Source organism: Topomyia yanbarensis, chromosome 2 (genome assembly GCF_030247195.1).
Source record: "Topomyia yanbarensis strain Yona2022 chromosome 2, ASM3024719v1, whole genome shotgun sequence".
Classification (NCBI taxonomy): domain Eukaryota; kingdom Metazoa; phylum Arthropoda; class Insecta; order Diptera; family Culicidae; genus Topomyia; species Topomyia yanbarensis.
Window position 1 is genome coordinate 124,971,689 of NC_080671.1, and position 517,018 is coordinate 125,488,706.

The 517,018-nt window shown below is 38.6% G+C and overlaps 6 protein-coding genes across 6 annotated transcripts; 2 read left to right on the forward strand and 4 right to left on the reverse strand.

Annotated features, from left to right (window-relative positions):
* Window positions 1–26,574: 26,574 nt before the first annotated feature.
* LOC131679714 (uncharacterized) lies at window positions 26,575–27,483 on the reverse strand. The gene has a single exon (XM_058960449.1). The coding sequence runs from the start codon at window positions 27,481–27,483 to the stop codon at window positions 26,575–26,577; it is 909 nt and encodes a 302-aa protein (XP_058816432.1).
* A 101,721-nt stretch (window positions 27,484–129,204) lies between these two features.
* Window positions 129,205–397,211, reverse strand: LOC131680863 (protein apterous). Its single transcript, XM_058961578.1, has 8 exons — window positions 395,916–397,211; window positions 327,198–327,403; window positions 326,915–327,128; window positions 326,237–326,376; window positions 184,569–184,742; window positions 184,189–184,442; window positions 150,103–150,299; window positions 129,205–137,828 (listed from the first exon to the last, which is right to left on the reverse strand). Exons 1-8 carry the CDS (start codon window positions 395,952–395,954, stop codon window positions 137,658–137,660), a joined length of 1,395 nt encoding a protein of 464 aa, XP_058817561.1. The 5' UTR covers window positions 395,955–397,211; the 3' UTR covers window positions 129,205–137,657.
* LOC131680864 (uncharacterized) lies at window positions 251,861–253,567 on the reverse strand. The gene is made up of 2 exons (XM_058961579.1): window positions 252,174–253,567; window positions 251,861–252,122 (listed from the first exon to the last, which is right to left on the reverse strand). The coding sequence occupies exon 1, from the start codon at window positions 253,214–253,216 to the stop codon at window positions 252,338–252,340; it is 879 nt and encodes a 292-aa protein (XP_058817562.1). The 5' UTR covers window positions 253,217–253,567; the 3' UTR covers window positions 251,861–252,122; window positions 252,174–252,337.
* A 16,505-nt stretch (window positions 397,212–413,716) lies between the features above and the next one.
* LOC131679734 (uncharacterized) lies at window positions 413,717–417,790 on the forward strand. The gene has a single exon (XM_058960479.1). It carries the CDS (start codon window positions 413,717–413,719, stop codon window positions 417,788–417,790), a length of 4,074 nt encoding a protein of 1,357 aa, XP_058816462.1.
* Window positions 417,791–464,974: 47,184 nt separating this feature from the next.
* LOC131680899 (proton-coupled zinc antiporter SLC30A2-like) lies at window positions 464,975–510,821 on the forward strand. The gene is made up of 6 exons (XM_058961615.1): window positions 464,975–465,497; window positions 494,479–494,589; window positions 494,817–494,979; window positions 509,502–510,343; window positions 510,402–510,642; window positions 510,709–510,821. The coding sequence occupies exons 1-6, from the start codon at window positions 465,381–465,383 to the stop codon at window positions 510,819–510,821; spliced, it is 1,587 nt and encodes a 528-aa protein (XP_058817598.1). The 5' UTR covers window positions 464,975–465,380.
* A 492-nt stretch (window positions 510,822–511,313) lies between these two features.
* On the reverse strand, window positions 511,314–511,757 carry LOC131679735 (histone H2A, sperm-like). The gene is made up of 2 exons (XM_058960480.1): window positions 511,518–511,757; window positions 511,314–511,463 (listed from the first exon to the last, which is right to left on the reverse strand). The coding sequence occupies exons 1-2, from the start codon at window positions 511,755–511,757 to the stop codon at window positions 511,314–511,316; spliced, it is 390 nt and encodes a 129-aa protein (XP_058816463.1).
* Window positions 511,758–517,018: the final 5,261 nt, after the last annotated feature.

Here is a 517,018-nt window from a genome sequence, read left to right on the forward strand (position 1 = left end):
ATCTGTCAAGGACAATCGTGTCATCAGAACTAGATGTACATTATTGAAGTATAGCAGAAACATCAAAGGTCCCACGTGGCTTACTTGAGGTATTCCTGACGAAGAAATGAAGGTGGGGGCCTGACAATCTCCTATGATAACCGCTATCTCTCGGTCTGTGAGGTAGGATCGAAACAATTTCAAAACACTAACATTTATTCCAAATCTCTCCATTTTTGCGATTGCGATATCGTGGTTTATCTTATCGAAAGCTGCAGATAACGTCGGTTTGAGCACGATGTTCCATACTCTATGTTATTTAGGATGTTAAACCTGCTAGACTATGTTGACCATCCGGACGTGAAGCCGTGTTGATTGTCACTTAGGTACTGCTTACAATGAGCCTGAAGAGGTTCCATAATCACCAGCTCAAACAACTTCGAAACACACTCAATGAAGTTATTCCACGTTAATTATTGACGTCTCGCTTATTACCGTTCTTGTGGACTGGGAGCATGCTCGCGTATTTCCAGCAAGATGGAAAAACTCCTCTAGTAGCTCGAAAGATATGAAGAAGCGGAGTAATCAAAGCTTCAATATGCCTTCTCAGGATAAGGGAGGGGAACCCGTTGGGTCCAGAATTGAAAGATGACTTAAGCCGAGAGGAAGCTGTGGTAATCATCGTTGCATCGACATCGATAGCACCCAAAGATTGGCCTACAAGTGGAGCTCTGGTAACAGCGAGTTCGATTTGCTCAATAGTCAGTTTCTCATCTGTGAATCCATTCGCGAATTTTTCCGTGCACATATGTCTCACATATTCACGTATTTCCAGAAAAGTTTAGGATGCGACTAAAGCGTGTTTGAGACTGGCGTAATAGTTTCTGAGTGGTATTGTGCGATACTTGGTAAATCTCTGCAGGGCAGCTCTTTTGATGGACTTGAGCCGTCGTAGCGCACTCGTTAGCCATGGAGAGCCGAATGTCAATAGTGAACTTTCAGCATTGTTTCTCGGAGTGCACCTCAAAAGAATGCTTTAATTTTTCCCCCTAATTTATATGTGAAATATGTCGACGGTTCATGCGGAGTCTCTCCACAGAAGGAAAACTTTTCACGATTCTCTACGCATTTTCCGCTCCGTGCCTTGTTTCTAAAATGGACAGCTATATAACCCTATTATTCACAACGTCGGTAGTTCAAGCACAAAAAGGCGAACAGCTAAACGAGCCCCGTTAAAAAGAACAAAGTTTGTAAGAACAGATCCGGCGAAACGTTTGAAATAAGGCCAATGGAAATTAAGTTGTTTTCTTATACTCCTCGATTGTTGCTTAACGCAATTGCTTGCATACCAGAATTTGCACTGCCTAATGTGAAGGGTTCTGGGAGGGGCCAATCCCATACTTCGCAATTACGGTCCCTCCCGGAGACTACACCATCAATCTCTACTTCCCAGGAAGGTACGTATACGAATACTTATTCGTATACGCCCGAGTATTGTTTAGTTAGATCACTCAATATATGGATTTGGTCCGGAAGAATACCATCCAAGGACCGGTTGTTTCAGATGGATATGGTTTGTATTGAAAAGGAGACTTATTTTTGAACCATAGAACACACAGAAAAAAAATATTGGTAAAAGTAAGAATATTCCGCTCTTAGTAAAAAGCAACCAACGCCAACTATTAGGTTGAAAGTAAAACTTTTAAATTAATCAAGAATAATAATCAAAGTAAAAGTTTTCCTTTTAATCAAATGAAGAATAGTACTCAAAACAAAAGTTTTATTTTTAAACTAAGAGTATGCGTTGGTTGTTTTTTGCTAAGAGTGAAAAACTCTTATTTTTACCAACATTTTTTTTCTGTGTGAAGGTTCTATCGCAGGGAATGCAACGAAATTGAAAAGAACGGAGTGATTGGTACTTAGCTGTACAAATGTCCTATGTAATATCAGTAATCAATAAACATATTTTCGCTAAGCCGTCGGTCATACAGCTCGTTAACAAAGGGTGTTTTCAAATGAATACAAGCTATTATCAGGGAGTTTTAATTTTCACTTACACAAAAAAGTCATAAAAAGTGTTTTTTTTTCACGCCGAAACCTTCACCCACCCCAAAACAAATATACTGATCGCGTCTTATAAGATGGTGTAGCATGAGTAAAGGCATAAATATCTGGAAATAAATTCTGCACTACGATTGCCACAAGTGGACTGAAGTTTAAGTTTAAAGAACTGAAGATAGAATATTGAACATAAGCATAAGCATAAGAGATGCAAAATGTTCATTGGAACAACATGCTTGGGAATAACATGATGAGCCATATTGTGCAATCTATATTAATCCCTGCTTATCAATACTGGCACCGGCCACGTCCGAATGCAGATCTTCTGGGAAAGGAAGGAATGTTAGTCCGGTACATGGCGCTGCTAGAGACCAAAGAAACCTCTGCATCATCACATGTCTCACGGAAAGGGAAGAGTTCATAGTAAGTGTGCCAATAGCTTAATCATGTAATAATTGCTCTGGGCAGCCGGCTGCCAAGAATTTGGAAAATTTATCATTTGTTGTATTCATACGATTACCAAATAAGCAACTTGCTTATATTTTAATAAATCGGTAACGCTCGCTTTTCTATCACGCGACGAATTTTATCGTTAAAAAACTGAAGATAGAATATTTTGCGAAAAAGCATCTCGTTTGGCAAGGCATCTATACTTGCGGTAAAACTATTTCTACAACGCCCATTGTCTCTCTTGAAGCTGCCATCTGAAAATGGAAAAATGGAAAAAAAATTATTGAATATTTTGAAAGTTGATACTTTTGAAAATATCTGGGCGAAATATCATACATATCGGAGCACTAGATTTTAAATTACAGCCGTTTGTTGCGCGCTGGTTCTTCCACGAATGAAGTTAATACAAAACTTTCAACGCAATTATCTCGGAATGAAGTTTTTTGAAAAGTACCGTTGCGGTGAACGTGATATCTCAAAAACTATTCATCTGATTTTCATATTTTTTTGAATTGTTGATATTTACATTCTCGTGTACTTAAACGGCCATTTAGCACCCAGCTTTATCGCGATCTGTTCGGATATTATCCGGTTGTGAACTACCCTACTCTTACTGAAAATTTCCCGTCAGTGGAATATCTCTCGGTTCCGGTTTGTTCCGTGCGCCAATTGACTCCCATTTTTGTCACGATATAATCGGATAGTCCACGGCGGCGAATCTACCCAACTGTGAATTACTCGGCGGTAGATTTCTCTCGATACTGATGACTGCTTCCGTGAGCCATTTAACTGCCCGCTTCATCCCGATCTACTTGATCTAGTCCCCAGCGGTGAACCTAACCTTCTCAACGGGCCAGCCAATAGGTGCTGAGGTCCACTCAGCGGTTCTGGGTGGAGCGTAGCTTACAATTCACTGGCACCCCAACGACCTACTGCTAGCTATTCGACTCGGAATACTAGGCCGATGTATTCCGGAAAGGCCTGACGTCCGGTTTGCTGACGCCTCGACGATCCGAACACGGTGCTATGTCGCGTACTACTCAACTGGTCCCCGTCGGTGGACCTACTCGCCACCATAGGAGAAAAACTGTGTCAAATGGAAATTCACCTCTCCATGCTTCCTATGTACCCAAGCAAACACATTTGGGATGAGTTGGTGGGTCTATCCTTTCTCCGCGTTACCCCACTCTTGCTGCCACCTAGCCAACGAATCCGCTCGGACCAGTCTTCTTGCATTACGTGCAATTCTCCGCTTTTAGCATTCCACGTCCTCTGCCAGAGTGATCATCCTGGCAATTACGCATACCGCCTCCGACGATATCGTTCTGTACGCACTCGTGACACGAACAGCAATTAGGCGAAACGTGCTTGTCAACTTCGGCCGGTTCCGCTTTGAGTTCAGTGCAGCAGCCCACACCGGTACGCCATACCTCAGTATTGAGGATATGACACCAGTCAGAAAACGTTTCGTGCTGCCTCTTGTTCCTCCGTTATTCGGCATGATCCTTGCCAATACGTTAGTTGTCCTCGCAGACTTCTCACTTACGTAGTCGGCATGGCTATCAACCGATCGTCGACCATCACACCCAGGTGCTTCAGCGCACGCATCGATTGGATGGATTGTCCCCAGACGCTGATTACGACCAGCACTACCTCGGTCTTGTGTTGAACCAGCTGCAGCTTGACGTTAGCCATCCAGGTTTCCACGATGCCTATTGTCTCAGCCGTCAACACCTCCACTCCCTCGGGGTCTCGCCTGTTATCGTCAGGACAACATCATACGAAAAACCGACGATCTCTACTCACCTGAGCAGTTTCAGTTTTAACACTCCGTTGTACATTATACTCCAGAGCGTTGGACTGAGTATGGAGCCCTGAGGTACTCCCATCCTAACCCTAATCGACATCTGCCCCATGATTATCTCGTAGACCAGTACTCGATCCTGACGGTAACTTTCCAGAACCTTGCACAGATAGTCCGGTACCCACATTCAGATTACAGAAACTTAGAGTTCTGGTCACATTTGTGTTCTTTGACACTTTCAATGATTTTTTAGAACATTTGGCGAATAGAAAAAATCACCAAAAAAGTTATGTTGGAAAAGCTCTACTTTGTCACAAAATACAAAACATGCATTGCTGGAGAGTAATTTTTACATACAGTCAGTTGATGCCCGTTGTGACTAGTATTTTTTTGTAGTACTTTTCACTGTCTTTCTAATAGAATCGAAATGACGTTGACGTTCAAAATGGCGGTATTTTAAACTATTTTATTCAATAACTCTTAAATTTTCAAATAAAAAATATTGGCGTGTTCGACAAATTTCTTCAATTTCCTAATTCCAACAGCTTCTTAGAACATTTAAAGAATTGAAAAAATCTCAGAAAAAAGTTATAATGAAAAAATGATTTTTTGGGTGACTACCACGAACAACGCGCTTTATCTCAACACTGGTACATTTTGGAGAATTTGCATGTTCAGGAAGTTTTCTCGTAGTAAAATTTTCTACAACTTTGTCATTGACATCATGACTCTATCTCGAAAGTTAGTAGAAAAAAAATTTCTATCTCACTTTTAGGTGGATTATTCCAAAGAAGTATTCCTAATACACCAAATCACTAAGATAAACTCCTAAAGCTCAATTAATTAAACGCACGTTTTGGTGCCATTGCGACCGGGAGTATCTCACGTTAATATCGGAACTGCACAGGGGAGTCGTATATTTCACGGATAGGGACAAGTTTGCTGTGATTACCATTTCAAACGGAAGAAGCCGTCGAAGTGCGCTTCGAAGTATCTGATTTGGCAGGTCATATGCAACTGTGGCAGACGTAGTGAGCCATTCGGGATTTACAAAACTGAGTGTTGCCGTTTTGATGACAACATGACCGTTGTTTTGGCCTGATTTGGTGTCATGCCACTATTTCAAGACTCGAAAAATTTACATTATAGCCTAGCTTTGCTTCCACAAATCTGTACTGCTTCGGAAGATTAGACACACGTAAATGAACGAGACATTCATCTCCTGATAGTCAGTCTCCTCCGGGATAACTTTTAGTACTTCCCGGTTTAGTTTTTTTTAATTGTTGGTAGCTACTGAACGAAGGGTAGTAGCAGTCTCGGAATGTACGTGATGTTAAGTGTAAACCAAGCTGAATATAATACCTACCAGTCTATACCTTTAATTTAATTTTTATTTTGCTCTATTATTTTTATTTCATTTATTTAATTCATAAGTTCTTCTAATTTCCAATATTCTTTGCTCTAGATTTACCCAGAGACAGTTCTTGGTTACGTAACCTTAGAGTAGCATAATTTCAAATGTTTTTACTTCGTCTATGATTGTGATTGCATGTAAATGCAAGAAACAGACAGTCATCGAACCATTGTAAACGATTTGTTCGGTTACACTTGGCATACTCATTTTATCATCAGCTCTTCTAAGTAAGTTATATTCTGTTTACGCATAATTTATTAACATTCCATAAGTATGTGAGTATCTTTACAAAGATTGATTCAGTTTTACTTATTTAATAGTTTACTTCACCTTGTACGCTAGATACGGAGAAAAATATATTAACATTTAACGCATTTATTGTTGTTCGGCTCGCTCCAATGACATACTATCTTTACAATTTAGATCAATTCTTCTCAATGACATTAGATACCATTGCAATAAGTCATTTCCTTTCTATGCGGCTGCTGTCTCAACGACTAGAGGAGTCTACAAAACCTGCATCGTTCGTACATATTTAGAATCCAGTTACATTTCAAATGCGTCCAGTCGATTGTCGATTCATGGACGGCAGCAGCACTTCCAATGGCCGGTCGGCATTCTACCCAATGCTTTTATGAATTATGAGTGGCCCTTCCTTTTGGAGTGGAAAAATAAAACAGAAAACCGGTAGCCCATCATGGCATCAGACCTGACCTGATCAGACATACAAACGTTACCGATTGGGACTGCAGAGATCTGTCGCTTGTAAGTATGTAGTGCACTTTTTTTTTGCGTGCCTACCCCATTGAGCAACATCGTGCATTGAAGTTGTTCAAAATTTCATAAAAAAACACTCACAGGCCGAATGAATTAAAAGGCATGAGCTTAATCAAGCATGCCGGGGCCTGTTTTTACTCCGATGCTGCCTTGTCCTCTAGAAGCCTTCAGATGCCTTGGTCTTCCGATACATATACATTGCTTGCTACTGTACTCGGTTCGCGAGTCATAGTTGTTACTTGTGACACTTTGGATTCTCGTTTGGTTAAACATGCATAGCCGGCCCATGTCGGTGCTACTAGGAAGGGAACGGGTGCGACGAATGTGTAATAATTATGAGTGCTAATGATTATTTATGACATCATTATTATTATCGGCGTGAGTACATTTTAAGTGGAAAAAGTAGCTCCTGCAGTGCCACCGAAGGAAAAGGGCCGACATACAGGAGAGGTGAATGATATATTGCGATTAACCATGCGCATCAATGAATCGTGAACGCATCCCGTCGATCATCTTTGAAATTTTCGCGCTCCTCTCCGGGGACCCATCGACGGTGCACGGATGGGTCGTTCGGTGCTTGCATCTCTGCTCTCTTTGGTCATGGCACATAGCTGCGTCTCAAATTAGGAAACCTGGTGAGAAAAAGTGTTCAGCAAGGGTAATTTATTAACATTCTGCGGTGTGAAGAAAGCGAACACTACAGGCGATGACAGTTTTATGCAAATTAGTATAGCGACCGCTTTCGGGTAGCTTCACCATTCTTATTCTAATGAGGTAATTTATTATAGTTTTTTATTAGCACCGTGATAATTGCGGGATGTTCTGCTATTGTTCCGGTAATTAGTTCAATGTTAATAATATGTGCACCGTTTGTTTGATTTATGCTAAACAACGAACTCGTTTCGGATTGTGGTGGGGTAAAGTCATAGCATTGATACAATGTTGGGACATTTGAGCTACAACAGATTTGCGATCAAGCTGATACGATGGTAACCGTCAATGCTATTCGTCTGTGCCAAATGAAGGTTAGTTTCATAAAATCCAAGTCAAAAGTGAGCGACTAACAGCCACTCGAGAATAAAGGAACCTCTAATTATTATTGTTATCATCATTACTGAAATTGACGCAGAAGTGCTTCTCCGGCCAAATAATTGAGAGCTTCAAATTTTATGCTATTCGACAAGGCACATTTACTGCAAGCGGTAATGGATATTGTCAGGCTTATGGACGTTGCCTTCAACCAGTTCCATCATCTAAGACTAAGTACTGAAAACGTTCAACATATTATGCTAAACAGAAAGTTTTATTTTCCAGAATAGCCTTGAAGATGTGATTGAGAATGATAGCACTGGAATTACGATTCCTGTTTATATATGAAATAAGATGAAGTAAAGGTGCGACTACACGATTTGATACCGCATACTCTCTGTGAGCTTATTGAGAAATTCATAACGAAATAGCTGGTAGATTCAGAAATTTTTTCTACTAGATTTAACAATAAAGACAATAACAGAACAGAAGCTAAAGCAATCTACTGTAACCAACAAGGCAAACGTTTTCCTACCCGAGTGTCGCTTTGTCTACTTTACAATACAAAAAAACGGTCGATATCTACTGCACAAACAATATATCGTGCCGAACCTACTGTGTGATAGTGATGAGTGTCGGTTCCCAGCAAAAACCAGCCCCATTGCGGCCAAACTTTGTTGCTGTTGATTTTTCGAAATGTCCCGTAAGACCAGCCATTCGGAAAGTGAGACAGTTACTAAAAGTGCAGATGGAACTCAATCTGGCAGAAGTTAAAACCCTACAAATATATCATATCAAATACTGCGTGCTGATTATGTTAAAATATATCAGCCAAACCGAGTTATTCGTTTCGCGGAATTTCGTTAAACATAGGATCTCCGTATACATCGAAAATGACACTATAGAAGTTCGCGTACATGATTTGGCTCCGCGTACACCTGACAGCGTGATAAAAAGATACAAGCAGGGGTTCGGAGAAGTAGACTCCGTTACAAATGATACATTGAGGAACTTTTCCCGAGCGTTCCTAACAGTGTTCGTGTGGTGAGAATGCGTGTGACCAAAACAATTCCTTCATACATAACCATCACAATGTTATCACACGATGATGTTCCCATTAATCAGACAACACTGCTCGCGCACCGAGGGCAAATTCCTACATTCCAGTTCTGCACGAAGACGCTACACATCGGAAAACCCTGCGTAGGAACCGTTAACCCTCCGGAAGTCGCGCCAATGACTCACTGAACAAGCACCCACTGGTGGCCTAAGACGATTTCGTTAGATTTTTAAAGCAGCGTGCACTCAGTGCAATAGCGCAACTGCCGCAAGGTTAAGGAAAATTTAACCAATCCTACTAACACTAGCACACAACCTTCTTACGCTAAACCACAAACAGCTGCAAAACGAACATCTGTGGATCAAGCAGTAAGAAATATCCATTCAATAAGGATCGCGTGTAATGTTTCCAAGCCAACAACCAGCAACCTCAGTATGGTTACGAATCTCAACTAGTTCGGGTGCTTTCTAAACTCCGATCGGTGTGTGATTATACGCATTGTCTCGGTTTCGCTTTGTGTTTCAATTTTCAAGGTCGCATTTTGTTCGTACAGTGAAGATATAACAATAGCCAGCTATATAAGCTGGACTGGCTTTTTTCGTCTGCGCCAGTGCTGACTCGGTGCGATGATGGTGTCAATGGCTCCCTCCACGGACTCTCGACCGGTCCCTTTGTGGTCTTCTTTCGGCCCAAAACAAAATCGCTGAATCTCTTACAGATTTCGAAAGACCTGACGGAACGGTTCTCGGCTGTGACCGAAATAAAAAAGGTCCGCTCAGACAGGCTCAGGGTCGTGTTGACTAACTTAAAGCAGGCAAACGATATTGCTTGCTGCGAGCACTTTACGAAAGACTGTTGTGTTTATATTCCAGCTGTAAAAGTACAGTCTGAAGGCATTGTTACCGATGAGAGTTTGACATGCGAGGATCTGCTGGAGTACGGGGTTGGCTGTTTTAGAGACCGCTTACTTCAACCAGTGAAAATACTTGAGTGCAAGCGTTTGCCCTCAGTAGTAGTTGCGGGGGATGGTTCAAAAACGTACCCCCAATCAAACCCTTATCGGGTGACCTTCGCTGGTACCGCTTTGCCGAACTACATCCTCTTGCACAAGGTTCGTTTGCCTGTGCATCTGTTTATACCGCGGGTCACGAATTGCACTAAGTGTAAACAATTGGGTCACACCGCCACCCATTGTAGCAATAAGGCCCGCTGTGGAAAATGCGGCGAGAATCATATGGATGATTCGTGCAGTAAGAATGCTGAGATGTGTCCTTACTGTGCAGAAATTCTGCATGATATCCCGGTATGTCCCGCGTACAAACTACGCGGGGAAAAACTTAAACGTTCCCTTGCGGGACAATCCGAACGTTCTTTAGCAGAAATGCTAAAAAATGCTACACCACCATCCTCAACAAACATCTATACTCACTTGCCTCCTGGCGAGGGCGAGGTTGATGACCCACAAAAGGGTACATCTACTAGGGTGCCTAGAAGTTATAGGACGAGGAGGAACATTTCCTCTCCTAAAGTTCCTTGTAAAGGCCAGAAGGTATCCCTTGATGGGGCTCCAAAAGTGACATCTATTAGAAGTGTTGCAACCAAACCGAAGCAATTAAACTCAGAGAAGGAGTTCCGAGCACTTCCCGGAACATCAAAAACCCCAAGTGTTCCTCTGTTTCAGTTCGAGAATAATGCTTCAGTTCGAGAATATTAGAAGTCTTATGTTAGCTTTTATCGTGACTAACGACTTACCTTTAAATATAGGGGCCCCTTTTCAAAATTTCAGAAGAAAAATGATGTAAGATTTTGAACGCTTATATCTTTTGTTGTAATGAATGGATTTAATCAATTTCTTCGGCATTTTGTCTGAAATACTTGTACCAATGTTGTATTAAATTTTGGAATATGTAGTACATACATTATCAACGGAAAAATAGTGTTTATAAAAATCTTTCGAAAACGACTCGGAAAAGTGAAACTTTTCAGCCCATCCCGCACAGAGCCGTCAATATGGTGCACCAACCGAACAATAAAACGATGCAAAGTTTTAAATATAGGTCCACTACCTGTTTGATCCTTTGATTATTCGTATTGGGTTGCTTGACGAGAGTAGTTGGTGGGAGAAAGCCGGCATATTCGTTTTGGTTATGCCATTAGCAGCCGGACGGAAAGGAAAGGCTCATGCACGGTACAAAAACGAGCGAGAAAGCGATAGTAGGGTGGGTGCTCCTATAGTTGAGGTGTACCATTAGTTGCAGTAGTGGGTTATACGCCTAACTAAGGTTCCAACCATCAACAAACATTTTTTTATCGATTCATCGCACTAAAATTATGCGACAACAAAACTATTATCCTTGAAATTTGCTCAGATAACTATTGGAAAAATGATGTTCTTTGAATTTTGAGCTCCCGTGCACCTATAATTGATATAGTTTACCTATAGTTGCAAGTCCCATAATAAATCAATGGGATTTGCAACAATAGGACCCGAAATTAGTGATTACACCACTATTGGTACATGTGTTCCTATAGTGGTACAAGTGGTTTTGAATACATGACTTGGTTATTAAACAATTTTTATATTTTTCCTATGAAGTAGGGATTGAAAGCTTTCGTTTAATGTAATAACATTGCCCATAGGTCTATTCATCGATTTTTTAGCAAAAGTTTTCCTTAAGTATGCGACTATTGATACATGCACCCTAGTGCATATTAGCGAAAGCGTTACGTGCATTTTGAACCTTTATAACTTTCCTTCTACTAAACGGATTGCTCGTCTTGTTTCATAAATCGGAAGGAAAACGTTCGACGCTTGCTACCGATACGTTGTTTGCTATATAAAATTTGTTTAAATAGTTCAAAAACTACTTTAAATGAAAATCAACATTAACCCGTTCATGCACATATTGTTTTTGGACAACAACGGTTTTAAACAGCTATAACTTTTGTTTGAGGCAAAAGTTCTTCACAAAAACAAGTAAGGCTAATAAATGTGACTATTCCCTTTCATTTGAGTATTAACAGTTGCAAAGATCAGCTCTAGAAGTGAAGTTATTTCAATTGGTCTGATTGGTTTCCGATATAGCAGTGCTGCCAGGGACAGTTTATGTTGATGACGGAAAATGATTTTTCATATATCTTCGTTATGCTGTAATATTTTTTAAAAATTATAAAATTTATCAATTTAGACTGTCTTACGTTTCCACACAATTGGGCTACGTTTTCCACACAATTGGGCTGTTGTAAATATTCTAGAAGAATTGCATTGAGCATTAGAAAAAAAATGAGCAGCTTCTAGCACTGCAAGGAAAGCACCTAACTTTATGAAAAAAGGCTTTTCGTGTTTCTTGATCCCACCGTTTTCAAGCAAAAATAGTTTTGAGACGCTACATGCACTAGAAAAAGGTTGGGCATGAAAGGGTTAATGATAAAACCTATAAATAGGGGTGTCGCAGCTTTTCTCAGAGCCAGACGTGTGTAAGACGCAGTGCATAACGGACGTGCGTGCTAGGTGTTAGGTCGTTCATTGAGAAGCTGCATCGGACGACCAATCAAATCGGCTACCACCGGAGAGAAGAAAAACGTTGGTTGAGGTGGTGGCTGTGAGAAGGCCAAAAAGCCAAAGGCTGCTGCTAAGATACGCAGTCACTGAAAAGGCGGTAGCAACTGCCACTAAAAATTCCACCAAAACATCGAAGGCTGCAGCGAACAAGCCGAGGACTCCAAAGCCAAAGAAGGCAGCCAAAACTGCCAAGAAAGTTGGCCGAAGAAGATAGGTAAATTCACGCATCTCTAATGTTGCCAACAGTCCTTTTCAGGACTAACAAAATACTTGTAAAGAATTAGTGGTGCTTATTTTCCGTTAGCGCTGTTAATAGTGGATGGATTTGTGTCATAGTTATATGCAAACCGTCCTTAGGATGAATATATAATGGAAAAAGAATTTTATTAGGAAGTTCCTTTTATTAATTTGTATGATTAAAAATAATTAAATATTAAGAAAATATCAAGAAAATATTTTTCAAATTATTCTACAAACTCGAAGGTTTTTGCAAATCCTTCCAAGAAAATCAGTGAATCTACCACTCTACCACTAAGCGAAAGGTACACCAAAACGAATGATGAAAATATTTTCATTTATCGCACAAAAGGATGGCCTTCCATCAGCACCGAAAAGTTAATTAAAGGGATTCGCTTGTTGCAAAGTGTGCTCATTCGGTATGAGCTGCGAAAGGGGAATGTTCGTATGTGTGTATGCAGTAGCAACAAATCGTCGGCAAGATTTGAATCGGTTCAAAAGATTCTCGTCTTGTATCACCATAGTTATCTACAAACCCTCCTTATTAGGACGAATGAAACATGGAAAAAGAATTTAATTAGAAAGTTTCTTTTATTAACTAGTATTAAGTTTGTGCTTGTTAATCCTGTACTTTTACCAGTGAATCATAAGAAAATGTTTTTCAAATTAATCTACAAACCCGAAGGTTTTTGCAAATCCTTCCAAGAAAATCAGTGAATGTGGCAACTCTGCCACTAAGCGAAAGCTACACCAAAACGAATGATGAAAATATTTTCATTTATCGCACAAAAGGATGGCCTTCCATCAGCACCGAAAGGTTAATAAATAGGAACGCCTTGATGCAAAGCAGCGATGCCATCCTTCCAGTTTAAACTGGATTCTTTCAGTTTTTGTTTTACAGCATCCAGTCAAACAGACAATAGGAAAAATCTTCCAGTTTTTTTTTAATTTGAGCCAGTTTTATCCAGTTTTTTTTTTAAATATTTATATATTTAGTTTTTTTTTTCTCACAAATTGTAACTTGACTCAAAAATTTTTCAAGCATGCCATGGGATGATGCCAAGTGTCCCACAATAAGATTTTAATCCACCGTAACCTGAACTCTTTTTATACCACTGGTGAGTAAAACGGTTCGGGAATGTACAAATAATTCGATTTCAAATGAATTTTACTCAAACAAAAACAATAAACTACATTGTGTCTAATATTTTGATGACCATTTGTTGAATTCTCAGCTAGTTGCTATAGTGGTATCTAAAGAAAGGTTTAAGCGCACCCTCAAGTGTGGCAAATGGTCTTAAATTTAAGATTTTGTGAATGTGTAGATTGAAACCTTCAAAACAGTAAAATTCGACTAACTATTACAATTACAATCAAATTCTAATGCTTTAATATTTTTTTCAATTTGGACAACAATATCAAAAAAACGATTGAAATTTTCGGAACATACGTGTTTACTAAAAATTACGTTCATTGAATCGTTGACTTAAACATTACAATGCTAAAGTAGGTTTTTTTCGAGCATCCAGTTTTTTCCATTTTTTTTTCAAGAAAGGTTCCAGTATTTTTTGAAAAAAATGTTGGCAACGCTGATGCAAAGCGTGCTCATTCGGTATGAGCTGCGAAAGGGGAATGTTCGTATGTGTGTACGCAGTAGAAACAAATCGTCGGCAAGGTTTGAATCGTTTCAAAAGATTCTTGTCTTGTATCACCTTAGTTATCTACAAACCGTCCTTATTAGAACGAATGCATAATGGAAAAAGATGGGTTGGTAATATATATGACATAACAGGGGTGTCGTGACCACACTTCGAAGTTATTTCAAATCTTGCAAAGCATAAATTGACATAATTTCAATGATTGTTCCTATATGAATGAAATGACAAATTTTCAGGTTAACACGGCAACAACTTTGCAATTTATAGAACAATTTTATATTTTTAGTTATCGTATAATAACTGTCATCTCTTCCAAACAACTTAACCCTCTGCTGCCAACCCCGTGGTTTGGCGGGGTAAAGGAGAATCATTGTAAAATGTCCAATACACGATTTTATGTTGTTACCTCCACTAAAACCACTTCAAAATACTCCCACCTGTCATACAAGTACATTGTCTGCTTGTTGAAATCATATGAAATTATTGACCTGTATTCAATGCGGAGAACTCGCTAATAAAATTGTTTTACTGAATAGACTAACGAACGGGATCCCCTGGAAAATTTCGCTGAGCCTGGTGAATCTAACTTAATTCGTAAAATTTAGCCATTTGAAAGAGAATTTTAAGAATATGATCATCGGAGTTATGTCCCAGACATTACCCGCCCCTAATTTTTCGCTAAGCGTGATTCATTTCTGTACGCTAGGATAAAGATTCCGATGATTGTTTCGAGAGATTTTAACATTGATACTTCAAAGCAAGAAAAAATGAAATTTGTTCATTTCATGAATGAATGTCTCAACGAGCTTAGAATCCAGCGTATCCCCTATTAACGCAGACGCCAACAACAAAGGTTCTTTTCAGAACCACCATAATTATTATAAAGAATAACTTGAAACATTCCCACATATTTGATTGAGTATCATGTTCACATATCTCATTCTGTTGATTCGGACTCGTGGGCGTTAGCACGCACATTGGTTTCCGCTGAATCGATCAAGTGGGCAGTTGACAACTTTGCTCCATACAAATCACCCGGAAAAGATGGAATACTTCCCGTGCTACTGCAAAAGGGATTTGATATTCTTAAACATGTCTTGAAAAAGATTTTGCTTTCCAGTCTTGCTACCGGGTATATCCCGAAAGCATGGCGAGAAATAACTGTTAGATTTATTCCCAAAGGTGGGCGCTCAAGCTATGAAGAAGCCAAGAGTTTTAGGCCCACCAGCTTAATTTCTATTCTTCCGAAAGCTTTTGAACGGATAATCGATCATCACATCAGGAACGTTAGTTTAGTTGAATATCCAATGCACAAAATGCAACATGTATATAAGTGTGGGAAATCCACGATCACTCTGCTTCACGATGTTGTTTACAACATTGAGAAAGCCTTCTCGCTCAAGCAACCTAGCTTGGGTGTATTCCTAGATATTGAGGGTGCTTTTGACAATGTGTCTTTCCAATCTATTCTGGAAGCGACGCGCGGTCATGGGATACCTGCATGTATCTCGGATTGGATAAACGCAATGCTTAGTAACCGCATACTTTGTTACATACGGAAGTTGAGTATTTGCGGTTGTCCTCAGGGCGGCGTTCTGTCACCTTTGTTATGGAACTTAGTAGCTGACGGATTGTTGAAGAAACTCTATGAGCTTGGATTTTCAACCTACGGGTTTGCTGACGATTACCAAATACTAATTACTGGATTTTGCACCGGAACAATCTTTGACTTAATGCAACAGGCTTAAGAAGTTGTCGAACAGTGGTGTCGACAAGTTAAATTATCAGTTAACGCAAGCAAAACTTCAGTGGTTCTTTTCACGAAGAAGCGAATAACAACCGGGATTCGTCCCTTGCAGTTCTTTGATTCTGAGCTACTGTGTGCAGATCAAATCAAATACGTTGGAGTCATATTGGATTCCAGCCTGAATTGGTCTGCTCACATTGAGTTCAGAGTCAAGAAAGCGTGCATGGCCGTCGGGCAGTGCAGACGACCTTTTGGAAAGATCTGGGGTCTCAAACCTAAATACATCTATTAGATTTACATGACAATTGTACGTCCAATACTGTCATACGGATGCCTTGTGTGGTGGCAGAGGGGAGAGGTGGTGACAGTCCAGTCAAAGCTAAACCATCTGCAAAGAATGACGCTCATGGTGTTGACTGGTGCTTTCACCACGACTCCGACTGCTGCTTTTGAGGCACTTCTAAATATCAAACCATTACACATACACCTCAAACAAGAAGCACTATCATGTGCATACAGACTGCACTCTCACTTGTAGTTTTCCTTACACTCACTTGTAGTTTTCCTTACAGGACATTCCATGTGAAGTTTCCCTCTCGAGAGGAGTGGTTGCCTGGCTATATGGAAAGACAACAACAAACGCAAGTGATCTGTTACACTGACGGTTCTCTGATGGAGTGACGTGCTGGTGCTGGTGTCTACTGTCGTGAAATGAGATTGGAACAATCTCACTCACTAGGTAGATACTGTACTGTATTCCAAGCAGAAATCTTTGCGATCATGTACGGGGTGCAATTGGCCCTTCAACTGAGTTTATCCGGCAGAGTTATAAACTTCTGCTCCGATAGTCAGGCTGCAATCAAGGCCCTTAGCTCGGACAAATCCCGGTCCAAGCTAGTGATCTCGTGCCGAACCCAAATTGAAGAACTAAGCATTGTCAACACTATCTACCTTGTCTGGGTGCCCGGACATTGCGGTATTACTGGAAATGAATGGGCTGACGAATTGGCCAGAACAGGTTCAGCGATTGACTTCGTTGGTCCTGAGCCCGCGCTGCCAATTTCGACAAGTTGGATAAACGAAAACATACGGTCCTTGGCTTCGTCCGAGCACCGCAATTATTGGAGAAATCTACAAACGTGTCGCCAAACAAATGCATTTCTAGAACAACCATGCCCAGTGGTTTCGAAAAATCTCTTACATTTTTCGAAGCTCCACTGCGGCATGCTGACCAGGGCTTTAACCGGCCACTGCAAACTCAATTATCACATGGCAACTATTCAGCGCGCTGAGTCTTTTTCATGTGATCTTTGTGAATCCGTCTACGTAACCTCATATCATCTGATATGCAACTGTCCAGCGGTAGCGCAATTGCGATTTCGAGTCTTCAGCCGTCCTTATATAGATGAAACCATGTTTGGACGACTGAAACTCAGAGACATACTAAAGTTTCTTAGCCAATGTGGTAAAGAGCTTTTGGCTTATTCGCAGGCAAGTTGAACTACTTGTGAGTTTATCTTACCTGTTGTTTATTTTTGTTTTGTGCTGTTATTTTTCCCACCCTGCCAATTCTACTTCCCCACACCTCCTTGTCCTTTCCTTCCGCTCAGGAAATGATGAAAACACACGGCAAAGCACAAATACCCGACTAAATACGGGAAACGTGCCATTTAAGCCAATATATTCTGATTCCTGGTTCCTGATCAACGCAGACGCCAACAACAAAGGTTCTTTTCAGAACCACCATAATTATTATAAAGAATAACTTGAAACATTCCCACATATTTCATTGAGCATCATTCGATTTGAATTACAAGTCAAACGAGTATTCACGACACTCCGGTTATGTCCTAGACATTACGTCGCTGTTGTGCTATCTTATGACAAACGCCATTTTGGGGTAAACTAAGTTAGATATGCCACATTACTTGTCTAAACAATCTCTACAAAGTGGCGTTTACAGAATTTCGACTTTCTGCATGGTTACTGAGATATAGCGAGAAATGTGCTGAGAAATTTTTAATTTTTTGCTTCATATGACTGTGTAGTGGGATTGGCTCAAATTATCTTGATGAATAAGATGTTTTTATATGTAAAACTATCTCAGAAACACAATGGCATAATCATTTTCAAAACAAAAATGCGCGAATTGTGAAAAAATGCAATTTAAGTTTTAAGCTGGAAATATAGCATATTTGGCAACACTGTAACCAAAAATAACTATTTTTGCTAGATTCCCCTACTCATTTCCTTCAAAATGCATCTCACTGATTGCTTATAGACCAAATGAAGCCAAAGATATGAATAAAAGTTAATAGTTGATGATTTTTTTCTATGGAAAATTTTCCATGCACGATTATGACACGCTATACAAATTTTGTCATCAATACACATCTATGACACGTGTGAGTGCGACTTTTGTTTACTTTTATACTAAAAGCTCGCAACATAGTCAACTGATCTTTGTAAAATTTGAGTGTTTAACACAGAATAGACAGAAGCATCAATTGCCTTCCTTGAATTTTTTATACCATTTATAAGTTTCGAGATATTCAATCTCAAACTTTAAAAATCGTTTTTCTCGAAATGTGCAAAATGGCGCTTGTCATAAGATAGCACAACAGCGACGATTACCCACCCATCTTTTTTTCCCTACAGTAAGAACATTTTTGAAGCAGTTGACTGCTAAATGGCCCTTCCTTTCAGCGATATCCTTTCAGCCTATACTTCGAACGAAGGGCACGGATTTGATCACTGTTCTACAATGGAATTGCAGAAGTATCATCCTAAAAATATATTCTTTCAAATTTTTAATAAATAGTTTGAGATGCAATGAATTCGCTTTATGTGAAACTTGGTTAACTTCCAATATAAACCTAAACTTCCACGTTTTTAATATTATTCACTTGGATCGAGATACCCTCTACGGAGGAGTACTTTTGGGGATCAAAAAGTGCTATTCCTTCTACAGAATTAACCTTCCCTCGATACCAGGCATTGTAATTGTCGCTAGTCAAGTAACAACCAAAGGCAAAGATCTTTGCATAGCTTCCATATATATTCCCTCCAACACCGCCAGCTACATGACATCATAGAATCGCGACTAGTTTTAGGAGACTTTAACTCTCAAGATACGGAATGGAGTTACCTTTATGATGATAACCGTTCTTCTTTAATTCACAATATTTGCGACAACTTCAATATGACAATTCTAAACACGGGTGAAATGACACGGATTCCTCCCCCACCAGCGCTCCCAAGCGCATTAGATTTATCCCTTTCTTCGACCTCGCTACATAGCGACTATCTGCCGATCGCAGTATCGATCACCAACAGCTTAACTGAACTAAATCGTCCATCTTCGTTGATTGATATATGACTATGAGTTGACCATCCGGATTTCAAAAAAAATCGTCAAAATTTGAGCAGTTTATACACCTTTTCCTTATAAGAAAGCTAAAACGAATTTTTGCTCAATTTACTTGATAATTACGCAATTCCAGACATAAGCCATTTAACAGCATTATGTGCTCATTCAGCTCACGAGCAGCTGTCTAAACGAATGATAAGAACCTGATGCTAGTGTTATCGAAGTACGTATATGCAGTGCAATAAAAAACAGGTTCAGGTAGCGCCTTCCCAGTGAGTGGCATATCTGAACCTACTGCTTCGGAGTCTCCAAGAACTCGCCGAAGTAGGAAAAAAACTCGTAATCTTTGAAGCATTTAAAACCTGCCTTCGATCTATTTCACAAGACTGTAAAACATCTCGGCGCAGAGCCTGTACCCGCGCGAATGCTTACACCCTTCTGCCATCATCAGGTATTCAGGATAAGCACCATCAACAATAAATAATAATCGCCGATGATCGATCTGTTACACGTTCCAAGGTGAAAATGATACCAACTGACGGCGGACGACTGACTGACCGACCGACCAACCGACCGATCGTCGTCATTGTCGCTGATGCTGGCGACAGACCGATGAAGTCTGGCCCTGAACAGCACACAACACGCCGTATGTTGGTTATCGATGACCAGAAGAGCACCGGAGGGCCGGAAAGTGGGTCTTGTCGTTGTTTGTTCCGCCCAGACAACCGCGTCGCAGGTATCATACCTGAGTAGAATACCGAAACAACAGCAACAGTAACAACAACAACAACAACAACCAGGTGGAAACGAGGGTGAGAAAGAGTGTTATAGATATGAAATTCGATATGGTGTTATTTATGATTTCCAGATTGATTTGAATCGATTCTCTGAGGCGAACGGATGGATGGATGGATGGATGGATGAACGGATCTCTGGGAGGCTGGAACCGATTTGGGACCCGGAATGAGTGATGATGACGGGAAATGTTGTTGTGAACAGTTTCGATTTTGTCGAGTGAGGGCGTGTGCACGGTCGGTTAAGTCGAAGGAGGTATCGGGCTGTCAACTGATTGTCATCTGTTGAGCTTAACATGTTAATATTATGATAGCTTTATTATGTTTCATCCGTGGCTGAATTTAACTGTCATTAATATAACCGATTAAAAGATTGATGTTGGGGGTAGAAACACGAGCTGGAATGCAACCAGAGCGACACATTTAGTTTAGCGTTTTGAGGTTGGGACTTGTGTTCGATTAACAGTTACTGAAATTGAGTTGCGTGGGAAAAGCCATACGCAGCCCGTGCTGGGTTCAGTTTGATTTGGTCAACTTAATAACAGTGCAACTCTTGATATTCAAATGATGGGCATGTCCGCAATCAACCTTCCAGGTTTTACTAGAAGTAGCAGGATGTTTAAGAATAGGCTTAATAATTTAAGTATCTATTTTTTTTATCTTCTGCTGGTTGGTGTCAAGCTCAGGCAGAGTTCCTGTCAATCGCGCTACTCTACCAACAGTCCTCACGACAAGGGGAGACTTGTCCCTCCTTACCATTTAAACCGACAAAATAGAAGTCACGTAATATCACCACTAGAAGCCGGTTAGCAGCAATAATAACAATGCTTTCATTCCGAGCCACTTCGATAATATTGTTTGAACCCAGTTGAACCCTGTGGTCCAACTTATGTGACGACACTTTTACGAGACTTTTTTTTGTTTTGTTTTGGAAGGTCGAGTGGCGCGCGTTTGCCGATGCATAACTAACCAAATCGCGAAGCATGTCAAAATTCATGCAAACATTTTTATTGTGTAATTTTGAACCCATGAAACTCGACAAACAGCGTAATTTTGAGCCTGTTTACGGCCGCATTGCATGTGCATGTGCAACGTCTACCAACATATGTATTTATACGGCGTCCACGGGGGTTTAGTTTAGTTCGAAGCAGTTGGTCCGCAACCGTCCAGAAGGAAAATTATATTTCCCATGAATATTAATGCGAGTTCTTTCAAAGCTACTCGACGCTGACCTTTTCAGAGCTATCTGATCTCCGTTGGTTGCAAGCAGACAGTGGAACAGGTCTGCCGCCAGAGTTGCGATAAAAATCGAAGATGGTAATCAGTTCGGCAAAAAAATAAAATTAAAGAAGTTTTAATGCCACATCGCCAAATCTGACAGCAGTCATATTTGAGCTAAGGATTAAGAAGTTTAGCAAATAAATTTAAATCCAGCCCGCTCGAAGGGGTTTCTGGTGGCAACCGAACCGACCCTCGCTGGGACAAGTTATTTTACCACCAATTTGTCGGAGGGACTATAAAAACCCATTGAAATTACCGTGGAAATTCGAGTGCTCACCCTCCTAATTTATTGTTCCAGTTTTTTCTTTCTTTTATTTGTCAAGGGTACACTTGAGCGCGTTGTAAATGCGGCAAATCTTCCACCAGAAACGCAAGGGAGGGCAACTGCTGAAAGGCGAATCGCTGAAAGATGAGATTCACAAAAGCATATGATACCAATCAGGGGGCGCGCGTGTGTTCTTAGACAAGTAATCTGCTTAGGGCGCAGGAGGATTTTATTCGATGTATATTTTTGATCAAGGGGTGTTTTTTTTTAAAAAAAGCGAACCTTTAATGTTAAACATTCATTGGTGAATGTTTAACATTATTTATATCCCCTTGTTTTACCTCTCATTTATAAAAGAAAAGTACAAAACTGTTCGTTCAGGAAGGTATCGCATAGTGAATGCTGAAAATCGCAGTAATTTTCGCGATCTTATTGATCCAGATGGAACGGTGTAATATTCTGCTCAGTACCTTATAAATTTTCACATTCAATCTTGCATACTTATACTCTACTATTAACTAATATATATCCAAGAAATGCTTGAAATGTTTTTCAAAAAGAAGCTGTCTACTCCATCGAACTTCGCGTATTTTCTTGTGTGACTCGTTCATATTTCCATTTACATAATATATCACACAACATGCCATAGTTGCAAGTTCAACTGTCAACCACAATACTGCTTTGTATTTAAAATTATTCTCTTTTTGCCTTTCTCATATAAAGAAAGGCTATGCAATCACTGTAAAAATCGACTTTTTAACCGAGGCCCGGAGGGCCGAGTGTCATACACCTTTCGATTCAGTTCCTCGAGATCGGCAAATGTCTGTGTGTATATATGTGTGTGTATGTGTGTGTGTCATTTAAACTCACACAATTTTCTCAAAGATGGCTGAACCGATTTTCGTAAACTTAGTTTCATCAGGTATAACGCTCCCATAAGCTGCTATTGAATTTTTAGTTGATATGATTTCCGGTTCCGGAGTTACGGGTTGAAGAGTGCGGTCACACAGCAAATTCCCATATAAACTGGTACCACCATGATGTTCAAATGATGTAAAACATATTAAAATAGATGTAACATTACTCTAGTTTGGTCTGGATCACTAATGATCAATCAAAGCAGCTTTGACCACATTGGCCACCTATGACGGTTCATGACGCCCCCGGGGAACCCGCCAAGTTCCTAAGCTAATATCACACCCATTACACAACGAATTCTCTACCGATTTTTACAAACTTGATTTCAAATGAAAGATACAGTAATACCATTGACTGCTGCTGAATTTCATTCGGTTCTGACTCTTGCTTCCGGAGTTACAGGGGTGTTAGGATACACTGGAATTTCCCATATAAATCGGTACAATCGTAATACCTCAGAGGCTAAAAACTATTGAAATGGTCACCAAATTACTTCTAATCGCAGATCTAGATCACTGATTGCCAATCAAACATTCTTTGAATATATTGTCCACTATCGACGATTCCGGAAGTCCGGAATTCCGGGCATATTCCACAATTAAAATCACATCGGTTCTTCGGTGATGACTGAACCGATTTTCTCAAACCAAGTCTCAAATGGAAGGCAAAATATGCAGTTGAGTATTGCGTCGCCGACCCTCCCTCTCCTTGCCTTGCCCTTACACCTCCCTCCTTCATCACTCCCCTCCCCTTGGACCACCCTCACGCCCGCATTTCCTTCATCCACCCCGTATACCGAAATAAGATGAAGGATTTCTGACGCATCCTCCACTCCCACTCTACTAACCCCCCATTCCCTCCGCTTTCAAACCCATTCCACCAACATTTCAAAATATAATCACTTGAAAATAACATCGAACTCATGCTGATTAAGCTAATTAAATATTATTCTTTTGCTTTTCTCATATAGAAAGGTTATGCAATTGCTCTAAAAACCGACTGTCTAACCGAGGCCCGGAGGGCCAAGTCTCATATAACATTCGACTCAGTTCGCCGAGATCGCAAAATATCTGTGTGTATGTATGTGTGTATGTATGTGTGTATGTATGTGTGTGTATGTATGTATGTATGTATGTATGTATGTATGTGCGGATTTGTTAACAAAATGTCCACATCGGTTTCTCGGAGATGGCTGAACCGATTTTTACAAACTAAGATTCAAATGAAAGGTATAATATTCCCATAGGTTGCTATCGAATTTCATTTTCAACTGACATCTTGTTCCGGATTACGAGTTGAAGAGTATGGTTACAAAACAAAATTTGTTGATTTGTCCTCATCGGTTTCTCGGAATTTTCTGGTTCCTGAATTACAGGGTGATACGTACGATCACGCAGCAAATCCAGATTCTAACGAATTCTGCGATGAATGTAAAAATGTGAATTTTTTTCCAAAATGTAAACACAACTGTTGAATTTGTAGATCTAGGTCACCAACAGTCATTCAAAGTCTCTTTGGCCACACTGGCCACCATCGACGGATCCGGAAGCATCCAAATTCAGAATAAAGGTTATATTGGTTTCTCGAAAATGGCTAGACCGATTTGATCAACTTAGTCTCAAATGAAAGGTGTTGCGTCCCCGGAAACTGATATTAAATTCCATTTCCATCCGACTTCCGGCTCCGGAGTTACGGGTTGTGGAGTGCGATCACATAGAAAACTCCGATTCAAACCGATACCGCGATGAATGCAAAAAGGTGCTCTTATACAGGGTGTTTGGTTCATGGTTAAGAATCTCTCGGGGGGTGATAGACTGGAGAAAAAAAATGTTCAAAACATATCATCAAATCTCAACCGTTACAGAGTTATTGAACTCTTTTTGTAAAAAACTTATTTGTCATAAAATACCTCTAACTTTAAAAGTATACTTTGTATTTTAAATGTTTCAGTTCCATTCGAAAGGTGAGAAAATTTTCTATTCAATGGTGTTCTCATATTTTTTAAGTAATTAGTTTTAATTACCTTTAAGCTGTAAAGTAGTTAAGAGTTAGTGTTTTTGAGGAGGTTTTTGCTAATTTTCTCGAAATAATGAAGCATGATTATAGCAATATCCATTATCCAAAAGTTCGGTTTTAGGACGATTCATGATTTGTTCTTGGACGTCATATTTCTATCTCTTCTCATTTCTTTGTAATTTCATTACTATACTTTTCCTGTAACCGATTTGCAAGTGCTTAAAAGACTCTAATCTAAAAAAATATGCTTTATATCGTTATTTACAAGATTTCATTGGAAATCTGAGAAAATGTCCTATCAGTGTATGTACAAATATCTTTTAGTTAAGTGTACTAAATGATTTTTTACTAAAGAAATAACTCAAAATTTGTGTTTTTTGGAGAGTTTTTTAATTATTCTAATTATTAATCAACAAAATTTATCGTAACTATTGTTCATTTGATGCCCCTTAATGTTCTCTATAATTTTTTATTAGACACTTTGTCTATATCTCTTTTCATTTTGCTGCTATTTAATAGTTAACACAGCATGAGCTCGCCACAAATGTAGTGGGTTCGAAATCGTTATTTTTGCATATGAAACGATGAGATAAAAACGATTTTGCGTCGAAACCAAAAGAGATAATTGAATGGAGTCAAAGAAAGAACTGTAGAACTTGCTGAGATGCATTATTTCCATGATAATAATGGTGATGTTTATTATTTACTATTTTAAGAAAATTAACGAAAATGCTAATAATAGCACTAACTTCAAACTAATTTACTTTCAAAAGAATACTAAATTCACTTAACTGAAAGGTATTAATACATTTTTCACTATAAAATTTTACTGGCTTTTGAATAAAAGGAAAAAAAAAGTACAATAAGTGCCGTAATTTTTCAATTAGAGCTGGTACTAGTGAAAATGAGATAAAAATATCCAAGTTGAATAACCCAAAAGCATGAAAATAAGAAAAGGTAAGTGTATCATGTCAAAGAACGAATTAAGCAGCTCATCAAGACTAACAATCTGAATTATTAAAATGATGAGGTTAACTATTAGGATTTTCAAGAAATGAACGAAAAATCGTTTGAAATTGTTTAATTTTCAATAAATTACTTTGAAAAGGCTACTTAAACTCATTAGCTGAAACATGTGAGGGCATCACTCAATGCGAAATTTTCTCACCTTTCGAATGGAACTAAAACATTTAAAATACAAAGTATACTTTTAAAGTTAGAGGTATTTTAAGACAAATAAGTTTTTTACACTAAAATTTCAATAACTCTGTAACGGTTGAGATTTGATGGCATGTGTAGAACTATTTTTTTCTCCAAATATGACAGTCTATCACCCCCCGAGAGATTCTTAACCATGAACCAAACACCCTGTATATACTTACCAAGTGTAATAAGAATTAAAAACATTTCCATAATGTTATATTGTACGAACCAGCGATTAAATCATAGTTTGGAGAAATGAGAAAGGCACAATTGCACCTCTAGGTGGATTAAAACAGGTTTTTACTTTTTACTTCATTTGTATTTACGTGACTTTAAAAAAAAATTTCATTTGTCACGCCTCTTAGTATATATTCACATTTCATTGAACAATTTTAATTGCTTTTCAGTAATTTTTCTTCTTTCAAAAATTTAATAAGTTTCACTTCATTTGCTATTCCTAATATTTCACCAAGTGTTTGATTTCTAAAATGCTTCTTTCTAGTGTGTTGGTTTTGCTGACAGTCCACGAGTAGATGTCTCACCGTGAGGTCCGCACCGTAGCACTGAGGTTTGTCTTCTCGGTCGAGAAGAAAGTTGTGCGGCAGCTTCGTATGGCCTATCCTCAATCTGGTAATTGCAGTTTGTCCAGAACAGTTTGTCATATCTTTCCATGGTAATGTCAATGAATTAATGTTTCTGGTGAAAGTATCGTAGTTTCTTCATTTTATTTCCCAAGCCTGCCGGAGTAGTGATTTGGTAGATTTCACAAAGTCTTTCGCTGGAACAGTTATATCAGTGCATTCCTTCGTTCGACCTTCGCCGGCTAGGAAGTCAGCCCTTTCGTTCCCTGTGATGCCAGAATGACTTGGCACCCAGCAGAACGTGATGTTCTTTCTAGTAGACGCTTCTTCTACCGCCTGTATCCATGGATGTCGAGACTTTCCATGGTCTATCGCCTGTATGCAGCTTGGGAGTCGCTGAAAACTACAGCGTGCTTGGAGATCGGAGCATTTTCAGTCGCTACCAAAAGTGCCAATGCTTCCGCAGAGAAAATAGTGCAACAGTTCGGAATGCGCATGGAAATTTCAATGTTTTCGCTGTGGATTCCCAGTCCAACACTGTCTCTGTCCAGAGAGCCGTCGGTGAAGAACTTCGCAGATTTCGAGTATTTATTCGTTCGTAGTTCGCTGAAGATGGCTTGAATTTTCGATGGTGCTTCATGAGCTCGAGTTTGGTTTTTGATGCTCCAATCAATAGCGGGGTTTTCCGCATCCCATGCTCGATTACTTATACTGTTGAGGGTGCTGATCGTTGGTATCTGACGAGTTGTCATTTGTTCTAGCCACTTCGATGCACTTCTGGTCATTGGACAAACTTGGTCTTCTTCTACTGGTCGTTTCTCAAGCCAACTGTACGCTTTGCCGACAAGGCGACCGGTCATAACGTAATCGAATGGTAGCTGACCACTTTCAGCTATCAATGATATGATTGGGCTGGTTATAAGGGCTCGAGAGATCGTTCTAATAGCAGAGTGGTAGATTGGCTGAATAGGTTTAATCACCTTTTCACCACCTCGGCTGTACAATCCAAAACCGGGAGAGATCTTCGATAGTAGAATGCTATCACAAACTTTGAGGAGCGTTTGCCTGTTGCCAGCGGCGTATCTGCGACTGATCTCTTTAATTATCAGCAGCCGGTTCTGACATTCCTTGACGAGGTTATCAGCGTGTTTCATGAACGTTAGTCTCGAATCTACCTGTACTCCGAGGATTTTTGCAGTTCTCACTTTTTGAATGGTAGCTTCAGGAGTTTTCAGATCTGGCACTTTACTATGTTTGCCTCCGTTGCATATATGCATAAGTTTTGATTTCGCCGTAGAGAACTGCAGACCGTATTGTTCAGCCCAGGCCAGTACATTGTTGAGCGCGGTTTGAGCTTTAGCTCGCGTTCGTAGTGGAAATTAGCTGGTAGCGATAATGATCAAATCATCAGCATATAGCAGGATTTCCATATCTTCTGGAATACATTGTAGATGAAATTGATAGCGATGTTAAATAAGGTGGGCGAGATTACGGAGCCTTGGGGTATTCCGTTTTCCTGTAATCGTGGATCGGAAAGAGCGCCGTCAACAAAAACTCGAAAACTTCTATCATCCAAGAAGTTGAACACGTATTTTTGCATTTTGCTCCCAATGTTCCATCCACTGAGGGTAGTGATGATCGGATGTCTCCATGTTCGATCGAATGCCTTTGATAGATCTAACATAATAACTTCCGCGTGCATATCGGTATCAAGTGAATCTTCCAGTATTGTTTTCAATTTTGCAAGATGGATGTCCACGCCTGTGCCTGGATGAAATGCAAATTGCCGGTTCTCAAGTCGCTTGTTGGATTTAATTTCCTGAACGAGTCTACGGTTGACGGTTTCTCTCGAAGATTTTGCCGACACAACTGGTCAACGAAATTGGGCTGTATTCATCGGCTCCCATTCCTTTTTTCCGGGTTTATGAATCGGTATGACTGTGGCTTCTTTCCACTCATTTGGAATGACGCCACTGCTCCAAACTTCAGCTTAGCGTGTAAAAATTATTCTCTGATATACTTGTCGATAATACTATTTTACAAGAAAAATTAAGCTTCGAAAAAAAGTATATTTTAGCATAATTTTGGGTCGCTGAACACTAGGGCATTGCAAAAAAAAAAAAATTTGAATTCTCAAAGGCCCCCCCTCTCATATTGTGACAAATGTCAAAGTAAGCTCAGATGCCAAATTTCACATCATTTGGACAATTTTAGACCCCCGCCCACTTCGCTTGAATTTTTTTGAAATTGGTACTATGGGAAAATATGGAGGAAAAATACATTAAATGCTATAACTTTTGAAGTAGCAATCAGAAAATTACAATTTATACCTCTTTTGAAAGGAAATAATCTAAGTATTTGAATGAAGTAAATTTGTTTCTTGAAAAATACGGGAAAGTGCGGTACTGGGTCATTTTGGCCCCAAAATCCCCTATTTTTAATGATTTTTCTGCTCCGTGAGGCAAATCATACATATTTTGTAGTTTTTCTAATGTGAAAAAATCTCAGAAATCGAACGGAACCCTTTTGACCTTAGTTCGAATACGAGAAGTTGGGGTTATAGGGCTTTTTGTCAGTCATATTAAATTTTATCATTTTCTCATGCATATATCTCCATTATTCTTCAATCAATTTTCATAAAATGTAACTTATTGAACGTGTAAAATTCTGAGGAATAAAACAAAAATAAAAACGTTAAAGGTAAAATTCAGAAACTTCAAAACTTTTTGATATTTACTCTACAAATCTCATTTTTTTCATTATTTGTCCTAATACCTAAAGTTCCCCTATTTTTACAAGAATGAAACTTTTCTCATGTGATCCCTAAGCATATTTTACACTAAAAGTAGTAAATTAAATAAGAATTTTGTTGTTAAATAGAGTTAATATGTGCGATTTTATGATAAAAATGTGAAATCGACACTATATGTCAGATAATTTGATGTTCCTGAATTTTACCGGTAACGAATCTATTTTTATTATAATCCTAAGGATTTTCCACGTTCAACAAGGTATAGTTTATGAAAATTGAGTGAAGAATAATAGAGATTCACGAGAAAATGATGAAGTCTAATATGAATATCAAAAGGCCATTTAACCCCAACTTCTCGTATTCGGACTAAGGTCAAAAGGGTTCCGTTCGATTTCTGAGATTTTTGCATTAGAAAAACTACAAAATATGTATGATTTGCATCACGGAGCAGAAAAATCATTAAAAATAGGGGATTTTGGGGCCAAAATGACCCAGTACCCCACATTCCCGTATTTTTCTAGAAACAAATATATCTCCATTCAAATACTTAGATTATTTCCTTCCAAAAGAGGTATAAATTTTAATTTCCTGATTGCTACTTCAAAAGTTATAGCATTTAATGTATTTTTCCTCCATATTTTCCCATAGTACCAATTTCAAAAAAATTCAAGCGAAGTGGGCGGGGGTCTAAAATTGTCCAAATGATGTGAAATTTGGCATCTGAGCTTACTTTGACATTTGTCACAATATGAGAGGGGGGGCCTTTGAGAATTCAAAAAAAAAAATTTTTTGCAATGCCCTACTGAACACGAAAGCAATATTAATTTTTTTGTTCAAAGAAGCGATTTTGAGATTTTCTCAAAAAACTTGTTTTTGTCCACTTTTTTAGTTTTTAGTCAATATTTCGTGTGGAAATTATCCAATTAATTTAATCAATATGCGGATTTCCAAAAACAAATAGCAAGACGTTGACGAAATGTGTATCTGCACAGTTCAATAAATGCCTACCACTTAATGGAATTAAAATATTATCTATTAATATACCTTAGTGCTGTTCACAAAATCACGAATTTAGCTTAGAATCCGAAATATTGTTTATAAACAGTAGAAGCATTTTCAGTCAACCGATTTCAGGAACGATTGCTAAATATGTAATCATCACAGATAAAACAAAACTATTTTAACAAATATTTTCACTTTTTAAAAAGAGCACTTAGTTGTACACTGAAAAAAATCCGAAACAATTCAAATGCCGTAGTTGAAAAACGCTATACAGGGTGGCAACGTGTAATGATACACTCATATGAGAGCCCCTTGTTGCAACACCACGAGAAATCTGTGTGTATTTTTTTTTTGTAAAAGTTAAATTCCATTGGGGTCCATCAGTTAATGAAAGGCGATATCAGGGTTTTTGGGACGGGGACATGGTAGGTGACTACTGCTGTATGCAGTTCGAAAAGACTGTACCCAAAACAAACAACAACTATCAAGTATAGAAGATAATTTCAGCCGAAAATATGATTGTGCGAAAAATACAAAGTTACAACTTTGACTCAGTGCTTCATATAATCTACATTTATCATCCGATTTTTGTGACTATTGGCTCAAAATTTATGTAGAAGGATTATCTATCACATTAGATTCTTCTGTCCTTGATTTGTTATAAAAAATTAACTAGAAATATGCATTTAAAAAAATTGAAAGTAAGACTTTTTTTTACTTTGGTCGCTTGTAATCAAAATAAATGTACATTTGATCTACGCACACCTTTCGAACTGTGAGTTGTTTGTTTCTATCTTTGAACGAGATATTGACAAATAACTAAAAAAGTGCCCAAAAATGTCATTTTCAAAGAAATCTCGAACAAGGTTCTAGTCTAGTCTAGTCTAGTCTACACATACACAGCCAATACATGTAGGGATCCTGGAAAATTGCAGACGTTCGCCCACAATTTTTCTTGTCATTATTAATGTTTGTGGCAAATATTGAATATGACACAAGCATTAAAGCGGCCAGGCCAACTATGCAGCGTACAAAATAAAGATGATTCAAAATTAGGGGCCATGCATAAATAACGTAGCATTTTGGGGGGTAGGGAGGGTATACCAAATTTGTGACGAAGTGTGACGAGGGGGAGGGTAGGGTCAGAAGTTGTGCGACGTAGCATTAAGTTTAAAACCCATTGTTTAGAGAAAACAATTTAATGATCATCCATTCCCAAGAGAAATAAATTTAAATTTAAACAAGTTACTTTTGATGCGGTTTTTTCATGAGGTAAATTTTACGATTCTCGGAATTGCAAGTTCGCGAAAATACAAAAAGATTTTGTATGCGGATTTAACTTGCTACATTAGTTAGCTAATGTTGCTAATTAGTAGACTTAGTTTGAAAGCTGAATTAAATTTTCACTTCGGATTCATCCAAACAAAATTTAGTAATTTAGATGAACGTATGCTTCTTACAATCATTGGCGGCTGCACGATTGTGAACTGAGAGAACTTCTCTTCATGCTCCCTTTGACTTATAAAATTCAATACAAAACTATCAACACTATATTTGTCATGAAATGGGCTTATTTTGCACGCAATTTGCTGTTATAATGAAAATGTTGATAAAAGTCGTCAAACATTTTGAAAGGACATGTATTTAAAATAATTGAAAAACATGCAATTTCTTTTCATCTCCCGGGCGCTTTGCATGGGACGAGGGGGAGGGGGTAGGTAAATGCTACGTTATTTACGAGGGGGAGGTTAGAATTTTGTGACCAAATGCTACGTGGGGGGAGGGAGGGGTCAAAAATCGCCGAAAAAAAGCTACGTCATTTGTGTACGGCCCCTTATACGGCAATCACATTATTCATTTAATGAATAATTTAATCAACGGATTATTTTGAACCTTGAATTAGGAAGAAACGTGGACAATCGTACACAACCGTTTCAATTTGATAGGAGTTTGATAAATCGGTGGGAGTGACTTTGCTAATATGGTTAATGCCACTCCTTTAGTCTTCTTTCCTGAGATGGGACAGAGGTATTTAGACCTGTCCTGGCTAATGCGCCTAGGTTATAGCGCCTTCACTCGCTCTCTGAAATGAAACATAAAACATAAAGAGTCTAACGCAATTAGATACATCATCAAGCGACAAGCAATACAGGACCGTGAAAACAGAAACCTCGATATCCTTTATAGATACTGCTTTACACTGAAGCAAAACTTCCAAGATACAAGTACAAAGCAGCTTTCATGTCAGCCAATGAACCCGAATAAGGACACCAAATCTTCCGCAAAAAGACTAGACACCGCAATCCCTTGTCCGTATCGCCCCACTCGAGCACAGGACTTGTTGACAGCATTGAAATCTAGAAAAATTTCTTCGAAACCTTCTCGAATGAGTCATTGATATTTCTCGCGCTGGACCGGAACGCCACAGACAGACAAATGACATACGGAGGACTCAGCTTCAATCTAGAACAGCTAATCTAATAATGCAAATCACGCTACATTAACCCTCAAAAAGGCAACCGGGTCTCAGAGGCCCGGCACGTTACAATTTTTTAGTTACAAAAAAATGTGTATGCAGTATAAGCTTGGGCATGGAAATTTTGATAAGTAGCTTTGTATTCTATTACAAAAATAAAGAATTGTGAAATTTTCATGTATGGAGTGATGCGCAGATATGTTTGAATTTTTTACAAACACAAAAAGGCAAGCCGGGCCTGGCAGGCCCGTTGTGCATGCAATATTTACTAAGAATACCACGGGTTTTATACATTAATATTTATCTGAAAAAAACATTTTGATGAGCTCATCTTCATGTTAGCAGGAATTTTTTTTTCATGTTTTGATTGATTTTATATTTTTACCTTTTTTTTAATCTTGAAAGTTTGAGCGAATTCTATACATTTCTTTTATAAGAAATGTAAAAATAGCATACGATAATGACGTGTGTCATATTTTTTTGGCTAAATACTTTTATTTCACCCACTGTGGTCTACTTGACAATTATTTGGATACAACATAACCTAACTCTGTCGTTATTGTCTATTTTTGTCTATTTTTTCTATTCTTTGTGTTATAGTTGTCGTAATTATTCAAATTGTAGGATCTAAAAGCAACAAAAAATTGAAATGGCTATAAGACGATATGCCCATGTTTTCAATCGTCTCAAAGAATCTGAAATAATGGAAGAAATTCGAGCAAATTCAACAGCAGACGATTCTGAAACTGTTTTGCAAAGCGAGGAAGAAGATGTGAATGATATTGCTTCCGACGATGAATCTGATGCAGAAAAATATGAATATGTACTCTGATTATGCATCAGAAGAAATTAATAGCAACCCAGAAACATTTATCGGTCGTGTTCAAACGAAATGGAGCTCAGAACTAATCGACAGTCGACGTGATCTTCCGAGTACTCACCTTTTGGAGAAAAAAATTGACCTTTTTACATCCATCGCCTTATACGCTGAAATCGGGATTTGCTGCGTGTTCGTACTCATCATACTGTAATTCCGGAACCGGAAGTCGGATCAATTAGAAATTCAACAGCAGCCAATGGGAATGCTATACCTTTCATTTGAAACCAAGTTTGTAAAAATCGGTAAAGAATTCGCTGAGAAATAGGTATGACATTATCTTAGGAACTTGGTAAGTTCCCCCGGGCCATCAAGAACCGCCATAGCTGGCCAATGTGGTCGAAGTGCCTTCGGTGGGTCATTAATGATCTAGACATACAAAGTGAAGTAATGTTGCACATATTTTAATATATATTGCATCATTTGGACATCATGGTGGTATCAATTTCTATGGAAATTTTCTGTGTGATAGTGCTCTTCAACACGTAACTCCAGAACCGAAAGTCGGATCAATAAAAAAATCAATAGCGACCGATGGGAAGGCTGCACCTTTCATTTGAGACTAAAATTGTACAAATCGGTCCAGCCACCTCAGAGAAAAATCGGTGAGATTGTTTGCCACATACATACATCCATACATACATACACACACATGCACATACAGACATTTTACGATCTCGACGAACTGAGTCGAATGGTATAAGAGATTTGGCCCTGCGGGTCTCGGTTAAAAAGTCGAAATTCCGACCGATTGCATAACCTTTCTATATGAGAACGGCAAAAAGGAGCTTGAATTTAGACGGGCCTGAGAGGCCCGGCTTGCCCTTTAGTGTTAGGATTTTAGCTTGCCTTCACAAGGGTTAATGACGATATCTACGCTAGAAATATAAATAACTAAAAAAACAGCTCAATGAATTAATATTATTGATATGCAAACTAGCAGATTAGGTCAAAATAATCAGAACGAGCTCACCGGATATAAATGCGACATCCAACTCTTCCGGGGTAACACTGGCATAAAATCTACTGGAGCAGAATGAAACTGACATTCACACATGGATAGATATTTAGTTCCTGGCAGCGATGATCAGGACGTACGAGGAGTGTCGCCTCTGCTGCCAATGGTCGTGGGGCGGGCTCATACTGCCGATAAACATCTTTGTTGATCGGATTTGTCACTCGACTCCACCATTGTAGGAATATAGAAACCGGAAACTACAAAAGCAGTTTGTTCCTCTGAATGGGAATTTACAACATCCAGGTCCTACATTTTGTCCGCCAACTTTAACAGCTTTTGCGGATTCGGTACTACAGCACTTTCTGCGCACCTGACCCAAATTTCAATTTATTCTCACATTAAAACCGCAGCAAAATTAATGAAATTCACTCATACTTTAGAAACATTAACATTTTGATTCACCATTTTTTAAATTTTTCTCAAAATGTAATCCCGATACAATTGACAGCGAAAAATTTGCACCTCTTGCGTCGACGATTGCTACGATCCACAGTGGCACGACGAGTGACAAAACCCCAAAAATCAATGTCTTGTAATTCTTTTGTAGATATTTATTTTGTTTTTCTCTCAGTTTGAATAAAAGTATTCCAAAATTTTACGATAATAGGATTAAAAATGAATTTTTAACATGTCATTGAAGCAAGTGATGTCGGGGATTTCTGTTCAATTCAATTCATTAGAATTGTTAGTACCTTAGAATTTTAAACGACGATATCTCAAGAACTACACAACCGATTGGAGCAATTTTAAGTTTATTGGAAAGAAGAATGAATATGCTGAACTATAGCTGTGAGATTTTTGTGCAAAACTGATTCATGTTTGTTCTGCATCAAAAAAACTCAATTGAAAAATTTTATGTCATATCAGTAAATTATCTTTATACGTCTTCCAATTTTTGAGATGGTCTCCCATGGGTTACTTATCATGAATCTGACTCATGTACTGTAGTTTCAAGATATATATGCCTCATCCTGCGCTTTTTTGCGCTGTAGTTGGTATATCCATGTTTTTGAAAATACCCATATGGAGACGCCCTCTAGCTAATAAATCTCCTTACAAAATGGTTGCCTAAACAGCTTCATATTCTTGAAATATTAGTGATTTTTACTAGTTTTGTCAATCATTTCTGCTATCCGATGTGATTGGCTACTATGATTAACGTGTATATTAACCCTTTAACGACCAACGCCTTTAAATGGGTTTACATAAAAGTAGTCGAAAAAATGAAAAAAGAAATTTCAAAAGTGATAGCAGAAATGGATTCAGCGACCCAAAATTAGTTAAAACCCCAAGTTTTAGCCAAATAGACCAATTTTAATATTTTTGTCACAACTTTGTATGAAGAGGTTCCACTGTGCGATCCTCAAAGAAATCTCGAAAAAGGTTCTTAGAAAAAAAGGCTTTGTTTTCGCATTCAGCGACCCAAAATTGACTTAGAAAGCACCTCTCTTCTTAGCTTATCGCAATTAGATTTTGAAAATATGAAAAATAGAGCGAAATATACACTCAAGTTTTTTTACGCGGTTTTTTGCGCGGTATTTTTTTACGCGGATTTTAAAATTTACGCGGTTTTCATTTACGCGGTTTTTGAAATTTACGCGGTTTTCATTTACGCGGATTTTGGAATTTACGCGGCATCCATCAACGAGGTTCCCTTTAAAGCGGATTCTTAAATTTAAGTGGTCTTCATTTACGCGGATTTTGAAATTTACGCGGTTTTCATTTACGCGGATTTTGAAATTTACACGGTTTTCATTTACGCGGTTTTTATTTACGCGGCCTGTATCCCCCGCGTAAAAAAACCTGAATGTAGTATGATTTTCGTGTTCAGCGACCCAAAATAATCTAGAAAATACTTTGTTTTCGCTACTTCATTTTTCTTGTAAACTTGTATAATCTTATTTAAGACCAAAAGAGATATGCGAAAAACAGAACTATTTTTACTCGGTGCCATTACTATCATCATTAGTTTTTATCGGATTTTCGTGATGCTAGGTTTAAAATTCACAAAAGAAGTTTGTCTGTCACATAAGATTGCAAAATATTTTTTTTTTGCTGAATTATTTTTTTTTATGAACAACTAACTAAAAACCATTTATAAAAAATTACTTTTTTTTACTTTGGTTGCTCTTAACCCCAAATTTTCGATATTTAATTCAAACAAGTTATACATTTTTGGAATGGGCACATCAACACCTTTCGAATGGCGAGTCGAGTGTTAATCGGAAGATTTGTTCCTAAGATATTGATCAATAACTTCAAAGAATGCTTAAAAACACGCTTTTCAAAAAATCTCAAAAACGATTCTTTGAAAAAGAAAATGGATATGATTTTCATGTTCAGCGTCCCAAAATTGATTTAGGAAACACATTTTTTTAAATTCATGCAATCACCCCAAAATTAGTAAACTAGTGTGATATGGGATCGGCATTATCAACAATAATTTTTAGATTTTTTCGTATTGTGTTATTCAACCTTTTTTATATCACCGACGACCATTTTTATATCTTTTAAACTAAGTTTAATAGTATCCAGAAGACCACAGAATTCGTAGTAGGGCGAATCTAAGTCTTTAATACTTATACATTTTAGATTTGTTTGGAGTAATATCTGTGAGTATCATGAAAAGAGTCGATTTTCCTTCCGACGACAGAAAATTGCTACTATTATTTTCCAATAATGTTTCCCGCTGCCAATTTGGATTAGCGATTTGGTTTTTGATGGCAATATTTTTTGTCAAGTATATACTGCCGTTCTACGCATAATTGTCCCATGTATATAGGAAATCCCATAGAAGATGGGACAAAATTTAATATGCTTTTAACGGCAGTATAATCGTATATTTGTTTGCTTGTTTCTAGTTTATCATTAATCCTACATTCTTCTACTATCTTTAACCATTCACGCGCATTCCTGGTTAGATTTGTATTTCTCTGTTGTGCCATATCTACTATATCTACTGCGAAATTCTTTTGCGAAAAAAATATATTTTCGAAAAAAGCGATTTTTACCTGGTTTCAATATCAACCAGGGGACAGGCATAATGTAGTTGGTAAATCGATTGCCTTGTACGAAGCTCACCTGGGTTCGAATCCCAACCCCGCATATAGGGTTAGAGATTTTTCTTAGAGATTTTTCTAACTTGAAGAGGCGAATGACCTTAAGGTTAAAACCTCTATAATCAAAATAAAAAATAACCTGATTGATATTTTAGGCCACCTGTTTGCGCTTGGAGGTATAATTCTTGTCAACTTTATAGAAACATCCCTTCCATAAAAAAATTTCCGCAATTTTTTCTTAGTGTTTATTTTCTGGTGGAATGATATGAACTATGTACCATAATTTTGAAAGGATAAATGTATTCAAGATGCATACTTTTTGAAATAGATTCAGTTTTCTGTATTGCTGGAAAATTAAACTTGTTTGGATAGTCTGAATAATGAATTGTTGAAGTAACACCTAGTATTTCAATTTCGTCACTTTCCTTAATCAATTGTGATTCAATTGCACAATTAATTAGTCTTAGAAAATTAGATTTTTTCAAGTTTTGGTTTAATTTTGAGTATAAACTGTAATAATTAATCAGCTCTAGCGTATCATCAAACTCATGATTATTTCTGATGAAAATCATTCGCGTATACTATGATTTTTATGATTTACTGATCTATTATTACATCCCTGATATTTTGATCAATAAGTCTTAAGAGTGGTTTAATTTACAGTGTAAATAGTGCCATGCTTAATGAAGCTGTAGAGGGGATGTAGGTGGAAGCAATCCAAAGGTCTTTGCCTTTAATATTCTGGTTTGGCAAGCGAGAACTTCAATGCCTGGTGTCGAGGGGAGGTCGATTCGATTGAAAGAATAGCACTTTTTGATCCCCAAAAGTACTCCTCCGTTAGAGTCTTCTCGATCCAAGCGAATAATGTTAAAATTGTGGAAGTGTAGGTCTATTTCTGAAGTAGGTCATGTTTCGAATAGTGCAAATGCATCGCATTTGAAGTTATTTACTGCCGCTAGAAGCATAACTGTCCCATGTGCTATGGGAATCTCTATACACATGGGACAATTATGCTTTTAGCGGCAGTTTAGTAAGATTTAAAAAAAAATCGATTTTCGGGATAATGCTTCTGTTATTCCACTGTAGAAAAGTGATAAAATCCGGGACCTCGTTCGATGAATTTGCCATCGAAGGATACAATCGCCGAAAGGAAGGGTCATTTCGCAGTGAACTGCATCAAGAATGTTACTGCGGGGAGAAAGCTTATCAAGATGCTTTTAAGAGGGTCAGAAATATTCAGTGCTGTAAAAATACGGTCCACAATGTCAGAGCTATTTATTAAGCCAGCGCTGGTTTCTTTCTCTGGCTAAGATATGGGAACACTTGGGGTTTTTGATGATCCTGAAAGTGCTGGGAACTCCTTCTCTAAGCACAGGTTACTGAGACCGGGAGCGACTTGCTTCGGTTTTGCACCAGTACTTCCTTGAGTAGTTATTTTATGGGAGCCATGAAGAGACACCTTCTGGCCTTTACGACGAAGCTTGGGATAGGAAATGTTCCTCATTTTTCTAGTGCTTCTAGGCACAGTAGAAGATGTTCCCTACTGAGGTTCATCACAGTCGCCTTCGTCGGTAGATAAGTTGGTTTAGATGTTCGTAGAGAGCGGTGAACGTAGCTATCTTAAACATTTCCGCAAAATTCATGACCCGCGGCACAAACAGGCGAACAGGTAGACGTACGTTGTCAAAGGGGAGGTAGTTAGGTAGAGCAGGATCGGCGAAGGTCACGTGATAAGAGTCTGAGTTGACGTATATTTTCTTCCCGTCAGCTACGACTGATGCTGAATGCAAACGTTTGCACTCCAGTATCTTCACTGGCGTAAGCATAGGGTCTTTAAAACAGCCAGTCTCATATTTCAGCAGGTCCTCGCAACTCAGGCTTGAATCGGAAACGACCGCACTGACTTCAACCCTGTAAGCTGGAATATACACCCTGTACTCCTTCGTAAAGTAGCCAGCAGAATCGTTTGCCTAATTTAAACTGTTAACAACCAACCGAAGCTTATCAGGGCAAATTTTCGATATTTCTGTCACGGCCGAATACCGATCCGTCAGAACTCGAGAAATCTGCAACACATTCAAACACTTTTTATCTTTGGTCCGAAAGAAGATCATGAAGGGCCCGGCGGCCGAGCTTGGATATACTTTGAGCCGATGAGCCGATTTTGTTTCGACGTCCATCTCACCTTTAGATGAACCGCCATCAGAGAAAGTCATTTTTGCACGGGACTATTGCCCAGAGCACGTTAGTAAAAGAACCAAGAAGGGAAAACGTAAACTAATACTTAACTTGTGTATGTAACGGTATCCAGACGGCTTACTAGAAGAACGTGGCTTCACTGGTCACTGACCGGCTAACGGTACTCAGAAACAGAAACACAAAAGAAGGGAAAAAATACTGAAACCTCGACTAGGCGTGGAGTGCATGAAATATCCTTGAACGCGGATTAGCACTATTTGTCGCTATAGAGTGTATGGACTGATAATAAAAGACTTCTAACTCGACTGAGCGCCCGATAACAAATGTGTCGCAGAGATGGAGATGCACAATGGTATAAGGTGTACGGTACGCTCCAAGCAAGCGATGCGACCTGTAAAGCATAGTTTATTAGGTAGTTATTTGGTGAGTCATCGAGCACACGATCACTCGAAAAAGAAAATATCTCGTTCAGTTTTTGGTTCTTTTTAAACACTGGGTAGCCGGCTACCGAGAGTATCCTATGTTTCATAAACAAAAGCAATTTGAACTCCACACAGCCGACCGTGGGAGTGTTGCCTAGAAAAGTTAATTTTATCTGCGTAATGCACCGGATCACTATTTATTGCAACAGTATTTAGACATATTTCGCTATTTCCTCTCTACGATATATTTATTGGGTTGAAAACTACCGAGTGATAACACGTTATTCAGACAAAGAGTTATGATAGCACGAGAGGTTATAAACCAAGGAAAGTATTTCCTATTTTCCATATCGGATTGTTTGTAAAATATACGCATTCGAGCGGTAATAACCACCATTGAAGGGAAATATAAAGGATTGTTAACTGTGTCTGGAGAAAATGATCTAATAGTAATGGGATTTCTTATCATATGCGAGGCTTAAAAAGAATCCAAATCGGCGGTCAGCGGTGGTTAATTATGAGATTATATCTTTTATATATATCTAGTTTTCAATCCCCTGAGATTGTTGATAGTTCTTCAACCCTTTCCTTTGCTGACTGAACACAATTAATGCATGCTTAACCATCTACCATTCCAAAATTACCAACCCACAAAATTAATCCATCAATACACCAGCCCTGTTTAGAGATAAATTAAGCTGGTAACTCTGTTCAACATCGCTTGTTACTGTAATCTCTCAATCGAACTTTCAATGAAGAAAAATCGTACCCCGCACCACGACCGGAACGATCGGGAACCCTTCCTGTCCATCAACAAAAGCAACCCACCACCATCGCCCATCATCAGCACCGTAAGTACCAAATCATGACAGCATTCAGTGATTTTATTATTCACCTTCATTAAAGCGTAAAGCATGGCGAAAATTCGTACCATGAAAAGCGGACCGGGTATGGGATGTCATGCTATCAGATGCCACTCGGCCTTCCGGACTACCCTTCCTAAACGGATACATGTGTCGACAATATTTTTCCGGTGCTGCCGTCAGAAAATCTTGATTGTTATTATTTGTCATTTTGGCTAGTTAGCGAGATAAGCATCGTTTCGTGCAGCAGCAACGGCGAAGGCGAAGGAGGGTGACTATCAACCAGCATACAGCAGTGTAGAATACAAAGAGGAAATTTATTTCACCCTTAGTCACCACCCGCCACCGTCGTCGTACCTAGTCTCATGTTTGGTTCGTTGATGACACGGCAGCTCTCCCGTTTGCGTGCCTCATTGAGGATTTGTGCCGTGATTTGCCTCCGAGAAGACTTCTGGGGGTCGTTTAGCCCTGCAACATGCAACTATTATGTTGCCACTTGATGATTGCAGTCAAGGAGAATATCAATGAAAGAGGCGCTACGGGATCGAGCCGGGTAGGTAGGGTTGATCGTGCTGATTATGTTCGTTTCAATTTAGAATAATCGGCTGGACTGCCGGCTGCAGTCACGAAGGCGATAGTGGGCCTTTTGCCGGTTAGAAGAAAAAGGCAGTTTTCGTTCGAGCTTTTAAAACATACAAGTACATTCAGTTGTACTTTTCACAAATGTGAAGTTGCTAAGAATCTGGATTTTTGAATTTCTTGTATATATTAAAAACAAGACAAAGATGCATGCTTACCTACTACTGAAAATGGTTGAGCGAAGGATAGTTCATCATCGAATGGTGAAGATGTACATTATTGATCACTCAAGACGTATAAATTCAGGCGCGCCTAAAACCCGTTCCAGAAGCCGTGTATGTTCATAAAACATCGCGAAACGAAAAACAAAGTTGAAATTTGATAAATAAAATTGCGTAAATAGCATTTTAAATGTACATGTACATTTGCTAAAATTTAAGAATTTCTTTTTATAGTGCGAATTAAATTGTTTCGGAACTAATATGTTTGCCTCGACAACTATCATCAGCATCCTCCAGAACAAAGAAAAAAAAACTATATAACTATAAATAACTTAAAAAAAACTAGCCGTTTCTAAACTTACCAGCGAATAGCTAACGATGATTAATACGATATTTCGATAAACATCACCAACAACATGTGGGTATTTGCCAACGTTTTTTCATTTATTTTATGTGAGATATTGTGAAAAAAAATCTATAAAGAATGTATGGATTATATTTGGTGAACCTTCGCCATTGCGCTGCACTGGCTCCTGTCAATTTAATTGAATTGTTGCCAAGCTGCAACCAGCTGAGCACCCTTCCATCTAGCGAATGAACGGCAATGTTTGTTCTGCTACGAAACTGCCATAATATTTTATTTGGTTTGTTGGTACTGTTGAATCGAATGAAAGGATCCTACATACAATATCAATAGAGTATACCTTTTCCCCGTGCGATTGATGGAGTATTTATTTTCATCGCCCAAATGAAGCCGACATATGTCATCAATTTGGCCGGTATGTTTGCTATATTTCTTTTTCCTCTGCCGATTGATTGTATCAGATAAATAATAAATGCTGTTGTTAGGTGGAAGCAGAAATCTACCAATCAAGTCGTGATTGGCAGCACTCCGCTGGATTCTGATGCTGATTATTGTTTGCTTGGTCGAGTCGATTCTGTCGCTATAAATTGACTAAAAACACTAGTTTCAGTATGTCCTTTGTATGATTCAACGAAGCCCGTGTAAATCGAAAGGTTGTCTGAGTATTCCGTTCTTCTAAAAAAAATGGCTTTTAAAAACAATTGAGGGGGGCGTCTGGTTTAAAGTGCTCAAACCGAAGGTTATTTTGGTTTACGATTTTGAATGCAAGGTAACAATGGATCTTTTTTGTAATGTTCAGATTTATAATGTTCAGATATATTTATACATTCATTGTGCACGATAAAAATATATTCAGTCATGCAGAGCCACACATACGTGTGTTCCAAGAGTAGACGTCTAACCATTTCCACGCCGAGGAGCATCGCGGCAAACACGATAAGTCTCGATAAATTGTTTGATACGGGTAATTCAATTTTTTTTTTTATTCAGTTCCTTTATTTGATAGGCACAAATGCGTTAGCATGGCGGTGCCAAATTCTTTTGTTTTTTTTTACATTTTAAATACTTAAAACTAGGAGGTTACAATGATCAGAATTTTTTTTATATTGAGAAGAAGAATTCTACAGCTATCTTAAGACTAGAAATACAGTTCTATATACAAGAGTGGAGGTAAAAAATTTTTTCATGAAAAATTTTAAAACAAGGAATCCAGTTTGATATTAAAAAGGGGAGAAAGTTTTTTACGAAATATTTTACAGTTATCTTAAAACTAGGAGAATAGTTTGGTATATAAAAGCGGGAACAAATATTTATGAGAAATTTCAGAGATATCTTAAAACTAGGGATACAATTCTATTTACAAGATGGGGGACAATAGTTTTAATGAAGAATACAATTAACAGCTATCTTAAAACTAGGAATATAGAATATAAATTTATTTTTTTTGTAGGAGACTTATGCTTGGTTAAGATATACAAAGGGCTTATTTCCATCGTTGGTGTAGCAGCAGTTGTATCAAGGTCAAGGGAGAGAAGGCGTATATGATGGCATGGAGAGAACAGCAGAACTTGTAACTTTCGGGCAAACGGGAGATCAGGGTCACAGTGCCTTATCAGTAGGTCGTCGAGTACCGGGTTGGCGGATGGTATTCTTCAGACTCGCGGTTACCAGACCATCGAGTCGCTCTCGCTTCAGCTTCCTTCTATGCAGGGCAATGGCGGTCGCATAGTGGCACTATGGCACTGGTCGGGTCTACAAGGAAGGACAGGGAGCTTCTGTAAACGAGAAATAAGAGAGAGGGGCTAAATTTGGATGTTTATCGTTTTTATAAAGATGTAAATAAGGGACATATAGGGGAGATCTCGATTTGCCAGCATATTCCGTACTGGGACATTGGGTGGTCTACCTCGGGCCCGAAGGGAATTCTTTAACTGAGACCTGGCGTCACAATACCCGGTGCATACCCAGACAACGTGATCGATATCGTGACCTTCATTACAAGCGCACCGACTACTCTCTGTGAGCCCAATACGCCGCAAATGCGCATCCAATGTGTAGTGGTTGGACAGAGACCGGGACATTACACGTATGAAATCCCGACACACACCCATCCCTCTGAACCAAGGCTTCGTTGATACCTTTGAGATAATCGAATGTAGCCATCGTCCAAGTTCCCCATTGCTCCACGAGGTTTGCCAACTGTTGAGTGTCCTCTGACGACAAATACTAAAAAAATTCGTTGAAGCAGATTGGTCTTGTTTATTTGTTTATTTGTTGTACCGTCACCAACAGACCCCTTGGCCCCAATGGTGGTTACTTAAACTAATTACATTTCAGAATACGAATTATTTTAGTTTTTATCGAATTCCTTGTCAGGTTGAAGTCAAACGCCGTCGCCACACTGTTAAACACACGCTGGAGTCCGGTAACAGCGCCCTGGCGCCCATAGTTAGTTCTCCTGAATGGGACTCGCAGAAGAGAGTTATTGCGCAGAGCTCGAACGCGAGCTTGAAGATCGAGGCGTCCGAGGATTGTAGGGCAATCCACCCTGGCAGACAGTAAGTCCGAGACGAACAGGGCTCGAGAGCAGTCCCTCCGGATGCTTAGAGTATCGAGCTGTATTAACTGACAACGGTTTTCGTAGCTCGGCAGCTGAAATCTGTTTTGCCAAGGAAGATGTCGGAGTGCAAAGCGTATGAACCGGCGTTGGACGGCCTCGATTCTGTCGACACCGTTCTGGTAGTAAGGGTTCCAAACAGCAGAACAATATTCCAGTGTTGAGCGAACCAGCGCACAATAGAGAGATTTTAAACAGTATACGTCCTTAAAGTTTTTCGCTATTCGGAAGATGAACCCAAGCTGTCTTGAAGCCTTATCCACAATGGATGATGTATGTGGTTTGAACGTTAGTGCCGAATCCATGATGACTCCGAGATCCTTGACGTTAGAGTGTCTTGGAATACTCGAGTCGAAGAGATGGTAGTTAAACTGAATCGGATGGCGTTTCCGCGTGAACGTAACGATTGAGCATTTGCTCGGGTTTAAAACCATTCTGTTTAGATCACACCACGTACTAAAGCTGTCCAATTCCCTCTGAAGAAGCTCGGCATCGGTTTTATCCCGTATTTGTTGAAAAATTTTCATGTCGTCGGCAAAAGAAAGGCGGGGTCCTTGTAATTTGATGTTGACGTCATTAAAGTAGAGGAGGAATATCACTGGACCGAGATGGCTTCCTTGTGGGATGCCGGATGTAGCGAAGAATGGTGTAGATAGACAGTCCTTAATGCTGATTTGAAGTTGCCTTCCATCGAGGTAGGAACGAAACCAGCGCAGAAGTTGTCCATGAATACCGAGTTTGTCCAGCTTCGCTATTGCGATATCATGATTGATTTTGTCGAAGGCCGCAGATAGATCCATGTAAATAGCATCGGTTTGCAATCCGTCAGCGAATCCATCCATTGCATATGTTGTGAACGAGAGCAGGTTAGTCGTTGTCGATCGTTTAGGCATAAATCCGTGTTGATCGTCTGCAATGTAGTGTTTGCAGTGAAAGAAAAGAGGGTCTAAGACAACCAGCTCGAATAGTTTTGATACTGCACTTAAACACGAGATTCCTCGATAATTGTCAATGTTCGATTTGTTTCCTTTTTTGTGAACTGGAAACATGTGCGCTGCTTTCCAGCAGGAAGGGAATGTTCCAGTATTGAGTGATAGCACAAAGACTCGCCGAAGTGGTTCAAGAAGCCCGCTGATGCACTTTTTGACAAAAATCGAAGGAACGCCATCTGGACCCGGGGAACTAGATGCTTTCAGCTTGGAATTTGCTGCAAGAATGGCAGCATTATCGACACAAATTCGGTTGATGGTTCGTCCTAGAGAAGGAGTTAGATTTGAAGCGGCAGCGACTTGTTGTGGGGAAAGGTTCTCGTCGGAAAAAACGCTTGAAAATTTGTCGGAAAACAATTGGCAAATTTCCTTAGTGTCGGTGCCTAAAACTCCATTTAATGACATACAAGATGGTAACCCGGATTCTTTTCGCTGCTCGTTCACATATTTCCAAAACGACTTGGGCTTGGATTTCAGTTGACGTTCGACGTTTCGCTGATATCTAAAAAAGGCACGTCTGCTTTGCTGTTTGTATTCGTGGTTGAGTTGAAAGTAGTGGTTTCGTAATGCAAGTGTCTTATGCTTCGAGAACTTTTTAAATGCGGCTCGTTTGGCAGTTTTTAATCGTCTAAGCACTGTTGATTGCCAGGGAGGGTGTTGATTTGTGCTGACTGTTCGTTTTGGCACATGACGGTCGATTAGGTAGTTAAGAATATTAGAAAACGTCATCGCTGCTTCGTTCGCGTCATCATTGTTAAGATTTTCGTCCCAGTTTATATCCAACAGCGTGCTAACGATGCTGTCGTAGTCAGCGTTTTTAAAATCGTAGACGATAGAGCTTGAGACGTCTTCAAAACTCACTCCTAGGTTACCAGCGAGTACAAGATGTAGTGGGGGATGATGGCGCACATGCTGAACTAAAGGTGTCGGAGCGGCGCAGCAGTACGGAGCTTAGTCCCGGGCACTTACAAAGCAGAGGTCCAATGTACGTCCGTTCTCGTTGATGATATTATTAATTTGCCGAAGAGTTGCGCTACTGTAGTTGTCCAAGATACAACTGGCATTGTTGATAAGCACAGATTTTTCGATATCCAATCGTAGAAATCCATTACTTGCTGGGCACCAGGTCAAGCCAGGTAAGTTAAAGTCGCCCAGTATAACAATATCATCAGATGGGGCAGCGATCGAGGTGATGAAAGAAACGGAGGAAAGATGTACATCGATCAGGCTGTAATCACGAATTCGGTCAGGTGGAAAATACACGACACACAGGAAGAGATTGCGATCGGCAAGTTTCACTGATATCCACACTTGCTCGGAGCTCTTTCGTATATGTCACCATTTAATGCGCCCACCTTTGCTAATGAGTCGGCCTTTTCATTGCCCGGGATAGAACAATGAGAGGGAACCCAAACAAAGGTAATCTGATAAGATTTTTCAGATAACGTACACAAGGACTCCTGTATCTTCCCCAGAAAATACGGGAATTGCTTTTTAGGCTTCACCGCACGAAGAGCCTCGATAGAGCCGAGGCTGTCCGAAATGATGAAGTAGTGATCTGTGGGCAAAGTGTCAATGATCCCAAGGGCATTGTGAATAGCGGCTAATTTGGCGACGTAAACTGAAGCAGGATCATTGAGCTTCAATGAAGTGGTGACATTATCATTGAAGATACCGAAGCCAGTAGACCCATCGAGGTTTGATCCGTCGGTGTAGAACATTTTGTCGCAGTCGACTTTTCGGAATTTATTATAAAATATATTAGGAATCACTTATGGGCGTATATTATCCGGGATTCCACGGGTCTCTTCCTGCATGGATGTGTCGAAGAATATAGTTGAATCAGAAGTATCAAAGAAAAGGACACGGTCGGGATTATGTGAAGAAGGATTGATGCTCTGTGCCATGTAGTCGAAGGATATAAAACGGGTTTGAGAATTAAGCTCGACGAGCCTCTCCAAGTTTTCAATCACCAGCGGGTTCAAGATATCGCATCGGATGAGCAATCGATATGAGAGTTCCCATAATCGATTTTTCAGCGGTAAAGCGCCCGCCAGCACTTCGAGACTCATCGTATGGGTCGAGTGCATGCAACCTAAGGCAATGCGCAAGCAACGATACTGGATTCTCTCCAGTTTGATGAAGTGTATGTTCGCAGCGGAGCGGAAACAGAAACACCCGTACTCCATCACCGACAATATCGTTGTTTGGTATAACCTGATCAGGTCTCCTGGATGAGCACCCCACCATGTTCCAGTTATTGTTCGGAGAAAATTGATCCTTTGTTGGCATTTCTGTTTCAGATACCTAATGTGACATCCCCAGGTACCTTTAGAGTCGAACCAGACCCCGAGATATTTAAATGTGAAAACCTGGTTGATCGTTGCACCCATTAATAGAAGCTGGAGTTGCGCCGGCTCACGCTTCCTAGAAAAAACAACCAAATCAGTTTTCTCCGTGGAGAACTCAATACCCAGCTGAAGAGTCCAAGCAGACAAATTGTCCAAAGTATCTTGCAATGGTTCTTGCAAATCGTCAGCATTGGACCCTATAACAGATACCACCCCGTCGTCTGTAAGTTGCCTTAGCGTGCATGAATGGGCAAGACAATCGTCAATGTCATTCACGTAAAAATTGTAGAGTAGGGGACTTAGACATGAGCCCTGGGGAAGACCCATGTAGCTAAATCGCGATGTTGTTAAATCGCCATGCGAAAAGTGCATGTGCTTTTCAGACAACATGATTAGCAAAAAGTGATTTAAAATAGGTGAAAGACCATCCTGGTGCAGCTTCTCTGACAGAATGTTGATAGAAACTGAGTCAAAAGCCCCCTTATTATCCAAGAAGACTGATGCCATCTATTCTTTGTTAGCATAGGCCATTTGGATTTCTGTAGAAAGCAACGCAAGGCAATCGTTCGTCCCTTTGCCTTTACGGAAGCAAAGTTGTGTATCTGACAGTAAACCATTTGCTTCAACCCAATTGTCGAGGCGAAACTAGATTATTTTCTCGAACAACTTCCGAATACAGAACAGCATTGCAATCGGTCGATACGAGTTGTGGTCGGAGGCTGGTTTTCCTGGTTTTTGGATATCGATGACCTTCACTTGCCTCCATTCATGAGGGACAATGTTACCCTCAAGAAACTTGTTAAATAAGTTCAACAAGCGCCTTTTTGCAGTGTCAGGCAGATTCTTCAGCAAGTTGAATTTGATTCTGTCTAACCCTGGGACGTTATTGTTGCACGATAAGAGAGCAAGTGAGAACTCCACCATCGAAAACGGTGTTTCGTTCACGGTATCGTGAGGAGACGCGGCGCGGCACGTTTTCTGTACCGGGACAGAGTCCGGACAGATCTTCTTGGCGAAAGCGAATATCCAACGGTTTGAATATTCCACGTTCTCGTTGGTACTATTACGGTTACGCATACGTCGAGCCGTACCCCGAAGAGTGCTCATCGCTGTTTCTCTCGTTAACCCGTCGACGAACCGGCGCCAATAACTGCGTTTTTTGGCTTTCATTAGACTCTTCATTCGCCTTTCTAACGAAGCATATTGTTGATAGCTAGCGGGTAACCCGTCTTCCCGGAAGCTCTTATATGCAGTGGACTACAGCTCTGAGCACTCTTTGTCCCACCACGGAGTGGGAGACCGTCCATGGGTATTCGCGCTGGGTACTGGTTTAGTTTGAGCTTGATTCGCACTATCGAGAATCAAGCCAGCCAAAAACCTGTCTCTTCCTCCGGAGGAAGCTCTTGAGTGGATTCGATTTTAATGGATATCGCGGTCGCGTAACTCTTCCGATCAATGTTCCGTGTGAGGTCATACGAGACATTGATTGTTTCCGATGGTCTTGAACCGTTAGCAATTGAAATCACGATAGGCAAATGATCGCTACCGTGGGGATCGGGGATCACCTTCCATCTGCAATCTAACTGTAGCGGTGTCGAGCGAAGCGATAAATCCAACGCGCTTGCGCGTGCTGGTGGTGTATGAATCCGCGTCATTTCTTCCGTGTTTAAGATGGTCATGTTGAAATTGTCGCAAAGATCTTGGATTAATGTTGATCTATTATCATCGTGAAGACAACCCCATACCGTACCGTGCGAGTCTCCTAGAACGCGGTGCCGTGATATTACAAAACGTTCGGTGCCCTACCGAAGCTCTAGGAAGAATGTAGATGGAAGCAATGCAAAGGTCTTTGTCTTTGATTAGAACTTGACAAGCGACAATTTCAATGCCTGGTGTCGAAGGGAAGTTAATTCGGTTGAAAGAATAGCACTTTTTGATCCCCAAAAGTACTACATAGGGGTTTTCTCGATCTAGACGAATTATATTAAAGTTGTGGAAGTTGAGATTTATATCGAAAGTTAACCAATTTTCACATCACATTTTAAGCTATTTAGTAAAAATTTAAAGGAATCGATTTTCGGGAGGATACTTTTGCTGTTCCACTGTAGAACAGTGATCGAATCGGTGACCTCGTTCGATGACTTAGCCATCGAAGGATACGATCGCTGCAAGGAGGGGCCATTTAGTAGTTTGCTGTTTCAAAAATATTTGCACTACAGGGAGAAATCGTATCAGAAGGCTTTTTAGAGGATCAGTAACATTGAAAGGGGCAGCACTTCCGTTGGATTTATTAGATGTTGTTGGTGCACTCTCAGAGGAGGACATCTTGGGACCCTTACAAGGTATTCTAGGGGAGGCAAGATTTTTCCTCTTCCTGGTCTCACCCGGGTTAACGAGAGTTGTTCCCTCTTGAAGATCATCAGATTTTTGCTCAACGTTAACCAAACCAACAAAGAGATTTTCGGACAGGGCGAAGTATTCTTTAGCATTTCTGCATAAGAGTGCCTCGAGCGCTCCTTAAGGGAGCGCTTAATTTTATCCCCGCGCTGTTTGTACGCAAGGCACGATTTAAGAGCATGCGAAGGGCTCCCGCAGCAAATACACTTTTCAGTTTCTTTGCCGCAAGAGTCATCCTCGTGCGCTCCCTCGCATTTTCCGCATCGTTTCTTATTTCCACAATATGTGGCTGTGTGGCCCAACTGCTTGCAATTGCTGCAGCTCATGACCCGCGGTACAAACAAGCGAACAGGTAGGCGAACCTTGTCAAGGAGGATGTAGTTGGGAAGAGAGGACCCGGCGAATGTCACCCGAAGCGAGCCTGATAGAGAGTAGGTAGTCTTACCTCCCTCGGTGTTTGCGGTATACAATTGTTTGCATTCCAACATCTTGATCTGTTGAAGTGAGGGGTCCTTAAAGCAGCCAAACCCGTGCTCCAACAGTTCTTCGCATTTCAGGCCCGGTTCGGACACTACCCCATCGATTTCTACGGCCATAGCTGGCACGTACGCCTTAAATTCCCGCGTAAAGCACTCACAGCAAGCAATCGCGTTTGCCTGGCCGAGATAATTCACTAGAACACGTATCTTGTTTGCCCGGACACGTGTTATCTGAGTTACGGCCGGGTAGTTAGCAGTCAGATCCCGAGGAAGTTTTAATATATCAACCGGTTTCTCTCCGGTCCGAATATATACCACCCATGGCCCAGAGGAATCTTGTGGGTACTGCTTTATACGGAGAGCAATACGAGTGTTAGGGGTATCAGGGACTTCCATGATAACATCAGATGGTATTTCGCCCTCGGCCATTTAAGCACGAGGGCAGAGCGTTATATAAACGGGGATGTGTCTTATTATTTGATTACAAGGTAGAGTAAAAGAAGGGAAAAGGAAAGAAAGCAAACGAGGGAAAAAACAAAACTTATCTGCAAATACGTCGATTGTTCAGCACCAGCGAAAACAATGTACTGGATTTACTACTGGCACCAGCAGAACGGCAGCTAACGAACGAACAAAGGATGACCTTCACTCACTGAAACTTACACAACGATCACCACTGTGAAGTATAACGAACTGTTCCGTTCAAAGGTTGGGAAACGTATGATTCAATATTTTTTGTTAAGCTTAGACTTGTAGTTAGTCGATGAACCACAAAAAATAGAAAAAAGTTCGAGTTTCGGAAAATCGATTGCAGAAAACCGAAATATCTAATATTATACTGTAAAGTTCGCTCACTTTTCTTCAAAATAACAGGGAGAAAGTTTTTTTATTCAGTTTTCTGTGGTGCATCAACAGGCTACACATATTAGAATTAAAAACAATTAAGTCATTTCGTTGATTAGTTTTTGAGTTATCGTGTTTGATATGAAAAAAGCTGTTTCGAGAAAAACGCTTTTAAAGGGTTGTTCCACATCAAATTGTATCACGGAAAAAACGCTCTCTTGAAAATTTGGATAGAAGTAGTTTACATTTGATGGTATGGCATTTACATTTGTATTTGTATTTAAACAATTTCAGTCCAAGTGACACTGAATCTTTATGAACTATAACTAAATTATGCATAATTAACATAAAGTGGCAACAAACGGCTCCGAAACTGTGCAGAACGATGACGAAGTTGAAGATGTCGGTAAAATCGTTGAATCGACGGATCATTTCTAATATCGGGCTGTTGGCAGCGTAGGTACCCGATCAGAATGAAATATGAAGATTGTAACAGAAAGCAATTTTCGCAACATATTGTGTTATAAATTAGGTCTTTTTAGTAGTTAAAATAACAGAAAATTATAACAAGTAACAATACGAGATATAGTTTTGAAATCTTTTTGTTATGTGTTTCTGATCGGGTAGTGTTGCGCATTTCAGTCTGTAGCAGTGTTCGAGGACGAAGGACACGGGTTGGTGCGTACAGGTTAATTTGTGATAGGAGATCGGGAACATCATATTCAGCCAGAAGAAGCTTAGATACGAAAGTGGCTTGCGAGGCATGTCTACGGTTTTTTAAGGTGTGTAGTCCTAATTACCGACAACGGTTTTCGTATGGCGACAAGTTCAGCGGATCATTCCAAAGCAATTGACGTAACGCATATCGTATGAATCTACGCTGAACGGCTTCGGCTGCCCACTACACCAGACGCCCCTTGAAGGAATTTTTGAAACTTTGATTGCTCTTGTAGTGTGCTACAAAACTTGAAAAGTTACTTGGGATAATTAACATCTCATTCAATATCTCCATTAAATTCATTTATTTAATACATTTAATATCGTTACATTTACAATTATACGTTTATATTATATACTAAATATAAATTAAATTAACTTCATAAAATGGTAAGGAAGGGATTGCATCAGCGTACCTTACGATTGGATGCCTTTATAATGGAATGGATTGCCAACCTAAATCACCAACCTGTCGTTTCCTCCTGAAGGTCTGAAATGAGTGCGACTAGTCTTTCTAGCAGAGCTGCAAATTTTCAACAGTTTGTTTTGAACTTGAAGGAGGAAAAAATCTCAAATCATGCCCTACTATGTTCAACTCGCAGTTGTTCGTTTCCATTATTCATTCAAACAGCCGACCTGCTCAATCATTTTCCATTCATTTTCAATTTCATTGACCCTGTGAATATCTCTTTACTGGGGTATTGACTAGGTTTTTCCAACAAAACTACTCTGAACATCGTTCTTACTGTCCATGTAAGCTTGAAAACGCAAAACATGTTGACATTTAACCTAAATTGACCTCTACAGAGCAGATGACAGCTTTGGTTCGTGAATGAAAAAGCATCAATTTGAAATGAAGACGTACGATCCAGTTATGAAAATCCCGCCAAATTGAAAGTGAATGATTGAGGGAGACTTTGAGTTTGAATCATGGTTGGGTTTGATTGAACTGAAAGTTGGCATTTGAAAATGATAATTTGCACCACTGCTTTCTAGCAAACAAACCATCAGGCGGGTCAGAACTGATACAGCGAAATTGTTCATTATGTGGCCAGATGCTATGGCTGGAAAGAGATTCTTAGTTCCTTGCGGAATTCGCGTAAACGCCTCTATTTACGGGTCCGCACAACCCTATTTTAGCCCTTTGTTAACAATAATAATATGAAAGTTCCCTAATAAATAAATTCAGTCTACTGTAAGTCTACCTGCATCCACTGGTAATGCCTTGAGCCTTGATTGCTTTTCACAACAAGAGTGTTATACAATTGCTATTCTCTGGCATCACGACGCTAATAGCACATATAATTTCTTGAAAATATGAAATAGTTAGAATTTGTAACCGTACAGTACTAAAATTTATGTTGCAAGCCTTGGGTTGAGACTCAGAAGAAATGATCGATTACTGTTTAAGCGAAGTTGTAATAATTCTACGGGGTGAAAAATCGACTATATCACGACAGAGTTCCGACGTTTACTCCACATGAAAAGGAATTTTCCGACCACACTACTTCAAAGAGAACACAGGTGGAAAATCACGCTCCACTACTTCAAAAAAGAAGCCTACAAGCCATGCTTCAATCCGAAATGCAACCATACAGTGACACAATCTCATTTTCGTGCACCGCTATGCGGAATGCATATATGCATTTTAAAAGTAAAAAAAATAGTTTACGAGGCATTCTATTTATGTAGAAATAGTTTACTAGACAGCACAGGGAAGATACAACAATTATCTTTTTACTACAAATGCTCATTTTTTCAAAAATAATCATAATTCTAAAGATAGTCAAATATACACCCAATCTCATATTCGTACAGTGCACATATTTTTTTTAAATCAATCGAAATTTCTATAATAAATTTTCAATACGGTAGCTTTTGTTTGTAATTACAGCTTTCAATCGTATTGGAATGCTGACCACTAGTTTTTGTGTGTATTCAACCTAAATTTTATACCATTCTTCTAAATAGTGGTTTCTAAGATCATTCTCATTATAATCCGAATAGTTTCGCACTATTTATACAAATACTCCCATTTATTTTTCTAATCTGTTAATAAACGGGTTTGCAGTGGAGAATCCATAACATTTGAGCAATTAAAAATATACTCTAAACGATTTTTGCACACCTTATGCTTTGGGATCTTCTCCTGATCGAATTTCCAATATCCACCATTTCTTAGTAAAAGTACCATTTTACGGAAGCTCCTGATCGAATTTCAAATGTCCACCATGTCTTAGTAAAGGTACCATTAAAAGCAAACTGAAATGAAGTAGCATCACTCCTAAGAAGCCAAAAGCCTCTATTTTTGTCGTTTTATCAGTGAGAGAATCTATAGCTCGAAAAAGCTCGATCATTTGTAATTAAGTTCATTTATCTAGATAACTGTAACTAGCCGGCCCTCTGAGACCCCTTGTCATTTTGAAGGTTAACCATTTATAAAACACTCATGACATCGGTTGTCCTCCGCCGCTCCTGGGCTATGTTGGTGGATGACCAGCGTGTCCTTAATGATGTCGAACGAAGATGTTGCGACCCTTCTATTGTGGGTGCTAGTTCGTAAACGAAGGCATTTGCTTTTGTATGACCACTTCTTTTTCTTCCGGTTTATAACCTAGAAACAATCATACAAAATTTGCGTATAAATTTTGTCGAACAACGATCTTATTCCTATATCATAATGATCGATTTTAAAAAGTTTTGAAGCATTATGCCATGCAATCAATACAGCATCGAAGTATTTCTGCGGCCTCTGGGAAGCTTTTTCCAGCAAAACCCCGCTGTAGCCATGCGGTTTCCTTTTAAGCAACCGCAGCTCACTGAACATCCCAAAGATGGACGTGAACGCCTTTTGCAAGTTTCGCGCGAGCACACACAATTGCTTGCATCAGAAGCCCCGGATAGGCAGGTAGGTATGTACGCATTTGCGCAATCCGCGTCATGTGTGTATTATTTATGACCAAAAAGATTCGCGCCCGCCAATGCAGCACGAACAGCGCTCTGTGGCCTGCGTACCGTAGCCATATTTGCGGAGCGGTTCTCCTTCTTTTATTGGTTACAAATTATCATTTCTCAAGCCGAACCTTTAAGGGGTGATGCACACAAACACAATACGGCTGGCTGCTGAATGGCCGCCGCCGAGCACTACAACCGACCGGCACATGCACGCAGTCGGCACCAACCAATTCTAGACACATTCCTCGAGAAAGCGCAAATCTCTCTCGAGCAGGGATGCAGAAAAGGAATGCCGCGAGTGCGAACTCGCGCGGTTGCAGACAAAAAAGAGGTTTTTTAGTAGGGCTTCAACTATGTATACGGCTACTTCCATCTTTTTTAGGAATCTGCAATTTAAGTTCTACTTTTTTACTGAATATTAAGTAGCGTTTAGCAAAATGCTTGTCTCGCCTTGGGAAGGTGAAGAAAGCCTCAGCAGCTGCAGAGCATATTATCGTTTCTCAATTGCCTGATGATTCCAAGAACGCAATTTACCCGTATTGGATGCTCATCAGGAACCAATCAATGATGACACAAAAAAGTGTTTGCGCAGTTTCACGCATGGAGAATTATCGCATTCATTTCAGTGCAGGTACAACTGTTATTTTGCTGCTGGCTGGTATGGTTTTTGCATACACGCATAGTTGAAATGTACGATAGATCTAGAGTAATTCCACGGAGATCCGTCCGAAAATATTTAAAATCGTGACCGACCATCTTAGATTCATATGAAACTTTACACGTTTCATCGGCATGGAAGACTAAACAATTTTTCTAATCAGTAAGATTATTTTGACTCAGGAGAATTTTTTTAAGAGGGCGTGAACATTTCTACGTACAATCATTTCAAACATTTTTTATTCGATTGCTTTATTTTATACAGCAAAACTTTCTGAGAATGAGTTTCAGGGAATAAATATTTATGTACTAAAAAAATATGCGCTGAAAAAAATGTTGTCATTTTTCACAAAAACAAAAATTTGTGTTGAAAATTTAAATTGCAAAAAAAACAATTTTTTCAATTTTTTTATATTTTGTCAACTAAAACTTAAAGAGAAAAGAAACATTTTGAATGTTATTGTATGATGGAGAACTTATCAGTAAAAAAGTTTTTCTAACAATAACTATTGCAGAATATAATTCTAAGTATCATTTTAAATCAAAATACATTTAACAAAAATCTTCCAAAATGCGATAGTTTTCGAGATATTTGGAATTTTGTTCCAACAAAAACAGTTCATTCGTGTGATTATGCCCATTTTAACCCTTGTGAAGGCAAGCTAAAATCCTAACACTAAAGGGCAAGCCGGGCCTCTCAGGCCCGTCTAAATTCAAGCTCCTTTTTGCCGTTCTCATATAGAAAGGTTATGCAATCGGTCGGAATTTCGACTTTTTAACCGAGACCCGCAGGGCCAAATCTCTTATACCATTCGACTCAGTTCGTCGAGATCGTAAAATGTCTGTATGTGCATGTGTGTGTATGTATGTATGGATGTATGTATGTGGCAAACAATCTCACCGATTTTTCTCTGAGGTGGCTGGACCGATTTGTACAATTTTAGTCTCAAATGAAAGGTGCAGCCTTCCCATCGGTCGCTATTGATTTTTTTATTGATCCGACTTTCGGTTCTGGAGTTACGTGTTGAAGAGCACTATCACACAGAAAATTTCCATAGAAATTGATACCACCATGATGTCCAAATGATGCAATATATATTAAAATATGTGCAACATTACTTCACTTTGTATGTCTAGATCATTAATGACCCACCGAAGGCACTTCGACCACATTGGCCAGCTATGGCGGTTCTTGATGGCCCGGGGGAACTTACCAAGTTCCTAAGATAATGTCATACCTATTTCTCAGCGAATTCTTTACCGATTTTTACAAACTTGGTTTCAAATGAAAGGTATAGCATTCCCATTGGCTGCTGTTGAATTTCTAATTGATCCGACTTCCGGTTCCGGAATTACAGTATGATGAGTACGAACACGCAGCAAATCCCGATTTCAGCGTATAAGGCGATGGATGTAAAAAGGTCAATTTTTTTCTCCAAAAGGTGAGTACTCGGAAGATCACGTCGACTGTCGATTAGTTCTGAGCTCCATTTCGTTTGAACACGACCGATAAATGTTTCTGGGTTGCTATTAATTTCTTCTGATGCATAATCAGAGTACATATTCATATTTTTCTGCATCAGATTCATCGTCGGAAGCAATATCATTCACATCTTCTTCCTCGCTTTGCAAAACAGTTTCAGAATCGTCTGCTGTTGAATTTGCTCGAATTTCTTCCATTATTTCAGATTCTTTGAGACGATTGAAAACATGGGCATATCGTCTTATAGCCATTTCAATTTTTTGTTGCTTTTAGATCCTACAATTTGAATAATTACGACAACTATAACACAAAGAATAGAAAAAATAGACAAAAATAGACAATAACGACAGAGTTAGGTTATGTTGTATCCAAATAATTGTCAAGTAGACCACAGTGGGTGAAATAAAAGTATTTAGCCAAAAAAATATGACACACGTCATTATCGTATGCTATTTTTACATTTCTTATAAAAGAAATGTATAGAATTCGCTCAAACTTTCAAGATTAAAAAAAAGGTAAAAATATAAAATCAATCAAAACATGAAAAAAAAATTCCTGCTAACATGAAGATGAGCTCATCAAAATGTTTTTTTCAGATAAATATTAATGTATAAAACCCGTGGTATTCTTAGTAAATATTGCATGCACAACGGGCCTGCCAGGCCCGGCTTGCCTTTTTGTGTTTGTAAAAAATTCAAACATATCTGCGCATCACTCCATACATGAAAATTTCACAATTCTTTATTTTTGTAATAGAATACAAAGCTACTTATCAAAATTTCCATGCCCAAGCTTATACTGCATACACATTTTTTTGTAACTAAAAAATTGTAACGTGCCGGGCCTCTGAGACCCGGTTGCCTTTTTGAGGGTTAAAAGTTATTCGCGTTACCCCATCATAAAATGTCAAAAATCAAATGTTCATCATTTTAAAGACGTAAAAGAAACTTTTTCAGTGTACAGGTCGGACTCGATTATCCGGGGATTTCAAAAAAATCTTACCCCGGATAATCGAATCATCCGGATAATCGAATCAAACTTTTTTGTGTTATTTTATGAATTTAAGCTTTATACGCGAAAAAATTAGAAATAAAATTTTCTTATCATGGTCAATGTTAATGTACCTATTTTGACCCTAGTCGATTTCTCAGAATTTCAATGCGTATGTACCAGTTGTTTATAGCTATTTGCGCAAGAATTCTAAGACTAACTTTTTAATAAGGTGTGTCTTCTGTAATACAGGACTAACTCGATTACCTGGGGCTTCGATTTTCCGGGGTAAATGATTCGATTACTCGTAGACTAGAAAAAAATAAAGTTAGTAAACGAGGGGTTGTCTGCTTCTTGTCTCTAGTATAATTTACGTGGTGGTGTCACATATAACAGATAACGTTTCTTTTAACACTCATTTTAGTTAGAAGAGGGCGCATTGTGCATCCAAAAAGAGATCCTTGTATTTGTAGCATCATTTAGTTGACCAATGTCGTACCGGATTGTCAGGTGATCACTACGCATGTAGTCTTCGCAAACTCTCCCGCTCATTTTTGTCACCAGCGTAGAACTACAGAAGGTTACGTAGATAATGGGTTCCCGGCGGCCTCAGCGAGAAGTACTGCTGGCACTCTCTTTACATAGGCTAACATCCATTTTTGCTTGACCTACCCAAGAATTGAAATTGCCTCCAGTGACTGCCGGACGTCTTATTAGAATCTTGTTAACCATTTCTCGACCAACTTTTTTCTACCGCATATAGGGTTCCAAAAATATTTTTTCTTAAAACTGTTGGCATCGTGAAACACGAAAAACCTGCTTTCGCAGTGCTAGAAGCTGCTCAATATTTACCTTCCGATCAAGTCCAATTTCATGAAATGGTAGTTGAAGGCAGTCTAAATTAGAAAGTTCTATCAGTTTCCAATAATATTTACATATTGGCTACGAAAATATTCCAAAATTTCACTTTCACCATTAACAGAAACTATCCCTGGCATCACTGTTTCAGCGGAACCCAATCAGATTAATTGTGATAACTTTTTTTCTACTCATCATATTCATAACTGTTACTGCTAGAATGAAAGATATTAGTCCCAGTTATTAGCCTCACTTGTCATTGTAAACATACGCTGTGTAAATCAAAAGTTATAGTCGTTTAAAAACGTGGTTATAAATAAACAACATTGGCACGAATGGGTTAAAGATGCCATTGAAATTCTGAGCTGGAATCAATTGTTAAGGGGGATAGTGGAAGAAGAGCAATATTGTATCAAAGTCCACTGGAATTCAAAGCAGGTTAATCATCAAAATTTTACACCGGATTTCATTGAAAATAGGATTCATCAAAATTCGGAGAAAAAACCTGTTTTAATCCACCTAGTCGTACAATTGTGCCTTTCTCATTTGTCCAAACTACGATTCCATGGCTGGTTATGTTCAATACAATGATGGAAATATATATTACATATTCAGTACGATTTGCACATACACACAATGGATCGACAGGCAAGATCTTAAGATACTATGTGTCGACACTGAAACATTAGGGCATTGCAAAAAAAATTTTTTTTTTGAATTCTCAAAGGCCCCCCCCTCTCATATTGTGACAAATGTCAAAGTAAGCTCAGATGCCAAATTTCACATCATTTGGACAATTTTAGACCCCCGCCCACTTCGCTTGAAATTTTTTGAAATTGGTATTATGGGAAAATATGGAGGAAAAATACATTAAATGCTATAACTTTTGAAGTAGCAATCAGAAAATTACAATTTATACCTCTTTTGAAAGGAAATAATTTTAGTATTTAAATGAAGATATTTTTGTTTCTAGGAAAATACGGGAAAGTGGGGTACTGAGTCATTTTGGACCCAAAATCCCACATTTTTAATAATTTTTCTGCTCCGTGATGCAAATCATACATATTTTGTAGTTTTTCTAATGTGAAAAAATCTCAGAAATCGAATGGAACCCTTTTGACCTTATTCCGAACACGAGAAGTTGGGGTTATAGGGCTTTTTGTCTTGCATATTAAATTTTATCATTTTCTCATGCATATATCTCTATTATTCTTCAATAAATTTTCATAAAATGTAACTTGTTGATCGTGAAAAATTGTGAGGAATAAAACAAAAATAAAAACGCTGAAGGTAAAATTCAGAAACATCAAACTTTTTGATATTTACTCTACAAATCTCATTTTTTTCGTTATTTGTCCTAATACCTCAACTTCCCCTATTTTTTCAGGAATGAAACTTTTCTTATGTGATTCCTAAGCATATTTTACACTAAAAGTAGTAAATTAAATAAGAATTTTGTTGTTAAATGGTGTTAATATGTGCGATTTTATGATAAAAATGTGAAATAGACACTATATGTCAGATAATTTCATGTACCTGAATTTTACCGGTAACGAATCTATTTTTTTTATAATCCTATGGATTTTCCACGTTCAACAAGGTATAGTTTATGAAAATTGAGTGAAGAATAATAGAGATATATTCACGAGAAAATGATGAAGTTTTATATGAATGACAAAAGGCCATATAACCACAACTTCTCGAATTCGGACAAAGGTCAAAAAGGCTCCGATCGATTTTTGGGATTTTTTCGCATTAAAAAAAGAAAGATTTGCATCACGGAGCAGAAAAAATTAAAAATATGGGATTTTGGGGCCAAAATGACCCAGTGCCCCACTTTCCCGTATTTTCTTAGAAACAAAAATATCTCCATTCAAATACTAAGATTATTTCCTTTCAAAAGAGGTATAAATTATACTTTTCTGATTTCTATTTCAAAAGTTATAGCATTTAATGTATTTTTCCTACATATTTTCCCATAGTACCAATTTCAAAAAATTTCAAGCAAAGTGGGCGGGGGTCCAAAATTGTCCAAATGATGTGAAATTTGACATCTGAACTTACTTTGACATTTGTCACAATATAAGAGGGGGGGCCTTTGAGAATTCAAAAAAAAAATTATTTTTTTGCAATGCCCTACTGAAACATCGCTTAAAACCAGCGGCGGATCAAGATCCGGTGGTCCGGACCATGCCGAAAATTTTCAACTTGTTGAGAAATTTTAAACTAGTTTTAAATTTAAAGTAGCAACCTCTCATTGCATACTCCTACCTAAGCCTTTATAGGTAAAAAATAGGGTATTAGGTTGACGATTTTTTGAGTGATTGCATAACCTTTCTATATGAGAAAGGCAAAAATAGGCCAGTCCAAAAAGTCAATCTTAGCCAAAAAATTTCTTTTCGAGATTTCAACAAATCTCAACGTTTTATGACATTTGGCATCAAAAATACAAATTAGGTTTTGAAAGTTTCCTTTACTGCCTTCTTTGAGAATTTTTCATTTCAGTTTCTATGGGAATTTGCTGTGTGGACGCACTCTTCAACCCGTAACTCTGGAACCGGAAGTCCAATCAATAAAAAATTCAATAGCTGCCGATGGGAAGGTTGTACCTTTCATTTCACTAAGTTTGTGCAAATCGGTCCAGCCATCTCTGAGAAACAGAAGTGACATTTTTTCCACATACACATATACACACACACATACATACACACAGACATTTTCCGATCTCGACGAACTGAGTCGAATGGCATATGACATTCGGCCCTCCGGCCCGGGATTGGGTTGACGATTTTTAAAATGATTGCATAACCTTTCTATATGAGAAAGACAGAAACATAAAAATACAGATGAGGATACAATTGGAATTTTGAAATAGATTTCATCGGAATGCTAAGAAAACTTCGATCAGAATCCTAGAACGTATCCAAACAGAATCTTGAACAGCATGTCATCATTATCCCAAGAGAGTGTCAGAAACCGACCGAGTAAGTATAATGACATTTTATGTGTAAAAAAGGCCTGCAGTAACCGATATGTGTATTATAAGAAAAATGTACTTTTAGTTTAAAACTTAAAAGTTGCATATTTGGCAACTAACATTTTTTCCAAATTCATTAAACAAATCCTTCAAAAATCATCTCTCTGATTGCTTCTAGTGTAAAGAGTACCACAGATATAATCCGATGAACAACTATTTTTTTGAAACAATTTGTTAAAATTAGGAGTGTTCCCATGGACCGAGGGGTGGTTAAAAATGACACAATAATTTAGTATATTATATATTGGCTCTAGATGAACAATTTATTCAAAACTGGTTCCAATTCGTGAAGGTTGATTTGCGCGGAATAGCCCATATATAAGCTTTTTTTGAGGTACGCCAAAATTTGTGAGGAAGTTAACCCTAGACCCCCGAAAATAAGTTTTGTTGACTGCAGTGATCGAATTAGCACTATAATCAGACATTCTAGTTGAAATTTGAATCTTTTTCGAAACACCCGGATAATCGAATAATTTTCCCCGGATAATCGAATCACGGATAATCGAATCCCCGGTTAATCGAATCCCCGGATAATCGAATCCGACCTGTAATTGGATCATGGAGAAGCTTTCAATAAAAACGTTTTCCTAACAACAACTTTTGACATATTTTTATAACTCATACTATTTGCAGTAAAAAATGCAATTTTTTTATGAATATAATTCTAAACCCTATTTTAAATCAAAATGCTAATAACAATTTTTTTCTGAAATTTAGTAGTTCTCCAGATATTTTAAATTTTGTGTTAGAAACACAATTCTTTTGTTTTATTACGACCTTTTCAGAAGTTATTCGCGTTTCTCCATCAACATCAACAAGTTTTTCAAAAGGCACATAACATTTCCTGTAACTTTCTCTTTAACATCAAGGTGATATTGTAAACCATTTCAAACCTATACGAAAACAACCAAAATACTATTTAACCATAGGATCTTATGTTTAAACTAAATAGTTACAAAGGTAAATCAAGTTACAAACTCTATTTATAAGTAGACAATTTTTCGGTATATTCTTCTCAATACTCCAAATTATTTTTGCATATGTTCGAGCCAAATTTTAATTTAATTTTTATTTATTAGTCACAAATACCCTGTCAAGTTCCACTTATCTACCCGTGTTACCACGCATCAGATGAAATTCGACACCCGCAATATCCCACCCGGGAAGGCACTGCTCGTGAAAGGCGCTCGCACCCGCAACAGTATCAACAACTTGAACACCCGGCCGCAGAGCTTCTTTTGAGACTCATATTTCACCTAAAACGGCAATATTTTACAATTTATGATGCTTTCGCACCGCAACCACACACTCCGCCAAAACTTCTAATGTTCATTATGCTGCTGTGTAACACCAACAGCTTCAGCTTGTCCCCTGAAACACCAGCCCGAAACTTCACATGCGACCGACGTCGACATTGTCGAGTGGCTGGCTTTCTACGAATGCATATGACCTAAGTAGGCGCCTTTGAAATACGACCGGCTAGGTTCGGGGCAACCCTGTACATGCATAAAAAAGAAAAAAAAACAGTGCCCATGATGAGTCGTTAGAAGGGAAATCTAGAGCGTACTTGAGGAGGAAAATTGAAAGAAAGTGTCGTAGCGTGAAAATCGCTTATATGCACTTCGAGGTCGGAGTGGTTGTGCGGGGATCGCTAACAAGAGATTCCATGCAATACGCCAGGATCGCTCTAGTGTGGAAAATTATAAGTACGCACACTGCGGATTTTTCAGCTTTTCATATGGAAATGCATTTCCTTAGTGTTCCGATTTGATGCGTTGAAGCAAGGTTTCAGACTCGCACCCAGACAGATGACAGATTTTCACACTTGTGCACTTTGATCTTTATCCCATTTCTCGTCATTTGTTTGTCTTGTTTGCTTCCTGAAATGCACCGTACGTACGGTGGTACGGCGGCGCCCGGTTCACGCCTGATGGCCGATCGAGACAAGCGAAAGGTGTCCGGGTGTAGGTTTCACAGAGTGAGCCGCCATCTAACAAAAATGTCGGCAGAGGAATCTCTGATTGTTACTTACGCGTCAAGCGGGCGTTGAATGGTGACGGCGGAGTAGTGATTGAATTGCCTCCTGCCATTGGCACTGCTGCCGCTCTACAGTGCGGCAAACGTAAGCCAGGCGGAAGATAAATAAATTCTTAATTGGAGTTTTGAGATGCCTTTCGTGCATGTGCACTGTAGCTAAACTGTGTTTCCTATGGGGGATTTAAATATCGTGACATGACGTTTCGAAATTTGTTCTAATTTATAACACTTAGTCCAGCGTGACAGCTTCAACGACTTTGGAACGGTGGATGGTAAGGTTCGTTGGCAATGAGCAATCGGATGTCAGATTTTTGAAATGCGGTGTAGTTCTCGAAACTGTTAGGACCATTAATTGCTATTGCGTGCTTTGATTAACACCGTTGGCAGAAATAATTAATATTTAATATCTGGAGCTTCCTTGATTCGGGACTATGTGTGACAGCAAAAAACAACATGGGGAGACTTTACCAGGTTTTCAGCTAAATTAGCATAAATTTCCCAAAAAGTTTTCAATCCTTCAAAAGTCATTGGAATATAATGTGCAAAGGTATTGTGCATGTTCATGATTTTTTGCAGAGTTTTTAGTTTACTTTTTCAAAAGTTATAATAGTTTTTCTGTGAACTTTTTTTTTTATCAAGTTTCCCCATTGTGGGGAGACTTAACCAAGAGAATTTTGAAAACTCAAAATTAAAATTTTTTGCAAAATGCATGTTGTCTTCATATTTTTACATACTGTCGAGATTCTTAAGTACCAATAAAAATATAAAAGGATAGCATTTTACAAATTTCGACTGAATTTAATGCATTTTCTTTTAAGGATTAACTGTACTGCTTATATTGCATGTTCACACGTCACGAAATAAGCCATATTACTGCTAACTTTGTTTACTAATACTAAAAATATAGTCTAATGTTTGATGTAGGATTTTTTGTGACGTGATTAACATTAACAAAAGGTACCACAGCCTAGTAAATATCGGAAATTTTTCATCTCTCTTCTGCTTATTGCCACTTGATCAAGTCTCCCATAAAATCTTGGTCAAGTCTCCCTAACATTGGTTCTTGCGGTCAATGTCGTGCAAATTTTAGTTATAACTATTTTGAGGCTCCGATTTATGTAAAATCATTTCACTAGTTCATAGAGAATAAAATGATGTATGGGTACTTTAAAAGTAATTATTAGTCGAGAAGATATGTCCATACAAAGTTTGTTAAGAAATTACATCGTTTAAAACAAATTTATTATTTACGGAATATTTTCTATAAGGAAAGGATTTTTCATTCCAAACTTTTAAAATTACCTTAAGGCACCGAAACAAGTATAAAAATAGTTTTGAAAATTTTTTAAGATCCTAATAGAACATGTTATAGCCATTAACAGAATTCTGCGCTTGGTCAAGTCTCCCCATGTTCCTCTAATATATATTTTAAAAGGGGACAAAAACGACCCCCTCTATTGTCATATCTTGCCTAAGGGTACAACTAAAGTTTTAGTTCTTTGATTTAATAGTTAATTTGTCAGGGTTCAATGCGCCATCTTGATGGAACTGAGAGTCCTTTCTATTTACATTGAACACATTTAAAATTTAGATTTTGGGCATTTCTCCAGTCCATGTGGAGATATTTCTAAACGATTTTTTTTCGTACAATTTTTAACGCTTCTTTCACATGATGTAGCTTTCTCAGTCATCTTCACTCATGTGTGTTATTTTGCGTCGTTGAAATTTCCAGTTCTGATAGTTGATGGAAGCAAAAGCCGTTTGAAAATTATGTCTGGCATAAGTACGTTAGACATAATGGACGATTGGCATAATTTACGTGAAGACCTATAGCTTTTTCTTCAAGAACATTTTAATTTTATGCTCGTTTTTCGGGTTAGAGAAATCTATGCTATACTACACCATCTTCTCGCTTAGTTTTAAGGGGTTACACCACTGTAGAGCACGAAAAAATAGGCATATTTCGAGAACCGACCTAGAACCAAAAACTAAAATTTTTCTGAATCCTTATATTAATAGCAAGCGACGTACGTAGGATTTATTTTTCGATATTTTGAGTTTACGCAAAATGGGGCACTCTTGATTGAAAAAACGCCGATAATGTCATAAAACAGTCGTTTGCAGGACCTCTGCTTTTCCAGTCAATATCATTCCGGTATGCTTAGAGTAGATGTTGCCCCAGTTACACTTGTAAAAACTTGTCGCCATCATCCTCCACTTCAAATAACTATTGACAATTGCTCACCTGTTGTTTTTTAAAAACACCGCTGAAACTGTATGCTACGACTTCAAAAATGGAAATTTTGCAACTATGAATACATTTTTTTCGAGCTTGGACTGGATTTCTCTGTTATTCTATAGTGAGTGCAACTCTGCTGCTTTGTCTTGGACGCACGTTGTATGATATGCTGTTGATCAATTCATACCAAAGAAACTACACCATGAACCAATCTACCCACCGTGATCCAAAGCCACTTTGAAACGCTACAAATGCGCTAAACGTTCCGATTTAAAAAAAACTCACGAAGCGACCCTCAATCCACCTTAGATCGCATTACTTTTACCTCAATAAACGATTGAATAAGGCTTTTTACCATTCCTACACTCAACGTACACAAAAAAAGCTTAGAACCAACCCTACAAGCTTCTGGGATCACGTCAACGAACATAGGAAGGAAGCTGGTTTACCATCTCATATGTCACTCGACGGGGTTCAAGCATCAACTCCACCCGAAATATGTAATTTATTCCGCCCACATTTCAGTAGCGTTTTTTCCGAAGAAATCTTAACTGATGATAGCTCCGAAGCTGCTAATGTCGTTCCTCTACGTTCTCCAATTGACCCTCACCCTATTATTACACCCGCTACAGTCAGCAGAACTTTTTCTAAGTTGAAGTCATCGTCCAGTCCAGGGCCCGATGGAATTTCATCTATCGTACTACAAAAATGCTCAGATAGTTTCCAGCTTCCGTTATCAATGGTGTTCAATAGCTCTCTGTCGTCAGGAAGATTCCCTGACTTATTTAAAAAATCATACATTTTCCCAGTGTTCAAAAAAGGGAACAAAAGCGTTATTTTGAACTATCGAGGAAGTATCTAAGCTGTTCTAATTGATTGTGCTTGATTTTATCACTTATAATTGCCCAAGCTACATATCCGAAACCCAACATGGCTTTATGCCTAAACGGTCAACTACTACAAACTTAGTATCTTACACATCCTTCATCAGTCAGTGTTTACAAGCAAGACTACAGGTAGACGCCATTTGCACCGGCTTCTCCGCGGCGTTAACAAAACTAATCACCAGATAACTGTTTCCAAATTAAGTAGACTTGGATTTAATCCTTTCTGGATTTTTTTGGTTTGGTACCTAACCAAACGTGAAATGGCAGTAAAAATTAGAGACTGTACGATATCAACATTTGCTGCCAGCTCGGGAGTTCCTCAGGGCAGTCAACTCGGACCTTTCATATTTTTGCTCTATTTAAACGACCTAAACCATTTGCTGACGTGTATGAAACTTTCGTTTGCTGACGTCTTCAAACTATTTCAGCTTATCAGGAATGTTAAAGACGCAGAATTTTTGCGTCCCAGTTGGATGTGTTCACCAATTGGTGCTATGCCAATAGGATGATGATAAACGCCTCCAAGCGTTCGGTTATATCTTTTACTCGCAAACACTCGAAAGTTAATTTCGACTACAATATCTCACAAATCGTTCTCAAACGGGAATCATCTGTTAAAGATTTAGAAGTCTACTTAGATCCCAAACTAAACTTCAAGCACCACATTGAGTACACTATTTCTAAGGCCTCTATGCTGCTGGGATTCGCTTTCAGAGTCATTAAGAACCAACATGCATTGTTTAAAAGCACTCTATTGTGCTTTGGTTCGCTCCACACTCGAATACGGCAATGTAGTCTGGGCACCTTACTACCAAAACGATATTCAACGAATTGAAGCAATTCAGCGTAAATTTGTACGTTTCGCACTTCGTCGACTCCCATGGAGGGACCCACTGAACCTACCGAGCTACATAGATCGCCGTAAGCTTATTGACCTCGATCTTCTGTCTGTACACCGGGAAGTTTCGAAGGTCGTTTTCATTGCGAATCTCGTATCGATTACTCAGAACTTCTACAGCTTTTGGACATCGACATTCGTCTCAGTCTTCGAACCCATCCTTTCTTTCGCATTCCGGTAGCCAGAACAAATTATGGTTATAACGCACCTTTCGTCAGTATGTGTCGTCTTTTCAATCGCTGTTCCAATGTCTTCGACTTCCATTTGTCCCGTAACGCTGTCAAGAAATCATTTCTAAGCTCATTATCTTGTTAGCTGTAGTCTAGTGCTAGTTCCTAGTTATTAAGATTATGCTGTTAGTATTAATTGTAGTTATAAGTGACGAATTGTATCATTTGGATGTCTGTTATTTGTTGATATAAAAGATAAGGAGGTTTTATGCCTGCTGGAGAAAGTGTTAAAACAAAATTCAGCTCCAGTGGGCTTAAAATACTACGTACGTATCTAAAAACCCGACTCACGAAACTTTACACGCATTTGCTAATCAAATCGTGTTCCGCCGTGATGGAGGACGAAACTAGAGATGGGCGGGTATGGGATTTTTCGTACCCGGACTCGACCTGATCTTATAAAAAATGCAAAACCCGACTCGTACCCGGGCATGAAAAAGAATCCGAACTCGAACCCCGTGCCCGACCCGAATTCGATTTGCAATAAATAAATTTAACTTATTTGATTCAAAGGAGTAGGGGATCCCGGGGCTAGTTGGCGGTAATTTCGTTTTTTATCTCTTTGATTTAAGTAGATTGTGGACTATTAAAAAATAAAATCATTCATGTAATAGATTAAAACTCACCGTAAAGCTTAGCTTAGTTGACAGCCTATGAGTTTCCCGTGATTGATCAAAGCCTGTTGAAATTGCATATTAAATCAATTGTATCGTACTTGGGAGTAGTACATCATACTCGACGTACAACCTAAAGAGACTAAGATAGTATAATCAATAACGTAGATGGCCACACCCATACAGGTCAATTTTGAGATGGGAAGGAATGTTAGTTCAACACTTGTGACTATTATGACCGAGGAATTCTCTGCATCATCCACAAGTGTCGCAGGATAGGATTGGTGTTAGTAGTTAGGGAAATGAATCAGGGTATATCTTGGTAGATATTATGATTTACCTACTCACGCGCTTTGCATTTTCAATTTAAGTTAAAGTTTTCAATAGTGCGACCTCCAGTAGAAATATGAATTTCGAATAGGCATTTTAAGAATTATTATTCCGCGGGGCGTTACAAATAGAGTACTGCACCGGATGATTTTGAAGAAAGGACCAGGAGTGCGATTTTACGAAGTTTTACCTTCCGATGACCCTACATTTTTTGACAGAGTGAAGTTCTGGAGTGTTCAAATGTTTACCACTGTTTAGGAAAGCAAAAGCAGTACAAAGCTAGTGTCGGACTTTCATGAGACCTCAAGAAGTCATTTGGAGGTATTTGTCAATGTAAATTTGTCGGTAGGCGGTTCCAAATTTAATAAAAAGAACTGGCTTATTTTGACACATCTACAGATCGCTTACTACATAAAAAACTTTTTGTGTAATTCGACAGTTTCATCTTAGGCCAATTCAAAAAAATTTCTAACTATTTTTGGTTCAGATGATAATATTATTAACTGTGTATCGTACTGAATAACCAAAAAATGAGTTTTTCTAGTAATGTGCGGTCTGACCACAATTCAGGCACATATAAATTTTCCATGGATATGTTCGTCGTTGACTTTGGTTTTTGGAAACAGATTGATTACTTTTTTATGTTAATCTGATGTTTCATCGCACACCACACCTGCATGTACACAATAAGTCATCTGAAGCGATTAAATTGTTGCTACTAGTTGTAACATTGGGTTCCTTGCGACATTATTGTTTGAGAACGAAAATGGAACCAAATAATGTTACATACTTACGTATTTTTTTACCTATATGACCGTCAATAAATTACGTAACGCGAAAATTGTCCAAAATTGGCTTCCCCTCCCCCATGTAACAAATTTCTCTACCCTCCCTCCCCTATTACGTAACAAATTCTTCGAAATATTTTTGTTTTGTTCAGTAAAAACATGTTACGTAGCGTCTAGCTTACTCCCCCTCCCCCATATGTCACAATATGTAACAACGTGTAGTACCACTCCCCCCTAAACGCGTTACGTAATTTATGAATGGTCCCTATGTGCTCGATATCCAACTGGAAGAGCGAACAAGATCACCTGGCTTACTCTGAAAATTCCGTTCTATACTGCATACGTACTAGCTATTCTTAGGATGAAAACATCACATGCCCCGGTTAATAGAATAGCATCCCGTTTAGCTTTCATTGAACAACTGAACTAGTATTTTAAATTATCTTTTGTTTATGATCGTGGCAACCAGTGCGCAATGTTTTCAGAGCGAATTGTTGCAATGTCTTGTACACAATATCTTCCACAACATTTTCACATCAAGTTGCTTCAACATTTTCTTGCATATGCACCAGACAAAAGTTTATCATTAATTTATTTAAGATAAGTCTAAAATTATCCGTCAAATTTCATAATAGTTTAGTAATTATATATATATATATATATATATATATATATATATATATATATATATATATATATATATATATATATATATATATATATATATATATATATATATATATATATATATATATATATATATATATATATATATATATATATATATATATATATATATATATATATATATATATATATATATATATATATATATATATATATATATATATATATATATATATATATATATATATATATTTATATATATAATTTGTTTTGTTAACGAGTTTCGGCTAAGCAGTCAATAAAAACAGCAAAAACAACGTATTGCTTCAATGTCCGACGGTTTCGGTGATATATTTCACCTTTTTCAAGGAATCTATAATTATAATATCAGTATATTCGTTACATATGTTTCCGTTTGTCTGTGAAATTTTTTTTTTACTTACAGAAGCTGTGCGTTTTGTTGTTGTGTGTGTCTGTGTATCTAACATTGGTTGTCTAGTGTGTATGATTTCTAATGGCGTCCAGTAGTAGCTATTTCCGAGAATTAATGTCAATAATTATAATTGTTAAAAAATCTGCGTGTTACTTACTGCATCTGTGTCACAAACTTTTTGCACGTCACTGTAATAAAGCTATCTCGCTAGTCTGATGTAAAGCTTTAGCACTTCTATCTTTTACCTACTAGTTCAGAGCTGTTCCGTTTTGGTTTTGTCTTTTCCCTTTTTTTGTGTACTACTTGGTTTGACAGGTTTGGCTAGGCGGGTGTGTGCGTGTGTGGTGTCATCATGCTATAATGCTAGCTGTCAAACTTACTGTGTATGTTTTGGTTCTTGAGTGTGTGTATTATGCCAGCATAAATTGCGTTTAAACCTTCTGTGTCTGTTCGTTTGTTGATGCTGTTATCGGTGGTCATGATGTGGCAAACTTCTATGAACGGCAGTGCATGTTTTTTGTGGTGACGGTCTATAATTTTCGTGTTTTTTAAATCAAACCTGTGGTCCTGTGTGATGCTGTGGTGTAGTAATGCAGTTTTTTCCTGTAGGGCTGCAATTTCTGGGTCGGTGGCGGTTAATCCTTGTTGTTTATATTTGTCAAGTGCGTTGTAGTGAGTCTGATGTCCGCTGATTCTGGTTTTTAATTTATTGGTCGTCATGCCCACATAACATGCTGGACAATTGGAACATGGTATGCTGTAGATAACATTGTTTTTATGTTGCATGGGTACGGGATCTTTCAGTTTCGTAAATATGTGTCCAACTGTGTTTGTATTATGATGTGCTAGTCGTATGTTCTTGTAGTCGTTTTTCAGGTGCTTGTCGATTTTATTCGACAGATATGGAATGTATGCTATCGATCGGTAGGTATATTGCAGCTTCTCGTCAGTTTGCGGTGGGGTGGGTGGGTTACGGTTGGTATGTTGATGCATCCGGTTGATTAGCCTTTTTCTGAGCGATTTTGGGTAGCTGTTCAAGCTCAGTTGTTTATCAATTATATGCGCTTTTTGATCGTCATTTAGATTAGTGGATAGGGTGTTCACTCTTTGGATGAAGTTTTGAACCATGTTCATCTTTTGGTGTAGCGGGTGTAGTGAGTGGTAGTTTAGGAACCTGCCGCTGGCAATTGGTTTCATGTACCACTCCGTTTTCACCGTTTGGTTTTCTTGTCGGATCAACAGCATATCCAGGAAGGGTAATTTGTTGTCTATTTCAGTTTCATGAGTGAATTGAATATGGTCATTGTAGCTGTTGAATGTTTGTAGAACGTGGTTGAGTTGGTGTGTAGGAATAGCCATCAGTAAGTCGTCAACATATTTTTTGATGAAAGCTGGTGTGAAGTTAAGTAGGCGGGTTGCTGTGTCTAGTAGTGTTTCCATGACAAGGTCTGCTAGAGCTGGTGATAGGGGGTTTCCCATTGCTGTACCAAATATTTGTTGATAGTATTGGCCATCGTATTTGCAGTAGCTGGAGTCTATGCAAAACTCTACTATTTCCAAAAACAGGTCTAGGTGTATATTTGTATTTGGTTGAATCTCATTCCATCTTGATATGATGTCGTGTATCACCAGCGACTTTGGGATTGATGTAAAGAGTGAGGTGACATCCAGCGAGACAAGTATATATCCTGGTGGTAGTGTTACCGTGTTTATGAAATTGCAAAACGAGAACGAGTCTTTTATGTTGTACGGACTGTTGAGTGAGTGTTGTATAATGTTTCCTATGAGTTTGGACAGCTGATATGAAGGAGCTGTCATGCTCGATACAACTGGTCTGAGTGGGAGTCCAGATTTGTGGGCCTTTGGTTGACCGTATATCCTTGGGCATAATGCGTTGTATGTCGTTAGTTGTGATGCTGCATATTTGTCAATCAGGTTTAAGTTCAGGAGACGTTTCGCGAAGTTGTTGTTGATTTGTTGATAGCGAGACGTGGGGTCTCTTGGTATGGGACGGTATATTTTTTGGTCGCCGAGTAGAGCTAGCATTTTGTGTTTATAGTCATCTGCTGAAATGAGAACTGTTTTGTTCCCTTTGTCTGACTGTGTAATGTAAACATCTGGATTGTCACGGATAAAGGTTTTGGTGACCTTGATCGCCTTTTCGCAGAATTTTGTCAGCTCATCTTTACAGGTGTGGTGTTGGTTGTAGTGGATATAGTTGAGGGTTGAATTGGTTATTGCACATCTTGTTCTATCTTGTACTGTCGTATCTGGGTTGGTTTTTAATATGTTTTCTACGTCGGCTAATAGATGGAAGAATGGGATTTCCTGAATTTTTGTGGTAGGAAGCGCATCTACAGCATACCATGTTCCAATTGTCCAGCATGTTATGTGGGCATGACGACCAATAAATTAAAAACCAGAATCAGCGGACATCAGACTCACTACAACGCACTTGACAAATATAAACAACAAGGATTAACCGCCACCGACCCAGAAATTGCAGCCCTACAGGAAAAAAACTGCATTACTACACCACAGCATCACACAGGACCACAGGTTTGATTTAAAAAACACGAAAATTATAGACCGTCACCACAAAAAACATGCACTGCCGTTCATAGAAGTTTGCCACATCATGACCACCGATAACAGCATCAACAAACGAACAGACACAGAAGGTTTAAACGCAATTTATGCTGGCATAATACACACACTCAAGAACCAAAACATACACAGTAAGTTTGACAGCTAGCATTATAGCATGATGACACCACACACGCACACACCCGCCTAGCCAAACCTGTCAAACCAAGTAGTACACAAAAAAAGGGAAAAGACAAAACCAAAACGGAACAGCTCTGAACTAGTAGGTAAAAGATAGAAGTGCTAAAGCTTTACATCAGACTAGCGAGATAGCTTTATTACAGTGACGTGCAAAAAGTTTGTGACTCAGATGCAGTAAGTAACACGCAGATTTTTTTACCATTATAATTATTGACATTAATTCTCGGAAATAGCTACTACTGGACGCCATTAGAAATCATACACACTAGACAACAAATGTTAGATACACAGACACACACAACAACAAAACGCACAGCTTCTGTAAGTAAAAAAAAAAATTTCACAGACAAACGGAAACATATGTAACGAATATACTGATATTATAATTATAGATTCCTTGAAAAAGGTGAAATATATCACCGAAACCGTCGCACATTGAAGCAATACGTTGTTTTTGCTGTTTTTATTGACTGCTTAGCCGAAACTCGTTAACAAAACAAATCTTCACAGTCGTTAAACATCCACATATATATGATTTGTAAAAAAATATATCACTTGTCTGAAAATTTAGCTTTAGCCCTTTATACCACTCTACACAACGTTCCTCAAGTGTGAAAATTCAGGAGGTGTTAGCCAAAACGCTTTGCTCTGCAAAAGTTTTGCATAAGTTGATGAATTCGGTTCCAAATAAAATTGAAACATCTCACCCTGATCATAAATTTATATTTTTAGATTATCTTGATGTCTCCCTAAATGTGGTTACATTTCGTTATGTTAAATCTACACAATGGAATGCCTTTATAGAAAACTAAATTTTATGACTATTTTCCAATAATTGGTTGACTAGACGACTTAAATGACATCGCACAGTGGAACAAATCTAAATGAGGGACAAAACCTCTTTGAGGCCCCAAATGCCGTTTTTTTATTGAGTTAGATTTCAATTAAATATTTACATTTCACAATACTTTCAGCAAGCAACTACATATCTATACCTAGCAAATATTTAGATACGCTCTAAAATTAACTTTTACTAATTCCTTCATATTCCACCTAAACTCTCTTATGCTTCTCTGGAAAACGTACAGACTCAGACAGGGAAATTTGCCCGTGCAGTAAGCGACGTAATGAACCGCTAACCACACCACTGTGTTTTGGAGAGGACAGTCATCCTCAATTCTCCAAGACAAAATGTCTTCAATTTCTATCACTTGAATGCCGTACCTATTCCATATAATTTCCAAAATCCACTCGCGAATTTCTTTTCCTGCACTACAAGTTCGAATCCTATGGCAATTAGTGTCAATTTCTCCACATATCTCGCAGAGGTCATTTTCTACCTTACCAATATTATACTGACGTAACTTTCGTCTATTAGGTATTAGATCATTTAGAAGAAGATACAGTTTCGATTTATCATCAGAAAGTAGAAATGATCGGCTCACTGTTTCCCACAAGGGTTTCCAAATAATCTGAGGAAACTCGATTTCTACGCGCGGTTGAAAAGTATTCCTATTAATAAATAGGCGGTATAATTGCTTTGTCGATTCAATAGCAAAATTTTGATTATAGAATTCAATGGCTTCTTGAATCCATTCATTCCCATTTCTGGACAGCCTGGCTAGATATCTATAGGGGAACTGTGGGTAAGACGGACAGGTTGGGTCAGTGGCGTAGTAGCGGGGGGGGGTTTTGGGGACGAAACCCCCCCCGAAATATTTTGGAGAGATTTGAAAAAATTGAATATGTTAAGCAAAAATATGCCTAATATTTTAAATGAAATTCTCAAAGTTTCATTTGCAAAAGTTATCTTGTAAAAAAATTCCCTTGTAGTGAAAATTAGCTGCAGACTCGACACCTACCTGTCGGCACGTTGTGGAGGCTAGCTCAACCGCCGAGGACTATAACGAGTATATTGCGGCGAAGCGAGGAGCTAGGAGCTTAATGGTTCACGAAACGGATATCGGTACCGAAAGAAATTTCGCCACATTCTGTAGTCCTTGACTGACGGCGAACATGGACTGGCGAGTGTGAGAGAAGTATCCCCATAGAGGCCATCAGGCGATTTGCTACCGCATCGGCCAATGGAACCCTGCTGCAGCACGAAGAAGGACGGGCGGCAAGCTAAAGTGGAAGACGAAAGCCTTTAACGAAAACCTCTTTGTTGAGTTACTTCGGCGAACAACGGAATCAAGTACATTGATACGGCTGACGGCTTACAAGAAGGATTGTGACGGCTTGTGACGTTACAATGTCACGAAAACTAAGGCCATGTAGTAGACGGCGTGCAGCTTACTGGTTAAATGAGTAACTCAGTATGCTATACGCTGCTTGTCTTAAATCCAGAAGGCGGGCTCAGAGCGCAAGATCGGAGAGTGAGAGAGGAGCGCAAGCGACGTATCTAGAAGGTAGGGACTCTTTAAAACAGGAGATCAAGCTTAGCAAGCCAATTGCCATAAGTAGCTGTGCTGAGAAATAAACGCCAGTCCCTGGGGGACGCGTACTGAGTCGTTATGACGAAGACGAGGGTCCGTCGACACCAGCTGAAATATGCCCGGGTAAGCTAAAGATAATCGTTGAGGGTCTCTTCCCGAATCACGATTCAACTACCTGGTCACTGACACCGTACGGCGAAAAAGAAGGAGGTAACACAGTCGAGTGGCAAGTGACCAACGACGAGCTCAAAGACGCGTCGATGTGACTAAAATCAAAGAAAACCCCCGGTCCGGATGGAATACCAACAGCGGCGCTGAAAGCTGCGATCCTGGCATATCCGGGCATGTTCAGGATGCTATGCTGAAGTCTTTAGACGATAGTAATCCCCGAAATGAGGAAGGTGCAGAAACTGATGTTGCTGCCAAAGTCAGGGAAGTCACCGGGCCATCCAGCCTCGAATAGACCAATGCCGCAGCGTGGCATAAAAGAATGAGCCAGATCCTGAAGAGCTACTTCCAGAGTAGAGCACTGCTGTACCAGACTAACAAAAGGGCAGAAGGCAATGCGAGTCGCAGCGGGCGTTGCTCAGGGCTCCATTCTCTGTCAAACACTTTGGAATGGGATGTAAGATGCACTGATAACATAAATTCGTGAATATAATAAATCATGCAATGCACGAATTCATTCGTCGTTTTCTGCAACTAAGTATTTTCGTGCATTGTAAATAGTAAGTTTCGATCATTTCATGAACAAGAATGGCCGTATGGTGAACGAAAGCTTTCGTAAATTTTACACATTTAATGTAAACTTCACGAATGATATCGTTGATAACGACATTATTTTTCGTGAATGAAATGAAATGTTTTGTTTATTTTAATAAACGTTTGTGTATATTTCGAACGACTTCGTTGGTCGCACGAAATCTTTTCGTTTATCTTAGAAAAGTTTTCGTATTTATTGGCCTCTTATTGTTTTCAGTCGATCTTTTAAGATCGATGTTTTTTTTAATTTAAAAAAATCGATCTGGCCAAATCGATTTTATTGTGATTCGAAGAAATGGCCGCTTGATGAACGAAAGTTTCGTTTATTTTGATAAACGTTTATGTATATTACAAACGAATTCGTTGGTCGCATTCGATCTTTTAGGATCGATGTTTGACAACACCGATGTCGCTCAGGCAGAGAAAAACTCAAAATTATTCATACAAAATCAACGAGCAGTTCGCGACGGCTCAACTGATTCTGTACTGCTCCAGATTCTGAATCAACTGGAAGCGAAAGAGGTCCAGGAAATCTTCCTGCAACCAGCGGACACGGATACGACTACTAAATAGTCAGACAACAACAATTATCTGACGAATACCAACAATTGCTCCATATTGCTCCTTTGACGTGGACGGTTTGACGAATGGTGCTCGTAAATATTATAAAGATATTCGTATATAACAGCGAACGACTCGTTTGCTGAATGAAGCTGTTTCGTAATAAGCTAGCGAAAGTCATTTCGTGGTTTTCACGAAAAACTCGTAATAATAAACAAAAGTGTTTCGATAGAACTACGAACGATTCATCATATGTACGAAAAATTCGTATATTTTATGAAAGTTGTTTGTACGAAATTAATTCCTAGAGATTTACGGATATATTCTATCAGTGTGGGGTCTTAACACTGCGGCTGCCCAGGAAAGTGAAAATCGTTGGTTTCGTGGACTATGTCAATAACGGTGAGAAACTTGAAGAAATGGAGGTGTCGGTGACGGAGACAATAGATGCGATCGAGAGCTGGATGAACGGGTCAAGCTGCAAATAGCTCACCACAAGACGTTGCTGTTGGACAGCAACTGCAAAGGGGTTCAGCGGATACAGATCACCATCGAAGGGCATGTGATTGCATCGAAGCGTGCACTGAAGCAATTGGGAGTGATAATCGACGACTGATTGAGCTTAAACAACCACGTTGATTAAGCATTGTTCTATCCCGGGCAATGAAAAGGCCGACTCATTAGCAAAGGTGGGCGCATTAAATAGTGACATATACGAAAGACCAATCTGCTTCAACGAATTTTTTAGTATTTGTCTTTAGAGGACACTCAACAGTTGGCAAACCTCGTGGAGCAATGGTGAACTTGGACGATGGCTACATTCGATTTTCCCAAAGGTATCAACGAAGCCTTGGTTCAGGGGGATGGATGTGGGTCGGGATTTTATTCGTGTAATGTCCCGACTTATGTCCAACCACTACACCTTAGATGCACATTTGCGGCGTATTGGGCTTGCGGAGAGTAGTCTGTGCGCTTGTGACGAGGGCTATCACGACATCGAGCACGTTGTCTGGGTATTCGCCGGGTATTTGGACGCCAGGTCTCAGTTAAAGGATTCTCTTCGGGCCCGAGGTAGGCCACCCAATGTCCCAGTCCGAGATATGCTGGCAAATCGTGATTTCCCCTATATGTCCTTTATTTATACTTTCATAAAACTCTCTTTTTATTTCTCGTTTTTAGAAGTTTCCTCTTGCCGTGTGGAACCGATAAGCTCCAGACTGCCACTATGTAACCGCCGTCGCCCTTATCACTACGGAATCTGAAGCGAGAGCGACTCGAGGTCCGAAGGATTCCCTTTGAAGGATTCCCCGCGGGTCCGACGAATACCATCCGCCAATCCGACCTACTAGACTGAGGCGCAAATTTGTTTCGCTGATCTCCCGTTTGCCCGAAAGTTGCAAGTTTTGCTCTTCTCTACCGGTCACCATCTACGCCTTCTCTCCCCTGTCCCTGATACAACTACTTCTACACCGATTTTGGAAATGACCAAGCATAAGTATCCGATAAAAAATCAAATTTGTATTCCGTATTCCTAGTTTTAAGATAGTCGTAATTTCTACTCTTTGTTAAAACTATTGTCCCCCATCTTGTAAATAGAATTGTATCCCTAGTTTTAAAACATCTGTGAAATTTTTCATTAATATTTGTTCCCCCTTTTGTGTACCAAACTATAGTTAGTTTTAAGATAACTGTAAATATTTCCTAAAAAACTATTACTATTGAATTCCTTGTTTTACAATTTTTCATAAAAAAAAATCTTTTGCCCCCTCTCTTACATATAGAATTTTTTTTCTAGTCTTAAGATAGCTGTAAATTTTTTCTTTTTTATAAAAAAAATATTTCAACATTGTAACCTCCTAGTTTTAAGATATTCAAAATGTAAAAGCAAAAGAATTCGGCACCGCCAAGCTAACGCATTTGTGCCTATCAAATAAACGAAATGAATAAAAAAAAACCACGTTGAGTACACATGCGAAATGTCGGGTCTTTATCTAGTGTTTAGTCATCGATTACCCTGATGGAGGATATCAAGTGCTACAATCAATGAAATGTTAGAAACGTGAGGAAGATGATGAGAATCGATTCGATGATGACGTAGCAGCAGGAATGGGATAATACGGAGAAAGGAAAGTGGACCTACTGGCTCATCCAAACCTGTCGACGTCGGAGAGATGACCTTCAACCTGAAACAGCTTCTACCGAGCCACGGCTGCTTAAGGAGTATCTTCATCGGTGTGGGTACGCAACGTCAACACTGTGCCTGGAGCGTCTTTGAATGTCCGGGGTTTCAATTATTTGAATGTCCGAGGAGAGTCTTTGAATGTCCGAGGTTTGAAGTGACGTGCAGGGAGCTACTTAAAATGGGAGAACCGGACATCAACCCGGATAATGTATCCCACAGAATGACAAGCGACGTAGAGACGTGGAACGCAGTAAACAGAGATATGATGTAGATCAGTGATTCTCAACCTGGGGTCCGCGGGCCCCAGGGGGCCGCGAAGTCATAGCTGGGAGTCCGCGAAGAAAAATATATTTTCCGAGTGCATATTGAAATTTCAAATCTTGTTTCCTAACAAATTGAAAATAACATATTGATAGCATACAAAATTGATGTTTATCTGTGGGGGTCCGCAGCAACCCAGTGTGATATCTAAGGGGTCCATGGTACGAAAAAGGTTGAGAACCGCTGATGGCATGACCGTCTTACAACGGAATAGACATCGAACAACGATTTCGGGAGAGCAATCACCGCCAGGGAACTCTCCGCAGGTATAAGCTAGATCCACCGCCGAGGACTAGTCGAGTAGACCGCAACAGAGCAGCGAGTATGAGTCGTCGAAACGCCAGCGAACCGGACGTCACGCTCCATGCGAATTCGCCGGACCGACCATGGCTCCCCAGAATCGATATTGGGAAAACTTTTTTCGCCAGGGAACTTTCCGTTAGCGTAAGCTAGATTCACCGCTGGGGACTAGACGGATTAGACATCAATGAGACACCACTAGTCGCGGGTCATCGGCGCACCAGTGCACCGGATACCCAGCTTCACCAGAATCGCCGAACTGACCTCGGCACCTAGCTGATTGGCTCGATCTCGGGAGAACTTCTCTCGCCGGGGAATTCTCTGTCGGAGTAGGCCAGGTCCATCGTCGGGGACTAGACCGAGTTGTTCGCGAACAAATTGAGGACTGAATGGACCATCGAGGAAGTAGTGCTAAATGGCCCAAGAAGAGAACTAAATGGCTTAAGGTGAAGATATGTGGAAGCCACGTTGCTAGGCACCGACTCGCTTGTTTACATTAGGAAAAACTGAAATCTGAAGTGAAAATTCAAACGCACAAATGAGAGTTTCCGAACATTTTCCTTTGGTCATCTGCACATTGGCAGAAAATTTGAAGTTTTGTTAGTAAACGATTAAAGTTTCGCGAGTGTTTTTGCAGTGATGTGTGAAAAAAGTGCATTTGAAAAAGTGCAATGAAAACGATAAGAAGAGGGGTGATATTTTCGCACAAAATAGGAGCTACAGATGGCATTCCGTCAAAAACTCGGATTGATTGTATAGGAAAATATTCTAGCTTCCTTAAGTAGCAGTTTCGTGGCACACCAGCAAGGTTAGTGTGTTGAAAAACGTATTTTTATATTTGCTCATGTCAGATACATGGTTAGGCAGGGGAGAGGGGTGTGTGTGGCGTAGGAGTTATGTTGTGGCTCGCATGTATAATGACCTTAAAGGAGTTGCGGTGCTAAATAGCACCGGTTACGGAGCCAAAGGGCTCAAGAAGTTGTAGTATTGAAACCAAATAAGAATCGGTATCGGGAGAACTTCTTTCGTCTGGGACCTCTCCTTTAGCTTACAGTCAGATTCACCGCCGGGAACGAGACCGCGTAGACCGCGACGATACACCACCAGCAAACCGGATGCCCCACTCTACCGGAATCGCCGAACTGACCGTAGCACCTGGCTGGTTGGCTCTAACTTCTCTCGCCGGGGAACTTTTCGTCGGAGTAGGCTAGATCTATCGTCGGGGACTAGACCGAGTAGTTCGCGAACCAGTCGGAAGCTCAACGAGGAAGTGGTACTAATTGGCACAAGGGAACTGAAGGGCTCAGTAAATTAGACAGTCTGAAGTTTGCCGCCCAGATTGTCCTCGTAGGGGAAGAGCATGTATTCTATACCAACAGCTAGCTTTCCTACCTTGACTACCCAAACCTGTTCCCTGAGTTGTTGATTTTTGAACATTTTTTCCTGCTCAGAATGTTTTTGAACATTTTTTCATATATACACAAAAAAAATTTCATATCCCCCCCCGAAAAATTTTCTTACTACGCCACTGGGTTGGGTAAGACGGACACATGGTTATTTTAGGCATATAACATATAAAGTTAAATTGAATTATATGAGTACTCTCTCTTCATGGATATCCTTGAATTATGTAGCACTCAGAAGGCCTTGAATATTGTTAAAAGCGAAAAATGTAAGTAAACATTGATAATCAGTAGTGCATCTTCGTATGGATGTAATTTTTACGTCTCTGATTTTAAGGTTTATCGAGGAAAAAATCAATTTTTTAGTGTATTTTTTCTTTTATTTCGATAATGTAACTCTTAAATGACATCTTCGTGGAAAATAACAGGTAAGTTCTTATACGAGTAAATAAGTGCAAGCGTTTAAAAAATATGTGTACTGGTGGGGCAAGACGGCCAGTCTTGATTAATTCTATTGATTCATCCTTATAGGGTGATGTGCCTATTATGGCAGTAGAGCCTATTGTGACCCTATTTCGTACCCCTTGGTTTCGAACCAAGCATATGAGATAATGACACTATCGATTTGGCTAAAGCAGGCGAGAAAAAATAAGCTCAAGTTATATTCTTTATTTGTTGTGCACATATGTATTTAGAACTATCCTCTAAATCCAACTTTTAATTAAAACAAAATCACCTTATTGAAATATCTATTAATCCGCCTCACTCACGTAGTGAACCGAAACTGGATGCAACGGCGCTTAGCAAAATAAACACTTACGAGCCAGCATTTACCGCCTCATATCTCGTTATTCCAGCACAAATATACTAAACATTGCACTGATACATACCTTTATTTTAGCTGGAGAATCTTTTTACGATAATTTCACTTTAAAATCACTCGTCAAACACTAGAATAGGCCTAGTGTTATAATAGGATAAAACTAAATACGGGGGTTCCTATTATTGGCATGTTTTGCTGATACACTACCACAATCAAAACCAACTTTTTGTATCCATCATACAGAAAAGAATCACCAGTGCGGCCAAACCAAAACATGAACTTGTGAATATAATGTAATGCAATTTCAGGTAGAAGTAATCAATTACTTCAAATTATTCAACTAATTGTTGATTGTAGATATTTTATTTTCATCTGCACATACAATTCGGATCGAGAGAAAGCAATGTGTGATGTGAAAATTATCATTCCAGTTGCTAACCTTCGAATGGTTATTTTCTGCGTGCGCAGTTCTGGGGGCTCTTCTACTAACAGCTGATGAGTTTCATTGATATGCGTGATGTTTACGTTTGTTTTGATCGGCTGAAAAAAGCAGAATGATTCGTTTTACAAATCACACGTTGGCGTCCATGATCTGGATATCTAGTTAGAATCGACGCAAATGGAATATGAGGCATTGCGTTTCAACTAGATTGTTTTTCGATGAGGTGGAAATTGGCACACCCATGAGGCGATAATTGGATCGTTGAGGTGGGAATAGATGCACAGAATGGAACATTTATTTTCATTTATGCTGAAAATTGAGGCAATTCTGCTAAATAAGCATTATATAGATGTTTAAGAAACAGTACACTGATACTTTATGCTGAGAAAGGTTATAGATAATACGTCTTCTTTTAAAGTTATTCAAAAAATAGTGCGATCCTCTCCCTAATGGTGCCAAAATAGGCTCATCACCCTATGAATGTCTCGCGTGTAGAAACGAAATTCTCAAACGTGGAGAACCATCCAGTTAGCTGAAGTCTCACATGTAGTAGACCGCAAGATGTACGTTAATGTGACCGTGGCTGAATACGGAATTCCTAGGACCTGCAAAAGGTAGAAGACTTTGTGCAGGTCCCATATTCTGGCTATGTGTACTCGAGGAACTGATGTTACCAATTGCGTATTTAATATGTAACTTTCCAGTTTTGTATAAATGATTTGTCTGATGATTGGAAGTGATTGTATAGCTCTCTTTATAACAACGGAAAAAAACGATATTAGAAAATACATCATTTGCATCAACTTTAAATTGAACCCCAAAACGTTATTTTTCACCTCGAATTGAACATATATATTAAGAAGAACCACAAACTATCCAAAACATCCGTTAGAAACAGTAAATTTTAATATTTTGTATTGTGATCATCCTTTCGGCGACATGTCCGTTTCACCCGCAGTCTGGAAAAAGTTCAGATATTTCTTTGTTTTCTATTTCTTTCAAAAAAGATACTTGTTGATTTTTGTAACATAATCCCTCTGGGCACTCGAAAGCCAACATATGGAGCTACAACATAGAGTATTTCATGTTGACAAAAACATGCTTTTACTATGTTTTATTTGAGTATAACCTTAACATGTCCGTCTTACACCCAGTTCCCCTAGTCTAGAAGATATTTTTCATCAATTTCCTTTACTTTCAAGATATTTCTTATAAACAAAGCCTTGCATTTTGCTTCAGGGTCGATTAATCCAAGGGCTCCTTGGTCGATGTCCAAATATAATTGTCTTCTGTCGACACGGAAAATGCACGATTTCCACAAAAAGGCAACAACTATTTTTCTTATTGAAGCAATGTGCTTATTTTTCGGGGGGGAAATTTGAGATAGATACCAAAGTTTGGATAAAAGGAAGGTGTTTGTATACCAAACCTTATCTAACAGCCTCATAGCGCGGAAGTTATTTTGGCCAATCCTATATTTAATACTATTAATTATACTTGTATAATTGTGCTCAATTGTATCATTCCAAGTGTTCTTGAATGTTACACCCAGTAACTTTAAATTTGTGGTTTCCATAATTTGAAATGGCCCTCCAGGAGAATTATTATTTCGCAGAAAACAAGATTTACTCACATTTAGCCGTATTTTCGAATATTTAGAAAAAGAGTTAATGATATTTAAAACCATATCGAACTCTTTTGCGCTTCGAAAAAATATATTTAAGTCGTCTGCAAAGGCTATTACTCTAAGAAACTTATTGAAGGTAAGCACCCCGAGCACAGACTGATCAATCCTACGTATTAAGGGTTCGATATACAGAACGAACAAAACCATGCTGAGAGAACAGCCTTGACGAACTGAAGAATGTATTTTAATCTCATTTGTCAGAAATCCGTTATACAAAACCTTCGAGGTAGCTCTTTCGTATAATTGCTGTATGCAGGAAATAAGCTGCTCAGGAAATCCAAATTTTGCTAAAACAGCCCACAGAAATTGATGATCAACTTTATCAAATGCTTTCTCGAGATCTAAGCTTAGTAATATCCCTTTAAAATTTTTATTTTCAATAGATTTAGTCAACAAACGACGAACATCATTTAGATTATCAGTACATGATCGTCCCGCAATGCATGCACTTTGTCCTGGGCCTATCAGATTCTCGATGCTCAACTGAATCCTGTTTGTCAAAAGCTTGGTGAAAAGCTTATAATCGGTATTTAGTAAACAGATTGGTCTTTGATTATTTAAAAGTGTAGTATCGCCTTGTTTTGGGATCAGCGTAATGATTCCGCTCGAGAATTCCTTCGGGGGGATGCATTCACCGTTTAGATATTTATTTAATAGATGACATAAATCAAACTTCAAGGTCTCAAAATTGGCAATATAAACTCGTAAGTTAGTCCGTCAGAGCCAGGCGATTTTTTACGGTTACATCCTTTCAAAACGTTCTAAATTTCATCAACAGTTATTGGTTTCAGTAAGCTTCTTCTATCTTCGTCATTAACAGTTTTGTTAACACAACTTAAAAAGTTATCAATTTCGTTCTGATCAGAATTCCTTGGATGACCGTTTCAGAATCAACATTTCTTTGAAGAAAATGTTCCTAATAATAATCTGCAACGCTGAAATTTAAAAAAGATGATTAGGTTAAAGTAGTGCACCCGAGAAAAAAATTCAAACAATGTTTCAGAATGTTATGTTTTGAATAGCTTTGTTGAAAATATCATGCACATCAGATTTAATTTTCTTGGCGAAATCGTTGTTTTTTGGTAATTCAGTGTTGCTTTAACTCGTCCATGTTAAAACTGTGATAAATTTGATATATTCTACCAACTAGGTGTTATCACAAAATACAATGCAATGGTTCACTTCAGGAACCTATACTGCAACACCAATGTTTGGATTTTTAAAACTACTGTCCCAGCACAAGAGAGAATTTAGCCTGAGAGCCACCATTGCAGATCATGACCATCTTCACCGTTACTTGAGATATTAGAAAGGAAGTGTTGTCCTGACTTAACGGAAGGCCCCGACTCAATGACACTACCGGAAATACCACGGATTGGATAGTGGGTAAGCCAGGATTCACTTCAAGCCGTGCGACTGAGAATATAATATTATTTTAAGTTTATGTGCACAAATAGTTATTAACAAAATGTTATATTTTACATATACCTGTAGGTTTGTAGAAGGTAATAAAGAAGCACATGATGTCAGCTATTCATAACACATTCGATCTTGTCGCAATATTCTCTAATTTGCTTGGAATATGACGAGGAGAATCCGAATCACTAAAAATAAAAAAAAACATACTTTGAGTAAAGTCTTGTGTTCTTATGCACAAAAAATTTGGTCTTATCCAAAATTTTTCCTACTTGGGAATTTTGCATAGGTCCAGGCGTTTGGTACTTATACCAAAAGACAGTTTCGGTTCATATTCCTCATCGGCAAACAGAACCTCTGTGCTTACTATCGAGGCATCACTCGGTATAAGCCAGTGGTTTAGTGTTCACGCAAGACGTGTGACTTTTTGGATTTTAGTGTCTAACTAGTGCTAATTTGGGTACTAGTTTAGATAGATAGTCTAACTAGACACCCAAATGGTGCTAGTTACTGACGAGGAGAATCCGAAACACTAAAAAAAACATACTTTATGTAAGGTCTTGTGTCCTTATGCACAAAAAATTTGGTCTTATCCAAAATTTTTCCCACTTGGGAATTTTGCATATGTAAGCAATGTTTTTGGAAAGTTTATCTCAAATATGTTCGATTCTCCACCTCCTGACTATGTTTCAACTGTCCTCGTGCTACATTATAAACATGTTAGCTCTATTGCCGGCATCATACGATCGAACATTCTCTACAGCGCTAATGAGAGCAAGTCACGTGCCAGTTTTTTGCAGCCTAGCTAGATGCGAATTACGGTGAATCTCCAATCTCCCGATCCAGTCTTAAATATTGAGTTCAGTCAGTCGCCTGTTGCCACTTGTACAACAAAACAAGTAGGTAAATCCCTTTTTCGCCGCAGGGTCAGATTGTACTCTTCTGCAGCTGTAAAAATAAAACACTGAGAGGGGCGGGAGAAAAAACAACCTCATCAGCATCCGATTCTCCAGTCCCTGCGGTATTCAAAGTCACTGACAGGGAGCCAAAATTCGCTTCGTAATGAAGCCATATTTGAATAGCTTATCCCATTACAGGCGGATGCGTCACCGGGCGGCGCAAGTCATGCTGCCTACCGTCAAAGGTAGTCGGGGATAATCGCGCCTGATGATAATGATACATCGCTATACGACTGGGGCGACCCTGTCTGGTCAATAAATTGTCCAATTGAATCTGTAGGTAGAGAGGAGAAGCTAGTTTTTGCGCCTCGTCACAAGCATGAATGAAATATTTCACTCGTTCGGTTCTTAACGTCGTGGAAGTTATGATTAACCATTCATAAAAGGATTGTTCACCGACTGCTGCCTCGACTGTCCGGTGCGGTGAGAAAGAGAAGCGAATACCTTTGAGGCTCGCTTTAAGAAATGAGGAATATAGTGGCTCTGGAGCTCGGCGAAGGAAGAAGGCTGATCCAGAAACCAGTTCGTAAGCCTGACCGTGTTCAATGATCTTACGACGCGTTGTGCTCGGAAGTTTTCATTTGAATTGTCTCTTTGATATCTTCATTGATTATGATGATTATTAATGATGTGACGATGAGTTTCGAGCAGGTTGAACAGGAATGGGGCACTAGAATGGTGCCCACAGTTGGATATGAGGTGTCAGGTTACCTACCTGTGAGTTGGCATGGTGTTTTGTAGTTGAGCATGACCATGTAAGGCTGTCAATATCAGATATTTTGATATCTACAGTCCAGTGGGTTGATGGGGTGGCAGACGGGGTAGTACAATATTTTACACAACCAACTTAGCATCTCGCGATGGACCTCAAAGTAGATTTTGCAGATCGTGAACACTGCAGTACGGGTGACCTGTTTGACCGATTTGAATGAGCTAACCAGTTATGAAATTGTTGTAAGACGTGCGTGTTTATTGTTCGGATTGTTATATTTGATAAAATGGTACGAAATAACCTGAGAGTACAATTATAGAAACATAGATTTACAACTATAAGAACACTATCACAGCTATTGGGTCTTACGGAGCGCTTCTTTTTTGAACATTTCGCTCAAAATAGAGATTTAACTCACATATACGAATTTTTCTTAGTTGTAGAATTAATCAGACTTTCATAAAAATACAACTACAGGTAATATATAAGTATTTTTGAGTTAGTTTACTTTTAAAATTGCTTAAGTGTCGGCATAGTTCATTCACTATTGAATCATCTCCCCTATATATCTTTTAATCAAACAGGTTCACATTTGTTGGCAGTGTTTCCGATCGGTTGTGTAACATTTGTTTTCCGAAACGTTCATTTCTCTGATATTGCAAGCCAGAGATAATCTACCGAACTCCACAAATAACCATAATTATCAGAGAAGACACTGCCCGGTAGCAGCAATGACTGTCGAGTGGAGACATGAAAATTACTATTATTTCCCACAGCTAATGACACACAACTAGCTTAAATAGTGCTACCGGATTCGTAGGTTGGGGTATTTTTTTGTATGCCCCAAGCAAGGCGATTTCGCCCAGATCACGAACCCTCGGGCCTATAGCCGAGAAGGACGCTATGGACATAATTTGCTTCCATCTCGTGACTGACTGCAGCGAGGTGCTGAGTCGGTTTCGATGCAGTCAGTCACGAGAGGCTTTAGTGTGTTCGCCGCCCGGATAGTGTGCTCAACGTATATGTCTTCGGTTTCGATCTTCATCACGCGCCGTCGACTGTCTCGAGTCAATTCATTCACTAATTTATAGCTTCATTCATTGAATGACACACAAATCGAAATCGAAAATCAAAGATGAGATGACTTTGGAATGATAACATGATAGGTACGAGCGGTGGTTACTAGTCCATGTGTGTTTCGGTGCATTCCGCAACCGACTGACACACAACTGCTGCTGATGATGCTGCTACAGGACTCAAAAGGGATTATTACAGAAATGACTGATATTAACGATTCCTCATTCGGTCGGGTCGGTTGCACGACGCAACATGGACAGAGTATAGTTCAGCAAACGTGTCATTTCATTCTACAAATCGGAGAGAGGATGACACGAATGTAGATGCCCAGCCAGACATCAAATGACACGTTTTTGGCTCCCGGCGAGTTCTTAAATCCCTTCGTATCATAATCATATGGTGTAAAATTTTCAAGGATTTTAGATGACTTACTGATTCAAAATTCAGTCGAATGGTCGGTATGGTGACTGTGTATCTATTAAAACACGAACGAATATGAAATTGGGATTCGGCTAAGCATTAGAATTGGATGATGATAATAATAGCATTGATTGTTATTCTGTATATATGACTGTATGACCAACACGCAAAAAATCCATTTGTATTTTCAAGATTTTATAACCACGATACTATAACAAAAGGTGCTTATAGAAAATAAATTCAATCGTCGTCAATCACGAACAATGATTTATTCCACACAAATCAGTAGGGGAGACTGAGGAGACTTGATCCCCGGGGAGACTTGATCCCATCATTGTAACTCAAAGGCGGATCAGAATACATTAATCGAATATACTATAAAGTTGCGTAGTTTTATCTAAACATAAATTTCATTAACACAGAAAAAAGAAATTGGACTTTTGTGTAACCGAATTTTTACCGATTTAAAAAAAGGCTCAGAAGAACTGAAGAAGATTTATTTTTCAATTTTTCAAACTTTTATAAAATTGATAAAATCACACACTACATACTCTACTTTTGCATACAGAATTACAGGAGAATGTCAATTATATGAATACGTTATGATTGAGCTGATTCTTTTGTTCAACTATATTTTTTACTAAACTTTGCTGAAATAGATGCTATGGGTTCACTTGATCCCTTCAAATTCGTGGAGATTTGATCCCCTTCGCCATACTTCATACACATCACTGAAAATAACCAAATTCACACCAGAACAATTGAAGTCATTGTTGTTATAAAAAAAATGTCAAAAATGAACGCTTCATCGTAAAGAAACAACTGTAATTGTTTACTACAGTATACGTAGCAACCATTCATCCCACATTTGACGTTCCTCAACCATAATAAAGACAGCCTTCAAATAATTGCACGGAGATTTGGGGAATTCGTAAAAAAATCAGGTGAGAGATGCGTAATATGTAGTAACAAAAATAACAATATCTAATCATAACAATTTAATCAATACTACAATCCATTTATAAAATTGGATGGGGTAATGTACCCGTTTTTGCCCTATTAAGAAAGGTACCACATTATTACTACAATAATTTTATTATTTCAGCTTCTTTGATTTGTTATTAAGGTCCATTTTTTATTTCGATTATAGAGGTTTTAACGTTAAGGTCATTCGCCTTTTATTAAGAGCCAATATAATAACAAAATTCCCGGACAAACTGACGCGATTAGTGAAGGCGACGATGGATCGGGTGATGTGCGTAGTACGTGTCTCAGGGACGCTCTCGAGTCCCTTCGAATCACGCAGAGGGTTACGGCAAGGTGATGGTCTCTCGTGTCTGTTATTCAACATCGCGCTGGAAGGTGTAATAAGAAGAGCAGGGATCGACACGAGTGGTACGATTTTCACAAAGTCCGTTCAGCTACTTGGCTTCGCCGATGACATTGATATTATTGCACGAAACTTTGAGAAGATGGAGGAAGCCTACATCAGACTGAAAAGAGAAGCCAAGCGCGTCGGACTTGCCATCAACACGTCGAAGACAAAGTACATGATAGGAAGAGGTTCACGAGAAGAGAATGAGAACCGCCCGCTTCGAGTTTGCATCGGTGGCGACGAAATCGGGGTGGTTAAAGAGTTCGTGTACTTGGGCTCACTGGTGACCGCCGACAATGATACCAGCAGAGAGATTCGTAGACGCATCGTGGCAGGAAATCGTGCTTACTTTGGCCTCCGCAAGACACTTCGGTCGAACAGAGTTCGCCGTCGTACAAAGTTGACCATCTACAAGACGCTGATTAGACCGATAGTTCTCTACGGGCATGAGACCTGGACCATGCTCGTGGAGGACCAACGCGCACTTGGTGTCTTCGAACGGAAAGTGCTGCGTACCATCTACGGTGGAGTGCAGATGGAAGACGGCACATGGAGACGGCGAATGAACCATGAGTTGCATCAGCTGTTGGGGGAGCCGCCCATCTGTCATACCGCGAAAATCGGACGACTACGGTGGGCCGGGCACATAGCCAGAATGTCGGACAATAGCCCGGTGAAAACGGTTCTCAATTGCAATCCGACCGGTACAAGAAGACGTGGCGCGCAGCGAGCACGATGGATCGACCAGGTGGAAGACGATTTGCGGACCCTTCGCAGACTGCGTGGCTGGCGACGCGCGGCCATGGACCGAGTGGAATGGAGGAATCTTTTGTATACGGCACAGGCCACTTCGGCCTTAATCTGTTAATAAATAAAAAATAATAACAAAATTGTCTTGAGAATGGTGAAAATCTTCTGTTTGAGCGCAGCAAAATCTCTAATCGAGTACCCCCATTATCGCAATACCATTTGAGTCAATGCGTTGAGCAAAGATGGCAGACGCTGATCTAACCAAAGGCTGCAGATGGGTAGGATGATAGTAGAAAAAGGGCAAAAATAGGCTTATTACCCTACATGCTCTTTTAAACACGTTTTCATAAAGGAATCAAGTGTCCCCAAATTAGGGATCGAGTCTCCACTAATCTAAGAATTTTCCATTTTTTGGTTGTTTTCCAGAAATGCTCATAGCTCATGTCCAATATAATATTTCCATGTAATTTTTTTATGATTATTAGTCATCCCCACGGAGTTGGACTGAAAAATAAAAAAGGGGATCACGTCTCCTTAGTCTCCGCTATAATTGCTCACAGTAACATACACTGACTGCAGTTAAGTTAAATTGTTTGATCAATGATCCAAATTACAATGAAATAAACAATTATACTTTTTATTATTGGAACAGATCCTGATTAGTGGACCATTATGTAACATATAATTCATGGATTTTCTACTAAATTCCAAAAAAAAATATCGTGTGTATTTTTCCTTCTTTAAAACATGAGCTATTCGATTTTTAACAAACCGGCCACAGGTTTGTCCGGCTTATTTGAGCGAAAGTCTAATCCTTAACCAGGGCCGCCGAGAGGGGGGTGGGGACGGGGTGTTTCCCCCCGGGCCCGGAGTTTTGAAGGGTGCCCGAATTTTTTACGGAAACTAAAATTTTTGTCAACACTTTCAAAAAAAATTCAATATCTTGTGTATGATTTTAAAAACTACTGCATATTGGATATCAAATATATGTATTTGTACCCAATTAGAAGATCAGACCATGGCTGGCATAGTGTAATTGGTACATCGACTGCCATGTACGCAGCTCATCTGGGTTCGATTCCTAACCTCGCACATGGAATGGCAAAATTCTCCATGGCACGCATGGAGAATTTTTTAAACAAAATTTTCTAACTTGAATGAAGAAGTGAATAACCCTAAGATCTGAAATCTGAAACGAGTAAAAAATAACCCCAATGATGAAAACCTCAAAGCTCTTCTGCAACACATAACTAAAAAAGTTAATGTAATGAAAAAGCGGTGCAAAAAGGCCTACTTTGAAAACCTTCTATCCAACACAACTCATTCAAAACTTTGGAAAAATATTAATACCATTTTTGGTCGTTCAAAGTCGGATGTTCCAATCAGCCTAATTTGCAATGATATCAGAGTCACTGAGACTAAAGAAGTATGTAATGTTTTCAACGAATATTTCTCTAGTATTGGCAAAAATTTGTCTGACAATATTCCCACGAGCCCCAACTCAAATCCTATTACAAATATACAACACGTCCAAGAAACAATCTTCTTGCGTCCTGCAACCATAAACGAAGTGATCCTTTTGATTAAAGACCTCGAAAAAAATAACAGTTGTGGTCCTGATAAGATCCCCGCTAGTGTTCTTAAGAGTAACTGTACCACTTTTGCAAATATCCTAACCAAAGCTTTTAATTTAATAATTCAAACCGGCAGGTACCCAGACTGTTTAAAAATAGCCCGAGTAATTCCAATTTTCAAAGCTGGTGATCCAAACCAACCTTCCAACTATAGACCAATTTCAACATTGTGCGTTTTCAATAAAATTCTTGAGAAATTGCTCATCACTCGACTACTCGAGTTTTTGAACAAACACAACATAATTTACAACTACCAGTATGGGTTCAGACAGGGCTGCAGCACTTTAATTGCAATGACCGAACTAATTGACTCCATCATTAGTCAAATTGATAGCAAAAGAATTGTTGGTGCACTTTTTCTGGACCTAAAAAAAGCATTCGATACTCTGGATCACTCAATCCTGCTTAAGAAGTTAGAATGCTATGGTATCAGAGGATTATCAAATCATATTATTCGTAGCTATCTGTCGCATAGGAACCAATTCGTATCTATTGGAGACTCGTGTAGCTCTCATAGACCAATAGAAATAGGAGTGCCCCAAGGCAGTAATATTAGGCCACTGTTATTTTTATTGTATATCAATGACCTAGGTAGACTCGGGTTAAAAGGGACTCCTCGTCTTTTCGCGGATGATACCGCGTTGTTCTACCCGAACAACAACTGCCTGGATATTGTACGCGACATTGAATCGGATTTAAAAACACTAACGACCTATTTCAACGAAAACCTTCTTTCCTTGAACCTATCAAAAACTAAATATATGCTGTTTCGTTCATCTAGAAGAGCTATAGGCGTGCATCCAGACCCAAGAATGGGACAGTCTGTAATTCAGGAAACTAACTGCTTCAAATATTTAGGACTTCACTTAGACCCCACACTCTCCTGGATTGAGCATATAACATCTATAGAGAGAAAAGTTGCATCGTTATGTGGGGCTATGCGTAAAGTATGCTCTTTTGTTCCCCAGCATGTACTTCTAAAATTTTATTATGCGCACATCCACTCATTGCTGAACTACCTTGTATCTGTGTGGGGTCGTGCCAGTATTTCGAATCTGAAAAAGCTACAAACGCTTCAAAACAGATGTCTTAAAATTATTTATAAAAAACCAATTATGTACCCTACTATTTTGTTATACAATAATAATGCCCATAACATTTTACCTTTGCTTGGGTTGACTAATTACCAAACAATAATGTACATCCACAATGCTTTGCATAATACTATTGCTCATAATAATCTAGAATTTACGACAGGAATTCGAGCTCATAGCACCAGACAAGCCAATCATTTTTTATACTCCAGAGTATCCACGAACCTTGGTCAAAGACGCATTTCTTTCATCGGACCTAAGTTATTCAACCAGCTTCCTACTGATTTAAAGCAAATAACATGTCGCACTCGTTTCCAAGCAAAATTGAAACTAATTTTAAAAAATAAAATAGGAGAATTTTTAATATAAACTTCGTTCACCACCATTCGAGCTTATTCCTTTAGCTATAATTGGTTAACATTTTTTTAAATAAAACAATTGATAAATGCATTTTTTATAGCAATAAGTAATAAATAAATTTAAATTATTATGAGCTTCCTGCAAAGCTACGATGGGACCCTTAAAAGGATTCTTTTCCGCTGGGTACTCGCCGTAGCTTCTTGTCAAATTTTGTGTTTTGTCGGTCTCGTATTGTTTTTTTTTTGTTCTCAGCGTTTCCGCGATTCGTAACTTTGTTTTGTTGTGCTGACCTTTTTTTGTACGCTGAGAACTGATGTGTCCACTACCAGGGGGCTCCGTTTGTGAGCTTTTTGGTGTGGGGGTAAGAGGCGGGCTATTAAAAAAAAAGAAGATTAAAATTTCTATAATCGAAAAAAATAGATTAGTATTGCCAGGGGTAAAAAATTAATGATTTGATTAGGTTGTCTTCAAATTTCGTCAACATGAAATCGATTTTTTTGATTTATTGTCATGTCTTCGCAACTGCTGGGTAATTATCAAATTTATTTAGAAAGAAAAAGAAAACTTTTCAACCTTCTATTTAAGGTTGCCACACCGGTTTTTGAGGCAAATTCCTGGTCTTTGTTCATGTAATTCGGATTTCGCCCGGATTAATCCAGTGGATTATTTTGCAATTTTGCAATATTTTCTGCACCAGGAACTCTCAGCATCATTTTATAAATTGTCTAGTACACAGTCATCATAAACATCATTCTCGGGTTGCAGACCCTAATCGATAGGTAGAGCCGCTCTCGATGTTGGCCAATATATTTAAAAAGTGGTCACCACCATTTGGGTTCACTTTACCCCACAGGACCTTCACTTCAATGGATCAACGGATTATATGCTCCTCACAAAGATTCTTGAAAGACACTGAAGTGTGATTTTACGCCTCGCGTTTTTTTAATGTAGAGTAGAGCACAGTTCGCTTGGGTTATCCTTCACAGCGGGAGTGGCGGGTGCTTTTTGATTTTTTGCAGATATTCAAGGATGTGAAGTACTGCCCCCACTAAATCAACAAAACTCTTCACAACTGCGAAAAAACACACCTAAATGCTCTACCACAACATTACACTCTGCGGTGAATGGGAAGGCTATATGATATATTTTGTACTACGAACTACATAAGAAATAAAGCAGAGCCTATTTAGCATTTAAGAATGTTTTCGAAACCAGCATAGCGTAAAATCCAACCACAATCCTTATTTGTAATTTGATCCATGTTTCGCTATTTTCCCCATTTTAACATGGATTTTTTAAAATTTTGTGAAAATTTCGTTGATCATTTTTTTCATCACTTTAAAAAGCACTGTTTTGGGCAACGTAGTGGAATGTTATATTAAACACTTTTCTTTTTTGATGTCTTTCGCATATTGATACAAACACTGATGACGGCTGCAAGTCGTGGTATATCTGCAATTTCTACATTCTGCTTTTTTATCTATTTCCATTGTCACCATATTTTTATATCCTGCTTTTCTCGCTAATTATTTTTGCATTTTTATCCATAACACTTATCTTAATGTATAGTCATTGCTGAGTTTTTCCATTTTATTTGCAATTTTTCCATTCTATTTTATTTTTTCTGTTGTTTCATATTTTAATACCCTGCTTTTTCATTTGTTTCTTTTCTCATTCCATCAAACTTTTAAAATTAGTCTATTAGTTTCATTCATTCTTATCATTGCCTTTTTCTTTTTTCTTATTTCTCTATATATTTTTGCATTTTTCCTTTTTTAAACTCATTCCAAAATGTCTCATTGTCCCTTTATCTACATTTCTCGTATTTTGGTACATGTTTTCTAGTTTTTAGCTTTCTGTTTTCCGCAGTTTTATTTTTTCTCATTGCTAATTTATTATAATTTTTTTTACACGTGTTCCTTAATCTTTCATTTTGTTCACTTTTGTTATTCTTAATTTTTCCATATAACCTATTTTGAAAGTGATTTTTTCTGTTGGCCATTTTCCAGGTTTGTTTTTTTCATTTTTTTATTTTTCTAGAAAACATCAGATTTCTTTTTTTGCCATTATGCGCATTTTTTCTTCGTTTTACATTTAGGCTGTTGTTTGAATTTCTGTCAAGTTTCTTTTCTAATGTTGTTTTCCATTCTTTAAATAATCTAATCTATTTTTTTTTCAATTTATTCTTGTTATTTTTTCAATTTTGTGTGTTTCTATGGTATACCATTTTAGTTTTATACTATTTTTTGTTTTCCATTTTGTCCGTTTTTGTTCAATTCATTTTTTTTTAATTTCTTCATGTTTATTTTATTTTTGTCTTTTATGTCTATTCCTCTACGTGTATGCATTCTTTACGCTTTATTCACTTTTTCTATTGCTTTAAATATTTCTTGTTTTTAATGTTGAATATATTTTATTATTTTCGAGCTTTTCAGTTTTATGCATTTTTATTTTATATCAATGCTCGTATTTTTTTAGTTGTTTTTTTTTTTCATTTTCATTGATTCTCAAAATTTTTCAACATCTGCTGATTTTTTTTATAATTTTCACCATTTGTTCAACAATGTTCGACTTCTTTATTCTTTGAAACTTGGTTGTCTAGTTTCCTGTTTTCATTTATCGATTCTTACAGGTTTTGTTTTGGTTATATAATATCAATAAGTACAATGGGTTTCAAACTTTAACTGTGTGATGCACGGGCAATATACAGTGGTGTGGGCCCGAACGTTGGATCCTCCGAGCTCGTATTTTCTATCTACGGCCCTGCCTTAACTAATTTCAATGCAGCGTTAGCGACATTAGATATTATTCGTCTTTGTAAGTTTCTTATCTTCTTCGATAAATAAATAAATACGTCTTGCCTTTCTCATATAGAAAGGTTATTTTTCATAATCAATACATCAAAAATGTCGGAATGTTTTTAAGATATTTACCGTTAACTGTTCACTTTTTTTTAAACTTCTTATGGTTTTTTAAATGACTCGTCGACAATGAAATCAAGTCGAGAAAATAAAAAAAAATCTGGTACGGGGTATTGTTGGACTATTAAACGAATATATTTTAAAATTGTATGTTGTAATATAAGGAATTCTCAACAAAAGATACATGGAAAAGGTACTTCGAGATATTTCTTATGCTTTTGTTGTGATAAGAATGCGATTAATGCAACCTATACTAGGTCACTTAAAAAATTCAAAATAGCTGTCGCACTATGATAATGCTGTGCAGTGCTCTATAAATTTATAATAATCATATTTCAATAATAATATCAGCGGAAGGAGAATTACAGTCAGTATTCCTATACTGTGTTTCCCACCTAAAAATATTTGACGCGAGCAAAATTTCTTTTTTGTAGATTCAAAATGCATACGTTCGAATGTATTTGTTCAACGATCTGAGAATTTGCTACTGGATACAACAAATCACTATCTTTTTTCAATGCTGATTGAAATAATCGCTTTGGCGAGTGTGGATAATAATATGGTTGTATGCCGTGTTCCATGTCTGCACCCCAAAATTTGAAAACAAAAAATCAGATCGTTGGGGGCTGCCCTCTGGGAAGAAATTGTTTTTTCGTAAAAAAAAAAGAATTTTTCTTTTAACGAGTAAACCAGTAAAAAACAGTCTAGACAGCAAGTTTGCGCGAAAATGTGCCAAATAAAGAGGTTTTCTTTTTTGCCTTATGTGGAAACTATCGACTGTAAGAAAAAATTGTATCTAGTGCACCCAAAACTACGGTTTATGACATAATTGATTTTATATAGTAGTTTTTCATAGACGACTGTTACACTAGCATGCTTGTTCAAGCGGAAATACTCGGTGAACATAAGCTGTTTCCTTGTCATGTTTTACATTTCTTAGAAAAACTTTCAAGATTTTTTCCGAGGCCCGGAGGACCGAGTCTTATATACCAATCAATTCAGCTCTAAGATTTGGGACAATGTCTGTGTGTGTGTATTTAACGGACAAACTCTCATTCGTGTAATTGTAACTATATCTATCATGGATTTTCAACGAAATTTCAAAAAAATAACGTATGTATTTTTCCTTCTGAAAAACATGAGCTATTCATTTCGATTTTTGACAAACCGATTTGGGATAATGTCTGTGTGTGTGTCTGTGTGTGTATGTAACGGACAAACTCTCATTCGTGTTTCTCAGCAATGGCTGAACCGATCCTATCCAAACCAGACAGAACGCTATTAAATGGTTTTTGATTCTGATGTTTAGTTTACAAGTTATGAATGTTTGAAGGTGCAAAAATCGCATTTTTTGCAGTTTTTTTAAAATTTGCTGCCGAAATTGACGACGCAACTGAACAGGTTAATTTTAGAAAGCATATACGAATACCTTTCGAACTAACTATAAATTGTTGAAATCGGACTATTATCAAAAGAGATATTTAACATTAAATGCGGACGAAAGATTTTTATCATTTCCCATAGCCAGAAATAAGACCAAAAACATTCAATGTATTATTAACGCAAAAACGGCTACTTTTAGGTCAATAGCATTTTTGCCGTTTCTTTTGGAATTGCGATTTTACTGATTAATCCCCTTAAGATTGAGATTTTTTCATAAATTTTCTTGGAAGTGATTGTATTGAAATAATGTCTTCAGCAAATTTGTAGCTCTTACTTTTGCGAATAACTTTACTGAAGACATCAAATATCTATTTTGAAAACTTTAAAAGTTTTGGCTTGTTGTTTTTATTTATTTTTCAGTATAGTAATAATCAATTTAAATGAGCCAAATATTATTTCGATAAAACGAATTTCGTATTTCATTTTACTATCTATAACCGTCTAGAGGTAATAATCACCGAACAATTCCAAGTTGTCTAGACGGAACTTAATCACTTATCGGTGCAAAATTTTTCATTTGCACGAACCTTCTGACTTATAACCATCGGATCGATCTGAAACATATCTCGAAAAATGAAAAGCGAAATGAATAACTCCAAGCAGTGGTGTAGCCAAGAGGATGCTTTGGGGTTTAACCACACCCCCCCCCCCCCTCTCACCCAGAACAAATAATTGGATTCAAGTTAAAAATTTATTGATGCTGACTGATTTAATTTAATATTAAAATGATAACTATCTGATCAGTACATTGATAACCTATTGTTTGAAACATCATGAGGACCTTTGAAAAATTGTGGGAATGCGATCCTGATCTGTAACTGATCTATTGGTCTTGATCTCACAGTTGTCTAATAACATCAATATCAAATACTTGCCTAAAAACATTCTAATTGAAACTCATTCTAGAGTTCTGAAATCAATTATAATCATAATCCTAATTTCCTATCATATTGAGTTCAGTTTTGAAGGGGTGTACTGTAACATGGATCAGAGTCTTTTTTTAATAGGAATCGAAACTGGAATTGCATTAATGTCTATGAAACTTTGAACTGCTCACCGAAAAATTGCATAACTTCCAACATTTGCTGAAAATGTTTTTATTTTAAGGAATGCGTCGAGTTGAGACGAAAACGTTATATAATTAATAACGAGAAAACTATCTTTCAAAAGTAGGGGAATTCATGCAAAATGGCGTTTTCCGTTCCGCCAATTTCGCAGGTTTAGTATTTTCGATGAATTTTACAAACGTTAAACAGCACATAATTGATAAAATAATTTTGGCATTATATCCTCCAAGAAGTATTTATGGCGAATTTACTCTTCAAACAAATTTAGTTCCAGACTTAATGTCTTCAGAAAAATTTTGAGGAGTGCTATTACAAACCACTTTGTTGAAGACATGAAGGCTCCATGTGTTCAAGGTATTAACATATTTTAGGTTAGTTATATTTAATTTTAAATTAAATTATTATAATTTTACTGTTTATGATAAATCTCTTCTATTGTTTATAAACGATAAAATTTACATTTTATCCAAAGCTTGAGATTGTGAAGCTCACAATAGAAAGTTATTTTGAAAAAACTAGATTAAGGAACACTTCGTTAATATCATTTTATAACTCGATATACTCCATATACGTAGTATTCATGCTTACAATAAAGCTGTTTTAAATGAAAGTCTCAACAAATTCGCTAAAGACAGGAACTCTGTTACAATTTTTTGAAAAGCTGATTCTCCATAATTTTAAAACTTCAAAGATGGCGGTATCGTAATTATACCATTTGGACAGTACGTTAGATTTTCAAAAAATCCCCACCAAACCGATTTTCTGACTATGCCGCTGACTCCAAGTAAGTAGAAACAAAGTCGTTCTACATTCGTCCACAAGAAACTTCTTCTAATACTGCCTATCTATTATAATTCATTGAAGACCCGATTTGATCAGCCCCCAATTTTATTAGCCTCTTATGAAAATATGTTTGATGGGCTCTAGTAGACAAAAAAGGCTGCATTTGAATAAATCCTTTCTTGACCATGTTTTCCTTATCTTAAAGATGCAAATATGCAAAAATAAAAAAATCTATTGTTTTAAATTTTTGCGCTAGAAGACTATATTAAATAATCAGAAATAGTTATTAGACTACATCAAGGGAAGAAAAGAATATTTTAACAGATTCAGTTTATTATGAAGAAGAAAAAAATGCCGCGATTTAGTCAATGTCCCCATTCAGTCAACCTAAAACACACCATGGAGATGATAAAAACGGGTCTTTACTGTATTTATTATTCACAGTAACAGGTACATCCCGTTTTCTGAGGATATTTTTTTTTTTCAATTGCATCGAACTACATAATTTTTTAGGTAGTTTTTAAGGGGTTATTTTATCGACTTCGACTTCCAAAGTTCGGCGAACCTATTCCCAACCGAGCGATGGTTTATGTTAAAAAGGGTATCCAAAAATAATTGGTATAGTTAAAGGTTTATATGTTGCAGATAGAGAAGATTCATAAATTTTAAGCTTCTCCTACACAATATTACAAAAGCTTTTTAAACAACTGTTCCTAATAAGATTATGTAAATTATAAAGTATTTGAAATTTTTTAAATATTTTAAACATTTAAACATAAGTGACGGAAGGTTATCGAAAAGTTTCGTGAAAAAGATTCCGCTGCAGGCGAATTCTCCGCTGGAGTAGCCTAGATCTACCGCCGGAGACCAGTTTAGAAGTACGCGACTGAAATAACCTGGTAGACCTACCGGGAAGCTTGTGAGTGGACTAGATTCACCACCAGGGATTAGTTCGAGTAGATTGCGTCGAACAGCCAGCAGCGGGTCGTTGGGGCGCCAGTGAACCGGAAACTACGCTCTACCCTGAAACACTGGACAGACCTCGGCACCTACTGGCTGGCCCGTTGAGTAGGCTAGGTCCGCCGCCAGCGACTAGTGACTCGAAGTAGGTCGGGACGAAGCGGGCAGCTAAATGGCTCACGAAAACAAGCAACGGTATATGGATAAATCTACCGCCGAGGAATTCATAGTAGGGTAAATTTCAACTGGCTGGGAGATAGCCAGCTCACGAAACAGATATTGGTAACGAGAGAGGTAGTGAGGTAGTTCACCGCCGGAGCTAAATGATTCAAGAAAACGGGTATCGGTGTCAGGAGAATTTCCTCCGTCGGGAAACTCTCAATCGGAGTAGGGTGAGTCCACCGCTGGGGACTATTCGAGTAGTGTGATAAGGCTGGGAGCTGAATGACTCACGGAAACAGGAGATAAATAGCACTGAAAATGGCGACGAAATAGATAAAGACGATAAGCAAGAGAACAGTCGAGAGCTGAATGGCTCGAAGGTCGAGCCATAGTGACCACCAGGCAATTCGCTACCATATCGGCCAATTGAACTATGCTGCAGCCAAGAGAAGGATGACCGTCGAGCGCAAGTGGAAGACAAAAATCTTCAACAACGGCTCCTTCGTTGAGGTACTTCGGCGGGATCGAGAAAGTGGATCGGCTAACCTAACAAGTAGGATTGTGACGGCTTGTGACGCCACAATGATGCGAAAACTGGAGCCGCGCAAAAGTCGGAGTCCAGCTTACTGGTGGAACGAGATGCTCAGTACGCTGCTCATCTCAGAACCAGAAGTCCGGCTCAGAGCAGTATCGGAGCCAGATAGAAAGGAGCGCAAGGTAGCGTTTCGGGAAGCTGGGGCCGCTTTGATACGGGTAACCAAGCTTAGCAAGTCACAAGGAGCTGTGCCGAGAAGTAGACACCAAACCCTGGGGTGACACGTACCGAGACGTGATGGCGAAAATGAAGGGGCCGTTGACGCCAGCCTCAATGTGTCCTGGTAAGCTGATGATAATCGTTGAGGGTCTCATTGTGGTGAAAAGGAAGAAGCAAACACTATCGGACTATCGGAAAGTGACTAATGATGAGCTTACAAAAGCATCAAAGCGACTGACATCAAAGAAAGTCGCCGGCCCGAATGTAATACCAAATATGGTGCTGAAAGCTGCGATCCTGGCGTATACGGACATGTTCAGGATGGTGCTACAGAAGTGTCTAGATGAAGATAACTTTCTCGAAATGTGGAAGGTACAGAAGCTAGTGTTGCCATCAAAACCTGGAAAGCCACCGGGCGATCCGGCCTCGTTAGGTCTACATGTGTGCCGGATATACTCGAAAATCTCCTGGAAATAATCATTCTTGCCAGGCTGATGAAATGCATGGAGGACCAACGTGGACTGTCCAAGATGCAGTTCGGATTCCGCAAAAAAGCATCGACATCATGTTACTAACTGTGAAGGCTGAGATACTTGAAGAAGTGGAGGTGTTGGTTACGGAGACAATCGATGTGATCGAGAACTGGATGAACTGGGCTAAGCTGCTGATAGCTCGCCACAAGACAGAGTTTTTAGTTAGATCGACGTCGGAGGGCGAGTGGTTGCATCGAAGCGTGAACTGAATTAACTGGGGTGATAATCGACGATCATTTGAGCTTCAACATCCACGTCGACTACGCCTGCAAAAAGTCGGCGAAGAAAACGAACGGAGTAACGAGAATCATGCCAAACGTCGGTGGTCCGAGAGGCAGCACGAGACATCTACTATCTAGTGCGTCGTCATCGATACTGCGATATGGGGTACCTGCTTGGGGTGTGGCGCTGAAAACCAAGCGGAACCGCTGAAAGCTGAACAGAACGTTTCGGCTGATGGCCATACGAGTCGCGAGCGCATACAGATCAATATCGTCGCAAGCAGTATGTGTTATCGTCGAGATGATCCTCATCTGTATCGCATTTTGATTTTGAGTGCTACAATCGGAGAAACGCCCGAAATGTGTAGAAAATGGTGAGAATCGATTCGTTTATGCGATAATAGCAGATATAGGATAATACGGAGCAAGGAAGCTGGACGTACCGGCTCATCCCAAGTCTGTCGACGTCGTTCAAGAGAAAGCACGGAAAGGTGAACTTCCACCTGACACAGTTCCTGTTGCCCTAAAGTTGCTTCAGGAAGAATTTTCATCGGTTCGGGCACGCAACATTACCGGTGTGCCCCGTTATGAGAGCTTCGAGGAGACGCCTGTGGCCTTCGAATGTCCGAGGATCACCGAGTAACTCTCTATCGGCGTAAGCTAGATTCACCACCGGGAACTAGACTGAGTAAACCACGACGAAACACAATCAGTCGCGTGTCGTTGGGGTTCCAGCGCCCTGCTGCACCGGAGAACTGACCTCAGCACCGGGCTGGTTGGCTCGGTTTCGGGAGATTTTCTCTCATCGGGGATTACTCCGTCGGAGTAGGCTGGGTCTATCTTCGGGGACTAGACCGAGTAGTTCGCGAACAAAACGGGAGGAAGTGGTGCTAAATGGCACGAGAAGAGAACCAAAGGGCCTAAAGGAGTTGCGGCGTTGAATGGTACAAGCAAGACGAGTCGCAGTGTTGGATGACATATGGGAACTGAAGGGATCAGTAAATTAGACAATCTGGAATTCGCAGCCCAGATTGTCCTCGTAGGGGAAGAACTCTAATGGCGTCGCCACCGTCTTTCATGCAGCGTACAGAAATAACGCGAGTGTGTCGAGAAGTTGTGCTCTAACCCTACTACAGGAATTATCTACGGAGTAATTTGATTAGAGCATTTAAAAAAAAAACCCTGGAAGTAATTCCGTAAGGTGAGGAGTCAGGGTCTTTTGGCATTAGAAATGCGAATCACCTGAGTCTACGGCATGTCCGGACAAGCGTAAAGTAACTTGTTACTTCATGCTGTCGGAACCGACAAAAAGTTAAGTCCCTTCTCCCTTGAGTACTATGGCTCTAAATATTGCAAAAAATATATTTCACCTTCCAGTCCCTTGCAAATTAAATGCCGTAACAACTGTTGACAAATTGACTCAATAGGTCGTTAACAAAAATGGTTAACAAAAAAAATGGTAAAAATATAATTCCGTAAGGTAGTGCCAGGGAGAAATCAGGTTCGGAGGCAAGAGTAGTTGTTTTAGAGGGTCGGGGTGGCTACCCAAAACCGTTCCCTAAGTGGGTTTTTGTACATGATTTCTGCTCTCTACCCGACCAGGAGAAAATAACTGGGCAATAACCCGAGCATACTATTTTTTGGTATTCATACCAAAACTTAGTATTAATTGATTATTATACCTCATTGAGGTATTAAGCAGGTATTGAAGAGACATTTTTCAATACCTGCTTAATTCCTCAATGAGGTATAATACTTTATTTTAGTATTATTTATGTATTCCAGTTATTTTTACAAATACCAAACCAATACCTTGTTCAATACCTCCATAGAGTGAATTTTAGTATTGGAAGTTTGAAAAATGTTTTATTATTATTCAGGTATTATAATAACTCGTTTCATTATCAAATAGTTATTTGTACAACATGTCTGTGTTATTTTTTTTTTGGTATTTTACCTCTTATGTAGAGCTCATTAATACCATAATGTGGTAAACAGTTGTTGGTATTGATACCTAAATTTAGTATTCCGCTGTTATTTTCTTCTGCTCGGGTAAAAACACACACTTACATACAGACATTTTCCGTTCACGACGAACTGAGTCGAATTATATGAGACCGGGCTATGGAACACTACAAACTTTTCAGACAGTATAAATTCGTGAATACTTGGCAATAAGGAAGATGAATCCCAGATTTCGCGATGCTTGACTAATAACATATGAGATGTGTTGCTTAAAAGTAAGATTAGAATCTAAAATAACACCAAAATCTCTAACGGAAGACTCTCGAGTAGTAAGTCCTGAGAGATTATGGTCCAAATTAATAGATTTTCTTTACTTAGAGAAAATAATTGTAGAACACTTTGCAGGATTTAGAATCACACGGTTATCGATATATCATTCGCTGAAGACATCAAGTTGTTTCTGCAAGCCTTGTGTTGCCTGCCAAAGTCTTGAAACTTTTGAGGTCAGCCACGCTCAACAAGCATAATCCTCTGGGTCTATAATTCACATCGTTAAAGTAAAGTAGGAAGATGAGTGGTCTCAAATTGCTTCCCTGTGGGATGCCGGACGTAGTTGCTAGCATTTCAGAGTTGTCGCTGCATAGATTTACACTAAGTGGTCAATGAGAAACGGCTGAAACCTGCGAAGGAGTGCTCTATTGAATCCCAGTTTAACCAACTAAGCGATGGCAATGTCGTGATTGATTTTGTCAAAAGCGGCCGACAGCATCAGTTTTGAGGCCATCCTCGAATCTTTCAGAATGAGGTGAACGACAATAGATTGATCATAGTTGGTCAGCTAAGGATGAATCCAAGTTGGTCTTCTGAGATAAATTGCTTGCAGTGAAAGAACGCCGGCTCCATTACAACTAGTATTATCAAAGTAGGGACCGTTTAAATATTACTTAAAAGTTATAATTTAGCTGGTAAAAAACATCGTCGCTGTTAACATTAGAGAGAAGAGTTAAGATTTTTGTACTGGTTCAAGAAGATTTATCAAAGTCTACCTTTTTTTAATACAATCCTTTAGAAGATGGTAAAAATTAATACATTCTAATTAACGACCTAAAATGTGTTCTACTTCACTCCGGTGATGTCTCTGATATTACCTACCCATCCTTTTTGCAAATTAAAGTTTTAACAGTAGGTTTTTTTCAGAAGGTTTTTAAGAAATACAATTTACTCCAGATCGGGTAGCAATTTTAGTCGATTTTGCTCACTCGCTCGCTGTACACCTGCAGCTGGGCTGCAAGTGTACCATGGCGCTATACTATTTAAAAAGTACATATATCTAAACAAAGAGAGTTATGATTGAAAACCCTCAGCCATGACAGCAAACAAGAGCACAACAATATCAGGAAGGGAAGAGGAAAACTAAAAGACATGTTCCTATCCACGTCTGTTTTCTCTGATTTTCTCCGCTGACTTAGGGTCCCATCTGCCGAGTCCGCAATTTGAGCCAGGCGGTGCGGTGGGACCCTCCCGTTACAATTCAACCGAAAAAGAAACAATAATTTATTATCATGAAATGTAGTCGACTCGGGATGTCACACAACAGATATACATATAATCGTAGAATAATAAATTTGAAACATAAGATCTTGTCGGAACCAATGGGCAGGGATCTGGTATGATGGCAAGAGGGAAACGAGAAGGCTTAAAAGAGAGCGAGAGGGAGAGGGCAAAAGATTATCTACGGTGGCGTTGAGCCGTAAGGGTAAAACGCCGTCCTCCCATAAACCTGAATGTTTCTGCGTCAAGTGAATGATGTGAACTCTTTAGGGATTATCTTCGCGATAATAAGAAAGGTTTTTCTTTCATTTTTGGGAAATTTTCATCTCGGTAAACTGATATCCGATCACTGAAACTGAACAATTGGAGATGTTTGAAAAATGATGCTATAACTCGTGCAAGAGTATGGTTATATAATATGTGGCATTCTGAGACGGTTCATTAAAAAGATCAATTTTTCTTCGGTAAGGGAAAACTCCATTGCTTCGAATGGTTTTATTGAATTCAATCGTTTTTGAACTGCGAAGAAACTAAATATACCAGGTTTAGTGTTAATGGGAGACATTCAATCTATATTCAAGTTATATCAAACGATCAAAAGCCACTATTTCTTGATCTCAATAGGAACCATGCTCCACAAATCAATTGTCCACTACTAGCACAATTCTTCTGAGATCTTACACTAACCGAATTACATCACAACATTTATTGCACAGCTCTTCCTTAGCGATCCTACCCAATTCGATCCGCCATCATGCTGACCGTGTTGTTTATGGCTGCTACATAGGGGAGTGTGAAGGCGTAGCAATCGGTATCGCGGCGTCTGCAACGAGATACCCAGGCGCCAAAACTTCCTGTGGGAATAGAGATCGGTGGTCGTTTATGCTGGTATATTATACAGCCACATATTATTGCATAAGTCGGCGCGCATTGGAATCATATTTCAGTGCCGACCGGAGAGGTTCCCTTTCGCAGTGATTTCTTCGCCTTGGTTGTCCAGTGTTTGTTTCCTCTGGCTTCGACCACGATGTTTTGTGTGGATCACACCGATCGTGACGGATAGAGGTGTAATAAAATGTATACGATTGAGCGGCTCGCTTGAAGCTGTAGTATTATAACTTTTATTGCCACGATATTCCAGCGGACCCTGAAAGTTCCTGGTTTGGGGAGTAGGAAAAAAGTGCCGAAATCGATAACGACTATTTGGGGGCCGAGTAGCTTGATCGTTGGTTTCGTTCGTTTTTATTAGGCACTATAAAAACGTACATATTTCGGAATCGCAGACTTCATTGATTTCCAATAAAACTTAGATAAGAGGAATGATCAGCCGCAGAAAGAAACAGAAAATCCATCTCTGTTCATTGAAATCCACATTAACAGTTACTTTTAGGGAGCCACACTACGTTTCCCGGGCTACAACACAAAATCCTCTCGAAGCATCATCATCATCGAGTTCATAAAGAGCATCGTTATATCCTTACATAATCCTTGTAACGCAAGAGGCGTACGCCCGACTGCGTGTGAATGGTGAATAGCATTCCGAGGTTAGGTTATGTTAAGCGCACGTGTTTCCCATCAGGATGGTTGGGTGGCGCATTGAAATATACACACACAGACTCTCTTTCTCTCTAAGCGCTGCTTGATCCTTGCTGCATAAGGAAAAACTGCTACCGCGCTCGGTTCGAAGCTCATTATTTCTGCGTTGCACGTGCAGTCTCAACGGGAGTCAAAGGCTCTTCAAACAGTCAGTCAGTCAGTCGTACGTACGTTTTCGGTTTCATTATATTTTTTACTTTCCGAGTTTTCTTTCAATTCATCCTCCCGCGCCCTTCCCTAGACAAACAAATGTAGAGCGGCGAGGAAGTACATATCTTTTTTTTTTGAGAGCTCCTTTTTCAATAGTCACCCTGTTCGGTTTCCAGGTTAACTCCCTCATTAAAAATGTCCGCTTGCACGAATAGACCGAGTCCGGACCGCGCCGTTGTTGGTGGGAAAAATACGTCAAGTCCCGACTCAGCGGCATCAATTTGTACAAAGCATACGTTCATTAATACGTTTTTAATCAGGTATAATTGAGTGAGCTGCTCTCGGGAACCTACTGTGCGTGGACTTACATATTCGGAAGCATAGCGAGAGATTGTCAGCTGGGAAGATCGTTTTGGTTTGTTATCCTTGGCACGCTGGTGGCACCTGTGAATTATTGGACTATAGAACGCATCAGTTAGTACAGGGGTGTTATCAGACTTTGGCTTAGCGATGCGTAATCGAAATCGTTTGGCATTCCCTGGAAACACTTTAATGTCTAAGCAATTCATAGTCGTCAATGCCATACCCCGGATCATGATCACCATGCTGCGATCAGAATACACAAACAGCTTTCTTTGTGGACAAAACACTTGAACAATATTAATACGACATTCCTTGTATGATGGAACTGTATAGGTATCCAAAGACCGTAGAAAATATCAATGAAAATGTCTCTTGACTGTCGAGTTAAAAACAATAATTCTGTTTTTACTTCCAATCTTTCGTCGGGTTTATTCCAACTTTTTCAAGAATTAATTTTTGTTTTTGGCTTTTCCTTGCAATTTTCTGAGAAAAAGCAAGTCGTTCCAATGTTTTGTCAGCGCAAGAACGCAGTCAGGAAAAAGTTTCGGGAGGGGCCCAAAAGTTTGGAAAAAAATACTACCAGTTTTCAAAACATATCCCAGAAATGATATTTCGATATACACTGTAATTTTACGACTTTTTTACGCTAATTTTTTAAGTAATGCTTTTTGATGTGAAACAATGTTACAATATATGATATTATCATCATTTGTAACTAGCTGTTTGGAAGTAACAAAGTTTTTACTCCGGGGCTATACAACAAGACCACTATACTGGGAAGACAGTATTCTGAGCTGTGTCCTGGTTGTATTGCTAGTAGCAGACTGCATTGGTAGCTGCGTGTTCCAACAGAGTAAAATAAAACATATGCCAAATTAATTCCAGGAGATAAAAATTATTATGCCAAATATTCGTTATGCCCAGTGTTGCTAAAGGAATATTTTTGTTTACAGCATGAATTTTAAATAACGATTATCGGATATCCTACAGTTTGAGGTTGTGCGATCTCCCAGAGTTCCAACTCCGTCCAATATCAGGATTAGCTGAATTTGCACAGAAACTCAATAGATGACAATATCTGGGAGAAACAACTCCTTGTAATCAAAATTTGTTTATTGAATAATCCTAGCGCCGACAAGGCCCGTACGTAAATCGTAGCAGGAAGGAGAAGGAATGTTAATCCGACACTTCATAGCACCACTGCGCACTCCACGAGTGTCACAGACGGAGGTAAATTGAAAGTAGGGATAGGTATTTTAATAAAAATAGGTCTGGAACGCGCGCGATCCAGGATTTAGAGATTCGCTGTGCGTCCGAAAAAAATAGTAAGCAAACTAAGGCTACAACTAAAAAAGGAACGAATCCGACAAGATTATGAAAAAAATTGAGCGGCGTTAAATAAACATTAACTGTAAGTTAAAACCTTACTTTGCATGATGGACATACCAGGACAATGCTCGTGTTGTTTATTATTATTATAACTACTAGAAAGAGAAGGACGCAGTGTTTTACGCATATGCAGTGTTGAGAAAATATCAAAATATCAATGTTCACAACAGAATCTTTTTGACCCAAAGCTGTCGATCTACAAGGACCATTACAGAATACCTTGGACAATTTGTCTGCTTGGGCTATTAAGCTGGGTATCGAATTCTCCACGGAGAAAACTGAGCTAGTTGTATTTTCAAGGAAGCGTGAACCAGCACAACTACAGCTTCTATTAATGGGTCAAACTATCGCTCAGGTCTTCACAGTAAAATATCTAGGGGTCTGGTTCGACTCGAAAGGTACTTGGGGATGCCATATTCGGTATCTGAAACAGAAATGCCAACAAAGGATCAACTTTCTTCGTACAATAACCGGAACATGGTGGGGTGCACACCCAGGAGACCTAATTAGGTTGTATCAAACAACGATACTGTCGGTAATGGAATACGGATGCTTCTGCTTTCGCTCCGCCGCGAACATACATTTCATCAAACTCGAAAGAATTCAGTATCGTTGTTTGCGTATCGCCTTAGGGTGCATGCAGTCGACCCATACGATGAGTCTCGAAGTGCTGTCGGGCGTTCTCCCGTTGAAAAATCGATTTTGGGAACTCTCATATCGATTGCTCATTCGATGCGATATCTTGAACCCGATCGTGATTGAAAATTTCGAAAGGCTTGTTGAGCTCAATTCTCAGACCCGTTTCATGTCCCTGTACTTTGACTACATGGCGCAGAATATTAACCCTTCTTCTTACAATCCCAACCGTGTGCATTTCATAAATACTTCTGAATCTACTGTTTTCTTCGACACATCCATGAAAGACGAGATTAGTGGAATTCCGGACCACATACGCCCACAAGTGGTTCCAAACATTTTTTATAATAAATTCCGAGAAGTCGACTGTTCTAAGATGTTTTATACTGACGGATCAAACCTCGAAGGATCCACTGGCTTCGGTATTTTCAATCAAAAGTTCACCGCCTCCTACAAACTCAGTGACCCTGCTTCAGTTTACGCCGCAGAACTAGCTGCCATTCAGTATACCCTTGGAGTCATTGAAACATTACCCGCAGACCATTACTTCATCGTTTCGGATAGCCTCAGTTCCATTGACGCTATTCGCTCGATGAAACAAGGCAAGCACTCCTCGTATTTTTTGGGGAAAATACGGGAGCTACTGAGTGCTTTATCTGACAACTCTTTCCAGATTACCTTGGTATGGGTCCCTTCTCATTGCTCCATTCCGGGCAATGAGAAGGCAGACTCCTTAGCTAAGGTGGGTGCCTTAGAAGGAGACGTTTACGAAAGACCAATTTGCTTCAGCGAATTTTTCAGTATTACTCATCAGAGAACCCTCGAAAGTTGGCAAACTTCGTGGAGCAGTGGAGAGCTGGGAAGGTGGCTACATTCGATAATCCCTAAGGTATCGACGAAACCTTGGTTCAAGGGGATGGATGTGGGTCGTGACTTCATTCGTGTGATGTCCCGACTCATGGCAAACCATTACACGCTGGATGCACATCTCCGGCGTATTGGGCTCGTGGATAGTGGTATCTGCGCTTGTGGCGACGGCTATCACGACATCGAGCACATTGTCTGGGCGTGCACCGAGTACAGTTCCGCTAGGTCTCGGCTAATGGATACCCTGCGGGCCCGAGGAAGACCAACCAACGTCCCGGTTCGAGATGTGCTGGCAAGCCGCGATGTTCTCTATATGTCCCTTATATACACCTTTGTGAAAACCATCAATATACAAGTCTAACTGCCCCTTGTTATCTCCTTATCATTCTCAGAACGCTCTTCCACCTGTATCAAACCATCTGTATCGAATGAGCCAACAAACACGGGACCTACGGCACGAACATAACACGCTTAACTCGAAATGTAGCCGATCCACATCTGAGCCGTACTACGAAATCGTCTGGAAAAACCCCTGCCATCTTGAGGAGGACCACCCGGCGTCCCAGTACATGATTGGTGAAGGCCACCCGAGTTTGTAATCCATCCGTTGATCTCACGATGCCTGAAACTGAAATAATTTTCTCTGCCTGCCATCTTTGTCTACCCTCCCTCCCCTGATTCTTATACCCAGAAGTAACACCACTACCCCCCCAATATCATCACGAAGCATTTAGCTCTTCTTGTCTCTTCTAGTTTTAACTATTATATTATATAATCTCGTTGAAAATGCCCAACTCTACTACCCACAAAAATAACTATAATTACGAATCTTTACAAAATTCAATCATGCCCTCTAGTTATTCCTAGTTTTAAGTTAGTCGTAAAAAATTGTCCCCCTTAATTAAACATTATTTGCTCCAATAATCTCACTGATAAAAATGTCAAACCATATTGCCACAAAAACTAAATGACCCCCCTAATCTTACGAAAACAATATTATCCCCTTGTGTAGATATATAAGATAGCTATAAAATCGCATTAGTTTCATTTTTTAAAAATCAATATGTAATCCCCTAGTTTTAAGCAATTTAAAATGTAAAACAAAACAAAATTGGCACCTTTAAGCTAACGCAACGTGCCTTATCAAATAAACGATTTGAATAAAAAAAAACAGAATCTTTTCATCGCAGATTTTCTAATAAAAAGTTCACTGATATAAAATATCGCTACGGAAAAAAAAACGTCAGTGAACTTCAAGAGTGCCGATGTTTGGGAACATTATTCGGTTCAAGCAAATATCGGAAGAAGAAAAGATCGCTTGCGAACTTTTATATCAACGAAAATATAAAAAAAATTTCGCCTTATGAAAACATCTTGCACGATCTTCGAACAAGTGATTTCCGAGGGATTTCGAAAGATTCCAAAAACCTGTAGATTAACATGATATAAAAAACTACGTTCTACAATATTACGGCGATAGCTCAATGGGATAAAGCATCAGGCTACTTTAGTGTCAACGAAGCTTTCTTCAGAAGGCATCGTGTGAAAAAAAACTTTTCATCAATCGACAGAATTAAAATGGTGCTTGAATGGTATGTTGTCAAAATATATATATGGAAAAATCAAATTCTGATATGGTGGCTGGTTCTTAACAACCCGTTGTTTGTATGACCGAGTATGAAAGTTTCATATACAAACATATTTTCAATGTGATGTGCAAAGCATCACTAAAAGCGTTTTTCGCTTCCGAATGTCTCTTTCTCGATGTTGCTTTGGGCGAACATTCTTGCAAGAGTTTCACTGAGGCAGAAGTTCGTGTGCGAACTTCGATGCTAAGAATCATTGAATATTTGTCTCAAGAATGATGCATTCGGATGCGATGTTTAGTTTCACAGAGTTTTGTTTGGAAATGTTCTGGGAAAGGTTGATTCGCGAATGAACCTGGAATGAACTTTTATTGATAATGATTTTCCCAACACTGCGCATATGTAAGAAGAATGTTAAACAAAATATACTAATTTGCTCCACAAAATTTAAAAAGTCTAAAAGAAGCAAGACATTAACACGGTGTTTTTGTCAAACAACTTTATTCCTTTTTCAGATGTTGATTAATGTAGTAACGGATTTTATAGTGCCTTTTTCCTTTCTTTTCTCGCTCTATGAGATAATTTAAACTAGAATGACCCTTCTTCCTGATCCTATCCTGCCTGGTAAAATACAATTGGCTTAAATTCAAAGTTTTATATTTGAATGAACTAAAGTAGACAGTTCGAGTCATTGCAATAAACGACGGATTTTATTGCAACTTTGGGTTGAGAAGCCTGTCAACATTATCAACAAAGAAAGATGATTCTAAGACTAAAAAGCTCTTCGAGTTTTGGATCAATGTTTGTTATCTTTTGGGGTAGATTCATTTCATCAGAATTTGTAATGTAGGTTTTTGCTTGTCCTCAAATTTTATATCCAAATCGTACACATTTCACATAATTTTAGAAAAAAAACAAAACCAAGTTTCACAATTTCCTTTAAGAAGAAATTCCGGAGTCGTTACTCGTTGAACGGATCACAACAGAAAACGAACAAGAAAATATCAGGCTAGACCATACATTCAGTAAATTCTCAAAGTAATATAAGTCTGTTTATTGAAGATTTCCCTCATAATATGGGATAAGAGCAAAGACAACATATCAAGAAGATAGAGTTGCCAGTTAAGTCAGAATCTGGAGACATTAACAGCTACACGTCTTTCGGGTAAAGGTAATACTTTCTATATCTACTTTTATATTGAGATCGCTATCTTCGCACAATAGACAAAATCTTTATTTCTCATTTACTATTGCGATTTCTGTTCAATGTACAGCGATTTCCAAAAGTTAACAAACTGAAACCTAAATTTCATCGAATTATTTTTCTATCCTTCATGAGACTGTCAATCAGGATTATCAATCGAAATAAAATCAAATTACTGAATATCTAATCGAGTTTGATCAAATATAAAGTTAAAATTTAAGCCAAATATATCTCAAAAGTTGCTAACGAGCAAAAAGGTTGATTCAAGATTACATCAAGCATACTCCAGAATGAGTGAAGAAATAAAAAAGAAGAAACAAATATATCTGTGACAGAAAAAAACTGTTTCATTTTGCTGCATTGCCCAGCATCTTTCAAAAGAGTGTCAATTTCGTTCCAAATTTATCTACTCTTCTCCATATCTCCTTGCTCCTAATATATCATTGGTGCGCATAAAACGATGGAATCTGGAATTATGTTTTTTTCGCTTAAATGTGGGACTTTGCTAGCATTCAGGTTCTTCTGAGCACATTGTTAAAATAAGGCAATCATTTTTTTACAAATGAAAATGTTTTTGAAATAAAGCTTCCTAACCAATAGGCCCCGTACGAATCTAAAAACTTTGATATAATTTTAATAGCTTTCTCTGGCGATTTTAGATCGCGATGTAGGTTTCTACAAAGTTGTACACTATGAAATTGTCCATCAGATTCTCACTTTTGGTAATATTTGAATGTCAAAAGTACTACCTAGGGGTAAAAATGTGAAGCAGTTTCATTGAAAAACCTAAGTTTTCAAACAAAAAAACTTTAAAATAAATAGTTGTTCAGGAGCCCCCGACAGAATATTTTAATTTTGCTTTCAAATGAAAGGGAAAGCCCATTCTATCACATGCTGAAGTTTTAGCATTGCCGATTTTTTTCGAATAAAATTGTTCTACCAAACACACCGTGATTAAAGAAGAGGGTCTTGTTTTGTCGCATCTTACGACATAGGAGCAGAATCAAACAATATAATAATGAAATCAACCTCCTATTGGACACCAGTTCATAGTGGTCGGAAACGCCAAAAACGTCAACTCAATTCACTAGAGGCTAAACGTTCGAATATAATCACAGCATGTTTTTACAGGAATTGTTCGTATGAATATTTCCCACAATCTGATAAAAATTAAAATAGGCGTGGCTTACTACGATCGAACTTAAAAAAAAACTTTTTCTACTGACGAGGTAGACAATGTGAGTTTTCGACAAAGTTTTAGAAAAGCTCGCAATGAAGAATTGTGTTGAAGAGCTTGAATTTGTAGGACTAAGGGTTATCGATTTTTATAGCGTTAAATTTAAATTTAATTTTTTTTAAATATAACTTTCCATTGTGACTGTTTGTAAAAACTTGGACCACCTCCCTTTAACGCACCCGAGCTAAGGCCCACCGAAGCATCCTAAGGAGGTCAAATCTGAGGAAGATAAGGAGGAAAAGTGGATTTCTGTACAGAAGAAGTTGCATTCAGATGTTGTACAGAACCTAATGAGGGGATTTAAGTGTAAGGTTCGGGTTTACAGTTATGGTATTGAAGCCGATTGAAATAAAAATTCCAAAAACTTACTAATGGGTTGAATTTTATTGTCTGGGTATTGGGTGGGTATTGGGGTGGTTATTTTCTAAAACGTTATTTTCCGTGATGCAATTTGATGTGAGTTACCCTTTAGAAAAAATCTCGGTAGATTATGTTTCCTTTGGAGTGGCTTCCCGATCAGAAACACATAACAGAAATATTTGAAAACTATATCTCGCACTGTTACTGGTTATACTTTTCTGTTATTTTAACTACTAACGAGATCTTATTTATAACACAATATGATAAAAAAATTGTGTTCTGTTATAATCTTGTTATTTCATTCTGATCGGGTTAAGGCTAAATTGCTCACGCAAACGAGCATCGCTATTGGGAGAAATACCGCGCCGGGAAACTCTTAGCACCAATTAGCTATAAACTCAAAAAATAGGAACGAATAGCGCCAAGAAGGATAAAATACCCTGCGAAGATGGTTGTAAAGAGTACCTCTCTTTTTGATTTGATGCAACAAGCCTTATGTGTTGTTGAGCAATGGTGTCTTCATGTTGGACTATCAGTTAATCCAAATAAAACATCAATGGTGCTTTTCACGCAACCGGACCTCGTCCATTGCAGTTCTTTGACTCTGAAGTTATTATTGCAGATCAAGTTAAATACTTTGGTATAATTCTTGGCTCAAAACTTAATTGGACAGCTCACATCGATTTCAGGATCAAGAAAGCTTGCATATCCTCCGGCTAATGTAGACGGACTTCTGCCAAATCTTGGGGACTCAAACCCAACTACAACTACATTGAGTGGATAAATCCAATCAATGTTGTACCATCATCAAGAACATCCAGATGGCGTTCTCGACAACACCTACTGCTGATCTAGAGGCACTCTTGAACGGTAAACCGCTACATGTGTTTCTGAAACAAGAAGCACTTTCTTGTGCATACCGTCTTAAGGTTACTAGGCTCCGGAACAGTAACCCAATAGATCGTGTAACTAGCCATACAAGACTGGCCCCAAATGGTTACTTGGGACGAGTATTAGACCGGCAACAATTTTGACTTTTTTCGGAACACTATTTAATCAAACGGTAATTAGCTTCACATACCATTTGCCAAATATGAGCTTTTTTCGAAAACTCTAGTTCACTCACAAGAGTTTTCAAGATTATATGTGAAAATATATGAAAAAAGGCAAAAGAAGCAATAAATTCAGTAAAAAATGCCATTGTCATCTTGTGCATCCCATAATCTGCAGATGTATAGTTTAAGATGCTAGGATCAACATTGCCGAAGACTGCAAATTGATCCTATTTTGCAGTAAAAAGATATTCTCATATAAAGTTATGTGATGCTTCTCTTTCTCGCACATGCTTAGAATAGGAAATTTCAAAAAATTGGTTGGTCTTCAAGATTAAATAACTCGCTCGGGGAACCTTCAATCAATACGAAACCTTCAACAAAGCTGTTCGTTATAAAATAAGCTATGTGACCATACGTTTTGAGATATGTAAAGTTACTGTGGAATTTTTTAATTGATTTTAAGTTTTCATTTCCGATTTTTCATATCTATTACTAAAGAAACTTGAAACCTCTTGTGGGTGAACTAGAGCTATCGGAAAAAGCTCATTTTTTGCATATGATTTGTGCATCCAATTATCATTTGAATTAGCAGTATTCCGAAAAAAAGTCAAAATTGTTGCCGGTCTAATGAGTATACACTTGCTTCCAGTGACCTTACACTCACAGTTTTCCTTTTAGAATTTTATGTGAGAATTTCTCTTCGCGTGGAATGGCTGTCTGGCTGGACAACTTCGCTTCGTTTAGTGTACGTACTATCGAATCACAAAAATAAATTTCAAAATATTACTTTTTATGTTTAAAATTGCATAAAATCTTACAAAAATAATATTTATTACTAAATAAATCCCCATATTAGTGATAAACCGTTCTATGACTGGGTATTTAATTTAAAAATGGATTCCTACAACCAGAATGGTGAAAATGGAATGTAAAAGCATTTTCTTAGACTCGTACAGTTGCTTGACGTATTTGCGATTTTTCTGAAGTTCGTATAAAATATTCCGAATTTGTAATAAAATTCGAAGGCAATAAGACGCCTCTGAATATTGCAGGATCTCTGAGATTTTCTGATAAATTCTTTGGATTTGGTAGCACTTCCTTGCGGACGATGTCATTAACAATTCTTCTCAGAACAGGAATACGTATTGTTTTCTATTCCTTATATTTTTGGTTGAAAAACGTATAATTAATTATATTTACAAAGACTATTTGATTTCAAATATAAATTATGACAACATATGAGCTTATATAAACCATTTTTTTTTTTTCATAAAACGTTTATTTGACACGGCATTTGCAAAAGCTTTTTTACGCCGGGGTTTTTTTACATAACATGTTACAAAGGTTCTTAAGACTATCACGTTATAAAAAAAATCACTTTCTAATGCTAACAATGAGGATAATCATCATTTTGAATGTTTTTAGTTATACTCTATTTTCTTGAATTTCATTGTAAACCTATTGATAGTTTTTCTGTAATCTTTGTTTATTTTTTTTCTTTATTTATATCGTTTTATCTAACTTAACTAACTGCGAAGAAATCTAAATTGTTTGTGGGTAGCAAGGGAAAAAACTAGAAACATTGTGGGGATAATTATATTTGAATATTTATTGTTTTCAGGAAACGATAAATATGGCTCATGTATGTAAGATCTCGTAAAGCGAGGATATCACGAACAGGTACATAGGGTGGTTTTCTTCTGGCTCGCAAGGAGTCTATTAATTGGGATCTGGCTTCACGATATTCAGTGCAAGACCAAACAACATGTTCAATGTCTTCGTAACCCTCTCCGCAAGCACATTGATTATCTTCTGCGATCCCAATACGGCGGAGATGCGCATTCAACGTATAATGGTTGGACATGTGTCTAGACATCACACGAATGAAGTTTCGACTTACATCCAACCCTTTGAACCATGCCTTCGTTGATACTTTAGGGAGAATTGAGTGCAACCACCGTCCCAGATCTCCATTGTCCCATGATGTTTGCCAACTAGTAAGCGTCCTCTGACGAGAAGCGCTATAAAATTCATTGAAGGCAATAGGTCTTTCATAGATGTCACCGTCCAGCGCCCCTATTTTGGCTAAATTATCCGCTCTCTCATTACCCGGTATGGAGCAATGAGCGGGAATCCACACTAAGGTAATTTGATAAGATTTATTTGTTAATTTAGTTAAGTATTCTCGTATCTTCTTCAAAAAGAACGGAGCGTGATTATCAAGCTTTAATGATCGTAGTGCCTTAATTGTGCTGAGGCTATCTGTGAGGATGAAATAATGGCTCGGAAGTAAAGTATCAATGATTTCCACACTATAGTGAACTGCTGCTAGTTCGGCTGTATAAACGGAGGCAGGTTCTGCAAGCTTGAAAGAGATCGAGGTGTTATTGTTGGAAATACCGAAGCCAGTGGCCTCATTGATTCGTGACCCATCAGTGTAGAACATTTTATGGCAGTCAATGTGTTGGTATTTACTTATGAATATTTTAGGGATCCCCAGAGAGCGCTGGTGATCCGGGATTCCACGAATTTCCTCTTGCATGGACGTGTCGAAAAATAAAGTGGAATCGGGAGTATCTAGTATATTAACACATGTCAGAACATAACTAGAAGGCGTTATTTCTTGTGACATGTGATTGAAGTACACTGTCATGAATCTGGTTTGGGATTGAAGCTCGACAAGTCTTTCGAAATTTTCAATTACAAGTGGATTCATAACCTCACATCGTATAAGTAAACGAGAGGAGAGAAGAATCGATCTTTTAAGGGAAGAACTCCCGCTAGAACTTCAAGACTCATCGTATGTGTCGATTGCATGGAACCTAAGGCGATTCGTAAACAACGATACTGTATTCGTTCCAGTTTAATAATGTGAGTGTTTGCAGCTGAACGGAAACAGAAGCACCCATATTCCATTACTGAAAGTATCGTTGTTTGATACAATCTTATCACGTCACTTGGATGAGCACCCCACCAAGATCCGGTTATTGTTCGGAGAAAATTTATCCTTTGTTGGCACTTCTTTATCAGATACCTAATGTGGCCTCCCCATGTACCTTTAGAATCGAACCAAATTCCGAGGTCATGACTTGGGCTATCGTTCTACCAACGAACTGAAGCTGAAGCTGAGCTGGATCACGCTTCCTTGAAAAAACAACCAACTCTGTTTTCTCCGTAGAGAAATCGATGCCTAACTTCAAAGCCCAACTTGATAAATTATCCAAACTATCTTGCAGTGGTTGTTGTAAATTTATGGCTTTTGGTCCTGTAACAGAAACCACGCCATCATCTGCAAGTTGCCTTAGAGTGCATGGGCTGATAATACAATTATCAATGTCATTCACGTAAAAATTGTAGAGAAGGGGGCTTAAACAAGAACCTTGTGGGAGGCCCATGAAACTTATTCTGAATGTTGCCAAATCGCCATATGAAAAATGCATGTACTTTTCTGACAATAAGTTGTATAAATAATTATTTAATATTGGTGAAAGACCACATTGATGTAGTTTCTCTGAGAGAACATCAATGGAAACAGAGTCGAATGCTCCTTTTATGTCTAAGAACACAGACGCCATTTGTTCTTTTTTTGCCTAAGCTAGTTGGATTTCTGACGAAAGTAGCGCCAGACAATCATTCGTTCCCTTTCCCCTCCGAAACCAAACTGATAGCAAGCCATTCGCCTCAACCCAATTGTCGAGACGTCGTAGGATAATTTTTTCCAACAATTTCCTGATGCAGGATAGCATTGCAATCGGTCGATACGAGTTATGGTCGGAGGCTGGTTTTCCCGGTTTTGGAATGGCGATAACTCTCACTTGTCTCCAGTTGTGCGGGACAATGTTCTGCTCAAGAAGCTTATTGAATAAATTCAACAAGTCTTTTTGCTAGGTCAGGCAGATTCTTCACCAAGTTGAATTTAATTCTGTCTGGACTCGGAGCATTATTGTTGCATGAGAGGAGTGCAATTGAAAATTCCATCATTGTCAAAAGCGAATCTATGCAATCGTTACTTGTGGGAGCATCGCGAATGATTTTCTGCGCATGAGCAGAATCTGGACAAACTTTCTTGGCAAAATTAAATATCCAGCGATTCAAAAAATCTTCGCTTTCATTAATTACGTTTCGATTCCTCATTCTTCTGGCTGTGTTCCAAAGAGTACTCATTAATGTTTCTCTTGACAAGCCATCAACGAAACGTCTCCAATAACTAGACTTTTTGGCACGACGGAGACTGTCAAATTTGTTTTGTAAAATCGAATAATTTTCAAAGTTTGCACGTGTACACCCTTTCCGTTTCATAATTTCTTTGTAAGCAACTTGTTTAGCTTCATATGCATCCGAGCACTCTATGTCCCACCAGGGATTAGGAGGCCGGCTGTTCATTATCATGCCAGGATTGCATTTCGTTTGGGTTTGTTCTGCTGCTTCAATAATCAAACCCGCTAGAAATTCATATTCTTCGGTAGGTGGTAGCTCTTCCGTCGGAACAAGAGAAGTGGAAATTAAAGATTGGTATTTTTTCCAATCAATATTTCGTGTCAAGTCATAAGGGACATTGATTGAATTCGTGAGGCCTAATTTACTGTTAATTGAAATAACGACTGGCAAATGATCGCTACCGTGAGGATCAGATACAACCTTCCACGTGCAATCTAACCGAAGTGATGTCGAGCATAGAGATAGATCTAATGCACTTGGTCGTGCGGGTGGTCTGGGAATGCGTGTTGCTTCGCCTGTATTTAAAACTGTCATATTGAGCTCGTCACAAACATTGTATATCAAAGAGGATCGATTATCATTGAAGAGGGAACCCCACAATACTCCGTGCGAGTTGAAGTCTCCCAGTATCAGCCGCGGAGCAGCCATGGATTCCACTACCTCAAAAATCTGACGTTGTCCAATTTGAGCTTTGGGAGGTATATATATATATATATATATATATATATATATATATATATATATATATATATATATATATATATATATATATATATATATATATATATATATATATATATATATATATATATATATATATATATATATATATATATATATATATATATATATATATATATATATATATATATATATATATATATATATATATATATATATATATATATATATATATATATATATATATATATATATATAGAAGCGATAGACATATCTTTGCCTTTAATATTCGTTTGGACAGCTACAGCCTCAATGCCCGCAAACAAGGGGATGTTAATTCTATAGAAAGGATAGCACTTTTTAATTCCTAGAAGCACTCCTCCATATGGGGTGTCTCGGTCTAGGCGAATAATGTTGAAATCATTCAAGTTGAAATTAATGTTTGAGGTAAGCCATGTTTCACATAAAGCAAAAGCATCGCATTTCAAATTATGCAGCAAAATTTTTAAGGAGTCAATTTTAGGTATGATACTTCTGCAATTCCACTGTAAAACAGTGATGGAATCTTTCATTGGAGGAGGTGAATTACCCATTGAAAGATACAATCGCTGCAAGGATAGGCCATTGAGCAATCAGCTGCTCTAAAAATGTTCTAATTGTTGGGAGGAACGCTGAAAGTATACTTTTTAGTGGTTCAGAAATATTGAATGCTTTGAAAATCCAATCAACAATTTCAGAAAATTTCAATAAACCTATCCCCGGTTGAGGCTCGGAGGAAGTTGAAGTTTTATTATTTCCAGTAATGGTGTTCTGTTTGGATTGTACATTACCAAAACCGGGAGCGACTGGCTTCGGTATTGCATCGGAATTCTTTAGCTTTGGCCGCAATTTATTTGCTGGAGGAGAAATTTTAAGGCTCTTGCTTGGCAGTTTGGGAAAAGAGGATTGTTTTCTTTTCCTGGATCCTCAAGGTAAAACACGCTCGGACGCTTCGTCAGAGTCAGACTCTTTCGGCAATAGAATAGCGTATCTGTTTTCTGGGACCGTGGGTTCAGGAGTAGCATTTTTCAGTATTTCTGCATAAGAGCGCTTAGATCTCTCCTTCAAGGATCGTTTAATTTTCTCCTCCCGCAATTTATATATGGGACATGCAAGGAGCTCGTGTGAAGTTTCTCCGCAATGTAAACATTTTTCTAAGTTTTTATTGCATGTATCCTCTTGATGAGGCTCCCCACATTTACCACACCGTACCTTATTGGAACAGTAGGTGGCTGTGTGGCCAAGCTGTTTACAATTGAGGCAATTCATCACACGAGGGATTATTAATAAGAACATGGCTAGGCAAAGCAGACCCAGCGAAAGTTACACGAAATGAATAAGATGGTCGGTAAACTTTTTTCTCTTCTTCATGTGATACTGAGTACAATTGCTTACAATCGAGTATTTTTACCTTATAAAGCAGGGCGTTCTTGAAACAACCAACACCATGCTTAAGTATATCCTCGGCAATGAGGCTGGGTTCGGAGATGACTCCATCGCATTCTATATCGCGCGAAAGTATATAAACTTTATATTCACGCGTGAAGAGTTCGCAGGCTACTATCTCGTTAGCTTGTCTAATGTTATCAATGCTAACTCGAAGTTTGTCTTTATTTACTTTCACGATCTCTGTTACAGCAGAAAATCGTGAAGTCAGATCCCGTGCAATTTGCACAAGGTTTAATGGCTTTCCTTTCCGCCTGATGAAAACCTGCCAAGGTCCAGAAGACCCTTGGGGGTATAATTTTATTCTAAGGGGAGTTGAGGGAGGGGGATCAGAAGAATTTTGCTCTTGTGAAATGGAGGATTCCATCTCACTATCCTCCATCACGCCTACCATACACAGTAAGTAAATTAAATACTAACACTAGCAAAATTATATTAAAATCTACCTTTCCTTCGAAGAGTTGCAGATTCACGCTGTCTCCCTCTGTCACGCTCGGGTTGAACACAGCGCAACCACCACTACCAAGGTGGGGCCGCCGCTTACCTGTGGGTCCAGAGGTATTCCCCTACTACGCAGCGTGGCTAGGTACACAAATTCTCAAAATCCCGTATCTGCACTAATACGGATGAATGAATGATGATGAAGCGAGCCGCTTCACCAACCAGATGCAGCTCTGTCTCACCCCGTCGCAAGCGCTGGTTGTATGCAGCGCAACCACTATTACCACCAAGGTGGGGCGCCGCTTACCTGAGACTTCGTTGTCTTCGCACCAACACTCGCTTATCGCGTGGTACCACCACCAAACGACCGCTCTCGCAGCCAACAATCCTGCCTGTCTCCGCACCAACACAGCATCAAATACTGACACGGTACACAAACTTCTAGCCTATTCACGGCTTGCACAGCCTTGGTTGCTGCAACCAATCAGCAAACACAACCTTTCAAGGCGAAGGCTAAAACTGTTATGTATATAAACCATTGTTTCGTGTCACACCTTAATCCTTGGACCACGCCAATATGTTGAATACTTCATTAATCACTAGCACAAGACCACGCCAATATGTTGAATACTTTATTAATCAATATCACTAGCACGTTTGTCTATATCTGTAAGTCATACGAGCCTCCATCGAAGCCGCTAGGCGTGCTTGATCCGAATCTCATCCATTTCATTCAAAACATTGTGGCTCTTAGAATATAATGAAGCCTTACATTTTATGTACATAATATTTAAAAATCTACTAGGAATTTTTTTTTATCATTTTTATTACCTTCAAAGTTTCTAAAATCTTGTTTGATGCTAAGAAAAATTCTCTAAATTTTACAGTTTATCTTGAAGTTAGTAATACTTCTCTGAAACTTTAGGAACATACCATAAGAGCATGCAAAAGCTTTCGGTTAGACTTTTCCAATTTTATTAGTTTTACTTCATTGAAGTTAACTGTGAGTTTGTAAAACTTGCAGATACTCCTTGGTGTTTGAAAGATCTTCCAAAATTCTTTTAAATATTCTTGAAGCTTCGTGAACTTTTCAGAGATTCTAAAGATTTCATTCAAGGTTGAAGGATTTTTTTTTCACAGAGTTCGCAGAATTACCTCGAGTTTGGTAAAATATGCGTGAACATCGTGAACACTCTGTTGTTTATAGAAATTGTTTGAGCGCATAGAAATTATCTGAAGTTTTAAGTAATTTCCTAAATTTTATACAACCTTCGAAGTATCAACCTTAAAGATAATTGAGATTCTCCGAAGTTTGACAAACAAACTATGAATGCTCAGAATTTCGTACAAATTGTCTAAAGTTCTACGGATCTCCTTGTAAGTTGACAAGCTCCCGAAGCTTATAAGACTTTTATGATACTTGTAGGACGTCCTTAAAGCTTGTAGGATTCATGTCAAACTTCATGAATTTTCATGATACATTTGTGGTTTATTTAAACTTTGGAATACTTTGTGGAGTTTGCAGAACTACTCTGAGAAGCACAGAACGCTTGACATAACCTTTCTAAAGCATGCAGAAGTAACATGAAACCCGTAAAACTTCTATAAAATGTGTCGCATTTTGTTGAAAAAAAATTTTGGTGGGTGTACGTACTATCGAGGCAAAATGTACGTACTATCGAGGGTACGTACTATCGAGGTATACCTGCACCACAATTTTTATTAATTTTACTTTTAATATCTTGTCAGAAAATAAAAGACCAACGACTCCGCCAATGCGAGGCATTGAGTCGTGTAAAATAAACGAATAAGTAAAAAATGTGGTGTCCAAATAAATGGATACAAGTATCGTAAAAACACACAGACATTTTCTAGAATCGACGAGCTGAATCAAGCAGTACAGGTAAACTTCGATATAACGTACATCTCGGTTTAAAAAGTGTACGTTATATCGAATTGTACGTTATATCGAAGCATGCAAAATGTTCAAAGAAATGTTGTTCGTGGTACTTTATTTTGTAGAATTTTGATAATGCGTAACTAATTTTGAAAATCTTACCTACCTAGCAGTGCGAAACAACTTTTCTATTAAGAAAATTATAGTAGATCCATAAAAAGATGCCATAATCATTTTTTTGCTTATATGAATTAAATTTATTGAAAATATTTTTTTTATTTTGATTTTAGAGGTTTTAACCTTAGGGTCATTCGCCTCTTTGTTGGGTTAGAGAAATCTCTTTAGAAAAATCTCTAACACTATGTGCGGGGTTGGGAATTGAACCTAGGTGAGCGTACAAGGCAATCGAGTTACCAACTACGCTATCTCTACCTCCGAAAATATTCTCTATTCTGACTCCTTTCCTAATTATTAAATCATTAATTATTATTTTGTCTGGGCTTGTAAAGTGATTTTAATATTCCCACCGTCTGCGCCTCGTACAATAAAAGCAATTTATGAACTTTAATCATTAGAATAGAGTATAAAGATACACTTGTATCCACGATTCAAAAATTTCTGAAGATATATTTCAGTCCGCTAACCGATTTCCTAAATACCCCAAACCGGTCGTGAAGCGTGCACAGTTATCCGTGTAACTACAAATATGACGTCTCATTCTTCTTGTGGCATAGCATGCCGTGGAACTTAAACTCATTCGGCCCAGAGAATCAGATTCCGCAGTCCCGAAACCAACCAACAATGCTCACACAAATATTATCAATTTTAGTTTTCAGTTAGAACCGGGGCTAGTTGGATGTGTTTTCAGTTTTCATTTTTTACCGCTTTGATGTACCTAGATTTTGCAAAATAGAACACGTGGTATGGAAGGGCAGACTGTTGGCAACATCTCTGAATTTCATTAAAATGTTTGATGCATTGTCTCCATTTTTAGAGACAAAAATATGTGACGCGGAAAAACCGCCAACTTACCCCGGCCCCGGGGTAAGTTGGCGATATGTATAGATACACCATAAAATAAGCAATCAAATGGAGAATCAAATACTTCATGGGTCCTTTTGGAACATGCTGAATGTCTTTTCAAGAAAACTGTATATTAATCGACATTTGCTATTATATTTCAGTCTCAATATCCCGGAATATTGACATTGACGCGTACTCCATAGCAAATTTTCATAGCAAGCAATAGCAAATTTTCGAAATTCTTCAGGTGACTAGCCGAAGTAAATGTTTCCTGCATTGACAAGATACACAAGAAAAAGATTTTCTTACTTTGGAGTGAATCCCAGAAATAAAAATTTTTGCATCGTAAATAGTACCGCAAACTTGCCCCGCGAGCAGCACCGCCATCACCCTAAATAACACAGTGTTTAAAATTTAGGAAATTTACTAGGTATGCTCGAAAACACAATATCGCCCAGAACTTCCACAATACAAAATGTTTTGCAACCAAAACACATTGGATAATGGGTTTCACATAATTTGAGGTACATAACGAGAGGCAGTGCTATATATCTAATAGAAACGGAGAAAATGGATTCCGCCAATTAGCCTCGGGCTTCCCTACTGATATTGGGTTATTTATTGAGATAAATGGTTGGTTTTAATAAATCACGATCATACGCAAATGAAACTTAAAAAAAATCTAAAAAAAAATGAAACTAAAAAAAACATACTGAATTCTCAAAATAAGGAATACATGCGTAATTGAAGATAAATTTGGACCTGAAAAATAAATTTAAAAATATGTACGTTATATCGAGGAAAAATGTACGTTATATCGAATGACGCTATATCGAGGGTACGTTATATCGAGGGTACTTTGTATCGAAGATTACCTGTATAGGACACTCAACACTCCGGGTCTTGGTTAGAGAATAAATCGGTAGAGTGATTGCGTAACCTTTCTGTATGAGAAAAGCGAACATTGATTTAGATTTACATGGAAATTTCAAGAGCAAACGCACTCATAACTCTGGAACGAGATTTTTTATTCAAATAGATTTTGGAAACAGTCACTATATTATACATGAAAATCGAATCGGGCGTTTAGGACAAAGAGATGTGTATTGGATTCAGTAATTAAGTCACTGCTTCAGTCTGAGGTAGGTAAAGTGGCCAGAACCACAAATCAAAGCCATTTAGAACATACCCAAGTAACAATTGAAGTTTTTTAGCACGCTACAAGTGCAATCTATGTTTTATCAGTGGCTTTAAAACTATCATAAAACCACAATTGTTTCCAGGGTATTGTTTTACAATGTTGTCATCATTTATATAGCGACATGATGCTGGTTTATATGGGAATTTCATGTGTGACCGCACCCTTCAACCCTTTCATTTCAGCCTAACATTTCTGAAACCGTACCAGCTTACTCTTAGAAAATCCAGAGACGTTATTCGGCTCAAACATATGACGATTTGAGTCGAAATCGGTTTTCAGAGTGATTGCATAGCCTTTCTATATTAGAAAGGGGAAAATTTAATTTTTTCGATCTTGTTCCCCACCCCTTAGCTATTCCAAAGCGTACTAAGTAATGGGATGTGATATCTGGAAACGACAGAGAGTTGAATAATTTTTGAAATATTTATTGAAAATTAATTTATATAAATAAACGTGATCCGATTACGGTCAATTAATTCTTCTTATTCGTATTACGGTCTTCTAATTGGTCTACATTCTGTACACATATTACTGCTCCCTTAAAACCTTAAATAAAGCAATATCTCATTACTCCAGCTATGTCAGTTTGCTCACTGTCCTGGAACACTAAATGTACTACGATCAAATCTCTTTGAGCAGTGGAAAACAGTACGATCATATCTCATTTGTTCGATAATATACATCATCGGCGTCATTTCTCTATTTCTATTTACTTTCCTAGCAAAATTAAGATTCTGGTTATTCCATCTCATCTCAATGACTCTCAAAAGTACTATTTATGTATATTTGTTGGACGAAATGTTCCAAGTCTTTGCGCTGAAAAGTTATTCCTGTAAGTTGTGGTAAAGGTCAATTATAGTTACTGTCAGTGTCTTTGAGCTCTCCATTCGAATAGTGTATGAACCATTAGTTTGAGATCTGGAATTTATATTTAAACATTTTCCTCTATACAGCTGTCACTCTTCTACGGGTTCGATTATTAAATAGTAAGAAGTTTTTTTTTCGCATATCTACACAGAAAAATTATACCTACACTAGGCTTGTATTTCACATTGTCTTGTTACTTTTAGTACGTATACAATTTATGGGGCGCTGTCTTATTTCTACCCATCAGACCCAACGTTCGGGCTCGTCCCTCGCGAGCCTTACCGCGGGAGCGCACTCATTCATCAAATTTGAAATTCAATTTCAGTTCAATGCATCGTTTTGCCTTCTTCGCCGTTTGCTTATTCATATCCAACTGCCAGCGGCGCACAAGTGCCCGTGATGCCCATGCCTACATATATTCGCATATTCATTCATCCATGCATCAATGCCCATCCGACGCGACCCGAGTGGTTCATGCGAACTGTTTGCAAAAATCATGAGTAAGTAGGTAGAGTACAATAACAGAGTCCGTGCACGGTGACGTTTGTGTTTTGTGCAGAAAACCGAGAGCGAAGCAAGTTGACGTTAAGATGTCACGGGTGGATGGTCGCCGTCACCGATCATTGAGCCAGACCGGCCGGTTTGACGAAGAAAGACTAATACCCGGAGACTGTCGCGAGAGTGAACAGAAGACAACTACCGCGAGCTATGACCCTATGTCAGAGCAGAACGTTTCAGCGAAGCAACCGCAGAGCCATTCGCGCAAAATATGCCGAGATACGGACAATGATTCGATCTTTTCTTCTTTCGATCTAGTGGGGTATCTCTGTGTGCGTGTATGTTTGTCAGTGCACCGCCCTTTTCGGTTTGACTTGCTCAATCATCTACAAAGCCACTTCAACCTGGCGTATGGGGAGCTTCGGAAGAATGAACAGCTGAAGCATTGATACTTGATGCGTTTACAATGGAACGATCAGACGTGATGAGAGAGAGAGAAAGATCAGGCCGAAGAGTATGGGTACCGTTCCATGGTGTGGCGATGGAAAATCTCGTTCCATGCGAAATTCTCGAACTGAAATGTACAGTACCGAAATCATAAAATAGTTATGGAATTTGCATTTCATTTTCGTCTCGTCAGAATCCGACACTATTTTAGAGCCAGGACTATGGTATTTTTCCCTAAAAATTTGGGTAAGAACCAATTTCCAAGCTACAGCCAGAAGTTGTACAGAACCTAATGAGTGGAGCTAAGCGTAAAGTGCAAGCGTACGATTATGGTATTTAAGTTCAATGAAATAATAATACCAAAAACTTACTAATAGGTTATATTGCATTGTCTGCAAGTTTGAAAAAGATCGGACCACTAGGTAATATTGTACAGCGTTTTTTCCGTGATGCAATTTGATGTGGGGCGTCAAGTTCACTTAGAAACACAAGAAACATCAAACAACAATCAACAGTGAAAACCCAAACCGACCTAGCTACAACGACATGGACATATGCGAGAGCGAAGTAGAGGGTAGAGAGGGTACAGAAAGTCGTGCGCCTAGTATAGACAATCACAATAATGTTCGTTTTTTGTTTTTTGAATTTGAATTTGAATATATTGAAATGTATATATTGTTTCAGAAAAAGGTGAATGACACTTGCAGTTAAAACCTTTAAAAATAAATATCAATAGCCATCTTTATGAAATTTCCTAATATTTTCCAGGCCAAAATAATGTTTTCTGACAGACTATGGTTCTAAATGTCATTTCAAATCAAAATTTTAATTTTGGTTTATTAAGAATACTTGACTCGTGAAATTAGGTCTCTACAGAGGTTATTCGCGTGTCTCCATCAACAATAAACAAACAATCAAACATATATCTTGAAAACCATAGCAAATGAAAAACGTCACAATTTTATTATGAGTAAAGAAGGATTGAATTCCTACGACTCATTCTTGGCCAGTTTTATTCTACAAATAACGGTTATAAAGCCCTTGTGAAAAGATGTTCTTGAAATAAAATAGTATGATTGCCTTTGATAAATCTTCCGTTTAGGTTACTTCTACGTTTCAAAAAGAACTTTTGTTGAGCTAGTTTTGGCAGTTTCATTGAAAAGATAGAAAAAATTAAAAGGTTCCCAAGTAATCATAACTATTATTATTGAGCTAATATAACGCTAATATATTGCTTATATAATGCTGTGGTACTATTCCTTACGCATTTCCACTTGAGCATTGTATTCGGCATATTTCATTGCATCCGAACATACGTGCAATATAGCCTAGACAGCAAAAGCAACGCACTAGTCGTGAACGGCAAGGCAAGGTACCTCTGTTCGAGACTTACAATAGGAAATTGACGTGAAACTGTTAAAAGTTAAAATAGTAATTTTTTAAATATTTTCCCCCTTTTTATTCAGGGTCATTACGAACAGGCTTACAGTCTTACGGATTAATCTTTTGTCTTCTGCTGGCAGGAGTCGAACTTAGGCTAATAATACTGTCTAAGCTCGACGCCTGTCAGCAGAAGACAAAAGATTAGTCCATAAGACTTTTAGCCTGTTTCTAATGGCCCGGCCACTTCTAGTTTTCCGATCTGTATATTTCACATCCTTGCTCTCACTTGAGCACAATGGCTCTTAATTTTCATAACTTTCCCTACTCAGTAATCTCTAGCTAAACGAATGTCGTTAAAAAGTAAAAAAATATTCAATTTCAATTTTAAATTCATAATGATAGCCCATTAGCGCGTTCTAATAGCATGAGTAGTGCCGATAACAGGGTTTGAAAGTTTTACATTTGATGGTATTATATTGGTTATATATTATGGCATCACTAACGCAAAAACGGGCTTTCAAACTCTGCACAATAACAGCACAATATTTTGCCTTTTCTGACTCAATGTCAGCATTATATCAGATTTATAGTAAATATTGGGTCACGTTATAACCCAAGTAAGCAGTATAACGTAGCTTTATATCTGCTTTAAATCAAGGCATACTAGTGCTATTACTGTGCAAAGATTGACAGCCCGTTTTTGCGTTACTAATGCTATTATATAGCACCAGCATATAAATGTCAAATTTGAAAGCCTAAGATTGGCACAAATCATGCTAATAAAAATGACTTGAATTTTCGGTATGACGTGAAAAAGGAAAAAAATTAAAATAATGTTTAAAACCGTTGTTAACTTCTAATGCATTGTATTGAATATCCTTAACGGAATACCGCTCTCATACGATACGAAGAATATTTTATGAAAGTTGCCTTTAATAACACTCGAACAAAAGTATATTGCCGTTGCTGCCTTGGCTATATTGCATGTGTTCGAATGAAATGAAATATGCCGAATATGATTTTCAACAAAAATTGCATAATGAATTTTCGGTAAAGCATTACGATAGCTTTATATCGGCATTATATTTGCTCTATAATGGCAATAAATGCATATGTAAAGCATGAATATTTTAAAGATCCTTGAAGCATGTACGCGTTATATTAGCTTTATATATGTATACAGAGCAGGCAGTAACGCTTTGTTGTGGCTTTGTAAGTATACTTTTATGATGCTAATATAGAGCTTGAATTCATTGTTAATACTACAATGGAGTTGCAACATTAGTGCAAATGTACAGGCAATATTGGGCAATGGCTTAATGCTTATGGTTACTTGGGTAATATCTGTTTTAGACCTGTGTATAGTGCAGTCTTAAAGTCCCGTAAGCTCTATATTCTAATATAATGCTGATTTAATGCCAAAAAACGAAATATTGTGCTTGTACTGTGCAGATATTGACAACCCCTTTTTGCATTACTAATGTTTTTCTATTGCGCCAATGAATAAGGGTCACATTTGAAAGCCTGATATCGGCACAACTCAAGCTAATATAAAGCTCCAATTAAATGTCATTTCCGCAATGTTTTCGCAGCACTTTTTTGGTTTCCCTTTCAATATGATGAACAAAAGGAAAAAGATATTAAAATCTTTGTTAGAACTGTAATTGACTCCCTTGTAATGTATTGAATGAATATCCTAAACCGAATTTTGTTCTCACGCGATATGAATAATGTTTTACGAAAATTGCCAATCTCGAACAGAGGTGTCATGCTCGTCATTCACGCAAGTGTACTGATTTCGCTGCCTAGGCTATATTGCATATGTTCGAATGCAATTTTCAACTTATTTACAATTTTCAACTTATTTCATAACGAATAAATCCATAGCATTACAATAGCATTATATCGGCTTTATATTCGCTATATGATAACACTAAATGTTTATTTTTATTACCTTTACCAATAGGCCCCTTGGCCCCAATGGTGGTAGCTTAAACTAATTAAATTTCAAAATAACCAAGATTTTCGCTTTTATTAAATTCCGCGTCCGGTTGAAGTCAAAGGCCGTCGCTAAAAAAAAAATTAAAAAAAAAATGTTAAAAATTCGCTGGAGTCCAATAACAGCGCTCTGGCAACCACAGTTGGTTCTCCTGAACGGAACTCGCAGAAGAGAGTTATTACGTAGAGCTCGAACGAGGGCTTGAAGATCCAGACATCCGAGGATTGTAGGACAATCCACTCTGGCGCAGAGTAAGTCCGAGACGAGTAGGGCTCGATAGCAGTCCCTCCGAATGCTGAGAGTATCGATATGTATTAACTGACAACGGTTTTCATAGTTCGGCAGTTTGAATTTGTTTCGCCATGGGAGATGTCGAAGGGTGAAGCGTATGAACCGGCGTTGGACAGCCTCGATTCTGCCAATCCCGTTCTGGTAGTACGGATTCCAAACAGTAGAACAATATTCTAACGTTGAGCGGACCAACGCGCAATAATGCGATTGAAGACAGTATACGTCCCAAAAGTTTTTCGCTATTCGGAAAATGAACCCAAGCTGTCTTGATAACTTGAACGTTAGTGCCGAATCCATAATGACTCCGAGATCCTTGATTGGAATGCTCGTGTCGAAGAAATGGTAACGATTGAGCATTTACTCGGATTTAAAATCATTCTGTTTAGATCACACCACGTACTAAAGCTCTCCAGTTCCCTCTGAAGAAGCTCGGCATCGGTTTTATCCTGTAATTGTCGAAAAAATTCATATCGTCGGCGAAAGTATATGTATTTCGGCCGTGCCTGTATACTTTTTTAATGCCAATATAGAGCTTGATTGCATTGCAAATGCTACAATGGAATTTGAATGCAACCTTAAAACAAATGTACAGCCATTATTGTACAATGGCTTTATGCTTGTGGCCACTTGGTAATATTAGTTACTTGGGTAACTTTAGTGGTAACACTGAGAACTGACATACAAGTAAAGTTTTCAACGTGTGTAAGAAATAAAACTGTCGCTTTGAAATGACTACAGCAAGTAGCAACTTGCCACCGGCTGGCGCTTCGATCGGCCAGCAATCGCTATACGGGACTTGTATGCAAACTTGGATACAATGGTAAATCACGCATGCGAACCTGAACGCGATGGTGATTTTCAACGTATTTTAATTTAACTGTTTACACAGATTTCTCGGGAAAGTTTGCTCTAGCTTGTATGTCTGTTCTCTGTGGTGGTAACTCTATATAACGTGTGCGGAATAAAATTTGGACAAAATTCAAAAGGCAATTTTTTAAAGAAATATCTCTATTAAATGTTATCTCTATATGAAAGCTTATTAACTTAATGTAGAAGATATTTGAGCTTATTCGAGAAGCTTTACGATAGTTTGCAGTAACTTTTTGCAGAGCAGTCAAAAAGGTGATGTTAACATTTTATTGAAATCTTTCTTAATTTCGATTATCACATATTTGATAGCGTTAGATAAAAAAATATTGGCATATACTCTTCGCTTCAAATTAGCCCCGAAATCCTCAATTGGAGGGTTATCAGATTTTTGTACAAAAGGTATGCCATAATCCTTCATTGCGTCCAATTTATTCTTTTGTCGTTATGGCTAGGTGCCAGATTAGGCATTTGCTGCCATTTTGTTCACATGGTATTTCCTAGTGGGTCGAAATCAACACTGGATGCTTAAAATATGTGTGCCTAGAGTATGAAGTTTCGTATGGTGCCTTGCACAGGGTTGCATTTTTGTTTAAATGCTGGAAGGGTTGTCCAAATTTCACTCCGCATACATTATGCATATAAAGCTGATTTAACGCACACAATCCTTAAATATATTTTAAGCATGGATGACTTACATGTACGTTCAGCGCTATTATAAGCAAATATAAAGCCAATATAATGGTAATTCAAAGCTGTGATATGATTCATAATGTATCTCGTCTTGAGTATTTTATACTACAAATTTCGTTGCATTCCAATATTTTCAATATAGCCTAGGTAGCAAATGGGGCGCAAACGTCGTGAATGACGATGCAATGTAAGGGTACTTCTATTCGAGATACAATAAAGGAAATGTTTGTAAAACGTTGTCCATAACGTGTGACAACCAAATTCCGTTAAGATAAAAATGATCATCTCATATCGCTAGAAAGAGTCTATTACAGTTCTGATGATTATTTTAATTATCCTCATTTTTGTCTTTATCTTACAGAAAAGTAAACGTTCGCGTTCTAAGACGTTGAGGAAAATGTCAGCCCGTAGAAGCTATCTAATAGCATGAATAGTGTTGCTAATAGTCTTTCAAATTTGACAGTTCTGATTCTGGTGCTTCATAATAGCATTAGTAATGCAGAAAATGGGTTGTAAATCTCTGCACAGTATTCGCACAATATATCGCCACTTTTTTCTCTGGCATTGCATCAGCATACCAGTTCTTAAAGACTGCCCTATATGCAAATCTAAAGCGGATATAAGGCTACGTCATAATGCTTATTGGTTACATGGGTAATGTTTCCTTTTAATTCCATCAAATGATCTTTATTCAACTGTACAAATATGTATTTCGGTAACGTCTTGACGACTTCGTCAGTGTCTGTTCACTTCTAAAGTGACAGACACCGAAGAAGTCAGAAAGACTTCGAAGAAATACTTATCTGCAAAGATAAATTCAATTCAAGGTAAATCTTATTATTTCCTATTTAGGTTCGACTTTCCACCAAAACGCCCAAAACATCCATGATTTACGTTCGCAATTCTTTGCCGAATAATTCCCCAAATCACCCCAACCGACAGTACCTCAAACGCCAAGAAATGTACCTGATGAGCAGCGGATCTTACCTCGGTGGGGCATACACGCAACTACAGAAACATACATTCAAGATCGTAACCCGTCAGAATCGTGCAAGTCGGACAGCGTAGGCAGGCATGGGTAACGACGGAGGCAAATCCAGCGAATAATGAAAAAAAAGCTAAAACTTAACATAACAAAATCATAAGTATGCAGCATACCTGGTAATCATATGTGCATACATTATTATTACTCTCCGCACGCTGTTTTTTTTTCTCTCTCCCTCCCCTAGATCATTCCACCAACCATCCACAGTGTCGGTTGTTTTTGTGGCTCTCTCTCTCTATCTGCGTCTTCTGGTCCTGAACACTTTTTTACATCTTTTTACATAGGCCAGTTTCGTACGTACGAAACAACCATTTCGAAGGAGATTTCGAGTCGTTCGAACGCGATTTCCATTGGTTTTTATGGTTCAAGTCGGAGTCAAACTTGTGGTAAAAAGCGGTAGCAAAACAAGAATTTGAATATAATACCATCATTGTCTTTGCTCAAATGGTAATAAGCAAGGCGCTTAAACGCAAACGCAGGTTCACTTCCGCTTTGGGTTGTGGTGTTTTTTTTTGTTTTTGGCAGTCGCTATATTTTTCGCTCAATTAACCTCCCTCGAATTCCTCGAGACGATTCCAGCATGTAGACAGAAATTTTTTTATGGAAATTTCTCGGCCTAACAATCAACTCCCTGTTGCATCGGTAGACCCCGCGTCCACCATTCCGACTTGCTGTTGCTGATGATTCGTCGTCCGTGGATCTTGGTGATTGCGTTGTTTATGATGCTGCTGTTGCTGCTGCTGATGATGATGACGGTGGTGGTGCAGCCTATTGTTAAAGTGCTCCTGCAGCATCCGCCGCCGAACCGTGACTGTCATCAGGCACTAGTCCAGCGAAGACGGGCTACCGGGGCCGCCCATGATGTACGACCCGGGGCTATGGGACACGTACCCATCCAGATCGAGCGAACCGTCGCCCTTGTCCGAGTCGATGATTTTGCCCTCCTGCTTCATCATCATCCGGCGCCATTTTGCGCGTGCGTTCTGGAACCAGACCTGCCGGGAGAGAAAGGGGAGAAAAGATGGGAAGATAAAAATCGGTGCGATTGTGCTGTCGGGGGTGGCTAGGGCATAGTGAGGGCAAATATGATTGGGAGATATTTTTTGCTATGTGACTTTTTGCTTTGTTGAAGAGGATGTTCTTGTTAGCAAACGAGAAGCAGCATAGATTATGGCGATGAAAGTTTCTTTGTTTCGAGAGTCGGTGATTGATGAGATGATTTTTTTTAAATTTTGAGCCGGTTCTTATCCTTTTTGTTTCTTGCTAGATATGTAAAATATTGCAATTATTATTTTAATTAAAAGGATTTATTTTGTCATGCAATTATTCTCATCGTTTATTTGGATAGTGCCATAGTCAGAAATTTGGGGTAAAGCAGTTAGATTCAAATCATTTTTGTTTTGAATATTTATAAACTACGTAATCCTATACTGGAAAGTTTCTGAAAGTCTACGTTTGTCTATGAAGGATGGACAAAATATTCTAAAAGACATAATGTCTTATGTAACAATTGATTCAGCGTGCCAAACTGTGAAAATGTCTAAGCGCATACATAGTATTTTATTTTCATTGTAGAGGCATTAACCTTCGGGTCATTCGCATCTTTTTGGGGTTAGAGAAATCTCTTTTGGAAAAATCTCTAACCCTATGTGCGGGGTTGGGAATCGAACCCTGCGTACCAGGCCATCTATTTACCAACCAGGCTATGCCCGTCCCCATTGCGTTTATATTGTATTTTTATCGTTTATAGACACTATCTCACTTTTGTGGTATATGCTCATAATTAACTCAATCAAAGTAAGAGATTTTTGTCATACTTTTAATTACAGAAGATTTCATTTAAAATATTTATTATTTACTTAGAATTTGGTAGATTTTGGTATGGATCAGGATTTTAGTATAAAAGCTCAATACTAGAATCGCACAAAATATCTGATGGAAACACTGAGTAATTCGAGGTATACAAAATATCATTCTCATTACGTTTTCAAGATTATTGAACAATTTTTTTTGAGTTTTCCGCTCATTTTGGAAAGTATACCGAAATGTAATGATGGATTGTACAAGAATAATGTTTTTTTCGTCAAGTCGCCTGTCAACAATAACATTATTTATTTGATATTTATTGTCTCTAAATTGTGCATGAAACCAACTTTTTCTTATTGTTTTTCTCGAGGTTACAGAAAAATCGAAATTGCACCCTGATAAACTTCGGATGATGTTATATTGTTTGAATTAGGCAAACGATATTGCTGGAAGTATATGTACCAGCTAACCCGGTTGGAATATGTGGGCTCGTTTCCTATACGAGTTTGAGTTGCACGGATCTGCTGATACAAAGCGTTTGTTTCTTTAAAGACCCCATGCTTAAGCCAGTGAAGATACTGAACTGCAAGCATTTGCATTTGGCGTTAATCGCAGATGGCGAAAAAAGGACATATGTCAACTCAGACTCTTATCTACCTAACTACCCCCTCTTTGACAAGGTTCACCTGACCACTGTTATGTGCCGCGGGTCATGAACTGCTCTAATTGCAAACAATTGGGACATACAGCTTCCCAGTGTAACAATAAAATTCGTTCTGGAAAATATGATGGGAATGATGTAAATGATTCCTGTTGAAAGAATGTCGAAAAGTGTCTCTACTGTGAAGCTACTGCACATGGTCTCCCGACCTGTCCCGCGTATAATGAGTGTAGAGAAGCGTTCCTTTCCAGAACTCTCTAAGTGATCTTTTGCAGAAATGCTAAAGATAGCTACGCCACAGGTCAATACGAATGCGACTCTGACGAACGCTAGGAGGGAACATCCTCTGCTATGCCTAGAAGTAATAAAAAAAGAAGAAACATTCCTCATCCTGAGCTCTGTTGTAAATAGGGTTGCGGTAATACCGGTACCCAACATCCCGGGAATGCCGACCCATTTTTGGTACCATAATACCGGTACTGAACAAAAGCCAGTACCGGTATTTTCGGCACAATACAATATTTTTATGAAAAATATGTGGACTCTTTAAGGGGACCTGTTTCAAAATATCGGTCTGCAAGATGACTTTTAATTGTTTTAATTACCTTCTAGATAAATCGTTGAGCTAACACTTTTGTGGGGGAATGAGGAATCATCATAATAATTCTAGAAGTCAAACATTACTAGCTCTCGTTGTACTGAACGGTATATTTAATTTCTTGCACTATTTTGTCAAATTGAAATTTTAAAGATCTTGTACTAAATTTCAAAATATTCACATCCAGCGTATGAAACGTAAAAATACGCTATGATTTTTTTTATTAGCGACATTCTGATTGATTTCCATTATTCACTGGGTGGCGCGTAATAAGACTATGGTCTAAGTCATGTCTGTATTTGGTTTGCTCTTAAATCTTTATCTATAAAAGAACGAACAGCGATTTAGTAGCTAACAATTTTCGACTTAGTGAACTGCTTCAAATGCAGCGATTTGTAATTATTGGTGATTTGTGATGAATTCAGCAAAACTCCATAGTTTATCAGAACGCAAGGAGCCTTGGTGTGCATAAGAGAATAGTAGGCAAACGACATAAAGATCGAAACCAATTTACAGAAAAGCAAAAGAGGAAATGCGAGCAACCTGCTCGGATTTACTGCCATTCTCGCTTTGATTTACTGTTGTTCATATGGTTTCTTACATCTGTTGAAGTGGACGAAAGTCGCACCGCTTAGCAGTTATTGATTTCAAACTGGTCTAGATTTCGAAATAAAAGAAGGTGCCGGATACGAAAAATATCTTCTGCTGAAATGAGTCATGCCATTCCGAATCAATTAAAAACAATGAACATGTTTTTTTTGATTTGCACAAATCAATCATCTAAGAATAAAGTCATCAGTTTGAGCAATCAATTTCACTTTGAAGCTTTTTACAAATTAAAAAAAAAATCGAGTACCTGTACTTTACCGGTACTACCGGCACTGAGGGCTTCAGTACCGTAGTACCGGTTCCCGCCAAAAAGGGTCTCTTCAAGGTCCTCCAAAAATACCTGCTCGAGGAAATGTTGGTGCAAAACCGAAGCAAGTAGCTTCTGGTCTCAGAAACTTGAGCTCAGCAAAGGAGTTTCCAGCAGTTCCTGGCACATAAAAATCGAAAGCCTTCGTTTGCTTTGTAAAATTCTCTGATGTTGTGAACCGTATGTTCACAGCTTTAAATATGTCGGATTCTCTCAAAAGCATGTTGATAAGCTTACTCCCCGCAGATACTTCTGATTTTTCCACACATCCATGAAGGAAGGAATCCCGGTCCATATACGCCCTCAAGTGATCCCCAATCATTCGTTTTCGAGCGCTCAGTCGAGACACAAATGTTTTATTGCCACTCCGTGTAGCAGTGTATAGCGACTAAGAATAATATTGCGCACCCTCCACCTCGTCGAGGTTTCAGTATTTTTCCCTTCTTTTGTGTTTCTGTTTCTGAATGCCGCTAGCCAGCCAGTGACCAGTGAAGCAGAGTTGTTCTAGTAAGCAGTCTGGATACCGTTATACACACAGTTAAGTACAGTTATTTTATACGTTTCCCCTTCTTGGTTCTCATACAAACGTGCACTGGACAATAGGCCCATGCAAAAATGGCTTCCCCCAAATACATATTTGTATTTGCTTCACCAGACGGCGGTTCATATCAAGGTGAGATGGACGTCAAAACAAACACGGCTCCTCGGATCAAAGTATCTCCAAGGTCGGCTTCGTGATCTTCTTCTCGACCAAAGATAAAAAATTACTCTGAAATCCCAAATTTTAATAAATAATTTGAAATGTGATGCTTTTACATTATACGATACACGGCTACTTAAGAAATAGACATCAACTTTCACAATTTCAATATCATTCACTTGGATCGAGAAGACTCTTACGGAGGAGTACTTTTGGGGATCAAAAAATGCTATTCTTCCAATACAATCAACCTCCCTTCGACATCAGATATTGAAGTTGTCGCTTGCCAAACTAATCTTAAAGACACATTTGCAATGCTTTCACGTACATCCTCCCTAGAATCTCAGTTGGCTCCCGATGACTTTGCGGTATTGCCGAAATCCTCCCCCCACCGAGACAAGTTTTAGGAGATTCTAACTGCCACGGAACGGTATGGGGTTGCCTTCATGACGACAATCGATATACCTCGATATGTGCATGAAATTTAGCACAAATTTATTGATGATTTAAATAAACGACTAGTTTTTCTGCGAAACTATAAAATACGCTTAAGTTATTTTTCATATTTTTTGGTGTAAAGTCGCTACAGATTCGTTTCTATTATTATTCGCATTTGGCTGCTTGATGTGAACGGCTGTACAATATCGAGAAGGAAATATTTGTGAGCAGTAAACGGCTGGTGAATTAATCAATTTGTGTCGTTACGTGCTACTAGCCGAGGCCATCATTTTCATTTACGATGGGGGAATGTAGTACACACACACACACACACACACACGCACACACACACACACACACGAAAAAACCCGATTTAAATCATATGACCGAAGCTGGTTCGAGATTGATTCCTGCTAATGTCATGCACCGAGCCACAAATCTTGAACAGTTTTTGTTCGAGGTCCCATCCCCCCTTTGACGATGGAAGTAAACTGTTTTCATTCGATATCCACGTCCATTTGGCTTCGAACGCAAAATGAATCAAGTACAAAATCGGTGGTCGTATACATCATCATTCGTGTGTGACATTCGTACTGGCTGCACCAAACATACGCGCGCTATTTCTGGATGCAGTGAAGGAGTTAAGATGGATGGAAAACTAAAATCCCGCTCGTTTCGTACCAGTCTCCAGTTTCTTGTCAGTCGAATCCACCGTCTGCTGAGAAAGCATTCATTTAGTTTGCGACCATAATGCAATATCTAGCCGCCGAATTATTGGAGCTGGCAAGAAACGCAGCCCGTGGAAACAAAACAGATCAGGATTATCCCCCGTCAGCTGATCATACGAAATGACGAAAAGCTGAGCAAATCGCTCTTATTGCTAAAAGATAATTGATTCCAGGTGTGCCCCAGAACCCGGAGTTGGCAAATACAATGCCTCCAGCAGATACAAATTTGTATGTGCTTCCACAGAACAGACGCATCACTCAATGTGAGCTACTGTGATGCGCTCGTTAATTGATAGTTTTGAATAATTGTTGGGTCATTCAAAACTATCAATAAACGAACGCATCACAGTAGCTCACATTGAGTAAGTCTGTTCTTTTGAGCACTATACAAATTCTCAAAGCATTCATTGATGATGTTACTACTATTTTTAAAGTAATATCGTGTGAACCGTTAATCTGTCTGAATTATTAGCCAAAAGTAAAAGTGTAGCTGTAGAGTCACTCCAGTTGTTTCCCTGCCATTATCCATCCCTCTTATTGTTCACACGCTGTAAATGTAAAAGACCCATGGCACAGTCAAGCTAACGCGTTGAGCCCTATGAAAATATCTATCTTAAAAAAGTGCATACCTAGCCAAGCTATATTGAATCACCGAAAAACCGCTCAAATTTCTAGCTGTCTTTGATATGTTATTGCAGAAACTGCTAAACATAGAGTTCATCGCGGTGCGGATGTGGGCGGTAAATGGATAGTCCGCACCGCAACGGCAAAAAAATAATAAAACCGCACCGCTTGCCGCAACCGCACTGTATTTACCGCACCGCACGGTAAAGCGGTAAATGCGGTAAAATTCTGTAATTTTGAAAAGTGTGTTAATAAATTATTTATTTTTTTGTATAACGATATATATGTAATAAAATATTTTTCTTATTTCCACGATCATTAACTTTAACGGCCTTTTCAGAATGTAACATTTATTTAAAAATGTCAACTTTGCAAGTTACATTAATAAAATGCCGCACATTTTGAGATTAATACTTTCGAAACAAATATTAGCATAGCACTGAAGTCCTATGAAATATAGCTGTATTTCATCATTATACATACAAAAACGTTCTTCCGCAGCAATTAAAAGGAAAACTTTTAATTTAACTATCAGAAATCGTTCTACACATAACATAACAGGAATTTATTCCATCTCACCCGGTACAAAGTTATTGAAGGACATTTGAAAAACTGCAAAAAATGTATGATTTACAGCATACAGCAGAAATGTTATTACGAATAGGGGATCTTAGGAACAAAATATTTCAAAACATTTACTTCGCATTTTTAAAGAAAGGGATGTATTCTTATTCAAATACTAAGTTTGCTCTTTTAAAATTCGATTCATTGTAATGTTCTAATAGCTAGTTCGAAAGTTCTACCTTTTTATGTATTTTTTTCTAATATTTTTCAATAATGCCAATGGCAAAATCTTCAATTGAAGTTGGTCGGGGTCAAAAATTGTCCTATGCAAAATTTAGTATCTGGGCTAACTTTGACACTTGTCACAATATGAAAGGAGGCTTCGAGAAACACAAAAAAATCGAAATACCCTACACTAACTTCGAAAGCTTTAATTTCAAAAAGTTATAAAATACTCCTAACTGAAAAATATTAGTTGTTAATTTGGTAGAAAATATTCTCAGTTGGACGAACAATGGGCGTATGGGAAAAAAAGTTATGTAGAGGGAGTCTTAAAAACGGACTGAAGAAAAATTCATTGCGAATTCACACAGAAACCAAAAGAGATAGAAATACGACGTTGAAGAACGAATGATAAGGTTATCAGCCAAATTTGGACCCCTCCTTATTTTGGACGCTTATCAAACATTTGTCTCCCTTACTGCCGATTCCTCAAATTCGTTTGGTTTGATGATGATAATTACATTCTTTGGGTTGTTTTTAAGTCTTAAGATTTTTTTAAGTTCATCTTTAAGTTCTCCAAATTAATCAAAATTCACGGTTAGGAAAATGTCATCGTAAACGATACATAATTCCCCGATTGCCAAGAGGAATCGGGAGAAATTTTGCATATTTAAATTGGATTTGACAGTACAATTCAATTGTTTTTCAATTATTGGATTGTGCATTTTATATATTTGAAAAGGTTCGCTTGTAAATTTTTCAAAGTGTTCAAAATATATCGTAAAAAATAATGATGCCAAATTATATTGGACACAGCTTATAGATTTTATTTCTAAGTGACAAATTGTTTTATCATATTAGAATAAACAAAATGTAAAAAATCAAGTAGCGATAGGTCGAATGCAGATTATATTCGAATTCCTTTTCAAATCATTGTGAAGTCCATGGAAATTAGAGCAATTAAATGCTAATTATGTTTCCCTATTGTAAGGTAATAAATTGCGTCGTTCTTAAATGGTAAAAGTCAAAGTTTTAATTCACTTTTTAATGCAGACCGCAGACTTTACCAATTATTTTTTTAAGCGCGGTTGCGGTAATACCACGCGGAAAAAGCTTATTTTCCGCACCGCATCTGCGAGAAAACTGTCTTACCGCACCACAGTTTTTGCGGTGCGGGTGCGGTAAATACCGCGCGGTTCCGGGAATTACCGCAACCGCGACGAACCCTAGCTAAACATCAAAGATCTCTCTGGTTCTCTAGGAGAAAATCTCTTTTTAGGAACGTACACATTAGAGTGTCCAGAAAAATGATGAATTTTTGAAAACTACTTGTTCCAAATTTTGAAGCAAATCGGATAAGTCTAGCTACCGGACCAACGTGCCAGAAGTTTGTATGGGATTTTTGGCCAATTTACATGGAGAAAACCCACAAATTCGCATTTTCGCCGCTTGGCGGCAATGTATGCATCATATTATCACTGTAAGTGAAAATAAGAAAGATCATTTAATTGCCTACAACTTTGCAGAAGACTGCTAGTGAGTCCGACTTTGTTGACAGAAGTTATTAAACTTTTAGCGAAGTGATGTCTGAGTCAGTTTTGCATGGGGCCTAGCGATGCATGGTTGTGTATCGGTACTCGATTCCCATCAACTATACATTTTTGTGAGATAATGGTTAGATTTAGAATGGTATGTTCAGAAGAATTGTAGTACATAATATGAGTTATGTTTTGGTTAGAAAAATTTAGTTCCACCTGTGACCGCATAGAGGGCGCCAGCACTAACTTTTCATAGAAGTAAGATATAGTATCGAGATGTTCGGAAGAATTATATAAAAATGCTTATTCTACAACTTTGTGGAAGACACTTAATCTCTATCTCTTTCCGTTGAAAAGTTAGTGTTGGCGCCCTCTATACGGTAAAATGTGGAACTAAAATTTTCTAACCAAAACATGACTTACTATAAATCTTCTGAACATACTATTGACCTAAACCAAACCATTATCTCACAAAAATGTATAGTTGGTGGGAATCGAGTACCGATACACAACCATGCATCGCTAGGCCCCATGCAAAACTGACTCAGACATCACTTCGTTAAAAGTTTAATAACTTCTTTTAACAAAGCCGGATTCACTAACAGTCTTCGATAAAGTTGTAGACAATTAAATTATCTTTCTTATTTTCACTTACAGTGATAATACGATGCATACAGTGCCACCTAGCGGCAAAAAGGCGAGCTAGTGGGTTTTCTCCATGTAAATTGTCGAAAAATTTCATGCAAACTTGGTCACGTTGGTCCGGTAGCTAGACTTGTCCGATTCGCTTCAAATTTGGAACAAATACTCCTGGTGGGACTAGGAATCGACTGGGCCGATAGGGATCATTTTTTCGTGTCACTCTAATGGTCAGTTGTGACTGCTATACTGGAAATCACGAACCAGTTCACAAATGCATGAATATTTGTTAATTTTGTGAACTATTTCAAGTGCACGGATATTGAATCGTGAATAATATATTAGTAATCATTAATGAAATCATCTGTTTCGTAAAATAGTTCACGAGAAAGTAGCCAGATTGTTTTGATTTTGCGAGGAGGGATTCCATGAGAAACCGGCCGACCGCAAAATATTACCATCGTCGATTCGAACGAAACTTTGCAGGTGTGTTCGCTGTATTAATCTCCATGATATTCTCTGGCAATTTGAATATTTTGATACAAGAGTAATTTTTCAAAAGGGCGTAAACGTTTCTACGTGCATGAATTTCAAAATTTTTTTGTTCGATTACTGTATTTTATACAGCAAAACTATCTGAGAACAAGTTACAGAGAATGAATACTTCTATCCGAAAAAAATATACACTGAAAAAAATGTTGTGTCATTTTTTAAAAAAACAAAAATTTATAATAAAAATTTAAATTGCGAAAAAACCCATTTTTTAAATTTTTTATATTTTGTTACCAAAAACCTAAAGAGAAAAGAAACATTTTGATTGTAATTGCATGATGGAGAAAAAATCGGTAAAAAAGTTTTTCTAACAATAACTTCGTACACGTTTTTAAATTTCATACTAATTGACATACAAAATTGTAATTTTATTACAGAATATAATTCTAGGCAACATTTAAAATCAAAATGCATTTAACAAAAATCTTCCAAAATGCGATAGTTTTCGAGATATTTGAAATTTTGCTACTTCAAAAACAATTAATTCGTGTAATTATGCTCTTTTTAAAAGTTATTCGCGTTACCCCATCAAAAAATGTCAAAAATTTAATGTTTATCGTTTTAAAGACGTAAAAGCAACCTTTTTAGTGTATTTGGATCATTGAGAAGCTTTCAATAAAAAAGTTTTCCTAACAACAACTTTTGACATTTTTTTATAATTCTTACTATTTGCAGTCAAAAATACAATTTTCTTTTTGAATATGATTCTAAACGCCATTTTAAATCGAAATGCTCTTATAAAAATTTTCTAAAATGATGTAGTTCTCGAGATATTTTAACTTTTGTTTTAACAACACATTTATTTTGTTTTATTACGACCTTTTCATAAGTTAGTCGCGTTTCTCCATCAACAATAATAGGTTTTTCAAAAGGCCCGTAAACTTTCGTGCAACTTTTTCTTTGACATCAAGGCGATATTGTAAACCATTTGAAAGTTACATGAAAGCAACCAAAATATATTTCAACCATAGGGTCTGTTGATTAAACTATATAGCTGAATCATATGTTGGTTGTTTTCATGTAACTTTAAAATGTTTCGCAATATCGCCTTCGTTCACGTCGTATAGTCTATTATTGAAATCACGATGGTTTTATGCATAATATTAATAAAGCTGTGAACTAGTTCATCTGCAGATAATCGATTTGGCCGTTCATATATCACGTGGACAAAACTTTCGGAATTAACCCTTTCCTTCCCCTCCGTGGACAAGCTCCCTACGACGTCCACGTGGATTTTTATTTTTTTTTTTAGTAGATTTTATCATGTGGTTTCAGAGAATTTTCCTATGGCTACTACGGTGATGAAGGACTTAATGAAAATCATTATTTAAACTTTCAACCACAGTATATCATACCCTTTTCAAGTTCTTTTTTTCCCTTTTTTGGACTAATATTTAGGCACATTTTCTTTAGATTTTTTGTGAAATTTCCTTGGAAATATCTAAATTCTGAACGACGATATGATCTTTTATATATACGTAAAAGATTCATCATCATCATATACTAAATTGAAGTAAACTGTGAATTCTTGAATTGGCTTGAAATTTCAACCGCAATCTTTCAAATCAAAAATTAGTGCTATATATTTGTCCAAGTTATAGAAGGTCGAATCAAGTGATTCAGACTGAAATTTTTTTCTCAGATTTTATTTCACACAATTTCCTCTGATTTTAGCATTGAAAATGCTTTATTCTACTATATGGGGCTGGGGCTAGGTGTAAAACTAAAATCTGATTTCGAATTGCGTCACGAAAATGTGGCATAATTTTAAACGACTGTAGCGCTGTTAATTATTGATGGATTTGCGTCATTTAAATACTAATAGATTCAGAGAAGTCCAACTTAAAAATTGGTTTCAACTATAAATTGGTATTTCAACTGTGTACACTATTGAAAAATCCATATTATTGTAAAAAACATTGGGAAAATGTAAGAAAACAGAGAAAGTTTTCGCTTACGTTTTACAAGGTTCGAATTGATTCAAAGGATTCTCGTCCCGTATCCCAAAATATAGTTGTTAGCAAACCGTCCTTATTAGGACGAGTATATAATGAACAAAGAATTTAATTAGAAAATTCCTTTTGTTAACTTGTGTTAAGTTTGTGTTTGTTAATTCTGTACATTTATCAGTGAATCATAATTTATGCAAATAATCTTCAAAATAATCTACCAACCCGATGGTTTTTGCAAAAGCTTTAAGGAAATCAGTGCATGTGGCAACCCTGCCACTAAGCGAAAACCACACCAAAAAGAATGAAGTAATAATTTTTATTTGTCGCACAAAAGGATGGTCTTTCATCTGCATCAGAAAGTTAACAAAAGAGATCGCCTTGTGTTACATAGTGCTTATTTGACATGAGCTGCGAAAGAGGAATGTTCGTCTGTGTGTATGCAGCAGAAACGAATCGCCGGCAAGGATCGAATTGTTTCAAAGGATTCTCGTCCCGTATCCCAAAACAAAGTTTTTAGCAAACTGTCCTTATTAGGACGAATATACAATGGAAAAAAATGATTTGAGCCTTTAAGGGTTAATAATGCTGCATTTTCAATGTAACTGCGGTCGGGTCTTGTACACAACCCTTTAATTTTTTTATTATAGTTGCCATGGATATTTTTCACACATGCATGCACTCTCACACACTATGCTATTATAAACACTTTGATTATTTCAAAATCATGAAAAAAATTAAAAGTAAACGCTCAAATTTGTTTCACTTTCTTATAAAAGATAAAACTATCATGCGACCTTTATTTTTTCTGACGGAAAAAATGGATGCACTAATTTGCGGGCAGCAAGTTGGTGTCAATTACTGACGAGTGGAACACAAAACATCAAATCCACCTTCTCTAAGTTGGGTATTGTGCCCTTATGCGCAAGTAAGTACAAAAACAAATATTTTCACTAATAAAAGCGTTATGCGGGCGTTACTGGAAGGAAATTGAAGACGAATATAAATGATTTTTGTTCATGGTCGGGTTTCGTAATGCAAAAGCGTGATTGTTCCAGAATTCATGGTATTTCTGTCACGAATTTTAGAACATTTTTTTTCGCCGTGTGGTTTTTCCAAAACAAATAGAATCCCAAGAAAATGTACTTGGATTGCGGACGTCTTGTGTCCTATACAGCTCAGATTTTTCACTAAAATCGCGAGCATTCCATAATTTACTTTTTCTTGACCAACTCCTGAAACAAAACAATACTACTACAAAGGTGAAGTATCGTAACGTTAGGCATTTGAATGAGGGATGCCGTTTCGCAAAAAAACTAAAACTAAACACTAACCTGTAACACCCGCTTCGGCAAGCCGGTCTTTTGCGACAGCTGCTTGAGATCCTTCGCGTCCGGATTGTGATTGATGGCGAAGTAGGACTTCATGGTACGCAGCTGATGGTGCTTGAACGAAGTTCGCATCCGTTTGGCCCGCGACGACGAGCCCAGGCCTCGACTGAAGCCCAAATCAAGGTACTCGGTGTTAAGATCTGAAAAGTGAAACGGAGAAAAACGAACGACATCAGCGAAGATTCTTTCAACACAACAGGCAACACGATGTTTTCAGCACAATTTTATAGCGGAAAATGGGTAAATGTCGACAGAAGCGGTAATATTTTTTACCCGCATGAGTAAACAGAAGGAACGAGCATCGTCAGCCATAGTTTTGAGATGCCTGCCAAAAGCAGGAGGAACCTGCCGCGGACGCAGTTAAAAGGCCATGCTCCCAGCACAAGCTGCCCGGCCTGTGGACATGTGATTGCCTACAGTGCCAAAGGGCGGCAATGAATTTCTGTCCACCTTTTAGTATTAAAACAAAAAAAACATAGCTCCAGTACCGACTAACCGACTGTCGTACAACGGAGGAAATTTGCTCGAAAATCTCGGAGCACTTTTGCATGAGCTGGTAATAATCGTAAAAGTAATAAGATGTCTTCATCGCCCAAAACATAATTCGCTGGCTGGTGAACTGGAAGCACCACGAAAGAGGCATGTTTTATGACTCAGTATGTCGCTGTTGAACGTTGAACGGATGAGCAAGAGCGCACGAGATTTAAGTGTCAGTGGCTTTGAAAAAGCTAAAAACCGCTACAACAAACCTTCCGATGGTCGTTTGCAAACGGAGATGATGGGTGATGATCTTGAAGGTCGCATAAGCTAAATTTATGGTGCCTCAGCGGGTTGTTAAGAAGTGAGTCAAGTGGGTACTTTAAGCAATAAACATTATGACGTTCGAGGGGCTACAGGATGTTCCACGATGTCGTTTGTCAACGTGTTCGTGAAGATTCTAGTTTTAATTTTCGCCTGAGGAGCTTTGGGTTGTTTAACCAAATGGTCAGGCAAGCAAAAATTCATGCCCACATCCTCAGGCCAACGTAACCATACTAAAAACAACATCATAATTTCGAGGTATCTTCCCATTTCCGTTCCGGGAATGAATTCCCCATCATTAATCACCGTTTTAAGCACAACAGCTCATCACTTATCGTTTTAATGTCACCAAGAAAAACTTTCATTCACCATTTCCTCACAGACGAAAGTTTTATTGCTGCGGGATGAATAAAAAAGATCACTGGACTCGTCAGCATCATCATGGTCCATTCAGATTTTAAGAGAGTGACAGCGGCGACGGCTACTTTTACCCTTGCTATTTTATAGTCAGCCCACTAAAGATACAAAACCATTCCCACGGTTGGTTGTTTTCGGGTACTACGCGGTAAAGCCACGCGGTCAAAATTCGGTAGCCGCTCATGGCACCGGCTCGCTAGAGGAAGGTGCTTCTAGAAGGCGCTCCGGGCAACATGTTTAGTTCTTTGGCGGGTCGGGATCGTAAAAAAAGCAAAGATCTTGAAATGTTCACAAAAGAAACTTTGTTCAAATAGACTAGCAAGAATAAGAACAACCTCAAAAAAAAACTGACCGCTGAGGGGAGAGTTCGAAAATTATACACAGGAGAGGGTCTGAAGGACGGGATCGGCTTTGGGCTGGTTAAACATAGCCTTTTGGTTACTCCCTCGCAGCGGCCCCGAAATCGCGTCTATTGATTTTCAATACACTGGATGGCGATGAAGAGAACAAAAGGTGTTCCCGGGGAGGGTGTAATGAAATTCGGTAGCCGATGCCGGTGTCTTCCCAAAGGCCGGGAAGAACTCGAAGTCGAAGATAAATAATAACCGGCTTTCGACAGAGATCGTCCAGACAATGATACTTCGGAGGTGCCTCGGAGGCTTCCGTCTATGCCACGGCCACGGGTATAGGTTACTGGAGCCACGATCGGGACTCGGAGGCGTTAACGGCAATCGCAAACAATCGCAGTCGGAGTTAGTTAGATTTTGGAGGTTTTTTTTCTCTCTCGCATCGAAAGGGCAATGTTTACGTTATAGATTAGAATGAGTCTGGGTGGGTGTTTTTCTTTGTGCCGAATGCCAGGTTTATCACGAAACGTTTGGTTCACCTAGCAGAGTTACTCAGTTCGTTAGGATTGCGCAATAATGGTAATGAACTAATTCACGGAAATTTTCTGTGGACTTGCATCTAATATTTAGTTTTAATATCGAAACTCTAAAATAGTGAAATTTTTTATCGTTTCTGGCATCTTTCATATTTTTTTAAATTTTTTTTTTATTTTGGTGGGATGCTGTATAAAAATTCTGGTCAGCATCAGCAGTCTTGCTTGTGATACACTGGCAGATGATTAACAAGCTGTTAATTGCAAGCCAAAGACTCGCAAAAAAAAACAAAAATTATCTCTGTTTCACGAAGAAGTGTTTTTAGAATTACTAGCGATGCAAAAAGAATAACAAGAAAGTTCTTTGCCGTTTTCTCGATATGATACAATCAGAGGGCCATATCTCGCTATAAGTCCTAGGCGATCTAGTCTTCTCTTCTTTTCTTTATGATTGTCGAATTAGGATAGAGCGATCAAAACCAACTATTTGGTTGAATATACATAAATACTTACTGTTGTCGACAAAGTTGTTCTTCAGTAAGTTGTACATTCCTGAAAAAATGAACGGTATCGATTTATGGGTATTTGAAATTCCGTAGTTCTAAGAGAACTCAATGATATTTTGGATTTGTTTTTCATTCTCTACTATAAAAATGTATCGCTTCTATCACTTATTAATCGGATTGTGAAAAAAAAAACATATATCTTAAATTGCGATGGAGATATTTTTGAACAAATTTAGTCGCACGTATTTTTGGATTCCGATGAAAATAAATATTTTTTAAATAATTAATCACTGAACTGGATAATAGTACAATTATGTATTATTTGAAATTCATTACGTCCAGTTTTTTGGTGTTAACATAAGTTCAAAAATCTTGCTGAAAATTTGTTGTATAACGCAAAACAGATCAAAATATTAGAGACCCAAACGGGAGAAATTGGGTGAAGAAATCGCTCCGGAGGCAGAATTCGAACAAACCAATTTTGGGAAACCATACGTAGTTACGAAATAAATACAGAAGATCCTCAGGTATAATACAGCAACTATGTGGAAAAGAATCCCTACACGATCTGCTAAATTGCTTAAGAAGGACTCGAAGGGTACACGATGAGCTTCATTGAGTTTTAGTAATGATTCAAAACACCAACTGCTTCACTTAGTTCCCGTATATCGCCGTGCCAAACAAATGATTTAAGGGGTTACTCCACCGTAGAATTTCTAAATAAATTGAAATTTTTTTATTGGTCTAAAATGTACCTTAGAGGCTTGAAAATGATAAGCATAAGCATAAGCAAAAGAGATCGCCCGTGGTTGCTACTCCGTTATTGACCAGAACCAATTCAGATTATAAAATGTTCATTGGAACAACATGCTTGGGAATAGCACGATGAGCCACATTGTACAATCTATATTGATCCCTGCATGCTGATCAATACCGACGCCGGCCACGTCCGAATGCAGATCTTCTGGGGAAAGCAGGAATGTTAGTCCGATACATTCTGCTGCTAGAGACCGAGGGATCCTCTACATCTCCACATGTATCACGGGAAGGGGAGATTTGTTAGTAAGTGTGCCAGGAGCGTTATCATATAAAATTACTCTTGGCAGCCGGCTGCCGAGAAATTGGGAGATTTATCATTTGATGCATTAATGCGATGCGATTGGTTAAATATGCAAATTAAACTCCGGAAACCGTCGGAGTATTTCTTATATTTTAATAAATCAGTACCGTTCAATTTTCCATCACGCCGCGAATGTTTTGCGTATTCTACCATGTCTGTGTAAAGTTTTCCAGGCGATCGTTTGAATAAAATTCCGAATCTTATGTATTTGTGAGCGATTCCCTTTTTTCTCGTGTCAGGTACTATTCTTATAGATCGTTGCAATTGTACGTGGTTTCGCAGTGCGAGAAACTTTTACTAATCTTGACTTGCAAAAATAGAATGCTGATTCTAAACAATTCCGCGCGCGCTTTATTTATTGTTATGCTAACTACTGATTATACTAGATAAGTGTAAAACTTGAGATAGTTGAAAGAATTACAGTTCTGAACGATGATATAGGATATGGAATTTCTTTTAAGTTTAAGGGACATAGGAGTCTCTTACTCCGCCCTTCGACACACAAAAAACACTGGAATGGGTAGGCAAAATGGATTGAGATCTCCTTGTAAACTACAAAAAACACCCGGTCCTGAATAACAACCCCCAGTTTTACGCGAAATCCCGTTCCACACTCCTTAAAAGAGCCGGGAAATTGCCATGGCACAGAAGATATGCAACGCGGCACCATGAACCGGCGTTCGCACGTTTACCGGAAATTAACAATTTAAAAAGGGTCCCAAAACATATTTCTTAAACTCTGTTATCGTACTTAAAACCCACCCTGACCACGTCACCGACTAATACAAAAGCTATTCTATGAATTCGTTTCTGATTAGCTGTTAGACATTTCGCGGGTGCATCGAGCGACCGACAAAATCGTCGATTCGGTCCACCACCCAACAAACATGACCAACGAAAGACGCTTGCTGAGAAGCCCTCAGAGAATTATCAAACAGACATCTCATAGAAAGGTAAATGATAGATTTCTGTTAAGAGAAAACACCATACGAAATCCTAATCAGCAAAAAACAAACACATAAAAACATTGTTCACAGTTGATTGCGCCATTGCATTCCACTTTGTAGTGGAATTTTATAGTCTAATTAGAAAATATATTAGAAAAATACTCCCTTGTGCGATGCTGTTTTGCGTGTTCCGGCAATCGCAATTTTACACACGCTTGTTATGCACTCAAAACATGTTTTCATCAAATATTTTCACTAGACACCACAAGAGTTCCACTTTAACTCTACACTTATAGCACTTTTTTCCTTTAGCTACTTTAAACACTTGAAAAAGCAGATTAATTGGTACATCAAAAATCTGCTCATTAGCCTATACTTTAGAGCAGTGGTTTTCAACCTTTTTCGTTCCATGTACCCCTTTCCGAATATTGATCCCCATGATTTGCCCCTTTCTGAAAATTGTTTACCCTCATTACCCTGTAGGGTTGCTACCCCTCCGGGTTTGACCCGAAGACTCCAGTTTTCGGAGATGATCTCATTGCCTCCGGGTTTTGCATCTATTTCTCCGATTTTAGTGATAAGATGAATAATTTTAACTCAATACGTTCAAATGAGTTCCTTCGGTGTTAATGTTGACTGCTCCAGAAGCGGACCTTAACTGTTGGCCAGGTAGAAAAGATTTGCTACTTTGTTGGAACCTTCCTAGCGACTGAGATGACGAATAACCGAATGTTTTGTGCCCAGCAAAAATTTAGGAAGAAACCGCAGTGTGCAATGGTTGTTCGGCTGCTACTCCACAGCGTGAGTGGCCGGTGCTTTTAGATTTTTGTCGTTAGCCAGGGAAGTGAAATTTCACACCTATCTATAGTGGACAACACGGTTTACAAACGCGATAAATTTACAGCTAATGAGGAAAGCTCAAAGTAGTGGTGCGCATCATGCTTTGCCAAAACAAAATAACAAAGGTCAATGTGTGCCAATTTTGGTGACTGATACTTCGACGAGTTACAAAAAGCATGAAAGAGTTTAATTTAAACTCAGCAGATAGGTCAGATAGGTTCAAAATGATCTATAAAAACCTATCCCAGGTCAGTAAAAATTTCCGGGTGAAAACCTTACCAAAGGTGGTAACCCTATTACCCTGTAAAAAAAGATTTTCAATTGGATGAATGCCACAAATTTACAATAAGAAACCTGTTCCAGGGCACTCTCAGTAAGCGTCTCAATTCATGACATACTGAAACAATATATAAAGACAAATACCCGACGGGAACGTTTGGATAACAAGTTAAAATTTGTCCCGCATAATTCACCCCCAACAATCGTCCAATTTACCCCTGGGGGTGAAGTCACCCCCGGTTGAAAACCACTGCTTTAGAGGCTTGAAAATGTATTAACAAAAAGTCTAAGGCGACATTAATTGTTAAATCTTTAAATTTCCAATTCTGTCGCAACTTTTTAAAACTGTTTTTCGGAACACTCCTAACACAAATGGTAATGAGCTCTAAAAATCGAATGCCAAATATGAGCTTTTTCCTATACCACTACATCACTCACAAAAGTTTCGAAGTTTCTATGGTGAAATATATGGAAGATCGGAAATAAAATATCAAAATTCAATAAAAACACCTAGAGTTAATCTGAATACATCAAAACTTCAGGTAATGTAGCTTTTTTAATAACGAACAACTTTGTCGAAAGTTGCACAATGATTGAAGATTATCTGACAAAGTTATTTAACTTCGTAGACGATAAGAATTTTTGAAAGGGTCCTACTCTAAGCATGTGCCGGAAAAATAGGCAGCATATAACATTATATTACAATATCTTTTTACCGTAAAGTCGGATCAATTTTTATGACTTTTTCAGCGTGTTTTCAACTAAAAAGGACGCCATTTAGCGAAAAAACAAATATATCGAAAAAATACGTACGTCACTTGCTATTGTTATAAGAAATCGAAAGTTTTGAGCTCTAGGTTAAAAATTACTGGAGACAGGTTTCCGGCCGTGGACCCAAAAAGAGGTATCTATGGGTAAGGCCCCCATCTTGTGGCAAAATTACTCGAAAAACTGTTTTTCACAGCTAGTATTATAAATCCCACTTGACTAGATCTCGATATCTGGTACAAAAGTGTGATTTTTGTGGCAAACAACAACCACTTTAACCGAAGGAGATCTATTTTTGTTTCGTTTTTTTCCTTTGTTGACTACTGATTATGACTCGGAAATTTTGTGTACTATTTGAATCCTTTTTGTTCATTAAATTTTTTTGATTAATATAAGTATGCTTTTTTGAACTATGCACAATGAGCTTATTTGTTGACGATTTTTTTGTCCAGCGCAACATATATAGCCCCTCAGAAATTTAGTTTTTTGGAAAACATGGATATTTTATTCACAAAGCATTAGCAATATTTCGATTGTCGGTCTCTTTTTGAAGGCGATTTTCTTTCTTATTACCATTGATTTGATTTGACTTTTAAGTTTTCTTGCACTGATGTTGTCCCATGTCGATCTCTGAGCCATGCGACTGTTCCACGTAGTATGAGTTATCAGAAACATCGCGAAACATCATGCTTCAAATGTTCTCAGTCGATATAATTGCAGAACGGAGAGTTATATGAGTCATAAGAAATGTCTCATCACACTGTTAGGTGGATGGTAAAAGTTTTATAAAGTACTAACTACTACCCGTCGCGCGTTGCTGCTTTCAACGAAATAGGAGTACAGTTAACTAGTTAACTGTTGTAAATTGCACAGAATAAATTTTTGATGTCAAAGAGTAAGTGTTGTTTGAAAGCAGAAACCACATGATTTTCAATTGGTACGCTATTGTTCTAGTCTATTTAAATACTAGTCTATTTTCATACGTCAAAAATTATTGTGCCGAAAATCTTATAGATTACTCGGGAGGACACCTCGCTCAAGAAACGCTATGTACATATACAAATCAAATATCTACGTGCACAGTTAAATAGTCAACAAAAGCCCTTTACGTAGAGAGGTGCAGAGAGAAAAAAAACATCGTTTCTACAACCAAAGAAAAAATATTGATTCGTGGGTTGAACCACACCATCAACTCAACTATTGAATTTAAATTTAAATGATGAAAAAGAATACTAGTAAGATAGAATACATTTGATAAAATCGTTTGATTTTAGAGATGTCGACAATAAGTAGTTTTTCTATTGGACCAAAAAAATTCCACCATCGACGACAGTGGTAAAGCAACCGAATTAAATCAATGGCAACACTGAATAAACGTTCACTGCTGGAAAGAGAATTGTCCGCAGGTACTATAAAATTGCGTGTCGATGGTTCAATGGCTTTGATTCTTTCACTTATAAAATATTCCAGAGAGAATAGGGAGAGAGACGAATAGTGTGAAGCCAAAAATACCTCATTGAGCAGACCAATCGTGCAATGTAAATTTACTCATGCCTGAGTTGGAGGAGGTAAGCATTGTACATCCATTAAAAAATGGAATTCCAGTTTTCGTCAAAATTTAATTAACCCCTTCGTGCCCATGTTGTTTGAGGACAACAATGTTTTTAAACAGCTATAACATTTTATTGAGACTATATTTGCTCACAAAAACAAGTAAGGCCTATAAATGGTAGTATTGCCTTTCATGTGGGCATTAACATTACTAGGATCAGTTCTAGAACTGAAGTTATTGCAATTAGTCTGATAGGATTCCGATGGAGCAGTGATGCAAGGAACAGTTTACGTTGACGACGGAAAATGAATTTTTGATATATCTTCGTTATTATGCAATATTATTGAAAACTGATAAAACTTATCAATTTAGTCTGTTTTTGGCTACGTTTTCCACGCAATTGGACTATTGCAAATATTCTAGGAGAATTGTATTGAGCATTGAATGGTAAACATTGAGCAGCTTCTAGCACTGCAAGGGAAGCGCCTATCTTTATGAAAAAAGGCTTGTCGTGTTTCTTGACTCCACTGTTTTCAAGGAAAAACAGTTTTGAAACCCTACATGCTCTAGAAAAAAGTTGGGCATGAAAGGGTTAAATCGTGATTATAAAGTGCATTGTAGAGTATATGTATTAATAAAAACAAGCTTAAGAATTAGTTCATCTCTTTGTTTCAAAACGCACATCATTCACTAAACAAATCCAACGATCACCATACGGTTTGTTTTCAAAATATAATAGGAATTATTTAAAGAACAGCCTGTGGAAGCGGTTGCCAAAATGCTAGTGTGGAAATCATCATAAAAGGAGTGTTGCCATTTTGACTGATTTGACTCGCCGTCTCTCTCCTTATTCTCTCTGCAATATTAAAAAAAGCACACGGCTTGTTACAATCACGCAATGAAATAGAATGTTGTCGACTAAATGGATTGGAAAAAAATAGAATAAAAAGTCGAAATTAATAATTTGTTTGGTATAGTTCCTAAATATCCGAGTTCCCCGCACATAGGATTGAGCAATATTCTCGATAACCCTGACAATATGGGTATTTTTGGAACGGGCTTGACAAGTTCAATATGACGATTGCCGGTTGAGCAATATTCTTGATAACGAACAATATGGGTTCAATTTCCGTCATGCACTCGTCAACCGTATCCCGAAAATACCCAAATTGTTGAGGTTATAGAAAATTTATCAAAACCGGAAGTTGCCATCTTGGCTCAAGACTTCGATTTCCGTCATGCACTCGTCTACCCCATTCCGAAAAAACCCATATTGTTGAGGTTATAGAGAATTCATCTAAACCGGAAGTCACCATCTTGGATTCCAAAACGGCTCAAGACATCGATTTCCGTCATGCACTCGTCAACCCCTTTCCGAAAATACCCAACTTATATTAGTAACAATTAATTAAGAATACATAACTTCATGCTGTAATGTACGAACTCAAACTTTCCAAAAGGAGTTCGTTATTTTGAATTTAGTTCGTAAAAAAAGTTACGTAAATCGAATATTACTTAAAAAAAGAGCTCGTAAATGGAGGTTTCAGTGTACATTGTTCGTATTTACAATGCAATAATCACCATTACTCTTGTTTAGGAGGAATGCAAAATTCGAACTATTCATTCGAACCGCTTTAGAACGAATTTCACATTCGTCATAAATATCAAAAATCTAGTCTTTTCTATCAGAATGATTTCCTGGAAGTATTTCTGTGCAATATGTACAAACTTTTCGAAAACTAATCGTGAAATAGTTAAAGCGATATGCCGAAAATAAAGATCAGTGGCGGATCCAGGGGGATGGTTCTGGGGGTTCGGACCCCTCCCGAAAATTTTAATCTTGTTGAGAAATTTTGTATTATTTTGGTTTCAAACCCAAAATCTTTTCTAATCAAATATGTCATCCAATACTGAAGTTTATTAAATGAGATTTTTACGTATAACGTATTGTACAACGCTCATTTTACAATCGAAATTTCGAACTCCTCCCGAAATTTATTTCTGGATCCACCCCTGGATCGTTTAAATAATCTCTGAGCTTTGATAAATTAAGACGTGAGATTTTGACAAAAAAAAACAATTATAAATCTTTTGTTTTGCTATCTAAAAAACAAATTCAGTTCATTTGATATTTTTATGAATGAAAAAACCAAATGACATACATCCGCTTTAGTCCTTCGTGACAAAATTACCCCACAGTAAACCACCCAATTTGAATGACTCGCAGACTCCACGAAGCGACACGGTAGCCTAATTGGGGCACAATCGACAGAAAAACGATCCCGACTGGTGCATACATACTTTGTTCGAATGTTTCCTAATTCCGAGAGATCAGTTCTGTTCCCGGAATCAATCCCGGAGGCGGGCCGGCATCAGACAGTCACGACATCTCGTGCCAGCGGCCTGCAGGAGAAGCATATGTCCTGAGTTATGAACTGAATGTTTATTTGATTCTGCCTGGGATCTGTTGTTGGTAGTCGAAACGAAAGAGTGATCCAAATAGGCCGTTGCTATGCGACGAGTAAGGGTAGAAGCGACAGTCGTTTATCTCTATTAGCACCGAAAGTAGGGACCCTGAAATGACCTATTTTTCCTGACGAGCTATCGTCTCTTTTGCCTGTTGTTCCTTACTTTCGACTCTCGCACCTTGCGTCAAGTCAAGAAGTTAATAAACATATCATAAAAATACTCAAAAACCTCTTGAATAGAATCGTAAACAGAAGGTTGCGGAGGAAGAAAAGGAGCGTTATCTTTGTTCCATCTGTATATACACCCGAAGACCCACGCACTGTTCTGCTCGGACCTGGATCGGTTGCTTTTTGGACCAAGATCTTTATCGGCTTCTGGTTTTTAAGAAAAAGAACCCAAAAAATAAAAACATAACCTAAGAAGGTCGTTCCCGTTCGGCAGGGGTTCATTATTCGCTAATTTACAGTATTGCCACAAGTCGAACCTCATACTCGAGGATTAGAGATTAAAAGATAAAGCTTCGATCGGTTTTTTTTTCTTCTGCTATTCAGGACATAACAAAATAACTGACCGACTCTTTTGTTTAATTTAGAACATATATGAGGCTCTTGTGAATTTAATGATAAACTCGGCCTCCTGCAAACTCATCCTTCTGAGGATAGCGAAGGAGGGCGGAAAACGGTGGCTGCGCGATGATTACAGAGGACGTGTCTCTTCAATCCGGCGTTGTTATTCTTTCAATTTTATGAGCATGACTCCGTCGAAAAATTTCTTTGCCGGAGTTTTACGGTTTATTTGGCGGCCGATCTTTATTTTACGGTGTATATTTAGGTGATCGTAAAGTAGGCAATTCGGAGAGTCTTAATCGATCCAGCTCGATCACCTTTAGGGCACCACTACCTGTTCAATCCGTGGAAGGGGGATATTCAGTGACACATTTGGTGAAACCGAAGCGAAAGAAGTTGTTGCCTACACCGTTCACCAGAATTTTCATACCTGTGAATCACCGCATCTAAGAAAAACAACTGAATACCATCATTCGAATTTCGGGGCGGCAAGTGCATGGCGCCCTGAACCAGTTTTCAATACACGATCCATTTCATGTCATTGTGCTTCTCGGCTAGCTAGCCCGCAATGACACGATCCGTCGACAGGGCGAAAAAAAGAAACAAGCCCCGAAGCATCCCTTAGGCAATGCATTTTGGTAGCACGCATCATCGAATCCAAAAGTTTTTATTTCCTCTCCAAACAACAAAAGGCAGAGGGAAATAAAACACTGCCAAGGTACAATAAAAGTACACCAGAAAACAGGTCGGGTTTCCGAGAAGAATCTCTTTTTACCGTACCCGGATTGTTAGTTTCGGACAGTGCGCGCCCTTGAAGAGTTTCTCGATTTTCCATCCCGACAGGTTGGCACAGGAACGATTCTTTTATTATTTGTACGATTTTTATGACTCCTTTATTATCTGTGCTGTTAACGGGTGAGTGTTAAACATATTAATATATGAAGGCTGCCAGGGTAGACACAACGAAAGATGACTGACTGTTTATTTAGCCTGGGCAGCTTGGTCAGGGGAACGTTAAACAGCTTCCGATCAGAGTCTGATCTCGGAAAACGGGCACATCAAAGTGTTAACCGAACAATTGCTGCTAATGACTTTTGTCAACTGGAACACTGGGTTCCGGGAAGGAATGCATGGCCGGGGATTTACACGTTTGTGCACAAGACGTTGAAACTAGATACTGATAATTTCATGGAACGTCACAGAGTTTACATGAAAATTGAACGATTTTGGTAAACCCAGTGGCGTAGCCAGAACTTTGTGGGAAGGAACGGTTGATGCAATTCACCGATCTAGTTGATGGACTTTACTGCGCATGGAAAATTCATCTCTCATGTAAAATTAAATTAACATGATGGGTCCACTAGCTTCGGTATCTTCAATAATACTATCACCGCTTCATTCAAGCTCAATGATCCCGCTTCAGTTTACGTCGCAGAGTTAGCTGCAATTCAGTACACCCTTGGGATCATTGACACTCTGCCCACAGATCACTACTTCATAATTTCGGACAGCCTCAGCGCTATCGAGGCTCTTCGTGCGATGAAGCCCAAAAAGCAATTCCCATATTTCCTGGGGAAGATACGGGAGTCCTTGTGTACGTTATCTGAAAAATCTTATCAGATTACCTTTGTTTGGGTTCCCTCTCATTGCTCTATCCCGGGCAATGAAAAGGCCGACTCATTAGCAAAGGTGGGCGCATTAAATGGTGACATATACGAAAGACCAATCTGCTTCAACGAATTTTTTAGTATTTGTCGTCAGAGGACGCTCAACAGTTGGCAAACCTCGTGGAGTAATGGGGAACTTGGACGATGGCTACATTCGATTATCCCAAAGGTATCAACGAAGTCTTGGTTAAGGGGAATGGATGTGGGTCGAGATTTCGTACGTGTAATGTCCCGACTTATGTCCAACCACTACACCTTGGATGCGCATTTGCGGCACATTGGGCTTGCAGAGAGTAGTCTGTGCGCTTGTGACGAGGGCTATCACGACATCGAGCACGTTGTCTGGGTATGCGCCGGGTATTTGGACGCCAGGTCTCAGTTAAAGGATTCCCTTCGGGCCCGAGGTAGACCACCCAATGTCCCAGTTCGAGATATGCTGGCAAATCGCGATCTTCCCTATATGTCCCTTATTTATACTTTCATCAAAACGATAAATATCCCAATTTAGCCCCTCTCTTTTATTTCTTGTTTTTAGATATTTCCTCTTGCCTTGTGGAACCGCTCAGCTCCAGAGTGCCACTATGTAACCGCCGTCGCCCTTACCACTACGCCTGCATAGAAGGAAACTGAAGCGAGAGCGACTCGAGATCCGATGACTTTTGAAGATTCCCCGCGGGTCCGAAGAATACCATCCGCCAATTCGGTACTCGATGACTTACTAGACTGTGGCGTTAATTTGTTTCGCTGATCTCCCGTTTGCCTGAAAGTTGCAAGTTTTGCTCTTCTTTCCCTGTCACCATCTACGCCTTCTCTCCCCTGTCTTTGATACAACTGCTGCTACACTGATGTGGAAATAAACCCCCCCCCCCTCTGAATATCTTGACCAAGCATAAGTCTTCGTTAAAAAAATCAAATTTGTATTCTGTATTCCTAGTTTTAAGATGGCTATAATTTCACTCTTTATTGAAACTCTTGTCCTCCATCTTGTAAATAAATTGTATCCCTGGTCTGTGAAATTTCTCATAAATATTTGTTCCCCCTTTTGTGTACTAAACTATATTTTTAGTTTTAAGATAACTGTAAAATATTTCGTAGAATACTATTACTCCCCCTCTTGTATATCAAACTTAATCCCTTGTTTTAAATTTTTTCATAAAAAATCCTTTTGGACCTCCCTTGTATATAGAATCTTATTTCTAGTCTTAAGATAGCTGTAAACTTTTTTTTTCTTTTGTAAAAAAAATATTTCAACATTGTAACCTCGTAGTTTTAAGATATCCAAAATGTAAAAACAAAAGAATTTGGCACCGCCAAGCTAACGCATTTGTGCCTATCAAATAAACGAAATGAATAAAAAAAGAGAATTGTCTACTCTAATATATTATTAAAGTTATAGACCATCACTTCAGTTGATGAATCTTCCTATAAAAATATATCACGGAATACTCTCAACTCTATATGAAAATATTTATATTAAATAATGAAATTTTAAAAACATTCCAGTTATTCAAAATATTAAAATCGAAAATGTTTCGATCGCAAAGCATTTTTCGAGTATAGCGGTTACAACTCGATAAAATTTGAATTTTTTAAGCCGTCGCACTATAATTATAATACTTCTTGATTACTCAACAAATTTAGTAAAAAATGAACAAAATTTTAGTTAAATGTTCAAGTGGCAAAAACACATAAACAGTTTTTTTTTTTTTTTCAATTCGTTTATTTGATAAGGCAGGTTTGCGTTAGCTTAAAGGTGCCAATTTTGTTTTGTTTTACATTTTAAATTACTTAAAACTAGGGGCTTACATATTGATTTTTGAAATTAAACTAAGGCTAGTTTATAGCTATACATATACACAAGGGGGTAGTATAATTTTCGTAAGATTAGAGGGGTCATTTAGTTTTTATAGCAAAATGGTTTGACATTTTTAGCAATGAGATTATTGGAGCAAATAATGTTTAACTAAGGGGGAAAATTTTTACGACTATCTTAAAAGTAGAAATAATTAGAGGGCGTGATTAAATTTTGTAAAGATTCGGAGACATTAATTAGAGTTATTTTATGTGGTAGTAGAGTTGGGCATTTTCAACGAGATCATATAATATAATAGTTAAAACTAGAAAAGGCAAGAAGAGCTAAATGCTTCATGAAGGGGGGGGGGGGGGAAGGGGTGTTACTTCTGTGTATAAGAGTCAGGGGAAGTAGGGTGGACAAACATGGCAGGGGGAGAACATTATTTCAGTTTCAGACTTCGGGAGATCAACGGATGGATTACAGAATCAGGGTGGTCTTCATCAGGAAGAATCATGTACTGGGACGCCGGGTGGTCGTTCTCGAGATGGCAGGGGTTTCTCCAGACGATTTCGTAGTGCGGCTCAGATGTTGATCGGCTACATTTCGAGTTGTGCGTGTGATGTTCGTGCTTTAGGTCCCGTGTTTGTTGGCTCATTCGACAGGGATGTTTTGTGTCGCCTTGGAGTCGCATCAAACCATCGTGGGTGTATGGTACAGGTGGAAGAGAGCGCTTCTGAGAATGATAAGGAAAAAGGGGCAGTTAAAGTTGGATATTGATGGTTTTTATGAAGGTGTATATAAGGGACATATAGAGGACATCGCGGCTTGCCAACACATCTCGAACCGGGACGTTGGGTGGTCTTCCTCGGGCCCGGAGGGTGTCCATAAGCCGAGACCTGGCGGAACTGTACTCGGTGCACGCCCAGACTATGTGCTCTACATCGTGATAACCGTCGCCACAAGCGCAGATACCACTCTCCACGAGCCCAATACGTCGGAGATGTGCATCCAGCGTGTAATGGTTCGCCATGAGTCGGGACATCACACGAATGAAGTCACGACCCACATCCATCCCCTTGAACCAAGGTTTCGTCGATACCTTAGGGACTATCGAATGTAGCCACCTTCCTAGCTCCCCATTGCTCCACGAGGTTTGCCAACTTTCGAGGGTTCTCTGATGAGTAATACTGAAAAATTCGTGGAAGCAAATTGGTCTTTCAAAAACGTCACCTTCAATGGCACCCACCTTAGCTAAGGAGTCCGCCTTCTCATTGCCCGGAATGGAGCAATGAGAAGGGACCCACACCAAGGTAATCTGGAAAGATTTGTCAGATAAAGCACTCAGTAGCTCCCGTATTTTCCCCAAAAAATACGAGGAATGCTTTCCATGTTTCATCGAGCGAATAGCGTCAATAGAACTCAGACTATCCGAGACGATGAAGTAATGGTCTGCGGGTAATGTGTCAATGACTCCAAGGGTATACTGAATAGCAGCTAGTTCTGCGGCGTAAACTGAAGCAGGGTCACTGAGTTTGTAGGAGGCGGTGAACTTTTGATTGAAAATACCGAAGCCAGTGGACCCTTCGAGGTTTGATCCGTCAGTATAAAACACCTTAGAACAGTCGACTTCTCGGAATTTATTATAAAAAATATTTGGGACCACTTGTGGGCGTATATGGTCCGGAATTCCAATAATCTCATCTTTCATGGATGTGTCGAAGAAAACAGTAGATTCAGAAGTATTTATGAAATGCACACGGTTGGGATTGTAAGAAGAAGGATTAATATTTTGCGCCATGTAGTCAAAGTACAGGGACATAAAACGGGTCTGAGAATTGAGCTCAACAAGCCTTTCGAAATTTTCAATCACCAACGGGTTCAAGATATCGCATCGAATGAGCAATCGATATGAGAGTTCCCAAAACCGATTTTTCAGCGGGAGAACGCCCGACAGGACTTCGAGACTCATCGTATGGGTCGACTGCATGCACCCTAAGGCGATACGCAAACAACGATACTGAATTCTTTCGAGTTTGATGAAATGTATGTTCGCGGCGGATCGAAAGCAGAAGCATCCGTATTCCAGTACCGACAGTATCGTTGTTTGATACAACCTAATTAGGTCTCCTGGGTGGGCACCCCACCACGTTCCGGTTATTGTACGAAGAAAGTTGATCCTTTGCTGGCATTTCTGTTTCAGATACCGAATATGGCATCCCCAAGTACCTTTCGAGTCGAACCAGACCCCTAGATATTTTACTGTGAAGACCTGAGCTATAGTTTGACCCATTAATAGAAGCTGTAGGTGTGCTGGTTCACGCTTCCTAGAAAATACAACTAGTTCAGTTTTCTCCGTGGAGAATTCGATACCCAGCTTAATAGCCCATGCAGACAAATTGTCCAAGGTATTCTGTAATGGTCCTTGTAGATCGACAGCTTTGGGTCCCGTAACAGACACCACGCCATCGTCTGCAAGTTGTCTTAACGTGCAGGAATTGTCAAGACATTCATCAATGTCGTTGACGTAGAAATTGTATAACAGGGGGCTTAGACATGAGCCCTGGGGAAGGCCCATGTAGCTAAATCGTGATGTCGATAAGTCACCATGCGAAAAATGCATGTGCTTTTCCGACAACAAGTTTAGTAAAAAGTTGTTTAAAGTCGCTGAAAGACCATGCTGGTGCAGCTTCTCTGAAAGAATGTTGATAGAAACTGAATCAAAAGCCCCCTTTATATCTAGGAACACTGATGCCATCTGCTCTTTACTAGCATAGGCCATTTGAATTTCGGTTGAGAGCAACGCAAGACAATCATTCGTCCCTTTGCCTTTGCGAAAGCCAAATTGTGTATCTGACAGTAAGCCATTTGCTTCGACCCAATTGTCGAGGCGGGATAGGATCATTTTCTCGAACAACTTCCGGATACAAGATAGCATTGCGATCGGTCGATACGAATTGTGGTCGGAGGCTGGTTTTCCTGGTTTTTGGATGGCGATGACCTTCACTTGCCTCCAATCGTGTGGGACAATGTTAGCCTCAAGAAACTTATTAAATAAGTTCAACAAGCGTCTCTTGGCAGAGTCTGGCAGATTCTTCAACAAGTTGAATTTGATTCTGTCTGGCCCTGGAGCTTTATTGTTACACGACAAGAGAGCAAGTGAGAACTCCACCATCGAAAAAGGTGTTTCGTTCGCGTTATCGTGACGGGACGCGGCGCGGTAGATCTTCTGTGCCGGGGCGGAATCCGGACAAACCTTCTTGGCGAAATCGAATATCCAACGGTTTGAATATTCCACGCTCTCATTAGTACTGTTTCGATTTCGCATACGTCGGGCTGTTCCCCAAAGAGTGCTCATCGATGTTTCTCTCGTTAATCCGTCGACGAACCGGCGCCAATAACCGCGTTTTTTGGCTTTCATCAAACTCTTCATTCGCTTGTCTAACGTCGCGTACTGTCGAAAACTAGCGGGTAACCCGTCGTTCCGGAAGGTCTTAAACGCGGCGGCCTTCTCTGCGTACACGTCTGAGCACTCTTTATCCCACCAGGGATTGGGAGAACGTTTTTGTATGTTCGCGCCGGGTACTGGCTTAGTCTGAGCTTGATTCGCGCTGTCGAGAATCAAGCCAGCCAAAAAGCTGTACTCTTCCTCCGGAGGAAGTTCTTGAGTAGATTCGATGTTGTCGGATATCGCGGCAGCATAGCTCTTCCAATCGATATTTTGTGTGAGGTCATACGAAATATTGATTGTTTCCAATGGCCTTGAGCCGTTATTGATTGAGACTACGATCGGCAGATGGTCGCTACCGTGGGGATCAGGGATTACCTTCCACGCGCATTCTAACTTTAGCGAGGTCGAGCAAAGGGATAAATCTAATGCGCTTGGGCGCGCTGGTGGGGGAGGAATCCGTGTCATTTCACCCGTGTTTAGAATTGTCATGTTGAAGTTGTCGCAAATATTGTGAATTAAAGAGGAACGGTTATCATCATAAAGGCAACCCCATTCCGTACCGTGAGAGTTAAAGTCGCCTAAAACTAGTCGCGGTGCAGGCAGGGATTCTATGATGTCATGTAGCCGGCGATGCCCAATCGCGGTGTTGGGGGGAATATATATGGAAGCTATGCAAAGATCTTTGCCTTTGGTTGTTACTTGACAAGCGACAACTTCAATACCTGTTATCGAGGGAAGGTTAATTCTGTAGAAGGAATAGCGCTTTTTGATCCCCAAAAGCACTCCTCCATAGGGGGTGTCTCGATCCAGGCGAATAATATTAAAGTCGTGGAAGTTGAGATCTATGTCGGAAGTTAACCAAGTTTCACATAATGCAAATGCATCGCAACTCAAATTATTTATTAAAATTTTGAAGGAATCGATTTTCGGGATGATACTTCTGCAATTCCACTGTAGAACAGTGATCAAATCCGTGACCTCGTTCGATGAGTTAGCCATCGAAGGATACAATCGCTGAAAGGAGGGGCCATTTAGCAGTCAACTGCTTCAAAAATGTTCTTACTGTAGGGAGAAAAGCTAACATAAGACTTTTAATAGGATCAGTTATATTGAAAGTATTTATTATCCAGTCCACAATGTCCGAGAGTTTGATAATTCCAGTGCCGCGATTATTCTCGAACTGAAACAGAGGAACACTTGGGATTTTTGATGTTCCAAGAAGTGCTGGGAACTCCTTCTCTGAGTTTAATCCTCCGAGACCAGGAGCTAATTGTTTCGGTTTGGTTGCAACACTTCCAATAGATGTGACTTTATGAGTCCCGTCAAAGGATACCTTCTGGCCTTTACAACGAACTTTAGGAGAGGAAATGTTCCTCCTCTTCCTATAACTTCTAGGCGCCCTAGTAGATGTTCCCTCTTGTGGGTCATCAGCCTCGCCCTCGTTAGGAGGCAAGTGAGCATAGATGTTTGTTGAGGTTGGTGGTGTAGCTTTCTTTAGCATTTCTGCAAAAGAACGTTCGGATCGTCCAGCAAGGGAACGTTTTAGTTTATCCCCGCGTAGTTTGTACGCGGGACATGCCGAGATATCATGCAGATTCTCTGCACAGTAAGGACACTTCTCAGCATTCTTACTGCACGAATCATCTAGATGATTCTCCCCGCATTTTCCACAGCGGGCCTTATTGCTACAATGGGTGGCTGTGTGACCCAATTGTTTACACTTTGTGCAATTCATGACCCGCGGCACAAACAGACGCACAGGCAGACGAACCTTGTGCAAGAGGACGTAATTTGGCAAAGCGGTACCAGCGAAGGTCAACCGATAAGAGTTTGATTGGGGGTACGTTTTTGAACCATCCCCCGCAACTACTACTGAGTGCAAACGCTTGCACTCGAGTATTTTCACTGGCTGAAGTAAGCGGTCTCTGAAACGGCCAACCCCGTACTGCAGCAGATCCTCGCATGTCAAACTGTCATCGGTGACAACGCCTTCAGACTGTACTTTCACAGCTGGAATATACACGTGATAGTCCTTCGTAAAGTGCTCGCAGCAAGCAATATCGTTTGCCTGCTTTGAGTTAGTCAGCACGACCCTCAGCCTGTCTGAGCGGACCTTTTTTATTTCGATCACAGCCGAGAACCGTTCCGTTAGGTCTTTTGAAATCTGTAATAGATTCAGCGATTTTGTTTTGGGCCGAAAGAAGACCACAAAGGGACCGGTCGAGAGCTCTGAATATTGTTTGGGTCGGGGGAGAGCCTTAGGAGTCGACTCGATCTCCATTTGGCCATCCGGGGAGGAAGCCATCGACACCGTCAATGCACGGGGTCAGCACCCGCGCAGACGGGAAAAAGCCGTAAATGTATCAAAAAGGTAGATTTCACTTATCTGTATACTCGTTTCCCACGACGCACCAGTCCAGCTTAAATAGCTGGTTATTGTTCAATCCTCGCTTTACGAACAAAAGGTTGAGGAATGTGGTCTAACGGTTAACACACGACAAAAGAAAATAAAAGTCCAAACCTCGAAGAGGCAGAGAATGGCAAAATAACCTTGAACGCGGATTACTGCACTGTTCTTTTTCCAACAGACCGAAAACAAAACACTTCTATCTCGATCGAGCGATGCGTAGAGACTGGCATAAACAGTTTTATTAACTGTTTTGATAGCGACATAACACATCGTTTACTCATTGTAAAAATTATATCTTTGTCACAGATCAAAAAATATTTACACGAACTAATCAATTTCGATACTTTAAGGATTTGCCGATTTTGTTTGTTTATACTACTGCCATCTATGTTTGTACGCGGTTTATCTGCAAATAAAACTACATAAAATATTTCCATAAGTAGGAGAGTTGCATAAAGAATATCACAATGAAACGAGTTTACTGTAGATTCAGATGGATTAACTTTAATGCTGGAATCAACAATCTTTTTTTTTAAATTAGCATCAGTGACCGTAACCTTATTTTTTAAATTCCTAGAGATGATTTATAGTCATGAACCTAATCAAAATGTATTCGAGCGTAAGAGATTTAATTCTTATGAACAACATGCGCGCCGTGACGAGGGCTCGGAAATACTTATTATCTTCCAATCAAACGTATCGTAATAATTAGCCGTCAAATGGTGAGATAACATAGTACTCACAAGTTTCCTATCTCATGCCTCCACGTAAGTTTATTGATGACATTTTTTGGTCGTTAGACCGGCATAGGCTTACTGCTATCAGCTTTCTAAAATTTTAGTAGCTATAGCAGCGGAATTAAGCAACGAACGCTCCTCCTATAAAATGTATGCTCCAATCCAAGACGTTACGTGACTCGTGCCGAGGGATGACTGGCGGGGAGTGGTTCAACACTTCCAACCCCAGCCCTACGTAAAACTAGGACTGGGATTCGAAGTGGTGACAAATACTAGGCGCACCCCACAGCACTTTTGCCCTTACCCTGTCAAGCGGGGCTGTGACAGGGTTGACTTTCTTTCCCTAGCTATTCGTGGGAACAAAACGGAAAACACTAAAAACACTGTAAACATGAGTTTGGTGGAGATTGCGGCGATGGAGGTGGAAGAGAAGAAGAACTCGTTGAAGGATGTTGTGTCCTGCACTTCGTCCATTCTCAACTTTCTAGCTAGAGACGAGGATCGGACAGTGGCCAAGCAGGACACAGACCAGTCCGGCAATAGGTGGGTCGAAGAGCTCCGAGAATATCACAAGAGAAACACGTCACTTAAACGGAGCAGCGAAGAAACGCTGATGAAAAATGGCCATAAACCCACTGCAGTGCTCGAGTTGGCAAAAATCCCAATAGGAAAGACAGCACTAAACGGACACCGAGTCGCCGAACAATAGCGGGCGGGATCCTAGACAGACACTAAAAACTAAGCAGCGCCCAACCGTCAACGAAATGGCCAAGTCGTACTCGAACGCCATGAACAGCTGAATGCTACTCGATTCGAGCTGATCGGTAGCGTCATGGAGCAGAGCTCAAGCAGTACCAGATCCATGTTTATAAAGTGAACATATCTCCAAATCGCTTATGTAGACAAAGATACAACTAAGTGGCTACAAGATGCCACAGCTGCGATGAAGCCCTGGGAAGGCGCTCCACTGGAAGCCATTGAAGCGTCGTAGATTCCAAAACAGGCGCTTTACATAGGGTATTTTCCCGATAGCATCGACAGGTCCGATGGGAATATCCTCCGCCTGGTGCAGAATCAGCACGACGCTGAAGAGCAGCATGAGCTTGAGCTTGAGCTTGTGCGACCACCCCTGGCTGCTACTTCGTTATCGATCTGGACTAGCTGAAGTTGCATAGAGAATAAGTAGATAATTATGCTTGGGAGTAGCGAAACATCTTTCAATGTGCAGCTCCTGGTAATCCTAAAGTATTGATCAATACCGGCGCCGACCAGGCCCGAACGTAGATCGCGGAAGGAAAGGGAAGGAATGGTTAGTCCGATACTTGCTTTTGCTAGAGGCTGTATACACTACTGCGCACTTCACTAGTATCACAGAAGGAGGATATTTTTGTTAGTAAGAGTATAGAAGTTGGATCAATTCTTCTTTACCGACGCCACCCAAGCAACATTTGCAACATGTAATGGCCGCGGTTTGATGCATAACCATAAACTTTTGCTGGGGCGCTTTTTCAGTTGCTAAATCAGTTGAATAATAGTTTATATAGGCTTCTTTTCAACAATTTTTGTTGTAGAAATCGCTAATCAACAAGCGGTGCTGCTCGGGCAGAGAGGTGACTTCACTATCTGGACTAATATCGGATCCACCAAACTCATAGACCGGGGACCAACGGCTTTACTCCCCTTCCGAAGACGTGACCCCAGATTTTTTCACCTCAGAAAAATCTCAACGACCTCGGCTGGAATCGAACCCAGGCAAATTGGAATGAGTGGCGGTCACGTTTACCACTCAACCATCGGCGCCGTCAGCATGACGCTGAAGAGCAGCATGGCACTCAAAACGGTAGAGCTCCTGTTGGCGCTATATGAAGCTTCAGTCAAACTGATAACCTCCCAACACTCCCCGCTGAACTACGTATTCGAAAAGGCTGGAATTTGTCAATTGAAGGGTTCCCCAGTCCTCGTCGAGCGTGCAAGTTCTAGACAAGAATGTACTGAAAAAGCTCGTATGGGTGACTCAACACGGAACTGCAACGGTAACTAGTGCCCAGTAGCCCGTCTCACGAGCCATACACAAAAGCACTCTACCGTATGCGGCTCACGAACTGATACCGAAGGAGAGGATCAAAAAACCCCTGTAAGCGAAGGTGCGCAAACGGCAAGAGCCAAAACAAATACTCAACGATCCGACTGAAATGTTTTTCGATATTGTTGGATATACAGATGACATTGTCCTAATTGTGAGAGGAAAACATGAACCTGTACTTAGCGATCGGATTCAATTAACCCTGAACTTTATCTTAACCTAGTGTTTCAAAGAGGGACTCAACGTGAACCTTGCAAAAACATTCATTGTACCGTTTTCCAATAGGAAAAAAAACTGATGTTAGTTCCCCCAACTCTCAGTGGAACTTAGGGTCTAAAACGCGATGTTGACTCACTGGTCCTAAATGACCATCGCCAGACTACGATTAACTTATTCATCCATTGTGTGGTGGCTCAAAATCAAGCAAAAGACCGCCCAAACTAAACTAACTAAAGTTCAGAGGCTATCCTGCCTCTCTATCAAAAGCGCCATGAAATGAACACCCACTACAGCTACGGAAACCATGCTTCCCCGATCAGAAACACATAACAAAAAGATTTCAAAACTATATCTTGCTTTGTTACTTGTTATAAATTTCTGATATTTTAACTACTAACGAGACCTTATTTATAACACAATAAGTTACGAAAATTGCATTCTGTTATAACCTTGTTATTTCATTCTGATCGGGTCAGCTACCTTCAATAGGTTTTACACCAACCAACTCATTTTGTGGGGTTATACAAAATGAGCCGGATGAACTTCGTTTGACAATTCTTTGTTTACATGAGAGTTACGTGAGCTCGAATGTGATAGATGAGCACCCGTTGCACTCGTACTCACGAAACTGACGTAAATAAACAACCGAGAATTGTCAAACATGAACTTCATTCATCATGAGTTCATTCGTGTCGTCATATTGTAGAACTCAATTGCACAAACATGTTATAGGGGAGGCGAGACTTGGCTCTATGAGTACGTTAGTTGTTAGGGATTCAAATGGTCACCTGAGACTAATAAAGGAACTCAACCTAGGCACTGTCTTAACTACAGTTCAAGATAAAATGGAGGCTAAACCGAACTTCCATATCTCATATGAGGTCCACATAGTACAACGTCAGATATGGGATGTAGGAGGTCCCATACTACTTCAAGGCACAATATAATTCTTTACGGATGGTTCTAAACTGGGTAAGCTGACTGGCTCGGGAGTCTGCCGACCAAGAATTTAAGAAGCGATATCCATGGGAAACTGGCCCGCAGTTTTCCAGGTAGAGGTATATGCAATATACACCTGCTCGGAGGCATGTAGAAAACGAAACGACAGACATGACAAAATCGCAATCTTCTCGGACAGCCAAGCAGCACTGTTAGCATTAAGGTCGTCGAAATGTAAGTCCAAGCTGGTTTGGGAATGAATCACATCTTTACAACAACTGGCAACTCGGATTGAAGTAATCATATTCTGGGTACCAGGACACCAAAGAATCGGTTGTAATGAAGCGGCCGACCAATTAGCCAGGCGTGATTCATCAAACATGTTTGTTGGACTAGAGCTATTTCTAGGCATATCTACCTGTACCATCAAACTAGAATTTTCGGCTTGGACAACCGATTGGCGTAACGTAGTAGGCGCTCGACAAGCCAAAAACTAATGGATCTAAAAGGAAAAGACTAATCACAGCTTTATTTACGGGGCATTGTCGTGCCAAGCATCATCTGAAAAAATGGCAAAAGTCAAGATGACATTTGTCGATTCTGTAACTACGAGCCCCGAGAGCTCATAACATAGTCTCTACCAATGCTCAGTACTATTTCTTCGAAGGAAGCGATACTTCGGAAGGCATTTTATGATGCTTCGCGAGGTATGGCATCCCGATCAAAATGAAATAATATTATAACACAATAAAATTTTCGTAACAATCTGTGTTCCAAATTTGGTTTCGTTAGTAGTTAAAATAACAGAAAATTATAACAAGAAACAACGCGAGATATAGTTTTGAAATCTTTTTGTTATGTGTTTCTGATCGGGATAACTGTCCCACACGGATTCTCAGCTACATTAATAATGTACTACTCGGTTGGCACAACACATATGGACAAATAAACAACTCGCTTGCAACTACATTGAGTTCGGGTAATTTGAAACATGTAGTGCAAAGAGAGGCAGCCACAAAAAATAACCTGAATACTGGTCGCAGTGGCAAAGTTTTTTCCTAATAAAAAAACCGGCGTCAGCGGTAAAACATGATTATGAGTTATATTCTTTTAACGACCATGCGGTAGACTTGGGTGGGAAGCCCCAACTCCTACCAGCAGAAGGCAAAGGATTCTTCACATTTATTTTCGATCATGGCTTTGTTTATAACTGATTCGCTCTAGAATACCTATCCGTCTTTCAATTTCATTACTTTCGTTTCTTTTAGTCTTAAATTTGCCGAAAATAGCCAACAAAATCGATACACTACTATACATCTGTTCACACCTTTTCAAATATAGAAACCCCTTTGTTCAATAGTGCCCAGGGGCCTCAAGTGGCCGCTCTGTCAGTATGTACATTACTGTTAGTGCTTTAGTGCATTAGTGATCTTTCGAAAAGTAAGTTGTTTGAAAGCTGTGTTGACGATTTCGCGCAAAATAATAACGAGAGTTCCAATCAACTCATCTTGAAGTTAACCCAAAGATTCTTCCAGGAGGTGTTTTACCAGTCAACATTGCATGTTTCTCTTCCGTTTGCATGTTCAACGAAGGAAATGTTACCGTTATGCAGATTATGGAAACATCAGGGGTATCTTGAGTTCCTAATGCTCGTCAGTTTATCCCAAAGTAGGACGAAACTCGGGCCTACTAAAGACGGAAGGATGGCACGTCGTCAACATCACAATGACATTCTTGACACAGCTGCGACCTCAAAAGATGGTCAGCATGGCTCCAGAATAGATGACTCTACGTAGGTCGAATATAACTGAATCTAACATTGCACAATATTGACTTGAAGCTTCAAACGCTATTATCTCAAAATCGTGTTTTTTCGATAATGGGCCGCTGACCACGATTTTGGACCCGGTACTAGCGGCAGTAAACATTCTTTGATTTTGTATTTTCATTTGGCTTTGTATTTGTATTTGCATTTTTTATGTATTTTTTATTTCGTTTATAGAGGTTTAAACCTTAAGGTCATTTGCTTCTGTTTTCGGGTTAGTAATATCTCTTTAAGAATAATCTCTAACCCCATATTCGGCGTTGGAAATCGAACCCAGAGTTAAAAATATTCAAATTCATTGAATGAAAATTGATCATATTCAGCCGCATTCATTTTCAATATTCAGTGACGCAGCTGAAAACGTCAAACGAACAAACCGGCCATTGATCCATGCAGATTTTCATTCGGCTCCGATTATTACACGAAGCGACCGTGCAGCAACGAATCAAACGCATCAAAGCAGGCCCTGGCACAATGAAAGCGATGATGATTGTTGTTTCATATGCTTTATCGGCATTTGAAAACATTTTCCTAGATAACTAGTGTAATGAATATATTGTACGATATTCAACTGAATGAATAATACTACGTTCACACTACGAGTTAAAACGTGTTTTAACGCTATCTTGATGACATTTTTCTTGTTGCTAATTATTATAACGTGTTTTAACTCTGTATTTATATTTTTTCTACTCACCGCGAGTCGCAACAGGTTCATTTTCAGCCGTCAGAAAAGAGCTTCGATTATTTTTAACTCTGATCGAACCCAAGTTAGCTGCGTACAAGGCAATAGATTTATAAACTACGCTATGCCCACCCCAATGTAGGGTGATAAGCCCATTTTCGCCATGTTTCTATTATCACCCTACACATTTGAAGCCGTTGGTTAGAACAGTGCAGGCCCGTGCGCAACGGAAGGGTTTTAGGGGTTTAAACCCCTCCCATGAGGGTTTTGAAATACTTTTAAAAATTTATTAACTTCCTGTTCAGGGATGAAATTATATAGTGTCATTCGAGCTCGATCACTCTTGAAACAAGTCGTTGAAAAAACCAAGGAAGAAACCCCACGAAGGTGGCTGGAAAGGGATGTAAGTTATGTTGGTCGGCATCTCTGGGCCGGTTCAAATTTCGGCTTGTTTCGATATTACACACTAGTTGTGAGTAGATCAGCTACACAGCAAGTCAGCGAGCTAGCAACGGGATCTAAGGATAAAGCATGATGTCAAAGAAAATCGAGATATCGTTATCTGCAAAAATTTTACAACCGATGATCTCTCTGTCGAAGTGACTGACAGCTAAATAACTCGCGAAAATGGTTATCGGTATTGGCAGAAATACCGCCGCCGAGAAATTCTCAGCAGCAGCTATCAAATGAATAGGAACGAGTAGCACCAAGAAGGATAAGAAACCCTGGGAAGGTAGTTGTAAAGAGATGTAAATCATTATGGTCGACACCTCCGGATCGGTGTCTCAACAGGTGACGATATTTGCAGCAGACCTGCGCAGGTCAGTCATACCGAGAGGGTTGGACAGTAAGCAAGAAAAAGCATCATTGGAAAAAAAAAAACATGAACGATTAACACAAAAATAAAAAGAGCTAGAGTACAATCCCCACTGAAGTTGTGCCTACACGGAAAAAAATCGTTCATAAATTCATGAGAAAAGATCGCTATTTCGTGACCGATTCACGAAAACCGTGACAGTTTCTAAAATTATGAATACTAGACCTCGTATCCATGAAACTATCTGTGTTTCTACAAAACTAGTTCGCTCCGACTATATATATGGCGTTACACTTGAATGTTTGGTTGGGTTACTGTTGTCCGCTGGATATGTTTAGTTTTTGTTATGAGTCTTGTTCAGAATTTGGGAATACACAGCCGATTTTGATGATTTCAGGATTCTTATTTCTGAATAGCGGGATCTATGTTAATGATTTCAGGATCTTTGTCATGATTTTCGTAATTTCTATTCACTTTATCGTGATATTTCAGTCAAGAGTAAAGTGATTCATGTTCATAATCTCAGGATCCTAGTCACGATTTTGAATATTTCATTCACGAGTAATGTGATTTATATCCATGATTGCAGGAACTTTGGTTTTCATATTTTCTGTTCATGTTGTAATATTTGAGTCACGAGTAGGGGTTAATGTTTATTTATGTTCATGATTTCAGGATCTTAGTGACAATTTTTGATATTTTTGTCACGAGTTGTGTGATTTATGTTTATGATTTCAAGACCTCAGTCACGAATTTTGTAATTTCTGTTCATCTTACCTTGATATTTTATTCTAGACCTTTCGAATTTGACACGTGAAGTAATGTGACATGATTTCAGTTTCGTCGTGGTATTCGTAATTTCTCTTCGTCTTATCGCGAACTGGTATATTTTGGTTACTATCGGTTTTTTACTCGGAGTAACGTGACAAGGTGAACTGGACCATAAAAGTGTTCGCGGGATCTTATTCTGTAAATTATATTACGAACACGATTTGAGGCGCTCAGCACAGTTTTCGATAATGGTCCCAATAATTTTTTTATATCTACAGCTCGTACATATTCTTGGTCGCTGACAGCTGGATATTTTAGGAAAAAGTGCACGGAACAAGAATGATTCCACGACTACTACTAATTTTGAGAAATTAGCTCACATGAAATCTTCATTAGCATGTTCCATGAAATTGTATATGATTAGGGCTATCTTCACGCAGAATAGATCGTGCATCACGTACTAGAAATCATGAACCAGTCCCTGAATACATGAATAATATGTAATGAATTTGGGAACTATTTCACGAGCACGGATATTAGATCGTGACTAATATATTAGGAATCATGAACCTGTTTACGATTACATGAATAATGTTTGATGGCGTTGTGAACTATTTCACAAGCACGGATGGTAACTACTTGTGACTACTATACTAGATAAAATAAACCAATTAACGACATAATAACATTTTATAATTTTATGATTAATTGCACGGGTACGCACGGGTACATGAATAATATTTCATGATTTTGGGAACTATTTCAGGAGAACGAATGATAAGTTGTGTTTAATATATAGTCATGAATTAGTTCACGAGGATCGAATGGATTCATGAATAAAATTCCATGTATAACATCATGAGTCAACTGAGAGTAATGATCATAAAGGTGTGAACGAGTTCACGTATAGACAATCGTTTTGGTAATGACAAGGAAACCGTGATTGAATTTCACAACACAAAAACTAATAATTCCACTAATAAAAGCGTGATGAGGGCGTTACTGAAGCAAAATTGAACATAATTAAAAAACAATTTTTGTTCATAGTCCTGTTTTCGTAACGAAAAAATGTAAATATTTTAGAATTCATGGTACTCTATGCAAGATTTTAGGAACAATGGTTTTCAGTATAACAGTGGCCCCGGATGGATGAGGATGGCAAGATACAAGAGGTTTAAGTTTAGTCAGTAAGATTACCTACTTCCAACCAATCCGACACTACCACCAACCAATGCCATTCCTTCTTGATAATAGATATTTACCCAATTCGTTGAGCTGAGTCGATTTTGACAATACTCGGCCTTCCAGGTCTCATAAAAATCTTCAAAGTTTAACCTTTCTTTTATGAGAAACGTATAAAAATCAGAACCCCCCCATCTGCGCACGGGCCTGGAACAGTGTCTGCTATCTTTGTTTAACGCATTGAGTCAAATGATAGCGCTACAATAGGGGCACTAGATTCGAGTTTTCGTTGCACTCAAACACGAAAATTTCACTGTTTTCAGCACATTTGTGTTATTACATTGGTTCTTAACAACAAAGCAAAACTGTTGATGTAAATTTTTTCGCATTTCATTGATTGTATGCCGAGAAATTAATGAAATAGTGAAATAGTGGCATCCTGCTTAGTATGGTGAAAAAAGGCACTTTACTCTATTTACATTTATATTTTGTTGTTACATTTGCATTTATAGTTGCAGATGTAGTTGTAGTTGTAGTTGTAGTTGCAGTTGTAGTTGTAGTTGTAGTTGTAGTTGTAGTTGTAGTTGTAGTTGTAGTTGTAGTTGTAGTTGTAGTTGTAGTTGTAGTTGTAGTTGTAGTTGTAGTTGTAGTTGTAGTTGTAGTTGTAGTTGTAGTTGTAGTTGTAGTTGTAGTTGTAGTTGTAGTTGTAGTTGTAGTTGTAGTTGTAGTTGTAGTTGTAGTTGTAGTTGTAGTTGTAGTTGTAGTTGTAGTTGTAGTTGTAGTTGTAGTTGTAGTTGTAGTTGTAGTTGTAGTTGTAGTTGTAGTTGTAGTTGTAGTTGTAGTTGTAGTTGTAGTTGTAGTTGTAGTTGTAGTTGTAGTTGTAGTTGTAGTTGTAGTTGTAGTTGTAGTTGTAGTTGTAGTTGTAGTTGTAGTTGTAGTTGTAGTTGTAGTTGTAGTTGTAGTTGTAGTTGTAGTTGTAGTTGTAGTTGTAGTTGTAGTTGTAGTTGTAGTTGTAGTTGTAGTTGTAGTTGTAGTTGTAGTTGTAGTTGTAGTTGTAGTTGTAGTTGTAGTTGTAGTTGTAGTTGTAGTTGTAGTTGTAGTTGTAGTTGTAGTTGTAGTTGTAGTTGTAGTTGTAGTTGTAGTTGTAGTTGTAGTTGTAGTTGTAGTTGTAGTTGTAGTTGTAGTTGTAGTTGTAGTTGTAGTTGTAGTTGTAGTTGTAGTTGTAGTTGTAGTTGTAGTTGTAGTTGTAGTTGTAGTTGTAGTTGTAGTTGTAGTTGTAGTTGTAGTTGTAGTTGTAGTTGTAGTTGTAGTTGTAGTTGTAGTTGTAGTTGTAGTTGTAGTTGTAGTTGTAGTTGTAGTTGTAGTTGTAGTTGTAGTTGTAGTTGTAGTTGTAGTTGTAGTTGTAGTTGTAGTTGTAGTTGTAGTTGTAGTTGTAGTTGTAGTTGTAGTTGTAGTTGTAGTTGTAGTTGTAGTTGTAGTTGTAGTTGTAGTTGTAGTTGTAGTTGTAGTTGTAGTTGTAGTTGTAGTTGTAGTTGTAGTTGTAGTTGTAGTTGTAGTTGTAGTTGTAGTTGTAGTTGTAGTTGTAGTTGTAGTTGTAGTTGTAGTTGTAGTTGTAGTTGTAGTTGTAGTTGTAGTTGTAGTTGTTAGTTCTAGTTGTAGTTGTAGTTGTAGTTGTGGTTGTAGTTATATTTATATTTGAAATTGCAGCCACTGCAGCATATTGACAACTAAGAGAAACGACATAATGACGATATAGAACGATAAATTGGATTAACTGCTAGACCTACTCTCAAGAGTCGGACGTTTAAGTTTGTAACTGATCACTCTATAGTATCTATTCGTCTTTCAGTTGCATATGTTTAAGCGACAATTTGGATTTACTTTCAAAACTCACAAACTTATATTTCGAAAAAATCTTAGAACGACAACTAAAGCTCTTTAATCCGGGCGCAATCTATCCTTTTAGAATGCCTTAAAACAGTCTACAAGGCTTCTCTCGCGTGATTGTACACATACATCTTCTTCGGCGTTTGCTTCTTTGTTTGAGGTGCTGGTTGATGGTTTGGAGGCACTGGTCACGATCGGTGAGTGAGTATTTGATGCTAACTGATTCGCAGACATTGATTATGCAGTCGTTTATGGTATATCATGTGATGGTTATGTGCTGGTTTTGGTTGCACAGAGTGGCTGAGTTGAAGTGATACCAGCTTCAACACACCACATTAGTCAAACTGCTCATGTGATCTACGTCAAATTTGCACTTATTCTATTGCTTTTTTGTTTCGATTATAGATTTGAATCTTGGGGTCATTCACTCCTTTTTCAAATGGAAAAAAATCTTTCCCCATGTGCAGGGTTATGAATTGTACCCAGGTGAGCTGCGTACAAGGCAATCGATATACTAACTACGAGACTACCATGCAAATAGTTTTTATCGATATTCCACCAAGAGCATTACTGCCTCAAAAAAATCGATGAAAAAAGTAATTCGTAACAGCTAGACCGTAGCCTGCGTTTGAACGAACATCGTTAAAATTATTGCAATTTTGTTATTTAGAAAATGTTTCGGAATCTGTTCTAGAGGAAGGCCCGTAAACATTTCGGTTATAGGTCAATAAAGGTCGTAAAGGGCGTGTGAACCAGGAATGCCAAAAAAACATTTTCCATATTTTATTTCGCCGAAACAATGGCTTCCAAATTACCCAACCTATATCCTATGGATTCATCTATTTGTGCCATGTTTAGAAGTAGAAAATGTGTGTTGTGTATGTGTAGTCGAAATCAGCATCAAATTGGCTAGATTGTAAGTACACAATGGAATATCGTTTAGTCGTACTTCGATTTTTCCTTCGTCCATATACAATCTTTTTACTTGGGCCAGATTGTTGATTGTTGTGTGGTTAATTTGATGCAACTAACTTCCGTAAGCCTAAGTTTCATTTTCGTCTTCAGCAAATGTTCCACCTCGCGTATACATATACTAAAAATCAACGACAACCATATTCGACCGAAACTGAGCATACCTCTTCTGCGATTTACTCATCTCGACGTATCACCACGGCGAGAATGAAGGTACCTGAAGATTTCCTAAAGTTCTTTAGACTATGTACACTAGACTGAAGCTTCTGCCATTTGTCGTTAGCTTATCGCTGGTACGGGTAGAAGCATATTGTATATTGAGCATTAGCGTGGCAGTTATTCTGGTTGCAGTTGAAAACTGGAAAATCCACCCAGCGACAATCGTATTTTCTCTGGTTATAAACAATTGATCCACGTCGGAAGTATTGCGCTGTATTCCTACAATGATGCGCTATACAGCACACTATTTCCATCATCATGGATTATCACTAAACAAGAGAAATCAAGATTTTTTGCAAAAATATCCCAAATAAAACTTAAGGATTTGGATCTTTTTCATTCGACCAAATGGAAACGGAACACTTTCGAAGAGAAAGCATCTGTCCATGAATTTAAAACTAAAAAATGGCAATTTAGTGGAATGAAACAAATTCAGCACCTTCAAGTTATCTGAAATTAGTCTGGAACTTCAAGAATTATACGAACCATTGATAAGGATTCCAGAGGCTATAGCCAATAGTTCGTTATACTGACTTGCTCCAAAAATACATGAAATACCAAAACTATATTAAACATGCAGAGAGTGACTTATATACGTTTCTTAAAAGTATTGATCATTTTCTAAATATTTCGAAATATTCAAGAGGTGGCTATAGCCTAGACCCCCCCCCCCCTCGCTTGCGCACGCCAATGATCGATAGTATAGAAATATATAACAAATTATCACATAAAAAAATATGTGTATAATGTACAATTACCCTAACACTAACTTCAAACAAACCAGCCCCAACAAAGGTCGAATTGCCGTTGAAACAATTATCGATAGCAATCAGCAGCAAGCGGGGCCAAAAATTTCCCTCCGTCACGAACGACACATTATATATTTATTTATTTCTCCAACTGCTGCCATAAGCCCAGGTGAGTCTATATTGCAACACCCCCCCCCCCTCCTTCACAAATACCTTGCAAAAGTCCACGAATGGTTAATAAATATTCCATTCCGAACCAGTTTGCTCACTCCCGGGCGACTCTGGAACACACGGCGCATTTGTCTAATCTGCGCTCGCCGATCAGAGCGTGACTCCCGGGGCCAGGCAGAAGCACAACCCGCGATTTATTTATGCACGAAATTCACTTTCGGGGAGGTCCATGTAAATCTATAAGAGCAAACGAAGCGAAGCAAACACGGCGGAGGAGCCCACGATGATGGTATAGATGGTAAACTCACCTAAACTAGCAGTCATCGCTTCAATGTCTTTCGGTTTCCGCTTCCGGGGTCGTCCCTTCTGGCGGGGTTGCTGAGGCAGGGCGGAAACGGCGTGATGAGGCGAAAAGTAACCGGCCGGTGGCATCTTGCTGCTTCCGGTCGAATCGCTCGGACTCAACGGTGCACTGGGGGAGTTACCGTACTGGCTCGGGTACTGACACTGCATTGCCAGTGGGATGGGTGCTCCCGGGTCCAGTGGGATGTCTATGTGGGATCTGCGTGAGAGAATAGGAAATCATGAATGAAAAATACCCACTTCGGATCAGCAGTTATGCTTTTAATATTTGAGTTTCGATATTGAGACTGTTTGTACATCGGGACGTCCCTAGGTCCAACCTTACCTGCAAAGCACCGCCGAGTCCCGTATCGTAAAGTGGTCACCCTTGTTGAGCAGGGTATTGCAGATCGCACAGCAGAAGCACCGTATGTGGAAAACTAGGTGTCGAGCTCGCATAACTAACTCGGAGGAACTAATTGAAGCCAGACATTTCGAACATCGTCTCGAGCCGAATACTCTGAAAATACAGAAAAATAAACGAAAAACCGTTTAGAATGAAAGACAAAAAAATGCAATAACCGAGTCATTAATCTTCATGTGATTTCAGTCCTCGGTCTCGTGGAAGAGCAACAAGTGTTTAGTTTTTTTTATTCGGCATGAGACTTCCTATTCTTTTAGCCCCTTCTCTGGCGGGGTGCTGCCTTGGGATGGGACATTTTCCGAACCGTTCCGGACTGTGGCAAGCAGAAACGATCGAGAGGTTCCCGGCTTTATGACTTACGAGACAAGGGGGCGTTCCCGACCGATTCATAACTGCTCGCTCATACCCACTCGGAATACTGAGAAGCCCGCGACGCCAAACATGAAATATGAATAATTGTGTTTGAAATATGTGGTTCACATTGCGCGGGTCGAAGCAATAAATTTTCCGTGAAGACGGAATGCTAGTGATGCGTTTTTTGCCGTATATGCACGTTACGGGTTTGACGTCAGGGGAATACCATTATTTGTGTGTCGAAGAACATGTGTTCTGTTGGTGGTTTATACGTGATGTTTTCAAAAGACAGTCACAGAAAAAGTTTTTATTTTCGAGTGAGTGAAGGTAAGTGGTCTTAGTTCTGCTACTTAAAAAGTAGTTGGTTGAGTAACTTATTCAACGTGCGTTAATAACATCTCGATCAGGTGTAGCGAATAAAATCTTTAATGTAAACCAGAGAAAAATTCAAATCCGAAAAATCGACTGAGAAAAAATAAATTCTTTCCTAAAGTCTGTTTCATTTAGAATTAGACAACCAACAATAGGTCATTTTTCCACGAGGAGATAACATACAATAGCACTAAAGGTATAATTTTGTTGGTCTTATATAATGTTTAAAAGGAAAAATTCAAGATATTTTCAAAAAAAAATTAAATGGATTATTAGACATTTCGCTGAGTAATTCTTTTCCATCGGGTCGCTGTAATATAACCATATTTTTCACTAATTTCTCCGAATCCGATGGGGTAGTGATTGTTTCGCCACATTTCTGCAATTTACTTTTGATAAACACCCAACAACATACACTTAAACAAAAATTTGAACAGGTTTTTTTTCTTTCTCGAACACGTTTGCTTGACACGGTATCTGCGAAATTTTATTTAGACAATTTGGTGGATTGATTAACGACAATAGTGTAGCCAAACAATTCAGGTGTCAATCAGTCATCCAGGTAGCTCGATCTTGAGCTACAAAATTTCCAGTCTCCTTGTACAACCGCCGCACGCTCATCTACCTCACTTTCACATAGCCAGCGAGTGCGGGATCTGCTCTAAAAACGAAGACCTATTACAGATTCTCGGCTAAGCCTCCCTTCCGGCATTCATGTTACATATCCAGCTCACTACAATCTACCGCGATCTACCAGCCTTCAGATGTTAATATGTTTGTAAACTTGATACAACTCGTAGCTCAGGACTCTGCAACTTTTCTTCATTTTCTACTGTACCGCGAGTATTGAACGCAGAATTCATCTCTCAAACGCACCGAGCACTCGATAGTCTGCCTCTTTAGCCCCATTGCTCTTACAGAGCAACACGGAGTATCAGCGATTTGAATTAATTAAATTTTGTGCGCGTATGTTGGTTACAGAGCTTTGGGGCACTAAGCAGACGCAGCACGCCTTTCTACTTTTTTATCATGTGGAAATAATGTTCCACGATATATCAACACACCGTATCCCATCAAATATCACCTCAACACCATTCAGCTAATACGCACTTTGAGTTGTTCAATGATGTCGATGGTTGAACAATATATGACCTATTGAATCATATAAGTGAAGGTGGAAAATCGTTTGTTTTTGGTACAACAATTATGTGCATTGAATCCAACTTAATTTGCAATATTCCCCCGTGGAAAGAAAAAGGGTTCAAAACCACATTTATGCAAAAGGGAATAAAACCTAACTGTAGAAGGAATTTGCTGGAGGAAGCGGGAGAAATTCTAACATGCGATGCTCGCAATAGAAGAAGCTCTGTTTGCAGGTGAGACATTTTGAAATCAAACGTTGTTTCTAGCCAGCAAGTCAATGCATAGCAAAAGATCATGACAAAAAAATCCAAAACTATCTCGGTTTGTTACTTGTTGTAATTTTTAGTCCTTTTTATTTGTAATTTCATTTTGATCGGGAAGCACTGCAAAAACACGAGGTGGTGGTGTTCTTATACCGTCGAAATAGAGAAAAAGCCAACAGTACTGATATTGAGCACCTGTGGATAAATATTCGTATCCATGATGCTACTTAAGGGTGTTTTACGATCAAAAATTGGCCAATTTCAACTTATTGTATTTTTTTTTCATTGTGAATCAAAACAATCTATACACGCCAAATTTTATAGATGTATGTGTGTAGCATCATGGCTACTGTTCGATTTTGACACTTTCTCTTAAGTTGTGAAATTGGTATCAAAGCAGAGGTTCACAGGAGCAAAATTTTGTTCGCGGTGGTAAGTAGCGGTAAGCCCACTACTCGCGTTCTTGTTTGCCCAGCGAACCCTTCTTTTCAGGGCGGCCTAGATGCTTGTACCGGAATTTCGGATTTTCGTTACACAACAAACAAAAAGGGAAAAACAAATAAATTAAATTTACCGTATTTATTTCCTACTCTCCACTAGTGCTGATGCGGGATCCCAATGCTGCTGGTGAAGGGAAGGCGGGCGGTTTCCTTCCGGCAGGCCGGGACAACAACGACCGCGTACTTGTCCGGGTTCCGTTGGCTGCTCCGGCAGCGATCTTTTACGGTTATCTAGGGAGGTGAGCTTGGCTCCTTTGTTGGAACCTCCCTAGCGACGTTGGCGACGAATCGCTGGATCGTCTACTCTCCGTAAACGATCCCGGAAGTTACCACAGTAAACTTCCCAGGGGAAGCTTTGTCCGCCCTGCTTCGTTCTCCTTGGCAATTAACTGTGGAGGAGAGCTTGGCTCGTTTGACTGATCCTCCACAGTGAGAACGGAAATGCTTCGGATCTTTAACAATTAGCCGGGAACGCGAGTGGCTCCTTCACGTTTAGCGTTCCACTATGACGATCCTGCACCACACTTGTACGTGTGCCCGAACCACGGGGCGGCACTCATCGACGGATTTAATGACCGTCACACTACTTCACTTCAGTAGTGGCGGAAAATTGTCCCGAAAAGGTGAACGGACGTCTGTCTTTAACCGTGGTTCGTCATTTTCTAACTGATCTCGATGGCCGCCTTTTTCGCTCCACCAAACAATCACCAATAAAACAAACCACCACATAGCTGTCATTGCTATGGTACAGCATAGTTAGCAGTTACTTTTACAGCAAGAGGAGAGCGGTGACCTACCTAAACCCTATGTTTCTTATATACAAACATAAAACAAAAATTACTACACCTATCTGCATGCACAAAACCGTTCACAAACGTGAAACTATACAAAAATTTACAAACTAAATGTGAACGGTATCGAAACAGCGGTGAGCATAAATTTTCATAAACAATACACTCTACAGAGAGAGTACGCACGAATAGGGTATATTTCCAACCAGTGCTAAATTGTTTCCCTGACGGGTTACACGGTTCACGGAAATCCAAATTACTCACCCGCCTAACTGTCACCAACATTACAAAACTGTTCGGAAAACGTTTGTCGATATTTAGGAAGACTAGTTAGGATGGAAATCAAAATTCGGAAGCTGCAGAAACAACAAATAGAGATGCCATCTGTTTCCAGTAGAAGTCCAGCTTCTCCGTCCAAGATGTCGCAAGCATGCTGGGAGTGTCTTCTACAACCGTGTACGGAAAAAATCCGTTCATAAACTACGAACAAAAGATCATGATTTCGTGAACTGAATGATTTACGAAAATCGTGACTTAATTCCTGAAATTGTGAATAATAAACCTCGTATTCGTGAAACTATTTGTGTTTCTAAAAAACTAGTTCATCCCAAATATATACATGGCGTTACATCCGAATTTTTGGTTGGGTTACTTTTGTTGATCCCTAGACATGTTTAGTTTTTGTTAAGCTTCTTGTTCATAATTTGGGAATACACAGCCGACAATCAAACGATGTTCATGATTTCAGGAGTTTATTCGCGATTTTTGTGATTTCTCATCACGTCACCGTGCTATTTTATTCATGAGTTTACTATCGGATTTTTCTGTCAGACTGGCGGGATTTACGTTCATAATTTCAGGATCATAGTCGCGCATTTCGTTATTTCTATCGTCATATTTTAGTCATGAGTAGAGTGATTCATGTTCATGATCTCAGGATCTTGATCACGATTTTTGATATTTTTATCACGAGTAATGTGATTTATGTTCATTATTTCAGAAACTTTGTCATGATTTTCGTGATTTCTATTTACGTTGTCGTGATATTTTAATCACGAGTAGAGATTTATGTTTATTTATGTTCTTGATTTCAGGATCCTAGTTACGATTTTTGACATTTTTATCACGAATAGTGTGGTTTATGATTTCAAGATCTTAGTCACAATTTTCGTAATTTCTATTCACGTTGTCCTGATAATTTATTACGGAGCTTACTTTTCAATTTGACAGGCGGCAAAATGTGACTAATGTTCAAGATATGAGCAGTTTTATTCTGTGAAGTGTGAACACTGTGAACACCAACTCGATTTGTGGTGCTAAACGCAGTTTTTGTTTTCTGTCAAAACATCACGCTGAACCTTATCAAATGATTAACGATGTTCGAGGCCCTAATAGTTTTCTAATATCTACTGCTATTACTAGCAGCTGAACATTTCATGAAAAAGTGCATGGAACAAAAAAGATTCCACGAATATTATCTTAAATTTAATTACCATTCATTTCATTACCATGTTCCATGAAAGTGAAAATGATAAGGAATATATCTTAAATCACACAAAATATATCGTAAATCATGTACCTAATGAACTAATTTACGAATCCATGAATGATAATTCTTAATTTTGTGAACTATTTGACGTGCACGAATTGTCAAACGTATACTAGAAATAATGAATTATTATCACGAATTATAAGTCGTGACTATTATGTTAGGTATCCTGAACCAGTTCACAAATACATGAACAATATTTCATGATTTTGTGAAATATTTCACAAGCCTGAATGGTAAGTCGTGACTATTATAAAAGGATTCATGAACCAGTTAACGAATACATGAAAAATACTGCATGATTTTGTGAACTGTTTCACGAGTACGGATATTAGATCGTGACTAATATATTAGGAATCATGAATTAGTTCACGAGGATTGAAGGGAGTTATGAATAAAATTCGGAGTTTCGTGAACTAGTTCACGAGAAAATATCCAGAATGTTTTGATTTTGTGAACTAATGTTCCTAAATCTATGAACAACATCATGAGTTAACCTTTGGTTTAATGAATAATATTCATAAAGTTGTGAGCTAGTTCACGTACAGAAAATCGATTTGGTAGTGACTTTGCGGAAACCGTGACTGAAGTTTTCAAAACAAAGACACAGTACAGAGAAAACTTGAAGAACACATACCAACGTCTCCATGCTGCCCCGCATGTAATCGCTGCTACAATGATGAGATGTTTATATAGCTCATTCGAACAGCTACCCATCATGTGTCGCTATGGCCTATGGTGTAAATAGGCGTTTTAACGAGTAGATGTTTGTCGAGTCGGGTTCAGATGCTACCCGTTATCTTTTTTTTCTAGTAAGACTTAGTTCCCAACACATACATACAAACAGAATAATACAGCGGGAAAGTGGTACAAAGCAAAAGGCGTCAATGTCGATACTGAAATACCGGCGCGGTGACGGGGAGCCAAACGATATTATCTCACTCATCATTAGTGTGAAGCGTATATATGCCATTTTACTACTGAGCGAGTACATGTCGTCATGGTATGGGTTGTAAAGAGGTATTTTTAGTGAATAGATGTTTGTCGGCTCTAATCTAGGAATCGGACGGTTGGACTAGGAGTTTCAGATCATGAGCTGTTTATAGCAGCAGAGAAAAGAATTGAACAAAATAAAATGCAGTGCAGCACAGCAGCACCGACGAGATTGCGTGTGATGGATGGGTGGGTGGGGGGAAAAGTAAGGTGTAAGATGGAGAAAAAAGGGAATCTTATGAGATTCGTAAGCATTGATACGAAACCAAATACTAACAAAGGCTTGTTGTGTGTGAGTGTGTGTTATCGATTTTTGTTTTCGTAAGCGTTGCGTTCATCTCGAACTAGTTCACGAATCCGTGAATAATATGTCAAAATTTTGTGAACTATTTGACGAGCACGTATTGTCAGACGTATACTAGTGATCATGAACCAATTCACGAATACATGAATAATGTTGTGATTTCGTGAACTATTTCACGATCACCAATGGTAAATTGTGACTATTATGTTATGTATCCTGAACCAGTTCACGAATACATGAACAATATTTTATGACCCTGTGAAATATTTCACGAGTATGAATGAATAATGAATCGTCACTAACAGATTAGGAATCATGAATTAGTTCACGAATACATTATCAATTTTTGATGATTTTGTGAACTATTTCACGAGCATGATTGGTAAGTCGTGACTATTATACTAGGATTCATGAACCAGTTCACGAATACATGAAAAATACGTCATAATTTTGTGAACTATTTCACGAGCACGGATATTGGATCGTGACTAATGTATTAGGAATCATGAATTAGTTCACGAGAATTGAAGGCATTCATGAATAAAATTCCGAGCTTCATAAAATGATTCACGAGAAAATATCTAGAATGCTTTGATTTCGTGAACTAATGTTCCTAAATCTATGAACAACATCATGAGTTAACCAGTCTACTTTTTACTTCTGCCCAAGTCAGACGTACAATCGAACCAAGTGAACAACAACTAGCAACCTCTCGATCCAGTATGCACTGTCTCGAGAACAAAGGAAACTTTTAATTTATTCTTGCCATCATGAGTAAAGTTGACGAATAATCTCTGCTCCGACCCGACACAGCGGTCGTTGACTTTAAATTCTGTTCAATAAGATTGAGTTTTCGTGAAGTGGATTACCTGCTGAACGTGAAGATGCAGTTTAAGCTCAAGGAGGTTATGTATCTACAGTATCATCATCTTCGCAATGCAGTACTCATATCATTCAACACGTTAGCACAAGCTGAACGTTTCGTTTTGCAGAACAACTTGAATCAAGTGGCTCAAAGTGATAAAGTTGGAATTAAGATTCCCGTGTATATAGAAAAAGACTATGTAGATGTAAAGTTACATGACCTATGACCACGTACCCCTCCTGATCTACTCGCAAAGTACATGTCGCAATACGGAGAAGGAGAATCCGTTATACGTGATACCTGGAGAAATTTCTTCCCGAGTACACCTAACGGTGTTCTTGTGGTGAGGATGCGGATCGAAAGACATATCCCCTCCCACTTGACTATAAAACTCAAAACCCATGAAGCTACTATTAATCAAATTACTTTATGCACCCATGAGGAGAAAACTCCTACGTGCAAGTATTGTAATCAGACAGCGCAGCACGGGCAACCTTGGGCGGAAGATACAGAGGAGAATGTATCTCTACCGATTGCCAACGCATCCACGGCAAACCAACCCAAAAAAGAGTTTTCAATACCAATACCCGAACCACAAACGGTTGCCAAATTTGTGGCAGCTGTTCAGTCCATAATGACAACTGCATCCAGCACCCCAAAAACCCTTGCTAGCAACATCGGTGAAGAATATAATAACAATGACGACGGATTTACATTGGTCACCCGTAAGTGCAAGAAGCTGGAAAGAACATGTGGTCGCGAGCACCTTTTAACGATGATGACCTTGATGTGTAGGACAGGAGAGAATTAAATGGTCCCCATGACGCAGTAGGCGAGCCGCAAAAGAAGGTCTCCCCTCGCAATAAAAAGTTGCGCACGAGATCCAACGGACAATCAATAATATTTGTTTTTATTTTTATTTTTTACATATTGTTAAGACATAAAAGATCCACGGCTCCGTTAAGCTACCGCTATGAGCCGTGTCAAACAAAAAGAAATAAAAAAAAATCATGAGTGACCCTTTGGTATTATGAATAATATTCATAAAGTTGTGAACTAGTTCACGTACAGAAAATCGATTTGGTAGTGATATGGCGAAAACCATGACTGAAGTTCACCAAACAAAAACAAATGTTTCCACTAATAAAAGCGTTATGCGGGCGTTACTGAAGAGAAATTGAACATCATTATAAAACACATGAGTTTTGTTCATGGTCCTGTTTTCGTAACGTAAAAATGGAGCAGAAATATCTTGTGTGGCAAGCCATATGTTCCTGTGATTTTAAGAGCGGCATTTACATCACAACCGGGACCGTCAATCAGAAAATTTATGTGCAGGAGTGTCTGGGAAAACGTCTGTTGCAATATAATTGTTAGGTCCTATTTGGCTGGATTTGTCTTTTTTATTTAATTCGATTATTTGACAGGTCTCAAGACGCTAGCTTTCAACAGCCGTTGAAGTTTTATATATTTACTAAATGTAAATAATAAAAATAAGAACAATTGATAATGAGAGTCTGCCCGATGCCATACGCGCGACTTGCCGTTGCGCGCGGAGATCTTTCACAAGGTTTTTAGGAACATATCAAATGGAAAATAGAAAAGAATGACCGAAACGGTGATAATTCATATTTTATTGGACACACTGAGAAAATATATGTCCTCAAGCAGATATCGAACCTGCAATACCGGAATACATTCGTTTAGCCGAGCGCCATACATTTAAAAAAGAATCGACAAAAATATCTAAAGCATGTTTTTAATCGGGCTATTTTTAGTCGTGGTAGTGTACTTAAACCGCTTGCATGAGAAAAAACGAGTCGCACGCACACACACCGAATATGTAGCGGCGTATGTTAACATTGTAGCAGCGTTTTGGCCCTAGAAATTCGTTTGGCCGAGGTGTGTAAAAATTGAATTTTGTGAAGAAATCAAGCGATTTTCAGATATATTTTGAAACGTTTCGACTGAACAACGTATAATCGGCAAGGTGCGTTAATAATGCGGTATTTAATTATGGTTGATCGTTGATTAATTGAAGAGTTTCAGGAATGGCGAAGGGAACCCGACTGACGGAGGAAGAATGACGTATTTTTAAGATGGTCAAGGAGGAAAGACATTCTTATGTCTCAATCCCACAAAAAATTGGTCGATCTGAGAATGTAATACGGAATTTCATCAACAAAGGATCCAAGTATGGGATTACACATCCTACTAAAGGGCGCTCCAAAATTTCTTTGAGGCTGAAAGGCCAAATCAGTCATTAAAGATAAAAGCTGGATGTTCCATTAACCCCTCGACAAATTGCTCGGATTTTAAATGAATTGCCGGACATTAAATTGAAGAAATTGCAAGGGAAACCTAAACTTAACTTCATTTATAAGCAGAATCGGCTCCAGTTCGCCCGAAGTACATGGAGTGGAAGACAGAATGGAGAAATATTGTTTTTTCTTTCAAATTAATTTGAACGGACCGGATTGTTACAGTTGCTACTGGCACAGTTTGAAGCAAACCAGCGTCGTGAGATCGAAGCGAAACTTTGGAGGTGGAAGTTTGATGGTATGGGGTAGCTTCTCATACAATGACAAGCTTCCCATTTGTTTTATCTCCACCCGGATGAATTCCGGAATGTATCTGGAGCTATAGGAAGATGTTTTGATCGGCCATATTGATAACGATGCGAATGAGGACATCATTTTCAAGTAAGACAATGCATCTATCCACGTGTCCTTGGTTTGGTTTGCTGAGAAAAATATCCCGTTGTTGGACTGGCCAGCTTGCAGTTCCGATTGCCATTCCATAGAAAACCTATGAGGAATGTGTTGGCTAGAATGGTTTATGCGAATGGACGTCAGCATTTCCAGTGTTGTGCCAAAATCGATATAGCAATACTTCAAAAGCTTTCGGACTCGATGTCAAACCACATGTTTGAAGTGATTCGGAACGATGGCGGCCATACTAAATATTAGCTATCGATTGTCTTCGAAATCTCTTAGTTATATTTAGTCGACTGAAAGGCGAAATTTTACAATCGGCTAAAAGAATGTCTGCCCCTTTTCATCTTTTTTTTTTACTTTTGTTGTCCTAAGGCGAATTAATGTTAAATGATTATGGCAAATATGTCGAAAATAAAAAAAATCTACCATGCAATTCCAAAAAAAAAACCTATTTTAATCCACCTAGTGGTGCAATTGTGCCTTTCTCAATCATGAATCACGCACGGAAAGCAAGAAATCAGCTCTGCGGCTAATTTCAGTTTCTGTTTTTGGATTAGTTGAATTCAACAAGAAAAGTGAAAAAATAACTAACAGTTTAGTTGAAATTCAACTCACATCTTTCTAAAAATGTTTCTTGATTTTTAAAAAAAAATTAGCTGGATGATATCCTAGACACAATCCAGCAAAATGAAAACAAAAAACCAAATTTGCATTTTCTACTAAGCATGCCGTTGAAATCAGAAGTTGAAGGGATTGGTTTATCTAAATTGGGTTAAATTCAGTTCTGTTTTTTTCTGAGTTGGAAATGTTTGCTGTGAGAATTCAGCACGAAGGAAAACGCAAAAAATTGTTTTGAAGCCAGTTTTGTAACTGGTAAAATAGTTAAATGTAAAAAAAAGCTTATTACGTAATTCGAGTGGACGTAGCATTTTATTCATGTAGTGAACGAAAGAAAAATAAATTCAATCGAAATAGTGCAGTGTTCTAAATTAGATCCCTGTATTTTAAAAATTGTGAAGTAAGTATATTTACTACGGTGAAATGCGAACATTCACACTTCTCCGGCACGGTACAAGTGTAAATGCTCGCATTTGTGTATGAAAGCATATTGGTGTCCGTGCACGGAAATGAACCGTCACTGAATCGGATCGGAAAGGTGTAAATTTGGCTTAACATTCGCTGGAAATTTTAGGATATTACTTACTTCTGGAAATAATCAAATGTTATGTTTATTCCTGGTAAGTTGCCGGAGACAAAAATAGAAAAATGAATCTCTTCCAATTCACCCGGGAAATTCACCTACTGCCACATTATACGGGCACTGGATCAAACTAACAAGCGATTTGATAAATATGTAAAACTACATTACATTTAGGCACTCAATTTATGTAGATACCGATTAAGCATGGCAGTGGTAGGGATCCACAAAGATAAAAACTTTATCTATATTTTGAGTCTGTCACCGTTCTTTGCTTTATAATAGCGAGGTTATTCATTATTTAATAATGAATAACCTTCTCGCTGTTATAAAGCAAAGAACGGTGACAGACTTTGTTGTAATATCGTACCTTTTATCTCCGTAGTACTATACAAGTATCTTGAACGGTTAAACGACAGATCAGCCCGCCTTATCCAACTGTCAGGATTAATGATCAAAATTCCAGGAAAGTTTAAGACGTAAGCTTTCATTATATCAACTGTTTGTTTAAAAAAATCTATATTTAAATTCTGCCCCATCAGTGCCATGGCACAATTGATCTAGTAGTGTCATACATCGTGTCGATTAAATATAAGATGATGCCACAAGCATGAAGTTTTCTAAGCGATATTAAAGTAACTAAGCATCACGATCTTGATAAATCCTTTGACTAACACATTGACGCAACAGTACATATCAACGGAGGCATCAAACTTTGTTAATCATTCCGCTCTCCGGCGTATTCCGTGTATTTTTCTTAGCTAGTACTGCACCGAAATCAGCTACAAATCTTGTAAACACAGCACAGTGATGTAGAACTTCTAACTCGTTCCGATGAAGATTCAACAAACTTCATTGCCTAGGTCGAAAGGAACCGGGTCATGTTTGTAAAGCAGCAGATCCAGGAAGTTAGCGCGCTTTTTCCTTTTGGATACGAACACAGCTGAAGATTCCTTCATATCATTGATTGACACACGACGTCAATCTTCCTAAATAAATCCTGAGCTTGAGAGAATAATTCCACGAACACTACTCGCTCTGATTCACCAATGGCTTTGTTACGACAACGGAGATCCGGAGACGCATACGGTAGCGGATATACAGGCCTACAGCCAGTTGTACTACTCAACTTTGTTGATATTTTTCTGTTTTGCAATGTTTTATTAATGAGTATAAAAAGTCAAACATCGTTGAAGTTGACAGTTGAAGACAATGCGCCGTTAACCATTTTCGTGTTTTCTTTAGTCCAACACGATGCGTTTTGGCCCTAACCCCTTGTCATCCAACCCCTGGCAGACAAAACTGTTTGGCTGTGACCAAAAACGATGTTTTAAATATAGACACGCGGACAGAAGAAGTAAATCTGCCCAGTTAAACTCATTCCGGAACCGGTTCGGATTTCTGAATGGAGTCAGTATGGTTTCCAACTCAAATGCGACAACCGATTCCGACTCAATCTGTTTCAGAATCGATTGTTGCATTTGAGCTGTAATACATACTGACTCCACTCAGGATTCCGATCAAATTCCGAATGGTTTGACCGGGTGGCTGCACAGTTTACTTCGTTCAACGTTGGTGCAACGAAAATCCTTCATTGGAAGGTTTCGAAACCAATCGTTCTCAAGGGGTATGAGGATAACTATATAGTAGACATTAGATTTGTTCCAGTCCATGGAAGTTACTCCCTGTTGCTCAGGAGCAAAACATTCTTGCTCTTTTTCATTCCGGTTTGCCACCAGAAGAAGAAAAAGAGAAGAAGATAATACAGAAACGATTTTCTCCCTGTTTGCTCCAGAGCACTTCCAGTTTCTCCTGGTACTGGAACAAACCTATTATTAGCCTGTGCACGCCCACTGAGACGTCCAAGAAATTGTTTCAAAATCGTTCAACACGAACCCAACGATGGACTTTGTTCAACAGTTATTTGGACGTTGTCCAAATTGGTCCAACGAACGTCCTTTATTGGACGATTTTGAAACCAACCGTTCTTAGCGGGCGCTGACGAAGTCGACTAGCAAGCAGGGATACCAGGTATCTTTTTCAAATGTCCACATTTTATTAAAAATGTCTTCATTTTTCTTAAGCGGCCAGGATTCCGAATCGGTTATTCATTTTGAGTCAGAATTCTGACAAAAATCAGACAGACATCTGAATAAATTTGTCTTCAAAATGAAAAACTTGTCTTCACAACATTTCAAAAGTCTTCAAAATAAAGACAAATCTGGCACCTCTGCTAGCAAGTCGACATAAATTGACTTTTACTGTGAGCCGTGTTTACCAACATTGCGTCACAATACTAAATGGCAGTGTTGGAAAAGATGGGCGAATATAGATGCTGGTGAGCGGGTAGGCAATTGTAACTTTGTTCTAGGCAACTTGCCGTTAAGGGGCCATGCATAAATGACGTAGCATTTTGGGGGGTAGGGAGGGTATACCAAATTTGTGACGAAGTGTGACGAGGGGGAGGGTAGGGTCAGAAGTTGTGCGACGTAGCATTAAGTTTAAAACCCATTGTTTAGAGAAAACAATTTAACAATTTAATGATCATCCATTCCCAAGAGAAATAAATTTAAATTCAAACAAGTTACTTTTGATGCGGTTTTTTCATGAGGTAAATTTTACGATTCGCGGAATTGCAAGTTCGCGAAAATACAAAAAGATTTTGTATGCGGATTTAACTTGCTACATTAGTTAGCTAATGTTGCTAATTAGTAGACTTAGTTTGAAAGCTGAATTAAATTTTCACTTCGGATTCAACCAAACAAAATTTAGTAATTTAGATGAACGTATGCTTCTTACAATCAGTGGCGGCTGCACGATTGTGAACTGAGAGAACTTCTCTTCATGCTCCCTTTGACTTATAAAATTCAAAACAAAACTATCAACACTATATTTGTCATGAAATGGGCTTATTTTGCACGCAATTTGCTGTTATAATGAAAATGTTGATAAAAGTCGTCAAACATTTTGAAAGGACATGTATTTAAAATAATTGAAAAACATATGTAATTTTTTTCATCTCAAGGGCGCTTTGCATGGGACGAGGGGGAGGGGGTAGGTAAATGCTACGTTATTTACGAGGGGGAGGTTAGAATTTTGTGACCAAATGCTACGTGGGGGGAGGGAGGGGTCAAAAATCGCCGAAAAAAAGCTACGTCATTTGTGTACGGCCCCTAACTGAAAAATATTATGGGATGTACTAACCCAAGCAAACCCATTTCAGAACAAGAACTGAAACCCGGTTCTGAATCCTGAATGGATTCAGCATGTATTCCAGCTAAAATGCAACAACCGATTCTGACTCAATCGGTTTTGAAATCGCTTAACCCATTCATGCCCATGTTGTTTGTGGACAACATCGTTTTTAAACAGCTATAACTTTTGATTGTGGCGAGAATTGCTCACAAAAACAAGTAAGGCTCATTAATGTGATTATTGCCTTTAATTTGAGTATTAACAGTTGCAAGGATCAGCTCTAGAACTGAAGTTATTGCAATTAGTCTGATTGATTTACGATGGAGCAGTGCTGCCAGGGACAGTTTACGTTGACGACGGAAAAAGATTTTTTTTATATATCTTTGTTATGGTGCAATATTATTGAAAACTGATAAAACTTATCAATTTAGACTGTCGTTGGCTACGTTTTCCACGCAATTAGACTATTGTAATTATTCGAGGACAATTGTATTGAGCATTAGAAGGTAAAAATTGACCAGCTTCTAGCACTGCCATGGAAGCACCTATCTTTATGAAAATAGGTTTTTCATGTTTCTTGACCCCACCGTTTTCAAGGAAAAATAGTTTTGAAACCCTACATGCACTAGAAAAAAGTTGGGCATGAAAGGGTTAATACTGAACAGGGATACCAGGCATATTTTTCAAATGTCTTCACATTTCATTAAAAAATGTCTTCATTTGTCTTCACCGACCAGCCCGGTCAGCGTGACAAGCAGAAAGTTAGCAAAAGTTGAGCAAAGCGAAATTGATGCTGGCAGAGTTTCTGCGAGCATTTTGCGCGATTTGTGCGAGAATTCTGGCAACGAATTCGCTCAAATCCAACAACCGTTTCTGACAGAAGCGGTTAAACTAACCGATGCTGCTCACTTTTATCCAGAATCGAGCCAAAAATGTACGGCCAAGATCTTTGCACGCTTCCTGCCACATCTTTGTTTGATGTTTTGCTCGATTCGTGCCAAATTCTACCAGGTAGGAATTGCCAGGATCTTTGCAAAATTTATGTCCGAGTTATGTCAGGGTTTTGCTCGGTTCCTGTTAAAATTTGCCCGAAAATGCGAGCGAAACCGAGTTCGTCCTAGCTCAACTAACCAAACCAAGACTTACAGAAATCTAGCAGAGCGGTCTCTGCCAGAAAATTTGCTCACTGGGAGGATTCTGAATCAGTTTTAGATCTTGAGCCAGAATTCTGCCAGAAATCGGTCAGACATCCGAAACAAATTTGTCTTCAAAATGAAAAGCACGTCTTCACAACCTTTCAAATGTCTTCAAAATGAAGACGTCTTCACATCTGGCATCGCTGAGTTGACCGGGACTTTCGAGAAGTGCTAAAACTGGCTTCCCTGGTGGTTTCGTTGTTTTCATTTTGGCATTTGAAAATGTTTATAAATTTATAATTCCTTAGTATCAGCCAATGGACATGCATACGAAAAACTACTTAATTATTTTATGAATATTCTTGATCGATTGTTATGTGCGTTTAATTGGCGAAAATCTGTGCTTGATGGAATATCCGGTGGTCATTTATATCAATTTTTGATTGCGGTTAGATTATAACAAGTTACTTGGAACTGATCAACAAGCAGGTAAGTTTCGGTTACCTTCTGCTTCATATGTTTTGTTTACGTTTTACATTTCATTTTCAGAGGAAGCATGTTGTGTGCTGCAGAATAGGAAAAGTTCTACAACGTCGCCATATGCTATTATCTCAGCGCGGTCATTTAGAATGAGACATTTGTTTTCGGAGCTAGTAAAATCTGTACTCTTAATGCTATCTTGCTTGCGAATCAAACTTGTCGTGGAAAATGTTTTTGGCGTTTGGGCGCTGGTCTTTGCTAAATAAATTGTTTAATCGAAAATTATCTACACGGAACCATGTCCAGCACCACCAGCGAGATTATATTCTGTACTGGTTGACTGATCACCTTACTGCCGACGGATGAAATAACAAGGTATCAAGTGACAGCAGCATTTTTTTTTTTTTGGTTTTGTACTAGTGTCATCAAAGCAGTGTAAAAGCGACGTGTAGTAAGAATTTTCAGCCATTTACTAAGAAACTTACGAAGAAGTTAAGATCCGGTGAATGCACGAGAATAAATGAAGCATCTGGTTAAAAGAGATTATAACTACTAGAGGGAGCAAACCGCTACTGTCTCCATGTATTCACAAACTGAAACATGGGGTCTCGCTCTAGCATATTGTATCCCATTACTTTGACATATGTGTATTTGGGGCAATATGTATCAAACTAATGGCCCTAGCATATGTAAGAGCGAGATAATAAATTTTCAGTGTTAACAGCGACATGCGACCTCTAGTAGTTATAATCTCTTTTAACTGGTTACATTATTTTACATAGTAATAGTACAGATACTTTATGCAAGTTTACATTCCCTCTCCTAGGTTGACGGGTTTGACGGTATTGCAAACATCTTCAAGCATATTTGAGCAGACACCTGCTTTAGGATGGTTATTGCATTGCACCTCGATAGTGGTGCATCGAGGAGACCGAGAGGGCTTATGGGCCTTTTTTATGTTTGGTGTTTTTTCATACTCTGCACCAGCCCAAACTAACGGTCAACTAATAGCCTGTGCACACTGGCGTGGCCGATTGGCGGGTCGCCGTGGATTGACTTTTTCTGTGGGCTGTGTTTGCAGACATTGTTAAACAGCTTAACGGCAGTCTTTGTGAGCACGGCTCGCAGTGGAAGCCATTGTGTGTCGATTTATCGGTCGACCTCGGCAACGTGCACGTGCGCATTAAAAAAAATAACAGTAGAACCCTATTAGTTGTGTTGTGTTGTAATAATTGTAGTTTTTGGTACTAGTGTACAATTGTGTGCTAGCCGTGTGTCTATCTGTGTATGTGGGCGTCTGAGTATTTGTGACATGTGGACCAGGGAATGGATGCAGAACTGGCTTATATGATGGAATAGTGGGTGATCCTTCTTGGGATTCGTTGGTCACTTTTTACTGGTGTTCAATTCGTGCATTCGATTCGATTCATTCGGAATGGATAAATGAAGGTACGATTGATTTACCGATGCACGTCAATCGTCCATTCCCGTCCAGCATAGCATGAGAAACTTCTAACGGAGTTAATTGTCGTTAATGGTAAATATATATCATTTTCTGGCATTTGGACGATTCCAAGTAGTTTTATTGCATGGTACATGTGTTGTTCAATTAATATTCAATAACAGTACTAACTCTACTCTTTATTTTATTTTTATTTTATTTTCGATCTCATGCGCCATATTCCTCTGATGACTTCTCCGAGATAATTTAACATAAGAGGGCAATATTGCTGTCAACAATGACTATTCGCTGCCATCAGACGTCGCCAGGTTTTAGAAAAATTGAGATGTACTTTCATACTCAATTGAATCAGATAAGTAGGAACGAACAACAAACTGTAAGTAGCATATTACACATGTCTTATTTTAACATCATGCATATTTGTATTAACATATTATTTACAGGTAACACACATATCTCAACATGCAACACTTCCCATACACACATAAACATTCACACACGCAAATATACAAATGCTCGACAGGTGACTGGGCCAAGTGCATTCACTCGTAGGATCTATCATTTCGATGATCGCCTCGATTCTACGAAACCAGTGCACAATTAAGCTGACATAAGCTAGTCTCGTCTGGTGAATGCATGCAACCTGGAAGCCCCAGACACGACAGGACGAGACGGACAGATGACGGACTAGACTCGACGGGGCCTAGTTCAGAGTTTTAGGCATTCTTCAATGCACGGCAGCGACCTCAAAAAAAAAGATACTTTATGCAAGTTTACATTCATGGATGCTAGTTTTTCTGTTTTCCTCTCCGCTAGTCGGTTATATAAAGTGTGTAGTAATAGGTACCTCCGTCGTCTATCGTTCGTAGCGTTTTCACGGTTCAAAATAATTGTACTGGTGGACTGTGCATACCATAAACTTATTAAAGCGAAGTATTTTAAATGTATCTATTGATAGTATTGCCTTCAATACTTAGGCAAAACAATTATTGAACTCTTGAAAATGAATATACTATATACTGTAATACCAACTTTAGTCGATAAGTGCCAAAATGTTTATATTCTTTCTTAAGCAACATAATGCTAATAATACAATGAATGCATTAGCTAGACTATTTTAACTCTTCATTTACAGAAAGAAGGCCTTGAATTGAAAAGTTGTATTCAACTAAAAAACTAAATTCAAAAATAGTTAAAGATTGAAATCAGCAAAAACTATTACTGAATACAACAGGGACCTCCGTTCAAACTAACCATTGATATTAGTTGAAATTAACGTTAGAAAATTCTGATTATAATAATTTTTTTTGTTGAAATAACAATTGAAATTAGTTGAAATCAACGAAAGCCAACACTGAATACAACAAGAACATTTGTTGAAATTAACTATTAGCATTGGTTGAACTCAACAAAATCAGCTGCTAAATTCAGCCAACAAAGTGATTGAATATACGAGTGATGTGTCTTTGCTAAAAGTGACAGCACATTCCATTTCGAAATATTAACTAAAAAAACAGTAATTTCAACCAATGTTTTAGCTTTATTTAGGGAGATGAAAAATAACACATCTAATTTAGAAAAATTAGAATTTTGTTAGTTGTCCTAAATAATAACTAACTGAAATCAGGAAATCAACTAATGTTTTCGCTTCTGAGCTGAATTTTCGTTTTCCGTGCGAGAATGTGTGCGTTGTTTATATTCATTAAAAACTTTTAAATGCATATATTACATTTTATTATTATACATCACATGACAACTATATACAGGAAAATAAATCATTATTCGAGTTCTAAAATTTTGAAAAAGAAAAAACAGCCACGGTAATATTGAACTGAAAAAAGGTGCGAAATCGGCAAAGTCCCAAAAAGTCGATTTTTATAAAAAAAAAATTTTTCGAGATACCATAAAATCTCGACGTTTCATGCATTTTAAAGATGTTTGGCATCAAAAATACGAATTCGATTTCTGAAATTTCATGGGGTCCCCCCTTTGAAAAAATTTTTGAGTTCCGGCTTATATGGGAATTTCATATGTGACCGGACGATTTAGTCTATATTTCCGGAACCATATAAGCGATCCGTACGAAATTTTATAGACATCTATGGGGATATTATAGCTATCATTTGGGATTAAGTTTGTGAAAATCGGCCCAATCATTTCAGGGAAACTGATGTGAGTTCGTAAATTTTGAAAGATGGCCGCTTTTACCGGGCACTTCCGGAACCGTCTATGGTGGTCAATGTAGTTAACGAAAGTTTGTTTGGCTGTAGGTGACCTAGAACTGCAAAGTTAAGTTATTTGAGAGACATTTTAGCGAAATTTTTACCTTTTTTGCTTCCATCGGAGTATCGATTTGAATCACAATTTGCTATGTGATCGCACGCCACAACCCGTAACTCCGGAACCGGAAGTCGGTTGGCGATAAAATTTAATAGCCATTTACGAAGACGCAACATCTTTCATTTGATACTAAATTTGGTTAATTCGGTCTAGCCATCTCCGAGAAACCGATGTGACTGTTAGTCTGAATTTGGATACTTCCGCCGGGGCTTCCGGAACCGATGATGGTGGCCAATGTGACCAAAGAGACTTTGAATGGCTGTTAATGACCCAGTACTACAAATTGAAGCAGTTGTGGTCACATTTTGGAAAAATTTTCACCATTATACATTCATTGCAGAATTTCTTAAAATCGACATTTTCTGCGTGATCGTACTCATCACCCTGTAATTCCGGAACCGGAAGTCGGATCTATTAGAAATTCAATAGCAGCCTATGGGAACGTTGCACCTTTCATTTGGGACTAAGTTTGTAAAAATCGGTTCATCCATCTCTGAGAAAAGTGAGTGAGATTGTGTTCGCGTACACACACAGACGCACATACACACACATACATACACACACACATACATACACACACACACAGACATTTGCCGAACTCGACGAACTGAATCGAATGGTATATGTCACTCGGCCCTCCGGGCCTCCGTTAAAAAGTCGGTTTTCAGAGCAATTGCAATACCTTTCTATTGAGAAAGGCAAAAAGGTGCGAAATCGGCAGTCCCAAAAAGTCGATTTTTATAAAAAAAAATTTTTTCAAGATAACATAAAATCTCGACGTTTCATGCATTTTAAAGTTGTTTGGCATCAAAAATACGAATTCGATTTCTGAAATTTCATGGGGTCCCCCCTTTGAAAAAAATTTTGAGTTCCAGCTTATATGGGAATTTCATATGTGACCGGACGATTTAGTCTATATTTCCGGAACCATATAAGCGATCCGTACGAAATTTTATAGACATCTATGGGGATATTATAGCTATCATTTGGGACTAAGTTTGTGATAATCGGCCCAATCATTTCAGGGAAACTGATGTGAGTTCGTAAATTTTGAAAGATGGCCGCTTTTCCCGGGTGGTCAATGTAGTCAACGAAAGTTTGTTTGGCTGTCGGTGACCTAGAACTGCAAAGTTAAGTTATTTGAGAGACATTTTAGCGAAATTTTTACCTTTTTTGCTTCCATCGGAGTATCGATTTGAATCACAATTTGCTATGTGATCGCACGCCACAACCCGTAACTCCGGAACCGGAAGTCGGTTGGCGATAAAATTTAATAGCCATTTACGAAGACGCAACATCTTTCATTTGATACTAAGTTTGGTTAATTCGGTCTAGCCATCTCCGAGAAACCGATGTGACTGTTAGTCTGAATTTGGATACTTCCGCCGGGGCTTCCGGAACCGATGATGGTGGCCAATGTGACCAAAGAGACTTTGAATGGCTGTTAATGACCTAGTACTACAAATCGAAGCAGTTGTGGTCACATTTTGGAAAAATTTTCACCATTATACATTCATTGCAGAATTTCTTAAAATCGACATTTTCTGCGTGATCGTACTCATCACCCTGTAATTCCGGAACCGGAAGTCGGATCCATTAGAAATTCAATAGCAGCCTATGGGAACGTTGCACCTTTCATTTGGGACTAAGTTTGTAAAAATCGGTTCATCCATCTCTGAGAAAAGTGAGTGAGATTGTGTTCGCGTACACACACACAGACGCACATACGCACACACATACATACACACACACATACATACACACACAGACATTTGCCGAACTCGACGAACTGAATCGAATGGTATATGTCACTAGGCCCTCCGGGCCTCCGTTAAAAAGTCGGTTTTCAGAGCAATTGCAATACCTTTCTATTGAGAAAGGCAAAAAGAAAACTAAGTTGTATTTTTTTTTCGAAATGGTTAGAAAGAATGGTGGTAGGCTAAACGAATGTCTACCACTGCAGAGAACTACTAAAGTTATGCCCAGCGGAGAACCTGGAAGAGGTCATCGGCATCCAGGCAGACTGCGCACTCGCTGGCTGTGTTCAATCGAGGAAAATAGGCATGCGGCGGGCGTTTAGGAGACTGGAGACTGGCGGCTCAAGATTGAGTAACCTTGAAATCTAAAATCGGTCATGATTCGGAGTACCCGGATTCTTTAACCATGATGGTGATAATTATGAATAAAGCCTCGAACAGTATTATTCATTTGACAAGATTCAGTGTGATGTTCAGAAACCCCGAAAACTGCACTAAATGCCAAAAATGTATTCCAGAGTCGCAATTCGTGCTTGCGAATAAAATATCACGATAACGTATATGTAAATTACGAAAATCATGACCAACCTCCTGAAATAATGATTTCCCCAGAGGTACAGTGACTTGAATGAGTATAACTGACAAGAAAACACTCACAACTTCCCGCACAATGCAAACCAAGTGTCAGAGGGGAACAGTTACTGTTCGTCGTCAGCAGCGGTTGAAGGCAACTTGGAAAATCATAGCTAATTCCAACGTGTCGGAGTGTGAATTGGCGAAAAAGCTGAACGCCGCACTGTATGGTGAATCCAACTCCGAGAAGTCTACAAATTATATCGAGAAACTAAAAGAATCCTCCGAAGCCTCAAAAAACAAACATTGGCCAGAACCCGAGTCGGTAAGCCGTACGACCAGGTGATGCCGAAACTCAACGGATGAATCGCAATCAACGACGAAACCAATGCGAAAACTGAGTTCAAACAAACCGCGAAGCTCAAATTGTACAAGGCTCGTGCTCGTGACAAGGTTTCTGGCTGATTCAAGATTATTTTCGCGGCTAAGCTCACGAAATTTTTTATGATTTAGCAAGAGACCTGCTGCTGTGGCCCGAAAACCAGCGTTTTTGTGATGGATAAGACTATGAATGCGGAAGTATTCAAAATGCTTCAACAAACGAATGTTACGACTCTTTAAGTGCTATGATAGTCTAGTTACGTTCTGTCCAAATCCATCCAGTATTACAGCAAGGACGTACTATAAATGTACAAGGATAATGTTCATCCTAAAAGAGCTGAATCCACTAGATTGTCCCCAATTCCATTCAATAGGGAAGCATTGGGTGATAATAAAGTGGAAACTGATGACAAACAGACCGTGACTGAAGAAGATTTGCGCCCGCTACTGAACCAACAAATTAATGATTTCTTTCAGTTATTTTCACTAAATAGAATGTATCACCCTTATTTCACCATTAGAGTTTTTCGATTTAAGTAAACGTTTCAAATACACGCGTTGAAGCTCCATTTCCAAATCTAGCTTTTATGATACAATCAATCTAGATCAATTTTGAGTTCCATCTCAGCAGTAGTAGTTCTGAATCTCTGGTCAAGTTTTCCTTCATACGGTTTCCGGTCCATGCGTTGATGGGCCAATAGCTAGAGTCCAGGTGGTGGTGCCACCTCCCTGGCGTCAATGATAAGCCCTCAGTACGAGCAAAGACCGACGGAAAATAAATATTAATTCAAAATTGAATTGAAAGAATTCTTCATAATCAAAAAAAAACAGCGCATACATTACCTCCGCCGACAGTTGTGAGTTTTTGCCCAGCTCCAACATAACCCCACCGACGCATCATTCGCAACTACTAAAACCTCAGTCATATCCGACTCTCGTAAAAGTCACAACTTATGGCCAATAAATCATTTCGCGTTTATCACGTCTCGTGCGTACATACGCATTACCGTGAGTGACTGCCGATTTTAAAGTTTTTCGCACTTGGGGCCCCGGTTGGGACCCTTCCTGCAATCGTTGCGCTGCTGTGAATCCACCAATGAAACTTTACGCAATAAAAAATACCCCTCGCTTCGCCAATGTCAGACAGCAGATTTTTCCGCGATGCTACAAACGCGTATAGTAATAAACGTTTGTAAATAAGCCGTACCATTTTTAAAACCGACAGAGCACAGACAGTCACAACGCGCGAAATTCACCCCTTCAGCCACTTGTGAACGCGGCCAGCCCGGTTGGGAATATATCTCAATTTAGCTATCGTATTTTATGACAGCAAAGACACCGGTTTCACGGTTTTCCGCGACCGACAATAAATAACTCTTGCTATTGCCAAACAAAACTTCCGAGCCTCTGTACAGACACACATACAACAGTGGTGGTTAGTCAAAACAGACAGTCCTGACCAATCAGAAAGTCACGCATGTCAGCCACCTCGGTTGAATTTTCTGGGTGCTTGGCAGCTTTTTTTGCATCCAGCCAACAGTGCCAACCGCAGCAGACGTAGTAAAAAAGAAAATGATTTATTCCGAATTGAAATTCATCATAAAAACGAAATTAGGCTTCTTTCGTTTCTGGCCAGACTCGAAAACGAGCAAACAGTGCTTAAGCAGCGGGAATATAAATTGTACGAAATTATACGAGAACTTGGCTTTCGCAGCAGAAATGGAAACTTTTTGGCGGGATACCAACAAACCTGCCAAGTGTCATTGAGGTTGGGAAACAAACTAAGAAAACTGAAGTGCATCAGAGCTACTCCTTCCTGGCGAACGAGTCTCAGTCAGCCAGGCTCTTGGCTTGTGGTGCAAGCGAAAAAAGGTATCAACTTACAATAGGACGATAATTGTGCAGTTTTGTGCATACATATTCTTGCACATTGTGCAGCTCTGCCGAACATGAAACCCCACTCATTAAGCATGCATAACTATATCAATCATAAACTCACTTTTTCGGGAACTCCACTGTTCGAACGACCGCCGCTTGCCCGTATTGGCTGTGGTGGTTATGTTAATTAGCCGCGTCGGAACGGCGCTTTCGTGGAATTATGGGGTGTCGAGCAGGTTTTGCCGGGCGCACTTTTCCGCACAGTTTGCTTTTGCGCGATACGCTAACGAAAATGCGAAATGACGGCAAGTTCCGGTGTGTTTGTGTGTGCATGTGAAGCGTGTTTGGGTTTGTCAAAATATTTGACATTTCGGGATGGCCGTTTTTTTCTGCGGTGTTAAATTTTATTTCTGTACTTGGCACAGATTAGTACCGACCGAATGGGTTCTGCCAAAGTGGAAATAAATGCAGCGTTGGGTGGAAATGCAATGGGCTTATGAATATGCATCATGTTCAATCGAAAGAAGGTGGGTTTTTGTGAGTGTTCCAGGATGTCTCCCGACCTCATTAGAGGTAAATAGTTTAGTAAGAAATGTTTCGAGATTATGACTGACACTTCCGGAGATGAAAGTTTTGAGCTCAGTGGGTTACATCCAATAAAATACTATTGCATCGCCAACATTGCAACTCGCACATAATAATAGATAATAGATTGAATTTCCACCAAGAGGGTGCCAATGGAAGGCAAAAGCGATCAAATTTTACAAACAGCTGGTGTACGCAGGCTTTGGTACCTGAAACAAACCCTATGCAAAATTTGAGCTCAATAGAAAATTACTGAGGGGCGTTACCGGTGAAAAGCACCGAACAGGAGAGATATTAGATTCCTATTTGTAGTTTTGTTTATCAAATGTCTTAAAAGCTTAACTCCACTCATTAGGTACAGTACAACATCTAACTGCAGCTTCTTCTGTACCAAAAAACCACTTGTTCTTCATGTCTTCCTCAGATTTGACCTCCTTGTGATGCTTCCGTAGTGCCTGCTTGGTGCTATTGGGTACGAAAGTGACTCCGTTGGCTTCGTACCACTCCAGTGAATAGTGGCACGCAGCTAGATCCGGTCAGAAGATCGTAGGGTCCTCGTGTTGCTTCAACGGGGGAAACAGACACTTCTGTAGACACTCCTTAAGGTAGATCTTCCCGTTTGCAGTCCCAGTAGTCCCGAACGGCACACAACGTTTCCCACATGAGCTGATCGCTTGCCAAATCATGTATTTATTTGCAAACTTTGAAAGTTTCTGCTTCCTCCGGAACATCAAACTTGTGCTGGGCGGTAAATAACTGTAGCCCCGAAAGCTGCCGGAAGTCCGCCTTGACGTAAGTCTCATCATCCATGATGAGACAATGAGGCTTTGCATCTGGAGGAACAGTTTCCAGCCCCTGATTTTCCACATTCCATATTTTGCCGTTCGTCACAATTTGGAGGCTTCTGCACTTTGTACGCATGCAGTCCTTCCCGGTCCTTAGCTTTCTGGACGAATGACTTAGAGAGGTTCAACTTTTTGGCCACATCACTGATCGAAGCATTGAGGTTCCGCTTAAACGCTTTCACTATACTCTTGTGATCCTGATTATGAATTGAACATCCATTCTGACCCCATTTCTCTTTCCGTTCGATGCTCAGAGTTTGGTAGTAGCGTTGAATGACACGACTTACCGTTGACTGCGCGATTCCGAGGAGGATTTTCCAAGTGCTTGCGCAAAATTAATTATCAACGATGCTTTTCGGGTGACGCCATTTTTTTCAATTTTCGAAAGACTGACAGCGATAAAAATAAATATACTCTAAAGTACTTCTCCCTAAATTTTCAAGAGAAAATAACCAATGGATTATGTTCTACAGCGTTTTTGCGTGATGCCATTTAATGTGACCCTTTATTTGCAAATCTGTGGTATCGGTTCACAACGATAAATAAGAAATACGGCAGTTTTCTTAAATCTATTGCTTGAACCTTTGACTACTCGATAGCAGCTGGGATAAGTTATCATCTATTTCATGGGTAGCACCGTCTAAGGACCACTCGGGGTCTCTGGGCTAAGCAGTGACAGTGACTCCCCCGGACCTACTGCAAGCTGGGGAGTCTTGCTAGGATATGGTGGGGTACGGCAAAGTTGGGCTCTGTTAAACCTCTATAAAAAGCCATAAAAACCCGAAAGCAGCTCTGTCGAAGCGAGTCGGCACCGCTTCCGCTAAGATGTTACCCAAGATTTTGGCATAAAGCACCCTAACCCAAGTGGAGTTCCAACCGGCATATTAGGATCGATACCAGAAAAATCCCAAGTATGGCGTGCTGGGAGCAGAACACGGGCGTGAAGAAGGATTTCATCAAAATTAAACCACGAACCGACAGCCACGCCATTCGACTACCCTAGTAAGGATGGGTGACACATCCCCGAAACGTCGAGTGGGTTAATGGTACCGGCTGCTTCCGTCCTTTTAAAACTTTGGAACCCAGCACCTTAGTCGGTGGAAGTTGACTCAGCTGTCCGTTTCTGACTAGCTCCGATCCGAATCTGAACGTGGTACCCCATGGAGGACCGCGTCAACCCTCGCATGCAACTTCTTCTTGGGATCATATAAGGCAACTTACCACAGACGTAGATAGCGGCTTGTTACCCAAAATTACATGGAAGAAATAAAAAACAAAGATATAAAAATTATAATGGAGCAAGTGTGTGAATCCGTTCGCCAAAGGTGGGCAGCGAGGTCGCCGATCCAGCAAAACGACCAAGTGCAACAGCCAATGTAACCGCAACAGCAGCAGCGAGAAAAGCCCAAGGAGGCCATACGAAGCACGAGCGGCAATAAACCAATAGGACACCAAGGAAAGTTAGAAATCAAGTATTACCCAAGAAGGCCAGCAGTCTGCCTAAAGTTATGAAGCCTGGGGCAAAATATCGAAGAGCTCTACGATGTCGGTATGGGTGCACAGGAAGCAAGGAGAGGTGAATTTCCATTTGACGCAGTATTTGTCTGAGCACGGGTGCTTCCGGAAGAACCTGCATCGGTTTGGACATGCTTCATCACCCCTTTGCCCGGAATGTGTGAACGCACAAGAGGCACCGGAACACGTGGTCTTCGAATGTCGTAGGCTCGAAGAATTTCGAAGAGGTATGTCCTGAGTGACAGTCGACAAAATCATCTAAGAGATGTGCCATGATGAGCATATCTGGGATGCTGTCAATAGAGTAGTGACGAGTATGCTCTCTGAGCTGCAGAGGAAGTGACCAAGGGGCCAACAAATTACCGTCGCCAATTAGAAAGCCACCGTGAAACAACAAATCGGGTTCGAGAGAAATTTTGCCGTCAGGGAACTTATCGCCGGGGACCAGCAGGCGTAGTCAATGCAGCACCGTGTTCGAGTCGCCGAGACACCAGCGAACCGGACGTCAGGCTTCACTGGCATCGTCGGACCGACCCCGACACCCTACTGGGTAGCTCATGAGAAGGCTAGATCCACCGCCGGGGACTTGATCGTGTAGATCGCGCTCGAACAACCCTGCAGCGAGTCGTTGGGGTGCCAGCGAACCGGAAGTTAGACTGCGACCCCGTCATCTACTGGCTGGCCCATTGAGTAGACTAGGTCCACCGCTGAGGACTATATCTAATAGATTAGGACGAAATGGCTCACGAATACGAGCATTCCACCGCCGCGAATTCACGGTTGGGTAGATTCACCAACGTGGACTATCCGACTATACTGTGATAAAGCTGAGAGCCAAACCAGACATGTATACTGATTGAAATCTCGCCGCCAGGGAACTCTCAGTCGGAGTAGAATAGTTTTACCACCCCGGAAAATATTCGAGTAGATCTCGATAAAGCTGGGAGCTAAACAGCTCATGAAATAAGTTAGCGAATTCTCCGCCGGAGTAGGCTGGATCCACCACTGGGGACTAGCCAAGTAGACCGCGACAGAACACCAAGTATAGGTAATCGGGCGCCAGCGAACCGGACACCATGCTCTAATCAGAATTGCCAGACCGACCACGACACCCTACCTGTTGGTTCAAGAGAAATTTAGCGAAAACAAAGAAAAAGCGGTATCGGGGAAACTACCTCAACCGGGAGAAACTTCTTTAACCGGGAACCGGATGCCTTGCGCTACCGGATTCGGCCAATGTGGTCAGAGATGACATTGGTTAATCATTATTGATCTAGACTGGCAAATCCAAGTATTTTGCATCCATTTTAAAAAGTTTTGCATCATTTTGATATTATGCTAGTCTTCTAACCCTTAACTCCGAAACCGGAAGTCCGATCAGTAAAAACAGCAATGGCAAGTATTGATCGTGATTTTTTGATCAAGGACTAAAGATAACAGCCATCTGCTTGAAGGTTCCGTAGGAAATTTTTGTACCGTGGATGATGAAGCTTATTAATGGTGCTCATTCCATCGTCAAACATAACGGATCGCCATGCTCATAATGCTAAGAAAACGCTGAAAATGTTCTGCAATTTTGGCAGAAGGCATTTTCGACACCATTCCTTTAAATTATTTTCTATAGGGCGTCGTCGAACGGGATACCAGTAGAACCCCTCTCGCCACTCCTAAGTCACTGAAAACTAAACTCAACGCGGTGATGATATCGGGGATCTAAACATGGTAAAACGTGCCCCAACTGTTGCGGAAAAAGATTTCAATTTAGTTAAACAATGAAAAATTTATAAATGCAAGATAGAAAATAAACCATAATACATTACTTGCAAATATGATTAACTACGCAATTTTTCAAAACATGTCATTCACTGTAGAAAACTTTGTTATATAATATAAATTAAAAATCACAAAGCAAAAACTTATTCATAAATTATTTTTGGAGTTCTGCAAAAGAGTCCATGTGCACAAAATTGTTTACTATATAATGGAAGCAAGGAAGAGGAAACGAATTTGATAGTTTTGTGAAATATTTCAGGAGTACGAATGGTGAATTGAAACTAATGAATAATATCAAGTTTCGTGAAATGCAAATATTAAGACCATTTTCAAAAACATATATGGTCAAGGCTCCGAAAATGGCAACCACAGGCGAAATTATTTTTTATCAATTTTTGTGTCAAACTGTTTTCCGTATGTATATAACCTCTAATATTAAAAAATATGAATGGTGATCCCAGAAAAAAATTCATGTCTGTAATTTATGAAAGTTTGTTGATGCTACTTGCATGACCTGAAAGTGACTAAAAGACCGTAAGGAGATAAAATGGTAAACAAAATCCATATTTTCAACTTTTTGCTTGCAACCACATTTTTCTATCGTAGTCTAATTTAAATTTGATGATATTGCTTGAACATTTTTAATGAATATGGATTATTGCTTATTTTCAGTTGTGAAGTAATGGAAACCAAATAACTTTAAGAAAACACAGTTTATCCTATGTAACGTGACAGATTTTTTCTGCTGTAAAGTAATTCTATCAAGTTTGATTCAATTGCGTCGATATTGGTGACCGTCTTTGATTCTGATGAAACCTTTTACGTTTCATGTATATGGGTTTATTTTGGCCCCTAAAACACCCGTAAAGCAATAGCAATGTATGGAACGATCTCATTTTTAGTTAGTAAGAGAATGTAGTCTAGGTTGGGACGGGTTTGTTTAGAGGCTGATATCTTGTTTCCAGGACAATATTATTTAGCTTGTAGTACACTAGTTTTCAGATATATTATGTGGCTTAATGTCTGCGAATGGAAGATGTTTACTTGCAATTTTAAATAAGACTCAGGATCAAAAACCAGCGGCAAAATGACCAAAAAAGTATTGTATAGGTTGGGACACTTCAAACAATTTAAATAATTAAAGGCAATTTAAACTTTAATGCTTTATATTTATTTTTTGGTTAATATTTATTTGTTAATTGGAATATTAGGAAGTTATTAACAAGAAAACATTTTTAACTTCAAGTATTCTTCTAAATTTCTTAGTATTTGCCAGTCATAAATATAATTTTCTTATACAATATTAATACTAATTATAATTTCGAAGCAAAATGCTCTTAATAATTTTTTTTTCGAAATATTTTGATTCTTTTCAACAAAAATATCTGGTAGTGAAAATACGCCCTTTTAATAAATTACTCGCAAATACCAAACGCAAATCGCGATCCAGACAGTACAGGGAAAAAACGCGGTGGCGGTGTGCTTATCGCAGTGTCCAACCGGCTCTCGTCTAAACATAAAACTGCTAGAACCGATCTCGAATAACTATGGGTAGATATTCGCGGTCGCGATACTAATATTTGTGTTGGTGTAATGTATATTCCCCCCGACTCCGCATGTGATATAGATATTATTCAGAAGCACATAGGCTCAGCACTTGACATCACAACTTCCCTTCAACCCAACACGGCTCATCTACTGTTTGGTGATTATAATCAACCTGGACTTCTATGGAAAAGTACCTCCTCCGGCTATGCCTTCCCAGATCTTCCCATACCCTTCTGACCCTTCTCTAGAGCGAGTATTGCCTTACTGGACGGAATGTCTGTATTGAACATGCTGCAAATGTGTACAGTAAATAACAGACGAAATCTTACCCTGGACCTCCTTTTCGTAAATGAAGAAGCTTCTATTAACTGCACCGTTTCAGAAGCCCTTGAGCCGTTAGTTGCTTGTGACGCACACCATCCTCCTCTTCTAGTAACGCAGATCTGTCCCCAGTTAGTTGTTTATGACGAAATGCTAGATGTCAGGGAGTTCAATTTTTCGAAAACTGATTTCAATAGACTCCAAAACTCACTGCAGGCAATCGATTGGGAGACTTTGCTGAATTCCGCGATCGATGTAGATGTTGCCGTAGAGAAAAACTTTCACTGGTCCTAAAACAACTTTTCAAACTACATGTTCCCGCACCACTTCCCCGACCAAAACCAGCATGGTCCAATCGTCAATTATGTAAACTGAAAAGACACTGGCTCAAAGTTATTTGAAATATTAGTAGGAAATGTGCTGTTTCGTTAGACCAGAGCATATATATCGAAGGACCAACATGGCTTTTTCCAGGTAGATCGACAACTACTAATTTAGCCCAATTCACTTCGCTCTGTATTAAAAATATTGCAGTTGGATCTCAGGTCGATACTGCATACACGGATCTCAAGGCTGCATTCGATCGTGTAGATCACTCTTTTCTACTGGCAAAGATGAAGTGGCTGGGCTCTTCGGACAATTTTATAGGGTGGCTTAAATCATATCTCCTAAATCGTTCTCTGTCTTTAAAATTAGGAAATAACGAGTCATATAGTTTCATCAACTTGTCGGGAGTTCCTCAAGGGAGCAATCTAGGACCGTTGCTTTTCTCGTTGTTCTTCAATGATGTTTGTTTTGTTATACCTCCTTATATGCCGATGATCTCAAACTATTTCTTATTGTGCGGTCAATAGAAGATTGCAAGGAACTACAGTAACACTTAGATGCTTTCTGTAGTTGCTATAATCGCAACTTGCTGGCTCTCAGCGTGTCCAAGTGCTCCATAATATCTTTTACACGTAGAAAAAATCCAATACTGTGGAACTACATCATCTCCGGCGAATCGCTAGAGAGAATGACAGTTGTCAGAGACCTCGGTGTACTTCCGGACTCACAACTGACATTCAGAAATCATTACTCTCATGTTACAGCACAGGCAAATAGAAAACCCGTTTTTATTAGAAGAATCGCCAAAGAGTTCACTGATCTATATTGTTTGGGGGCACTCTTTTTTCACTTGTGCGATCTGTCTTGGAAGCTTCAGCATTCATTTGGTGTCCTTACACGAGCATTTGGATCAACCGAATAGAAGCAGTGCAGACAAGATTCCTCCGTTTTGCTCTTAGAACTCTGCCGTGGTGTAACCCAACAGAGCTACCACCGTACATCGCTTTCGTCTGCTCGATATGGAAACCCTATCCAAAAGGCGGAACACATTTAGAGCAGTATTTGTTGAGAAGATATTAACTGGCCAAATAGATGCTCCAGATATTCTCTCACAAATAAATGTCAATGTGCCCCCGAGAAGTCTCAGATCGCATAACTTTTGAAGACTCGAGTTTCAACGCACCGAGTACGGCCAAAACGAACCCATTAGGGCGATGTGTAATGTTTTTAATAGTGTTTATGACCATTTTGACTTTTCTATATCTTGTGATGTTTTCAAAAATAGACTAAGATGGTTGACTTAGATTTTAAGATTCATTTTTTGTAATATTTGTATTTTTTATTTTTGTAATGCTGTGTACTATGTGATTATATCTTATTGTAGTGTGAATCCATAGTTTTTTTTTATTTCAATTATAGAGGTTTTAACGTTAAGGTCATTCGCCTCGTCAGGTTAGAAAAATCTCTTAAGAAGAATGTCTAACCCTATGTGCGGGGTCGGGACTCGAACCCAGGTGCGCTGCGTACAAGGCAATTGATTTACCAACTACGCTACGCCCACCCCCAGAATCCATTGTAATCAGGTGTGAAAATATGAAAAGATAATGGGTTTTTACGCCCATTTGAGGATTGGTTCTGAAGTATATCATGAATTGGGCTTTTCCCATTCAACCAACATAGGTCAGATGAAAAATAAGAATAAATGAATAAATAAAATTCGTTTCAAAAGAAAATTGTCCATGAAAATCCCGGGAATACTGGCCCGTTTTTCGTACCGTAATGCCAGTACTGAATATATAAAAGTAGCGGTACTTACGGTACTATGCAAAACTGTTGATGGGGAATTGAAATCATTCAGTACATATAAAAGCCTCTTTCAAAACATCGGCCAGCATGGTGGCACTAGAAGATTGTACGTAACTGGATATTTTATCAATTTATTCGAATTTAATGACAACTATCTTTTCTTAAATTTACGTATTTAGAACTGGCACAAATAACATAACTATGGACTTATTATTGGAATTTCTCATGAGCGACATTTGCATTAGTTCCCATTTTTTGCTGTTTACAGCCTAAGTCACGCCTGCATCCATTTTGCTATTAAATATTAACCTATAAAAGAACAGACGCCGATCTGATACCTAACCTTGATTCGTATAGGGCACGTAGGGATCTGATCTAAGTTTGTAATGACTGAGAGTTTGTTGTTTAATTTTATGAGATTTGAGGTCAAAATCAGTTAAGAAGGAATATGTTTCGCCATCTGGACTCTCACAACACGAATTGTTATAGCAACATGGGAATTATTATAACAACGAGATTATTATTATACATGTATACGGGAATCTTGGCTCAAACGTTGTTGTATTCGATATTCTTCACAAAGATTCTTTTAGCCTCGGCTGAACTTCTGTACGTTATCAGTACGCTCATAAAGTAGCTCCGTTTTCATCTTTAGTAAATGTTCCACCTAACGCACGTTTGGTCTAATACGAGTTTGTTAAATTGGGTATCGTAGTGGAGGCACTGTTCACTTTCTCAGTTCACTGCGCAGCCCGGGGAACGATAAGAACTGTAACAAAGGTGTATTGGATTGATCGTTGGCCTTATTGATAGCTATAACAGAGCAAAAATAAACGAATATTTTTTAACATTTTATTTCACTCCAGCGTTTTTAATTTTTTTTTTACAAAAAATTGCAGTGTCGGTATTAACCGATACTACGGTACGATAGAACCGGTTCTCGCCAAAACGGGTCGGTACTAGGAACCCTAGCTTGAACAGGAAAGTCTTTCAGTATCAACAGGCTCGATGCACAATCATTACAATTGTTTACTGTTTGTCAAAACTCGAAATTTCTTCATATACTTTATAATTTGTAACTTCTAAACTATCACCATATTAGCCCCAAAATCACGTATAAGTGTAGGAACGAAACGCAACAATGTTTATACTAAGTCCTCTTCTAGACGACTAGGGGACATGAGCTCGTCCCTGGAGCCGCCAGTTACTCCCATATACAGTTGAATCGGCCATTTTTCTCCTCATTGTCTTCTTAGATTCAACAAATCGAACCTGCGACCGAACGATCAAGGTAAAAGTAAACATAAAAATAAAAATGCGCTTCGACGGCGAGCCGAACCGATGGACGCGAAACAACGAAAATCGGAGGCGTACAACCATCATTGGTCGGTGAAGACCACCGCATAAATATTGTTCAAAACTACTGAATCGATCGTGCGGTCGAAGTCGTGGCTTTATACATACGAACCCCAACCACGGTATATAATATGCATACAAAATGAAGATCGCGAGAAAAAGAACCATAAATAAACAATTTTAGTGAAGATACCCAGTGGCAGTAGCAGGCAGCACAGATCGGGTTTCCTGCCCCCAGATCGATCGATGGGTTTTGTGCGTTGAAGTCTCTCTCTCGCTCTCTATCCGTGCTGTGCCGTCATCAGCGCGTTACACGTTCAAATCTTAACGTTGAGCTCGACTTTCGTCGGATTAGTTCTCAAGCTTTTAAATTGTTTGTGAACAATTCGCCAAATGACCCACTGAACGGAATAATGTCTACCGGATTTCAGCTCCCCTTATCTAATCGCGACGAAAAAAATTAGCTAATGAATTTTATCTTAATTTTATTTTCAAATCACCCATAATTTGGCCCGGGGTCTGGTGTACCCTATCGCCGTTATTTATGCCGGCTGTCCCCAGTGACTTTTTCACGTGAGAGTCAAGCCAGCAGACACCCGAGTGGTGGACAAGGCAGCTGACCGTTCAGCTGTAATGTAATTATTATCATTTGCTTTGGCTTTGGTATTTGTTTTATTAATTGGTAACTCTTGGTGGATTTGTTTTCGGCTGCGAAAATGGCGTAACTAATTGATTTTACCGCTGGTTTGGGGGGAGCAATTTCACGCGATTCAAAAGTTGTTTGTCTGTCTGGCGGCCGATGAGTCGTCTTTATTCCACCATGACAGTAGGCATATTTCCAATAAGACATCATCGATGCCACGATGACAGAATCGACCTCAACAGCCCCGGTCGATTGGTAATCGGAACATTTGTCAATGGGTAATCTTCCACCCACTCACTGCTCACTGGTTGTGTTTTCAAGGAGGAGAAGGAGGGGTACGCCAACAAGCAGCAGAAAGAGAAAGCAAAGGCAGCCGCATTATTCGATGGATGGCGCGACAATCGCGCTTCGGAATAAATTATACAGCCTCTTTCACGCTGTACAAACCGAAGCATCAGATGGGAAACATCCGATAATCCCTTATAAAACTACGCTTAACACTCGATTAAATTACCATAATTGTTGCACGACTTGCTTCTTAGGTTGAATACATTGGAGCGCGCTGCTGGGGCCCTAGCGGTTGCCGCCGCCGGTAAAGATCTACGAGCGGAAGCTAGGTTAAAATGGATTCAATGAAAACATTGATGAGAACTATCTTGGTGGGTTCCGAATGAAAATAAAGAACTTTTTTCATTTCTAGTTTACAATTTTAATATTAATAAAGTTTTTAATAATGGGCCCCTATGCACAGAAAAATATTTGTTCGAAACTTGTAAAACTTATTATGAATTCTGGAACAATAACGATTAACATCCAGTCTCAACTATCATTCCCTGAGCCGCAAACGGTTGCCAAATTTGTGGCTGCTGTTCAAGCAATAATGACAACTGCGAAAGCCTCGTCAAGTACCACAAACTCAACAGCTAATACCATCAATGAGGGAGCTACTGGAAATTACGGAGGGTTCACGCTCGTGACCCGAAAAGGAAAGAAGTTAGGAACAACACCTGATCGCGAACATCAACGCAGTAACACCGATGATGACCCGGATATGTGCGACGACGACAGAGATATGAATGACCCTCATTATGCAGTTAACGTGGATGCAAATATTTCCCCGACACGAAAACGGATCTCCGCGCGCTATGGCAAGTCGCGCGTACGGATAGACTCATAGTATTAATTCTTTATTATTTTTATTTTTTACATCATGTAAATATATAAAAGACCCACGGCTCCGTGAAGCTAGCGCCTTGAGCCGTGCCAAATAAACGAATAAAAAAAATAACGATTAACATTTCTTATAAAAGAAATGTATAGAATTCGCACAAAGTTCGATGAATTGGGACGATGTCTGTGTGTATGTAGGTATGTAAACTCTCATTCGTGTTTCTCAGCAATAACTGAACTGATCTTATCCAAACTAATTTCAAATCAAAAGCCTAACACTCAGACAGAACGCTATTAATTTATTTTTGATTCCGATGTTCAGTTTCCAAGAAATATATGTTTGAATGTTTAAGTATTAGAAATGAAAAAAAAGTGCTTTTTGCAGTTTTTTGAAATTGACTATCGAAATTGACAACATGGGTAAACACTTTAAACATCTTTAGACAACTTATACGAATACCTTCCGAACGAGCTAAAGTTTGTTGAACTTGGACTATCATCAAAAGAGACATTTAACATTAACTACGGACGACGGATTATTACCGTTTTCCAATGCCCAGAAATGAAACCAAAAATATGCAGTCAACTATTAATACCAAAACGGTCAATTTTAGGCCAAAAGAATCTTCAGAGAATTAAATGGATGTAATAAGCTCTATCTTTTGATGTTGGATTTTTACAGGGTAATCTTCTTATAAGTGAGATATTTTCATTAATTTTCTTTAAGGGATTATATTGAGCTAAGGTCGACAGCAAACTTATAGCTCTTTCGTTTGCGAACAACTTTACTGAAGACACCAAGTGTCTATCTTGTATATTTTAAAAGTCATAGCATGGTATTTATAGTTCAATATATAGTAATGATCCGTTTCAATGTACCAGCCGCATTTTAGATCGATAAAACGGAAAAGGATGATTTCAGGGAATATTTTGTACTTAATTTTGCCTTTCTCATATAAATATATATGATTTAGTAATCGTATTATGATAGCCGTGGATGCCATTTCGAAAAGTTACACTAGATGCTCTTCCAGGCAGATACAATCTTCGCTAGAGTTAACAACAGGGTATATATTCAGATATTAGCATTAACTGGTTTACGCGCAAACCACACATAATATCTGTACCCGTACAGAACAGCATGTACAGAAATGTACCCATACTGCTTCTTTGTGTTACTCCTCTTTTATTACTAAACTTTGAAGAAACGCGAAGACCTAGCTACCATTTTGTTTGACAAATAAAATGTCAAATCTTTTTTTATATTCCCCCGAAGACCAAATAAATTGGCATCGTTTACATTTCACTGGTTAGGAAAATTCTTCGATCCACGAAAATCAGATTACCGCAAAATTAAGGCAATTTGAGTTCATCTCTCAAGGTGAATAAGAGAACAACAAACACAAGTCCATGTGTTGATTCAACCACATTCATTAAAGCGTTGTTTCTCAGTCGTTGACAAGTTGATAGAAATCCAATATCTTACCGCAGCCTTTACGGGGTTGGTACCTCAGGCTTTATCTTAGTTCGAATGCCTATAAGTTTCACACAAACAAGTTACCTAGAACAATTGATCTTTAGTTTATTCATTAAAGATCTATGCCACCATGGCAAAAAACTGAACAGACTGTTCGGTAAATCCGTAAACCGAGCAAGTAAACAACCTAACAGTAGCCTCAAACTACAAAAACTGGTCATAACCCGGACCCGTTAGCTGTACAAGAAGGTTTAGACGAAACTCGATGGATGTGTCTGGATCGACAACGAAACTTATGTGAAAGCCGATTTCAATAAATCTCGGGGCACGATTTATACAAGTATCCGCGGTTTCTAACAGCTTAAAGTTTGTTTTCAAAGATAAATTCTCGAAAAAAATATGATTTGGCAAGGGAATTGTTCCTGTGGCAAGACAATCAGCGTTTTGTGACGGATTAGACTAATGATCCGAAAGTAGTAAAAAGTGTGGCTCCACAAACAGATTTCATCCTTCATTAAGTCCCATGTTGGTCAAGTAACGTTATGGCCGAATTCAGCCAGCTGCCATGACAAAAGGGAGTTGCTTCAATGGCAGCACGACAATGGAATGCCCAAAAGAGCTGCAGTCAAAAAATTGTCTCCAACGCCGTCCAATAAAAACATATTAGACAATACTGAAAGGGAAATAAAGACGAAAGGAGCAGTCGCAAGTGGCATTCGGACGAAAATTGTAGAAATTAGCTTGCTAAAACCATGACTGAAGAAAGGGCTGCGAGTACGTGAATTTATTCAAAATTACGATGAATTAAAAAGCAGTGCAGTTCATCATAGCTGTAATTTTGTTTGTGTTGTACTTGCAGCTGGCCAGATCTGCAAAAACGTAACTGAACCACGAAGGGTTTGTTGCGGCATACCGTTTTGTATTTCCCGCTACAAGCGTACACGTTTACTGGCCGCAGGAACAGATCCCCTGCCGAATCATGTTTTTTCGCGCTCTTAGCCGCGAATACAAATATAAATCTGCCGAGAACTTTGCTGCAGAGGCAAGAACCTTGTATATTAGTGCCATTTGATTTGATTATCGTTATCAACAATGCCAATCACGTTCGTTATAATTAGTAATCCGTTGTCATACTGAATATGAATGGATTCTACAAACGTCGAGGAAACTCTTTGCACTAAAGGAAAGATTCACATATATTCGGAAAGATCTATGCTTCAGTAGCCTTCTAGAAAATTAGGGAAAATTCTGTAAACATCAACAAAACGAAATTTTACCATTTTCACGAATACTTCAGAACTTTAGAATATTGAAAAATTCAACGAACTTCGATGGATTTATCAACGAAATTCAGCGCGTGTTGGATATACGAAACTCAGTAAATTTTTGCCTACTACAGGAATGATAGAGAAACTTGTAGAAAATCCTGCAAACCGCAGGAAATTCCAAAGATAGCCAGTTTTGGGGATATTCCATGAGATCCAGGGGCTGTAAACCTAAGAGAAATATTGCGAACTTTTACTTTCAAGCAAAATTGTGAGCCTGAAGACAGACTTACAATATTCATGTAAATTTTATAGATCGCAAAGCAGCGCTGCGATTTATAGAGAAATTCTGTACAGAAAAAGTTTGGAAACATAACTGAAAATCTGTAAACGTTGAACAATTCGCAAACTTCAGTAAACTTAATTTACTGCACGTCGGAAAAGTTTTACAAAATACTCGCGAACTTCAGAAAATTTTGACAATCTTCAAGGAAGTTTAGTTATTTGACGGACATTCCTGCGAAATTTATTGACGTTTTGTTACGTTCAGAAAATTCTGTATATTTAACGAAGGTCTGCGATATTCAAAGAATTTGGAAGCAATGGAAAAGTTTAAAAAAAAAATCTGGGAATGAATGATGAACAATTATCCGATTGCAAGGGAAACCATTCTGCAAATTGTAATTTTGTATTTTTCAATGCTACATTTTTCAGTTTTCTATTGTTTGACAATCGGTTTTAATTTTTTATTGTTCAATATAAGGGATTGTCGGATAGGTTGGAACAGCTCGATATTTTCGTTCCTATGCAGCGTTGCCATCTGTTATTTTTAGCACATACTAGACTCCGTCGTAGCTCAGATTTGATGCCAAGCTGAAGTTATAGTTCATTCTTGTCACAGCTGCACTGAGCAACGAGTGAAAAATCTTTTGTTGTGCTGATTTTTGGGCCATCTTAAATTGAATCTTTTCATCGAAATTGCAATGTAAATAATTTTATAGTGTTAAGAATTAATTGAAATGTTATTACCGATCTGAATTTTGCGTTTACTTCTTCGAAAAATAGGTTGGGACACCATGCAATTACGCATGCGTACAAGATTGCGTACAAGTTTTACATGTAAACACTGTGATTCAGATTAACCACAGATAACAGACGTTTAGGCTCGATTTGAATCGTGTGTAAATACCCGCTACTGAAATTCCGAATAAATTAGACGTCTGAAACACGTTTGGCAAACGTTTGCAGATGACGCAGTGATCGATACAATGCAGTTAGAGTGCGGCTGTCAAACACGTGTAGCAAACAGTTGCGCAGATGGCAATAGTGAAACACGGATTTCCAACGTTTATTAATTTGAAAGTTTACACAGGTTTTTGAAGAAATTTTGTTCTAGCCTAAACGTCTGTTATCTGTGGATTAACTTTGTCAAATGGAAGTAAATAAGTCTTTCAGTTACTTATTCTTCATACTATGTTGCGTTTCGGCTTCGCCTCTTCAGAAACCGACACTAACGTATTGTCGGAATAGATTAGCGCCGGCTTGACGCAAATCCCTTAAAACTAAAACACACTATGTGTTTCAATCAAACGACTGATCAAACGTGATGTCCCGTTCGAGCAGAAGTTCTGTTTATGCCGATGAGACACAAGTGAAGCCGAAACTTGTCTTGGCTTAGCAGGCCTATGCGAAAGCACTATGCTATATTTCACCCTAAGGAGGAAAATTTGGTAAAAACCAAAATTTCTCACTAGGGTGAAAATTTGTTGGTAAAAACCAGTCTGTGTGCAGGAGGGCACAAATCCTTATTTCATACTATGTTGCGTTTCGGCTTCGCCTCTTCAGAAACCGACACTAACGTATTGTCGGAATAGATTAGCGCCGGCTTGACGCAAATCCCTTAAAACTAAAACACACTATGTGTTTCAATCAAACGACTGATCAAACGTGATGTCCCGTTCGAGCAGAAGTTCTGTTTATGCCGATGAGACACAAGTGAAGCCGAAACTTGTCTTGGCTTAGCAGGCCTATGCGAAAGCACTATGCTATATTTCACCCTAAGGAGGAAAATTTGGTAAAAACCAAAATTTCTCACTAGGGTGAAAATTTGTTGGTAAAAACCAGTCTTTGTGCAGGAGGGCACAAATCCTTATTTCATACTATGTTGCGTTTCGGCTTCGCCTCTTCAGAAACCGACACTAACGTATTGTCGGAATAGATTAGCGCCGGCTTGACGCAAATCCCCCCGGGACATCACGTTTGATCAGTCGTTTGATTGAAACACATAGTGTGTTTTAGTTTTAAGGGATTTGCGTCAAGCCGGCGCTAATCTATTCCGACAATACGTTAGTGTCGGTTTCTGAAGAGGCGAAGCCGAAACGCAACATAGTATGAAATAAGGATTTGTGCCCTCCTGCACAAAGACTGGTTTTTACCAACAAATTTTCACCCTAGTGAGAAATTTTGGTTTTTACCAAATTTTCCTCCTTAGGGTGAAATATAGCATAGTGCTTTCGCATAGGCCTGCTAAGCCAAGACAAGTTTCGGCTTCACTTGTGTCTCATCGGCATAAACAGAACTTCTGCTCGAACGGGACATCACGTTTGATCAGTCGTTTGATTGAAACACATAGTGTGTTTTAGTTTTAAGGGATTTGCGTCAAGCCGGCGCTAATCTATTCCGACAATACGTTAGTGTCGGTTTCTGAAGAGGCGAAGCCGAAACGCAACATAGTATGAAATAAGGATTTGTGCCCTCCTGCACAAAGACTGGTTTTTACCAACAAATTTTCACCCTAGTGAGAAATTTTGGTTTTTACCAAATTTTCCTCCTTAGGGTGAAATATAGCATAGTGCTTTCGCATAGGCCTGCTAAGCCAAGACAAGTTTCGGCTTCACTTGTGTCTCATCGGCATAAACAGAACTTCTGCTCGAACGGGACATCACGTTTGATCAGTCGTTTGATTGAAACACATAGTGTGTTTTAGTTTTAAGGGATTTGCGTCAAGCCGGCGCTAATCTATTCCGACAATACGTTAGTGTCGGTTTCTGAAGAGGCGAAGCCGAAACGCAACATAGTATGAAATAAGGATTTGTGCCCTCCTGCACAAAGACTGGTTTTTACCAACAAATTTTCACCCTAGTGAGAAATTTTGGTTTTTACCAAATTTTCCTCCTTAGGGTGAAATATAGCATAGTACTTATTCTTATTCTACCAATTAACAAAAAAATATTTACCAAAAAATAAATATAATGCATTCAAGTTTAAATTGTCTTTAATTATTTAAATTATTTGACCCATACGACGCATTTTTTGGCCATGCAGAAAATTGATCCTGAGTCCTATTTAAAATTGCAAGTAAACATCTTCCATTCGCAAACATTAAGCCACATAATAGATTTTCAAAATGGTGTACTACAAGCTAAAAAATATTGTCATGGAAACAAGATATCAGAAACTAAAAAAACCCGTCCCAACCGAGACTACATTCCCTTACTATTTTATAGCAATGAATGTAAATTTTCTGTTTTAAAACTTGCAACGTTACAGTATTCCATTTTTCAAATACCTAATTTCCAAAATTCCATTTTTTAATTTTCCATTATTCCATTTTCAATTTGATAATAATCATTATCCGTTTTTCAGGCTTCAATTTATCATGTTTCATTTTCAATTTACCTTCTTCCGTTTTCAAATTCCCGTTTTCAATGTCAATTTTTTTTTTTCTTCATTTTTCAACGTTCCATTTTCCAGTTTTCATTTTATTATTTTTCTATTTTCATATTTCTTACGTTTCAGAATTTCTTTTTTTCTATTCGATAATTCTATAGCACGTCCAGTGTTTATTTTTTTCAGTTAACGTTTTTAGATTTTTCCAAGTTTAAATTCTCCACTTGGAATTAACTCAAGTTTTTTTATGCGGGGGATACGCGTTAATAAAAACCGCGTAAATAAAAACCGCGTAAATTTTAAAATCCGCGTAAATAAAAAACCACGTAAATTTATGCATCCGCGTTACCAGAAACCTCGTTAATGGATACCGCGTAAATTCAAACATCCGCGCAAAAATAACGCGTAGGTATAAATTACATCATTATCCCTGATTAAGACCTTCAAATAGATAATAATATTTTTGATATTCATATGCAAAAAAAAAAGATTTTGGTAAACGCATTTTTGTAGTAAAATGATTTTTTACTTCTCGAAAATTTTATTTTCAAATTCAATTTAACGTTGACAACATTGGTCAAACATGAAAATTCATGTAATTTTCTATTTAATTGTTCGCTAGTAAAACCGCGCTAAAGACACACGGAAATTCTACGAGAAGTTGAACCGCTCGCGCAGGGGCCACGTACCACAGGCCGACATGTGCAGAGATACAAACGGGAATCTTCTCACGGACCAATGTGAGGTGATCCAGAGGTGGCGGCAGCACTACGAAGAACACCTGAACGGCGATGCAGCAGACGACGAGGATGGCACGGTAACGCACCTGGGAGCACGCGCGGAAGACATTACACTACCGGCTCCGGATCTCCAAGAAATCCAGGAGGAGATTAGCCGGCTCAAAAATAATAAAGCAGCTGGGGTTGACCAAATACCAAGCGAGCTACTAAAACACGGTGGCGAGCCACTGGCTAAAGCGCTGCACTGGGTCATTACCAAGATTTGGGAGGAGGAGATTTTACCGGAGGAGTGGATGGAAGGTGTTGTGTGTCCTATCTACAAAAAGGGCGACAAGCTGGATTGCTGAAATTACCGAGCAATCACCCTGCTGAACGCCGCCTACAAGGTACTCTCCCAAATACTATGCCGTCGACTATCACCAATTGCAAGAGAGTTCGTGGGGCAGTACCAGGCGGGTTTCATGAGCGAACGATCTACCACGGACCAGGTGTTCGCTCTTCGTCAAGTACTGCAGAAATGCCGCGAGTACAATGTGCCCACACATCATTTGTACATCGACTTCAAAGCCGCATACGACACTATCCATCGAGATCAGCTATGGCAGATTATACACGAGTACGGATTCCCGGACAAACTGACGCGATTAGTGAAGGCGACGATGGATCGGGTGATGCGCGTAGTACGTGTCTCAGGGACGCTCTCGAGTCCCTTCGAATCACGCAGAGGGTTACGGCAAGGTGATGGTCTCTCGTGTCTGTTATTCAACATCGCGCTGGAAGGTGTAATAAGAAGAGCAGGGATCGACACGAGTGGTACGATTTTCACAAAGTCCGTTCAGCTACTTGGCTTCGCCGATGACGTTGATATTATTGCACGAAACTTTGAGAAGATGGAGGAAGCCTACATCAGACTGAAAAGAGAAGCCAAACGCGTCGGACTTGCCATCAACACGTCGAAGACAAAGTACATGATAGGAAGAGGTCCACGAGAAGAAAATGAGAACCGCCCGCTTCGAGTTTGCATCGGTGGCGACGAAATCGAGGTGGTTGAAGAGTTCGTGTACTTGGGCTCACTGGTGACCGCCGACAATGATACCAGCAGAGAGATTCGTAGACGCATCGTGGCAGGAAATCGTGCTTACTTTGGCCTCCGCAAGACACTTCGGTCGAACAGAGTTCGCCGTCGTACGAAGTTGACCATCTACAAGACGCTGATTAGACCGGTAGTTCTCTACGGGCATGAGACCTGGACCATGCTCGTGGAGGACCAACGCGCACTTGGTGTCTTCGAACGGAAAGTGCTGCGTACCATCTACGGTGGAGTGCAGATGGAAGACGGCACATGGAGACGGCGAATGAACCATGAGTTGCATCAGCTGTTGGGGGAGCCGCCCATCTGTCATACCGCGAAAGTCGGACGACAACGGTGGGCCGGGCACGTAGCCAGAATGTCGGACAATAGCCCGATGAAAACGGTTCTCAATTGCAATCCGACCGGTACAAGAAGACGTGGCGCGCAGCGAGCACGATGGATCGACCAGGTGGAAGACGATTTGCGGACCCTTCGCAGACTGCGTGGTTGGCGACGCGCGGCCATGGACCGAGTGGAATGGAGGAATCTTTTGTATACGGCACAGGCCACTTCGGCCTTAATCTGTTAATAAATAAAAATAGTAAAACCAGCGTTCTTCTTGCTATTGTCTATCTCGAGATAATCCAGCGTTTCGTCGAGTTGTTGCTATACGGGAACCACTCGTGTGCCCTCGAAGCAAAAACAAACGTCAAAACGTTTTCTCACTCGCGCTGACACAAATTAGATGGGCGCATAATTCACCGTATGAACCGGCTAAAAGTCACAATGTGGATTTGGGAAAAGATTCACAATATGTCAATATGCTTTGCCGCGCCGCGAATTTCCAAAATTTTGTAAAAATAGCGTTTTAGTCAGGCCTCTGCTAGGCAGCCATTTTGTCCTAGCCAACATCTGCATTTGTTAAAATCAAAACAACCCAATGCTATTGCACGGGCGACATGGGCCTAGAATCGGCTAGGCCCACATATGTTGACTACTGCCAAAGTCTGTATATCTGCATAGAGGATGACAAGAGTGACAGCCCCTGGTTTTAGTACAATGCTGTATTTGCCGCAACGCACTCATTGTGAGTTGCCAAATATATTACTATACATTGAAAAAAAAAAAACGCTTTGCCGCTATGCCGCTGTCATTCTGTTCGGGTATTTATGAATCGTAAAATTCAATCTTTAACCGTTATGTGTCCAAGAAAAAATACCTTTAACAGGCCGACGAGGGTACTCGGATACCCACATATTGAAATGCTCATAATTATGGCTCTCTTGAACCGCTTTGGACACTTTTAGATGTTTTGGACTCAGGAACTCGTTCACTTTTTGATTCTGTGAAATTGAACTGGATGAATGGACCTGGTTCTTGGTAATTTGGATTTTTCGAAGTAATGTTCCAGTACTAGGGTATGATTTGTAAATTTTAATAATGTCCTAGCAATATGAGTATCAAAACTCTTCAAATTGTCTCGGAAATTTGTTATTTATTGTTACGTGACCATATGAAAATTTGACCTCGGAATGGCCACCCACGGGAACCTGCTCCGGAATGTCCGTTCCGGGATCAAATCACGAAATGGTTCCAAAACCACGAGATATAGCCTACTGAAGCAATTCCAACAATTTTGATACCCATATTGCCAGTATTCCATTGAAATTCACAAATAGTATCCTAGTACTGGAACCTGGTTCCGGAAATCCAGATCAACGGGAACCAAATGAAGTAACCCGATTTATTTTAACTAAATCAAAAAGTGGATGAGTTCCTGAATCCAAAAAACCCAATATTATCGAAATCGGTTGGAAATTGCCTTAGTTATTGGCATTTCAGTTTTATGGGTATCCGAGTACCCTCGCCGGCCTGTTACGTAGTCAAAAAAATCAGGAGCCCTCCTCACTCCCTCCCTTATTACATCAACAATATTGTTAATCCAAAAGCTTGACTTAGTGAAGTTCTAAGATGTCACAAAGTTTCAATTTCCAGCTATGGATAAAAGATTGGCTACGGCGTCGAACACATAACGGTTAAAATGTGTCTTGGCGTGATCCGCAAAATTTAACACCGTATCGTGACCATTGTCTGCTGGTCAATTGGTAGACCTTAGAATCTCGTCGCAGTATCCAACAAGCTACCATCTTGGCAAAAATTTTAAACGGAGAATGTGATGCACCCGAAATGCTGTCCCGTGGTACAGCATTATTATTGCCGATGGTATATCGGACATTCTTTGTATTCTACGATCTTCAACAGTTGGGACATTTTCTTCGTGCAGACAGTGTCTTTGAGTTTGACTACTCCTCGAAAACATATTATGTAGTAATAAGCAAGTTGGTATGTAATTTTACTCTATACTGCACATCTTACACGGGACCTTCCATAAATGAGGTAGCATTTTTTGAGTGATTTTTAACATCCCTCTCCCCCATCGTAGCATTTCGCCACAAACCTCTTAATACCCCCCCCCCCCCTGGTAATCACGTAACTTGACGGTAACCCTCCCCTCATGTCCCCGTAAAAAATTAAAAAAAAAATAAAAAAATAATGTTGGTTAGATGAAACGAGTAAGATTGACGTGACATCTTGTCAACCCCTATTTCCCTTTAAAAAGCTACGTAACATGACATGACCCCCTACCCCCTGTCGTCACACATCATCACAAAATACAAAACTCCCCCTCCCCCATATAGTGATACGTCATTAATAGATGGTCCCCACTACGAAAAGATAATGATTTTTACGCTCATTTGAGGGAGGCGTCTAATAGGAAAAGGCCAACTTAAACGGCCTTTTTTCTACCAAAATCATTTAGACTATAATGTCCGACGATAAATAAATCTCAAATTAACTAATATGTATAAAATAATTTTAAACAAAATTTGAAGTAACAGATTTAAACATAGTTCCTAATCAATACAAAAGAAGTCATAAAATTAAATCCTCCAATCTTACATAAATCAATTAGCCATTTAGTTCAAACCGATACCATCCAGGATCATCTAAATATTTTGACCAATCAATTCATTCAGCAAATTGATGTGCCTGTCATGGAAAATGACATCGAATGAATCTCCAAAAAATACTTACCATACGAGGGCAACGACAAGTATCATTCCACTCTTATCTTTATTCAGTCCCAAACAAAAACAGATTATATCACTCACTCCTTCAGGTCTCCAATCTTCAGCTGCCAACGATATCACAGGTTCCCCATCACATGACAGTGTGTATAGGAACCAAACGATCAACTGAGCAGCGATCCAATAAAAAACATGAAACATTTTACTTCGAGAAAATTTTCTAAATATTCATAAATTACGGCCTGATTAAACGAAATTAACATTAAATTAGCATAATTTTTCAATTTTCTCAACCCGTCCTTCTGTATGTTGTGAATCGTTTTTATTTCGGGTTTGATTTGGAAGACACCGACTCAACTAAACGATGTGCGTGTGACTGCCGAAATGATTCTGAGTTCTGTTGAAAAATCATTCTGTGAGACTTTTCTGGGGAACCGCAACGTTTATGAACTAATTTCAAATTTTGGCACAGGTTTATCGCAGAAGGTGCTAATGAAAATCGATTATTTTCAGCAGCAAATCTACATAAATCCAACGGTCCCGTGAGTTGCGCGATAATATTATTGAATAAAATTTATTTGTTGTATGTTAGGAAAGCAATGTTATAAGCGAAATTAAGATTACCACCCGAACATAATGCAACAAGCTCAGACCGAACCATTGTTTTCACACCATCAAACTACCCTACATCGTAGCAAGGGGCACAGAAAACAAGTTTAAACAAATATTGTAATTATATCATTTGCTCAATGACCCTCCGGAATTTGTTCCGCTCGTTCACCTCTCTCAACGGGCGTCGAGTATCTGCTGCATAACAAATCCGACAAAACTGATCCTCGAGCCTGGGTAACCCCCTGTAGAGAGTTCGAACCTGAGGCCCGGTGTACCACGAAACAGGACTCGACGACGTCGCGCCTTCCACAAGGGGCTGCAAATATGTTTTTCCACAACAATCAACGCCACTCGTTGAGCTGAACATGAACCTATTGAACCGGGTTCGAATTCTGCAAAAATAGGGTCCGTCGTCGTTCTGTGCTTCCGAACGGAAAACCTAAGCCAGTGCCAGAAAGGGAGACAACGATAGGAAGCATATTTCTCGAATAATTGGGATATAGGATAAACGAGAACTATGCCGAAATCGCGTATTATCACAGCGGGTGTCATCCATATGGTAAACGCCTCTCCCGACCGGGTGATGTATGGATTTCAACTGGGTCCGAAGGAAGGAAGTGTCTAGCTATGCGGTGTGTTTGTTTTGAGAGCTGAGACCATCGCGTGTCAAATGATGGGAAAAAAGTTGGGATTCTTTGCTGTTCCCGCCTTGCTGCTGCAAACAAACTCAAGCTGTTTATGACACATACTATGCGAACTCTATTGAAAGGAACCACGAAAGGTTGAAACTCCGGGTGGCCGCCTATCGATCGGTGACATCCCACCGAATTGGATTCCCATTCTTTAAAGTTTAAGGCAACGAACGTGTACTCACGAGAACTAGTTTTCCAGACCGAGGCTCGGAGCTGAATGGCTTACCTGAAATGAGACGAGGGAAACAAAACGACAAAATATTAGTTAGCAGCTCGCAATTTGAATAAATTTACGATTAGGTGGGCTCGGTTCTCGAGAGTGGCATTTCCTGAGAGATGAGTGCCATTTGGTCCCGATAGTAGCAACCATTTAGCGTTCTAATCGTATTCCATCGGTCGGTCTACATTAGTTTCCACTTAAGAATGGACCATGTCGAGTTGGGATGCGGTCAAGAACAAGTTGGCTTAAGATATATGTACCATCGGGTTTGTCACATTTGGGTGATATTGCTATAACATCGTTGCTTTATCTTAATTCCCGATAAATTTGTATCTTTCACAGAGCAGCGGTAGACCTACTCCCGCCAATGTGGCAAGCGTTTGTTCGGTGTGTTAGTTTTTCACGGAAACGTTGAGCACACATACACACACAATATTTCAGACTAAATTGAACCATCAATTAATGACACTCGGAATATCGACTCGCATCAATGAATTCTCTCATGGGAACATGGGAAAGTTCTTCTTGGATTCCGGGAATTTTTTTTATCCAAAGCTATTGAGTTTAGTGACAGCTTTAGTGATGATACTGTAATATATATGTAGTCATTTTATTCGGAACAACGTTGTTAGGATTCAGGGTGAAAATAAGTTTTAGAATTTGTCATAACACCCCTCCCCCACGGGAATTTTGTTTCCCGTGTATATAGAAAATGACCATATAGATGTACGGCTACCTGACCTATCACCTCGTACCGCTCCTGAGCCAATTTCAAAATGCATGTTGCAATACGGAGAAGTAGAATCCGTTACAGCTGATACTTGGAGAAACTTCTTCCCGAGTACTTGACAATAAAACAAAATAACAATTGAACGGACTACGCTATGCACCCATGAAGGGCAAACTCCTACGTGCAAGTATTGTAATCAGAGCTCACGCCATGGACAACCTTGCGCGGAAGATGCAGAGGAGAATGCATCTCAACCGATGGCAAACTCATCTACGGCAAACCAATCCAAAACAGAGTTTTAAATGCCTGAATCACAAACGGTGGCTAAATTTGTGGCAGCTGTTCAGACCATAATGACAACCGCAAAAGAAGCACCCAGCACCCCAAAATCAACTGTAAGCAACATCAGCAAGGAAGGTAATAACAATGATGACGGATTTACGCTGGTCAACCGTAAGTACAAGAATCAGGGAAAAACGTGTGATCGCGGGCACCAAGACTGCTTCAACAATGATGATCTGGACGTGAAAAACAAGAGAGAATTAAAGGATTCCTCTGACGCAGTATGCGGGCAGAAAAATGCTTTGCCCCGGCGAAAGAATATCTCCGGGAGCAAAAATGCAATAAATGTTCTCCCGGATAGAAATGTACAATAACAAAACCATGATTTTCACTGTGACAGTACAGTAATTTTACAATAATTTACAGTAAGTTTTAGTGTTATGCTACAATACAAAACCAATAAACTATAACGTTTTTGCAGTAAATTTCCATGTAAAATAGACTTTTACAGTGAAAAAGGGGGGTGGTTATGTATCTTAACATTAAAAAAATCAATTTTTCTCCATACATTTTTTTCTCGAAAACAGTAAAATTTAATGTGAATGCATTGCATGATTTTTTTGCTTAACAGTGAAATACTGAGATTTATTGTTACATGAAATTTTGTTGTAAATCTACTGTGAGAACTTGGCATCGAACAATGTTGAAACAGTAATAACTATAATATTTATTGTTTCATGATTGTTTGTAGGGTAAATGCTATTGTAAAATTCTATCCGGGCTTTTAATCAATGATGCATATTACGAAAACGAATTGACAGAGCATAACTAACTATCTGATAAATACTGATGTCCATAATTATCGTTATGTATTTTGAGGATTTTCGAATTGATGCGACTTTCAGCGCGATTTCTCCAATTTATACGAATTTTTCAAAAACATTTAAAATTTATCCAGCTTGTGGGTTTTCAAGTTAGTGCGTTTTTTTAATTTTTGCAGTATTGCAATTTTATCCCCCGCATACGAAGTGTTTGAGTTTGTTGCTATATCTTTTCATTTCACGTAAGATAAGTTTGACATTTTACTGTTGAACTGATAAGTGTTTTGCATACGCATATGTTCTGCTGTTTCCGGTGTGTTGGTTGGTGCTTTATTCCTTTCGCCAACAAAAAAAACATCGTTGTAATCAAGATAATTGAAGACACTTGATTCATTTTGGAGAATGTTTGGAAAAGTAATACGAAGTCCTATTCAAACGTTTGAAAGATTAATCAAGTGGAAAAGAAAATTCATAAGAAAACAGTAATCTCTGAATATACACATGACTCAGCTGGTATTAATGGTTGCTATTGCAACTTAAATTTGGTTTTAGATAATGCTATAAATAGCCAAAAACTTTTAATGCAAAAGAGCAATAAAAAAAATTTAATTTCCTCCTTGTGATTAATCAAGTTTTGAAAAAATCGTAAATCGAAGAATCCTCAACAATTTCTTTAAAAACCTATATTCGAATGTATCTGTTATAATATTTGCAATTGACAAATTGAGCTACTGTGAAAGATTTGTAATTGTGAGAAATCATTAAGTGAGCGGGAACCATACTGATTTATTTAATCTTTCCTATATCAAAAATTCCATGAAAAAAATCCGAAGAGACCTAACTTGAAACCTCAAAATGCGAAACTTAAAAACTTTAACGTTTGGGTCTTTGAATTTATTCGGAATCATAAATAACATTTGTCGTATTCTCCGTCAAATAATGTGCATAAAATATCCGATCGATGTTACCATATCGCATTGACATTTTTCTTGAAATCGTATGAAAACGTTCTTCTTCTTCTAAGTTCTATGTATTTTCCGTCGGCCTACTTGCGCTACGATGCCAAATACCGACGCCAGAGAGGTGACACTCACAATATCTGGACTAGATATCGACCCATAAAGGCTCAAGCAACCTTTTTGGAGCATGTGTAAGAATGGAACGCTTAGTAGTATGCGTAGAAAAAATCATGTTCAGCTTTGCCTGCGGTTTATCCATATAAAACCTTTTCAAAACTCTAAAAGAAGAATATCAGTCGATTTATTAGATCATCACGATTCAAATTATGCCAAATAGTTGGTGGAAAAACAATTGACCGATCGGGATAGTGCCTTTGAAAAAGTGGCTTTCCGTTCCAATTCCATTTTTCAAGCTGCCATACGGCCCCGTAACAACAAATAACAGACTTCCGAGACAATTTGAAGAGTTTTGATACACACATTGCTAGGGCATTATTGAAATTTAAAAATCATGCCCTAGTACCAAGATTACCAAGAACCAGATCCATTCATCCGGTTCAAAAGTATCCAAATCGGTTAAAGGAAGCCATAGTTATGAGAATTTCAAATTGTGGGTGCCCGGGTACCCTCATTGGCCTGTTAAAGGTGTTTTTTTTGTTAGACACATAACGGTTAACCCATGCATGTCCATGTTGTTTGTGGACAATAATGTTTTTAAACAGCTATATCTTTTGATTAAGGCAAAATTTGCTTACAAAAACAAGTAAGGCTAATAAATGTGACTATTGCCTTTCATTTGGGTATTAATAGTTTCAAGGACCAGCTCTAGAACTGAAGTTATTGCAATTAGTCTGATTGGATTCCGATAGAGCAGTGCTGCCAGAAACAGTTTACCTTGATGACGAAAAATGAGTTTTTCATATATCTTCGTTATGTTGCAATATCATTGAAAATTGATAAAAATTATCAATTTAGACTGTCTTTGGCTACATTTTCCACGCAATTGGACTATTGTAAATATTCTAGGAGAATTGTATTGAGCATTGAAAGGTAAAAATTGAACAGCGTCTAGTACTTCGAGGGAAGCACCTATCTTTATGAAAAAGGCTTTTCGTGTTTCTTGACCCCACCGTTTTTAAGGAAAAATAGTTTTGAAACCCTACATGCACGGGAAAAAAGTTGGGCATGAAAGGGTTAATAGCGGTGTTGGTCAACACGGCTCGCAGTGGGGGTCATTGTGTGTCGATTTATAGGTCGGCTTCATCATCGTATACAAGCCAATTAAACAAATGTAAAAGTAGAAACCTATTAGTGTTAGAGTAGTAATAGTAGTAGTTTTTAGTACTAGAGTACAATTGAACGACCGAAAATAAAAGTCGCAAGAATAGAACATGCTTCGTAAAACCCGTTTCAAATATATTAGAATATAAAAAGCGGATATAAACTTCAAGCATAAAAATCGGACTGGGACTTTCCTTTGCAAAGGTCGGTTAGAAAAACCTTCAGTATAAAACCGGAAAGAAATATATCCGATTCTTACAAAGGAGCTTCATTTAGCCGACTTTTAACCTTGAACATCAAGATATATGGATTCTCCTGCGAGCAATTTATTAATTTTTAACCAGTTTTTATACTGGAGGTTCGAGTTTCATGGGTGAACATTTTTAAGCGATTTTTCTGCTAAAGAATCTCTGTCCGATTTTTACGCTTGAAGTTTATTTGCGATTTTTATATTCTAATATATTTCAAACGGGTTTTACGAAGCATATTCTGTACTTGCGACTTTTATTTTCGTTGGCTCAATTGTTATGTCCTAGTCATAGTATATCTATCTGTATGTGTTTGTCCGAGTATATATGACAGCTGGGTCGGGGAATGGATGCAGAACTGGCGTACATGATAGAATAGTAGGTAATCCTTGCTAGGATTCGTTGGTCACTTTATTCCGATGTTCAATTCGTGCATTGGATGCGATTCATTTGGGAAGATCGGATTGAATAAATTAAGGTACAATTAATTTACTGATGCATGCGAATCATCCATCCACTCAGCAAAGCATGATACAATTCTAACAGAATGTAATAGTCGTTAATGGTAAATAAATATCATTTGCTGGCATTTAGACGAGTTCGAATAGTTTGATTACATGTTACTTGTTTTTCCACTACTCATTTATACCATAAATAATATCAGTCAATTTATACACTTCTAATTAATTCCATTATATCTTTTAATTGCATACATGCAAGCGCAAACGATAAACACGTTAACATACAAACGCTCGAGACCTTCGTGATCATCCACGCACACTTTCACTCGCGATCTCGCAAACAGGATAATACCCCGGTGATTAAATGAACATTTTATCACTTTGAAATTTACAAACGCGGTCTTAAGAAAGAACCTACAAACGCCCGTGGTCGCGCGATCATCAATCGGTTACTTCCGGAAGTCCCCATTCTCGACCCTAGCAGCCTACACGGTAAAATAAAACAACCCGTAGAATAAATTCTTTTAACTTAAATTTAGGTAGTTTTGAGTTTTGCGTCGCTTTAGCACTTATTAGTGTTGTCAAAAACAAAGAGAGAGATTCGACTCAGTCGAGGCCTTCCATGGAATAAGGTACTTTTGAGTTGTTTGGGGTATACTCAAAATTAGGTAGATTCAACCTAAATTTAGGCATATTTAACTCAAGGTTGAGTATAAAAAACCTGTCAATGAGTTGTGATTTTTGCTGTGGTTAAAGGGAAACTACCTTCAACACGGTTTACCTAATTATACCTTATTCCACAATACCCTGAGATTGAGTCAAAAGAGCTCAACTTTTGGTAGTTTTTCGTATCCGTGTAGGTTCATGCCTTCAGTTGGTGGACCAATAAAAAAATGACGAACGATCTAAACTAAAACGATACACCAAAAATGATACACCAAAAATGAAATATCAGATTCACGATCCGCGCGAGATCAGTTAGTTGATCGCCCTATCGACTATCTGACAGTTTCTGTAGGAGCGGTTTTTTCATAACGTTTTATTTGAATGTTTTCGTTGCCGTATCCAGTTCGCTGTCAAGCCAGTCACTCACCGAATAATCCTTCTGTTTAGTGATGTGTTAGTTGACGAAATTGGCGTGTAAAGCTGTTGGAAAATAGTGTTTTTTTTTCAATTGTGATAGTAAACAATTTACATCACTCTGTAAATTGGTCGGTGTTAAGTCAGACCGGACTAAGTGACAATATATTTATTTCGAGAAAAACCAGTTTAAAGTTTGAATCGCAGTATCCTACACTTTAAAAATGAAAATAATTTTTGCCACAATTCTTGTTTATTGTTACTTATTTTAAATCTGGCAAAAGTCGAATGTAGTTGAAGAAATTCTTTATCCAGTGCTATCATTATCTCGTTTTTTGATGGTTTGCGACTTAGTCCGGTCTGACTTAACACCGACCAATTGGCCTACGAAATTATCTTCCATACATTCTACTTATCGCTTGCAGCGCCATCTAAATCTCAATCACTGAAACCTCTGACGTGCGTATTCAACGACTGCGATTTTTTCCATCGAGATAATAGTTTGATTTTCATCTGCTGCAATCGCACCCGGAGTAAAGCGGAATGGAAAAGAAAACAATGTGGACAATGTAAGTTGGATATCCACGATCTCGAGCCGATATGGTGTGGATTTTACTGGACATTTTATCATATCAACCAGCAGTGCTGTGGTTTCAACCAGGGGGTTTCAAGCAGTACAGCCTTGCGACAGTATTTCATTTCTTCTGTTCGCTTCGACAGCTTGATGGCCGAATCAAGCACGACAGCCCCCAGTAAAACTGTTACGCGACTTGCAACGTTGCCGTCTGGTACCGCATACGACAGTTTGCGCATACGTCCCCAACTATAGTTAATGTGCGATGACAGCCTCAGTTGGTTTTGCGTAACATTTCTATCGTTCTTGGTGGTAGAGTCGACATGTCGATGCAATCAAAGAGAACATTTTTTCTGTGAAAGTCGTGTTCTGTACATTAGTTAAGCCCAGTACGGTGCGGAATAAAGAACGATTTAGAATGAATGCTGCATGTAAGATTTTCGTTTTTGCCTTTCTCTAAAAATCGTCAACCAAATCCGGGCCCGGAGGGCCGAATGTCGTTTGCACAAACTTAGTCTCTAATGAAAGGTACAACCTTCCCATCGGCTGCTTTTTTGTTGATTGGACTTCTGGTTCCGGAGTTACGGGTTGAAGAGTGCGACCACACAGCAAATTCCCATATAAACTGAAATGAAAAATTCTCAAATGAGGGAGTAAGGGAAACGTTGAGATTTGATGTAATCTCAAAAAAAAATTTTTTTAGACGAGAAATGACTTTTTTGACTTTGGCACATTTTTGCCTTTCTCATATAGAAAGGTTATGTAATCGCTCTAAAAATCGCCAACCTAATCCCGGCCAAAAAAATTTTTTTGGCTTGTATTAGCTTAGATAGGAGTATGCAGTAAGGGGTTGCTACTTTAAAATTATAACTAGTTTAAAATTTCTTAACGGATCTTCCTCCTTGATTCGCCGCTGGTTTCAAGCGATGTTTCAGTGTCGACACATAGTATCTCAAAATTGTGGCTGTCGATCCATTGTATGTACTATGTGCAAATCGTACTGAATATGTAATATACATTCAATAGGCTGCTATTGAATTTCTAATGGAGCTAACTTCTGGTTCTGGAATTACAGGGTAATGAGTACGATCACACAGAACTTGTCGATTTTAATAAATTCTGTAATGAATGAATAAAGGTTTTAAAATTTGGCCACATCTGCTTGGATTTATAGTAATAGGTCACTAACAGCCATTCAAAGTCTCTTTGGTTACATTGGTCACCATCATCGGTTCCGGAAGCCCCGGCGGAAGTATCTTAATTCAGAATAGCACTCACATCGGTTTCTCGGAGATGGCTAGACTGATTCAACCAAACTCAAATGACAGGTGTTTTATCCCCGTAAATGGCTATTAAATTTCATCCCGATCCGACTTCCGGTTCCGGAGTTACAGGTTGTGGCGTGTGCTCACAATTGCGATTCAAATCTATACTCCGATGAAAACAAAAAAGGTAAAAATTTCGCTAAAATATCTCTCAAACAACTTAAATTTGTAGTTCTAGGTCACCGATGGCCAACCAAACTTTCGTTGACTATTGACCACCATAGACGGTTCCGGAAGTGCCCGGGAAAAGCGGCCATCTTTCAAAATTAACGTACTCCCATCAGTTTCCCAGAAATGGTTGGACCGATTTTCACAAACTTAGTCACAAATGATAGTTATAATATCCCCACAGATGTCTATTAAACGGATCGGATTCAGATCGCTTATATGGATCCTGAAATATAGACCAAACCGTCCGGTCACACATGAAATTCCCATATAAGCCGAAGCTCAAAAATTTTTTCCTGGGGGGACCCCATGAAATTTTAGAAATCGAATTCGTATTTTGATGCCAAACATATTTAAAATGCATGAAACGTCGAGATTTTATGCGATCTCGAAAACTTTTTTTTTATAAAAATCGACTTTTTTTCAATTTAACATTAATATGGCTTAATTAACGAGTCGATTGTATTCGTGGCCGATTAGAGCGTGTACACAGATGTTTCGTGCGAGTCGCCCTAAGGAAGCTTCCATGGAACGATCCTGTCAGATTACCGCCATACACAGACAGATGCATGTTGCTTGATTTGCAGACCTTGGAGACCCGGCGCATCTTTCTGTAGAGAATTTAGTATTCGACTTGCTGTCGGGCAACATCGACAGGTCACATCTTCTGTCCAGTATTAGTTTGTCTGTGCCTCCCCGTTCTCTACGTAGCCCCACCATGTCATGGATCCCCTTCATCGAACTGTGTATGATGAAAACAACCCAATCGACAGATGTTGCCGTAAATTTAACTAGATTTGTTATGTGTTCGATTTTAACGTGTCCAAGAATAGATATAAGTCATTAATTAGAAACATTTAAGTCAAAATACGCCTGTGAATTTAAATTAAAAATAATTCAAGAACACACGTGATGGACAATCGGTTATAAAATCGAATTTATATACGCTACGTTACGAGCTAATACACGCGATATACAAACGCCCGAACATGTTAACAAATAAACGCTCGAGCCCTTTGCGATGATACACGCGATCATGAAGTCCTTAAGCCCGTACATATCTACACCGTACACTGAATATCACATTCAGAATCACGGTCCGCTGCAATTGGCCTTAACCCATTTCCTTCCTCTATATCGTATGTAACGTGTGGCAGCTTCTTTTTCGTTTGAAAAGTTTAAAAGGTGCCTTTCAAACAAAAATAAACGCTTGCCACATTATTTTTATCATTTTCCTTCTACTTTCCGAAAAGTGAAGAACGATATCAGCACATACAAAGATGCTTTCGTTGTCATAAGTGAGACAGCACCTCCTAGAAAACAAACCTTCAGAATAATTCAAAGCCATTTATTTGAATAAGAACTAGTGCAAGACCGGTATCCAATTTTAAGCATTTAAAGTATACCAAACACTTGAGCTATATCTTTTTCGGAGAACCACGCTTATCTAGCAAATCTGAACGGATCAAGCCCGGCGATCACAAATGCCTTCACAGCCAATTTGAACCATAATATGTCATTCGATACCCGGGCAACTAATAAATAAGCAATTTTGTTACCCTTCACTCTGCTCCCCAGGAGCAGAAAAATATTCATTTTTATAAAACCGTATGAATTATAGTCCTCTGAATGCGATTCGCACGCCGTGACGTGCGAATTTTCCCTCTGTCCAAGTGCTGCTTCAGCTGGTGCTGGTGCTGCAAAAACGGCTTCGACGAACCACCACTCTCTGCATGAGAAATTTCGTCCCATCCGAAGTCCAGGTTCGCTGTCCTATCGGATGTGGAAATCTTCATTCCAGCACTCGCGATGCTAATCGGACTTCAGCGGGTTTCGTTCCGTCATGTAGGCTAAACGGTAGAGACTACAGTTGCATTCCGTTAAACCGTACTTCCTCTCTTTTTCACTCGTCCACTTCTGGTTGGACCACTCGCAGGGTTTCCATTCGCAAGATCTGATCAGATTGGAGGCGCCGTGAACCTCATCGAAGCCGGAGCAAGCAAGCAAGCAAGCACACTGTCTGGGCAGAGCAGAGCGGGCTCACTAATAAAAACGCCACGAGGGCACCCCCCGCGTGCTATCCGATATTATTGAAATTTTTACGACCAACAAACAAAACATTAAGACCCCATTCCAACAATGGCAAAACACACTGGCACACCATGGATATCCCGAAATGCCCAGGCGATAACACTAAAATCCAATATTTTATGTCTCTATTTATGAAATGCTTTAAATTTTCAATACCTCTATTCTTCATACTTTAATCGTTCCGTTTTTTTTTTCTTCTGCGCCTTACCGTAGGTGTTTAGAAGCAGCTGAGAGCAGGTATCCCCATTCAAGCTCGCAGATGTATATAGATTAAATCATATCCCCATAAAACCAGCTTCCAGCAGCGAGGCGATGAGTTTGGCATTCATTGCGTCGTCGTTGAGTTCGGGCGCACACAAACTGTCACACGCCCGCAAGATTACGCGGGAGTCCGGTTGGCTGGCCGCAGAGAATCGCGACGGGGCTCGGGTGAGAGAAATTTCTGAAATTTACACTCGATCGTTAAAACTACGGCCCCACAATAATATCCAGCTGGGATAGTTAGTCGGTTCTGTAGTACGAGGTTGGTTTTTTTTGCTTACAGATGCTCTGTCCGTCCGGGGTGATAGCCACCTAATTCGGAGGCTCAACAGATATTAACGATGCGTGGCAAAAGAGCATATTTACATCTTTCAGTACTGGTCAACAGTACGTCACCAAGAAGACACACCGAGTTAAATTTGGTAAATCCGATTTGCAATAATTCAGTTATATTTGTTAAGCAAACAAAGAGGTAGCCGCGTTTAAATAATAACTGCAGTAATTCAAATAATAATTGAAAACACTACGCTAAGACAAACATCAACATTAAATATGCTATCAGAAAAGAATGCTTCCACGATGTTATACAGCTGTTCTAAATCATACAATAACTCATAGCAACTTTGAGCTTGATTCGCTGAAAAGAAAACCACCATCGCAACCTGGGCCGGATGCCAGGCTCAACGAATTCAACCACCGCAAAATAATAGCTGCTGGTCCCGTAAGAAATTACTATAATCAAATTTGTCACTCTAATTATGTCACGCGTGCTACCGCGCATTTTTCTCCACTTATTTCGCGCTTCGACGAGGTCTTACCATCTTAGTGCTTGCACTAGACCCGAGTGGCTTCCGCCAAAGGCCATTTGTGTGGCCAGCCGCAGCGTTGAATAAACATGCCAGGGGTCGTAAAAAAACTTGAAGAACCCGCAAAAGGAAGTGGCATCAACGCAGAAACAGAAATAGCACATTCATAAATGATAATGATAATAATCCTATAACGGATCTTCCACGGATGGACACGGTGTAGCTAGAGACGAAGGGGAGCTAGAGTGCCCGAGGGACGGCGGTCAGTGCAAGGTGTAAAATTACAGAGTACACGGTTGACCACATCTTGGCCACTGTCGGTTGTGGCTCTGGGTGGGGTTTTGGGGAGGAATAGCCCCGTTTGAAAGCTAACCGCATGTTAAGCATAGCGCATGAGTGTTTATAGCCTTCAGAAAGTGGAATGGAAAGTGTGAATGATGACCACGTGAAGAGACCCTTCGGAGCGGATTAGTGCGTGCCACGTGGATGAGTATTATTGTTATTGCAGTGCCGCATCTAGTTATAACTACTGCAGCTAGTAATAAAAACGAAAGCCATCATCGACACCTTTTATTGCAACTTTTTCTAGTGCATTTTCCTTTACTTGGCTTCACAAAGCATTCGAGGGCAAACGAACGTTCCACTCACGTGCATGTTTTCTAGGATCCTATAACTCCGACGTAGACCCCTAAATCATTTAAACAGTCATAATATCCTGAGCATACGAAAAAACAACCTATCTTGGTCCAAAACATCAACTCATATATCATAAGGTTTATTGTCGTTGAGATAAATTTCCCTCCGACCGTGTGCCGTCCTTGTGCGTTTGCATAAAGACACGAACACATAAACCGAAGCATTGAGGCATCGGATATTTCACTTGTATTTTTTCATCCGCTTTAGGAGCATCGAGAGAGAGAGAGCCCACTCAAGATTGGCGACCGAACTCAGCTTAAGACGACCCAACGGCGAAGAACGTTACTGTGTAAAGATTTATTAATATTTGCAATAATTTATGGTGTGCGAGGCAAAGTGTTGAGAAATAACCTCTGCAATGCATCCGGCGACGAACCTTAGAGCGGGTTTTGATGTCTTGGTTTTGTAGCTCTATCAAAAATCATCTATTAGATGCAGCTAAATCATTACCTACCAAAATTGAGTGTTGTAATGCAGTAAAATTTCATTTCATTCAATCGAAACTGAATAAACGCAGTCAATCAGTCGTCTACGGTAGCATTCATATTCATTTAACGCATCAGTTGCTGTTGATCTGAAACTCGGTTCATGGCTCTTCACTCACCGTCACTTTTAAATGAGTCGCAATCAGTGATGTACCAAATCGGGTTTCTATAATTTTGGAGAAAAACCCAAGGTTTTTTCCCGGTTAAAACGGTTTTTTCGCTGGAAGATTGGATTTTTTGCAATTTTTTGATATTCTAGTAATTGAACATTAATGTATTGTTATCCAAACATTTTTATTTTATTTAGGAGCATTATTGTCATAAATCATTGCATGTATATGAATTCTGAATGGTTTTCCTCGATTGAACCATTGTTATAGCGGTTATCCAACATTTCTTTACAAATATTGTGGTTAAATTAGTAGGGTTGCCACCCCTCCGGATTTGACCCGGAGACTCCGCTTTTCGGGAACGATCTCCGGGCCTCCGGGTTTTATATCAATTTCTCCAGGTTTGGTGGGAAGACGCATAATTTCAATTTTTATTTATTACAAAATATTTAAAAAGTCTAAGTTAACTATTACTCTGGTTCAGATTACTATTACTCTGGTTGCCTGACTAACCCTTCGTTTCAGGAAGGCGAAGATAAGTTTACCAAATATGTCTGATTTCTTTCACAAAGAAATGAAAATGAAAAAGAAATCAAATTTACTACAAATTAAGGAAAGTAATATGTCACTATATGCTACAATTGAAATGTTACATCCCACTAAGTCGCTCAAAATAGTGTAAAAAAATTATTTTGCTGCAATTTTACCAAATCAATTCACTATTAGTGGAGCTGGAGCTGCACCAAGGTATTGTAAATTTGTTCTGATCGAACTGGCTAGGTCAACATGAAACGAGTTCTTCCGGTGTTGTTGTTCCAGCGATTCGTAACTGTTGCCTAGGGAGGTGAGTTTTGCCTCTTGTTGGGACCTCTGGTGATGAATAATCGACACAACATAGTGCTCCCTGTGTAATGCTGCTGCCCTGCCTCAGTTGCTCGCTTTTTCCTGTTAGTTGTGGAGGAGAGCAATGCTCGTTCGACTTGTCCTCTACAGCGAGAGTAGCAGATGCTTTTGTATTCGTGGCACTTAGTCGGGGAAGTTAAATACTACACCAGCTTAAATTACAGCTTTACTTTAACTTAGTAATAAAAAACGAATAAAGTTCTCTAAAATGCCGAGCAATCGTTTTTATTTCATTTTCTGTCTAGTTCCACTGAAAATCCACCACCCCTCAGGTCAGTGAAAATCTCCGGGTCAAAGCCTCTCACGAGGTGGCAACCCTATAAATAAGTGATAAAACTTTTCAACACGTTTTGGGCTAATTCGATTGCGTTTCTTACTGTAAATCCACCTAAACGTACTAAACAGTTTTTTCTACTGTTGCTGATGTAGTTGATTCCGAAAGAATTTGGATTGTGATTTGTGAGAGTTCTGATTACTGTTCATACTAAAGACGAATGTCAAGGCCACTCGCTTTCTTCATATTACTCACTTTTACTTTTCACCGAACTAAATAGTTATTTTCTAAATTTTGTACGAATACTTACCTTATTTCGCTAAAACTATAGCAACCCCTAAAATGAGTAAGAAGCAGAATAAAAGTAGTTTTGGCATCACACGATTATTCTAATTTTCACTAGTCAGAGTAACAATGACTATTGTTCCCAGTATTATATGAAACAAGTTGGAATATGGAATGGACCGAAATTAAAGTCGCAGGAACAGAAATTGCTTCGTAAAACCCGTTATAGAGATACTAGAATGCGAAAATTGGATTTGAACTTCAAGTTTCAAAATCGGAGCTTTTCTATTATGTCCTATAGAATAAAAACCGTAAAAGTATATCCGGTTCTTACAAAGGACTTTTCTTTATCCAACTTTTAATCTTGAATGTAACGTTGTACGGAATTTCCTGTGAGCGAATTATACTGGAGGTTCATACTTACCGACTTTTTCGGGTGAGAATATTCTAAGCGATTCTCATGCTCAAGGATCTCTGTCCGATTTTTACGCTTGATGTTTATATTCGATTTTTACATGCTAAGATATCTGGACTGGGTTCTACAGTATATTTTATCCTTGCGACTTTTATTTTCAGTCTCTCAAATGTAAATGCAAGATTCTTTAACCCTCCGGAAGTCGCGCTTATGGCCCACTGAACGAGCAGCCGCTGGTGCCCTAAGACGATTTCGCTAGATTTTCAGGACAGCGTGCACTCAGTGCACTAGCGCGACTACCGAAATGTTATAAAACGTTAAATGAACATCATACATTCGATACAACGAAAAAACCCATATTTCATCCGGGTTAAAGTGATTTGGGAAAAAACCCGGTTAAAACCCAAAAATAAAAACCCGGGAAGATGGAATTTTTCCAATCGGTACATCACTGGTCGCAATTCATAGTCAACCTCCTTCGTTTGATCCTCTCAAATGAATAGATCCGCTTTCAATTTACCCAGCGAGCAACCGTCAAATGAGATCCGGGCAAACCTAAGACAAGAAGAGACAACTGGCTTCGTATTTTTGGGTATCTTGCTATTCTTGTGCCAGATGACAGATGAGTGTATGCAGCTAGCGAGGTTGGCAGTGCAGCCAATTTCTTTGTCATATTTAGAAATGTTGCTGTAATACACATAATAATGACCGTTTTATTAACACACATTTCTCCAAAATTTATCTGGTGCTAATCATACCAACATTTTTATCACACTCTACATGTTTCTAGTAAATTTGGCCAGCATAACAGCCTATTCATCAGAATCAAATTTGCAACAAAAATATAATAGAGATGAACGTACTACCAAATACGTTTTTCATTGCAACCAGTTCCAACAAGCTGTTTATTTGTTTATTTGTTGTACCGTCACCAACAGACCCCTTGGCCCCAATGGTGGTTACTTAAACTAATTACATTTCAGAATACGAATAATTTTAGTTTTTATCGAATTCCTTGTCAGGTTGAAGTCAAACGCCGTCGCCACACTGTTAAACACACGCTGGAGTCCGGTAACAGCGCCCTGGCGCCCATAGTTAGTTCTCCTGAATGGGACTCGCAGAAGAGAGTTATTGCGCAGAGCTCGAACGCGAGCTTGAAGATCGAGGCGTCCGAGGATTGTAGGGCAATCCACCCTGGCAGACAGTAAGTCCGAGACGAACAGGGCTCGAGAGCAGTCCCTCCGGATGCTTAGAGTATCGAGCTGTATTAACTGACAACGGTTTTCGTAGCTCGGCAGCTGAAATCTGTTTTGCCAAGGAAGATGTCGGAGTGCAAAGCGTATGAACCGGCGTTGGACGGCCTCGATTCTGTCGACACCGTTCTGGTAGTAAGGGTTCCAAACAGCAGAACAATATTCCAGTGTTGAGCGAACCAGCGCACAATAGAGAGATTTTAAACAGTATACGTCCTTAAAGTTTTTCGCTATTCGAAAGATGAACCCAAGCTGTCTTGAAGCCTTATCCACAATGGATGATGTATGTGGTTTGAACGTTAGTGCCGAATCCATGATGACTCCGAGATCCTTGACGTTAGAGTGTCTTGGAATACTCGAGTCGAAGAGATGGTAGTTAAACTGAATCGGATGGCGTTTCCGCGTGAACGTAACGATTGAGCATTTGCTCGGGTTTAAAACCATTCTGTTTAGATCACACCACGTACTAAAGCTGTCCAATTCCCTCTGAAGAAGCTCGGCATCGGTTTTATCCCGTATTTGTTGAAAAATTTTCATGTCGTCGGCAAAAGAAAGGCGGGGTCCTTGTAATTTGATGTTGACGTCATTAAAGTAGAGGAGGAATATCACTGGACCGAGATGGCTTCCTTGTGGGATACCGGATGTAGCGAAGAATGGTGTAGATAGACAGTCCTTAATGCTGATTTGGAGCTGCCTTCCTTCGAGGTAGGAACGAAACCAGCGCAGAAGTTGTCCATGAATACCGAGTTTGTCCAGCTTCGCTATTGCGATATCATGATTGATTTTGTCGAAGGCCGCAGATAGATCCATGTAAATAGCATCGGTTTGCAATCCGTCAGCGAATCCATCCATTGCATATGTTGTGAACGAGAGCAGGTTAGTCGTTGTCGATCGTTTAGGCATAAATCCGTGTTGATCGTCTGCAATGTAGTGTTTGCAGTGAAAGAAAAGAGGGTCTAAGACAACCAGCTCGAATAGTTTTGATACTGCACTTAAACACGAGATTCCTTGATAATTGTCAATGTTCGATTTGTTTCCTTTTTTGTGAACTGGAAACATGTGCGCTGCTTTCCAGCAGGAAGGGAATATTCCAGTATTGAGTGATAGCACAAAGACTCGCCGAAGTGGTTCAAGAAGCCCGCTGATGCACTTTTTGACAAAAATCGAAGGAACGCCATCTGGACCCGGGGAACTAGATGCTTTCAGCTTGGAATTTGCTGCAAGAATGGCAGCATTATCGACACAAATTCGGTTGATGGTTCGTCCTAGAGAAGGAGTTAGATTTGAAGCGGCAGCGACTTGTTGTGGGGAAAGGTTCTCGTCGGAAAAAACGCTTGAAAATTTGTCGGAAAACAATTGGCAAATTTCCTTAGTGTCGGTGCCTAAAACTCCATTTAATGACATACAAGATGGTAACCCGGATTCTTTTCGCTGCTCGTTCACATATTTCCAAAACGACTTGGGCTTGGATTTCAGTTGACGTTCGACGTTTCGCTGATATCTAAAAAAGGCACGTCTGCTTTGCTGTTTGTATTCGTGGTTGAGTTGAAAGTAGTGGTTTCGTAATGCAAGTGTCTTATGCTTCGAGAACTTTTTAAATGCGGCTCGTTTGGCAGTTTTTAATCGTCTAAGCACTGTTGATTGCCAGGGAGGGTGTTGATTTGTGCTGACTGTTCGTTTTGGCACATGACGGTCGATTAGGTAGTTAAGAATATTAGAAAACGTCATCGCTGCTTCGTTCGCGTCATCATTGTTAAGATTTTCGTCCCAATTTATATCCAACAGCGTGCTAACGATGCTGTCGTAGTCAGCGTTTTTAAAATCGTAGACGATAGAGCTTGAGACGTCTTCAAAACTCACTCCTAGGTTACCAGCGAGTACAAGATGTAGTGGGGGATGATGGCGCACATGCTGGACTAAAGGTGTCGGTGCGGCGCAGCAGTACGGAGCGTAGTCCCGGGCACTTACAAAGCAGAGGTCCAATGTACGTCCGTTCTCGTTGATGATATTATTAATTTGCCGAAGAGTTGCGCTACTGTAGTTGTCCAAGATACAACTGGCATTGTTGATAAGCACAGATTTTTCGATATCCAATCGTAGAAATCCGTTACTTGCTGGGCACCAGGTCAAGCCAGGTAAGTTAAAGTCGCCCAGTATAACAATATCATCAGATGGGGCAGCGATCGAGGTGATGAAAGAAACGGAGGAAAGATGTACATCGATCAGGCTGTAATCACGAATTCGGTCAGGTGGAAAATACACGACACACAGGAAGAGATTGCGATCGGCAAGTTTCACTGATATCCACACTTGCTCGGAGCTCTCCCACCGCTCATCGTTGATCACTCGGGCTTTTATACCATGGCGAACGGCGATGAGTACACCACCACCTGATGTCTTGCGGCTGTTGAGGGCATTGCGATCACAGCGGAAGACATCAAATGTTGAACCAAACACCTGGTGAGACAGAGTACGGTTGTTGAGCCACGTCTCGGTTAAGGCGATGACGTCATAACAGCAGCCCGTGGTCGCGAGCAAATAGCTGTCCGTTGATGAATTTAAGCCACCAACATTCTGGTAGTAAATCTCGATGTTATTGGATGACGGATCAGGTTCTGCAGAGGGCGAATCAACTGCATCGCGCTCCAGAATGCAGCGATCATCATCGGCGACAGAAATAGTTGACATCTCGTCACAAGATGTTAGAGCAAAAGGCAAATTACTGGAAGCGAAGAATACATCAGCGCTTGAAGTGTTCGGATCAGATGTATACTTGCCATTTGTGGCGGGTTGGAAGACCCTTTCACCCATCCCACACACAGGACCGGGACGACTGATGATCGCTGGCTGCAATTGCTCGACTGTGGCGGGGGGCTCGAGGGCTTCCATAGTGCCAACTGCGGTGCGTCCCAGTATGCGTTGAACCCCGATGGAGCGATGCGGAGAGCAGGAACGGGACGGTAGTAGCTTACGGCGAGTGTTGGACGATGAACTAGAAGCGTGAATCGGTTTAACCGTTGTATCGTTACAATTTGTATAATACTTGCCGAGAAAGGCGGCTTGGAAGACCCCTTCTCCACCCACACATACAGGACCGGGACGACTGCTGAACGCTGGCTGCAAGGGCTCGACTGTAGCGGGGGGATCGAGGGCTTCCATTGTACCAACTGCATTGCGTCCCAGTATGCGATCAGCGTCGACACTCCTTCACAATGGCGGTGTAGCTTGGTATAGTGGCATTGCCAATCGTTGCGGAGTCCTCTGTAGGGTTGATGGGCCGGGTTGACTTAGCGGAATACATGCGACTTCCGAAGGCGTAGGAAAATCAGTCGGTGGGCACCAAATGTTCTGGGTACGGCTATCCTCAAATTCCCTGAACAATATGCCTTGCGGCCATGTGTCAGGGTTAAGAGCTGCTTCACGGTACTTTGGGTGAACTCCAACTTTGAAAGATATGAAGTTCAGAGTACTGACGTCTATGCCTTTTTTAACAAGCGGAATGACCTTTATTTCCTCGTTGCAGTTTAGCCCTTCTTTGGACATTTTTTCGACTGTCTCCTTGCTAACGCTGGGATGAAAGCGGGAAAGATACATCCAGAGCAACGGAGTGGGAGGAGGAACCGTGAGAATGTTGCTATTATCGACTAGCTTTCGACCGCCGACAAGAATACTGCTCGGATCAGGACCATCCTCGCGACGACGTTTCTGAGGTGGTCGAGATGTACCGGAATTTGGCCGGACTGGAGTGGCTGTTGAAACCTTTCTGGCGAGGTGCGAAATTTGCTGGTTATTTTTTGATAACTCTGCCTTTAGTTCAGCACAGACGTCATCCGTTTTCCCAGCGATAGCAGCGATAACACATCCAAGCGAGGAAACGGTGTCGCGAAAGCGAGCAAACTTCATCAACTTGACACATTCATTGCACATCCAAAATAAATTTGGATTTTCGGCAAGTTTTTTCAAGAACGGCTTGTTGAGTTGTTTACCGCACTGCATATGCACCACATTTTTGCAAAATCCCATGCACTCGATAAAGTCATCGTCCGATTTGACGGTTTTCGCGCAGTGATCGCATGCACTTGTCATAATGCCGATTTTCTACCCGCCCTAGATCCGACTTTTCGTTTTCGTCTCACTGTGCGCCAAGTTATGGTGGGAAATACTTTCCTCTACTCGCGTGCAGATGGCGAAATGAGCGCGTGAATTTTTTGTGGGTAATTACACACAGGTCCGGTGATGTAAACAATCTCGATTTTCACTGGACTTTTTCACGACACAAAACAAAATTTGTAGAAAACACTTTAAAACTTCACAATACCAAGGGCGCAAACAAAATTTAAGATCGACTGATACGATAAACGACGATTAAACGGCACAAATCACGTCAAATATTAAAAAAATAACTGGAGCGATCAACACAAACAACTAATCGGTGAAAATACACTGAACCACTGTTATTACTAGATTCATTATTTTTCGTCAGATATCTGCGAATTTAAGAAACTTTGACAAATAAATATGATAGCCGCAGTATGCTATCATAATTGTACGAAGCTGTCAAATTCATGGCTAAAATCAAATATGTAATTCAGCTATTTTCTTTGCACCTCTACCAATATTTTCCTGTACACAATTCCAATGACATGGTAAAGGGCTAAAACACTAAAGGGGTAAAGTAACTAAAAGTCGCCATATTGGATTGATTGCAAAATGTCCTCAATCATTAGGTTCCGTGATCTACTGACCAGCCTTCCAAAAGCGGTATAGATTATGGTTTTCGCTTTGGTGGTTACTGGAAACCGCCATCTTTGTTTTCAAAATGGCCTAAATTAATAAATATTTTATGACTACTTTAAATGATACCCATATTGATAGTTATTTTCACTGTTTCTTGGTAATCAAAGGCCGCCATCTTGGATTTCAAAATGGTCTCACATCCTTTTAAATGACTTTAACCATCGAGCTTGAGCTTGATCTTGACCTTGTGCGACCACCCTTGGCTGCCACTCCGTTATCGATCTGGACTAGCTGGGGTAGCATTGCGCATCTCGAAACGTTTATTGTATTGGTTTATTGTATGCAAGCTTGTATGAAAAAGTCGATTCGAAATGGTTCCATAATGTCACCCCTGAAGTTGCACAGGAAATCAGTAGATAATTATACTCGAGGTTGGAGAAACATCTTTCAATGTGCAACACCTGGTAATCCTAAAGTGTTTATTGATCAAAACCGGCGCCGACCAGGCCCGAACGTAGATCGCGGAAGGAACGTTAGTCCGATACTTGCTTTTGCTAGAGGCCGTATACACTACTGCGCTCTCCACAAGTATCACGGGATAAGGATATTTGTTAGTAACTAGATATCGACCCATCAACTCATGAACCGGGAACCGACGGCTTTACTTCCTTTCCGAAGGAAGAATTTTCACCTCAGAAAAATCTCGACGACCTCGGCTGGGATTGAACCCAGACCAACTGGGATGGGTGGCTGCCACGCTTACCACTCAACCAACTGCGCCATCATTTAAAATGACTTTAACCATCGATTTCTGTTATCTATCATCTTGGACCTTTAACGAGTTCGACCGTTTTCTTCTAAGACAAAACAAGGCAACTAGTAATACGATTTCTGTATATTTCTGTATTTTGCTAGTACGTCCATCGCTATATCAATTTTTGTGGCAAATTTGATTCTGATGAATAGGCTGTTAGGCTGGCCAAATTTGCTTGAAACATGTAGTATGTGATAAAAACGTTGGATTGATTAGTTCCAGATACATTTTGGAGAAATGTGAGTTAATAAAACGGTCATTATTATGTGTATTATAGTAACATATCTAAATATAACAAAGAAATTGGCTGCACTGCCAACCTCGCTAGCTGCATACACTCATCTGTCAACAATTATTCAGCAGGGTACAAGAAAGGTCTAATGGCGTTTTCGATTGACCCCAAAACTGAGTCAGGTGCTAACCCCAACCGCTGTCAGTTCATACATTTTGACAGCAGTTGGGGTTAGAAACTAACTCAGTTCCGCTTCAAGCAAAAACGACATAAGACAAGACCTGGGACGGGACCTGCGGAAAGAAGAAAAACGCGTGTGAAATTGATCCGGCACGCAAATGTCAGATTGAACCTGCTGTCCTCAGAGTGATTAATATGGGGGTGTATTGTAGTTGAAATTGAGAAAATGTTAACCTTTTTCAAATATATCAATAAATTAATCATCAGATCAATAATAATAGTGGAAATGATAGTAACAAAAAATCAAGACTGTGCAATATAGAGAACTTTTATAGTATTTTTTCGATAACATTTTATAGTGATCAAAAATATTATTGAATAAATTCAGAATTTTATTTATGCATCGATAGCATACTTTTCTATCTGCCTCTCGTTTCTTCTGCTATAAATTTCATGCATTGGACATACTCGGTCTATCCACTCATTGAATGCTTACTAGAAGTAAATGCTAGAAAATGCATAAAAATCACAGCAGAATAAAAGAGACGGGAATAAAAAGTATGTTAGCTATGCATATTTTTATTTCTCAGTGTAGGAATAATGTTGTATGAAATAAATATAAATAAACCGAGTTGCAATCGTCTTCGTTGTCTGGACGATCGAACGATTTTGAATCTCGAGGATCAGCGTAATTATGTTCCTTTAAGACTGGCGACGAGTACAATGGAAGAGAGCTACGTAATTTGTCTGCATAGTTCGTCATCATCTGAATCAAGATCTAAGCACGAGTATATTGACGGAACTTTTGTGTACGTTCCCTACTCTATCTACGTAGTAATCGTAAATGAGCCTAATTTCTAATTTCGAGATCGTCAATTCTTGTGAACTTCTCGGACTGTTCCCTCAAATCGGGATTCACCGGAAAACGGTAAAAAGTTATCTCCGGATTTTTCACTTTATAACGACCGCAATTTTTTACCTTGCACTTCATGACAATGGATTCACGAAAAAAAATTGAAAGTTCACTATGAATTCTTGTTTGTTCTTTAATAAAGTCATGTCATTTCTTGAACTACACCAAGTATTAGTGTGTGTGAATCGAAGAAGTAAGATATAACAAACAAAAAGAAATAATAAGAAAACGCGAATCCGCAGGTCCCGTCCCAGGACAAGACGTGACAATCGGCTTCTTATTTTTCCTTCGAAATTCTTCTTTTCGTACTTTTTCACCCTGACGGAATCTTCCGAACAGTGTTGCTATTTTTATTAATAAAAAAGAAGTCTTGTTAATTTTTTTATGCCGGCAATATTTTGTATCTTTGTTCCACTATACTGATGAAGGGCACCGTTTTTCCATGTCATGGGTGTTTAATAAGGTTTGATGAAACAATTTTCTGAAAAATTTTAGATTATGATGTGGTTTCTGTCTTATTTTTTTGTTAAAGTTAATCAACATGCATAGTAAATGCATGATAAATACTTGTTTCACTTTGCCACACAATTTCTGTTCAATTTAATCATTTTTACTTTTTTAACGATAATAATTTTATTTGTCAAAAGTAATGACAATCTTTTCCTATAAATATAGCAACACTGCCAACCATCATTTCACTATCCCTGCAGTAACATTCGGTACGGTGCAAAAAGTCAGGAACAACCAATCAGGAGCTGGACCATTATGACGTAAAATTGGAACAAAACATTTTTTGATAACTTGCCATTAACTGAGAAAGTTACTAATTTGCTTTCAATTACTATTTGAGTACTCAAAAATAATTTTATTTGGATGTTACTAGCATTACATTGGATGTGATAGCGTTTTTTAGGCAGGTATCTTAAAATGGCACTTGGTCCTCTTTGGTTTAACACAGGCCAATTGACAATGAACTCTGAGTGACTCAAACGAAAACGGCAGCAGAAATCAACTGGTGCAGACTATTGGTAATATCCTTGAATTTTATCAAAGTTTTGGTACATTATATATACTTTTATAGAGAAAAATATGGGACGCAGAAAACCCGCCAAACTTACCCCGGCACCGAGGAAAATTGGCGGTATGTATGTGTATGCCAGAAAATAAGCCATCAAATGGAGATCGATTAATTACTTCAGGGGTTCTTATGGAACGTGCTGAATGTCTTTCCAATAAAACTGCATAGTAACCGACATTTGCTATTATATTTCAGTCTCAATACCCCGGCATTACGACTTCGACGCGTACATCATATTCAAAAACAAATTGTCGAAATTCTTCATACACACCAACTCCCATCCAAATGGAACTAGACAACATATTGATAAGGATACAATACCTATCATTTGAACCTAAGTTTGTGAAAGTTGAGTTAGCCATCCCGCAGAAAATGATGAGTATTTAATTCAGGGACCTTGTCACTTCTTCGAAGCTCCCGGTTCCGTTGTATGTTGCCAAAGTCATCAAAGAGGGTTTAATTGGGCGTTAGTGAGTCAGAATCACAAACCCTTGCAATTTAGAAAATATTTTGCTAATTTTTAGCAAGGTGGAACCAGTTTATATGGGTATTTGAAGTGTGACCGCACTCTTCAACCCGAAACTCTGGAACCAGAACTCCGATCCAAATAAAATTCAACAGCAACTGGCGATTTCATTTGAGTATAACTTTGCTAAAATCGGCCCAGAAATACATGAAAAATTTATGAGATTATTTGACACATACACACAGAGACTTTGTGCTATCTCGACGAACTGAGCCTCGGTTAGAAAGTTATTGTTCCGAGCGATTGTATAGGGGAGAGTGTATAAAGTTGATCTCATAACTTTTCAATGAAATAAAAATTTCAATCGCAAAATTCGACATTTTGTAGTCAATTCGAATTGTAAGAGCTATGAATAGTATGTAAATCCGAATACTATGTCCTGTCAGTAATATAAACAGTTTTGAAAATCATACCAAAACGAGATTTTTGTAAAAACGTGTGGTAACTTGATCGCCTATCTACTAGGTCTAAAGTAACAAAGCACACTATGACTAATTGACACTAAAGCTCAGCTAATCTCCTATTCTGATAAATTAATTAATAAGATTACCTTTTTAAATGCACGACAAACTTCAACCACAGTAGAAAGTCAAGACAAGTATTTGCGGTAAATCAGTGCTGTTTAACTGGCTTCTCCAACCTTCAATAACTTATACCATAACTTGTTCACGGGAAAAACATTTTAGATCAATTAATAGTGCCAGGTACTTAAGGTAAACGATGTTTTTCTATTTCTATACATTTCGAAAGTGTTTGAGAGAGCTAATGATAGGGATCAAGTATGCCCAGTGTTATAGGGATCAAAAATACCTGTTGTATGAAGGGAACAAAATTTAAAACTTTTTATATGCGTTGTGAAACTTTATATTCGAAAAACGTGTTTTCTTAGACAAAACCTCTTAGAAAGTATTCGTACTAAAAATATTTATATATAATTAGTTCGACGATCTCATACAACCGTTCAAAAAATTTGTAAGAAGATTTTCGAGATGAATTTAAACACATATTTTCTAAAGTATTATGCAACTTTTCCATACCAAATATAATACATTAGATTTGTTTTTGAAACATCATAAATGACCAAATATTTCATTTTCTTTTTATACTGTGAGTTTTTTGTATAGATTTTGATATATGGCCAGGGAATCAAATATCCCTAAGGATCAAGTGTCTTCACTCTCCCCTAAACTTTCTTTATGAGAAAGGCAAACTCAGCAAAATCCCAAAAAGTTGTTTTTGCCAAGAAAAAAATGTTAGTGATTACATCAAATATCGATGTTTCATGCATTTTAACGACATTTCAAACCTATGAATTTGATTCCAGAATTTAATGTAGTCGCCTGTCTGAAAAAAATGTTTCCTCCGGCTTATATGGGAATTTAATATGGGACTGGACGATTCACTTTCGGAACCATATAACCGATCCGTACGAAATTTAACGGCAGTCTATGGAGATAATATCCCTTTCATTTCAGACTATTTTTTTTTAAAATCGGCTCAACCAGCTCCGAGAAATTGAAGTGAGTATTTTAATTTTGAAAGAGGGCCATTTGTCCCGGGACTACCGGAAACTGTTATGGTGACTAATATGTGAGATTTCAGAAGGGGAGGGGAGAAGGGTGGATGGAAAGTGCATCTAACCGCATTTTTATATTCCATTTGATACTTCATTTATGAAAATCGGTTCAGTCATCACCGAATAACCGATGGGACTGTTATTCTGTAATGTGCCCGAAACCCGTAGCTTCCGGAATTGTCGATAATGGACAATATATTCTAGGAAGCTTTGGGTAGCCGTCAGTGATCTCGATCTGCTATTCGAAGTAATATGATGTCCATTTCAATAGATCTTTAAACTCTGAGGTTTTACAATTGCATCGGTTTATTTTGGGAATTTCTGTGTGACCTCACCAACCCACCTATAGCTCCGGAACCCACAATCAGATCTGAAAAGAATTCAATGGCAATCAATGGGAGTGCCATATCTTTCATTTGAAATCAAGTTTGTAAAAATCGGTCAAGACTTCGCTGAGAAATAGGTGTTACATTAACTTAGAAACTTGGCAAGCTCCACGGGGCATCAAGAACCGTCATAGGTGGCCAATATATTCAAAGCAACTTTGTTTGGTCATTAGTAATCTAGACCCGCCAATCTAAGTATTATTGCATATATCCTAATATGTCAATTGGCCATAATGGTGATACCAATTTATTTGGCCATATTCTGTTTGACCGTAGGTACTCTCCAACCCGTAACTCCAGAACTTAAATAAAAAATTGAATAGCAACCAATGGGAAAACGGTACCTTTCAATTTGAGACATACTTGCAAATTGATCCAGCCATCTCTGAGAAACAGACATTTATGCCACATACACAGATACACACACAGACATTTTTCGATCTCGTCTTCGAATTATATATGAGACTCGGCCCTCTGGGTTTCTGTTAAATAGTTATTGTTTGTAGCGATTGCAAAACCTTTCTATATGAAAAAGACAGAACATTCATTGTTTCTGTTGAAAAGTGGTCCCGAAATTGTTACCATTGGAAACATACCGCCTTTGACTATCTTTTCCATGCAATTGAACTATTGTAAGTATTCAAGAAACAATACGTTGAGTATCGTAAGGAAAAAAAACTGAGCTACTTCTAGAACTACGAAAGAAGCGCATATCATGATCAAAATAGGTTTTGAGTATTTGTTTACATCTTCAGTTTGAAGTAATAATAGTTTTCGAGTCCTATGAGCGCACTTTTAAAAAATTGGACATGAAATGGTAAATAAAAACTCCAACGATTAGTTTTGATGATTGAGGAGTGTTTTCCAGACTTGATTTTTATTCTAAAGGTTTATTTGACACGGCTCAATGCGTTAGCATAACTGAGCCGTGGATCTGTTGAGTTTTTACAATAAGTAAAAATAAAAAAAAATATTAAGAATGTCTGTCTGCCAGATCTTGTTGACCATGTCTGCTGCTGCGTGTTGAGATCCTTTTCCTTGGCGGTGAAGCATTAGTTGCCTTATCTGTCACATTTTGGGGGTCATTCAGTCTGCCTTCTTTCGCGTTATCGTTCTCGTCCATGCCACTGCTGCTTTTTTGCTGTTCATGGTCAGAGGTTCTTATTCTTACGGGTCGCTGTTGTGAATCCGTCTTCGTCGTTATTGCTCTTTTATTGGTGACAGTGTTCCGAAATTTCAAAATTAGTTACCTATTTCTGCTTGCTTTTACCGAAACCGACATTCAAATTCAACGCCTGCCGCATTCATTAACCCATTATTGCCCAACTTATTTTTCACACGCAGCACAAATTGAGTTTTCCGATTGGAAAAAATGATGTGGTCATTCCAGTGAAATTAATTTCCTAGTAAGAGTAGCTGATATAATAAGGAACAACCAGTGAAAATTTCAGATTGATCGATTAATTAATTCCTGAGATATCGTGGTCGCCGCGAATGAACTTTTCAACAAAATACAATTCCGAGATAATCGAGTTTTATTGTCGCTGCAGCGAGTCAACGGTCTAGCGTATCAAACACTACGCACCGCCTACGAGTGGTCAATGGGTAGCGGTCTATGAATCGCTGTAACTCAAGTTTTAGTATTCCGATCTTAATGAAATTTTGAGAAAATTTTCCTCAGCGTATGTAGTTTGAGAATATTTAATTTACAAAAATTCGATTTTTTTCATCATGACAAAAATGTGTAACCCCTTAAGGGAAAATTGAATAAAAACAAAACATAAACACCGCTTTAACCACTCTAACTTCTCTAAACGTATTCTGTAAGAGTATATGAACAATATTAACTCATTGATAATGCCTGTTCTGCGTTATTCCTTAAGTAATAGGAGTTATTCTTAGCACGTACTATATATAGTAGGTTGGGCAATAATGGGTTAATTTTCCAACCGACTGAAATTTCATGCAGAATCGAAAGCTTGACTGCAGAGGAAATATAAATTCATTCACCAAGCAAAGCATTCATTTATTATTATGTGGCCAATTTAAAGGCAGAAGTTGGCATCTTCTACATTTCCAAGCATAAGTGAACTGCGTTATCTATATCTGAGGCACTTTTGCTCAATAATTCCCCTCAGAGCTAGTATAGAACTAAAATGCAGTTTGCTTCTTAAACCGAATATATCCGTACATGAATACGTTGCGTCGGGAGAATGAATGACGAGGGAAATGAACCAAAAATTTCATTCATCGCAGCGGGCATGAATTGAATTTCGTTTTCTTTCAAGTTCACGCAGGGATATCAATTTTTTAAGCTCTGATTGGTGATGCTAGTTGCAGGGATGCCACATTGAAATCTGTAAAATCACAATATTATCGAAAATCTGTGGAGATCTGTGAAATTTCAAACAAAATGCCAAAAATCTGTCATCTGTGATCAAAAATTGTGAAAAATTTTTTGTGACATTGCAGAAAAATCGTGGTTATCGTGGTCATTGTCCCTACATTATTGGTTAAAGGGGAGTTGTTTTTGGTTTATCTGCAAGTGTCGGTGGCTGCTTGTTAGAGTTGGCTGTAGAAGATGAGTTTTGACTCGTTGCTTCGGCGCATGTCTTTTCCGTAGCGGTCTGTCTGGTTACAGAGTAGGCATGGTCTGCCCGGGATATGTAATCAGTGTTGTTTGCTTATAGGTTACGCCAAGCTTCGGTGAATTGCATTCGGTAGTCATGCCAGAATATATTGGTTTAGTCACTCACATCCTCACAATACGAACGCCGTTGGGAATACCGGTGAAAAAAATTCTCCAAGTCTCATTCGTAATAGATTCCACTTCTCTATATTGCGACAAATCATGGATACGAATGTCCAAAATGGCGTTTTCCATATACACGAGGATCTTGATTCTGATGTTTTTAAATTAGACCTCATTCTTTGCAATGAAATTTTCTGCTTGTGCTAACCTTCTAAACGTAATCAAAACACAGTTTTTGACATAGTGTAGTTGAATGTACCCAACCTCCACGAGGTTAAGCTCCAATTTAACTTCAACTAGTTGTTCCACCTCCTGAACTGTGACTCTAACATGAGTGTTATTAAAGTCAATCGAAATTGTGTTATCCCGTAGCACGGGTACTTTTGTTTCCTTTGGCAGACTCATTTCACTCCACAGCCGAAGGCAATGATGCCAGACTGTTTGTGCACTGAATATGGAACAAACTGCTGACTTGCTTCACTGGTGCCAATAGCGGTGCGATTTTTTTCGCTTATGTAAGGTCAGAAGATAGATTGTTCCAGACATGATGATCGTATATGAATTAACCAATCATCAGTTGTCTCGAGTAGCTTCCCTGATTGAAACGTGTAGGCTGTAGTTTCTTCTAGTTTTACGACCAATTTATCAAATTATAATTTACTAAATTATCAAAATCGTGAATAAAATATTTTTGATCAGAAAGGTTTACCCTCGTTTATCTTTAGGATGGAGCTGCCGATAAACCACATTAACAGGGACAATCTTGAACTTCACAGTACATCATTTCAAATACAACAATCAACCGAATATGAGGTAGTTGTAAAATTTTCTGAAATGCAGATAGCGCTTTTGAAAAAAATGCCCTACTAATATAATTGAATAATTATGGTAAACAAATCCGAGTCACGGAACCCATCCATCAGCGAAAAATTGTCCGGGTGAGCTAATGAACCCCGATGACAGCCTAAATCGTTTCATTTCTACATAAGAATGACCTCATGAATGATAATTCCAATTTCTTGGATTTACGGAGTGGTTATCTTCAACGACTGACCTCTATCAGTGTGGTAGGAGCAACACAACGCACCGCCGGCACTTGTGTATCGAAGAGTAAGGCACCCACTGGCCGGGAGATTTAAAATTAAGATATTTTTTATTTATTCTATAAAACAATAATGTGACTGAGGTTTCCCACCGAACAAGCAAGAGTTCTGTTCTATTCCTTACCTACATACATTCTAGACTGCTTCGAGGGACCTATTTGGTACGAACGCATCTCTCAAAGGAAGCAATCCGTGATTCAGCTGCGTTTATAGGAAAGATCGGTGTGAGATGGTGTGGACAGATACTGTTACCGCCGCCTCATCTACTGATGACAGGACAAAGCAGATTTGAAAAACAAACAGAGGAAGATCGGTTGACGATAAGCCTAAACGGTTAACTCTGTGGAGTGGAGGAAACCCTCGAATAGGTAGGAGAGTAAAATGAATGTTATATTGAGTTATAAATTAAGTTTATAGAATCGTTTCGAATTAATGTACGTTAAGTGTTCGGGGCAGGTTGTGAGATTTTCCTGGGAACCATGCATGCTGCCAGTCGCTTCCCGCTATATAGTAGACAGCTACAAAGATGAATAGTTGTGCGTAAAACGTGTATTTTATGGGAAGTACCGAAAGCAACACGACGGCCATCAGCGTCACAATTTATTGGTTGCTTTCTGCCAGATCCAGAACACAGGACACAGCACCGTTTTATCTTCAAGTCGAGATCTACCGAAAAACCGGTGTCCTAATCGAAGAAGAACAACTTCACTTGCCAATAGACTGACGACGGTTCGGTTCGGTTGAAATTCGATACTCTGATCCACGGTATCAAGGCGGGGGATGCAAATATGCTGTCGGAAGCCTCCTCCCGTCGGCCAATAAACCATATCTCAACCGCTCGATCGGATGAATGCAGAACATTCCCCCGCGCTCTCAAATGGTCCGATCGTGACTCAAACACAATCTTCGCTGCGCCGTGCAAAAAAATATCTCTCGGCTTTGAGTTCACGAGGAAAACTGTTTGAAATCTGATTCGAAAGAAATTTGCTTCCGTATGTTACAAAAATGTAGAATTTACAGTAGAACATAGTTTTTATCCCTGAATTCCAAAGCAACCACGCAGAAAAGTTGTTCTAACACTGCCTGGCTCCCCGGCGAACGGTTCGCCCGTTGAGTTTCTCTCTCTCGAAAAAAAGATACTGTTTTCGCTTGTCGATTGCTAAAATCAACCTTGAGGTAGCGCAAGATTGCAACTACTGTAGCATTTTTGCATAAAAATTCCACAATAAAACGAGTGAAGAGTGACTATCCGACTGCTTCCAATCCAACTGCAGCCGGGACTAGTAGTAGCTAGCAGTGGCATGTTTCAGCTCCGACCTGATGCAATAAAACAATTCCCAGCCAACAAGTCAAGTCAAGCCTCCCAGAGAAGAAGCGGTTGTAAATCATACTTTGTAGCTTGGCACTGTACCGGTGCTCTTGTCTGCTGTGGTCCGAATGCCTGCCTACTTGCAGCAACGAAACATTTTGCCCAAGAATGATAAAAGCAAATAAAAATGCCACCCCTCTTCTCAACCATCCAACTGCACCCTGCAGCCCTTCGCCACGGGAGTGCAAATTTTCCGTATAAACATGTAAATTATATTTACATATAAAAAACACTCCGTAATAATAACACAAGATATATTAACATATGTTTGTATCATAACATGGACCTAAAATCTGATAAGGTATTTTTATTCGAGATATCAGATTACCGCTCAAAGACAACGTGCGCTTGGTGTCCTCGAAGCAAATAGGGACTCCGCCGTAGATGGGTTGCATGAGTTTTCGGGTTGTTCTTGCTGCCATTATGGTTACGGACCGGTATGATGCGCAAAATGTGTGATTTGCGGCGGGACGATAGCGACAATCCTCGGTCGGTTGCATACATACATATGTGTGCGGTGACCCGCTGCGCCGATGATGCTGATGCCGGTATAGATCCGCGCCGTCGAGCGAAAGAGTGATTGCTGGCACGACGCGTACTGATACCATCGAGATATGGGTGATATTTTTTTGTGGAAAATGGTGCATACACTCATGTACAAGTGTCGGCTTTTGCGACCGCTAAAAAGCTGATGAATTGGTTCTCGAATAACCGAATTGTACCGGGCGCATACGTTCAAAGACTTTCTTATCGAGTGAGATCATGATCCATAAAGTGTTACTTTCTAAAAATCATTATAATTGGACAATTCAATAATATTAAAATCAGTGTCCCTTCGAAACTGTTGTATTGAAATACACTAGCAGCAATAAAAATTCTACAATTCTACGTAATATCTTCTAAGATAATTATAATTACTCTACTAGCCTCAGTTCTCATATCTTCCTGTGGGCATTCACCAGACAGTGACTGCCTCCGCTATGAATCGTTAATGAATGCGTAGTGAATAACTTTGCCGTTTTGTTTCCGTCCAAGAACAAAACATTGAAACATAGTTTCCGAACACACCCAGAACAAATTTCCCGCCTTGCTTAGACTAAGCGCTAACTTGTTTCTATTATTTATAGACTCAGTTGTTCGTTTTTACGGTATTCACAGGCAAGAAAAAATACATTATCAGAGCAGTAGCAAACCGTTCAGGTTGTATAACATTGTTTATTTTAACAACATTTATACATTTTTTTCTAGCTGGATCGTTTTTAAGTGGTAAGGGTACCTAACCTAATGTTCCATTTCAAGCAAAGAAGCTAACGCAAAAGTGACCAAAGCGGAATACCACTTGACTTCTGATCATAGGATCACATCACAAAAAGTGATTGGATTTAGGTCTTACTACAGAGCAAGTCAAGTTACTAATCTAAACAATATTGTTAATAATTATTTCCTTATTTTTATCATGAACTAGTCTTGTAGATTATTTTTCTTATATTTCTACATAGACCTCGATAAAGTTTGATCAGTTTTGATTTTGGGTCCATTTTAGGTGGATGTAGGCTGCTCCATATATTACGGGAATGGACAACGTTGGTGTCGCAGTGTCAAATCTGATATTTTTGTCGTAAAGTTTGACAAAATTTCATCGTAAACGTACTCAGAATGTTCTAGTACACGAGTGCTATTAGCTGTATTCACAGGGACTGGAAAAAATGACCTCGGAAAATGTAGTCAGATCAAGCACATTGTCGTATGATTATTTTATACAACTTTTGTCGAAAGTTTAGTCAACAACGGTACATTAATGAGCTCAAATCAATAGTTGAGAATGAAGGCAGCTGTTTCGGTGCTCCCCCGCTGGCGAGTCGTTTGCTGCATATCCAGCCATACAATAAGTAACGAAATTCTATTTTTGCACGGGGACTTCGTCCAATACAAAAACATCCGTGTTATTTCGAGAAATCATGCAAAAAAAATCCGTGCTATTTTGAAAAACCGTGTAATAAAAATCTGAGAAACATTTTTTTATTAACATTATTATTTTAGTATTGGATAATAAATAGTGCACAGTGATTTTAAACATTTCAACTGAATTGCAATTGCGATACAAAATAATGTTGTTTATACACAAAATCTCACGAGCAACACCATTTGTTGACTAGCAGTTTCTGTGACATAATTCGTTGAAAGAAATGGCGGTGGTCGGCTATTTTAATCCTTGGCCTTTATCACCTATTTAATAAGGTGCTATCTTTAAAAATGAACCATCTTGGTTATGTCACTAATTTTCCCGATCTTATTTTATTGCAAGTAATTAAGTAGTCTTCATTTTATTACATTCAGAATTGTACATATTCTGTCGCATGTAATTTGAAATGTTCTTTGATTAGATGGCATTGTAAGGGAACACGTATCCGCCGGTTGATGCCAATCGAACTGACATTGCTTTGGACTGATTAAACTAATTTCTTTGTTTGTTCAGTGTTTTTTTGACCAATTAGAAAACTACTCCACTGAGTATTGTGCGTGAAGAATACGCATGATCTTGTCTGAATGGAATGAGGACTGTTGAATCATATATGAGGGTTGAGAATTGACAGTTTGCGAGAAAAATCAGCAGCCAGTTACCAATTTGCAGCAGTCATATCAGCATGAAGAACATATACTTCACTGTCATATTCATTGGCTTACTTTTAGTCCAATAAATCAATTAAATTAAATCAAATTAATTGTTCTCATTATATGGAATACTTTCATTTACTTTGAAGTAGTGCATGTACTATATTATTAATATTCTAGCTTGATTATTGGCGTAAAAGGTGACAGGTTAGTTTCTTTCCGTTCTTATTGTTTCCAATCTTGTTCTAGTAATTAGTGTAAAAATTAGTGTCATCGATTATATTTTCGACATAAAAAACTGGTCGTTTCAGGTATTTCGGTAGTACTTATTTTATACTGTCTTTATGCACTAGCGGCCGTTAGTTCAGTGAGCCATTTACACGAACTCCTGAGGAGCAACAACGCGCACGAATAACACTCGCGCACACTACCTTATTCAATTGTTCGCGGACAAAGAAATCAATATATAACTTTCATTTTATTTGCTATATACATACCAAATTTTATATACCGTAAATGGTGTTTGTATTGCGAAATCTTCAATTACATAGGTATTACCGCATCTATTTCGACAGATCTCTTGAGACGCCAAACGTAATCGCTTTTCATAATATTGAATTCTTTTTGGAATATTGTGTTTCGCCGGAATAAAGAAACAAGGAATAATAAAATTGTTCACATACCGTCTGATTCAATTAAACGTATGCAACACTCCTGACTGTCGGCAGTACGGAGTTGAAGTTGCTTTTTTGCAAACCGAGCATTTCCAAATTAATTCAACAAATGATAAATCTATCAAATTCTCGGCAGCCGGCTGCCCAGAGCAATAAACACATGATAACACTTCTGAGAGTTGCATAGATCGTAGCACTTATCAATGGATAACTACTCCCAAGCCCCATTCGTTGATTCTCTGTGCAATTTCGCTTGTTCTGATCAATCACGGAGTAGCAACTACGAATTGTACGGTAATCATGCCCATGCTCATAATTCGGTGAAAGAAATGTACATAAACTATTTATTCAACTGATTTAGCAACCAAAAGAGAGCACCAGGAAAAGTTTATGCTTATGCAACAAACTGTGGCCATTACATGTAGCAAGTGTTGCTTGGGCTTGATTTATAGCGACTTTCGATTTTGTGATCATTTGATAGAAGCGAATTAGATCTTTCGAACGGTATGCTGTCATATACAGTTTTGTAAGAAATATTGTGTGATTCTGGGACAACAATATCAAAATTGTCATATTTGCAAATTTTTAATGTAAATGTTGCAAATATTCATTTTGGTGCAGACTCTCTTGTGCATTTGTAATGTCAAAAATTGTCCATTTTCAATCGCCTATTTATTGGCATTTACTTAAATACTCTTCCTTTCTGTGATGCATTTAAAATTTCCAAAATCGCATTTTGATTAAAAATTATTTCCTGAAAATTTCGAAAAATTTGATATTTTACGCTTAGCTAAACCTGTTTTTTAGCAGACGAGGTAGTGTCTGTCTGCCAATTGAACGCCGGTCTTTCGGAGGAAGACAATATTTTGCCCATGTGTGTCTCAAACACTGTGATGTTCTCTAGTTTGTGTACTACTTAAAAATGTTCTCCTGCCAGAGCGTTTGAGTTGTCGGTCTCTATGCTAAACAAACTTAGAATTGAAACCGCTTTTGTCTTATATTACTTGTTTTGGCGTGAGTCTTGTTTTTACCTTTTTTAAGGTTTTTCGGAACGTGTCCAATGGGGAATAGACAGAAAGAATGAACCGGAAACGGTAACATAATTCACCTTTTATTAGACACACTGGGAAAAGATATGTCCTCAAGCAGGAATCGAACTTGCGATATCCCAGTCTCTAGTTATGTGCGTTAACCACTCCGCCATCGAGAAACTGTGATGATGCATCAGATTCCCAGCAGTATCGCGACACCCGTCACAGTCTCAATACATACAGGTAACGTTCTACTCCAAATTACTCTCATAATCGAATCTGGGGACTGGGAAATCGCAGGTTCTTTTCCTGCTTGAGGACATATCTTTTCTTAGTGTGTCCAATAAAAGGTGTATTGTGTTATCGTTTCCAGTTCATTCTTTCTGGCTTTTGCCTTGTTCCTTCTCTACTGAGTATGTCGTCTATGTACACGAAAAACCCAATCCAAACGTCGCTACCCTCGGCGAAGACAGCCCGATTACACAAAAAAAACTTTCTGCATCTGCCCAATCTTTGAACGATATTGGTATACCATTTCTGATTCCAACCTTTGAACGATATTGCTATAGCATTTCTGATATGTTGGATCTGGATAAAGAAAACATTCGTAAGCTTCATTTACACACATCATCGAGTAAGCAAACACCAACGAAGAAGCAAACAACAAGGTTGCACAAACACAACCCTCGAAACTACAAAAAATTGAATGAAACCACCTCATGTTACTTTGGGTTTCAACAGGATGACCAGCTGTGACAAAAGCAAGGACGAAGGCGACATCTGTAGAAAAATGCAGCGTTAATGAGCGATACAGAAAATGTTTCATCTCAGATAAAAAAGGAACTGCGTGCACATAACTAATCAAACTAAAAAAAATCATAAAACGGTGACTTATTTTTGAATTGTATGGTTTCGAAAATCCGAGGTCAATCGAATAACTGCCTAACCTACCCTGATAAGTTTGGGCATGTTAGCATACTATAGTGGGAATCTTACTTCATTCTCATTAATTCACTGTAAATAGAGAAGTTCGGGAGTCTGACGAGCGTACTAATTATAGAAAAAAATGAATAATATTTAGATTTAAAAAAAATCTGAAGCTGAAACAAGATAGTACAACAAATTTGGCAGTTAGCAATTTGACAGATTCTTTTTATACTAGCTTGGAGTAAAAAAAGGAATTAATAAAAAGATCTTCTGGACTCTAAATAGAGTCGGATGTCCTGGGAAAATGTAACAAAGCATGGTAATTATGAACATAGTAATCGATTTAAAGAAACATATTCTCGCAAAAAAATTTCAAGCAAATTGAATTAAAATTTAAATTTATCTGAATTAAGACTCATTTCAATTTTGGGTTTTTGTCACACGTCGTGCCACTGTGCGCAAAACGAAATGTTTTCGTTGGTTTCCTCGTTTTTCATTCATTCGGTGCAGTGCATTCATTCAGTTATTTTCGGCCCAAATTCAATTCCAGTTGCAACAGTTGAATTTTGTTTCTATGCAGACTTTGAGTGGGATTAGTGACCAAAAATGCACCAGGCGTGATGCCAAGCCTTCAATTCGTTCACTTATACAAATAAATGCTTTGGTCCGTGACGGAATTTGTATTTCCTATGAACTCAAGGCATGGCGGTCCGCTTAGAAGTGAATGAATGAAAGAGGCTTTGAAACTGAATACTGGATAGGGTAAACCCACGCAGAAATAAACAACTGAATTTGAGATTTCATACCACTGATAATGATCAATCACTCCGTCAATGAATTGCAACTACAATTTTGACAAAAAGTGCTCTATTCTAAATGTTGTAGTCAGCGATGCGAACCTTCCAGTTTAAACTGGATTCTTCCAGTTTTTTTTACAGCATCCAGTCAAACAGACAATCGAAAAATCTTCCAGTTTTTTGAAAATTGAGTCAGCTTTAGCCAGTTATTTTTTAAATATTTTATTTTTTGTCTCACAAATTGTAACTTGATTCATCTTCATAAAATCCACCGTAACCAGAACTTTTTTATACCACTTGTGAGTGAAACGGTTCGGGAACGTACATTTTGATTCTATTTCAAATGAATTTCACTCAAACGTTAAGGTGGTAGTACATTGTGTCAAATACATTGATGAACATTTGTTGAATTCTCAACTAGTTGCTATAGTGGTATGGCAAGAAAAGTTTAAGCGCATCCTCAAGCTTGGCAAATGATCTTAAATTTAGGATTGAAACCTTCAAGACAGGAAAATTTGACTGTAACTATTACAATTAAATTCGAATGTTTTAATATTTATTTTTAAATTTGGACAACAATATCAAAAAACCGACTTAAATTTTCAGTAAAAGGTATGAAACTTACGTGTTTACTTAACAGTCGTTCATTGAATCGTTGACTTGAACATTACAAGGTTAAAGTAGGATTTTTTCGAGCATCCAATTTTTTTTTCAAGAAAGGTTCCAGTTTTTTTGAAAAAAATGTTGGCAACCCTGGTTGCAGTTGTTACTATGTTTTAAATGCCGCAAGGTTCTACTGTATCGATTTCGTTGGTTATTTTCGGCAAATTTGAGACTAAGAGAAACTAAAGCAATGAAATTGAAAGACGGATAGGTATTCTAGAGCGAATCAGTTATAAACTTAGAGCGGAAAAACTAGGACTAGGCAGGCTCATATGGACATGATCGAAAGGAAATGTGAAGAATTCATTGCCTTCTGCTAAGTAGGAGTTGGGCGTTGCACTCAAGTCTACCGCATGGTCTATCATCATGTCGGTGGTAAAACTTTTTTATGTTAAGTTGTAGTTGACTTTTAATACATCTCGAGTAGCATAAATGGATTTCATTCTGGAATACTTCAGCATCATTTGCATTACTTATTTGCATAAAGAGTCTGCATATACAAGCACTTGCATGCGTTTTAGTATAAAATAAATGTCGTTTAGGTACAAGATAAAAAGAAGAGGGCACAATTGGGAACCGTGAGGGACGCTAGAGGTGACTTAAACTGTTTAAACGTTTTGTTGAATATAAATATTAACGTTTTTCGTTATAATCTGGTTCCAAGCGGTGTTGGTTACGTAATAGTTGCTAGTAGTAGAGTCCCACAAGGGTTTTTGTCGAAAATGAGTTATCTTTTGAATTGTATTCTGTATCACCACTGAATCACAATGCACAAATAAGATTACCAGGTTTGTTCTGAAAAAAATTGGAAAAAAACCAAAACATGGTTGTCCCATCCATAAGGCTCAATGAAAATGTTAATCTTCAACTGCGTTTTTCTCGGCTTGCTGTTTTTCAATATGGGACTCTTATGTCTTTATGTGCTGTATAGCATAATAGTATTCCACTGATCCGAAAAATGTACCTTTTCGATACGTCTCGTGTTAAAAAAACACTCCGATAATCAATGGAGAAAAAAGAAAAGCATTTGATCTCGTACATATTTGAAAAATTAAATTTGTTTTATGAACAAGTTTGTCGATACGTTGATGGTTTGGCGAGAAATCTGCAGATGTGGCCTAAAGACACAACGAACAACATGAACGGACATTTATATATAAGAAAGTGTCCGGAAAAACGAGTATTGCTGTCTAAACGGGGGCCCATCAAATTTTAGCCCGATTTGGCGAGTCGCCACTAAAGTAAGAATGCGCAACAGTGGTATCGCGATAGTTGACCTGTTTAGAAAAGGATGATCCCAATTGTCCCAAATTCCGCACACTTGAAGTGTATTGGAATATCAGCAAAGTTAAACTGAAGAAGAGGGGAAAATGACAAAGGATGCTATTTCAATGACCAGATACTAACAAAATAGTAGTCAGTGAGCTTGTGCAGAAGTTGATGGCATGCAACAAGCCCAAAGTTTGAATTTTTAATTTAATACCGTTGCATATAAACTACGATGAATACGCAACATTTTCTACTAATAACGTTTTATTCTAAACCAAACAGATTCTGAGATACTTCCGATTGAGACCGTCTCGATTCTAAATTGGCAGGGCTTTATTCGCTAAAACTTCAACTGCTCCTCGTTTCGGGACTTCCCGTCGACGTGGCATCAGTAGCGCTCGGTAAATTAACGATAATTACTTGGTGACGTGTTTCCAGCCGGGTGTGAATCTGTCACGCATGGATCACCTGGTTTCTAGAGCTGGTCGTGCTGTTGCGCGAGGTAGCAACAGGTACGGTAGTAATTCTAAACTCACCCAAGTCAACGCTCAAGCTGTGACCCATTCTCGCACGCATCAACGCATCAGGGCACACAAATCAGTCTGGACACGAGATTCGCATGATTTGGAGCAGCTCATGTGCGAAGGTCTAAAATGTAGCACCAACAGTAGAGCCTACGATTGAGGGCATAATTAATGGTAGGAAAATGATACGCTTTGGCGACGAAATTATCACTCTACGTTGCCAATGTCGGCGCCATCGTCTCATCATGTAACGGAAATACATAAATCAACAAACGATTCGTGATGGCGCTTAAACCAACCGACTCACCACGCCGCTGCCGGTTCAGCTGATACCAGTTCGGGGGGGAAGCCAATGTTGGGAGGTCTCAGCCGTTTTGTGGGCTGACATTTTCATGAAGCCGTTTCCGTTTTTGCGTTCTTCCACCAGGCCCGTAGCCAGGAGTTTATTTCGGGAGGGGCTTAAAAAATTATTGTATAAAGCTTTTTTATTTCGATTATACATGTTTTAACCTTATGGTTATTCGCCTCTTTTTGGGTTAGAAAATTTCTTTAGAAAAATTTCTAACCCTACATGTGCGGGATTGATGAACGAACCGTGATGAGCTGCGTAAAAGGTAATCAATTTACCAACTACGCTTTACCCGCCCCTGCATAAAGCTTTTAGTTCTAATTACTTCATATTGTCACTAGAAACTAAACGAAATTTTGAAAAGTTCTTAATGAAAACAAAGCCAAATCTAAGACAATCCATGTTCTTTGTCACAAGAAAGGCTATAGTACATCAACGAATTATTGATGTTTAATTTGATTTTTATTATTTATTTTTATTTACAAGTTACAATTTACTCTCGTTGCAACAATGGATATTCTAGAGTTCTCAGTATTTATGCGCTAACCGAATATGACAATCCTTGACGGTGCTGGAAAACGCAAGGTGTTCTAAGCTACACGTTTAAAAGGTGTAGATGACGCTAAATCGAAATGAGTAGAAAAATATCCATAAAATGTTCGATCGAAGAGAATGTCGAAATTTGCACAAAATCTTCTGATTTAGCAAACGAATTGTAGATGGTTCAACTTCTATTTTCTTGATCTGGCGTCCTGTAACTATTACCAGTTCTAATGCATCATGCTAACATAATTTTTGGCATACCCCAGTTAGGAAGGAGGATCTTTGGTGATCAATAGGATCAAAATATATGGGTCATTCCACGTCTGATTTACAATCAAAATTTGAATTCCTTCCAATTATTTTTCTTGCATTCATTAGTTAAAGTAATTGACACGTATTTTTTATTTTGGCTGAATATGATTTTTTTTTCAAGTTATTAGTTTTTGAACTTTTGAAGTTTATAACATTGAACATTTTTCAATCACTTATAACTCGGAAACTAGGGGCAGATCACTTGTGATGCATTTTTAAAAATCAGCGAAATTAAATGCATTTATTTCCATCAAAATAGAAATTCATAATGTATTTTTCGACGCGTGCAATGTTTTTGCGTTGCGTGCAATGTTGTTTGCGTTGCGTGTAAGACGTCAAAACCCTACAGAAAAACTAGCCCTACATTTAACAAAACGTCGGACAAAGTGGATCGCGTAGTACGTTTGTTAAACAAACTTTTCTGCGAGGGAGTGCAAAGCTGATGCAAAAATGGAAATTAAATGCATTTTTTCTAATTTGATGCAAATTTGTTATACATTCTTCAAGTGATCTGCCCCTAGCTCGGAAACGATTCGATATATGGAAAAAAAAATATTAAATAAAAAAGTTGTGTACTCAATGAGCTCACTGAAAAAAATAGCAATTTCTTTTTGTTATATAACTTATGAAATTTGCAATTGTTTGAAACAAATTGAATTTTTTAAAGTTGGACCAATTTTTTACTTATTATTTTCTTTAAATATTAAAAATCATGTTAAAATAATTGTGCAAAAATTTGGGAGTGGATATCAAAATACTTTGCGAGATATTACAATTATAAACTTAAAACAAGGCAATTTTACACCAAACGCCTAGTGATAGGCCTATTGTAATTGAAATATCTCGTAAAATACTTCGAATTTCGTTCTGAAATTTGTACACAATCTTCTCGATATAATTATAAATTATTTGAAAAAGCTAAAAAGATTTTTTTGGCTCCACCCTGAAAAAAAATTTGTTACTAATATTTGCATAATACATAAATTATTTAACAAAAACAAATATTACAAAAAAAAATCCGCCGAGATCTTCCGAAAACGCAGCTTTTATTATTTAATGCTTTTTTCCAGAAATCTAATAGTTTCTCAGTTATGAGGGAATGAAAAATGTCCAATTCTATTAAATTTATAAAACTTTAAAAAATCACTATATTATTAAAAGTCGATATTTGTATGTATGTGATTTATGGACTCCCAAACGGCTTAACCAATTGCCGTAAAAATTTATGTATAGTAGGAATTTGTTATGGAGCGTGTTTGTGTGCTATTGGTGGGGATTATCTGCCTACAAGAAGGCGCTTCGGAACAAATTATGGTTTCCTCCTATTTCGTTGAAAGTCGCATCAACGTGCGATGGGTATTAGCTAGTACTTTATAAAGTTCAAAAACTCATAACTTGAAAAAAAAAATCAAATTCAGCCAAAGTAAAAAAATCGTGTCTATAATTTTCAGCTAAAGAGTGCAAAAAAATTGAAGGGAACTAAAATTATAGTTGTAAATCGTGGAATGACTCGCATTCTGCAAATTTAAGACTTTTTTGGGGGTATTCTCATGTTAAAAGCAAATATTTTCTAAAGTCCCCCGAAATCAAATTTATTTTGATTACATAACTATATTAAGAAGATTATGTGAAAAATTCAGAATGGAACTCGAAGTGTTACGAGACATTTCAGTTATAACAGGCCTTTCGCTGGGCGTTTAGTGTAAAATTGCCATGTTTTATGTTTATAATTGTAATATCTCGCAAAGAATTCCACTGCCAAATTTTTACACAATCTTTTTAACACGATTTTAATACTTAAAGAAAATAATAAATAAAAAATTTGGTCCAGCCTTAAAAAAATTCAATTTGTTTCAAGTAATTGCAAATTTCATAAGTTATATAACAAAAAAATTGTGATTTTTTTTGGTAAGCTTATTTGAAAACGCAACTTTTTTATTTAATATTTTTTTCCATATATCGAGTCGTTTCCGAGTTATCAGTGATTGAAAAATGTTCAATTTTATAGACTTCAAAAGTTCAAAAGCGAATAACTTGAAAAAAATATAATATTTAGCCAAACCAAAAAATACGTGTCAATTATTTTTAGCTAAAGAATGTAAGAAAACAGTTTGGAAGATGCTTGACGTTTATATTAAGCGCACATTGCTGTAATCTATTATATCTAGCATAAAATGAGTATTGTTAGATACCATTACTAGCGATAAATGTTAATTTTGGGACAGTTTTTGTACTCAGTTTTCTATGAAACTTCTATTTTTTTATTATACAATTCGTTTACTTGAGTCGGTTCAATGCATTAGCTAAATGAAGCCTTGAGTCTTTAATATATTTCCACGATGTAAACAATGAAAATGATAAAACGCTAATGGTTGTCCAACAGATCTCGTGCGATTGACCTGTTTACTGATTGAGAAATATTTTTCATAACCAACCGCGTCTTGGTGGTCGTTCATATCTATCTTGTACACTTCCGTATTATTATCGTGGTAACTGCCATGGACATGGCAGTTCGCGAATATCTGATTTCATTTTTGTTTTGTCCCCTTACGGGCCACAAGTGTCGACTTCCTCAATGATGATGATGACTGTTAATTTTGAGATACTAGAGGCAGTTTTTGCCGTCAATATTATATGAACAGCAGCCACAAATTTGGCAATTGTTTGTTTTTCAGGTAATCGTATTGGAGACTATGGATGTGCAAAGATGTAACGTGTATGATTATATTATCGCATTGTGTTTTGTGCGTGCAGGGTCAGCTAGGACGAAATCCTAGCTGACCCTACCCGTCTAATTCCTAGATGTGTCCTTTATAATAAATTACATTTTTTCCAAATGTGACAGGAATCTTTTAATGGCCACGGTTCAAAGAAGTTAAGCTTGTTTATTGGGGCTTTAACCTCCTGGTCGCTCGCCCGCGGTTCAAGTAAGAGGTATCAGATCTTGTAGCCGAACATTGATTTTCTCATCATCCATATATATGAGAATCAACCACGTGTTACAAGTTGCAAAATGACTGGTTTCGCCTAGGCTAATTTGTTGAGTAACATAAGTACTGAATGCCTGACAAGGTAGAACTCGTTAAAGGCGATGTTCGTAAGCATAACCTCTATTTTCACCTTCAGCAAATATTTCCCATCATGAAATTCGGTTATGCAAAAATTCCAGAAGTCAATAGCCTCCACGTTTGGCTGGAGCACCACTTCTTGCTTTTACGATTCAATCATCCGACGGATTACCCCAGCATGAATTAAAGTCATCAGTTTGTCTTCACATCTCGCCCTGAGCAGGAGCAAAAAATCGTCCCGCGCAAGTGAAACGGTCAATCAAATCAATCGGTGCCTATCACACAAGCAGTCCATATAACAATAGCCTATACCTACTGTGCGATTTAGTGATGAGTGACGGTGCCCAGCAAAAAGCAACCCAGATACGGCCGAACTGTGTTGCTGTTGATTTTTCGAAATGCCCCGTAAGACCAGCCATTCGGGAAGTGGAACAGTTATTAAAAGTGCAGATGAAACTCAATCTGGCTGAAGTGAAAACCCTACAAATGCATCATATTAAACATTGCGTGCTGATTTCGTTCAATAACATTAACCAAGCTGAGTCATTCGCCTCGCGAAACAACATGCAGCACACCGCCGAATGCGGCAATATTAAATATAGCATTCCCGTGTACATCGAGAACGGCGCTGTAGAAGTTCGTGTCCATGATTTGGCTACGCGTACCCCTGACGGCGCGATTAAAAAATGCTTGCAAAAATACGGAGAAGTAGACTCCGTTACACATGAGACTTGGAAGAATTTTTTCCCGGGCATCCCTAACGGTGTTCGTGTGGTGAGAATGCGTGTGACCAAGCCAATTCCCTCATACATAACCGTCACAGCGTTAGGAAGTGACGATGTTCTCATTCATCAAACATCGCTAGTCACGTACCCAGGGCAAATTCCTACGTGCCAGTTCTGCACGAAGAAGCTGCACCTCGGAAAACCTTGCGTAGAAACTGTTAAGGAAAACTTAACCAATCCAACTGAAATCAGCCCAGAACCATCTTACGCTAAACCACTAACAGCTGCAAAACCAACAACCAGCAACAACAACAACGAAACGAATGCCGATAACGAACATAATAAAACGACCCTTAAGAGTAAAACGCAAACTGGAACATCCGACTGCGAGCAGCAGGAAAGTAGTACGGATGAGGACATGGACGTGAACGATAACGCGAAAGAAGACAAACGAAATAAACCTCAACTTGCAGTGGACAACATTGGCAATATTTCGCCACCTAGAAAAAGGATCTCAACACGCAGCAGAAAGCTGCGCCTGAACGAGACCAAAAATTTAATGTAGCTGTTTTTTTTATTCATTGTAAAAAAACAAACAATCGGCCTCGTCGAGCTACCGCATTTGGGCCTAAATAAATTTATCAATTATAAAAAAAAAGAATTAAAGTAACAGTTTCTTTTGTTCTTCCGACGAGTCACACAATATGAAAGGAAGTGTGTTATCAGACTCGGCATACTGAGTAGATATCGTGACCGATGTCTTCGGTGGCTCGAAATAGCAATCTTCCTCACCATTCTCCCATTAATTTGTTGAAACCAAACAAGATACAATTTTTTTACGAGTTACCGAAAAACATATTGCTTCTTAAATTTATTTTTGAAAAGTTTCGGGGGGGGCTTTAGCCCCCTAGCCCCCCCTCTGGCTACGTGCCTGTCTTCCACAAGCTGCCCTCAAAGGTCACGTTACGTTAAGTTGCGATCATCTTCGGCCGCCTCTGTGCTGTGGTCTGATGAAGAAGCATAATTTTTATGATCGTGCCATTGTAATAACTGCTCGCATGTTTTACGCCAGATTAACATCGAACATTTCTGCTGTTGCCTTTTTTATTTATTTTGCTGCTTCGGCTCTCAAGCGCTAAGATGAAGGAAGGATTGGTGTTATGCAAATAATGAAGACATGCATGTTTCTCACGCGCGAACTGCGGGTGTACAAGTTTGTGTGAATGAATTCTATCGAAATTGGTTTCCGATGTTTAGCTTGGAACAAGAACAGTGCAGGCCGTCCGAATAGCTTCTGCTGGCGTTTTGCTTCAATGTTATAAATAGTTTCGTAGCATTAATCTAAATATAGATAAAATATTCAAAATAAAGCGAATACTTTATTATCTACCCTACTTTGAAAGTGCCTATAAAAAGCAGAATAGTTTTCTAAAAGCAGCGTATCTATTCAAGATAACCCTTCAAAACAACATCAAAACGCAGGTAACCGGTCGGACCTCTCATAACAGTTGAAATTTCAAGAAAAGAAATTAAACACTCAATTTAATGGACTCAACATCACGAGACAACCTTTCCGCCCTTTGCTTCCACTGGCATTATCAGTATCCGGTTCACCCATAAGTAGGTACACTTGTCCGCTTAAAACCCCAAATTTTCTGAACATAAACACAACTCATCTGACAGCGGTCGTGCAGCCTAACAGCGACCGATGTTTGGTCCCAAAACTATATCGCACGGCTGAATGTTATGCTGTTCTGTTGTTTCGGATCAAGTTACACTCGCGAGTCCAGCGGAGATGTGATACGTCGCATTCAACCAGTGATGTATGGCTGCTGAATTCTGGCTCAGTCTTCTTGTTCAAGAACAAGCAGGCCTCTGGGGGGCTTAAATAAACCCATAATAAAAATGGTTTATCATTGGTCCGAAATCAATATCGAGGAAGTCAAATTATAATAATATCAACAATCAATTACTGTCCGTCCGGTTCCATACCACAAGATACCTCCGGTACAGGAGTCGGCGATCCGAGTTGATACCGAGTCGACCTCGTTATAACACGATGATTATTGTTATTAGTTGTGAGCTATCTGTTGAGGGATCCTCGCCTTAGCCTTGTTTGGCCCTCTTTTAACACTGACCTGACATTTGTGAAAACTGTTTCTTCGATTGTGCGCTGGGTGGGTTATTTTTCCCTCAAGTCTGCCAGAAGCTATCGTTACTTATCATTACATTTTGACAAGGGCGCGCACGAGTCTCCTCGTGCGCAGGGTTGGTGAATTGGAACCGAGTGAATCCCCCTTCAGAGGTACTCGAATTATAGCTGTCAACTTGCATATTTTTCGAGACTTCTCGTTGTCTAAGTGGACAATACAAAAACGAGTCGTATGCCGTTTGTTATCGCTTCGGGTGATCTAAATTCTTTTTGTCAGTCAGAACTTAACCCAGTGTGACAAATTATATTTCGTTGCTGTGTGTTTCCACTTTGGACACCTGCCGGTGGCTGACAGGTTCGCGTAGATTGCTGCCAGTTTGTCCCACCAGCAGTCTGTGGCTTTGTTTAACGGTTAGAAGTAATACTCACATGTGATCTTGAATTAGGAAGAGTTGACTGTTTACCTCATTATGATAAAACCGCTTTATTATTCTTCTCCCCAAATCGTTACAACAATATGAGTCTGCACGTGGGAAATGGAGATGCAACATTTCTCTCACGTTATAGCTCAGCCAAAAACCGAAAAATTTACTGATTCATATTGTTTGCGACCAGGCACGTAGATAGAAGGGGGCTAGGGGGCTAAAGACCCCCACCCCCCGAAATGCCTTGAAAATAAATTTCAAAAACATTATTGTCAGCGACTTTAGCTTGTAGCTCGTTTGGTTTGAGATAAAGTTAGAAGATTGCTGTTTCCAACAACCAAAATCAATGGTCAAGAAATTCAGTGTGGTTTCGGCTTCTGTGCCAGACGGTGTGAAGCGAACGACAAATAAAGTTACTTTTATATTGTGTTCCTTGTCTGAAGAACAAAGGAAACTTCTACTATACTATGCCCTAGTAATCTGTCGAGATGAGCGAGTCGCAGAAGCAAGAAGTGGTGCACCGGCCAAATACTGTGATTAGTGGTGATTCGCATAAGACCGAGTATTTGTGATGAGGAACATTTTCTGAAGGAGAAAATGGAGGCTATACTTACGATACTTCATTGAGTTCTACCATCTCAGGTATTCTGCGCTCATGCGTTCAACAAATTGGATCAGGCGAAATCATTGATTTCGAATGATTTAAAGCCATTAAATTTTAATGGTTGTGTGTGACAATACCGTAATTAAGAACTTCATATAAATGAACGGTGAGAGAATCAATGTTCGGTTACAAGATCGGATACCACTTACTTGCCTATACATATCACATATGGGAGAAATGCAGTACAAAACATAATGCGAAAGCACAATTACACATAGTATTCTTTGCACATATTAAAGGCAAACAAGTACGTTCCAGTTCGGTGAAAAAACGTCACATTACGATTTATTTACAACCGAACACAAACAATTACCAAATATGTGGCACATGTTCAGGTAGTATTGACAACAGCAAAAGCTGCGTCAATATCTCAAAATCTACAGCCAGCACAATCATTGAGGAAATTCACAATCATAAAGGCAACAAGCAAGCATGTTTGCGAATATAAAGGCAGCAACCACGATTATGACACGGAAGTGTTCAATAGCGAGATACATATGTATTCGCAATTGGCGAAGAAAAATTATTTCCCTGCTTCGTAAACAGGTGTCTACGTGCAATGGTTAAGAGCTTGCGTGAGATCTGTTGGACAACCAGTAAAACTCATTTTATTATTTTTATTGTTGGAAATAGATATAATTAGATAACAGAACCACTGTTTCGATTGGCTAAAGCATTGAACCGAGTTCACTTATGAATTATTTAGAAAATAGTAGAAGAAGTTTAATGGACGACTGAGTACTAAAACTCTCCAAAAATGAATGCATCATCACAAGTGATTGTCCCGTTTAACAAAACTCAGATGTAATACTCGATATTGGCAACTCTATTTTAAATTTAAATGACAGGTTTTTGAATTGTACCCAATTCGAATGACTGTATTAGGTCTGTGCACTCTGTACTCTTAGTATAAATACCAGACATCACATTCAAGTGTACTAGGCAAAAAAATATTTCAATTTGCTGAAAACGATATAGCTGAGGCGACAGTTTTTGCTTTCGCGTCATTTTAACGCATCATCATTTTCATTGGCACTAAATTTCACATTCATGCGCGGAATTCGTTCCGTTCATGCGAGTTCGCAACACTGTTGCGACTAAAATGTTGTAACTGGTTGAATCTATTAGTCCAATATTTCGATTTTATGTCTTCAGTATACAGCAGTCTCACGATCTGTTTTTTATTCGTTTTGGACTAAAATGAGAGATGATCAGAAATCACAGAGGAGGAAAAAAGAATCAGCTAATCTAAGAAGCCTCAAGAGCACCTCTTCTATCTTTTCTATGCATTCAGAACAAGTGCTTTCGGAATTTCGCTCTGATCCTCTCAATTCGTTTTGAAAAAACGGCATTTTCGAAAACACATTACGTCTTCGTAATCCGTACATCATTCAACGGTAGGTGGAACAACGTTGATTGAAATTGTTACCTAAATTTTGGTAAAACAAACCTGTAATCAAAAAGCATTACAGCTTTCTTTGAGAAGTCATGCATCTCTTCCTATCTTGATGATGATTGTAAAAAAAAACTTGAGCTAATTGAAAACGAACCAATTACTGAGCAGATAGTTTGAATTGACTTAGAAAGTGCAACTGCAAGCATCTTCGCATCACGAAAACTGCCGCTGACAAAAAAAATTTGCAAAAGATTCACAGAAATCGGATAAATTACAATAATTTAAAAACATAGAAATCTGAAAGAAAGTGTCTTCGGCACAGGAGAAGCAAGTGCGATGTGTTTTCTTTGATTTGTCGGAAGCAAGTGTATGCTAAAATTATTTAGCTCACCCATATTTATAGTTTCGAATAATACTAGTGGTGTCATCAACGTTACATTCAGTGCTTCGAAATTTTAAAATCAGTTAACTATTTCTGCTTATCGAAACTGACATTCAGATTCAACGACTCAGTCATTCAACTTTCCAACTAACTGAAATTTCATACAGTATCGAATGTTTGAGTGCAGAGGAAATATAAATTCCTTCACCAACCAAAGCATTCATTTATTATTATGTGGACAGTTCGAGCATTAGTGAGCTGCGTAATCTATGTCTAGTGCATTTTCGCTCAATAATCCCTCTCATAGCTAGCATAGAAACAAAATTCAGTTTGGCTCTGAAACCGAACATATGCGAACCCGAATGCGCTATGTCGGGAGAATGAATGACGAGGGAAACGAACCAAACATTTCATTCATCGCGGCGTGCAGGAATTGAATTTCAGTTCTCTTTCAAGTTCACGCAGGGATGTCAATTTTTTAAGCTTTTACGAAAATTGCAAGATAACAGTAATCAGGGGAAAATTAATTCATTGAAACATCTCTTTAGTATTGTCCAAAAATCCATAAATTCCAAAATGAAACCTGTAAGCTTCGTGTGCTCAAATATAATATTTGCTTAATCTAGGTAAATACAGCTATAGTTATTATTTATGCTGTGTAAAGAAATCAGTAGTATTTTTTGTACAACCTTTACATGTCAACAAACAAAATTACAATTTGTCATAGTTTCAAGGATCTAGTAGAAGAATCGCCTAGAAAAATAAGCCTGTCTCATGATATAAAAAGTATCAATTCCATAAAAGAATGGGATCTTTGAAAAATCTGAATACTTAAATAGATAAATAATTAGTTGTTCTTACCTGTCTGAAAATAGTCTTTAATGTATCATCATTTGAATTGAAAATTATTATAAATTTTTGGTTGAATAGGAGTTGAACCGTTTCTGCGCATCTACAAATCGCCTGCCTAATCAGAAAATTTGGAGCGAATTTCGACATTCGCATGTATTTGTATTTAAATAATTGAATCTTAATGAACTATGCTAAAAAGAAATGACCTAAAGTGGCATGCGCGGAACTAATGACGAAGTCGAAGATGTCGTTATAATCGTTGAAGCGACGGGTCATTTCTAATATCGGTTATTGGCAGCGTACTTAGTGTTGTGCATTTCAGAGTGCAGCAGTGTTCGAGAATTAAGGACACAGGCTGGTGCGTAGAGGTAAATTTGTGGTAGAAGATCGGGAACATCATATTCAGCCATAAGAAGCTTAGACACGAAAGTAATTTACGACGCGGGTCTACGATCTTCTAAAGTGTGTAGTCCTAATAATCGACAACGATCTTCGTATAGTTCAGTTTCAGCGGATCGTTCCAAGGCAATTGACGTAATGCATATCGTATGAATCTTGGACAGCCTCACTTCGTTGGCTTCAAGTTGTATGATGGGAGCACCACCGTTTGCAAATTCCAACGGTGAAAATGGTAGCTTATAAATTAATAATAAAAACAAAATTCAAAAGCAAGAGTTGGTAGATGTACTATACCATTTCTTGTATCAGACAACATATTGTTTATTGCCTTAGTTTTGGAACTGTTTTCACTAAGAAATTCAAGCAAGATTCCAAGCGTAACCCAGCAGATCTATCTTACGTCGATCACTGTCGGCTGTCAATATCAATGTGCTACCGAGAAGCCTTCGTTTACGTAACTTTTTTCTAAGACTCGACTTTCAGCGCACCAAGCATGGTCAGAACGAACTCATAAGAGCGACGTGTAATGTACAGAGCTTAAAAAAATTGATATCCCTGCGTGAACTTGAAAGAAAACGAAATTCAATTCATGCCCGCTGCGATGAATGAATTTTTTGCTTCGTTTCCCTCGTCATTCGTTCTCCCGACGCAGCGCATTCAGGTTCGGACATGTTCAGTTTAAGAAGCAAACTGAATTTTGTTTATATGTTAGCTTTGAGGGGAAGTATTGAGTAATGGATGTGGGTCGGGAATTCATTTGGGCTCGCGAATAGTAATACCCGTGCTAGGGGCGACGGTTATCACGATATCGAACATGTTGTCTGGGCATGTGCCGAGTAGTCTTCTGCCTGATTTCAACTAGCGGATTCCCTTCGTGCTCGAGGAAGATCACCCTATGTCCTGGTTGGAGATATATTGGCTAGCCGCGACCTCTTCTATATGTCCCTCGTATATATCTTTCTTATGGGTTATCGAAAAAAATTATTACTTTATCTGAAAGCACAACTACTTTAGAATATTTACCCAAATTTTTATAGAGATCCGAGAAATAAATCAAAAGTTACAGTGCTTCCGAGGGCGCTTCGTCTACCGAAAACAGTGGTAACTTGAAATTTTTAACTTGAATATCTCGAAATGTTTTTCCAAAAAGGGACGATCCATAAATGACGTAGCATTTTTTGAGTAATTTTTAACACCCCCCTCCCCCATCGTAGAATTTCATCACAAACCTCTAAATACCCCCTGGTAAATACGTAGCTTGACGGTAATTCTCCCCCACCCTTGACCTGTAAAATTTAAAAAGAAATGAAAAACGATATTAGTTATTCCCCTTTAAAAAAGCTACGTAGCATGACATGACCCCCTACCCCCCTGTCGTCGCACATCATCACAAAATACAAAACTCCCCCCTCCACCATATAATGCTACGTCATTTATGGATGATCCCAAATGGTTTTTTCGTGATCACGATTGCCGAAAAACCACTCCACCGATTCTCTTCAATTTTTTCTTCAATTGATCGTAATCAATTTTTCTCGTACCTTGACGATTACTTTTTGATGTATATTTTTTTGTTTTGCAGATGACAATTATTTATTACCATTTTTAGAGCTTAAAGCAGCAATTTTTTAGGAAAAACGGTTCCGAATGCAAGAAAAAATTATTATTTATTCAACTAATCTTTAAAGTACGAGGAATACTCATATACTAATATAATTTTTGAGTTTTGGGGTTTTGGTTGATCCATTGGTCTTCAATCATGATCACCGCAAACCTCTTAAATAAAAATGGTTTCGGGAAAAAGCCATAACTCCGCCAATTATCAATACATTTTTATAAACTTATGCTTATTTTTTCCACTGAAAAATCTACTACCAAAATACTACAAGTTTACTGCAATGAAATTATCGCTTTATGCCTTTACGTAAATTCAAACTTTCTTGACATTTTTCTCACAAAAAGGTATGTAACGCCTTAAAACCAACAATATACAAATCTACGGGCCCTTTTATTTTCTTATCATTCTCAAAAGTGCCCGATTCTACCTTTACCGTACATTAACGATGGTTTGATACGACTTCAAAGTGACACGAAACATCTCAGTCGAAACATGGGATCCCAACAGCACAAACATCACACGCGCAACTTGGTGTGTTACCGATCCACATCAGTACTACGAAATCGTTTGGAACAACCCCGCCGGCTCGAGGAAGAGCGGCGACCCACAGTGCATGATTCTTACTAATGAAGGCAGTCCGAGGTTGAAACCCATGCCGTTGATCTACTCAAGCCTGAATCTGAAAGTTAATCATAGAACGTTGCACTGGGGTACAAATGTACCCCAGGCCTTCTTTGGAGCCGTGTGAAAACAAGCATTCGGCATTTACCGACCTGGGACCCTAACCATAATTCAATTTAGAGTTACTAGTAAGAGTAGGAAAAGGTGGTATTGCCAGTTTGCTTATAGCCTTCGTGGAAGCAGGTGTCAAAGTTGGTGTGGGGTACATTTGTACCCCAGTGTACGGTTGCCGTTAGTGTTTCGTCAGGTTTTGTACTGTCGGTGGAAATGTGATTCGTGACAATACCAGTTTTAATACTGGTTGTTCTACTACGTAAGTGACAATTATTAGTATTATTTAATCGTGTTTAATAATTTATTTTATTAATTCAAATTAATTTTGAAGCGGAACAAAAAATCGTTCTCATTTTTGCTGATTTTTATTGTTTTATTGTTTGTTTTTTATAGTTTTTCAAAGCAATGGCTCGCAAGTTTAATTTGCGCACAATAACTGCTGTAACAGTAACGTTGCGTGGTACCAATGTATTACTGGCCAGACATATTTACACCCCTTTTCGTGATATTTTTCAAAACCCGATTTTTAAACTTTCACTCCTCAAAATAATTGCGCTTTTTCAAATATATCGAAATTCCATTTCACACCGTTTCAAGACCATTTTTTCAACTTTTAGAATCATTTGATTTTAGAGTGGAAAACGCAAGTGCAACGTTCTAGGCTTAATATCATTTTCCCCTGCCATCTTTCTCCATCCTTTCTCCCCTGTCTCTGAAACCCAGATGAAGGAATTCCGTCCCCTCCTCCATCCTAAAAATCTTCCCGAGACATATTTGCCCACCCTGTGTTTTCTAGTTTTAGTTGTTAAATTACAGAATCTTGTTAAGAAATACTCAACTGTACCACTACGCATAAAGATAGGTCTAATTAATGTCCTCTATTCTTAATAAAATTCAACCACTCCCTATAGTTATTCTTACTTTTAAGATGGTTGTAAAATTGTCCCTCTAAGGTTATAATTCATTTCTCCATTAATTTTCCTGTAAAAAATCATAAACTGTATTACTATAAAAAATAGAACTGAATGAGCCCCTTATATCACGAAAATTGAAGTATCTCCTCTAGTAATTTTCAAAACACAGCTTTTATGTAATTAATGCATGCCATACATACCCCAAAAATTTAATTCAATAGTGCTAGACATATTTTCAACAAAATGGCGGAGAAATTGATTTATTTTAATTCAGTACAACAAAAGATATAAACCTTTCAAAACTTACACGATTGTTCTTCCGAAATTTAAACAAATGGGCCCCAATATTGAAAGATAAGTGTTAGAAACTACAAAATCTTTCAAGTCAGAATTCCCAACAATGTTTATTACTCGGCCTACAATCAATGAATTGCGCGTATAATTATCACAAAGAGGGCGGATATAGCCTTGTACACAGCTCATCTGGGTTCGATTCCCAACTCCGCATATACGGTTAGATATTTTTTTCTGAAGAGATTTGTCTATCCAGAAAAATTGAAATGAATGACCCTAAGTTTAAAACCTCTACAATCAAATCAAAAAATAAAGAAATCAAACTGGCTTGAACAATTCAAAATAGTTATGATTTCTTTCAATTCTACCATTCAACTCAACACAATGAAAACAGATTGCAGACACAAATGGGTAGAAAAAATCAAACGTCTAAGACAAATTAGGAAACAGTTACCTTGTGGGAAAGGCAAACACTTCTAAATCCGACAGTGTTGATCGCTGTCCCAACAAAAACAAACCATTGTGTTCCCAACGAATTAAGTCTTCCTGATATGGCTTGTGCCTAATAATTCCTGCACGTTGCAATTAACAATTAATGCAATAAAACATAATTACCAACCTGTTTACTACTGGTGTATCGTTCTGACATGCGTAAATTTTTCACGCTACACATCACGTGAGGATGATGATAATAACGATGATGATCTCTTTCATACGGCCATGGAAAACAACAACAAGTTAGCAACATTCATTACATGTGATAGCACCAGTAATGATGAGAGTAAACGAAATGCGAACACATATACATTGAGCTAACTCTTTCAGGTTCCAAGAGGATGACGATGTTTAACCCATTTCATGGCATGGGGTACCTTTCGTTGGTCTTATCTGCAGCCCTTTAATAATGTTGTCAATCGGATCGCAAAATTTGTTTATACATTCTCATCGTTTAATTCCGCTTTTTTCATTCGCTCACACTTGTCTTCTAGATGTTAAAAACGGCGAAAAAGTTGTCATTAATTACAAAACTCTCGAGGTGTGAGTCAGTGAGTATCTTCACCTGGCCCGGCCCGTTCAAAGGGGGTGAGTTTGGTGGAAAGTCGAAAAGTAAACAAGTACCGATCACAGCATAATAAATTATTCGCTTCAGGTGAGCTGCTTGTCCCAGTTGAAAGAAAAATGCGATTGCAGTATATAATCTGCTTTCAGGTTGGACAAGTTCCGCTATACGTCCCGCTGTCGATTCGGTGCTGCCGAGATGGGTGGGAACCGGCACCAGCTGACTTTCAGAGCGAAGGACAACGCAGTGCTGACACGGTGCTTTCTTTGCGCTCGAGTATGATATGATATTTCAGTTATTTTTTTATTGTGTTACCTGTCAAACGTTTCTCGTCTGGCTGACATGCAAATGAGTTCTCATTCCTTCCCTTATGCCTTACAATGACCATACCGCATGTCAGAAGTGTGGGGACAAGATCTGACACTGGGAATCAATCATATCAAATCGGAATCGAGCGGATTCATTCATCATAATTTATTTATAGAGTTCGTGTCCTGGTTTTTCTGACTGTCGAAGACAACTGGAACATTGCCAAAAGGTGGGACAGTTTTTGATGGTTGACGTAAAATCGGACACTCGCGTGAAACTTCTGCTTACATCACTATACAGTAGTTAGTATTATTTATTACTGTGGGACTTTAGGTCGCATATTCCATTGTATTAGCATACGTTACTAGGAGAAACAGTTTCAAGTCCCGTCCGGTTATGAGTAATTTGCCTAACCAAACCATCGTATAGCAAAACTGAAACTGTGACTATGCAAAAAGCCCCAAAACATGCTCATGAAATTCAAAACAAAAGCTATCAGATAGCTGGAAACTTCGTAGATTTGCTAAAGTTACACAAAACCGTTCCCCCGAATGATTTACCGACGCCATCCGCTTCCATACAATAAAGTGGAGCGCGCAATCTCGGCAAAGGCGCACACTCGCCGGGTTCCGCGCACTATCTGTGCTCACTAATCTGTTTCCTAATATTTCGATAATGTGACTCTGGCAAGATTTATGATTCCCAGCAACTATGCGCAGGCGATGAATGAATTTCTGCTTCGTTGTTCTCTATTTCACCACCGGACAGACAACATAACTAAAAATAACTACGTCAGTCAAACGCAAAAAAAAAACTATGAGACGCTTATCAAAATGAACTAATCTCTTTGGTAGACCAACCCTAGTCAATTTTTCATACGTTCCGTATAAGCGATGTTTTAAACATGTTTATTTCCCTGTACACGAAGCACTTGCAGCTTTTCATTTCACTCGCCGAATGTTGTCATTCGGAGACGCCCGCCCGTGAAAAACTATGCGTGTTTTATGTTCCCGCGCAGGCTATCGGTTTGGGTTGATCTATTACTAAAAGGTTTCGGCTGAAGCGAGATAGGCGACCGAGTCCTCCGCATCCACAATGGTTTGGGGTATGTGTGTTTTGGGTGCGATCACGAGCAGATAGCGAGCGTACCGACATTGCACAGATTATCGCTCTGTCATGGGTCGGAACACGATTAGAAAAGCAAATTCTCGCGATGCATATATACATACTGCGCGATGGTAATCGAGCTTGAGGTCTGACAGCAGTTGCGGGTATTTTAAAACGGCCGACGATCGAAATTGCTTGGTAGGTAGGTGGCGAAGATATCAAACGGAACTTGAACGCGTGGCATGGTCAAACTCCCAAGCACTTTAGGAGCTGTAACTTTAAATAGCTACTGTTGGGTTTTAGATGTGAGCAGCTCAGCGAACCGCGAGACAGAGATTAACGGTTTCGAAAATAGATGCTAAAGTATCCATTTATCAGTATGGTTGGCTGGTCTTAATGCGAAGAAACAGTTTAGTCAATACATTTATTTGACAAGGTGTTTAGTGTTTGCTTTTTTCATGACTTGTCAACAGAAATTTTTATAAAACTACACACAATTAGAATGAGTATATTGTGTTTGTTTTCGTTCTACATGTGAAGGATTTGTTGGTTTTCATTGGGCACAGAGAATTTGAACAAATGGTGTGTGCTCCCGGTGAACTTTGGTTCCAAAAGGAAGGATTTTTGGTATTTTATGCTGTTCTTTAGATATTTTAGAAATTACGGTAATTCCTATGGTGTGGAAGTTCAGAATTTAGTTATTTGAAATATACCTGCCCAAAAAACGAAAAAAAAAAAATACTTCCAAGCCGACCACATCCTTACAACCATCGGGAAAGGGAAGCAATGTTAGTGTGACAACCGTTGAGGTAAATAGCTGCATAAATCTGGGTTCACCTTGATAAGTGATACACACAAAAAAATAATGAAATTTAAACGACATGTAAATTAATACGAATGCAAACATACAAAGATTGAATCAAAACTTTGATTGAAAATTACGTTAAAATCAATGCACTCAATTGGAGCATCAAAAAGCATACAATTTTACACTTTCATTCGTGTAATATTACATGTCATTCATTTTACAGCAATATGCATGTAAAAAATACATTGAAATGCATTGGTTTTGCGTTTAAAGAAACTGTAATTTTCAATCCACGTGTAGAATTATAATAAAATTCGTTGAAGAAAGCACGACAAGCCGTGTGGATTTTTGGTGGAACTTAATTTTACATTTTTATTCATGCTCCAAATATGTGCATAAAAATAAACTTAAAATTACAAAATATTTTTTTCTGTGTACTATCTATGCCACATCTCGAAAACTTATGTGTTAATTACTCTGGACAGCCGAGCACGTATGTTAGATTTATCATTTTTTGTCTCGAATCATTTGTCGAAATAGACAAGTCTATATTTCGTGTATGATTGTTGGTAGTCATATGAGCAATGAAACGACAAGTTTTTGTCGGACTACAACAAACGTTTCAATATAACATTTCAAAATTTCGGAAGAGATGGAAGATTTTTGAAAGCTAGTAACTTTCATTGTACTAAACGGAATTGCACAATAAACACTGTTTTCTTTGAACAATTTATGGCAAGTGTTTCCGGTGAAGTTTTCCTGCCTCAACTGGAGTGACTGGAGGAGATTTTTCTCCCTGAAGCATCAAACTGTGTTACGTGGGAGTGGTCGAGCAACTATTGCAGACAGCTCCAAGGAGTCGAAGACGGACCTGAATGATAAGGGAGTATTTCCATTTTTTTTCTTGTTGACCATTGTTATTAGTCATAGGGTAATTACGGAAGAGATGCCGAGTAGGGGTAAGATACCGCACACTCTGTATCTCGTATATGGAGACACTTTGGGGCGGTAATGGGGTATTGTGAGTTTGTCTTTCGAGGCGTTACAACACTGAATATGTAAAATTATTTTTATTAATGGCTCACGAAGGTTTTATTAATGAAAATATGCGACCAGTTGCTGATGTTCTAGAGAGAATCAATCATGACAATGAAACTAGACTTAGATATAAACCTGCTGTCAGGAGTCTAAGGTTACATCTGAGAGTTTCATTTTAAGCTCATAACTTCTATAACGCATAATCATCTTTTTGTTTCACTTGTTTCATTTCTGTCAGTCATCAATTGAACGAAAATAACCATTCTGCCACGCTCCAATCTATTTATACTTAAATACTAGAACTAGGAAATAATCACATACATTTTTTTCTCGAAATAATCTTCTAAGGACAATGAAAGTTTAAAGCACAGGTGCATGCTAATACTGATTTTATTTTTGAATCGCGGTCACTCTAGGTTCGCTCTGAACTGTAATTTTAATATGGCTTTTGTAAATATTAGAGCGAGCCTAGAGCGACTCGGATCTAAAACCGATGTCAGCATTCGTTTGGAGGAGAGCGAGTAAAGGCGCTATAACCTACGCTTAACGAGCCAGGGCAAGGTGTAAATACCTCCGTCCCATCCCGAAGGACCAAAGGAGTGACATTAACCTTCTTAGTAAAGTCACTCCCAACGTTTTATCCTAACCCCCTATAAACTGAAACGGTCGGTACGGTTGTCCTCGTTTCTTCCTCATTCAAGTTTCAAAACGATTCGTTGGTTGAATTGTTCATTAAATGAATAACTCAATTGCCGTATAATATTGAAACATCTTCAAACCCAACTCTGCACAGTAGGCCTGGCCGTTTTTATATTTGCGACATATTGTAATATGCTTCAAATATTAATGTTGACAAGAAAAACACTAAAGAATATCTGCAGTGTTTTCCAGGATGCTTTTCAATACTGGCTGTGTAAGGGTTAGAATAGAATAGAATAGAATAGAATAGAACTAAACGGAATTGCACAATATTTGCACCAATAAGTCAGGAAAATGTTCATTAATATTTTATTATATTTCGCTGGGAAAACGGATGACGTCTGTGCTGAACTAAAGGCCGAGTTATCCAAAAATAACCAGCAAATTTCACGCCTCGCTAGAAAGTTTTCAACAGCTACTCCAGTCCGGCCAAACTCCGGTACCTCTCGACCACCTCAGAAACGTCGTCGCGAGGATAGCCCTGATTCGAGCAATATTCTTGTTGGTGGTCGAAAGCTAGTCGATAATAGTAACATTGTTACGGTTCCACCTCCCGCGCTGTTGCTCTGGATGTATCTTTCCCGCTTTCATCCTAGCGTTAGCAAAGAAACTGTCGAAAAGATATCTAAAGAAGGACTAAATTGTAACGAGGAGATAAAGGTTATTCCGCTTGTTAAAAAAGGCATAGACGTCAGTACTTTGAGCTTCATATCCTTCAAATTTGGAGTTCACCCAAAGTACCGTGATGCAGCTCTTAACCCTGACACATGGCCACAAGACATACTGTTCAGGAAATTTGAAGATAGCCGTACTCAGAACATTTGGAGCCCGCAAACTGAATTCCCACCGCCTCCAGAAGAAGCATGTACTTCTCTAATGCAACCGGGCCCATCAATGGTCCTGCAGAGGACTCCGCAACGATTGGCCATGCCACTATATCAAGCTACCCCACCCATCGATGCCGATCGCATACTGGGACGCAACGCAGTTGGTACTATGGAAGCCCTTGATCCCCCCGCTACAGTCGAGCCCTTGCTGCCAGCGTTCAGCAGTCGTCCGGGTCCTGTATGTGTGGGCGGAGAAAGGGTCTTCCAAGCCGCCTTTCTCGGCAAGTATTATACAAATTGTAACGATACAACGGTTGAACCGATTCACGCTTCTAGCTCATCGTAAGACTCTCACCGTAAGCTGCTACCACCCCGTTCCTGCTCTCCGCATTCCGCCTTCGGGTTTCAACGCACACTGGGACGCACCGCAGTTGGCACTATGGAAGCCCTCGATTCCCCCGCCACAGTCGGGCACTTGCAGCCAGCGATCATCAGTCGTCCCGGTCCTGTGTGTGGGATGGGTGAAAGGGTCTTCCAACCTGCCGCAAATGGCAAGAATATATCTGTTCCGAACACTTCAAGCGCTGATGTATTCTTCGCTTCCAGTTTTTTGCCTTTTGCTCCGACATCTTGTTATCAGATGCCAATCATTTCTCTCGACGACGACGATAGTCGTATTTTGTGGCGCGACGTAGTTGATTCGGGATGCCTCGAATCCCTCACCACAATCGACCAAGTGGCCGTGAACCGTTCCGATACTGTTCGTGGGATTGACGAAAGGATCTTCCTACACGGCAACATGGCTTCGCTCTCTGCTGTACCTGATCCGTCCTCCAACAACATTGAGGTTTACCACCAGAATGTTGGTGGCTTAAATTCATCAACGGACAGCTATTTGCTCGCGACCACGGGTTGCTGTTACGACGTTATCGCCTTGACCGAGATGTGGCTCGACAACCGTACTCTGTCTCGCCAGGTCTTTGGATGAACATTCGATGTCTACCGCTGTGACCGCAATGCCATCAACAGCCACAAGATATCAGGCGGTGGTGTGCTTATCGCCGTTCGCCGTAGTATAAAAGCCCGAGTGATCAACGAAGACCGGTGGGCGAGCTCCGAGCAAGTGTGGATATCAGTGAAACTTGCCGATCGCAATCTGTTCCTGTGTGTTGTGTATTTTCCACCTGACAGAATTCGCGATTCCAGCCTGATCGATGTACATCTTTCCTCCGTTTCTTTTATCGCCTCGATCGCCGCCCCGTCTAATAATATTGTTATACTGGGCGACTTCAACTTACCTGGCTGGACGTGGTGCCAGGCAAGTAATGGTTTTCTACGATTGGATATCGAAAAATCTGCGCTTATTAACAATGCCAGTTGTATTTTGGACAACTACAGCAGCGCAACTCTTCGGCAAATTAATAATGTCACCAACGAGAATGGACGCACATTGGACCCCTGCTTAGTAAGTGCTCGGGACTATGCTCCGTACTGCTGCACTGCACCGACTCCTTTGGCCGAGCCGGTGCGTCATCTTCCCCCACTACATCTTGTATTCGCTGGTAACCTAAGAGTGAATTTTGAAGACGTCTCAAGCTCTATCGTCTACGATTCTCAAAACGCTGACTACGACAGCGTCGTTAGGACGCTGCTGGATATAAATTGGGACGAAAATCTTAACAATGACGACGCGAACGAAGCAGCAATGACGTTTTCTGGTATTCTTAACTACCTTATCGACCGCCATGTGCCAAAACGAACAATTAGTACCGATGAACACCCTCCCTGGCAATCAACCGTCCTTAGAGGTTTAAAATCTGCCAAGCGAGCTGAATTTAAATTCTCGAAGCATAAGACATCTGCATTACGAAATCTTTACTTTCAACTGAAGCACGAATACAAACAACGAAGCAGACGCGCATTTTTTAGGCACCAGCGAAACGTCGAGCGTCAACTGAAATCCAAGCCCAAGTCGTTCTGGAAGTATGTTAACGAGCAGCGAAAAGAATCCGGTTTACCATCTTGTATGGCGTTTAATGAAGTTTTAGGCACCGACACTAAGGAAATTTGCCAACTGTTCTCCGACAAATTTTCAAGCTTTTTTCCAACGAGCGCCTGCCACCACAACAAGTCGCTGCCGCCGCCAATTTAACTCCTTCTCTAGGACGAACCATCAACCGAATTTGTGTCGATAATGCTGCCATTCTTGCAGCAAATGCCAAACTGAAAGCATCTTGTTCCCCGGGTACAGGTGGTGTTCCCTCGATTTTTGTCAAAAAGTACATCAGCGGGCTTCTTGAACCACTTCGGCGAGTATTTGTGCTATCACTCACTACTGGTACTCCTACCTGCTGGAAAGCAGCGCACATGTTTCCAGTTCATAAAAAAGGAAACAAATCGAACATTGACAATTATTGGGGAATCTCGTGTTTAAGTGCCGTATCAAAACTGTTCGAGCTGGTTATGTTAGATCCTATTTTCTTTCACTGCAAACACTACATTGCAGATGACCAACACGGTTTCATGCCTAAACGATCGACAACGAAAAAACCTGCTCTCGTTCACAATATATGTAATGGCCATCCATTCGCTGACGGATTGCAAACCGATGCTATTTACATGGATCTATCCGCGGCCTTCGACAAAATCAACCATGATATCGCAATAGCGAAGCTGGACAAACTCGGTATTTATAAACAATTACTGCGCTGGTTTCGTTCCTACCTCGATGGAAGGCAACTCCAAATCAGAATTAAGGACTGTCTATCTGCATCATTATTCGCTACATCCGGCATACCACAAGGAAGCCATCTCAGTCCAGTAATATTCCTCCTCAACTTTAATGACGTCAATTTCACATTACAAGGACCCCGCCTTTCTTTCGCCGACGACATGAAAATTTTTCAACAAATACGGGATAAAACCGATTCCGAGCTTCTTCAGAGGGAATTGGACAGCTTTAGTACGTGGTGTGATCTAAACAGAATGGTTTTAAACCCGAGCAAATGCTCAATCGTTACGTTCACGCGGAAACGCTATCCGACTCAGTTTAACTACCATTTCTTCGGCTCGAGTATTCCAAGACACTCTCACATCAAAGATCTCGGAGTCATCATGGATTCGGCACTAACATTCAAACCACATACATCTCCGAGAAACCGATATAACCGTTATTCTAAATTTGGATACTACCGCCGGGGCTTTCGGAACCGACTATGATAGCCAATGTGGCTAAAGAGATCTTGAATTGCTGTTAGTGACCTAATACTACCAATAGAAGCAACATTTTGGAAAAAATCACCTTTTTACATTCATCGCAGAATTCGTTCAAATCGGGATTTGCTGTATGATCGTACTCATCACCCTGTAATTCCGGAACCGGAAGTCGGATTCATTAGAAATTCAATAACAGCCGATGGAAACGTTGTACCTTTCATTTGAGACTAAGTTTGTCAAAATCGCCAACCCTGGAAAAAGTGAGTGACATTTTTTGTCACATACATACACTCACATACATACGCACACATAGACATTTGCCGTACTCGACGAACTGAATCGAATGGTATATGTAACTTGGCCCTTCGGGTCTCGGTTAAAGAGACGGTTTTCAGAGCAATTGCAATACCTTTCTTTTGAGAAAGGCAAAAAGCAAGACGGCAGCGATTCGTTTTTTAAACATTTCCTAAGTTGTTCTAAGCTGATTGATAAATTAGTCCCTGAGATATCGAGCCAACCAGTTGCAAAAACACGGCTTTTGGGAAGCGAATTATAAGGGACAGCGCGCCACCATGTTCAAAGTTCCTGAAAAACCAGAGGCGGATCCAAGGGGAGGGTCCTGGGGGTCCGGACCCCCTCTGAAATTTTTTCACTTGCTAGAAAATTTTAAATTAGTTTAAATTTAATATTAGTTTCAAACTCAAAATCTTTCCAAACCAAATTTTACCAACAAAACATATAATCATTAAATAAGGTTATTATGTATGACGAATTGTACAATGTTTACTTTAAAATCGAAATTTCAGACCCCTCCCCAAATATTTTTCTTGATCCGCCCCTGTGAAAAATTAATGCGTATTCCGTTAAATCCTTTTAGGAGTGTATTTGGAATATATTTTAGAGTAGGAAAATGCAAAAAATCGATTTTTTGAAATAACATTTGTAGAGGACTTCTTAGCTGAGCAGTTTTCTATTGTTAACTAATAAATCTGAATTGTCAGTTTGAAGCTTTGCTCTTATGAAAATTTATACATACGGTTACAAAAGTTTGTAATATCGGAATTGCATAATAAACGGGTGTTTATAAATATAAGTTGTCACTGTACTTGTGCAATCTGTTAGACTAGTTTAGATCTTCAATACGTAGTATATTATTTATTTATACGAATTAAATACTTAGTTTCGCTCGTGCCCATTTTGAGATATTTTTTTATGAAACGTTTTTACCAGTTTGCTACTTCAGACATTGCTTGTTAAGCTTCTAATTGAGATGGCTGACGAAACAAATTAATTCATTCAAAATTACTACAAACATAAGTAACAAAAATTACAAATGTCGTGAATGCAGCAAATTGTTGCACGCATATGGTAATATTATAATTAAATAATTCATTGTCAAATTTACATTGAAAATAGCAATCCAACGAATAACAGTTTGGATCAATGAGAAAGGCTTATTTGCACCACTAGAAAAATTAAAACAGGTTTTAAATGTGTGCACGATATCTATTATAGACTTTTTAAATAACAGACTGTGATATTCCTGAAAATGTTTTGGCCATCCCTGATGCGAAATCCACCAACAACCACCAGCATATGGTCAAGGCTTCTGTCTGTCGCGTTACATTTTTACGCATATTTCATAAGATAGGTCAGCAAAAGCAATAAAACCAGATTCTATCACAACTGCACATTATTAAGGTCACTAAACCGCACATTTTTTCTACAGAAAGTTTTTTTCTATCATGAACCGTTTTCACTTTATTGTCATTTTGATACGTCTGTCACGTTACACAATTTTCGCAGTTAGTTTGGAGGTTGCCCGACTAAATTGAAAAAATCTGTTCCGTCGGCCCCAAATTTGCATGAAAACAGTTTTAAGTTGAAGCTTAGAAAACAAGGAAGAGTTTGAAATATAGTTTTCCTGAAGAAAAACTTTTTTTTTCGATTTTATGGAGTATTCTCAATGATCTGTCACGTTACAACCAGAATCTGCCACGTTATAGTTCTGCATTTTCATTGAAGCAAGGATGTCAAGACAATCGTACACAAATCATCCTTAATCTAGGAACTGAGTACTAGGGCATTGCAAAAAAAATTTTTTTTGAATTCTCAAAGGCCCCCCCTCTCATATTGTGACAAATGCCAAAGTAAGCTCAGATGCCAAATTTCACATCATTTGGACAATTTTAGACCCCCGCCCACTTCGCTTGAAATTTTTTTAAATTGGTACTATGGGAAAATATGGAGGAAAAATACATTAAATGCTATAACTTTTGAAGTAGCAATCAGAAAATTACAATTTATACCTTTTTTGAAAGGAAATAATCTAAGTATTTGAATGAAGATAAATTTGTTTCTTGAAAAATGCGGGAAAGTGGGGTACTGGGTCATTTTGGCCCCAAAATCCCCTATTTTTAATGACTTTTCTGCTCCGTGATGCAAATCATACATATTTTGTAGTTTTTCTAATGTGAAAAAATCTCAGAAATCGAACGGAACCCTTTTTACCTTATTTCAAATACGAGAAGTTGGGGTTATAGGGCTTTTTGTCAGTCATATTAAATTTTATCATTTTCTCATGCATATATCTCTCTTATTCTTCAATCAATTTTCATAAAATGTAACTTATTGAACGTGTAAAATTCTGAGGAATACAACAAAAATAAAAACGTTAAAGGTAAAATTCAGAAACATCAAACTTTTTGATATTTACTCTACAAATCTCATTTTCTTCATTATTTGTCCTAATACCTCAACTTCCCCTATTTTTCCAGGAATGAAACTTTTCTCATGTGATCCCTAAGAATATTTTACACTAAAAGTAGTAAATTAAATAAGAATTTTGTTGTTAAATGGAGTTAATATGTGCGATTTTATGATAAAAATGTGAAATCGGCACTATATGTCAGATAATTTGATGTTCCTGAATTTTACCGGTAACGAATCTATTTTTGTTATAATCCTAAAGATTTTCTACGTTCAACAAGGTATAGTTTATGAAAATTGAGTGAATAATAATAGAGATATATTCACGAGAAAATGATGAAGTTTAATATGAATGTCAAAAGGCCATTTAACCCCAACTTCTCGTATTCGGACTAAGGTCAAAAGGGTTCCGTTCGATTTCTGAGATTTTTTTACATTAGAAAAACTACAAAATATGTATGATTTGCATCACGGAGCAGAAAAATCATTAAAAATAGGGGATTTTGGGGCCAAAATGATCCAGTACCCCACTTTCCCGTATTTTTCTAGAAACAAATATATCTTCATTCAAATGCTAAGATTATTTCCTTCCAAAAGAGGTATAAATTTTAATTTTCTGATTGCTACTTCAAAAGTTATAGCATTTAATGTATTTTTCCTCCATATTTTCCCATAGCACCAATTTCAAAAAATTTCAAGCGAAGTGGGCGGGGGTCTAAAATTGTCCAAATGATGTGAAATTTGGCATCTGAGCTTACTTTGACATTTGTCACAATATGAGAGGGGGGGCCTTTGAGAATTCAAAAAAAAAAATTTTTTGCAATGCCCTACTGAGTACTAACGGGAAATTTCATGTTTATTTTGAAAAACATATTGGTTTTGATGAACAAACGTGGAAAACTTTTGAAAATGTTATGTCGAAAGAAAATCTAAAATAATTTAAAAACATCTGCATTTTGAAGGATAATTTTTCATGAGCATTTTGAATTGAAAAACCATTTTGAAATACATTCTTTAACTAAATTATTTAAAGAAAAAAAATTAAATAAAAATTCAAAATTTTAAGAATTATTGAAATATGTTAAAACTTTTTATTGTTATTTTCTCTACGATTTATTATATTTTAAAAAAATTTTATTTGCAATTAAATTTTAAACGTGTTATGTTTTTTTTTGCGTTTGGTATTTGTGAGTAATTTATTAAAAGGGCGTGTTTTCACTACTAGATATTTTTGTTGAAAAAAAAACAAAATATTTCGGAAAATGTTTCTTAAGAGAATTTTGCTTCTAAATGATATTTAGCATTAATATTGCATAAAAAATTATAATTGTGACTGGCAAATACAAAGAAATGTAGAAGAATTCTTGAAGTTAAAAATGCGATCTTACTAATAACTTCCTTATAGTGCAATTACAGTTTCTTCAATTTTTATTCTTTCGTTAACAAAAAAAATCATTGCTTTTCTGTAATTGTATTTTTTTTTTGTTAGACATTGTATGCATACTGCTGGTGTGATCCGCAAAACTTTTTCGAATTTTTGATCTGTCACGCTACAAGTTTTTTGGTTCCCATTACTTCACAACTGAAAATAAGCTATAATCCATATTCATCTAAATTTTTCAAGAAATATCCTCAAATTTAAATTAGACTGTGATAGAAAAATGTGGTTGCAAGCAAAAAGTTGAAAATATGGATTTTATTTACCTTTTTATCTCCTTACGGTCTTTTAGTCATTTTCAGGTCATGCGAGTAGCATCAACAAACTTTTATAAATGACAGACATGAAATTATTTTCTGCGATCAAAAATCGGCTGTGGTTGCCATTTTCGGAGCCTTGACCATATCAGCAGAGCGTGGCGAGTGTCCTGAATTCGACCAGTTTAGGTTCCGGTTGCGCTTTTTATGAAACATCAATCCATCGCTAAGAGGTCCAAGAAACCGGCACCGGATTTATGACTATTGCCCTCAAAACTGAGTTGGTGGAATCCACCCCCTGCAAACACTGAATTGTTCACTCTATATGTATAGGTATTCCAACGAACGAGAGAGTGCATCTCCGCCACGGGACTTGCGGACTGGCAGGCAATAAATTTATGCTTCAACCGGTGTCATAAAACAACGAGCGGCTCAGCAAGCTCGTCGTCGGCGTCATCATCTCTGGTGTAATGGTCCTGCAGTCCAACATATGCTGACATGTGTTGCGGGTTCCCGTTCGATGTTCGAAACAACTTCTGAACCGACCGATTGGCGCTTTCGAACGTCCGCAGGGGCTGGCAAGTAGGTAAAAGCCTATGCGAAACCGCGAGAACTTGTCGAAACAATAACACAATCGAACCATCATGGGAGTTACTGTGCACTGAAGCTATGTTTGAACTTGTCTGGCTGCAGTCAATCAGGCGTGATGTTTGACAATTCGTCGCCGTCGAAGAACTGTCTACAACATCGCGCTAAATGAATGCAGTTCGAATGAAGGCGGGGCTTGTTTGCCAAGACACGAGTTCCGACTTCGGAATAAATAATTTACATTCCGTGTATTACAAGCTCGTTAAGATCATTGTTTTGCTGATCGCTGAATGCTATAGCTAAATAGTAATGTTGATGGATTGAACTATACAAAGAAATTGATTGAACCTATTTGTTTGTTGTTCCTTCCAAGATGCAACGTGTTTCATTTCAAATTCATTATATTAAATATTTAACTTAAAACTTATCAGCAATCGCTCCTCTGTGCGACAGCAGTACAAAAGAATCAACTATAGGAACCAATGATAATCGAAAACGAACTCATGAAGTATTGAGACAAGAAACGCCACCGGAAAGCGTCCGAGCACCTGTTGATTATGTCGTCCTTCCTTTCCTTTTATCGCAAAAGCTGTCTAACCTTTCGAGCATGTTGTATGTATTATAGTTAGGCTACCAACATCGGCGCCGCCCTGAGTTTGAAATTTATGACCCATTTATCAGAAAATTACTAAATAATGAGAATATGAATGTATTAGGTCCGAAATTTATTTATTCATATCAGAAGCTTGAACAGAGGGTGCTTGAAAAAATTTACAAGCCGTTTCCGAATGTTTATAATGGGAAACGCGTTTGGGTTGGTGCAGCCAGCCACTTCCTTCGTTTTCTATCTGTTTTAAGTTATGTGTGACGGCAGCCTTTTCCTTGGTTGCATCTTCAAAGCAAAAATTTTCATTAATCTTAATGACCGTTTAGTGAAGGACGTGATAATGATTTACTTGAGGGTAGTTTTTTTCCACCTTGTTTAGACGATGATGGTTGTTGGGATGACAGAATGACAAACTGCTGGGAAGCTACGTGTAGCCTTTTTTTCGGTTTCTCTGTGGCGGGTGCATCGGGGCGATTCGGGTACCGTGTTTGTTCCAGTCATCATTAAGACATTAATCAAATTATCCAACGAATGGAACTACAGAACTCAGCCGTAAATTGAATAAATATAGGCAAGGTAGACCACTTTAAATTAATTGGATTGGGGTAGGTCACTTGTTCGCGATAATTACGTTTACAATTTGTGGTTGCAAAGGAGGGGTTTCTGTGTGAAAATGCTGCAAATACCGTGAAGACACTATTCTATATTTCTCCTTAGCGGAGAAAATTTTTGGTAATAACTATTTTATCTCCATAAAGGAGAATATTGTTTGAAATCATCTTTGTGCGTAAAGAGCACAAAACCTATAACTAAATTTGTTATGGAAGTTGCGTTTCGATTTCGTCTCATTAGACTCCGACACTAACTTAGTGACAGGACTAAGCTAGCGCCTTGCGGGACATCACGCAGGACTAGGGGTTTGCACAAAAACATAAATAATGTTTTCGTTTTTTGGAGCTAATTCCCGTCCGGCCGTAATCTAATCCTGTCACTAAGTTAGTGTCGGATTCTGATGAGACGAAATCGAAACGCAAATTCCATAACTAATTTAACAAGAGGATATTTTTATTTCGGAATTAGACCAAATCTTATGGTTTTCAATCATCTGGAATGTTTCGTTCAACAGAAAAGTACTTCATTGGGTGCTATAAAAAACATCGAGCTACACTTTGCATACAGAAACTATTCGATATTCTGTAACTTTGCAAATCTCAATATTTTTGTATAAAAATGCGACATATTCATTCGGTAATCCATGTTTCTATTCAGTAAGCTTATTTGGCACAACGTGCACTTTAGCTCTAGGGGCTAAAATATTTGCGTTTCAAATTCACTCACTTATAAGATATAAATCACAATAATGACAAAAAATGTACAAAATTGAGTAGATACAATTTTAACGATTTGTATTTAGTCCTTTAAACCACAGTCAACTGCGTCCAAAAATTGTTTAAAAATCTGGTTGTTCCATAATTTTTTTACGCGGAAATAATTTTCCATTATTTTCCAAAATAACTTCGCTGTTAAAAACGAAGACATAATTCGAGAATTGTATTTTTATTTCCTTTAAGAGTTTGAACTACATTGAAGTTGGAATAGTAAAAATCTCTGAATCGCCATGGAGTTAATATTTGTAGAAGGTGATCAGGATAATTTTACAGTTTCATCACACTGTACGATCGTGGTAAGGTTCTTCAAACTATATCACATAATAATTGTCACACAACTGCACAAACAAGACAATTCCCCTTTCTACAAATCATTCAGAAACTTAACCTTTCATGTTTCATACACAGCTTTACACTGGAGGGCAAAATAATGGCATCTACTCTCCCAAGTTTCTACGTTCCACGTGATCACACCTTATCACTTGACTGCATTTCGGACAACCTAACGGCCTGCGGCATCCGCCGAAGGGAAGTTAGTTTTCTCTGTAATGATGGCAATAAACGGTGCCCTCGGGGTGATTGAAAATACGACCACGGAAACGCCGGCCAGGACAGACCAGCTACACCAGCAATGTCCGATATAATTGATCAATTATTCCAGTAAATAAGTTAACTTGATGAAGTAATTGCCCCAGTGTTAGAGCTACTGGTACGTACTCACATATTTCTGCTGGAGCGTGGTAGATTGCATCACCAAACCTTTGGCGATTCTCTATAAACGTGACGCGAGAAAATACTTCGGTGAAAATGTTGCATCCTAAAAATATTTCGACTGATTCGAAATTATTTGTTTTTTTGCTTTTAAATAGATTTAGCCTTGTAAACTTGTATGTTATTCAAGGATTTGACAATTCGACAAACAAACTAGTCTCATTTTTCATTTCAGAAACACGTTACTAGCAGCATCGTTTTTCAATTGAAATTATTCACTGTTCAAAAATCCTTACAATTATCTAGTTTGCGGGAAACAGAAGCTTCTCATTCATACATATAGACGCTCCCTACATTAGGGATTCATTCCCAAAGGTGGCCACGCTATTCATGAAAAGGCAAAAGCTTTAGAACGATCAGTCTGACCTCCTTCTTTCACACAACAGTGGAACGTTTAATCAACTACACTCGGGATCTTAGCTTTAGCGAGAACCCGCTGGATGCAATGCAACATGCATATCAGTGGGGGAAGTCTATTACCACCCTGTTATTCAATGTCTTTTTCAACATTGAAAAAGTTTTTTCACAAAAGTACTAAAGTTTAGGAGTTTTTCTTTACATTGCAGGTGCTTTTGACAACGTGTCTTTCGAATCCATTTTGCAAGCAGCACGAGATCATGGAGTAAATTCATATATCATGAACTGGATGCACGCAATGCTTAGCAACCGACATCATTGCTTATCATTACGACTGGTAGAGATAAGGAAACTGAGCGTCTGCGGATATCCTCAAGGTGGTGTGCTTTCACCACATCTATGGAACCTTGTCGCCGATGGCTTGTTGAGGAAACCTAATGAGCTTGGGTCTCCGACATATGGTTAGGCCGATGATTATCATATAACGACCACTGGTATATGCATTAACACACTTTTTGATTTAATACATCAAGCCACATAATGGTGTCTTCATGTTGGACTATCAATTAATCCAAATGAAACATCAGTGGTGATTTTCGAGCAACGACGGATTACCATCGGAGCTAGTCCGCTGCAGTTCTTTGATTCTGAAATTATTGTCGCAGATCAAGTTTAGAACGTTTGGTTAGTTCTTGATTCAATGCTCATATTGATTTTAGAAGAGCGTTTACATTGCCTTCGGAGGTTCTCGAGATCCGACTACTCAGTACCCGGCTGTAACGCAGATCACATGTATTCGGGAAAACAAGATACGTGTTGTTTGAGTAAATGACCTGGGCCAGGCAAACAAGACTGCCTACTGTGAGCGCTTTACACGGGAGTTTAAAGTCTACATACCAGCAATAACCGTAGAACTTGACGGGGTTGTATTCGAACCGGGTCTGAAGTGCGAAGACCTGTTGGAGGATGGGGTTGTCTGCTTTAAGGACCCCTCACTTCATCAAGTTAAGATCTTGGATTGCAAACAATTGCATACCACAAACACCATAGGGGTGTATGACTACTTATTCTCTATCAGGCTCGCTTCGGGTGACCTTCGCCGTGTCATCTCTTCCCAACTATATCCTCCTTGACAAAGTTCGCTTCCCTGTTCGCCTGTTTGCACCGCGGATAATGAGCTGCAGCAATCGCAAATAGCTAGGTCCCACAGCCACTTGTTGTGGCAATAAGAAGCGATATGGCAAATGCAGTGGAGAGCATGAGGAGGACTCGTGCAGCAAAGGCACTAATAAGAGTATTGCCCTGTGTACTAGCAGAGCGGAAATAAAATTAAGCGCTCCCTCAAGAAACGCTTTAAGTGCTCTTATGCAGAGATGTTAGAGAATGTTTCGACATCTCTCCCTTCCGAAAATTCCTGTGCTCTTTTGGCTCGCGTTGAGCAAGAATCTAACGATCCACAAGAGGGAATATCTTTATCTTATCCCAGGGAGTTCAAGAGAAAGAAAAATCTGGCCTCCCACAGTCTACCTCGTAAGAATCCTAAGGTGACCTCCTCTGAGAGTACGCCAACAACATCTAATAAATTCAAAGGAAGTGCTTCCTTAAATCCGAAAGAATTTGTTCCCGGACTTGAAAATTTTAATTCTAACGAGGAGTACTAACCACTTCCGGGAACACAAAAAACCCCCAGTACCTCTTTTTTGTCAAACAGACACTCAGTTCAGTAATAGACTAATGAAGTTTCTAACATCGTGAACCTAATTTTTACAGCTTTCAATGTTATTTATCCACTTAAATTCCTTCTGATACGTTTTCTTACTATATGCCAAGCATTTTTGAAGCATCTGACAGCTAAGTGGCCCCTCCCTACAGCGACCGTAGCCTTCAATGGGTAAGTCATCGGACCAGGTCACCAGTTCGATCACTGTTCTACAGTGGAACTGCAGATGTATCCTCCCGAAAATCGATCCCATCAAATTTTTATCTCAATGTCTGATCCTAACTTCCACGACTTTAATATGATTCGTCTAGAACGAGAAAACCCTATGGTGGAGTACTTTTGGAGTTTGAAAAATTGAAAGCTTGTGTACAGGACACGACCACGGTGACATAAAAAATGCAGGTTTTTTTTTTCATGATCGCGCAATATAATGTATTAAAATGCAACATTTGAAAAAAAAATTCTAAGATTTCATTGCAAAAATATGAAATTAGTGCGAGTGACAGTTTGTTTGGAGGTGTACATGTACATAATTACTCAAAATTTATTAGACGTTTTGAAATTATGCAGAATATTTCTTCGCATAATTTCCCAAGCAACTACGCAAATTTTCCCTTTTAACTTTGCGTAGCATTAAGATTTTCGCTAAAAAAAATCAGTTAATTTGTTATTGGAAAGTACAATAATAATAGAAAAGCTCTAGTAGTTAACTGGAAATATCCAGGAAGAATTGTACAAAATCTCTAAACAATTGGTTTAGTATGAGTTATGATGGATACCCCATTTTTTCAAAGTGCCTTTTGAGATTCACTATCAACTCAATTATCAATTCTTTGATATGAAAATTTAGAAAAATTTTCCTCAAATGTTGCAAGATAATATAGAGATTGGAGATTGGTTGATTACTACCACTCGCTGTATTGCAAAAAAATCTATAAGGTATTCTTTATTTTAACGAGTTTACTTGAAAATTTAACATTCTAAAATTTGCTTCAAATAAGGTGTTTGGATTAATCAATGTATATAATATAATAGTTATTAATAAAATAAAATAAATATATTACACTGAACCTCAAATCGTCAATGAAATTGTGGAGCAAATAATTTTATTTGAATAAAATATTCATTCCATGCATTTTACAAGGGATGAAAAATCGAGCATTGAACTTTGAAATACTGTAAAGGGGAAACCGTTCATCTAAACCTTCTGAAATTTTGACAAATAACTATTCATATAGTGTACAATGATACAAAAATAGCTTTAAAACGAAATTAACAGGTTAATATTTGAACCTTTTTCCGCTTCGACATCACTGTGCAACGCAAACTCACATGCAGAGCACACACGTTCCATAATAGTAATCCATACCCATTCCTACCCAGCCAGTTTACAAATGATCGTGTGTACAAAACTCGCACCTATTGCAATTCTATACTCCTGCATGTTTGCAAAGTTTCATATCGCACAGCTGGCTAAAGAGCTTACGATAAACTTCACATACAGCAAGGAAACGGGTTCAAGTGGTCAGTTCCACCCGAAAAATTCGTATATGGCTTAACTGTGTGCGGGTAGTTGCCTCTAGTGCCTAAAATCCATAGCGTCTACCGCTTACTGTACTGTCCGGACGTTATAGTCATGATGCTGCTTATTCGACATGCAAGCAACAAATGATTCAAACAGACACGCGGTACCTATATAACCTCTCGTATTGGAGAGCCATGTAAATGCTTCCCATTGACATCTCGTCTCTGTTGTGCTATCTTACGACAAACACCATTTTGGAGTAAACTAAGTTAGATATGCATTACTAAACTGAAAATTCTCTACAAAATGGCGTTTTAAGAATTTCGAAATTTTGCTTAATTACTGATAAATAGCTAGAAAAAATATGAGAAATTATTCAAAATTCCCAAGTGGGAAAAATTTTGGACAAGACCCATTTCTTTGTGCATGAGGGCACATGCCTGACATAAAGTATGGTTTTTTTATTTTAGTGTTTCGGATTCTCCACGTCAGTAACTGCTCCCATCTGGGTGAGAAATTATCAGTTTTTTGCTACAAATCACTGTATCTTGACTGGCTCAAGTTATATAGAAGTTTTTAGATGTAAATTTTTTTGAGGATCGTAATGGAATAATAGTTTTCAAAATGAAAATATGCGTATTTCAAGAAAAATGCCGCTTTTGCTTTAAATTAAAAATATTGCATATTTGGCAACACTGTAACCAAAAAATACTATTTTTTCTAGATTCCTGGACAAATTTCCTTTAAAATGCATCTCACCGATTGACACAATCAGTGCCGCTAAATTTCAAAATCATTTACCTATTTCTGCTTACCTCTTCCGAAACCGACATTCAGATTCACCGCCTCCCTCATTCATTTACTTTCCGACTGACTGAAATTTCATGCAGAATCGAATGCTTGAGTGCAGAGGAAATATAAATTCCTTCACCAACCAAAGCATTCATTTGTTATTATGTGGAGAGTTTGAAGACAGAAGTTGGAATATTCTACATTTTCGAGCATAATTGAACTGCGTAATCTCTATCTGGTGCAATTTTCCTCAATAATCCTTCTCATAGGTAGAATAGAAAAAAAAATTCAGTTTGCTTCTGAAACCAAACATGTCCGAACCTGAATGCGCTGTGTCGGGAGAACGAATGACGAGGGAAACGAATCAAAAATTTCATTCATCGAGGCGGACATGAATTGAATTTTGTTTTCTTTCAACTTCACGCAGCGATGTCAACTTTTTCAAGCTCTGGACACAATTGAGCCAAAGATATCAATAAAATCATGAACATAAATCACATTACTCTGTCATCTGAATCTAATTGTAATCTCATGAACCAAATATCACGGTAATGTGCATAGAAATTATGGAAATAGTGACTATACACTTAGAAAATAATATTACATTTGACGTAAAGAACGCGGCGACGTTTTTTTTTCTTTTTTACACTCCAATAATATAATTTTACATTTTTTGGCAGGTGAAATATTTTTTTTATTCTGATTATAGAGGTTTTAACCTTAAGGTCATTCGCCTCTTCGGATTAGGAAAATCTCTTAAAAAAAATACATCTTTCATGTAAAATTAAACTGAATACAGATATATTTCATCATCTCGTCAATTACGGTTTGGTAGATTGTAGCAAGTTTTGAAATACCTCAAAAGTAACATTCGGTTTTTTTGCATGTATAACACTAGGCGCACGACCAGACAACATGTTTAATGTCTAGCGCAGAAAACGCTCTCCACGACCCCAATATGCCGGAGATGCGCATTTAGCGTATAATGATTAGACATGGCCCGAGATGGCACCCAAAGGAAGTCACGACGTTCATCCTTCCTTTTTAACCAAGGTTGGTTGATGCCTTTGCGATTCCTAAACTTCTATTATCCCACAAAATTTGCCAATTTTCGATCGTCCTCTGACAAGAAATCCTGAAAAATTTGTTAAAGCTGCGCGATCATTCACAAATATTACCGTCTAATGCCTAAGTGTCCGCCTTATCATTCCCTAGTAACAATTAAGGTTTTATGATAGTTTTATAGCCACTCATAAAACTTAGATTGCACTTGTAGCGTGCTATAAAACTTCAATTGTTACTTGGGATTACCATTCTAATCTATGTGTCACTTTTCTTATTACCCGGAATAGAATAATGCGAAGGAACTCAAACTAATATGTGTATCATGCAATAAGGAACGATTTTAATATAAAGAATTTAGGAACGCCCATATTTTCTTCAGAAAAATTAGGAGTGCTTTCCATGCTTCATCGATCGAAGTGCCTACTTGGAACTGTAACGATGTGAACACATACATATGAAACCATAGGTTTTTGTGGGGAATATGCTTAGTGCGAGTATCTTTGCTATCAGATAAATTTGTGTGTTTGAAGAACAATTTTTACGTTTATATATATTATTATAATTTCATCGCGAAACATCTATCATTTGAATCTACGTGGAATGGTGTTGTCGCCGACAAAGGATTCTTAGTTCCGTGTATTCCGATCAAAGGTCGAATCGAGTACACAAAGTAGAGCCCAACTGCTAGACGAAATATTGTTTCTCTCGTTAATCCGTTGACAAACCGGTGCCAATAACCGAGTTTTTCAGTTTCCAACATGTTTTTATTTGCGTTGCTAACGTCGCGTATATTCGGAAAACTTGGGCTATCTGACGTTCAAAAAGTCCAAAAAGACCTCTTCGCATACAATTCTGAGCACTCTCTGCCCACAAGTTGGAAACCGTCCACGATTGTTTGCGCTGGGTATTCGTTTCGTCTGACCTTTAATCTCAGTGTAGAGAAACAAGCCAGTCAAAACGTTGTACACTGCCACCGGAGGAATTTCTTATTTTGTTTCGATTGTTTCGGATATAGTGGACGCGTAGTTCTTTCAATCAATGGGACATAAATGAGGTAGAGTACAACGATAAATCTAACGCACTTGGCCGCGCTGGTAGGCATTCGTGTCAATTCCACTATATTCAAGATGGTCATACTGAAATTGCCGCGAATATCATGCAGTAAGATAGATCGGTTATCAGAATGAAGACAATCCCAGGACATACCGTGGGAGTTGAAATCTTCTCGAACCAGTTGAGGTGCGATGTATATGGAAAGAATATCAATAAACCTTTGCGTATGATTCGGATTTAACAAGCGACAACTTCAATACCTGGTACCGAGCTAAGGCTAATCCGATTGAAATAATAGCACATTTTGATCCCCAAAACGCTCCTCAATATTGTTTTCTCGGCCACGACGAATAATGCTAAAATTGAGGAGGATCTACATCGGAAGTAAACCAAGTTTTGCACAATGCAAATGCATCGTGTAAAACCTAAAAAAAATATATGACTGAAATATAGAGACTATTGGAGTTTTGGATGTCCCATGTGGACTTTCCGAGACCAGGAGCAACTTACTTCGGTTTTGTAACAGCATCCATCAAGTACACTTTCAGGCCTTTACGAGAAAATCTTGCGGAGGAAATGATTCTCTTCTTTCGAAAACTATTAGGCACATTAGAAAATGTTTCCTCAACGGGATTGTCAGAATCTCGCTCTTTAGTGAACAAGGAAGCGTAGAAATTAGTCGTGGCCGGTGCTTCCTTACTACCGTTTCTCAAAAGAATGCTTCAGTTTTTCTCCGTATAATTTATATGCGGGATATGTCGACAGTTCATTCGAAGTCTCTCCACAGAAGAAATAGTTTTCTTGGTCCTCTCCGCATGTTCCAAACCGTGCCTTATTTCTACAATGAGCCCATTGTTTGCAACAACGGCAGTTCATGCCCCACGGTACAAAAAGGTGAACAAGTAGACGAGCCCCGTTCAAAAGAACAAATTTTGGAAGAAAAAATCCAGTGAAAGGCTCGAAATGAGGCTAATGGAAAATAAGTTTTCTAATACTCCTTGATTTTTGCTGAACTGCTGAATTTTCACTGCCTGAAGCACAGGGATCTGGAAAGAGCCACCCCCTAAATCGCAATTGAGGCCCTTCTCGGCGACTACACCATCAATCTCTACTTCCCGGGCGGGTACGTAGACAAAATACTTTTTCGTACACGACCATCCATGGGCCGGTTGTATTAGATATAATTTGTATCGAAAAGGAGACTTATCGGTATTATTTTTGCCATCGGAGAAATATTCAAATCGACCTCCACTAAGCCTGGAAGGATGTCGGTCGCCGGAGATACCTTCTCATTAGTCAACACTATCATGCGGGCTTCAGTACCCGTGAAAGGGAACTTTTGTAGCAGGGAACGGAAAATTAATGCAATGAAATTCAAAAGAATGGAGTAATTGGTACTTAGCTGTAGAACATTTGTGGTATCTGTACACCCAAAACTTGACCGTACCTTCACGGTAATAAGAAAAAATGCTCTAATAGCAAGTCGTTCAATACTAAAACGGTCCCAACAAATAATTTCCCAAACGGCAATACCAACACATTCAAATCTTCTCTGCATCCATTAACGCTTTATAACGCAGATGCGTTGTAGTGAATACATATGAGCATGTGTTTTCATATCTTAACCGCGGTGAGCCCTTGTTGTAAGGTCAAAATAAACCGATCATGGCAAGTACGAAAGTAAAAATTTTCAATGCTTCAATTACGAGTGAAAAATTTCATATTGGTTCTGACGAAAAACATTGAACTGGGTTTATTTTTCGACTAATGTTATTCTGCCACTGGGAAGTTCTTCAAAAATTCTCTAATTTACAACCTGCTGCGGTGTGCGCTGTACATCATTATTACCTCACGAAAGCCGCCCATTGATTTGTGCTACCAGCTGCCCCTTTTAAAAAAAAAGGCAGACAAGATCGTTCTCTTCTCGTTTTTTTTTTTGAAAAATCGAGTTTTAAAAGCTCTAATTAAGAATCATAAATCGACCCGGCCCCCTATTCTTGTACCGGTTGTCCATGCTAGCAGCAGTGTACCATACCATTTTTCTGTTCCCGATATCTACGAGAAAGGTCATGTCTTTCTAATCCGGTCTAACAAGGAGTGTATAATTATAACCACAGCGTAGCTCGGCGGGAAAAAATGACCACCACACGATTAAGTCATTTCCCCGTGCATTCGGCCATGTAGCTTTCAGTATGAGATTCCCTCGGTTCGAGAGCAACTTGTCGAACACGATTCATAACTAGCGCCACGGCCCATAAGTCTTGGCCCGACATCGCTTCCATATTCCGCATTCGATTAGCCTCACAAAGCCGCACGGCTCGTTCGACTGCCGTTGTTGATGGGATTAAGTCCATAACATTTGCACTTAACGCTATAACAAAACTGCCTACATCGGATTAGACCACTCCGTTCCGAATTCTTGTACTGGAATAAAATTTAAGAGTTATGAAAAATTTATTTGAAAACATCTAGTTGGAATCTTACGGACGGAATGTTTTGCCCCCTCCATGTTCGGGAGGGCTATTGAAATTCAATTCACCTTCCTTTTAGGCTGCAGCGGAATCCCGAGCCCCTCGTGCACATCAGTGGGAAAGGTCCCACTCGCATAATATTTATGGCATCTCGGTTCGGTTGATCTGAACGCGTATACCAGGATTGCTTTCGGGTTTTTTTTCTCTAGCGTCAATTTGTGAATGAACCGCAAATAGGCCCTAACAGGGTCAGGTTCGACCGGAAAGCAGCGTAAACATTAGTATAAATAAACCATTCACTGGATTGCACAGTTAGTGAGGTACATTTTAAAGTAGATAATTTATTAATAGCATTAGGTTTTATTTATTTACCGAACTTCTGAACTTGTGCTGGAAGCGCTGCAGTCACCCGGTAGCTCATCAGCAATTGGATTGTAAGGCTCGCTAAGCTACTATGAATTTCAAATTGTCCAAAATAACAACCATAAAACATCCATTAAAATTGAAATAGCGTCTAGTTTCCCGGTTTGGAGTCTGTGTGTAGTTTGAAACCGTGAAGCCCTTTCGGCGACCGGCGACGCGACGGGGTGGGTCAACTCAGTAGGTTGCATCTATGGGGCTGTGCGAGAGAATACCTCAGTAGAAGCAGCAGCTGTTGAAATTTCATTCAATGTTTGATAATTTATTGGATCGCGGGTCGAGGTAAACAAAGGATTATCTGCTCATAAATGGTTTTGTTTGGGTGTTGAAGTAAAATCTACCGCATGTTTAATTAGGTTTGTCCCTTGAATTTCGACAATGGGGATGTGTATGCCCGGTACATAAATTAGGAAAATTAAACAATGAATATAACTATCAAAAGTATGTTTTGCGTTTATAAATTTTCAAGAAATCCTATCGAAATTGAAGAACGAAATACAAATGTAACGTTGCAATGCACAAATCTTAATTCGAAGGGTCTTATGCTTTGTTTTATTTCAATAAAAAGCGGGATAGTTTATCGTTGCTCAAACGTTTGTTTTTATCTGTGGCTTCAGCAAAGAATTCTAACTTATGTTAGCACGGTAGCTGCCATAACTCAAAGCACAGCTTGTGGTGCACTGGTATCAACAGTCTATCATCCCTCCCCGCAATAAATCAGCCTAGATGCCGTGCAGCATCCGGCGAATTGAAGTATCTCAGCCAAGAATTGAATCACTGTATTCCAGCTTCCATGCCATAGAAGGCGACAGAAACAGGAGTCCCTAAGTCTAGCTGTTACACCAAGCCGAAGAGTGAAAGGTCAGCTCAGTGTACGGAGTATAACAGGTCTTGCTGTATAAAGCGAATCTCTGACACAGCAGATGTTGGTGACCTGTTACATTGACGGTTCCCTGATGTAGGGACGTGCTGGTACTGGTGTCTACTGAAGTGTTGCGAAACGAGCGAGAAGCACATCAAACCCGTTCGTTCGCGGGCGTGTACGAATAGCATGCCCAGCGTTCTTCATCGTTCGCACCCGAGTGAAGCAAAATCGCGAGCGGGAACGCTCACGAGAAAATCAAGCTTTCTTGCATTGAAATGCATTGAAGAGCACAGGTGAGTGTGAATGCGCGAAGGGTAAGGACTACAAAGAGTGTTCTGGCTATTTCGCGTGAACGAGAAAGGCTTTTTACGCGCCAACGAACGAGAATAGCACCACTGGTCTGCTGTCGTGAAATGAAATTAGAACGATCTCATTCGCTACGTAGATACTGCACTGTATTCCAAGCAGAAATCTTCGCGATTATGTGCGGGATACAAAAGGTCCTTCAACAGAGCCTGTTCGGCAAAGTTATAAGTTTTCAATCCAGTGCGGTAAAGGGTTTTAGGCTTCCTCGAAAGCGATTTGAACTACTTGCGAGTTTAACTTTCCTACTGTTTACTTTTGTGTTGTCATTTTTTTTTTTTTTTCAAATTTCCAATTCTACTTCCACCACGCTTCTTATCCTTTTCCTCTACTCAGGAAAATGGTGAGAAGACACGGCAAGCCACGAATCCCCGACTACATGCGGGAAACGTGTCATTTGAGCCAATATATTCTGATTCCAGATTCCAGACGATTCTTTTGATTTTTCAGTGACACAAAATGTAGTTTAACGAAAATATGGATTGGTTTGTGAAATTATTGCGAAATTCTGCATTTTGCTAGGATAATGTAGGGTATGGGCAGCATTGGGCTTTGCTAAACCTCTAAAAAGGCCATGATTCCGATAGCAACTCCGATTAACAATAAAAGTACCCTAGCCCAACCGGAGGGCCCACCGGCACATCAAGAGTGACGCCATTAACATCCTGATGATGGCATACTGGCCATAGCAATCATCAACAGACAGGGCATGGATCACGATTTGTACGGCAAAGGTGCAACTGCTTCCCTCCCGGTAAAACCTTGGCCTGTAGGTATGTTCTAAGTTCGTCACCAGACTCAATGGTAGTAGGTTCATTCCTGAATAACGGAACTGGATTCAATCGTGTTCAACCCTCGGTTGACTACTTGCATAGATAACCAATGGTAGGCGACTACATTTTTTTTACAATGAAGAATACATTTACGTACTAGCCCAGTACATGTACTATTAGTAGATGCCAAGCTACCACACGGGGTGTACTGGGGGTGTGTCGGGCTCTCATGGTGACGCAGCCATTAATACCGACTAAACTCTATTGGGCTCCGCCATTGTTCCCCCCAGGGACTACCTCTCGGTATTACTTCTGGGGGGATGGCTGTACTTGATGTACTCATTCACTCTCGCTCACGCGTTCATACGTCCTATATGAGGCTTACTTGGGTGCTCTTTCTGTCACACCTTGATTCACTTTCCAACACTCCACATGAGGCTGACTTTTGTGCTCACCTTTTTCGTTCCTTGCGAGGCTAACTTGTGTGCTCGCCTTTTTCATTCCTTGCTAGGCTTACTTTTGTGCTAGCCTCTAACATACCATGTGAGGCTGACTTGGATGCTCATCCTATCACCTGGTTCACTCTCAATCGTACCACTCTATTACACCCCTGTCGCTCCCCCTGGCATCCCATGTGGGACATTTTTCTTAGGCCCCACTTCTGGCATACCATGTGAGGCTTAATTGGGTGCTCACCGTTTTCATACCTTGTGAGGCTGACTTTTCTGCTCACCTCTAACATACCATGTGAGGCTGACTTTTGTGCTCACCCTTAACATACCATGTGAGACTAACTTGGATGCTCACTCTTTCGCTCCTCTGCCACGCCACGACGCATTGATCGTCCCAACATATACGCTACGTCCCAACATATACGCTACGACCCTCCCATCTTGGCATGAGGTAGTCCACATATACGCCTATACACTCGCTCTTCTGCCTTGCTTCGGGGTGGCTGGGGTTACCCCTTACGCGGTTGCCAGTCGCTGCGCCAAACCTGCCTCAGCATGAACAGACCATTCACTCACTTTTCTGCGCTCGACCTTTTTCTCTCCAACTAACCAATCACTAGTTAGCCGTGCCCGTCGTTTGTTGCTCGGTACGCCAAATTCCCTGTAGCCTACAGGCAATCTGGGTGGTTGCAGTCGAGACTGCGTTCCACTTCTCCACCGATTGACACATCCGCTGAATAAGGGTATCAGGGGTTGTGTCCCAGCCGCAGACGCCAAGCATTGCTTTTCTTTCGACGTCGAAACGAGGACATACGAACAGTATGTGTTCGGCAGTTTCGTCTACACCTGGGCAATCAGGGCAGGCAGATATCACTCTGAGGCACATCACGCAGTAGGTGCTCTCCAATTTCCGTAGGTAACTGGTTACCCTCAGTGCTCTTAACCATGACGGGCCGCCGTACCTGAGGATAGATACGGCAACGCCTGCCAGTAGCCTACGTCTACTGGCGCACACCTTTGAGCTGTTGGACATCATCCTCGATAGTACCGCAACAGCAGTCGACGCTCTCTTGCATGTATAGTCGACGTGGCTGCCGAAGGTCAGCTTTTCGTCTATAATGACTCCGAGAGACTTCAGACTCCGCTGTGAGGTGATCACGACTTCTCCCACATGGATAACTGCATGATGTGCTGACTTGCGGTTGTTGACGATAACTACCTCCGTCTTATGATGAGCGAGCTCCAGGCCTCTCGCGCTCATCCATTCCTCCACCGTGTTGATCGCGTGTTCTGCGGTTAGTTCTACCTCTGGGATTGACTCCCTGTAGACCACCAAGGTTACGTCATAGGTAAAGCCGACGATCTTGACCCTCGGAGGGAACTTCAGTCTCAGAACCCCTTCATACACGAGGTTCCATAACACTGGGTCTAGGAGCGAGCCCTTCGGGACTCCGGCGGTAATCGCAGTACGCGGTTCTGGAAGTAGCTTTCCAGGATCCGGTATAGACCCACCGGTAGGCTAAGCCGGTGTAACGAGAGCGCGATGGCATCCCAGCTGGCGCTGTTGAATGCGTTCTTCACGTTAAGTGTCACTAACGCACAGTATGCCTCGCCTTTTTCGTTGGATCGTTATCTCGGCAATCTTTATCACTGAGTTGGTAGCGTCCACTGTGGACTTACCACTCCGAAAGCCAAACTGGTTGGTTGACAGGCCGTCCGTACTCCGTACCTTCTGCGTACGGGGTTAGCCTGTTGAGGATGATCCTTTCAAGCAATTTGCCAGTCGTGTCGATCAGACAGATTGGTCTGTACGCCGATGGGTCGCCTGGCGGCTTCCCGGGCTTCGGCAACAGTACCAATTTCTGCCTTTTCCATCTATCGGGGAAGCGGCACTCGTCAAGGCATCTCTGCATAGCTAGCCTGAACATGTTCGGGTTCGCTATGATCGCTGCATTGAGAGCGCTGTTTGGAACTCCATCCGGCCCTGGAGCTTTGTTCATTGCTAGGGAATTAGCCACTGCGAGTAGTTTTTCATTCATCACCGAAGCCACCATTTCGGCTATGTGAGGGGCTTGTGGCTCGAGACGGGAAAAATGCTTCGATAATCGTCGCCAACCGGTACGGAGACCGTTCTGGGGGTTGAAGAGCCCCCTTTAGTCTTGGCCATCACGATTCTGTAGGCGTCACCCCACGGATTCGCGTTGGCACTCTCGCACAGGTTGTCGAAACACGCTCTCTTGCTGCTTTTAATGGCCTTGTTAAAGGCCAGTTTCGCAGCTCGAAACACTTCACGACGGTTCTCTCTTGCATCCTCGGTGCGAGCTCTTTGCATCCTACGTCTAGCTCTGAGGCAGGCTGATCGTAGAGCTGCAATCTCGGCACTCCACCGGTATACCGGGCATCTGCCGTTACTTGGCAGGGTTTTCCTCGGGCACAGTGGCGTCGCACGCGCGAGGTAAAACGGTTACCAGCGCATCCCCGCTTAGACTGTCGGTGTTGGTCTCCAGTCCCAGGGCCGCGGTGAAAGCTTCGCTGTCGAAGTGATTGGACTTCTACCCGCGTACCTGGCAGGGATCTCCATGCCACCACCCCGTTTCTACGTAATGTGCTAGCGGCACCATCATTGACTAGCACTGCATCGACTTTTGCAAACGCCTCCAGCAGCGCTTGGCCCCTACTATTTGTACAGCGGCAGGCCCACTTAGGCGACTACATACAACGAGTTAAAATAGCGGCCTTGGAACCGCCAGCATGGAGACATCAAAAAAATCGAAGGTGATTGTAGAGGCAGGCGGAGCAAACGACGAGATTGCGTTTGCAAAAAGCGGTAAGCTGAAGATATCACCGGTAACGCCACCGGTAACCTGCCACCGAGTACCAACAGTGGCATGGTACAGAGTGAGCTACATGTAATCCAACAGGAGACGGGGTTGCTGAATCGAGTGCTCAACTCGACATCATGTAGCGACAGAATGACTCGCATCTTGGGAAGTCGAACTTGACGGAGGTAAGAAAAAAGAACGAAGAGCTCTACCAGTTTGTTAAGGACAAACACAATGTGCACACCAAGATGAAGCGGCTTGCGATGAGTATTAAACCGGTCGTAACAGCTGCTGAACTATGAGAGTTGAATCAGCCGAAAAAGCTCTGATGGAAGCCGCAGAACACGCAACGGCAGAAACTGACGTAACACCTAAAAGTAGCCGTAATAAGTGAGGGAGCAATAAGACCCGAAAACAGAAGAGCGAGCTGCTGGACTGGACCAGCTACCAGGACAACGCTACAAAGACCGTGGCTGGCGCATCGTGGAAATCTGACACAAACGGAAGAAAAGAAGAAAAAACCAGAGAAGAAAGAGAAACGGAAGCCTCCTCGGGAGAGGTACGAGGGCGACACACTGATCACCGAAGCAAACGAAGTAGTTGGGAGAAAATGTCGTTAAAATGAGGCGCATTCGACTATCGGTGGTCGTTGCCAACAAGCTGGCGTAGACCGGCAAGAGAAAAGTCGGATGGTCGGTGTGATCGTTGAGATTTGCTCCGCGAGTTACTAAGCAGATGGAGCGATGCTTCAGGTAGCGACTACCAGCCGATCCACTACACCATTGGTTGGCGGAATTGCATTGTAACGTGGAGAATGGGGACTGGCAAGCGGAAATGAAAAAAAGTGGTAAAATGACTTCTACAAGGGCAATTTTGTAAAGGCATTTCGTACTGACAGCCTCACTCCAATTCGAAATGCCGATGAGCTGTCAGAATCAGTAGGCAGATCGTATGACGTAACAATGCCTGGGAAAACAGAACAGAGTAGCTGGCGTCCGGCATATTGGTGGAACGAAACGCTCAGCATCCTCCGGGCTAGGACTGCTTTAGAAAGTCCACCTGTAACAAGGAGCAGTGCAGAGAAGTAGACGCTAACCCCTGGGGAAATGTTTATTGTGTCGTGTGGGCCAGCGGTCCAACGACGCCAGCTGCAATGTGCGCTGACAAACTGAAGATTATCGTGGACGGTCTTTTCCCTAAGCACGATCCAACCGCATGGCCACCTACACCGTACGTCAATGTAGACGGTGGAATTGCTGGTGACAATCGAGTCTCCAATGACGAGCTTCTTATATAGTGGCAAAAGAGCTGAACGCGAAGGATGGTCTGGATGGTATTCAAACGTAAGACCGCGATCGTGACATTTTTGGACATGTTCAGGATAGTTCTCCAGAAATGTCTGCACGATTAGATGGAAGACCCAGTAGCGGGTGTTACTGCCAAAACCAGGGAATCCACTAGGAGATCCACCATAGTATCGGACTGCTTGATACTGTCGCCAAACTTCTGGAAAGGGTCATCCTCAACAGACTGACGAACTACGCTGAATGTTATAACGGACTATCGCAGAGGTAGTTCGGGTTCCGGGAAGGAATCTCGACAGTGGACGCCATCCACACATTCATCGCGAGCGCGGAAAAAAACATCGAAGCAAAAGAGAAGGGGTAATCGCTTGGAGCACAGTGGTAACGATAGACATGAAAAACGCGTTCACCTGTGCTAGCTGGGGAACGATTGCCGTAGCACTGTACAAAATTTACAAGTTCCGGACTATCTGTGCAAGGTTCTGAAAAGTTGCTTCCAGAACCGAGTACTGGTCTACGAAACGAACATGGGACAGAGGTCGATTAGGGTCACGGCGGGATTGCCTCAGGGCTCCATGATAGACCCAAAGCTCTGGAATATAATGTACAACAGAGTGTTAACACTGGCAATGTCACCGGGGAACTTTCCGCCGGAGTAGACTAGATCCACCAGCGGAACCAGTTGAGTAGTACGCGACGTAGCACGGTTCCTCGGGACGCTAGCGAACTTGATGTCAGTGTTCATCGAGATCGCTGGATCGACTACGACACCCTACCGGGTAGCTCGCGAGTAGGCTACATCCACCGCCAAAGATTAGATTTATCCGAACATATCATGACAACAAAAGGAGAGAAATTCAGCCACCGAGAAACTCTCAGTCGGAGTACGGATGTTTCACCGCCGGATATTATCCGAGCAGATCTCGATAAAGTTGGGAGCTAAAGGGTGTCCCACATCAAATTTTATCACGGATAAAACGCTGTGGAAAAAAAAAACTTCAAAATTTGAGTAGAACTTGTTTAGAGTGTATTGCTTACGTTGTATTTTTATCGATGTTAGTTTATCGAAAATTGGAAAAAATGGCGTCACTCAAAAAACAACGTCGCGAATTGATTTTGCGCAAGCACCTGGAAAATCCTCAACTCTCTCATCGGGATATCCGAAAACAACTCGGAATCGTGCAGTCAACGGTTACCAATAAATACACGTAATTAAACGCTGCTATCAAACTCTGAGCATCGAACGGAAAAAGAAATGCTGTCAGATCTAGCAGCGATCAGTATAACAAGCGTGTAGTGAAAACGTTTAAGCAGAATCCCAATGCTTCGGTCAGGTATGTGGTCAAAAAGTTGGATCTGTCCAAGTCTTTCGTTCAGAGAGCCAAGAACCGGGAGGGACTGCTTACGTACAAAGTGCAGAAGGCTCCAAATCGTGACGAACGGTAAAACACGGTGGGAAAGTTACGGACCCGGAAGCCATGGATGATGAAACATACGTCAAGGCGGACTTTCGGTAGCTTCCGGGGATACTGTTCTTCACCGCCCAGCACAAGTATGAAGTTCCATAAGAAATAAGAAAGCAGAAACTTTCAAAGTTTGCCAATAAATACATGATTTGGGAAGCGATCTGTTTATGTGACAAACGGAGTGCGCCGTTCGTGACTACCGGGAGTGTAAATGAGGAGATCTACCGCAAGAACTGTCTACAGAAGCTCGACCAACATGAGGGCCCTACGATCTTCTAGCCGGATCTAGCTTCGTACCACTATACAAATGCTGTCATAAGTGGATCTTCTCACATATAAAGCTGTAGCCAGATGTTGTACAGAGCCTAGTAAGTGGAGTTATGCGTAAGGTGCGAGCGTATAGTTATGGTATGGGAGTTGATTGAAATAAAAATGCGAAAAGCTTACCAATGGGTTATATTTTATTGTCTGAAAGCTTGAAAAGGATCGGTCCACAAGGCAATATTCTACAGCGTTTTTTCCTTGATGCAATGTGACACCTGTTAAATTGCTCAAGAAAGCAGATATCGGTGTCGGGAGCAATTCCTCCGATAGAGAACTCTCAGTCGGAGTACGGTGAGCTCACCGCCGGGGACTATCCGAGGAGATCGTGGCTTATGGAATCAGCCAGTAGCTAAACGGCTAACTGAGACGACAGCTAAATGGCGACGTAATAGATGGAGACGAAAATCAAAAGGAGAGTCGAGAGTCATGGAGCAAGTGAGGTTCAGAGATAGCTGTGGAAAATGTATGTGAAAAGAAAGAGTGCGAAGATAACCTAGTCCCGAGGGGAAGAAGGGGCTAAAAAAGTTAGAATTGTTTTAGTGGGTAGGCACGAATGTGGGTCTTGAGTCCCATACAACACACAAACCGAACCGTAGAGCAAAACTCGACCAAATTCTACGGATGAACGATTAAAAGTACGTTAAACTGGACTTTATTTTATTTAGATTATAGATGTTTTACCCTTAAGGCCATTCGCCTCTTTTCGGGTTAGAGAAATCTCTAACCCAACAAACAAAATTGTCCATCAACAAACTCCTGCAATTACCATATTATCTATCATTTAAACCTGAGCATCTTGCCAAGCTTTAGCCAATTGTCTTCCAGTTACCCCTACAGTAGGAATTCGTAAAGTGGGATCAGGATAATGACGTAGCCATCATCGAGAGAGGGATACACCATTCATACTGCCCATAATTCCGCCCAATCGAAATGTATTGGGGTATCAACAAAACCAAACAGAATTAAAGTGGTAACTTCCTTAGGATACTATTTTAATGGCCAGTTAGTGGAAAAAGCAGCCGGTGAGATTGAACAACACGTTACGCGGAAGTTGATGATACATAAAAAGCCTAACGTTCGAATTTTCAAGAATCGTGAAATCTATTTTGTAATCAATTTTTTTGGGTTTTGACGTAAGTTTCAATGCCATTCAAGCCCAGGAATAGCATTAGGGTTTGTGCATTGGGCCGAAGTCCCAAGGGTTGCAGGTTCGAATCCTGCCTATGGAGGAATTTTTTAACATTATTACTTTTGTTCAACTCATCATTTCGTTTCTTTCCGCGCATTGGATACCACCAAAGAGTCTATTTTGTATTATTTAAAATGACTCCCTAACATTTGCTTCTAATAATGTTTAATTCTAAACCAAACAGATTCTGAGATACTTCTGATTAAAAGCGTACCGGCTGGGCTTGCAGAATCACGAATTTGCACGTCACACATTTATATTTGTCAAACCGAATTCAATTCTTCAAACCTTTTGATGAAATTTTAAATGTACCAACCATTTTTCCCTTTTCTGCAATGGGTTTTAACACGATTCACATATTTCAAAAAGATGTAAAACTGAAAATACCGCCAACTAGCTAAGAGCACATTAGCACATTTTAGCCAAAAATTCCCCTTATTCATATTTGTGGCTACGCTCCTGTCAATATTTTTTACATACAATGTTAAAAAATAATCAAGTTAACATTAATTAATTGCACTGCCTCTTTGTTGCTATTGTTCATTACCGTTTGACACGCTACTCAAGAACAGCTCCAATATTTTCCTTATGCTGGAAGAACGTGTTACCAAAAGCCACTCTTAATTACGTTCAATCAAGATATTACAAATTATTTATTAAAATCCATTCTGTGATGTTCATCGGTACCCCTCCACCCTAGGTGCTCAGTGCAAATTGTGCATGTTCGGAACAATGTAACTAACTTGTTAACTTCTTCGAACTTATTAGCTTCCAAGTCTGGCGGGTTGATGGACAATTTGCATAACAACTACCTCCTAGGTTTCGTCGCAAACCACCCTCCCCGTGACGCAGACCTGCGGGGGCTCATCAAATCATCCTGCTTGCTAAGCATTTCCTGCGGCAGCAAACAACAAAATCCATTGACGTGCTAAACTCAAACCCAGCAAACCGTCTTACATTGATGGATTTGGCTTCAACTTCAATTTCTTGCTAAAGATATTAACTTTCGTTCATCTACATTTCCAAACACGCAAAGTGCTGCGAACGCCGCGTATATTTTTCTTTTTTTTCGGACTCGGCACTTATCGGTTCTTGAACTGCGTCCTTGGCTAGCCTTTCCTCACTCAGACCGGACAGCCCGTTCCGGATCACGGTTTGCATCACACGTTTCAAGACTCGTTTCGTGTTTGTCGACATTATCTGCCGAACTTTGAAATATGACGGCGAGTTCCGCTGTTCCAACAGCGAACCAAGAAAAAAGCAACCGGCCATCGAAAGTGGAGAATAATTTCACACGTTTCAGCACCGCTTCAACCGGGATCTGACAGTAAAATTTTTATTGTGTACAAAACATTTCCCAAAATTGCGCAATTTGATGCTCGCCCAATTCGCACCCGCAAACTGCTGCGAGCATGATAATGAAAATTATATAACCCGGAAAAATTTGAGCCGAGCCCCGTCGAACGTGTCGAATGTCTCTATCTCTAAGCACTCTCGGCTCGCAGAGTGGCCATAAAAATTATCGTTCGGAAATAAAACCACCACCATAAATCTCGCGCTCCAAAGTGCAGAAAATTTAGCCATCTCAGGCCTAACCGAAAGTTGAATTTTGTTGGCACCAAACGATGCTGGCGACGGCGGCGGCGGCGACCGCAGTCACTGTTCCTCCATCTGCTCCACGGGGAAGAAAAGAAAGCTTTGCCGCACATTGCATTCACCCAATCTACATATACCTACACGGGACGGACTGTGCAATAATACCTACAACATGCCGATGGCCGTCGACAATAACCATCAAGGCAATGGAAATCAAGATTTGAATTTTATTCCACTGACCGACACAGTTGTCCTCGGCCGGAGTCTGTTTGAGGCAGATGATTAAACAGAATAGTAATGAACATTATTGCCGAATTTATTCTTTTACACTTTTATGACTGTGAAGTTTTATGGATGTTTCCCGACAGTCTAGTGTAGAATCAATTCACCGGCTGGACCCGGGAAGAGTGAAAATCTGTGTGAGAATTTCCATAGCAACGTGTGTCAGTTTGAAATTATCAAATTTGAAAGAGCTCTTGATGCTTGGTAAATAACTCGAAGCAATATTAATGCACGACCGATACAAAGTTTCGATTCCACCCAAAAGAATGCCCTAAGACAGACCAAGTTACCTAAATTGCGCCCCCCTTTTTTAACTGGAATAAATCCCCGAAGCGAAGGATTTTCACACATATCCCAGGCTACCAGTGTTGAAAAACCGCTTCTGCGGCACCGATAATAATTGCTCCAATTTCCAATTTTAGCAGAAAACAATAACAAAAAATATGAACCTACCTGTAGTAGTCTGTTTTGCAGTAGATATTCCCATCACGTGAAAAGCAGGAGTTCGCACCTTCCAGCGTTTGCCGGCAGATGCAGCACTGTAGACAGGTAGCGTGCCACTTGCGCTCAACAGCTGACAGGTAGAAGCGGTCCTATTTCGGTTTCGGGAAGATGAGAAACGGAAAGTAATTTCAGGATGAGAAAAAAACTGCAGCATTTTTTTTGTTCTGAAAAGATATTTGCAGTAACGCCGACAGGATAACCACATTTCATACTTAATTTTTTACTCAATTAGATTGAGGTGCGGTTTGGGCAACTAATGATTTTTCCTCAACCCGGGTACGAACTCTCACTGACAGTTCACTGCTACTGTTGAGTGATAAATACATTGGAAGCACCTTCCACAGTGGCCGAACGGAAGCTGCCATGAATGAATTTAATCTGAACGTTGTGGTTTACGAAACATCAATAATTGAATATATTGTTAGCGGAGAACAATTTCGCAAGGTGGTCCAATTTATTTTACAAAATGTGTAACTCAATAACGAACTCAACTAATGGTGTGGTTTGGAATGCTATATTATAGTTATTAACACGTTTTCATTAAAAGAAGGTAAAATATGATTGATTGAAGATCCTTGCCACCGCAACCACAATTGGCTCAGGCATAGCGAATTCGAAGGAACTCACCTGTATCGGCATATCACAGCCAGCGCATTCTTCTAATCCGGAGGGAGGTAACTCGCTGGAAGATTCAGGACTACTCGGACCACCCGGAGGTTCCGATTTGAGCTGTATGCAACTATTCAGCACACTACTGCTAGTATCCGAACAGTCACTTCGGTTGAGATCGGTGTAGTAGTTGGGCCTGTCGGCTATCAGTCGATCCGGCGCCGAATCGTAGCTAGGGTCGAACAGCAAATTAGTTTATCTGACCAAGATGGGGAAGCTCTTAGACAAGTAATTTACTCACCTGTGACAACTGTCGTGGTAAAGGTGGGCGGAACCTAGGTTACCTCCGCCCCCGTGGCTGGCCTTAAGACTATGCTCGCAGGTATCCGTGCACGATATGCACGTCCGGTGGTTGATGTTGTTGTTGTTGTTTGCGTTGATCTGACAAGCATTGCTAAGATCTGGACTTCGCTCGCGGGGTGGACCAAGAAACCTAGCGCTCTGGTGCTGAAATGGGGGAAGAGAGAATAATATTAAATTAGGTTCCTTTTTGGCTTTAGTAATCATACATTATATCTATATTAGGACTTTTCTAGCCAAAAATTTATAAAACGAACTATAATGTCATACTATGTTGCGTTTCGGCTTCGCCTCATCAGAAACCGACACTAACACATTGTCGGAATAGATTAGCGCCGGCTTAAAAAAAATATAGCATAGAAGTTCTATGATAGAACTATAATGACTATCGTACCTTGCAAATTTGCTTCAACAAATGCGTTGTATTTTGACCAGACTGAAATTAAACACGGATCACACTGCACAGTGGTCCAGAATGCAAATTTAGCGAGTTTTAAATTTTTATCATAACTAAAAAGCGCGTTATTATATTTTTGCAAAAGTTTGCGTAGTTTGTGAGCTTCTTCTGTTTGGATACACAACTATTAGGGTGGTTCCAATTTCACGAATCCAAAAAATAACTTCTTAATCATTCTAGATAGAGCCACAACCAGCAAAGTTGTAGTAATATTAGAAAAATTTGCTGAAGATACGTGAGCTCAATCTTTCATATTTACCTTCCACCAGAAATTTAGAAACAAGGATTGAGGTGTTTCTTGGAAAAAACAGTTGATTTACATTTCTTTTGCGCCATTGATTTAAAACTTTAAAATTGTTTTAGGGTGGATGATTTGTTTCAAGTCAACAACATTCTTCGTAGGGACGATCCCTAAATGACGTAGCATTTTTTGAGTGATTTTTAACACCCCCCTCCCCCATCGTAGCATTTCGTCACAAACCTATAAATACCCCTGGTAATTACGTAGCTTGGCGGTAACTCTCCCCCCCCCCTTGACACCGTAATTTTTATTTAAATAAAAAACGATGTTAGTTATTCTCCTTTAAAAGAGCTACGTAGCATGACATGACCCCCTACCCCCCTGTCGTCACACATCATCACAAAATACAAAACTCCCCCATATAACCCCTACGTCCTACCCCTCCCCTACGTCATTTATGGATGGTCCCGTATTGGAATTCAAATATCATTATTGAAGCAAAAGAAAATTAATTCTCTTTCAACTATATGAAAGGTCATGACTCGAGGTATAATTTTTGACAAAATTTGTTCTACTTGAACTATAGAGCTAGGGTCACGGAAGAGCGCCCGTCAGAACCACTTACTGCAATTCCAGACGATACTGAAATGCCACCCAATAAAACACCGCTAAAGACCGATCACAGAGGGCCGTGACTCTGAATGTGACATCCATTTTACGGTTCAAATGTTCGGGCGTAGGGACTTTACTATCGCGTGGGAATGAGTGTTTATATGTATGCGCTTGAGACCGCGTTAATCTGATTATAAGTGTTTTTGCGTCCACTAAATTATTATTATCTTAAACATATTTTTAATGACAAAAATATTGGCGTTGCTTCTTCTTGTTTCATAGCGCTGCCCGTAATGAAAACCACATATTTTGAAAAAAGACCACATAATGTAGATCACTGGCATTTTTCCTTAAAGCATGCGATAGTGTCTAATTTTCAGAAAATTTGAAGAAAAACTTTCTGAAAATTAGACACTATGGCATGCTTATACTTTGACATCATTGCTTTGTTAAGTCCCCTTTTCTAAGCCAAATTTCCTCAATATTAATTTTAATTCTTTTATCAGATTTAGAGCTAAGTCAGTGTAACGCTTTCAATCACACTTTCTTTATTTCAAGTTGATTTTCAAATACTTTTGTGATTCTACGTTAATTTACCTTCAACACGGCTTAGCATTTTTCGAAAGGCCAACTTCTGGAATGTTTGGAAGATTGAACTCTTTCAGTACAAAAAAAGACATTGGTTTCGTACCAGTCAAAGACGGTCCTTGCATAGTGTTAGGCGTTCATGAGAATTCACGTTGCTTTTGGAGGGAGTCGAATGTAGATTTTCCAGTTACGTGTATGTGATTCAGTAAATAACTTTGGATAATTATTTCAAATATACGAGGTCTCTGTGATGAATATGTTCTGGGATATTTAATTTTAAATTGTTGATGTTGGTGATACATTTGCAGTGTTGACAGAAACAATAAATTTCTGCAATTTGACGCTTCTATCCGAAAATCGTAATAACATTAAAAAATCTAGAAAGTTACTATTTTTGGCAAAGTTGTTCACCACATTCTGGACAAACTTTTTTACAGGATTGGGTTTTCATTTTGTGTGAAATAGCCGTCAAACATATAGTCTTTCCCATAGTGATTTCCTTTCAGAACATTAAATACAATGCGCAAATCGGAGGAGCAACCGATCGCTCCATAACTAAAGGGCTCAGTGCAATAACAGCCCAAGTAAAAAATATCAAGGTGGGCTAATCACAAATTATTGTTTAATATTATGTAAAGAACGCAATGAAATCGACTCCTGACCAAAAAACTTAATTTGGAGGTATTCATTTGAATAAAAATATTGTTAAACATTCGAAAAAATCCTCGAAAATTCAATAACATACAATAATTTGTGATTAACCCACTATTGGTATTTTTTTGACTTGGGTCGTTCTTGCACTGAGCCCTTGAATTGTTCAAAGTCACTTGGGACTACAGAAGAAATTAGCATAGGACAAGCTGGACATGCTTTCTTCTAAATCTCGTCGTTCTTAGCTTCAAAAGAGATTTGTGGAGCGCTAGTTACACCACATCTACTAATCGCCTGCCAGTTTAGAATCTTTTTGTCAAATTTCGAACCAAAAATTCGAGCTGTGTTTGGAACGGCAAACTTAAGCTTAGCATGTGGATTAGACGAAATATTGGGCAGGCGGACACAATACCTAACATAAAAATTTGTTTTACCAGTGTTTCAGATTCTCATCGTCAGTAACTAACATCAACTTAATGCTAGTTAGATAAGTCACCAAACCAAAAGGCGGTTTCGGTTCAAATGTTCGATCGCGTTAGCGTTTGTAGGTCGCGTGTATCAATTCAATACTATAACCATGTGTCCATTCGCATATTCGCGTGTGTTCTTGGATGATCGCGCGCTGACCGTGAAGCTGATACTTTATCTTCCGTGTACGGTTCAGATGTTAGATAAGAGTGAGATCTTCCATATCACTAGAGATCCCTGTCATGTCACCACGGAACGTGTTGTGTAATGGATATGAGCGCCAGAGTCAGAGACGCAATATCCTTGAGCCAAGACTACCTAAAATTGTGTCGTGGTGTTTGACGTAGCGCTCTTTAGTATTTCTACGCAAACGAGTGCTTGGAAAGTCTTTTAAGGTTGAACAGAGAATGGGTAAAAATCGAAAACGAAAAAAGCAATTTTTTTCCACACCGTGTGTTAGATCTTCATAAAAATCCATCAGCAGTACTGTAACAACATTCTACATAAGCTGTTGGTTTTTTTTGAAAATCTTATACAAGATATGGAAAAAACTACTTTTTTCGTTTTCGATTTTTGCCAACTCTCTGTCCAACCTTAAAGGATTTCACCCTCTTGATTTTCTACAAACTTGCCGCACCGAAACTTATTGCTGCAATAGCGAATTCGCTTGAGTTTAATGCAAAACATGACGAGCGGGACAAACAGCCGATGACCGAGGAACATCTTCGATGAAGACTCCGACTTCCCGACTGTCCCGTTAAACGTTACCCGATATAAGTTTGAAAAGACACACAGTTTTGTCCCGTCCTGTGCGATTGCCCTCACTGGAGAAAGAGTCCTTCAAACAATTAATCCTTTCACACCACAGGGTGATTAACTCGAATCGGTGATCACTCCGTCGATCTCAACTATTTGAATGGACATGTAGATGCTTAGATCCTTCATAAAAGACTTGACTTCCGAGATATTTGCTGTATCGATTTTGTTGGCTATTTTCGGCAAATTTGAGACTAAGAGAAACGAAAGCAATGAAATTGAAAGACGGATAGGTATTCTAGAGCGAATCAGTTATAAATTTAGAACGGAAAACTATAACTAGGCAGGCTCATATGGGCATGATCGAAAGGAAATGTGAAGAATTCTTTGCCTTCTGCAGAGTAGGAGTTGGGCGTTGCACCCAAGTCTACCGCATGGTCTATGGAAGAACATAACTCATCATCATGTTTTACCGCCGACGCCGAAAATAGCATGCCCATATGAGCCTACCTAGTTCTAGTTTTCCGTTCTAAGTTTATAACTGATTCGCTCTAGAATACCTATCTGTCTTTGAATTTCATTGCTTTCGTTTCTCTTAGTCTCAAATTTGCCGAAAATAGCCAAGAAAATCGATACAGTAGAACCTTGCGGCAATTAAAACATAGTAACATATTCCGAGATATTTGTCTCGGCTGAATATTTAAACTGAATTAAAGCTGACAACAATGACAAATTTCGCAACATTCAACAATATCATTTCAACTGCGCAGGCCCGCAGAATACTGTTGGCCGGGCTACTCCCCGACAAGGACCCCAGTCTTAGGAGAGTGCTGAAATCTTGGGTTGCTTTAGAAATTAAATGAAGATAAAATGTAAAATAAATCTAGATAAGTGTGCAATTTCCAAGTACATACTAAATTATTGTTTAAAAATAAAACTTCAATAGAAAACGCCAGAATGCCACGCTACGGTTCTGGTAGAGACGTAGGGTCCCGGTAAGCGCCATCATAATTTTGGTAACCGATTCATGATAGCGCGATAGGGCGTTTGTATGTTCACTCTTGAGACCGCGTTCGTTGATTTTTAAGTGCTAAAAGTTCACTTGGTCATCTGTTTGCGAGATCGCGGGCGTAGGTGTACGTGGATAATCGCGAAGGGCTGGAGCGTTTGTATGTTATCGTATTTGTCGCGTGCGCTAGCGTGAATATAACTTATGCGTGTATTCTTGAATGATTGCGCCGTCAATCTGATACTTAATCTTAGGGTATGGTTCACATACCAGAAGAGAGTTAGTTTCCCCATATCACTACATTTCCCGATTATGTTGCCATGGAACGTGTTGTTTCGTGAATATGAGCGTCATTTTTTGGTCCAACTGATGGCATGGACCTAGGCTACTAAGACCGAAGATAGAGATTTCCGGACGTGACCGATGCATTATCACGCAAACATGGGCGATCCCGCTTAGAGCCACAACATTAACTTTATCATCGCGATGTTTCATGTTTTCGTGAGATCGTGGATTTTGATGTGCGTGGGCGATCGCGAAGCGTTTGTATGCTAACGTTTCTGAGAGAAGAGAGTGAGATACCGCATATCACTAGGGTTCCCGGTCAGGTCTCCATGGAACGTGTTGTTTGGTGAATATTAGCGTAATTTTTTCGATTGGTTTAACTGAAGGCATGGACTCATACTACTAGGGCCGAGGATAAGAACGTGGCCGATTCATGATCGTGCGAACATGTGTTTGTAGGCCCGCTCTTGAGATCGCGTCTATGAGTTTATGCTAAAACGTTCACTCAATCACCGAGGTGTTTTCCTGTTTGTAACATCGCGGGCGCAGTTGTGCGTGGAGGAAGCTCGAGCGTTTGTATGTTAATGTGCTTGTCGCGTCTGTTAGCGTAAATGCAACTTCTCGTGGATAAATTCGATTTTATAACCGTGTGCCCATCGCATATTCGCATGTGCTCGTGGTAGATCTCGGTGACCGCGAAACTGATGTTTAATTTTCAGTGTACGGTTGAGATATTGAAAGAGAGATCCCCTATATCACTAGAGGACCCGGTCATGTCGCCAGGGAACGTATTGTCTAGTTGATATAAGTGTCATTTTTTTATTGGTCAAACTGAAGGTTGCTAGGACCGACGATAGAGAGACGTAACGAATTCATGATCGCGCGAGCGGTGGATTAATGCTTGAGACCGAGCTTGTAAATTTATTGGTGCGAAAACGTTCACTTAATTACCGGGGTGTTTTATGTTGGCGAGATCGCGGACGTAAGTATGTGTAGATGATTGCAATTGCATATTCGCATTTGTGACCAGGTTTGTGTTATCGTGAAGGCCACGAGCGTTTTTACGTTTAGAATTAGAGAGATTGTGAGCGTATGTAAGAGAATATGTAACTGATTGTGTTAGTGAGTGTTGGTATGAATCTAATTTAGGATATAGTAATAAAAGGAAAATAACTTGCCAAATAAAGACAAAAAAATGCAGAAATATTAAGTAGAAGCGAATAAATTAACCGATATTATTTTTGGTATACATGGTTAAGTGGAAAATCAAACTATTAGAAATATAATATATTTTCGCGAAATACAAGATTATTTTGTATTCAAAATCATCTATTTAAAAAACTGCTCCGTGCTGCAAATCATACATTTGTTTGCAATTTTCTAATGTGAAAAAATCGCAGAAATCGAAAGGAATCTTTGCGACCTTTGTTCAAATACGAAAAGCTGTAATTATACGGCCTTTTGCTATTTTTATTAAATTTTATCATTTTCTCGTGCATTCTTCAATCATTGTACTTAAATAAACTGTGTTGAACGTGGAAAATTTGTGGGAATAAAATAAAATTCGATGCCGGTAAAATTCAGAAACATCAAAATTTTTGACATTAACTCTACAAAAAACATTGTTTTTTCATAAAATTTCCTAATACCACAACATCCCGTAGTTTTCTAGAAATGAAACTTTTCTCATGTGATGTGCATATTTTGCACTAGAAGTAGTAAGTTAAATAATAATTTATTGTTAAATGGAGTTGATATGTACAATTTAACGATAAAAATGTGGAATCGAGACTAAATGTAAAAAAAATCTGATGTATCTGAATTTTACCAGTAACGTATATATTTTTATTTTTGTTTTCCACGTTCAGCAAGGTACATTTTCTTCAAATTGATATAGCATTTAATATATTTTTCCTCCATATTTTCCCATAGTATAAACTTAAAGAGAAGTGGGCGGGGGTCTAAAATTGCCCAAATGATGTGAATTTTGGCATCTGAGCTTACTTTTATATTTGTTACAAATTGGTATTGTTGCAATACCCTAGTATCAAGTCCACAAACAGTATTGTATCGTTGCTCCTGGCTGCGCAGTGAAATGAGTGCCAAAGGAAACGAAAGTACCCGCGCTACGGGATAACACAATTTCGATCGACTTCAGTAAAACTCATGTCAGACCCACAGTGCAGGATGTGGAACAACTAGTTAAAGTTCAGAGTCTATTTTCAACCAACAAAGGCATCGGTCACGATACTCAGTGTGCTCCTGCTTCTGTCCGAGCCAGTGCAAAGCGAACGAAAAAACAATTACCTGTGCGCATTGTCTGCAGAACAAAGGATACCGTTATTTTTATTTTTGCGTGATCTATCAAGATGACTGAGTCTCATCAACAAAACGTGATTATTCGGCCTAACACAGTGGCCATTGACTTCAGGTCTTTTCGCATAAGACCAAGTATTCGTGATGTGGAACATCTGCTGAAGGTGAAAATGCTGCTTCGGTTTTCGGAAGTCACCTGCATACAACTTGAGCACGTCAGGCATGCGATACTGATAACCTTCAACAAATTCGCCCAGGCGAAACGATTTATTTCGCAGAACGCCTTAAAACACGTACTTGTTTGTGACAACGCTGAAATCAAGATCCCTATGTACATGGATAATGGGAATATTGAAGTTAAATTACATGATTTATCTCCACTTACTTGCAAAGTGGCAATTAAAAGATTCATGTCGTATTTCGGAGCAGTGGAATCTATTACGGAGGACACATGGAGAAACTACTTCCCAGGTATGTCAAATGGTGTCTTTGTGGTGAGAATGCGGGTAGACCAACCCATTCCCTCCTACCTTACCCTGCAGTACAACACAGAAAGGGGTGATACCATTTCACAGCGAACTCTCTGTACATACCAAGGACAAACTAATACATGCCAATTCTGTGAACAAACGGCACACTACGGACAACCCTGCCCAGAAACTGCTGAGGAAAGCTCAGCTGCAGAAATAAATGCCAACACCCAAGCTCCAATCTCATTAACTGAACCACAAACGGTTGCCAAATTTGTGGCTGCTGTTCAGGCAATAATGACAACTGCTAAAGCTGCGTCAAGTACTTCAAATTCAACAACTAAGGCTGCCAGTGAAGAAGCTACCACCAAAGATGGAGTGTTCACATTCGTGACCCGCAAGGGCAAGAAGCCGGGAAGAACATCTGATCGCAAGTATCAAGGCAGTAATCACGATGATGATACGGACGTAAACAACAACGAGACAGACATGGATAACCCCGAAGTTGGCGAAAGAAGGAACATCTTCCCGACGCGAAAAAAGATCTCCGCTCGCAATAGCAAGTTGCGCGCACGGGATCTTACAGGTTCAAAATAAATTTTATTATTTTTATTTTTTACTTCTTGTAAATATATAAAAGACCAGTGGCTCCTCTAAGCTAACACATTGAGTCGTGTCAAATAAAAGAATTATAAAAAAAACTAGTTAAAGTTAAAATGGAGCTTAACCTCGTGGAAGTTATGTACATACAGCTAGACCACGTCAAAAACTGTGCTTTGAAAACGTTTAGAAGTTTAGCACTAGCAGAAAACTACATTGCAAAGAATAACATGCAACACGAGGTCGAATTTAATAACATCAGAATCAAGATCCCGGTGTATATGGAAAATGACATGGTAGACATTCGTACACATGATCTGGCAACTCAACACGCAGCATCAAGCTGCGTCAACAGAATCTTGCAGACAGACACTCTTAGTATTTTTAGTTTTACCTATTGCAAAAACTTAAAGATCCACGGCTCAGTTATGCCAACGCATTAAGCCGTGTCAAATAAAGCTAAAAAACTACAAAGAACATCCCTATGGCGTAGCACGTACTGTAGACGTAGGACTACACTACTTATTGTGGAATATTTCATTTCTTAGAACACTTGGAATATTAAAAATTCAAATACATTTCCTTCATACTGCTTAAGCATAGCCAATCAATATCGAATGTTATATATTGAACCGAACCGTCTTGCTTAACAGGTTATTTTATTTGTGGAAGGTGATCGGATCAGATTAAACTAATTTAAGAAGATCTAAAGAAAGAAGACAGAAAACTACGACTGAAAACCGAACTAACTAAGGGATCATCCATAAATGACGTAACATTTTGAGTGATTTTTAACACCCCCCTCACCCATCGTAGCATTTCGTCACAAAATTCTGAATAGCCCCACCCCCTGGTAATTACGTAGCTTGTCGGTAACCCTCCTCCCCCTTGTCCATCTAAAAAAAAATTAAAAAAGAACGTTAGTTAGATGAAACGGGTAAAGTTGTCGTGACATCAGGTCAACCCCTATTTCCCTTTAAAAAAGCTACGTAGCATGACATGACCCCTACCCCCTGTCGTCTCACATCATCACAAAATACAAAAATACTCCCTCCCCCATATAATGCTACGTCATTTATGGATCGTCCCTAATATCTGGAGCTATTTCAAATCGTTATCTCAACTTTGAAAAATTGTAAAAAACTTTTCGATCGTTTGCGATGTAAAACCCGAACCTGTGAAGAAACATAAAGTTTTAGACAATATAGTCACATTTCATGTATAGAACTGGTTTTATAGTTTTATTTTTCCATTATTGTAGCTTTCCGTACACTTATAAATATAGCGGGTGCAGTATTCTTAATTCTATATCGAATCAATAAGTATACAAGAATCAAAAATAATTTTATAGCGAACGGTGGGGAGTTGTGAGCACCGTGAATACCCACTAAGCTATAAATGATAAAAATGTTGTAACTACTGTTAAATGTTTCCACTGTCATAACGTCACTTTCCCATTGACAAATACTGCATTATCCCATATTATTCGTGTTCACTGAACACTGTTCATGTACTACATGTACCAAACAAAAGGTTTTGTTATTCAATAGAATTTGTGGTATATGGAGTTCCGTTATGTAGCTGATTTCAAAGTAAATTAGTGCAAAACAATCCTTTGACAGTTGACCTTCGTTGACAATAAAAAGTTAGACGAACCTTTAGTGTGTCGATGGAGATACATATTTTTCGAAGATATGTACAGTAGGGAGTTGTGAACCACCATTAGTGGGGAGTTGGGAACCATACATTTCAGTGGATTATAGTGTTTGTTTTAAAAGAACAGTATCATAATTCGAAAATCAGGAAGATTGCTACTTAAAGATATAAAAATGTTCACTTTGATGCCAAGAACAGAATTCTACCACAATTTGATTCGCCCCGTGCCGCAATCGCGAATTCAGGGAGCTTGGCGCGAATCGTGATGTCGCCTATTCATTGCGCATCAGATAACTTTTTCATCTCATTTATAAATTAAATTTATCTTAAAATTAATCTTCTATATCCCCAATATAAAAAAAACCACAAAAATATTCCATTTTCCCTACTTTTGGTAATGGTTCACAACTTCCCACCAAACTAAATAATACCGATTCCACGAATTTTATGCAATCTACTATATCTCAAACCAATTAGCGATTATTTTAAATTGTTTAAGCCTGTGGATATATTAAGGTGTCGCTCAAATATTGAAAATCGGCCAATGTTGATGACAGTCAGGCTCCGAAAACAAAACTATGTTCACAACTCTCCCCGTCCCCTACATGGATGTTGAATTTTAGCAGCAGTTTTCTAGTAGCAGTGTATTCATTCATAAATAGGCTTTGTATTAGTATATATTAGCAGAATCACAGTAGGATAGGTTGAATGGAAATGATTCACGTGGAATCAATGAATTGATCGAACGTAAATAAGAAACCTTTGTTGCGCTTTCCATCGATTCGCGTAAATTTGTTGCTAAGAAAGTTTTCGTCTTTACGCAACGAAACCACAGATTGCTATTATGCTGGCATGCAATTGCAAACAAATTAGGTGTACACATTCGCCTCAAACCTTGAACCCAAGCGCGGTGTACAGTTGTACAATGCTTGAATCAAACAGGTGTTTGAGTGCATCGTATCCACAGACTTCCGGTGAACTTTGACAAGTTTGCACCCGTGTACAAAATTTCGTCCACTCGTTCAAACTCAAACATGCTTTGCCTTTGCGCACAGATGTGCATCGAACACTGAACCCAAGCGAACGATGTGCAAAGACACGCAAAAAAAATGAGTCATCGCTAGTGATGATGAGTGAGAGAAAAAGAAAACTAGTATCAGGAACATGTGTGTACGAACACCGCGTACGTACTTGGGGTTCGGTTAGGCAACCGAACATGTGCACGTGGTTTGGAACGCATTAGCGAGTTTGCACACAGAATGTAGGTATAAGATGAGCACAGAACTAGAGCGAACATGGTGTTCGATGTTCATTTGGGAAGACTGCATATCCGTATACAAATGGAAGATACGCACCAAGCAAAATGTGTCGTGGAGCGAAAAAGATAACTAGTGCCACGACGCTACGTTAAGCGTGTTTGCACATGGAGCTCGACTGTACAAGAGATTTTGTGCACGTGTTTTATATAATTTTATGCGTTCGAGATTGTACATAAAATGTGTGCTTCGAACGAAAGGAAAAGCATGGTTGATACGTAGTTGTTGCATGTACATTTGCAGTGTTGACAGAATTAATAAATTTCTGCTATTAATTTAACCCTTCTATCTAAAATTGTAATGAAAAAAAACGTAGCAAGTTACAGTTTTCGGAAACAAAGTTAGCCACATTCTGGACTACTGATTTATCGTATTGTTCGTTTTAGTTTGACTGAAAAAGAGATCTGTATAAGAGAAGATGCAAAAAACTACAAGTACATAGTTGTGTTTATGGACAGCTTCCCCAGAGAAATATTTCAAGTCTAGTTGTTAAATGATTTACGACAAGGAGTATTCTCCTCATAACACCCCATGTCGGCATAGTTGTCAACAAATTGGATGTTCAATTACTCTAAATAGTGGACACAGTCAAGAACCACAAGTTCGCGGTACAAAATGACACGGACAAAATAAGCTGCCACACCTCCAATCAGTTGAAAAATCCTATACGCCATAGGATCCCTTATTGTCGGATTACTTCTCACACCACCTAACTGCGTGTTAGCTGTGCAGTAGAATACCCGACTATACATATAATTATTATTACGCGGTATTTTTTAACGTTTCGCATCCTAGTTACAGAGTGCCCGGGCTTATTCAAAAGCATCTCATACAATTCAATGAACCCACCGATTTGCATTCATACTGTCGCATTAAAACGTAAATGCGAATATAATTTATGGTAATCCTGCTCGTAATTTTTTTTTTGTTCCACCTGACGATGCAACAGTGCAACTCAAGATTCATTATCATTTTGTATTCACTCTCTCGGACAAGTCTTGTGGTTGCGCTACTCCTATAGGCCAAGAGGAGCATTTTTTTTGCACACAAACACACAAGCACCCTGTGATTTCCTACGATGCACTACGGCACCCGGCCAACCAACCGACGCTTACTATTGATGATGCACGTAGAGCTGGCTTTGTACCGGATCGCGCCGCGGAAAGGTGCGAAAGAGAAAAATTACTTGCTTCCTTTTGCGGATGAGGCTCACGATGCACCCGCTTTTCTCTCTTTCTCTGCGTCCTCGCAGAGCAGGCTTGGATGCAGGCAATCATGCAGTTCGCCGGTCCGTTTCGGAACTTGAATTTGAATGTGTAATTATTTTCTGGTGGCATCGTAGCTTCGCCGCGGTATGCAGTGCAACGGCAGCAGTCAGTGTGCGGTTGGTGGAAATGCTTCGAATGGTGAGGTCGATGCTTAGGTGGTGCACGCGTTCAATAGACTGACCTTGTCGCCTCGTGAGCTGGAATACAAGGGGTTAGGAGATGTAAAACTGCTGAATTCTGCAAAGGTCCGACAGTTCTCGGAAAACGGCATTCAAGTTTGCACAATTGCGATTGAAAGCGTTGCGGTTTATGTGTGTGTGTGTATGTTGAAGCATTTTCTTCAACGATGGCGGCAGACATGTTGTATGTATTCTGCAAAGCTCATACATAAATCATGCGCCTTGCCGCGGCCGCTTACATAAAAGAGTGTAAAAAATTCACCCGAATGCTTCTGCTGACTGAACCCCCAGTGGGCATGTTCGGAAATGCATTAAATTTTCCGGTCTGTTTGCGCGCCTAAATAGGTGACAAAATACTCGGCAACGGTATGAATTTCAATTGCTTCTGACGGGTGGAAATGGGAGACACGATCGAAGTTCCATGGGAAAACATTGGAGACCAAGTGCTTATAGTGGTGGTTCCAGTCGTGAAATAAATGGAGTGGCACAAAACACCTGAGCTTTAATATGAACCAGGATTAAACCGAGAATATATAAGTTTGCATGTGTATCAGCTATTCAAAACCATTAATTATTGTCAATTCTTTCGATGTACATTTCTTATTCATAAGTGGAGTGACAAACGATATAATTCTAAGAGAGGTCATTTTATTAATTTACAAAACAATTTGATAACTCAGAAAATTGCATACATTGCACTTATTCTAATTCTAAATTATATTATTATGGATGGTTTTGTTTTGATAATAGTATATATTATCGTAATCTCTTGCACAACCAATTCCTACTATTTTCACTTCGAAATTCATAAGCCTCATAAAATATAAATCCGTCCAGAGTTTCAATATCGAGTTTATCGAGTAACAAGACAACCGCCGTGTGAAACATGAAATATGGTAAAAATATATAAATCATACCGGATAAACAAACTTTGTCCCAAATCTCCGCACGCCTTCCGACTTTTGATTTCCGTGTTTGTATACGACACGAAGTGTCTCCTTTATTCTGCACCGCACCAATCTCGTCACTATTTGCCTCCGCTGATGTCGAACATCTGTTTCTCCGAGGGCGAGACGGTTCTATGCTGCTTTACGCGATGCAGCACCACTGCATACGTTGATGCATTATTATTATCATATGCCAACTTCCCTTTCGCGGCTTAGTCCGAATACGTCAGTCTCGTACATTTTTCCAATCTTCCCCAGCTTTGTGTCGTTTCGCTCGCAATGGTAGTAGACACCGAGTTCCTCGCAGTCGACAATCGTGACGCGGCGGAAAAATAACAAACAGCTCGCGACGATTGCTCGTATAAATAATTAGATGACACTTCACAAATATTTATATAGCAGTTACTGTTGTGATTCCTTGTTTTGGGCGGGATAGAGTTGATCCGATTGTCGAAAACGTTACATTCAAGGCATACATCTCAGATTGGCCAGGATTGGAACCACCACCCTACGGCGAACGTAGAACCGACAGAACCTGACAAATCAAAGTTAAATAAAGGGTGTCCGAAAATAATTATTCACTCCGTTTCGTGTGCAGCGGGGAGTATGAAATAGCGGGAGACGCCTAGTACTTCACTTAGCTGCTAGTAATTGAGAGGGTTGGAGCTACAACTTCCACTCGTAAATCATTTCGGTGTGGTATTGTAGCTTCTGGGATGGATCTCATTAGAATTTTTTTAATTTGGATGGGTTTGTGTGAGAAGACGTTAGTTTCATCAAGTTTAAGAGCCAATCACGTAGCCCTGAAATTCTGTTACTTCTGGAACATAATACGTGATAATCGCTCATAAAATTCACCGTATACGGAAAAAATAGTTTCCAAAATCATTAAATAAAGTGCAATTAATGATTTTGGAGCAATCACGTTTTTACGTTACGTAAACAGGACCATGTACAAAAATCATGTGCTCTATAATTATGTGCAATTTCCCTTCAGTAACGCCCGCATAGCGCTTTTATTAGTGGAAGTATTTGTTTCTGTTTTTTGAGCTTCAGACACGGTTTCCGCCATGTTGTTACCAAATCGATTCACTGTACGTGAACAAGTTTTCAACTTTATCACCATTATTCATAAAACCAAACTCATGATTTTATTCATAGATTAAGGAACAATTGTTCACTAAAACAGAACAGTCTGGAGGTCTCGTGAACTATTTCACGAAACTCGGAGATTTATTCACTAATCTATTCAATCTTCGTGGACTAATTAATGATTTCTAATATATTGGTCACGATTCAATATCCATGCTCGTGAAATAGTTTACAAAATCATCATACATGTATCCGTGAACTGCTTCGTGTTTCCTAGTATAATAATTACGATTTACGATTGGTGCTCGTGCAATAGTTCATAAAATCATCAAATATTATTCATAAATTCGTGAACTAGTTCATGATTCCTAGTATAACAGTCACGAATTATCATTCGTGCTCGTGGAATAGTTCACGAAATAATAAAATGTTATTCATGTAATCGTGTACTGGTTCATGATGGCCTAGTACAAAGGTGTCACGACAGACCATTCGTGCTCGAAAAAATATTTACAAAAGTATGCACTATTATTCATAGATCCGTGAACTGGTTCATGATTCCTAATACATGACTTACGATCTATTTTGCGTGCTGGTAATATTTAGATGATCATGAAATTTTCACATGAACTATTTCACAAAATTTAGAGAATTAAGGAATCATTTTTGCTTCATGCACTATTTCATGAAATGTCATATATATCCTGCAGCTAGCAACCAAACATCGATATTCAATTGACAAAAAAATCGAAAGCTGCTCTGAATACCAAAATACATTATAGCGTTACAAATCGTGTACGTGATATGGTTCACAGAACAAGATACCACGAATCAGTCACATTTTTATGATCTGGTTACTATTGTCAAGTTACTCCAAGTAAAAAATCCAACAGTAACCAACAAAATAACATCGCGATAACAGCAGGAAAAATTACGAATATGATATAACTTCAATAATATCATGAGCATGAGTCACATACCTCCACGTATCAAATTCGAAAGTAAGCTAGAGAATAAAATATCGCGATAACGTGCATGTGAATTACAAAAATTGGAATTATGATCCTGAAATCATGCACATAAATCACTCACTTTTAGACCAAAACATCAAAAATCGTGGCTAAGATCCTGGAATCATGAACATATATCATATTACAAAAATTCGTGACAAAAATATCACGATAACGTGATTAGAAATTACGAAAATCGTCGCCATGATCCTGAAATCATGAACATAAATCACATAACTCGTGTTTAAATTCCAAAAATCATCACTATGATCCCGCAATCATGAACATGTATCACTGTACTCATGACTAACATATCACGATAACGGGATAGAAATTACGAAAATCGAGACGAAGATCGTGAAATCATTAACATAAATCACGCTTTTCTGACAGAAAAATCCGACAGTAAACTAATAACGGTAACGTGATGAAAAATTACGAAAATCGAGAATAAGCTCCTGAAATCATGAACATCGTTTAGCTGCGGCTGTGTATTCCCAAAACATGAACCAGAATCATAACAAAAACTAAACATGTCTAGGGAACAACCACTGTAACTCAACCAAACATTCGAATGTAACGCTGCGTATATATTCGGGGTGAACTAATTTTTTGGAAACACAAATAATTTCATAAATACGAAGTTTATTATTCATTGTTTCAGGAACTTGGTCACGGTTTTCGTAAATCGTTCAGTTTTCAAAATCGTGATCTTTTTTTCATAAATTTATGAACGGATTTTTTCCGTGTCCTAATGGTAAATCAGTGCACTGTTAGTTCGCAGACACTTTCAACATGAAAAATTTGCTATCTACCGAAATATGTATTATTGCTACCTGAAGGGCCATACAAACTTGAACCCATAGACGGAGTATTTAATGCGCATTTCAAAGAGACAGGGAGCTCTTTTCAGCAATAACGGCATGTGCCAAAAAATGTATGCGATTAGTTAAGGTTTTCTTTTGTTATAACTAAGAACCGTTTCATGAAAACGAGGTCTAAATTTAACCCAATTTTTCTTTACGACGAATGGGGTTCCAAAATATTCTTTTCTTTGAAACTTTTTTTAAACTGTTGAGGATAAGAAACAAAAAAAAATATTTATTACAGCTGCTTCCTCGCCAACCTAGAGGCAGGTCAATTTTGACCTACTAATGCTAATTCAAGTTTTCTAACTTGTTTTCAAAAATCCATTTGTATGGAAACGAAAGTAAATGTCGATCATAATTGATATGCTTTGTCAGTTCTCGTCAATATTATAAGAAAAAATATTTATATCAGAATATCTTTTTTCTGCATCAGCCCGTAGCAGCACTCAGTGATGTTTTTATGCATAGGCACTAAACTTAGACTAATTAAAAGTGATATGATGGAAATTGCGTTCAGTTGTATAAAGTCTGGCCACTTGGAATCCCAATATTTTTTTTTTCTACATGTTAGCGTCAGTAGTCGGATTTAAATATTTTGGCATGTATTCGTTTAGAAAATACACGCGTTTCAGTGGTGTGTAGTGCTAGATGGAAGACGAAAAATAATGGGTGGGTGCTGTCAGAGGCATACTCGTAATGAAGTAGAATACACAATTCTTGAGCGTTTTTTCAAAACGTCATATCTGCAATGAGTTACTCTCTTTGTTTACTTTCTCTTTCGATTTTTACGGCGTCACTATAACACTTTTCACTTATTTTACAGTACAGATCGAAAGATGGTGGTTTTAACTAGCATATTATGCAAAGAGTTGAGGGATAAATGTTAGTGACCGAATAATTAACAGAAGAGAAAGTAAACAAAGAGAGTAACTCATTGCAGATATGACGTTTTGAAAAAACGCTCAAGAATTATCTTCGCAGGGTTCAGGCCACTTTCTCGATTCTTTTAAATTTCTGTAATATCAATGAAACTATCGACTGAAGATGGTTACGGGCTGGAAACTATATAGCCTTCAGTAAAACGCGCTACGTCGCGTTATAGCTCTCATGCTCCCATATTCTTCAATTTGCAATATAGCAAATTTCTAAAACCCAAGTACAACGCCATGGTTTCTGCCTTTACTTTTAAACCAATCCATAATTTCACTTGATCATCCATTAAGCATTAAACGATTAAAATCTATAATCTATCAGCACAGATACTCAGACTGGATAAACTGGAGAAACATTATTTTGAGTCCGGTAACGCTTAAGACATAACGTGGCATGAATTTTAAACTAAAAACACCCACTCAAGCTGCTGCTGGGGAGAATAAGTTCTATTTTTAAAATTTCCAGTTTAATGTTATAGAGCCGTCAAAATTATGAATCTTAAACTGAACCACACCAGATTGTGTCCTTAGGTCGTTACCTGACTCGAAATTATCTTCTTCAATCTATCGAACCTGAGTGTATGTGCTGTATACTCTTATTCAAACCACGGTCAAAAAAGGGGGTTCGATTAACGAAGCAACAAAGAGAAAAGCAGTGTACACCAGTTTTAAAGTTCGAAACAAAATTGTTCGTAATAATAAGTCAAAAACCTCTGCTGGGTATGAGATTGTTTCCGTTCTAATTCTACTTGAAAACAACTAAATTAAAAACTACGATTCAGCATACACCTTAAGAAACCTGATTGATATAAAATACTAATGCTTGTAAAACTGTGATGACAATTTAAAACAATAGAAGAATAGCTATAGCTTAGTATAACAACTTTTTGAAACAAACCGAAACTACTCTAACATAGCGTAACCAAAATCTCCAACCAACACCCGCCCTGAAGCAGGCGCAAATCCAGTTCAGTCCGCCCGTGCTTCACAAACCCCTATATACTCGTTCGTGAAAACAGGGTCGCCGTAATTTTCTAAGAATACCTGGCAGTACAACTAAAAATGTCTGGTAAAATCTTTTATTTGACAGCGACCTCAAAAACATCGAAATTTGACATACAATTTAGTTTTCACAGAACGTGCATCAATCGATTTTTGGGAAAATATATCCGAAATTTTCCAAATGTGTGCTATCGTTTTAGTTTCATGATAATTGTTGTGCAACAACTTCTATCATTTAAAAATCTGGCAGAATGAAGGGTTTGTCTTTTTGTTTGAAAGCTACAGGAAAATATCTACCTGTGCCAAATAAATCTTGCATAATAGCATCCCTGTGTAAACATGCAAAGTCTCAAATCCCACAGCAGGGCGAACAGCGCACGACAAACCTTGCACACAACAAGGAAACGGACAACCATTACTGCCGAAACCCCATAGTAGACACTATGGATTTTTGGCATAGGTGGCCTCAACTCGCACACAGTTAATCTGTATAAAAGTAGCACCCGTTTCCCTGTTGTGTGTAAAATCTATCGTGCGCTTCCCACCACGCCATGCGACCCGAAACCCTGCATATACACGAACGATTATACAGTTTGAACAATACAGTCTTGATGTTGCTCGTTTGGTATTCGAGCGACGAATGATTGAAACGTACACGCGTCACTTTTGTAAAGTACCCAGATTTGATTGGGTCACCTAGACGCGAGTGCCAACATTGCAGAAAATCCAAAGTGCCTACCGCTTATTGTACCGTCCGAACAATACAGACAACTCGTTTGGTATCTGAGCAACGACTGATATAAAACGAACACTCTGGACCTGTATAAAAAACCTTCGCGGATGTGATGAAACGCTTAGACCCTTTTGACGGCTCTGCCTGAAATGGGATTGCAAATGTCGCAGTTTCCTCGTTTGACCAGAACTCGGGCCCGAAAGATATACGACCGGGCTCTGTTGAAGTACAGGGGATGGCTTCTCATTAACGATGAAACATGTGTCAAGATGGATTTCAGGCAGGTTCCCGGACAAAAGTTTTAGCTGGTCACAACACGAAGCGATGTCCCCAACAAATTCGAAAAATGCGTCTGAACACTGAAGATCTGGCAAGGAATTTGCAGCCGAGGACTGAAAATCAAATTTTTTATCACCGACAAAACGTTGAGCTCAAAGCTATATAAGCAAGGATGCCTAAGAAAATATATACTAACTTTCATTAAAGCTCACAAAATTCCAATAAAGTTCTTGCCAATTTTGGCAAGTTCCCACTACTGCCGGGAAAGGCTACAATGATAACGTTGTAAAAAAGTGGACTTCGTCGAATATCAATCCACCCAAATATTGGTTTTAGAAACCGGAGTTGTCTTGGGAAAACTGAGGATTTGCAATGGATGAATTAATTCTGAGATAGTTACTGAAAACTGCTCCACTATGATTTTGCGACTAACGGTCAATTTAAAAAGCACAGAACAAATTTTGTTATACATTACACCTAAGTTAACACACAAAACACTTACATGCACTGTCTGATCTGCCGGAAAATGGGAAAAATCGGAGAAGGTCGAAAAAAGCAGAAGATAAGAGAGGAAAATGGCTTAGGATAGGTCGCTACTGAGTCATTCGATTCATTGCGCTCATTTACTGCAATGACAGCCCAGCAACTAGACTTGAAAATTTTAGAAAAAGAGTTTAGTGCAAGCAAATTTTCAATCCCGGTGTTGAAACACCTTTCAATTAAAGACAAATACGGGAAAAGCATAGCTAGCTAAATTTATAAAAGGAATCAAGTACGTTAAAAAATCACCACTAGATAGAACTTGAGTTAGTCGTGATGGAGTACAGCGAAAAACACTGTAAGGAATATATTTCTAAAGACCAACATGGATCCATGCCGAGCCGATCGACGACGACGAATTTGCTATCCCTAACCTCTTTTGTGTCTGAACAGTTTGAAGCGAGTCAACAAACTGATCTTATATATACTGATTTATCTGCAATTTTCGACCAAATCAACCACGATATCGCAATCACCAAATTGACAAAACTTGGTTTCAGTAGATTACTCCTCCGAATGTTCCAATCCAATCTCTCTAGCCGTAAACTCAGTGTGAACATAGGTGATGCCTACTCCAAACTGATCTCCGCTACGTCTGGTATTCCACAAGAAAGTCAACTCGGACCACTCAAATTCACTCTCTATTTCAAGGATGTGAACTATCAGATGAAAGGACCACGAGTGTCGTACGCAGATGACCTAAAAATCTTGCAGGAGCAATTTGACAATCTCAGCAGATGGTATGAAAACAACCGAATGAATCTGAGCCCTGCGAAATGTGCTGTGATATCGTTCTCTAGACAAAAAGATCCCATTGAGCCTCTTTTGATCTCTAGTGCGCTCCACGTTGGTCTGTTGTTCCGCAGTCTGGAACCCGAATTAAATGAACAGCAATCATCGAATTGAATGTTAAATTTATACGGTTTGCTTTTCGACGCCTGCCTTGGCGCGATCCTTTTCGTCTTCCAAGCTACGAGAGTCGGTGTTAACTCATCCAGCTCGGTACCCATCAGCATCGTAGAGAAACTGCAAGAGCCCTATTCATCTCTGATTTTCTATCAGGACGCATCAACTAGAGCACGCTTTACTAGAGCACGTCAACATTCAATCGATTGGTCTCGTAGATTTTGAGCTACTATGTACGCCGAAAAACAAGTTTTCGACGAGGCGTCTGCGAATGTTCACTGTCACTCATTCTATTTTCAGTATTTTGCAATGAAATGTTGAGAATATATTGTTCAATTTTGATCTGATTGTTGTATCCGAAGGAGGAAAATACATTAACTATAAACGCTGTTTGTACGCTGGGCACCTACTCTAGTCAAATACGTGTTAGTCGTTAAGAAAAATCAGTCAACTACAATCAATCCAATAAACAGTCTTCGACATACATTCATTGGATGATCCTCGGACCGATTAATCTACCTTTTCAATCCTTGCAGTGTAACGTTATAAAGATTAGTGTTAAATCGCTTTCAAGGTTATCTTGCGAGTTCTCCGCCTCGTAGTTTCATCATTTAATTTTCTGTCTTTGTGTTTGCGCGTTTATCGTTATCTGGCCAGCAGAGCTGTGAAGCAGCAGTGTTTCGTTTCTTATAATTCGCCAAGATACCGTTGCACAAGTTAAGTAGCGCTATAATATTACAATCCTAATTCTTTCTTCTAATGCCAGCCTGAAATAAACCCGTGCATAAATGACTTTTCCTGATAATGAGTTGCTTCAAGGCGGAATGGATATCGAAATAAAATTGACTCCCCTACTGAAATTGTACCCACCCTCCGCAATCGTGCCATTCGTATGCTCTTTCCGGGCCAAAGACAAAAAATGTATGAATCTATTTCAGATTTCTCGGATTCTGTTGGAGCAATATTCGGCTGTCACAGAGATATCGAAAATTCGCCCTGATGAACTTCGAGTGGTGGTAAACAGTTAAAAGCAGGCAATTAATATCGCTGGTTACAGGCCTTTTACGAAGGAGTACAGAGTATATGTACCTGCTAATCGGGTTGAAATTTACGGGGTCATCTCCGATTCGAGTTTTAATTGCGCGGATCTGCTGACTGGCTGTTTTAAACACCCCATGCTTCATCCAATAAAGATGCTCACTGCAAACGTTTACATTCAGCATCAGTCGCTGCAGACGGAAAGAGAACATATGACAACCCAGACTCTTATCGTGTGAAGGCGCCGGCACTGCCTTACCTAACTACTTCCTCTCTGACTGGGTTCGTCTTTTTCTACCGCGGATCATGAGCTGCACTAGTTGCAAATAACTGCGACACACAACCCCCCTTTGTAGCAATAATGTTCTTTGTGGGAAATGCAATGGGAATCATGTGGAAATTCATATGATCTTCCGACTTGTCCCGCGTACAAACAGCGTGAGGAGAAACTTAAGTGTTCCCTTCAGGGACGCTATAAACAATCTTTTGCAGACATGCTAAAGATAGTTACCTCACCAGCCTCTACGAATATCTGTACTAACTCGTCTACTGACGAAAGCGACTCTGATCAACCCCATCTTCTGCTGCGCCTAGAAGTAACAGAAAAAGGAGGAACAATTCCTCTCATAAGCTTTGTTATACAGGCCAGAAAATGTCCTTTCAAGGTCCTCCAAAAATAACAGCTGGAGAAGTACTGTGCTTGCATTACCCAGAATTTAAATCGAAATTGACCCTACTGATATCTCAGCAAAGTGACATTTGTTTACTAATTTATGGTGAAATATTATCCGAGTCTCAATTATCAAACGTCACTTTTATTGATACCTCAGCAAAAAAAAATTAGCCGAGATCTCAACTGTTGAGATTTCGGCAAAAGATGCAAAAAAAGCTGAGATGCGGTAGAAAAAATTAAGTGTGTAAGGGTGTCATAACCGTCGATGATTTCTAACAAACTGCAAACTTGATGATCTTTGTCATGGATGCCCACTAGAGTGGCTCGAAAATGACATTTTTCAGCACAGCACTTTTTGAGTTCCTTTTGTGGTCCCAAATGCCTGTGAAAAGTTTGGGAGCGATCGGTTGCTTCCCGGGTTTGCACATTGCGTTCAAAGTTTGTATGGGATTTTATATAAGGAAATCAATTATTTTGCATTTACGTTAATAAAGATCGCTATTTCACTCAATATGAAAAATAAGCTTAATAAAACGATAACTCAAACCTTGGTTAACAACTTTGTCGAAGACGGTAACTAGCTACGAGTTTTCAAAAAATAGTTATAACGATTCTAAAACTTATGGTTCAATCCAAATGCAGAAATTAATTATTTCTTCCAACACTGTTAGTACACCACGACACCGATACTTTAAACTTGAATAAATAAGAATATATTCATCGCATAGACTTGGTGCCTTTGAATGAAATGTTCAGAATGAATTGCTGAATAACATAGACGTAGTCAGAAAATGAAAACAAGAGGGGGTGTGGCTTGTGTACTCCCCAGTTCCCTTTTTAGATAGCTTAGTATAACATAAGGAGCACATCTTCAACGCAGGTTTAAACCGCCGAATTAAAAATTAATCTTACGTGTTTGAGTGCTACTATTTAAAGGCTCTACTGTTATCTCATTTGAAATGGTACAGCGGTTTATAAGTTTTACATATTTTAAAACCCTATTTCTTAGCCGCTCAGAGTCAGAATTTTAAAAAATGCGCACCCTTAGATTTCTTGAAGTCTCGGAATTGTTTCTATTGACATTTTCGTTTGAGAATCTAGGAACGAAACCAGGATAGTTATTTCAAGCAAGCGTTTTTTGATGAAATTGAGTTAGGTTCACACAAAACAGAGGTGATGTTGGCGAACCAGAAATATACTTCAGGTTAGAACCCAACGCGATTTCCAGTCCTGGGTTAGTTTTTTCCCCAAGCAAAAAGAACACATGAATTTGTAGGTGTAAATTCTAAATATTGTAAATGTTATTTCCCACAACAAAGATTGTAGTATGATTCATATTTGGGTCTATCAAAATATTAAGAAAGTTCAGTCGTTGATATTTACAAGGACGTAATGATTCTTTGTCTTATACAAAACAATCTAAACAGGGACTGGGGACCCTTCTTTTTTCATTTTCTGACTACGTCTATGATATTCAGCAATTTATTCTGAACATTTCATTCAAAGGTACCAAGTCTCTGCGATGAATATATTCTCATTTATTCAAGTTTTTAATGTCGGTGGTGCACCGGCAGTGTTGGAAAAACTAACCAATTTCTGCATTTGTATTTTACCATAAGTTTTAAAATTGCTATAACTATTTTTTGAAAACTCGTAGTTAGTTACGGGCTTCGACAAAGTTGTTAACCATGGTTTGAACTATAGTTTTGTAAAGCTGGTTTTTCATATTCAGTGAAATAGCGATCTTTATTAACGTAAATGCAAAATAATTAATTTCCCAATACAAACTTTGAACGCAATGCGCCAACTCGGGAAGCAACCAATCGCTACCAGATTTTGCACAGGCATTTGGGACCACAAAAGGAACTCAAAAAGTGCTGTGCCCGCTAGTTTAAATCATTTTGAAGTTTTCCCATACAACCGCGAGCCACTCTAATGCCCACCCTCTTTCCCATGTATCTGATATTTCTGGTACATCGATGCTGAAATCAACCCCCCCCCCCCCTCACCCCGTTGAAAATGTCTTTCTCATGCAAATAGATCTTTGTCTTAAAAAGGGACTTTGAATCTTTTTCTTTTTCTTCACATCACACTCTCTGAAAAACAGAAGCTAAAGCATGTCTAGTATTTATTCATATTTGAACTGTATTCCTAGTTTAAGATAATCCCTTATTTTCAAAAAGTTTGAAAATTACTCCTTACTTTTTAATTATAGTCTTTAAAATCTCATATTGTAATCCCCTAGCTTTAAGAAATTTAAAATGTAAAATGCAAAAATTGACACCTTCAGGCTGTAATGATACCGTACCTTTTCAAATAAACCAACTAAATAAAAAATGTACGCATGAGAAAAAGCAACGAAATTGATTAACCATTTTGTCTAAAGAACTTGTTACTAACTACTAGCAAAGCTAGACCAAAAAATCTACTCGGCTACAGCCAAAAACACCAAACAGTTTGAAGAAAAATGAACCTGACGGCACCTAATTAGTACACCGCACATTCCGTCGTACGTCACCATCAGTGTCAGACGGTGTCAACCGCTGAGACGTAGGTACCGGTACATATGTCAGAGTTCAAATCGAACGTAACACCATGTGGAGCCGGTTGACTTGTGGTGGTGATTTTGTGTCCCATACAGCTATCTCGTGCGTGTTGCGCTGTCAGTTTCGACTTCTATCTACTAACGACGAAAGAAAAATATGGAGCGTTTATTCCACTTCCATCAAACATACACAAATCCAAAACTGTCAAATGCGTTGTGTGATATTTTAGTCCCTTCCCTAAAGTGACTTCAACCTGTTGGCTCAAAAGTGACGTTCGGCAGACACAGTAGCAACGGCAGCGCAGCGCAGACAGCAAAGCGAAATCGACACCTTCGTGATTACACTGATTACAAGGCTGGCACCGCTTTAGTTTGAGGGCCAGTACTCCGAAATCGGTCAAAACGGGTGTAATTTTTGAGCCCATTTTCCCAACACTCTCCGTTGGTACAGGTGTAGGATCTTATAAGGAGTTGCAGTCACTGCTGCTGCTGCTCCTCGGTTGCGCAATTCACGTACGGTTTGGGTACGTGTATGTGTAGGGCAAATATTTGTCCGTTTCCATTTGCGGTACCATTAGGGTGAGCGGGGATGGCCATAAACGTCGTCACGTGATCTTGTTTGATGGTAAACTGTCCGACCGTGCTCCAGCGGAGCAGGTTTTTCATGAATTGCATTATTCGCGGAGCTAAATATTGGTCAATTCTCTTTACGGTGATATGGGTAGGATTTCGCCATTCGAGAATGCAAAAGGTGCAACTTTGTAAGTGAATGAATTTCAATTTGCAACAAGACACTTTTTGGGAAGCCTTCTATCAACGAATTGACGTGAACTTAGATTGCAACGCCAACCTATTAAAGTGTTAAAACTATCAATAAGTGCATTGCCGAGAGAATACTGGTACTGGTACAGCGAGAAAAACAATTCGCGCGTTTATAGCTATTGCTTGAAATATCAAAAACAGTACTAGCTCTGGTGTCAATGAAGGATATAATAAATATCAAGAAAAACATATTGCAGAAAACAGAAAAAAGGTGTGACAATAAAAACCTAAATCTGGTTGACTACAGAAAAAAATTATATATACTAAAAGCAACCAACTAGTCTCCGTTTTCACGTCACTTTCGCCGAATTTCCCAAGCACTAATTAGTACAATTTCTCTTCAACCGCAACACATTCCTGCGGATGCACTTTGCCATTCCCGGTATGTGGCATCCAAAATCATCCGAGACGCAGCGTTGAACTACTGAACCTTGCCTGACTTCAAAATAGAAAAACGGCAAATCCTCCCAAGCGATTCCTTTGCACCGTATCCGCCTATCCTAAATCACGATCAAACGATACGCACGAAATGCGCAGGGCCAGGAAAATTCATCAAAAATATTTTTTTGTATTATTTCCATTCTCGACATCCCCGCGAGACCGCCCCCCCCCCCCAATACGATCCACATTCAGAGGAAGAACCAGCAACTTTCTTCCAGTAGCCTTGCCAGCAGCATCAGCCTCAGTGTTTTGTCGAGACGACGAAAATCTGGCACAAAACAGAAGAAGGTCAATTATATTAGCGCAGCGCAGAGGAAGATAAACTTTTCCCCGGGTTTCCCGAAAGCATGCGGCATTTTCCCCTACCCCCAAACCGTTCTTGAACCTTCTTGAATCCCTATTAACTGGGTGTTTTTGTTCTCCGGTAGCTTCTTCTCGCAACAACCGGTAGAACTTATTTAGCAGCAATGCTAGGCTGGGTTGGATGATTTAGAATTCGGTTGTCACGAGGTAGGAGGTGGAAGGGAATGATTCCAAAAGGTATACAAAATTATGTCGCATCATTCATTCTTCTTAGCTCGGTAACCGCTAGGACTGCTGCTGCTGCTACTGGAGTTCCGTCGTTTTGTGACTAAAAAAATGAAATGTTTGTAATTTATTGTGTAAAAATAGAAGAGTACGCGAAAGGCAAGTGAGGCAGAGGAAAATCTGGCAGGAAAACGATGCGTGTTGAGTTAGGCTGGTAAAATTACCAACATCATATAATTTATTTCATCCGTTTGTTAAGCTATTTGACGTTCAATTATGCTTCAATTGATGATCTGTGTGATTGTTGAGTATTAAGCAATTTTATTATTACTTGCTGAGAAAAATTTGAAGATTTAACGAAAATGTTTACACATTTTTATTAGACATTCTAACACGATTTTATTATTTTTTTATTTATTGTATCAGTTAAGTGACCAGAAATTTGACTTAGGGTTTTGGAATTAAAACTGTCATACTTCACTATTTTTGTCTAGCTTTAATTTTAAAATATGAAAAAATTCATATGAAGCGAGAGAATTATGGTAGGTATGAACGATTATAGCTACGGTAAATCGATTAAGGCCACCATACAACTTTTAAAAACATCGAATCCTTATGAGCTTAAAACTGTTCTCAAATCTCCTACCGGGCGTTTACGACAATTTGCGGTGGCGCCGCTGAAAGCAGTAAATGCATCTTTCTTAAAATACAATTCCAGAAATCGGGCAGACCGATAGCGGCTACAAATTTTTATCAATTGCTTTCGAATTGTCAACAGTATCTGTATCTAGTGGAATTCGTAATAGTTTTTGGTAGGTTTTCAATTTCTGTCGTAACTACGACTTTTTTTTCCTTTTCGGAAGAACCGTGAGATTTATAATGCCAGTAACTTCCCTTTGTACTGAACGAAGTTTACGCCATGTTTGCACTATTCAGTCGGGAAAATGTGCATCAATTGTGAATTTACTTTTAAATTATGCATGATTTCTATAAATAAAGCTAAAACTGATTTTGACAAAATTTTCAAAAGCGACCCTGGCTATTTGAGGCAGAGCCGTCAATATGGGGCACCTAAGAGACCCAATCGAATACGGTAAGTTATATATACATGCCCGCGTGTTCGTTTTTGATCATTCGTGGCTTAGGTTTTGAACGCGCAACAGCCACAGAGTTTACATTTGTCGGTTGCAATACCAGTACCACTTGCACCTACTTTCTCGCGTTGTGCAAAGTGTATTAGACACTCTGTTGGGGATGCCATTATGCCATATTTATCCGGTACAGCCAGAGTTTTTTGCAGCTTCCAGACATAAAACAAACCTCTCATTCAGTCAGATTTTTAAATTATTGAAGTTGTTACACACAATCTTTGGAAATTTGGGTCATATTTTCCCAAATTTAACAAAAATCGATTGATGCACGTTCTATGAAGACTAAAATTTCTGTAAAATTTCGATAATTGTCAAATCGAGATGGTCGGGTTTCAATTTATTCGAACCCGAACCCGCGAGCTTGAAAATTGAAAAACCGGAACCCGACACGAGCCCAAACATTTTAAAATTCAGAACTCCGAACTCGACCCGAAACCGAGAATTTCCATATTCAAAAAGCCGAACCAGACCCGATCCAAAAAATTTATAATTTAAGAAACCCGATCCGAACGCAGCTTGTTAATACGGAGAATCAACCAAAGATCCCAAAGATTTTTAATTTTAGGCACCCGAACTGGATTCATCTAAAAATTATAGAATCATTCGAACCTGAAGTATCACCATACGCAAGAGTAGTTTTGTATAATTTATTATGCATATTAAATAAAACTATGGAAATAGGCCATTCGAAATCGACAGTTTACACGACGCCACCCGCGTTACTGGTTTTGTACGGTCGAAACTGTGTCGAAGGGATTCCTTAACGCGTTCTTGATGTCACATCATTAACGTTAAGAAAATCTTTTTGCTTCAGACAGTACAGTATGTGCGTCAGTAGAGATGCTTCGACATCTCCAATGGAGTTCTCGAAACGACTTCAAACTTTTACAAATCCTCTAATGGCTTGAACAGAGTACACAATATTTTTATGATCTATTCCGTAAGATCGTGGAAATTCATGTATTTTCATGAAGGAATCCGGATCATGCAACGGGATAATCTGACAGAAAGTGCTTGTTTCATATATAGAGCACTGATTTGATAGTGGCACTAACATACCATCACCATATGAGTGTCATTGGTGTTCATGACATTCATATGGTGATGGTATACTAGTCACGGTGTGTCTAAAACCATTATTAACAAAAAAAATTACCAAAAATTTGGCATGCGGCATTCGAAAGATACAATATCCAAGCAACTTCCCAGTGAATTTCAAAATGATCCATCGAGAGATTCGAGAGAACTGTCGATTTGAAGTTTTATGACACGTTTCATAAGGCTACCAGCGAACACCCACGGGTTTGGTCCTATCTTTATAAACAAAAAAATATTTTTCTACTTATTTGGTACTTGGCATTCGAAAGATATGTTAATCAAGTATATACGCTGCAAGATTGAAAATATTTCATTGACGGAATCGAAAGTTATAACGATTTAAATGCGGCACGCGGTAAAAAATGGGTTTTCTATCAGATTTCAAGCATGAAGCCATGTTTGTCCATTGACTATTTAGATCGTTTATACGTGTCGCTGTTTAAAGAAAAACCTAACCATTTAATTACACAAATGTAATGCCCAAAAGGTGTTATTTATATGCTGCGCTGAAAAAATATGAAAATAGGGTTGTCTACCTAACTTTTACTATAATGTGTAAATTAAAAAATTTGAATAAAAATTGGAATGTTTACTTAAAAAGACCATATCTCAGTAGTTTGTTGACTGGCTATAATTGTTTTTTCATTTTTTTTCATTGGTAGATGTTTTATCAACAATTTTTCTTCAGTAGAATATAAAATAGAGTTGTCTACCTAAAATAACAGATAATATAAATGATCTCAACTATATGTATTAACATTATTTAGTGAATATAACGTGTAAATTAAAAGGATCATTTTGAATTCACTGAGAAGACGCTTGGATACTGCATCTTTCGAAAGCCGTATGCCAAATTTATGGTCATTTTTTGTTAATAATGGTTTTAGACACACCGTGATTGCCACTTTCAAATCAGTGGTACATATATGAAATAAGCACCTACTGTCTGTTTGTCCCAGGGCTGGGTCGTTACATGATCCGGATTCCTTCTTGAAAATACATGAATTTCCACGATCTTAAGGAATCGATCACAAAAATACTGTGTGTTCTGTTCAAGCCATTAATCTGGATTTGTAGAAGCTTCAAGTTACAACCGTGCTTTGTAATGTATATTATGAACGCCGTCGGTAGAGATTTATTTGTTCTCAGCCTATTTGGTAACCCTAGCTGAACTAAGGGCAGCCAGAAACCTGACGGAAAAGTTTCTGTGGGAGCACTCGATGCTTGGAGAGATATTGACTCAAATCCAAAGTTTTACATCATTTATCACTTTCTTTTATTCAAAAAGGAATCTACTATGTTTTCTGTTTAAGTCTGATGGAACAGGGAAACCTCTATAAAATAAAGTTTGAGATAAAACTGTTTCAATTAACCGCTTTTAAAAAATAAATAAGACGATGTGCCTTTTTCAAATGTTACTCTATTTGAGCTACCATGATGCCACCAAAGTACCACCAAATTTGTGAGAAATTGTCAAATTATCCCCGGGCTGCAACGGTCTTTGTAGCCAATGGTTTAGAAGCATCTAGTGGATCGCAACTATGCTAAGAATATATAAATCGTGCTGCATTTAAAAATTAAATTTTTATTTTTATACTTGCTTCTGTTAACAATATACATAGTTAAATCTTAATGTACACTTTTAATTCAATACGTATCAAAAAGTACTGCCATTCAGAGCACTTGCGACACTTTTGAACACTTTTCGAATGCTTGCGACTGTCAAATCATTCAGTCTGGAGCAGAGTTAAAAATATTCAAATTCATTGAATGAAAATTGATCATATTCAGCCGCATTCATTTTCAATAGTCAGTGACGCAGCTGAAAACGTCAAACGACCAAACTGCCCATTCATCCATGCAGATTTTCATTCGTCTCCGTTTATTACACGAAGCGACCCTGCCACAACGAATCAAACGCATCAAAGTAGACCCTGGCACAATGTAAGCGATGATGATTGTTGTTTCATATGCTTTACAGGCATTTGAAAACATTTTCCTAGATAATCAATGAAATGAATATATTGTACGATATTCAACTGAATGAATAACATTGATATTTGAAGGAATATTTTTTCTATTAACCGCGTGTCGAATCAGGTTCATTTTCAGCCGTCAAAAAAGAGCTTCGATTATTTTTAACTCTGGTCTGGAGCGGATCAATAAACAGTTTTGCATTGCTACTTCGCGTAGATTTCTATTTGCTTTGAATTGCTGTACGCTTTAGTCGAGCTTCACGCGTTTACTTCGACCGCGGCCAATGTATCGGCTTCTAAACATGTCGAAATTCATATTCCATAGTGGAAAGTTGAAACAATAGTTTCCGACAAATTTCCTTTGACTTGGTTTATCGATGATTATCATTAAAAATAAATCACATAATGATTTTGTATGCGAAACAATTATAGTTGAATTTAAATAAGTCTCGCGTATTTTCCATCATTCGTTGCTTGGGTATTGAACGAGCAACACATGGACTAGAACAGTGTAGTCTGTACGCATTTAAAGAGAACACATTTTTCGGATGCCAGTTGTCAGCTATAGGAAAAGACTATCGGGCACTCTTCACTCTACTGCCGCGGATGTCGAATTTTGCACACACGAACGAGTAGGGGAACTGGTGGTAAACCCGACATCGTGGGTAAGCCCCCCCCCACTTTTCTCAGATATCAAATTTTAAAACACACAATTATGGCAGCATATTATTACTACGATTATTTTGAGCATTTCAAGACACGTCGATGCTATATAGGTTCATCAAACATCAAATAAACAAAACATTCGAAAGAAATGTCGATGCACGCTTGGATGGTATTTTTAGTTGATATATTTTAAGGTTCTAACAGCAAAAAGCTTTGAAACTCACCAGTTTTTTTTGTCGCGCATTCTAATCTCCCCTCCATATAATTATTTGTGTATGTTGAAGATAAGTTATAGAACTTCAATAGGGTAAGGTGGGGCAAATCCGACCTAGTAAATGGTTTTGGCTGTAAAATGCTCATTTTACATCGGATCAAGTAGTTTTATATACCAAATTAAAGGTTAGACTCCTGGGCAACTTTCGGTATATAGTATTTCTTTTGGATCTTGGGAATGTCTTGAGATACAAGCGTTTTACAAAAATGTTCATTTTTGCTACCCCACAATTTTTGACTTAGTGCAGATATTACTCAAATTTTATGGTTTTTCAATGATAAATCAATGAATGTTGTGTTATTGAATTGTAACATGAAGAAAATGGAGTTCAATGTCAATCTTGGAATGCTAAAATCACGAGCAGTAGCACGTAATGATATTCCCATGTGCATCGGAGCAATTGCTCGACGAATACTGTGATCATCACGTTTTTGTGTCTTTCGTTTATAGTTATGAACCATTTTGCATAAAAATATTAAATAATAATAACAAAAATATATTTCAATTTGTTAAATAAAAATTTTCTTAGCAAAAAAGCGGTCGGATTTACCCCAATATTTAGAGGTCGGATTTGCCCCACCGCGTCATTTTTCAATACGATGCAATTAAAAAAATTATGAAAAAGGTTGAACTAAATTCACCTATGCACTTTGTAGGACTTAAATCAAAGAATTTAAATCCACTTACATTTATTATGCAATCACTTTAACAATCAGAAATATCCTGTAGTCAATGATGCACAAAAGTCAAATCAAAAGTTGTAAAAACACACTTTTTGTCGTTTGATCACCTCAATGTAGACTAATAAAATGCTGCCATACCACCATTATGATTATTTTCGATGCTCTACACGACAACATTGATATTAGTTCGCGTAGTGCTTCTGATTTTCGGTAACAGAGGGGGGTCGGGTTTACCCAACGGTCGGATTTGCCCCACCTTACCCTACTATATGCACTGTTGAGGTAAGAGCGACAGTTTTTGGGTGGCGTAAAACCGACACGGTGTTTAGATGCTTGGGTTTATTTTTGATTCGATGCAAACGACTGGTAATGTTTGTTATGTTCAATAATACTATAATTACGTTATGTTCATAATTCAAATACACGGAAACTCTGTTTTTTGCATTTATATCTTGTCAGTATTGTCACAAGCCGACCAAAAAAATTTAAAGATTAAATAGTGCGTCATTCATAGTTATATTAGAAACCGCAACAAAAAGTGAAATTTTAACATTATTTATTTATAACACCACGCATTCGAATGCTGTACCTCTTGCTACGCGATGAAACTCCAGAAAGCATGCATTTGCTTCACACATACAAATATACACATAATTACACTTTATCACATATACACAACACATTTTCAATGAAAAAAATTGTCAAAAAGAAAGTTAAAAAGGGTGTCGCTATTGCCCCTTTGGGATGTCGGTCTTACCCGCTGCGTTTTTAAAATTTCATTTTTCTCCAATTTAAAACAACCAATAATTTTTAATGCATGCAATTTTTTGAAACGCTAAAAAAATAATATCTTGTTAAGAACCTTCTAAACAAGGACTATACACAGAACATACAATTTTAGGATCTTCGTGAAATTTAAAAAACGTTTCATCTTAAGGTGTCGGACTTACCCCCGGTTACCCTATGTGCAAATTGGATGGATTCTAATGGTATTTATTGAATGAGAACTACCCACGTTGATTTGCGATTTGTTTGATTTCAACTCAACTTTCAATGTTTATGAATTGTGTATCTGCTTGTAATTTTTAGCTGCTCGCAACAAGACACACGCCGCAAAGCTATTCACACCGTGTTGCTGTTGCCACGTTAGAATAGCTTGGTTTTGCTGGTTCATCGCCTACTCAGTTTGGTGGCAGTGACGCCAATTGGAAAAAATCAGACATTTTAACACAGAGTGAGAAACCTCCATGGACTGACTACAGCATTCCATACTAGTAGCTGGAGCCAATTGGAACAATATCAACAACTCGGAGAATTTTTTTCTTTGCGAATCAAAATAGCCCTCATCAGTGACAATTTGAAAATCTTTTCGTTCAACTTTAATTTTTTTTATGGTTGGATGGATCCAAATTAAAGGTTCTATGCAGATCCACTATAACTACCATAAAGAATAATTTGAACGTTTCGCATTCGAACGTGATTCCGTTTAATATCATTAGATTATAACTAACAGGCCAAAGTTTAGTCACGATTATTTTTCCATAAAACTGTTGGTATTAACAGTCACGGAAAACTTATTTTGATCAAGATAGGCGTACATCTTGCAGTGCTAGAAGCTGTGCAACTTTTACCTTCTTGTGCTCGATACCATTCTCCTAGATAATTTATAACAGTCCAATTGCTTGGAAACACTAATCCAAAATAGAATATTAAATTATTGCATTAAACAAAATTTTGGAAAAATAAGCGAAATAAAGAAAATAAAATTAATAAATAAACAATATGGATAAAATTCATCATATCAATAAAATTGATAGAATGAATAACATAAAAACTGAATAGAATTGATAAAATAAATAAAAAGATGAAAAATATACAGAATGAAATGAATTCAATTATCGTAATGAAAAATTGTACAGCATAGAGAAAAGTTCCTATATTAATAAATAGAATATATTAAATAAATGTCAAATCAGTAATCTGGATTAAATGATTAAAATGAATAAATGAAAAAAATGGTAAGAATATTAAAAAGAATAAACTGATTAAAATGCACGAACTATAAAATATGGAAGAACTGCATAAAATGAAAACAGTGAATAAAATAAATGAAATGCATAAAATGAATAACTTGACCATAATCCTGCCGAGGAATGAAAGAATAAAATAGATGAAAGCAATTAAATTAACACACAAGAATACTGAATGAATCGAAAAAATCTGTGGACGTATAAACTGCTTTCGAGGTATGAAAAGCATCTTGTAATCCAAGTTTAAATTTTTTGCAAATAATCATGAAAAATCATTCGTAAGAAATGTATGTGTAATGTGTATGAATGCAACGAAAACTCAAATAGAATGTCCCAATTCTCCCACTACTATTAGAGCCAATACGTTGAGCAAACATGGCAGATACCGCTCTAACCAAAGGCTTCGTGTGAGTAGGGTGATGATAGAAACAGGGTGAAACTAGGATCATTACCCTAGGAAGTATCCTGTGTGTTTTAGTTTTTCACTGGAAGTCCTAGATTCAAAAAAAAACAGTTGCTCTCGGTGATGCCACGAGTATAATATGAAGATGAACTATAAGAAAAAGCTCTTACCTCACTACTAGATAGATTATATGACGATCTGTGTACACCGGATTCTGTTTTTGCACGCACTTTTTTTGCACGGATTTTTTGTGCACGACTTTTTTGCACGGTTTTGCAAAATAACACGATTTTTATGTATAAAATACCTATTTCGATATACCAGTTTAATGATTTGATCATCCCGTGAAAAAAAACCGTGCAAAAAAAAATCCGTGCTATTTCGAGAAACCGTGTAAAAAAAATCCGTGTTATTTCGAGAAACCGTGCAAAAAAAATCCGTGTTATTTCAAGAAACCGTGTAAAAAAAATCCGTGCTATTTCGAGAAACCGTGCAAAAAAAATCCGTGTTATTTCGAGAAACCGTGCAAAAAATTTATTTTTTTTAATAGGCATTTAGTAACGGCAGCTGAAAATAAATGGCATTGGATATTTGCAATACAAATGGGAATGATCTGCCAATGTGTAAAAATCGCGTATTTTTCAATTCTAGGAAAAGAGTTGTTAATCAAAATTCAAGTTATGGTAGTTGAAAATCAATAATGTTGGGCTATGGTTTGTATAGGATTGTATGCTTTTTAGATATCATCAAATAATATTCCGGTCCATATATCACATCGCATTGGCAATGGAGCAATTGGTATTTGGCCAAGTTCCCCCGGGTAGTGCCACTACACAATGTATATTAATTTTGCTTGTTCAGTTTGATAAGCTAGAAACTGATAGCGGAGATTTTAATATGCAGGGATACGCAATACGTATTGTTTGGTCTGAGTAGATAACGACTGATGTTTCTTTTTATCAACCAATTAGTGATCTCTGATTAAATAGAGCTTTCAAAGAGTTAGGAACAGGCACAAGTCTATTTTTTACTGAGATGGGACAAGTTGGTGCTGGACCTGTGGCCTTCGTCTGGTATGATCCATTCTCGTTGGTACGGATGTGTTCATGACTGGTTTGTGGATTAGTGGTCCTACTTACAAGTGAATTGATCACTTCGCTTGGGTGGAAATATATGTGACTTCAGCTAGCTGTCGAGCTTGGATATGTTAGCTGGTTCCAAGAAGATATGCAGGACTGGCACCTACGAGAATGTTGATTGTTTTACTCGAGCTTTGGTTCTTGGAAATAACAAATCGCTTCCTCGGTGTGATATGCTCGAGTTGAATGCTCAGTGGTTGAAATGTGTTTGGAGGATTGGTGGTCTCCGAGAGCAGATGCGAATAACTCTGAAGTATCCAATAAAGGGAGATTGTATCTGTGGAACTGAAAAATATTGTCACTACTCTAGCATATTTTCCTAATGTATTGTACATCATAACAACTACCAATATCGACTATTTAGAACAGAGATTTTCAAATTCTGTTATAAGATCGAGAAGAAATATAGCACAGTTGTAGTGAATAAAGTATTTGCGAATAAGGGCCAATACTGCTGTCATCTTTTATCATATTTATTAATAGTCGATTGATCCGCTTCAGACCTAGGAGACGAAAGAAAAGAATAGAAACAAAGGCGGTTCTAATTCTAAATTGGTTTAGTATAGATATAGACGACTCAAACGCACAGGCAGGAGAATATTTTTTAGAAGTAGACAAATTAGAGGACATCACACTTTTTGAGACACACATGCACAAAACTTTATCGTCCTCCTGAAGATCGGTGTTTAATTGGCAGATAGTCGCCATTTTGTACGATTTTGCAAAGTTTGCCTCGCGGGACGGATCGATATCCACCATGGCATAGGTTGCAGTCGTTAAAAAAACTAGATTCGCTAAGTGAAAAATAACGAATTTTTCAACTTTTCAGGAAAGAATTTTTAATCAAACATTGCAAAATGGCAAATGTCAACATTGCAAAATGGCAAATGCTGCCTCTTTCCAGGAAAGAGTATTTAATTAAGTAAAAGCCAATCAATAGGCCGCTGAAAATTGACAATTTCTGACATTTCAATTGCGCAAGAGTCTTTGCATCAAAATGATTTTTTTACTTTTCATGAAAATTCTTTTAATGAGAAGATAACCATTTACATGAAAAAATCGCAAAAAAATACAATTTTGATATTGTTGTCCCAGAATCGAACAATGTTTCTTACCAAACTGTATATGACCGCATACTGTTCGAAAGGTCTAGTTTTCTTCGTTCAAAAAATGTTACAAAACCGAAAATCGGCTGAAAATGACAACGTAGCTAATTTTGTTGTGGCAAAGGTCCCAAAAAATGTTTTTTTGCTTCAAATTTTCGTGTGTACATTACTTTGTATCGCATTTATTATACTAGTTCATTTTAAAAGTTTAAAATCACTGTAGCACAGTGTAATCTACCAAAAGTTAACAAACTCTAAATAGTTGAAACATTTTACCATTTTAACTATTGCTTTTCAAAGGACAATAACTTCTTTTAACGAATAAAAAAACTTACATTTTTCTAAAAAAAACCTCCTCGAAAAATTAAAAAACTTCTACTGGGCACATTGACAGCCCCCTTGTGCATTTAAAATGTCCAACAGTATTCATTGTTAAATACCATAAGAAAATAGCTGTTAATTAAAAAAATTCAGATTTTTTTTACACGGTTTCTCAAAATAGCACGGATTTTTTTTACACGGTTTCTCAAAATAACACGGATTTTTTGTGCACGGTTTCTCAAAATAGCACGGATTTTTTTTGCACGGTTTCTCACAATAACACGGATTTTTTTTGCACGGTTTCTCGAAATAGCACGGATTTTTTTTGCACGGTTTCTCGAAATAGCACGGATTTTTTTTACACGGCTTCTCGAAATAACACGGATTTTTTCACACGGTTTTTTTTTGCGCGGAACGCATCCCCCGTGCAAAAAAAGAATTTGGTGTATTCATATGCCATTAAACGTCAAACTCACGGTTGATCGCAATGCCTAATGCAAGGTTCAAAAACCTTAACTTTGAAAAAGTCTTTAAGCTGTACGCACACGAGGCGACAAAACACACGCCACCAAAAATATTCATTATGGATTTTGTTCAACCTATCCCTATGGTAACAGCAACTGCGTTGGAATAGGTAGAACAGCTTCCATAGTGAATATTTTTTGTGGCGTGTGTGCTATCGCCTCGTGTGCGTACAACTGTATAGTGAACTTACATAGTAATTTTTGAGAAAATTGTTCATTCAATGTTGAATATATTCACTAAATGTTTTCAGACTCCAATTTCTTGAATCAGGTAGATATGTTTTCATACCCCGATGGTCAAAATTGGTTTAGTTTTACCCTTAAAACACCAGTAGACCAATTCTCTTTATGCAATGATCTCATTTTTGGTTATTGAAAGTTAAAAGGCGAGGCGAGGAATAAAAATATACAACATATAATTTGTTAGAATGGTGTTTTAATAGGCTTTCTATTTATATGCCCATGGCGTGACTAAATTGCTTTGTTTGAAAGTTATTTGTTTAAAAAAATGTCGTGCTTTGATTAATTCACCCATATCTCAGAAAGTAAACAACATAACCAAAAATGAAAAAAATAACGTCTAATGGTCACGTTAGGTCTTTTATTTTAAACTAAGCTTAAGATTAGGATCGGTTCAGTCATTGCTGAGATAATTACATGACGTTAGTGTACATACATAAAGGCACACATACACACATACAGATATTGTTCCAAATGGTCGAGCTAAGTCGATCAGTATATGAGACTCGACCCTGAGAGATTCGTAAAAGTTTTCAAAATTGGAGCGAATCCTATTCATGTTTTTGTAGGGGAAGGTAAAAATTTTCCCTCTTCATCCCGACGTCATATTATGCAAAAAAGGGGACGTCATATATTTCCAATGCATAAATTACACGAAATTCGGTTGCGTTATTAAAATTAAGACTATAAAGAATACTTTGAGTTCTACTTACAACCGGTTTATTTTAAAAAAACCTATTTTAATCCACCTAGCGGTGCAATTGTGCCTTTCTCAATCATGAATCACGAGAATGTGTGCGTTGTTTATATTCATTAAAAACTTTTAAATGAATATATTACATTTTATTATTATACATCACATGACAACTATATACAGAAAAATAAATCATTATTCGAGTTCTAAAATTTTTAAAAAGCAAAAACAGCCACAGTAATATCGAACTGAAAAAAGGTGCGAAATCGGCAAAGTCCCAAAAAGTCGATCTTTATAAAAAAAATTTTTTCGAGATAACATAAAATCTCGACGTTTCATGCATTTTAAAGATGTTTGGCATCAAAAATACGAATTCGATTTCTGAAATTTCATGGGTTTTGAGTTCCGGCTTATATGGGAATTTCATGTGTGACCGGACCGTTCAGTCTATATTTCCGGAACCATACAAGCGGTCCGTGCGAAATGTGACCAAAGAGACTTTGAATGGCTGTTAATGACCTAGTACTACAAATCGAAGCAGTTGTGGTCACATTTTGGAAAAATTTTCACCATTATACATTCATTGCAGAATTTCTTAAAATCGACGTTTTCTGCGTGATCGTACTCATCACCCTGTAATTCCGGAACCGGAAGTCGGATCCATTAGAAATTCAATAGCAGCCTATGGGAACGTTGCACCTTTCATTTGGGACTAAGTTTGTAAAAATCGGTTCATCCATCTCTGAGAAAAGTGAGTGAGATTGTGTTCGCGTACACACACACAGACGCACATACACACACACATACATACACACACACAGACATTTGCCGAACTCGACGAACTGAATCGAATGGTATATGTCACTCGGCCCTCCGGGCCTCCGTTAAAAAGTCGGTTTTCAGAGCAATTGCAATACCTTTCTATTGAGAAAGGCAAAAAGGTATCTTGAACCTTAAAGCCGTAACAAAGATCGCGAAGTAAGGTTTCAACGAGAAGACAACCCTCTGCCGAACAGTCCTCGATGCTGTACTAAGTTCAATCTCTGATTAAAATGAAACCTTTTGTTTTATCTCAAATTTCCAAAACCAGGAACTGTTTCCTTCGGCTTTTGTCAGAGCTTTCCTCGAGTATCTTTGGCTGCTTCTCAAGAGAGAGTTTTAGGAAATCTCATCTGTCTATAGTTTTTAGGAGCAGTGGAAGATGTCCTCGCATGGGGATCATCAGCGTCACACTCTTCCTGAGCCCATCAAAAATATTGATTTGTCTTGGCAAATGACGAAGTTTTCTTTACTATTTCGACAAAAGAGTACTTAAAGCGCCGTGTAAGGAAACGCTTTCAGGTTCTGTTCCTCCGCTGGCATGGTACTAGATTATGCGAACTCTCCCCACAATTGTCAAACCTAGCCATTATGTTTCAAATGCCCATTAGCTTGTAATTTGTGCAATCCTCCAATGCATGACGCGCGTTACAAACAGCCGAACAGGCAGACGATCCTTGTGGAAGAAAACGTAGTCACCCGACACGAGTTTGATGGGACACACAATTTTGTCCGGTCCAGTGCGTTTGCCATTAAAAATCTTCGCTCACTGGAGCAAGGGGTCCTTGAAAGTACCAACCCCGATGATTCAGACGAAATTCGAATCGGTAACTACACCATCGATCTTTACTTTGTGAGTAGGCATGTATGTGTGGTAGTTCTTCAAAAAAGGCTTGTCCTGGGGGCAGATCACTCAAGGAATGTATAACAAATTTGTGTAAAATTTGAACTAAGTCGATTTTTATAAAAATTTTTTTTTTCGAGATAACATAAAATCTCGACGTTTCATGCATTTTAAAGATGTTTGGCATCAAAAATACGAATTCGATTTCTGAAATTTCATGGGGTCCCCCCTTTGGAAAAAAAATTTGAGTTCCGGCTTATATGGGAATTTCATATGTGACCGGACGATTTAGTCTATATTTCCGGACCCATAGAAGCGATCCGTACGAAATTTTATAGACATCTGTGGGGATAATATAGCTATCATTTGGGACTAAGTTTGTGAAAATCGGCCCAACCATTTCCGAGAAACTGATATGAGTTTGCTAGTTATGAAAGATGGCCGCTTTTCCCGGGCACTTCCGGAACCGTCTATGGTGGTCAATGTAGTCAACGAAAGTTTGTTTGGCCGTCGGTGACCTAGAACAGCAAATTTAAGTTGTTTGAGAGACATTTTAGCGAAATTTTTACCTTTTTTGCTTTCATCGGAGTATCGGTTTGAATCACAATTTGCTATGTGATCGCACGCCACAACCTGTAACTCCGGAACCGGAAGTCGGATCGGGATGAAATTAAATAGCCATTTACGGGGACGCAATACCTTTCATTTGAGGCCAAGTTTAGTCGAATCGGTTTAGCCATCTCCGAGAAACCGATGTGACTGTTATTCCGAATTTAGATACTTCCGCCAGGGCTTCCGGAACCGATGATGGTGGCCAATGTGACCAAAGAGACTTTGAATGGCTGTTAATGACCTAGTACTACAAATCGAAGCAGTTGTGGTCACATTTTGGAAAAATTTTCACCATTATACATTCATTGCAGAATTTCTTAAAATCGACGTTTTCTGCGTGATCGTACTCATCACCCTGTAATTCCGGAACCGGAAGTCGGATCCATTAGAAATTCAATAGCAGCCTATGGGAACGTTGCACCTTTCATTTGGGACTAAGTTTGTAAAAATCGGTTCATCCATCTCTGAGAAAAGTGAGTGAGATTGTGTTCGCGTACACACACACAGACGCACATACACACACACATACATACACACACATACATACACACACACAGACATTTGCCGAACTCGACGAACTGAATCGAATGGTATATGTCACTCGGCCCTCCGGGCCTCCGTTAAAAAGTCGGTTTTCAGAGCAATTGCAATACCTTTCTATTGAGAAAGGCAAAAAACAGTAAAAAAATCGATGTGCAAACTTGAGAGAAACAAATTGCGAACTCACTTGAAAACTTTAAAAACATTGCCAAAGAGCACAAAAACAGTTCAACGAGCATCGGGATACCATTAGGATTCACTTACGGTTGTAACTAACAGATGTCAGTAGTGCATAACAACTGCACTTTGATAGTTTGCCCGGAAAGTGCTTTTCCCACTTTACCCCAATTTTTAATATTAAAGCCAGATAAAAAGAAATTGGAGTCTTCGTTGAAGTGTTATTACATAATACGGCGCAACCTTTGAAAAAAAATATTTTGATGACTAATCCCCCTAGACAGTAATCTAGAAGTAATCTAGAAGTAATAATGGTAATAATAACTCTTCAAAAAATATTTGGAAACTTATCTTCAGTAAAGTTGTTGAGAATTATATAAGGGGCCATCCATATACTACGTGGACAATTAAGGGGTGGGTAGGGGTCACAAGAAAGTCCACGCTTGTCCATGGGGAGGGGAGTAGGGGCATGGGAAATGTCCACGTGGACTTTGCATTTTATTTTATTGTTATTTTTATTTTCGTTTATTGGAGCTTTAACCTCTATGGGTAATTCGCCCTAACAGCATTACATTTTTGATAAATAAGAAAGTGAAACTAATTTGTATCGTCATTGGTGCAAGCGTTGGATTACATTCAAATTTTATGAAGATTTTGAATGAGCCAAAGCGGATATAATAGCATAGTGAGGCATTTATATAAATTGAACACATTCCACTATTTTAGGATTTGAAAGCTTGTTAAAATTACAAGCAACTCAATAATCTGTGAATATATCGTTATCAACTTTGGGTTATTATGATGAATCTTTAAAACGTAAATGAGGGATTCCATGAAAAACCGACCTACCACAAAATATAACCATCGTCGATTTGAACGAAACTTGTGTTCGGCTTATGAATCTCCAATATTTTCTCTTACAATTGCAATATTTCGATACAAGAGCAATTTTTCAAAAGGGCGTAAACATTTGTACGTGCATAAATTTCAATTTTTTTGTTCGATTACTGTATTTTATACAGCAAAACTTTCTGAAAACGAGTTTCAGGGAATGAATATTTATGTACGAAAAAAATATACACTGAACAAAATTTTGAGTCATTTTTCACAAAAACAAAAATTTGTGTTAAAAATATAAATTGCAAAAAAAAATCTATTTTTTCTAATTTTTTATATTTTAGAAACAAAAACCTAAAGAGAACAGAAATATTTCGAATGTGATTATATGATGGAGAACTTATCGGTAAAAAAGTGTTTTTAACAATAACTTTATAAATGTTTTTAAATTTCATACTAATTGACATACAAAACTGTAATTTTATTACAGAATATAATTCATAGTCTTATTTTAAATAAAAATGTATTTAACAAAAATCTTCCAAAATGCGATAGTTTTCGAAATATTTGGAGTTTTGTTCCAACAAAAACAGTTAATTCGTGTGATTATGCCTTTTTTTAAAGTTATCATACATATCATACAGACGGATCTTCCTGGAATACCTCAAATCTAATATTTGTATTTATATATAAAAGTTTGTCAACTGCCAATAAGTCTTAATGAACTAATAGATCATAATGTCATTTAGAAATGAGACATTTCCATGGACTTTCCTCAAAAAGATTCTATGATATTTTGTGGTTAAAGTTTGAACGATTTTCATTAAATAGGTATCTTGCTCTAACATACTGGAAAATTTTCTCCTAGGATTGAAAACCTATTTTTATTAATGAAATCACCTAAATAAACATGGACATCGTAGGAAGGGGGGTCGGGGTGCAGGAATTGTCCACGCTTGTCTAGGAGGGGGAGGAATAGGTCATAAATGAAGATTTTTTGTCCACGTGGTATATGAACGGCCCCTTAGAAAAAACTTTGTTGAGGGCATCAGAACTTAATGTATGCAGATTAAATTATGACCAAGCACAACATTGCTATACTGTATAAACTGTGAAAACCTAGGTAACGGTGAAATATTTCTCGTGTTCGAAAGATTCATTTCGCCTACCCTAACACTAATTAAGGACCTATTTTGATACACACCCATCAGAAATCATCCAACGGTCGTCCCCAGTCAGGCGGTAGGAAATCGACGCAGACGGGCGACACAAGTGCCCAATCCCCGAATGCAGTTGCAACAGTTTCCCCACACGCACACGCGGTATTGCGCACCTCATTTAGCAAACGCGCAACTTGATTGGGGCGAGCACCAGCATGGTAGCAAATCTAGCGAAAATTTACGTTCCGTGTCTGTCATGAGCAGTCCATTTCACTTTCCCACATTACTCCGGTGAGTGCTTTAAGATAGCATTTCACCGCGTCTGGTAATGTGGTGTGGAAAACTGCGAAGGAGGTACGAAAATTGCACTGGGTCATGTCCAATTTGCCACGAGCGGTGGAAGCGTGTCGCAAGTGCCTTTCATGTTTAATGGCCGCTAGTGCTAGAGTCTTCAATATCTATCATTCGGCAGGAGTTTAAAACAATTAACCGCCAATCTGGTGCTACAACCTATAACAGTGTGTCTGACCTTTCCGGTGGTGATCCCGCGCCATAAAACGGCGCCTTAATTCAAATATTATTGCTTTGGCGAAAATAAATAAACATGCAGAATTACACCGCTTTTATGATGGTTCGTAATATGTTCGAACTTTTGAGTAATCTCCGCTGCCAGAAAATGATAGACCATTGTCAGCATGTTGTGATTACGGGTTATCACTTTGAACTAAAATAGATGTTGGCTTTGCCTCCGCTGCTGCCGCGAGAGAAAAAAAATATAGCATGATGCTACAAACGACATCAGCGACTGGTGAGTGTTATTTCAGGACAGCCGGAGTTCGAATTGTCTTATTCAAATTCTTTCATTTCGATTCAAGCATAATTTTCTAACCAGCGCGAGTTATTTAGTCATGTATATAAATTAATTTCAATTTTGAACACGGAGCGATTATTTTTTCTCGATTAATAGTTTTTACCAAAATTGTTCTCCGCTAAGGAGAAATATAACTTTCAAATAACAATTGAAAGTATATACCGTCATTTTCCGCATCAGAAGAAATGCAAAAAAGTCTAATTGTGTACAAGGTAAACCGAACATAAATTAAAATGCGAAACCGCAAACAGAGCTTCCTACAAGAAAATATAACTAAAGATTGCGTTATGCCCCAGCATTGCAATCAGTAGGACATATTCACGCTGGGCAGACTGTCTCTGTAGGGTTATCTCGCGGATTGAACCGTGCGGTTCAACAGATACGATGCAATCGTACGAATATGCGTCACACTTACTACGTGCATGAGGAAGAAAGCTTTTTCTATGAAATCACAGTTTCGTGATTCCGTAATATTATGTTGCACATTACTAGCTTATGCAATCATACTACAATGTAAATAAATAAATTTTACAATTTTCTAAACAGCGTACTCCTGAAACGTCAATATTTCAGAATAGCCACCACAATCCAACTGATACGATCTTCACACCAGCTCATTAGGTCTAAGCGTACCCTGGATCGAGGTGCCCATAAATAAAAGATCCACTTCTTCGCGTCCAATCCAGACGGTATTTGATCACTGTCAAATAAAAACACGGACCCATAGATTCGCTGGGAAATCTCCGACCGGTCCGACCGGCGGCGGACGGTCGGGACACACTAAAAGTAACACTCTAATAAAACGCTACAGATTCTATTATTTTTATCGTTATCGAATAGGTTCGACCGGTCCGCGACTGGCGGATCATCATATCCCAAGGACGGTCTGGCTAGAAACGGAAAAGAAAATATCGCATATATATTTTATTTCACTTTTGATCGTAAATTATCTCGATCGTTAACCATCAAACAGCCTTATAGCCTCGCCCTGCAGCTCCCACCGCGATCCAGACCGGGGGTATGAAGAAAGCGGCTGGTGGAATGAAAAACGACTATTTACGACAGCGAATTATATGCCCGCGCCAGAAAGAGGTCCAACAAATTTCTGGTCACACATGGTCTGAACCACGGTCCCGGTGTAAATATTCCAAATCTTGTCTTCCACGATTGCCTTGTCTGCGTGGGTCGACCTGGAAAACGGGTACGGGGCGGAACGAAGGATCACTGCCTAATTTCCGCTTCTGGATCTGCCAGAAAGTTGATGACATTCTGGTTGCTGTCGCACGCAGTGGCCGACTCCAACGGAACGATGAGATCGACGCCACCGCCGCGTTGTTGCATCGCATCGCGCTGAGATGAGGGAAGCGAATTTATTTCCCAGGCTATCTTAAATCGACCGATTTGCATATCAAACTAACGTTCGCTACCTGTCGGGAGCTGTGACGAGATATTGATATTGCTGACAGTTTTATGTTTTCCACATGGGGAAAAAAGTATTGTATTACAAACAATAAACTTGGACACTATGAGGAACGTGTCAGGGTTTTCGGTGTTCGGTCGTTCACGAACAAAATGGGATAGTACCCGATGACCATTTATTCATATTTGTTCGAGGAGGTTACAAACAGCCCGAGTGAATAAAGTTAAGGGCACATAATTTATGTGAGGTAGCCACTCTACTTATTTCTTTATTTGTTTATTTTGGAACAGGGCAGGGCTGAAGCTGAATATTGTTTTAAGTCTCTCTCCAGCAGGCATAAAACATCATCATATTTTATATCAATAGATAACGAACATCCAAATGATACATTTCAACATTTATAACTACCATTAAAACTAACAGCCCATCCTTAATAACTAGGAACTAGACTACAGCTAACAAGATAATGAGCTCAGAAACGTTTCCTTGATTGCATTACGGGACAAATGGAAATTGAAGACATGGAACAGCGATTGAAAAGACGACACATTCTGACGAAAGGTCCGTTGTAATCATAATTTGTTCTGGCTACCGGAATGCGAAAGAAAGGATGGGTTCGAGGACTACGGTTCGAAGACTACGACAACGAATGTTGATGTCCAAAAGTTGAAGAAGTTCGGAGCAATCAATTCGAGGTTGCAGTAGATTGGTAATGAAAGCTGCCTCGAAACATCCCGGCATACAGACAGGAAATCGAGGTCAATAAGCTTACAGCGACCTTGGTAACTCGGTAGGGTGCGAAAGGAACAAATTTGCGCTGAATAGCTTCAATGTGTTCAATATCATTTTGGTAATAAGGTGCCCAGAAAGTAAAATAAAAGATATAACCGAACACTTGGAGACATTTAAAACAATCCTATTGGCATAGCACCAATTGGTGAATACATCCAACTGAGACTGCAAGAATTCTACGTCTTTGGCATTCCTAATAAGGTGGAATAGTTCTCAAGCATATCAGCATATGAAAGTTTCAGACACTTCAGCAAATGGTTTAAGTCGTTTAAATAGAGCAAAAATATAAATGGTGCGAGATGATTGCCCTGAGGAACTCCCGAGCTGGCTGCAAATGGTGATGTCGTGCAGTCTCCAGTTTTCACTGCAATTTCACGTTCGATTGGGTACGAGTGAAACCCATCTAGAAAGGATCCATTAAATCCAAGTCTACTTAATTTGGAAACCGGTATCTGGTGATTAATTTTGTCAAGAAGTCGGTGTATATGGTAGTAAAATATTATATATCAACAATATAGTCCACTTCTGTAAATCCTATATGAATCATAAAGAACATATGAAAGTTGATAGTTGGTGGTTTGATGGGCTCTAGCAGACGAACCAACTTGAATTCGAGTAAATCCTTTCTTGAGCATATTTTTCTTATCTTAGAGATCCGAAATATGCAAAAAATAATTTATTCAAAGAATTTTGCACTGTTAAATCCCCTTAAGGGAAATGTAAACAAAATAATCAGAAAGGAGTATGAGGCTATATCTGGGGACTAAAGAAGAATATCTTAAGAGCTTCGATTTTTTTAAAAGAAAGAAAAATATATGTCCCGATTTTATCAATGTCCCTGTTTTATCAGACCAAAATTCACCAAGGGGCTGATAAAACGGGTTTCTACTGTATATTATATGATCCCCATATCATTATGTACTGTATTTTATCTTATTAAATGACACATTTACTTGACACAACAAATAAAAGCGTAAATGAGGCGGAAGCATCAGGGTATCAAACAAATTCAGGACTGGACGAGGAATCGTGGGTAGCCTATATGAATCATAAAGAACATAAGTGTAACGCCATCTGTAGAAGAAAAAAGTTTTAATCTCAGTAAACAATCATTCTACGATTAGCGTGTGCCCCAGAAAGAAATGCAAATGATTCCACGAAGTAGAAAAGGAAGGTGGGCAAAATTGTCACCCTACAACGGTTTCGTGACATTTGCTAAACGTAAACGGTTTTGTGGGGTACATTCGTACCCCAGCGCTAAAATCGCTCTAATATGAATAATTTGAATAGAATTTATTATTAAATTGGATAGTTTTATTCTAAAACCATTCGTAAAGAAAACCGTTAAAAAATATTCGTGTTTTGTCGATTTTATCATGTAATATTGCATTTTTTATAGAACACGTCAAAATTCCCTGTTTTCCTTAATATTTCTATAACTCCGGTAGTTTCGAACCTATTTTGACCATCTATACGGCGTTGTGAAAATTGCTAAATTTCCTTTCGAACACGTAGGAAATTATCCGAAAACCGGCCAAAAAGTGTATTTATTCCGATGCTTTTTTGAACACCAAACGCCAATACAAACATTAACAATACAACAATGCAATACAGCAATATGCAGTAACGAAGTTAACACAGGAAGGCGTTGAAAGGCCTGATAGAGCTGGTGCATTGTACGTGTATATAAAGTAAATATATTCCAGAGCCTGGGCTACAGAAGAAGACGATTGGTGCATGGTGCATCTTACATGCAAATCATATTCTCGAATGTGTTTTGCCTCATTCATCCGCAAAAGCAAAAATTACGATAACGATTCGAGCGCGTTTTCTAGTTGCTTTGCTATAGTAGCTTTATTATATCAAATAACAAATACTATTGTTCAGTAATGTTGAAGCTTATACAATTTTACACAAATTTCTCGCTTACTATGTATCGATATTTTGCTTCGAAAAAACGATATAATAAATTTTTCGAATTATGTACACGTCACAAAACACTAACGTAAACGGTTTTGTGGGGTACATTTGTACCCCAGACAAACTTTAAGCGGTATCTGTAAAGTTGGTCAAGCGAAACAAATAGGTTGCACCTGCTTTTATGGAAGTTTAATAATGACATTGATTTATGATAAAGATTGCTTGCAGCCAAAATAAACCGTAACGAAATAACAGGGATTGCAAACAGCTCTGGGGTACAAATGTACCCCACAAAACCGTTCTAGGGTTAATGTGTTAGTATCTTTTCTGAATCATTAATTAATTAAGGGCCCGCGGAACATAAGAATCGATTGATGAACAAAACAACAGTTGGAGCTCAGTGTTTACCGTGCAGAATGTCTCGGAAGTTTACTATGTTTTGTACACCCAAAACGGAGCGCTCAGATTTTCTGTTTTTGGGCTCATAATCTCATTCCCAAAAGCAATCCTTTTTGAACAGTGAGCTGTTCGCGCACAGTTCGAGATGAGCACAACGCTCACGAAAAAACTACAAGGGACGGCCCTATGGGGTTGTACGAACTGTAGACATAGGACTGCAATACGTGGAATATTTCATTTCTTATTACATTTGGATTAATAATCAATCAAAAATATTTCTATCTACAGTTCACTTCACGTATAACCAATTAACATCTAATGGTACATATTGAACCAAACCGTCTTGCTGATTAGGTGATTTTATTTATAAAGGGTGATCAAATCCGATTAAACTTATTTAAGAAGATCTGAAGAAAGCACACTGCGATCGAAACTCGAACTAACATCTGGAACTGTTTTAAATCTTTATGGAAGATTCTCATCCTTGAAATAATTGTATAAGCTTTTGGACGTTATTGTAGTTTTGCTAAAGTGCACATATAAATGTGGCAAATGCAGTGGTCTTAATCATGTAACGAAGCAAAACATATACAAGAATCGAAAATAATTTTATATATGGACTTCTATGCGTTTTTTAAAACAATTTTCTGAGTGCATAGATTTTTTCATAAATATGCTTTGAAGTAGCTATGTATTAGTAGAATCAAAGTGGGATAGGTTGAGTGGAAATGAATCACGTGGAATCAATAAATTGATGGAACGTAAATGATAAACCTTTGTTGCACTTTCCATCGATTCGCGTGAATTTGTTTCTAAGATAGTTTTCATCAGTGCTAACCGCCATCACAGTACTAATGGCAAGCCTGCTAGTAGGGACGTTGCTATATTAAAATACATCGATACTTAGATTCGATACTGGTATAGAGTTTACTGATACTTTTGATATAATCGTAGTCGTAGTATCGGTACTTGAAAATATCGCCATTCCACACTTTTTCAGTAGCTGAATTCCCTGAATTAGGCAACATACAAATTGTTTGTTTGACAATTCAGCAGTGGGTTTTGTCAGTAAACCGTTTGCTCTGCACTTGCCAACGGATAAAACCCCTTCGAAGAACATATTTTATTGGTCCGATTCGTTTGATGTTCGATCCAGTCGGCGATTGTGTCGGACGTCGAATGTCAGAAAAGATAAATAATAAATAATTGGCTGATCAGAAAGTCTCATGGACTGCTCCAATTATTTTAGCACCTCGAATGTATCAACCGATTCCGCAACGGTTGAGCCTGAATGCGTAATTGTATTTGATTCGGAAATCATTCCAAAATCGTTCAAAACTCCGAATTAAATTCTTTCAACTACGGGTTGCTTCGATTCTTTTCGATGCCGTGAACATTGTATCGATATCAGTAAGTGAAGTACCAAAAAATCGAGTATCGGAAATAGAAGTATCGATTCCGTACTACTATCGAAAGTATTGCAACGTTCCTAGTCGCCTGCTGAACTGCTCTGCTCTGCCTGCCGTTCAACAGGCAACTGAGCTTGTTTGACCAAATCTGTTCTTTAAATAGTCGATGATGACGTCGTTCGTAAAAGCGTTGCGCGTAAGTTACATAAATCTGTCGTACCAGACGTAGGAAGCGTAGCCTTCTGTGTGTGCGGTATTTTGACTATGCTATACATATTATAAATTTTAAATGCCATGACATCAAAAATCTTTGGATTTATCTATTGGAATCTGTTCTTAGAAATAAATTTGCGACATGCGCAAAAATTTTGGAAATTTATCGTGAGTTGGTTGAATTATACGCGTTTAAAACCTGACCACTTTTCGTTACATACCAATTTTGTTGAATTTGCAAAGTGTACCCCCATATCGAAAACAAAGTCGTAGTCCTACATCAAAAAATTGATGACTGACACTTACATACAAAACAACTTTGTTAGTATTTGGTTTCATATCTTTCTTCTACACCTTACTTTCTCCCCACCCACTCTTCACAAGCGATCTCATCGTCATTGTTGCTGCTTTGCATTTTTTGTTTCATTTTTTTCTCCCCTGCTATAAATAGCTCATGACCTTCCAATAAAAAAATTCTGTTGTCAGATTTACACCCTAGGCCATAACGACACATGATAGGTAGTCGTTCGAATGAGCTATATAAACTTCTCATCATTGCAACAGCGATCACAAATGGGACAGTATGGGGACGTTGGTATGTGTTATTCAAGTTATCTCTGCACTGTGCAGCCAACAGCGTGTAGCTATGTGGTACGTTATTGTATTGCACAAGTATGAGGTTGATTGAACCCCAACGCATCATTTGGCAGTTTGTCACTCACAGTTCGAGAGCGAAAATAAACAGATGCATTTCCGCTCCCAAGAGTTCGTTTTGGGTGTATTATCTGCATTTGAGGGTTACTGCTTTAAATTAGCACAATCTTCTCCAGCTGTGTCAGCGAAATATTTTTTGTTTCCTTATTCCTGTAAACCGTGTCTCACAATGAACTCGTAAGACTACGCAATGATCGTTACTCATGAGGAAATTATAGTACAATCATTAGAACGATATCACATAGCTTCCTCCTACATGAGAAATAATAAATACAAGAGATGTTTTATCTAATTTAGAAATGGTGCCACCTCTACTATAATGTATTGTAATATACCGAATACTATCAGTACTGACGGAAAAATTTACAATGTACTAGTATCCTTTCGTGCTATGGTGGCGCTGGTATTGTGTCTTTACAGAAATGCAGAAATAGACTTATATGGTTACTTTATAATGTTTGCGGTAGTCTTGCTTGCAAACATTGACTGATGAAAAATGTGTAAGATACTAAGTTTGTAGTAGTTGACCGTTTAGGCATGACACGTTTGGTCTCGGATATGTAGCTAGGCATACGACTCTATACCACACTCGCTCCCCGTCAAGGTGTTGGAGATGTATAAAGTTGATCCGGTAATCGTGAGGTTCCTGCGACAGGCAGTGGAGACCCTCAGACCCGTACCTTCTGCATGGACGATCTCAAGATCTAAGCTGACTCGACGGAACGACTGGGTGCAGTCTTCAAACTAGTCGAAAGGATTAGTGGCGACATCGGCATGGAGTTTGATCCAGAGAAAAACCGATCTGTTCAGTTACTATCAGAGCGATTGGTTGACACTGGTAGCTACTAGATCGACGAAGGCGAGATGATTTGGGACATGGTACAATCTTAACTGCATGCTGCAGACTGCAGAGGAGAAGATGGCAGAATGGAAGCAGAAAGCTGTGCACGATTCCCATTCCCACCAGATGGAGCAGCCGTACGTCGACAAGGCTGCATCGAACTGTGGCTCAAGCTAAGTGAAGTCTCTCGAGGCCGACATGATAGCCCGCACATGATCTTTTAGAATAGATTGTGCCGAACACCGTTACCTGCCTGAACCTGTTATTGCAAATGGCTTAAGCTGTACTGGGATCGCACTGTTCTATCGAATCAATTCCTACACCACAAGCGCTGGTCGACAAGAATCGACGCCGCATCATCATAATCGTCGTCGCCCTTCCACTGGACCACTCACGGTGAAAAAATGGACAGATATCGCTGATTGGCCGTACAGTCGAGGGACTTGTGAAGGTTGGATGCGGTTCCAATAATTGTTACTGTTGTGCTTAGGACGACTGGAGTCTATCAGAGGAAGTTACTGGAGGCGCTGAAGGAGCTAGAGTTGGAGAAGAAACTAGCTGCTATCCAGAAGTCTGAGTTTCTGGGGAAAGGCAACGGACGCTTTACGAGGCATATAAATCTGCAGGTTGGCGATCTTGGTTGCGATGTAAATGTCGCTCTTCAAGCCACAGGAACAGATGACCCGTCACACGAGATAGTGCTACCTTGCTTCTTCCAGGCGACGTATAACATTCCTGTCCAGAGAGCTGTTTAAACTGTGCCTTTGCGTAAGCTTCGTCGTCCTGTACTGTACTATCTGGCCGAAACTTGTTTTGCTTATATTCACGTAAAGGATTCATAGCACGCACCACTTTTGCTGTTGGAGTCTAAGCCGAACGAGCCTTGCTCTCCTCCACAGCTAATAGACAAAGACAGGCAAGCAGGTGGGACAGCGGTTTCACCTGGAAAGAGCACTGCGGTGTCTTCCGGGATTTTTTGCGGGTAGCAAGGTGATTCGTCACCATCTTTGCTAGGGAGGTCCGAACAAATTAGCCAAGCTCATCTCGCTAGCTAATTGCAATGCACCGCTACCGAAGCAACCAACTATAACCCATGGAGAACTCGGTCGTTGCTACAAGCTGCAACTGTATGCAGCATCATGAAGTTTGTTGTAAATAAAGTCGGTAGATTTAAGATTTAGGTTGGTTCCGACAGCATGAAGTACAAAGTTACTTTATGCTCGTCAGAACATGCCGCAGACTCGCATTTCTAATGCCAAAAGATCCTGACTCCTGCGGTACCAGGCACAGGGTTAAGTCGCGGGAAACTCTAAATTTGCTCATATGATCCTATTCCACACTTTCTAAACTTTCATCCCTCAACTCCTTGCTCTCCCTTGAGTACTAGGCTCTTAATATTGAAAAATATACTTCACCTTCCAGTTCCTTGCTAATTAAAAACCGCTACAACAGAATTTGATTTTCTTTATTGTTTGTTGTGGTTACGATAATCCGAAATTCTTGCAAAAAGCACATATGCCACCCTATCAATAATAGTCTGCCAGGCAGGCACAATCAATACCGTGCATAAAATACGATACTGCTTTCCTCGTCAAGGAGTAAAAAAGGTTTTTTTTACAAGTAACGTGTTTGGAGAAAATTCGGCTAAGACATCTCATTACTTCTATCACGACCCTGCCACTTGGAATTGCATATTCTCAAACCACGCTGTGTACGTATGATGATTAGTCTCTAACGTGCCAAAACTGTAAACAATTTGCACTCTACGGACACCCCAGATAAAAACATCTACCTCATCGAAAGTCATTGATTGGGGAACTTTTGGTGTTGATTGTACAGTTGTAGCTGGTTGTTCAGTAAACTATGATTAACTGAAGTCTGCATTAATTCTGATTAGAAACTAGTGATGTGATAGAGTATGATGATAGTTTTCCTTATGGGTTCTTCATTATAGTGTTCGAAGGAGAAATACGGAAATCTTATGTGCGCAAAAACGGAACTATCATTAACCCTCCGGAAGTGCAAGTGGTTCACTGAAAGAGCTGCCACCAGTGCCTTAAGACCATTTTGCTAGATTTTCGGAGGAGTTTTGCAGGAGTTTTGTTCGATAATCGAAAGAAGAAAAATGGTAAGCATGCTCATGCATATGATACCGACGAAGTTAGCTAAGAAATTTGTAGTTTGACAGGCTGTCTGCAGCTGTGGCTTGAATTACGACATTTTTATTACAACCGAAACGCTCAACTACGAAAGTTTTTTCGAACGAGTGTCTGGAAAACCAACTGTTTCTTTCGCTGTTGAAGTAACACGATTACTCCGTGGAGAGTGTACCAAAAGAATCCTCCCAGTATGTCAGAGTTGGGGTCATCGTCAAGCGAAAGTTTAAAAAGACTCATAAAACTGAGGGAAATGAGAAGCAGTTTATGGCAAAATGGCGTTCTGCGGTAAACAAACTGAACGAGGTGACTGTGCGGAGTATTTGAACTAAAGACCTGGCAATTCAAGTTTGGTCAACCAGATATGAAAGAGGTTCTGGATTTAACGATTTGTTCGGTAAACCTCAGTTCTAAGATCAGTAAGTGGCATGTGTCTGAAGAGCTGTGAAGTTGTTAGGGTTCCGAAGAGGGTGAACTGGGACACGTATATGCAGTCTCTAAGAAAGTTTCTGGAGGGTTTCCAGGTCAATGTCAAAGACTACAAAGATTTATATGAAGTTATCAGTAAGAATTCTACAACCACAGAAAGGATTTTAGATGTAATTGTACCTCATGGTACGTCCCGTATACTGAAGGGAAGTCAAGATAGCATTTATACCAAATGTATGTATAAAGTATAAGACTAGAACATAAGAGTAGAATTTCTCAGCAGGCAACCAGTTTTCCCATTAACCTGGGAAGTCAACTATTACAGCATTGCACAATTTATCAAAACTGTTGAAAATACGCTGAAAAATTAAGAAAGTGCAATTTTTGCTCTTCGTCGACATTGAGAGTGCTTTCGACAATACTTCGATTCGATTCGGCACGCAGAATCAAAGGAGATATGGGCGTTCGACTGTCAAATGGATTACTGATATGTTGAGTTGCCAGAATGTGACAGCTTATTTGAGAGGCGAGACCATGAGAACCACTAAAGGCTACCCTCAAGGAGGAGCGCTGTCACCCCTTCCGTGGTTCCTGGTTGTAGACGGTCTCCTGAGTGAACTAGAAGATGTGGGATTTGAAGCGACGGGTTGCGCAGACGACATGGTAATCACTGTTAGGGGAAAGGATGGATCTACGATTTCGGACCATATTCAAGCTACTGGTGAAAAGGTAATGGTGTAAAAGAGAGAATATTAGCATAAATCCCCTAAAAATCGCTACAATTTTATTCACAAGGAAAACAAAGGTCAAAATGAAATCATCTATCCATAATGGAACCAATGTCGAATATGCTATGGAAGTAAATCATTTTGGAGTAATAAGAGATAGTAAACTGATGTGGAATCTGCATGTAAAAAAAAACTACGGAAAAAGTCTTAAAATACACGATGGCTTGCCGAAGTCTCTTTGGGAAAGTGCTTTTGCTTATTGACTGATTCTTGACACGCACATGTTTGCTTGGCTTATTCGCCATTATTTAACATAAATGATACATAATAGTGAAAGGTTCGAACCATTCATGGAAAAATCATTTCAATGATAAAACCACGATTCATCTAAGCACTGCTTACAGTTATCGTTCTATCCAATAAGTAGAATTATTGTAGTGCTACCTAACATTTTGCATGAGATTCTATGCATGATTTTTAGTTGTTATGAACACACTAAACTTTGGTTAATTATTGAATACCCTTTGCTTTTGAACGATTGAAGATAATGTTACCTATCAAACATTTAATCGATTATGTGAAAATCATTCGTTGATATACAAACTTCAAGATTCGATTAGAACAATGCATATCAACTTTCGAACCGTTTCACTTTTTATTCGTACCTTCAATTGCTGTCAAAATTTCATGAAATATCGCCACCAACAAAGCAGCAAACACTTTAACAGGTTTACTAAAAGCACGAAAATCCGCGAGGCTAGCCAAAACCTAATACATAGATTATAAAAGAGATACCAAACCCACACGCTCGGTGGTCTCCTTAACGCATTAAAAGTGTTCGTTTAGATACTGGTAATTGCTACTGATGCATCATTCATACCGAGAGGTAATATAATAAATCTTCCTCTGAACATCTCCGGCTCGCTGCGAAAATCAGCTCCATTAATGGATTAAAAAGACTTTCGAGTGATTTGAAAAATCAACAAAACACCAGTGAGGCCAAAGAGTAGCGATAAAATGGCACACGTTGGCATTTGTCACATCAATTACATGAAATCGACGCTTAACCCAAGTGTTACCGAAGGCGAAGTAAGAAATTTATGATCACTGCGTGAATTTTTCTTATCGCTTACGTTCCGAGCCACTAGTATATAAGAGACATAACAAATGCAACTGTGCCAAAATTTATTCCACAATCCCAGCAGTCTAATCCGTGCACACATCCAATGATACTCCAAAACGCGAAACTAGCTGATGCGTGTGATCAGTTCAGGTTGGTCGCTTTCTCACACTAATTAATACAAGAATTGGACATAATAGATAGGATAGCAGTCGACATTTTTTGTCTGTTCTTCAACCAACTTGAACGGAAGCAATAATGGTGCGGAACCAGCGAGTTATGGCCCGTGTTTGACGGAATTATATTTTTTTTCTACCGATCGCATTGTATTTTTCTCTTCTACCGATCGTTCGGAAGCTTCTTTTTTTCGGCATCCTAAAATAAACTAGAATGTTCAATACTGCGCCGCTTTTATTCAGTAGGTACTGCTGAACTATGGTTCATTGACGGTAGCGTTTATTTGGCATTTTGACAAATAATCAACCGCACCAATGAGTTTGAGGTGGTAAAGACCTACTTTCGATGCGAAGGTTGAGATAAAGTTTGATTTAATAGAACTCGAACTTGAAACATTTTAAGAGAAAAAATGTACTCAGCGTCTCATACACCATTTAATCCCTCGAAAAGACCGTCAATATTGCTCGTGCCAAATTTCGCAACCACCCTCAAATGGTTTGAATGAACAATAAATTTCAATCACTGATAACTCAGAAACTATTCGATGCATGGAAAAAATATTAAACAAAAAAGTTGCGTTTTCGTATGGGATCATCGAACAAATTTGTGACAGATGTTTTTGTTATTTAATTTATGTATTTTAAAAATGTTAGAAACAAATTAATTTTTTTTTAAGTTGGACTATTTTTTTTTTATTTTTCGAAAATATTAATCATATTGAGAATCAAATTGATCTAATAAACAATTTAAGATTTTAGTAACGCAATAAATCAATTAAATTAAATCAATTTATGGTCCATTTTATATTGTCGACAACACTCCCGACAGCCGGCTGTCCGGAGTTCAAGTTGTTTTCGATGAAACAAACTCTCGATAAACGGTTATCCAGAGGTTAAACACCTTCGCATCGCGAACATTTACGTATCCTAGTCAATAAACTATTCAAACTTCTTATGCACGAAAATAAATTCTCAGTCACATCGCTTGCTTGAGGCGAATCCTGATTAACAACCCACCCACTACCCAATCCGTGGTACTTATGAGAGCGTCACTGAGTCGGGGCCTTCCGTTAAGTAAGTACCAAATCAACACTTCCTTTCTCATATCCCAAGCTACGGTAAAGATGATCGTGGCCAGCAATGGTGGTTCTCAGGCGAAATTCTCGCTTGGACTAGATCAATTGTTGTTCCCAAACAATGCTCCTCATGTAGTCTGGCTGGAAATGAGAGTCATCAGTCTGTAATCTACGAAGTATACCGTGCTTACGCAACGCAATATTTATCATATTGAGAATCAAATTGTGTAAATATTTCAGAATGAATTTCGAAGTACTTTACGAGATATTTCAATTATAATAGGCCTAATACTGTGAAAAATTGCGTTCCTTTCAAGGTTATGATTGTAATATCTCGCAAAGCATTTTTATATCCACTCTAAAATTTTCATCTTTTTAGCATGATTTTCAATACTAAAAGAAAAAAAAAGCAGAAAAAATTGGTTATAAAAATTGCAGAATACACAAATGCTTTCGTAAATTTTTCCGGCAAGGTCGTGCAAAAGCGCAACTTTTCTATTTAATATTTTTTCCATGCATCGAATAATTTCCGAGTTATCAGTGATGGGAAAGTGTTCAATTTTATAACTTCAAAAGTTCAAACTCATAACTTGAAAAAAATCATATTCCGCCAAAAAATACGTGTCAATTATTTTTAGCTAAAGACTACAAGAAAAAAGTTTGCAAGCAATTATAATTTTGGTTGCAAATCAGACGTGGAATGACCCATACATATTATTAATCGAATTCAAAGAACACAATTACATCATTAACTGAAAATGTATGTTCTGATATCAATTATTCATCAATTTTCATAAAAAAAAGTTAGTTTCTTAGATCGACGTAAGAAACAAGTAAAGTATCCATATGAATGAGATATTAACTTATTTTTCCAAAATAAAAATAGTTTTAGACCTTTCGAAAGAACTCACAACTTGTCTCGTTTAAAAGAAGAGCAAGTTTCCGAATAGTGAGTACATCAGCAATATTCATTTGTTTGTGGTTCTACCAGAAATAACCAAAAACACCGCGACAAACTCTCTACTAAGCCCATGGCGGGTAACTTCCAACTAAGCCCAAGAAGGGGACCAATAAACCGCCTAGAGCAGTGTTTATTGGTTACTTCGAAGAATGTTTATTATCTTTGGGCCAAAAAGTTGTAATCCCACATTTCTCTTCAAAAGCACAAAAATTTAGCTGTATAATAGACTGTTTAGTACATTAGGCCGGAACAAAAATGACTTGTTAGGAACACCACTCAATCGAATGGTAATTGGCTCCATAAGCCCCATTCCAAATACAAACTTTATTCACAAAAATTTATAAGTTTGTATATAAAAATATATGAAATATCGACAAAGGAAACAAAAAATTCAGTAAAAAATGCCAACATCATCTTATATATTTTAAAATCCTAAGACGTATATCTGAACGAAGAAAGAATCAACGGTGCAGAAGACTGAAAATTGGTCCGACTTTGTGATAAATACATATTCTAATATAATGTTATATGCTGCCTCTCTTTCTCGCACATGCTTAGAATAAGAATATTCATCAAAAATTCTATTGATCTTCGAAATTAAATAACTTTGTCCGTTAACCTCAAATCATTATGTAACTCTCAACAAAGTTGTTCGTTATTAAAAAAGCTACAATATTTGAAGTTTTGAGGTATACAGAGCTAGTGGGAGTTTTTATTGAATTTTGATTTTTTATTTCCGATTTTCCATACATTTCAACATAGAAACTTCTAAACTCTTGTGAGTTAAGTAGAGATATAGGGAAAAGCTCATATTTGGTGTACGGTTCGTAGAGCTGCTGGTGGTGATTGAATTAGCAGTGTTCCGAAAAAAGTTAAAAAAGATTGCCGGTCTTCTGAATATGTTAACCTCTCTTGGCTTCCTCCATCCGGATTAAAAAAATTCAGCCAAAATAAACTATTTTTCATGATTGAAACGAAAGTTTTCGTGATTTTTAAATATTTAATGCACATTGCACGAAATTCATCGTAGAAAATGGAGAATGTTACAAAATTTCATCATTTCATTACCCAGGTAATGATGGAAGCTATTTTCTCAAATTTTGAAGTTTTTCGTCGAACTTTGAAGCCAAAAATTCGATTTTTGCAAAAAAAGAGTTAACTTGTAATTGTAAAAGCAATTTGAAATACGCGCCCATAATTACCTGAGCAATGGTGTGAAGAATATCTGTGCGAAATTTCAAAACGATTAGTCGAGGAGATTTGGAATTATAGTGCACACCGCATTTTTTGAAGTGCCTCCTGAAGATTCACTGTGGTTTGCACAATTTTCAATATTTTGCAACAAATATTTCGGAAAATATTGTTCAAATGTTGCATTATTGTACGGAAATTATCAAAAGATATTAACTTTTTATATCGCAAAAAAAAAATAATGGCGGTATAATTTTCACAGAAAATACCCCCCCTCACCTCAACTTAAAGGCATTTTTTGTTCAAAAATATTTCACGCTTATACTATTTTATTACATAACGAATTATACTACCGACACAACTTTAACTAAATTTTGAGAAATAATACATAATAATGAAAGAGCAATATTTTTAAAATTTATGAGAATTTACACTGTGTTGTGTACAGGCAAAGTATTGAGCTACGGATAAAACGTTTGCGACAGTACCTTCTTTGTTTCGTCAACTCGTCACAGAACACGGAAAAAATCCGCGTACGCACAGTGTTTTAAAACGTCGTTTTCGTGCTCAAAATTAATAGCGTCTAAACCGTTGACTTTAGAGGTATAGTTTGTTCGGAGAAGTTGTTGATCTTATGATTGCGCATCTACAGGAGTATACCGTTCAGTGATTAATTCACCTATAAGTGATATACGAAATTTATTTTCCGAACTAATTGAGATAGAGACTTTGTGTCTTCGACAAAGTTATAGAAAATGTTACTACAAAAGAAATTGTTGAAGACACTATATATCTAGCTTCAATAGTTTACGAGTTATGGAACATATTATATGGAAGACCCCTTAAAATTAGTTTTTTCATGATAAGTTTTTTAGACATTGTCGTATCTGCTTAGAATCTTCCACAAAGTTGTTAGCGGTATCGAAACACATATTTTTGCTGAACATAGTTTCTTCCTATCTGTTGAATTTAAAAAGATATTCCAAATTTTACGATATTTTTGGGGTAACTTCCACCTTAAATAATTAGTTAAGGTGCAAAAAGGAGCAAACAACATCATAACATACTGAAAGTACTAGCTTTTTATTATCATAAAATGGCCCGATTGTTAGTCGACGCGATTCTCCCCGAGTGTTATGTTCAATACAATATGCCATCACAGTGGTTTAAAATGAAATATTCAAGCGCACTGCAATAAGCAGCTTCATCTTTTTATGGTAAATTGCATGAAACATATTCATCGATGTCCAAAAAAGGAAAAGAGAACTTTGACCACAATCATGATCAAAGTACGAAACGTAGCATATCGTGCATTCGAGAAGTGTGTCACGTGAAATTTAAGCAATCAGTGGATACTGGTAATCTTGGAAAAATTATGAAAATCCCACCAGAAGGTTTATTGATGTCTTTCGTGACAATTATAATGGAGCTTGATTAACGTCATCTGTTCACAATGTGGATACTGTCGTGACTGAGGATCGGGGATGGCTAAAAAAAGTGTAAAACGATTTTTAGAAGACGCCAAAGCTCTTCTAGCGGAAGAAGAAACTTTGAAGATGACATAGAAAACGATTATTAAAAATATATTTATTTATCTAATTTATAATGCAAATATCGACATTATTAAACACATCCAAAACTGCAATTTGATTTTTGAAAGGCAAACCATATGCATTGCATGTTATAGGCGACCATGTTCAATGCAATTTGCCATAAAAACATGAAGCTGTTTGTCGCAGTGCGCTTGAATATTTCATTTTATACCACTGCGATGGCATATTGTATTGAGCATAAAACTCGGGGAGAATCGCGTCGACAAACAATCGGGCCATTATATGAAAGTAAAAAGCTAGTACTTGCAGTATGTTATGATGTTGTTTGCTCCTTTTTGCTCCTTAACTAATTATTTAAGGTGGAAGTTACCCCAAAAATATCGTAAAATTTAGAATATCTTTTTAAATTCAACAGATAGGAAGTAACTACGTTCAGTAAAAATATGTGTTTCGATACCGCTAACAACTTTGTGGAAGATTCTAAGCAGATACGACAATTTCTAAAAAAGTTATCATGAAAATACTAATTTTAAGGGGTCTTCCATATAATATGTTCCATAACTCGTAAACTATTGAAGCTAGATATATAGTGTCTTCAACAATTTCTTTTGTAGTAACATTTTCTACAACTTTGTCGAAGACTCAAAGTCTCTATCTCAATTAATTCGGAAAATAAATTTCGTATATCACTTATAGGTGAATTAATCACTGAACGGTATACTCCTGTAGATGCGCAATCATAAGAACAACAACTTCTCCGAACAAACTATACCTCTAAAGTCAACGGTTTAGACGCTATTAATTTTGAGCACGAAAACGACGTTTTAAAACACTGTGGTACGTAACTTTGATGACATCAAGAATAACATGGCAGGAAATCATTCTAGAAGCATCAACATGTATTTCCGCATATTCGTGGAAAGAAAAATTATAAAAATTTCCATTCTTTAATTCATGAGCTGTTCTGCAAAGCAAATGATTTCCTCTTGAACATTTGCAACATGCATATGTGTTATCCGAAGCAAAATATAAAAGAGAATGATTTGAAACCAGGGGTAAATTATAGCGTGAAAGAGCGAGAGGGTTAAATGATAGCATAAAAGAGGGAGAGGAGCAGGGCATTCATCCGAAGTTATGCTTCGCTGTAGTTACATTGTTTCTGGGAATCAAATGAAACATTTATGCAATATTTATCGATTGTAAGTCAAGCAAGTATCGCCAGATGAATTTGCCCATGCCAAGCATTCGGTTTTTTATTTGAGCAAAGACTACTTCAATTTTAAACAGCAGAATAAAATGGTGACTGAATGTGGCCAGGTTCCAGCGTAATTTTAAAAAGATTGAAAAAATACAAGCATTCAAACTCTCATCATCCGACGCCATCACCGCCAAAAAATAAGTATTTTTAAGTGATACATCAACATGATAATTTATGCCTAACGATCATTGTGCCAATCGTGCATTAGGCCTAACGTCCATTATGCCTAATATATGTTATGCCTAACGTCCATAATGCCTAACATCCGCATGCCTAACTAATTTATATCTAATGAGGTACATTCTTCCGTGGCGCAGAAATTACATTTAAGCAAATCTTTTGTGCAAGATGCAAAGATAATCGAGATGAACAGCAGTGGGGAAATCATGTGCGCGTAAACTCTACACTCAGCTGCTATGGAAACCGCATTCTCTTGTCACTCGATACTTACATAAAAGCTGATTTTCCACCTTTTACTCAATACTCGTTATATGTTCGACATCTCTGAGAAAGTTTGGAAAGCAGATGTCTAATTTTTCTGGAAAATACATGATTTGGCAGGCAATTCGTTCGTGTGGAAAGCAGAGTACCCCTTCCGTGACAACCGAAACGGTCAATAATTTAGTGTACTTGGATGTCTTCAAAAGTGTTTATGTCTAGTAGAGTGACAGAAAAAAATGACCCCCATCGGCCCACCCCTGAGTCGATTCCTAGTCCCACCAGGAGTGTCTGCTCCAAATTTGAGCCAAATCGAACAAGTCTAGCTACCGGACCAACGTGCTTGAAGTTTGTATGGGATTTTTCGACAATTTACATGGAGAAAACCCACTTGCTCACATTTTCGCCGCTAGGTGGCACTGTACACATTAGATTATCACCAAAAGTGAAACTTAAGAAGATAATTTTATTATCTACAACTTTGTTGAAGACTGCAAAGCGATCCGACTCCAATAGGAAAAGTTATTAAACTTTTAACGAAGTGATGTCTGAGTCAGTTTTGCATGGGGCCTAGCAGTGCATGGTAGTGTATCAGTACTAGGTTCTAACAAACCAAACATTTTTATGGAATAATGGTTAGATTTAGCTGAATAGTATGTTTGGAAGAATTGTAGTACATAATACGAGTTATGTTTTGGTTAGAAAATTGTAGTTCCACATCTGACCGCATAGATGGCGCCAACACTAACTTTTCAACGGAGAGAGATAGAAATTAGGTGTCTTTTACAAAGTTGTAGAACAAGAATAGTGCAGTAATTCTTCCAAACATCTCGATATTCTATCTCTCTCCGTTGAAAAGTTAGTGTTGGCGCCATCTATGCGGTCACAGATTGAACTAAAATTTTCTAACCAAAACATAACTCGTATTATGTACTACAATTCTTCCGAACATACTATTCAGCTAAATCTAACCTTTAATGCACAAAAATGTTTAGTTTGTTAGAACCTAGTACTGATACACTATCATGCACTGCTAGGCCCCATGCAAAACTGACTCAGACATCACTTTGTTAAAAGTTTAATAACTTTTTTTGTTCGAGTCGGATCGCTTTGCAGTCTTCAACAAAGTTGTAGATAATAAAATTATCTTCTTAAGTTTCACTTTTGGTGATAATCTGATGTATACAGTGCCACCTAGCGGCGAAAATGTGAGCAAGAGGGTTTTCTCCATGTAAATTGTCGAAAAATCCCATACAAACTTCAAGCACGTTGGTCCGGTAGCTAGATTTGTCCGATTTGCTTCAAATTTGGAGCAAGTACTCCTGGTGGGACTAGGAATCGACTCAGGGGTGGGCCGATTGAGTTTTCAAAAATTCATTATTTTTCTGGGCAGTCTAATGTCTAGTCGTCCACTTCTGAGGTCTTATGGTGACCCTTTCTGTTCTGAAGTGGTACAATGTTAAGGAGGCCAATTTGTGCCGAGGATCCTAATGCCCAAAACGCTCAGGCATTGCGGTCATTTGATAAATATTAGGCCATCATACAGCAGGTACTCCGGAAGCATTTTAAGGTCACTTCCTTGGATACAAAAATGGGGAAAAATGTATATACGCAAAGAACAAGTTGGCCCAAACTTTGGCTTAAGAGCAGTCACACCTGTACCACACGGAAAAAAATTGTTCCCAGAATCGCGAATAAAATACCAAGAAATCTAGGACAATCACGTTTTTAAGTTATGAAAACAGGACCATGAACAGCAATCATGTGTCTTATATTTGTTTCATTTCCCTTCAGCAACGACCGCATAATGCTTTTATTAGTGGAAATGTTTGTTTTTTTTTTTGTGGACTTCAGTCACGGTTTCCGCCAAGTCATTTCTAATTCTTTTTTTGGAACGCGAACTAGTTCACAACTTTATGACCATTGTTCATAGAACCAAAGGTTGACTCATGATGTTTTTCATAGATAGTTCACAAATTCAAAATATTCTGGATATTTTCTCGTGAACTATTTAACGTAATTCGAAATTTTGTTGATGAATCCATTCAATCCTCGTGAAATAATTCATGTTTTCTAATATATTAGTCACGATCCAATATCCGTGTTCGTGAAATAGTTCACAAAATCATAAAATATTATTCATGAATTCGTGAACTGGCTCATGATTCCTAATATAATAGTCACGCTCCATGCTTATGAAATAGTTCACGAAATCATGAAATATTATTCACTTATTCGTGAACTGGTTCATGATACCTAGTATAATGGTCACAATTTACCATTCGTTTTCAAGATATAGTTCACGAAATCATAAAATATTCTTCATGTATTCGTGAACTAGTTCATCATTCCTAGTACATGATCTATTTTGCGTGCTCTATTTTTTGATACTTAGAGGATATCCTTAATCACTTACTATTTCAAACAACATGGCAATGAAATTTTCACGTGAACTCTTTCACAAAATTTGAAGTATTATTCGTGGAATCATTTTTGTTCCATGCTCTTTTTCATGAAATTCCTAGCTGCTAGCGACCAGCAATAGGTACAAGCAGTAGATATAAAAAATCCATTAGGACCTCGAAAATCGTTATTCATTTGATTAGGTTCATTGTGATATCTGGACAAAAACGAAAACTGCGCTGAAAACCCAAAATAGTGTGCGTAATATAGTTCACAGAACACGATATCGAGAATCAGTCACATTTTCATGACCCAGTTTATATTGTCACGTTATTCCGTGTAAAAAAGCGATGGTAATTAAAAAAATAACAGTTCACGTTAAGGCGAAGAGAATTTACGAATACCGTGATAAAACCGCTGATATGAACATTAGTCGCATTACTCTTCCTGTCAAATAACATGAAGAGAAATACGAAAATCGTGATTTGGATCCTGACATAATGAACACAAAGGTCACAACTCGTGACAAAAATATATAAAATCGTGACTAAGATCCTGAAATCATGAACATAAATTACTCTACTCATGACTAAAACATCACGATAACATGAATAGAAGTTTTAAAAATCGTGACTAAAATCCTGGAATCATGAACACAAATCACACAACTCGTGACAAAAATTTCTAAAATCGTGACTAAGATTCTGAAATCAAGAACATGAATTACGCTACTCATGACTAAAATATCACAACAACATGAATAGAAATCATGAACTTTAATGCCGCTAGTCTGACAGAAAAATTCGATAGTAAACTCATGAATAAAATAGCACAGTAAGGTGACGAGAAATCACAATAATCGCGAAAAAGCTCTGGAAAACATGAACAACGTTTGATTGTCGGCAGTATATTCCCAAATCACGAACAAGAATCACAACAAAACTAAACATGTCCAGGGAACAAAAACAGTAACCCGACCAACATTCTAATGTAACGCCATGTATATATTCAGTACGAACTAGTTTTTTTGAAAACACAAATAGTTTCATGAATACAAGGTTTATTATTCATAATTTCAGGAACTTGGTCACAGTTTTCGTAAATTTTTAGTTCACGAAATCGTGACCTTTTGTTCATGATTTTATGAACGGATTTTTTCCGTGTAGGGACTAGAGTGATTACAATAGCCCAATAGAAATTTTCAATACAATCATAAAACTTTAGATATTATGATTATTACTGTTTCAACATTGTTGGACGAATAGTTCTCGCAGTAGATTTACAATAAAACTTCAGGTAAAAATATATTTTACTATCTAGCGAATATAGAAAATTCACAAGTTTGCTGTTTCTGGGGACAAGCTACAGCAAGCATCGACTTTTTCTTGTTAAGATACATAACTACCCCCCATTTTACTACAAAAGACGACGTTACATTGACATTTACTGTAGAAACGTTAAAGCTTATTGTTGCTGTATTTTAGCACAACATTCGACTTTACTGTAAATTATAGTAAAATTATTTCACTGTCGTAGTGAAAATTGTTTTTATTAATATGGTATTTTTGTCTTGAGTCGCTATTCTAACGATCACTTAACATTAAATGAACCTACTCACTTCTTATTAAATATTTGTCGCGAAGTTTTTTTCTTTCTTACAGATGGTACGCAATATCATTCATTTAGTTTGGGTATTGTTAGCTTTAAAATTTTCTTCAAACAAAAATAATTGTTGACAAACGATAAATGAAAACATTGCCGTTTAAAAAGCGATGACTTGAAGTAAATGCATACAATTAACACTCATTTTGTAGGTAAATGCATCTTTTAGTAATGTTTTGTTGCATAATTCCTTACAACATTCCAGAGAGTAAAGTTCTGTTGTGAAAATTATCGATCGATAGGCTCTTCGCATTTGTGAAGGTAGCGTCAATATGATTCTGTATGTAATAATCATTTGTCTAAAAATAGTATTCCAAATTTTCATAATCGCTTCACCAATAAAATTCTATTTTAAAACAATCGACCAAAACTACCCCCTTCTTGACAGAATAGCAATCGCACTTACCCAATGCATTACAGGGCGCTCCTCCGTACAAACTCCCATGTGAAGCGGCGGCTGGCTGATGTTTACCGGTACTACTCCCAGCGGGGTCCGCGCACCGGGTACCCCGTGTTCCGTCGAATGCAACGTCACCGTTTTAGCACTGCACCACGGTCACAAAAATGATTGCAAAAAATCGAACTTTTCTCACCACGTTGCAAAAAGTATTAAAATAGCTGCGTCTCGGTTATCAATTCTATTCTCGAGCGGTCACTTGACTTCACCGATCCACCATTGACAGACTACAGCCACAATTTCTATGAATGAATCTCACAGTCCCAAAACTGATAACATCACGTCACGCAGTAGGTTTCTGTGCCTTCGTTCAACTGATTTTTTTCTTACTCTTTTTTCCGACTCGGGCACAGCCGCTAATTCACCAAAACTGTCAATACAACTCGGTCCTGTCTATAACCGGCGATGCAGGATGGATAGATGGATGGATCGATCGTTAGCTGGCTAGATGAAGTTGTATCGATAGCTCTGCAATAGATCGTACCGGCCGCGCATTGAATATCACTTTCCACTCCCACCGTGTCGAATCGTTTGTCCCGAGATGCCTACGGAAGGCACGGTTGTCGACGTCGTCGTCGTCGTCGTTGTTTTCGTCTTCGGAGTAAGATCGCTTATCTCGATTGTTTCAAGAAAAGAAATTAAAGAACACCGAAAAGAAGAGAAATTCACTGCTGCAACCGGCGAGCCGGTTTCGTACGTTCCTTCGATGATCGATTTATCCCGGCGAGACGGTTGAGACCGATTCGAGATAAGCAGCAATTTTCAAGAAGTGCCCTTCGCAAGCTGAAATTTCTTTCAGACGTCCTCGCCACGAAAACCGGTCACTTATCGATTTTCTTCGTCAAGTCCGTAGGTTTTTCCGCGGCTGCATAGGAAGCCGCAGATATGTCACTTTCACTCTCAAACGCCTTTGAAGTGGATTGTCTCGTGATTTTGCAAAAACGATCCACTTGAGGTAATAGAATCTTCTAAAATTATCGATTTTGCACCACAACCGATTTTACTGAACACGCAACGCACTTCCGCACAAACACCAATACAACCCAAAACACAATGGTGAAATTCTATTGCTGGAAAATTCCCCCGAATATCCTTACAAAGATCTTTGGATGCACCTCGCGAACGACGTTATCCCCCCGGATTCGTACGCACACTTCGCAGAGAACAATTGTACGCACGGAGGAGATGAGAGAGCGCACACGATGCTACGGAAAATCTACACGCATGCGTTCAACGCTTTCGACTGTTTGAAGAGCGCGGTACAACTGCGGAAAAATCTACGCCGGAACGGTTCGGAAGCGGTTGAGAGCGAGTATTCACACCGGCGTTATGATACGGCACAAACTTGCGAAACACACAAACACATATGCATCACCCTTTGCTGCGCACAGGCTTGCCGGTTTTGTGCAGCAGCACAGGAGAGAACTTTCCCCAATCACGTGCTAAGAGATGGTGGGCGGAGCTAGCGTGATAGGCGTTGACTAACTCCATTATTATTAGGTGTTATGCTTCTTCGATTCTCTTATTTCAAACTCTCTCCCTTTTCTCTCTCTTCTAACTCTGTGAGCGAATTGTACAGCAACGCACACATAGCCACTCGATGAAAATTCGCTCTCAACCATATTCAGGCAAAACCTGTTTTCCACCCTAACTCTCCCATCAAAACATATACTCCTTTTGCATAAAAAACGAGAATTTATGAGCACCCAAACATAACCACAACAATATGAATGAATTTTACGCTTCTGTCATCCTCCTGTTCGCCTTCCCGACCAATCGAGGAAATATTTTTTATTTATCGCATAAATTTCTCTCGATCACCACATTTATGCTCGTTCTCTCGTTCTCGGCTGACGTTTGCATTGTTCGCGTTTGAACGTTCTCGCTTTGTGATTTCACGATGCAACCGCATCGCGCTTCTTCTGTTTGTAGCATCATCATCTTTATCATCTGCTGCAGTTATGTAGCTGTCGCTGCACTCGTTAGCAGAAGCGCAAACGATACAATGCATCGATGGTAGCACCACAGGGAGGCAACTTAGAAAAGAGGAAATGAAACCTGCTTGGTTAGCTTTGCGTTATTTTTTGACGATTTCCATGCTTGTTTTATGTTGCGGGTATCTGCCTGTACGTTACATGGGCTGGATGACCCTTTTGGCTGAAAGCGATTAGCAGAATCCAGTATCTGATATTATTAGCCACAATTTGAATACTCTTTTCGTAAGAAAAGCGATCTTTTATCGGTAGAACTTTCAACAATATGTACATAGGGAAAGAGAATAAATAGAAAAAATCAATCTAGACTGGTATATCAACTAATGTATGTGGGTCATTCCATGCGAAGTGATCAAGGCACGTGTAATCGACCTTAACGGATTTGAACAAAATTTGGAGGAATTGTTCATCTAGGGCCAATATATAAAAACCCATTTTTGTGACAATTGAACCACCCCTCGGGTCATGGGAGCACCCCCCGTTTTGGCAAATGTCCAAAACCCTTGATTTTCTTTTGATCATATCTCCGGTTCTATTTACTCTGGAACCAAACCACAAGATGGCTTTTGAAGAAAATTGTTCAAATTGGAACGATAAATGTTTTCTATGTAAAAATGTCTGAGGAACGCGATGGCATTAAAATTTTCAAAATTAAAATATATATATTGAGAGCAAAATTAACTTTTAATATTTAACTGAAAAAATTGCATAGTTGGCAGCACTGTCGGCAAAAAATAATATTTTTTCTAGACTCCTTGAACAATTTTCTTCAAAAGCCATCTAGTGGTTTGATTCTAGAGTAAATAGAACCGGAGATATGATCAAAAGAAAATCAAGGGTTTTGGCAATTTTCCAAAACGGAGGGTGCTTCCATGACCCGAGGGGTGGTTCAATTGACACAAAAATTTGGGTTTTTATATATTGGCCCTAGATGAACAATTCCTCCAAATTTTGTTCAAATCCGTGAAGGCCGATTTCAAGTTTGCATATTTTTTTGATCACTTCGCGTGGAATGACCCATGTGTATTTACTGGTATACTAAGCTACCACTTGATCACACAATAGTCTCAAAGTGAAATAAGGGGTACTTTTTTATTGTGCAAAAACTATTTATTTTAACAATAGTCTTCGCGGAAGTTTCTTGGAATAAAAACCCTTGTTCTTTCTGTCTGATCGAATCGACGATTAATCCCCCTAAGAATGAGCTATGAAACATATTTACTTCAATAATTTAGAAGAAAAATATTCATTTCAACTAAGTTGTATAGAAATTCACTGCAAATATTTTTTTGTAGACATCAAGTTTGTGGTTGCCATCTCAGGCATCCCAAATGCCTCAAATATATGATTTAAGCGAGAAGGATGGGGAGGTGGTCCGCTTGTTTCTCAAAATAACGTTCGTTAAGCTTACGGTATCATTCTATACGGATTGTTCTAAATGGGTGAGCTGACTGGCTCGGGAGTCTGTGGACCAAGAATTAAAGAAGCGATATCATTGGGAAAGTAGCCTACAGTTTTCTAGGCAGAGATATATGCAATATACACCTGCTCGGTGGTCTGTCTGGGAATGAAACTAAAGGGCGAACACGAAATTATTGCGACACCGAAAAAGTCATGCCAATTTTCTTATAATGTTTAAAATCAAACCAAAATTTTAGGGTAGTTTTATACATATATTTACTTCAAAAATCAAAAGAAAAGTTAATCGATGGAGCCTTGAGTGTAAAATTGAACGCATTTTCGCTTGATGCCCTCTATCAAAGTCTTTACAGTGTCATCCGGTACCAGTTTCTCAGTTTTTTTTCCATTTTCTTAACATGTCCTTCTCGTCTTTGACTGTCTTCTTGCTCTTCCGAAGTTCCAGCTTCATCGTTGCCCAGTACTGCTCCACCGGGCGCAGCTCCGGACAGTTTGGCGGATTCATGTCCTTTGGAACAAAATGGACAGAATTGATCTCATACCACTCCAGGACACTTTTAGAATGGTGGCATGATGCCAAATCTGGCCAAAATAGCGGAGCTTCGTCGTGCTGCTGCAAGCACGGCAAAAGGCGCTTCTCTAGGCACTCAGATTTGTAGATCTCGCCATTTACTGTGCCCTTTGTCACGAAAGGCTCACTACTCAGTCCGCAAGAACAGATGGCCTGCCAAATGAGATATTTGGAGGCGAACTTCGACATTTTCTTCTTCTTAAATTTGTAGTCCACATAGAACTTGCTCTTGCCGGTGAAAAACTCCAACCCCGGAATTTGCTTGAAATCGGTTTTTATATACGTTTCGTCGCCCATCACACAGCAGCCACATTTTGTCAGCATCTTCTCGTAGAGCTTCCGTGCCCGAGTTTTAGCTGTCGATTGTTACCGCTCATCGCGGTTTGTGATGTTCTGTACCTTGTATGTATGTACTCCAGCTCTCTTCTTTGCATTCTGGACGTAGCTCTGCGACATGCCGATCTTTTTAGCCAAATCACGGCTTGAGACGTTGGGATTTGCTTTAGTCATCCGCCTCACCTTTCCCTCCGTCTTTTTGTTCTCCGGTCTCGGGTTTTCTTCCAGCTCCTTTGCCGTGGTCCAACGTCAACCGCTCCTGCAACCGCTTCAACACTCTGGAGACGGTTGAATGGTGAATGTTCAACATTTTTCCCAACTGCAGGTGCGACCGGTCAGGAAATTCCAGGTGTTTGGAAAGAATTTGTTCTCTCGACTCGCGTTGGTTCACCTCCATTTTCGTTGAATCGAAAAACACGACTTCGAGTTTGACAGCATGTAAACAATTTGGTTGATTTTTACCCAATGGTAAAAAAGTTATGCCCTGTTGAATGTGTCGCAATAATTTCGTGTTCGCCCTTTAAAGACTAAACTGCAAAAATCGGAATCTTCTCGGGCAGCCAAGCAGCACTGTTGGTATTAAAGTCGTCGAAATGTGAGCCCAAACTGGTTTGGGAGTGCTTCACATCTTCACAACAACTGGCAACTCGGAATAAAGTAGTGATACTCTGGGTACCTGGCCATGCTAACGAATAGACCGACGAATTAACCAGCCCAAGTAGCATTTCTAGTTTTATAGTACACTATATAAGTTTTAAGAAGGGCTCGAAGAGTGCCATAAAACCTCAATTGTTACTAGGGAGGCGTGGTTCATCAAACATGTTTGTTGGATCAGAACCATTTCTAGGTATATCTACCTGTGCAATGAAACTAGAAATTTCGACTTGGGTAAGAAACCAACTACTAAACGACTGGCGTAACGTAGAAGGTGCTCGACAAGCTAAGAAATGCATACTTCCAGATACAACGAGATCCAAATAACTAATGTATCTCAAACGAAAAGATTTACGTATAATGACAGGATTATTGTCCTGCTAAGTATCATCTGAAAAAATTGGCAAAAGTCAAGATGACAATTGTCGATTGTCATCTTGACTTTTGCAGAACTTTTACAGAACTACGAGCCCGAGAGCTCGGAACACATTCTCTGCCATTGTACAGTACTGTTTATGCGTAGGGAGCGATACGTCGGCGCCTCACAAGATATGGCATACCTGTCCCAAACGGATCCTTAGTTACATTAATAATCTACTACCCGGTTGAGACGTCACGTATGGACAAACAAACAACTCGCTCGGATTCGGAAAATTTTTAGCATAAAGAGGAAACAGGGGCAGCCACAAAAGATAACCTGAATAACGGTCGCAAGGGCAAAGTTTCCCCTAACAAAAAACGGGAATCTTCCATGGCGCTACAGTAAAGCGACCGTTATTAAAATTGTCTGAGATGTGTTTCTAGCATGTTTGTTCTTCTCTTCTTAGCTCTGAGAGGCATGCCATCGCTGGTCGCGACCGTAGACATCCTGACACGGTACTCTTTGGCATCATTCCCGCTTTTTGCACACATTACTACTTTATTATTTCAGACAGCCGTAGATTTATTGATGCTCATTGTTCCACAGTAGCGGATTTCCCTAAAAACCTGTCCAAAAGTCGAAATTTGCATGGTAGTCCTTTGTGTTCTAATTCATATATTGTCCTTCAGATAGTGCTGCCGCGTTCTATTTTAGGTGACACGCTCAAAAATTTCTATCTTCGAGGTGCAGACACACACAAACAGTTTAAACCGCAGCATTTTGCTCATATTTTTATCGAGCTCACGAAACATCAATATTATTCAAGCACCACGAAAAAAAAATGTTCCCAAAATCGTAAATAAAGTGCCATGCATTCAGGAACAGTCACGTTTTTACGTTACGAAAATAGGACCATGAAAATCATGGCTTTTATAATGTTGTTCAATTTCCCTTCAGTAACGCCCGCATAATGCTTTTATTAGTGGAAATATTTGTTTTTGTTTTGTGAACTTCAGTCACGGATTCCGCCAAGTTAATTCTAATTCGATTCTCAGTACGCGAACTAGTTCACAAATTGATGAACATTATTTATAAAACCAAAGGTTGACTCATGGTTTTGTCATAAATATAGGAACATTAGTTCACAAAACTAAAATATTCTGGATATTATTTCGTGATCTATTTCACGAAATTCAGAATTTTATTCATAAATCCATTCAATCCTCGTGAACTAATTCATGATCCCTAATATATTATTATATTATAAATATTATTCCTGCATTCGTGAACCGGTTCATGATATCTAGCATAATAGTCAAAACTTACCATTCGTTTTCGTGAAATAGTTCACGAGATCATAACATATTATTCATGTATTCGTGAACTGGTTCATAATTCCTAACCTATTGGTAACGATCCAATATCCGTGCTCGTGAAAAAGTTCACGAAATCATGGAATATTATTCATGTGTTCGTGAACTCGTTCATGATTCCTAATGTATTTATTACGATCCAATATCCGTGCTCGTGAAATACTTCTCGAAATCATGAAATATTATTCATGCATTCGTGAACTGGTTCATGATACCTAGTATAATAGTCACAAGTTATCATTCGTTTTCGTGAAAAAGTTCACAAAATCATAAAATATTATCCATGTATTCGTGAACTGGTGCATGATTCCTAGTACATGATTTACGATATATCTAGTATCTATTTGCGTGCTTATGATAATTAGGAGATATCCCCAATCATTTACAATTTCATGCAATATGGTAATGAAATTGTTACGTGAACTTTTTTACAAAATTATTCATGGAATCATTTTTGTTCCATGCACTTTTTCATGAAATACCTGGCTGCTAGCGACCAGTAATAGGTACGAGCAGTTGATATAAATAAGACAATTAGGACCGCAAACATCGCTATTCATTTGGTAAGGTTCATTGTGATGTCCGGACAGAAAACGAAAACTACACTAAGAACCCCAGAAAGTGTGCGTGATATAGTTCACAGAACAAGGTATCGCGAATGAGTCTTATCTTAATGGTCCAGTTCATATTATCACGTTATTCCGAGTAAAAAATTGTAAAATAATAGATCACGATAAGGCGTTGGTATATTTTCGAATACCATGATTATACTTTTGATATCACGAACATTAGTTTCATCACTCTTTGTAAGTAAGCTCTAGAATAAAATATCATGATAACATGAACAGAAATGCGAAAATCGTGACTGAGATCCTGAAACCATGAACACAAATCACACAACTAAAGACAAAAATATCTAAAATCGTGACTAAGATCCTGAAATCATGAACACGAATTGCTCTATCCATGACAAAAATATCGCGATAACATGAATAGAAGTTACAAAAATCGCAACTAAGATCCTGAAATCATGAATACAAATCACACAACTCGTGTCAAAAATATTTAAAATGGTGACAAAGATCCTGAAATCATGAACACGAATCACTCTACTCATGACTAAAATATCACGATAACGTTAACGGAATCTAAGATCTTGAAATCATTAACTTTAATCCCGCTAACGTCACGAGAATTCACAAGAATCGCGAATTAGCTTTTGAAATCATGAACAACGTATGACTGTCGACTGTGTATTCCCAAATTATGAACACGAATAACAACAAAAACTAAACATGTCCAGGGAACGACAACAGTAACCCAACCAAACATTCTACTGTAACACTATGTATATATTCAGGGCGAACTGGTTTTTAGAAAATACAAATAGTTTCATGAATACGAGGTTTAATATTCATAGTTTCAGGAACTTGGTCACGGTTTTCGTAAATCGTTTAGTTTACGAAATCGTGACCTTTTATTCATGAATTTATGAACGAATTTTTTTCCGTGCAGCTGGATTTTGATAAAAGTGCCGGTTTCGAGTCTATAATAATAGAAAGTTATACTAACAGTGTGTGCTTTATTTATATTATGATATTATGATGTCATTTTTCACAAAAACAAAAATTTGTGTTCAAAATTTAAATTGTTAAAAAACCCATTGTTCTTATTTTTTTAATTTTTTTCTCAACAAAAACTTAAAGAGAAAAGAAATATTTTGAATGTAATTGTATGATGGAGAACTTATAGATAATTTTTTTTTCTAACAATAACTTTGTACATGTTTTTAAATTCATACTAATTACCATACAAAACTGTAATTTTATTACATAATATCGTATCGTTTTAAATCAAAATGCATTTATCAAAAATCTTCCAAAATGCGATAATTTTCGAGATATTTGGAATTTTGTTTCAACAAAAACAGTTCATTCGCGTGATTATGCCGTTTTTATAAGTTATTCGCGTTACCCCGTCATAAAATGTCAAAAATCAAATGATTATCGTCTTAAAGACGCAAAATAAACTTTTTCAGTGTAATTGGATAATAGAGAAGCTTTCAATAGAAAAGTTTTCCTAACAACAACTTTTGACATATTTATATAATTCATACTATTTGCAATCAAAAATACAATTTTCTTTTTGAATATGATTCTAGATGCTATTTTGAATTAAAATGCTACTAACAAAAATTTGACTTCATCCCTTTGCCTTCATGACTTCATCCCTTTGCCTTCATGATTCAGTTAATTAATTTAACTATATTTTTTTTATTTATTAACAGATTAAGGCCGAAGTGGCCTGTGCCGTATACAAAAGATTCCTCCATTCCACTCGGTACATGGCCGCGCGTCGCCAACCACGCAGTCTGCGAAGGGTCCGCAAATCGTCTTCCACCTGGTCGATCCATCGTGCTCGCTGCGCGCCACGTCTTCTTGTACCGGTCGGATTGCAATTGAGAACCGTTTTCACCGGGCTATTGTCCGACATTCTGGCTACGTGCCCGGCCCATCGTAGTCGTCCGATTTTCGCGGTATGACAGATGGGCGGCTCCCCCAACAGCTGATGCAACTCATGGTTCATTCGCCGTCTCCATGTGCCGTCTTCCATCTGCACTCCTCCGTAGATGGTACGCAGCACTTTCCGTTCGAAGACACCAAGTGCGCGTTGGTCCTCCACGAGCATGGTCCAGGTCTCGTGCCCGTAGAGAACTACCGGTCTAATCAGCGTCTTGTAGATGGTCAACTTCGTACGACGGCGAACTCTGTTCGACCGAAGTGTCTTGCGGAGGCCAAAGTAAGCACGATTTCCTGCCACGATGCGTCTACGAATCTCTCTGCTGGTATCATTGTCGGCGGTCACCAGTGAGCCCAAGTACACGAACTCTTCAACCACCTCGATTTCGTCGCCACCGATGCAAACTCGAAGCGGGCGGTTCTCATTTTCTTCTCGTGAACCTCTTCCTATCATGTACTTTGTCTTCGACGTGTTGATGGCAAGTCCAACGCGCTTGGCTTCTCTTTTCAGTCTGATGTAGGCTTCCTCCATCTTCCAGTTTCGTGCAATAATATCAACGTCATCGGCGAAGCCAAGTAGCTGAACGGACTTTGTGAAAATCGTACCACTCGTGTCGTCCCTGCTCTTCTTATTACACCTTCCAACGCGATGTTGAATAACAGACACGAAAGACCATCACCTTGCCGTAACCGTCTGCGTGATTCGAAGGGACTCGAGAGCGTCCCTGAGACACGTACTACGCACATCACCCGATCCATCGTCGCCTTCACTAATCGCGTCAGTTTGTCCGGGAATCCGTACTCGTGCATAATTTGCCATAGCTGATCTCGATCGATAGTGTCGTATGCGGCTTTGAAGTCGATGAACAAATGATGTGTGGGCATTTCTGCAGTACTTGACGAAGAGCGAACACCTGGTCCGTGGTAGATCGTTCGCTCATGAAACCCGCCTGGTACTGCCCCACGAACTCTCTTGCAATTGGTGATAGTCGACGGCATAGTATTTGGGAGAGTACCTTGTAGGCGGCGTTCAGCAGGGTGATTGCTCGGTAATTACAGCAATCCAGCTTGTCGCCCTTTTTGTAGATAGGACACACGACACCTTCCATCCACTCCTCCGGTAAAATCTCCTCCTCCCAAATCTTGGTAATCACCCAATGCAGCGCTTTAGCCAGTGGCTCGCCACCGTGTTTTAGTAGCTCGCTTGGTATTTGGTCAACCCCAGCGGCTTTATTATTTTTGAGCCGGCTAATCTCCTCCTGGATTTCTTGGAGATCCGGAGCCGGTAGTGTAATGTCTTCCGCGCGTGCTCCCAGGTGCGTTACCGTGCCATCCTCGTCGTCTGCTGCATCGCCGTTCAGGTGTTCTTCGTAGTGCTGCCGCCACCTCTGGATCACCTCACACTGGTCCGTGAGAAGATTCCCGTTTGTATCTCTGCACATGTCGGCCTGTGGTACGTGGCCCCTGCGCGAGCGGTTCAACTTCTCGTAGAATTTCCGTGTGTCTTTAGCGCGGTACAGCTGCTCCATCGCTTCGCGATCTCGGTTTTCCTGCTGGCGCTTTTTGGTCCGGAAAACCGAGTTCTGCCTGTTCCGTGCCTGTTTATATCGCGCCTCGTTCGCCCTCGTGCGGTGTTGCAGCATTCTCGCCCATGCTGCATTCTTCTCTTCGACTAACTGCTCGCATTCGCCGTCGTACCAGTTGCTTCTTCGGTCCGGGCCCACCGTACCTAGTGCAGTGGCTGCGGTGCCACCTATGGCGGATCGGATATCTTTCCAGCCATCTTCAAGGGCAACTGCGCCTAGCTGCTCTTCCGTTGGTAGTGCCACTTCCAACTGCTGCGCGTATTCTTGAGCCACTCTGCCATCTTGTAGCCGCTCGATGTTTAGCCGCGGCGTTCGGCTTCGACGAGAGCTGTGCACTGTCGAAAGTTTTGAGCGCAAGCATACTGCAACCAGGTGGTGGTCCGAATCTATATTCGCACTGCGATAAGTGCGGACGTTTGTGATGTCCGAGAAGAATCTACCGTCGATTAGAACGTGGTCGATTTGATTTTTTGTTACGTGGTCCGGTGATCCCCAGGTGACTTTGTGGATATCTTTGCGAGGGAAGAAGGTGCTTCGGATTACCATTCCACGGGAGGCTGCGAAGTTCACACATCGTTGGCCGTTGTCATTTGATACGGAATGCAGGCTGTTAGGCCCGATCACCGGTCTGTACATTGCCTCCCTTCCTACCTGTGCGTTCATGTCGCCGATGACAATTTTCACGTCTCGCAGAGGGCAACCGTCGTATGTCTGCTCCAGCTGCATGTAGAACGCTTCTTTCTCGTCGTCCGGTCTCCCTTCGTGTGGGCAGTGCACGTTGATGATGCTGTAGTTGAAGAAACGGCCTTTGATCCTCAACTTGCACATCCTTGCGTTGATCGGCTGCCACCCGATCACACGTTGGCGCATCTTGCCCAGCACTATGAAGCCGGTTCCCAGCTCGTTGGTTGTACCACAGCTCTGGTAGAAGGTAGCCGCTCGATGCCCGCTTTTCCACACCTTCTGTCCCGTCCAGCAAAGTTCCTGCAGCGCCACGATATCGAAGTTGCGGAGGTGTAGCTCGTCGTAAATTATCCTGTCACATCCTGCGAAGCCGAGCGATCTGCAGTTCCATGTTCCGAGTTTCCAATCGTGATCCTTTATTCGTCGCCTGGGTCGTTGACGATTGTTCTGGGTCGTATTCTCTTCTGTAATGTTCGTTATGTGGGTTTTTTAAGGGGCGGCTTATAGGGCCTACGTCAACCACCTGTCTCGCCGGTGGGCCATCGTGCCAGGACTGCTTAAAGTCCCACCTGGGCACCAGGACAGGTTTACACCTTCCGAAGAAAGGTAACCCCCCCCCCCCCCCTCCCTGCCAGCATACGACCAAAGTTCCGGTTGGTTACCCGATTTTCGCTAAGGTTACTCGTATCCCAGTCGACGCCACGAGGAGGCCAGGGCTAGGAGTTACTGGGCAGGAAGCTAAGGACCGCAAGTGGGGTCTATTTTATGCCTTCAGGTACAAGAGGCTTACGCACTACCCAGTCATTGTCAACCAAACTAACTATATTTAACAATATGCTATCGCAGATAAGTAATTTTTCCAGTGGGATTTTTTATAGTTAGGTACTTGTCAAAGTTGTACATGTGAGTGATCTAGTTTTTGTTATGCCATAAATAAATAAATTAAAGCGGGCATACTCAGTTGAACTGACACAAAAAATAATTTTAGGTTTCGGTTTCGCTTTTATCAACCGATTGTTTTTGTCACTAACAAAAACTTCAGCTTAATCAAACACCACCATTGCATTGCTATGATTCCCCAACAAAAGAAGAACACCTCAAAACTTTACATTTACCGGCCATTGCAAGAACAAATAACAAAATGCGAACATCTGCCCGCGATACTTCGATTCTAATGCTAAAGTTGGAATTAAATCATTTTTTTGTGCAACACCGACAAAGCTGACATAACTCCACACGGCAAAATTTAATTTCGACTTGCGAAAATCGTTGTGCATTTTGCCGTACTCGGACAGCAACATGGTTTTAATTGCACCATATATTTTATATTCCAGCTCGCATACGCCGTTCTCTCGTCATCGCGAATGGTTTTTCTACTTCACCACTGGAATACCGAGATACCGTAGAAAGGAAGCAGCGTATATGATCGTAATTTTCCGTTTTGTATGTTCGGTGGCTTCTTCTTTTCGTTGTTAGCAGTTTTCCCCAACAGTCGAGAGCACTCGGAAACGAAAAGCAGCGTGTTTTTTAAATGCTCCGAAATTTATAGCATGCCGTAAAACAGGTGGATATTTTTTACGATCTTCCGTTTTTTTAACTTCTCCGTAGTGTCACATCCCAAATGGCAATAAAGTTTGGAGGAGTTGAAGTTTGAAGAACTTCTACCACGATGTGCCGTCTGAGTCTTCCGATGAAGTAGTACTGGGAACGATCGTTTGATATCAGAGGAACTTGTTACAGTTTCTCTGAATTCCAATTGGATGCTGAGAAAGATTCTCACGGTGGGCATCAAGAGAGACACAGTAAACCTGGACAAATTTTAGTCAACATTAGAGAAGACATTAACTTAATTGTGATAGTAATGTCATAGACCACCAAACTGCAAACCGTGCACGCAATAGTAGGAACTAGATAATAATTTTCGTGCTCCCATCAGTCGTACCCAATAAGACAGTATTTAAAATATCATTTCAGTATTCACAAATGTCCTGTCAACAAATATGCAAATCAAAGTGGTTTAATTTGAGATTTACATTCAACAAAAAAAAATTATGGCGAAGTGCCAAGATCACTTTTAATTATTTGAAGAAGTACATCTATCTTTCGCCAAGAACTACCATCGAAACAGAAATGTGAGTTCATAATATATGGACAACTTGGAACGGCAACAGCGCCCTGTCCAACAATTTATCTTCAATGTCCCTAGAGAAATTACCCTAGTAAAAAAAAACTCTCATAACCGTAAAAATATCTCACCCGATAATGAAGCTGTGCATGTCATCATATATCATAAATTGCGGCAGCTCCTGTCAGTGGATGGTGAGTTTTTTCCCTGTGTGTGACCCCTGTCGTAAGTTTGTTCGCACATAATAGTTTCCGGCGAGCATTACCGGTAATAAAAAGGGACAACCCCTCACGATTGCACACAGCATCGTCATTGTTTACGAAACAATTAAGAGCATCATCAAAAGCCATTTAGCGAACCTACCGACCGACACTATAGCGGATCGAAGGCACACTCGCCCTAACAACAATTTCGGATGACGTTTTCATAAATTATAACAACGAACGCGGTCATACAAGTGGCGGTCTCGTGCAGAAACTTTCGGGCGAGTAGGTAAGCTCATCAAGCATCTAACAGCAGCAACCAACGAACGCGATCTCACAGAACTAGCACAATCCCGCGTCATTCGACGCACGACACGTGCCAAGCCGAACGGGGAACGATGTTTACAAATCACTTCAAATCTCTTAATACTCACGTGTTTCTTTATTTTCAATTAATCATATTGGGTCGGCTAGTTGGTTGTTTGGTATTTTTTTACCTTCATGCCTACCGTGATGGGTAACACGTCAATCAACCTTATGTGTGGGTTTTTTCTACCCCCCAAAAATCCCGAATCCAATGATATTCCAGAATGGTGGTGTTTTTGGGATAATGCATTAAACTCTGAAAATATTTATGGAATAGGGCGGCAGAAGTTTAAGGATTTCAGATCCATCTAGAAGCGGCGAATTGCATGCCCAAAGTTCAATAGCCTTCAACTAATTTTATATCTAACGACTTAAAGCAGGCCCAAGTAAGCACAGGAAATATAGGGTAAAGTGCCTATTTTCACCATACTAAGCAGGGTGCCTCAATAATTCATTAAATTCTCGGCCTACAATTGATGGAATGCGAAAAAAATGATATCAGCCGCTTTGCTTCATTGTTAGGAACCAATATAATAACACAAATGGGCTGGAAACAGTGAAATTGTCGTGTTTGAACGCAACGAAAACTCGAATCGAATGCCCCTATTGTTGCGCTACCATTTGACTCAATGCGTTGAACAAAGATGGCAGACACTGCTCTAACCAACGGTTTCAAATGGGTAGGGTAATAATAGAAACATAGCGAAAATGGGCTCATCACCCTAGCTTATGGCAAGTTTTTAAATTTGAAGTGTTATGTAACAGAACTGTCAGAATTATGATTCTTAAACTGACCCATTCCAGAAGGTATCGTTAGGTCGCTACTTGATTTGAAATTATTTTCTCCAATCTATCGAACCAGAGTGTATGTGCTGAATACTCTTTATATAGTCAAAATACAGTTCTACATATGTTTCGAATTAGGCAATAAATAAAACGGCACCGAACACTAGTTTTAAAGTTCGAAACAAAACTGTAATAAATCAAAATCCTCTGCTGGGGGTGTAATTGTTTCCGTTTCCACTTTTAAACTTCTATATTGAACACCACGCTGCACAGCGGCGGGTCTTCAAACAAAAGTCGGACAAAACCTCAAATGTTGCCTAATTTGGCTGAAAATCACAATTTAAGCTAATTTTGAAGTGCTGAGTTCATTTTTGATCTCAAAAGTCGTAAAAAATTAAATGCATTTTTCCATACAGTGTCATTAAACCTTATATATATTATATATGTTCTTATAACTATGATCCCGTTTTCATGATAGATTTTCCGTTACTGTTCACCAATGTCAGCAACATCATAAAAATGAAGAATACTACTTTAAATGCATTGTATAACATATTGGTTTACTGTAGATTGTCTAACTATTTTAAACAAAACACCATGCGCCTCCATATCAGCAACAAAGCTTCAAAATCTCCTTAAAACTTTTTGCGCACCTAGGCGCAGAACGAGACAATGATATTTGAAAAATAGAGGTTATTTCCCATAGAATGTATACTATGTGACCGTTCCGAAATGATTCCGAAATTTGTACAGAATACATTAGTGAAAAAAGTATTTTTGATCTGACCACCTCAAACATATTTAAACTAAAAAGTCATAGCTCCAAGCAAATTTACCAAATGTATTTTATCCACTAACCAAGTTCTTTTGTTCCTCTACACAATGAAACTAAAATCGGACCAAAATCAAAAGAGCAACATGCGTTTTAAGTAAACAGGGCAATGGTGGTTTCGGAAATGAAAATCATTAAAAAGTCCGAACTTTGCTACGTTTAAACTCATGTTAAAAATCGTGTTCTTATCCAATGATCATAAAATTTTGAAGATACATCATTCAATACATGAGAAATTTAGGAAAAATATAAAATATCAATATTTCAAAAATAAATTTTTGAGGTTTTGGCCAGCCTCCAGCCACTGTGCGCTGCTGAATATATCCCAAGAAATTTGATTGACATAAAATACTAATGCCAGCAATACTGTGATAACAATAAAAACCATTCAGTGCTTTATCTTGGTAGATGGCTGTATTTTTAGTTTAAGGGGGTCCTCTTATAAAATTGTGCAAAAAGTACCTAATGTTTGATAATTTTTTTTGAAGAAGTAAAATGACTTAGACATGTGCGCTATTCTGCAAAATGTTTATTAAGGTTTCATCTATAAAATAAAAAATTTCGAGTGTAGGGTGTCAAAAATGGCAGCTCCAGCAAAAGGTGTTTCGAAAACCGACCTTATTTTTTTCACACACTTATTTTTTTCTGCCGAATCTCAGCTTTTTTTGCATCTTTTGTCAAGATCTCAACAGCTGAGATGAACTTTATTTTTTGCAGAAATCTCAGTAAAAGTAATTTTCTGACTACACAGCTGTTGGGAAATTACCGAGCCGAATTGAGTGTGCATTCCTTAGAAGCGCCCAACCTAAAAAACATGAAAAAGTTCGATATAGAAACAAAATGGCGCCCACTTGAAAATATAGCATAGTTTTTTTCGCATGATTTTTCCACTTTGGCCGGCTGTAAAAAATCGTTGATGATCAAAATATTGTCGGATCTGTTCCTGTGGTAATAAAATCAGATATTTAATGACGCATAAGTCTACGTATTTTTTTAAAATAAATACGTTTATTTAGGCCCAAATGCTGTAGCTTAACGAGGCCGATAATTCATTTTTTTTTAAGTCTACGTATTTGGTAGTGTTCAAAATGAGATGCCATAACAAATATATTTGTAGCCAGTTACTATTGTAGCAATGACGTGCGACATTGGTTCAACGGCAATGTGGGGCAGCACATCCTAAAAGAGCTGAATCCACTAAATTATTCTGTTTAGTCCAACAGAGAATCAATAAGCGTCACATTGGTCGGATTAAGAATTAGTCCAGTCAACTAGTGTTTGGAGCTGAATGATGAATATTCCTTTTTTTTGTTACTGTTAAAATCATTTTCTCTAAATTTATATAAACTTATAATATAGCACCCAATAACTGTGGGTAGGCGAATTTGCGTTCCTCACTTACCCACCCTTTCTTACTTACAATTACACATATCACATTGTATTATTACTCAGTTGAATTATAGCACTCGCAAGAAGTAGACGATACCGCGTTTTTGTCTACAATCCGAAACCTTCCAACATCTATTCTGGTCGGTCGAATAAAGGTTGTCGCGTAGGCTTTCCGTGTCGGTTCGAAAGTAAAATTCGTCGCGGGTTCACCGGTAAGAAATTAAGTCGAAAAACAGTTTGGTGCCGAAACCCGGGAGGAAATCCCAAGAAAAGGTACCGGTGAACCACCACGTGCGTATACCTCGTGCCACCTGATCGAAACCAATTAATTATCGATTGTCGCTGCGGTAAATCCGCTAATCACCCTTTCTCGTTCGCTCTGGTGGACATTAATGACCGTCGAACTGTCCTTTGCAGTCAGGATTCTCGAGTACCCGTCGTTCCGGCGGTGGATAAAAACTAACCTCAAAAGGTGAGGGTTTTATACATTGTGCTATTGTTAAAAAACCACGCTACTGGTGAATAGCCTATTGGCCATTGTGCGCGCACAAAATGAAGAAAGTGACTCTGCGAAAAAATACCCTCCATCATAAAACGCTTTTGCGGAGGAGGAATAATATTCTCGGATCAGCTAAACTGATACAACAGTTCGATGATCAGTACGAAGAAACTCAAGTGAATCAAGTGTCGTTGAGGATTGCTCGCCTCGATGAGCTGTGGAAAACATTTGAAGGCGTGCAGGACGAAATAGAAGTGATTGAAGACAAACAAGAAGACTTTGCGGAATCACGACAAGAATTTCACGACTTGTATTTTGAGTTGAAGGCTTCGTTAACGAGTAAACTTCCTCGAAATGATCCTGTCCCTGGCACTCCAGTTCCCCAAATAGCACAACAAATCGCGCCTCCGGTTCATCAAGTTGTGTCGGTTAAACTTCCGGAGTTGAAGTTGCCGGAATTTGATGGCCAACCGGATCAGTGGATCGAGTTTCGAGATTTGTTCAAATCGGTAATTCATTCCAACGTGCAATTGTCGGCCGTGCAAAAACTACATTACTTGCGCAGCAGCTTGAAAGGTGACGCTTCTCGTCTCATATCGTCCATTGCGATCTCCGCGGACAATTATGCGATCGCATGGAAAATTATAAGTGATCGGTTTGAGAACACGGGTTATCTGGTGAAACAGCATATGTCTGCATTGTTCCGTGTACCATCTGTGCGAAGGGGCTCTGCTTCTGCTCTGTCCGAATTGGCGGACGAGTTTAATCGCCACGTTGGAATCCTTGACAAGCTCGAAGATGAGGATGCGCATTGGAATTCGTTTCTGGTGGAGCGCCTAAGCAGCCTGCTCGACGAAAGGTCTCTCCTGGAGTGGGAGACTCAGTGCAAAGAAGAAGAAGTGCCGCAATATTCCGTTTTGCTTGAGTTCATACGAAAAAGATCGCGTACTTTGCAAAAGTGTTCTACGGCAAGTGGCTCTTCGTCCAACGTACAAGTGAAACCCATAAAGGTTAAAACCACCTCCTCTCACGTTGCCTCCGAAAATGTGGTGAAATGTCTGAGCTGTAAACAAGCTCACTCGTTGGTACAGTGTGAGGCGTTTATCAAGCTAAGTGCAAACAATAGATTTGATTTTGTCAAAAAACACCGGTTGTGTATTAATTGTTTAAGAGGTGGTCATATGGCTAAGGATTGCCGTGCTAGTTTTTGTAGAACGTGTGGGAAGAAGCACCACAGTATGTTACATCTGCCAGCACAGTTGTCGACTTCAGCAGTCGTTGTAACACCGAGTGAAGAACAATCACGAAGCACTTCCCAAGTGTACACAGCTATTTGTTCTGTACCCACCACTACATCTCAATCGGACATTGCTTATTCGGTCGTGAACGCACCGCCGGTGGTGCTCACAAGTACATTACCCCAGGCAATTGTGTCGGTTTCGCAAAACGTTTCGTCACCTCTCGTCGCGATCGATGCGCCCCTCCCTCCGTCGCCGGTTGTTTCGTACGAATCTGAACCACTTCCATACTGCACCCAGCAGCCAGCTACATCATTAACACAGGCAAATAATACCTTTGAAAGTATTGTGTTCCTATCGACAGCCGTCGTTCGAGTTCGAGACGTAAACAATGTGTACCACTTTGCACGTGCTCTATTAGACAGTGGGTCTCAATCGAATTTTGTGTCCGAGTCACTTTGTCAGAAATTAGACATCAAACGCTCTCGAGTTAACCTCCCTGTCAGTGGTATAGGGCAATCTACCGTAAACGTTCACTACAAAGTACAGATCGCACTTTCGTCACGCTTTGGCGGATTTGAGCAACAGATAGACTGCTTGGTTCTACCGAAATTAACCGTTAGTCTCCCAAGTCGTAGTGTGGATATATCTCGCTGGACCATTCCGCGCCATTTGCCACTGGCTGATCCGAGATTCAATATTTCGCAAGGAGTCGATCTCATTGTTGGAGCTGAATTATTTTACACTCTTCTCGAATCTCAAAGACTAACCCTTACTGATGGATATCCTATTTTACAGAAAACCGTATTGGGATACGTGGTCTCTGGAAAGGCTACTGCTCATGTGCCTGAGACGGTGGTGTGCCACGTCGCTGTTGATCAAGACCTCAATGCTCAACTGGAACGAATGTGGGAGGTCGAAGATTTCGATGTAGGACGTGCACTTACGCAGGAGGAGCAACAGGTAGAAGAGCATTTCATTCGCACGGTGACCCGTGATAGCAGTGGACGTTACATGGTGCGGTTACCGCTCAAAGAGTCTCGTGTCCCATTCCTAGGGGATTCCTACAAGCCTGCTGTGAACAGATTTTCGATTATGGAGAGACGTTTCGCCAAGGACAACGAGCTGCGTGTGGCGTACACACAATTTATGGAGGAATATATAAAACTGGGGCATATGGAAGAGTGTTCTCGCGGCGCGGGCCCGCAGTTTTGTCTCCCGCATCATGCTGTACGTCGACCAGAAAGCACGACCACTAAAACCAGAGTAGTGTTCGATGCCAGCAGCAAATCGCATGGTCAATTGTCGCTGAACGAAGTCCTTTTCACTGGTCCAACGGTTCAACCAGCTCTGCTCGCCGTGGTAGCGAACTTCCGGGTACCCAAGTACGTATTCTCTGCCGATGCCGAGAAAATGTTTCGGCAAGTGTGGATGCATCCGGATGATCGAAAATTTTTGACGGTCGCATGGCGATCGGATCCGTCACTACCGTTGAAGTTCTATCAGCTGAAGACCGTGACGTATGGACTTGCCTGTTCCCCTTATCAAGCCGCCCGTGTATTGAACAAGCTCGCTGAGGACGATGGGGATCGATATCCACTAGCCGCACCAATAGTTACGAAGTGTTTCTATGTGGATGATGCCCTTGCTGGAGGAGATGATCTGGACGAGGTTGCAGAAAGTTGTCGTCATCTACAGGAACTTCTCGCTCGAGGGGGGTTTACTCTACGTAAGTGGTATGCTAATGATTCGAACGTGTTGTGTCATATACCTAGTGAACTCTGCGGAACCCCTGGTCCAACCGAAATAGGACGAGGCTCAATAACAACAGCATTGGGGCTGATATGGAATCCATGCACAGATCAGCTCAGTTTCCAAGTCCCGGATTTGGGGAACTTGCAGGTCGTTACCAAGCGGACGGTGGTGTCGGAAATGTCAAGACTCTTTTACCCGCTAGAACTTTTGGGGCCAGTGGTTATCAGCGCAAGAATATTCGTCCAAGGATTATGGGCAAGGCAACTCGCTTGGGATGAAGTATTGCCAGAACAAGATGCACAGTGGTGGCAGGTATTCCGCGATGAATTAGCGCAACTAAAGAAGATTACAGTCTCTCGTCACGTTGTCCCCAACTGTCGCCAAGATTATCAGTTGCATTGCTTCTGCGATGCGTCGTCGAAAGGCTACGGATGTTGTATATATGTGGTTGGACCAAATGTTGGAGGCAAAATCGAAAGCAAGCTACTGATTGCCAAGTCACGAGTCGCTCCTCTACGCGGATTGTCCATTCCAAGGCTAGAACTATGTGCGGCCGTTCTTGGCAGCCAGCTGATTCATAACCTGCGTACAACTACGGACTTTCAAGGCCCTGCGGTGTTTTGGTCTGACAGCACCGTTGTATTACACTGGATCAAATCACCTCCGAATGAGTGGAAGGTATTCGTCTCCAATCGTGTGGCGGAGGTGCAACGTCTCACTCGAGGACTACCGTGGAACTATGTCCCGACCGAGCTTAACCCTGCGGATCTCATATCGCGCGGGATAAATCCTAGCCAAATTATAGATGATCGGATGTGGTGGTATGGACCACCATTGCTAACTAAACCGACTATGACTTGGCCGAAATTTCCATCGAATTCATCGATAAGCCATAACATTGAGCAGGAGAAACGTGCAGTCGTCGTGCTTACTACTACCGAAATCGATGATTCCATATTCGTAAGATATTCGGAGCTAGGGAAGCTATTGAAAGTGGTGGCCATGTGCATTCGATTTGGTACTAACTGTCGATGCCCGAAAGCAGTACGAGTTTTCGGGAACCTTACTCCTGCAGAGATCGACAGGGCGTTAAAATCCATGGTACGCCTAGCTCAGGTGAACAGCTTTCCCTAGGAAATTCTACAACTCAAATGCCATAAGCTTGATCCCACAAAACCCATCGAGTTTGACACCAAATCTGCTCTTAAAACTCTGAACATTCGTCTTGATCAGTCCGATCATTTACGCTTGGATGGTCGACTGGTAAACGCTGCAGGTCCATACGATTCTAAATTCCCTTTGATTCTGCCAGCTAAACATCCACTTAGTTTCTTAATAGCGCGTTCTCTACACCACAGGACGGCCCATGCAGGACCTGGGCTGTTACTAGCAACTATGCGCCAAAGGTTCTGGCCGATGCGTGGGCGCGAACTGGTTCGAAATGTTGTTCGAAAGTGCATTACTTGCTTCCGTTGCCGACCTGCAGATTATCATCAACAGATGGCACCCCTGCCAGCAGTTCGTGTAGTGCCATCCAGAGTATTCTCCAAAGCTGGTCTAGACTACTGCGGGCCATTTAACGTTCGTCCGTTGTACGGGAGGGGGGCCAACGTGAAAATGTACGTCGCGATTTTCGTTTGCCTGGCGGTAAAAGCGGTACACATCGAAATCGTTCCGAACCTTACGTCCGCCGCGTGCATTAACGCGATCAAACAGTTTGTGGCTCGACGCGGTCGGTTAATCGAGCTGCAATGCGATAACGCGACAGCTTTCGTCGGGGCTGATCGCGAGTTAAAGTCGTTACGTCGCCGGTATCTCGAGCAGTTCAAGACGGAGGAGTGGAAGGGCTATTGTATCGATTCTGGAATCTCCTTTCGTTTTATTCCGGCCCGCTCTCCGCATTTCGGGGGTCTGTGGGAGGCCGGAGTGAAGTCCTTCAAACACCATTTTCGCCGAATTTTTGGTGCCAGTTCCTACACTTTGGACGAATTCACGACGGCAGCGACCCACATCGAGAGCATTCTAAACTCCCGGCCTCTCACTCCCCTCACTGATCATCCAGATGATCTCGCTGTGCTGACGCCTGGCCATTTCCTGGTCGGTGAACCAATGTTCTCCATCCCAGAGCCGGACATGACGAATGACCAGGTGTCTCGGCTTTCTCGATGGCAAGAGCTACGCCGCTCTGTCCAGAATTTTTGGAAACGTTGGTCCAGAGATTATATTAGTCAACTACACCAGCGAACCAAATGGAGGACTCCAGCGCAAAATATCTACAAGGGAGCTTTGGTGCTTCTGAAACAAGAGGAGCTGCCACCGTTCATGTGGAACATTGGAAGGGTGGAAGAAACCTACACGGGAGCCGACGGCTTGGTGCGTGTAGTTCTCGTACGTACGAACCGCGGAGTATACAAACGGGCAGTCACCGAGGTACGAGTACTGCCAATTGATGGCCACGATACCAATAAACTACCCACCGCCAGGATGTTAGACGACGATCGTTGAAACGGACTGTTTCAACGGGGCCCAGGCTGTTTGGAGCTGAATGATGAATATTCCTTTTTTTTGTTACTGTTAAAATCATTTTCTCTAAATTTATATAAACTTATAATATAGCACCCAATAACTGTGGGTAGGCGAATTTGCGTTCCTCACTTACCCACCCTTTCTTACTTACAATTACACATATCACATTGTATTATTACTCAGTTGAATTATAGCACTCGCAAGAAGTAGACGATACCGCGTTTTTGTCTACAATCCGAAACCTTCCAACATCTATTCTGGTCGGTCGAATAAAGGTTGTCGCGTAGGCTTTCCGTGTCGGTTCGAAAGTAAAATTCGTCGCGGGTTCACCGGTAAGAAATTAAGTCGAAAAACAACTAGTCAAGACTGGGAACTAAAAGCGCCGGGAATGTGACCCACTAAAACACTGCTTAACGCCAATTGCAGCGTGCTGTGATTCTGAATGTGATAGTCAATGTAGGTTCAGATAAATGCGGGCGTAGGGACTTCACGATCGCGTGTATTATCGCGAAGGGATCGAGCGTTTGACTGCTAACGTGTTCGGTCTCGTGTCCGTTTGTATGTCTCGTTTGCTAGCGTGCATGTAACTTCGCATGTATAAATTCTATTTTATGACCGTGTGTCCTTACGCCTATTCGCGTGTGTTCATGGATGACTGTTATTCGGATACCTTTTTTTTGGTGTACGGTTCAGATGTTAGAAGAAAGTGAGTTCTTTCATATTACTAGAGTTCCCGGTCACGTCGCCTTGTTGTTTAGTGGATATGAGCTTTATTTTTTGATTGGTCCAACTGAATGTATGGACCTAAGTTGCTAGGACGGAGGTTAAAGTTTGCCGGACGTGACCGATTCACCGGCGTTTATGGGTTCGCGTGTGAGACCGCGTTTACACTTCGCAAGTACTAAAACGTTCACCTTATTACCGAAGTGTTATCAAGCTTGAGCGATCGTGGGCGTAGGTGTGCGTTTATGATCGCGAAGGGTTTATGGGTTCGTAAGTTAACGAGTTTGTCTCATGAGCTCACATGTATATGACATCGCGGATATAAATTCGATTTTATAATCAAGGGGCCATTCACATATTCGTGCGTTTGAAAATTCATAAAAATATAGCATTTGTATGTTAACGTGTCTGTCGTGTGAATGTGACTTCGCATGCATAAATTTGATTTTTTGGTCGGCATGGAACATGTGGTTTAGTGAATATGAACGTCCTTTTTCTGTTTGATCCACCTGAAGGCATTGGGACTATGCTATTAGGGCCGAAGATAGGACATCCGGATGATCTCGCGAACGCGGGCGTTTGTAAGTTCACTCCTGAAACCGCGTTTGTGAATTTATAAGGGCTTGAACTATAGTAATAAAATAAATAAATAAGATAAACAAGATAAATAAGAATAAAGAAAAAAGGAAGGAAATTAAGTAGAAGCGTATAAATTGAACGATATTATTTTTGAGATAGAGCAGGTTTTTTGATAAATACAAGTGTAGGTTGAAAAATCAATATTTTGCTCTGTTGTCCCCTAACGCAATATTTTCACCTCTCAGAATGAAAAGACAACCTGAAAAATATCGAACCCATAAAATTAACATTGTGTTAGGGCTTTTAAAGTATTTAATTAAGTTTTTTGAGCATACATCGTAGGATTTTTCAAATGACGAGCTGTTAACAGTTTCATGATGCGTGCAAGCGTGGTCCACTAACGCTGGAATGTGTCCTAAGTGCCTCTTCTACCGTGAGTACAACACATTCAGTTGCATCCAAATATTTAAAAAAGCAAAATAAGGAACATACATGTTTTATATCCAATGGAAACTGGCAGTGTTATGTACAGGATCAACATTAGGCTACGAATTCTACATTTGTGACGATACCTTTTTCGTTTCGGAAACTCACCACAGTACAGGAATAAACTCTCTCTCACATCAAAGAGTGTCCTTAGTTCTATTTGTGATGGCCTCGATAATACAATCATTGTGTTTAAGAATATGGGAGACAATCCATATAGAACCAGCAATATTCGTATATTCGTTGAATGAATAATAAAATGCATCATTCTTTCTTTCATGAGCTGTTCTTCAAGGTTATATATTCTTCTTGGACTATTACATCTTGCATGCATGAAGAACTAATTTAAGTTAGTTCTTACATGCCCAACTTTTTTTCTAGCGTTTATAGGGTTCAAGAAACACGCAAAACCCGCTTTGAAAGATGTTTCTTTTGGACTGCTGGAAGCTGCTCAATATTTATCTTTCGGTGCTCAACACAATTCTACTAGAAAATTTTTAATATTCTGTATGCTTGGAAAAGATAGTCGAAGACGGTCCAAATTGATACGCTTTATCAATATTCAATATAAATGGAAAATAATGACGATATATCAAAATTTCATTTATCAACGCCAACTATAAATATCTCTGGTGGTACTGCTCCAGCAGAGTTATATCAGACTAATAGCAATAACTTCAGTTCTACGTTCTAATAGTCCCAGTTACTGGTATTTTTCGTTTTTGTGGGTAAATTCTGCCTAAATGAAAAGTTTTAGCAGTTTAAAAACGTTGTTGTTTACAAACAACATCGGCATGAAGCGGTACTTAGCCTATTTTAAAGATGTGCAAGTTGTTCATTCGTTTTGCATCTTTTATTTAAGTGAAGATTTCTTGAGGTATATACAATAGAATAAAATGTTGATCGAATTTTATCAGCTTCCAGAGTAAATAAAAAAATTCAAACATTTGAGCCCGAGGCTGTTACCACCAAAAAGTTATTTCCTTAAAGGATAATTCAATATGATAATTTATGCCTAACGTCCATTATGCCAATCGTCCATTATGTTCAACGTCCATTATGCCTAACGTATATTATGCCTAACTTACTTATGCCAAACATCCGTATGCCTAATGGGGTACACCCCTTATTTGCAACTAACGACAAATGCATTCTTTTAGAATTTGTTCATGCTATGCTGACAGGATAACGATTCACGTGCATTGGTAAATTAATCGTTCCTTAATTTATCCAATCCAACCTTCCCGAATGAATCGAATCGAATGCACGACTTGAACACCGGTTAAAATTGACCAACGAATCCTAGGAAGGATTACCCACCATTCTATCATATACGCCAGTTCTGCATCCATTCCCTGACACTGCTTTCACAAATACTCAGACGAACACATTCACAGATAGATATATGACTACCACACAAGTACTAAAAACATACAATAATACTAATAGGCTTTCACCCCTACAACTCTTTTAATTAGCCTGTGCACGATGACGAAGTCGACCGATAAATCGACACACAATGACTCCCACTGCAACCCGTGTCCACAAGCTGTTCAACAATGTTTGCAAACACAGCCCACCGAAAAAATCAATCCCGGCAACGCGCGTGTGCGCAGACTATTTACTGATCGATACTTAAGGTTGGTGCAGAATATGGAAAAAAACACAAAATATAAAAAAGGCCCATAAGACCTCTCGGTCTCCTCGATGCACCACTATCGAGTTGTAATACAATAACCATTTTAAAGCAGTTGTCTGTCAGAGGTTCTTTAAAACTGATGCACAAATATGCTTGATGATGTTTGCAATACCGTCAAACCCGTTAACTTAGGGTAAGGGACTTACCTAGTAATCTCTAACCAAATGAATGTAGTTGAACAAAAAATGAAAAACATTTATATAACTATTGAGATTTAAATATTTGATAAGTTGGATAAAACCGCGAGGATCCCGGTGTTCACTTCTGCATGAAGAGAATCTCATTTCCTAAGTAAAGTTAAGCTTTTAAATTAGAGCAACCAAGCTAACATCATATTTTTGTTCTAGTAACAAATTAAAATCTTATTTTTTAAGAATGGCATCGAATTTTAAACTCGTTTTGCGATCCTAATATATTTTTCATTTATAAGATAAATGTTATTTTCTCTAAAAACTGGTAGGATCAATATCATCAATTACAAAAATTTTATTTTGTGTTACATAATATCTATAAACTCACCTATTATTCTTAAATATTATCAACATTTTATTTAAAACATTTTCATCGACAATTTATTTAAAACAATGAATGTTGAGAATCGAAAAGTACTCGTCCCAAGAACTTTTTCGAAAATCAAAAATGGCAAATGATTCCAAAATACATGAAAAATCGAGGTCTGATGTCAAAGCAAAAATAGCAACGTCTAGGGAAAAATTCTTGATACCTGCGCAATGATAAATAAAATCTTGAAAAACAAAATTATGTTGAGAACAATTTGTAAAAAAAATCTCTCTTCGGACTTTGAACAGTTTTTTGACCAACGAATTTCCCAAACGAACTGAGGTGGAACAGTGCAAATACAAGCATTACCAGGGATTTAGGGATTCTATTAAACCATTGTGAAGAAACATGGTTTTAAACTGTGAAGTGTTCCATTTTTTAAATAACTTCACGGGTTTTTAGGAATAGCATCGGGTAGTTTCAGTTTTCATTCGGGTTTCAAAATTGAAAATCCTTACCCGAGTGAGCTTAAAACAATAACGAATTTCAATTCATGCTCGTTGCACTGAAGGGTGTGTTTCGGTTGTTGTCTTCGTCACTCAAGCAGCACTTGCAACATGTTGCGTTGCGTTGCGTTGCGTTGTGACGATGATTTTGGCGGATTGCACACTGACTTCATCATGTTTGACTGCTGATTATCTAATAAGAGTTGCTTAGGAAGTGGTAAGTAGGAATTCATACCAATCCGACCCATATTAAAACCTCAACAGCATGATAGCCATCATTGCCGGCCGCCCCCATCTCCATCGTTCACGGGGAAGGATAAAGGATAAGGTAGACAGGAAGTGTTGATGCTCCACCTACTTAACGGAAGGACGACGATTCATCAGACTCTTCCATAGGTGTCGCGGAGTTGGTGGTTTGGAAGGGTATCAGGTCTAGGATTCGCTCCAAGCAAACGATGCGACCTGTAAAGCATATTTTATTAGGTAGTTGTTTAGTTAGTCTTCGAGTGCACGATCACTCGAAAAAGAGATGATCTTGTTTAGTTTTTGGTTATTTTTAAACTCTGGGCAGCCGGCTACCGAGAGTATACTATGTTCCCTAAACAAAAACAATTTGAACTCCACACAGCCGATCGTGGGAGTATTGCCTGGAAAAGCTAATCTTATCTGCGTAATGGGCCGGATCACTATTTATTGCAACAGTGTTTGGACAGAACTCGCTACTTCTTCTCTACGATATATTTATTGGCTTGAAAACTACCAAGTGACAGCATATTATACTGGCAAAAATAGCGCGAGATGTTATAAATCAAGGAAAGTATTTCTTATTTTCCATATCGGATTGTTTGTGGAATACAAGTATACGAGCGATAATACCGAACACTGAAGGGAAATATAAAGGATTGTTAATCTGATGCACGGGCTTGTTAGCAATAACGGAGCTTTAAATTAGGTTCATAAAAACAGACGCGGCGAATTTTCAATACGTATTGAGCCGTGTTCATAGATACTAGTCAGATTAGTCGTATTGGGGCTAATTTCCGATCAACTATTCATTTTTACGGCAATGTTTTCTCGACTAGATCTGTTCGCACCCTCTCATTCTGTTCGCACCCTCTCATTCTGCGGTCTAAGGACCAAATGTCATCAATAGACTTAGAATCGCGTGGAGGCATGAGATAGGAAACTTGTAAGAATTTTGCTATCCCACCGTTTGACTACCAGAATGGATGGGAGAACAGTAATACTAGCAAATACCGACTACCATAAGAGCGGTGCAAATTTGAACGAGTGACGTAGAGTACTGCACTGAAAAAAGGACCAGGAGTGCGATTTTACGAAGTTTTAGCTTCCGATGGCCCTACATTTTCTGACAAAGTGAAGTTCTTGAATGTTGAGATTTTTATTACTGTTTAGAAAAGCAAAAGTATCATAAAGCTAGTGTCAGGCCTTCATGAGACCTCAAGAAGTCACTTTTGGAGGTATTCGTAAATGTAGATTTGTCGGTAGACGGTTCCAAATATAATAGAAAAATACCTAATTTAACACAACTACAGATCACTTGCAACATAAAAAGCTTTTTGTGAAATTCGACAGCTCCATCTTAGGCCAATTCAATAAATTTCCTGCATGAAAGTTTCCATTTTTTAAAAACGGTTTTTAAGCCAAAGCTTTGGAAGTTAAACCTTGGCGTGGAAGTGCCGGTATATTAATATATTCTGTTACTTAGTGTAGAATTAGATTTCGTCATTTACGGCTAATATACAACCGCCAGAAGAAACTTAAAACGTTGGTACACAATCAAGAAAGGCGAATCAGAAAAGGTATATGTCAGTGATTCACTAAATACAGACTGGAAAGAGGGTAATATGGAAAACCTTAAGGTCCGCCCAGATTAAGTCTTCGGTACGGAACAAAACCTCGGCCTAGGAACTCCTAGCATGTTGTTAGTCGCCTCTTACGACATGGGAGCAGTTCCCAGAGGTTCTATTCTTGGTTGAAATAGTGCAAAAAGATTTCAGCCCGCCGGACACCACACGGCTTCTCAAGCAGCACTTGCAACATGTTCTAGAAAAACAACAAAAGTTATATGTTGTATTACAATGACAACAGAATTGCAAAAAACATGACTGTTGTATGTGTGAAACACAGCTGCTGCACGTTACATCTTAGTTATTTATTTGTGGTGCTAATGTTTTCTGAAACAATCAACTTCGACACATATTATTGATGTTTTTTGCAACGTGTTTGTGACTCTACTGCACAGCTAAAACAATTTTGTTGCAAGCATCATCGCGAAAACTGGAGATGACATTATTATTCAACTTATCAGCAAATTTGATTCCGGATACACTTATAAAGCTTTTACTCAACTTCAGTTTGTAACATAGTAGAAATAAAAACAACCGCCATATTTATTGATAGAATGAATTCTTTCTCGATAAAAGTTGCTGACGAACAGTTAAAATGCATAGATTTTTTGATGAAAACCCAAAATTTTTATCATTAATATGCTTCAAATTTTTGATTACTCTCGAAAAAAGCATATTTGAGCACAGTTCTTTGCGTACGATAAATAATTCACAAAATAAGTATAAAATTTGTTGAGTTTATATCAACGTTGTTTTTAGGGGCTTTAAAAATATCAAAGTATTTTCAAAAATTACTCGATTCAATTTTGTTGGTTATACATTTTCACCCACTGTAATGATATAGTCATATTTGAATGTGAACATAATATTTATACTTTGTTTGCATAACAATTTCATGAAACACATTAAGTTTCATTTCATTTCGACAAAGTTGTTTTCAAAGCAGTCGCTAGCATTATTGCAACAATCTTTGTTGTTATTATGATTCTTGATACATCATTCGGAGCAAATGAACATGTTGCCTATAAGCTCCACCTCTTGCGCTTTTTCAATTGCATAACAGTTGAATAACGCTTGCTGCAGTAATATTTTCACAAATTAATGTGTGACATTGGTGTTGTAAAAACAGCTTATCAACATACCGTGTTGCTTGGGCACTAATTCGTTCGGTATTTCAAAGTCATTCGATTATTTTTGATTTAAATTCAGCTTCAACTGAAAACTGAATGTTGTTTCTATGTTGGCTTCGAGTGAGATTATCAAGCAAAACATTTTCCATACATAGAATATATGGATTTGGTTGGTAAATGAATTTAGATTTCCTCTGCAATGAAGGTAAACGGTTCTGCGTGAAACTTTAGTCAATTTGGAAGTGATTGAATGAGAGAAACACTGAAAGTAAATGCTGGTTTCGCTAAACTAACACAGAAATTGGAAACTGAATTTGAGATGTTAAATAAAAGTTACACAAATAATTATACCATTATATGATAACACCCAAGATTCCATAATTATGGTTTCCTAGTTTTTCGTAAACATTAATAGCGTTTGATGCAAAACACATTGAATGTCACCGTATAGGAGCACATAGGAAGAACTAACCCTTCTTTATTTATTTATTTATATTTATATCAGATATTGATATTGTACAGAAATCCCAAATAAGCCTAATACATTCTTGTTGTAAAAAACTTGAAACGCGATTTTTATAATTTAAAACAGCGAAAAAATCCCGCCACCATTCAAATTTTCAATAACGTTTTGCTCTACTTACTGAATCGGAGTATATCTCACAACTCAGGGAACCAGCCATTATCCTGCAAATCAAAGGTGACGGCATCGTGCCAAAATTATGACGTTTGCTTCTATGCTTCGCAAACAAGCTTCCTGGATTTCTGTGAGGGTGCAACACAACAGCATCCCTTTAGCTGATTTTGCAGAAGTCGAACGTAAAAAATCGATCCCACCGGATCAAAAAAAAAACCAATTGCAACCCGAAGAATGGGATATAGGTTACAGCGAGCGTATGTCTTCGCTCCGGTTCAGTTGTTTTCATGTTTCTAGATTGCTCGTATTTACATAAGTCCTGGTGCATGTGGTTTGTTCCGGCGATTCACCATACCCGCTACCGGACCCACCGGCAACCAGGCGATTATTTGTGTAATGTAAAGCAGATTCGATGGGTTGACTAGTTATTGCTTCCGAGCTTTATGGAAAATCTATGATAATGAAGGTGAGCGCATAAAAAAGGGGGAAAGTTATTTACGACAAAAACGGTGATCCGTACGGAATGAATGGAAGGCGCCCTCATTCTAATTGCGGGTAGTTTTTTTATTATTTGGTTCTAGATTGTCTGAATGATTTATTCTACTATGGATGAGATTGGTGCAGTTTAATACGTGGGAAAATTTTGCCCCTTCGGGGTGGAAAACATAATAATGATTTCAGAATTAGTCGAACATTAGATTTAGTATAGTTTATAGCACAAAATATTGCAAGAAACATTAATGAATTGTTTCTTGCAAATTTTTGTGCTATATACTATACTCGATCAAGATAGTTTCAACCAGATGCCATTCAGTTGCGTTTTTATCAGCATGAGGTAAGATGGTTTATTTACTACCTAAATTATTATAAATATGGTAAAAACAGTGGCGGCCTCAAAGAGTCATTATTCTGATTTGAAAACAAATATTAAAATATTTGTATAGTTGAAGCTAATACAAAGAAAAGCACAAAAATCTTTGCTTTACACCAACCAGTCTTCCTTCTTTGCTTTCGAACATTGATGTACTCTCTAATTGGTATCAAAGTCTTCCAACACAGGGCAATTTGTTTTGGACCATAATAAATGTGTTTAAGTTATTATCATATGATACTTTAAGGGAACATCGGCGACGGGCAAGGTCAAACACGATCTTTCAATATACACTCTGCGGTGTTCCGAATGAAGTTAGTCGCAAAAGATAAAATTATACCCCATCGACCTTCATCGCAATTTGTTCTATAGGCTAATTTACGACGTGTACAAATTTGCATCATCTCTTCCATTCGCCATTTTAATTTTCCAATAGCTTCCGGACAGCAAAAGATCCATCCCCTCCCCATAATTATGCATCATGTTGTGGCTTGCTTCCATAATAATGGTCCTAGCTCTATTGGGAATGCATCTGAGAAGTGCACCAAAGAGGACGAGTTATCGTCGATCACGTATGGATAATTTGGAAATGTCCATAATCACTGCGGCGTCCATCTCACGCGGGCCAAACCTTTCGTCACGAAGCCCGAGAATGGTGGATGAGACGCGCATTACGTTACATTTCTAGAATGTATACAGTAAATTGGCCTTAGCTTTGAAAGATGCGCGTACTACTACTTGAATCGTGCATTGTTCCTTTTTAGAAACATTCGGAAATATCGAAACCAAACCCCATCTTTCGAAACAGAAACTACTTAAGTAAAAATTTAAGGAATATTTATGCATCGGTGTGGTACATGAATGTCCAAACTGATTAGAGCGAAATTATTTAGTGCAGCGTCCAATACCTATTGATGTCGAGAATCACTTGACAGGATGGAGAGCGTTTATCGCAAAATATTTAGTATTTCACTTAAGCTCATTTTGAAATTTAACAGATGTATGAAAACTAAAAAACAAATATGTAGCAATAATTATCGACTCATCCTTTAGTATCACACGGAAAAAAATTGTTCCCATAATTGCGCATAAAGCGCCATGAAGTCTGGAACAATCACGTTTTTACGTTACGAAAACAGGACCGTGAACAAAAATTATGTTTTATAATTATGTTCAATGTCCCTTCAGCAACGCTAGCGTAAAGCTTTTATTTGTGGAAACATTTGTTTTTATTTCATAAACTTTAGTCACGCTTTCTGTCATATCATTACCAAACCGATTTTCTGTACGTGAACTAGTACATAATTTTATGAACATTATTCATAAAACCATAAGTTGACTTATGCTGTGTTCATAGATTTAGGAACATTAGTTCACAAAATCAAAACCGCCTGGATACTAGGGTGTCCCAAAATGACATCATGTTATAAAAGTCATCGGGCTCACTTCTTAAATGAAAGGTTAGGGTATTTGGAGCATTTTCTTCTTCGGAGTGAATTTGCTGAAATGCTCCCTACTGGTGGCGAATTCTGATTTTTTGAAAAATGGGCCGATTTTGGGTAAAATTTCAAATCCATGCCTCTTGAAGTGCTCCTGAACGACCTTAGATTTTTTCCGCATTTTTTTTTTTATTTTCTAAAGGTCCTAATGGAGAGGTTTGGATAGTTAGTTTGTACAAATTTTGAATTGCAAGAGCGGCAGAGGCATTAAAACTTAGTAAAAAGTGAAATTTTCGATGTTTTTAGTAGTTTTTCTTCAAAACTAGGTATCTACAAAATTTAAAAAGTATAGAAAACGCTTTATACAGTTGAGCTGAATACAGGAGCCTAATTTTGTAGAAGAAAATGTATAGCTACGGCCAATGGGGTATGAGTTATTTAAGTTTTTGTTAAATAACCTTTTGACATTTTATGATATTCATCAAAAATAACACTGTTCTACAAAATAAAACAACTTAAGTGTACTTAGTCCGCATATTATTTTTCGGAAAATAGAAGGAACATGATGAAAAATGGCGTTTTTCGCTTGTTTCTATTACATCAGAATCGGTTTTTTTGAGCATTTGACGATTTTTTTTTAAATTATTTTGTATACTAATAGCTACCTAGAGGGTTTGAAAATCACTAAAATTGAACAAATATGTCGAGTTAATGGCAAGTTATGGCGTATATTTGAAGGCTGAATTGATTGGCGTATTCACATTTTGTAAATAAGGTGTTATTTCTATGTTAGGAGCTTTAAAGTGCAGAAAAATGCAGAAGAATTAGGTGAGTGTTGAAAAACTGATATTTACTGTTTAGATCACATAATTCCGAAATAGTCAAATTTGGGGCAAATATCCTTGAAAAAGTTTTACAACAAAATACAGCGCATCTTCTGACACAATTATTTTGTTGAAGATGCCTCCTAGAAGTAATTATGGAGACTACGCTATATTTTTTGATCAGTCGTTCGATTGAAACACAAAGTGTGTTTTAGTTTTAAGGGATTTGCGTCAAGCCGGCGCTAATCTATTCCGACAATAAGTTAGTGTTGGTTTCTGATGAGGCGAAGCCGAAACGCAACACAGTATGAATTATGGAGAATTAACTGTTCAAAAAATAATTAGAGACTTGGCGTCATTAGCAAAGTTATCATTATTTTTATAATTTAAGTTACAAAAAAATCATCAGATGCTCATTAAACCTCGTCCTGACATACTAAAGACGTACAGAAAACGCAATTTTTCATCATTTTTCTTCTATTTTCCGAAAAACAATGTGTGGTCAAAGCACATTTGAACTGATTTACTTTTTGGAACAGCATTATTTTTGACGAATTTCTAAAAATGTCAAAGGTTATTTAACAAAAACTTAAATAACTCATACCCCATTAGCCGTAGCTATACACTTTTTTCTGAAAAATTACGCTCCTATATTCGGCTCAACTATATAGTGTTTTCAATACTTTTAAAATTTTGTAGATACCCAGTTTTGAAGAAAAAATACTGAAAAACACCAAAAATTTCACTTTTTACTAAGTTTTAATGCCTCTGCCGCTCTTATAATTCAAAATTTGTACAAAGTAACCAACCAAACTTCTACATTTGGATCTACAGCAAAAAAAATGCTGAAAAAAATCTAAGATAGTTCAGGACCACTTCAACAGGCATAAATTTGAAATTTTATCCAAAATCGGCCCATTTTTCAAAAAATCAAAATTCGCCACCAGTAGGAAGGGTTTTAGCAAATTCACTCCGAACAATAAAGTGATGCTAACACCTTAACCTTTCATTTAAGAAGTGAGCCCGATGACTTTTTTAACATGAAGTCATTTTGGGACACCCTACTGGATACTTTCTCGTGAATTATTCCACGAAACTCAAAATTCATGATATTCATTCAATCCTCGTGAACTAATTCATAATTCCTAATAAATTAGCGACGACCCAATATCCGTGGTTGAGAAATAGTTCACAAAATCATCATATATGATTTCCGGATTCGTGAACTAGTTCATGATTCCTAGTTCATGACTTCACGATCTTTTTTGCGTACTTGTAATAATTAGAAGATATTCATTTTCAATTTCATGCAACATGAAATTTTCAAGTGAATTATTTCACAAAATTATCCGTAGAAACATTTTTGTTCCATGCACTTTCCCATGAAATGTCATATATGTCCAGCTGCTAACGGGCCAGCAAGGGGCACGAGAAGTAGATGTAAGAGAAGTATTAAGACATAGAACATCGTTACTCATTTGAAAAGGAAAAGTCTTATGTCTCAACAGCAAAAGGAAAACTGCGCTGAGCACCAAAAATACCAGGGGCACGCTGTTTAGCAAGTATGTCGTACCCAACATCAGCTGGACCGGATCTGATTATCACGGGTAAACAGTAATAAATAAGGTTTTTTTTATAAATATACCAACGTGAAACCGATTACCCTATATTTTTTTTTGGAGTGAAGTAATCAAAAACCGGGGTCCAACCAAAGGGCTGGACCAAGGCGAGATGTTGGGTACGCACAAAATATGTGTCGTTTGACAACCACAGCTTACCCCTGAAAAATACATTATATATAGAGTATATATTCGACGCGAACTAGTTTTCTGTAAACACAAATAGTTTCTTGAATACGAGGTTTATTATTTATAATTTTCGAAACTTGGTCACGGTTTTATATTTGCTCATGCTCTTGCTTTTATTTCGTTCTTATTCTTGCTCTTGATTTGGCTCTTTCTGTCACACTTGCTCTTGCTCTTACTCTTACTCCTATTCTAACTCTTAGTCCTAGTCTTAATTAAAAGCTTTCGTCTTCCACTTTCGCGCGACGGTCATCTTTCTCCGTGCTGCAGAAGATTTCTATTGGCCGATACGGTTGCGAATCGCCTGGTGGTCGCTATGGGTGTTCGTCGTCAGTGAAAGGTTATAGAATGCGACATCGATGATAAACTCTCCCCAAATTGTGCTAACGGAACCTTCATTGCACAATCGTACGTCTAACTTCGCTCAAGCTTCCTGTAGGATGTACCTTCTTGTATTGGTTAGTTATTGGTTGGTTAGTGGGACAGTCCACTCAACAGCCCAGGCGTTGAAGTCACCACCAATAACTACTGGCTTTCGGCCGATCAACTGCTCGGTTAACTGCTCCAGCATTAGGCTGTACTGCTCCACTGTCCACCTTAGAGGAGCGAAACAGCTGCACATGAAGACGCCGTTGATTATGGCGTTCACGAAACCTTCTAATTAGCGCCCATACCTTATATCGCAGCTGTTCTCGATCTATCCGCCACCCAGTTACCGTTATAAGGGGGATCATAGCGCAATCATAGCGCCGTCATTATTTTTTTCTATCAAAGACTGCACAGTAGACTGCCCAGAAAAATGATGAATTTTTGAAAACTCAATCGGCCCACCCCTGAGTCGATTTCTAGTCCCACCAAGAGTACTTGTACCAAATTTGAAGCAAATCGGACAAGTCTAACTACCGGACCAACGTGCCTGAAGTTTATATTGGATTTTTCAACAATTTACATGGAGAAAACTCACTAGCTCGTATTTTCGCCGCTAGGTGGCACTGTATACAACGTATTATCACTGTAAGTGAAAATAAGAAAGATATTTTAATTATCTACAACTTTGTCGAAGACTGCTAGTAAATCCGGCTATGTTAAAAGAAGTTATTAAACTTTTAACGAAGTGATGTCTGAGTCAGTTTTGCATGGGGCCTAGCAGTGCATGGTTGTGTATCAGTACTCGACTCCCGCGAACTATATATTTTTGTGAAATAATGGTTAGATTTAGCCGAATAGTATGTTTACAAGAATTATAGTAAATAATACGAGTCATGTTTTGGTTAGAAAATTTTAGTTCCACCTGTGACCACATAGAGGGCGCCACTACTAACTTTTCATAGAAGAGAGATAGAGTATCAAGATGTTCAGAAGAAATACTCAAAAATGCCTGTTCTATAACTTTGTAGAAGACACCAAATTTCTATCTCTCTCCGTTGAATAGTTAGTGTTGGCGCCCTCTATGCGGAAACAGTTGGAACTAAAATTTTCTAATCAAAGCATGACTCGTATTATTTACTATAATTCTTCTGAACATACCATTGAGCTAAACCTAACGATTATTTCACAAAAATGTTTAGTTCGTGTGAATCGAGTACTGATACACAACCATGCACTATTAGGCCCCATGCAAAACTGACTCAGACATCACTTCGTTAAAAGTTTAATAACTTCTTTTAACAAAGTCGGATTTACTTGCAGTCTTCGACGAAGTTGTAGACAATTCAATTATCCTTCTTATTTTCACTTACAGTGATAATAAGATGCATACAGTGCCACCTAGCGGCGAAAATGCGTGCTGGTGGGTTTTCTCCATGTAAATTGTTGAAAATTCCCATACAAATTTCAGGCCCGTTGGTCCGGTAGTTAGACTTGTCCGATTTGCTTCAAATTTGGTGCAAGTACTCCTGGTGGGACTAGGAATCGACGCAGAGGTGGGCCGATAGGGGTCATTTTTTCCTGTCACCCTACTGCACAGACTGTGCGATATCATAGCGATTCAGCTTTATCTGGGTTATCTCCATTACCGTTGGACTTCAGTCGCCCTCTTGGAGGCAGGGAATTTGCAACCAACCCGTCTGATTGTCGTTTCCGTCCTCTGGAGTGCAAAGTATGCAGTTCGGCCCTTGCGGGTAAGATGGCCGTGTCTCCGCATTTCCAGCGCATCCCTGGTCTATCCGGGCCATTGCATGCCCCTGCCAAATGTCTAAAGCGCAAACACAGCATTTTTCCGCTTGCTTATTCACTCGTAAAGCGATTTTCAATGGATATCTCGACCATCCAATCGTAGCTTTACCTACCTCCAGCACCTTATCGGTTGCGGTTACCGGTAAACGAATCATCGCTGCCTGAGTTCCTCCGTACTCCTTCTTTAACCGGATCGTCATGTGCACTTTGCCCAGGTTGCACTGCTTCAGTGCACCTCTCAGCTCGTCTTCCGTCGTTATCTCATCCCTCATCCAGGTCCTTGCACACAATCACCATCTCCGAGTTTAAGGCTTTCAATTTTGCCTCTTCGCCCAGTGATTTGGTAATAATCTCCTGCATAGTCGAGCTGTTTATATTGGAATCCTCCGTCAACTCGAAGAGCTACGTACGGCTTCTCCCTTTAGCGCCTTCTGACGAGCTGGAGATTTTCCTTTCCTCTTCTGTCGCACTTTTCTCTCTATCTTCCGTATCTTTGTTGTTTCCTTTGTTTGTCCTTCCGACCTACAACGGTACTCCAGCTTCCTCCCGGTTAAGTGGCGTCTTTCTCTTCGGCAGTAAGAGCGACCTTACGCTTCTGCCTCTTGAGCCCACCTGGTCTTCCGGCTTCTGGCAAGGTTCTTGCCCTCTTTGTAGTTACGGAAACTGACGTGTTCTCCACTCCCTCCAGCTTCTTCTTCCCCTGATTGGGGGAGATCCAAGGAAGATAGTAGCCTTAGCCGACGCCAATGCTCGCTCAGCTACATCAATCCTTAGCGTTGCCGTGTCGTACTCCTTGACGGCAGACACTAGCGCCGTTCGGATTCTGAGAACCATCTCCTTAACGTACTTATGGACATTGTTTCTCGTGTCCACAACCTTCTGAAGCTACAAGCACTTCGCTGTCACTACTTCCGGTTTCTGTGGGGTATTAATTATCCCGCGCTGCTTTGGCTGCTGCAGCTCTTACTGTGGCTATTCCTCCTCCTGCTTCAGCTGCTGCTCGTGGTGACCTCACCAAACCACCTCTGGCGAACGGATTCGTCGAGCCTACTGTATAGTTTCTTGCTCTTTCTCCATTTTGTTGGGTCCCAACTCCGGGCCGCTATTTCCACTCGTTGCATGTAGTCTCCTCTTATGATCCCATCGTTATCTATGCAAGCAGGGAGGCCATGCTGGGGCTGACACTATCTTTCAGGAGGAGTAGTGTTTAGAGCGGGATCGGCGTAAAATCGGGAATGGTCCATCCGAACCTAGTAGTACCAGTTATTGGTGACGAATTATGAACGTACTTGGAGACTTGCCAATATTTTAAAGGGACTTACTAATTACTGAAATCTTTCCCACACCGAAAAAGTGTTCCTCGGAAGTGAAAGAGCTCGGAAACCGCTGCTAACGATGCTACCCGGGCAGATTCCTCCGATTTTGGGTGACTTCCAGCTCACAGGCGCCCAACGTCCATTTGCCGGTGCTACTTCATGATCTATTCGAACTAGTCCCCGGCGGTGGGCCTGTTTCCCTATGTGTATGTGTGTATGTACGTGTGTATCAAATAATGCCACTCATTTTTTCATTGATCTCTGAACCGATTTGCACAAATTTAGTTTCAAACGAACGGTTCTAACGCTCCCATAAGCTGCTATTGAATTTTTGGTTCATCCTATTTCAGGTTCCGGAGTTTCGAGTTGAATAGTGCGATCACACGGCATATTCTCATATAAACATGCACCAAGATGTCAAAATGATGCAATACGGATATGTAACATTACTTGGATTGGCGGGCCTAGATCTCTACAGACCAATAAACAAAAAAGCTTTGACCATATTGTCCACCTATGACGGCTCTTGATACCCCAAGGGAACATGCCAAGTTCCTAAGATAATGACACAGCTTTTTCCCAGCAAATTCTTGAATGATTTTGACAAACTTGCTTTTTAATGATAAATACAATAATCCTACTGTCAGCTATAAAATTTCATTCAGATCTGACTTTTGGTTCCGGAGTTATAGGTTGGTTATTACGGTTACATATATACATACATATATACACACCAAAATTTGGTTATTGATTTCAGCAAAAATTACACATTAAAATTTGATTATCGATTTCAGCAAAAATTTGCTCAATTTTCATCAGCTGAAAGTTTCAGCAATACAAGATGCCGAAAAATCGACAATTTGAATTGAACCTATTTGACAGATGCGCTTTGCTGAAAATTCAGTAATTCAAATTGTCAATTTGACAGCGCAATTGTCGGATTTACAGCAATACAGCCCGAAATATTGAGAATTCGGCAATTGCGCTATCAATTTGACAATTAAGTGAACAATCAGGTTCAAACTGAATCTGTCAATCAGGTTCAATTCAAATTGCCGATGTTTCGGCATCTTGTATTGCTGAAACTTTTATCTGATGAAAAGTAAACTTTTGCTGACATTCGGTGAAAAAAATTTGGTGTGTGGAAATTTTCCATATAAACCGGTACAATAGTTTCAAAGGTTAAACAAACATTAAAATGGATATCCAATTACTTCAATTTGCAGATCTATATCATGGCGATGGCCAATTACAGATTTTTTGAATATATTGTCCACTATCGGCATTTCTGGAAGTCTCCGGTACCGGACATATTCCAGAATTATTATTCGGTACTGACTGATTTTGATTAACAAAGATCCTTTTAGGAAACCCTCATATCCCCCTCCCCCTGCATTCCAAAATAAAACAACTTTTCCATTTATTTCAGATGGTAGTAAACTTAGATAAATATAGAAAGGAACAAAACCAACGGAAACTGCTTCGTGACATGCTGTCACTCATTTAATGTAAACTCCAACAGCGAATCTATTAAACTATAAATTGGTCTAGAATATTATTGTACAGTAGATCAAGAACAATTTACAGTCACGACATTCCGATAAATTGACCACCCATCTTTTTTAATGTCTTATTGCTACAATAATTTGACTGCTATTAGCAATTTTTCAATCACTTTTATTGATAGATATTTGAGCTTCTAACAAGTGTAACAATTTACTTTACCTTCGTGCAAACTAACCATAAGACAGTTTTTACTCGATTAAAGATCTTTATGAACATATGACAACTCTATCACTTTTTCGTGCAGTTCAACATTCCGTTACGTAAATTATGACCAACCTTCCACGAAATCCTCGACCGCCCTACGCCATGAACAAAACTGCAGTTAAATAAGCCCTAATGATAATAATTGCACTGATAGTATGCAACTGCATAATGATAATGAACGATGAGGTGAGGCAAACCATCCAACGCCGCCGTGCCAAGATTCTGCCTTCCCGAGGGTAACTGAGCAGCAAACCAAAGGAAGCGCATTTGCAATTTACTTTGTAGGTAGGTACTTTACATACACGCTGTTGGTACCGGCTTCGGATTGGTCGGCGTAGAAATTATGCGAACAGATTCAGGGCACTCGTAATGATGCCATCACGCACGCAAATAGCCAACTGCAGTGCGCCGGAATCCGTGCTGTGATTTCGAAATGAGGCTCGGTTAGCAGCATATTCTTCGCGTTGTTGGTGGCTCAAATTTGACGCTGGACGTTGCGAAAACAAAGAACAAAGATTGCGCATACATACTCGTGGACTAGAACTATCTGAATTGATGGGACCACACAGCTGGTGCTGGTAATTGCATTGAGCATTGCTAGTAGCAAGAACTTATCTAGTGCTGCACGAAATCCGGTTTCCAGGGTCGGGGTGGGCTTAATTGTACAGAAGCTCATACACTGTTATAGATTTCCATCTATTGGATCATACAAATTGTAATAGATGTTTGAAATACTTCTATTGAGAGACCAATAAAAAGGAAAATGGAAATGAGGAAAACGGAATTTTTCAACTCTCATCTTCAATATGGAAAATGATGTTCACTTCACATTTAAATATTAATAAATTACTTCGAAGGATGTTATTTACCGGTACTAAACAATACTCGACCACACAAACCATAAATATTAGAGCAATCTCTCATCTCCCGAAGCCAAAATCTCAACGACAGCGGTGACATTTTCATGGAATTCTACATTAAAATGCACTAATGAGTATCTGGCAAACCGCCAAGTAGTCACTGTCATCAAGAACACAGAGACTAGCAATCACCATATCTCAGATCAAGACGACCCTCCTCTCACCGTAGTATTTACGACAAACTTATAGTTTCACTCTAGTAAACAGGATCGTTGCTGGGAATAAACAAATCTATTATCGTTTCTAAATACAGTGTGAATATGTAATGGTCCAAGTCGAATGCTGACGAATAACCACCGGCTGGCTGCGCTGGTTTATCATCCAATTGCGCAATGGCAACTTACGGTACCCGGTACATCCCACTCGCGGAAGGCGTTCAGCAGCCAGTCTGTAGTTGCACTCACATTTCATTACCGGAATCTTTATTTCGCAATTATAGTGCCACGGAAACCGAAAAGAAACCCGAGCGTAGCCGTATTTATAAAAATAACGTATGAATTTATAGCAATCTGTTTGTCTCCGAACAGAAGCGGGGAAATAAATCAGTCAAGAGTCGCTGTCATGACAGTGTACTATACTTTACTTGAGTGACGATGATGGATTGCGAGTGGAGAAATTATGATGGTAGTTTATTCAAATTGCCGAAAATATTACACATTTAGATTTCACAGGCAACAAAAGCTCATGGAATGGAGTTTCAAGAAATTTCAATCGATGTATCACGTAACGAATTATGAATTACTAGGTGCATGGATTAATTTTACTATACTAAAACTATATTTTTTAAACCACTAAAACCGTGTAGTATGGGCGCTTAACGCAAGCATTCCGAATTAATATGGAACTTGTGCAATCTCTTCGATTTCATGAAAATCTATTCATAATTCCTGTCAAATAGAGCTACCAATTACAGATAAAAGTTGTTAATACAGTGGCGTATTCAAGTAAGGTTTTCGGAAGTAAAAACCCCCACAAAATCAAAAATTATTGGTTTGAGCAAAAAATGTTGATGACGACTAATGCCATTAAATATTACTATAATGTCTGATCAATACATTGAGGATCTATTGTTAAAGCATCATGATTAGTGGGATCCTATAGTCGTCAAATCATATTAATATCATAAAAAATATCTGGATGAGAAAAATCCAATAGAAACTGATTCTGAATTTCTGAGACTAACCATAAACCATAGATTTGCAATCATATTGAGCTCATGTTTGAAGATATGTACCGAAATAATGATTAGTGACGAGACGAGTTTTCGCAGGGGAAGCAAAGTGGGAATAGTGTGAATGCCAATGAAACAATAAACTGCTGACAGAAAATTTACATAAATCACAATATTTGCAGTAAATTTTATTTTTGGGAATGCGTAGAATTGAGATGAAAATATTATGTGATTAATAACAAGAAAAACACTTTCGGAAAGAAGATATATGAAAATGGAGTTGTCCATTTGTCTTTTGTTTGTCTGGATCAGGGCCGGCGGAATGCGTGGGTAGTATGGGTAGTACTACCCACTCGAAAATTACCGAGGGGGGAATTACCCACTCGAAAGTTTGGAACAAATCAAAACCTGACATTAACCACGTATGTGTTTTTTTTCGCGCAAAATTCTTGCGTTGGAAATCCTCGATGTAAAACAATTGCATATTTTTATTCAGATACAAATTTCTTTGCTTTACAATTTAAATTTCTTGAGAATAATTAGGATTTGTTTGAAATTTGGAATTATTTATTATATTTATACTTATGGAAATACGTTTCTTAAAACATCTTAAAACAATGAGTTCACAGCGATAGACAAAAAAATATGAATGTACAATTTTATTCAGACTATGGGATGCAGTTAGAAATATTGTTAAGGACAATATAAACAATTTGTAATTTTTTAACATGAATTATCATTTGATTAAAAATTGAAGCAAGGAAAAACAATCACTAGACAATCAGTTGACTTTGTATAAGGAAGGCAATAGATTGTTGATCCCAACATCAGTAGCAGAGACCGCATCAGAGAACAAACGGAGAAAAATGATAAGGAAAAAAAGAAATTAAATTTGTAGCTTTGTGGCAAATGGAAGATCACTATCACGACATCATGAACCGGATCGCCAACTGGCCTCCTTGGATCCGCTTGGAACTCGGGATCACATTTGCAGGTACCTGTTAGTAAGTCAACCAAAAGAGTTGATATAAATAAATTTGAAGGATAGCCAGCATATCTCGGACTAGAACCAAGCCGAAGGGATTCGTTTAACGCGGATCTGGCACTACACAACAAGAAAAAATCGTGTAAAGTTACGTCGCTTGACCATGACTTTACGAGCATTAAAAATGAAATAGTTTTACATTTGATTTGAATTTAACATGTCGTTGAATTTTGCGTATCACGTAATTTTACTCCACATATGGCGTTTGTTTAAAATGTGTATTTTTATGGCACTGCGCTTGGAAAGTACATCTTTCATGTAAAATTAAAAAGAACACGGTTATATTTCATCATTTCGTCAATTACAGTTTGTTAGATTGTGGTAAGTTTCGATATACCTCAACGGTAAAATTAGTTTTTTTTGTGTGTAGAACACTAAGCGCACGACCAGACAACATGTTTAATGTCGCGATAGCCGTCACCGCAAGCGCATGGAACCTTCTTTACGACCCCAATACGCCAGAGATGCGCATTCAACGTATAATGATTGGACATGATCCGAGATGCCACCCGAAGGAAATCACGACGTTCATCCATCCTTTTTAACCAAGATTGGTTGATGCCTTTGAGATTCGTAAACTTCCATTATCCCACAAAATTTGCCAAATTTCGAGCGTTCTCTAACTCTAAATCTAACTGAAAAATTCGTTAAAGCTGCGCGATGTTTCACAAATATTCTCATTACCATTCTAATCTAAGTGTCACTTTTCTTATTACCCGGAATGGATCAATGCGAATGAACTCAAACTAATATTTGCATCAGGCAATCCGAAACGATTTCAATATAAAGAATCTAGGGTCGCCCATATTCTCTCCGGGAAAATTAGGAGTGCTTTCCATGCTCTATCGATCGAAGCGCCTACTTGGAACTGTAACGATGTAGACATGGTCTTAGGTAAATATGAAACCATAAGTTTTGTGGGGAAATGCTTAGCGCGAGTATCTTTTCTGTCAGACAAATTTGTGTGTTTGAAGAACAATTATTACGTTTATATACATTATTATAATTTCATCGCGAAACGTCTATCATTTGAATTTGAAATTACGTGGAATGCTGTTGTCACCGATAAAGAATTCTTAGTTCCGTGTATTCCGATCAAAGGTCGAATCGAGTACACGACGTAGGGCCCAGCTGCTAGACGAAATATTGTTTCTCTCGTTAATCCGTTGACGAATCGGTGCCAATAACCGCGTTTTTCAGTTTGCATCAAGTTTTTTATTTGCGTTACTAACGTCGCGTTTAGGAAAAATTTGTGCGATCTGACGTTCAAAAAGTCCTCATAGGACCTTTTCGGATACAATTCTGAGCACTCACTGCCCACAACGGAGTGGGAAACCGTCCACGATTGTTCGCGCCAGGTATTCGTTTTGTCTGACCTTTAATCTCAGTGTAGAAAAACAAGCCAATCAAAACGTTGAACACTGGCACCGGAGGAATTTCTCATTTTGATTCGATTGTTTCGGATATAGTGTACGCGTAGCTCTTTCAATCAATGAGGTAGAGTACTACGATAAATCTAATGCACTTGGCCGCGCTAGTAGGCATTCGTGTCATTTCCACTGTATTCAAGATTATCATACTGAAATTGTCGCGAATATCATGCAGTAAGATAAAACGGCTATCAGCATGAAGACAACCCCATGACATGCCGTGGGAGTTGAAATCTTCTCGAACCAGTTGAGGTGCGATGTATATGGAAAGAATATCAATAAATCTTTGCCTAATGTCTTGATCCTCTCCGCATTTTCCACACCGTGCCTTATTTCTACAGTGGGTTCTTCAGTTAATGCCCCGGGTTACAAAAAGGCGAACAATAGACGAGCCTCGTTCAAAAGAACAAATTTTGGAAAAACAAAGTCGAAAGGGTCGAGATGAGGCCGCTGGAAAATAAATTTTCTAATACTCCTCGATTTTTACTGAACACAATTGCTTGCATATCAGAATTTACACTGACTGAGGCACGGGGATCTGGAAGGAGCCACCTCCTATTTCGCAATCAAGGCCCTTCTTGGAGACTACACCATCAATCTCTACTTCCCGGGCGGGTACGCAGACAAAATACTTTTTCGTACAAGGTCGAGTGTTATTTAGTTAGATCACGTGATTTATCGATGACGTTAATTGGCTTGTTTCTGGTCCGGAAGTAGACCATCCGGGGGCCGGTTGTATTAGATATAATTTGTATCGAGAATGAGACTTATTGGTATTATTTTTACCATCGGAGAAATATTCAAATCGATCTCCATTAAGTCTGAAAGGATGTCGGAAGCCGGAGATACCCATCGGCTCATACTCAGCTAGCTTCAAAGCACAGTCAGAAAAAAGCCGACTCGGAATAGTAGTGGGGTATTTCGGTCGTAGTTAAATTGAATTTTTTTCTATCACGAACGTCAACAGCAAGGTAGCGACTGCACAAAACATTAACAGTCCTTCCCGTCATATACGGAAAGCAAGACATATAGTTTGGATCCACGTATCCGATCCGAGAGTCCGGATCCAGACTCTTGTCTGGATCTAAGCTCCAAATGTGGGCCTGGTTCAAGTCCTGACCTGGTAAGGGGAAAAGGGGATGGGCTAGATCCAGGAACTGGACTTCCATTACCGGGTATTGGTCCAGATTCGGGAACTTACCCGAATCCAGAAACTGGTCCGGATCGGGAGCTAGTCCAGATCCGTAAACTGATCCAGATCCGGAAGGTCCAAATTTGGGAACTAGTCCAGATCGGGAGCTGTGTCGGAACCGGAAACTAGGCCGGATCCGAAAACTGCCTAATTTTTTTTTTCACTATCCAAGTTACCCTATAAAAAAATCTGTTATTCCGCCTATTTCTGCTAAAATTCGTGCAGATTCCGGCCTGAATTTGGGTAGAAATCCACAAGAACTCCGGCTGGTTTGATTCAATACTAATACTATTATAGAAATCGACCGTATTATCCTACATCGTCATTCCACCGTTTACTACCTTTGCGGTAATATGAGTTTAATACCGCAATGCGCAATTGCGTGGTCTGTTACCAAAAAAGCAATAGAGTCTTACCCAAAAGTAATAGAAAAATGCCCGTTGGATTTTGGGTGTTGTATTCAACAAACACATTTTCGCTGAGCCGTCGGACAAACAGCCCTGTTAACAAAGAGTGTTTCCAAATAGCCACCAGATATTATCAGGGAATTTTCATTTTCACTTACACACGCCATATCTGAACTTTCGTCAGTACGAGGAGAAATCACTTCGAATCTCGGGAAAAAGGTGTTCCGCCGGCCCTGGTCTGGATCGATTTTTAAGTGTATTTACTTTTTGTGATATTATCATTATTAAGCTGACCAACCGTACGGAATTTGGGAGGATAGTTTTGGTCGTGTGTCCGGGAAAAATACTTGTGCGGATTTGTCCGGAATTTGCACGGAATTTTCAACCTCAATGGAAGTGGAAGTACTCCCGGGACAACAAAAAATCTTCCGCAAATAGAAACAGACGAAATAACGCTGCAAACTAGTTTCCCAAGTTCCAAAAATGCAATTTTGCTAGCAAAAGGAAAGCAGTGAATGAGAGTGCTAAAAATAGGTTTTTGTAAATTTTCTGATGAGCCTTTGGACTAAGTAAATTTTACAATTTTTTCTAATATGAATGAAAAAATTGAACTTTTATGTGCCCAGCTATTTCTTTCGACTAGTTGTTTAAACCGTTCTCCCAAGTTGGGTGACATTTTTAAATTCAGTGTCTAGCAGCCGCCACGTCGAATATCTAAGTCGAAACGCAATTTACCCGATTAATTTCCGTCATGAAAAATATAGTGCTCGATGAACACATTTGGTTCAACTCAATTTGCCTCCTATGAAGGTATCTCAAAATGATCCCGATTCAACATTTTTCATTTTTAATCTTTTTCGGGACCAAACTTTTACCGCTGCAGTTCGACTGTATTCTGTAGTTGTGAGACATAATACAATTACAATCTACAGTGGATTCTGGAACAAATTTTCAAATTTTTCATTTACATAGATTAATAGGTTTTTCCTTTAATTTCATTTAAAAGGTTGAACCGAAAATTTTAACGTACTTGAAGAACATTAGATACAGAATGGAGACAGTTAAATACAACAGTGTATTTAATTTTACGTTAGGTTTCAGCCAGATAAAGTGATCGGCAGCTTGATACACACAAGGAACATAATAAGCATAAGTGCAAAATGCGTAGACACGTATTTGTATATTCAGTAATCAATTTCTTATTGTGCTAAGAAGCAGCTTCTTTTGATTATAATATTGTGCACTCAGTGCACTGCGCGGCTTCAGGACGTTTATTATGACATAATATAAATTGTGTTATATACCAGGCTCGTTTGTATCAAAATCCGTTCATATTTACTGCTGAAAGTTTTTAGTGATGAGAGTTTTTATTTCTATTTCAGTTATTGGGGTGATTTTATTTTACGCGGAAGCCTGTTTTGCCGCATCCGGGAACTCTAGTGATATGGGAGAACTCACTCTCTTCTAGGATCTGAACCATATATTGCAAATTATGTGTCAGATTCAGGGTCCACGCGCAATCATTCAAGCATACACGTAAATATGTGAATAACACCACGGCAATAAAATCGAATTAATTCACGCGAAATTACATACACGCTAGCACACGCAACAAACACGTTAACATACAAACGCTTGAGCCCTTCGCTTACGATCTTGCAAACAGGATAATACCCCGGTGACTTATAAATTTACAAACGCGGTCTCAAGAACAAATGCTCGTGTTCGCGTGATCATTAATTGGTCACATCCGGAAGTTCTTCCTCTGGCCCTAGCAGCCTAGGTCCATGCCTTCAGTTGGACCAATCAGAAAAAATGACGCTCATATCCACTAGACAATCATATCCACTGGCGACATGACCGGGAACTCTAGCAATAGAGTTGATAGTGATAGAGAACTCACTCTTTTCTAGCATCTGAACCATACACTGAAAATTAAGTATTCACGGTCCGCGCAATCATTCAAAAACACACGCGAATATGCGAAAGGACACCCGGTTCTAAAATCGAATTTATGCATGCACAGTGACACGCTAGCACACGCGACATACAAACCTCCACGCGACAAACAAACGCCCACGCGATCGAACACGATAACATACAAACGCCCGAGCCCTTCGCGATGGTACACAAAGACAAACATACAATCGTGATCATTCATGCACAATTACGCCTAAGATTTCGCAAACACAAAATCGTCCCAATGATTTAGTGAACCCTACAGCACTTCCAATCCAATTAACGCGGTTTCAAGCGCACATAAATCAACGCTCATTTCACGATATTACAATCAGAACCATGGCCCCCTGCAATTGGACTTAAGGAGTGTTTTAGTGGGGGACACTTTCCGTCTCATCTGCAATTGTAATGATGGAGAGCCCTTCCGTGAACACAACTCTACAGCTCCAGTAGGACAACCCTCGAAAAAGAAAGAAAGAAAACAAAATTTTAAATATCTGAGAAAATCGCATTCTGTAGTAAAATTATGTTTTTGTCTGCCAGATAGTATGAAACTTTGAAACATGTTTAAAGCTATAGCAAGAAAAATATTTTTACCGATTAGTTCTGCAACCACATTAAATATGTTTCCATTATCTTCAGACTTTCGTTTCCAAAAAATAAAAGTTAAGTTGAAATATCTGCTGCTTTTTCATAAACAATAAAATTCACATTCTTAATACTGTGCAGAAGACACGAGGCCTCCTACTGTTTTTAGATAGTTCTACATAAGTACTTCTAGGATAATAATTTACTAAACTTATTTTTATTATATTTATGGTTTATGGTTTTTTATGTTGGGAAATTTTAAACCTTTCAACCTTCAAAAATGACGGTTTTGAAATTATGTCATTTTAACCGTAATATAAGGCTTGTTTATTTATTCCACGGATTTATGCCTGCACGATCTCCAACGACCAACTTGCTCTCGTTCACATCATATGTACCCGATACATTCGCTGACGGATTGTAAACAGATGCTATTTGCATTTCTGCAATAGCGAAGCTGGATAAACTCGATATTCATGGACAACTTCTACGCTGGTTTCGCTCCTAGCTCGATGGAAAGCAACTCTAAATCAGCATTAAGGACTGTCTATGTGCACCATTCCTCGCTACATCCGGCATACCACAAGGAAGCCATCTCAGTCCAGTAATATTCCTCCTCTACTTTAATGACGTCAATATCACATTAGAAGGACCCCGCCTCTCTTTCGCCGACGACAAGATTTTTTTTCGACAAATACGGGATAAAACCGATGCCGAGTTTCTTCAGAGTGCACTGGAGAGCTTTAGTGCGAGGTGTGATCTAAACAGAATGGTTTTAAGCCCGAGTAAATACTAAATTGTTACGTCAACGCGGAAACGCCACCCGATTCAGTTAAACTACCATTTCTTTGACTCGAGCATTCCAAGACACTCTCACGTCAAGGATCTCGGAGTCATCATGGATTTGGCACTAACGTTCAAACCATATGTAGCCTGGGGTCATTTTCAGAATAGCGAAAAACTTTAGTGACGTATACTGTTTAAAATCACTCTATTGCGCACTGGTTCGCTCAACACTAGAATATTGTTCTAATGTGTGGAATCCGTACCACCAGAACGGAATTGACAGAATCGAAGTCTTGCAACGTCGGTTCATACGCTTTGCACTCCGACACCTTCCTTGGCAAAACAGATTTCAGCTGCCGAGTTACGAAAACCGTTGTCGGCTAATACAGCTCAACACTCTAGGCATCTGGAGGCACTGCTATCGAGCCCTGTTCGTCTTGGACTTACTGTCTGCCAGGGTGGATTGCCCTACAATCGTCGAATGGCTGGATCTTCAAGCCCGCGTTCAAGTTCACTCTCTTCTGCGAGTTCCGTTCATGAGAACGAACTATGGTTGCCAGAGCGCTGTTACCGGCCTTCTGAGTATTTTTAGCAGTGTGGCGACGGTTTTTGACTTCAACTTGACTATTCGATTCGATAAAAGCTAAAATATTGACTATTCCGAAATGTAATTAGTTTAAGCAACCCCCACTGGAGAAGGTAATAAGCATAAACATAAAAGAGCATATTCTTTAAATTTTTAAACTATATGAAACAAAGTTTTCTATGGATGATCGAAAGCTTTATATTGATTTTTCTTGTTTGTCGACTATATTTTAAGGTTGCATCAAATTCTAATCTATGTTCATCAAAATTCCCATTAGACCGAATTTCTGACTACGCCACTGACAATATTATTAATGAGTCTCGAATTAAACACTTCTTCCCAATTTTTGAATTTATCGATAGGACTGGAACCCCTGACTATCGTTAATCGAACAGGCATTCTCTTTCAGAGTAATGAGTTTCCAACTGTTCGTTCGATATATCTTTAAAGAAAACAATACATGGTTGACAATCTAAAAATTAAAACAAACCATGGAATAAGACGCTACAAGTTTCTGACATACATTCGAGAGAAATGCGTGCTATAAGTCGTTTTAACTCGTAAAAGCTCTGATGTATCATGTACCAAGCAGCTCCATAGGAATACCATTTGAAAGCTTGTATAGAGAACATCTTGCATACGAAAATAACTTGCACACAAGAAAAAAACGAGCGAAAAGCACATCGATTAACGGCCATCTACCTTTTGTAACAGAAATCAAAAGTATCAACACGCTGGTATCATTTGATTCGTGTTTGAGTACACTCTACACACTCACCTCAGTTAAGTAATTTCCTCATAAATGAACAGTCAGTAAAATTTTTCAACTGATAACTCAGTAAAGTGGCTTTAATTTCCTGATTTTCGGTGATATATTTTCCGAGTTTCAGCAAAACAATCGTCATTTCTACTAAAAAGCTACTAAAAAATAAAAGCTTTGTTAGCTGAGTGCTCGACTGTGTAATACTCGGTAAAAGTTGCGAAAAAGCTGGGGTTCAGTAGAACCAAATTAAGTGTGTAGCATTGAATGAAAGGTACTTGCTTCTCTGAAATAAGTAGTAGGGGAATTGTGGGTAAAATGAACAGGTGGCCAAATCAAGTCAATGTTAGTTAAATTTAGAACAAACTTCACAGAAACGTGACCTGCCAAGTATTCAAAGGATATTGAAATCATTTCTTTTGATAAAAAGCTGTCGAATGTGAAATAAATATTATGAAAACCAAAATCGGCATTCATGTTTGTCGCTGATGTTAAATTCGACATGTCCGTTCTTTAAATAGTCGATGATGACGTCATTCATAGAAGCGTAGCGCGCTAGGCTTGGGAAGCGCTATCTTCTGTGTGTTAATGCGCGATATTTTGACAAGGTTGTATATTATTTAATTTTTTAATGCTATGATATCAAAAATCTTTGGGTTTATCTGTTGGAATCTATTCTTAGAAGTATTTCAGGGCGATTTGTGCAACAAATTGGAAAATTTATCGTGAGATGGCTGAATTATATGCGTTTAAAATTGGACCACTTTTCGTTACATACCATTTTTGTAGAATTTGCAGAGTGCACCCCCATATCGAAAACAAAGACGTAGTCCTACGTCAAAAGCAGTGTTGCTACCCATTGAATCTACATTCAGCAAATCGCCGCAAGAGTTTGATAAAAATTTGTGCACAGTTGCATGACGAATATAATAAAAGTATTTATTATTGAAGGTCGAAAGCTATGTGCAAACTGCCATCTAATGATAAAAAACAGGCATGTTCATCAGCAGGCTGGTAGAATTATTATGAAGTTTACCATTTTCGGAGTAATTAACTATTTATTTTTTCGTTGGGCTTGAAGAAATAGTAGTCGAACAGGTGGACGAGAATCCTGATAAACAAGGTGAGACATAATTAGATTATCCATAAAGAGCGTCATTGGTTCTTTGTTCAATCTGGCGATCTGATTTCAATTCATTCTTCGCGTGTAGTGCCTTCGAACTGGTGCTTGTACTTAATGAACTAACCATAGATAAGCTGTTTTTGATGTATGAAACATCACAAATCATTCAACTGTCATGTTGTAATCGTAAAAATTATGAAAGAAAACTGATATAAACGAAAAACTCCTTTTTTCGTTTATATCGAGGTAAGTGGTTTTACCCATTTTCATAGCGATTCAGAAGAAATGTTTAACACATTTCAAATTCTTTCATTTTTGTTTATTTGAAATTCAGTTGGATAGCTCGGACGAGGATGAAAACGAGGAATGCTTTGCGACCAAACTTCATACACTAAATGAAACACTGGGTAGTTTAAACTTATCACCGGTTCGCAAATGTAATCCGTGTTCGTGCCAAACCCTACCGAAAAATTGTTTCGATGCGTTTGTTAACCAGAAACACAATCAAATAGCTTCCACTGGTGGAGAAAACGAGAATTCTGGGAGGGAAATGCTTGCCCAGGTTAAAGATAAATTCAAGACATGCAGAGATTCGGCGGAAAAAAATCGAATTTTATCAGTATTACCGAAATCTTCAAGTGTCCGTAAGATTCAGGGTAATAGTATCAATACTTGTTGATTAACTTGAATACTATTATCAGTTGTTCAATTTTATTTGGTTGTCTGTAGAGGAATTCGAGTGCTCTGGTCGCTTAGTGAGGAATACGAAAAAAATCGTCGACGTGAATGGTATTTTTTGCTCTTCTAATCCGAAAAAGGGCAATACCCTGTCTAAAGAGGTTGTGCAGAATGTGTAACAATGTTAACGCGAGGCAAATGTAAGCAAGGAACTGACAGGGAAGAAAGAGAACAAAAGTGTACATGAAGGGGATAAATGAGTGTTGAAACAAATGCGATTGGTTTTAGCGAAAAAAATCTTTTCGCTTTTTAAAGAAAAAAATCCCGATGAGAAAATAGGTTTCACCAAATTCGCAGAACACCGGCCGCCAGAGTGCGTTTTGGCGGGAGTACCAGGCAGGCAAACCGTTTACACGTGTTGAGATTTTGAGAACCGTACCGGTGCATGTGCGCACCGGTTGGTTTTCTTACCCACCTCCGAGGTATAGTTGACGAGAAAATCAATCCTTGGCTTCAAGAACTGATACCACTTACTTGCACCGGGACCATTAATAGATTCATATCATATTTGGAAGAAATGGAATTCATTATTCATTATAAATCTAGTAATTCCCCGTATTTCAAATGGTGTTTTGTGATGGACTACCTCATTACCTCCTACCTGACCCTGCCCGTAGAAAACATAATGCGATAGTATCAACACACAGATTGTTTTTACAGATTTAGGTTGATGTTGTTCGGTGAAAAATTAAAAAAAACTTTTTCTGTCATTAACGTTTCAGCTTACTTATTCTTCAGCCATCCTCAGAAATTTAAGCCTGTTCGCTCCACGCTAGCGGAACTGTTCAAATAACACAGCGTGAAGCGAGCGGGCTATAATTTCCCAGGATGAGTAAGCTTAAACGTTAACGAGAGTTTTTTTGTAATTTTTCACCGAACAACATCAACCTAAAGCTGTAAACATAATCGAACGGTGACCCAAGCTGAAAACATACAATACACACATTACAGCCTCGCATATTCAGTCTCCAATACCATTACCTGAGCCACGAACAAATGCCAAATTTGTGGCTACAGTTGAGGTAATACTGACGGCAAAAGCTGCGTCCAGTATCTCAAAATTAACAGCCCATCAGTGAGGAAGTCCACACGGAGGTGTACGAGATATAAATTTACGACCATCAAGACGCTGTTGGTTAGGAAAAGTATATCCCAGCCTAATAAACAGGTATCCACGCGAAATCGCTCGCACGAGATCTGTGAACAACCATTAATGTTGATCATTTTTATTGTTTAAATTATGGAAATATATAAAAGACAGCTCCGCATTGAACCGAAACCGAATTATAACAAAAAAAGTTTTAAAGGAAATTGAGCACAAAAACTCCTAAAAAATAAGTACTTTATCGCTAGAGATTGCCACGTTCAACATAACTCAGAGGCTAGATATTAGCCAGAATAAAGTTAATAAAATTATACGCAAATTGGTTGTCTGTAATAGGTTAGTGCACTGTAAGCTTAGTATAAATACCAGGAACATCACTAAAGTGTGCTAGGCAAAAAACATTTCAATGTGCTGATAACGATATAGCCAAGAAGACAGTTTCGTGCCATCATAACGCAATAGTATTTCTATTGACACTCAATTTCATGTTTATGCAGGGAATGCGTTCCGCGCTAAAAACGCTGTTAATTCAAAAAACTAAGATATTTTTAACAATCGAACAATAAGGAAGAAAAACATGTAAAAGTAAGCAAGCCAAACACTGGTATAGAAGCGGTTTTACTGAGATGTCCATTTACCCACTAATTATATACACTCGTATACTACTAACCTCTCTGATATGCTGAAACGTACACAGTAAGCGAAGGACGAACTGTCGTGAATTTATCTTTACTTTTCATCAGCTGTCAATTGATGCCAAACCACATATTTATCAAACAATCAAAATAAACTCAGTTTTGCAACCAGCAGCAGCATTTTAGTCGCTCTCGATGGTTTCCAATCAATATCTATGTTATTTTGAAAGCTACGTGACGATACAGTGAACAGACATAGGTAGGCTATCACAGATAGCGACTAAAATATTGTAACTAGTTGAATCTATAAGTCAGTAAGTTGTTTCGATTTCATGTTTTCAGCATGTGACAGTCTGAGACAGTATATCATAGTATATGTGACAGAAAAGAGGGATAAATGAATCAATCAACTGAAATCGATCCAAGAGCCCTCTTCTATCTATTCTATACGCTCAACTCGAGTGCTTTCAGAATTGCGCTCTGATCTTCTCAAATTGTGGTAAAATTAACCTGTAATCAAACAGACTCTACAGCTTTGTTCAAGTAGTTGAACATCTTGTGGAAAAAAATAGAGCGAATTACTTTTGTTCAAAAAGCAAACTAAATACTGAGTAGATTAGTGTCAATGTAATTGTTCAACTATCTGACGAATTGACTAAGAAGGTGTAACCGAAATTGCCATAGAAAGTTGGCCTTATACCTTACATACTCTTCCGGAAAGGCGAAGGAAGTACAATGTATTCCCTTCCATGTGTCGGAAGCAATAGATTCTGAAATTATTGTGCTTATTCATATTTGTAGTCAGATATTTTGATGGTGTCATCAATGATACATTTAACAAATTTTATGTAAATAAGAAGATAGCAGTAATCAGCGTTAAGTAATTTTGTTTCGATTTGTGGTCAATTTTCTTTAATAGATTAAATTCCGGGCAGTTTCCTTTAGTTGAATAAATCATTGAAATAGATATATTTTGATCCTATTGATAACTAAGAATATTTCCTAGCCGGTGCTCTGATTTGCCAGGCCAGGCCAGGCCAGGCCAGAGCCAGCCTTGAAAATAGTTTCAGTTAAATAGAACATATCAAAAAATAGTGTTAGTGTGACGCCATAGAAATGGTAATAGTGGCAGAACGCCAAATCAAGAAATTGTAAGTTGAACCGTTTCTGCGCATCTACGAATCGCCTGCTAAATCAGAAGCTTTAGTGCAAATTTCGTCATTCTCTTCGTTCGAACATTATAAAAATATTTTTCTACTCATTTACAATTAGCGTCTTCTACACCTTGCAAACGTGTAGTTTAGAATACCTTGCATTTTCTACCTCCATCAGGGATTGTCATACTCGGTTAGCATATAAATACTTTGAACTTTGGAATATCCGTTGTTGTGGAGAAAGTAAGTTGCAACTTGTAAATAAATTATAAAAATCAAATTCTACATCTATAATCTATCGATGAGCTATAGCCTATGTCTTATGACAAAGAACATGTTTTTAGGATTTTCAGTTTCTATTGTCTTATATTTGGAATGGTTTTCATAAGGAACTTTTCAAAATTTCATCAGATCAGAAGCAAAAATTTATGCAATAATTTTAAAGCTCCTTCCGAAACAAAATCCTTGCTACGGGTCTGCGAAGATACTATATATCTAAAACCACCGATTTGGCGCAGTTTTTTCTTCCTTAATACGGCTTTGGGATTATAGTGCGCTGTCATATTACCAGCGATGATATAGGTTGAGGAGTTGAATCAACACACGGGTCCTCTAGGGGAGAAGTGCATTTGTTGCCTTAAAGATGATACAAGCTTAGCTTCGTGTACAAGTTTAAAAAATGAATTTTATTGCTTGAATCGACGGAATACACTACAAAATATTGAGAAGCCAATTCAAAGCATTTTCGAAGAAAGCATCAAATAGAAATGCGAGGGCAAGGACAAACGCATCCGTCCTCTTCTACGTTCGCTTCGTTGCTGGTGGTGTCGGTTGTTGGCTTGGAGACACTGGCCGTGATTGTTGTTGAGTGAATATTTGTTCCTGTCAGATCCGTAGATATTCGTTTTCTAGCGGTTTGTGGCTTGGCATAAGATAACGGTGTGCTGTTTACGATTATAGTAGGTGGGCTTTTCTTAGCTGCTTTTGCACAAAGTTTTCCGTGGTACAGTGTCTTTTAGTAGAATTCGCGCATAGGAATCTACCATGGTTGCATAACCAGTGTTGTCTGATGAAACGTCCCATTTTCGGTTGATCCGCGTAAAATGGTTACGTATGAAAAAGTTGGTTTTAACGGGAGCATTTTCATCACAAAACCCGGGAAAATGCGAAGTCACAGCTCTTATGGAAGCCACTTCTCAGGGGCGTGTGGAGATAATTCGTGTAAGCACGTCTCTCTAGAGCCTTTGCCTATATATAAAGGGATGATGTTGTTAACGTGGCAGCTTTCGTTGGTGTGCTGCACGACTGTGCTTCTTAATGTTTGACATGGTGCATTTGCAGGGCGTTAACTTCTCCCGGACTGAGTACAATCTGCATAATTAGTAATTATTTCACTTTACAAGTAGCTGGCCTTACAGCACATTTCCAAAAATCAATAGCAACACAATTCGTCTACAGTCGTTTTTTTGCCGTGTATCTATCAGAGGTGGGAAAAACCGGTTTAGTACCGGTGCGGTAAACCAAATTTTCACACGATTTTGTGTTTCCTTTACATCGTGTGCGGTCTTACCGCTGGTTGTGTTTCAACGAGACACGAAAACCAAACCGAGTTTCGTTTACACAGCACCGTGGTTTGGTTTTGATTTTCATTTACCGGTGCACGAGTATGGAACGAAACACGAGAATACCAAAACCAAACTTCGGCTGTGTTGCGGTTGGGTATTCGGGTTGATGTTTATCGGCTATGCTAGTGCTGCCAGCATTTTTATTAGAAATTCAGTGCATATTTATTTTAGATATAATGTCAGGTATTTTTTCGGTAATTGAAAAATTGTTCTGAGACATCTTCCATGTACAACAAAAATGTTCCTCGTCGTTTTGGAAGAAAATAAATGACTTACCTTAACTCAATATTACGGCATTTTCATGATGATTTATCATCAGGAACTTTGCAATATGGGTATGTTTGGTATGGGGAACTGCCCAAAAATCGAAAGTAAAAGGAAATTTATTAGCCTTCGCTATTTATATATGAGAGACTGAGAGCAAGAGTGGATTAAAATTTTGTTCAGAGCAAAAGTGGGTTAAAATATTCTCTTAGATCCGAAATGGTATATTTATCAAAACTTCAGGCAAAGCGGGTCAAATATCATTTAGCGCAAAAATTGTTCGACAAAATTTTCAGAGCAAGAATGGTATAGAATATTAACCCATTTTTGTGGTACGAAAATAATACATAGGTTCATAACAGGTGTTCAGAATATTTCTTATTCGGACTTGTGAACAGAAATCGTAAGATTTTGGATCCGTATAGGTCAGCAGACACCGAAAATTGACCATTAGCGCCATTTTGAAATCCAAGATGGCGACTTCCGGTTACCACAAAATAGTGAGAACCACCATCAATATGGGTGTCATTTGAAAGAATGTGGTCAGCAGACATCGAAAATTGATTGATTTGATTGATTTGATTGATTTGATTGATTTGATTGATTTGATTGATTTGATTGATTTGATTGATTTGATTGATTTGATTGATTTGATTGATTTGATTGATTTGATTGATTTGATTGATTTGATTGATTTGATTGATTTGATTGATTTGATTGATTTGATTGATTTGATTGATTTGATTGATTTGATTGATTTGATTGATTTGATTGATTTGATTGATTTGATTGATTTGATTGATTTGATTGATTTGATTGATTTGATTGATTTGATTGATTTGATTGATTTGATTGATTTGATTGATTTGATTGATTTGATTGATTTGATTGATTTGATTGATTTGATTGATTTGATTGATTTGATTGATTTGATTGATTTGATTGATTTGATTGATTTGATTGATTTGATTGATTTGATTGATTTGATTGATTTGATTGATTTGATTGATTTGATTGATTTGATTGATTTGATTGATTTGATTGATTTGATTGATTTGATTGATTTGATTGATTTGATTGATTTGATTGATTTGATTGATTTGATTGATTTGATTGATTTGATTGATTTGATTGATTTGATTGATTTGATTGATTTGATTGATTTGATTGATTTGATTGATTTGATTGATTTGATTGATTTGATTGATTTGATTGATTTGATTGATTTGATTGATTTGATTGATTTGATTGATTTGATTGATTTGATTGATTTGATTGATTTGATTGATTTGATTGATTTGATTGATTTGATTGATTTGATTGATTTGATTGATTTGATTGATTTGATTGATTTGATTGATTTGATTGATTTGATTGATTTGATTGATTTGATTGATTTGATTGATTTGATTGATTTGATTGATTTGATTGATTTGATTGATTTGATTGATTTGATTGATTTGATTGATTTGATTGATTTGATTGATTTGATTGATTTGATTGATTTGATTGATTTGATTGATTTGATTGATTTGATTGATTTGATTGATTTGATTGATTTGATTGATTTGATTGATTTGATTGATTTGATTGATTTGATTGATTTGATTGATTTGATTGATTTGATTGATTTGATTGATTTGATTGATTTGATTGATTTGATTGATTTGATTGATTTGATTGATTTGATTGATTTGATTGATTTGATTGATTTGATTGATTTGATTGATTTGATTGATTTGATTGATTTGATTGATTTGATTGATTTGATTGATTTGATTGATTTGATTGATTTGATTGATTTGATTGATTTGATTGATTTGATTGATTTGATTGATTTGATTGATTTGATTGATTTGATTGATTTGATTGATTTGATTGATTTGATTGATTTGATTGATTTGATTGATTTGATTGATTTGATTGATTTGATTGATTTGATTGATTTGATTGATTTGATTGATTTGATTGATTTGATTGATTTGATTGATTTGATTGATTTGATTGATTTGATTGATTTGATTGATTTGATTGATTTGATTGATTTGATTGATTTGATTGATTTGATTGATTTGATTGATTTGATTGATTTGATTGATTTGATTGATTTGATTGATTTGATTGATTTGATTGATTTGATTGATTTGATTGATTTGATTGATTTGATTGATTTGATTGATTTGATTGATTTGATTGATTTGATTGATTTGATTGATTTGATTGATTTGATTGATTTGATTGATTTGATTGATTTGATTGATTTGATTGATTTGATTGATTTGATTGATTTGATTGATTTGATTGATTTGATTGATTTGATTGATTTGATTGATTTGATTGATTTGATTGATTTGATTGATTTGATTGATTTGATTGATTTGATTGATTTGATTGATTTGATTGATTTGATTGATTTGATTGATTTGATTGATTTGATTGATTTGATTGATTTGATTGATTTGATTGATTTGATTGATTTGATTGATTTGATTGATTTGATTGATTTGATTGATTTGATTGATTTGATTGATTTGATTGATTTGATTGATTTGATTGATTTGATTGATTTGATTGATTTGATTGATTTGATTGATTTGATTGATTTGATTGATTTGATTGATTTGATTGATTTGATTGATTTGATTGATTTGATTGATTTGATTGATTTGATTGATTTGATTGATTTGATTGATTTGATTGATTTGATTGATTTGATTGATTTGATTGATTTGATTGATTTGATTGATTTGATTGATTTGATTGATTTGATTGATTTGATTGATTTGATTGATTTGATTGATTTGATTGATTTGATTGATTTGATTGATTTGATTGATTTGATTGATTTGATTGATTTGATTGATTTGATTGATTTGATTGATTTGATTGATTTGATTGATTTGATTGATTTGATTGATTTGATTGATTTGATTGATTTGATTGATTTGATTGATTTGATTGATTTGATTGATTTGATTGATTTGATTGATTTGATTGATTTGATTGATTTGATTGATTTGATTGATTTGATTGATTTGATTGATTTGATTGATTTGATTGATTTGATTGATTTGATTGATTTGATTGATTTGATTGATTTGATTGATTTGATTGATTTGATTGATTTGATTGATTTGATTGATTTGATTGATTTGATTGATTTGATTGATTTGATTGATTTGATTGATTTGATTGATTTGATTGATTTGATTGATTTGATTGATTTGATTGATTTGATTGATTTGATTGATTTGATTGATTTGATTGATTTGATTGATTTGATTGATTTGATTGATTTGATTGATTTGATTGATTTGATTGATTTGATTGATTTGATTGATTTGATTGATTTGATTGATTTGATTGATTTGATTGATTTGATTGATTTGATTGATTTGATTGATTTGATTGATTTGATTGATTTGATTGATTTGATTGATTTGATTGATTTGATTGATTTGATTGATTTGATTGATTTGATTGATTTGATTGATTTGATTGATTTGATTGATTTGATTGATTTGATTGATTTGATTGATTTGATTGATTTGATTGATTTGATTGATTTGATTGATTTGATTGATTTGATTGATTTGATTGATTTGATTGATTTGATTGATTTGATTGATTTGATTGATTTGATTGATTTGATTGATTTGATTGATTTGATTGATTTGATTGATTTGATTGATTTGATTGATTTGATTGATTTGATTGATTTGATTGATTTGATTGATTTGATTGATTTGATTGATTTGATTGATTTGATTGATTTGATTGATTTGATTGATTTGATTGATTTGATTGATTTGATTGATTTGATTGATTTGATTGATTTGATTGATTTGATTGATTTGATTGATTTGATTGATTTGATTGATTTGATTGATTTGATTGATTTGATTGATTTGATTGATTTGATTGATTTGATTGATTTGATTGATTTGATTGATTTGATTGATTTGATTGATTTGATTGATTTGATTGATTTGATTGATTTGATTGATTTGATTGATTTGATTGATTTGATTGATTTGATTGATTTGATTGATTTGATTGATTTGATTGATTTGATTGATTTGATTGATTTGATTGATTTGATTGATTTGATTGATTTGATTGATTTGATTGATTTGATTGATTTGATTGATTTGATTGATTTGATTGATTTGATTGATTTGATTGATTTGATTGATTTGATTGATTTGATTGATTTGATTGATTTGATTGATTTGATTGATTTGATTGATTTGATTGATTTGATTGATTTGATTGATTTGATTGATTTGATTGATTTGATTGATTTGATTGATTTGATTGATTTGATTGATTTGATTGATTTGATTGATTTGATTGATTTGATTGATTTGATTGATTTGATTGATTTGATTGATTTGATTGATTTGATTGATTTGATTGATTTGATTGATTTGATTGATTTGATTGATTTGATTGATTTGATTGATTTGATTGATTTGATTGATTTGATTGATTTGATTGATTTGATTGATTTGATTGATTTGATTGATTTGATTGATTTGATTGATTTGATTGATTTGATTGATTTGATTGATTTGATTGATTTGATTGATTTGATTGATTTGATTGATTTGATTGATTTGATTGATTTGATTGATTTGATTGATTTGATTGATTTGATTGATTTGATTGATTTGATTGATTTGATTGATTTGATTGATTTGATTGATTTGATTGATTTGATTGATTTGATTGATTTGATTGATTTGATTGATTTGATTGATTTGATTGATTTGATTGATTTGATTGATTTGATTGATTTGATTGATTTGATTGATTTGATTGATTTGATTGATTTGATTGATTTGATTGATTTGATTGATTTGATTGATTTGATTGATTTGATTGATTTGATTGATTTGATTGATTTGATTGATTTGATTGATTTGATTGATTTGATTGATTTGATTGATTTGATTGATTTGATTGATTTGATTGATTTGATTGATTTGATTGATTTGATTGATTTGATTGATTTGATTGATTTGATTGATTTGATTGATTTGATTGATTTGATTGATTTGATTGATTTGATTGATTTGATTGATTTGATTGATTTGATTGATTTGATTGATTTGATTGATTTGATTGATTTGATTGATTTGATTGATTTGATTGATTTGATTGATTTGATTGATTTGATTGATTTGATTGATTTGATTGATTTGATTGATTTGATTGATTTGATTGATTTGATTGATTTGATTGATTTGATTGATTTGATTGATTTGAATGATTTGATTGATTGTTTTCAATTTGATTGATTTCATAGATTTCATTGTTTTCATTGATTTAATTGATTGTATTGATTGCATTAATTTCAATGATTTGATTGATCGCATTGATTGCATTGATCGCATTGATTTCATTGATTGTATTGATTTCATTGTTTTTATTGATTTCTTTGAAGTCATTAATTTCAATTTCAACATTGTTACATTAGCATCAACGACTTTCCCGAATCAAAAATATCTACATTTATCGGTTTCATACGATTATTCGCCAAGAAAGGTAGCCATTTTGAATTTCGTGTCCGTTTCTTGGTTTTTAATATGGTAAAGAACATCAATTGTGAATCGTTAACAATCGCCCAGAACCTGACATTTCGATATTGCCCCATCGACTCTCAACAACTAACCTTATTCAATTCAGTTGTTCAGTTGTTTATTCGGCAGCACTGCACATGAATTTACTGCCTCTTCTTTCAACCGAAGCACCGCGTACAGAAAAAAACCAGGTTCGGTTTTCTAAAGCCGAACCGATACCGCTGTTTAGAATACATTAACACCAGTTGAAAATCGTGCACACATGTAAACGGTGCTGAGTGACTCGGTTTGGTTTTCAAAACCGACACTCGGTCGAGGTTGTCATTTCGTTTACCGTGTGAACGAAATCAAAACCGCACACGATGTGGATCGCTCGTTTACACGTGTTGAGACTTTGAGCACCATACCAGTGACTGTACGTACCGGTTGGTTTTCTTACCCACCTCTGGTATCTATAGCGGAACGATTTTTAGTTTCTACTCTAGGCGAGATGAGAAGGTAGACTGACTTTAATTAACTGGTTATTAAAATGGATAATTTTTGTATTTTTAAAGCACGTTCAAGGAATTTTTCATCTAAAAGTGGATTGTGTTGAGATAGAACGGTGATTTTGGGCCTCGCCCAAGTAACCACGAAGCATTATTTAATAGCTTTAGATATGTTCTATACTTGCATACAAAACATATGCTTTACAGCTTCATAGTTCTATAGAGATCATTAAAGCACACTTAGTGCCGGAAAAGGCGAAATAGTGTGCCAGAATAGAGCTAGTTCAGAAGCAATGTTAATATAGTGCCGTTTAAAAATAACTTCCTTTATCGATACTGCAAAAGAAAAAATAAACTTTCGATAATGCACCCACCCTTCCGCGCTTCTTTCGTTTGACGTGCCGACTGTTTCAATTGACGATTTAGTGCCTATAGAAATAGGATTCAATCCGCAGTTGAAAAGCTCGTCCCAATGTGGTATACGCGTTTGATCACTGATCTGTGAGAAAATTTGCTTGTATATTCGGTTTAATCCAAACTCTACCTAGACGTTTAGTTGAAATTACGAAAACGTGGATTTTATTAGATCTTTGTCGAAGAAACGTGCAGAATTTGCATTTTGATTTTACTTTATTACATCATCATTTATTACAGGAAGGCATACGAGTTTAGGTGATTATTGGAACACATAGGTATATTTGTTGTGTTGTTGTTCGGTATCTCAAAGCACTATAAGAAGATTCTATATTTGCATTTAGAGTTTTCCATAGAAACTTCATAGCATTTAACTTCAAAAACTTTTCAGCACGATGCCTATGTTCTGTATGTCGATATAGTGCTAGATTTAATGTTTCAAATTTTAGGTGCGTTAAAGCATTAAAAATATTTGTATACGGCTAGTTAGCAATAGCAATGCTAACTTATAGTCAATCTAGAGTTTTAAATTCGTGCTTATGGTTACTTGGGTGATCAAACGCGTATACCAAATTGAGACGAGGTTTTCGACTGCGGATCGAATTCCATTTCTGCAGGCACTAAATCGTTAATGTAAACAGTCGGCATATCAAACAAAACAAGAGACGAAGGGTGGGTACGTTATCGAAAGGTATTTTTTTCGTTTGCTGTGTCGACAAAAGAACGGAACTTATTTTTTAAAAAACACAGCTCCATGCTAACATTACTGACGACCATTAAGGTGGTTCTGAACTTGCTCTATTCTGGCACATTCTTTCGTCTTTTCCGATACTAAGTGTGCTTTAATGATCTCTATAGAACTATGAAGCCGTAAAGAATATGTTTTGTATGCGAAAATAGTATATATCTGAAGTCATTTAATAATGCTTCGTGATTTCTTGGGTATATTCCTTACACCTAACCTTACCACTTCCCCAATCCTTCCCATCAGGAAAATCATGAAAAGACGATTCATTCGTACCATTTGAGCTAGATGCTACTGATTCCTGATTCCTGAGTACCCGCAAATTTAAAAACACGTAGCTATGGCAATTTTACCCGATTTGGATACCATGGAATAAAATCCTGTCGAAATTCACCTGTCTGGCACGATATCTGTGGATGTGGCAATATGAGTCAACCGGAGACTAATAGAAACCACGAACTCACGAGTTTCTCATGGCTGAAGAGATACCAACTCATACTAAACTAGAGGGCTTAGGTTTAAAAGGGCCTGTAATACAAGCTTTGGGCCCGACGCGGCTCTAGACGGCCCTGAGTGCACGCTGCTCTGAAAATCTAGGGGTCTTAGGGCACAAGCGGATGCTCGTTCAGCAAGCCATATGCGCGTCTTTCGGAAGGGTAAAAAAGATGGCGAATAGCACAGTTAAGTCCTTCTCACAGATGGCGCTAACAATACAAAAATGGGAAGCTGATTTAAAATTGAAACTTTTTTGAAATTTCTAGCAAGTTAAGGATTTCGGGCGGTGCAGGTTCGTCCCTATATGATATCAAAATGTTTTCAAAATACAAACGCGATAACACTAGTTTACAAATTTCAAAAAGTTGTGATATCCTCAACATTTCTTTATCATTGTCATAGTAAAATGGCCCGCTGAAAACGAAAATGCGGTTGAAAAAATTCTGTATGGAACAGATTTTGAGATATTGCGAAAAAAACCATTTTTGTATTTTTAAAAATTGGCTCTTCACTTCATCACAAATATCTCCAGTTATAATCTACCGATTTTAATGATTTTATTTATTTTTATTTTTTAAAGTTCATTTGAGACTAAGTTTGTCCAGTCAAATCGGTCCAGTGATAACTGAGAAATGGATTCTCTTATTCTGAATTTGGATACTTCCGCCGGGGCTTCCGGAACCATCGAAGGTAGCCAATGTGGCCTATGCGACTTTAAATGATTATTAGTGACCTAGAGCTACAAATCCAAGCTGTTGCTGTCACATTTTGGAAAAATTTTAACCTTTTTACATTCATCGCTGTATACGTCGAAATCGGGATTGGCTGTGGGTTAATCCTACTTGTAATTCCGGAACCGGAAGTCGGATGGCTTATAAATTCAATAGCAGCCAATGGGAACGTTATACCTTTCATTTGAGACCAAGTTTGTAAAAATCGGTAAAGAATTCGTTGATAAATAGCTATGACCTTAACTTAGGGACTTGGCCAGTTCCCCGGAGGCATCAAGAACCGTCATAGGTGGCTAATGTGGTCTAAGCGACTTCGATGGGTCATCAATGATCTTGATACGCTAATCCAAGTAATGTTGCACACATTTTAATAAGTATTGCATCATTTGTACATCATGGTGGTATCAGTTTGTATGGGAATTTGATGTGTGATCGTACTCTTCAGAATGGTATAGAATTCCGTAACTCCGCGGAAATCGGATCAATAATAAAATCAATAGCGACCGATGCGTATTTCATTTGAGACTAAATTTGTACAAATCGGTCCAGCCATCTCGGAGAAAAATCGGTGAGATTGTTTGATTCATGCATACATACATACACACATACAGACATGTTCCGATCTCGACGAACTGAGTCGAATGATATAATAGATTCAGCCTTGCGCGCCTTGGTTAAAAAGTCGAAATTCCAACCGATTGCATAACCTTGGTATATACGGAAGGCAAATCTCTGAAAAATTGATTTTTTGTATGTTAACTCATAACTTCTATATTTTTATTTCGATTGCAATGAACAACCACTCATTACTTCTGTAATTGATCATATTTTAATACCCACGCATAAAAAATATTTAAAAAATCGTACTTCTTTGAGTAATTCACAGTCAAATAAAAAGAAAATCCAAAATTTTGCAGAAAATGGCAATTATTTTTTATTTTTTTTTTTTTTTGCAGAAAATGGCAATTTTTTTTTTAAATCATTAAAATCGGTAGATTACAATCGGTAGATTATTTGTGATAAAGTGAAGAGCCAATTTTTAAAAATACAAAAATGGGTTGTTTCGCAATATCTCAAAATCTGTTCCATACAGCATTTTTTCAACCGCATTTTCGTTTTCAGCGCATTTTCGTTTTACTATGGACATGATAAAAATCACTGTAAACTAGTGTAATCAATAAGAAATGTAATTTGATGTGTTACACAAACTGAAATGGAAACCCATTCAGACCTACCAATAAGTGATCTGCACCACACTACATCCCTTCTGGCTGGGGTAGATTCATCGTGTCGCGCCAACCATTCATCGTGGAGCCATCAAACCATGTTCAGTGCCACTGACTGCCGTTGTTACTGGTTGGAAGTTACACTTCATTCGTGGCGGTAAACTTACGGCGCAACAACATTTGTGTGCTTTACTGATTTGAGCTTTCCACAATCTGATTGTACCGAGTTCCATATAAAATATATCGGTCGAGCGGAGAGGTTCATTCAGTATCATTCAGTATCGTTTGTACGCCGGTTGAATCGAGGCGGTTGGCAAATTGAAGCCCATGCGCAGACCCGTTCGGTTAGCGTTTGCGTGTGAAACCCTCTTTTGAGTGCTCCATTATTTTGTTGTGATCGACGTGATAATTTTTAAGCTCGCCACCAAGAAGAAAGAACTGATAAAAAGCAGGTTTTACCATTTGAAACTGCGGTTTGGCGACCGCGATCGCAGTATTTAGTGCAGTGTGACGTCGGATACACAAATTGGTCATCACAGATAGACCTCAAGTTGCAAAACAGTGATCTCGGTGTGTGCTGAAGTAATCAAGTGCCGTTGGTGATTGATCTGAAAATCATTGATAGCGTAGTGAAGATTACCGGTTTGCAAGTCATTCGTTTGCTTGTGTAATAGTATTTAAAAAAAAAACAAAAATGTCGGTATATCTAGAAGTTAGCACAAACTGTGACGACGAAATGTACGAGAATGAAAACGGAGTGATTAATTCATCCAGCCAGCAGAATCTACTGTCGCTCCAGAGCATAACTAGTGTAGGTTGCATCAAGCATGGTGAAAACGTTAACATACATACGAGAACGAGAAAGTATAAAAACAAGCCTGGTGGCTTCAAAGCTGTCGACTGCGACTGCGACATGTAATGCCTAATCGTCATCATTCGTAAAACAATACACGCCATGCTGCATATCAGACAAGCTGAGTAGCAAAGGCATACAAACTTTTTATCGTAACTATGTATGTAGGTTTCTAAACCACAAAGGGTAATGTTTCCCGAGCCTGAGTACACTGGGCCAAACTGTTTGCAAACTTTGCCTTGAGAGCTCAAAAAATCTAATTAGGTACTTACTATTGTTGGCTTATCTGTACCTACTCAAGATATCAAGGCTTGAATGGTTGTGTTATGGCTGCGGTTAGCTGGGACAGGTTTCGATGGAGCATTTTCAAAATTCTACCACACTTTGTTACGCCAGCTGACCAATTAACTAACCGTCTCAGGTGCATTATTCGATGAATGAACCTCGGAGTACCTCAATAGTAAACAAATTATGATGTCACATTGTCGTGTGGTCGCCAGTTAGTTTCAACGTGTTTTCTACTCTTACAGTATCGATTGTTGAGTCCATCGGGTGCTATAATTTCTTTCGATTTTTGGGCTTATCAATACAATGTTGTCTTCACATCGATTTGTTTAACGTTGCATCAATTAGTCGGGTACTGAAGCGCATGATGAGACTCGAGGCGAAATGATGTTAGCGCACGTGACAAACATAGGGTAGACGGTCCCATGTTTTTCACATTAGATCGGAATTTGCGTTCATCTCATTGCTCTTCGATAATACCTCTTTCTCTCTCTCACTCACTCACTTTTTTACCTGTATAAGTAAAGTGTCAAACAGAATGTTCCGTCACTGTCACAGTGTCTGACCCAATTTGAAAAGTTTCAATGAGCTCGTGACGCTACCGAAAGCAATCCATGATTTAGCGGACATGTCAAACTAAGCCATGACGCTCTATCACTGACGGAGCATTCTATTGAACTCTTAAGACTCTCAGTTCTGCGTTAAGGTTAGTTAAGGTTACAATGTGTAACTGATACCGATTTTTGTGTAATTCAATTCTTTAAGCAAAATAAAGTATTTGTATTAAATAATTGATTAAATTAGTTGTACACAATATGGTTATCAATCAAACTTTTCCATGAAATATTTAATTTTTATTTATGTATAAGTATATTTAAATGTCACCAAGAACATTTGATGCTTATCAACAAACGCATATTTATATTTGACAACGTTGTGCGTGCTCGAGAGGGTAGGGGAACCGGGGGCAAGTCCGACACCGTGGGTAAGCCCGACACCCCACGACTTTTCCCAGATAACAAATTTTAAATCATACAATAATAACAGGATATCATTAGTACGATTATTTTGAGCAATTCGAGACACATAGATGTCATATAGATTCATCCAACGTCACAAAATAAACAAAACATGCGAAAGGAAAGTTGATGCGCACTTGGATGTTATTTTTAGTTGAAACATTTTATAGTGCTAACAGCACAAAAGCTTTGGAAATAACCAGTATTTTTGCCGCACATTCTAATCTGCTCTCCATGTCATTATTTATCTGTGTTGAGGATAAGTTTGAGTATTCCAACACTGTTTATTAGGCATTTAACAAAAATGTGCACTGTTGGGGTAAGACCAACAGTTTTAGGAGGGGTAAGATCGACACGCTGTTTAGATGGTTGAGTTCATTTTTGATTCAATGCGAACGACTGGGAGTTGTTTATGGTATTCAATTACACTATTATAACATCATGTTAATATTTGAAATTCACGGAAACTCTGGTATTTGCATTTATTCCCTGTCATTATTGTCTTAAACCGACCAAAAAATTAAAAATCTACTTGAGCGCAATTCATAGTTTTATTATAAAACGAAAGGAAAAAGGATCTAATCTAATACGAGATTCTAAAATGATATTGAAGAACAATTTCCATCGGCTGCCGATTTTTGATAAACAGAGTTCCGAAAAATCATAACACGAACCGTATAGCTTACTACAAAAGCGTATGTTACTTCTAAGTGAATGAATCCTAGTAACAGGGGATATATTCTTTTTGCAAAACGGATCTTACTCCTTAAAATGGATTCACGAGCGACAATAAAACTTGAAAAGATTAAGGGGGAAATACCATAATACAAACCAAGTGTTGAACATTAATTATTCACACCACACATTTGTATGCTCTTCCTCTTGCTACGCGACGAAATTCCAGAAAGCATGCATTTGCATCACGCATACTCATATACTCATAATTACACTTTATCACACATACACAACACAATTTTAATGAAAAAAATGGGACAAAAAGCAAGCTAACAAGGATGTCGCTCTTGCCACTTCGGGGTGTCGGTCTTACCCGCAGCGTTTTTAAAATGATATTTCTCTCCATTTTTTGGCAACCAATAATTTTTAATGAATCCAATTTTTTGAAACGCTGAAAAAATTATATCTTGTTAAGAACCATCTAAACAAGGATTATGCACAGAATATACAATTTTTGGAGCTTTGTGGTATTTTAGAAAAATGATTGCGCTTAATGTGTCGGGCTTGCCCCCGCTTCCCCTATGTGAACTGAGCTCTGTAATCAGATGAAAAGCGTAAGGAATAAGAAATAAGTCACATCATTAATTTCGAGATAAGTAAACGTTCAACCATTAATAACACTCCAAATCAGTGGTTCTCAACCTTTTTCGTACCTCGGACCCCTTAGAAATTGCCCTGGATTGCTGCGGACCTCCACGGATAAACATCGATTTTATATGCTATCAATATGTTATTTTCAGTTTGACAAGACTTGAAATTCCAATCAATCGCTCGGAAAATATATTTTCCCCAGCAATGACTCCACGACCCCCCGGTGGGTCCGCGGACCCCAGGTTGAGAATCACTGCTCCACTGTTTAACAGCTTAAATGAGCTGAGCTGAACTGTGGGACCACCACTGGCTGCTACTCCGTTATCGATCTGGACTAGCTGAAGTTGCACAGGTAGATAAGTTGCACAAGTAGATAATTATGTTTGGGAGTAGCGAAACATCTTTCAATGTGCAACTCCTGGTAATCCTAAAGTGTTTATGGATCAATACCGACGCCGCCCAGCCCAGAACGTAGATCGCGGAAGCAAAAGGGAAGGAATGTTAGTCCGATACTTTCTTTTGCTAAAGACCGTATATACTGCTGCCCACTCCACAAGTATCACGGGAGGAGGATATTTTTTGTTAGTAAGTTGGATTCTACTTCTTCTTTACCGACGCCAGAGAGGTGACTCCACTCTATCTGGATTAGATATCGATCCATCAACTCATGGAACGGGGACCAACGACTACACTTCCCTTCCTAAGGAAGACGTGACCACAGATTTTTGCACCTCAGAAAAATCTCAAGAACCCAGGTCAATTGGAATGAATGGCGGTCACGCTTACTACTCAACCACCAGCGCCGTATATAATATGGTTAACAGTTTAAATGATTGATGAAATGCATTCGTTTTGTTGTTTTCCTCACTTTAAAATTAGTCATCGGATAAAGAGATTAATAGAGTAACTGAGATTAATTAGGGAGCGTCTACCCTATGTACTAAAGCACGTGGTCTTTACTGTATAATAATCCAATGCACCAATACATGCGCGATCTTTCGTCTTATTGTTGTTGTACAGTGTACATCAATAAAAGAATTCTTGCCAGTAAAGCGAATAGTAGATTCACTACCTACTCATTTTTACTATCTCCAGGCTAAATGAAACGCTTTTCATTAAACAATAATGAGATAGTCTGGAGACGAGCGTGATGTACGACTGAGTTTACTCATCTGCCGAAAGGTCAAAATGCGCAAGTTCATGTCTCCATGCGCTACACCAAAGGTTGTTAATAACATTGTAAAATGAGATTTTTAATATATTTTTTGAGTTTAGTCTGTGCACAATTAAACTATCTAAAAAACAGTATTTTACTTGTGTACACAACATTATAATTTGTTATGTCTTCGTGCACGGAAATTTGGAAAACATAGTTTTCAAAAAATGGGATTTATAGCTTTAAAAATCAAAAAAATCAAATTGAAAGAAACTTACAGACATGAGATGATAATCAGCCATACTCTGAAACTTTGCAAGAATATTCTCTGATAGTAATTCTAACGATTGAAGCAGAAAAATCAACTTTTCAAGCTAACTGCTAGGGAAACACCCTTAATTCAGATGATCAACAGTAGGCGGCCATGTCTCAAATAGAAAAATTTTAAAATATAAGTTTTTGCTGTAAGCAGATAGAGTTTCCGCCATATTGCAGAAATTGCTTGGCCAAGAGTGGTAAAGAGCTATAGGGTTTATCAGTGGGGTTCAATATTCCTTTAGAAGTGAAAAATCCAGGATGCTTACTAATTTGTGTTGTGATTGCATTGTGATGTCATTTTCCATTTTCCCGCCTTTTCCTTCCATCTCTCTTTCTTTTCCCACGTTGAGATGATATCATCAAATTATCTAATAAGGGTACATCCATAAATGCTGCGTCATTTATGAATGGACCCTAAATGTTTGAATTTTCAATTATGCCGCAACGCCTCTTATGTATGCTCTGAATGTACTGAAAACCTCAACTGCAGTTTTTCTCGTTTTCATTTACGCGGTTTTCATTTACGCGGTTTTCATTTACGCGGTTTTCATTTACGCTGCATGTATCCCCCGCGTAAAAAAACCTGAGTATATTGAATTTAGATTCGATTTACTGGTTTCCTCAGTGAGCAACGGATGCCCAACCCACGCACACTGAGCCAAGACTACACCTAGTTCCTCTAAACCGACAGCCAGCATCACAGCGTCTTGTGTTGGTACGTCGTTTCCCTATCCGATGGATCTGCCACATTGGCAACTACATATAAACTCCATTAATCACGAAATTAGCTCCAATGACGTGCATTTCAGCCATTGCCATTATCGATTGAAACTGGATACGTTTCCGCAATGATTGCAATGTCACACTTAGTTTTAGTCGTTGACCTTAGCCGCTGGTTCTCAATCACCTTTTTGTACGCTGGCCATATTGGTCCTCCCATCAGATGTACTTTCCAGATCTCTGGCAATGAGTTCTTTTTCCTAGTCTTATCTGTACAGCTGTGGTTGCCGAATCCCATGCCATGCATTAAAAGGGTTCTCTCTATTTGTTCGGTATCTCCAGAGTCCAATACTTGCTTTCAGCTGTGTGATAGCTTCGGTCATCGGAAGCCGTATCGATGCCATCAGCTGTACACCTTCCTCATCCAATTAACTTTAGAGCATCCATTAAATCGCATTGTTCCTTCAGCAATCTTCTCCGCACGTTTTATGTTGTGATATCGCTCAGGTTCCTGCACACCACTGTCATTGTTTCGTGGGATAAAGCCCTTAAGGTCACTTCCTTGCCTAACAACTTTTCGATGGGTGTCTGCAAGGCTAAGCTCTTGATGTGCGAGCTCGGAATAGAGAATTAGCGAAGTATATTATTATTTGGAGTTTTGTTGTTTCATTCAAAATTTCATAAATTTTTCATTTGTTTCCTTGAATCATTCGAATTTTGAAACAATCGGAGGAAAACAATCTCTACCCTCAATGCACAGTGGTCGACGTTTTTACAGGAAATTATATTTACCGTAAAACCTGCTTGTGGTGTTGTTTCTTATACACTTAAAGTGATAAAAATAAAATCCATAAAATTGGCAAAAGTTCATCTAAACTCACTCGGAAACATAAGTCGAACCAAGTTATCAAGTACTATCACATTGTTGCAATTGCACATCTATGAGTAGGATTTCCCACAGCTCTACTATATTATACAGTTAACACAATGAAACCAATAATATAATCTACATCGTCTCCTGATAAGACACCAATCGCCATCGTACACATCGTGTGTGGTTTGTTCGCACGTTTAGTTTATCACCTGATAAATATACCCAGCTATTGATGAATATAGCTAACTCTTCTGTGATTGTAACTCTGTCCAGGTGGCAAACAAACCAGGCGTTTTCAGACATTGCTTAGAGTTTGGACATTTTTAGGCATTTTTGATTTTATATTATGTGTTATGTTTGTCCGGTTGAGAAAATTTTTATTCTTTTTTCGTCGAAGCTAAGCCAAAATCCATGTGAATTGTCAAATGAGTAAGCAGCGGGTCCACCTCGCACCTGTCTGGGACATTCAACAGTAATTGATTACACAGTGTTCCTAAAACCGTTATTAACTAAAAAAAATGACCATAAATTTGGCATACGGCATTCGAAAGATACAGTATCCAAGCATCTTCTCAGTGAATTTCAAAATGATCCATCGAGGGATTCGAGAGATATGGCGATTTGAAGTTTTATGATACGTTTCATAAGGCTACCAGCAAACACCCACGGGTTTGGTCCAATCTCTATGAACAAAAAAATATTTGTCTACTTATTTAGTACATGGCATTCAAAAGATATAGTAATCAAGTATATTCCCTGCAAGTTTGGAAATATTTCATTGACGGAATCGAAAGTTATAACGGTTTTGGATGTGGTATGCGGTCATAGATGGGTTTTCTACCAGACTTCAAGCGTGAATCCATGTTTGTCCATTGACTATTTAGATCGTTTATACGTGTCGCGATTTTTAAAGGAAACCCTTACCATTTTATTACATAAATATAATGTATAAATGGTGTTATTAATATGGTGCACTGAAAAAATATGAAAATAGGGTTGTCTACCAAACGTTAAATATAATGTGTAATTTAAAAAAATAGATGAAAGCTGGAATGTTTACTTCAAAAGGCCATATCTCAAAGATATGTTCACTGATTCTATTTATTTTTTCATTATTGAACAGGTAGACGTTTCATCGTAAATTTTCATCAAGAAGAATATAAAATAGAGTTGTTTCATAGACAATATAATTGGTCTCAACTATATGTATTATAATTATTTAGTGATTATTTTTGTATTAAAAATAGCGGTCTATCAATTTTTATATACTAGTTGATTGCAATTGCTGTTTACTACAAATTATGGATATATGAAATGTTAAAACTAACACAGTCGTGATTCGGTGGTCGCTCAATTTTTAACAGAAGCCGCTTTTTAGTTGGACATCCGCTAGTTGGTCCATTGTCGACATCTGAATGTCAAATGCTCATGTTAGATTCAATTCGACAATAAAACTGACAATAGTTAGAGATATGAGCAGATGAACTTGTACTAATAACATCCCCTTTGATCCCCCTACTAATAACATCCCCCAGTTTTAACATCTGTCAACCCAACCAGCGAATCACGATTGTACAAAATTTCCAACAAAAACCGTATCATAACATAAATTGATCTGAATCAGCAAATACCTTCATATTTTTGAATATATGTATTGAATTTATGGTTTTATTTTTCCATGATTTGTAGTTTGCGTTCGTTGCATTCAATTAATGTATAGAAATTGATAGGTCGTCGTTTTGAATATAAAGATATTTACTAAATAGTGATAATACATATAGTTGAGGATAATTAAGTTTTCTATTGTTTGAAGTAGCCAACTCTATTTTATATTCTTCTTGATGAAAATTAACGATGAAACGTCTACCTGTTCAATAATGAAAAAATAATTAGAATCAGTCAACATACCATTGAGATATGGCCTTTTGAAGTAAACATTCCAACTTTCATCTTTTTTTTTAAATTACACATTATATTTAACGTTTGGTAGACAACCCTATTTTCATATTTTTTCAGTGCACCATATTAATAACACCATTTGTACATTATATTTATGTAATAAAATGGTAAGGGTTTCCTTTAAAAATCGCGACACGTATAAACGATCTAAATAGTCAATGCACAAACATGGATTCACGCTTGAAGTCTGGTAGAAAACCCATCTATGACCGCATACCACATCCAAAACCGTTATAACTTTCGATTCCGTCAATGAAATATTTCCAAACTTGCAGGGAATATACTTGATTACTATATCTTTTGAATGCCATGTACTAAATAAGTAGACAAATATTTTTTTGTTCATAGAGATTGGACCAAACCCGTGGGTGTTTGCTGGTAGCCTTATGAAACGTATCATAAAACTTCAAATCGCCATATCTCTCGAATCCCTCGATGGATCATTTTGAAATTCACTGAGAAGATGCTTGGATACTGTATCTTTCGAATGCCGTATGCCAAATTTATGGTCATTTTTTTAGTTAATAACGGTTTTAGGAACACCGTGGATTAGATTATTTGGCCAGTGCAATTAACTAACTAAATCCACTTGGTACCAGAATTCTCATGAAGAGCTTACTACTGTAATCCTGGTAATTAGTTGATAGCGGACTTTCAAAAACCAAAAAAATGATTATTTAATACGCAAATGACGAAACAAATCTATATTTATCTATCTATGTTTTATTAGCAATCATAGCCATTGTTAAACTTCGCAAGAGGATTTAAAGCATCTTTGATGTGTAACTAGTATCTATCAACTTTCTGTTTGATGCTGAAACAGAGGTGTTTTAAAATAGAAAAGTTTCGAATAAAGGAACCCGGGGTAATTGACAGTTAGAGCAAGTTGGCAGAGTCCCCCTTACACTATTTTTATTAGTCATGACGCTATTATTCATTGTGTACCCCAAGTAATGTGAAATGCATTTTCCAATGTGTTTATGTTGCATAACATTTAGTTTTGTAGAAGTTTTGGGCGATTTTGTGTTTTCGAACATAATATGTCAATTTTCAAAATTTCATGCAACTTGAATTTTTTTTTATGGTGAGTTTTAATCTATGCCAAGAATGATTATATTTTTCGATAGTGCCTGAAAAGTGCTTTCAGTATCCGTATAGATAATATAGCTAACCACAAACGAAAATTGTTTTTAATTTTTTTTTAAATCGCGCGGGGCAAGTTGGCGGTAATATTTACGGTGCAAAACTAATCATAAATAATTTTTAGTTCCGGAATTCACTCCAAGACAAGAAAACCTATTTCTTGTGTATCGCGTCAATGCAAGGCACATTCGCTTCAGCCTGAAGAATTTCGAAAATTTGCTTTTAAATGAGAAGTACGCGATGAAATCTAAATGCCCTAAATACCGGGGTATTGGGAATGAAATATAATAGAAAGTGTTGATAACAGTATTATTGAAAAGACATTCAGTACGTACAATAAGAACTCCTGGCGTGATTGAATTTCCATTTGATTGCTTATTTTGTAACGTACCGCTAACGCTCATTACATACCCCCAACTTACCCCGAGGCCGGGTTTCGTTAACCGCCAACTAGCCCCGGGCTCCCCTACTCTTGCGCGTGGACAGCTCTTCATGTTCGTCGCAAAGCACTCGATTTTTGTTATTTCTACGAATATTACGTATAACTCAACTTCTCCGGATGCAGTATACAAAAATTTCATTGCGACATCGATTTTTTCCAACACTGAACAAAAAGTCCTATTGGCGTTGCCTACACAAGCTTATTGCTTAAATCCGCAAATCACACAAACCTGGCCAATCGCAATGGTGCATTACAACAGATAGATTATAGTTGACGCAAAATATTTACGCCTCCGTAGGAGATAATGTGCTGATTCGATGCCGCAGGTGCGATCTCTTGTTTTTTTATATATTTATATTTTTCCATAGGATATTACTGGATCGCACTAAGCCAAACTGCCTGAATCAACCTGGACTCCCTGATTTTACAAAACAAATCCTGTCATCTTGTGCAAACTGGAAATACCCACATAATTGTCAGGTGTGAGGTTTTATCACGCGCTATACGCTTCGCGTTGCTGCTGTTAGAGTGCATTTTTTCGCTTTAGTCGATTGTCTGTTTATTTTTACTATTGACAAACATTGACCCATTTTACAATCTAATTAAAGCTGCAGACGTACAAATACGAGATTTTGAAATGTAGCTGCTTAGGAAATTATGAAATTACGAGTAAAAGTAATTATTATATAATTATTGCAATCCGTTCGACTCTTTATAAAGTAGGTGTATTTTGAACTTCCTTACGATTCATCAAAATGAGCATTTTTGGATGTGACTGCGGCTTTGATTCTTTAAATAAAAAAACAACTTCCTTTTTTGCAAAAAAATAACATCAATACAAGTAAAGGATTAAACATTGTGAAACTGACAATAATACTCACGGAAATCGTTTAAAATACTCAATAACATATATACGCGAACGGAGGTCTTAGTGGAATGTACGTAATGTTTCAAAGATTTTCTTCCATTTAATTCCACTATGTTTTACATTTCTTATAAAAGAAATGTATAGAATTCGCTCAAACTTTCAAGATTTTTTCCGAGGCCCGGAGGGCCGAGTCTTATATACCAATCGACTCAGCTCGACGATTTGGGACAATGTCTGTGTGTGTGTCTGTGTGTGTATGTAACGGACAAATTCTCATTCGTGTTTCTCAGCAATGGCTGAACCGATCTTATCCAAACCAAATTTAAATGAAAGAACTAAAAAACAGTATAAACGCTATTAATTTGTTTTTGATTCTGATGTTTAGTTTCCAAGATATGAATGCTTGAATGCGTAAAAATGGCGTTTTTCGCAGTTTTTTTTAATTATCTGCCGAAATTGACAATATAGATTAACAATTTATATGTTTTTAGATAGCTTTAACGAATACCTTTCGAACAAGCTATAGATTGTTGAAATCGGACTATTATCAAAAGAGATATTAAACATTAAATGCGGACGAAAGATTTTTATCATTTTCCATTGCCAGAAATATGACCAAAAACATGTAATCTATTATTAACGCCAAAACGGCTTATTTTAGGTCAATAGTATCTTCGGAGAATATAATGTAGGCAATATGCCCTTTCTTCTGGTATTGTGCTTTTGCTGATTAATCACCCTATGAGTGAGATATTTTCACAAATTTTCTTGGAAGTGATTATATCGAAATAATGTCTTCGGCAAATTTGTAGCTCTTACTTTTGCGAATAACTTTACTGAAGACTTCAAATATCTATTTTGAATACTTTAAAAGTTATGGCTTGTTGTTTGTGGATTACTCTTTGTCGCCTATTTATTGTTCAATATAGTAATAATCCATTGAAATAAGCCAAACAGTATTTCGATAAAACGAATTTTGTATTTCATTTTTGTATCTACAACCGCTAGAAATAATCACCGAACACTTCCAAGTTGTCTGGAAGGAACTTGATAACTTATAACCATCGGATCGATCTGAAACATATCGGAAAATGAGAAGCGAAATAAATTTCTCCAAGCAACGGCGTAGCCAAGAGAAGGTTTTGGGGTTGACCACCATACAACCACCGCCCCCCCCACCGCACCCAAAAAAAAATTGAATTGAAGTTGAAAATTTATTGATGCAGACTGATTTAATTCAATATTACAATAACAATTATCTGATCCGTACATTGATAACCTGTTGTTGATAAATTGTCGGAATGGGGTCCTGATATGTAACTGATCTATTGGTCTTGATTTCACAGTTGTCTAATAGCATCAATGTCAAATTCCTGCCTGAAAACATTCCAATAGAAAATTCCAGAGTTCTGTAATCAATCATAATCCTCAGATTTATTTTCAAATTGAGCTCGCTTTTGTAGAGATGTACTGTAATAAGGGTCTTTATTTAATAGGAAGCGAAGTTAAAATTGATTTAATGTCTATGAAACATAGAACTGCTCACCAAAAAAATGCATAACTTTCAACATTTGCCAAAAATGTTTTTGTCTTTCTCATTCACTCTAAAATTCGTCAATCTAATCCCGACCCGGAGGGCCGTGTCATGTGCCAATCGACTGAGTTCGTCGAAATCGGAAAATGTCTGTGTGTGTAGGTGTGTATGTGGAAAAAAATGTGACCTCTGTTTCTCAGAGATGGCCCGATTTGCATAAAGTTAGGCTCAAATGAAAGGTACAACCTTCCCATCGGCTGCTATTGATTTTTTTATTGATTGGACTTCCGGTTCCGGGGTTACGAGTTGAAGAGTGCAATCACGCAGCAAATTCCCATATAAACTGAAATGAAAAATTTTCAAAATCAAATTTGTATTTTTGATGCCAAATGACTTTAAAATGCATGAAACATTGAGATGTTTGACAAAAATTGACTTTTTTAGACTTTGGTACATTTTTGCCTTTCTCATATAGAAAGGTTATGCAATCACTCTAAAAATCTTCAATTATACCGGCCCGAGGGGGGTATGCAGTGAGGGGTTGCTACTTTAAAATTAAAACTAGTTTAAAATTTCTTAATAGGTTTAAAAATTCCGGCAGGACCTAGACCTCCCGGATCTTTCTCCATGATCTGCCGCTGGTTTCAAGCGATGTTTCAGTATCACATAGTATCTCAAGATCGTGGCTGTCGATCCATTGTATGTATGTGCAAATCGTACTGAACATGTAATATTCATTTCCACCATTGTATTGAATATAACCAGCCATGGAATCGTAGTCTGGACAAATGGGACAAGCACAATTGCACTACTAGGTGGATTAAAACAGGTTTTTATTTTGGGAATGCGTCGAGTTGAGACGAAAACGTAAGATGATTAATAACGAGGATAACACTTTCCGAATGTAGAGAGAAATTTATGAAAAATGACGATTTCCATTCGACTCTAGCAGTTCCTGATCGATTTTGATGAGCATTTAATTTTTGTTATATGACCAATTATATGTATAGGTCAAATGTTTAAAAACAGTAATTTAAGGTCAAGATAGCATCATTTTGAAACCGCCATTTTCGGAGGTTTAGTATCTTCGATGAGTTTTACAAACGTTAAACAGCGCATCATTTGATAAAATAATTTTGACGGTATATCGTCCAAGAAGTATTTATGGTGAATTTTCTCAGGTTAATATTCATGACTACAATAAAATCTCAACAAATTCGCTAAAGACAGGAGCTCTGTTACTATTTTCTGAAAAATTAATTCTGCATAATTTTAAAACTTCAAAAATTACGGTTTCGGAATTATGCCGTTTGGACAGTAAGATCGATTTTCACCAAACCCCCACCAAACCGAATTTCTGGCTACGCCGCTGATTTCAATTAAGTAGAAACAAAGTCGTTCTACACTCGTTCACAAGCAACTTTTTCGAATGCTGAATATCTATTATTATACATTGAAACCCCGATTTTATCAGCCAAATATGAATATATGTTTGATGGGCTCTAGCAGACGAACAAGACTGAATTCGAGTAAATCCTTTCTTGAGCATGTTTTCCTTATCATGAAGATGGAAATATGCAAAAATAAAAAGTTCATCATAATCAGAAATAGTTATCAGACTACATCAAGGGACGGGAAGAATATTTTAACAGCTTCAGTTTATTATAAAGAAAAAAAATTGCCCGATTTAGCCAATGTCCCCATTTTGTCAGCCTAAAATACACCATGAGGCTGATAACAATGGGTCTTTATTGTATGTATTATTCACTGTGTTTCACATTAATAGGTACATTTCATTTTTGGAGATTTTTTTATTGCATCGAACTACAACAATTTTTAGGTAGTTTTCAAGGGGTTATTTTATAGACTTCTTCCAAAATTTGGCGAACCTATTCCAATTCGTATATCAATTAATTGGTGTACTTGAGGGTTTATATGTTGCAGATAAAGAAAATACTGAAATTTTCAGCTTTTTTCCTACACAATATTACGAAAGCTTATTAATACATTTTTCCTAATAAGTTTGTGAAAATTATAAACTATTTGAAATTTTTTAATAGTTTAATTTTTTATTTAACCGTATTTTTGATAAATAGTGACCATCGCTTCACAACGTAGTCTATTTTTCATGGCTTGCGGTGAGCACGATCTCTCGAATTGCTGAACTGAAAATTATGGAATAGAAATTAATTTTTAGTATTCTTTACAGATTAAACTCGCCGCGCTGCCGATTTTCAGAGCACTGTGCACCCAGTGCATTAACGCAGGTGACGGAAGGTTATCGAAAAGTTTCGTGAAAATGAAAGTTCCAGTAATGATGATGATTTTCCCAAACGATTCGTTTTCGTGAGGTTTTTATTTGTTCTTTGGCATTAGGATTAGCGATAATAATTCAAATCAAGGATACTACTGGGAAGTCACCTTTAAAAAAAAACTAGATGTCGAAGTAAAATTTGGAACTATGCACGGATGCACTTCACAGATAGCGTGATATCAGGAGCTGCGATTTCATTTCAACGCTTTTTTGCAAAAAGGGCGATACTTACAAATGTAAACATATGGCTTTTTTCATACATGCGAATGAGGGCTTTGACAAATTAACCTAAAAATTTTGATTCTACGATATTGCTTTCTTAAACTACAGCAAAAAATACAACGGGCGAAACTGTATTTTTGTTTGTTTATTTAAAGTTTCACCCTCCACGCTCCATGCAAACAAATAGAGCGATACTTTTTTTGCTAGCAGTTTAGAGGCGAAACTGTTATTTTCGTATTTTTTTGGGATTATCAAGCTGATACCAGCTGTAAATAGTAACAATGATCGCTATTGAAAAAACCCGGACGAAATCGGTGGTGTAAAACGTTAGTTGTTGTAAAAAAACGTAAGGGCGATACTTCAATGCTGATAGGTGGGACCGAAAAAGTAAACAATCGCCAAAGGGGCTATACTATCATTTTGTCAATTTCAATAGCAAAAACAAAATTTAATTTAATAATTTCAAATACTTTATGAAGTTTTGGGTTTCGATCACTGAATCATGCAATCTAGGATGTAAAAACACAATAGTTCTTAAATATGAAATAAAACCAAATCTGGAAATAGTCACTGTTGATTTTCTTTGAATGGTATCACTGCTAGTAACGCCCTTTTCAAGAAAAAGCGTTGATTTCTTAGTTCTCAGTCGCATTGGAAATTTGAGTAAAGTATAAACTTCAAATCGATTCAAAAAAAAATTTCGATTTTTTTGGCTCGGTACAATATACCCCTTTAGGAAAATTCAGTTTTCCCACCACAATTTAGATATTTTATTAACAGAGCATTAACAATAATTCGTTGGTATGTCTATTTTATGGGTCATTTTTTCGCTTTCCCATTGATTTGGTTTAAGATTTCTAGCGAAGGATGTTGTCCTATGCTGATTTGAGCGATTCTCTGAGTCCTGCCACTATCCCATGTAGTATGTGTTATCAAAAACATCGCGAAGCATCAAGTTCTAAATGTTCTCAAACGATATAATATCCGAAGAGAGTGATAAGAGTTATAAGAAATGTCTCATCACACTGTTAGGTGGATTAAAAGCGTTTTTCAATGATAATTCAATGAATATTATGTTATTAAATTGTAACGTGAAGAAAATGGAATTCGATATCAATCTTAGAATGTCAAAATCACGAGCAGTAGCACGTAAAGGTATTCCCATTTGCATCGGAGCAATTCTTCGACGAATACTATATTCATTACATTTTTGTGTATTTCGTTTGAAATTATGAACCATTGCGCAAAAAAAATAATAAATAATAACAATAAAAATATTTTTCAATTTGATAAATAAACATTTTCTTAGCAAAAAAAGCGGTCGGATTTACTCTACTATTTAGAGGGCGGATTTGCCCCACCGCGTCACTTTTCATTACGATGCAATTAAAAAAAAAATTATGAAAAAAGGCTAAATTCATCTATGTACTTTGTAGGACTTTAATGAAAGAATTTAAATCCACTTACATTTTTCATGCAATCACTTTAACAATCAGAAATATCCTGTAGTCAATGATGCACAAAAATCTAATCAAAAGTTGTAAAAACACACTTATTGTCATTTGAGCATCTCAATGTAGACTAATAAAATGCTGTCATACCACCATTATGAATATTTTTGAGGCTCCAAACGACAACATTGATATTCGTTCGCGTTGTGCTTCCGATTTTCGATAACAGGGGGGTGTCGGGTTAACCCAACGGTCGGATTTGCCCCATCTTACCCTATATTTAAAATTACTTTCTCCAGCGACGCACATAGGACTTATGTTTTTATTCATGACGTTTTCAGCATTTTCTTATTTAAAAGTACGCTATTTCTTGAACAATAGAAATATTGAAAAATTCTACCAACGTTGTATAATATCGTTCTAAGGAATCGAGAAAGCTTTGGTTTTTGGCTCTAGCTTCAAAAGTCCTTTCCAACAAAAACTCGTCGCCGGCAAAATGTTGCACAGCCACCAACTTGTGATGAAATTACGGAAAAAAATCTTTTTTTTTTGAATTCACAACTAGTATTATAAATCTTATTTTACAGGATCTCAATTGATCAATTCAATACGCCAAGAAAAATTTCCGAAATACGCTAACACTAAAATTATAACTAACAATTCAGGAAATTTTTAAACCGCTTACTCTGGGAAATAAATTCGTGGTTGTAACAGATCTGCCATGAAATTGCTTTGAAAGTATCCCGTCAACGATATGCTTACAACGGTACTTTTAGCTCAGGAGTTTAAGTGAGCGAATTTGCTACAATATCCAAATACTCATATTTAACACAAAATCAAACCAAACTCATTTCATTACTGAGATTTTTCCTATAAAGATCACAAGTTGTTCAACGAACATTAAAGTTATTGAATTTAGATTCGATTTACCGATTTCCTCAGTGAGCAACGGATGCCCAACCCGCGCACACAGAGCGAAGACTACACCTAATTCCTCCAAACCGACAGCCAGCATCACAGCGTCTTGTGTTGGTACGTCGTTTCCCTATCCGATGAATCTGCCACATAGGCAACTACATATAAACCCCAATAATCACGAAATTAGCTCCGATGACGTGCATTTCAGCCATTGCCATTATCGATTGAAACTGGATACGTTTCCGCAATGATTTCAATGTCACACTTAGTTTTAGTCATTGACCATAACCTCTGGCTCTCAATCACCTTTTTGTACGTTGGTCATATTGGTCCTCCCATCAGATGTACTTTCCAGATCTCTGGCCTCTGGCAATGAGTTCTTTTTCCTAGTCTTACCTGTACAGCGGTGTTTGCCGAATCCCTTGCATTAAAAGGGTTTTCTCTATTTCCAGAGTCCAATACTTGCTTCCAGCAGTGTGCTAGCTTCGGTCATCGGAAGCCGTATCGGTGCCATCAGCTGTACACCTTCCTCATCCAATAAACTTTAGAGCATCCATCAAATCGCATTGTTCCTTCAGCAATCTTCTCCGCAAGTTTTATGTTGTGATATCGCTCAGGTTCCTGCACACCACTGTCACTGTTTCGTGGGATAAAGCCCTTAAGGTCACTTCCTTGCCTAACAACATTTCGGTGGGTGTCTGCAAGGCTAAGCTCTTGATGTACGAATTCGGAAGGGAGAATTTGAGACTATTCATAAATTACGTAACGCGTTTAGGAAGGGGAGGGGGTACGACAAGTTGTGACATATGGGGGAGGGGGAGTAAGCTAGATCGTTACGTAACATGTTTTCACAGAACAAAAACAAATTTTTCGAAGAATTTGTTACAGGGGAGGGGGATAGAGAAACTTGTGACAATTTGTTACATGGGGAGAGCGGGGAGTTAATTTTGGGCACTTTTCTCGTTATGTAATTTATGAATGGTCCCTTAGCGAAATGTATTATTATGTGGAATTCTGTTGTTTTATTCAAAATTTCATATTTTTTTCATTTGTTTCCTTGAATTATTCGAATTTTGAAACAATCGAAGGAAAACAAACGCTCAATGCACAGTGGTCGACGTTTTTACAGGAAATGATATTTACCGTAAAACCTGCTCACTAGCGAGGAGTTGTTTCTTATGCACTAAGTGATAGAAATAAAATCCATAAAATTGGCAAAAGTTCATCTAAACTCACTCGGAAACATAAGTCAAACCAAGTTATCAAGTACTATCACATTGTTGCAATTGCACATCTATGAGTAGGATTTCCCACAGCTCTATTATATTATACAGTTAACACAATGAAACCAATAATATAATCTACATCGTCTCCTGATAAGACACCAATCGCCATCGTACACATCGTGTGTGGTTTGTTCGCACGTTTAGTTTATCACCTGATAAATATACCCAGCTATTGATGAATATAGCTAACTCTTCTGTGATTGTAACTCTGTCCAGGTGGCAAACAAACCAGGCGTTTTCAGACATTGCTTAGAGTTTGGACATTTTTAGGTATTTTTGATTTTATATTATGTGCGTTATGTTTGTCCGGTTGGGTTGTTGAAAAATTTTATTCTTTTTCGTCGAAACTAAGCCAAAATCCATACGAATTGTCAAATGGGTAAGCAGCGGGACCACCTCGCACCTGTCTGGGACATTCAACAGTAATTGATTAGATTATTTAGCCAGTGCAATTAACAAACTAAACCCACTTGGTACCAGAATTCCCATGAAAAGCTTACTACTGTAATCCTGGCAATTAGGTGATAGCGGACAAAAACCAAAAAAAAAAAGATTATTTAATACGCAAATGACGAAACAAATCTATATTTATCTATCTATGTTTTATTAGCAATCATAGCCATTGTTGAACTTCGCAAGAGGATTTAAAGCATCTTTGATGTGTAACTGGTACCTATCAACTTTTTGTTTGATGCTGTAAGAGGTGTTTTCAAATAGGAAAGTTTCGAATAAAGGAACCCGGGGCCCCAAGTAATGTGAAATGCATTTTCCAATGTGTTTATGTTGCATAACATATAGTATTGTAGAAGTTTGGGGCGATTTTGTGTTTTCGAACATAATATGTCAATTTTCAAAATTTCATGCAACTTGTATTTTTTATGGTGAGTTTTAATCTATGTCAAAAATGATTATATTTTTCGATAGTGCCTGAAAAGTGCATTCAGTATCCGTATAGGTAATATAGCTAACCACAAACGAAAATTGTTTTTAATTTTTTTAAATCACGCGGGGCAATTTGGCGGTACTATTTACAGTGCAAAACTAATCATAAATAATTTTTAGTTCCGGAATTCACTCCAAGACAAGAAAATCTATTTCTTGTGTATCGCGTCAATGCAAGGGACATTCACTTCAGCCTGAAGAATTTCGAAAATTTGATTTTAAATGAGGAGTACGCGATGAAATCTAAACGCCGGAGTATTGGAAATGAAATATAATGGAAAGTGTTGATAACAGTATTATTGAAAGAACATTCAGTACGTACAATAAGAACTCCTGACGTGATTGAATTTCCATTTGATTGCTTATAACGCTCAATACATACCTCCAACTTACCCCGAGGTCGGCTTAAGTTAACCGCCAACTAGCCTCGGGCTCCCCTACTCTTGCGCGTGGACAACTCTTCATGATCGTCACAAAGCACTCGAATTTGGTTATTTCCACGAATATTACGTATAATTCGACTCTTCCGAATGCAGTATACGAAAGTTTTATTGCGACATTCGATTTTTTCCAACACTAAACAAAAAGTCCTACTGGCGTTGCCTACACATGCTTATGGCTTAAATCCGCAAACCAAACAAACCTGGCCATTCGCAATGATGCATAACAACAGATAGATTATAGTTGACGCAAAATATTTGCGCCTCCGGAGTTGAAAATGCGCTGATGCGATGCCGCAGGTGTGATCTCTTGTTTTTTTATATATATTTATATTTTTCCATAGGATATTACTGGATCGCACTAAGCCAAACTGCCTGAATCAACCTGGACTCCCTGATTTTACTAAACAAATCCTGTCATCTTGTGCAAACTGGAAATACCCACATAATTGTCAGGTGTGAGGTTTTATCACGCGCTATACGCTTCGCGTTGCTGCTGTTAGAGTGCATTTTTTCGCTTTAGTCGATTGTCTGTTTATTTTTACTATTGACAAACATTGACCCATTTTACAATCTAATTAAAGCTGCAGACGTACAAATACGAGATTTTGAAATGTAGCTGCTTAGGAAATTATGAAATTACGAGTAAAAGTAATTATTATATAATTATTGCAATCCGTTCGACTCTTTATGAAGTAGGTGTATTTTGAACTTCCTTACGATTCATCAAAGTGAGCATTTTTGGATGTGACTGCGGCTTTGATTCTTTAAATAAAAAAACAACTTCCTTTTTTGCAAAAAAATAACATCAATACAAGTAAAGGATTAAACATTGTGAAACTGACAATAATACTCACGGAAATCGTTTGAAATACTCAATAACAGTTATGCAGTCGCGTGTATTACACGTGTGGAATGCACAGTGCATTCCACACGTGTAATACTATCTATAATATATCTATAATAATCTTTAAAAAGAAACTTTCTCCCTCTTCATGCTCTGAACATTTTGTAGATTTTAAATAATATGCTAAAACTAACCTGATGAGTATACAAACTATTGTGATTAAGTAAACATAAAGTTTGAGTTTGCGTTTTTAATCGATCTCATCAGTAACTGACACCCTCTTGGAAACTAACTAGAAATTAATGTGTAAACGCTCATGCAAGTGGCTGGTTACGAGCGAAAATCTTTGAAAAGTGCTGTGATTGATCTCCAGCACTGCACCAGGTCGTTCATTTGTAGTGTGACGAACGAAGTACCAACATATGTGAGTCATTCCTTGTTAGATTTATAACCTAAATTGTAAATTCTTTGAATTTTTCCCTGCGTACATTAAAAAAAAAATAATAGACTCGAATATGATATTATTATTGACACCAATTTATAATTTTTTTAACTTTGAAAGTTTATAAAATTGAACAGTTTTCAGTCACTGATAACTCGGAATAATAATATTTAATATCATTCTCAACAACAATTCTGAAGACACAAAGTCTTATTTTTTTAAAGAATGCTCCATTATTGCTTCTAGGGGATTCAATGATAAAAGTTTTTTTGAATATTGTGCTGTACTATATTATAAAACTTTTTAGAAGATACTAAACCTCTAAAGGTTTCGAACACTAAAATTGATTTTGAAAATTTATTTTAGTATTCTTGACATAAAATTGCATAATTTGAAAACGCGACTTAGTATTCAAAATCTAATTACATCATTCAACTCACCACTCAAATTTACTCACAAAATAGCACCTTACGTCATTTTGCTTTGTTTGCTTCATTTTTTCTATAAGTGTGTAGTATACTGTGTACCTTTCGAAGGAAATGCTGTCACATCACACTTAAGGAGTTCTCTTTTGTCGAATGCAACAGATACAAAATCCTCAGTGTTGCTTTTAAGTAAATACTTACAATACATGATCTCCCACCCAGATTTTAGGTTGCACTTTTTCTATTGAATATCGACTTACTTCTCATCTCTTGCTGAGATCTAAACAGTTAAGATTCCGGCAAAATAAATGTTTGCCAAGATCTCAATGAATGTCACGTTTGTTAGTCGAGTCTTGAAAAACAAATGAACAAACCAGTGATTAGCGATCACCATTGCACAATCACTGCAGCGTGCAACAGAAAAAAACAAATTTGGTGTACAGAGACCGCATATTGTTCATCCCATCCCATCCCAGTGGATCTAAGTTCAATCCCAGCCGAGGTCGTCGAGATATTTTTGAGGTGAAAAAGATGGGTGGGTAATGTCAGAGACATAACCGGAGTGAAGTAGAATACACTTTAGACCGGTAAATTCTGATCTGGAATAAGCAATTTCTATGCGATTTTGTCGACTTTAGCACATTTATAGTTTATTTGGAGTATTTTTGGAACTATCAAGTTGACAATTTGCAACATTCTTTGAAAATATTGTTGAACTTTTATGAATGAAGGCACGCAAACGAGCGTTTGACCGTCGTCAAACTACTACCAGCATCAGAGAAGTAGCAGATCAGCATTTTTCGCTACATGGCTTGTACCAAATAAACCGCTCGTAAGTCCACCAGAGGAAAGGCTCCCCGCAAGCAGTTGGCAACGTTGGCAACGAAGGCCGTGTAAAAGTACCCCAGTCACGGTTGGCGTTAAGAAGCCTCATCGCTACCGAACAGAAACTGTCGCCCTGCGAAAAATTCACAGCTATCAGAAATCGAGCGGGCCTAAATTGTGACCCAAAATAAACCACAAACCAACAAGTTGTTTTCAGGACCAGCTAATTATGAAGTATTATTATTATAAATGAAATTTTCCATTGCCTTACAACCTCCCTCCCCCTTTCCACCCGGCTTGAATAACTATCAATCTTGATGATGCTGTGCGGCGGGGGCACTATAGTTTTTATTATAGTGGAAAATTTAGGTTTGCGCATTTTCCCAAAAGTTTTTTAGCTGTGCTGTTTTCAAGGAAGTTGTAGTCGAATTCAAAATAAAATAGTTTATTTCTATTGTCAGAGATGGACCTTCCAACGAAAACTAGTCTAGCTCGCTTGGAATCGAATTGTATGGACCAACCACTGCTTTCACAAAATCTGTATTTTCAGTAATTGAACATTCTACACAACTAGTCACAACTATTTCCAATCAGCGCGAAAATCGAAGGTTTTCGTTCAGTACAATAGCAGATTTTCACTTTTAGAAAAACAGGAAACATTCTGGCCGAAAATTTTGAAACGGAGCACCTATATCGAAACGTTAGAAAACGTTCGATTTTTGTAAATTGAATCATTACACTAACCTGTCTACAAATCACACAAATAACTTTTTTATTTTGTGCCATTCTACTTGAAAGCGACGATATTGTTCACAAGTGGCTCACTTACCATCCAACGCTCTTGGCAAGCCACTTTCTGATGCTTATAATAACAAAACATCAATTCGATCCTTTGTCGATAAATTGATGGCCCTGAAAAGGGCCTTTTGTTTGGACAGTGTTCGGAATTTACTTGGAGCTGGTGTATATGGTAACAGTTTTGGTGCCATCTGAGACGGCGTGCTTGGCCAACTCTTCTGACAGCAGCAAACGGACGGCGGTTTGAATTTTGCGGGAGATGCTGCAAACGAACTGCTGCATGCTGATGCTGGAAACGAACTGATCGTGAACAACAGCATGCTGAGTTTTTATACCTGACTACAGCACAATGTAAGCTCGTCCTTTTTTGTGTTGTCCTCAATATGTGTTCTTCGTAGCTCCACCCCTTCGTTGGTCGACCTCATATTTTTGATAAAGAACAAAATTGAAATTGTGTTTCCAATACGGAGATTATCGAACACTCAGGGTAAAGAGAGTAATGTAATACGGCACCTTGGTAAAATGTTTGAGAATTGAAACCTTTTTTTGAATGCGCCTAGTAAAAACGTTTTCCACTTCACTCCAATTTGTTTCTGACCATATTTGCAATTTGCGTACTGAAATAAATCATAATTTAGGGTTTAACTCAAATTGCTCTCCAGGGAGAAACAGTCCATGAAACAGAAAATGCAAACTTGTTCTTTGAAATGATTTTGGTGGCCCTGAAAAGGGCCTTTTTTATGATGATACAAGTGAGTTCTACCTTTTCAACTTCCAAATCCATACAAAGTGCGTCCCTGCCGCTTCAGAGTGTAGACGACATTCATTGCGGTTTTGCACTTGGCGTGTTCAGTGTAGGTCACGGCATCACGGATGACATTTTCCTGCACACCATCAGCATTCGTAGATTAAATCGGAGATGCAATTTACACCACCACGACGAGCCAGACGCCGAATGGCAGATTTGGTGATTCCCTGGATTTCATCACGAAGAACCTTGCGATGACGCTTGGTACGGGATCGCAAACATGATACCGCTCATTGTACCGTCCGGACGAGCATGTTGCTCGTGTGGTAAGCGAGCACCCACTGATACAAAACAAGCTCGCGTGACCTGTATATATAACATTCCCGTATGTAATGAAACGCTTACATGCTTCTTTTTGGCGGCTCTGCGTGGGATATGCTGGCAAATTGCGGATTTTCCTCGCTGTTTCCGAAGGATTTTCTGAAAATCCTTGTTTTGGTTTATTTATAGTAGTCGCAGTAATTCCGAAATTTAATACGAAATACGTGCACAAATTTCCGATCAGATAGTGCAACAATATTGCGATTTGGTCCAGTAGAACGGAAGATATTCGCATTTCAAACCTGGGAAAATCTCTCAACTGAAATTTTTGAAACGGGACCCCATATTGAAACGTTAGAAGTATTCTACTTCAAAAATCTGCGGTCACGTCTTCCTTCGGAAGGGAAGTATATCCGTTGATCCCCGGTCCCATGAGTTGATGGGTCGATATTCTAGTCCGCATAGTGGAATCACTTCTTTGATGTCGGTCTTTGGCTTCGTAGCGGAAATAGGCCGATGGAAAATAACTAGAACATGAAGAACAATCGCATCCCTACCCGATCAGAAACACATAACAGAAATATTTCAAAAATTTATCTCACCTTGTTACTTGTTATAAATTTCTGTTATTTTAACTACTAACGAGACCAAATTTATAACACAATATGTTACAAAAATTGTGTTCTGTTATAATCTTGTTATTTCATTCTGATCGGGATATGCTTACTAACAAATATCCTTCTCCCATGATACTTATGGAATGCGCAGTAGTATATACAGTCTCTAGCAAAAGTAAGTATCGGACTAACATTCCTTCCCTTTCATTCCGCGAACTACGTTCGGGCCTGGTCGGCCCCGTTATTGATCAATAAACTTTAGGATTACCAGGAGTTGCACATTGAGAGATGTTTCGCTACTCCCAAGCATAACTATCTACTGGTTCCCTGTGCAACTTCCGCTAGTCCAGATCGATAACGGAGTATCAGATAGGCGTGGTCGCTACTAAGCTCAAGCTGAAAGCTTTCTTAACCAACATAGGAAAGCCCCAGTCCGATCGATACGATTGAAGCACAGTCTAACAGACATAACACTAGAAAGGAATTCCCTCAATAAACATCGATCCGGAAATTTTCCCAGAACACTAGCTCCGTCTTTTATTCACGGTCCCAAACACTCACTTGCTGGTGGGTTACCCCTCATGTTTGGAAACAATTTTTCACTAGTGGTCTATCTCCCATATGGTCAAGGCTCCGAAAATGGCAACCACAGACGAAATTTGTTTTTATCAAATTTTGCGTCAAAAATTATTTGTTTCCGTTTGATAACCTCTAATATTAAACAAAATGAATTATGAGAAAAGGATTCCATGTCTGTCATTTATAAAAGTTTGTTGATGCTTCTTGCATGACCTGAAAATGACTGAAAAACCGTATGGAGATAAAAGAGGAATTTCATGAAGGTCCGTCCGAAAATCTCTAAAATCGTGACCGACCATCTTAGATTCCGATAAAACTTTACAGGGTCAACCAGCATGGAAGACTAAACATTTTCCACAGTCACTATGATTATTTTGACTAAAGCGTAATTTTTTAAAAGGGCGTAAACGTTTCTACGCGCAATGATTTCAATTTTTTTGTTCTATTACACTATTTCATACAGTAAAACTATCTGAGAACGAGTTACAGGTAATTAATACTTCTGCACAAAAAAATATACTCTGAAAAAAATGTGTCATTTTTCACAAAAACAAAAATTTATGATAAAAATTTAAATTACAGAAAAACATTTTTTCTGATTTTTTATATTTTGTCGAAAATCTAAAGAGAAAGGAAACATTTTAAAAGTGGTTTCATGATAGAGAAATTATCAGCAAAAAAATTTTTCCCAACAATAACTTTATACATGTTTTTAAATTTCATACTAATTGACATACAAAACTGTAATTTTATTACAAAATATAATTATAAGTATTATTTTAAATAAAAATGCATATTTGGAATTTTGCTCCAACAAAAACAATTAATTCATGTAATTATGTCCTTTTTAAAAGTTATTCGCGTTACCCCATCATAAATTGTCAAAAGTCTAACGTTTATCGTTTTAAAGACATAAAAGAAGCTTTTTCAGTGTATTTGTATCATGGAGAAGCTTTCAATAAAAAAGTTTTCCTAACAAAAACTTTTGACAAATTTTTATAATCCATACTATTTGCAGTCAAAAGTACAATTTTATTTTTGAATATGATTCTAAACGCCATTTTAAATCAAAATGCTTATAAATTTTTTCTGAAATGTAGTTCTCGAGATATGTTAAATTTTGTTTTAACAACACAATTATTTTGTTTTATTACGACCTTTTCAGAAGTTATTCGCGTTTCTCCATCAACAACAATTGGTTTTTCGCAAGGCCCATATAATTTCCTATAACTTTCCCATTGACATCAAGGCGATATTGTAAACCATTTGAAAGCTATACAAAAACAACCAAAATACAATTCAACTATATAGTTTAATCATCAGATCCTATAGTTGAATCATATTTTGATTGTTTTTGTATTGATAGCGAGTTCTAGGGAATTATTTCTTCGGTGTGAATATTTTTTGGTGAAATTTTCAAAAAGAAAAGACAAAAAAGTTGAAAAATGATTTTTCTGTTAACGCAAGCCCAAAAAGTAGAAGAAACAGTTACTGCATCATTAAGAAGTTATTAGTAAGAAAGCATTTTTATACAACGACTTTAAGTATGCTTCTAAATTTCTTAATATTTTCCAATCATAAAAATAATTTTGTTATACACTATTAATACTAAATATCATTTCGAAGCAAAATGCTATTAAGAAAAAAATTCCAAAATATTTTGTTCTTTTTTTATCAAAAAAAAATCTAGTAGTGAAAATACGCCCTTTTAATAAGTTACTCACAAATACCAAACGCTTAAAACCATAACCATAAAAAGATTTATAATATAATTGCATTGTGGAGAAAATAATACTAAATGATTTTATAACAAAAACTTGAAACATATTTCAAACATCTTATAATTTTTAATTTTAATTAATTTTTTTCTGAAAATAATTTAGTTTTAGAATGTCTTTCAAAACGGTTTTGCAATTCAAAATGCTCATGAAAAATTGTCCTTCAAAATGTAAATGTTTTAAGTTATTTTAGATTTTCTTTCGATATAAAGCGATACTTCGTGAAATTTCGACCTTTTCATAAGTTATTCACGTTTGTTAATCAAAACCAATATGTTTTTGAAAATAAACATGAAATTTCACGTTAATGCTCAGTTCCCAGATCAAAGATGATTTGTGTATTACTGTCTCGATATCATTGCCTCAATAAAAATACAGCACTGTAACGTGACAGATTCTGGTTGTAACGTGACAGATCATTGAGAATACTTCAAAAAATCGCAAAAATAGTTTTTCTTCACGAAAACTACATTTCAAACTCTTCTTTGATTTCCAAGCTTCAACGTAAAACTGTGTTTACGCAAATTTGGGGCCCAACGGAACAGACTTTTTCAATTTAGTCGGGTAACCTCCAAACTCACTGCAAAAATTGTGTAACGTGACAGACGTATCAAAATGACAATAAAGCGAATTCATGATAGAAAATAACTTTATGTGGAAAATATGTGCGGCTTAGTGACCATAATAATGTGCAATTGTGATAGAATCTGATTTTATCGTTTTTGCAGATTTATCTTATGAAATATGCGTAAACTTGTAACGTGACAGACAGAAGCCTTGTTCATATGTCAGTGGCGCCATAATTGCAAATGTGGCTACAGTCCCAACCACAAATATATTTAAAATGATCGTTCAAGCAAGCGAATCATTTTTTTTTTTTCGTGTGTTATGTTTGTTAGTCTGTGATTGAAGTTTATACATTCTAATATATTTAAAGTAAATTTTATGAAGTTTGTTCTATTCTTCTGATATTTATATTCGATCGATCGATTCGATCTCTAAATTCTACCAAAAGCATTTAAGGGATGATTCTCATTCAAAATTTTCAAAAATGTGGTTGTATTTCATTGCATTTTTTGAAAGGTGTAAGTATCTAATATATTGTGTTAAACGGGTTTTCTGATGACGCTCGAGACGCGCGCATCAGGTAAAAACCTTTTCATACCATTATGCACGTTCCAAGAATGCTTCGCGTTACACTGTACATGTGTACGGGGCTTGAGAACGTATTTCACGGGTTGATCTGGGTCCCTTTTCTCACAGTCACGCCATCTAGTGACTAGAAGACCTAAGTGACGTGACAGTCAGATTAGAGTAGAGGCATCGAAGACTAATCGTGAGATATCAAATAACCATAGAAAACGGTGGAAAACGAAAAAATTTGGTCAATATTCTTAGTCACATTTTAGTCTACCATATTGGAATCGCCATTTTAATTTTAATTTTGATATATAGCAACTCAAATTCGTGTTTATAAATCACATAAACTTTCTTTCAATTTTGGCTGAAATACCACTTTTTTTTTAGTTGGGATCCGCCATATTGGATCGACTATTTTGAATTTCGACATACTGACTTCAGATTCATAATCATCGATATCCAAAACCCATAATTCCATGTAATTGTTATAAAACACATTCTACCACGAAAAATTCATGGAAAGTGTTCTCAAAACTTTAAAAGTGTTTATCTCAAAACTACTTAAAATCTAATTTAAAAACGGTTCAATTAAGAGGCCTTCTCCTGAATTCGGCGGAAAATCAAGCCATATTTGAGATTTTTTTGCGGAAAAACGAAAAGACATACGAACTTCTGCGTTTGATCTTTTATTCGTTATTAATCGATAATTAGAAAATAATTATTATTCTTCGAAAATTCAAAATGGCGGATCTCGTCTGTCTCTGTGCGCGAAACATCGTCGTACTTGGTCAAGTGCAGGGCCTCACATAGTTAACTGAAATGAGAAAATAGAAATTTTATAGACGTCAAAAAAAGTGAAATTTGTCTCTTATTTACTGTAATTTACGGTTTTGGATTTCCACGTGCACCTAATCTTGGACAGAACGTAAACACAGGTGCCGTTTTGTTTTATCTTGATGAAAAAAATTGTAAATAAATACGAAAATATAAGCCTTTTGAATCCTAATACTGTTTCCTTTTGTGTTTTTAATTGGTCCACAAACAAATCCAAATTTGCTTACTTTTTGGTCATTTAAATCAGAACCTTCCCTTAAATATGAAATCGCACGCTCACTCAATGATTTCCGTTTTAAAGATGAATAATTATACTGAAAAGAAATCGATTATTTACACTGAGACATGTTGTTTGTCTTTTATTGCAGCTCTCACATCCGAATTGTCTGTTCAACCATAGCCCGGAAAACAGTGAGCCTTATGGAAAGACTGAAAAGCGTAAACTTTTATGGGCAATAGCCTTCACATTAGTTTTCATGGTTAGTATATTTGGTTAGTATATACAGTAGCAAAACGAGACATGGTGGAGTTCAGATATTTTAGCCGAAAACCCGGATTTAAACAGAAGAATTTTAAATTTAAATGGGACTCTGGTAGAGTTCGGGTTATCCGCTACAAAAACTCACGGGTTTAGGTTTGAACCAAAAACCCCCCCATCTCTAATAAGAGCTTTACTTTAGTAAACTAACGATAACTACACTTTCAGCTAGCGGAGTTTGTTGGTGGTTACCTGTCCGGCAGTTTAGCCATCATGACCGATGCCGCGCACCTGCTGTCCGACTGCATTAGTTTCTTGATAGCGGTCATCTCGATCTGGATCTCCAACAAACCGCCCGACGGGAAAATGTCTTTTGGATATAGGCGAATAGGTAAAGCAGTTAACAGCAATATGTGAGACCAGTGTTGCTGAACTCGTAAAAATAACTCTTATATTTCTCATTCGCGTGTTCTCATTGCGCCCAACACTCGTATCCGAGTGTTCTCCATACATGCTTTTCTTTCGTTCGCTCCCCAGCCGGGTAGAATTTCTGCGAGTTCCAGTCGGCCAAAAGCCACTCAAATTGCACATATTAGGCGTGTTTCGGAATTCAACATTGCTCAACAATTGGTCATCGATGACCAAATTGTTGAGTTAAACATGGCCGCCGCGATTTTTTTCGGTGAGCAAAAGAGAAAGTTTTGCTCTGTTGTGATACAAAACTTCGGATGCAACATTGCACGTTGGAGAGCTGCGACACCCATTCCCCTCTCGCTGCTGAGCAGCAAAGAGAAACTAAAATAAGCTGGTACCAGTGATGCCACATTCTATATTATTTACCGGGAATAAAAAAAATCTCACTACTTTTTCAGAAAATTTGTACGGAAATTTACAGCAATAAGTTAATGCAAACGTTTTGCTAGTTGAATAATATTTGGTTAATTTGGGTGTTTTATACATCAACCTTTCCAATCTCGCTTTATTTTTCCGTCAATAATAAATAAAAAACACTGAGTTCTTAGTGCAAAAATCATTTGTTCTATTGTTAAGGTTTCAATAATAAGTTCATTCGCCAGTAAATCATTTGTTTGGAGTAGTCAAATTACAAAATATATTTGTATTACACACCAAAGAAAAACAGTTTCCGTAATTTTATATATCCTATATACACTTTCTCAATATTACTAGGTATTAGAAATGTCAAATAAAACTATTGTTTTACCATTTTATCTCCAAAAATATCTACCATGCTGTAGTTTCCTTAGACATCATTTTAATCTGTACCTATACAATTCAAATAATCTGCAGCTTTATAGAAACATCTGTACTTTTGGTTGCACTGCGCGATACGCATACAGATCTGTCAATCGCGCTTCTCATTCGTTCTTGAAATGATGGTGGGGGCATGCAGTCGGCTGAAATAAATTCCCATTCTCACAACATGTGGTCGGCACCCAGCATGCTATCTCTTTCGCTTCTTTTACCTGTTGTATAAGCTTCTTTCAAGAATGCGTGTACCACCGTCAACGAAGCTTTGGCGTCAGTGTGCTCTTGGACTCGCATCTGGTAGGATGGTTGTTAATTGATGCGCGCAGTTGCATGATAAATAGGGCATTCAAGTTTTCATTGCGCTCAAATACAGTTTTTCACTATTCTCGGGTTATTTTTGCTATTATCAGTTTCTCGGTTATGGTTTGGCCGATTATCACAAATGCCTCAAATTAAAGGTATGTTTTCCTGCTACAAAATTTCATACGGATCCGTTGTATGGTTCCGGAAATATAAACTGTTAATCGTCCGGTCACATGAAATTCCCATAGAAGAAGGAACTAAAAAATTCTAAGAAAACGAATTTGAATTTGGGATGACAAATAACTTTAAAATGCATGAAACATCGAGATTTTAACCAAACCATTTTTGGTGTTTAGATCATATGGGCATCCTTCCTATACATTGTACGAACATTATCCTGTTTCTCCTACCAGCTGATCAAGACGACCAAACTCAAACCGCTGATTACTGGTTCAAGTTATCGATTTGATCGGTCTTTTCTTTTACAAAATTTTAGAACTCGAATATTGATTTCTTGTATATAGTTGTCATGTCATGTATAATGAAAATGTATTACACTCAGGTTTTTTTTACGCGGGGGATACGTACCGCGTTAATTGGAAAATCCGCGTAAAAAGCCGCGTTAATTCGAAAATCCTCCTAAAAACCGCGTTAATTCGAAAGTTCGCCTAAAAAAACGCTCAACACAAGACTTAGAATATTTTTAAAAGTTTGTTTTTTTTTTGCACGGATTTCGCAATTAATACGGTTTTTGCAAAAATAAGTCCTTTTGAATGCAAAAGACAGGCTTTTTTCCTACAAAAATGCTGAGTTCTTTTAAATCCAAAGAACTTAGAAGCATTTTGGCAGTTTTTTTTGCGCGGATTTCGCAATTATCTCGATTTTTGCAAAAAAAAATATGCCTAGTCCTTTTGAATGCAACAGACTTAGAAGATTTTCGGAAAGATGGAAGATATGGGTCTGGACTCCTTATATCCCGCCCTCAACAATATGGGTATTTTCTGAATGGTCTTGACGAGTAGGTGCCAGAAATTGATTTTTGGTGTCATTTTGAAATCCAAGATGGCGACTTCCGGTTTAGCGAAATTCTCTACAACCCATGCAATATGGGTATTGTCGGAATAGTCTTGACGAGTAGGTGCCAGAAATGTATGTTTGACGGCATTTTGAAATCCAAAAGGGCGACTTCCGGTTTGGCGAAATTCGTTATAACCCAAATATGTGTATTTTCGGAATGGTCTTGAAGAGTAGGTGCCAGAAATTGATATTTGACGCTATTATGAAATCCAAGATGGCAACTTCCGGTTTAGCGAAATTCGCTGTAACCCAATCAATATAGGTATTTTCGGAAAGGTGTTAAGAGCAGGTGCCAGGAATAAATAAATAAATAAATCAGCATCTTCAGCCCAAGGTTGTCCATGAAAAATTGATTTTGGAAGCCATTTTGAAATCCAAGATGGTGATTTCCGGCTTAGCGAGATTCTCTACAACTTAACCAATATGAATATTTTCGGAATGGTTTTTGACGAGCAGGAGACAAATGTCGATGTTTGACGTCATTTTGAAATTCTAGATGGCGACTTCCGGTTAACCGAAATTCCTGAATGGAAAATCTGGGCGATCATCCAAAACATCCTCGAATATAAGATCTAATCATAAACCAGCGAAATGTAAAATATTTTTATGTGTGCATCCTGAAGAGTGCGGTGAGAATGGAAATGAGAGAAGAAAGAGATGTATGTAATATGAGTTGGGGGTTTTAATTGATTCAAATTAAACACATTGCTAAAATTCAAGTAAATTCAACTGCTTAATTAAAGCTATTTGTGCTGTATCGATTTTGTTGGCTATTTTCGGCAAATTTGAGACTAAGAGAAACGAAAGCAATGAAATTGAAAGACGGATAGGTATTCTAGAGCGAATCAGTTATAACCTTAGAACGGAAAACTAGAACTAGGCAGGCTCATATGGGCATGATCGAAAGGAAATGTGAAGAATTTTTTGCCTTCTGCATAGTAGGAGTTGGGCGTTCCACCCAAGTCTACCGCATGGTCTATGGTAGAACATAACTCATCATGTTTTACCGCCGACGCCGGCGTCGGCGGTAAAACATGATGAGTTATGTTCTACCATAGACCATGCGGTAGACTTGGGTGGAACGCCCAACTCCTACTATGCAGAAGGCAAAACATTCTTCACATTTCCTTTCGATCATGCCCATATGAGCCTGCCTAGTTCTAGTTTTCCGTTCTAAGTTTATAACTGATTCGCTCTAGAATACCTATCCGTCTTTCAATTTCATTGCTTTCGTTTCTCTTAGTCTCAAATTTGCCGAAAATAGCCAACAAAATCGATACAGTAGAACCTTGCGGCAATTAAAACATAGTAACATAAAGCTATTTGTACATCCCATACTGATTGGGTTATAGCGAATTTCGCTAAACCGGAAGTCGCTATCTTAGATTTAAAAATGGCGTCAAAATCAATTTCTGGTACCTACTTCAAGACCATTCCGAAAATATCCATATTGTTGAGGTGCGGGCCATAAGGAATCTTCCAGACCCACGTCTTCCAGCTTTCTGAAAATCTTCTAAGTTTTTTGCATTAAAAAGGATTTAGAATATGTTTTTGAAAAAAAACCGTGTTAATTTCTAAATCCACGCAAAAAATAAACTGCCAAAATTTTTCTAAGTTCTTTGCATTTCAAAGGACTTAGAATTTTTTTTTCAGAAAAACATCTAAGTCTTTTGCATTAAAAAAAGGAAATTTATTCATTTCAACTACCATCAAAGGCATTTTGAACATCAGTCTTCATTAGATGCACAATATATGTGAAAAACTGGTGCGAGTATTACGTACTACTATTGCACTGGCGGATCGCATTCATTGCAATTGAGTGAGTTTCAGGCAACCTATATTTTAACTAAAGATTAGGACAAATCAGACTTAAGTCCACGCTGGCACGTAGCCAGAGGGAAGGAGGGGGAGTCTAAAGGGTAATTCCGCTCCCCCACCACATTTTCGGGAATAATGATAAATGATCACAAATAAAAAAAATAATAATTCCAACAAGCGTGTTCTCAAATTGATGTGAAAATGATATGGAATAAATTTAATAGGAGAATGAGCATTGGCAAAATCAAATTCTTACATTGGCGATCCTGCCGGTTATTGTAAAAAGAATCCAGTTAGAATCCCCCACGCGGTTAAATCAAGCAAGGGAAGAGTGAAAGCGTGTAAACTGAAAGGCTTCCCAAAACAATATGGCGACTCGAAAGAAAAAAAAGAATTGTGAAAGCGTATAAACCACGTGCCTTTTCATACTAGCAAAATTGCTGCTTGGTCGCCTGTCATGAAAAATGGCTGCTTTGTAGCCTGCAAAGAAAAAACTCAGCAGCCGCATGCATATATTATATTTCGAAAAAATCGCCTTAAGGGCCATCCATATACCACGTGGACAATTTAGGAAAGGGTAGAGGCCACGAGAAAGTCCATGCTTGTCCATTGGGATGGGGGTGGGGGTATGGGTAATGTCCACGTCGTCATATTTTTGTCTTTTATATAAAAATGAAACAAATTTGTATTGTCATTGGTGTGAGCGGTTATATTCAAATTTTTTCAAGATTTTTAAATAGTCCAAGTGCTTATAACAGCAAAGTATATGCGTGTGCATCACGTGTGAAAATTGAAAACATCTATGAAGACTATTATCGAAAAAATCATAAGAACTCGCACGAAAAAGAATCAGAATTTTTTATCTAGGGTAACTGCTCCCTAATTCATCTTAGCACCTCTATTCATCTCACCCATTTGAACACATTAGTTAGAGCAGTATCTGCTATCTCTATTCAACGCATTAGCTCAAATGGTAGGATGAACAAGGGTACGTTGTGCTCGACTTTTGGCTTCGCTCAAACGCGAGTATTTTACATTTCCCAGGAAATTTTTTTAAACTGTACTGCTTGTTAGGAACGAAGCAAAGATGATGATACCTATTTAAGCGCAATCCACTAACTCTAAGTCGAGTTATCAACGAAATAGTGTGATATCCTGACTAATGAGATGAATAAGGGCTCGTCTACCCTAAATCACTTGATGCAATCATCTGTACCATGGTCTAATCACATTAATTTTGGATTTCATAGCTAGAGGTTGAAATTACGAACCAATTCAAGAATTCACAGGTTATTTGTGATGAATCTTTGAAATGTAAATATAAAATATCATAAATCGTTGAGATTTGAACGATTTTCATAAGGTTTAAGGGTTCAGAAAAGAGGGGTTTTTTGTCCACGTGGTAAATAAACGGCCCCTTACAGTACGCCACATCGCAATTGAATAAAAAAGCTCGCGCATAAATATCAGCAAAAATACCTTGCCGCAATGAAAACTAGGCATGACGGTTCGGGACAACCACATTATATTCAAATCACAAAACAAATAGTTTTCCTTTTGTTCTAACATAATAACATAGCATAATTGCATATAATCAATCGTAAGACTAAAACAAAATGGCCGCCAGCATAAAATATTACCGCTACAAAGCTTGGCATGGCAGATCGGGACGATCGCATTGTATTCAGCTAAATGCCTTGAGCACCACGATTTTTTGAGCCATTAATGCATTGCTCGTATACTGTGCTCCTGTTGCTCTCATTAAAGTGTAATACCGTGATGGGATATTTTCAAGCAATGCAATCAAATTCTCAAATTTTGGTCTACGTGGTTTATGAATGGCCCCTTGTCTCTCTGGTCGTGACAATTTGGTGTATACAGTGCTACCCAGCGGTGAAAACACGACCCATGGGCTTTTCCCATGTAAATTATCAAAAACGGTTCACCAGAAGTTGCCATCTTTGTTTTCAGAATTGCGTCCAAAATCGATCTCTGGTATCTACTCGTAAAGCCTGTTCCGAAAATACCCATATTGATTAGGTTAGAGAGAATTAAACATTTGCCACAAAAATGGGGTAAAATAAATAAAAACAATTGTGGCGAACGTTTCAGTGGCATTCAATTTTTGAACCACAATAAAAATTAATTCACTTCGTAAATATTCTATGGGCATACTTTTTCGATCGATATGCTTCTTTCTATAACACTCAGCAAATGATCAAAAAACTTTTAAGCAGGTTTTCACTTGCTCAACAAATATTTTGGTTGTAGTACAGAACCTACGAATCAATTGTCGACAACCGACCAGTGACGGCAACCGACCAGTTTCCCCTACCTACTACGAAACTATATGAAGTGAAACAACGAGAAAAATGTTAGCCATTCGTTAGGTGTAACATTTTTGTAACAAATAATTCAAAATTATTTAAAGCCATATTTAAATGTTTTTGAAACCAAATTGTTTGTTAGAAATTCAGAGTTTGGTAAATAATGTCTTTGATGCGGTTGGCCAACACGAATCGGTGCCGAAGTGGATCATGTGTGGCTTCAATAATACTGTACAAAGATAATGTGGTCAATCGATAAAACTGATTCAAAACCTTTATAATAACTTTTAAAGCATGTAGAAAATCACAACTAAAATAAGATTGAAACTTCAAGAATTCAGAGTTTTTTTTCGGAAGCAATTTTAGTAGATTTACTGATATTAATATATACTGGTGACTGGGTTAAGGTCCATATAAGTTCTAGAATATGAAGTGACCAATTTTACACAAACTTGAATTCAAATTCCAATTAGTTCCAATTAAAGTTAAAAAATTCCTTTGGACAAAAAGAACACCGCATTTAATGTAAAATTTGTGAATTTTACATTCATCAAGCAGTGACCGCTGGCTTATTCTTTGTTCTGGAACTCTGTGGACTCTCGAAAGTATTTTCAAAATAGCATTGCAACTATTGCGCTTTTTATCTGTTTTGCCTAAACAACTTCAAGGTACCGAAGAGGGGCAATAAAGCGGTTTTTGCATGTCGCTAAATATTGTATTTAAACACTAAAGTGTGTTTTTAACTACGCAAGAGACCTCAATATATTTTACATTCTCGTGTTCGATGATTTTTTAAGACGGATCAGAAAACGTAGAAAAACATCTATGGTCCCTTAAGTGATTGGTATACATCAGCAACATTGAACGTATTATTGTTTGAATTATTTCCCAACAGTAAATATACTGTTTGTTTAGGCTTAGGTGCTTTTCTGATCTAACAGGTAGGGTGATAATAGAAACAAGGAGAAAATCTGCTCGTTACCTTATATTTTCATAAAAATATACAGGCATTTTCCAACGTCAACGAAATAAGCAGATTGGAAGCTACACCATTAATTTTGTTCTACCGACTCTCACTTTTTCCGCAACTTTTTACCAAGTTTTATGCAGCCGAGCTAACCAAGATCTCAGTACAAGTGACGTTTGTTTTGCTGAAACTCGGAAAATGTATTACTGAAAATCAGTAAATTGAAGCCACGTTGCTGAACTATCAATTGAAAAAATTAACTGACCGTTCAGCTGTGCGGAAAACACCGAACTGAAGATGAGATATTCAAATTTTGAATCTTCAAAAGCGCGAACAATTTTGAAGAAACTACTTACCACCGAATCAAACTTAAATTATAAATGCTAATAACAGTTTTGGTTTCATCTCAATTAATGCCTGAAGCATTGAGACGAGTACATATAGACCTTTTTAGTAGACCCAACACGAAAAACACTCAAATAGCTATATAATTAGCTGTAGGAAGCTAAAAAATGCATTTAAAGAATAGTCCATAAAGGAAGAGTATTCTGATTGCAATTGAAAAGCGAGATAGTGAACTTGTTCTTTGTTTATTGTCTTATTTTCAGAGTGCGCAACTAGTGTTTAGGATAAGCAATTTATCAACTAAAATGTACATAAGATGCGCATAAGTTGCCAGGCCGAAAATAGGAAAAAACGATAGGCGCAAGTCCAATCAGTTACTAAACTGCTCACTCGACTGACACGCAGAAGTGAAACTTATTCACCAGCAATTCAATACTAGCGCATGCCAAATAACTGGTGTATTGGTATGTGTACTTTAAAAGTCTCTTTCCTCTCGATGCCGTTTGTTGACCAAATCATCGGCCCTCACCGTACGATGGATTGTTGAGCTGTCTGATGTGATGATCTCTCTCTCGCGCAACATAATCAAGCTTTGTTTATGTTGCACATTGGTGTCACAGCGCGTCGCTTTACTCTCCCGCAACAAAAAGTCATCAAAATACCGATGAGTTGCTGGTGGATTTTAGGACGCGCCTATTGAAACCCACTCTTTCGTTCGCACCCACCCGCTGGCGCTCACTCCTACTGCTGCTACCACTCGTCCATGCTCTCACTCGCCTAAGCTCCCACTCGCCCATGCTCCCACTCGTCCGTACTCCCACTCGTAGCCACTCGCGCTTTTTAACCCACTCGTATCCACACGCACTCTTAAAGGCGTTCGCCTGCACTCGCACTCTTGCAGTCGCCAGCGCTCTCGTCCCGTCTCGCATTTCGTTCTTCGTTGGTAGACCAAGAATGCTGCAAATGAATTTATTCGGATATTTTATGTACAAAGTCCAAGCCGCGGCTGTTTGAAGATCGAATTGCACAATACGTCTGGCTTTCGTCACCGGTACAGCACGTCAGGGAACGTCAAAATTAGTTATATGCAGTTAAATGGAGGTATTCACATACAATATCAACAGCACGGAATGCTTTGACGTACGGAAAGAGTGAACGAGAGACGCATTCAACTTAACTTGATGGAACGATGACGTGGCGTTGACGGACATTAACAAGCTGATGTATCGTATGGATTGAGGTTGATATGACACTGGTATAGCGGAAAAGGAAATGGCGCGGGAAATTCCCGATTCATCGATTCACTTGTTGTACAATGAAATCATAAACGCATCTGAATGAAATGCGGTCGCATTAAAACGCAAAAATACCTATATTGAAGTTTGAGATTTTTTGTGGAATAATGAAATTTTATTGTCAAATACCATGAAGGCACATAATTCCGCGCAGTTTAGAATTCCGCGCACTCTGAGCTATTTGCCAAATTGCAGAAGCAGGCTTGTTAAAATAATTGAACATGGCATACACATATGCTGCTTATGTTTATCCATACCGACTGAGAATTTTTTTTTTCTGGTGGCTCATATACCTGCAAAATAATAAAATAGATCGCTCGTCCTTGTGGCCGCCATGTTTGCATATTTCCTAAGCGATTTCGTTAAGACCATAATGTAGACAGTATAACTAATTTGAAGCAAAACGGTTGATTTTCATTTTCAAACTTGTAAACAACAAAATAAAAAGAGTGTGTTGAATTACAAGTCATAAGACCAAAATGGCCAGCACATTTATAAATAGGTATTATCTAGGGTATTATCAGTGAAATTACAGTGCGCCGAAAAAGGTGCACTAAATTTAGGCGAACCCAATTCCGCTCATAAAAATTGTGGTTTCAGCCAACAAGAAAAGCATATAATACACTCTAGAAAACGTCAAAAACCATTGCTTATGATCCGGCAAGGACATTTGGTCGGTGTTAAGTCAGACCGGACTAGGTCGCAAAACTTCAAAAAATGAGATAATGAAAATACTGGATAAAGAATTTCTTCAGCTACATTCAACTTTTGCCAGATTTGAAATATGTAACCATAAACAAGAATCATGGCAAAAAATAAAGTATAACGTATTCAAAATTTAAACTCGTTTTTCTCGAAATCAATATTTTATCACATAGTCCAGTCTGGCTTAACATCGACCATTTCATCTAAAGAGCTGCGAAAACTCCGGGAAGGTGATGGATAAAAGGTTTCTTTCAGCGACATTCAAACATATCTGGAAGAGTACCAAACCTATCTTCAAACATTGAGCCGGAGTTATGAAAGATTCGAACTAAACCAGGGAGATAAAATAGTACATGTACCTGACACATACTCTTTTATGTGTTTGGTTTAGTACGAATCTTCCAAAACTTCTGCTTCCAACGGTTACTGGAAGAAATTTGATTACAGAACCTGCTGAACCGGTAACATCGCAAAATCCTTTGATAAAACTTGTCACAAACCAGCAAATGTAAATTCCAATACAATATGAAAGGATAATTATCGTTTGTTGCGACTAGTCTATCGGCAATATTTCGATGAGGTTACAAGGAAGAAAAAAATGTTGAAATAAATTTACAAAGAAAAAAGAGAAATGAGATTGAATAAAAAGTTACAGAACAGATAAAAACGAGCAAGTAAAAAAACTTTTGACGAAGAACAGAAAGAAAGGGAACTGCAGTGTAAAAACCAATCCAATCTAAAACTAATTATGTAAATGTAATGAATTAATCCACAATTCGAACACATAGCAAAAAGAAACAATTCAAAGGATAGATTCTTTACAGTGGTTCAATGGAAATTATATTCACCGCAGTTACCTAAGTAAACCTTATTCAAATGATACCCTAAAATTGAGTAAAAATTCTATTCAGGTAGTTTTTCGTATTCTACAATACGTTAATAAAAATCCTATAGATTTAGATGAGGTTCCACTTTTGTTGGAATCCTACTAAATAATGTTCTGCGCGGAATTTGAAGCACCTGTGCGCGGAATTTCAATCAGTGCAATATATGATGCGCGGAATTTGGTGCAACAACACATCTTTCATTTTTGTAATTTTGTAATTGTAATAATTTTAAATTCTCCTGTTGTTATAATTTTCCATAGTAACATAATAAAATTACTAGCCAGTGGGACTTATTGCATAACTCAAACAATTTGAATTGATTTTTCATAACGAATTTAGCTTTACTCATACCTTAGGTGCGCGGAATTGTGTGCCTTCACGTTATGTCACTGAATGAATATATGCATAAATCGCTAAGAATTTGTTTTGTGCAGATAATTTTCGTAAAATATCGAATTAAATAGCTGCTCCAAGAGTGAAACAAATTTTCATAAAAAAAATTTGAAAGTTTTAGTGGTGAGCTGTTTGAAATAAAATTCATTTTGTCAGATTGTCCCTTTAATTAAAAAAAATGGTATACAAATATCGAGCTTAAAAGATCGAATAAAAAGAAATTATTTATAATTGAACACGATAACTTTTCTAAGATGAACGAAAATAAATTCGTGCAAACAACGAAATTGTTAGTAATACACTCAAACTTTTTTTTAAATAACACCATTTCGTTTCATTCACGAAAAATAATTTCGATATCGTACAATGTACACTTAATATGCAAAATGCAAAAAAAAAATTAAAATTTGTGAATGAAATGACCGAAATCTACTATTTACAATGCACGAAAATACTTCGATGCAGAAAATGACGAATGAAATCGAATTGCACGATCATTTTTTCCATTTACGAATTTATATTTTCAGTGTATAATTTCTGAATTGGTTGATTTGTTTATCATTCCAAAATTCAAAATGGCGGCTCGCGTCGACCCCTGCACGACATCATCTTTGAACTTCAAATCCGCGGCCTGTTTCATTTCACAAGATTTATAAAATTCTTTATGACTTATATTGCCTATGATCGCAAGTCAGTCCCATAAAGATAGGAAATCCCATAGAAAACGGAACAAATATGCAATAATTGGTAGTATACATCTATGACCATTCCTTGTACATTTTGCATTAAATGAATCGGATCAAGACCTGTGCTTGATATTCGGATTAAATACATAGTTTCGAGATAAACGCATTTAATGCGGTTCACTACAAAAATTCAAATCCATTAACAAACATTGGCTTCTAGAGAATATGTATGTAGGAGATCGACTACCGTCATAAAGTGAATTTCTGTGAATAAGCACTTAATTTGTTGAAAATTTCGTGACCAATTCCAACATACGCTATCTGTCCTCCAAATTACGACGGACTCAGAGCAAATCTATCAGCTGTAAGAAAAGTACAGCGAGCGTTATATACTCTAAAGCATTCGTTCACAGTCCTAAATTGATACAGCCAGCAGACTATGTTAGAAGAAATCTCCAGTGAATGATTTTGCGCACTTTCCACTAAGCTGAACGCTGCACTTTAAAAGTGTGAGTAATAAAGCTGCTACTGAAAACTGCGAGCTGCCAAAACACATGTATTTGAAGTTATAGAGATGATACTCTCATAGACAGGCCAGCCGAACTAACCAGTCTATGAGATAAATTTATCAGTAGAATGTTAAATGCCTAATACGGTTCGAATCGAGTTTTTGTGCCACAAGCAATACTAGTATTGAAATAGTAATTTTTACTTGCTCGTCACTTCTGGTTTTTCCCAGATAACGAATTAACTAGGGTCCGGGTTTGTTTTGCCGACTGGTATTGTCCCGAATGGGTTGATTTGCCGAATTAAGTATAAAAAAAGTTATTTTCAATGGTAATTGAATAGTATAAAGGATGATTCAATATTTAAATTTGACGAAAAGCATGGATGTGGGATGATAAATTATCGAATCAATAGTCAAATTGTAAAGAATAGTTAAGGTAATTAATAAAATCAAACTTTAAATGAAAATCGTTTCTCTTTGAGCGTCTTGGTGGAATTCTGAAAATGAATTCCTGAAAATTCTGAAGATGCTGAATTTAAATGAAAATCAAAATGACTAAAGAAACGAAATATCTCTGAACTAATTCCTACTATCGTGATTCACTTGCTTCGCTTATTCATACACATAATCTTGGATATAGATCATTTCAACAAATATATAGAAAAAGTTTTATAAATTTGTACTAATGGAGATTTGAACATGACTGAACAACATTGTTTTCGGTAATACTGATTCTTCTTGACGCAAACAACATTTTTATGCGAATGCATAATATGTGTAGTCAGTCGATGAACTAAGGGAAAATGGAATACAAACATCTTCTTCGTTATTTTGAAGAAAAGTGAACGAATTTTATTTTTCGGTTTATCTTATGCCATTTCCCGAAATTCCAACTGTTCTATATTTTTTTGGTTCATCGAGTAACTACAAGTCTATGTTTTAAAATTTTTTATTGAATTTCCTATTTCAGACAATTGTATCAAGAGTTATCATGTCCGCCGCGGCACTCTTCGACATGGAAAGGGTTCAACATCTACTCTTCGAAAGCTCGTATGTGTGGCTTTGCCTGACTAAAAAATTTTCATACATAATGAATGTATACATAAACCTTAACGAGAGGTCCATTGTCACCTTGCCATCAAAATCGTATAACAAAATTACTTTCAGTTTGAGCACTTTATAGTAGACGCCCCTTAAAAGACAAGTTTTATTTAAGACACCGCACTTATAATTTGATTACATATTTTTAAAAAAATATGAAAAACAATATATTTAATTTGTTCTTTAAATGCAACCGGCATAAATTGTATAGACAGATAACGTATGTATGCAATGACAATTTAATGCGAACGCGCGCACTGTTAGTTTAGTTAGTTTTTGCTTGCGCTGTTTTAGGATTTCATCAGAATGCCGTACCTGATCCCTTCGCTCCTTTACGAGCGCTCCCAATTGCTAAAAGAGTGTATACGTGCTGTTCTAATAAACATCTTCAGAGCTGTAAAGAGTGCTTAGCACACGGGAGTGGGTGGCATGCAGCAAAAACTCGCAGCTGAGGAGTCCCATCATGGGAACCCACTCTTCGTTGGAGCTGATATCTAGCGAGCCGACAAGAGTGCGAGTGACACACGAGCTTATAGCGAAGGCAGATAACTCACATGAATCAAACGTAATTGCCGCTCGTGCTGACTGTCACATATTTGAGAGTTCTTCGAAAACGTGTGTACAGAAGTAGGGAGCATACAGTGTGAGTCTCGCGCTCGCAGGTGAACGAGGAGGATGTGTTGGCTTCTCGCTCTTTTAGCAACACTGTGTGAGACTTCATTATGCTTGCTTCTGGTGGGCTGTGGTCATCAGTATCATCATTATGATAGAATAATTCGAGTAATTCGAAACGAGGTGTAATGCATATTTCCATGTATTTTGCTTGGTTTTGAGCTATCACTGTACAGTCTCTCGATATGCTTACTACGCGTAGCATTCGCACAACATGTTCAGCCTAGACATTCTCCATTTCCTAGTCTGCAGCCGAGAATTCTTCTCTGAAACTCGCCAAGAACTTAATAATGTGCTTTCATTAACGTCCATGCGTCATGCCCGTTCAAAATACCGCAAGTATCAATAATTAGTACAGGGCAAGAGCTAACATTTGATGAAATATACGTTGAAATTCCCCCTAAACAATTTCATAGCTGCGCAATTGAAGGCTTCAAACGAGAAAATATACAGTGTTCAGCTTCCAATTCCAAAATAATTCTAATTCTCCATTTGTGTGTTACTTAGATTAAGAGATTATCATAATTCATTTTGGCACATACTTTGCCATTTTCTTCCAGAGGTCATTGGAGCGTTGCTATCCATCTTTGGTATCTGGGCGTTAACTATCTTCCTGGTGGTACTGTCCATCCAGCGATTGATTGCCGACGACTTCGAAATCGATGCCGACACCATGATCATAGTTGCGATCCTAGGCGTCGTAATGAACATCGCCACTGCCTTCATCCTGCACGGATCGTGCAGTATAGTGCCCCACATGCACCACGGACATTCCCATGGTCATACGCACGAACATGCACATTCAGGTTTGCACCCAGCGCCTACGCTACAGGTTCCGGCGTCGACCCCAAGATCTAGGTCCCGATCACATTCTCCAAGAAAAAAGAAACCTCATCCTAGACTGGAGAAGCTTAAGATCTGTGATGAAAAGAAGTGCGATAATATGGAACAACTTACCATTCCGAATCTGCCGCCGAGCCCAACTGTCAGTCCTTACAACTCATTTCCCAGCTCCAGGCATAATTCGTTTACGGTCAATGCTTCCACACCGAGACCGAGTCTGGAGAGTATGCTTCATTCGGCTAGGACGAAGCTGAAGACAGAAGCCTTACGGCAACGGAGCATCGACGCTGCCATAAATTCTCCAGATCTCATAAGTTCCAGTAAATTTCTATACAATAAAATCAACACGGATAATAGTTCCTCATTGAGTCCCAGCAGAAAGGAGAGCTTAGACAGTAACGATTCGTCTTCAGCTGACGAGCAGTGCACCAACCACAGCCATCACCACCATCATCACGGAGAAGAAAATCTCAACGTAAGAGCTGCGATTATCCACGTGATTGGAGACTTTATCCAGAGCATAGGGGTTCTAATCGCTGCAATCGTTATCAAATATGCCGTATGCAATAAAAATTTATAAAAACCCACTATTTACTGAATTATACCTATTCTTACAGCCAAACTTAAAAGTGGTCGATCCCATTTGTACCTTCCTGTTCTCGATAATCGTGCTGATCACGACGGTACGAATCTTCCGAGATTCTATGAGGATATTACTGGATGCTGTGCCATCAAGCGTTGCGGTGGACAAACTCAACACCGAACTTGAATGCATTTCCGGAGTGAAAGCCGTCCATGATCTGAACGTATGGAGCATTTCCACGGGACTGAACGTGATGACCGTTCATCTTATGGTTGGTGAGTAATGATTACATATAAGTGACCAATCCTAAGTGGTAACTAAACAATGTGTTTTTCTTTCAGATCCAATAGCCAATACGGCCGAAATTCTAGTCGCAGCTAACACGATTGCCCAAAGTGGATTTGATATTAGCAAATGCACAGTGCAAATTGAGAAAATGACTTTTTGTTCGTAATTAGTATAATAAAACTTTTAGATTAATTAGATCAAATAAATATATTTTAAGCTATTACAATAGTAGATCTGATGTTACAATTATAATTTAGTCCTTTGTTAATACGAATGCTGCCATTTTTACTATCCTCTGAAAGATTGTATTAGAACCAATTATTTCGGCATTTCCAATGGAAATACCAAAATATCGGTACACGTACGTTGAAATCTAAAATATTCAAACAGATTCGAACATATGAATTTACATATGGTAACCCTGAAAAAGGCATATAGCGATAGTAAAGTCGATATACGTGTACCATTATTTCGGCATTTCCAGTAGAAATACCGAAATAACTAGTTTTAATACATCCTTTCAGAAGATAGTAAAAATTGCAGCTTTCGTATTAAGGGGGTAAGGGTTTCAGCGTGAAAAAAATCCTTTTTTGTTGCGATTTTTTTAGAGCTTTGCGTAAAGCGAATTACCCACCCCTCTTTTTCTCTCTGCCTCGTTTCACCAGCCAACACAGAAAACCTTAATTCGGCGCCTTTTTCCGGTCTTCTGTGGCATCAGAATGGCCTGGATATTGGGCAACACACCACGCTGGGAAATAGTTACACCGGAGAGCGATTCGTTCAGCTCTTCGTAATTTCGAATGGCCAGCTACAGATGATGGGAGATGATCCTGATCTACTTTTAATCACGGGCAACGCTTACTGTCAGCTCCAATACTTTGGCGGCAAGATATTTCATTTCTACTGCCACGGGTGCTCTGCCACCGACTTGCTCGGCATAGTGACTCGTTCTCGGCAAACGATGGATTCGGACGACAGGACTTGCTGGTGTACCAGCACGAGTGTAACACACGAATGATGCCGCACTCGCGTACGATTCCCGGTTTTGTATTTGGTTCAGTTTACGTTCGAAGGCCATCGAATAAAAATAGTTTACTTCCATCGTCAAAGAGGTGCAGTTTCGAACGAAAACAAGTCTGGCTGCTTGTAATAGAATTTTACGGACCGATCATGGCGCGCAGATATTAACAGTGCCATGATCAGTCCGATCAGATAGCGCAAAAAATCTAATGTTTTCATTCAGTACAGCAGCAGATATTCACGTTCAAATAAAATTCTGGCCAAAAATTTTGAAACGGGAAACGTTAGCAGTATTATACTTCAAAAGCGCTACTCCGCTTCAACGCCGCAGCGGTTGACTTTGGATTATGTTCTACGCGATGGAGTTCTCGTGAAGTGGAATATTTTCTGGGAGTGAAAATGGAGCTTAGGCTTACGGAAATCGCCCATCTTCAGTAGTTCAGTGCCCATCACCTGCGCAATGTAGATCTGGTATCAGTCCATACGTAAGGTCAAGCAGAAAAAATCGTTTTGCCAATAGGAATTTAAATTCCCGAGTATAGTAAAAACGACAATATATAGATAAGGCTACATAACCTATCACCGCGTACTCTTCTGAGCTGATTGTAAAGTTTATGTCGCAATACGGAGAAGTCGAATCTTTCACACCTGATACTTGAAGAAACTTTTCCGCAGGCATCGCTGCTGCTGACGATGGTGGGAAGGCGACGGTTTTTTTCCGACCGACCGGGACTCTAACGGTCGTATTCTCTTGTTGGTATTACAGCTGACTGCTCCGGCAGCGGTCTTTGGCTCCTTAGCAAGGGAGGCGAGCTTGGCTCCTTTGTTGGAACCTCCCTAGCGACGGTGGTGATAAATCACCGGATCGTCTATTCACCGAAAACGGTCCCGGAAATCACCACAGTGATCTTCCCAGGGGGAACCTTTGTCCGTCCGGCTTGGTTCTCCTTGGCTATTAGCTATAGAGGAGAGCTAGGCTCCTTCGACTTATCCTCTATAGGAAGAACGGTCGGTGTTCGGTTCCTTGGATTTTGGCCGGGGACGCGAGAATGCTCCTTTACGGTTAGCTGTCGCACTTCGGCGAACCAACACCACTCACACGAGTACCCGAACCACGGGTCGGCACTTTCCGACGGGGATTTTCACCATCGCGGCCGCCTTCCTCACGATCAAAACAAAACGTTCAACCGCCTCGCCACATAACTATCATTCCGATGCGCAGCAGAGTCAGCACACTTATTGCAGCAAGAGGAGAGCGGTGGCCTATCTAAGCCCTATGTTATTTATACACAAATCTGCAACCAAATTTTCTACACCTATCTGCACGCACAAGACCGTTCACAAACGCGAAAATGAACAAAATTTACAAGAAAAAGTGAACCATCATAATAAACAGTGGTGAGCATTATATTACGTAAACAATATACTCTACGGAGTGTATACACAAAAAAGGGTATATTTTTACCAAGTGCTAAATTGTCACTCTGACGGGTTACACTATAAAACTTAAAACTCATGGAGCTATTATTAACTAAACCACGCTATATGCACCCATGAGAGACAAATTCCAGCATGCAAGTACTGTACTGTACATCTCCAATACTTTGGCGGCAAAATATTCCATTTCTACGGCCAAGTAGACGGGTGTGCTCTGGCACCGATATGCTCGGCGTAGTGACCCTTTCTCAGCAAACGATGGATTCGAACGACAAGACGTGCTGGTGTAGCCAGCAAGAGTGTAGCACACGAATTATGCCGCACTCGCGTAAGATCCCCGGTTTTGTATTTGGTTCAGTTTCCGTTCGAAACTTAAAAGTCCGGCCATCGAATAAAAATAGTTTACTTCCATCGTCAACGAGGTGGAGTTTCGAACTAAAACTAGTCTGGCTGCTTGTAATAGAATTTTACATACCGACCATAGCGCAGATATTAACTGAGCCATGACCAGTCCGATCAGATAGCGCAAAAAATCAGTACAGCAGCAGATATTCACGTTCAAATAAAATTCCGGCCAAAAATTTTTTGAAACGTCAACCGATTACCAACATTTTCATGAAGATTTTTCCAACAGTGTGAGGAAAAACTGGTTTTTTATCGTTTTCCAGGATGGCCGCTTTTCTAAGCTTTCTCAGTTGAACATTAAGGGGGCGTCTGGCGTAAAGTCCTCAAACCGAAAGTAATATTGTTTTATGATTTTGAAGGTAAGGCTACAATGAATCTTTTGTGTAATATTAGGATCTATTTATACATTCATTGTGTATGAAAAAAATCAGTAACTCATACGAGCGTTCCAAGAGTAGACGTCCAACCAGTTCCACGTCGAGGAGCACCGAGGTGAACCGATAATACTTGACAAAATTGTCTGACATAGGAAATTCAATAATATGAGTAATGCTTAGACTTGTAGTTAGACGACGAACCCAAAAAAAATAGAAAAAGTTCAAGTTTCGGAAAATGGCTTCATGAAAACCGAAAAATCTCTTATTTTACTGTAAAATTCGCTCAATTTTCTTCAAAATAATATCGAGAAAAAATTATTCAGATATCTGTAGTTCATCGACAGGCTACACTTATTGTGAATTCTCATAAAAAATCAAGTCAATACGTTGATTAGTTTTTGAATTATCGTATTCGCCAATTTGTAAAACACGGTTTCGAGAAAATCGCCATTGAGTTCTTGTAGCACGGTCTCACGAACACTTTTACATCGTCCTGTTTGAAAACAATCCCATTTGCTTTTTCCGTCTTTGTTTATTATTTTCCTCCAGCTAGTGATGTAGTGATTGTTTCATTTGACGTGTACGTACATGACCCGTAGGAAAGTCTATTAAAGGGTGGCCTACAACGAATTGTCTCACGGAAAAAACAATAACTCAATGGATATTTTCTCGTGAAAATTTCGGTAGAAGTAATTTAGAGTGTATTGTTTACACTATATTTTTATCGCTGTGTTTTTTTGAAAATTGTTGCCGATCGATTGATTTCTGCGTGTGTACTAAAAAAAACACAGAAAACAAAAGAAGTTCAGCGTGGCCACCGAGATTGCGGGGGTCTATTCGAGAGGTTCAATACTAACAATGAAACGAATAAAAAAATCGACTTTTTTACCCACTACACCAGACCCCTTCACTCTTTAAGTGAACGTTTTAGCACTTATACGCTGAAACGCGGACCTACAAACATGTATTCGTGTGATCATGAATCGGTGGTTCGAGTACGAAAGACTTCCCTGGACCTTAGTACCATGCCTTCCGTTGGACCGATCAAAGAAATGATGCTCATATCTGTGAAAACCCGATTAGAATTTCGAAGAATCACCCAACACGGAACTGACTTTGAATCACTTACCTCGTTGGCGATCTCTGTTTGAATGGACGAGCTCTTTGCATGGTGATCGTAGCCTACCTGTCTAGTCTAAGGGTGCTTACAGAGTGGCGGCGAGAAGCTGAGCTGGGGCTGGAACTGACATTAGAGTGCGAGATGCGAGAAACCTGCTTACTGCAAACCAAAGGAAGGATGTCAGAGTGAAAGCGGAGCGGATCGGCGCCGACTGCCTGCTTTTACTCTGACAGGCTCCATTTGATATGCTGCGAGCAGGTTTCTCGCATCTCGCAGCATACTGTCAGTACAAGCGCCTGCTCAGCTTCTCACCGCCACTCTGCAAGCACCCTAACACGTTCGTGAGACAAGGATATGCATTTACCTCGTACCTGGGTTGACAGTGGGTTCCATGCAGGGTCGTATCCCACAATATCCACTAAACAATGCGTGCAACGGCGACATGACCGTAAACTCTTCTGATATGGGCCCCCCCTTTCTCTTCTAGCATCTACACTAAAATTCAAGTTGCAGATTCACGGTCCGCGGGCGAACATATGCGATAGAACACACGCGAATATGCGAATGGCCACACGGTTATTGAATCGAATTTATCCACGCGTTAAGTTACATACACGCGACAATCACGTTACATTCACGCTATAAAATCGAATTTACACACACGAAGTTACAGACACGCTAGCACACGCGACATACAACACGCAAACGCCCGTGCGGTCGAACATGTTAACTTACAAACGTCCGAACTCTTCGCGATGATACACAAACACGAACATGCAATCGTGATCATTCACGCACAGCTACGCCAAATAATTCGCAAATACAAAAACGCCCCAATGATTTATTGAACGCTATAGCACTTATAATCTGATTAACGTGGTCTCTAGAGCGCACAAATAAACGCCCATTTCCACGCGATCGCGTAGCCCCTACGCCCGCACACCTGAACCTTACACTCAATATCACAATCAAAATTACGGCCTGCTGCAATTTGCCTTAAACAGTGTATTTGTGGGTGACATTTCCCGTCTCGTCTGCAATTCTGGAGTGATTCTGGCGGGGAGCCCTTTCCGAGAACCCAGCTCTACTAACTGCTAAGGATCCTGCCTGGCAGGGGCTCGTCCATACGACGCACAGTGGGACGAATTCAAAGAAAGCCGGACATTGATATTTGCGACGAAACTATTGGTTATGGCGCTTTGATGTCTTCGGAAAGGTTTCTTCATTTTTAGGTGGTTTAATATAATATTGGAAAATTTTTATTTAAGAGGGTATATACGCAGAAAAAAAAATAACTTTGCAAGTTGTTGCCAAAATTGATAGTCATGTATGGAAAGTTTGTAGACGAAATGATTTTATGAAACTTTGTTGAAGTAGCGAAATGGCTATCTGTTAAGCGAAAAAAGTTATTGGGTGAAATTGAAGTACATGTCGGAATACCCCCTTAAAAAGTGTTTTTTTCATTGTAACTTCTTTAGTTGATTTTTTACAGTTTCTCGATGTTCTAGAAAGTTGTTGATGCTTTCAAAACACACCTTTTTGCGAAATAGACCAACTCGCTATCTCTTCATTTTTAGGGTGTATGTTTTTTTAGTTTTTCTGTGCTAACTTTAAGGGGCTATGGTTTGTAGAGTAGCAGGTAGTAGCAGCTAAATGTATTTTCTTGATGTTCAGCAAGAAATACCCTATTGATACATATATAATTCATTGCGGGATCTAATAGGATCCTTGGAATAATGCGGGGTAAAATAGACTAGCGTTTCAATAAATTATTGGTATTATGAAGCATAAAAAATAAACTATTATGCGAAATTAATGAACATTTGAAATATTATAGTTCATTCCATATATTCCGACATTCAAAGTTATTTTTTTTTTGTTATTAACATGCTCCTAAGTCATCAGTGTCCTGCCAATGATCTTCTTCGTCACCTAGTATTTTAAGCAACGAAATACCTTGTTCATCCAATGATGAAGAAGATCATTGGCAGGACACTGATGACT

Bases quoted from the DNA above. Each gene is read 5' to 3' on its own strand.
- LOC131679714 (XM_058960449.1), bottom strand. From the start codon at position 27,483: ATGCATATATGCAACGGAGGCAAACATAGTAAAGTGCCAGATCTGAAA.
- LOC131680864 (XM_058961579.1), bottom strand. From the start codon at position 253,216: ATGACAAGTGCATGCGATCACTGCGCGAAAACCGTCAAATCGGACGAT.
- LOC131680863 (XM_058961578.1), bottom strand. From the start codon at position 395,954: ATGGGAGTTTGTACGGAGGAGCGCCCTGTAATGCATTGG. The intron at 184,743-326,236 runs GTAGGTTCATAT...CTGTATTTTCAG, and splicing joins TGCAAAACAGACTACTACAG to AGTATTCGGCTCGAGACGAT. The intron at 137,829-150,102 runs GTTAGTGTTTAG...CTCTCCCGGCAG, and splicing joins TGCCGAAGCGGGTGTTACAG to GTCTGGTTCCAGAACGCACG.
- LOC131679734 (XM_058960479.1), top strand. From the start codon at position 413,717: ATGAAGAAAGTGACTCTGCGAAAAAATACCCTCCATCATAAAACGCTT.
- LOC131680899 (XM_058961615.1), top strand. From the start codon at position 465,381: ATGTCGGTATATCTAGAAGTTAGCACAAACTGTGACGACGAAATGTAC. The intron at 510,344-510,401 runs GTATGCAATAAA...CTATTCTTACAG, and splicing joins CAATCGTTATCAAATATGCC to CCAAACTTAAAAGTGGTCGA. The intron at 510,643-510,708 runs GTGAGTAATGAT...TTTTTCTTTCAG, and splicing joins GACCGTTCATCTTATGGTTG to ATCCAATAGCCAATACGGCC.
- LOC131679735 (XM_058960480.1), bottom strand. From the start codon at position 511,757: ATGGAAGTAAACTATTTTTATTCGATGGCCTTCGAACGTAAACTGAAC. The intron at 511,464-511,517 runs GTAAGCGTTGCC...CATCATCTGTAG, and splicing joins CCAAAGTATTGGAGCTGACA to CTGGCCATTCGAAATTACGA.